The sequence below is a fragment of the Chelon labrosus genome (genome assembly GCF_963514085.1).
Source record: "Chelon labrosus genome assembly, chromosome: 24".
In the NCBI taxonomy this organism is placed as follows: Eukaryota; Metazoa; Chordata; class Actinopteri; order Mugiliformes; family Mugilidae; genus Chelon; species Chelon labrosus.
This window is the reverse complement of record NC_140357.1, coordinates 1,906,141-2,446,148: the sequence shown is the minus strand read 5'-3', so window position 1 is coordinate 2,446,148 and position 540,008 is coordinate 1,906,141. Positions and strand designations below refer to the sequence as shown.

General features: G+C 43.3%; 15 protein-coding genes across 17 annotated transcripts; 8 read left to right on the top strand and 7 right to left on the bottom strand.

Moving 5' to 3' along the window:
- Positions 1-13,956: 13,956 nt before the first annotated feature.
- Positions 13,957-17,627, bottom strand: LOC311509494 (NF-kappa-B inhibitor zeta-like). The gene is made up of 10 exons (XM_084574736.1): positions 17,475-17,627; positions 16,812-16,924; positions 16,421-16,725; positions 15,880-15,985; positions 15,636-15,782; positions 15,187-15,244; positions 14,944-15,113; positions 14,756-14,866; positions 14,371-14,538; positions 13,957-14,286 (listed from the first exon to the last, which is right to left on the bottom strand). The coding sequence occupies exons 1-10, from the start codon at positions 17,536-17,538 to the stop codon at positions 14,248-14,250; spliced, it is 1,281 nt and encodes a 426-aa protein (XP_084430862.1). The 5' UTR covers positions 17,539-17,627; the 3' UTR covers positions 13,957-14,247.
- Positions 17,628-18,582: 955 nt separating this feature from the next.
- Positions 18,583-27,013, bottom strand: LOC311509618 (glycerol kinase). Of its 2 annotated transcripts, XM_084574850.1 has the most exons (21): positions 26,828-27,013; positions 25,647-25,720; positions 25,449-25,555; positions 25,289-25,366; positions 25,076-25,155; positions 24,838-24,975; positions 24,643-24,752; positions 23,852-23,918; positions 23,651-23,668; positions 21,931-21,966; positions 21,769-21,836; positions 21,654-21,696; positions 21,488-21,568; positions 21,333-21,411; positions 21,148-21,244; positions 20,991-21,075; positions 20,771-20,891; positions 20,177-20,320; positions 20,015-20,101; positions 19,778-19,864; positions 18,583-19,470 (listed from the first exon to the last, which is right to left on the bottom strand). In XM_084574850.1, the coding sequence occupies exons 1-21, from the start codon at positions 26,918-26,920 to the stop codon at positions 19,460-19,462; spliced, it is 1,704 nt and encodes a 567-aa protein (XP_084430976.1). In that variant the 5' UTR covers positions 26,921-27,013; the 3' UTR covers positions 18,583-19,459. The 2 variants fall into 2 exon arrangements, with proteins under 2 accessions (XP_084430976.1, XP_084430977.1); XM_084574851.1 differs by lacking the exon at positions 23,651-23,668.
- An 894-nt stretch (positions 27,014-27,907) lies between these two features.
- wbp4 (WW domain binding protein 4) lies at positions 27,908-30,868 on the top strand. The gene is made up of 10 exons (XM_084574627.1): positions 27,908-27,985; positions 28,168-28,240; positions 28,324-28,386; positions 28,803-28,929; positions 29,022-29,324; positions 29,411-29,481; positions 29,581-29,653; positions 29,752-29,981; positions 30,077-30,312; positions 30,410-30,868. Coding segments are annotated over exons 1-10 (1,383 nt in total). The 5' UTR covers positions 27,908-27,983; the 3' UTR covers positions 30,615-30,868.
- Positions 30,869-31,046: 178 nt separating this feature from the next.
- mtrf1 (mitochondrial translational release factor 1) lies at positions 31,047-53,305 on the bottom strand. The gene is made up of 11 exons (XM_084574628.1): positions 53,293-53,305; positions 48,759-48,852; positions 33,159-34,574; positions 32,889-32,986; positions 32,577-32,658; positions 32,390-32,497; positions 32,123-32,295; positions 31,927-32,044; positions 31,698-31,834; positions 31,515-31,613; positions 31,047-31,423 (listed from the first exon to the last, which is right to left on the bottom strand). The coding sequence occupies exons 3-11, from the start codon at positions 33,553-33,555 to the stop codon at positions 31,292-31,294; spliced, it is 1,344 nt and encodes a 447-aa protein (XP_084430754.1). The 5' UTR covers positions 33,556-34,574; positions 48,759-48,852; positions 53,293-53,305; the 3' UTR covers positions 31,047-31,291.
- ccdc122 (coiled-coil domain containing 122) lies at positions 34,514-37,096 on the top strand. Its single transcript, XM_084574630.1, has 5 exons — positions 34,514-34,610; positions 34,729-35,127; positions 35,213-35,329; positions 35,479-35,552; positions 35,668-37,096. The coding sequence occupies exons 1-5, from the start codon at positions 34,605-34,607 to the stop codon at positions 35,762-35,764; spliced, it is 693 nt and encodes a 230-aa protein (XP_084430756.1). The 5' UTR covers positions 34,514-34,604; the 3' UTR covers positions 35,765-37,096.
- Positions 53,306-55,767: 2,462 nt separating the features above from the next.
- Positions 55,768-71,234, bottom strand: LOC311509417 (TSC22 domain family protein 1). The gene is made up of 3 exons (XM_084574626.1): positions 68,455-71,234; positions 59,083-59,134; positions 55,768-57,771 (listed from the first exon to the last, which is right to left on the bottom strand). The coding sequence occupies exons 1-3, from the start codon at positions 70,443-70,445 to the stop codon at positions 57,505-57,507; spliced, it is 2,310 nt and encodes a 769-aa protein (XP_084430752.1). The 5' UTR covers positions 70,446-71,234; the 3' UTR covers positions 55,768-57,504.
- A 6,309-nt stretch (positions 71,235-77,543) lies between these two features.
- Positions 77,544-83,179, top strand: nufip1 (nuclear FMR1 interacting protein 1). Its single transcript, XM_084574315.1, has 11 exons — positions 77,544-78,447; positions 78,758-79,017; positions 80,808-80,893; positions 80,968-81,069; positions 81,149-81,211; positions 81,300-81,376; positions 81,455-81,547; positions 81,636-81,823; positions 81,910-82,056; positions 82,186-82,445; positions 82,580-83,179. Exons 2-11 carry the CDS (start codon positions 78,777-78,779, stop codon positions 82,997-82,999), a joined length of 1,677 nt encoding a protein of 558 aa, XP_084430441.1. The 5' UTR covers positions 77,544-78,447; positions 78,758-78,776; the 3' UTR covers positions 83,000-83,179.
- A 1,169-nt stretch (positions 83,180-84,348) lies between these two features.
- Positions 84,349-127,633, top strand: LOC311509111 (cilia- and flagella-associated protein 47-like; the record flags this gene model as incomplete). Its single annotated transcript, XM_084574168.1, is given in 67 exon segments — positions 84,349-84,557; positions 85,667-85,824; positions 85,899-86,014; positions 86,659-86,797; positions 86,982-87,066; positions 87,175-87,315; positions 87,428-87,607; positions 87,922-87,991; positions 88,529-88,758; positions 88,852-89,062; positions 89,177-89,390; positions 89,498-89,650; positions 89,741-89,921; positions 90,045-90,141; positions 90,404-90,620; positions 90,703-90,947; positions 91,058-91,188; positions 92,305-92,427; positions 92,511-92,642; positions 92,742-92,819; positions 94,043-94,190; positions 94,270-94,349; positions 94,464-94,659; positions 94,759-94,835; positions 94,943-95,138; positions 95,707-95,932; positions 98,063-98,180; positions 98,288-98,388; positions 98,556-98,656; positions 98,747-98,860; positions 98,986-99,211; positions 99,318-99,389; positions 99,481-99,618; positions 100,724-100,805; positions 100,960-101,061; positions 101,411-101,597; positions 101,820-101,917; positions 102,344-102,460; positions 103,553-103,687; positions 104,225-104,337; positions 105,125-105,275; positions 105,529-105,617; positions 105,736-105,822; positions 107,696-107,739; positions 107,826-107,965; positions 108,110-108,215; positions 108,345-108,571; positions 108,719-108,854; positions 109,766-109,893; positions 109,990-110,055; positions 110,643-110,786; positions 113,364-113,537; positions 113,675-113,786; positions 113,980-114,033; positions 114,136-114,233; positions 114,962-115,137; positions 115,297-115,404; positions 117,544-117,655; positions 117,731-117,835; positions 118,074-118,230; positions 118,329-118,409; positions 118,590-118,740; positions 120,663-120,847; positions 122,030-122,204; positions 125,652-125,813; positions 126,554-126,735; positions 127,452-127,633. Coding segments are annotated over 67 exon segments (9,204 nt in total). The 5' UTR covers positions 84,349-84,413.
- A 13,694-nt stretch (positions 127,634-141,327) lies between these two features.
- LOC311509633 (transmembrane protein 47-like) lies at positions 141,328-158,907 on the top strand (the record flags this gene model as incomplete). Its single annotated transcript, XM_084574873.1, has 3 exons — positions 141,328-141,556; positions 154,549-154,689; positions 158,729-158,907. 3 exons carry the CDS (start codon positions 141,328-141,330, stop codon positions 158,905-158,907), a joined length of 549 nt encoding a protein of 182 aa, XP_084430999.1.
- A 10,536-nt stretch (positions 158,908-169,443) lies between these two features.
- dmd (dystrophin) lies at positions 169,444-447,901 on the top strand (the record flags this gene model as incomplete). Its single annotated transcript, XM_084574167.1, has 85 exons — positions 169,444-169,539; positions 265,166-265,227; positions 278,956-279,048; positions 280,573-280,653; positions 281,528-281,620; positions 288,158-288,259; positions 289,759-289,829; positions 293,223-293,341; positions 299,385-299,581; positions 308,801-308,929; positions 311,153-311,248; positions 312,231-312,329; positions 314,062-314,243; positions 315,832-315,982; positions 316,751-316,870; positions 320,642-320,743; positions 324,369-324,476; positions 324,633-324,812; positions 329,485-329,657; positions 329,756-329,791; positions 333,621-333,744; positions 336,133-336,211; positions 338,678-338,790; positions 339,083-339,211; positions 340,533-340,541; positions 340,763-340,955; positions 347,366-347,511; positions 352,291-352,391; positions 352,569-352,680; positions 352,799-352,912; positions 353,101-353,256; positions 353,355-353,525; positions 356,169-356,351; positions 360,866-361,000; positions 362,102-362,251; positions 366,980-367,141; positions 368,639-368,749; positions 369,443-369,616; positions 369,706-369,861; positions 369,949-370,119; positions 370,223-370,402; positions 370,528-370,650; positions 370,963-371,133; positions 371,244-371,366; positions 371,456-371,590; positions 372,999-373,151; positions 374,907-375,077; positions 381,558-381,680; positions 382,617-382,789; positions 382,873-383,008; positions 385,315-385,490; positions 385,724-385,871; positions 386,233-386,355; positions 388,790-388,939; positions 389,095-389,193; positions 389,647-389,746; positions 389,917-390,086; positions 390,263-390,380; positions 390,612-390,823; positions 391,025-391,179; positions 391,642-391,831; positions 397,351-397,523; positions 397,623-397,779; positions 400,207-400,318; positions 402,245-402,513; positions 402,986-403,132; positions 408,135-408,198; positions 410,363-410,423; positions 413,369-413,404; positions 426,578-426,639; positions 426,761-426,835; positions 429,919-430,120; positions 430,223-430,308; positions 430,469-430,626; positions 431,043-431,209; positions 433,144-433,255; positions 433,670-433,806; positions 435,821-435,859; positions 436,858-436,923; positions 441,625-441,690; positions 443,576-443,734; positions 444,064-444,307; positions 445,532-445,646; positions 445,882-445,971; positions 447,771-447,901. The coding sequence occupies exons 1-85, from the start codon at positions 169,458-169,460 to the stop codon at positions 447,899-447,901; spliced, it is 11,022 nt and encodes a 3,673-aa protein (XP_084430293.1). The 5' UTR covers positions 169,444-169,457.
- Positions 447,902-450,907: 3,006 nt separating this feature from the next.
- Positions 450,908-454,763, bottom strand: LOC311509515 (adenosine receptor A1-like; the record flags this gene model as incomplete). The annotated part of the gene is made up of 4 exons (XM_084574754.1): positions 450,908-451,608; positions 451,707-451,891; positions 453,499-453,633; positions 454,581-454,763. The coding sequence occupies 4 exons, from the start codon at positions 454,761-454,763 to the stop codon at positions 450,942-450,944; spliced, it is 1,170 nt and encodes a 389-aa protein (XP_084430880.1). The 3' UTR covers positions 450,908-450,941.
- Positions 454,764-458,377: 3,614 nt separating this feature from the next.
- On the top strand, positions 458,378-467,553 carry gtf3c3 (general transcription factor IIIC, polypeptide 3). Its single transcript, XM_084574381.1, has 19 exons — positions 458,378-458,606; positions 459,538-459,616; positions 460,213-460,538; positions 460,619-460,742; positions 460,888-461,079; positions 461,467-461,632; positions 461,739-461,886; positions 461,981-462,152; positions 463,162-463,262; positions 463,349-463,520; positions 463,814-464,016; positions 464,220-464,321; positions 464,458-464,590; positions 465,299-465,524; positions 465,607-465,661; positions 465,747-465,882; positions 466,317-466,441; positions 466,529-466,681; positions 466,770-467,553. The coding sequence occupies exons 1-19, from the start codon at positions 458,514-458,516 to the stop codon at positions 466,890-466,892; spliced, it is 2,829 nt and encodes a 942-aa protein (XP_084430507.1). The 5' UTR covers positions 458,378-458,513; the 3' UTR covers positions 466,893-467,553.
- Positions 467,554-481,051: 13,498 nt separating this feature from the next.
- Positions 481,052-505,171, top strand: hecw2b (HECT, C2 and WW domain containing E3 ubiquitin protein ligase 2b). The gene is made up of 30 exons (XM_084574380.1): positions 481,052-481,629; positions 486,335-486,442; positions 487,095-487,189; positions 487,601-487,676; positions 487,754-487,923; positions 489,214-489,356; positions 490,318-490,418; positions 491,482-492,353; positions 492,902-493,025; positions 493,234-493,389; positions 493,607-493,705; positions 494,723-494,873; positions 494,951-495,054; positions 495,139-495,266; positions 495,650-495,835; positions 496,076-496,228; positions 496,337-496,436; positions 496,515-496,611; positions 496,771-496,854; positions 496,951-497,060; positions 498,142-498,262; positions 498,358-498,471; positions 498,591-498,743; positions 498,884-498,982; positions 499,220-499,349; positions 499,561-499,707; positions 499,795-499,909; positions 500,180-500,265; positions 500,368-500,480; positions 501,365-505,171. Exons 1-30 carry the CDS (start codon positions 481,242-481,244, stop codon positions 501,474-501,476), a joined length of 4,635 nt encoding a protein of 1,544 aa, XP_084430506.1. The 5' UTR covers positions 481,052-481,241; the 3' UTR covers positions 501,477-505,171.
- Positions 505,172-505,416: 245 nt separating this feature from the next.
- On the bottom strand, positions 505,417-510,555 carry donson (DNA replication fork stabilization factor DONSON). Its single transcript, XM_084574379.1, has 12 exons — positions 509,653-510,555; positions 508,524-508,598; positions 508,097-508,297; positions 507,836-508,014; positions 507,624-507,699; positions 507,436-507,538; positions 507,188-507,296; positions 506,903-507,031; positions 506,601-506,799; positions 506,453-506,522; positions 506,233-506,363; positions 505,417-506,060 (listed from the first exon to the last, which is right to left on the bottom strand). The coding sequence occupies exons 1-12, from the start codon at positions 510,094-510,096 to the stop codon at positions 505,920-505,922; spliced, it is 1,857 nt and encodes a 618-aa protein (XP_084430505.1). The 5' UTR covers positions 510,097-510,555; the 3' UTR covers positions 505,417-505,919.
- Positions 510,556-515,862: 5,307 nt separating this feature from the next.
- On the bottom strand, positions 515,863-536,474 carry runx1 (RUNX family transcription factor 1). Of its 2 annotated transcripts, XM_084574667.1 has the most exons (8): positions 535,929-536,474; positions 533,411-533,565; positions 533,213-533,323; positions 530,709-530,865; positions 525,785-525,889; positions 523,799-524,011; positions 518,265-518,411; positions 515,863-518,184 (listed from the first exon to the last, which is right to left on the bottom strand). In XM_084574667.1, exons 1-8 carry the CDS (start codon positions 535,954-535,956, stop codon positions 517,637-517,639), a joined length of 1,464 nt encoding a protein of 487 aa, XP_084430793.1. In that variant the 5' UTR covers positions 535,957-536,474; the 3' UTR covers positions 515,863-517,636. The 2 variants fall into 2 exon arrangements, with proteins under 2 accessions (XP_084430793.1, XP_084430792.1); XM_084574666.1 differs by lacking the exon at positions 535,929-536,474 and having other exon boundaries at positions 533,411-533,729.
- Between the last annotated feature and the right edge of the window lie 3,534 nt (positions 536,475-540,008).

Here is a 540,008-nt window from a genome sequence, read left to right as displayed (position 1 = left end):
GAAGGCTAGACAAATGACCTTTCTGAGCACGCAGGGGAGAGCGATCCCTGGTGTTGCTCCGTGCGACAGCAGGTGCTGATTGGCGGCGGTCTGCACATAGACACAGAGTACAGCTTAGATTGGGTAAAAAAATCAACCTTTACACATTTACAACTACTAGGTCTGAGCATCCTTACCTGTCCGTTGTGTTCCTTTAAATCCAGGGAGCCTCACCTGGCCATCTTGGCAGCCGTCTACCTTGAGCCACTGCTATGTGGAGAAACCTGCAAGACAAAATGGACAGCTCAAAAACAGATATGCATGAAAATGACAGCGCTTAACGACAGTTTAATCTAATGCGTCGACAGTATACTCTAAAATAAAAACTCTCTCAGTGGATGTCCTCTCTACGGCTCAGTTTCCTCATATTTTCTCAGCCTGCTATAACTCCAGACAGAGAGGTGTAGCTATTCTGATTAACAGGAAAATAAAATTCACAGTAATCAACATGGATGCAGATCCTGAAGGGAGATTTATAATAGTTAAACTATCAGTTCAGAATATGATACTGTGCTTAGCTCATTTATATGGTCCAAATGTTGACAACTCACCCTTTTATCACTCCCTTTTCAGAGCACACAGACACCGCAGTGATCATTGGAGGACAATTCAACATGGTACTGGACCCCACAGGTGATAGGTTCAGTAACGCAGGTAACTATCGGAACTGGCAATCAGCTAACATAGTTAAACAATACATGGAGGACCTGGGTCTTTGCGACGTGTGGCGCTCTTACCACCCCACTCTTAAAGAATATACCTTCTTCTCTTCAGTTCATCATTCATACTCTAGACTGGATTACTTCCTGGTTAGCAGCTCTTCAGTACGCGAGATCTCTGATACTCAGATTCATCCCATAACTGTGAGTGACCATGCTCCAGTTTCCTTCAATTTGAGGAATAAATTAATCACACCGCATTGCTTAAAGACCCTGACTTTATCGACTATTTTAACAGAGAATGGTCCAATTATTTAGAAAACAAAGACACAGCAGGCGTTCTATGGGAAGGCAGTGATGCGAGGAAAAATCATTTCTTTTGCATCACATAAAAAAACATAAAGAAAAAGCAAATATATCGGAATTAGAAGTAAGAATTAAAGCATTAGAGGATGCCTGCAACGCATCACCGGAAGAACAGACGCTTAAGCAAATAAGGAAAGCCAAACTTGAATTAAATGAAATAATCAATAAGAACACACAGTCTATGGTACAACGATTACGCTTGGAGAAGTTTGAACACAGTGACAAATCTGGAAGATTTTTAGCCAACCAATTAAAAATTAACAAAGAAAAATCAACAATTCAATCAGTTAGAGACCCAGCAGGTAATATCACACATGAGTAATAAATGACACTTTTATAGAACCCTATATTCATCTCAACTCGACCCATCAGACAGTGACATCCAGCAATTCCTGAACAACAACAACCTTCCAAAACTAAATGAAGAACAAGTAATGGCTCTAGACTCTCCCCTCACAGTGGAAGACTTACATGAAGCCCTTAAACACATGTCCTGCAATAAAGCTCCCGGACCAGATGGCTTCCCAGTAGAATTCTATAAAGAATTTTGGACACTACTGGCGCCAACATTTTTCAAAACGGTTGCACAAATTAAAGAAGTAAACTATTTAACATCAACCATGAATTCGGCAAGCATCGTCGTACTGTTAAAACCAGGCAAAGACCCCACATTGCCGTCGAGTTACCGCCCTATATCGTTGATAAATGCTGACCTCAAAATAATATGTAAAGCTTTAGCTGGAAGGTTAGAGAAAATAACTCCTCTTATAATTCACCCTGACCAAACAGGCTTTATAAAAGGCAGAAATTGCTCTACTAACATGCGCAGATTACTCAACTTAATAGACTATTCCAACATTAATAACCTAGAAACAATTATAGTATCTCTGGATGCGGAAAAAGCCTTCGACAGAGTTAACTGGAAATTTCTACCAGCTGTTTTAAGTAAATTTGGTTTTGGTCCATCCTTTATTAACTGGATTAGAATCTTATACAACTCTCCTAATGCAAGAGTCAGAACAAATGATCACACGTCGCCTAGCTTTAATCTGCAGAGAGGGTTGTCCTCTTTCCCCATCACTCTTTGCCATCTTCATTGAACCTTTAGCAATGGCCATCAGACAAAATCAGAATGTCAAAGGTATTTGGTCTAAAAAGAAAGAAAATAAGATAAGTCTTTATGCCGATGACATTTTATTATTCCTTCAGAACTCACGTACGTCTCTCTCCGAAACAGTCTCACTCATCAATAAGTTCTCATCTCTGTCGGACTACTCTATCAATTGGTCAAAAAGTATAGTCCTACCAATTAACTGTAGTTTTCAAGGGACACCCAATATTGCATTACATTCAGGTAACGTTAGATATCTTGGTATAAACATCTCTTCCAGATTGTCAGATTTAATTAAGTTAAATCACAACCAATTACTGAAGACCATAGAAGACGATCTTGCTCGGTGGAAATCCTTACCCATTTCACTCATGGGGAGAGTTGCCACCATAAAAATGATGATCTTGCCTAAAATCAACTACGTATTCTCTATGGTCCCTACGAAACCTTCTTATATGTGGTTTAGATCACTGGAATCCCATATTTCCCAATTTCTCTGGAAGAACAAACCCTCTCGAATCAGCTTGAAAACTTTACAGAAAACTAAAGACAGGGGTGGACTAGATTTACCTAACTTCCATCATTATTTTTTACCAAATAAGTTACAGTATATCTCAAAATGGCTTAAACCTAGTGCATGAGATGAAACATGGATGGACATAGAGCAAACACTTTGTGACAATCTGGACATTTCTAACTTACCATTTTTTAGCTCAAATATTAGGTCTCATAAGTGCTTTAAGAGCATAAAAATCAGCACTTGTTTGACAGCCTGGTGGGAATTTCTAAAAAAAAACTAACTCTTCAATGACACCATGTCAGCTCACCCCTATATGGAACAATCCCGATATCTTACTAAACAAAAATATGATTAATTGTACCCGGTGGAAAAATAAAGGAATTAAACACTTAGAGCATTTAATTCATAACAGCAACTTTTTACCTTTACAAACACTCTCTTCACAGTATGGGATTAGCAGTAACAGATACTAACAGAATATCAACAAATCAAATCCATAATAAGTACAAAATTTCCCCTCAATCAAACCAGTCTGGAACTTCCACAAAGTTTCACAGAATTCAGTAGCATTGCTGCTCCAAAACTGTTATCAAAAATATATAGATTCATTTCCAAAATAGATGACTCAATTTCCCTACCAACAGGAAAATGGGAGTCAGATCTACACATTAATCCCAATAATCAGTTCTGGTCGGAAATAATCTTAATCAACTTTAATATGACCAACAGCCGAAATCTGCAACTTATACAATACAAAATCCTCCATACAACTCATTATACAGGTCAAAGGATGTTCAAGATGGGTCTTAACCAATCAAATATCTGCACGCAGTGCACAAGTAACTTACCAGATGACTACATACAGGCTCTGTGGCTCTGTGAACCAGTTAAAAAATTCTGGATCAAGGTTTGTGAGGACTTATCAACATGGCTTAAGTGTAACATACCTACCTGCCCCAAACTATGTATCCTAGGTGATCTAAGTGACATCGATATAGAGATCAACAAGGCACACATGGTCCTCACCACATTATCCATAGCGAAGAAAACTATCCTCTTGAACTGGAAGACTAAAAACAATCTAAGTGTCAACCAGTATAAAAATCTCCGCTGTGTGGGGTGCATGGAGATTGGTGTGCAAGAGCTATGTGTGTGTGTTTGGGGGGGGGGGGGGGGTGGACCAGCGGGTGCTGGTCCATCCCGGGCGGTCGGCTGGGCCTCGTGTCTGGTGGGGGTGGGGGGTGCTGCCCTCGGGCTCGTGGGGCCGTGGACCCTGCTCCGTGCCTGTCCCGGGTGGCCGGTTGCCTGGCGAGGTCGGTGGCTGCCTTTCTAGGGCCGCTGGCGGGGGGCCTCCTATGCCACCATCTGGATGGAGGCATGTCCCTCTGTGGTGTGGTGGTCGGGGTCCTGGGGCTTCCTGTCCATCCTCTGCTCTCCTTGGGGGAACGGTTGCACCATCACAGCCGTCTTTAAACACTCTTCACCCTCATTCTGCATGGTGACACAGTCACTGCATCCTCTGGTGAACATTTAAACCGTGTATACAAACCGTGAACATTAAGGTCTACTGTGGTTTAGTTATCTGCTGTGTTATACAAACATGTATGTGTAGACTTAAACACGAGTGTATGAAACTTTTGTGCCATGGTTGCTGTCTACTCCAATGTAATCTTTCTCTTTTGTGTGCCTTTCAGGATTGTCAGCTTGCTCTCCGGCCGAGGCCGGGTGATGTTCTTTGTTGTGTTTCTCAACAGGTGTAGCAGTTGCTGCTTGGCGTATCCCTCTTTTTCTCTCCCCCCCCCCCCCCCCCAACTCTATCTTCTCTTCACTTTCTCTCTCCTTGTCAGGTTCGGCAATATTATGTAAAGGTCCATCCACCAACATGTATAAACAATTAAAAAAGTTTAACTTAGATTATCAAGAGGAGCCTTATCATCCATAAAGCTGCCCTTGGCAAATCAAAATCTGCTCAGCACAACATAACGAACAGATCATCATTCTGCTTGCTTCGATGCTGGACAGGACAAAAAAAAACACTCTCAGTCAGTGTTTACCATTAAATAATTAGTATTTAACTACTATACAAATTAAAGTCTGAGGTGTCTCAACTATCACAATCTTTTCATAATTAACTACTTTATTTTGAAGGAAAGGTTTTGCAAACTATAGCAGTAACAATTGTTCTATCTTCTTGCATAAGCCCATTCACTCTCAATGGGGAATATCCAAAAATATTAATACCTCGATGTTTACAATTGACAGTTCAGTTGATTGAGCCAAGTCAGGTGTGCTGCTGCATGGTTGGACTGAAAACCTGCAGCGGCCCTTTCACGGATCAGTTTGACACCTGTGATTTGGAGGATTCATTCAAGAGGAGGACGTTCCATGTGGAGTCAACCAGGAGTTCCCGCCTCAGACGTTGATCATTTGTTCCTGTTGAAGAGTTAACACATGTGATGGAAAGTCCAAAATATTAGAGACGCTGTTATCTAATTATAGCTGCTTTTACAGAAGGAGCCTCAACATTTTAATTTATAGACCAAGTATTGATTTAAACACTCCATCTACATTATTCTTCTTATTTACAGACAGATACAAACTTGATGTTCAAATTCCTGTCAGATTTAACTCTGACGTGACTGTATGTAGACAGGTGTTTGATTTTTATTATTTTACATTTCTGGTTCATCTTATCTGAAATAATCGCCCCGTGTCTCTATAATTTTGAGATGATCAGTAACAGACTGAACTGTCAGGACATTTCTTTCTGCAGTGATCAGATCAGACACTTTACTTATTAGTTTCATTGTTGATAAAACACAGAAAGTCTGCTTTAAATCAACATTTATTTGGTCAGTTTATCATTTTTCTAAACCCAGGTGCATTTCACCAACGTGTCCGATTTGTCCTGAACGCAGCGGAGCAGCAACACATTGACTCTGTCCGTGTGTTGCTTTAATGTTTCTACAGTGAGTTGACCAACTGTCAGTCAGTTCAGTGACTTAGTAGTGAACACTGAAACTGGGAAGAAGTAGCAGGTCAGTCTGCAGAGTCTGGTTTGGCTCTTTAACGAGCGGATTCAACAGTCAGAGGCGGGAGGACGCTCGCTGCTCTGAAAACAGACTCACCTGCGCAGGTCAACGCAAACAAACCGACACCAGAGTAAATAGTAGAGGTCCTGGGTAAGATTTGTATGCGCTTCATTTAGCGGACAATATCTCAACTATTATAGACTAATATGACCCCACTGAACAACGTGGGATGTGTGCCAAAATCTCTACCAGGGACAAAAGTCCTGAAAAATGACCACAATAGGTGACACTATTATCACACTACAGGTGAATGGGACTTTTTCTTCCCTTTATAGATATCCTCATAAACTTCTACCAGATTAATCTTCATATTAAGAGAAATACTTTTTGTATTACACTTATAATAATATATAATTACACAAATTTTTTTTCAATATAAATCAATGTATGTATACATAGAAGAGGAATAGACTAAAGCCTAACTCAGCTGAAATTATCATAAAAATCTCTGAACCACCCAAATCCCCTTCCCAGATGCACAAGCATTTTGTACAACTACCGTCATCACCGTCCCCAGATGCACAAGCATTTCACTTATTTTGTAAATATATTTTTGTATTTCTATCAATCTTATAAAAGCATATATTTAAAACATACAGTATTATATGATGGCAAACTCATACAAGTATATTATTATTTTATATAAAAGAAAAAAATCAAGCATTTCAAGATGCACATACTGGAGATCCTTTATTGTTAACCCTGATATGGACAAAAGTGTCCTTTTCAGATTTTATTTTTTGGATTACTCAGTGTTGCTTATGCTTGCTGCTATGATATTTGGTTAAGGTGTGTATTTTTGAACAAATTTTGATATTTTCAAAAACAAATCCCATAATACTCTATTTTTACACTGTGTAACCTAAATAGTTACGTTGTTACCACGAAGGGACAAAAGTTTCCTCTTTTAAAATGTCATATGTTAATATTTTTTCTGCTTTTTTTTTTACATAAATCTTTTCATCCACTTCAGTCCTAATCATAAATACCAAATGTTTGATTATTTTCAATATTTTAACCCTTTATATGCCAGTGTTTGTGATGGCATCACAATGCATTTCAATTAGGAGTGCAGTGTCCAACAACTTCGATCGCTCTAGAAGTAAAACATAAATTCATAAATATTTAAAAATGTGGAACAGAAAAGTACATCAATGGCATCAGGAATGTTGTGTGTGAGTTCAGTTCACCCTCATACACAGGAACTGCAGCAAAAGGATGTGTGAACTTTGCAAATGTATTTTCCACAGTTGCTGTGATTTGGAGCTCCCAAGTTTCTTATGATATAAAAGTGATGTTATTGGTCATGAGGAGAAAGGGATCCTTGCATTGATGGTGTGTGTGTATGGTCAAGATTCAAAGAGTTTATTTTCATGTGCTCAGTGTAGAAACATGTTTCCCTGTACAATGAAATTCTTCTTTTGCCGTCCAGCCAAATGCCTACGAATATATAAAAAAAATAATAATCTTACAATTACAATATAAAAACATACATATAATACAAAAATATAAGATAACTAGTGCAAATATCGTATCGAGTGAAGGGAGCAGGAGATCACCAGGCGGATCGGAGCAGTATCTGCAGTGATGTGGATACTTAACCGGTTGGTCGCGGTGAAGAGAGACCTAAGCCGAAAGGTGAAGCTCTCAATTTACCCGTTGATCTACGGTCCAACCCTCACCTATGGTCGTGAACTTTGGGTAATGACCGAAAGAACAAGATCGCAAATACAAGCGGCCGAAATGAGTTTCCTTCGCAGGGTGGTCGGGCTCAGCCTTAGAGATTGGGTAAGGAGCTCGGACATACGGGAGGAGCTCAGAGAAGAACCGATGCTCCTCCACGTCGAGAGGAGTCAGTTGAGGTGGCGAGGTCATCTCGTAAGGATGCCTCCCGGGAGAGGTGTTTCGGGCATGTCCCACTGGAAGGAGACCTCGGGTCGGACCCAGGACACGATGGAAGGATTACATCTCTCGTCTGGCCTGGGAACGCCTGGGGAGAGGGCTGTCTGGGCTTCCCTGCTGAAGCTGCTGCGACCCGGATAAGCGCCAGAAGATGAAGATGAAGTGCAAATATCGATATGCAAATGAAATGAAAACAATGTACCGAAAAAATGTAAACAGAAGCTGGAAAGTGAACATGGCAAGATTTTAGTCTGTGATTGTAGACTCCTGTCAGCTCTTGAGGACTCTGATGGCAGTGGGGAAGAAGAACAGTCTCAAGGTCCTATATTTCACACTCCTGTACCTCCTTCCTGAAGGTAGGGGTGTGAACAGTCTGTGTTGGGGGCAGGTGGGGTCCTTAGTTATGGAGGCAGCTCTCCTGCGGACTCTGTGCTTGTAGATATTCTGCAGGCGTTTGGGGTCCCGGCCATAGTGCTGCCGTACCGCACGATGATGCAGTGTGTGTCTAATTGAGGCGTTTGATCTATAACATGTATCCTTTTACTTCAAAGACACACAGGCGCAGGTGCAAAGTACAAAACAGTAGGTTCATTGGATTTCAATGGGAGCTGTTTGTACACAGCACAACAAAACAATACTAATACTACTAATAATAATCCATCAAAATCAATCTTGCTTCCATTTATTGACATATCCAAGGCTCTAATAATCCCCCCAAGAAAAATCCACTTTTTAGATTATTGAAAATATTTCATTTTTTGTGTGTTTTTTTACGATCAATTTTGGATGCCATCGCAAACACTGGCATATAAAAGGTTAAAATATTGAAAATAATCAAACATTTGGTATTTATGATTAGGACTGAAGTAGATGAAATATTAACATATGCCATTTTTATGGCATTTTAAAAGAGGACACTTTTGTCCCTTAGTGGTAACAACGTCACTATTTTAAAATCAGGTATGAGGGTTAAGCAAACACAACTTTCTGTTTCATGACCCGTTTCGTGTGAATGCAATGTATAATATTATCCAGCAGATGTCGCCACATTTAATTGTATCAATCAAATGCTTCAAAACACCTGAATCATTTCAACACAATTGCTTCAGATTGATTCAGTGGTTCAGAAAGCTTCGGTTTCTCCGTCGCTACTTTCAGCTGGAGAGAAGAAGCCACGACGCTGAGACTGAAACATCCAGAGAAGCGGAGGAGGAGGAGCAGTGATGAAGCTCAGATACATTAGAGTCACACCTGATCCTGATCGATTTAATCAACAGAGGACAGGAAGTGGTTAGAAACTATTACCGCGATTACTGCCCCCCAGTGGTCACTGCCAGTAACTACATCTATAGATATCCCAGTAACTCCTTGTTCTTGGATCCTCTAGATCACGATATGAAGCCTTTCCTCAGAGATTCTGAAGGTTTGGGTTAAAGCTCTGGATGTATTTTGAATATTAATACCAAGATGACGGACTGAAAAGATGTAAAAAATATAAAAATAGATAAGTGTTGTATGAGCCCTGGCTTAGTGACTTGGAGATGGGTGGATGAAGCTTTTGGGGCTTCTTCCTCAAAAAAGATTCAAAGCCTCAAAGACAGACACCCAGTGGTCATCTGCAATTATAGCAGCCTTCCAATGATTCACACACCACGCTGAATCCACTTCCACAAACAACAACAACAAAACAAAGTCAGTCAAGACTGAAAGGCTCTAAGAAAGAGAGGAAACATATGGACAAATTAGTGATGGAGAAACCAAAGCCTTCTGAACCACTGAATCAATCTGAAGCAGTTGTTTTGAAATGGTTCAGGTGCGTCGAAGCATTTGATACAATTAAATGTGGCGACACCTGCTGGATAATACTATACATGGCATCTGCGTGAAACAAAGGGTCGTGAAACAGAATGTTGTGTTTGCTCAACAGTAAAGGATCTACAGTATGTGCATCTTAAAATGCTTGATTTTTTTTTCTTTTATAGAAAATAACATACTTGTATGAGTTTGCCATCATATAATACTGTATGTTTTAGATACATGCTTTTAGAAGATTGAGTTGTTGCAACAAAAAACATTACTATTTGATTACAACCTGTTTACTATTATAAAATAGTAACAGAGCATGTAAAAAACTAAAATAATAAAAGTCTACAAACATCAGGAAAAAAAATAAAATGATGGAATTTTGAAAACAGTTTTAAATAGTAATGTAATATACTGTACCTATATGGTGTCATTGGTTGCCAAGTTCCTGTTCTTTGGGTGAAGTCCTGGAAATCATCACGGCCGTGTCCCCTCTCGATGTTCTGGACCGATAGAAGGAGGAGGTTAGAACAAAACTGACTGACATTTACTAATGTCACTATTTTATTACTATCTGTTACTCTACTATTATAAAAGAAGTCATAATGTCACAGTATAGTATGTTGAAAGAAAATGGACATTTTAGTAAAAGCGAGGCAGCAACAAAAACACAAAGAGACATGAAGACAACTATTGCCGCTTGATGAAGGACTGCCAGAGTCTCTGGTCCGCCTGGTTATGTTACAAGCTTAAAGGCAAATGTTTTCGCGTTCTTCAAACTTTCTTCAACTCGTGTATTCTTTAGTCTAACTTTAGTCTTTCATCACTTAGCAATAGCTGTCTTCATGTGTCTTTAGTTGTGGTTGAACTGGTGGTGGGGGACAGTCTGGCCTTTATTACTGTAGTGGTTTGAATGGGTATCAATGAATTTTAATATATAAATGTGAAGTTGCAAAGAAAAAGTTTTGACATTGGACCTTCACATAAAAAATAAAAATTAAAGAGACATCAAGACAGCTATCGCTGCTCGATAAAGGACTGAAGTTGTGACAAGGTTTTGTTGAGTGAATACCAGAGTCTCTGGTCTGCCTGCTTATGTTACGAGCATAAAAGTAACAATAAAACTTTCAACAAAACGTCACAACTTCAGTCTTTCATCAAGTAGCAGTGTCTGTCTTGGCGTCTCTTTCATTGTGGTTTCCTGAGCTGTTAGTTGATTTTCATCCTCACATTTACAGCTGGTGGTGGGGGACTAAACTTCTTTGAATGGGCATCAATGAATTTTAATCTGGGACTTTTTGTTAAATGATTTCATTGGTAAATGTTTGATTTGAAGGATTTCAGGTTAACTCAGACAAATAAACACTCACATTCAGTCTCATTCATTCGTAAATTTCAAATTACCCAAATGTTTGTTCCATGTGCTCCATCCACACCTGTCCAGGTAGAAGGCCAGACCGACAAACAGGAAGTGGAAGATTCCAATGTTGGGGGGGGGGGGGGGGGGGGGGGGGGGCTGGACTGTACCAAGCTGGGCATTGTAGAAGGGGTGTTTGGTAGTTGTAAATCATTCAAAAATATCCATTACATGCATTCATACAATTTCAGCATTTCAGCATGTGGCAGCTGCTTCTTCTTAGGTGTTTCACCTCTCTGAATCATCAGATGATTCTGTCTCTGAAATGACTCAGGTGGTGAGGGCCATCCTTCCTCTGGGTGAGGAGGACTTCCTTCAAGTCGCTGTCTGACCTGGAGATGAACACGCAACCTCCAAAACTTCACCACACCTGAGTGACACGGTGAACGACAGACAAACGTCCTTTTAAAGCCTCAGACTGATGTTTCACCACCAAACCTCAATGCAGCGCTTTATCGGGAACACCAGTCCGACACCACAGACCTTTTATTTTTCCCCACAAACATTATTTCTGCCTCAGTAGTCGATGCTTATTTTCCAGAAGGCAGAAACGCATCTTGAAATTGTTCCATTTTAAAGCTTCCGTTTCACATTTAATAAAAAGAAATCTGTCCACAGAAAGCGACTTGACTGTTTCCGAGAGGTGACTGTGCTGACCTGAAGTCAGAAAGTTTCTCTGTGAACTCTGACCTCTGAGGAAAGGTACAGTATGAGACGGTGACGAAGTCAGACGACGACTCATCTTCAGTTTTCATCTGGAAAGAAAAGAAGACACATTTACTGTCAGACTGTTTTGGACATCAGATACTTCCACGACCAAGAATCCACGACGCGGAGACCGAAGCTCAAATAAATAATTGTTACACCTGATATTGAACCATTTAATGAACAGAGGACAGGAAGTGTTCTTTAAACCATCACGATCACTGCCCTCCAGTGGTCACTGTCTGTAACTGCAACTGTCCACATCCAATAACACTGATATTCATCGACTGCTGCATTTTAGCTCGGTATTTTATTACACCTACAGTCTCGTATTTTTATTATTTACCGGTAAATGAGCGACAAGTTTTTAATCAACCCTGAGCCAGAGCTGTTTGCACTTTCAAAACCTACCTCAAAGGATTGGGAGGCGACCGGCTTGATCCTTGGCCAGTTTCAGAAATTGTTGCTGTTTAAAGCCCAAGTCTGTTTACAACTGGAGACTTGTGTTCGCTGCTCACAACATTTTCAAGTTAAACAGCCAAAGGAACACTGACAACATGTGACTAGATGGCTCAGACTGTTAGAAGACATCTTGGAGACTCTGAAGATGTGGGTTCGTCTCTTACGGGACTCGGTGAATTTTGAATCCCAGCAGTCAAAGCAAAGACTGAAAAGAGCCCGGAGGAAAAACTTGAAATGCGAAGGGGACTTGGAGGAGCGGTGGCTTCATTTGTGACTTTAAGCCGCCAGCGACGCCCAGATCTGGTTTGAACCCAGCTCCTGGAGCACACTGCAGTGGTATAAGTAAGAGTTATGCACCACAAGACCAGTTAAACTTAAGTGAAGTTGCAACATAAAAGACAATTAAGCCAGTAAAAAGAGACACAAAGACAGATAAAGGAGAGGAAGAGGAGCAGACAACCTGGAGGGACAAGCCCCTACATGGCATGTACCACCGCCAAATTGAAGAAGTGGCTGATATCGAAAAGACCTACCAATGGCTGGAAAAGGCTGGACTCAGAGACAGCACAGAGGCACTGATCATGGCAGCACAAGAACAGGCCCTAGGTACAAGAGCCACAGAGGCCAAGATCTACAAGAGTAGATCAGATCCAAGGTGCAGACTATGCAAAGATGCCCCTGAGACAGTCCAGCACATAATAGCAGGGTGTAAGATGCAAGCCGGGTCAGCGTACGCGGAGAGACCCAACCAAGTGGCTGGAATAGTGTTAACGTAGTAATAGTAATAACGTTCAAAAGCAGCTTTAGCCACTGCTTGGACAGGCTATGTAGTAACACAGCAGTTGAGGCCAATTGTGATGGCACATGCAGTGAATACAACCGACACTAAAACTTTGACATTTCCAAGTGGATCTTAAGGATCGAGATACAAGGCTGTTTGCTCCGTTACAATGTGCACAGTAGTCAAAGTTTCATACACTAGACTTGTAACTCGCTGCGGCAAAGTCAAAAGAAGACCGATAGAAACACAGCACAGAATTTGTAAGGGATGCTAAACCGTCCAGTCCTGATAACAGTGCTCAGATTCTCAATCAAAGGGAGGGGTAGTCTGCATCCATTGTTCGTGAATGAAACAGAGAACACCACAGATGATGCAAGATCCGTTTGCCGTAGTATCAGAATACTTTAGACGTAGCCTCGAAGGCAGACAAATGCAAAGTTGACCTTCTTGAACAGATCTGACGGCCCCGTAAAATCATTTGGACGGTTATATACAAAAGAATAACAGCTCTGGCTCCGATTGGTTGCAAGACTACCGTTGCGTGCAAAGGTATTGTTTTGTGTGCATTGGAGTCACTGACGTCCAATTTAAAATTTTTACTTGCAGCAAGTCTGAAATCCGTAAACTAAACATTGTCCACGTGCTCATCTGGGTCCTGTTGGCGGCTCAGGTAAGGGCAAAGTTTTCCAAGTGTTATAGTTTTGATTCCCTAAACGATATCGGCCGAGTTACAAAGTTGTCTTCTGTGTCAGGTGACGGTGAGCCAGCTGAGCCTTGTGTCCCCTCCCTACCTCCTCACGGTCTTCAGCTTCTTGGTGTTGCCCATGATCAGTGGCGGACTGTTTTGCACCTGGTGATCGTCATCGCAGGAAGAAGAAATGAACTGAAGTGTGGTCTGGCTTTGAGGTGAGTAAAGACTGCAGAGAAGTGTTGTCCAGAATCATTTTCTATTTGAAAGTGCTGCCTTTTTCCATTCATGATTGCAAATGTCTGTACCTCATTGTAGGCTCTGAGAGTGTAAAGTGCCTGGGAGAACTGGACGGAGGCCCTAGTATGTAAGTCCATTAAGAAACTACTCCAACTGTCTTTTTTGAATGTTTTTATTGTCCGAACCCAAAATAAAATTTCAGTATCCAACATATGTAATTGAGTATTATTGCAGAGTACATTTGGCATTAATGGTAAACAAGGTGAAGCTCTTAAAAGTAACTAAATCTAAGTTAATACATGAATTTCTAAAGTAATGCTAATGGTTAAAAAGTAAAGTTAAAGTGTAATGTTACATGGTAACAAACAATTGAGATGTTTCACTGAAACCACAACCATCTGCCTTTAGCTGGCAAATTTCCATAGTGTTGACTGTCTAACTGACAGTGTTCTTGAGCTTCACTTAAGCGTGAACGTGTTTCCCCCTCAGGATCTGTCGTATCTGGGGGACCGAAAAGCAAATGTTAGCGTTGATTGAGTTTGTAATGCTACGCTAAAGTTAACGTCAAGTGTTTGGAGATGTTACCTTTTCACCAATTGGCCCCTCAGGTACAAGTTGTGAAGGCAGCTCATTTTCAATGTTTCTTATTCCAGGGTCTGCTCCTTTTCTCATGAGCAGTTTAACAGCCTCCAGTTGATTGTTGTGACATTGTAAAGAGCTCACAATGTGTAGTGGTGTGTTTCCACTGAAGGTCTGTAAAGAAAGCAATGTGGTTTATTTGTAATGTTTAGAAAAAGGCAATAAATGGCATGTGTGAAGGTTTTGACAGTTTCAGCAATTTTTTTGGGTGCAGGGCAGTGGTGCAGAACCTATCTTCTATCTTCTATCTTCTATCTTCGTGGGGCCTCCATAAGCCCATTCATTCTCTGTGGGGAATTTCCAAAAATATCACCATATTGCTACTACTGACCTTGATGTTTACAATGGCTAGTGAAGGAGACTGATCAAACAAGATGTTCAACAGATCAGTGTTGGCCTCTTCAGCTGCCATGTGTAAACAGGTCCTCCCACTTTTCAGATCCTGCACAAATGACACATTAGTCAACATGAAGCCATATCAAACACATTACTCTGCTTTATTCCATAAACACAATGAACCTTAGTGGCATACGAGGCACCCATCTGCAGCAGAGTGTGGATGCAGTCACCAAACCTCTTCTTCCTCTGACTCAGCTCCATCAACATGTACGAACAGGGCTTGTCCAGACACCTCATCTCTTTGACCACAGCGTTGTGAGCCAACACAGCTGAATGAAGAGGAGTCAAACCTACATACACAAAGGACAACATTAAATCACCTTGATGACACCAACAGCTTCAATGTTTCAGACAAACACTCACCATCATAGTTGAACATTTCTATGTCCATGGCTTTCCCAGTCAGGCCCTTCCAAATGCTCTGCACAAGTAACAACATGCAAATGACACAACGCATTCAAGCCAAGATTACCCATTATGAGTCAAAGGTGGACGGCACAAAGATTAACTGCAGAAGTTACTAATTGACAAGTCACATAACCACACCACAGCTGAGTCAATACAACATAACAGTCAAACATGCAAAGGAAACATAAAAGACTTATCTGTTCACTAAGTACATAAACTCATTTCTATAAAAATCATTTCCTAATTTAAAGGCAGTTGGACTGAAAAAACTACTTTTGGATTACACTGTTAAGAAAAAACATTGTAAAAGACTCAAAGCTTATTGTTACAGACAGTGTTACCTTTAAACAAGACACTTCTCCTCCTATATTTACTTTAAAGGCTGAACTCAACACATAACTCACCTGAAGGCTAGACAAATGACCTTTCTGAGCGCACACGTGCAGGGGAGAGCGACCCCAGAAGTCTCTGGTGTTGATCTGAGCTCCGTGCGACAGCAGGTCCTGGAGAATCAGGTGCTGATTGGTGGCCACGGCAATTTGCAGAGCAGTCTGTGCGTAGAGACAGAGTACAGCTTAGATTGGGAGAAAAAAAAAAAAAAAAAACAACCTTTACGCATTTACAACTACTAGGCCTGAGCATCCTTACCTGTCCATTGTGTTCTTTTAGATCCAGGGAGCCGCATCTGGCCATCTTGGCGGCCAGCACATAAGCCATAGCCCGTCTACCTTGAGCCACTGCTATGTGGAGAAACCTGCAGGACAAAATGGACAGCTCAAAAACAGATATGCATCAAAAAGACAGTGCTTTAGTTGACTTCATTACAGTTTAGTCTAATGCATCGACAGTATACTCTAAAATAAAAGCACCCACCGTGCAGTCAAACACTCTCAGTCAGTGTTTACCATTAAATACTTACTATTTCTGTCCCATTAACATTCAACATGTATTGAACTGCTATAGAAATTAAAGTCTCAACTATTACAAGCTTTTAAATATTCAACTTTTCATAATTAAATACTTTATTTTGAAGGAACTTTTTGTAAACTATTGCAGTAACAATTATTCCTTCAAAGTACAGCACTTGAGTAAATATATTTGAACTATTTCAATCTACCCATTATCATAATGAATTATCTTTCTTTCCTGCATCCCAAACCTTAACCTATATCCTTTCGTTCACACGTACGTGTCTCCGTCCGCATCCTGTGCCACCAGCTGCTCGTCGGGCAGCGCCTCCACCTTCTGCGCCTCCTGCTGGATTTGCCACTGAAACAAAGTCATCTTGGCCTCCTGGGTCGGGGGAGCCTCGGGCCCCCGCACATCTCCCGGGAAGTGCGTCAGACGAGGAGTCCCGTTCTCTGGGGGAAACTGGGGGTTCCCCGGCGCGGGAGGGACAAAGTGATGAGGGCTCACGTCGCCGGGATACACTTCATATTTAGCACACTTGACCTTGGGCTCCGGGTGTTTGTTGTTGTTGTCCTGCGAGCCGTTCTGCGAGGAAAACGCTCATCAACACTTGATTCTCTCTCTCACACCAAAAGAAATCTACCATCACGTTAAACATTGAGAGGGAGCACCTGTTCCACTTGACCCGCCCGGCGTCTCATCATCAGCAGCTCTTTCACCGTGTTCTTCTTATACCCGGTCGACAGGCATCCTTGGCTCTGCTTGGCCTCGGCGATCAGAAAGCCTGCGAGCACAGGTGGAGTTTGGATCAGTGATCCTTCACGCTCCAAAAGATACACCCTGCGTGACACAACCGACACGGGAAGGAAAAGTCTGCCCTCCTCCCACAGATCTCTGACGTTATCTGATCACTTTAAAGCAGAAAAAATGTAAACACTCAAAGTGTCTTGCTGTTTCTCTGCAGACAGTTTGGACCGCATGAGCAGGTAAGCACAGGTTTTACTCACAGAGCTCGTCAGAAAGAGCCTCCGGCCTGAACAGAAAGCAGCTTTCATTAGTGTGAGTGACAGCACCTGCGTCACTGAGACAGAGGAAACTCTCCACAGTCACAGCTCACACCCAAATGCAGTCAAAAACTCCTCATTTTGCTCAGTTTCAAGGTAAAACTGTTTGGTTTTGAATTCAGCAACATTAAAAAAAACAAACCAAAGTTGACCTGAGGTGAAGTTCTCCAATGTCAACACTGTGACTTCCTCATTCCTTGTGTCTTGGGAACAATACAAGCCATGGCAAGGTTACAGCTCCTCAGATTACCAACCTCATCACAAACCCACCTTGGTAACTCTGGCCAAAGTCCACCGCGGGCCCCCTGGCCTCGTTCCCCCTCGGATCCAGCATGTTTTTCGTCCCCCGCCGCCTGGTACTGCAGTCTTCTCCGCTTCCACACCTGCAAACAAACAAGCCAGTCCGCGCAGGTCGGGCCCGAGGCAGCGGGCGTGGGAGGAGTGGAACTAACAGGCGGCCGCCGCGCCTTCCTACCTCAGAAACGAGGAACAACTGCCACGCAAAACGCCCCCCTCCCAACACCTGACACGCAGCTTCCTGGTTGAGAGGTTTCTCACTGGAACCAAAGCAGAGCCTCCCTCCTGTTCAGACTTGATCCTAAAGGTCAGACAAGTAGAAACCTGCTTTTTCCATTTGAAACACCTTCAAAGGTTTGTCTGAAAACAGAAAGATTCAAACTCACTGGCTAAGAAGGAGCAGGAAGAGCCAACGCAAACTGAACACAAGTATTAAATAACAGTGTTGTTGGAACAAACCACTCCCTTCTTCAACAGATAATATTTGTCGGGATTTCCCCCACCAGTGGAGAAAGGCAGACTGTCCAGGACCAGAGTGTGGGTGTTTGGACACGACATGAGAGCGGGGGGGGGGGGGGAAGAAGCCACAGGTGGATTTGTTGCTCCAGTTAAAAGTGTTAACACGGCAACACAACTCCAATAAATACATAAATAACTTCCTACATCTTTTTTAACGATCTTTAAAGATGATTGAGTTACACAAACAGTTTCCTGGTTGTAAAGCTGTGGCGTAGTTTTTTTTAATTTATCAGTTCCTCATTGCTCCTCTTCACAAAACTACAAAAACAGAGATGGTCGGATATGTTTTTTTTCCTTGTTCCTGAAGGCTTAGATTACACAGCTCTGACCCTCAATGAAAGAATAGTCATTCAATCTGGGACCATATACAAATGGCTTTAAGAGGGGCTGCAGTTAAGTGAAATAAAACACTACACGTAAGAAAACACAGTTTAACTTTTGGGGGAGTTTTCCACTTTTAAATACTTGACGTCATTTGTCGATATTTGACACTGTACAAACACCTGGTCCGAGCTAAACCCGTCGCTCTTTTTTTGACATTTGAAACAGAAAACACAACAAGTCGGGTTAAATTCTCTTTTAATGTGACGAGAAACCGAACAACACAAATAAGGGAGAACAATGTCAACGTCTTCACAGTCGAAGCCATTTCCATATTTACAGTGCGGTCAATAAATATGCCCCGATAGAATCGTTTCACAGCGCCGTATAATTTAATAAATAACCGCGGGACTGTGCAGAGCAAACACTGGCTTTTTCTCGTCCGTTGCAGATCCGCGCGCCGGCCGACAGGATAAATGCGTCTGCTCGCCTCCGGGGTCCCTCCCAAAAGTCGCTTTCGTGCAACGGAGCTGCTTACGTGCGAGCCGAAGGCCGCATTTGTCCGTATTAAATCATTTTAAACAGCGGTTTCACTCAGGCCTTCGCCGCGTGTCTGTCCGTCATTACGCAACACGTGTGTCAAGATTTCAAGATTCAAGTTTGCAGAACTCGACTAAAAGCCACCTCGCTTCATTCCCCGTGCTTTTTCTATCGCTACGCGGCAAGCTATCACAATCCCAAAGCCTTCAGATCTATACATATATACACGTAGAGTTGTTGCGTTAGTACCAGGCGTCTATGAGACATAATACAATATAAAGTGCGCTAAAATGTCTGTGTGAAAGGTCAATGTTTAGCAGAGACGGGGGAAAACATTAACACTGCGTGCGCCTTCCTCCTCCTAGAATTCATGCGTCAGCGTGTTCTTGTCGGCCACGGAGGAAAAACAAGAGAATGATAAGGAAAGAAATCCCACTAGTCAGCTCGAGGACGTCCCGCTGTTCCAGTTTCGGCGTTAGAGTCTTTCTTCTGGAATGGTTTTTGGAGGGTAAGAGGGTGTGAGCGGTGGTCCGGCGCGACGGGGGGGTGTCTTTGCTTTGACCTGCAGCAGCCCGAGTCTAGTCGTGGCCTAATGTGGACGGAAAAACAAGAGTCACGTGAGGGATCTGAGAAAACTCTCAATAAAAAGCCTCATTCATGCTTCGATCAAGGTTGCGTGACAAAACAAAATTCATTACAAGATCGGTTCAGAAAAATGCTGGCAAGAGCGTGCCAGAACACAAACACCGTGTTATCATGCAGCGTGAACACTTCCTGGTAGAGAACAGGTGGTGACCTTTTTTTTTTTTTTTCCACACACTTTTTTTTCTTCTTCTAAAAGAACCGGTGTTAGTAATAATACCCCAGGACAAAAAGAACGTCGGACGGACACTGACCTGAGATGTACTTTGCGCCAATCAGCATCAACATGCTGCCCATGATGTAGAAGCCGAGCGGGACGCTGCTGAAGATGCTGGTCTCGCCTTTAGGTTGGAGGAGAGACACAAAACTGAATCTGAGCAACAGGAAGAAGCCTGAAATTCTATTTTATCTAGTCTAGTGCTTCACATGAGGCCTTCACGCGGTCATCTTAGTTGGTCACAAGCCACATTTTAACCCGAGACCCCGCTCACCGTTTCCGTTACAAACGGGCTCCGTCGTCTCCCAGTTCATGGACCTCTCCACCGCCTTCTTCCACCGGGCGTACCGGAACTCGCTCTCTGTCGACGAGAGACAAACAGCTTCAGATACTCTGAAGCAGAAGCTACGTGGTTATAGGAGGCGGCTGGGTGTACCTTCGGGGTTGATCTGGGGCTCGAACTTCTCCGACGTGACCTCGCTCAGGTCCTCTGGGTTCAGGCTCCACACGCTCACCCCCTCCGCCGCTCCTGCTGCCATGGCGGCGCCGAGGGCCGTGGTCTCGGGCATGGACGGCTTCACTGAAAGAGGCAATGGGCACAAGTCTTTACTGGGGAAAGAATCTACACCGGTTATTAGACCCAAACAGACTTTTTTTTATGTGGTAAACTTAAACAGGCTTTCTTTTTGAGAACCAGTGGAGTCGCCTCCTGGTGGCCGTTACAAAGAATGCAGGCTCAAGGGGTTTTTAATTCTTTGAAACTGTGTTGGACAGTTGGAGTTTTTTTAATGTCCTAAAAGCATTTTGGCATATAAATTTAAAAATGTGACAAGGAAATGGCAGTCGTAACACACCCAATTATGTGCTACCATCACGGTGAACTCGTGGCTGCAGAACCAGTTTGGGCGCTGCCATGGTCTGTTGAATTTGCAATGACGTGGCTGCAACAGTTTCTCTTTTTTTTGGCATCTTAAAGAGATACCTGAAAACTGAGACACCCGAGAAAGAGAGAGAGAGATAGAGGTCTTACCGACGGGGATGCAGAGGATGTCGGCCTGCAGCTGCATAAGCAGCCGGTTGGACGTCATCCCTCCGTCCACCTGGAGCTGGGTTAGCGGGATGCCGCTGTCCTGATTCATGGCGTCCAGTATCTGCGTCCAGACAAAATATTCCAATAGAGAAAAAAAAATTTTCAAAGATCTGATATCGATAATAAAATGATCAAATGCGACGACTTTAAAAGCTCTCACCTCTCGTGTCTGGAAACAAACAGCTTCCAGGGCTGCAAACGCCACGTGACTCTTATTAGTAAACTGAGTTAACCCGCAAATGATCCTGCCACACAAAAACAAAAAGATTAAGACATTGTCGGACATTTGCCGCATTGCGAGTCGATCTCAATCGTACCCTCTTGCGCTGGGCTCCCAGTACGGCGCGTAAAGCCCAGAGAACGCGGGAACGAAGTAACAACCGTAGGATGTGCCGACTGATGCCGCCAACTTCTCTGCACGGGGAAGCGGACAAAGTTAAACAAAATGCTCTGGAAATATAAAGATCCAAGCACGTACAATGTTTATAATTGCAGGATGTACCGAGCTCTTCAGACGAGCCGATGATCCCCAGATTGTCCTGCAGCCAGCGGACCACGGCTCCGGCAATAGCCACGGAGCCCTGGAAGAAACAAAGATAAATAAACTGAGAAATCTTCCTTTTTAGCCAAGTAGCATTAGTGTTTAAGATGCTCTACCTCCAGTGCATAACAGGCGGGTTTGTCCCGACCCAGTTTGTAAGCCACAGTGGTCAGAAGGCCGTGATCAGACATAACAGGCTGTAAAACAGACACAATAGCAACGCTGATCCGTGTACGCAGACGATGTTGTGTTATATTTTAGTTTACAACGCGCGTGGTGTACCTTGGATCCAGTGTTTCGCAGGAGAAAGCAGCCGGTGCCGTACCTACAAACACAAAGACTAACTTTAAATTCTATCAAAGCGCGAGCAGCGTCGACAGAGCGCTAATCCACCTACGTGTTTTTAGCTTGGCCGTCCTGGAAACACATCTGGCCGACGAGGGCCGCCGACTGATCCCCGAGACACTGTTTTTGGATGAAATGCAGGGATTTAAGGGGAGTGCACAAAATATAAGAGCACGTCGAGGAATCTGAAATGTACAAAGAGAGATGAACTCACCCCTGAAATGGGAATACCGGAAAGAGCACCTGATTTCTGTTTTAAGAGAAAAAATGAACCGTTACATCTTGTAACGTCCATCTTGGCAGTCATTGTCTCTGATCTTAACGATGCACTACATATCTGATGCAAAACTGTCCAAACAACCACAGTGATCCCACAAAAATCATCGTTTAGAATCCCTCTGTGCAACATCTTTGCCCTGACACTGACAACAAAAACGGAAACGCTCATTATTTGACCGCGTGAAGCCAAATAACGAGAACATATCTATTGGAATGTTTGAATTCTACCGCTAGACTTTGTTAACGGAGAGGGAAAACAAATGTCTTCACTCCTCTGGCTCGACGTTCGAAAGAGAGAAGATAGAAACCAGCTGTGTCAAAGAGTGAAGAGATTTAGGAGACGTGATGAGATGTTGCAGAGGGAGACGGATTAACTGGTGTGGACGCCGGCGACAACCAGCCCAGTAGCATGCCACCACAGAAGCAATGAGGGGACGGGGACCATCCAGTACATTTCCAATTGAAGTGTGTGAATATGTGCACCGTGACGTTTGGGTCAAAATAACTAAAGAAATGCTGCTAAATTGCGTGAAATAAGAAAATTTTGTCTAGTTTCATTAGATATTTTAACTGCACCTGCTATTCTCCACATAGTGCAGGGTTAACGACAACTCCGAATTTGTTTCCATTTGTTTTAGTGCAAAGAAGAACGGTTAAATTAGGAAAATGTTTACATTTAATAAAATATCCTTATATATTTTTTTTTAAATGAAGAAAATTAAGTGCAATTTGGGCACATTGCCGTCTTCTGTTTAGTCCTGGGTCTCAGTGTTGTCTTCTGTCCGCTTCTCTTACTAAAACAGTGGACGAATTAGGACTAGCGGTTATTTTCAATAAGAAAAATTGCAGTCTTTTATGTAATTTTTGCAAATTTATGCTGCGGGCCAGATTAAGCCCTCTGGTGGACCACTTTTGGCCCGCCAGCCCTATGTTTAACACCTGTGAGATAGGGCAAGCTGTGACAAGCTGTGATCGCAACATTAACTCATCAAAGCATTAAAAAAGAACATGTATTAACTACATACTTGTTGAAAAGTGAGTTATAAAAAGGCACAACATGAAATTTGAAGGGAAAAAGAAATGTTGACTAGAAACTAGAATGGAAAAGTAAAAATTCTAATTGAGTGATTGTACTCAGGCTAGCTGTTGGTTTTATCATACGTAGACACAATTTGCAGTTTCTTTACAATTAAATTAAAGAAAATCTATCCCACAAGTGCTGCTAGTGGAACTGATGTGATTTGTTGTAGTCACAATACTATTTATTTGATGTATTGCACTTTCTACATTTTGTATTCTCTCATTTAGCTCCTTTGGTCTGCCCTAACTCCTCAGGGAAGTTTTCAGGCTGATAAATTTTTACTAAAACAATTTTTACTAAGACAAAGCAGTAAGAGAAAGCTCAAACAGTTAATAGTGCAAGCGACTAAACCAAAACAATGAGCTAAAGCATGTTTAAAATTGTCATTGCTCATGATTTATTCAATAAAGCAAAATTGAAATACTACTTTCCTACAGCCAGATTAAAACTACTGAGGTCCTGGAAATGCACTGTGTTGATGGCGTGTTTTGTTTTGGAGAGGCAGAACGGGTTACCTTTTTTTTTTTTTTTTTAACATGGTGAGGTTAAAATAGGGATGGCGAGTATTACTTACCCGGCTAGAACATATTTTCTACCGGTGAGAGAAGAGAGACAATGGCACACACAAAAAAAAAATGCCTAAAGGAATTTCTCAATCAACCTTCATGCACTTAAATACACAACACTAGAGTCACACTAGACACGGCAATGAAATCATTAATAGATACAGTGATTGTAGTGAAATTAGAGGCGGGGCGGGTTCATGAGGGCTTACCATGAGTCCGTATATTTCTGAGGAGCTCCTCACTCTGGGTAAAATCTCCATGGGAATACCAAAATATCTGAAAAAAGAAGGGATGTTTGACTTGTGATTATTCACACCTGTGCCTTTACCATAGACTGTATATAAATATGGATGACGCATGCCCACTTCCTTGCATTGGCCAAACTGATGCTATTTTCCCAGGTATATGGGTGGTGCCATTTTCCAAGTTTGGAGCCAGAGCCTGCGCGGTACGGGCCGAGAGCGGAGCCATGCATAGCCGTGATATCGATGACCCGCCCACACTTGCTCCAGGCTCATTCGCGTTTTCGTTTGAATATTGCTGAGCTCCACTCTACCTCCACCAGTTACAAAAAAATGCTGGATTATACACTGTACTCATTTCTTTTTACAGCTCTCACGGACCACTTTATGGTGCAGTTGGCATGGCAACTGGTCGTCGCCTTTATGTCACATGTTTCTATAGCTCCAATAGCTAACTAAAACGAAACTTTTACAAAAGATTGACACTCGAATGTGCATCAACGCTATATTAACTGCCTAAAATGACTGAAACTATCCTTGAAAAAAAATATTAGACGTGTACTTTAGTGTTTTAGTTTGGCCAGGGTCCCATTCAATAACATGGAGGGGGTGGAGCTTATGACCTATACTGCAGCCAGCCACTGGGGGAGCTCTACTTGCTTTGGCTTCACTTTTGAGGAGCTGTTCCACTGTCCATATTGATACAGTCGTTGGCCTTTACATCACTTTTGATGACGTTACACTCTAAGCTGTCTTACTTGCAAAGCTCTGGGTCCCAGTCCATCGTGTGAATGTTAAACAGCATTGTTCTGCTGGCGTTGGTCACGTCTGTGCAGTGGACTCCTCCTGACTTGCCCCCTGTCAAACACTGCCATGCAGAATATATACACACATAAGTACGTATGCAACTTTTTACTGACATCAAAAAAAGACAGAGGGAGTCTAACGGTTACCCATATGAGCCAGGAGTCGACGGTGCCGAACATGGCGCGGTGAGAGACGACGGCTTCGTGGACCTCGTCCACGTTGTCCATCAGCCAGCGAAGCTTCACTGCGCTGAAGTAAGTGCTGATCGGGAGTCCTGTTTTATGCTGAAAGAAAAACAATTAGAAAAAAGTCATTTTGACAGGGTCACGATACAAAAACCATCTGGCCAGAAGTGCTAAGTTTAAGGAACAGAAATGGGCTCACCTTCAAGTGGTTCTTATTCCTTCCTGGAGTTTTATTAATAAGTCTCTCAACTGTTGACTGGGTCCTCAAGTCCAGCCACACTAAATACAAACACAATCACATCAATCAAAATTAGACCGATCCAACAACCATTAGCTACACTTACATGTCTTCTACCAGTAAAGAATACGAGGTCTGCGCCAAGATTGATACAAATAGTGACACAAACTGTACCGATTGCATTGTAAAGAGGTTCCCCTGTCTCTTTGTCCCAAACCAGCGTGGTCTCTCTTTGGTTGGTCACTCCGATAGCTGGACAAAAGCAAGCGACAAGGATTTTAGATGCGATTTGAGACAGACGGACACAAAGAATCAAAGCTCCGTGCGCGAGTACCTTTAATGTTCGAGATGTCTATGTTGAGCTGCGTCAGCTTTTCGCACGTCCGCTCCATGCACTCGTACACCGACTGCAGGATCTCTTTGGGATCCTCCTCCACCCATCTGAGACAACGCACGTAACAGCACATCAGTATGGTGAAGGCTTTAAGAAAGACTTGATGACTTGGAGGATTTACAGAAACGTTCAACGTACCCTTCCTTGGGGAAGCTCTGTTTGATTTCCACCTGGTGATGGCTGAGGAGTTCTGCTGTTTTAGCGTTAAACACCTAAAAAAGAAAGACACAAAGAACGCGGCTTCAGTCGACTATTAAATACATTCATTCATTCATTCATCTTCTGGAACCGCTTGTCCTGTGAAGGCTGTCCAGCTGTCGCTGAGGCGAGAGGCGGGGTACGCCCTGGAAAGATCTATTAAATACACAATATATTTTATTTTTCACTCATTCAAGGTGAGCTAACAGGGCGGGCAGTCACAATGCCACTCAAGGCCTCATTCTGTAATATTTCATCAGGAACAGCAGGCCTCACAGAGCCGGTGTCACCTTCTCAAGGCATAATTATCACAGTCCAAAATACACATGTCCCGTGGCCATAAACACCGCTCAAATATTAGGAAGACAAAAGCAAATTAAGCAAATTCAGTTTTGAGTTCAGAGCAAACATTTACTTTAGGAACCCGAAGTCATGTGTCATTTTGAAGTGGAGTGATGACAATAATAATACAAATTTTCTAACTTTCTAACTCCTCCCGCTGAGTGTTGGTCACTCTTTCAGATGCTGCCATAATTTAATACAACCATTCAACCTATGCAAATTGTGAAATACATTTTATTTTTTTTATTTTTTAACTGCAATATTGTTATTTTATTTGTATTTGACACTACCTCCTTACAGCTATCACTTTTAAAGTTTAATATAAATAAATATATACAAATATTCATGCCACCTGACGTGCTAATCTCAATCAATTGAATCTCTGACGCAGGTGTTTTCCCATAGCAATTTAATGTATACGTGAGTAAATTACGAGCATGCGCAAATGTGTCTCTGGTGTGCGCATGGAGGTGCAAGAAGAGGGCGGCAACCAACTCCCCCTCCCCGTAAGGAGCACGTAAAGGCAGCATGATTTAAAACTCTTCATTTAAAGTTTTTTTTTCTTAAAGCAGCAACGTAGCTAATGCTACCACTGTAACGCAACACAAGTAAAAAAGTGCATTAATTATAAGACGCCACAGCTCAAATATAAAAGCAGGAGCTGGGATATTACCTCAAGGACACGGCTAGCTTTAACACGTTTATGAGAGTGATATTAATATAAAGCCGCTAGCTTGACACCGGGACACCGAGACCCTCCCCAACTGCTTCCGTCTTACCAAAAACCGAGTGGAACTCGTTCCCTGGTCGATGGCAGCAACCAGCGGGCCCAGCATTATCCGGTGTGAGGACGCGGCCATGGTGCCGTTCATGGGCAGCCCCGGAGCTTCGGCACGGAACTGGACGGGAAACCGATTAGCACCACCGGCAAAGCGGCTCAACCAAAGTCGGGCAGTCGGGTGGAGGGTCGGTCGCAGCTCTCAGACGTTACGTTTGGCCCTGGCCCTCAGTGATGACGCAACCACATGCAATAGCCAGCATATCATTTCATTTTTTATGTGGTATTTTGGACTGCATGTGTTCTTTTTATTTTACTCCTGCCATAGACTGTGGAAAAAAACGGCAAAACCATGGTTAAATCCGTCTTACTTTTTTTCATTTATTATTATTATTATTTTTAATGGAAATGTTCCATAAAGAAAGAAAGGGAGGAAAACTATAGACATCACAAGGTCGTTTGTTCTCACAAGCATGCCCAGTGCGATTCTAATACATCGGTTGTGTGCCTAAGTTTGGAAGTTATAATCCCTCTCTTATTGTTGTTTACATTCACGTTCATAAAAATTTAGATTTTTATTTGTTTTGGAAATTCTAATGAACAGTTAACACGTTTAACCTGGACACGTATGCAGTTGCCTTTGTATATTTTGGTTGCATGGTTCCCATTAGAAATATATTGTAAATATGTTTATACTTCTTCTGATTTCTGGCTGTCTTTTCCTTAGCTTCACGATAACACAGAGTGTCATTTCCAAAAACAAAACAGACGTTCCCATACCGGGAGTCGAACCCGGGCCGCCTGGGTGAAAACCAGGAATCCTAACCGCTAGACCATATGGGACACGGTGACAAAAATTGAATGCTATCGTAAGATATAGTTGTAATCGTACCGTTTTACGAACAGTTTCTCAAACATTTGTAGCTATTACCACGCGATTTTTTTTATTTTCTATTTATTTTTTAAACACCTTTATTTAACATTTTCACTACTACTATATTTCATCGTTTCGCTTCGTTTCTTCGAGCTCGAGGCCTCGTTTGTACGGCGACTGCTGATGACGCCATTGCTAGTGGACCGTGTTGTCATTCTTCAAATGTGGGAAGCGGTTGATTCGTTTCAAAGTATTCCTCGTTTGTTGACCCCAAAGGTTTAAAATGTAAGTGGTGAGATGCACTCGGACTTCCTACTTACATTCTGTACTATTACAAGTAACGCAAGAATACAATTATGCAGCCCACTGAAGTTATTTAGGAAATTAGCACCGTTAGCTGTGCAGGCTAAACCTAGTCACAGTGGTTCATGTTTTGTTTCCTAACAATCGTTTCTGTGTATTTTCAGGGCTGACTACTGGAAGTCACAGCCAAGGAAGTTCTGCCAGTACTGCAAGTGCTGGATAGCGGACAATAAGCCTGTGAGTAGTCCAGGAGATGTAGTCCCTGTGGTCGAGGACAGTATCAATACGTTAAGCTAATGTTTCTAATGTTTGCTCTGCAGAGCGTTGAGTTCCACGAAAGAGGGAAGAACCACAAAGAAAATGTGGCTGCCAAAATTTCAGAGGTATTCACATTTATTTTACTTATTTAAATGACTGTATTCAAGCAGATAGTGATTCACTACTACACCTATCTCTCGTGTAGGACCAAGTCACCAATTAAGAGCACTGTTGGATTAATTGGATTGCCTGCTTGAGTCCAAGATTCATCCTTATGTCATGGTACTGAGTTTGTTCCTTTAGAACAGACAAGTCATCCGTGTGCTGGTCACTCAAACACACAGATGCACATAGATTTTTTTTTTTTTTTAAATGCTATGACTATTAACACTCATAGCTAAGAAACACCTCCCTGCCTTGGCATCACTCTCAGGACTGGCAGCAGAGATAAGGTCCAGACGTAAACACGCTGACCGTGAAGCCGCCTGCTGATTGGTTAATAGCTGCAGCCACTCATCTCAGCCTATCTCCCCTCCTGCAGATTAAGAAGAAGAGCGTTGAAAAGGCGAAACAGGACGCCCGTATGTGCAAGCAGTTCGCGGCGATGGAGGAGGCTGCGCTGAAAGCGTACGAGGAAGATCTGAAGCGGATGGAAAGGGAATCGCGAGGTAACTTTGCGACATTGAGCCTAAAATAGATTTTCGACGGAGAAGCGTTTGCTCCTTGAATTGTATTTAAATGAAGTGTTTTTGTGCGTAAGGATCAAGTTCTCCAGCCCAAGCAAGTTCTCCGGCCCAAGCAAGTTCTCCGGCCCAAGCAAGTGCTCCAGCCCAGGCCACGTCAACGTCAGGGCCGCAGCCACAGCCTCGGCCTCGGCCTCAGTCTCAGCCTCGGCCTCAGTCTCAGCCTCAGCCTCGGCCTCAGTCTCAGCCTCAGCGAAAACCCCAGCCCAAGAAACAGCAAAGGAAAGTAGAGAAACCAAGACAGCAGACAGAAATGCCACTTTGGGTTGAAGGCTTGACGGACGACGGACAAGTGTACTACTACAACACAGTAACGGGAGGTGAGGAAAGCTCAGATCTCGACTACTGTTTGCCACTATATTTGTCAATGTCCCGTGAAGGTGCAATGTTTTTTCTTTAACAACAGAATCTCAATGGGAAAAACCAGGCGGTTCCCAGGGAGGGAGCTCTGCCTCTACGCAGTCTGAACAGACTGAGGTTAATCATTTTATTAGTTTCCTTGTATTTATCCTCGTTCACTTTAGTTTTCAAGATTATTCTCTCTTGTTTCTATGTTAATGCAGTGTTATTCTTTAGAGTTCGGGCTCTACTTGGATGGAAGCCGTCAGTCCGGATGGTTTTACATACTACTACAACACGGAGACTGGAGGTGAAGCATCTAACTTTGTCTGAATTCATTTTAACTGCCGTATTTCTGGATTTTGTGTTCCTTTACGGAGATAATGTAATCATGCTGTCACCTCTCAGAGTCCAGTTGGGAGAAGCCGGCAGACTATCCATCTAATGAGGCGTCTGGAGGCAGCTCTGGCTCCAACAGAGAGGGAGAGGCGGAGAGTCAGGAGGAGCCTTTGGCCCCTGAGCCGGAGCCGCTCTCCGGGGGAGAGGAGAGCTCCGACTCGGGGGCGCCAGCGTCTAAGGAAGCTGCAGTCCCCGAACAAGCCAGTCAGCAGCCCAAAGTCCCAAAGATCAGCTTCAGGGTGAGGGGTCGACACGCCGACCAACGATGAGGGAATGTCAATTTTAACTTGTTGAAATAGTTTGGAAAAAAGCGCAACCTCCTCTTTGTGTTCAGAAAAGAAAAGCAGAGCTCGAACCTTCAGGAGAAGAGGGAGACGATGAAGCCGGTGACGATGCTCCGAGCAAGGGTGATGGCGAAGAGACGAAAAAAGAGGAAGCGGTTCAGAGCGCAGCAGCCGAGCCTGAGAAGGCAGAGGAAAGGGTGACGCGAGGAGCGAGGCAAGCCAAAAAGCCAAAAAGCGCCAATCCGTACGGGGCCTGGGAGCAGATCAAGGAAGAGGAGGACCCGTAGTAAGTGCGCCGACCTTCAGCGACGAGCTTTGACTCTGCGAAAGTGCTAAAGTACGTGTTGTTGACAAGGAAGGACTGTCTTTATTTCTCTCTCCAGCGCAAAGGTGGACTTACAGCTGCCCCAGGTGGAGGAGGCCGCGTCCAGCGCCCCGGCCGACCTGCCGCCGGAACCGAAGCCCAGGTTCAAGGAGCGCGTCATCACCTCCCTCGGGGACGAAGGCGGACCTGCGTCGTTCAAGAAAAACAAGACACAGAACGGCAAATCCAGGAGCCTCCGACAGAGAGACAATGATGACGACTGACGCAAACGCGACTCTTTCCGGGAACATTATGAAGTGTTTTTTTGCAGTGTCCTAGGGTTTTTTTCTTACTTAAGATGCACAAATATCTCTTCTTTTTAAATGTATATTTTAGGATGTATAAGTTGACCGACGTAACAAAATCAACAATTTCTTGAAAAGCTCCCTAATTGTGTGTCGATCCGTCACAATGATGTTCCCGTCATGTAAGTAAGCCGCAGGTGTGACTACGCAAAGCCATTCGAATACATCTACATCCATATTTTAATAAGTTACAAAAAAAAAATAGAATAAAGAATCGTTATTTCAAAAACCCTGGCGCCAATTCGCATGCATCCAGTCGTGGTTAAAGAGAGTATTCATTTATAATATGAAATAGTGGAAGCAGCCGGTCAGCTGGCTCACGATGGCAGGGTGTGACGGGCTCGCGGGGACAGCGCGTGTATGAGGCTGATAGTTGGTTTCACCGCACCCTGATTGGCAAAGAACCAGGAAGGACGCTTTCAGGCCGTGGTGTCAGTGTCTTCAGATACGTGCAGCTTTCAAAATAAAACTGACAGGCACGGGTAAATATATAACTTAGGTTTTATTACAAAAATAAAAGCCTTATAAATTATAAGTGTCCTAATAACGCAAACGCCCTGGACCGAGCGACGTACAGTACTGTGTGTTGCGGCGGGTCAATCCGCAGATCGTCCCGGCTGCTTCAGACTGGCGCCGCTCTCCGCCACCTCCAGGAGAGCCTCCCTCTCGCCGTGTTCGCGCACGTCGGCGATCAGCTCGTCGAGGGCCTCCTCTCCCTTCATGAACTCCTAAACAACAACAACACACGCGACTGTGAAAACTAAGAAAGGAAACAGAAGGAGAAGTTTCCAGTCTGAAATCAAAGGGCGTCATTATGACCTTGATGTCTCTCGTGGTGTATCCGTTGCGGTGGTCCGTGACGCGGTCCTGGCTGAAGTTGCAGGTGCGGATCCTCTCCGACTGAGAGCGCGTGCCCACCTGCGTTTATTGACAGGACATGCCGTTTAAAACCACAAACCTCTTTCACCCGTTACGTTCAGTTCCCCCCCCCGGATTGATCACCTGCTGTTTCCGCGCCGTGTTCCTCTGCTCCGTCTCTTTGCCCATCGCGCTCTGGTAGAGCCTGGCCCTCAGCACGCGCATGGCCGTGTCTCTGTTTTGCAGCTGAGAGCGGGTCTGCTGGCACTCGGCGCTTATACCTGTCGACAATCGCAAAAGAAGACAGCAACGATGCTTGCAGATTTATCCAAATGGTCTCTTGGGAAGGAAGAACTCTCCTGGTGTGATTTACCTGTGGGAAGGTGAACTACGCGCACAGCACTGTCCGTCGTGTTGACACTTTGGCCTCCGGCTCCGCGGGATCTGAACGTGTCGACGCGGAGGTCCTTTGTATCAATGTGGACGTCGAGCTACAAACGCAAAAACATTTTTTTAATCATCACAGACCGATGAAGAGGCAGGCGATGAAGAGAAAAGGCAGAGCGTACCTCCACTGGCTGAGGCAGGATGATGACCGTCATGGTTCCGGTGTGGATGCGCTGCATCCTGGAGGACAGGCCCACCTCGGGGATCCTCTGCACCCGGTGCGTCCCTCCCTCGTGCTTCAGGTGTCTGTACACGTTCTCCCCGGCTATTCTGACCGCCGCGTGGTGCAAACCGCCTGCAACACACACACACAGTCAAATCCTGGGTCACTTCAGCTGCAGAAAGAAACTTCAAATGATGCGTGAAAGCAAAACAAAAGCATCTCCCACCATACTCTGCAGGCGTGAAGTTCAGAACCTCAAAGTCCCAGTTTTTGTAATAGGCATAACCTCGGTACATGTCAAACATTTCTCTGGTGAACTGCTGGCAGATGTCACCTGGAACCACAGATGTAAGTGTAATGAAATAAACAACATGCACGGATTATTCACGAATAAGCGTCTGTATCCTTCATACCTCCCGTCGTTCGCCCCGATACGACCTCCAGTATGATATTACTCGAGTCAAGAGGGTCAGGGGGGATGAGAGCTCTGATAAGCTGGGGAAAAAAATAAAAGATACCCTCTTGTAAGATGTGACACACTGTGGCTTAAAGGAATTTGTCAGATATGTAATATTGGCTCGTTTTCCTGCATCAGCAAATACACAAGTGTAATATTGATGTTTCATTGGGTCCTCTTTGTCGATTTACAGGACCGGTGTGAAAATCTGCTGATGTTTTAGTGCAGGAATGTAGAAAATTCTGTGATCGCGTCTTCGCCCTCTTACGTCTTTCCTCAAGGCCGTGATCTTGCTGGAGATTTGCGCTTCCTCTTCTTTCAAGAGCTGGGTCAGATGTACGTCTTCATCTTTGGTTCCGGCCGTACCTGCAGATATGACAGAAAACATGGGCATCAACTGCACTTGCGCTGAACTACAAACTGTGGTTTTCATAGATACTGACAACCTAACAACCTAAGGAACACATTTAATGTCTACTGGTGGTCTGAGTGCGTATTTCTTGTTTGCATATTTTGACTAATCTTCCTGATAACTCACTGTGCAAAAGTGAAAGGACTTCCTCAAGGTCTTCCATGGCTTTCTCAATACTCCCAAACACATTAGCCAGAGGCAGCAGCTCACTCTGTTTCTTTGCAAGACCCCTTCTGTCAGACTCGCTCAGGCATTCGTGCTGTAACCTCCTGCTCAGGTCTCTGTGCTCCTCCACGAGCCGCTGGAGATACTTCTGAACGGACTCGTTCGCGTACAGCTCCCCCAAATCACTGTGAAAGAGGCGCATTGGAACCACTCCACCACAACGTCGCACCTCTGTCACTTTAGCATATTTCTGACTCATTCGTCCATGCAGTGCCCTCCATCCTCCTTTTCCTCCTCTGCTGCAACAAACTACGCGGTCACACAGAGAGAACAGTCTGCACCAGCGACCGACAAACATCTGTCCGTATTTTGAAGAGCTGCGAGTGAATTAAAATAATCCCCACGTGGGGTTTCAGGCGTTTCCCAAGGTGTTTGTTTACATGCATAGCATAGCTACTTTGGCTAGCAGTGAGACACCGGATGTAGTTTAGGAAACGAGCTGAGGAAGAAGTGCGTTGTGGGAAATGTAGTTTCATTGCATCGACAGTAATTATTATAATTCAATATAGCATTTTACCAGCAATTTTTACTCGTTTTTCACCGACACAACGGGCTAAACATTATTTATTTATTGATATTAAATAATTACATTTCGTTTATATTAACTCAGTTCGCATTTTAATGGGCTGTAAAGTTTTATATTAGCTGTTAGCTAGAGTTAGCTTAAATGTTGGAACGCCAACTAGCTTAAGTAACGCTAACTCGCTCCACGAATTTCATTCTTATTATTTTTTAATATTAAATAATAATTTTTAGTTAATATCACATTAGTTTGCGCATTTGGCTCTAGAGTCTAGAGTCAGCACAAACGTTGGAATTTCCTAATACCTAAAGAAACCATCAATATGTCAAACGTTATCAATGAAGATGGTGAGATGCTATTAACTGTTAGTTTATTGTTTATTGCCAAAATAGAATACAATTAAATTTTAAGTTTAAGAAAAGGGGTTATTAAAATGCAGTTTAATAATGAAAATATTAGGTTAACTTTGCTGGTCTCAACTATTAGCTAATCTGCTAGTTAATGCTAAATACTTGCTAATGCTAACTGTCGCTATAACATATTTTATTTATTTTCATGTATTTCGCAGTGTATATTTTATGTCAACCTGAAAAAAATCAAACCATGTAATTTGAAAATATTGCTAGCAAGAGCTAACTTCTTTTCTGCCAGTTTCAGTGATTGCTAGCCATGGTGACTGTCAATTTTAATAGACATTTATTAACTGTTCTTCAGGATCTGGAGGACATGCTGGGTTTTCATTAACCAAGGCCGTCGTGGATGTCAGCCAACATGGTTACGCGCAGACTGAGGCCCTGAAAGAGAAACAGAGGACACTCAGCAGCATGCAGGTTCATGTTTAACCCAAATTAACAATAAAGGGATAATAGTTTACAGTGATATCACTTGAGAAGTGCTTGTCATCTGCTATGTATTTTTGCTTTGAACATATTGTGCCTGCTTTCCCAGGCAAAGCTTTCAGATGTTGAGAAGAGAGTTGACATGGCAGAGCAGGAGCTGAGATCTAAAGTGAGGGAAATCCTAATGCTGGAAAACGAGGTGGAGCACATGGAGCGGCGCGCAAAACTCTGCCATGATCGCTGCGCATCCATCAGGGAGCGAAACGCAGAGCTCCAGATCCTTATAAGCGAGGAGGAGGAAGGCGCTGGAGTGGCGCTGGCAAAGTTCAACGGGTACCGGAGCAAGATGGAGGGTCACCGTGCAGCTGTTCTGCATGTGGCGAGCCAGACGGAGGCCCGTAAAGAGCTGGAGGAGAAGAAAGAGCTGGTGCGGGTGCTGAAGCGGAAGAGAGAAGAGCTGAAGGGAGATTTGGAGGATCCGAACGGAAACACAGTACAGATGGCAAAGGTGGGAACAAATATTTGGCTCAAAATCGCGAGCTCGTCGTCAGAGATCTGCAACACATATAACCCTTTAATTTTCTTTCCTGCAGAGAGAGATTGACGCTTTGAAGGAGGAGATTTCAGTGAAGAGGAGAACTATAGCTGAGAGGAGAGAGCAACTGCGAAAAGAATCTGAGAATCATGCTCAGATAAAGAAAGAAATAGAGGTTTGACAAAGAGGATTGACCTTTTGCACCACAGCTACACATGTAGCATCAGAAAATGCCATCATGGGGACATTTGTAAATGTAAATACCTGATTAGAAATTTGTAAATTGACAAAATGCAACCGTTTTTGCATCTTCTTCTGCCCCAGATTCAGAACAAGCGCTACGAAGCCATCATTAAGCGCCTCTGCTGCCAGCTGAGCAGGGCTCAGGCCGTCCACAGGTACAGAAAAACAAATAAACGCACCAGAGATTGCACTGTTTTAATTCGTACCACTCCGCACTATGCGACAAAACCTTGCTCGAGATGTAAAAGGACCCGTGTCTGTTTTACTCAGGCAAATGTCTGACGATATCTGCCACATGAAGAGACATCTGGCCGAGCTCAAGAGGCAGCAGCAGTCGTCACAGGACTCAGCGGTCAGTGGTCATTAAATTGGAACGTCAGACTTGTTTAATCTGGGTCAATTGTTCAGTTATGGGGTTAAATTTCAGCCCGTAATTGTGTGTTAGGTTAAAGGTTCATTGTCATGACTACAGTTGAACAACTGGGGGCAGCACTGTCCTCCAAAAGATGTCTGTTGGACGCTGTTATTAAGTAGGTTATTGCAATGGTTAGTGCTGCTTGGTGTCAGGGAGAAGCCTCAATATATATGTCTTGAACTTTGGGGGTGTTAGAAACATCAGCAGGGCGTGGGATGGGATTCTGGGTCAGCGGCGGTGACAGGGTGTCCACGGCGCTGACCCGTGCGAAACAAAAGCCAAGTGTCCACTCTTAACTGCCCACGCCGAGGTGTTTTTCTGTACACGCTGTCCCGGGTTCCGCTTCGCCGACTTGCTTGACGGGCCCGCGACGCGACAGTCCTGCGGCCGGTTAACGAGGAAAGCGACTGTGCCACTTTGGGCCAAAACTAATTAAACAAGGAGTTTTCAGCTTCTGAGAAGGAATTGTTTTCATATCTTTTTTTTTTTTTTTTTCACACTTCAGATGTGAAGTCAAAGACATACACATAAATGTTTTGATTTTTTTTTTAACTGAAGACCAAATTATTAATAATTCAGGGGTTTAATCGCAGAAAAAATGCCCTCATCTATCACCATATTCTCAAATTTTCTACAAGAACACGGCAATATTTGAACCACACATGGCCTTCTTTTTGTATTTTTTGTGTCTCTCATCTGCAAAGACTTATCCATGTGTTTTTGTCTCATGATAATATCCAGGTTTCCTAAGCTTGCCTGGCATATACACAACAGAAAATGCAGTACAGCTTTCATTTTCACTCAGGAGAGTCTGGTTGAAAGTGTGATTAATTACCTAAAGACTTGGAACATAACTCGCAGTTTAGCGGGAGGCCGGCTAAGGGAGTCTGTCCGGGCCCGTCTGCTGTACAGTATATCAGTGCTGTTCTGTCTGACTGACCTAATTTTCTTGTTTTAGTCTGCTCATCCTCGAAACTCCTCCTCCTCTCAAACTTCCCAAAACATCCTGTTCGCGAGGACAGTCCAGTATAAACAGAAATACACTGCCGTGAATATATATATGCCCTCCTTTTTTAAAATATACCATTTCTTCTTCATATTGTGCTTCGGTTACGCTCAGACAAAAATAAAGTTTACCATAAAGGGGAGCTGCTATTGTTAGTTTCGACCTCAGAGATGCAAATCATGATGTCACATACGAAAGTGTTTCCACTGCAAGGAGCAGCAAGTTCGATGCAAACGTGACTCTTGAAATAAATGTCATTCATACACCCCTCCCCCGCCAAGATCATTAACCTCCTACCCCAAGCTAATCTACCACATGCTGTTGTTTTTAGTTTTTTTTGGGCTCTTGCACAACTTCACTTTGGCGTCAACTGTCATTTGAAATAACACAAGAGGGGTTTAGTCATTTAAAAACAAACCACTTTAGAGTCAACCTGATTCAAGTATGTGTTGTTTTACGTTAACAAGTGCGTCAACACCCTCTTAAGATCTCAACAACAGTACAGTTGTTAAATCGTTTACGACTACTACTACTGGCTTGCCTTCTTCCAAGAAACATCTCTTTGAACTTGTGTTCACCTTGTCTCCGACTTTTGACGAATGAGTGTGCCAGTAAAACTGCTTGGCAAGCGACCGTGAATCTCTTTGCAGAACCGCTGAGCTCATTTCTTTACCTCTGTGCAACATCGTCATCTTCAGTGGCATGTGGTGTGCAACTGTTTATGAAGAGTAGTGACGCAATGACTGGACAGACGCCGATAAGTTGCAACCACCGGCCTAATATTACGTAGGTCCCACTTTTGCCGCCCTGACCTTCCATGGCACGGACTCGGCTAGGCCTCTGAAGGTGTGCTGTGGTATCTTGCACCAAGACCTTGCCAGCAGGTCCTTTAAGGCCTGCAAATTGCAAGCTGTGTGGATTGAACTTGTACATCCAGTAGATGCTCTGAGATCAGGTCAATACGGAGGCCAAGTCAACACCTTGAACTTGTTGCTGGGTTCTTCAAACTGTTCCTGAACCATTCTTCCATCCTTAAGTAGGTGGTATATATCAGAACCTGGACCACACTGACCTTAAAGGCTCATTTAGACGCCGTGACCTACGCTAGTGCAAGCCATTTATACTTCTGCGCTCGTCAGTCTGGCTCACACTAAAAACCAGAGCTGTATAAAGTTCTTGAAAAAAATAACTAAGTAAAAGTACAAATACCATAACTGAAAATGACTTTGGTAAAAGTTAAAGTCACTTGAGTAAAAGTCTTAAAGTAGCTCACATTAAATGTCATAAGTATCTTGTGAAAAAATATACTCGAGTGTCATAAGTACAAGTAAAGTACAAAGTATTTTTATAGTACGCATAAAAGGAAGCAAAACAACCAAAAATAGTTCTCCCCTTGTTCTCTTTATTTCACTTTCAGGTGAATGAAATAGATGTGGTATGATAAAACAACAACAAAAAAACACTTGTAGAGTGAGTGAATCAAGTGTCTCGTGTCTGCCTGAGAACAAAATAAAGCGTCTGTTTGCCTGAGAACACAAAAAAGTGCCTCCTATCTCCTGGTCTTCTACCGAAGGAGATGCTGTCAGTGTGGAAACGTCTTCCGTGTCTTCTTCATCAGCATTAACTGCGGAGGCAGCCATGTTGATGTCCGCCGCCCCGCGCATCCCGCCCTTACCTCTAAACCTCGAGAGATTATCGTACGTTGTTCTTCTCGTCCTCTCGGACACGCCCATTCCAGATAATCCTTCGATGATTAATTGTATTTCTGTTTTGATTTGTAACGAGCAACGAGGTGGCAAACGTCACAGTAACAGAGTAAAAGTATATTTTTTAACTTTTAAATGTAGTAGAGTAAAAGTAAAAGTCCTGATTAAAATAAAAACTCAAGTAAAGTACAGATCTTCAAAAAAACTACTTAAGTAGTGTAACGAAGTACATCCACTTCGTTACTATACACCTCTGCTAAAAACGCCACCCGAACGCGAGTCGGCGCCGTGTCTTTTTTGCCAGTCGGGTTCATTTTTGTCTCTACTTCCTGGTTCACTTTCACTGAAACTTTTGCTGAAATTTCGCCGAAGACGGGTCGTACAGATGTTTGTATCTCTGAATCTCCTCAGTTAACGTTTGCTCAATGTGTTCCATCTTTATTGATCCAAAACAATCAATTGCGAAAATTGCAGAGATGGAAATTGCGTGGCAATTCGCTGAGTGTCGTGTTCGTCGTGACCCTACTTTCATGGAATACATCCTTTTGAGGTGAGTTTTAAGTTGATTTACAAATGAGTCATTGTTTTAAACTACTCGCAATATGACTGCACATATAGAGAAGAGATTTTGTTGCCAATAGTTACACTGTGCGAGTAGGCTAAAGTTATGAAAGGCTAACTTTAAGTTAGCCTGAAGCTATGTAGCACTACATTGGGATAATGTGGGGGAAAACCATGTCATTGTTGGTTTTCAGTAAGTGTATAATCAACCCAGTTCGTAAGGATTTCATACAAGACTGTAACGTTACTGTAATAAATGTCCAGAGATTATACTATTAATGTCCATGAAGCTTGTTTGTTATTGTAAAGGTCTAAAAGTATAACGTTAGCCAAGTTACTTCACATGACTAACCTGATCTGGTTTAATGTTATAGTAGCTTGGCTGGTAGTTGATGTGAAAGTAAGTTAAAGCACAAGAATGGAGACAAATAGTTTAAGATTTGACGTAACACAATATTGAGGTGAAATGTGAATATAGATGCACTGTCAACTTCAGATTTTAAGTATTTTATTTAAATAAATGTTCAAAAAATACCATCATGTTTGCTTCATGTTGAATACATTTTACATTCACGCAGGATACTTGTGTGACCAGTAATACCTACAAACTGCTCCTGATCAACTCATGGTAATTTTGTCATAGTGAGTAAATACTACTGACAGATTTTTGGGTCAACTAAATAGAGTAGTCTTACATGTCACTGTTTCTAAAACAGTGCATTTTTCTGGACTTCTTAAAGAAGCGGCAAAATTGAGAGTATACCCACTTCTCCAGGGACTACTACACCGCTGGTACGTCCACTGCAGACCAGAAACGGTTACAATTTAAAGATGCTCTGACCTAGCCAACAAAACCCTTGTCCATGTTTTCCCGCTTCTGGTATCATCTTTGAGGGCAAAATGTGCACTTGCTGCCTCACATTTCCCATCCACTGACACTTCTATTCACTTCACCTGTCAGTCTATATTATATAACTTCTTGAACGGTTGCACAATTCAGAAAAACATGATCTACCGCTTGTTTTTGCACTGTTAAGCTATAAACTTTTACCTTTAAGGGGACAGAACTCTAATTTCATACTCCATTCGGCAGCTCCGCATACCTCCCGGTAACGTTGCGCCCAGTAATTAAGTGTATGAGTGGCACATTTATGGCAGTTTGCACCTCTTCTGGCTGGCTGCCCATGTGCGTTGTGCTACGTGGAGAAATGTACACGCCTGGAGCATTAGTCTAATAAATTCTTGGAGGCGTTCTACTGTAGGCTGATGTGTGTTTGCTGCAGACTTTGTCAGAACATTTAGAGCATGGTGTGTTTTTTATTTGTCGGTTGCGTCAACGTGCATATTGTTGAAACTGGGATTTTATCTCTCTGCTAAGCTAACTACTTGCCAGGTACAGCCGTAAGAGTGGAGTCAATCTACTCATCTAACTCAGCAAAGGCTAGAACAAACCTTGACAACAGAAGCTCACACCGCAACAGTTCGCGCCCAAGAAAAGGTTATATATAGGCTGTGATAATAATATGAGTGTCCTCCCTCCTCGGGGAAAGCAGGCTCGTTTGCTATTCTCGGAAAGATGAACTGTTCCAGTTAAGTAAATCCCGGTGAAACCTACGTTTCACTGAAGCCGGTAATTGTTATGTTGTGGCTTTGACACCTTTGCCGCACCCAACAACTATTTACCTTCTTCTGTTTGCTCAAGTAATTACCGGGTCTATAAAATTATCCAGAGAGCTCTATTTCACAAAGCGCCAGCCCTGACTCATGTGTGGGCAAAATACAGTGTGTGCATGACCAAGCAAATTAAATAGAAGCGAGGAGGGGTGGGGATCCCTCAGTCGGCAGGGTTGGACTCGCGGGGGAAAGCAGTGTGACTTTGCTGGCCTCTAATTGCTCCCGTCGGTATTTGTTAGACTAAACAGCATGTCACCACTTTGCCAGCAACACCTGCCGACTCTCACGTATTCTTTCAAATTTGCGTTTCATCCTTATTATTCTTATCTCAACCTTAAACAATCCGAGGCCAGATGAAGTTTCCAGAAAGCCGAGCCCCTTGCATGTCCACGGTCCACAGTTGACCGTGACTTTATTTCAGGAATGCGGGATGTGAGAACTTAAAACGCAAGACGTGACAAAAGGGTCTGGCTCAACTCCAGGAGGAAGCCCTGGAAGGAGCTCGTGCCTAAATGTAGACGTCATAAACAGAGACCTGAACATCGGCAAGCAAACACACCCTTTAATATATATCCTTGACAGATAACAAAATAGAGTTACATTATATAATACATGGAGGCGGCATGTATACTTGGTGCTTAAGCATGACGGTTTCCATCAGAATAGTAACTATTTAAACATTCAATGATCAATTTATTCTCAAATGAGTCATGAGACCATTAGCGAACATACAACTATGTATAAATATACAGCACACGTCACTGCCAAATGTGCATCTGGAGGCGTGCAGTCAGGGCTTCACACCCACCCAGCAGTGAGTCAGTATTGCCAGCGCTATCTTGAATCCTTCAACACTAGAAATGAGCTAGGAATGCCACAATTAGAAGAGCTTCTTTGCGAGTGAAAATACAACATTCGTAAAAGGATTATCATCAGAATGTTTTTACACCACAGAATTAAGAGCATTTAATATTTGTGGAGCTGGAGCTTGTCTATATAGATTAAAGTTTACTGGTTTTCAATGATCTATGATGTTTGGAGTTTGGACTATCGGTTGGACAAAAGAAGACAAATCAAGATTTTGTACACCGACCCATTGTGGGACCAGTAAAGGACTATATTATCTTGAACTCTGAATGCATTTTTGTTTTTGCTATCTCTTTTTAGACACCAACTGATCAAGGCAAATTAGCTAGATAGAAACAAAAAAAATGTTATCTACATCTGAATTTTATTTTAAAGTTGCGTGAATTTAATCGACCAGTTTTAAATTTACCTGACAATTGACGAAATACAGGTTTTTTTTCTTAAACCGGCAACCCAAATGTCTCCTACTGTAGCTTTGTGCCACAAGAATAAATTTTAATATTACGTTATCAAAAGCCACTGTGTGATGAATAAAAGTTCTTCTCTCATCTAGTAAAGACATTATGTGAAATATTAAGGAAGGAAAGCACTCTGTATCATTATTCTGCCCCTCTTTTAATTTGCTGAGGTTCTATAAAGGGTACACGGTGGCCCAGATTAATTTAAAAAACTGTCTGATACGCATTAGCCTTTTCCAAACTCGGCTAAATTTGAGAACACGACATTAACTCTGTGTTTGCACTTTGATACCTGGTTGTAAAATCAAATATTCCTTATTTGAGGCGCACACATTTGGCACATGACTTATAAATAGCGCTGTAAATAAACAGTGCCGTCACATGCTTTGCATGCCATGCGCGCAAGCGAGCGCCATAAAAGCCGTGGCATTTCTTGACACTGCAAGAGATGAGGAGGCGCAGAAAGTAGGGCAGCTAAAGGGAGCAGCAGGGAGTCCTCGGCCGGCCGTCGCATCAGGAGCGTGCTTGCCTGCCTTAGCTTGTTTCCTCTCTGTTTCCTAATTGCAGACAGAGCAGCGGCGCAGTAAATTATGAATGAATTTTGAGCAGTGGTGATGGGAAGTTTCTTTCTTCTCCTCACTCCTACATGTAGAGATGGGAAGGCTCTGGTCTGTCCCGTACAACGTGTTCCCTGTTTATTCCACACAGCTGCAGTTTTATCACTCTGCAGTTCATTTTACTCACAGGGCACTGAATATTGCCAGTGGGAACAACATCCACGCCTTGTTCAGTATGTCCCCACTATATATGACTGAGAACAAAAAGTACATAACCTGTCATCAATACTTGATCGCTTGCTAGGGTTATGGGTATTCAAGTCTCTCCATCTATACGTCTGTTAGGAGACCTTTCTTCAGTTGACCTGCCAATGACCTACAAACAAGCCATATTGATCACCAAAACAATTGCTAAAAAAATAATCTTCCTAAACTGGAAAGACAGAACAAAAATGTCAGTGGCACCTTTTATTATCCGATCGCATTTCCACAGAAAAAAGAAATACCAATTAAAAAACTATTTAATCATACCATACATGCTGACCTCCGCTAAGTAATATTAACAATAGATAAGAGAAACAAACATATACACATAGTTACATGCAGACACCACCACTATCTAGATATCTGTGATGCCTCAAATGTCCACAGACACTGCCAGGACCCCCCACATTATTGGCAAGTTTTCATTTTATTCTGTTTTTCTTGTCCTGATTTTTAAATATTGTGAGTTTAATTTATTAATGTATGACTAATATTGCATTTTTTCTCTTTTTATAACAATTTGAAAATTTTAAAATATATATAAAATTGTATTTATCTTTATTTGATAAAAAAATTAAAATTTGACAAATATTCCCTTGTCTTTTCATTAATATATTATGACTATTTAAAAAAAACTGCAGTACATAACTTGGATTATGCTGATCAGCGCAACATTTTGGTTTAGACTGAATTATCTCATTAGAAATCAGAAGGATAGCCATTCATTTTGGCACAATCGTGTTCCCCAGAGGAGGAATTCAACTAGCTCTTCTTCCACTCCCAGTTATCAGATGTGTTATCATAAAATGAATTCACATTCCTCAAATCCGTGCAAGGACATTCCCTGCTGCGTGTGCTAATTGCCAGAAGTCAGCATAGTAGCATAGTAGATGGTGGAGGTGATAAGAGCTTTATTTGCCAACATCGTCATTGCGAGAATGTAATCTAACGTTATCATTTGCCTCCTTCTTCTTGTGAGTATCTCTGGCCTGGAGTTGTGCGTTTCCTGTGGAGCTCTATACTACGTCTGTTGTCGTGGTCTCATCAGCCTGCCCAGTCTTCATGGAATCCTGCAGTTATGCAGTGCTTAGCCAGATGGGTCCCTCCATATGAGCTGGGTTCTGCTCAAGGCTTCTTCCTGTTAAAAGGGAGTTTTTCCTTGCCAACGTTGCCTTCAGGCTTGCTCTGGGGGTTTCAGGCCGGGTTTTGTGAAGCGTCTTGAGACGATTTGTATTGTTATTGACGCTATATAAATAAAATCGAATTGAATTAAAAGCACCACTGTTGGCCGGTACAGGGGTTAGGGGGCGCATCGAAGAAACTGGAAGCGATGTGGTGACAAGAGACCACGATGATAGGCGCAAAAAACCTTTACTAAAGCGAAGTGGGCAGGTACCAAGTTGAATTATTTTCAACTTTGAGGCAACGACCAATTGGCGCAACTGATCCAGCCGACTGACGTATGACACAAGCACAGACATCCCCAAACGACTTTGGTGCCTACCACCAGATGCACTTATAGCACTGGGTGAACCCAGATGGATCGGCGCCATTGACAGTGTTTTCTTTTCAAATAAGAGAGCTGCGATGGCAAGAAGAGCAAGCTCTATCCGTACGCTAGCTTGATCTGCTTGTTTCACTTGGAAACATTTGGGTTAAGAAATATACAAATCCCCGGCAACCAAGGCCTTGAACGTCTACAATTGCTTTACATGTGGAGATGGCTTTTGCCTCGTAGCTCTGTGACGGAGGCTTTATATTTTCAAGGTGTTCATACTTCCGTACAGTCTGGTTCGCTCTCGTGAACATGAATTTTGAGCCAAATTCTTCAAATTTGGCTCAAGAATCAATGGAAAAGATTTCAGGACTCAAAGGTCACATGAGTGTTTAGATTTAATTCAGAATTTACATCAGCTGTACACACTGCTGCCGAGAAGAGGACGTCACTCACTGCTGACTCCTTTTTCCATTTTAAACAGAGGCTCCACACCGAGATAAACACATCATGCAAACAAACCTAGCTGCCTGCTCGTGAAGAGGCTTCTTGTTTACCGCCGAGTGCTTAACACTAGGTGTGTGGGAGTTTAGACACCAATATTTGCCCTTTTCCTGCTGCTTTTAAACAGAGTATCTGTGGTGCAGGCTGGCTGCAGGGCCCAGAGACAAGCTGCACATCGTGACGCTTCACACCAGCATGTGGCTTTGCTTCGTGCCAATCTCTTTGCACCTACAGAGAGACTCCCTCAGGAAATAATCCTTTCAAAACATGTCGTACAAGCTTCACTGTCAAGTCTCCAGCTAATGTCTGTCACGCTTTGACACTTACATGCGTGCATACAAATTACACAACAGTCTCGTCACTGGGTAGGGGAAAAAAAATTAAAATAATGAAAAGGCAGCGGGTTTGTTTTTTGAAGCGCTTGAGATCTGCAGTGTTTCACATGCCCACGCTCTGCTGTGCTGTGTACTTCAGCTGAAACGCTGACCCCTTCCTCTGCTTTCGCTCGCGTCGATGACTGTTGCGCACGAGTGTGTGCGTGCCTGCCTTTGTGTACGTTTGCACTCAGCCTCACTTCCCACATTTCTATGGTTACAAACACTGTGTGGGTACCAGACGGGGGGGAGAAAGGCGATCATTTCTGGGAAAGTTCTGACGACGCGGAAGATGTGATCAAGTTTGGATGCTAGTTCCAAAGTGGGCTTAAATCACAATGCACGCTGATGTACGACAGTGTGAAAGACTCATGCAACTGAAGACAGACATGATATTGAACTGAGGTATATTTAAAGCTAAATTTGTGGTAGTAATGTCTTAATGTTCAATTTGTCACAATTGATTAAATATAGAAATTCATGTCGCTTTTATTTATTATTATTAGTATAAAACATGCAGTAATTCGATACTATGGTGTCATTTTAGTACACAAACATATTCTCTATCGGTCAATTTCAGCAACAGCAACCACTTTGAAGTTACAAACACCAAACTGACAGAAAGAAAAGTACCGGCTGTCGGGCTGCCTCAAGTCGCACGTGTCTGGACCATAGACTGTATATAAATATGGACAAAGCATCCCCACTTTCTCGCGTTGGCCAAAGTGACGCCATTTTCCCAGGGATACGGGCAGCGGGATTTTGCTAGTTTGGAGCCAGAGTCTGCGCAGTATGGTCCGAGACGTGGAGCTCCGAGACGTGGAGCTCCGCGAAGCCGCGTTATCGATGACCCGCCTACACTTCCTCCAGAGTCGCGTTTTCTTTTAACTAATACTAATTAATACTGCTTTCTGCTGTACCTCCACCAGTTACAAGGAAATGTTGCACTTGAACACAGCACAGGCTACAACAGTCAGCACGTACATTCTGCACTTGCGTGAAAAGACTTACCTCTTCGTAGCAGCAGGTGGCAGTAGTCTAATTAGTATTTGCCATTTGAAAGGGGAAATAGCTGCTGTTAGCTTGGGGGCTAGTCCTAGCGGTGCAGGACACAAAACCTAGAGCCCGATGCCAAATAATGGCCAACATTCGACTGCATTCAAGCATATATTTGTTAAACACTTTTTCTAGGAACATAATTTGAAATTACATAAAACATTGGTTTCATCTCACTCGTTTAGTTCTTAACTATTTCTTGAATGCAGAAGAAAAGTGGCAGTTTCCAACATACTACCATTCCCTTCCAAAAAGCTACTTTAAATGTATTTAACCAACATTGAATTACATGCCATATGCAACATGCTGCAGACTTTACATGTCTCGTGCCTCCCACTCATATTTAACGCAGCTCTTCACCTGTGCTTCTAGAGGACACTGTCCTCCTGAACGACCACGCTGATGGAAAAACAGTGCGCGTCTGTGTTTACAATTTGAGCGGGAATACTCTGTTGCATGCAGCATATTTGTGTGAGTGTGTGCTGTAAACTACATGTACAGACTGCGCTGGAACACTATGTTCTTCTCAAAGCCCCTCAGCGAAAGAGGGAGGAGGGATGGTGGTGTTGGTGGTGGGGTGAGGTTGACCTAAATATCACTTCAGTGTGTGCATCTATTTAATCTTTTGTATCAATCAACGTGGGGTAAGTTTGTTACTATTCCTCATAAGGGTGGATTTTCAATCCCTTTTTTTGTCTTGCTCCGATTTTTCTTTGTGAAGGCTAAATAAGTAATACTCATATATAATTTAAATTATAGGGCTGGTCAATACACATGTAAAGAAAGCATTATTTTGATTGTTTTAGGCTATTTTAATGTCATTTTGGATTTACCCAGAGAAATGCAGCTTTACAGATGGTCAATCTGATATTATTGTTTGGTCAATATTCCAATTTTTATGGCTTTTAATAATGTATCATAATACAACAGGGCAGAGAGAATGATTAGATTAGATATTTTAGGAAAGCTTGTGTAGTTTCTTTCCTCTGCTTCCAATCAGTGGATATTCAGTCCAACCAAAATGCAACGCCAAAGGTCAAGTGAGAAGGTCTCTCGTGTCCCAAAGATCAAGAGGACAAAGTATTTATTCGCTAGTCCAGACCCAATCTCCCTGAATGCAAAGCTTCAACTCTAACATACATTTCATTTGTTCAGTTCAAACTCTGATCTGGTTCCCATCACAAACTAAACACTCCATAATTCTGAGACGAGATCTTCCACTTCCTCTAAATCACACATGTCAAACATTGGCTACATCCAGCCCACAGGACAATTGTATCAGGCCCGCAAGATATTTTATATCCATCAGAATTGGCCCGCAGGCATTTTGCATGCGCACCATTGATACTAGTACTATCATTCCTTACGTTGACCCATATAAGCTCCAGCCACAAGCATTAGAACACTAAATACTAAAATATGTTAACGCAGCTTCTTACACAAAGATGTAGTAATGCTATGCGAGTTAGCAGACAATGGGCTAAATCAGTTAGCCTACTGTTCCATGGTAGCACACACCACAAACAGAAGAAAACTTGCTAAAATATAAATGACCACACACTACAGCTAAACAGCAGTCAGTTAACACACATACTAACACACGGACACACTGAACGTATCCAAATAACAGCAGCATGTTTAACACGGCCTTAGCATGTTAACTTAGCCCCGTAGTTAGCTCTGTTCTCCACCGTGTAGCAACCACCCCGTTAGCCCCACTAGTCTATTATTTTATTCTGGCGTCAATTCAAAGTGTCGATAACAACGAAGTTATACAACATAGGTTAGGAAACCATACTGTGGACTGTTAATCTCGCAATGTCTTATGAAAAATAGTGTCGTATTGGCCCCAGTTGGTAAAATAGTCCGGGGTAAAAAGTTTGGAACACATCTGCAAGTTTTAATTTCTAAATTCTCTATTATGGTTTGGAAAAAGTTCAATTCACATTTCTGCATGAATGATTTCTGATAATACATCTGAAAAGACAAATTGTGTCTCATTTTAAATAATTATCCATTCTGGTTGGCCCGTGATTTGGAGTTATGGTCCCCTCTCTGAGTTTGACACCACTGCTCTAAATGTTTGGTCTATATCTCATATCTCGCTCCTTATTCAGCAAAATTTATGGATCCAGTTAATCCACAAACCTTCAACAGGTTTGAAACACCATAAATAAGATACATAAATGACATTAAATTTATTTTTTCATATATAATGGCTCTTCATTTAGCAAAATATATACATTGACTTAATCCACAAACCCTGACAGGCTTGACTGACTGACTACCCTACGTAGAACATCGACATACAATCAAGGGATCAGCCATTAACCACAATAACTGCGGCATCTCATGTGGCCGGTGCTGCAGTGACACAGCAGATGGACGGCCCGTATCAATAGATATAAATACTTCTAACATCACCTTCACTTAAGCAGAGTGTCCATCCTCCTCTATTCCTGCCTCCGTCTGCACTTTCTTCCAGCTGATGTCGGCTCCACGTGTCACCGGCTGCTGCCTGAAAACGTGAAAGCTATTTAAAGTAACTCATCAATTAATCATTGGAAACCAAATCCTAATATACCTTAGTTTGTTCTTGATGTATTATTGAAATTCGCAAACAAAACTGCACACTTTGGAACTTGCATGAACATTTGTGCGTGAATCGCTTCATGCACAAATGTCAGTTTGGAGAAATTTCCACCCTGGAGCTTTTTTTTTTTTTTTTTTTTTAATCAGCCTCTAACAGATGATGCTTTCAGCTTGGCTCGCTGTGACGTTCATATGAAAAATCATTTTGAATGTCACCAATATCAGCGATGCGAGGCCACAGACTTCCTACTTATCCTAAATTCACGAATCCCAAGAGTCAGATAATCTCGGAGGTAGATAAGGAGGGAAAAAAAGGATGTGGAAAAAATAGCGTGACATGTGGACGAAAGGGAAGACTTCTGATTTCTCTTCCTGTCCCAACCATAGGAAGCAAACAGGAAACTAGAACCTGACCTCAGACTGTGTGTTTATATTAATATTATGTGTGTGGTTGAACACTTTGCACCAGGCACGAGCTGAATGAGGTTCAGGGACGCCTGCGTGACTGACTGACCCAGATCGGCTCCATCTATCTCGCTTAAATTTCTGCTGATAGGGAGCTGCAGGAGGGGAGATGAAAGATCACATTTACACCCCGAACATGTGCCGGGACATAAATACAAGATGCAAAGGAGGCAGTGTGATGCTGATCTCAAAGCAAATATGCCTTCTGTGCACACTGAGCACACCCACGCTCCATCTCCACAAACAAAAAGTAGGGTTTAGGGCTTTGCACGTCCTCGCCGACATGTCCGTAGAGACAGACAGATGTCAACCAGATGAGGCCTTCAGCTGCTTATTTAACCAATTGCACAGTTTCCAGTATCTTGGGCTCAGTTCCTTCATGGTTTCGCTTCTTCCAGATGCCCTAGGCTTTGTTGTTGGTTTGGTGTGCACCTGTCCAAACACACATGAAGAAAAATACCTTACCACACAGTAATAATTTAAAGAAAAGCACTGGATATGTTTGACCTACAACCGAGGTCTTCCTCAGCCAGGTCGGTGGCTGCTTGGTGTCGCAGCTATTTTTGAGATCGCCGTGGTTTTAGGTTACATTTCTGTGCCGCACGAGCTCGAGACGTCTGCTTCCTGCCGTCTGAAGTCTCAGCGAATGTGTCCGTGTGGAGGCAGCGGAAGGGCGCGTTTAATGCTTACGCTGGCATTGTGACAGCCCGCGTGCCCTCCGATTGTTGCCGCTCAGCACATCGTCCGTAGGGGGGAAAAGGCTGTCCGCGCTTTACTTCATGAAACAGTTGATGTCAGTGTATATGCGGCGGGAAATCAATTTCTATTGATGCCACACTGTGAAGCATTTATGTCAGCTAAGCAGTACGTACGTCTTTTGGGCTTTCCATTTTCACATGTGCAGTTCAAAGCTACAGATTACCAACAAAACCTGGCTTGTCGGTTCCGTGCAAGTATCCATTGACCCATTGTTGCTAGTGCTAGCGAATGTTATCGGGTGTTGTTAGCTGAAGGCATTCAGAATTTTCAATGTTTCAAGCTTACTCGTTTTCTAAAAGTGGATCCTCTAAAAGGCTCAAAGTTCGCATTTCAAAAGACTGAAGCTAAAGCTAAAAGGTCTAATGACTAATGAAGCCAGTAAAAGGAACAATTTTCATGAAATGCAGGTTGGAAGGTGAAGGCTAGCTGATATTAGTATCTCCGCTAACGCTAGCTAGGGTTGCTCGACGGGTAAACCCTTTAATCAAATAAAAATTGAAGCAGAGCAGCTACATTTAGACATGGTAGATGTTTAAATCACAAACTTGTATACTACTATTAGTTTGTCCAACATGTAATTAGTGCTATTTGTTTACATATATTTATGTGGTTCCTGTAAAAACAGAGCTAGAGAGCCAAAGCCCAGCCTGCTCTGACTGGTCAACTCCAATGGCCTTAGCAGACTCCGCCCATGTTGCTTGTGAAGGAGGGGCATGAAAATTCAAGGAAGTATTTCATTGGATGCAGAATAAGTACACGCCCCCAGTGCGGGATGAGTCATCGACATTTTTAAATTGTTTTCCAGGTAATTGTAAACTTAAATACACCATTTAGACTACCTGCAAAATTACTTTTTAGACATTGTTGGGTCCGATACTTGTGTACAGGTGACATAAAGAGCAAAACATCATATAAGAATGCTGAAGCATCAAGTCTGATTTAATATGGAACTAATGGAATTAATGCTAAATTCATAAGCATTGCAAGTAACTTTGAGTGAGCACTATCGCTAGCAGTAAGCTAGTTAGCTGGACATGCTATCCCTGGCAGTGTACATTAGTGTGGAAAAACACATTGTTTAATACTAACCTGATATCCTCGCTATGCTATTTTTAGATGGGCTGAGGGCTTTTTCAACAGACAGAAAATTTATGAAGGTCTAAAATGGGTCAAACATTTAAAAGCAAATACAAGTTATAAATGAGCCACTGGACTTATTGTTGTATAAACCAACATAGACGGAAGGCCGCTGAAGGATTTAGACTGTGACGTACCGCGTGAGCAAAGTAGGTCACACTGACGCAGATGGTCAAACTGTTGTTGAATTATGTTTTTAGTGATGACACACGATATTTTACCGGCAGCCTGCGTCTCTCTGTGTAATCTAAGCTTCCTGTTCATTTAATTTAATTCGTTTGATACAAACTAACCTACCATACAGTGGTTACTCTGTTCAACTTTACGGCCTGTAAACTAAGCGTCCTTGTAATAAAACCGGAGCAGTCTGTGCCATAAACAAGTCGATTAAGAGAAAAGCTCTTTAAGTGAAAATTGTCGGGCCTGTTGTTTTCTGTCCCGCTGTGTCGTTTTCAGCTACAGCGCAACGATTGTCTGGCAGCACGGAAAAGACACGCACAAGGTAGCAGGCTCTCTGCGCGCCAGCCAAAACAAACAACGTGAGGAGCCCTGACGGAGGAAGAAGAAAGTGTCGCTTGGAGCTTTTTTCCCCCAAAAAAACAACATAAATCTCCTTACACTGACATTTTATCATCTCAGCTGTGTATTGTGGTGATGACGAATCGTCTAGATAATGCCTAAACACAGCAGGAATGACAACAGGTGACACTGCAAAACAATAATGACAATGAGAAAAAATTTAGAAAACCAGTCACACCAGATCAACTACAAACAACAATTTAGTGAGATAATAATCGTGTGGTGCTGACAGTGAAAGAAATTCACTGTCTGCCGCCTCACCACGATGACAACTGTTTTGACAACACACGGGGTGGAGAGGAGGAGGAAAAGTGGAGGGCAAGAAAAGGGCCGTAATCCCCCATAATCCCCCTGCTCTCCCAGTGGGGCGCGAGCTTTGCGGCGCTCTCTCTCTCTCTCTATCCCTCGCTGCGCTTCCGTCTGCGGTTTGTTTTGAAATTTCAGAAGGCTCTCTGCTCGGGGGCACGTGCCTCAGAGAAATGGGACTTTAGAGGACGAATGAGGACAGGATGCAGAGGAGGCTTAACGTGAGCCGTTTCCTCCTCATATGCTGTATACATAGAGTATATACACCCATCAGCCACAACATTAAAACCCCATTACCCCCCCCCCCCCCATGAAGAACAGCACAAGGTGTTGACCTGGCCTCCAAATTCACTAGATCCCAAACTGATCAAGTATCTGTGGGATGATCCACAGAGGCCCCTCCCCTCAACCCATAGGACCCAAAGGACCCCATTCTGTTGCCAGACACCAGAGGACACCCTCAGAAGGCCCATGTCCATTCTCTGATGAGTCACAACTGCTTTGGAGGCACAAGGGAGACCTACACAATGTTAGGAATGTGGTCATAATGTTATCCCTGGACCAACGTCACTCCATTGCATCCCAAAGCTTAGTTCAAATTTGCACATCGCCTCTATGCCGTTGCTATGCCTGACGTGCATCTTCACAGAAATGTAACTACGCCCTTGTTTAGCCTCTTCCACATCAGCTGCTCAGTTTCAGTCACAAAGCATGAAGAATTTTGTAATTTTGTAAATTGGGCTTTTCTTGAAGTGGAACAAGATCTAAGACCTATCCTGGCTCCCTGTCTTTTCCATTTAGTCACAGAAAAACACACTTAAATGAAGTGTAGTGCTGCACTGGACTTAATCCGAGACTTTACACAATCTTCTTCATTTGGATTTGGGCAAATAAAATCCGCATGAAATTTAGTTTGGGCTTTTTATTAGCCGCCTGCCTGGGTTTGCGATGGCCGCCGAGACGCATAACCGGTCCCAATCTTGTTCTTAATTGTTTGCTTGATTAAAAAGGGGAAAATAGGAGAACTCAAACTGTCAGGTGGAGGAAAAAAAAGTGGGGGATGCTGTTAGAACTTCTTCTGTATAGGAGTCCTTAAAATTGCAGCTGGAGAACACATTACCTCTGTGTAGGCGCTCGTGAGTTTCGTGCGACCCTTTCCTCGCCTCTCACGATTTGCTCGGAAAGCAGCTGCTTCCCAAACGCACAGCCGCGGCCCGCATACCGCTAACCTGTTCATATCCTCTGATTATAAAATCACATGGAGCACCTCTTGTCTCATTGCCAGGAAGCAGCAGCAGCAGCAGCATCAGCTGACTTTGATTTGACATGATTGAGTTCACGTGTGTGCACATGCAACAGGAGACCGGCGACCCCAATGAGAACAGGACATTTGATTAACATGTCAACAGATAGCCCCAACGCGTGACAGCGTAATCAGCCTCAGTGCAAGGTCAATCTTTAGTTTTTGAGGAACACCGTTTTTCAGATGTAAAAAGATCTGTTTTAGAGGAAATAAACACGAATTCAGCTAGCTAGCCAGCTATGCAAGGCTCCACTTCCTTCTCGCTAGCTAGCTAGTCCCAAAGCTAGCTAGCTAGTCCCAAAGCTACATTAATGAAAGTGCTTACAGGCAAACTGGGGACATTGAAAGACCTTCCACTTCCTTCAGTGCTAAGTAAAAATGCCACTTCTTCTTCTTACTGACCAATTAGGCTGAAATAAAACTCAATAATCCCTCCAAAGTGAGCTAACACAACTGCAGAGTGAAGCTGAATGAATAAACTTAAACAAAATGGCGGCTCAGTTGAATTTTAAGTTATTAGAACATTAAACATCCACTGGTTTAACGTCGTGTCTACAAATACCGTCGAAGCTTCTCACCTCAGGAAATCTTACGGTTCAATTCACACATGACGTAGCTACAACTGATATGGCTGCATCCTCCATTTTGGATCTACCGGTTCTTCTTCTTTTTAGCACTCTTAGGTACTGTTAGCAATACACTATCCACTGAGTAAAGAAGTGATTCTGATCATGCGACTTTGTAACAAAGAAACGTTGTCACCAGTTGTTTGGTCAAGTGTTTTTTTTTAACACTGAGTTTCTTATCTTAGCTCGGCTACAAAATCTGGTTTTATCCTCTGGATATTTGGGATTTTGCAGCCAATAAGATGCTGTTAACAGGTTTTCTTTCTTTATGTGTGCAAACATTTCAGACAGGCTAATCCTCACTGAGATTCTCCGGGTGCAGAGGCCTACTTATTGACGGTCTGGACGTCGTGGGTTTAACCAGCAGGCCACCTGCTTTCTCAGCAATAAAGAATACATCAACAGCACAGAGGGTGGTCCACTGACGGGGGTGTAAAGAGGATTTCTGGGGTCAGTTTTGGGACAGAGTGGTCTTTGTGTGTCTGGAAACAGCAGGACAGGGAAAAAAGGATGTATCAAATAAGTTTATGTGCGCGTTTGTGAATGATAGCTCTTGTGAAAAGATTGCACCACAAGATGTAAACTCTTGCCCTCCACATATCTTCAGCGGCATAAATAGCATAGGTTAATCCTCGTGTGATCCCTCGGCCTCGCGGTACATCCTGTGCCCACGGCGGCCCGCTTGAAGAAAACACCTTTTGTCAATGAAATGGGATTTAGGAAAGTGCCATCTGGACAAGAGCACAGGAGATCTGTCTCAACTCGGTGTCTGATCCACCCGAGCCGGCCAGCCAGCCAGCCACTCCGAGGTCACAGACTCGGATCAGACTGACCCGAGGAGGGAGAGCTGAGGTAAATATTAAGATCGACAGTACATTTGATGAGTTGGTTAAATTCTGACCGGCAAACTGAAACGGTTTGTTCTCAGATGCATCAGTGTGAAAACAACACTTTGAATAAAACAGATTAAATGTATTCAGAACAACGAGAAATACTACCAAAGAGCTTTTACCTTACCTAAATTAAAAAGGAAACCAAGTCTCAACTCCAAGTGCAGCCTAGAAAACGCTTCTAAAAATATCCTACACATCTCAGGGTTTATATTTGGCCTTGAAATTGAACATCAGAGACTGATGGTTGTGGGAAAGATAACCGAACCAATTCATTTTTATTTATTTTTTTTAGAAAGTCCACAAACGTGGTGTTTAATATAACTAAAAACAATGGTTTAAAATGATTTAAATAAGAACAAATGCAGTCAAATGACACCTAATTTAAACCTGTTTTATCAACACTTTATATACAAAGAAATACCAACAATTATTGTTATTTTCAATACAGATTGATTTTCTGTGTCTTTTATTAGTTTACTGATATAGACTTTAAGGACCCTTGAAGGTCACTTTTATTGACAGTTGTTTTTAATAGTAATATTATTTTAATTATTATTATTATTAGGTAAAGGTATTCATTAATATTTTTTTATTAATATAAATTTGCATTAAATGTATTTTCCTGCATAGATATACAGTAGTATATAGTATAGTGTAGCATGTTCGTTATAAGCAGCTTTAAAACGATTTATTGACAATAACTGCACATTAATACTATATTTTATTCCCTTTTTGATTCAAAATAAAACAGCTGTAGTAGCGGATATCGATATAAATACATTTTAAAGTTTGGTTTTTGACAAAAAACACAAATTAAAATCGTAAAATCGTCCGCAGCGTCGTTATCCATCGCCACCGCGCGCTCCCGCTCGCGCGTCCCCTCTTTCAACGTGCATGTCCACGTGAATCGGCGGTGGGCGGAGCCTGTATAACATGTCCGTAGTGGGGGCTCGATCATATATGACCAATGAGAGGAGCACATGTATGGATCAATGTTTACATGAAATTCCACATCTGCGCATGCGTAATGCGGTCACTGCAGCCTGGCCTTTTAAACCACCATTCAAACGACTTAAAAGAATGATAAATAAATAAATGTAACGACTGTAACCAATAGAATTTAACTAAAACCTTTATATGGCCTCAAAAAGAAATAGAACAAGTTGCTTTTTTTCTTTTTCCTTTTTATTTGAGGTGCAACTGTCTAGTGCAATTGTAACGTCACATTTGTGATGGGCTGAGGAACATGCACAAAACATCGACATATTTGTTCTGCTAGGCATTTTCCTTATTCTCTCTTTTTTTCTTTTCATTTTTTTTTTTTTTAAATGCCAAGCCATTAACTGGCGCTCCAGTTGCACTACGAGCAAAACACTTGGCTGTACAAAAAGACAAATAAAGAAACAGAAAAAAAAAACTAAAAAAGAAATAAAATAAAAAAAAAAAAAAAAAAAAAACACAACTACACACGTCCCCAAATGGTAAAAAGAGTCCAGGTCATTTGAGCGAGTGAAGCGTTAGCATACAGTACGAGGCCGTGTGTCACTTCAGGAGAGTCAGCATCTTAGTGTCGAGGTAAACCATCCTCTTCTGTTCCCACCCTGAGTAAGGACATCACAGGTAGTTCAAAACCTGGCGAAACCATAGATATATATATATACACGCACATAGGTAAAACGACTAAAAAAAAGCTTTCATATATGTATCTATGGTTAGAAACCAGGCACTTGGCAGAGCTTAATTGTGAATGTATAATCTGTACAAAGTTCACTACCTAGAAACAGTCCTATTTATTCACCTTTCCATTATTTATTGTTTTCACACTGGGACATTAATGACTGGTCAAAAACGAGACAAATCCTCCCTAAAAACATTGATTCCCTGCATAAATGTTTAATGCTCCATCCAACAGAGAAGGGGGAGAGTCTAAGGGTGGGGACGGAAAACCCTCGAACACAGCTAATTTAATAATTATTCACGGCCCACCCGCTCGGCCAGAAAAACTCCCATTCCAGATGGGTCGTGTGAATCTTTCGCTCGTCCGGCGTCGTTTGAGAAAAAGTGCAAACAAAACAAGATGGGGGGGGGGAGGGAGGGTGGGGGAGTCGATGGCACGCTTTCCACTTGTCACACTGCGAGCGGTTGTTTGACAGCACTGATTGGCTCGGGCCTTAGCTCCTCCCTCACGTCGGCCCCGAACGGCGGCGGGTGGGCCGTTCGTTTATCACCGCCGCGACGATTGTCTGAAGCAGGTAATAAAAGTCGGAGACAAAGCAGACACACGCACGTACATACACACCGGTGCAACTCCAAAGTCTTTCAGTTAAATAAAAATGTGCAACAAAAAAGTCGGTCGTCCTCTGGTTAACTCGGAAGTGTGAGCTCCTTCAAACGGCGGCACGGTCAGCCTCGACGCGAGAGTCCGTTCACAGTGTGGCGAGACTCCTTCCTCCTTCCTCCTCCTCCTCCTTCCATCCCCTCTGTGTCTCATCTCCTCCAGCGTTCCTGCGTTACGCCGACGCGCCCGAGTTCTGTGCGGAGGAGGGGAGGGCTTGCGCGGGCCCGGCCGGCAGCGGGGGCTGGGCGGCGCCGGTCGGGGAGCCGCCGGTCTGGACCTGAGCCTGGAACTGGGCCATCTGCTCGGGGCTGGCCAGGTTCTTGAGCAGGTTGTTCTCCTGCTCCAGCTGGGTGTTGCGCTCGATCAGCTCCTTGATCTGCTCCTTGAGCACCTCCACCTCCTCGCGCACGGCGTACATCAGGTGGCTCTTCACGAGGTCCTGAAAAAAGACACAGGGAGTTGGACACGGTCAGGTAAACAATGCAGGAGATTGATTCTTCTGAGGCAGGAAAACAAACGACATATGAACCCTGATACACAGCCACACATCTCATACCTCCATGCGCTTTTTTAGTTTTCATTTTTGAAGCCGGAACTGAAGATTTACTGTTTAACTCTCACTTAAACCACAAAAGGAATCTTGCACGCAATCTGAGAGCGCCGCTTTCACTTCTCAAGTACTGTTTTGAGCATTTCTTTATCAATTTATTACAGAAAACACTCGGCAAATTAGAGATTGCAGCTTGAACTGAGCGAATTGAGCAAAATATGCCGTTTTACTAGCATTTCTTTTTAAATTAAATGTTATTTAGGGGGAAAAGTGACATTTTTAATTGTTATTTGGGGCTTTAAGTGACTCACTAATGTGCGTTTTATTTATAAAATCCTTCTAGCACAGGGGACTTCCTCCTGGTATTAATATAACACACGCCGGAGTGGAATTGACCGCAGAAAGAACTGACTCAGGAGCATGTGAGCGTCTGAGAAATGTTTCGGAGGGGAAACGTCTGACGCGGCGAAAAAGCAAGTAAACCGCTTGTCTTGCACGGGAGGCGGCGAGGAACACATGCACGCGAATTCGGGATAAAACACAGCGTGGTGATGGTGCCTGAGCGGAGCCAGCCTTGCGGGAGGAGGATTTGAAACCATCTGAGCATCCCCTGCTCCGTGGACCCGCCCATCCTTCCTCCTCCAGCGACCAGAGAACAAAATGTTCCTGCACAGGAGTGGGAGGAGCCAATCGCCGGCCGAGTTATTTATACTGCGCAGAGGGGAGGCTGCCGCTTGCCTAGCAACATAGGCCCAGACCGGGGGGGAGAGGCATATGTGTGTGTGCATGGGAAAAGAGGGGACGAATAAGGGGGGAGGGAGGGGGGTAGCGTGTGAACCTTAGCCTAGCCCACACCAAGTTGCCAACAAGCAGTGGGGGTCGTCGGCTCAAATCGTGACAGAGCAGGAAGCCCCTGGTGCCTCTGAAGCCAGCAGGTGCACAAATGCGCAAAACTGCTTTTACGCATCTGCAGTATGTAACAGCGGCGATTTTATTCATTCATTCATCCATTCAATCACTCATCCATCAGCTGCGGCTTTGTATTCGAATATAGCAATGAATTAAAACGTTATAAATCGAAATAAAAGCAGAAGGAGCTGGAGATCTGTGGTGCACATCCAGTGTCTGGGTTACATAACGCACCGGAGGCAGCACATACGTGTAAAAGCAACACAGCGGATTAGAAGGATGAAAACTCACCATTGCTTGTTCGATCTTGTTGTCAATGGCCACCACGCTTGCACCAGATGAGCTGAAAGATGAGGGAAAAAAAAAGATTAGGAGTCATTAAAGAAGAGGGTTTGATGGAGCAGAACAATGCCGCTGGGTTGGATGCCTCCATTACAAGAAGGTGTGATTAATAAAACAGGTTAAAGCTTAGGGGATTAGAGTTTGGAACAAATAATAGAAACACAAATAGAAGACAATAAAGGAGAAAACCATTAGGCGATGATGCGGACATTACCTATTGTCAACCCTGACTGATGCGCTCTCCTTGCCGAGCACAGAGGACAGAAACGCTATCGAGAAATTCCTCAGTTGACAAACGCCAAGGTCCATCGCCACCGTGTAACACTGGGAATTCATGCTACCCCCGCCGCTAAAACACCCGAAGGCGACTCGTCGGCGGCGCGAACTGGAAACCCAGCGGTATAAAAGTAGAAAAAATGGCGCATTCTCGAGCGCCGGACGGACGGACGGACGGTGGGGTCTGCTCTCCGGGCGACCGCGCAGGCAGCTCGCAGCCGGGAGAGAGCGACACAAAGACTGAGGCGGCGGGCTGCGGCTCCGCGCTACCACGGCTCCCTCTCTGGATAATGCATGCGGGGAAAACAGAGCCAGCTGCCGCGCGATTGGAGGAGACCGGGGGGGCTCATTAGCATAATATATGCGCGGCAGAGTCGCTTCCGGGTATGGAGGCGGAGGAGAAGTTGTTCGTTGTGATAACAAACGCAGCATCTCTCCACCCGTCTTCTCTAAAGGTTAACGAAACCACTTCACATTTTATCTTTATTTTTTTGATTTTTTTATCATCTGATATTAATCTAAACAACATTTCAACACTCTCAAGCTATGAAGTGAAACAATATCGCCTCCTGTAAGTGCAGACTGCTATGAGACTGACTGCACAAAGGCTTCATGTCATTTTATTCATTTGAATCGAGACAAATCGTCAAAATTTTCTCTTTTAAACGACTTAATTTAATCACTTTGTGCTTTTGGAGAGTTTGAATAAGTCACAATTACTATTTACAATAATGTTATAGGCTAAATCATACGTGTCAAACATAAGGCACGGGGGCCAAAACCGGCCCGCCGGAGGGTTTAATCTAGGCCGCAGGATGAATTTGCGCATTGAAAAAGTTACATTGAAGACATTAACTGCAATTTTTTCAATAAAAGTAAATTGCTATTCCTAGGGTTTACACAAATTTAGTAAACGTTGTGGACATCTTTTTCTTAAGAAATGTCCAGTCATTAAATGTAAACACTTTCATAATGTTCTTCTTGCACTAAAACAAAGGGAAACATTTGGAGTTGTCATTATTTATAGGTAAATACGCTATCGTGTTATCGGTCTGGCCCCTTTGACATCAAACTGGGCTATATGTGACCCGCAAACTAAAATGAGTTTGACACCCCTGGGCTAAATGATCAATCAATTATAAATAATAGCACTAAAAATAAGAAAAATACAAAAGAATTGGGGCTAAAGCTGAACTCCTTGATCAATTAATGCAATTTTTATGCTCTAACATATTTAATTATGAAATTAAATAACGGTAATGATTAGTTATTATTTACTTCCTGATAAATTACTAATCTGTTAACATGTGCAATGTTTCAACACTCAAGAAAACAATATCAATAGGACAAAAAATTGCAGAAATGACTGAATTCTGCATCTAAAATATGATTTGTGGCTCTTATTTAGCAACATAACCGGCTACAGTGCAGCGTAATGAAAGGACATCCCAACCTAATAGCTAATGAGATCAATATATTCTTTTAAATAACTTTACAATGTGAGTGAGCGCATGTGATTTGAAGTCTGGCAAACGGCACACAAAGAAACAAGTACATTCGGTTTAAACGAGATAAAGAGGCTGGAATAAAACAATCAGACGTAATTTAACTCGATCAGTCCGAGTTAACCGACCTCTGGCTGCCCGTTGACCTTCAATCGACTTTAAATAGACACGCGTACGAGGTTTAACCGCCGTCTCGGGCCGCCTTTGGCGCTTTAAGCACCTTATTTGCGTTGTTATCATCAGTCTCTGGCGGGGGTTGCGTGTCAACATGGGAGTCTGAAGCGTGTGACCCGCTACAATCTTTTACTTCCTCTAGGAACTTTGAAGGGATTGAATGATTTTAGAGAACTGGAAAATACCGACTTCTGCTTTTTGTTTTTCCAAATGAGCGCGTGTTGTAGTGGCACTATATGCTTGTGCAAAGAAAATAAAAAGATGTTAAACAGCCTAGAGAAAAGGTTGGGCATTTTGGTTTATTGGGTTTGGGTAGTCCATTTGTGATGACAGGATCTTTTGAGGAACTTGAACGTCAACTCTGGCAGTTGGGGTTGGAGTGGAAAAAAATAAACCGAAAGCAGTGAAGATGAATAAATCACTCCTGTCGAGGATAATCAACACACTCAAGCGTAGCATGCATGTGCAAGAACACCGTGTCCTCGAACGCGGCTGTGGTGATTACGCCTCGTGGCAGGTAGAGGCGGGCACCACATTCGCACGTCTCATGAATACAACATCAACAACCGCACGGACACATGACGACAAAGTCTGTTGGCGCCCATCCCTGCAGCAGTCCTAACCGCCACCACACCGCCGCCGCCAACCCCCTGACAACACCACAGCCATCGTTTACCTCTTCAGATGCTTCTCCAGCTCCCAGAAGAGCAGCTTCAGGGCCATGGCGTCCCTGCCCTGTGCTGTTCCTGCCCCGGCCAGCCCCTTCTCTCTCATTGATTCGGTCAGGCTACAAGACACACACTCCAACGGCTAATGAACCCCCTAAAACAAACCACTGCTACCACCTCCGTCCTCCTGACCTGCGCCCTTTGGCCCCCGACCCCCTCGCTCCCCTCAGCTTCACATAGGGGGAGCCTGACCAACAACGGCGACCAGGACGGAGCGGCGTAGGGAGAAGGAGTGTGTGTGTGCGTACAACGGGAGCGCGCACGAGTGCGTTAAGCCCTCCTGATTGCCCCCGAATCACATATAGACTCCGAGACGATTGGGTGAGAGGAGACATAGGAGGGTGGGCGTTGATGTCACCTCCCCTTCTGTTGTTATGTAAACTGTCGCCAGAGATTACAGTGATCCGTCCAATAGGATGAGCTACTTTTGACCACACACACTCAGACGCCTTCAAGCCACTCCCTTCCAGCTCCTTCGCATCTTTCCAGCAACGAAGGTGACGGGACACGTGAACGGCACCCCACTCTGAAGATATTTGCGCGCGTTTACAGTGAACTACGGGCGCAGCTCGCTCTAAATAACACACGCCGCATCCCTCGCACTCCTTAAGCTGCGTGTGCCGTACCAGGGGTGCCTTTAGCCGGCCTGTCGCTCCTCATCAGTCGACTCCTCACGTGTTCCTCCACGTTCGCGGAAAAGAGAGCTCCCCACGCGGGCTCGGTTCCACGGCGCACTCTTGAACAAAGGCGGCAAGGCGGCTAGCTAGGTGGCACACCAGACAAAGAGGTGCTACCAAAAAAATTTGTCGGAGAACAAAGGGGAAGATGGTGTAAGAGTTCAGACACGGGGTCCACAGAATGGCGGTGAGGGGCGTTCGTTGCCGGGATTGGGCTTAACCCATGCAGTGAAGTTATTAACCTCACTAAGTGAGGACCACATCTGCTTTTCTTCCCTCCACTGTCAGGGTTTAAGACACAAGAAATAAGAAGAACTACTCGTTTAAAACCACAACCGTTGGTTGAGTTGCAGCTCTTTTTCTTTTCATGACAAAAGTAAATCTTCCTACTGTACATCTGAACATTGTGTCCTTGAGGATCTGGGGTCAGTGTACGCATGCCTGCCAAGAACAAAAGGCTGGAAACCGTTCCGAGGGAAGCGTGCGCTGATGCGGAGGCAGTTCACTCTCAGCCAATCGCCGGCCGGCGCGACGGGCTCGGCTCAGCCAATCGCGACCGGCGGGGCGCTTTCATTCATTATATATATCTGCGGCCTGTACAAAAAGGCTGACCCATATATCACCGAAACAATACGGAAAGGTTCACGTATGTTTGGAAGACCGGGGAACAAAGAGGCTTTAAAGGCAAATTAGAATCTTCTTCGCGGGTCGAGCTACCTTCAGAATCCTCCACTAACTTCTTGAACTTAATTAGTAGAGAGCTCACTGATCACAACAACAATTGCACCTTCAGTCAGACCCGAAGGGATAACGGTGGTGGGGTACATCCTCGCCACACCCTGTGGAGCTTACATAAACGTGGATGTGTAGCCAGAGAGTGGCAGCTGAAGACCACGTGGTGTTTTAAGTTGTAGTTATAAAGTATAAAGTTTCACTTCAAAAACAAGGGGTGGACTATAACTAAGAAAAGCCTGTGTTTAAATTCCGGTCGTGTTGTGCTCAGAACGTTGGGTGAATTCTGGGAGGAGAGGAAGAGTTAACCCTCAAGCGGTATATTTTATCTTTAGGGTCATAAAACCCCAAGAAAGGAGGCTTGCATGGACTGTAAATCCAGACACAAGGTTCTACATCTGAATAAACAGTTAAAGTCTCCCTCCTTTCACTTCCCTTCATCCACGTTGCGTCTCACAAAAGCATCCAGCTGAGTGTAAAGGGAGTATTTATTGTGCGGTTTGAGAGAAAGCATTGTGCGTGCGGTCCGGAGGCGCACCGTCCGCGACTGTACGAAAACGCAAGCGGTTTGATAACAGCAGCGTTCTGCATCACTTCCCCCTCGGGCTTTTTAGTGTCCGCGCGTGCCGTGCATGCGCGTTTGTGCACCGGCCGTTCGCAGACTGGCGGAATCCGGTTTGGGAGGCTTTTTGAAAACAGCGGCGATCCATCGCAAGACGCTATAAAAAAAAAAATACTAAAGCGTTATTTTTACTAGCGTCTACGTATAATTGAATTTTCCCAAAGCGGCAACCGAAAACAACCTCCTCCTACGTGTTAGAGGCTAATCTGCCCTGATCCGTGTCCACACACACAGACACAACAAGAAGCAGCAACGCCCCAAAACTCAAACAGATCTCCTGGCATGGCAGAGGGCTGCAGGGCTGAGGCTCTCTGGAGCGTGAGTGAATCGCTCTCCGCCGCGCACGCAACGCCTTACATAACGGGCCCATGCGCCATATGGGCCATGAAAGAGAGGCAAGGCGAAAGCCAAGGAATGAGAACCGGCTTATTGACAGCGTGGACAAGCCTCGTCCTCCTGACGGATGAGGTATTAACTTCTGACACCGTCGCGCATTCGTCATCCGCCGTGGAGGTAAAAATAACAAGAGGGAGAGTTTTGGGCTTCTAAATTTAGCAAAGGATGAGCGCTAGATTAAAAATTGAGATACAGAACACAAGCTGAATGTCCTCACACAAAAAAAAAGTCGTTGCCAGGAAAAAGGCCTGATTCTGAGCAATAAATATTGCACAACCTCACGCAGTGACGACGCTGAACGTCACAAGGGGATGCTGACCCACAGTCACGTGGATCTGAGGCGTCTCTATCAACACAAGCTGGTAAATATCGAGGGTATCATCTCAGCAGTGTTTCGGAACGCCCGCCACTAAAACCAGCTTTTCGCAGAATCGCCGCCGCTCCCCTTAACCCCGAGGTCCGCGCTTTTACCAGGAAGGGGGATCCCTCGGAGGGAATAAATGTTTTTCTCGATCGAGGCGCCGCGGCGTTCGCGTTACAGGTGGAGAGGGGAGGCCTCGGGGAGCAGCTGCAGGGTGGCGGTGGCGCGGGGTGTCGCGTTACCTCAGCGTCCGCCCGGAGCCGGGGCGTTGTGCGAAGCCTGCAGACCGCCGACAGGAACTTTTGTATTTTCTGCCGGGGCCGAGCCGGAGCACCCCGCTGGAACGCGGCAGTCTCAAACTACATGTGACGTTTATTTTGAAACGCAGCAGAGCTCAGTTCAAGAGTTTCTCAGGCGCTCTGGCCAGGACGGAAAAAACGATGGGAAAGCAGAACTTCCTCAGAGTGGAAAGTCATGATTTTTAATGATAGAATTATTAAATAGAGAAACAAAACATCACAGGTGCCAGAAGAATGATTGTGACACAACCAAGCTCCCACTCCTCCCCTCCGCTCATGTTGTTCCCTTTTGTGAAAAGCCCCGAAGGTGTAAAGGGCAGTTAAACTCCTCTTTGGTGCAGATTTCACACACATGAACGCACCGTAAAAACGACTTGACGGCTGCGCTCGTAAACGCGCTCCCGCCGAGGGGAGCCGACAGACGGGCGGATTTCATCCTCGAGATTCTTTACGAGCACGCAGCTCCGCGTGAAAGCAAACGTGGCGGCTCTGGCCTCGAAGCCCCTTACCCATAATGCCTCCAACTGCACCCATATTACACCGATCTTAAAACAAAAACTGATAATTAGCCTGCGCATAAGAGAGCTTGCATCTCAAATATCTCCAAAAACATATACTATATCAATCACTGCACTACTGAGGCCTTCTCCGTGCACATTACCTTGCAGCTCAGACATCACACAACAATTTCTGAGCGTAACAACAACCTCAGAGTGCTGCTGAAGAGCATAAAAGGTCATTCATTGCGTGCAGGAAGGACGTTTCCACTTAGCTGCAAGGCACATTGTAGGTCAGGGTGACTCTCAAAGCAACCAAGCTGGGAGCATTTATGAGCCTGTGCTGCCACCTTGTGGAACCACGGCGCTACAACAACAAGAGTCTCTGCTGCCTGCAGCACGATTTAACGTCAGATCTGATCGACAAAAACGACTCAACAACCTTTCGCAAAGCTGCAGAACAACTTGCAAACACGCAAAACAACCTCTCGTCCAGGCAAGAGCAGGACACAGGAGGAGTTTGAAATAAATAAAATAAAGCCAAGACGTATTTTTAAAAGCCTAATAATCATGCAAGCTGTGAGTGAAGCTCAACCCTTAAACCTGCTGATCACAGCACTTGTAAAAAAAAGGAGTTAATATTTGTAATCCAAACTAAATATATTTAAAAACGCAATCAAGCGTGGGAGCCTTATCTTTTTAAGTCACATTTAAAAAGCGCCCGACGTTCTTATCACAGGGCGTGCTCGCCAATATTTGTTTTGGTTTGACCCGCAACTTTAAATGTGTAAACCATTAAGGGGTTAGATGCGCGTTCGAGGCTACACTTAGACCGAGGATGCACGGGCATTAAATAAACTCAGATTAACTGGAAATCGAAAGGTGTTTTTATCATCGCCGCCGGCAACTTCCTCTACTGTAAAAGTGCAAATTTGAACGGCAGGGTAGTAAAAAAAAAGGAATCGGGCGTGTCAATATTAAAACCATAATTCATTGTAACTATACACGATGGACGACAGGTAGCTTATTGTCAGTAAAACAAACGGAACAACAGAGGCTTGAAGCGCCGCGGAAACCGGCCAGAGCTAGAAAAAGAAGGCAACTGACGGCAGCTTTATGGCTCCAAAAAGGATTAAGTCACACAGATAAATAAGCCCTATAAAATTCCCTACGTGCAATGTGTCAAGTAACCTTGACACTTTCACAGTTGGCTGTGAAGTGCACACGACCTGTTTCTGCTTTTGCATAAAACGAGCAGTACAGTGAACGCATCGTATACACGAGCTGGGTGGAACTCAGGTCAAGGGCTAAATATATTCATGGTGTTGTTTTGGTTAAGGCTCTGAAGCAACCTCACTGTTGTGCAAAAAAAAAAAAAAAAAAGTGCGTGATGGTGTGTGACAAGGGTTTTCCTGTTCCCGTGAAGCCGCTCCAGCAGATGCAAAAAGTTCAATCATACCCCGGGAGGAACAAGTGCCCCGGACGAACACAGAACGTGACAGTGAGCAGGTGGAATGAAGCGAGCGGGAGACACACCCTCGGAGTTTTACGAGCCGGCGGCGGCCTGGTCGGGCGTATTCAAAGCCCCGAAAGGCTGCAGCGTAAAGCCGTGAAAGACGCTCACAAACGATTTAATTAAAAATCAAAAACTGTTCCCTGCCGAGACAGGCGTTCTCGGACACTGTGGGGTGGGAACAAAAAGTACTTTTGCCGTCCATTTGTAAATACGGGCGTAAATGCCCGATGGTTAGAGGTAAGAACCTGTGCAGCACGAGACCGGACGCTCTTAGCTCAGGGGTAAACACTGCGATGCATGCAAAGGAAGGATATTTTAAGAGTGGCCTGGGACATGATGCACTGGAGCCCGCGAGAGGAGAGGACACGGAAGAGAGGGGGACGAAGAAAGAAAGAAAGACAGAAAGAAAGCAGCAACAGTAACAGAAGCACAGAGCCTGAGCTGCCGCGACTGTACACAAAGACGACACACACAGACTGTCTGCTGACAGTGGCCGATTCACGGCGAACGAAAAAGTGACATATTGACGGAAACACAGAGGACGGCACGCACAGGCCATGCAAAACGCACCCAGGCTCGATGGGGTGACACAACTCGCCAGACCGCAGAACACAGTCATGCTGTCTGTGCCTGCGGCCGAGTGTTACCACATCGACATCGGCGGTTCTCGCGTTTATTCGCGAGCCGTTAAGCTGTCTTCATTTAAAATCTGGGCTTTTCTTTCCAGCAGCCGCATAAAGGCCTCGATGTGCAACAAGAGGTTTTTGCGATTCAGTCAAGGTTGCTAGGGTGAGGCCGACAGTCGGCGGTTGATCTCCCTCCATACCCTGCGGGCACTATTGTTGTACTGACAACACGACTCTCCTGCTTAACCAGAATTGGACAGAGGTAACACTAGAGTCAATCCACGACAGGGCTCCGTGCCTCCGCAGTCTTCTGACCCCGAACGGTCACTGCGGAGCGCAAAATCTGACACCGTCCGGACACACTCTTAGAGCCTACCTGCAACTGCAATAAGCACTTTGGTGCAAAATAAGAACAGGCGTAGTATTTAGTACGTGTGTGGCACAGCCCCCCCTCCCCCCGGGTGGCACAAATCAACACGTCCTGCGTTTAATAAAAGACTTTAACCGAGACTGAATGAGTCAGGAGGGACAGCGTGAGGCAGATCAGGGGGGTCGACCAGGGCACAGCATCTGCTGAGTCACCTGCTCCCTCAGTGACTCAGCAGCTCCACCGCCATTATGCCGACCACTTTGTTTTTTTTTTTACCAAAGCAGCGTCTTCTGAAGCCTGGCAGAGGGACCTCAGGGGACGCGGGGTTAAAGCAAATGTTTCTTTTTCAATGTCTACATCTGGGGGTTGTAAATCCTGCTCGGCTGTTTCAATTACGTGGGAAAGTTATTTAAGATATTTCGCAGCGACGCCACTGCTCGAACCACAACATACTAAGAATAACTTTCTGTTTAGTTAAACCCCTTCGCCCGTACAACAGCTGACATCAGAACAAACAGTTTAAGCAGCACATCTATCCTCACCTGTCGTCCTCTCCTTCGGCGTGCTGAGTCCTGAGGCCCGCGGCGGCGGCGGCCATGAAGGCGCTCGCCTCGGCGGACATCCCCATGTGGGCCAGCGTTCCCGCAGCGCCGGCGGCCTCTGAAGACCTTTCCCCGCCTGCCGCCGCCGCCGCCGCCGCCCCCAGCCTTGGCAGGCCGAGAAAGCCTTGGTGGTGCTGGAGGAGAAGCTTCTGGGCGTCCTCCAGGTGGGACATTTTTAAGGCGCTCCCTCCTCCGGGAACGTGGGTGAGGGTTGCGCCCGGGGTGAGAAGGGGCTGCAGGTCAGCTTGCAGTGCAGTCAGAGGCATGTAGGGGGTACCGTGGGTGGGTGTGAGGGGGGCTGTGCCAGCGGCGGGTGGCTGGATTTGTGGCTGTGGGTGAGGCTGAGCCGGGAGGGTATGTTGGGGGACGTGACCCTGATGGGGCATCTGCGGAGGAATGCTGACCGGTTGCGGCGCGACCCCTGTGGCAACATGTGGCAGTGGAGGCGGGACTTGTGTCTGGAAGGGAGCGGTGGGCTGGATAAAGTCCGGCTGTCGGACGCTTCCCGGGGCCATGACCCCTGCATGGAGTTGGGGTGCAGGGTAACCGCCCTGGGACTGAGCCTGGTGGGGATCGATAGCATAGGGCAACTGCTGGGGTATCACAGCGGGAGGCTGGCTTACACCTGCCTGAGGGGGCGCCTGCGGCGTTGCTGTAGGGACAGTGACAAGCGGTTTCTGCATGTGAGCCCCCCCAGCAACGTCCTGGGGCGACACGTAGGTCAGAGGAGTCGCTTGCGCAGGTCCCTGCGGTGGGCTCTGCATGGCTTGCGGGCTTGCGAAATCCTGGCCCGGCAGCTGATAGGGCTGCAGCGTGTGAGGCGGCTGGACGGCGGGTACGCCCGGATTAACCCCCGCATTTCCTGCCTCGGCCTCCGCGTCCGCTACTTTAGGCGCCTCCGTCGCGGGCGGATGAGGAACCTCCTTCTCGTAATACTCCGTGCACGTCCACCTTCCTTTGCGGAACGGCTCCGAGTTAGTGTCCAGCTTCACCACCCTAAAACGGGAGCCGGTCGCCGCCTGAGTTTGGGTGTGATGGATTTGGGCGCCGGGGGCAGCGGCGGGCAAGCCCGTCCCTCCTCCGGCGGAAGCTACTTGCCCGCTCGCATTAGTGTTGTCAGCACCTGCGGGGCCTGAAGGAGGAACTGCTGCAGCAGACGCGGCAGACACGTTAGGAATGTTCACGCCGCCTTGTCCGTGCGGATCAGGGGCTGTCCCGCCGACAACAGGGGCCATTTGTTGACTTGGTCCACCTGCGGGTTTAGAGCTATCCAACAGCGGGGTCCTCTGGGGCTGGCTCGGAATCCCAGCTTTGGAAGCCATAGCCGGGCTGGAGCTCGACAACGGAGCAACAGTCAAGGACGGCTCACCTCCTCCTAAGCTGTCGGAGTGACGATGCATGGTCCCGTTCACCAAAGAGGTGTGCTGCTGAGGCCCCTGAGGGATGGAATGAGGCTGAAGGGGCTCATTGGGCGACACCAGACCAGGTGTGTCAACCCCGTGGAGACTGTTCAGCGTCTCGTCAGAGGAGCTCCTCTCCGGCACGCCCGTATCCGTGGCTTTGGACACGGAAACATCCAGCATATCGGAGGAGGACAGGTCTTCGGTGTGGGACTCGTCCATGTCGTCGTAGCTCTCGGTGTCATCCGCCAGGCTGTTGTTGCCGCTCACGTTTATCTGAGCAGAGGTGACGCTTGTTATCTGGAAGCCGCTCTTCTTCTTCACCTGGGCTCCGGCCACCTGGGAGAGGGGCTGGTGGTGGAGTCCGGGGGAAGAGGATCCCGCCTGGGTCGGATTGTCGTCAGCCGCGTTGGCTCCCCCGCCGCCGGCTGCGGAGGAGGCAGACGCACCGCTGCTGCCCCTCCTGTAGTGATAGGCAGTTTTCCGGCTCCCGGCTCCGGACGGGTCTCCAGAGTAGTCCTGGTGGTGCATTTTTATTTATTTATTTATTTATTTATTTTAACGTGAAGGGGTTTCAAAAGGCCAAGAGGTGGCGGCTGGTTATCTGCGTTGCCTACTAGCTAACACAGATGCTAGCTGGCTAGCTGGGTCAGCTGTAGTACCGCGATACTAACCAGCCATAAGTGAGAAGTCATATGATTTATGTCCTTTAAAAAATAAAGCCAAACAATTCCAGCTGTAGCTCTTCTCGACGCACATATAATCCAACTTCAGAAAGATTCAAATGGTATTTAGTTAAATAAATAAAACAAAAAAAAAAAGGAAGATTCAGCCAGCGGCTGGTTAGCTTAATGCTGTGGTTGTTCGCTTGCAGCGGTTAGCCTCGCTCGTCTTTTAACTTTGTAAATGTCCACGGCTAATTCCTTTTAATTATATATTACAGCAACAGGTAAGCGCTGAAAAACAGACCAGGCCCCGAGTAATTCGGGTGCTCTCATGTGGTTTTCAAAGTGAGTATGGAAGCCTCTTAGCTGGCCGGTGAGTGTCGCAAGAAGTCCGTCGTCGCATCCACTCCTCTCCCGGACATCGAGTCTCCCTTCTCCCCGCAACAACAACAGCGAGCTCGTCTCGGAAAGCCGAGGCTTGTCGTCGACTGGCAGCTAAACGGTGTCCGTCTTTTCAGCGGCACGCTCGCTAAGTCCATCTCGGTGCATCTTACTGCGTCCGACGCGTTTGCTGTCTCATTGCCGGTCAGCAGCAGAAGGAGCCGCAGCAACAGCAGCTAACGGACTGTCAGTCTCAGAGGAAGGAGGAGGAATGCAAACACTGCCGCTGCGCATGCGCGTCCGTCTCTATTGCGTCACTGGTGCACGTTCAGGCTCCGCTGCTGAATCGGATTTTGAAGAAAAACATTTCGTTCTTTTTAACATATGTATTTAAGTAAGCAGTAAATACACTCCTGCTCGACAAGGATAATTTGCGCAGTTGTGGATCTTTGAGACTCACTATTTTTATAACTTAAAATTTAAAAGAGATCTGTCGAATAGAAAAAAAAATTCACTCGTACTATACATTACTTAAGCACCTGAAGGCATCAGAGACCTCCAGGTCCCCACTGTTAGGGAAGTGCTACAGCATTGTTGGATGTCTTGAAACCAACTCTAGCCACAGGTATTTTTTTAATTTGCCCCAATACACATGAAGAATAAAATTTCCTCAGTGCAAAATACACAATATAATGGATTATTATTTTCTTATTTTTTTGTATTTTCTGTATTCAGATCACCACATTATGGGCAGGATGGATGCACTGGAGGGGGAGTAGGGGCGAGCTCTGGGGAAAGTTACACATCGAAGTCCGATTCCAAATCTTGCGTAATGCTGAAATTGCTGAAAGTAAACAGAGAGATGTTAAGTCATGATTTCTGGAAACCTTCACTGTGAATGTCAAAACTGTACCTGGACAGCTAAGGTTTCAACCGATAATGAGTTTACGCTGTGCGTACCTGGGATATAAACAGCCGAGTGACGTCAACTGCAAGAGATTACTTGAATATAAGATTTAGAATATATTATTTCTCTGTAGACATCTCTGTAAAATTAACTTATCGTCCTGAAAAATGCTTAACCTGCATTAGCAGACAGCAGATTCAAGTTGGGGCCTCCCATTTGCGCACGTGTGCATGTCTTGATGCCGCGGACGCTTCAGGAAAACCTGATTCCCATCCACCATGTTGTCCTTGTGAGTGTCGATGGCTGTGACAAAAGAGAAATCCATTACTGTATACGCGTCTGTTCCTCTGGTATATGTCTCGGTTGTGACACTGTTTACTTCTCGTAGCGACGCATGGACATCAGGAGAGACGTTGAAACCTTGAAATGATGGGCCAAAATTAGTTTTAAACCCTCACCACCTGTTTGTTAAAAGGATATTTTAAGAAATGTGTCATTTTTTTGGGCTTAATTACAGCTCCTGGGTTCATCTTAATTCCACGTTAAACATTTGTAGCTTTAGTGAGAGGGGTACTGAAGGAGCATTGTTCTGTATTTCGATGAAATTGTGATTACAGCTAAGCCACTGTTTGTGTAATGGATTATAAAGGCTTACGGTTCACAAAAACCATGCCCCGTGTGAGGTTCGAACTCACGGCCTTCAGATTATGAGACTGACGCGCTGCCTACTGCGCCAACGAGGCCTGCATTGGAGTGAAAACGGGGCGATTTTGTGCTGCTGTTGCTCATTCACAGCTTGTGAAAGAAAGTCTTTGCTGGCACTCCCTGTACTTCTCCAGATTCAAGAAGGAACCATACCTTTAATAAGGTAAGTCATCAAAGGTACAGGCTCAGAGAGGGCTCAGGACCATCACAGACTACAAGGAAAAGAGCTGCAGTATGGGGGAGGTGCCTGCTTCTCTACCCGAGGAGCCGAACTCCTTCTACGCACGCTTTGAAAACAACAGCCAGCCGGAATTGCTGCTGGAACAAGATGATTGCCGATTCCAGGTAACCGGTCTGATGTGTCTAAAAGTCTCAAAAAGGTTAATGCACAAAAAGCCCCTGGACCAGACAACATCCCAGGCCGTGTGCTCAAAGCTGGTGCACAGACATTTTCAACCTTCCCCTCCATCAGTCAATAGTCCCTGCATGTTTCAGTGTGAGCTGCTTAAATGACTTCCTCCCTGCCCACAACAACAGTTTGCCTACAGGCCAAACAGGTCCACGGATGATGCAATATCATTTGCATTGCACGCGGTCCTCTCTCACCTGGATCAGAGGAACACTCACGTGGGAAGGCTGTTCGCTGACTTCAGCTCTGCCTTCCTGGACAGACAACAGAAGGTCGGCAACTCCGCCTCCACCACACTGAACCTGAGCACTGGGGTCCCCCAAGGATGCGTCCTCAGCCCTCTGCTCTTTTCCCCCTACACACATGACTGCACGTCCAAGCACAGCTCCAACACCATCATCAAATTTGATGAGGACACCACCGTCATTGGCTGCATCACGGGCGGTGATGAGTCATCCTACAGAGAGGAGGTTAGAGATCTGTCATCATGGTGCACAGCCAATGACCTCCTGCTCAGCTTCAGCAAGACCAAGTAGATGATCTTTTTATTGAGTTTTCAGCTCTTTTTCCAACAGTGAAAAACAAACAAAGAACAAAAAATAGACAGAATAGAAGTAAAAAGATAGGTTGACAAAGCTGACACAGGCCATTTGTTAGCGTAAATTGGAGTGATCAGTCACACAGACTATGAGTTACACATCAACGAGTATAAAGTTCACTTCCCCCAGTATTTTGTACACTGTTCAGCCTAGTCTTAGGGAGAAGGTCAGTTTTTCCATGCGTTGTATTTCATTAACAATGGGGATCCGGTCCTTCCTCTAAGGCAGATTTGTCTGCAGCAGAATTCACACCAGGCTCTGGAGTTAGTGGTCTTAGCCTGACCCGCCCAAATGGTTCTCCAGTCATCCTCAGATATCTCCAGGCCGGACTCCCCCTCCCATTTCTGCTTAACCTGGAAAGTCGAATAGTTCTTGGAATTTTGTACTCTTTTATAAATATGTGATATTAAATGTTTACTGTCTTTAGCCTTATATGCATCGGTAAACATATTAATCAGATTAGATTCCCCATTGTCTGTTTGTTTGATTTCCTTGTTGCAGTAGTCTCTGACCTGAAAGTACCTGAACATATTGTCTCTTCCCAGTCTGTATGATTTAGAAATTTGGGTAAAGGGCTGTAGGCTGTCATTGTCAGTTATAGTGCAGTAGGCTGTTATACCACTGTGTGCCCACTGCCTGAATCGCTTATCTAAACCTAATGGTATAAACTCTGAGTCATATGCCATCCATTTCAATATTTTACCCAATTAAGACTGTAATGGTGCTTCAGATTGCATTAACTCCAAATCTTTCCATTTGGCGAAAGTAGCTTGGATTACACCAGCAAACTTGGGGTCTTAGTTGGGCAGCAATGTAACAGTCCTCCACACATGGTAGAGAAAGTTCGCCCTCATCTTTGGGTAGCTGCAGGATCTTATATTTAATTTGAGGCTTACTGTTCCAGACAAATCTTGATATCATTCTGTTCCCTAAAATCCTTTGGGGGGGAACCTCTACAGGAAGTGACTGGAATAAGTACAGAAGCTGGGGAAGGACATTCATTTTTATCGTTTCAATTCTATTAGACATGTCTAGGGGCATTGCTGTCCATCTATCTAAATCTGCTTTGATCGTCTTCATAACTGGATCGTAATTCATCTTTTATATTTTGGAATGTCTTTAGGGATCCAAATTCCCAGATATTTAATAGCAGGGGTGTCCCATTTAAAATCAAATCTGCCTTTCAAGTCAGCATTTGGTGTAAAGTTATAAGAGAGTATCTGGGTCTTATGTGTATTCAATTTATACCCAGAATATGAGCTCAGTTGAGGTGCACTTCTCTGTGGGTCAGTCAAAGTGAGCAATATGTCATCAGCAAACAGACTAACCATGCATTCATTATCTCCAATTAAAATTCCCTTAATCTCTGGGTCCTCCCTTATTGCCTGAGCTAAGGGCTCTATAAAGAGCGCAAAGAGGGCGGGGCTTAGCAGGCAGCCCTGGCGACATCCTCTTTCTAGCTTGATGGACTGTGTTAGGTGACCATTGATTCTTATTCTAGGCAGTGGGGTTTGAATAAAGTGATCTAATACATTGAACAGATTATTAAAGCCAAAATGTTGCAGTACTTGGTAAAGACAGCCCCATCCAACCGAATCAAACGCTTTCTCTGCATCTAAACTGATCAGCGTTGCACTAATATTTTCCTTGATCACATAGTCTACCACATGGAGTGTTCGTCCCATGTTGTTCTGTGTTTGTCATTTCTGAGACAATGCGCTTTATCCTTTTGGCCATAACTGAGGCAAATAATTTATAGTCCGTATTCAAAATGGATATTGGCCTATATGAACTACATTCTCCCTTGTCCTTACCTTCCTTATAGGAAATTATTGATATTACTGCCTTGCTCCAAGACTGGAGGCATCTGGCCTACCTCAAGAGCAGGGGCGCAGCTAGGGATTTTGGGCCCCATGAAAAGAATCTTTACAGGGCCCCCCAACACAGCGGCGAAAATTTTTGATGCTATTTTACATACAATTATGCATTTTAATGGTATTTTTGACTATCATTACCATATTTGTGAAAGAACAACAACATGACAGTTGAAATGTACAGTAGGGGAAGAACTGAGCACTCTGAATACAATGGAATTCATTTTGATTCATTTATTTGCTGCAACACTGATTCTTAAATTGGAAATAAACTCTTCCATGAAAAAATAGCAATTATAATCAATGGAGAGAAAAAAATCTCAGCAAAAACAAAAACACCATCAAAATACAAAATGGCCATATATGATTTCTCATCATTTAAGTAGAACTTAATATATGAAAGAACGGCAAATATATAACATTGCCGACTGAGTCAAGCTTCCTTTTGCAACCTTTCAATCACTGGTCCTTGCTCAACTTTTCTCACCAAAAGCCCAATGCCGAGCCTTCTCACGTGCAAAATCACTTATCAGGTCTTTGAAGCTGTGGCGCTGTGTGACAAACCGCCGGTGCGCAACCTGCAGCTGATCCAGTCGGACTGAACCATTTTACATAAATAAAATTTATGGCGTTGATGTTTCCAAAACAAATAAAGACATTGAAAATAAAACATTTGTGATTATATGTTAGTTAATAATTTAGTGTCATTATTTTTTCTGTATTATAATTTCATCATCATTAGGGGCCTGTCTGGGCCCCCCTCAATCATGGGCCCCTAGAATCCGTCTCCTTTACCCCCCCTTTTCTGCGCCCCAGCTCAAGAGTGTGATTAAAACATCTGAGAAGAAGTGGCGTCACCACTGGCTTGAATGTTTTATACCATTCACCAACATATCCATCTGACCCGGTGGTTTGTTGGTCGTAAGTCGAGAAACAGTACTACCCAGTTCAGAGGTTGTTATCTCAGCAGTCAGTACATTATTCTGATGTTCTCCTATAGAGGGAAGATCCAGATGTTTTAAGAACTCATCAATCACAGAGTCATCAGCTTTGTCAGGTTGGGTATTTAAGTCCTTATAGTAGGCTTCAAATGCTTGTTGAATTTCTTCTAGCTTATGGCAGACTTTGTCGTTCTTGGAGTTTCTTATTTTATGAACAGTTCTTGCTGCTTGTTGATTACATAGTCTCCAAGACAGAAGCTTCATAGCACTCGGGCCAGTTTCATAATATTTTTGTTTAGTAAAACTATTTTTTTCTTTTTTTTTTTTCTCATTTTGTTCGTCATAAGTCTATTTATTTCTTGTTTTATATATTTTAGTTGGGCCAATATTTGTTGGTCTCTTTGAGTCGAATGTTGAGATTCCAGGTTCTTCGGTTTTAACTGCAGTTCTGCTAAGTGTTTATGTTTCTCCTTTTTCCTAGTAAAGGAGTAAAATATTCTTCAGAAAGTTCTTCCCAAGTCTGTTGCAGAAGTTCCCATAAATGTGTGGCACTTGTTGGTTGCTTGGCTTTCACTCTTCTGTCCAGTTCATCCCAAACCAGCTCGATGGGGTTTAAGTCTGGAGGCTGTGCTGGCCACTCCATGTTTTCAAGCTTACCATCTTGTTCTCTTTTTCCTGAGGTAGTTCTGGCATAGCTTGGACTTGTGTTTTGGGTCATTATCTTGCTGTAGGATAAACCTCTGACCAACTAGGCGCATACCAGAGGGTATTGCATGGCGCTGCAGATTGCTTTGGTAGCCGTTTTGGTTCAGGATGCCTCTCACTCTGTACAAGTCACCGACCCTGTATCCAGCAAAACAGCCCCAGACCATCACACTTCCTCCTCCATGTTTGAAAGTTGATGCCACACATTGTGTAACCATCCTCTCGCCTACTCGACGGCGTACAAAGATCCTGCGTGATGAACCGAAGATTTGAAATTTTGATTCATCAGTCCATAATACCTTCTTCCAGGCTTCAGTAGTCCAATGGCAGTGTTTCATGGCCCAGGCGAGCCTCTTTGTCTTATTCTGACATCTTAGCAACGGCTTTCTTGCTGCGACTCGTCCTGTCAAACCTGCAGCTCCAAGTCGTCTCTTCCCAGTTGAAACTGAAACTTGCTTACTACAACCTCTATTAAGCTGTGCTTGAAGTTGTTGTCCTGTGAGCCGCCTATCGCGCAGGCCGTTCACTCTCAGAAACTTGTCCTCTGATTCAGTTGTGGCTTTGGGTCTGCCAGACCTCTTCCTGTCAGAGTTTCCCCCAGTTTCTGAATGCCTTTTGATGCAATTTCCCTGTAGGAAAGACCTACATTTTTAAGTGTTATGATGGTCTGTCTCTCTTCCATTGTTAATTGCCTTTTTCTTACCATTTTTGTAGCAACACACTACTTTCTGCAGTACAATACTGTTATTGTACTGTACATGCTCATGAGGGTCTGGTACCACAGTGTGTTCCAGCATTGCTTTTATGCAGACAGAGGGGGTTGTAAGTAACCAAGAAAAGTTGGAACACCTGTAGGAATTAGTAGCACCAGCTTTCAAGGCTGATTCAACCTTCATTGCTGCAGAACAGCTTTAAATTGTTAACCCACTTCGTGTTCCCTGAAAGAGGCCTTTTTGTATCATTCTGAAATGTACATTGTTTTTCAGATTTGGGTAACCAAACCTTTTTTTTTTTAACCTCTGGCTGTTCAGTACTTACCTTTGGACCATTTCAAGCTACTCATTGGACTTGCACGACTTGAATTGCAATAAATAACTGGACAAATTAGGGTGTTCTAAAACTTTTGACTGGTGGTGTATATTCCTTACAAACTCTGTCATTCAATAAGCTAGTATTGAGCCTCCATAGAGTATTCTTCCTTTTATTAGATGCAGTGAGAGGTATACTCCTGAATGGCCCGAGACATCTCTAACACCTATCTTGCATTCACTTACTCTGTGTCTATCTGCAGCTGAGATAAAGAAATAATCCAGTCCGGAATATTCTCTGTGGAAAGGGGAATAGCAGGTAAATTGCTTATGTGTGGGGTGTAGCTCCCTCCATATATCTATACCAAATTCCTTTAGCATTTTTCGCATGAATATTGAGTTTTGATTTCTCCTCTTGTCTAAATTTGTTGAGTCAAGTTTAGGGCTGTAAGGCTTGTCCCGTGTGAGTCTCGAACCTGCAAGCTGAGACCACGGAACTAGCATTAGCTTTGATTCGATGTATCTCCTTCCGGTTTTTCCGGAAGTGACATTATCCCATGCGAAAACACTGGCAATGTGCGCACGCTGAGGAGAAAGCTTCTTCAAACTAACTTCCCTGTGGATGTAAGGAAAGAAAAAACTGGCAGTATGAACCAACCTGGAGTGTACCCTCCGCCCGACTTCAGCTGTCCTCCTCCGAGCTCCTTCCAGCAGCAGCAGCAGCAGCCCCGCTCCAGCAGCAGCTTCCACCCCAACATGTGGACCTGGGGGGAGACGCATACCGAGCCTAGCTGGGAGTATAGCAACAGTTCGGCATGGCATCATGGACCAGAAGCAGGGTATGGTTTCCCATCAGGCCGTGGAAACTATGGAGCTAAACGTCCACACAGTGAGTAGAATATGCAGCAGATCCGCTGATGTTGGACTGACACCATGTTTAAATTATGATCGCTTTAAAGTTGCCCTCAGCATCCTCAGTCAGTTTTCAATATAGTGTTGATCTTCCAGGTTGCCTCTTTTATATCCTATAATTACGATAATACATTTCCCATAATGCACCATGCCATCCCTCATTCTTAAAGTCAATGGTTGGAGCAGACTGTATATAAAGATGGACTATGGAACAGCTCCTCAAAAGTGAAGCCAAAGAAAGTAGAGCTCCCCCTAGTGGCCAGGCCATAATCGCCACCCCCGCCATGCTAGTGGATGGGACGCCACTCAAAATTACGCTGAAGTCCTACAGATGTTTGTATCTCCAAACCTCCTCAGTTAACCTTTCCTCGATGTGTTACATCTTTATTGATACAAAACAATCAATTCGAATATTGAATTCATTTATTACTCAATAAACCAGGTCTACAGGGCCTACCTCTCAATCCCCATTTCACGTCACATCAATTGTGTCATTTGACTTTGGTCATTTACTTCCACAGCAAGCATCCTTCACCAAGCATTACTTTGACTTACACCCAGGGGCGTATTTAGTCATTTGGGGGCCCAAGGCAAGCCCAGTCATTGGGGCCCTCCACATTCTCGTACTGCACTGACAGAAGTTTTATCCTCACCTCAACACAAGGTCTTCAATGTGGGCAGCAAGCAACTAGGTCCATCACTGTCTATTTCTGAGAATCAACGCATAAGAGAGTGTTAATCTTGTACCCGGTAACAAAACGTAACTAAATGCATTTTTCACAAGTGCTGTATTTTAGTTAAATCTTGACAAAAGGTGAGTTGATAATTCAGGCTACTTTGTCCTGCTTTTGAAATCTGTTAAAATTATCTGACAGCTTAAGTTACTAGTTACATACCCGTTTTTATATGTCCCCCCTGTCCAGTGAATAATATTCATCACCAAACAAAGATTCTGAATCAACTAAAAAGTGTGAATTTGAGAAAATTCTCCTATTTCCTGAGCTAGATAAAGTCCTTAAAGTCTTTCTTGGGGATTATGTGAATCATCTCAACGCTTTTACTGTAATTGACAAGAGCATTAATCAGCATTTAATATAGTTTACCATTTTGACCGCTTTAATACTCACATCTCCACCACTTCCTCTCCTCCACGGCTGACACTGACAGCAGTGCTACCGCTGGCAAGAGCGTCTGGCTCTTGCTGTTGTCGAGCACCTAGATTCGGTGTCACTGTGAAAAACGTTGACACCTTTTGTAGTTTCGATAAAAACTGTTTTCCTCTCTCGCCTTCTCCTCTTCTCTGCTCCACTGGGATAACTCTGCTTCAAACTCAAAACCGCGGCAACAAGTTTGTTTTGGTACCGTCTTCCTGAATCAAGCCTGCACAGGCGCAGTAACATGGAATAATCCATTGCATGAGAAGGGAGGGGGGAGCAGTCAAAACGATCATGATAGATTAATAAAGGTTTCTTCGATTTAAAGCAATTATTGTTGTTTTAGTGTTAATTCTCGTGCTTAATTCTCGTGCTTAAAAATACATAAAAATCAGTTTTTAAGAGACGTTTGGGGGGCCCTGGAAATCTCGGGGGCCCCAGGCAATTGCCTGTGTTTGCCTAATGGTAAGTCCGCCCCTGCTTACACCTGTAAAGCCTGATATACAGTGCGGTTTTTGTATGCCATCCCAACTCACCTGATGTACAAATTTCCCTGAATGGGACCTTCTGAAGTGTACTGAGCCTCAAACTCTAACATCTGTGCTGTTACCAGGTCACAACTTTGGTCAGGGGTGGCATCAGGGCGGACATCCAGGTGGAGGACAGAACAGTGGACCCCCCAACCATCATGGCAAGAAGGTGCTTAGTCTGAGAGCGATTGCGTTTGTACTGAGACCGAATCTGCATACTGATCAGGGTTTACCTCCCGGCAGAAAAACAAGAAGGAGCCGGAGTACAGCCATTTCTGTGACACCTGCGACAGAGGCTTCAAAAACCAGCAGAAGTACGACGAGCATGTTTCTCAGCACGTCAAGGTATTGCGCTATATTTGAGTCGGTACGCTTCCTCGGCGTTTCTAAGATGTTGCTGACAGCCTTGAAATCTCCTCCGTAGTGTTCTGTGCCCGACTGCAGCTTCAAGGCTCACGAAAAGCTAGTTGTGATCCACTGGAAAAACGTAAGAGAAGCAGCTTGCTTATGTGTATCTGGAAGTCAAGCTCAGCGTTTCAGTTTTTTTAATATCTGTTATCTATATCCTGATGTAGAACCATGCACCAGGAGCCAAAAGAATAAAGCTAGATACACCGGAGGAGATTACGAAATGGAGAGAGGAGAGGCGCAGGTCAGTATTGAGGAAAGCTCTGGAATTTGTCGGCAACGTGTAACGCCGTTCAACCTGAGCTTTAATTTGTATTTACAGAAATTACCCAACGCTTCAGAACATCGAGAAGAAGAGAAAGGTCATGGAGGTGCGGGAGGAGACCGGAGGCGTTCTGGAAACGGCTCAGTTCGGGTAATTTATTTTCTCAACATCGAATGAGTTCACTTGCACTCACTCTGAGGTGGATCTCACTGAAATCCAAACTTTGACATGATCTCAGACGAATGCGAGGAAGAGGAAGGGGCCGAGGCCGAGGCAGAGGCCGCGGGGGGAATAATACGTGGTTCAATGGGCGACCCCAGCAAGGCCGCCAGCCAACGGACGACGGTGCTACGGGGAAACCCAAGCCCCCCGGCCACCCCTGCAAGGTCGGGGATCCTCTGGGAGCGCTGGCCAGCAGTGACCATGGTGAGTGAAGCATTGGTGGCGTACTGGGTGGTCATATCAAGTCATACTCCGGTTTGTTGGAAATAGTCTGCATTTGATGCTTCCAGACTCTGACAGAGAGGACCCAGCTCCTGAGCCAACGGCCAGCGTCCTGGTTGTGCCCCCTAAACAGATGAGCTCGGCTCTGGGCTCCCTAGTGGCAAACTATGGGTCCATGAGTGAAAGTGATAGTGAAAGCGATGAGGGACCAGAGGGTGAGTAAAATATTTTAAGGATTCAAATTTTCCGGTTATTCCAGTTCCGTGGCCTCGGATAACAAATCAACCAGCAGAAGTTCACCCACAAAAATCTCTGTTACTTTATTACGTCTCCTTGTGTTTCAGCCTCCCCCATTCAGAGGGCCAAAGACGTCGTGCGAGAAAACCAGGCCATCCTGGGCAGAACGCCACCAAGCTGTCAGGACAGAGGGCCGCTCAGAAGCACGGAGACCTCCTCGCGTGGTACCGAGACTCACGTCGTCCCCCAGCCTGACTCTGATCCTCACAGAAGCAGAGGTAGAAGAGGGAGAAGGGGAGGCAGGGGAGGAAGGGGAGGCAGACACCAGGATACGCCGCAGGCACGCCGGGCCACTTTACTTGAGATGGTAAGGAGTCATTTGAGATGACACAGTCATACCAGTCTTACCGGTCTAGTTTATTAGTCTGGTAACAAAAGATGTAATTGTAAATTCTTAATGTTCCAGCTGTTGATGAGCTTTTTTCTTTCTTTCCCTTTTAGTTACTGGCCTCAGATATCCGCCACGAGAGGAACGTCCTCCTCCAGTGCGTACGCTATGTCGTCCGAAACCATTTCTTCGGCCTGGAGAGCAGAAGTCAGAACCAGGAGGGGACCGCAGACGTGCAAGCTATCACCAGGGTAGAGCGCGAAAGGAGGCAGGAAGCCAGGGCTGCATCCCAGCCTGCCTCTCCGGGCGGCGGAGAGAGCGGCGCACCCATCCCAGGCGCCGGTTGCCTGGAGGCTTCAAAAACAAATAAAGTTGTTGCAGCTGACCACTCGTCTTCAGGAAAATGTGACGATCTTTCTGTTGACTCGATCCAAATTACCCACTGTGATGATTTAACCGTCACAGATAACGTCAAATCTGCTTCTAGTATGTATGATGATGAAATATGGGAGAGCCCTGGTGATGTTTTGTGAAAACATAGGAAACAATTTTTTTGTTGTAAATCAAAAAGACTGAGACATTTATGTCGTGTAAATCAGTGTTAAATACGTCTGTCCACAGATTATTATTTTTTTTTTTTGAGTTTATTTTTTGATGTGATCTGTGGAACAGTGATGTCTTCTTGTTTTCTTGTAAAATAAACCACATCATTTATATTGGTAATTACAAATTGGTACATTAATCATTATTTGCTTCAACATTTGTGTGCTGGCAATGTGCAGAAAAAAATGGTATTAATAAGAATAATAATATATTATTAACAGGTTAATGGATATGTATGTATGTCTATAGAGAGGCGAAGTCCCGCCCCCTACTTCCGGGTTATGGGACCTATCTTTCGAAAAAATATGAACGGCAGTCTATGGAGAGATCATAATTATTTTTTGGTCCCGATCGAATTGTGGCATGAATTTCACATATGATGTGTGTGAATTTAAAAGATAATTTTTCACGTCAAGAGATAAATTATTTGACGTAAATAAGCTGAACAACATTAGGTTTTGTATGAGATCGCTTAGTGAACTACATCTCTCTAGAGATCCCTAGAGAACTATGGCTGTCTCCTTGTTGAGCTTTACCGTCTTCTTCCAGGACGCAGGCAGAAGCATCAAACGAGGTGAAAATCATTATAAATCGGGTCATGTCGAGAGCTGTAGTTACACCAAGGGAGTTTTGGTCGGTTCTGTACGCGCCAGCATGCGGGACTTGTAGTTCGTTTAATTACGTATTTTCCATAGCGTTTTACTTAACTATCTTGCGACAAACTGTGACATTCTTGACATATAAAATCTTTTTTTATTCTGAAAAACAACATATGTATAATCCAAGGCACAAGTCGATCGGGACCAGAAAATAATTTATCTTTCGCCATAGACTGCCGTTCATATTTTTTCGAAAGATAGGTCCCATAACCCAGAAGTAGAGGGGGCGGGACTTCGGCTCTCTATTGTTTTGTAAAAAAAAAACAAAAAAAAAACAATGAAAGTGTGGCTCATTATGGGGTTAAAACAGTCTCGTAATGTTTCATACTTAAGATAATCCTTTAAAATAATCCTGTAATTTATCCGGTTCCTCTTCTTCTCTGACTTTAAAAGGATAGTTAGTTTTCCTGTTAGACGAGCAACTCGCATCAAACCAGACTGTGCTGCACAGCCATGCTGCACAGCGACAGCCGCCGCTCCGCCCACCCGGGCTACCCAAGATCCTAAAACGAGCACCAACCACCCCAGAGCCGTTGCCCAGCAACCAGCACCTGTCAAGTCTCCGTGTTTGGGTAGCAACGGTAAAAGTTGACTATCGGTATGCAAGAAGACGGGAGTTGGGGAGGCTTGTGAGACGTAGAAGTAAAATAAATTAAAGTAAAATTAAATAAAAAAAAGTTGCATCATGTCTGGGAGCCGTGTTCGAGTTGACCCCCCGTTTGTTGAGTTCGGCGACGTGAAAGTCGGCCAGGTTTACAGGATATCGGTCACGGCAACAAATGTTGGGAAAACCTCGAGGAAAATATCAATTGAGAAGCCCACGTCGAAGGTAAGCTGTTGTATTTTAATATATAAAAACAATAATTGAAATAAATAAATAAATAAATAAACCGGAAGAAGCGTTAAGAACGTCAATTTAGCCAAACTGTCAATTAGTTAGCTAACACACTTCATTAGCATATTTATCTAACGTTTGCTAATTTAAGTTTGCTAACTTTAGCTTGTCTACATAAATAACGGACTTTTTATGGCAGAAAAAATTGTAACATGTTGCTTATATTTAAAAAATATATAATATATATATTGTCTATCATAAAATATATATTTGTTGGCCTTTCCATATTTTTAATAGCATGTAGTCTAGCATGTAGATGCTAAATTGCTAAATAGTGAACAATGTTCTTGTATGTTTCAGTTAAAATAAAAGCTACAAATTACGGAAGCATATTGCTGCCACACTGTAGAAAAAAAAAGGCTCAATATTATGTAATTACATGAAAGTTTCTTGTTATAACATGATATTTTTCACGTTTTAACATGATAAGTATCACGTTATTACATGAAATTATCATGTTATTTCATGAAATTATCACGTTATTTCATGATAATGATATTTTCATGTTATAACGTGAAAATATCATGTTATTTCAAGATAAAATATTTTCACGTTTTTACATGAAATTATCACGTTATAACATGAAAATATCATTATCATGAAATAACGTGATAATTTCATGTAATAACGTGATAATTTCATGAAATAACGTGATACTTATCTTGTTAAAACGTGAAAAATATCATGTTATAACAAGAAACTTTCATGTAATTACATAATATTGAGCCTTTTTTTTTTTTCTACAGTGTGGCAGCAATACTCTTCCGTAATAAATAAAAGATTTGCTGTGTGTTATTATTTTTTCAACTAGTTTTGTTTCCTCTTTTTTTTTTTTTTTTGCCCAATTTCTCGCTTGAGAATTACGATTCTGCATCAATGATCATGAATGTAAAAATTTGGACAGCACATTCAGGGGGATGTTGCTGGACACCGTGGAGAGACCCATTCACAAAAAAATTTGAGCACATTCTGATGTATTGGATCTGCTTATGGTGCACATCTGACTCTCCTTGCTTTCTCTTCTGTCTCTCATTCTTCTACAGTTGTTCCGGTTCACATCATCTAACCCGGCCCTGGTCGTGGCTCCCGGCCTTTCTGTGAGCGGCTGGCTGGAGTTCACCCCAGAGGAAGAGGAGGAGGTCAGAGACCATCTCCTGGTCCACGTCGATGATGTGGAGATCACGAAAATCCCACTGCGAGGGTGAGCATGCTCGACGTATAGATGTTGTTCACACGCGCTTCTCTGCAACTAACCCACTCCCTCTTTTGGTTTAGGCTCCCCAGAGCTTGTTCCCTTGTCATGGAGTCAGTATTAGACTTTGGCTGTGTTGTCGCCAGCAGTCAGGTGATCAGCAAACAGCATCCTATAACTAACCATGGTTCAGCGCCAGGTAAATCAAGCAATATTGTTTTTGGAGTGGGTGTTATTAATTTCACACAGCAGCTAAGCCCCTTTACTGGCTTTGAAATCATTAATGTGGAACAAAAAAATATATATATGTGGACGATACACAGATTGCCCATTCAAGATTTTAGTAGTTCAATGTAGAAACTGTCTAAAACTGTTTTGAACAGAAAGAACTACAATATTTAGAAGCTCTCTTACAAAAACAAACACAAGCAGACTTACAAGACGACATGCAACCGTGACGGGGCAGAAATCGGATTCTTGCGAAATCTTGATTCTTGCGTTGATATTCTGCAAATTCATCGAGACGTGTGTTTAAGAGAGCTCACCCACGCCCCTTTCTACATTGAAATACTCAATCTTTTAAAAATATAATATTTATAGATGATTTATAATGCCATGTGTCCTTCTGAATCTGTATATATTTAGGTTCTATTCATCATGATGGACTGATATAATGTCTGCACACATTACTTCATACCGCTACTAAGTTTTACCGTTCATTATTGAAGTAATATAAAAATCTTAAGCCGTGTTTTTTGTTGTGCTAGGATCTAATTATGCATGAGGGACTATTGAGTAAATGCATCCTACGATAATACTTGTGTGTGATGGTTTTCGTTGAAGGTCTGTTCCAAGTCCAGTACAGTGGAGACTCCTCTCTCCGCCTTTCACCCTCTGCTGGAGTCATTGCGGCAGGCGCCACCCAGTGGCTGAAAGCGGAACTACGCACAGACAGACCCAGGCAGATTGAAGAGAAGGCTCTGTATGACAGATTTTATAACAATGCTTCTGTGAACAAGTGATAGCGTGCACTGAAGGAACTGGACACTATATATCAAGTCGTACATTTTCTTACTCTTTTCTATATTTTCTTAAAGAATTTAATGTTTTGTTATTTGCAAAATAGCGACTGTAATGTGTTGTGGGTTTACACTCGTCTGTCTCAGGGTGAAGCTCCAGAATCGGTCCGCTGTAGTTCTCAGTGTCAGGGCTGAGCTCGTGGACCAGCAGCTCCAGGTGTTTGATCTGCAGGTAGGTCTACAGTTACAATGTAGACAGTGCCTTATGTGGCGCTTTGCATTGTTCAAGCAGAACTCAAGCATTTCTGTCTTAAAAACACAAAGCTCTACCATTTTACAGGGGAATCCGCTGTCCTGTCTGTGCTTTGGACCTGTCTACTTTGGGACATCCCGCGTGGAGAGGGTCGTCCTGAGAAACAATTCGCCCCAGGCATGTGACTGGGTCTGCCTGCTCCAGGATTCCGCTGCTGGTACTGAGGTGGTGAGTGATACCTGCAGGAAGGTTTAGCTTCCCGTTTGCACATCAGCTTTGTGATAGGCAAGGAGGCACTGAACAATAATAAAAAAAAAGCTTTATTGTGATTGTTGTGTAGGGAACAGACCTCCAGAAGAGCACAGACGCTGCCCTGCTGGAGAGAGCGGAGAAATGTAGCCCAGCACCTTGCGACGCCACTCAGGTCTTAGTCTGTGTCCCTAAACAGGGTCGACTGGGTCCGTACGACAAAACTGCTGTGACACTACGCTTCAGCCCCATCTGCAAGAGGTACACTGTCTGTGAATGTGCTGGGAAAACTATGAAAGTACATTTCAGGATTTCATATCTTAAAGTCCTAAACACTGATACTAACGTAATAGTGGCATAAATGTTGTACTATAAAATATGATGCTTTAAATAGAATAAAGATAGATTTTTGAGAAATAAAGAAAAGTTGGAACTCCCCGTCGGGGAATCGAACCCCGGTCTCCCGCGTGACAGGCGGGGATACTTACCACTATACTAACGAGGAGCTGGTGTCAGCAGTTCAATAATAGCGTTTTTGAAATCTCTTTCAGTATGGCTAAAAAGAGGACACGTGATTACTCAGAACGCCAAGATTACTGCCTTTTCCTGCTGTTTCAGACTGTGCGGAGCAAACATGGCTTCACAAACCATAATGGTACAACACACACACACACATTTTGCAATGGATAAACGCCCTGAGGCCTAGACGGCCGGAGAACTGTTTAGCTAAACGGCCCTAAACGGATTCCCATTCATTGTCTATGGTAGTGCTAAACCACTACGGATGTAATATACTTTTGACCACTGTGATATTGTGGCGCTGTTCTACGTTTTTTTTAAAAAGACGTCCCCATGATTGTGAGGAGGATCATCATACACTTGGAATTGTATACAAATATCAGAATTCATCTATTACTATATTTGACTAGAAATGTCTATTTTTAATAACCTAATCTCTAAAACTTCATTTAGAAAATCTTGCATACTTGCAACAATCATGTTAAGAGACTACAGGCTTTTATTTAGAAAGTATTATCTACAACTAGTCCCTCTCTTGGGGATTTGTAGCTTTTTGTCACAATCCAGGCTACTATATAGCTTCTTAAAAACTTTTATTTTTAAAGTCTTTTTGTCTGTTGCAGTTTTGTTGAAAGGACCTTGTCGATAGTTTCCCTTTTCTGCGTGTCTTCAGCTGACAGCAGCGTGGAGCTGGCGGTGACAGGCTCTGGGCTCTCTGTGTCTTTGGCGCCCAGTCCCTCTGACAGATTCGATTTCCTCAGCTGTGTGAAAGGCCAGCGCGTGGACCTTCTCTGCGTGCTCCAGAACCTCTGCCCTCAGCTTCCCGCCAGCTTCCGCTTCCGCAAAACAGCACACTTCGCCGCTGAGCCCTCCGCGGGCTCCATCGCTCCTGGCCAATGCCAGGTGGTGATGATGACTGATTCAGTTGTTTAATTATAAAACCATGCAGTGCAGTAATATGATGTTCTGTCTGCTGTTTTTTTTTTTTTTTTCCAGGATGTAGTTTTATCTTTCAGTGCACGGCAGCAAGGGAGCTTCCAGGTGTGTCAGAAGCTAGATGTCTTAGGTCATGTTGTTTGCCAGAGAGATGACAACACTACAGAGGACAGTACTGAACTGGAGCTTTGCAGCTTCCACACCATCACCCTGCACTTATCTGCTGTCTGCTTGGCTGAGATGACACAGCCCCTCCCTGAACTAAATCATGGTGAGCATTAAAAAAGATTGCCATTCATAATGCATCTCGTGTGCTTCCTTAAATTCCAAGCCTTTAGATCCTGCTGCACTAAATGAATTGGCTTATTGTACGCCCCTGCGGCAGGGACCCAAGCTTTCGGGTCATGGCCTCGCGTCAGGTGCAGCGACCTGGCTCGCAGTCGCGAAATAGCACCCGCTGCCGTCCTCAGCGCCGACAAAACCCGGCTGCACAGACATCGCAGGGAGAGGAGTGAAGACGCAGGGGAGGACGAGTTCCTGGCCTTTCCCGACGACCGGCCGGCTAGCATCAGGCCCGCCTCACCGCACAGACAGTACAGGTAAGGGTCAGACCATCACGCTTTCCCAGGCTCAGTGCAGATTCTTAGATGTCACTGGGTGGGAGGCTTGATGGAAGGAAATTTGTTCTTGTCTTTGTGTTTCTTAGGACCATCTTTACTGGCGCACCCCGCTATCGATACATGGACGCCAGCTATGCTTTCACTGCGGAAGAGGAGGAGCAGAGACGGCGGCACCGGCAGAATTACGCAGACTTCATCAGACGTCTAAGACAAACGCGCGTCCAGAAGATCAAGGAGCGGTGGGCTTTTTAAGGAACATCATAACTTTTGTTCAGTTTTGTGCTGGGTTGTTTGATTACACTTCGTCTCGTGTTGATTGTGGCTTTTAGACAGCAAGGAAACGTGGAGAATGAAGTGGACATTGGAATTATTCCTTCCCAAGGCCTTGTTCCCCCTGCACTCAGCCTTCGTGACCTGGAGAGCTCTAAGATCTCTGAGACTAAGCCAAACTACAAGCGTGGTTCCCTAGAAACCAAACAGAGCTGTCCTCAAGATGAAATTTCTAGCCAGGTGAAATCAAAGTGTATTAATTCATTTCAGTAGTCATAGTAATACATATTTACATTTGACATTTCAGTGGAAAAGTTGAGAAGAACGTAAATTTGTCTGCTGCTGTATTTATTTTCTTTACAGGTTTCAAAGGCAATGCATGCAGTTCCCTGTACCAGCCAGGAGGTGGCAGACTGTAACAGGGCTCTGACAGCTATGGAGCTCTACCAGGTTGATATAGGTTGGACTTTTTTTTTAATTTTTATTATTTTATTCATCCTTTGAGTGTACAAATGGTATCAAGGACCTTAAATTGAGTTAATTTGGAGCTCTTGATAAATATTGTCTCTTTTTCTAGCATAGTAATGTAGGAGAGAATGTGGAATTCCCTGTTCCTTAAATACCATTGATAAAAACTCCTGGATACCTCATGGAGCACTGTATTTTTTCTTATATCCTCTGATAAAAATGATCAATAATTCATTCATCTCTTTCCTCATTAGGTCCCTTGTCGGTGGACTTTGGCAACGTGTGCGTGCACTCGGTGTGTGTTCAGAAGCTGGAGCTGGCCAACCGTCTGCCGGTGCCCGTGTGGGTGCAGGTGGAGGCGGACTGCCCCGAGCTGCAGGGCTCCTCGCCCCTCTCCCACGTCCTGCCGCCCCGCTCTCACGCCACCTTACCCCTGACGTTTCAGAGCACCAAGCTCGGCCCCTTCTACAGGTTGGTGGAGGAAGCGTCTGAACATTTCATTGCGTTTGATTCTGCTTCGAATGCAACACGGATATATTTTCTTTCCCCGCAGACCCGTGTCCTACTCTATAAACCAGCAACACCTTGGTCAGATTCTGGTCCGGGCCCAGGTCATCTCCTTGGCGCTGGAAATGTCCACCAACCTGCTGGTGCTCCACCCAGACCCTAATCTGCTGGCCGCGTCGGGATACAGGAGCTCAGTAACCCTTAGAAACCCCTGTAACCACGCCGCTGAATTCACGTGGCAACCGGTTGTCACGGAGCGAGGCATCCTGTTCTCTGTTCGGCCAGCAACAGGTGCTACAAGTGCAGCTCACTTTTAGTGTCTCAGAGCGAATTAAACATCTTGAGTGAAAATTTATTTGGATTAGAACTGATAGAGCAAATCTACTGCCAAATCTGTCCAGGTGTGGTGGAGCCGTACGCAGAATTAGACTGTGAGGTGGTGTGGCATCCTTCGTTCTCCTCCCCTTCAGAAGGAGACTTTGACCTCTGCGTCCAAGATGGCAACTCGCAACGTCTGCACTGTGTCGCCAAGGTTTGTCTCTTAATACTCCTCGTCTCTGGGTAACTTCAAATCAAACTCCAGCAACTTTCCGTCCAAGACGTTTAAAAACTTTTCGAATCTGAAGTCAGACACCCTTGGGGGTCAGCTGCGGGTGGGGGGGTGTTAGATTCGAGTCGAACCGCCGCTGGTGCGTTTCGGCAAATACCGCCACTGTCTGAATTTGGACGAGTCATTTGAGATTCAACTTTCATCTCGTCAACAGTGCTTATGCATTTGGATGACAAGCGAGCCTCACAGTTTCATTCAGTTGGATAAATAGCACTTAAAGTGTCAAGATAAAAGGGTGTAAAAGGATTTTTTTTTTTTTTCTGGCTCAAAAGTGTTAATTGAGGCAATAAATCTGTCATGACATGACTGCATGAGCGGGGACGAGAGAGAGAGAGAGAGAGAGAGAGAGGGGGTTGGTGTGCAGGCAAAAACAACAATGATGTCCGGTTGCCCCCCAGTAATCAGCGCCACATGAATTGGTAGCATATCGTGGCCTGATTAATTGAAAATGGCACACAGATACACGCTCAGCTCACCGAAATGTGAACACATTCAGCTGTCGAACGCAACTCTCGACAACTGCCGGCTCAGATTCACCGAAGCTACGTTTGATTAGCAGCAAAGTATGAAGCTCTTCCCCCGGCGGTCTTGAGGCGTCGATAAAAGCCTTTAAACTCGCTCCCGCAACATGTGAGGGATGGAAATTGTAGTTGAAAGCTCGTGAACCGTGCGTTCTGGGGGATCGTTGAGGTTGCTCGGGAAAAAAAAACAAAAAAAAACACCCGTCGTAAACTACATATCAACAATTATACGAGGCCGAATCCGTCAAAGAAGCGGATATGGATTTCTGCTCTTGACAGCAGCCTCGGTGGACCAGCGAACAATCCAGCAACAAGAACTGTCTGATCAATGGAAAACTCTTTGGCCCTCGCGGTTCTTTTACCATTGTTAATATTATTCTTTTTACTGAGCTGTGATCACTCTCCAAATACATCTCCTGTCAAAATCAATTTGTATCACCCGTACTTGGACTAACAAGACTAAAGTCAGACAAGTTGGTTATGATATAAATGTAGAAGTTTAAATATACTGTTTCAGGTTGGAGCCACCAGTGTCCAGCTGGCAGACAAGCACGTCGTATTTGCATCAGTGCCCCTCAACGTGCCTTCTACCAGGACTGCAGTCCTACACAACGCCGGGCAGAACCACGCCTACTACCAGGTGCTCGCACATAGTCCACACAGCGCGCAAAGGCAAGAAAAGCAGCCAGTCTCTTCACGTCTCTGTCCGTCCGTCTGGTGCAGGTTCTGGACGCGTGCCCTCTGCCGGGCATGGCGGTGAGTCCTTGCGAGGGCGTGGTGCCAAGCAGGGGCCAGGCCGCGATCAAGATCCACTTCAACCCAGACTGCGTCGTGAAGTTTGACGCCAGAGTCGAGGTTAGAGAGAGAGAGAGAGAAAAAGAGAGGGTTCTTTATTTTCATGTTGCGCGTGTGTGTGGAAGAACTCCCAAAACACAGCGTGCTTGTGCATTACAGATAGCTCTGAGGAACATGAAGTCCACTGAGCTCAGAGTGGGCGGATCAGTGGAGCCTCCAAATGTGGACATCAGCGTGGTGAGTGTTGTTCTTTTGATGAATTACGAACCACAGGGAAAAAAAAAAAAAAACACGAGAGAAAAGGTCCTGCAAAAGTTTGGCAGGATTTCTTCTATGCATAACTATTTTTTAAAAAAGGCACAACGTTAAGGATGAAACATTCTTTTGAACATTTAAAGCAGACCTTAGTTAGCTTGTTTAAGCTTCTGGGTAGGGCTAGGTGATGCTCATTTCAGATCTTTATAAACACTCTTATAAACTTGTCCTAACAGTCAACAGCTATAGGTTTCTGCGCTAGCTCGTTCCTGTGAACCTTAAAAACCACTTGAACCACAATTCAAGTGGTTTTTAAGGTTCACAGGAACTATGGAGCTCAAGTTGAAGTCTGGAAGACCTAGAAAACATTTTGAGAGAATCGCTACTAGGAGTACAAAGAATTTCTGTCTTTTTTTAGCAAGAGACAAAATGCAAATTAGCTTTTTAGCTTTTAGCATCTGTGGCTCAGTGGGTAGAGCGGGTTATACACAAACCAGAGGGTTAGCAGTTCGATGTTAAAGCAGGGGTGTCAAACTCGTTTTAGTTCAGGAGCCACACACAGCTCAGTTTGATCTCAAGGGGGGCCGGACCAGTAACCACATTTAATGAACAACTGGACATTTCTCAAGAAAAAGTGCAATTTCTGTTTAGTTCTAGGTCTCAGTTTTGTGTTATGGCCACAACTCTTTGTAAAACCCTCGGAAAAGCAGTTACTTTTATTGGAAAAATTGCAGTAAATGTCTTCAGTGTCATTTTTCCCCTTTGCAAATTCATCCCGCGGGCCGGATTGGACCCTTTGGCTGGCCACTATTTAGTCCCCGGGCCTTATGTTTCTCTGGCGTGTTTACTGGGATTTTATTGTAGTTGACAGTTTTAATTGCACGTCAGGACTGAGTGATTGCAGTCTTTCATATTTACTATTGTCAGTCTATATCTGGCTCTGCAGCGCACACACACAATCAGTATAAAGAACCATTCGTTCATCGCACTGATTGCTCTTTGTGCGAAGGATCTGTTTGTAAGGGCCGCGATGATTGTGGTGATGTCGCGTAACCCAAGGGCACTTGACACGAACAAACCCAAAACAAGCGCAGACTTATGTCTAGATTTCAAAAGATAAACGGAACCACTGTGAAACGAGGGGAGACGCACGTGCAGATATCCATCTTTGAGGTTTGTTTTAATCCCTCCCTCTCTCTTTTCAGTCCCATTTTCAGTTCCACGGCGTCCATGCCGGCTCCCGGCGGCTGATGCCGTTCGCTCTGACGAACCGCTTGTCGGCCGCCGCCCGGGTCGCCTTCGACCTGTCGGAGCACAAAGACTTCTCTGTGCGGCTCCCTCAGCCCTCAGCGAGTATGCATTCACGCACAAACAGTACGGCGTCATTGTGTTACAAGTGCTTTTGTGATCGTTTCTGTGCGTTTTTGGGCAGAGAGGGAGTCAGGTTTGAGTGTCGTGGAGATTCAGGCCCAGCAGACGGTGGACTGCTCGCTAATCTTCTCCCCCAGCCAGGTAAGACTTGAACACACATCCTCACGCAGTCCTGACTTAGGGCTTAACTATTTGCAAGTGGCCGCTTTATAAAAAAAGAGGAAGGAAGACAATGATTGACATGTCCTCCTGCAGATGGCCAGCTATTGCTTTGACCTGCCACTGATGGTGAATGGAGTGAGATGGCCCACTTCTTCTCTACATCCTTTCCCCACCCCGTCCTCCTCGTCCACCTCCTCCTCCACCTCATCTAGCAGCAGGAAGCACATGGTCAAAACTTTTTCCCGCTCTTCCTCGATCACGCAGCGGTCGCCGTGCGTTCAGGCCACAGGTGGGGGTCATCAGTGTGAAGTTAGAGTTGCGTTTTAGAGTTATTTCTCAGCCAGGTTCATGCGGTTTCCTTACTTTGCTGTGTTTAAAATGTATTCAGTGCTCTGCGCCCCGGTGGAAATGTCGCCCTCGAGCTTAGAGTTCCGCGTGAAGGCACAGTTTGAGAATTATACAAAGGTACGGTTTCATTTTTACATCAGTGCTACTGAATGCCTGCCAAGTATAATGACGCCACTTTCCCTTTTTCAATGCCCGTTTTCTGTTTCCACCTCTCGCTTCCCCAGAAAGTTGAGCTGAAAGCAGTGAGCGAGGAGAGCGTGTGCTGGCGTGGCGCCACCTCGGGCCGCGTGGACTGGTGGTTTGACTGCAGCGCAATAGCAGAGTCCGAGCTATGTACGGTGTCGCCGTCGCGCGGCAGTCTGGGGCCCGGCCGGTCCGTCTCCTCGGCGATCAGCGTCAGGGCCGACGCCGTCAGAACAGGTGACGGAGCCGATTGGAAACCCACCCGGTGATGGACGCGTTTCGTCCTGCCCCACATCGCATCGTCGCAGTTTATATCACTTGACCCCTTTCTCGCTCACTCACACGGACACGCACGTCGAGGGAGCAGGATAATGCCCGACATATGTCACAGCTTAATAGTGCGTGTCATCCTTCACAATATAATTTCACTGGAGCTAAAACTAAGATAAAGTAAAGCAATCGACATCTAACTCAGTGAAGAAAAAAAAAAATGTACTCATGCGGCTTTAGACCATTAAATCATGCATCCTTAATGTTTAGCGATGGGCCGTAAATCAGGAATTATGCTTCACCCGGGGACACGTCCTCTTAATAAGACAACGCTTAATCAAGTCAAGCTGAGAGGCACCAAAAACTGGCCAGTGTAGTGCAGTCATTTAGTCTGTGTGAAGTCCCTTATGCTTCCACTATCAACCTCCACTGCCACTGAAAACTTGTTCAAAAGATATTCACAGGGTGTATGTGCATGGGCAGCTATGGATGAAATATAAATCCACATTTTTCCAATGGACATTCTCTCTCCTAGGGTGTGGAAGAGTGACCAAACTGTCCATCCCTCTTTACCTTGGACACAAGGGAGGGGAGTGGACAGAAGGAGAGGAGAGACTCCAGCCCTACAGAGAACTCTCAGTCATCATTACTTCTCGGCATCCCAGTATCACTATCCACCCTCCTCAGATTCTTCTTACCCCAGCACCCCTGGAAAGAGATTCAGCCACAACGCTCACTTTGTTGGCAGTTGGATACCCAAGGTTGGTTCACAGTGATGTGTGCGCACAAACACACACACTTAAGCCTGGGACACACACACAAGTTTCACAGTCTTTACAGATTTTGAAAAGACTAATAGGTGGTTTAGGCTTCTGTAGCTGCGGGGACAGCCCAGACCGTAGCTGACCTGCATTACACGTCACAGCCACAGACCGCAAGAGCTGTGATTGGTCCACTTGGCAGTAGCGCGTTTACACTTTAGTATTTCTGGTTACTTCTCCATCTCCTCAGTTTTCAAATTGATTCTTTTGGATCAACACAGATGGAACACATCGAGGAAAGGTTAACTGAGGAGGTTCAGAGATACAAACTTTGGTATGACTCGTCTTCAGCGAAATTTTGACCAGATTTCAGCGAAAGTTTCAGTCGCTATTGATGAAAATGAAACAGGAAGTGGAAAGTGAAGCAGTAAGTAGAAACAAATGTCAACCCGACTCGCAAATGAGACACAGCGCCGACTAGTTGGGTGGCGTTTTTACAGAGCGAGCCAGACTGATGAGCGCAGAAGTATAAATGGCTCGCACTGGCGTAGGCTACATGCGTAGAGTACGCCGTCTATGTCCTGCAGCACCTTAAATGAGCCTTAAGAGTACACACTAACTGACTGGCTTCAGCAGATATAATGACTTGACTTGGGATCACACACTTAACTGCGCCTGATTAGGGATCTCGGACTACATGTTTTGTCTCTAAAGCCAACTGAACGCACCAAACTGTCGTGCAAACTCTCACGAGGGCGACAGTTGTGGTATGCACTGCACCCAACATTATATAGGAACACTTGCTCCTGCCACAAGTCGCTCAATCTTATCTTTTTCACTGGCTGTTGGAAATACGCGTTTGCAGTAACGGGTCAGTAATCACTTTACACTACCCAATTGCGTCCAGTTTCAGATAAAAAAATAAATAATAATTGACTGTGACTGAGGTTGTGCTGGGTCTGTTACCCTCACACACTAACAGATTTTTTCATGCAGACTGCTCCCAACTGGTGCACCCCACTGGGAATCATGGGTAAAATCAGGTCAACTCCAAAAGGTTCATATCAAGCCCAAGATGTTGGGTAGGAATTATAGTGTTGAATTATAGTAGTATTTTATTATTATTTTTTTTTTAACATGGAGTTACAGAATGCTTCAGAAAATTGCTAAAATGCAATAAAGGCAAAACAAAATAAAACACAGAGGAGTGATTTAACGTAGACGAGTGTTCTGAGTTGTGAGGTGGGACCCAGATGCAAGGACGTAAAGGGAAATCGGGAACAAAAAGCAGTTGTAAAACACAAACCTGAAAACCAAAAGCAAGACAAGAACTCAGAAACAAAAGGGAACATACAGAGAGAGGCGACGTCACTGACGACTGGACAGAAGACAAACGGGAAAGACGGGACTATAAGTGCACCCGTGGGCAGAGGGGTTGACGAGACACAGGTGAAACGAATGAGAGCAATCAAGACCAGGTGAAACCAATCCAACAATCAAAATGCAGGACGTACAGCGAGACAAGAAACACCAGGAAAATATTCAACGCTCGAAACCACGAGTGATTTAAAAGTGCCCCACTTTAGGCTGCTTCGACACAGAGACAACGGCTCTGTGATCACAGACATAACTGTCAGCTTTTTGGCCGGGCTGAGCAATAACCAAGATAGATTTTTATTGCATTTACATTTTTCCAGCTTGTGGCAGTTTACCATCTGTGTTGTGTTGATCCATCGGAGCTTCATGTATACAGAGGAAACAAAGCTACACTACATTACTCATTTCAGTGGGATCGACTATCCATCATACTAGGACACATTAATGTCAGATTTTGCTTAGATTATAAACTAACAAATTAATCCACAACAATAATATATAATACTGGCAGTACATAAACCCATAAAAAGACTGCTTAGTACCTTAAAGCAATGTGAAGATGGCTGCTTAGAATAATGAATGGGACCATACAATTTCTCCCCACTGACTCAGTGAACATATTATACATGAGAGGTAGTTAATTTACCACTGGACAGTTCATTCTGACCGTCCTATTCTGATAAATTGTACTTCAAAACCCTCAGATAATGTTGGATGTGTGTGTTCTTCTCTGCCATCTTTTTGTTTGCGCAGTGGAACGAGGGTATCAGCTGTAGTGGACGACATAGAAATGAAGGATGGGACGAAGATACGGCCCGTCTCTGTCGTCTTCCCTGAGGGTAACGCCGTTGCTGCTCAGGATGCCGACCAGGTGCGCTCAGACCAGGTTCACTCTTTGTTGTATTGCAGCCATTTGCTAAAATCATTTTGCTGACGATCTCTGAAATAATCCTCGTTTTGTTTTTCGACCATCAACAGGCGGCCTATGGTAGCACCCTGCAGTGCAGCGTGTTGTTCTGCTCTGCCGTCCCTCTGTCCCTCTGCACAGCCATCACCTTCACTGACCACCTGCACAACAGGTCTTTTGCCACTTAATTTTAGTCAGGAATAGTTTCTATCAGTGGCATATATGTGTTTCTGTCTAATTTAGTCTCGAGATGTGCCCTTACCGCCAGGGAAGCGTTAGCGTAGTTAGCAAGAAGCTGCTCATTAGTTCAATTGCTCTTTTTGACCCTTTCTTCTTCAGGTTTAAGGTTAAGTTGTGTGCCGTTGCCGACAACTGTGTGTTGACGGTCTGGCCCTACGTGGCCCTGCACCACTCCAAGCAACAGATAGTTCTCAAGACAGGTGTTGTATAACACGCACACACATCTCCCAAAACAGAACCTTCATTTTTCCTCCTTGTAGCTGATTAGCATACGTGTGCTCGTCATTTAGGGGCCACGGCTGTCGAGGCGATCTTTCAGCTCTATCAGACACCGAGCCCTGCCTCCGCCCAGACTTCATCGCTATCGTCATTCGATCACAACAGCTCCACGAGCAAGAACTCGGGTCAGATAAAGAAACATATCTATGTGTGATTTATTTGCGTATGAGTGTACGTCTGCGTTATTTGTGTCGCTCAAGCCTTACACACACGTGCTGCTATGTTCAGCGTGCGCCTCTACCTTCTTCAGACTCCCTTTCCGACAGTGACGGTGTGAGCAGACAAGCCAGCGGGGACACAAATAGCTGCACCAACGGAGACTCCCCGACCAATCTCAGTGTCCCGCAATTCCCTCCTGCCAACACGGAGGAAGGTCTTTATCACCTGAATGTATTACTGGCTGTGGAGAGGTGGTTTAGCCTCTTTGGATGGCCCAGCGGACCACACCCTATCACTGTACCACACACGCTCAGGAGGTATAACGAACCGAGTCCCCAAAAGCCGCATTTAGAGGCTGGTTTATGCTAATTCTACTTTTGAGGACACCTTCTGTTTTGACGTAAGCCTTCTATCTCCGTTCAGGGTCGTGTCAAATATTCAAGCAAACCACTCCATTGGACGAAGTTATCGCATCAGTCAAAGTAAAGATTCAAGGTGCGTGTGTATGAGGTGAAAAAGACAGTGTACACATTGAATGCTAGTGGGCAGTGCGCTCATTATTATACTGTCTGTATATTGTGTGTAGGTCTGTAGTAGACATGCTTCACCACTTGACTGGCAAACAGATTCCGGGTATTCCTCGTTGTCAGACCTTTTCCAGTGACACAGACCAGCGCACTAATCAGCTGCTACAACAGCACGAGGCTATGCTTGCCTTTCTCAGGTAGGTGACACACACACAATTCTTCTGGCGCTGACATAAACCTCTCAGCGGTGCAGCTTGTAATTTAACATGTTGGCATTGTGTCTTGATGAATACTTCACTCACCTTTCGGCAAAATGACTTGAATGCCAGCAGTACAAGGTTAAACATGCGCAGAAAGGAAATTAAACAGTGAGCTGAATGTGCCCAGTGATAAATTATGAAATAAAGTACTGCATGATCAAGCAAAGTGGCTCTCTAATGTCGTGCCAGATTGCAAGGAGCATGCATGGAACAAGCTGTTAGATGGTTATGTCGCTTTAACCTCCTGGGGACCGAGCTCCGAATACATTATTTGGGATTAGTAGGACCTAAAAAGTATAAAAACTAAGCATCATCTTTGAACAGGAAGTAGTTTTTGAAAAAGAAAATATGTCCTCATATGTGGACACAGGGATTATTTCACTATAAAATACAATAAAGTCACTATTGTGTAGCAAATTATTAAGTATTTATTTCTATAACTGAACATGGTTGTGCAAAAGGAGAATTGCAAACAAACACCTTTTTGCATTGTTCAAATATAAAAGTCTTCAAAACTGTTTATTTTCATGCCTGGACATGGCTGTACAAAGGCAGAATTGCAAACAATGAAGTCCCAATGTCCTCAAACGAGTACTTGCTAATTAGCAACATTGTAGCTTGTTACCATTGATAGAATTTGTTAAATTTGCATCATATCAAACTAGACAAGTTAATAATCATAAATAAACATGTTTCTACTGTAAAATCTGATGAGGTTTTGTACCTTGTCCATTTTTGTCCTGTGATCGCCTGTTGAATGATTCCACTGAAATGCCAGCTATCATATTTTTACCCCAATTAGTATATTGACCCTTTTCTACCACTAGACGCCAGACTAAAGTGTCTAATTATGAGCACAACAGATCTAAATGAAGCAGAATCCAGAATAAGCTGCCACAAACCTAAAACTGTATGTCCCCATATGAGGACGCCGGGCCTCAGGAGTTTAAAAAACTAATTAAAACCGTGATGAAACAAGGAATGACGTCGTGACACACTTATGGGTCTCTTTTTTTTCTGTCTACTATATCTGTGTGTTCAGGGTCCAGGGAGCCTGCCTTTGTCACATCAGACCAGAGTACTTGCTGGATGCGCTGGAGTTTAAACACTGGTGCTCCATGCAGGTATAAATACATAAACCTACACCACTTAATTTGATTGCATGTCCTATAAATTCATTTTAGAGCACTGGTACTTAAGAGTAAATGTAAAAGCTTTAGTATGTCCTTGAACAAGTGCATGCACTCCGGTCTACATATCTATTCTTGTGTTTCTCAGTCAAACAAAGAGAGCGCGGAGCATGGCCTGGACTATAGCAGTGTTGACTTTGAGTCTCTGAGCAAACGATCCTGGACAGACGTGCTCCTACAAACATACAAGGTGACTTCTCTTCCTCGGCTTCATTGACCGTTAGATTATACAGTTATGTATCGTGGGTATGTCCTTCAACTCGTGATCAACACTGTGATCTTATGAACTCATGGCTCAGTTTTTCTTTAAAACATGTTTACCAGAGTTACCCCAGTGGTGCTGCTGCAGAAAATAGCTTCATGTCCGCCCCTTTCTCTCTCCCTTCCAACCAGCGCTTGTCAGAAATAACTGGCAGGTATCGACGATCAAAGCTTGAATTAAAGGCTGAAAGAAAACACTTTAACTCACAAAGGAAGTCAATTTGGAGCTCTGAAATGTCAATCTCATCCCATTTAAGTATTCTCCCGCATGTGCCCAGGTGCTGGTGTTGTGCCGGGTGTCAAAGAGCGGCCGGAACGCAACTCTGAGCCGCGAAGACGGAGGTGGAATCTTCCCTGTCAGTTCACAGCCCCTGGCCAGCAACATCTATTCATCCTGGGAGCTCCAGTTGCTCTCGTGGCTCAACACGCACTACCAGAGCATGAGGAAGACCGTATGGGGTTCAGGTAGAACATAACGTGCATTTTTTTAGGATTCCATTGCCCCATGCTTGTACACTTTTTGCCGTGAAACTTAAAGTGGCTTGTTCATTTAACATTTTGTTCATTTCCTGCTGTCAAAATATTTCTTCAGTACTTGCAACATAATTGAATACCATGCTGTGATGTTGACGCCCTAATAAGTACTACTGCTTGACAGGTTATTTTTGCATTTGTAATGATTTGCAGGTGAACCCCCACCAGACCGCTGGATAGTGAACTTTGACTTGGACCTGACAGATGGACTGGTGCTAGCTGCTCTGCTCGCTGCCCACTGCCCTTACCTGGTCCGTGTGTGTGTGTGTGCGCTTGTGTCTTCGAGTGTGTCTGTAATTTGTGCGCCGACCCTCCGCAGCGCGCGGCGGTTAAACCTGTTGTGAGAGATGGCTGTTAATACCCGTGAGTGGGGCTGTGAATGATGTGACGAGGGTGCAATTAGCCCCGAACAAGATTAAAGGAGCCTCTTATCATGCCAAGCACCATTATGTGCGTGTGAGCGAGTGAGTTTGCCTCGCTATGGGTTTTAGTGGTAGAATCAGCTAATGGATATTTGGCTGTAAAAATGTTGCCGAAATGCAAAACAATCTGTCAAATGCCAGATTTTGTGCTTATGAAAGATCATCCAAGGGGAACATGAGCAATCACATCTACAATAAACCTTGACATAGTTTTTATTTATCTCATATCTCCTGCTCTGGTGTGTCCCTAAACAGATCAGAAGCCACTTCAGGAGGATGTACACCAGGACAAGCAGCCTGGAGCAGATCCTTCACAACAATATCATAGTGGCTCAGGCTCTCACCGCACTTTGTCTCAACATAAATATACAGGTAAATACCAGAGAAGGATGAAAAAAAAAATTCAAGTTAACGTGGAAAATTTGACACTGCGAGGTTCTTGACGCTGGTCAAATGAGTTTTCAGGATTGGCTGGACTGAAACTGTGTTTTCAGTGTATGAAAGAGCTCTTATCAGAATATGAATCTGGTAGCCTGCCATTTGGATTTCATTTTGGGTCGTGTTTCGACCCATACAGAGCAAAAAATACCTCTTGACTCAACTGGATAGTCCTACAACAAATTTTGTTCAAAACAAATTCAACTCTGTGGTACTCAGATGATGTGTATTAATACATCGCTGTTACTCTTCCGCCAATTACTACATAAAACACGCCGAAACAATTTGATTGGCCCAACAGATCTTTACCGGAGCATTATCAGTTCCCAATGGAGCAAATCCAGTCCAACTTTCCACTGCAAACATTTTGTGGGTGGGGGTCTTTAAGGGTGTTATACAAGCCCCCCCCCCCCCCAGTAAACCCAGATGTTCTGAGTCACTGTCTTGAAGTACTCCTTACTTGTAGTGACATCCACTTTATCAGAACATTCAAACCTTAGACTGTGTAAAGATGGACGCCGGAACTCCTCCTCTAAAGTGAAGCCAGCACAAATATAGCTCCCCCTGGTGGCTGGCTGCAGTATACGTCATAAACTCCACCTCTTACATGTTAGTGGATGGGACTTGCGCCAAACTAAAACACTAGGTGGTTTCTGACATTTTAGGTCGTTAGTATAATGTTGATGCATGTTCAAGTGTCAGTTGTTTTGGATGAGTTTTGTTTTAGTTAGTTATTTGACGCTATAGAAACAGGATGTGGGGACGCATTGTCCATATTTATATACAGTCTATGCTTCAAACAAGCAGTACGTGAAGTAACTGTACTCCCTCTAAGGAAAACTGGAGAGATACATTGCTTATATGTAACTACACTGTATATACCTTATATGTAAGTGAATTGGCATCGAAATATTAGCTGAGTATGCCTTCAGTTACCCTAATTAACAATTTCTTTATCATAACTGGAGATGATTGAAGAGCATGCCTCGTTGTGTCCCTGTGTCTGATTTTGTGTGACGTGTTAAGCCAACAGACCTGGCAGATCCCAATCCGGTCCAGATGTTAATTCTGTGTGTTCACCTGTATGAGAGGCTGCCTCAGTACGTGCCCACTCATACCATCACTCTATCAGGAGATCTGCACAGCTCTTTCAGCAAGCGGGTAATTCACATGGACACACACAGACATAGACAAGTGTTTGTGTGGTCTGAAACTGAAACCGGTCCTCACAAAAATAGCTCCACAACTACACACACGTACGCCGTGTGACTTTTGTCTTGGAAGACTCCTAAGTAAAAATCTAACAGCGTGCGTTGTAAATCAAATTAATGAGCTCTGGCGAGACTGAAAATGGCTCGGATAATAACCTGGGCAGATAATGACACGCACACAAACATTCACACACACTGCAGTTGGGCTCGCACACAGACCCCCACATTAACAGGATTACAGACACACACACACACACACATACATTAATAGGATTACAGACACACCCACACATGCTCTAACAGGATTACAAACAAGGACAAATATACATTTGGATAATGATCCGCACTGTGAGGTTAAGCCACATTACAAGCCAAAATAAAATAGGTGTCAGTTTGTCAGTGCTAAGGAAGACGGGTTTCCTTGCTGTACTGTTTTCTCACTGCAGCGAATCTGTGTGTCTCGCCTCTTGTGTCTTGTGAACTCCAGATGCGTCTGAAAAGCCCGTCCTCCAAGCCTGTCAAGTACCAGGCCCTGCTTTTAGGAGAGGACGCCCATCTTTTCTCCCTCCCTGACGGAAATGTGGTCACCATTCCTCCAAAGTATGTTTGTTCATGAGTAAGGAGCCCAGATCGGATCTCAATGCGAGGTTTAAACAGGCTCTAAGGCTGAAGTTATTAAAAGTGCATAGGCAGAGGATGTCAGTTGATTAGGCAGTCTTTCTATGTGGTAAGAGAATGCAGTCTTATGTGGCTGAGACCACTTCAGAATATAGATCTCAAAGGTTGCCTTTACACCTACACTAATAACTCTCCACTTATGATTGCATCGCCCAAGACGCATTCTAGTTCCAGGTGTGAAGAGAACCTTAGATGACCAATTAAAATGTTCCACTCCTAGGGCACAGACTGTATATAACAATGGGCTTGCAGGCATGCTCATAAAGGCATAGATAATATTTAAAATTAGGGTCTTATATAATAATCTGTGCATACATTGGCAGCCCAATACTTAGTCGCATCTCCACATCCACACTAACTTGTTTCGGGCAGACCTGTGCCCTACAAAGAACAAGGAAAACCTGAGCAAATGTAGTCTTGAGACTGTACTGTAGCTCATTAAAATGTACCAGTTTTGCTCTCAAGCGAATCCTCTCTATAAAAATAGCCCATGTCCCATTTTGATCCCTGGCTCGCCTTCCAGAAATGCTGTTTTCAGGGCAATGCCATTACACGGAAATATTGCACAAAAATTCTGCTGATTCATCGCTATTGTAACTTGAAAACGGGAGGTTGTACAAGGAAGTTAATAAGTGTTTCTAAAGCAGGATGACATTCTGCTTCCCTTAGAGCGGAGGTTAAATAGTCGGAGATCTTGCCGTTTTCACAGGTCAAGCACCGAACTGACCGTCCAGTTCGACTGCTCCTTCCTGCAGCCCATGGACGCCGTTCTTCTTCTTATTTCCACTTCAACTTTTGGCCTTTGCCGCACCACTCTCGCCTTCCGTCTGAAGACCCACGTCGGCCACATCAAACCAACGGTGAGTAGAATTTAACAAAGGGCTGGACTGTCACGCTGGAGTTACACTTACGGCCCACTTACATTTGTTGACGGCTTCCTAGCCATCTGTTTGTCTGGCTGAATCACTACTCACTAGCATACTAACACACATCACACGTTATTTGGAGCATGGAGTCTATTTGAAGGCTCGCAGAGAGTCGACGGCCACAGCTGTATTCCCATGTAGCTACTGAAGATAACAGCCTTTGTTGTTTTGTTTTTTTTATCCTTAGAACACTGTCAAGTGCAAGTCTCCGTGCTACCAAATGAAAGTGATCCAAGTGCCACTAATTAACGCTTTCAACAAAGAAGCTACATTCAGGTAGGTGATTGACGACACCAAAGCAAGTACCGGTAACGTACTGTAAGTCTCCAGGAAATGAATGCAAGTCAATGTAATGTCTTTGAAATGATGGAAACACCACTGCATATATGTTCAGGGTGGTGCTGGTGGAGTCTACGTTCAACCCACTGGAGCCTGACACAAAAAAATACAGTCTGGTTCAACAAGCCTCCTTCAAAGACAAGTAAGACACGCTGTTCACAACACTGATATCACAACACAACATAGGCGTCAGTGACTACCTAGCTACACTAGCGATGTGGCTTTCCAGGGCAGAAGTATGAAAAATTGAGGTCATTAATCTCACCAATCCATAATCCATAATCTATGTCTGGAGACAGGTGAGTCCATTGGTTCCTCGGCAACCCCATGGTGACTCCAGGAAGTCACTGTGCATTGCCAAGCAAAACTCTGCCCATACCCCCATGTAATACCACAATTTTGGGTTGTTAATTGCAGCTGGGCAGCACGGGTTAGCGCTCTCGCCTCACAACAAAAAGGGTTTTAACCTGCCAAGTTTTTTTGTCCACGCGTCTGTGAGTTTTCTCCAGGTGCTCCGTCTTCTTCCACATTCTAAAGACATGCATGTTATGTCAACCGGTGATTCTAAATTGTCCGTATTTTTGTGTATGTGAGTGGGAGTGGTTGTCTTTCTGTGTTAGCTCTGTGATAGACTGGGGATCTGTCCAGGGTGTACTCTGTCTCACCCGGTGTCAGCTGCGATCAGCTCCAGCACCACGCAGTCTTCTAGGGATAAGCGGCGTTAGATAAGGGATGGTTGGATGGAAGTCAGAATAAATAATTGAGATAAGATCTGTGTTATTCATGATCTCAAGAGGTGCACAGTCGTGCCGTTTCTCTATTTCCAGTCTCTATGCTAAACTAACCTAACTAGCTACTGGCTGCAGTTTCATATTAAATGGACAGGTGCTACAGGCCTTACCTTACACTGTGCAAGTACAAATATTTCTCAAAATGGCAAACTATTCCTTTAGGGAATAGTTATGTTAATTCCAAGTGTTTTAAGTGGAAAGCGCTGCCAAAATGGAATCAGAACTGTTTATGTTAGCTCTGTAGTCAGTACCAGCAATTGTTTTTTAATCTATTATTCAGCTTTGTTTCTGCTCGAGATGAACAAGAAGTGTCTCAAACAGTGTTTCAAAAGAAAACTAAAAGAACACAGAGAGTCTGTTAAAATATCTATCCTCCTGCCAGTCTCTGCTTCTTTATTTTGTTTTTCTTTATTTGATAGGGACAGTGCACATTAATGAACATCTATTCAGACAGCAGTAAATGTGCCGGATTATAGCAATAATGCTAATTTGCATCTGCAGTCCCTAGGCAGGCAAAATAATGGTAAGACACAGGACAGGACAATAGATCCCAATAAGAGCGCATCACAAGACAATACATTACTATGAAGATAAACAGAACGTTAACACACGAATTTGGCAAATCATTAATATACATAGAAAATAACAGAGGGCCCAGTACTGAGCCCTGAGGTACACCAACAGGGACATATAGAACAGTTGATTTGATGCTCTTAATGCAGACACACTGTTTCCTGAATTCTAAATCTTTTATCCACTGAATTGCGTCCAAGGAAAACTTAAAATAGGTTAATTTAGGAGAGGAATTTCATAATTTACAGTGTCAAATGACTTTCTCAGATCTAGAAATACTGCACCAAGGCAAGCATTAGTGTCCAACGTGCGTTGGATGCAAAGGAGAGTGGCCTTTCTTTAAATGTCCATTTATAATTTTTGCTACCCACCTCTCAGCAACTTTACAAACCACAGGGAGGATACTGAAGTTGACGTAAACTGTAAGATTGTCCCTCGGGAGAGCACTCAGTTGTCAAGGAGAGTAGCTGGTTAGTTTTCATCTCTCTTTATGTATGATGACTTCAAAGCCTGACATCCCTGCTCCTCCTCTTCTTAATCAGTGTCGATGAAGATGATGGTATGAATTAAGGTCATCTTCGGTTCACCTGAATTATCTAAAATCCCTTGAGCTTAAATGACGATGACTTTCTTTCCTCTTCCTTTTCTCAGCACAGAGGAGACGGCTGAGAAGGCGAGCGGGGAGGAGATGGAAGGTCCTGCTCTGTTTACAACCTAAACGACTTAATCACGCGCGTGTGGAAGCAGTGCCTTTATTCTGGTCTGTCTGTCTGTGTGCAAGCAGGCGGCGAAGGCAGCGAGTTCCTGAGTTCGGTGAGGAGCGTTTGTCTGAAGTCAGGCCAAGAGGACACCCTGAGCGTCAGCTACCTGCCCTTCTCTGCAGGCACCAAGTACTGCTCTGTGCTGCTAGTTTGCCCAAAGGTCAGACACAACACAAGGAGCTACAACTTATTACGCTCACCCTTTTTTTTTTACAAAACACATTCATTTGACAGCAAGAAAAGATTGCATGTTGATGTATTGCATATTGTACGAATGTCTGTCTGACTGTATGTGCCCCTCAAGGTGGGAGATATGGTGTACATAGTGAAGGCCACATCAGAATTACCACTTCCTTCTCCTCTGACTGCAAGGCCCAGCTCTAATATAGTCTCCAAGCCTGGGAATTCTGGTAGGAAACTTAAACACACTGTCACACAAATGTTACTTTAATAATATTTTCCCTCGTATTTCAGCACTCTTCCTGTAGTGCCTAAATATGAATGTATCTTTACTGGCGTTTTTTTTTCTCCACGTGCAGACACAGCTGCGTGCGTATCGGTAATGAGCCTGCGCTGCGAGGTGGGGCAAGCGTGTGAGGAGGTGCTGCGCGTGCCCCGAATCAATATGCTGTGGGAGCAAGCTCTGGCCATCTGGGGTCAGCAATTCATGAGTGCTGATGAACACAGGAGGCGGGTGCTGACGCGCACTTTGCGTAGCAGCGCGGTGAGGGCGACCACGGCCATGCGGAAGCTCTCCGGACAACCGGTATGCACAAGAGAGGGATTGTTGCATATATATTAGGAAAAAGGATTCTAAAACGTATTCACTATAAATGAAAACATCCAAAATTAAGTAGATACTGTCCATCATCGACTTTTACATGCTCTCTTTTTCTCTTTTTTTTCCCCCCAGCTGCTGCGAGGCATTTCCCAGAGGAAAGCGGTAGAATACACTGTGGAGGCTTCTTTGCCACAATACTTCACTCTACCCAGTACTGTTACAATACCCATCCAAGAGGACACCAGCATATCATGGGAGAATCCTGAAGGTGCGCACAAACGCACATCTGAAATATGGAAATTCCCGCATTACATCACAGCATGTGTCATATTAAGCTGAACAAGGAAGCAGAAGTCCCTTTTGCACGGTCCGTGAAGGCCAGGCAAATTAGACTGGCGACACATTTGAAACAATGGAGGTCTTTAGGAGCAGTTGTGAATGATGTGTGAGTGGATGTAATGAATAAATGCAAAAGACGGGCAGAATGTGCAATGAAACAATCTGCACGTCGATTTTAAAAGCCATCAGCTTAACTAAATAGTAAGTCAATAAACATTAAGGCCATAAATGTCCAGCCTTTGTCCTGAACGAAAATGAATTATAAAAACTGGATGGCAGCCTACAAGTTGCTTACTGCACACATACACTAGGTTTCCTGTCTTTTAGGCTCATATCTATATCGTGCAGGCAGCTGCTTAGATGGATTACCCATTTTTCACATAAAATGGTTAATAGCCCGTGACTCAGCAAGTAGAGCGGGTTGTCCACAAACCAGAGGGTTAGTGGATCGATCTGCGACACATGAACCACATGTATCCCTGAGCAAGGCACTGAACCGCAAGTTGCTGTCGGTACCGCTCCGGTGACTTACATGTGTTGAACAAGTGGCAGCCTCTGGGGCTGAAAAATAAAGCCAACATGGACACTGCAGTTCTCCAAATGGCCACTTGAGGCAGGCTCCAGGTAGGGAGCTGTTAGAGTGGCCAACTTCACTGAAGACATGGAGGTGGATTTTTGTACGACTCTGTAACAAGGCTTCAAATGATACATAATTAAAGGTGTGGTTTGTAGCAGTCTGACTAGGCATCACCTCCCCGCCTCAGCACCCTTCACGCCAACATTTCCTTTGTCGTCCACCTCTGTTCCCTCCTTGCATCTCCTCTTATACGTGTTCAACAGAATGTGGCTGTGTGGACGTCCCACTGCGGTTCCAGGCCGACTCAGTGGGGGAGTTTAGGTGTGAGGTGGTCTTGAAGTCATGGTGTGATACCAGGGTGTACCTGCTGGAGGCGCTGGTAACGCGACAGGTAGCTACGAATGGATTAACCAGCTTAACATTCTGTCAGCAGTAACGGCCGGATTTCTCATTGTTCATGATTAATATCTGTCATTTGTAACAACAGGTTACATCCTGCCACTTGGACTTGAGTTCGCCTGCTCGGTGTTTGGTCACACAGCAGATACCACTGGTGAGTGGTGAGGGGGCGAGAGGAACGCGCAGTATACAGCAACCCATCAGCAAGGCTGTATTACGGCTTTGGCAATACAGATTGGTTGACAACTTGAGGAACAACAACATTTTTAGGCTACAGAAGTAGATTATTACTGTGTACTACTCTGTAGACATAGTCTTAGGATGTGTTCCAACTTACAAAAAGGTCAAGTGCGGACAGCGTCATTGTTGGAGTGTTGGCGTCTGACCTCCACATTGGGGTTTTGAAAGTTAGCTAAGCTTTGATTTGCAGCACGTCCACCACATAGCGATGCCACAAGTGTCGGCGATCTTTAAAAATAAGTAAACGTAGTATGAACACAGCATTATTAACACAATAACTCAAGAACAGTCCATATTTACAAGTCCTTCACAAGGGACCTAGAGCTGATTAGCCTTATTGCCGTTACTGATGGCGAACTGTAAGCAGGAGTGCTTTTTGTTGCCGTGGAGCTCATGGAGGGACTTAAGATCTTAAAATCTACATACTTCTTGTTTGTAGACAGTCAGTTTTTAATAATGGCCACTTCAAACCAACTAATTAAATCTACTTGTCTTTCACAGCACAATGAAACACACCAGGACTGGAAAATGCAAGCTGAAGTAGCTGGTGTTGGATTCTCTGGCCCAGATGTTTTGAATGTGCCAGCAGGGAAGAAAGCCTACTACCCCCTCACTTTTTGCCCTGCTACACAATGCACTGTCATGGTAATACCTTATTATTTTTGTTATGGTTTTATTGTGTCTTTATTTTCTTGCATGCATTCCGCTATAATTCCTTATTTAATATATACTTTCTTACAGTCCATGAAATATTTACAGTGAGGCGTCCTTGATTTAGCGCGCGTTCAGGATCATTTCACACGTCACCAGCAATTTTCGAGAAAGCCCACATTAATAATCCCAAGCCACCAAGGCTCATCCAGCACATTTGGCCCTTCTTGTGATTAGCCTCCTCCATTCCATCCTCCCAGGGAACTTTCCGCTCAAGTACAGCTACTTATCACGATGCCTCAAACGGCAGCAGCAGCAGCAGCACCAGCAGCATGCTGTCCGGCCTGCGTGGGCGTTTAGATGATATCTGGGAATTTGAGCTTCCTCTGTGGCCGCCATAATCTTCCCCTGCCTTTCTAAACAGGCCATAAAGACATTTTATTTCTTTAAGACAGCCTTCTGACAACATAACTTGGGCTAGATGATCCCTTACAGTAACAAATAAAGTCCTCCCTCGAGTAGAATGAGAACATTTTAAAGAATAGATTTTCTTTGGAGTGATTCATTCAGAGAAATTATTCTTTAAAAGCAAAACATAGGTTTTAAATAACTGTATCACAAGCAAGTTATTTTTCATTTTTGTACTTTGACAGTAGTTGGTACGCGCAGGTGACAGTTGAGGATGACCATAGATAGATAGACAGGATAAAGATGTAGAGCTCCCCCTGGTGGCTGGCTGCAGTATAGGTCATAAGCTCCACCTCCTCCATGTTAGTGAATGGGCCAAATTAAAACACAAAAGTACATATAATTTTTTGTTTTTTTAAAGGATGGTTTCAGTCATTTTAGTTAGTTAATATAATACTAGTGCATATTTCAGTGTCCATTTTCCCGAGACGTTTTGTTTTAGTTAGTTATTTGACGCTGTAGAAACAGGATGTGACATCGTGAAAACTATAAGTTGCCATGCCAACCGCTCCGTGAAACGGTCCCGTATTTCGGTGACAGTGGAAAAATAAATAAATAAGTACAGTGTATAATCCAACGTTTTCTTGTAACTTGTGGAGGTAGAGCAGAGCGCAGTATTAATTAAATGAAAACGAGAGTGAGTCTGGCGGAAGTGGGGGCGGGCCATCGAGAACCAATAGAGAGGCGAAGTCCCGCCCCCTCTACTTCCGGGTTATGGGACCTATCTTTCGAAAAAATATGAACGGCAGTCTATGGAGAGATAATAATTATTTTTTGGTCCCGATCGAATTGTGGCATGAATTTCACATATGATGTGTGTGAATTTAAAAGATAATTTTTCACGTCAAGAGATAAATTATTTGACGTAAATAAGCTGAACAACATTAGGTTTTGTATGAGATCGCTTAGTGAACTACATCTCTCTAGAGATCCCTAGAGAACTATGGCTGTCTCCTTGTTGAGCTTTACCGTCTTCTTCCAGGACGAAGGCAGAAGCATCAAACGAGGTGAAAATCATTATAAATCGGGTCATGTCGAGAGCTGTAGTTACACCAAGGGAGTTTTGGTCGGTTCTGTACGCGCCAGCATGCGGGACTTGTAGTTCGTTTAATTACGTATTTTCCATAGCGTTTTACTGAACTATCTTGCGACAAACTGTGACATTCTTGACATATAAAATCATTTTTTATTCTGAAAAACAACATATGTATAATCCAAGGCACAAGTCGATCGGGACCAGAAAATAATTTATCTTTCGCCATAGACTGCCGTTCATATTTTTTCGAAAGATAGGTCCCATAACCCGGAAGTAGAGGGGGCGGGACTTCGCCTCTCTATGTCAAGAACGCGTGCCTCCACTCTCGGTCCGTACTGCGCAGACTCTGGCTCCAAAGTCGCAAGATGGCGCCGCCCGTTTCCCCGGGAAAATAGCGTCAGTTTCGCAAATTCCAAGAAATGGGGAGGCATTGTCTATAGATGACAATGAAGCAAACAAATAAATGAAAATAAATAAATAAATAAAATAATTGGCACATAATTAACATTCGCAAACATTTGTAGTGGTTTATTTAACTATATCTCCATTTAGAACAATTTGTACCACTTACAGTAGCCTACCTCATTAGCATACAGCCGCAATATACAAAATCAAATAAATGAAGAAATGCAAACATAAAGAGAAATATAATTAAATGTGGTCTGTAGTAACATTTATTTGTTTCTGTACTCACTGCCTCATTTATCTTTGTGTTTCCTTATCATTTATGTATTGTATTCATTAAGTATTGTATGTATTTATTCATCATCAGTGGTTTTGCAGGCAATGTAATTCACTAAAGAATATGTATTTAAAAAAAACACAAACAACATGTTCCCATCCTCTTGTCGGGGTGTGGAAATAATAAGAGAGATGGCGGAGGCTGTCCCTGCCGTTGATTACTGTGGTGCCACAATGAGGGAATTATTTGTATTGTCTGTACGTGTAGAACATTTTCGTCCTGGGGTTTATGATCACCTTTGTTGATGTGCAGCTCAGGGCCTACTTGCCATTGTCCCCGCGTGTGCATTTATTTGACTGTCTGGACTTTATCCGTACCCCCACAGGGCAAGCTGTCCTTACTTAATGACTGCAGTGGTACAGAGCACTTGTTTACCCTCCGGGGAGTTGGAGAGCACCCCCTGCCTGAAGACCATGTGGTGTTGCGTTGTCCTGTTTGGAAGACCACACACACTCAGCTGGATGTCCCTAACTACAGCCATGACAAAGTCACTCTGAAGGTTATTAGCACACACACACACGAAAGAACTGATGCACCAGTTGCTGCTTGCCCAAAAACAAGAGGAATATTAAACCGTCACGCACGTTTGTTTGTATTTTGATCCATTTGCAAGTCAATCTAAATCTTTTATTCTAGGTGGTGACAGACCTGTCCGTCGCGAGTGGCGCGCCTTCCCTGGAGATTGAGCCCGGTCGCAAGGCCCCATTCACCCTGGCTGTGTCGCCGTGGAAACGGGGAAAACAGACAGGTGATATTTCCCCAGCTGTGCGTTTGATATTGTGAGCCGTGGGCTTTGTTCGCGAGTGAAAGCAGTTGAGCTCAAATGTCAGCTTAATTTCCGTTTGTTATATTCTAATACATTCTACATACAAGCCGAACTTATATTACAATAAATAAAATACTAATTAAACTGAACACTTTATCCATAACTTCTCTTCCAGGCTCTGTATCATTTGTACAAACTGACCACATGCAAGGTGCAGATAAGAACAAAGGTAATCTCATTGTTTTGAGAGCTTTGAGATTACTTCACCACACCTAACTGCCTTTTTAAATTTGCGCAAACAAGTCTATTTATACTGTATTTATACATTCAGGAGATGCATTTGGACGCTACGAAGTTCATTTCTCCCTCGAGATCATCTGCGAGCCGGCGGCACCCATCGAGGTCATACACACGCAGTGTGCTATTCAGGTGAGTTGCCCGCGTCAGATATATGATATTTATTAAGGTTGTTCCAAATTACCTTTAGGTGCACAACATTTTTCTTCGCTGATTTTGCTTTAATGAGCACAACGGCCAGATTTATAGTTCCCCCAAGTGCAGAACTACAGTAAGGTGAGCCGTGTTGCACTTTCTTTAAAGCATTGGAGAACACATAAAAGCATATTCTGCTGGTAAACTTGAATTATTAGTTTAATTGACAAAGGTAATATGCAAGTTATTAATAACTGTTGGACTTTTTTGGGGGGGCTTTTAACCTCTATTGACCAGGCTATATCTTTAAACAGCTAAAAACACAATAATATATAATATCCTGATGAATAGTCCTCCCAGCTGGTTCCATCACATCATTCTGGATTCAAGTTGTGATTTTTAGTTTCTGGTTCTGGTCTAAACCTGTTTATTTTCCTTCCCCTTTGGGTATTTGTACTAATTTCCATATTCATTTTGCTCCTCAGAACATGAATACCTCACAATCTGTTGCATAAAACCCCGCATACATCAAGATGAAAAGTCTTGTGCACTAGCAACAGTGCAGGATAATCATAGACTAATTGTCTTCTCTAATAAACCACAGACTAGTGCTTACAGACTAGATCAGGATTATTATCACAGCGTTCTCTCTACGCTTTGATCCGAACGATATCACGAGAAAAAAAGCCAAGACAGGTGTCATCTCTGAAATATTTCGCTCCCAGAGCTCGGTTGCCATAGAGATCCCCGTCAATAACCCAGGAGGAGAGCTGCTGATGCTGGATGTGTACCTGGAAGGAGACGACCTGAGCGGGGCCGGCTCGGTTTCAGTTCCCCCGCGGGGGGCTGTCACCTACAAAGCTTCATTCTCTCCTGGCAGAGTAGGGAAGAACACAGGCAGGTGAGACTCGCTGCACTGGAGCTGACCTGTCCTCCTTGTAAGAGAGCTTGTAAAGATATTCTCCACATAGGAAGTCATTTAAAGCGAAAGTTTTCTGTATTAGTGATGTGAATCTGTAGTGTCAGTACTTGCATGGGTTTCCTTTGTGTTTTCTGCCAGTGTGGTGTTCCAGTCAGAGCTGGTGGGGGAGTTCTGGTATCAGCTGGAGCTTTACGCTCTCCCCCCTCCAGTCATCACATTACCACAGGCTTCCTGCCAGCTGGGAAAGTAGGTGCACACACTATCTCTCTGTAGGGTTACAGGCAGGGAAAGAATGCGATTCCATCCCTAGAATGTTCCCAGACCTCTGTGGCGTGTGAATTTATGCTGCTGGTGATAGCTGTGGCCAGAGACATTATGTTTTCGGACTGCCTGTCCTCAAGGGACTTTCTGCACATTTGGCACAAACATCCAATTGCACTCAAGGATGAACTGATTAGAATTTTGTGGTCGAAGGTAAAATGTAACCTGACTGTTCTTGTGAACCGTATCAGGATGGCCTCAGGGGACATTCAGACAATACTCTGGCTTAGTTTGAAGTTATTAAAATGACACCTACAGCCCCTCCCTCAAAATTCAGAATCCATACGTCTAAATATGTCAATACTTCCCATTTGATAAGTTTACTTACTGAAGGAATATGTCTCCTACATCAATGAAACTCCATTAGTTGCTGTACATGCCTCAATTTTATGTGAGCCCTGAGAAACTTTTAGCACAACTTAAAAAAAAAAAAAAACCTTCTGGCGTCAAACTCCGGACATACATCATTCTATACGGTGAAGGTCAAACATCCAAGACAAGTGACAGTGACCAAAACACATTTTTCAGCGTAAGGGCTACTTTAACCTTCTCCTGCTGCTGCTGCAACCTTTATAGTACATTAATCTGACGACGTTCAGTTGAGAAGTGTTACAGAAATGTTTTACATAAACGCCATTTAAAAGCTTATTTAGACATTAGTTCAGTGTGTAAAACTGCCAGAAAACTGTAACGAGGCGCATATTTAAAAAGGGGCTAATGGATTCTGTGGTCATGCCAGCAAATTATACCGTTTGAAGCAGTAGCTCAAAGCCGACAGTTTTATTTGGCAAAGGCTCTCTCAATTGAAATGGGCATCAAAATACACCTTTAATGTCATTTTATAGTTGAGGCAGAGTAGCAATTAAAATATTGAATATTTTATTATACTACAATGAAGTGGAAATGTGCTACCAGACACCATAGTTGTGGCTTAATTGAACAGAAGCCATCGTCCTTTCAATTAGCTGTACTTAGCTTACCAACTTAGTTTATTGGAGGACTATCCAATTGCGTGCTTTTTATTAGTCGAAACCACAGACGGTATAGATATGGACCGCGGAGCTGCTCTTCGAAAGTGAAGCCAAAGTAAGTACAGCTCCCCCTGGTGGCTGGCTGCAGTATAGGTCATAAGCTCCACCCCCTCCATGTTAGCGGATGGGGCTTGGGCCGAACTAAAACACTAAAATACACATCAAATCTTTTTTTTTCAAGGATGGTTTTTGTCAGTTTAGGTAATTAATATAATCTTGATGCATGCTCCAGTGTCAGTGTTTTAGAAAATAGTGTCAGTTTGGCCAATGCAAGAAAGTGGGGATGCATTGTCCATATTTATATACAGGCTATAGTCGAAACACACCCCATAATGAAATCCAAACGGAGTGTGACCAGACCCAGATTCTGATAAAAATTGAGTGTGGCTAACATTTGCCTCTGACCAATCAATCAATCATTCCTACCTGATACTAACAGTGAAAAGGGAATAGCAGGTGTATTTTTCAGACTATCCATAAAATCATTTTGTTTTGGCACCAGCGTGATTATATGGTTTTTAAACAGAGCTAACAAGCAGAGAGAGACGCTTCACCGCACCACCAGACTAATGAATGATGATTCTAGCTGCGTATTAGTCAGCTAATTAGCTCCGTGAATTCTAAATACAACATCTGGGTCAGGTGGATCTTACGAGGCCTTCATTTCTTCACTCCAGGCCGATCTCTTTACTTTTTTCCTCTCTGCTTTGGCAGAATGAAGAAGTATTTGGTAAAATAAGCCTATTATTCATTCACGTTTACTCCTAAAGGTTTAACAATGACTCAGGGTATTTGCAACCATACTTTTGATATTTGGTTGTTCTGTCTGTTTCTAAAGCTGTGCTCAGACTACGGGAATTTTTAGCCCAATTTATCCCAGATTCACTCTTGCTCAGAGCCAGGTTAACATCAAACATTTAAAATCTGGATGAGTGCATGAGTATTCTCCCGGCAGACAATAAGAGAGACGAGTTACTCCTGAAGCTAATGTTAGCTAGCATACTATTGTTGACAGAGTGTTTGTGTGCGTCAGATGGACCAGGCTGACCATTCCCGTAGTTAACCCAACAGCCGAGCCTCTGGAGCTGACTGTATCCAACACTAACTCCAGACATTACACACTGGAGGTGGAATCAGAAAGCACTGTAAGCGCACACACTTTATTCTCACTTGTCAGTGTCCCATTCCGTCGTTTTCACGTTAAATTTCATTTGCCTAAGCTCATCGCGGAGCCCCGCTCCTCCGCCCAGCTCGGCGTCCGCTTTCGCCCGTCAGCCGTCGGAGAGGGGAACCACGAGGCAAAGATCGCTTTCTCGTGCCCTCAGGTGAAAAAAAAAAAAAAAAACACGGAGAGAAAATGGGTTACATAAATCACTAGCCCCTGCCTTCACACGCACAGTTGCACATATGCACATGTACATTTACACATACTGTAGGTACAGGGATAGTCTTTTTTTAATATGGCCTCAATCAATCAAACACAAAAAGATTTACAGTTCTAGTTTATAGACTTCACTTTCTGGCCACGTGTATATGCATTAATTAGTCTCTGTCATTCTGTAGCTGCAGGAATGGTGCGTGTTGTTGAGTGGACGTGGACTTAAACCGGAGAGAGAGGAGCCTCTGAGCATCTCGGCCACAATTGGCTCCAACGCCTCCATCACCGTCCCCTTCACAAACCCCACAGACCTCCCGGCCGTGCTCGGCGTCAAGCTCGCAGGTCGCGCGCTCTCCTCGTCCTTTCCCAAACAATCGCTCATTCATTTGATCCCAGTTTGTCTGATGTGTGAGCGCCGCGTGTGTTTCTTCTTATCTCAGACGAGGAGCTGCGCGGCGCCCCCGGCAGAGACTCAGCCGCTGGCCGGGAGGTGTTCTCCGTCCCGCTGAGCCGCGCTGAAGGTTGGTTTTCTGCTTTGAAATAACACTGAATAAATCGGTTTTACCCAGATAAGCGGACAAATTTTGAAGAGCTCTGAGAACGTTTCAACATTTTCCAAGATGTCTCAAGGCCATATCTTTGTATTGTGTATCATTGTAGCTGATTAGATGATACCTATCTGTCCTCCCTCTTGGCCTCAGCCATACACATCAGCGAAAGGGGAACCATTGACGTGCCTCTAGTGTTTGCGCCCTGCTCTGTGGAGCCACGACGGGCCTGCCTCTGCATCACCATGAAACCCACGAGCAGCCTCGGCAACGGCAACGACTCCAACACAGAGAAGAGCACAAGGTGGGCGTCTCATTGTCTGCAATAAGCAGCTCCTCCACTTCTTCAGTAAAGCTAATAAGCTTCTGTTATTCCCACATCCAGGCAGGTTTCAGCACTAGACCTCCGCCACCTTCACCATCAGACACATAGTTGTTGACAAAGAGAAGATGTCTTAAATAGGGAGCACTGACACGCGGAGTCAATCACAGGCCCACTTCTCGTGCTCGCAGCTCTCCTCTGCGTTATTTGTGTAGCGTCTGTAACAATCCCAGCTGTCTGGAAACGCTTTGCACAACGCGGAGCCTAAAAGCCCACAGAGCTCGCGCCGAAAAACTTTTTAACAAGACGAAACCTTGAGCAGAGCGCGATGACAGTGAGGCTGGGTGGAGACGGGAGGCGAGAAGCAAGCGGATAATATCAAGCATTCAGCCAGGGGAAAGCAGCACAAATACATCATACAACCATGATTAGACGGAAACAGAAAACTATGTATCGTAAGCCCAATTGAGACAGATCACAGAAACATCTCCAGGACAGAAATACTAGTGGACTAGTGTGTGACATGGCAATCCTCTGCATAATATGCAATATACAATCTTCTGCATAGGAGGGGAAGTCTGGTCATTATATAATTCCTCAGAGGAAAATATTGGCTTTAACCGCGTTTCCTTCAGTGGACACTTGATCAATAATAAGCAACATCAAGTCCGGGGAGTATTTATTTAAAGTCTCTTCCCACAAAGTTCTCATCTGATTTTCCTGCATGTTAATCCCTCAGGGATTTTCTTATTTCTCCCGCAGTCGCTCAAACTTGAGCCGTGCCTAATGAAAAATAAAGTGCTTCTTCTCAAACGCAGCCTTCCTAACTTAACTTTCAAAGCTTTGCGAAGTTCTAATAGGAAGGAAGGGGGTGAGATTAGGAGAGTATTCACGCGTCCCGACTGGAGAACACACGGCTACGTGTCGCTGTTGATCTGCTTCGAGAAAAAAGAAAAAAAAAAAGCCTTGTGCGTGACAGGAAAAAGAGCAATTAGCCGCGAGGAACGCGTTTATTTTTGAGACAGGCGTCTTGGAGACACGAAGCTGCAACTTTTTTTTTTTATTACACCTTGATAGCAGAGGAGAGAGACAGGGGGCGCAGAAATGTCCCCAAAACAACAAACTGACACTCTTTTAGTAGTCATTAATCCCAATTCAGACAGACTGCTTTTGCATGCGTTGTTATTTGGGAAATATCTGCGTATTACTCCTTCTTTTGAGTTTTAATTGACATACCGCTTTTCCATTTGGATAGATATCCTGGATGATTTCAAGGTTCCTCTTTAAACTAATATCTGGTTACATCCTTTTTTATTCGCTTCTTCAGTGTTTCCAAGGTACAACGCAACTATTTGGAGTCTCGTAGCCCGATATATCATTTATGACTGTGGTTACAGTTCTCCAAAAAAGGTTTTCAACTTAAAACTGCTCCAGAAAACATTAAAATGATTGCCATCTTGGCTACCGTAGAGTTGTCTGCTCTTGGTCTAAGGGGAAGGTGTCAAACATACGGCCCGCGGGCTAAAAGCGGCCCACCAGAGGGTCTAATCTGGCCTGCAATTTGTCCAATTTGTCCTTCATTACACGTTTTGTATTAGTGCAGTTCATTAAATTTAAACACTTTCATAATGTCCTTCTTTGCACTAAAACAAAGGGAAACATTTGGAGTTGTTGATAGGTTAATACTCTGTTGTGTTACTTGTCCGCCCCCCTTGAGATGAAATTGGGCTGTATGTGGCCCCTGAACTAACACCCCTGGTCTAAGTTCTTCCTGAATCTAGTAAGTCTCTCACCTAATTAAACATTGGCTTTAGTGTCTCAGGGCTCTGGATCACGTCTCAGATATTAAATTTTAGCAAGGCGCCGCTTCATTTGTGAAAAAAATCTCTCCATCGGCGTTCCAGGTCGGAGGAGGAACTGTCGAACATCTGTTGGATTTACCCCCTCTGCGGGATTCCTAAGCAGGCTCCTGTGGAGATGCGCTCACTTGGCGAGGTCCGGTGCGAAGTGGGCTGCCAGCTGGAAAAGAAGGTGGACGTACTGCTCACAGGATGTGTGCCGGGGAATCCCGAGCAGAACGGACAGGAAGGTGAGATGTGATTTTCGTGCTTTTATTAACTCCAAATGATCCTGAATCTTTTTTTTTTTTTTTGTTTTGGTGCACCGAGAAATATATATTCATGACAAGACTTTACCACATATTATTGTTATTACCAAATTATTTAACCTACAATCTAGTATCTGCTTTATTTACGAAATGCACCATGATCCGTCCCATGCAGCTCAGCAAGTAACTGATTGATGATCGTAGCGCGCGTTCGTGTCGCGGCTATTAATCAGAGCGGCACATCGCAATGGGAAAAGACGCCGCTGCGCCGCAGGTCAGGCGCCGGGCTCACCAGCTGTGACTTTAGTTTCACCACTTCAGTAGAAGCGGCTGAAGTTAATGCTGACCAGTGGCGCTTGTTCTGCCTCGCTGTAACGCAGCCTCGGTGACATTTTTTCCTGACGCGAAGGTAGATGCGCGGTTGTGTTTTTTGCGCACAGGACAGTTGAAGCAGAGGGCATTGTTCAGCTTAATTAAACTTCTTCTGCGTCTTTTTGTTGAGCCGGTTCACCAAATTAACCTTACAGATTGCTTTTTCTTTTTCTACACCGCTACGTAATGTCAAATCAGCTTTAATTATTCAAACAAATCACTGAACAGAACACTTCTTTGTCCCTGCAGCATCTGCATTGTGCCACCAGCGGCAAGCAGCTCATTTGAACATGCAGAACTTCTGTCTCCCTCTCAGATAGGGATAGTAGTTTGACACGTCAACGGTATCTTTAGTGTAAATACATTTATTTGCATGGAATATGTCGGCATGCATGGTGGCTAGTGTTCAGAATTAGTTACAAAAGTACAGAGGAACTTCCACAGTTCCAATCCAATCTCTTCTTTTGGCCTTTGCTTGCTTTTTAAATGGAATCCATGCTGGGAGTTTCTTTTTTTCCTCTAAAGAAAGAGCAACTTCAGCAATTTCTAGGTTTTGTCCCCTATTCTCCTAGCTGTTGTAGCCTACTCCATCCCTGCAGTTGCTCATCCCTCTTCAGCTCCAGTAAATCAATAATTGCAGGTTGATGCAAAATGCATCGCTACCAGAGTACTGGGGCACTAAGTCCCACACACTGATACCAGCCTGACAGATCTAGAACAACAAATACGGGTGGACGCTTAAAGTTCTGCTCATGTGCTGCATTTCATTTTGTTCCTTTTCCTCCCAAACAGTCGCCCCTGTGAGGATGGAAGACTTCCAGTGCGAGGTGCGTTCTGACAGCGGAGGGGATCGCTCAGAGGCGGAGGACTGCCTTTCTGCGTCAGTCGTGGCGGCGAAGAGGGATCCTGGGAGTGGCGGCGTAGCGCTCGCCCTTAATCTCGTCTACGCCCCCGTCAGCCCTTGCAGGTTACTGTGCTACACGCGTCCTCAAACAACCGCAGACAGGGGATATAAAACGCACACTCAGGAACGTATTCAGCTTTCTGAGTTATGTAAATCCGCCGGTTGTGTTAGCGGTTAAAGCAAACAGCTCGCACAAACACGCGGGCACAGAAGGGAAAAAAGAAACGCTTCCTCCGCACTCTGAGAGGAACCTCACGCGTGCACCGCGAGCCTTTCAGGGAGGCGGAAGTTAAAAAGCACACACGCGCGCGCCCAGGAGCAAACACGCACGCCTCCTCTGTGAAGAAGAGACAAGATGCTAATAATAAGGCAGGGAAGGAAAAAAAAATAAAACACACACAACAGCACTGGCACAGATTCACACACGCAGGGATGAAACACAGGCGCACAACAGGGAGCGAGGCATTCAAACGCAATCTGTTTGCTCCTCTCTCTGTGTGCGCTCCCCTAAAGTACAGATAACACACTTGCATCGAACCTGGCGAGTAAACACTGCATTCATTTATCTCATATCCCTCTATAGTCTCTTCTCCCCGATCCTCTCTCTCTCTCTCTCTTCTCTGCATTCATTTGTCTAGATGTGTTAAGCCTAAATGTTTGTAGCTAAAGGTTGCTGGCCACCTTATTTGTTCCCTGCGGTGTTAAATCACAGGTACTTGCAATATAAGGTCACATCCCCCGTGGACGGTGCATGGTGTACACGCTGTGACCACAAAAAAACATTTTTTTTTTAGCTTTCAGGCCCCTAGACTCTCGTCACACACGATTCCTGACAAATATAATGACATGTTAATAAGAATAAGCATTTACATACAGCTTACAGACACACACTTCATCCTTGATACATGTCAGATCAGCCAATAGTAATAGCCCACATGATGTAGGCGAGAAAAAGTGATTGCTAGAGCAACCCTCATTCCCTATGGCTTCGTTTTAACTGCTCTAACAAATAGGCATGATTAAGTCATAACTTAATGTCTCATCATCTGTTCTGCAGAGGTGAAAGAAAGCACAAACATTACATCAATTATATTCACCCCCGCTATGTTAATTTCATTTAAAGAAATAATACGAGTAATAGTAAAGAAAACAACACAGCAGTTGGGTTGCTATCAATGCTCCACCCACACTGCCTAAACTCCTAAACTAATTGAATTCTAACAACTAATGCCACCAGTCACACCCCCAGGGCTACATCTGTCTGAAATGCATTGCTAATTAATAGAACACAAGAAGTACACTGTGCGTTTTTCCCCCGTCTTCTTTTCTCTCTGTTTCTGTTGTCGAACGTGATCCGTGACTCGGCGAAATCAGAAAAAGATCGAGACCGAGGGATGGGGGAATTTAAGTTAACTTAGCAACCTTGTCCTGAAAATCCTTTGGTACCTCTGCGCTCAGGTTTCAAATAGCAACGCAAGCGCCGCGTTCAAGGTCTCGCAATGTCTGAATAAAGCCGTAACCGAGATTTACATTAAGGACACCAAGGCCTAACCGACTAAAGCCGTCACTTTAGGGGATGGCTAATGTTCTCTCTGAACTTCTTAAGCACAGTGGAAGGGGGGTGAAATATCGTTCGGAAACGGGGATAACGGCATCCATTTTCACGCAGTCTCTCCGGGGAGGCATTCATATTGTGGCGGTTGGTCATTGATATTTGAAAGTGCCACATGTGCAGAAGTTGTGTAAAGATTAAAAAGAGAGCAAGAGGGCAAGTAGTGGCGCCTTGCCCCCCAGCTGGCCAACTGTGGCCAAGATAGGCATGCACACATCCTCTATCCAACATCGGAAAGGTATAGAGACACTTGACCTAATCATGGCAGTGGTGACAATAGATAGAAAAGTTGTGTTGCCATGGCCAGCTAGAAGGAAAAGCCAAGGTAGAATATACTCCAGGGTTCTTTTAAATCACATTCTTACATAATTTTTTCTTGCTTGAAAAGTCACAAAATGAATTCTACTTTGTATGTGATATAAATATATAGTATAATATCTGCTGTCCTTACTATTGTACTTTGTGTGTGACATCCCGCTGAGTGAGGACTGCATTCATTTATCAACTCCTGTCTTCATCTGTAGAGCCCATTAATGAGGCGTGCCCCAACAGAATCAATACCTCCGAGGGCTAATGACTTCTCCGCGAGGAAATGACGAAGGGGGGGGTGGGGGGGCGATAGGCTCTTCCATTATCTACACGTTATTTCACTGCCGTGAGTGGTGAGCTGAGGACACCCAAGTATCCTAAGCTGAAAATGAGAATATTAAAGAGCTGTTTAGTGAGTCGTGTTTGTTGAGATAAATAGGAGCGGTTGAGTTACACTTCCCGTGGTGAATTGGAGCGAAAGAGTGATTTGAAGAAAACGGACGAGTGGAACGCAGACACTAAATCAAAGGCATCCATCTGTGTGCTATGAAGAACCAACTGTACACAACTGTGCACTTTATTCCAGTTAAAGCCCCTAAAATACTGTCCCGACATTCACGATCCTAAAAGTAGTAACAAGGTCACGAGAAGATACTTTGAAGATCCTCAGCTTGGCTCCACATCCAGTCCTGGTTTCCATGTGTGTAGTGGCTTAAGATGGATTCGCACAAAATTTGGTACAGCTACTCAAATGGCTGAACTTTTTAGTTCTTTATTAGTATATCACAGCAACTAAACAAACCAATCTGGAGCAGACATTCATTCCCAACAGATGAATTTCAAGAACTCTAATCTCCTAACTTTTCATCTTTGCCATCTAAGTGGCAACCCCCCAAAATTGCAGTTCCGTGTTTGGCCACTTGAGGGTGGTGCCAAAAGCGAGTCTTTCCCCGTAGTATATCAAGGCTTAAAGTTATGCATAATCAAAGTTATGCCTTAGCTTGTGCTCCACCTCTTTGACCATTGTTGACCATTGACCATTGACCAATTAGCCAGGAGTTAGGCATGACCTAGGTGGAAACAGGCAGTCACAGACTCCACACTGAGCTTCGAAATACTCTTCAGGAAAGCTATGGGCCTGGTGGCATCGTGTGAAATTACAGCTTTTCCCTGCACTTTGGTTTAGAGCCAAGGTATAAATTGTTTTATACCTTCAAAAAAATGAGCATACAAGCATTAAAAGATTAAGTGAGCATTTAGCTCAATAGGCATTAGAATGGCCGTAAATTCTGAGTTTCTGTGCCAAAGTGGCTGGTGAGGCTGCCTATCTACACTCATACACAAAAATTATAATTTGCAAGCCATGGACAGAAAACCTCTAAAGTCCTTTTGAATGTAAGCTCATTTATGGGTACAGTATTGCGTTCGGTTGACTGGTTAATCCTTCAGTATTGTTTCATATGATTTAAAGTGCTCCAAAGCTTGTATTAGGGTGACAAATCTCTAACAGTCACGTGACAATACCTTTGGATTTAGCCGTTGAAGCAGTCTGTGCTAATCTGTGCATGTTTTAATACGTTTGTGTGCAGGTGCTCAGGGGTCCTAGTGGTGCAGTCTGTGTCGGGCCAGATCTGGACATTTCCCATCACTCTCATTGCAACGGAACCTCAGGTGGATGACGTCGTCGTCACTGAAACTACTAAATTGGGCAGCACTTCAGTTGTGGGCTTCCGTCTGACCAGCACCACTAGGTGATGTGTATTCCTTACAGGGACAAATAAAAATCCTCTACATAAACCATTTGTTTTTTTTTTGGGACCCCCTATCCCATATTCAGGTACCTAACTGCCGTCAACAAATAAACATGTAGGCTGCCTATGGAAATTGAGCCTTAAAATTCTACTAACATCTGTCTCCAATTGTTATTTATTGGTTACATGGTTATTTATATCTCTCTTAGTAAAAAAAAACGCAGTGAAACAATCATTAAATTAAGCTTTGCTTCTCTTGTTCACTCCGTTGCTCTTCTCTCTGGCTGCTCTCTTTCTCATTTTCTTGTGCTTTCAGCTAGTTCAGCGACGCACTCTCTTTTTATCAAGTTATCAAGGCAACCAAAGTCATGCATTATTAACGACACAATCAATAAGCATTATGGGAAACGTCCGCTCCTTTTCCTAATGTTGATACTGGAGGCAATCAGCGTTATGAACTGTACTTGATCAAAATTTAGCCTTTGATCTTTGTAGTTAAACTAAAGTTACTGTATTTTCCTGTCAAATACGTTATTTCCAGGAACAACACATCTAAATTCAAAAAAACACCAAAGAAATACAGTTTTATAGACAAGTAAGCATCACGACAACTTTCAGGGACATTTAGCAGGACCTTCATTCCTGACTCTTGGTTAAGACACCCCATTAGATTTGTTCATCCCCTCCTGCTGTGCGCATGTGTTTGGCACACGGCAAAATTATTGAAGTGTTGATTCCAGGAGAGCCGAGACATTCGCGGCAGCGTTCCTGCCAGGCAGCAGCGGCGAGTTCGCAGTCGCTCCAGTCTCGGGGACGTTACCGCCTGTCGGTTTCACTGGAGCTCTCGTCACTGTGTCCTTCGCACCCACCGCAAGCTCCGAGAGACACACAGCAAGACTTGCCATCCAGGTACAATTAAGTTGTGTGTGATTGAGGTTCCTGTGGTTTATAGTGATCCCTGTCAGGGGGTATTTAACACCTCTTTAAAGGGAGTAAATGGCTTTGTGCACCCCCAAGTGATACCCCCCCAAGTAGTTATGATCATTGCGCCTTAAGTTTCTTGCACCATTAAGTAAACTGGTTCATTGTACTTAGTAACAACTTCAGAGGAACATATTGATATACCCAACTGCTTCATGTCTCTGTGATACCTTTGCATTTCCTACATTAAATCATCAAGCCAAACTGTTGCCTAGCAGCAGCATCCTTACGACTTATGGTTGACGTTTTCTCTTGGACACCAAGCATTTTGCGCACACGACTTCCCATGTCGTAAACACAAGCTCACGAGTTTGATTTGAAGGCAGCAAAATACGACCCAACTTCCGTCCATGCCATTGCGTCATGACGGGGCCAGGAAGGGAGGCCGCAGTTACCAAGGAACTACTCGCTGAAAGACTGATCCTCAGGTTCTCAGATGCTTATGAACTCATCTTTACCTAATGATCCATTAACACAGTATCTCCCAGCCGGCTCTCTCGTAAGCCATCAGTATCTACTGTGCAATAGATAGATCGCAGTCCAGTTGGATCCTCACAGGGAGGCGTTGGATGACCTCCTCGACCTAACCTAAACTGGACTAAACCTACAATTGAGTTGAATGACTGACAACTGACTGTTTTCCATTCTGGGCTGCAGACAAGCGGTGGATTTATGAGGTGAGAGGGAAAACCTCACCCTCCTCACCCCTCTGCGACACATCCACCAAGGGCAGCTCTCCTGTGCTCGGTCCACGTAGAGAACGGCGGCGGAACTTTGTGGTTCGGAACCTCCGGCTTCCCTCCTCGGCTAACTCTTCTCCTCTCAAAGTCCCCAGATAAAAACATCCTCACTATTTCAAATACAATTGAGTGTCTCCATATTTTTTTTTTTCGATTTTATCATTTTAACAGCATCCATGGTAGCTTTTTAACTAGCAACATCAACCACATGGGATTTCTGCGCTTATTCTCACCATTTCTTTACAATAGTAGATGTATAAGGGATGAGGCTTCGCTTATCAATGCACTGCACGAAATGGGCGCGCGTGTTTTTACACATTCAGCAGGTTTCAGATGTCTGATGAGCGGTAAATGCTGGGAACGGTTATATTATACCTATTATTCCTCAGAATCCACTTCCAGTATAAAGTTACCGGCCTTGTTTTATTGCGCTCTTACTGCGTGCCGTTAGATACCGAGAGGAGGCAGGCCGTAAATTAGATCCACCCCAAATAGCTGGTCCGTGGATATTCCCAGCTCGCGTTATATCACGCTAAGCAGGACAACCTTGAAAGATGCACTCAACTTTCTGAAAACCTCAGTATCATCTATTTAATATATCAAACCCCATGGGCATTAAGAGGCTGCGTATTGTGAGCCTGTGAGAATTCAAATGGAGCCCATACAGCTCCCTTGGCTGGCTGGGTGGACTGTAAATCCCTCTACTGTATCTATAGCTGCTAGTTCTGCGAGGAATTTTTAATTGGTTGTCATGATTTATATCGTATTTCACACTTCATTTTTCCCTCAGAACTAAGCTGACCTCATCAAACTGAAGCTTATGAGCCCAGTCATAATACACATACACTGTATATTCCCTTTTTTGGCTCAGTATATTCAAATCCGGAACAAGAAACAACAGTACTCTTTCGAAGTTGGTTCCAAATATGACTGCGGGGTTATAAAATGTGGAAAGCTACTGTACATGTGCATCTGTCCGCGCGTGGAGCTGTCCTGTGGCTCACCTTGTGCCTGTGGAATTATTCACAAGGCTGTTACGCTCAGTTATGCGTCCATTAAGCACCATCTGCAGCCTGCCGGGGGGAGAGAGGACGGGAGAGGAGAGGAGAGATGGATAGAGGGAGGGAGCGTAAGATAGAAGATAAGGAGAGGGGAAAGACTAAGAGACTTTCAAGAGGGGGAAAGCAGGGGATATGGTTGGAGTAATGGAAGGAGAAAAGGGGTGGGGGAAAAGATGAGAGCAGCAGATAAAGCAGGGTGTTGGGTCGAGGATGAAGGGAAAACACTCTGTGCATGTGCTTTACATATCGTCAAAATGCAGATAAGGGTCTGTGGCCGTTCGTGTGTGTGTCCCTGCAGGAGCCTGCACCTTCTGCCCGGTGGCGGGCTCGCTTTCGATTCCTGTCCGCAGATTACCTGCGGAAATGAGCTCCCCGTCTCGCCCTTCCTCTGCGGGGCGTGTTGCCCCGGCAACAGATGAGCCAAGCCAACAGCAATTGGCGGAGGGTCTGCCGTGCTGCAGGCGGTAACTAGAGATCACACCGAAGTCAGACTCATAATAATGAAATCATAATGACAAGCTGCCAAGTGCTGACACGCCGGGCGAAGCCGAACAAAGCAGATTCACTGACCTCTGTGCGAAAAACAAAACACTCAGAGCCTCACTTTCCTGTCGAAAATCTGAAGGCTGCACTTTTTCCTGAATTGTTTTGCACTGTTTAACCGATTTCATCAGTTTCTGTTGAGCCGTGCGGGCACAGTATGGGTTAGTGTGAGGCGAAGCTCCAACTTGAGTTCACTTAAGACGTTCATCTCAGAATCCCTCCCAGGAATTGTACTGGAACTTGAACTGGGATTTATTTAGGCACTTCACAGTGGGGGATTAGAGAGATTTGCTTCTCATATTTCTCATGTGGCTATATACATTATTAAATACAGAGAAGAAATCTGGTCAGTGTCCTTTCCATTTAACAACGCCTCATTTGTCATTCCATTGAGTCGTCCTCTCAGTACATAGAAATAAACCTGTACATATTTAGTTTGTTATAGTGATGGGAAGTCCAGCTCTTTTTAAAGATTCGGCTCTTTTGGCTCGGCTCCCGTAGAAGAGCTGGCTCTTATGGCTCCCAAATGACTCTTCATTTAGTTTCACTTGGAGCCTTCTATTTTAATTTAGCGATTAACACAGTATCTCCCAGCCGGTGGTTGGTGTGTTTGTATGCAATATTTCCATTCACTGTTTTCATGAAAGCCCTATTTTTACGCATTTTGTTGTTACACAAAATAATAAAAAAAGCAAAAATACACTTACTGTTGTTTAACATTTTATTCAAAGCTTTAAATGAACAGCTGAACCACAGCAAACGAATCAAATAAGGGCCAAAGTCTTGACATTATGACACTTTAGATGAAAGTCTTTAGTGCTGGCGTGTATTCAGAAATACCAGATGCCTCAGCATGTATGTCCAGTTCTCACTAATTTCTTCACTTTTTCCCCAACGTGCTAACTTTTAGAAACATTTCTCTGTCGCTCTGTGTATACCTGGCCTGTTCCACCACACTAAATTTGGAGTGTCTCCGCTAGTTTCGTCTCTCCCCGACTGGAATCGCCTCTTCTCATTCGCCACAAAGAACTGGCTCTTAGAGCCGGCTCGTTCGTGAACGGCACATTAGTTAACTGTGCAAACTTTCATGTAAATGCCACCTTTCTTGCACCTTTTGCATTAATGCAGCAGTCTCACATTTCACTGTTGACACTTTCTCTCGGTCTCTGTGGTGGTCCTTAAAGGTCCATGCCAAACATGCTGCAAAAAAAAAAATGCAGCTTTTGATTTTACCAGACCAAATAATGTGGTGCCAGTAACCAGACTTCTTTTCGCTCAATGATGTTTTGTGCCTTTTCTTGAGTAACGGTTATAAATCTGTCTGAGCAACCACTGATGGACATAGATAATCTTTGCGCACTGTCAGCAAACACTTACCAATGGTTTTTCATCGCAAGGTTGTGTAAAAAGCAAGCTATGGTGCATCATTTTGAAGTATTACAGAACGCTGAATACGCACAACAACGGTGATTCAAAGCCTGAGTGGATTCACATCTCCACGGAAATCCTCTTTTCCATTATTCAGTGAGTGATTTTCCCTCTTAACTCACGTTCCATTACAGGTCAGGGGACTATTAGTTTCTTTGTAGCCTAATGCCCAGAGAGACACTGTTGGTTTAAGTAAATGAGTCAATAACGCATAATGCCATTTCTAGAAATTAATAAAATCTGCGTATGGGGAAACAAAGGAAAAAAATGAATGTCTGTCAATGGTGGCAGACATTTTGATCCTGTTTGAATTGCACCATAAACTTTCTCAATTAAAAAAAAAAATAATCGGTCCAGAAATATTTTGTTTGTTATAAAGCTGTTTAATTATAAGACAGAAGTTCTGAAATAACAAGTTAATTTTTTTTTTTAATGCTACAGTTCTTATATTTGGGATATTTTGAAATGTAATTTACTAAGCAGTTTCACTAAATGGTACCTTACTATATTTACAACAAACTGACTGTGTAGACTAGCAAAATTATGTTTTAACATCATGTGTGCAATTCATGCCACAAATGGTATCCAAAAATAAAACAAAAAAACAAAATTCACCTCACCATTGACACTAACCATTGACATTCTCTCATTTAGCTTAATAAGATAGTCACCTGGATTGGTTTCCCAACACTGCTGAAGGAGTTTCAATGTAATAAATAATAAAAACATGAATGAGAAGTTCTTCCAAGCCTTCGAAAGCTACAGTAGATAAGATAAAAGGAGTCATGGAAGAGTTATTTCCTGCTAAAGTTCCGTTAACTTGCAGCGCAATATGTCTTTCCTGACCTTTGCCCAGATGATATCCTTTTCTTTTTTGCCATGAAGTCCTCGTTAGCTAAGACAGCACTTGTCATACAAGCACCGTTACTGGAACGCAGCCTTCTAACCCTTGTAGTGCAGTCTTACAATCTTTAATAAGATGTTTGCATTACTTTTCCTTTGACGTGTTATCATACTTTCTGGTGTTGGATGTTAATAAGCAACAACTGAATTCAGGTTTCAGGTCCATTTGTCAAGTGAGTTACCAAATTTAACTAAGCAAAGGCCCAGTTGACTGATTCAATAGGTTTCTTTAAATTGCCAGAGATTTAAGAGTTTCATTAAATACCAAATAGTGGGGAGCAAACATTTTAGATCTCAAACAACTTTGATGTCTTCTGACAGCCGAAGCCACACGGCATTGCATGAACTAATCCTCCTCGTTTCCCAGACATTCCTAAATGGATTATCCACTCGGCGGCTTAATACTATTTCATTTCCATTCTGTCACGGAGTCCCCCGTACGTCCCTCGCGCAGGGATTCAATTAGCGCGCCGGTAATTAAGCAGGGGCTGCGACTCCCTGAAATGCACGCACATTTGTTTTGTCGGCTTGCCAGACGAAGGGAGAAGTGCACCTCTTGCTTCTGCGTGTGTCAGAGAGACGGGGAGAGAGTCAAACGTAAAGTTTGCTAACAGTAATTCAGCACTTATTATCGCTCCGAACTCTCAGTTAGCACTACCAGATTACGGCACACATGGATTCCAATGGTAGTTTGTGACAAGTGCTAAAGAAAGTGTCATAATACTGTATTATTGTCTACTTTCATGTTATATTATGTATTACTACTATTACCGCCATTTCCATCACTGTTAGCATTGTCATTGTTTTCCTTTTAGGTGTTAATTAATTTCTACTTTCCTTATTCATACCTTCTTCCAGACTCAATATACACCCACACAACACAGCATGACCTTATAAGCCTCACTTATAACCGCCTATGTTTTGTAGACGTACTAAAGGATGTGTTAAATAATAAAAAAAAAAAAAAAGATGCATTTTTCAAAAATGTGCTTTGCAGTACTGATGGAAAGTGACCCAAAATAAACCGTAGAAGCCACTTTGGGGTTTTGGGAGGCAAAGAAGTGGAATGTCCCGCCCCAATAACAACATTCAATGATAGACATTCCATACATTCCATTTTAAATTGTAAATTCTGTCAATTCAGTAGATTTCGTCTTGCGTTCTTGGTGGTAATCTAAAAATGAATAGAAATATTAAAGCCTCAACTACTAGGGTCACACAAACCAAATACTCCTTGTGACCTTTACTTTGACTTTTATGCAAAGCTACAGCTAGTCCAGTGTTCTTTGTAAATTTAAATCTCGTGTAGCCAGACACGATGCTTATCGGAATACGAGTCTGATAACTCAACGTTTGGATTTCACTATGATTTAACTGATACAGAGAAAAAGAAAAATACCTGTGGACGCAACTGGATAGTCGTAAAACCAATGCGACCCATTTTATTGTAAAAAAATTAAACTCAGCGGTGCTCAGATGACTGCGTCCACCCAAACCATTTGATTGGTCCATCAGATCGTTGCTGGAGCATAGTCAGCTCCCAACGGCTCAGTTCCAGACCAACTTTCTGGCCAACCCTTGGGAAGTTGGCCTGGCTTCCAGCTGCTAGTCAATAGATGACCTCCCACCCTTTTAAACATGGCTGCTGTTTTTACTTGCATTTTGATATCTAAAATGGTGGATGATATTTTTTACCAAACGAGTAGTTGTTAGTCCAGTTCACTTTGCATATAGTGATTCAGATTGATAAATATCACGGAGAACAGGCCGGTATTCTCGAGCGCCCTCACTCCTTCATCTGCTGCGTGCGAGTATCCGACGGAGCGCCCCGGCCCCGTTCCCCAACCGAAACAAGGGCCCGGGTTTCTTTGAAGTGGAATCTAATTACTGCCTCGGCACTCCTTCCGTGAACACCGTCTACTTTTAATGCCTCTGAGCGCGAGAGTGTATCAACCCCAGCCCCGACGCCCTCCCCTCCTTTCTGTGGAACATGACAGAAGAGACGGGGAGAAAGAACAAGCCGTTCAACCCTGCTTTCATCTTCTCCCCCACCTCTTTTTTTTTTGTTAACGCCTCAAAACCGACACATAAAAAGTGTGCGAGACGTCGTTAGATAATTCATGCTGCACATGATCGCAGGGGTTATCACTCTGTGTACTTGTGTTTGAAGGACACATATTTGACAGGCTGCATTCTTTTTTTTTCTTTTTTTTTTTGGACTGTTTGTGCCTTCCTTTAAAAATGTTATTACAGCCTTTGCAGCACGCGCCCTGACCGATGATTGCGTGCTCATATCTCGCTGAATGATGAGCAAGAATTGTTTGTATGTTTACCAGAGAGTGCGCTGCGCTCTCATTTCTCACCGAGCCATCCTCGGCGAGCGCTCAGCACCTGTGTCTTGTCTCCGCCGCCGATGGAGACTGATAGAGCTGCTGGAAACGCTCAGCAGCAGGATATGAAATATGGTAATGAACCCATATAATAATAATAATAATAATATCCCATCATCTCACATGCAACAGAAAGAAAATGAGAAACCGGGCAAAAGGATTTTGTCTTCGACCTTCATCCGAGACAAAATTGAAATTGTCATCCCCCAAGGGCAACATTTTGCTGGCTGAGAGAACCCGTACTACGCCGGGGTAGTCCGAGCGGCGTCAAGACATTCCTTTACGGGTTGATCGCAGTCATTCAGACACATTAATACGATTTTCCGACAGGCTCTTCTTTTCCACATAAAGGGAGCACACGGCGTTCAAAAAGCCACCATGCCTCAGACTGCAGGAAAATATGCAAATAGTAAACATTTCTGTTTATTGCTTGGTGGCCTGTGGGAGCAGATAAAATCTATTACAGCTAAAGCTTACAGTATTTTACTCATCCACTTCTTAAGAAAAGGTATTAACAGGCATTTGGAACAGAACAATATTTACTGTATTGTAAATGGGGGCCTTTGGGTGCTATGGGTGATGGGAAGGGGCCTCTGTGGATCATCCCACAGATACTTGATCAGATTTAGTGAATTTGGAGGCCAGGTCAACACCTTGTGCTGTTCTTCATTTTTTTTCTGTTGTTCCCAAACCTTTTTTTTATGTGTGTGCCTGTGTCAGGCTGCATCCTGCTGGGGATGGCTGCTGCCATCAAGGAGTGTCATTCCTATGGGGTGGGGATGCCAGGTCTGGTCTAGGTGGGTGGTACATGTCTAAGTAACATCAACATGAATGCCAGGTCCAAAAGTTTCCCAGCAGAACATTTTATTGTCACAAGATTGCCAATGTTAGTGGTTTTAGGATAATCATTTAAGATAATCATTTAAGATAATCCTTTAAGATCATCCTTTAAGAAAATCCTTTAGAATGTCCGACTGATGTATAGTGTAATAGGTGTATAATTCTGTTTTCTTGAGTCAATTGCTTTGCTACATTTTGTTCCAGTATACGCCAAATACATGCTTACAAGCTAACATTTTCACATGTAAATTCATTAGTTCAATTCAGTTTTATTCATACAACATCAGTGACGATTCAAAGTGTTTCGAGACGCTTTACAGAACCCCAGAGCAAGCACTGCGTTGACGGCAGAAGGAAAAACTCCCTTTTTAACAGGAAGAAACAAGAAACCTTTGAGTAGAACCCAGCTCCTATGGGGCCGGTCAGATAGAGACACATGAAGAACTGAAATCCCCCCCTGTTGGTAAAGCCTGCTTAAACAGTGTTCATTCATGGCTTAAGAAAAACTAAGCAGCGTAATCTGGGGATGAGTAATGAAGCCATGTATGCCAGTAGAAATTAAGAGAAAGAAATAACTGAATGTCTCTAATTGGGAATGTTTTCAGGTGTTTTCATCCACTCCTCTTTGGAAGCGCAGGTAAGATGCAAATGATTTTTGTATGTTGTCACTATTCATATTTTTTACAGTGCGCACGTCCTTCGATACAGATGTTTCGGTTTCCTCTTTTGCACGTTAGGGTTTTTGGTAGAGTGGCTGCTCTACCGTTGAAAATACCAAATTAAAAGTTCTGCTTATCTGCAGTTTCCTCTGTTATTTATCCTCACTTCCCATTTTAAGTTCCGTTATCACGAATCTCAAAAGCTTTCTTGAAACAGTGTCCCAACTTGACAATTAATTTCCATTAAAAACTGTTCAGCCTCAGCTCTAAAGAATTAACCTTGCTTAGTCAGACTCAATTCTTATCAGATTATGGGTCTAGGATTTCATTACGGGGAGTGTTTCAACTGATAAGGAAAAAAAATACCTATGGAAGCAACTAGTCCCCACCCATACGATCTGATTGGCCCGGCAGAACCTTGCCAGGGCGTAATCAGCTCACAACGGAGAGGTTCCAGACAAATTTCCACCACAAAAACAGAATTGTGTACGGGGACGTTTGCGTGGCTTCTGGGCTACGCAAGAGCTAACGCGACCCTTTTCAAATCGCTCAAATCCCTCCACTCGAACGTTTTTCCCGCCTCTGTCATCAACTTTGACTCGAAAATGTTTGCTTGCTGCACTACATATCTTTGATATCCTTGATTCTTGATAATGGAGCACTGGGCAGGGCTGCACAGTTCATCGTGCGCTGTTGTTTTTCACCTTTATCGATCCAGGGGAGAGTTACCGAGCTACACAACTCATTGCCTTTACAATCACACACACTCACCTGCATTTGCGCGTGAAAAATTGGGTGTAGCGTGCCAAGTGCAAAAGTGCAAGTAGTTGTTAGAAGAGAGAAGAGTTTAATGTTTAGTTTCCCTTCTGGGCCCTATAGGTTTGCACACGTCAGCTCTCAGTAGAATACCATCTGTAGTAGAATATATTTTAACATTAAATTAATGAAGTGCAGTAAAGGAAGCCCTTTTTTTTCCAAGGCAGATAAGCAATTTTATATAATTCTTGCGATTCCTCTGTTCTCCGGGATGATCCACTCTCTCTCGAGCGTGATCCGAGGGTCATTTATTACGCCGCTCTAGCACCAGACAACCATCTGGTACATTAACAACAGGCCATTAAGAGGGCAATAATAATCAAACAAACGTCACAGTCGATAAGCTCAGATTCTGATGTGTCATATTAATAGGCACGGGCCCACGTCTAGGAGAATAGCTGCTATATTTGCCCCTTCACAGGTCTCTTTATGACAGCTTTTTTTTAATACTGTAGGTACCTAATGAGGAGCGCATGGTTTTGGATGTCTTATGCTTCCATGGACTACTAGGAGACAGAGTCCCTGTGGCGGCAGGGACACCTTTCTATGAAGGGATCTTCCATAAGATAATCACTTTTACTTCATCTGTTTGAACAGTAAGTCTCCAGTCTCTTCACCCGGCCTTTTAATTGCCCAACCCAGGTTCTTGCATCAAACAGAGAGCTGTGTTTGATCTATGACTGACAGGAAGAGGTGATCTTTCAGATGTAACTCTATATAACAGGCAGACAGTGTAATGTAGAGTAAAGGTTGACGGAAGTTTACTTCTTCGCTTGCCAGACCAACTTCCACAGTTTTTTGGGGGACACATAGTTGATCTGGAACCACTGATTACGCTCTTGACAAAGATCTTCCGGGTAGATTGAATCATTTGGGCTGGCTTCATGTGGCGCTGGACAGATGACACAACCTTGGTGGGTCTTATCAGCAGGAATGATAAGATAGCCTTGAGGTAGGAGGTGCAAGGTTTTACTGCCTGGTGTAGAACCAACATCCTGGAGATGGTTGTCGAAGTCTGGTTCGGGGACTGCGCCGCCTCAGATTGTAAGACCGGATAGTGGTGGACAGTTGATAAGATCGAAGTCCTACACAACCAGACTATGGAGCAGTTCCTTCTCTCAATTCAGACTCTTGAACTCAGTGAAACTGGACTGAACCTACACAATCCAAACACTACAAGTATGGAACTAGAACACTAAACATCCAAACTCATACGCCCTTAGTCTTAGTCTCGGTTGTTGTGTAGTGTCTTTTTAGAAGTGCATTATCTCCCATGTGTTTAGTACTGTTTGTCTTTGCACTGTCTCTCGTCCTTTGTCTACACTGTTTGCTCCGTTCATACTGTTTGGTATCATCTGCATAAGCTTGCACACGCGAGCCGTTATGCGCATTCCCTTGTATTGTATCTAATTCTATGTCTTCATGCAGCTCCATGGTCCTGGAAGAACGTCCTCTCATCTCACTATGTACTGCAAATGCTACATATGGTCAAGACAAGAGTGGAAGTCTGGCAAAAACGTGGCGAGGAGGTAGGCCCCAAATGTAGGACAACTGGATCAAATAATAATGTCTGTTTTAATGAGGAGGTAACAAAAGGCTGAGTGCGGCAAGTTAAACCAACCAAAAGTTCAAAAACAAGCAAGAAACCACAGGGAGAGGAAGCAAAACACAAGAAAACATGAATGTACATGAACAGAAACAGCAAGAAAAAGGGGAACAGACGAAGGAGAAGGCAACACTATATATACACAGTGAGGTTAACGAAGCACAGGTGAGACTGCTGAGGGAGGAATGCACAAGGAGAAACCAATCACACAATCAAAGGGGGAAAACACAGACTAGAAGTGAAGCAAGACACAAAACACCAAGTAAAAAATAATCTAAATTGGAAGGATAGGAACTCCAAACAACTCCCAGTCACCTCTATTTTTACTCCCAAAATAAAATTCAATACCACCCAACCGGGTCTGGGACTATGATATGGCAACACTGTCGCCACATTACGCCCCCACCCCAAGCCATTTGTTGGTTCGGCAGATCTTTGCCATAGCATAATCAGTTCCCAACGGAGTGACTCCAGACCAACGTTTCACCACAATAAATTGAATTATTCGGGATACTCATCTGGCTTCCAGGCTAGGAACGTCCTCCACAGTCAACTACCTTTAACCACAATGGTCCCAACAATATGTTTCTCAAATTGTTCAGGTTTTCAGCGGCTCTGGCATATCAGTTCTCATTTTGTTAGTCGGTTTTTAATGAATGTTTCAAGTATTTGGGCTATGTTTACATGGTTATGATGCGCTGATGTTTTCCAGTTGAATGGATTAACCTCCTGAGACCCAAGCTTTTGTTTGCATTTTAAATTTCTCCAAGGTATTTGGGATTAGTAGGACCTAAGAAGTATAAAAACATCATTAGCATCATGTTTTAACAGAAAGTAGTTTTTGAAAAAAAAATATGTCCTCATATGTGGACACAGGGATTATTTCACTATATATTACACCACCCCTTCAACCTGATTTAAAATTCCTTCTGATTGGGCCACTTTTGAGGAATTCTAGTGTCCATGTACACATAGCTGTTGTCAGATCATCCTGGGATAACATCAGGTTTTTGTTCTAGCTCAAGTACATGGTGCCATGTAGAAACATCTAAGATCTTTCTCATATTACTCTTTTTTCTGGTTTTAGATAGAACATTCCTACTGTGTGGCCGCTCCAACAAATCCTTTCTTACTTGTTAAGAGAAAAAAAAATCAAAGTCAGCATTTTTCTTAGCTTGAGGACTTTAAAAACTTGACACAAATTAGAATAAAAAATCCATCTTTGACTGTCCCTGGAGTTTTTTTTTTTTTTTTTTTTTTTAATCTAGCTACAATCAGCAGAAGAACACGGGTCCCCGCTGAGCCAGTATAAACTGGATCTGTCAGCTCATAAAGAACACAAATACAATCGGCCGCGGGAGCTCATTATTCTCCAGCGGAACGTCAATAAAGGACTGGAAGCGATGTCAGAAATTTAAAATGTCCTTGATGAAGTTGCACTGGACTTCCAGTACTTTGCAGAGAAAGTTATTTAACTGAATCACCTCACTGGGTCATATCACAAGTCTAGAATTTATCCATAAATGAAGCAGACCTCAATAACCTTTTTTGGCTTTTAGTGGTTCAGGTATTTATTATTCAGTCATGTTTGGTAATACTGATAGTTTAGGAGGTTTCCACAAAAAAGTTTCCATCCCTCTATCTCTCACCTCTCTGTTTCTTCTCTCCTACCCTTTTTCATTTTTTGCCTCGCTCCCCTGCCTCCTTCCGCCTCTCCCTTCGTCATCCCTCATTATTCTCCTGATGGGGAGTAAACAAGGCCGTCTCATCTTTCGGCAGTCTCTTTGTCCCTCCTCTCTGTCTGGTTAAATAAAACAGACTCCCCACCCCAGAACCTGCCAAACCTCTGCGCTCTTGTCCTCCGTCCTCCCGTGTCTCCCTGTCTCCCCGTCTCATCTCTGGCTTTTCCATTAGCATGCAGAAGAAACAATAATAATTCCTCCGTGTGCCTCCCACATTCTCCTCCTCCGCCGCTGCTCGCTCGTCCTCTCTCCTCTGCTCTTTGAGTTGCTGCATTAGGACGCCTTCATATTTGATCTAATTTGGATCCCCAAATTACACATTTGTCAAGAAGCTTGCGAATAAGGACCAATGAGGTGACATAATACATCTTGTAAGCAGCTTAATTCATTGGGATCTTTCTAGGTAGGGAAATACAGCTGATAGTTTCCAAAAATACATGAAGAACAGCAGAAAGTGTTGACCTGGTCTCCAAATTCCCTAGATCCCAAACTGATCAAGTATCTGTGGGATGATCCACAGAGGCCCCTCCCCTCAACCCATAGGACCCAAAGGCCCCCCACTAACAACACAGCAAATATCGTTGTGTTCCAAATGCCTGTTATTAACTTTTTTTTAAGAATTGGATGAGTAAAATACTGTAAGCTTTAGCTGAAATAGATGTTATCTGCTCCCACAGGCCACTAAGCAATAAACAGAAATGTTTACTATTTGCATATTTCCCTGCAGTCTGAGGCATGATGGCTTTTTGAATGCCGTGCACTCCCTTTACGTGGAAATGAACAGCCTGTTGGAAAATCGTATCAAGATCGCTGAAAGACTGCGATCCACCCGTAAAGGAATGTCTTGCAGCCGCTTGGAAGTGTTCCCAAGTGTTTGTCTACACAGCGTCCCAAGTCACACCCTCAGTAGGCCCATGTCCATTCTCTGATGAGTCCATTTTGGAGGCGCAAGGGAGACCTACGCAATATTAGGCGAGTGGCCATAATGCTATGCCTGATCTGTGCACAAATACAAGACTACATAACATTCATTTTTGTTATTTTTGTGTTTTAGCTTGGTTCTGCTGCCCCCTTGTGGCCAGAACATGCGCTGTTGTGTTTTTTTTTTTTTTTTTAAATAAACGTTTTCCAGGTCAAGGACCCCCAAACTAATGGAGAGATGGAGCGAGTACCCCCTACTTATGTGTATTTAAAGACATTTAAATTTATGGGGGAAAAAAATAAAAAATTCGCGACCCCCCTGCAGTACCTCCGCGGACCGCCTAGGGGTCGCGGACCCCCTGTTGAAGACCCCTGATCTAAACATTTGAGGACGTTTTGGGGCAAGACAACGAAAATGATTTCTGACCGGGCTCTGTGCCAGTGTAGAGGAGGATCTGAAGCAGCCGAGAAGAAGTAAAGAGATGACACCGACTAAAAATGTGGGTTAATGGAACAGTTGCCAAATGGACCTGAGTATTTCATCACACCATGCCTGCAGCCACAGTTAGGAAGTCTCTCTCTCCCTCTCTCTCTCTCTAGGACCCTGTAGCACCTGCTGATCCCTCCGAGCCTTGACGTCAGCCTGTAAACGGCGGAGATCTCCGGTGCGCGGCGGCAGCGGTGCCCAGAGGCGCAGCGTCCGTCCGGTCCAGCGCGCATCGCACGGATCTGCCGCTGCACCACCACCACCATCAACAAACAACACCACTCAGCTCAGACTTCCCCGCCCGACTTTCGCAGGAAAGAAAGGATACACCAATCCCACACAACACGCACCCACTTCTCCAGCATCCCCACCACCACCACCACCGCCGCCCCCAGCCATGTCCTCCGCTGTCACCGAGACGGAGGAGTCGGCGCGCGGCTCCCCGCTGACGCCGCTGAAGCTGGTCGGTCTCGTGTGCGTCTTCCTGGCGCTCTGCTTGGACATAGGAGCCGTGATGAGCCCGGCGTGGGTGACTGCCGACGACCAGTACTACCTGTCCCTGTGGGAGTCCTGCTGGAAGCCGGCGAGCACCGAGAACTGGCAGTGTAAAAGCACGCTGAACTCAGGTAATTTGTAAGAAGGGGGGGGGGGGGGCTTGTGAAAATCAAAACAGGAGCTTCTTTCATTCATTCATTCATTCATTCAACTCCACCAGTATTTGTTAGACTGCTGTTACCTCTTTGGATTTATTAGAAGGAGTTAGTGGCAGATAGGATTGATGCTGAAGCCGATCATGAGGATGGAGCACCTCTGAGAGGGCATCCCTAGAGGAAAATACCCTCAAACAGCCGCCCCTGAGTCAGAGAGAAGTTCATGATCCTGGCCGGTATTGTGACTCCCTGCAGTCTCTATCCAACCATGACAAAGCCTCATCCCGACAGCCCCTGTCAACCTGTGACTCCGCTGGGAACTCCGCGGTAATAATGGTGGAGCTGAAATGGATGAGTTTTGTCAGGTTGGAGCTCACTTCAGACACACTGACGCTCCAGAATGATTTCATCTTTGCTCTCTGCTGGACTATAAAAGGAAATCAAAAATAAAATGTTAAACGCTTCCTGCACCACAGGCCTCTATCTCCAGCTGACACCCCCTAATATTTCGATTTGATACCTCCTCTGTTCCTGCTTTAAACAAAACACCCACTGCAGACATGCGACATTTGCAAACCATGTGGTAAGCACTAACTCACATGTGTGGGCATACTAGACTCTGAGCTTCTCCAAATTATGGTAATTCACTCTATACCTGAGGGGATTGTCATTTTGCTTGTCAAAAAAATATATAACGCTGTCCGTCACATTGTGTTCTGGGCAGCTGTGATGCACTTTTCTAAAAACACTAAAACATTTAAAAGCATGGCTAAGGTGACCTGTTAAATGCGTAAGTTAACTTGGATGCTGTCACATTGCAATACCACTAGTGACCACTAGATGGTTTTAATTTATAAGTTCTGAATCTTTAAAAGTATCTACATACTATGCTGAATTGACAGTGTAGGTACAGCACATGGACTGTATAAAGATGGACAGCGGAACTGCTCCTTAAAAGTGAAGCCAAAGCAAATAGAGCACCCCCTGGTGGCTGGCTGCGGTATAGGTCATAAGCTCCACCTCCTCCATGTTAGTGGGCGGGACTTGGGCCAAACTAAAACGCTAAAATACACGTCAAGGATGGTTTCAGTCATTTTAGATAGTTAATATGAAGTCGACGCACAAATTCTTTGGTTAATTATTTGACGCTATAGAAACAGGATGTGATATATTTGCGACCATCAGTTGCCATGCCAACCGCTCCGTAAAGCCGCAAGAGTTGTTAAAAAAAGTTTTTAAAATAAGTACAGTGAATAATCCGACATTTCCTTGTACCTGGTGAAAGTAGAGAAGAGCGAAGCATTAATTAAACGAAAACAAGTGAGTCTAGCGGAAATGTGGGCGGGGTCATCGATATCGCGGCTCCACGTGGAGTCTTGGACCGTGCCACGCAGACTCTCGCAACATGGCGCCGCCTGTATGCCTGGGAAAATAGCACCTTAGCTAGCGTAATAAATAAATAATCATTAGCTACAGCGCTAGAATGCTAATTAATGATGTTGTTCACTGAATGTTTATGATGAAAGAGCGCCGTCATGCCAAAGAGCACGAGAGGACTGTCTTGGGTGTTGCCACTTAGGTGCACCAAAGTAATTCACTCATCAAAACTACAGGAGAAAGAAAGTGTAAGGGGGGAAAAAATCATCTCTATTCTTTTGTTGTTTAGAAAACAGCCTTGTTCTCATGCCCGGGAGAGGTCCTTGAGGAGCTGAGGATGGGTTGATCAGAGGTGTTGGATGAGGTCCAGCATTTTAGTATCAAAAAACCTGCCGTAAACCCAGGAATATAGAAAAACCAGAAGCCCGCAGAGCTAATGTGTTACCAGTCCATGCGCCCTAGCTCCTCTCCCTTTAGCTGGGGAAGGATGTGTGTGTTTGTGTCAGTGTGTGTCCAGAACAGACGGGGAGTGTCTCCGCGTCGGCGTGCAAAACCAGTGTGTGACTTTGTGTGTGTGTGTGCCAATAAGAGGCTATACCGCGTTGAGCTGACCTATTTCTGGACATTCTCCTCTGAAGCCCGGCTGAATATTTCATGTCACACTCTGATTACTCCGTTGTTGCATCTTCCCTCCTTCCCTCCTTCCCTCGACAGGACCTGAGAACACTCCCGCCCGCACACACGTTCACAGACACATTTTGTGACCACAACTTTTTTTTATTTGGGCTCCTCGCGCTCAGACTGCAGACCAGGACTCGCTAATTAGGTGTCCGTTGCGCCCGGCTCTTGAGTGCGTGAGCGTTACAAGCGCACGTGCATTGATCTTGAAAAAGTAAATCACCCCCCTGCTTGTGCCAGCTGCCCCGCCTTGCACGGTTCCTGCTAATTAAGCTCGTCTTTTTCATTCAGAGGGACGATTTTCCTTTTGTAGTGAAAATTGATTACGGCAAGAAAAAGGCTCTAATCAAGGGCTCCTACAGTTCTAGCTGTCAGGTATGTTTGAACGTCCAGCGCATTAAACAGGTGACTTGGAAAAGATAAAGAGAGATTGCAAGTACAGAAAGTAACAGCGGACAGATATATGGCCATTATTATGCATTGATATGCATGAGCATCCATATTGACATTGTCTCTGGGCCACAATCAAGACAAATCCACAGGATGCGGCAGACAGAAGGCCACATAGTCAAAAATAGATTGCAGCTCAGTATCTCTGTTGCTTTGTTGGCCTTTACTTAAATCTGAGGGTTAAAGTGACAAAGAAACATCAGCGAGCTCTGCACAAATGCGCTAGCTCTAAAAGAAGACATGTAGAGGGGCTGATCTTTTCTGTATTCATGCAGTCCTCAGGGAGAATATTCGGAACTTAGAGAAGATAGAAAGCATAATTAGTCCGAGAAGAGCAAAAGCAAACTCAACTGACAGGAATTCATGCATTTTCTTGTTATTTCCAGTCATATGATAAGGACAAAATGTCTGTTATACCCCAGTTTTATTGACTTCCAGCCTCTCAGCCTCTGATCTGGTGCTTAGTAGTCCACCTGGGCCACTCATGACCCTCCTGACTACTTCATTGTTATGAGAAGAATAATTGAGGCCATTAGGAACCACTTATCCATCACTGACTTTATTTAGGAACACAGACGGTTGGCTATTGAACATGCCTCTTTTGAAGATCGGTCGCAATTGCGCCTGCTCTCATCATAATAAAGCGAAAAACAATAAAAACATACTTAAATGAACTAATATACCTATAAAATACCTCTACGAACCAGATATTGCAATGTGTTTTTTGGGCTCAAGTATGCTGATGTTTCTTTATGGAATTTGTGCGAACCATGATGGAGTAGTAATTCCAAAATGAGCTCTCTAGTTGTAGTACTAATCGCTTTCTTTACTCAAACCAATGGATACATTGATGAGTGACTGATGCATTGATCGATCAGTCAAGTTCCGGAATGAATGACGTACAAAATAATCAGTATTTTGTTGGGAACAGTGGTACTGGTGATTCAATTTGACAACTGTCTTCAAAGCAAAAGTGGCGCCTTTCTCGGCCTTGTCGGATTGCCACCGCCACCTGCGATTCTGTTAGCTAAGAAGAAGGGGGCTAAACAGCCCAAAGTAGTTGAACTAGCGTTAAAACCAGCAGAAGATATGTGGTGCGTTCACAATACGAGTGACCAAAGCTACAATTGGAGTGTCACTTAAGCGCACGTTGACTGCATCAACGGGTTTTTGTGGAACGGGTGAAGCAAATGATTGGTCGAGGCATCAACACGTTGGTGAAGCGGCGAACTAAAGTTGAAACCAGCTCAACTTGATGTACATAGCAAAAAGCTGATGTCCAACACATAGCGACGGATGTCCATGTCCGACACATCGCCAGGTTCTGTTGTAAATGTAGTGTAGCTTGTTGCACTCTCACCACTAATGTGAATGCGACATAAGGTACTACAGCCTGGTTTCGGAAAGTAAAATTGAGATCCCAGTCTAGCCTGGCGCATTGAGACTCTGTTCTTGAATATGATCTTTGGTAACAGGACAATTAGTTACCTCTGCATCGCACGGATCTGCGGCGCCACCACCGTCAACAACACTACTCAACTCCCGCCTGAATTTCGGCCTTTAAAGTTATTTCACTGGCAGTACCGTTTTACGAAAGACCAATAGCGGATTAAGCCATTTTGTTGTGAACAAATTCAACCCTACGGCGCTCAGATGACGTGTATGGCTACATCCCTGATACCCTTGTATCCTGCCCAGACGATTTAATTGGAACGGCAGATTTTTGCGAGATAGTGACTCCAGACCAACTGCAAGTCAAGGTCTTTGCATTTAAGTGTGAAGTGTGTGTTCCATTAAACAAATTGTGAGAGGTTTGGAGTAGCTAGTTTATTCTCTTATCTATTTGGCACTCGAGCTAAGACTTCTTTTTGGGGTCACCAAAAATTGCTAACATCAGCATGCTAATGTCCATAATGAAATTACAAGTATGACCAACTGACATCTTCTAAGCTAGCTAGTAGCTTAGAACTCATGCAAGTATGATTAAAATACTTGCACAGCCACATTAATAGTCACCAGAAAAAGCACTCCCTCCCATATATTTCTACATTCATGTACACTCATGCAAATCTTAATATCTGGTACAATGCTTGGCGTTTTTTTTTTTTTTTTATGTAAACTGAATTAAGCAGCAGTCCCAGCTGTTCTTTTCATTCTCTCTGTTTGCACTTATTGCGCAACCCTCCATTCTCCGACGCTTTGACAGTCATCTTGATTGCAGAATATCGTCGCCGAGGCCTTTTTTTTTTTCTTGCGGGAGTGAGACAAGACATACGGTAACACATAAAACCCACATTAGTTCTATCTCGAGCAATAAGTCACGGAGGCTCAGAATTATTGTCTCTGAGGCAATTGTTTTGGAATGTCTTTTTGAGCTCATCACCTGTTTCAGATGTCATTCTTGTCTGACGGGAGACTTCCTTTTTGGCAGCAAAAACACTTTAGGGAGCATTCGGGGACTCACACAAACTGGACCAAGCTTTAGCCGTGACTCACTCTAAAAGACTGAAAATATTTGCTAGCTTAGCAACACCTAATCGTTTTGCCCTTTTTTATTTGGGCCAGTATGGTAAGTTCTTGCCAACTGCAAGAACTTACCATATCATTACTTTCCAACTCATAGAGCTAAGTACTGCCAAGTGTGTGTCTCTTTTGGCAAACATCTCGTCATATCTGAAGAATGCCGATTGTGCAAACAACCAACCAGCCTTTGAGAATGATTGTAGAAATCCTGGATGTGAATTCTTTTGGATGGGATAGGACTTTAGAGGAAGGATCTTGGCGTAGGTGTTTTACCTTACTTGCAGATATCGAAGAAACCTCTATCTGTCACTCATGCAGACTCACTTATACTCTACGCTCCGCTGAAAGCGCGTTTGAACCTTGAGAAGTTTTACCTTGAAGCCAGACTTCTCTCTTTCTTCCTTTATCCTCTCTCTGGTTGCTTCTTCTCTTCCCGTCAAGTCAGACCCCCACCACCACCACCCCTCCTTTTCTGCTCCTTTCATTCATAACCGTTTTCTCTTCCTTTCTTTCATCCTTCCTTTCTTTCATTTCTCTCTTTTTTTTTCCAACACTCTACGCCAGACAGCGCCGAGAACAAAAGACGCACTGTTGCTACCAGTGGCTTTGTCATTCAGCTGACCTTGAGAGACGACTTCCTGAGGTTGGATTCGGTTTCAGCTTCAGACATTCAAACTATCGCTGCGTGTCTACTCAGTTCCGTATTTAGTTTTTCAAGAAAGACGGGCGACTTTTTTTTTTTTTTTTTTTTTGACCCTGTCCAGCCTTGAAAGATGTCGGATCTCGGATGTGGCTTATTTCGACCTATATTCATCAGTCTTTGCTTCAGTCACCAGTGGAGACCTAAAAACGTCCATTAATGTTGCCTCCCCGCTCTCTTGCCCTTCTCATCTTTCTATATCAGCACCATCGATCCCTTCTTTGCTTTTACTCTCCCAGTCTTTGTCATGTGTACACTTAAATGAAGAGTCTTTTTCTCAATTCTCAGTTCTCCACCCTTTTTGGCTTGTTTGTCGCTCCCTTTTGTCCTCTCTTCCCTGCGTCCTATCCCTCTCTCCCTCCTCCCTAAGGGCTTCATTGTTACATTTCTAATGTTAATCATTTCCCCTTTGTAATTTCACCAGTCTCCCTCTCCTCAGACCTCTCCGTCTGTTTTCCTCCTTTTCATTTTCTTGGGAGGTCAAGCCTCTCCCTCTTTGCGTCTTTCCCCCTCGTCTCCTCCTCCTCCTCCTCCTCAGTTACCTCCCCAGAGACTCCCGTTCTATTTGTAGCGGCTGAACGAGGCATGGAAAATGATGTGGCATTCAGGTTCGGTGGCAGACAGACAGGAGAATAGCCACGAACCTACAGCCTCCACCCCCCCCCTTCCAAAACACCCAGACCACCGTACACAAAACAATCTCAAGGGGCGTGACGGGGGACGGGCAGGTGCCCAAACACACATAATCCATTTTGCCAAGCTTTCTTCAAAGCATATGGCAGAACATAAAAAGCATGTAAATATATTGAAATTAATGAATTCTAAACAATCCTCAGATTCATATACATAAGCCGTAGACATCACTTTGAAGTAACTCTTCTTTCCCGTGATTCCGGAAATGCAACGTCTTCTAGAAATTCCAAGTCTATACTACTAGATTCTTTGTTATAGATGTTGGGGTGGATGGTGGGTGCGTAAAACACTCAAGTCTCATTTCAGAGGTTGAAGGATGTGCGAAACTTCAGGCTTTTTTTTTTTTTTTAAATACAGTTTTAAATATTTGGGGTAATTGCGAGGCGGAATGTGGCCCTCATAAATTAATGTAGTAGGGGATTTCCAGATGTTAGGAGAACTGGACAGGTTCCGGGGAGGAAAGTACCTAAAAATCCGCCAATAAATTTGGAGAAAACGACACTGGGTTTTAAAAATAAGTGGAGAATAGAGGGAAAGAGCAGTTTCTTCAGTTGTCACCCGGGAATAGGTTGAGAAGGGTTGCCCGTTTACGTCTTTGTCTTATCGCTGAAGTAAAACCCTTCAAACTGAATCTCTTCCAGTCTCAATAACCCTTTTTTTTGGTTCACTCCTGACCCTTAACTGAGTGAATTCCACCTCACTGAAGTCTCTTTTTTGTCCTTGGCTTTTCAGCTATGTATATGGTTTGCTCGACAAGTCCCTAAACTCCCTAGTTCAAGTCCCTAATACTAATGGAGTTTTGCTGGTTAGCTGCATTACGCGGGGAAGCCCGGACAATTTAGAAATCCCTACTTTTAAGACGCTTCCGCCATCGCAATTAGAACGTACCCCTGCCTCATTTTTCATCCTCCTTCGACGGTTTTGAATGGACGCCCAGAATGTTCGTCAGCGGCCAGCTCTGAGCCCCTTTTCTGCTTCATTTGTCAGGTCAGTTAAATGGTCTTACATTAAAGGGTATTGATTCAGAAGTAAATGTTGGTAATTGGTTGCTTCTGGTTCCTGACTTTGCAAATAAAGGTTCGCAGACCGCATCAGTGTTGGACTCTGCTCCCTGTATGTATGATGTTTAACGGTGTGTTTAACTATGATTACTTTGTATGAGTGGCACATGTAGGGATTCCTTGTTTGGATAAACGCAGTGCCAGTAGTTGTCAGATTGTTACAGTGACCACCAAGTGTTGTGGTTAATGATGATTGAAACTAACTGATGAATGAGCGTACCTTTGCAGCAACAGGATTGTCATGCAGAAACACAGAAGTTCCAGTCAGCGAGCATGACGGCTTTACTGCAAAGCAAGTGTGCAGCGTGCTAATCCTGTCACATGGCAGACGGTCACATTACACCAAGAGGTATTTCGCTGTGTGTGTGAGTGGGAAACGAGAGGCACAGTGGATGTTTTTGTAAGCTTGCAAGTTGCGTGCACCGAAATGCGTGTGTGGGAGCAAATTTGCCTATGCTGTATGACTTGGAGTTCCCTGGATGCAATTTAAAATGATCAGCTCTGCTGTAGGGTTGGGGGGGAGAGAGAGACAGAGAAAGAAGGCTTTGCATATTGCATGTGTAAAAAAGATAAAATATATTTTTAGCCGTCTTAGCGGAGTAGCTCAATGGGGGGCCAGTCTGGATTGAAACAACTTTAACATATCAAATATTCCCATAACATTTGATGTACTCTTTCATGGCCGTCACGTGATGAATCCAGTGACTTCATTGGTCACCCCACTAGCTTTTCATCCAGTGCTGAAATATTGATTTCAAAGCGGTAGACGGAATGCAGAGCCATTTTCAAACCATGAAATCTTGATTTTTTTTAAACCGGGTAAAACTGTCCCTAGTGTGAATGCATTATACGGGAGAATCGTGATGACCCACCCTGCAGTTTTTTGACAAACTGCATCTTTACACTTGTTTCTGTACTGCAGATTTACGTGCTCTGAAACATTTGACTAAGGCATGTTGAGTAGCCAAGGCATTCTTGGGCCGCACTTTTACAAAACCTTTGTTTTCCCTTCTCATTTGACACCTTTTGGTTTTCCTTTGACTCTTGATTAGTTGGGGCTGCTTCCACAGCGTGAGCATGCGCCATTGTCCAAGGGAAGTTAGACATATGAATAATAAACCAGTTGAGCCTTGTTTTTTACCTTTGACACCTGTCCCAGGCCCTGTTCAGACCTTGCGCTAACATCCATCCTGGGCTAGTACAGGTGTGAACATACCTAGGACGCACTGAGGACGTGTTTGAGTTCACAACTACGTTATTTACGTATGGAAGCTTGCAGAGCTCAGTTAAAATTGTCAGGGAGGAGATAAATAAATTAAAAATAGTGTGCTTTCAGTGAGCGGGAAAGAGAGAAACTTCACAGCTTGTTCCAAAATATGAGTCATCACCCTAAGTCGCAAACACAACAAACAGCTATTTGTGGTTCCAATATAACAATAGAGATCCATTAAAGACAGCCGCTGTTCTACAGGGTTTATTTGCATAAAGAGGTAATCGGATTGCCCAGGTCGGACTTTAATGCAAGGTCTGAACGGAGCCTCACCTTCCTCATACATGCGTACGCCGCATTGCGTATATGGGGCAACCTTTTGGGCAACCCACAGGGAGGCAACAGAATTTCCTCAGTGTGGTTGTTTTCTATCCTGCTCCATCTTTCTCCATCTATTTCCCCCCTTCCTACTTCCTCCTCACTTTCATCTTCAATTTCCTCCCTCCCTCTCTGTCTCCAACTGGCCACCTATCTCCACCTCTATCTCCGTCACCCTCCCCTTCGAAATCTCTCATCTTTCCTTATCTCTCGCCTCCACCATCCATATCCATCTTTTGGAAGCTTTTTTTTTTTTTTCTTCTCCACGCTAGAGCAGTGAATTTAGCAATCATCTGTACTGACGCAACAAGTTGAAAATAGGTTCGGTTAATTGGACCGGCATTACACCTTTAAAGCTGACTGCTGTGAACTGATTTCACATCTGCAGCCACATTTCTGCATCGCACATGGTTTACTTGATGTTTTATCCAGAATTTGAAGTTTAAAGTTGCCTTTTAAGATCTACGGCTTGCCGGCCACTTTGACAACAGCACAACCGATCGCTGCGTGAAGGCAGACAGGTGAAATAAAAGGTTAGAGGAATGGTCACATCTCACTTTGCACTCATGGATTAGATGACTGCGTGTGTGTTTGTGTCCGGACGTGAAAGGGCCCAGTCACAGCAGCATGTGAAAGCAGGGCATTTTTTTTTTTACAGAGAAATCGATTCATTCCAATCCACATGACATTCTGAGGCCGAGTTCATCTTTGATTGTATGTGCTCGTTCTTGGTCTTGACCTTTGAGAGAGTGGGGAGCCATAGAGTCCAAAGACGATCTATTCTTTGTTGGGTTGCACCATTTTAAGTTGTATTCTGCTATTCATTTAAACTGAGACTGCAACTTCAACAGCTGCAATTGCTGGACGTCAAAACATTTCTAAAGTAAGCTAGCCACTGCTAAAGCTAATGGAAGCATTCACTGCTTACACATTCAGCTGACGTTGTTCTTCGATAACAACTTCCAGAAAAGAGCAGAATGGTTCCAAATTTATATCGAAATCTTTGGAATAAGTTTGTTGACCTCTTTGCCGCTGCCCTGGCAAGCTTGCTTCGACAGTAAGTCTGCAAGATTGTCAGCCTAGAGGGCTTTCTCCTTCCTTCGGTAACTCTTAATTGAATGAAATGATGATAATGTCAGGGGCAGTTAATGACACTGCTGAGAAAATGGAAAACACAGACAGCTACTGTGACTGACTATTAGCTAGCGCGACCTTATTCAGTGCTGTGTCAAGGCTTATCTCTAAATGTGGCACAAATATTACCCAAACTTCAAGGAAAGTGCATATCAGTTAAATTTTCCATCTTCAGTCAGTGTTAGGAGTCCCTAACAGTGGTTCGTCCACAACCTCAGAAACTAGCAGTAGCAAATTACAGATAAACAAGCCGACAGTCGCTGATGCGTGTGGCGCTCAGAGATGACATCATCCAGTTCAGAAGACATCAACTGGGGTCTGTAGGTCAATCTACAGACCCCAAATGATGATAACAGGTAACTCCGGACTCAAAGGGGAATGGCACTTGCGTACGATAACAAAATATTGGTGAAATGGACAAGTTTCGCGGCAGATAATGCGTTATTTAGAGGCTGCGTTTCGGTGCCCCAGTCACTCCCAGTATTTGGATATACGTAGATCTAAATATCTCCCGAACGACTACAAATTACACAAAATTACACTTATTTTATGCAAGAAATAAGGTCCAGGTTGTAAAAAACAGTAGTTCCCCTTTAAGTCTAGATCTAGATCCAGGTTCTCAGACTAAGGTTGTATCACAGAACAAAACAGGGTATGGCAGGCTGGGAAGCTAAGGCAAAACCATTATGATATGAGATGATATGGGAAGTCTGGTCCAGAAAATGCTTGGCGTTCAAGGGGGTGACAACAGACCAGGTAACTTTCTTGCATATTGCAAGGGAGTTTTTCCTTGCCACCGTTGCCTTCAGGCTTGCTCTGGGGGTTTCAGGCCGGGTTTTTGTAAAGCGTCTTGAGACGATTTGTATTGTTATTGACGCTATATAAATAAAATTGAAAATTGAATTGAATTGAATTCGACGTATACAGATTTTAACATAACTTTTTAAATGGCTAAATTGCAGTATATCAAATTACCATTCGCCTCCGCTATTTCTGAAAATGTCACAACTTCTGAAACATGAGCTTACCAGAAAGTCCTCTTGTGGATACCACCAGAGGAGACCGTACATATGGACCTTTCTCGTGAACTCATGCAGATTTCAAATGGAGCTTGCAAGATTTTGGTTTCTACATAGGAGGTCAAGTGTATAACTCATGACCTGGGACCTTATTAAAAGTTTTCATTGATTCATTTCAAGTTAGACTACATGGTGCTATAAATACTGGGGAGCTTATGAGGGAAGTAGATGCACGCAACTGGATAGTCCTCCAACTAATCAAACCACTAAATGCTGACGGTAAGCGAGTGAGGCATTCTCGACAACTGCTTTATTCTCTGATCATTGTTAGTCCATTAAAGCTATTGACTGTCAATATATTTTACAACAGATGCAATAGTGGACTCTAAAGAGCTTGCTTCTCCAACTGCAGCTCTCAGATGGCGAATATGAATACGCCGTTGTTACTCCTCTGTCCATCCACCATAGATCTTTGCCGGAGCATAATCAGTTCCCATCAGAAGGCTTCCAGACCAACTTTATGCCACAAAAAGATTTTGTACGGGGTAAAGTTGGTTTGCCTTCCAGGCTAACCCGATGTAAAAAGAATTGAGAGGCAAACTATACCCACACAGATCTGATATTTCCATCTGCCGTTTCTCTTGACTGGATGTCAAGGCCCCTGTTGCAGGTTTAACTCTTCAGATTGCTGGTCTGCCTGAACCTTGAGGGTCTAGACAAAGCTAATTTTGCATCTGTGCCTGTCCCCGAAAAGCACCAAACCGACTGCATGTCATCTCGAATCCAGATAATTCCGCATCTCACTCTCTTATGCTCAAGTTGTCAGCTCTCTCCGGTTTGCGCTGCCGTTGGTGGCTTCATACCCAAAGATGTCAGAGGAAGGAACGCTAAGGCGAAGGGGAAAAATCTTGATGGATTGGATTTATAACGATAGAACCTGGGGTGTGTCTTTGTGTGTGGTATTTCAGCGTGCATCAAGCCACGGCGCTCCCTATATATATAAAACTGTGGACAGATTTTTGATAGCGTGCCAGGAAAGCTTTTTAGCCAAGGCTTTTTGTCAGCTCAGGTATACTTAGTGCCCTCTCTCTCTCTTCATTACTTTCACTTGCCGCTTCTCCTTCCCCAGTCCCTTCACCCCCACCCCCTTTACCTTCACCAACCACCCCTTCCTCCTCCTCCTCCTCTTCCTCTTCTCCTCCTTTTTGGCATTTCTGTTCATGCTGCCCTCTCTGTCCTTGTAACATTATGCACGTTTCTCCTCTTTTTTCGCCCATCAACCGCTCTGAGATACATTCCCTAGATTCCCTTTGTTTGCCTTCTACGCTCGTTTGATCCTCCTTTGCTATTTAATTTTTTTCCTCGTTGGTTTTCTGACATTTATCCGTCTCTCTGAATGCCATCTTTTCTTTACCCATCCTCCCTTCCTTTAATTCCCCATATCTTTCTTTCCAAATATATTGTCTGACTGTCCGACTTTACTTTTTATTTCTTTTAACACACTAATCCCATCCCTTTTCCTCCCTTCTTCACGCTCTTTTCCATGTCCAGTGTACATCTCATTGTTCCTCCTTAATGTATTCTTGTTCTCTAGCTTTCCATTTTATAGTTCCTTGCCTCCTCTCCTACATAAAGTTTTTATGGAACATGTTGCACATGCATTACATTTGGTTGATTGTGCTCACTCAGTTTGCCTTTCTTCTTCTCTTCCCTTTCTCTTCTCCCCCCCCACCCTCCCTTCCCAGACTGGCAGGTTGCTACGCTAGCCCTGTTGCTAGGGGGCGGGGCCCTGGTGCTGATGTCATTCCTCGTCGCCCTGGTCGCCGTGTGCATCGGCACGAGGCGGCGGTTCTACGGCCCGGTCGCCTGCATGCTCTTCGCTGCAGGTCAGAGCACAAACACGCACAGAAGTAGCTGTGGTCCAGATACAATCCTCAGTCATGGGGTCGAGGGCCGCGCGCTCATTATGCGCTACAATACACACCTAATGACACACACAAGAAGATTACTTAATTAGTCAGTTCAGACAAGGTAGCTGGAAGGTGGCGGGGTAATCACACTGAAAGCTGACGTGCATTTAAACGACAATCCTTACTTACTCATTAGAGTAAGACAGTCCACACACACACGCAAACGCACACAGTAACACTCACACAATTCTCTCAGAAACAGGATTTTCATTAAATGAGTTTATGATTCAAGGCCCGGCAGGGTTGGAGTGTCACGCCTGTCCGTTTAATTTCCCCCCAGCTAGCTTTAATCTCAAGTTGGATGACCACCAAGTTTCCCCATTTTCCGTTATTCTCACCTCTGGGAATAATTGGAAAATTTGATATTTTTTTTTTTAACAAGCATGAAATGTTGCATTTCGCCAACCACGATGTCGCCAAACATTTCTTCTCCCTCGTATTGTGCAAAAGTGTAAACCGTAGAAAGGGATGACGTAGAGAGTTCCAGAAGTTGCGTGATTTCTCTTCAATTTACTGGAATCCTTGTTACGTATGAATATAACATGAAGTTCTCATTCAAACAGAATCATTTTGCATGCTTTACCAGTTTAGAAGCTTATCTTTCCTGAGCTGCACCGAAGAAGACCATGTGACATTTACAGCTGTTGAAGCTGCAAAGCGAGATAAGCCCCTTGGTCTGGATCTGGACGTGTTTTTCTAGAACCTTGCCTGACACAGGACTTGATGAAGAAACATTCCTACAGTATAGGGACCTGTTCAGACCTCGCATTAAGATCCGATCTGGGGTGATCCGATCATGTAAAAGACAGGCGTTAACACCACCAGGATGCAATGAGATCGCATTTGAGAGATCCCATCACCAACCAGGAGGTGGTCTGGCTCGCATATGTCCAGATGTGTCCACATTCCGTTGTCCACATGTTTGGTACAGCAAGTGGCTTCATATGCTAAGCCATAGTTATAGCTACTATACAGAAGAATCCAATCAGAGCTCTAGTTCAATTAAAGTACTTTGTTGCTGCGATTTAGGAGCAAAACCATAGTAGTCACTCCATTGGGAACTGATTATGCTCTGGCAAACATCAGATGGACCACTCAAATCGCTCTGTCGGGCTTCATGCAGGTATGTAGTCATACACGCCATCTAAGGATTGTGATCTGGTTGGTTGTGGGACAATAATTTTGTGCAGAGGTATTTTTTACTCTGTATCAGTTGAAATATACCCCATCGTGAAAATCTATAATGGCAGGTTATTCTGCTAATAGTTGGAATAAAAGGCGAGACAGAACAAAAATGCCTCATGTGGATGCCTTTACTAGAAGAGACTGGTCAAATCTGCCCTGATAATCTGTTAAATAGCCTCATAACCATGTAAGCACTTGATCAATACGTACTCTCCATGGATTCAGAAACATCATTTGTGTCCTTTGAGAAAGTCAGTATTGTTAATAAAGTTGGGGAAAAAAAATTTCTTGGAATCTCTGGTCAGAACAATTGCATTTGGGCCTTGAATGTGTCTCAGCTAACACTAACCTAACATTTCCTTTGCAGAAAATAAGCAGGACTTCAGCTTCCTGTGCTCAAAATAGCTTTCCAGCTCTACTGACAGTCTCTGTTGAAATGTGGAAAGAAAAAGCCTTTGTTACTGTGGAGGAATCTCACATGTTGACACCATAGACAGTATAAATATGAACAGCGGAACTGCTCCTTAAAGTGAAGCCAAAGCAAGTAGAGCTCCCCCTGGTGGCTGGCTGCGGTATAGGTCATAAGCTCCACCTCCTCCTGTATAAAGGGAGTGTCAATTTTTTTGATAAGCTTTGTTTTAGTTAGTTATTTGCAGCTAAAGAAACAGGATGTGACATAATGGCGACCACCAGTTGCTTTGCCAACTGCTCTGTAAGGCTATTTCCTTGTAACTGGTGGAGGAAGAGCAGAGCGCAGTATTAATTAAACGAAAGGTGAGTCTGGCGGAAGTGCAGTCAGGCTAACGATATCGCAGTTCCTACGAGGCTCCACTCTCGGACCGTACTGTGTAGACTCTGGCTCCAAACTCGCAAGATGGCGCCGCCCATATCCCCGGGAAAATAGCGTCAGTTTGGCCAATGCAAGGAAGTGGGGACGCATTGTCCATATTTATATACAGTCGGTGGTTGACACACCCAGTGACATTGTAATGTACCTAAATTGCTTTTTTAAGGGCAGCTGATGGGGTTTTGTTGACTTCTACATGGTTTTCTAGCTGAAATTCTACTTCAGCAATATGCTTTGAATATGTATTATATGATGGATTTCATCCAGTTACTCAGCAAGGAACTGTGGATTGCAAGTTTGCCTATTAATAAATTATAAGCAGGCAGGTATTGCTGTCTAAAGTTTAAAGACTAAGGCTATTTCTCATGTGGACTTTAGCTATCGAACAAAAGTAGTTTTAAATTCCCACAGGCTAGGTCTGAGCCAGTTTTTCTCAGTATGTTTTGGCTGTATAGATTCATTATTTGCACAGGCTACCATCGTCTGTTGGAGGCGTTAGCTCCTGCCCTTGGATCGGAACAAACAGCTCCCTGAATTCTGATAAGTTAAAGCCACTATTTGTCATATTTAACACTCGTAGAACCCTTGAGATGGAGTATAACAAATATCTTGAGCTAGGTAACAGTGGGCTAATTCTAATTCCTAGTGGATAATAATGCAAGCGCCAGTTAGGAAGGACGAAAAGTACCGATTTGAACCCAGACCAAATGCTCCCACGCAATCGGTAAAGCATTTCACTTTGCAGAAAAGTCCTAACTGACTGTTTTGAATCAATATTAATCAACTGGAATGAAAAAGAGTTATATAATATGTCATTCTAGGGCGTAAAGCAGAGTTGTCTCCTGGTTTCCAGCCGAACAGAAGCACCAGCTGTCAAAATGCCGTACTTTTTTTCCGCGATGGCACTCAAACAAAGCTCAGCAAAGTATCTCTCTTTAAAGCCCGGCACAGAGGCTGAGTGTTTTGGGCGGACTATAAAGGCAACTTGAGTGAATGATAGATCACAACATCCACCAAACACCACCCCTAAGGCTTGTTTTCCCACGCCATCTGCGTTAATATTTGCATGTTCTTTGGATGCATTAGGGGGTTTGATTTTTTTTTCTTTTTATTGTTTTGTGCTATTTTTCAGGAGCTTGTTTATGTTCCCACAAGATGAATTCTCTTCGAAGGAAACAAAACAACAACTGATGTGTTCCACTTTGTTCCACTGCCATCCACCTCCCCTCCCCTCCTGGCTTTTTAAACATCTATCTCTCTACCTGCGCCTCCGCTTCCATGTCCACCTCCCACCTCATATCATCCCCTTTTTTTTTCCACCTCCATCATCATCCGGTTTGATTTATTGTGTTTTCCTAAAATGTGCTAAATGAACTCATCAGAGCTAAATGACACCGCCTCCGGGCGAGCGTCTGTCTGTCGTGGCCCAGTCCGAGCTCATTTCTTCAACTTTTCCGGTGCTTTTAAACGGTTTTGCAAGAGGCTACTGAAAAATTCAAAAGAGTGTGTGTGGCCCAGTCCCATGGAGCCTAAATCATTAAACATTAGGAGACTCATTTTGCATCAGAAGAAGTTTGTACGACATGTAAATTTCGCTTCAATAATTAATAATTAAACCCTCAACCCCTACTTTATAACATATCGCCAGCACACATCCTTCTTTCATATTGACTGTACAATTCCACAGCTGCTGTTTTGGTACATTTTTCTCATCACCTATGAACTCTAGTTGGTATTTTTGCAGTTTTCCCATTGACTATTGTGGTTGTTTGTGCAGCAGGGCTATTGGAAAGCACATTGCCACAAGCCACTCCACCTTTTCCAGATATGCTAACAGCTTTGTGAGGCTGTTAGCATAGATACCAAATCTACGTCTACGTATTATATTTGGCCTTGTTTTTAATCTCCACATGTCTCCTCCAGTTGTCCTCCAGGCCTGCAGCTTGGTCCTCTACCCCGTCAAGTTCATCGAGACCATCAGCTTGAGGATCTACCACGAGTTCAACTGGGGCTACGGCCTGGCCTGGGGCGGGACCATCTTTTCCTTCGGCGGGGGGATCCTCTACTGCCTCAACCCCAAGAACTACGAGGAGTACTACTAGTCCCAACTCGAGCCGGGAACCCTACGTTCACACGGTGAAATGGGAGGCCGGGTGGAAGGGAGGAGTGTGTTCATTAACGGCTCAATTACCAAGAATTGTAAGAAATACCGTACACCGGATTTAAGTCGATAACCGTATCACCGCAATCTTTGAACCTTGGAACTGGTGGTCAGGTGACTGCTTTACTTTCCTCAGTCAACAGAAGTGTGAGTGCTGAGGCTATTTGAACTGAAAGCCCTTACGCCACCAGGTCCATCCTGAATAACGGTTGGGGGGTGGGGGTCTGGGTATGGGTATTACCGGTTTATCCCCAGCACTTGCGATGCAGTCCTAGGAGGCCTGACAACCCTGCAGTAAGAAAGGATTAACAAAGGCTGACCGTGATGACATTCTAAACTGCAAAAAACTGCTGTTATTATGTTGTTACAACCCAATCTATGGACTCTGTTACTTAGAAAACACAGGATGTCAGTCTAGAAGGCTATTACTGCACGATTGCACACGCATGCACATGCAAAGTGTATCTTCACATGCAAACATCAAATCCTCGGCCTGGATGTCCTCTGATATACTACTCCCCAATTCCCAGATCCATCAGTGCATCATTATCATTGTGACATTTTTCGGAGCTCTTTCACGCGGGTATCGAAGAGGATCTGCCACTACAGTTGGGGATTATAACTTTTCATAAGACGGTATGGGTGGGGTGGGGTGGGGGGAGTTAAACTACAGACACCCACTCAATATTCTGTTATCGACCCACTTGTCTGTTACCGAGGCAACCCACAGGGTGTGCACATGCTGCTGTCATGATTGATTAGCCACAGTCAGAGGTGTAAGACAGGACAGCGCTCAGTGCCTCCAAGGGTCTGCTAAATTTCGATTGCCCATCGAGCCGAGTTTCTGCGCTCCATGACTTTGTGAGCATTCTTTATCGCCCACTCCAGCTCCTCTGCATCCTGTTCTGTGGATGGGAGTGTCCATTGTACCCACAATAGTTATGTCTATCAGTGGCCATGTTTACATGCACAACAGCAGTGTAAGAAAGTTAAGATCTTCAGAATGTAGGTATGTGATTATGTACTAAAATGAAGTACTGAACTGGACATCTCTTGGGCCATGCATACACCTCAGTTCAAATCAGCTTAAACTACACAAGTTCTCAGCAAAGGCAGATTTGAGACATCTGGATGTTGGATTTTAGTAAACCGACGGTAGCAGGAGTCCAGGTAATTGCCCAGTATCATCCCCTAATTGGCTGTTTACTACAGTTTGCTATGCTTATGAATGTCTGTGGACATTACCAAGCCAAGGTTTTGACTGAATTTTAATTAGTAAAAGTCATATCGTATATTATATACATATGAAATAGTTTTTCAACATTTCCACTGTGAAGTCCAACAAAAATATCTGAAATGTCATTAATACGCTAAAGCGAAATACATGGTTTCAGTCATATCAAGACCTGGAACTTGTATCTTTACTATGCTTTCCATAGTGACTGAATAACTTTATAAGCCCTGACTACTGTCTGCAGAATATCAAGTCATTTTGCAAGTCTAACGTCCATGTGGAAGTCTAGATTTTACTTCCATGCCTTTTTATATACCATTAGCCCTGGGTTTTGCCTGAAATTTAATTCATCTGACTTGCCTTCAGAACAACTCTTCAGCTCTAACCCTAACTAAACCACAGTGGACTACCTTTAAGTGTCCAAGCTGCACTACCTTTTTATTAAGATGAAAGCAAAAGACTGGGGACCAAGTACTGAGCCTTGAGGCACTCCATAATGTGGCTGAATAGAGTCTGAAATAACTGCACAGGAATGCCAGCCCTTAGGACCTAAATAATAAAGAGAGGTGCCATTAATACTCACAAATCAAGTCCACGACTCTTTAGAAGTGCCCAATATTTTAATTTAATTTTAACTAATGTTTCTGGGAATTCACAAGTGCAAGATCTTTCTTAGCTGTTTATTAAAATAATCGTCATGTATGCTTACAGGTTTTTTTGCCTCCCAGAAAAATGAGTTGCATTCAGTAGTTATGTAGAAGTGCAGGTGATTCAGGAATTTTGTTCAGTTTTGTCTAGCAGTGAAGCAGACTCTTTTCCAAGGTCGCATTCGTTCGTTTATCTCACAGTGTTTTGCCTTGAAAATGACCTGTAACCTATTTTTCTGCCAACAGAGGAAGATACATGGACCATCCTATAAAATAACATTGAATTAAGAGTACAAAATGAGTGTGGTATGATTATAATTTGAAAAGTAAATATAAAAATGATACAATTATGATAATCAAAAAGTACAAGTTAATGGGATTACTGTCTAGGTCACTGCCTAACTCCCTGTGTAATGAATTAATACATTACTATGTGCATGTAAACACAGCCACTAAGGGAGAATATTCATAAACTGCATCTACTGATGAGTTAACGCCACATTTAATGCCATGCCTCTGTCTCTGTGTCTGCAGTAAATGGCAGGGATCGGTACTGCATCCAGAGTTTTTAGCCTTTAGTGGAAAACAACCCTGTCATGCATCTGTTGGCACAGAGAAAGCAAATGTCAATACCACCCAGTATCAAATGTCACAATTAATGGATACTAGGACACATGCTAGGACAAAAGGCACTGGGAAACCTTCACCACCTTAGAGAAAACATTATCAGATCATTGTTGCATTTACATCCTGACAAGGTCAATTTCAATTTAAACACTATTTATCCACTTTCTGTTTCCTCGCCCTCTGGGCTTGGCTCCAGTCAGCAGTTGTCTGGGTGGTTGCCATAGATCCAGTACAAATTTTGAATGAACAGATCATCGGGGAAACAAATATTTTAACAGCTATACTACTTGCTGAATTGCTTTGCAGCTGACGGCTTCGTCTTCATCTCTCCACTGTGAGCTGCAAGTGTGCAGGGGGTCTAACAAAGAAAAAAAAAAAGAAATCTTGGGTTGACATTTTTAAGATTTTCTTTACTTTCCAGTGTCATATTTTAACCATAGAGTTGTCAAGGCACCCATTGCCCCAAAATAAGATCCAGACAGGCTGCCTCCCTTGCCACTTTAACAAAACGTGGAACTGCAAGGCAGCCATGTGATTCATGCAGCGGTTGATTTATTTAATACGAACTGGAATGATGATGTTTACAAAGGACAAAAGGACAAAATCATTTCCTCAGTTTTGTGTTTGATGAGGAGAAATTGTATAAGGAAAATCAGTTCCATTGACTCCAAATCAGCTCAAGCCACACAACACCTTATATCTGGAGTATTTATTCTGCACAGACAAGTTAACTGTTTCTTATCTTTGTGTTTGGAACTGGTCAATCGCATTTACCGTACATGAGAGTGATATTGATCTAAATATCTAACTCTAGGCATGTAAGTAATGTCTAAACTCCATGATGTAAATCCACTGTTGTATATTCGAGTATTACACATCGAACTGATGGATGGGGATGGACTGGATGTTACAGGTACGCTTAAAAAAATCCATAACTTCGAAGCCTTTTTTTGCCCATTTTATCATCATCTTCCCTTCCATTTATCTGAGTGAAAACAGAAACAGTTCCCACAGTTACAAACATTGTTTCATTAGTCAGACCAGCTATGTGGGTCAGGGGGTGCTTTTCAAGGTGCGACCTTGCTCTTGAGCGTTTTATCAGTTTGAAAGATGTTACAGCTTCGCTGCGTTCAGTGGCGAGGGCTCCAGTTAATCAGTGTTTAGCTGCGCGGGTCACGCGTTTTCCCGTCGGGTCATGGATGAAGCGCTCCGTGTCAGCTGACTCAATGAGCTGTTCCTCCGTGCAGCCAGCGCGGAACGCAAGACCTGAAGCTGTAACACAGATCAGCATTGCCAGTATGATATTTGGTATGCCCGCTACTGTGTTTAATACCGTATGATCACTGCTTAGTGAGGGTGTTTTTGCTACCTAGAAACGTCTCTGTGCTTTGGTGGTGTAGAGGAGCCTTAGGCACTAACTCTGTAACAGACCTGGGTTACAACACACTGCACAGCAGTTGTATGAGCTACGTATTAATGGTCGGATTGAAATAACTATTCAAAACAAACCTTAAATACACTTATTTTACTTTATCTACTGGTATAGATTTAAAGGGGAACTACTGGTTTTTACAACATGGACCTTATTTCTGGCATAAAATATGATCATTTACTCACCCATATAACTTTTGTGTAATTTGCAGTCAGCCGGGAGATATTTAGATCTGCGTATATCCATATAGTGGGAGTGACTGGGGCACCGAAACGGAGCCTCTAAATAACGCATTATCTGCAGGGAAACTCATTCATTTCACCAATATTTTGTTATCGCATGCTTGCATTATTCCCCGTTGAATGAAAGTGAACGAGTTTCGTGGCAGATAATGCGTTATTTAGAGGCTGCGTTTCGGTGCCCCATTCACTTCCACTATATGGATATACGCAGATCTAAACATCTCCTGACTGACTGCAAATTACACAAAAGTTATACGGGTGAGTAAACGATCGTATTTCATGCCAGAAATAAGGTCCAGGTTGTAAAAAAACATTAGTTCCCCTTTAAGTACCAGAGACTTTCTGGTATCCTATTGCAGTCTGTAACTGACCAAGCACTTTTGGAGGATGCTGGTAATATGCAGGCTACACTTTTGCTCTCCGTGTGGAGAGCAAAAGAGACAGAACGCCTGTCATACCCTCGGCAACATCTACTGTCAACTCCATTCTGTCCTAATCTGAATTTACCTACCAGAATTTGTCGGCAAGGGACAGTTACCGGAAGCTTTCTGGTTTCAAGTTGTAGTCCTAGTAGTAGTGACCGATCAAGTTTGATTGGACTTTGGTTTCATGTGAGTAAACAGTCCATATGGAAAACAAAAGGGGCTAAAGACCCTATCATACCCTAAGCAAGCAAGCAAGCTAACATGTCGCATTCGTCAAGCAAATGCCGCAAATAAAAACTGTGTAGTGGTTTCAGACTGTTAACTGGGGGTAAACTGCCCAATTGTAAGCATCTTCTGTCAACTTCAACTCCATTTTCCCCTCCAAATCTGAATTTTCCTCGAGTTTGCAGGCAAGGGACAAGATTGCGGTCACCAGAAGCTTTCTGGTTTCCATCCGTTGTCCTGGAAGTACTGACCAACCATATTTGATTGGATTTTGTTTGCAATCAGGTAAATAGACCATGTGCAAAGCAAAGCAAAAGAGGCATAGAAATCTGCTGTCAACTCCATTCTCTTATCCAAATCAGAATTTACCCAGCAGAACTTGCAAGCAAGGGACAAAAGTTGGGTACCAGAAGCTTTCTGGTTACCATTTGTAGTCCTAGGAGTATTGACAAATCACATTTGATTGGACATGTAAACAGTCCATATGGAGAGAAAAAGAGGTGAAACATCCTGTTATAGCCTTTTGGCATGTTCTCTAACATGACTCGTTTGTCAAGCAACGTTCTTGTAAACCTCAACTATTAACTCCAAGTCCAATCGTGCCTCTCAAGGCGCTAACAGGCAAAAACACACTTTCCGTCATCTGGGTATCCGCTGGCCACGCCGGCAGCCTGTGAAACACTGGCAAAGCCATCAGACGGCTTACCAGACGGAACATTTTGTAGCTGCTAGTATTAATACATTTCAAATTTGAACTTTCGACCAGATGCAGAAGAAAAAAGCTGCGTTTGTCTTAATTAGATGCTGAAATCAATGAGACGCTCATAATTATAATATTCTAAGTGATAGCGTAAATATGCTTGCACCAGTTTCAGAAATGACCTACATGCTTTGATTTTTAATGAAGCCCGTCAGTATATTTCTGGATAAATCCTTATTTGCGTCAAGTCTCTCGGTATAATATCTGTGGGGTACAACTCCAGCTTGGTGATTTGCTACAAAATAGGATACCCGTGCTAATAAAAGGTTCTTGAGTCTCTGACCCGCGTTGGTTCTTTGTGCGTTTTAACCCAGGTCTGACTCTTAGCTATTAGCATTTGTTTGGTTATTAACTTGCTGATGAAAAGTAGAGGCTCGTAAACAGAGGCCGCTCTCTTTTATGCCTCGTCTCCCAGTAGACTGGAGAGAAACACTGTCTAATGATGTGCATAGGGACTTAGGACGTGCGTGTGCGCTTGAATGACAGCATAATAATGTAAGCGAAAGAGAGAGCTCGGGTGTGTGTGTGCATGTTCGTTGGCATGTTTTAGATGCCATTGTAGAGATGTCAGTAAAAAGCATTTATCTCTTTGTACGTCGGCACATTAAATCACTGAACGGAACGTCTCACCCTCTGCCTCACTTTGTCTAATTTCTTTCTTTCTTATGATCTTTATTATGCTCTGAAATGACTGCAATTCCACCTTACTCACTTTCAGTTTTATCTTACAGGAGCGGCGCTCTTATATTCGGCACTGTAATTTCCAGGTATGCCGAGTCACGCTCAGCCGATTACGCAGTCCTTAAAAAGGGGAAGCACTTAAGTCTGAATATGGAGGATGTGACGTGGAACACTTTTAAAAATGTTTTATTTAATTCGATAACCTAAGTATAGATGCATTTAGAGCTGTGCAATGCCCTTAGGTGTTTTCCCTTTAGATTGCCATCATTGTGTCCTTGTGTTCTGTAAAGTGTCCTTGTGTGTCTTGAAAGGCGCTTATAAATTAAATGTATTATTATTATTATTATAAATGGGATTATAATCAATATAACTTTGCTTTTTGGAGAAGAATTTACAAAAATAACAACAAAAGCCAACAAATGTGCTGCATATATAAAGGATCTCAAGACACCTGGATCTGGAAGGTCCAGTCACTGGTTTAGACACAAAAGAAGAAGTACAAGTTAAAGGATGGATGCAAAAAATATCCAAAATGATTGAACACATGTGTAAATCTGCCGAGAGAGGGCCTTTCCTCGCAGGCTTAGTGGACCATGCAAGGCGGAGACAAGTGACGGAAGCCATCAGGACACCTTCAGTGGCTGAGGTAGGAGAGACTCTGCATCATGATTCCATTTGTAATAGCAATTTAAATACTGTATGAATACTGAATTTTATGCTAACGATATAATCATACGAATCTGAGTGGGACAAGCTCCAACGGATGATTTAAAATGAGTTCCAACCACAAAAAGGTACCCCAATTGTCTGCAACTATGCATTTCAGTTTCCTACTGTGAGTTACTTGGGCGTACGTTTGCTAAAAGGTTAAACTTGGTCGCCATTGAGACGCCAACAGTTGCCTAGCCTAGCGTGTACACGATAAAGCTTGACGCTAGTTTAGGCTTGGATTTAAGTTGTTGGTGGTATCACCCGGGAGGATCCGGCTGAACTTATACTGACATATCAAGGGTTTATTCCAAACAAACACGGGATACTTTTCACTAATTAGCTGAATAAACTCATTACAGTTCATATCTCGGCTCTCGAGGCCACCTATTAGCAGAAACCCCCCCTGCCAGTTAGGAGTTGAGCCAGTTACCGCCATACCGAAAGGCTCCGAGGAGCCAGAACAAACACTTGACCAAAACATATTAACATAAATTTAGCATTTCGCCCCACAGAGACCTGAATTTCTTTTTTTACCGTTGGCTGAGAAGGCACGCAAACAGGGACAAAAAGAGAACAAAGATTCTTGCTTGCTGTTACAGGAACTGCGGGGGGACGTCAAGATTTCCGCAAGTTCCTGAAGATCCACAACAGCTAGTGCTGATACCGGCAGTTCCTTGGAGCAGGAGTGGCCTTTGATGCCACGGTGAAGTGGCATCAAAGCCTTAATTGAGGCAAGGAAGTTCATTGGTAGACGGGACGTAACGGGAATAGATGGATGGGGGGTAGAGAGGGGTCGAGGAGAAGGGATGACGGGTGGAATGCATAGATGGATGATGGTGTTTAGATGCACCGGATTGGGCCTCCTTGTGCCCTGCTTCCCGTAGTGAAAGATGGAAAGGGAGGAAAAGAACTGAGAGGGATGGGAAGGTTGAGAACTGAGATGAACATAAAGAGAAAGAGAGTTAAGGCACACCTTAAAAGGTATGGACGGGACATTGAATGGCACTTGTGTTGTTCCTGCACCTACTTAGAATAACTTTGTATTGTTTTAGCCCATGATTTAAGCTCCAACAAATGTTTTTTTTTTGGACTGCTGACTCACTTTGGTGGCGTAGAGCAAATACAGCGTCTGTACCTGGTTCTGAGTACTTCCAGGAGAGTCAAAGGTCGATAATGGGCCGTCACGCCTTGTCAACCTGGATTACCTCTCCTCATCAGAGTAAGTACACCTACCTGTCCCCTCAATCTCCATCTGTTATAGCCTCCAACACATACACAATATCAGGGGTTTGTCTGAACAAGCTCATACCCTCGCTTTTATTTCTGGGTCTCGCGCTCGGATGGGTTTTTCAAATCAGTGGCAGCTCCGTCGTCGTTTACTCATCGTGCCGTCTCCAGGAAACGTCTTTCCTAGTCTCGCTGGCCTGTTTCACAGTCGGGACCCATGCTGTACAGTACGTCCTAACCTGTGGCTATACTGCCTCCTGCTGTGCATAGTTTGCATTGAGTTTAAGCAGACACTGGAAGAAAGAGTGAGTGCCCCAACCGAATGGTGTATGATCAGTTCACACTAAAAACAACAACAAAAAAAGAACAATTAAAACTCCCTCCACTCTAAATGTTGCTACTCTATACACCGATCAGGCATAACATTATGACCAAAGAATGGACATGGGCCTTCTGAGGGTGTCCTGTGGTGTCTGGCAACACAATGTTGTTAGTTGGGGCCTTTGAGTCCTATGGGTTGAGGGGAGGGGCCTCTGTGGATCATCCCACAGATACTTGATCAGTTTGGGATCTGGTGAATTTGGAGGCCAGGTCAACACCTTGTGCTGTTCTTCATGTTTTTTTTTTTTAGTTGTTCCTAAACTGGTCTGGTCTAGGTGGGTGCTACATGTCTAAGTAAAATCTACATGAGTGCCATGTCCAAAAGTTTCCCAGCAGAACATTTCATTGTCACAAGATGGCAAATGTTAGTGGTTTTAAGATAATCCTTTAAGATAATCCTTTAAGATCATCCTTTAACATGTCCGACTGATGTATTGTATAACAGGTCTATAATTCGGCGGGAGGGGCGGTCTTCATCAGGATCAGGGGGAGCCTTCAACAGCTGATAAGTCCTGATGTTTTAGGGACTGATTTAGTAAAAAATGGCGAAGTGTGGTCAAGAAATGTTTTATAATCCTCTAAAGTTCACCTCTTATTGTTTTAATTCTCAACTTTGTGTGGAGGATGTAATCATGAGACACTGTGACTGTTACGTGGGGTGGAAAGTTTCAGCCAGAGAAAGTTTGAAAGTACTTTGTGACAGTAACACAGTAGCAATATCACCAAGTGGAGCAGCTGAAAGCCACTAGTCCCCCCCCCCGCCCCGGCAGCCCACCCACCTACCCACCCGCCCACACACACACACAGGGCTCTCTGCAGCTGCCTGGGAAGCCGAGGTTTCTGTTTTTGGAACTGCCTCATTCACTTACAGCCCTCGCCAGCAGACTTCCACAGCACTTGCGAGGATCCTGGAGTCCGCGGCCCACAGCAGCGTCCGCATCCATCATATATCATCGAATCTAATAATAGCAGCGACTCTCAGGCTCGCGAATGCGCGGCGCGCCGTGCGTAAATGGAGCCATTACGGTAAACCAAGTCCCACCTCTGACCGGTTTGGTAATTCAAAGCGGGGGCATCAATTTATTCAACAGATCCAGCGTTAATGAGCCTCTAACCAGCCAACCACAATGAGCTAAGCGCTTTCCCACCGGAGAGGGGCAGTGCGTGCCTCTAATGTGATTTCACATTCAAGATTTGTATTTATTTCTATTTTTTTTTGGCGAGATTATTTCGCCTGCATCTTTTCCCTGATAAACAAACACTGCACAGACCTTATGTGGTGCTTAGAAGACATTTAAATGCAGCCAGAAAAATGATAAATAAGATCAATTAGACTTGAGGGTATGCGCAAAATCATTACGCTCACATTTAAATAGAGATGCATTTTGTTTACACTGGTTAGGGCATGCCACTTGACCCAACCCCCCCCCCAACCTGGATGTGAAGTCAAAGTTGACACCCCTCCATGTTTATTTTCAACTCCACATCATCATCGTCTGCGCTGAGATAAACTTCCACTGATGTGTCCGCTGGGTGTCGGGTTTTACGCGTGGCGCTCGCCAAACGGGACGGGCGCCCGCGGCGAGCCAGCCCCACTACTATTTAGAGGTGGGAATGCTCCGACACCCAGCCCCCTCCCCCCCCTCCCCCCACTGCACACCTGCTCCCCTCCGTCCGTCCCCGTGTGACAGACTCCTATCTATCCCTCCTAACTTTTTATCCCCTCCTTCTTAACACCGAACCCAAGACTCTTGTGTCCACATCGTGCTCCCTACCTTCAAGGGTTTGTTTTGGATTTCTTCGCCGGGCCCCTACTGGAGAATTTAACCTGTGTGTACCCCGATAATTCACTTTTTTTCGTTTTTTTTTTTTTTTTAAACCGGTACCTTGTTGTTATCGATGGCGGAGGGTGTGCGCCCCGAGGACTACTGCGACGAGCCGGTGGAGGATGAGTTTGGAGAGATCATCAAGTGTCGATCTGGTAGGAGATAGAAGCTTCACATGCGTGTGTGTGTGTGTGTGTGTGTGTGTGTGTGTGTGTGGAGCCTGTGTGAACTTCATCAGTCTCACTGATGCCATCAAATCCCACCGGTGCTGCTTCCACGCCACTGACAGCACCTCAGAAGTCACCCCAAACTGTTGCACATGGCCTTATCAGCAGGATGCAGATTGGAGAACTTCTCCATTCAGGCTGTTGGATGATGTAGATCCATAGCCTGTACATGTGTTGTACAGTAGTTAGGATTGAGTTATAAAGGGGCTAAGTGCAGACTATTTTTAGACGCGACTGTCAGATTACATGTCATAACTTTGCAGAATTGCTGCGGGCAAGGTTTGATAGCGTCAGGGCTGGAATTTGGGACAGCATTTCCCATAAACCCTCTCACCTCCTGTGATGCTTGGACATTATCAAATCTAAAAACAGCTGATGCAGGCATGTGACCTTGCCTTGAAGAAAATGCTGAGAAAACACGACAAAGTAACTCGGCGGCCGTACTAAATGTCACTTTCCGACAGCTACTGTGAGGCTAAAAGCTGAGTTGTTCCTGTGCTGCAATGCTGTTTGCATTTCTTTCTTTGACTATTCAATTCAATTTCATGAAGCGGGAACGGTTTCCAAATCGTTAACCATGCAAGTGTGCTTATTTTGGACCTTTGCAAAGTCCTATCTGAGTAAAAGCAATAATCCACACTGAGGCGTGTGCTTAAAAGAGGTGCTCCAGCAAGGCAGGTCTGTACTTCAGCAAAGTGGGGGGATTGCGTGAGAGACAGACGGAAGCAGAAGCAGTTTTAGAGTCGGGACTTATAGAAGTTTCTTGGCTGTCTTCCTCATCCTTGTTGCTACCACTGTCATTGACAACTATTGGCCTTGGGGGGCCTAATATTAGCCCCTGTGGAACACCAAGCAGTCGCCTGTCTGGCCTGTTGACAAGCTGAGGTAAAGCTTGTCAACATACCTCTGGATGGGAAAACGAATGGTGTACATTATGCTGAAGAAGTTGAGTAATCATAATCTTTAGTCCCAAAAATGGGTTAAGCTCCAAAACGTTTCTGTAAATGCAATTGTCTCTTTCTTTCTGTTGGTTTATACTACGCCACTGTGAGCATTCATAGCTGTGTACTTTTAATGAAACCACATCAATGAAGAAAAGAGAGAAAATCCCAGAGCAGATGGTGCGTAGGAAGCAACGTCTGAGAGACATGGACGAGGAAATGTATTGTGGACCAATTGTAGTTGTTGTGGTCAGCGTCGTTGAAAGGGTTAGTGTACCTATGACATCCATCTGCAGAATCATAAATCTAGATTCAGGCTTAAGTTTTGGCCAGGTCGTTTATACTTGATGAGAAGCTCCGAAGCTGAACTCCATCCAGAGACGTCCTCATAGGGTCCCCCCAGTGCAGCATACGCCATAAGTGCTAAACATTGGGAGATGCGGGAGACAGACGATGAGAGGCACTTTTCTTAGTATTTGCAGACGTTAGCCAGTCGTTTTGACACCTATGTCCTTCGGATCACGCCGTTCATTCAGCACACAGCATAACGACCTCTACCAAAGAAAGATTTAGCGTTCACACTGCGTATGTTGGCATCTGGGAGCTCATAGAATGGTCGCTAGCATTTCTGCACTAACCACAGCCTTTTCCAATTTCTGACCAATTGCAGAATAGTTGCCGAACACTGCATGAGTAACAATTTCTGCCCGATTCATGTGTCGAGAACAAGCTGCGAGAACTCCCGAACTAGGGCTGCAAGAACAAACTTTTCAACAAACTCGCAGAGTACATAACAACCTTTTGCTAGATCCTAAAATCCCTACACCTTCAACCTGAAGTCTCCAAGACTTCATCACTGGTATATTGTTGGTGTACTTCTAGCTTAACTAGAGGATGTTGAAGTACTGTATGTGACTCCCTCTTCTTGGAATCAGTTGCCAAATTATTATTTTTTTTCTACACATCTGGCCGTAGAAGCTTTGACTGTTTCATGGCTCCTCTGTTTGATCCCAGATATTGACCACTGGTGATGAATGTTTGATGAGGGCTTTTGTGATTCTGCTTTTGTGCGAGTTGTTATATGTATGCCTGCAATCCAGCCCGCTACGTGCTGCCGCCTGTTTGACCTTATTGAAAATTGGGGTAACCTCAATAAGGTTTCTCGTGGTCACAACTAAGAAGCACTCCACTCAGATCCCCCAAATAATCCAACTATGCAGTCCAACCTTTTGCTAGATCCTAAAATCCCTACACCTTCAACCTGAAGTCTCCAAGACTTCATCACTGGTATATTGTTGGTGTACTTCTAGCTTAACTAGAGGATGTTGAAGTACTGTATGTGACTCCCTCTTCTTGGAATCAGTTGCCAAATTATTATTTTTTTTCTACACATCTGGCCGTAGAAGCTTTGACTGTTTCATGGCTCCTCTGTTTGATCCCAGATATTGACCACTGGTGATGAATGTTTGATGAGGGCTTTTGTGATTCTGCTTTTGTGCGAGTTGTTATATGTATGCCTGCAATCCAGCCCGCTACGTGCTGCCGCCTGTTTGACCTTATTGAAAATTGGGGTAACCTCAATAAGGTTTCTCGTGGTCACAACTAAGAAGCACTCCACTCAGATCCCCCAAATAATCCAACTATGCAGTCCAAGCTTCTATGGACTGAGGCTGCCACTCCCGTGCTCCCACTTACGTGATGTGTTTGCCAATGCTATTTTTGCCTCGTGAAATGCCACCCAGGGTCATTTAACTCGCATAAAAACACACCGCTTGTAGCGCCTTTTTAAACCCCGCGTTCGCTTCTACTCCCGAATCCTCTCCTGCCTCTGAATTAATTTAGCTCGGGTCTCGCCTTCAGAGCCAACACCTCTGTCGCGCCAGTCATTATCATTTTAGGGATGACACGCTACGTAGCCATACCCAGGGCTAAGAATGTCCTGGGCGAAGGTGTTGTTTGTGACCGTGACACCGAATCCCCTTGCAGCACGTCGGAGGCCGCGGAGGTTTTATTTCCTGTTATAGCTCTTGTAAATACTACATGACCTGGAATGGGCCACTGAGCGCCGAGACGCCGAGTCTGACAGACTTGCTGAGACAGATGGATGGACGGTATGGGTGGAAGTTTTTCCCGGGATATGTAATCACCCCTGCGCTGGTAGCTCAGGAGGCATTTCCTCTTGGCTGTCTCCCTCCCTATTTGTGTAAATAACTTTTATTTTGTTCTCCTTTGAGTGACCTGCCTTGAATAAATAATACCCACTCTCGCTCTCATGCACATACAGTACGCACACTTTCTCTTGTTTCTGCCTCTTACCCGCTCCCCCACTGTACAGCTGGTGGGTCATCTCACGCTGGAAATAGCGTTCAGCTGGCCTGATGGACGGCTGCTGTGTGGTGTCAGATAGCCTAGCCCTTACATCTCTCTATATTCTCTTTATATCTTTTACTCCCTTTTATCCACCTTTTCCCTTTTCCTCTTGCACCCCTTCTTCTGTTTGTTTCCTTTTCCTCCTTTTCCATCCTTACACTAAACTGCTTTAGAATCTTCAGTTTCCATCTCTGCTTTTATTTGCTGCCCCCCCTCTCTCTGTCATATCTTACCACCCAAGTTGTTCTCCATTGTATGACCAGTCTTTCTGCCAGTTTCTAAATCTAGCTGTCTGTCTCTGGGCCGCATGCCTCACTGCAAATAACTGACATACCAACCCCTTCCCATGTTTACATGGAGTATTTCGGTAATAATCGCAATAATAGCACAGTCAGGATAAAAATTGCCAGATGCAACCACCTCGGTCAGTTGATGTAACTCATGTACAATCTGTTGGATAGAAACAGATTAGCACCCAATAATCACAGAAACACTTGATCTGATTGTTTCTGTCTAGGTGGTATAAATTCACAGATGAGGCATAGCATTACGATCACCTTCCTAATATTGTGTAGGTCTCCCTTGTGACTCCGAAACAGTTGTGACTCATCAGAGAATGGACACGGGCCTGCTGGATGTTGTTAGTGGGGGTCTTTGGGTCCTATGGGTTGAGGGGAGGGGCCTCTGTGGATCATCCCACAGATACTTGATCAGTTTGGGATCTAGTGAATCTGGAGGCCAGGTCAACACCTCGTGCTGTTCTTCATGTTTTTTGAGTTGCTCCTAAACTGGTTTTGTGTGTACATCCTGCTGGGGATGGCTGCTGCCATCAAGGAGTGTCATTGCTATGGGGTGGGGGTGCCTGGTCTGGTCTAGGTGGGTGGTACATGTCTAAGTAACATCCACACCAATGAATGCCAGGTCCAAAGGTCTCCCAGAAGAACATTGAACTGTCACAAGATGGTCAATGTTAGTTACTTCACCTGTCAGTAGTCATAATGTTGTGGCTGATCAGTGTATATTTTGAAGGCATATTTGACCCACGTGAGGTTAACCTCCGTCGATCTGGCAAGTTTCTTGCAGGGACTGAAACATGGCAGTGTACCAAAACGTGTTGTTGAAACAGATGATGACAGATGTTTGACAAGATGATCAGTGTGTGCAGCTCTGTTGAATACATGGATAACCTTAAAATCTTTGTTTTCATTGAATTATTTTAGTGTTGTCAATTAAGTTGGGAAAAAAAATATATCTTCTGTTATATTTCCAGCAAATTTCCCCCCAAAAAACAGCTGAAACAATGGCAGCGGGACCTTTAGGGTTTTCTTGAAGATGTTCTACAACTCATTCAAGTAGCTACTTCAAGTCTAAAAGACTGGCAAGGAGTTGGTTGTTGCTCACCTGCACCTCAGATTACCAGAGTCTAGACCAAGTCATATGAGGTGAAACATCTTTCAGAAACTCGACAAGTTCAGTTGCTGTTTTTCCAGCTTTTTTTTTTTTTGGGTATACCATGACCTGGATAACTGAGAACCTTCACAGACATACATCCACCAGATTTGAAGCTCCACAGTGGGCAAATCCACTATGGACATATCTAAAAAGTTATATTCCGATTGACGTTTTCCAGGATGTAAATGCGAAGATCTTATTAAATCATTTTATCTTACGTCCAATTAAGTTGGAGTCTCTGATCTCTCAGATTGATTTCATCCGGGTTGAAGAACCATTGTCAAAGTCAATGTGTATGTCTTCACGTATCCAAAAGGCCTGAAAGCTTTATTTGACGGATCTGTACATCCTTTTTCCTTTCACTCTCCCCCCCTGCATCTCTTTCTCTTTACCTCTATCCTGTCCATTTCTCTTCCTAACTTTCAGATCTCTTTCTTCTGGCTCAGGGGAGGGTGCCGTCTTCAGTACACCAGCCAGGAAGTCATAACTGATCCTCCTCCTTCCCCACTTTCGCTTTTTCTGATCTTGTTTACCAGTTACCAGATCTAGATAATTTGTCCATTTGTTTTCTTTCCAGTCAGAATACCGCTGCAGGTATACAGTGGGTGGACGCATAAGCCGACAATTAACATTCAGGGACTGAAATTGTCCCTTTAGGGGTCGACGGGGTTGACGCTGTCCTTTCATCTTTTGAGTATTAGATTTACCTGTCATCAGCGCAGTCACAGATCTCGATGTCGTAAAGACGATCTCACGAGTTGCATTTGAAGGCCACATAGCCATGCCGGCAGCTCTTTGAAGCTGCATTAAGCAATCGTAAATGGTTTTGAATTTATATAGCGCTTTTCACTTCCACCCATTCACACACCAGTGCCAAGCAATGGCAGCAACTCGGAGTTCAGTGTCTTGCTCAAGGACTCAAATCCAATGTTTGGAGGTAGATCGTTTACTGTGTTGGCTACACCACTCCAGCGTGTCATCAAAGGCAATTGTACCCTGATGTTTCGCAGGTAGCTGTGCGGTTCATTGGGTTCCCTGTGATTGCTGGTTAGAGCTAAACACAACATACAGCTAAAGACTAATGTTGGCATATATTTTGACGTCCCTAGAGCAAAGCCACCGCGGCAATCCAGAGGCAAATGCTGCATTTAAATGTGGCTGCGTTTGCTGCATACATGAGAAAAGTCCATGTGAACAGCGCCCTCTTGTGGTATTCCAAATCTTGTGAGTGGACATTTTCTGTAATCTCAGAGTTTACGGGTTGTGACGTCTTTGCCATAGATGGTGTGATGTCTTTTGCCTTAACTTTTCATTACGCCTTTGCATTTTCTCATCGAGTTCCGTGCTTGTGACCTGCAAAGCCTCGACGGGTTCTGGACGCCCACAGTTGCCAAGCAGCAGTGCTCTCAGGACTCCCAGCCGCCCTATATGACTCTTTACTGGGTTGAATTTGTTTCCGCATAATAATCCAGGTCAACATCCAGGGACTGGATTCAATTCATTTTAATGAAGTCTAATTTATTGTATATAGCCTGCAGAACAAACACACGCTTTGCAGAATCTGAAGCCTGAATCTCTTGGAGCAAACACTGAGCTGGTTATTAGTTTTGCATACATTTAGACCCAGTGAATACACAGACTGGCTGAGCCTGTACACACTACAGGATTATCACTCTAGGCCTCCTTTTAAACAAGAATAAACTCATCAGTTCTTCTCTAGATGGCGTAAAAGCGAGCTATTTTTTCACCTTAGAAAGAAAATTCCTAAAGAGTCACTGTGGGCTCTGAAAACTGAGAGTGCAAACCTCAAATCCAATCCGAGTCAGCGGCCCTCATGGACAGAAGATGGCAGCAGAGACAGCTGCTGGCTTTTTTATCCTTAGTCCTTAGAGAGAGAGACACCGTGTGAGGAGCTGGCAATAAAGACGAATGCGTGGGAAAACGGATCCGTTCTTGGGAGATTTGGCTCCGTGTGAGAGAAAAACAGGTTGATATGAACGGAGAGCGAGAGAGGGGACGGAGGGGAAGGCAAACACAAAAACAAGAAAGGTCGAGGAAGAGAAAAAAGGCAGCTGATGTTTTCTTAAAGGGAGAAAAGGATGGGTGGTAACATAAAAGACTGGGTGCGAAAGGATATAAACACACACAGTCTTTCTTGCTTGGAGTGGAGTGGGGGGTTCACTGTATGATCTGACCCACATGAAGTTTCTGGGTCACTACAGACCAGAAGCAGAGGAAGAAGAGGCTGTGCCTGTGTGTGGGGCGGGGGGGTTGTAATGAGTCTGGCGGTTGAGGATCCCAAAGGAACCCCGTTTCCTGCTCAATCAGACACGTCTGCGCATACACAAAAACCCTTTTTTAGGTTAGGAGGAGCCATGGCAGGGAAAATGGGTTTTCTCCAAATCAGGTTGCACCCTTCTCTCGTGGAAATGGGCCGACAGCTCGCAGCAGGGCTCGCGCCGATCAATCAGGAGCGGAGGAAGAGTCACGCTGGGGCGAAAGTCGGCCGCGGAGATTGTTTCTCCTTGAACACGTCGTCGTGCCTTTTTGATGGGTCACGCCTTCATTATCATCATCATCATCAGTCTGAGACAGCTGCCGTGGCGTCCTCTGAGGATTTAACCTTTCAGATGAAAGTTGAGAGGAAATTTCGGTTTGAATCCCGAAATCTGAACGCAAACACGCCGGGTTTGGAATCCTTACTGGATCTGGATTAGCGGGGATTTACAAGACGTTGAAGCGTGGATCGATAGTTTGAGTTAACTTTTAAACAAACAATAAAAACGACAAATGTGTCTTAAATACAAAGAGAGGACCCACAAATCAGTAGCTCTGGAGGATAAACATATCTTCTGAAATGATAAAAAAACTCAATTCGTATGTGTTTGATCAATAGAAGTATTGTTACAAAGCACCGTGCATGCTTTCAGCTTGAAACCGTAGAGGGAATTATTAAAAAGCGCGAACTGCTCCCTCAAAATCTGCTGTTTGAGGCTTAAGACCGAGGTTAAGGATTTAGAGCTCAGTTCAAAAGTAGTCATTTTCAATTTCATTCATACAGTGCCAATAACAATTAAAAATTTCTCAAGAGGCTTTACAGACACCCAGATTCTAAAACTTCCAGAGCAAGCGCTAAGGCGACGGTGGCAAGGGAAGCTCCCTTTCAACTGGAAGAAACTTTGACGAGAAGCCAGCTCAGATGGGGGGGGGACCTATCTGATTGAGGCCAGTCGGGTAAAGACAGGAAAAGACAGAGAAGAGGAGAGGAGAAGAAGAGAAGAGAGCAGGAAAAAGGATGAGATTAAATTAAACATACAGTTGAAAAAAGCATACATACAGCATCTCAACATAATACAACAGTACAAGACGACGAATAGTCCTAGATGAGAGCACGGCTTTTGTTATGATAGATCATGGCAGACCTTTAAACAGGCTGAGGCACTGGGTGGGGATATCAGGGACAGCTCTTGACTGGTTCTCATATTTATTAGACAGAAGGTTTTATGTTACTGTAAATAATTTGAAATCATCGGTGTGTTATATGAAATATGGTGTTCCTCAGGGGGCGGTTTTAGGACCAATTTTATTCTCTCTGTACATGCTTCCCTTGGGAGACATCATTCGCAGGCATGGCCTCTCCTTCCACTTTTACACGGACGATACCCAGATCTACCTGCCTTTTAACTCTTCAGACATGAGAACCCAGTGTTCATTACACAACTGCCTATACAACATCAAAAAATGGATGAACAACAACTTCCTGCAGTTAAACTCAGACAAAACAGAAATGATTATTCTTGGACTCCAACAGCAGCCAAAAAAAGTTCTTCACTTCTGCAAGAACATCAGTGCTGTTGTGATGAACCTCGTTGTCTTGACTGATTGTGACCTAAGTTTTGAGTCCCATATTACCAAGACAGTTCAAAGTTGTTTTTAATGTCCTTGTGAAGCACCTTGTAATGTTGATTTGCTTCATATTAATACTTTTCTGAACATGTCTAAAACCATATCTTCCCATAGTCCAATCAGCCAGTGAAACTATTAATAATAAAGGTGGGGATGAAGGTGCACATTTCATGACCGTATTCATTCCTGTCGGGGTTGTTGAAGCAATGTCGAAAAAAGGGCAAACCTGGGTAGCCACTGTGTAATCCGGGCACGCTTGTTGGTTTTGAAAAGTTTGCAAAATTGCTATGCAGCTCTCTTTTTAGTCCGACTGGAAATGTGCGGGACCATCTGCTAAGCACTCAGTTTGAAGCATGCCGTGTGAGGAATGCATTTCGTCAGCGAGGGCCCTCTCGAGTAGCACAAATGCGCGTGGATGCTGCTCATTACCTCGCAGCAGGTGCGTGATGAATACTTACATATGCAGCGAGTTGGATTCATAGAACTGGGCTTCTGCAAATCAGTCTGGTTTTTAAATAATTATTAAATAATATGACTAAAATGTTGCCATTACATTCATTTCAGTCTTCAGCAAATACACAAAATATCAATTTATATCAAAATACAGACAGAAATAACTAACTACTGCATGTACAGACAGACTTTTGATGAAATGCATATTTTATTATATTGTCAATTTATATATAAAGCACATTTAAACAGTCAAACACAAAGACATTAAGGGTAAAATATAAATGCTAAATTAAAAGTACTAAAGTATTAATACACAATAAAAAGAGTAGATCTCAAATTGGATTAAATGCCAAAGAATAATAAATTTATTTTTAAGAAAGGACTTAAAAACAGGCAGTGTCTAGGCCTGCCAAAAGTCCAGAGGTAAACTGTTTCAGAGTTTGGAAGGGCTGACCTGAGTGTGGTTGTAGGAGATCAGAGAGACATGTTGGAGCCAGACCTTTCAGTGATTTATAGGCAAACACTTGAATTTTTAAAATCAACCTTAAAACGTAGTGGGAGCCAGAGAAGGAAGGCCAGGGCGGGGGAGATGTGTTCTCTTTTTCTTGACTCTAAAAGTCGAGCAGCAGTCTTAAGGCTTATGTAAGGTACTGCAGGACGTAGACGGGGTACGTACGTAACCTACGTACATAGCCTACGTACGTACGTAACCTACGTACGTACGTAACCTACGTACGTAACCTACGTACATAACCTACGTACGTAACCTATGCCGTACGCCGGTGTGAGCCATTTATGTTTGTGTGCTCGTCAGCCTGGCTTGCTCTGTAAAACACCACCCAAATGGTAGTTACTGGTGGACTTTCCCAGTCGGGTTAGTCGGGTCAGGCTGTGCCGATAGGGTCTGCGTAGGGTCTGGGTAGGGTCTGGGGTGACGCCGTAGCCACAGCATCAAACTGACATGGAGGTATAAATCGTGCATTAGCGAGAGACCTGGTTAACACCAGCGTAGAGGGCATTACAAGAGCCAATACGAGATGAGATAAAAACATGGATGACCCTTTTAAAAGACTTGACTTTTATATAAAAGCCTCACCTGGAACACCCTGGACTAAACCACTGAATTGATCTGTTTCTCCAATTTGAAGCTTTTAACAGAGGATTTCACAGACAGGAGGAGGGAGCAAACAAATTTGGGTTGGCGTGGGTGCTACCACATCACACGTGTTTGTTTATACACTAGAGAAACTCTTTAAAAGTGGTAGGCTTCACCTCTCCTCTTAGAATATTCTCCTCAGGCTTTGTACCCCGTCAGGGAATAACAAGCTAAGTTATATAAATGATAGAAAACGGAGAGAGATGGCAAAGATTCAGAGAAGAGAGGCAAGTTTCATTTACAAGACCGATATCAGTCCCCATCTGCCCTCCGACTGCATCTTCCGTTTCCATATGCATCCCTCTATATTTGACTCAAACCCTGCAATGAGCTCTATCCAAGAATTTAAAATGCCTTGGCTTCTAGGAGTATGTATATGCCAGCACAGGAAATGTGTGAGCACTTAAATAAGACTCCTTCTCCTTGTCCTAATGAATACTGCATTGGAAAGGGACTGCGAGTGTTGTGCATATATGTTTGGGGCTGGAAAATATGTGTTAACAACACACTTATCTTCACTTGGCCATGCTCTTTGCTCAATTTTTCGGTTGTCAATAAGGATGCAGACGCTTTTTGCAAGGGGCATTTGGCAACTAATGAGAATTTAACTGTCTGTTAATCTATAAAAATGTCTGAATGCAGTAAAAAAATGGCCCGCCACAGTTTCTCTCAAGCTTCGAAGCCCGGAGGTTTTGAATTCGCGGTGATGGAAAACAAAGAAAGGCGGTGACTCGGTCACATTTCACAGAACAGGGAAAAACGTTTGAATGAAGTATTGAAGAAAAGTCGCTTTCACCAATATTTCACCAGCACTCTTCAGCAAATATGAAGAGTCATGCGTAGACACTGAAAGATTTTGGGATTTACTTGAATTACTCATATCAGTTCTGTAGAAAACCCTCACACTTCCGCTTCAAGGTTTATTAGGTCACCTCGATACCTAAGGTTACTGCTGTAACCCCGGTTTCTAGTAGTGGCCTTCTTAAGACTCTCTGGGCTGTGGGTGTAATGCGGGTTACAGTTAAAATCTTCTGAAATCAACAACACGGCAGGACAGTACACACATAACTTTATTACCTTGATTACATGCGCGTTACACCCCTAAATGTCCCACCATAAACAAAGAAAGGTAGGAACCAATATTACTCTATAAGGGTGTCAGATAACAGAAAATAATATTGCACAACTAAATATACAATGTAAATTATTATAATAAAAATGTATCCTTAAAATAATCCAAATGTGTTCAATAACTATGGTTACAATACTATAGATGTTTTTCATTTATTTTTTACTTTTGTCAGAGTGGTCCTACTGTTTTTCCCTTTACACCGCTAAGGTTACAGCTAAATAGGTTTTTATTTGCAGATTCACGACGTTATTGTGAATGAAGCTTGCCTGAAAATGGAGAAGAACAAGTAACCTTCCAGGTTTCATTAAAACGAGCAACATCCGAGAACTCCGTGCTTATAAGAGCGTTTAGCATTTCAATTACATTCTCCTAACAATGAACAATATTTTTCTTTCAGTCATTTAATCGACTCATTTTTTCCCCCTCTCTGATTCAGAAGTTATAATGTAGTTACATTAACGCTCGTGGCAGCTGCTTAATGCTGAATTTCGGTGATTAATAGTTGTATTAAATGTGAATGTAATAATATTTCTCATATTTCTTTCTTATCCATCAGAATCAATTGGAAACAGGTCATATTGTATTAATCAAGCGTGTAACACAGAAGTGCCACAAACTGAAATGTCGACAAAAGCCATTTGAGGAACTGCTACTAAAGTGAGTCAGTCTACATAATCGTCCATGCAAAATTAACAGCGGGGCGCAGATAATAAATAACTTGTGTGCCGAAGTCATGACCCGCACACAACACACAGTTGTTTGTGGTTCTGAAACAGCAGTAGTGACTGTTGAACTACACTGCCTGGCCAAAAAAAAAGTCCACACGTGGATTTAACTTGGAAAAGAAACATTTTAGCTGGGTTTTGTTCTCCACCAACTCCTTTTCAGACTTTAGTTCCCCAATAACAAAGACAAAGGCTTCTTTCTTATTGCTAAAACGTTAACGTTGCAGGCTGCAAAACAGCTGAAAGGCGGTAAAATGCTCAACAGAGCCGCGGAGTTGTGTGATAATTCTCTCCGGCTTTGTCACGCAATACACCATAGTTAATATAAAAACATTGATTAGAGCAGGTTTAATTAGAATTTGATTGGCTTGAGGCAACCTAGTGTAAAGCAGCTGCCGCGCCACCTGTATCCAAACATTACAAATCACTTTAAAGGTGAAGGTAGGTATTGCATACAGCCGTCGTTTGAGTGTGCCTTTTTTCCCCTTTTAACTAATAGAACACTGATACCTTAGTACTTTTCAGAGGCGTGTGCATATACATGGTTGTCTGGTCAGTATTTATTTGTGTTAACTCAGCCACAGAGTTGCCTAGGTTCAGTTTCAGACGGGTGCTTTTTAATCTGGCCTCTGCTCGCTCCCCTTTTTTTTTTTTTTTTGTTTTTCATCTCTCTAACTGCCTCTCCATTTCTGATCTGCATTCTCATTTCTGGTATTGCCGCCTGTCTCTCAATTGTTCTTGAATTTCATTTGTATGTTTTCGTTTCATTCATTCGCCGTTTCGTTCCCATCGCTCGTATCGTTGTCTGGTGTCAACACTCCCGCAAACAAAGGTGCCACCAGACACACGCTTCCTGCCTATTTTTCTATTCCGCACGCATTTCTCACTCGTGCTTTCTTCCGGAAAAAAAAAACAAAAAAAAAACACTGTCAGCAATGTTCTTTTCATTTTGGCTCCCTGAAATGGTGTCACAAGGTTGATGAAAAGCAAAGATGGAACGGGAGAGATGATTTAGAAAATACAGATGAGGAAAAAAAGGGCGGCGCGAGAGAAACATTCTGATAAATGGAGACAGATGGCCAGAGGGCATGTGGGGGCCACTTAGGTTGAATGGATGATAGGAAGGAGGGAAGGACGGAGGTATGGAGAGAGGACGGGTAAAGAGAGAGAGAGCAAATAGGTCAGAGGTTTGTGAGGAGGTCCCACTAGAGGATTTTAGATGAAGGGTTGACTGGGCGATGGAGTGGGGAAGGTTGAAAGAGCAGAAAGGAAGAGCTGAGTCATTTCTCCCCAGGCTACTCGGATGAAGGGACGCAGGGTTCAGAGGTGCAGCGTTTTAGAAGTGGGTACCAGATGGGGGGGACAAGGGTGGAGCGGATAGAGAGGATGAAAGTCAGGCAAAGTGAAGGTCTAGAGGATAGTGCTCCTACAATGCCAGCAGGAAGGAAGGTATCGTGAGGAGAAACTGTTAACTAAGGGAACCACTTCGGTTCTCTGGTTAGCACCTCTTTGAAAAAGCTCCTACTGACCAAATTTTACCTTTTCTCTCCACTACTTCTCTAAAAGCAGTAAATGCATGAGGTAATATGCTAGCAATAGAGACTGGGCAGCAAATGTAGCCAGCTTAAAGCACCTGTTGTCACTTAAATGCGTCTCCAGCCAGCACTTGAGGTCCAATCTCAGTTTCGTGCCCTGTATTCAAGTAAACACTGACATCATTTGGGGCACAGTGGGATATCGTTGTCTCTAATGGATCGCCATTGCTGCATCAGAAACAGAGGCAGCTGTTCGTTGTGTGTGCGTCATCGCTTGGGGAGAAGACGCATATTTTGGAACAAGCTGTTAAGTCTCTCTGACTCACTTTCTTGTCCAGAGGGTCTCAAGCAGATATGAGCTGGGCTCTGCTCGAGGTTTCTCCCTGTTTAAAAGTTGCCACCTTTGACCAGTGCTTGCTCTGAGAGGAGACTCTGGGTTCTTTAAAAGCGTCCTGAGACCATTTGGGTTGATATTGATATGAATAAAGTTGAATTAAGTATAGATGGCAAAGGTAATACAGGTAGATTGTGTGCCATTAATGTGGCAGATGTCACTATGGCATTTGACAGTTGGTTGGCGTACAATACAATGACGGAATGACGGGCAGGAAGTCTGAGATCTCCCTACACATCATTTTGATTGGGTCATTCTAAAAAGCAGTTCGCAAGCCAAAAAAGTGTGGGCACCCCTGGTCTTAATCATAAAATAAATTGCTTTATGAAATACCTTCAGCTTTAGTTCATAGTGCTCAGTAAACTAGACTGACACATCAGGAAAATCACAGAGCCAAGGTCCGTCAGACTGCAGGGAAACTCTGAGGATCTTTTATGACTCTGTATTGGCATATGGCATCTGGCGTGGTTTGCTGCAGCAGCAGGAGACAGGAATAAAATGAACCGACTAGTCACGAAGGCCAGCTCTGTCCTGGGATACCCCTTCGGCTCGGTGGCGGCGGCGAGAAAACAGGAGGATGATGGCAAAGCTGTCATCCTTAATGGAGAACGCGTCACACGACCGTACACGGGAGTCTGGGAGCACCGGGTAGCTTCTTCACTGACAAGTCGCTTCATTGGTGGTGTGAGAAGAGGGGATCCCAATGGTCTGCTCCCGGTAGATCACACCAGAACTCAAGTCACGCCATTCTGTGCAGTACCTGTAGCCTATAACAAACTTTTTTATTCTAGAGTACCCACTTCCTGGTACTTGCTTATACCTACGACTGTTCATACGTATGTGCTACTGCCAAATTTCCCCACTGTGGGATCAACAAAGGATTATCTTCTTAAAAAAAAGTATTTTATTTCGCTATGATGGACGTGGTTATTAATTTGGCAAGGTGGAAGCTTGTGTGACGGTAGGGAGGCTTGTTTTAATCATGAAAAGAAAGTTGTCAAGAGGCACGGTCGTAAGCGAATAAAGAGCCCGAGATGATTACATGCATGCCTTTTCCAGCCTCGCATAGCTGACGTGATGTGACAAAGGCTTAATTAGCCCCCGTGCAAAATATTCCCGTTCATTATCGGGGCCGGGATCCTTAAGGGCAGCCCTTCATTACTGTGACGGGCTTAAGAAATTCAATCAACGCGACGATTTTTTCCAGCCATAGTACATGCACTGTAAACTCTACCACACCACTGAATGGTACACCGGTGATTGTTCGAGGAATAGACTTGGAAAGAAGTCAAAGAAGGCAGAAATGCTCGATCTGTGTAATTCCGAGCATGAGTATCGACATCAGTTATTTTCTTGCGAGCTCAGATGATTGTTGGGCTGAAAACCAAATCTCTTTCCACTGCTGACAGCTGCTTAATGCTGTTTGTTGCTGGTTTTGGAGTGACCAACGCCAACCCAAGCACTGGCTTCATGTTTCATCAGAGGGCTACCTTAGATCAACGCAGCAACTCCGCCTCTCGCAAAACCCCTTGCCCTCCTCCTTAACTGTATCTTTTTCTTGCTGCCGTCTTTATTATTCTCCGCACTTTCAACCAGAGTAACTGACTGAATGTTACGGCAGAGTTAGCTCCAGATTCCATCAGCATTACAAGCATCCAGTAATAAGGATTTTGTGGGCCATAGCTCCTGTGACATGAAAATATCCTTGTGAACATAATAGAATCATGGCGGCAGTTGAGAACGTTTTTCGGTGTTCCTATGCTAAATCTTTTGAACTTTTCCCCACAATTTTGCCGCAGCCTAGTGGAGACGGCGCAGGACGTGAAAGTTTAGATGTGTCTTGAACAAAACTGATTGTCCTGGTAGAGACCAGGCTGAGGTAATGAGAGAAAACATTTGATAATGGACCGTTGGCGGACTTGTTTGGTTGAAGGGATGCCCAGTTCTAACTTCAACATGTTTTGAGTTAAACAAAAGTGAGCTAATGGTGGGCAAACCAGGAGTAAAAAGAATCTTCAACAAGTCTGAAAGCCCAAATAGCCCATTTTGCAAAACTGTGAAAAACAAAAACAAAAAAAAAAAACCCTAATACAGAAAATATGGAGACTCTGACATTGTGTGTTTTTTTTTTAGCAAGTGTAAGGACCAATTTGGGCTGTCACCAGCCAGCACATGAGATCCAATCTAGGTTTTGTTCCTTTGCAAATAAACACCAACATCATTTAGGGAGCAGTTGAATATTTTTAACAGCTGCTGTCTCTAATGGAAACAGCTGTTTGTTGTGTGGGCGCGTCATGACTTGGGGAGAAGACATACATTTTGAAACGAGCTGTGAAGTCTCTTTCACTTAACTCAAAGCACACATTTTATTTTATGTTATATTTATTTGTCTGTTGTCTGTTTTACTACCTGCGCAAAGCTCATTTTATAATTGAACCCTGGAAGCTTCTCAACGCACCCCCTTGTTGAGTAGGCGGTTTTTCATGTGACCCGGGACATTGTGTGTTCACACTGTTAATGAAATAACAGTCAAAAGCTTTTCAGGACAACTTCAAATGTGGCCTTAGATCAGATAGGTCAAACACAAGTGGACTTAATGTGTCCTGGGCGTCTTCACACCTGTGCTTAAAGCTGACCACTTGTGCTTGGATGAGCCCAGGACGCGTGTTAATGCGAGGCCTGAGCGGGGCGAGGTCGAGTAAAATCTAAAAACACCAAGGGGACCTCTTAAGAATAATCAAGACAAAAACAAGCGAAAGGGCTGACATGCAGATGAAAGTGCGCGGGATGAGAGACACAGGGAGAGAAGGTGGGAGGGCTGGGAGGAGAGGGACAGGGCTCTGATTGCAGTTAATTGCTGTTCACATCCAGGGCGGGTCTAATCACTCTGAGGCTTTGTGCATGTGTGTGTGTGTGTGTGTGTGTGTGCGCGCGTGCAGACTATGCTAATTCTTCCCCAGCCTCTGGGTATAGCCCTGAGCTCAGTGGAGCGACGGCTTGCTCATGCTTTGGCCTTGGTTTATAATTAGCAAATAGATTATATTCCAGAACCTCCGCTGCACCCCTCCACGCCTCTCAATCAGACAGGGACTCTTTTTCAACTTACATAAGACTAAGTGTAAAGATACGGCGCCGGTGCGACAGATAAAACCATATAAATACATTTTCCCCCCTGCTCTTTAATTTTCCGGGCCTGTGTGATATCTTTGTCCCCTCTGCAACCTTTTTCTTCTATCTGTGCCATTGCTCAGGGAGAGCGAGTTTTACCGCGGTGAAGTCGGCACTGATTTCAAGCCCACACCTGCTCTGACACAGCGTGCATCTCGACTTTAATACCCCACAATAGGACAGACAATTATTTTCATTCTGGGTTATTTCCCTGGTTATTTCTTTTTATCAAACTGCGGGAAACAGCAGAGTAATAAATGTTATTGTTGAAGTTTAATATCACTTTGTTGGAAAGACTTATCCTAAAGTATATATATTGAGTATATTATCTCTATGAATTAAGCACTTTGAATTATTTATCGTATTTATTTAGCAGCCGAACAAATTCAGATGCTGATTACCATGCAGAACGGGATCGCTTTAATCCTTCATTTAAGCAAGGAGGTCTCATTAAGATTAAAGTCTCTCATCCAAGAGGAGCCTGAGCACAAGGCATCATATTATCACAGATAAGCGCGCAAAAATTCACAGTATACGAAGATGTGTCCGAAAGCTCTGGACCTAAACAACGAACGAACCTTCAAGCCCCAATTTATCTGTAGTTCTTAACAGTTTTACGCGGGTATTATACAGTTAATTAATTCTTAACAATACATATGGATTTGCTATAGTTCTATTAGCAAATAGACTTAGGGCTCTTTCATGGCTAGGTCGGTCCCCGCAAGGTGTGAACGCAGCAGTTTGCACTCAGTCCTGCAACGAATCAACCAAACTGAGCCCAGTTAGAGAGGGTGGTCTCAGCCCACTCCTCCACTCCATAGACCGAAACTACTACTGTTATAATTATACAACCAAGCAGTTTACCTGATGGGTCTTTAGAAGAGAAACTCTGGTACATGAACCACTGAGCAGCTATAAATGTCAGTGACCACATTCCTGATTTCGATTCCTTTTTTGCCGAACTTAGTTGCTATTGCTTTGTCTCAAAAAGCCCATGAATCTGAACCAAGGTTGCAGCAATATTGTGTCAATCACTCCCTGACTTGGAACGTAATATAGGCTAGTCATTAACAGACCATAGTCATGCTAGTTCCAGGTGGGTAACACCCACAGATGTTCCGATTTAAACCCCAAATTGCCACTGGGCTCTTAGAGCTTAAGAACTTGGATGAAACGTCAACAAGTCCAGATGCCTTTGTTTCAGCATGTTCTTTTGTTTGTTGTTGTTTTAATGTATTTTATCTTCAGTATAAAGTGTGTTTGCAGAAATATTTCGGTCACAAGTCTCATAAATCAAAACTCAAAGCATTGGACAGATCATTTTTCGTGATCGTGTCTTGCAAAACTCTAAAATTGCTTCACCATTGAGCTTAAATCCATCTTCACACCCAAACCATAAATACAACATAAAGAAAATTTGTTTTTGAAACTTGAAATTGCTTATATTTTTTAAGAACTGTTGCCATGAGGTATGGCCGAAGCCCGGTGGTTCCTTCCTGGATCCTGACTTACAGTCAAGGGAATGCAGCGTGACAGGGAATCGAACTTTATGGCTTTGTGAAAACTGAGCGCCCTCCCCCCCCTCCTCCCGAAATGTTCGCCATCTGTTCCGTGCTATCAGTTGATTTATACAACATTTACGAGCTGGCTGAAATTAAAGAAGAGGCCTTGGATGTGAAGCTGAATTACTGCCCCGTTCGTTTTAATTGAACTCCTTCCCGCGGGCAGCGCTCCACCGCTTTAATCGAAAATGATCAAAACCATCAAATGCAACAGCTATCCGCAAATGTTTTTCCATCACTGATTATTTACACATCTCTGTATGATAGTCTGAGCTTAATTGGAAACATCTAATTCAAGTGTGTTGGTTGTCTTGCTCAGTTTACTCCATTAAATCTAATCTGACCAGAGCAGAAGTGCAGATCTGTCAGAATTTTGTGTTAATGAGCCAGTCTCACTTGGCTGGTCAGTTTTCTAGCTGCAGGGCCCGGTATATCTGTTAGTTGACTTGTTTATGCTACAATAACATTCATTAAGGGGATTTGGACTTGATAGCACAGTTGTGAAACGCGCAGTCTAAACATCACCGGAGTGCATACAGCAGTTATTTCAACAAGGAGGGTTCATTTGGATTAAAGAGCTAAATTTACTGAAGCAACAGGAGCTTGTCAGATAAATATGTTGGCAGTTAAGAATCACAGAGCAGAGTCTAAGATGGAAGTAGTAGATAGGGACAGGTACAGGTAGAGTGGAAACAGGAAAATGTATATTGAGCAGCATGGTGGTGTAGTGACAAGCACTGATACCTCACAGCAAGTTCTGGCTTCTCTAGTTTACATGTTCTCCCCACGTGCTTCAGGTTTCTTCCACATTCTAAAGAGGTTGTTGTAACGTCAAGTGGTGATTCTACACTGGCTGTAGGTGCGCATGGGAGTGGAATAACCCTGCAGACTAGGGAACTGTCCAGGGTGTATCCCCACCCCTCGCCCAGTGGTAGCTGGGATAAGCTGCAGCATTCTGCCGGGAAAGGTTTGGAACTTGCGTGGATGTCACTTAGACATGTAGCACCCACCTAGACAAGACCAGGCACCCCCACCCCATAGCAAAGACGCTCCTTGATGGCAGCAGCCATCTTGTCACAGGCACACACAAAAAAACTTTAGGAACAACTCAAAAAACATGAAGAACAGGACAAGGTGTTGACCTGGCCTCCAAATTCACTAGATCCCCAACTGATCAAGTATCTGTGGGATAATCCACAGAGGATCCCATAGGACCCAAAGGCCCCCACAAACATCATTCTGTTGCTAGACACCACAGCACACCCTCAGAAGGCCAATGTCCACAAGGGCGACCTATACAATATTAGGAAGGTGGAAGATAGTAGGCCTATGTGTTTTTTTTTTTAACTGTGAGACATATGGCTAGCTGGCTAAGCTAAGGCAATAAGTGTCATTATGCACAGCAAGGGACACATTCAGAAAACCAAGGATGAGAAGGAAACTTCTAGTTTACCAAAGACATATGATTGAGTTAGCAAAAAGTGTTGTAGAGTAAGAGATTCTAATCCAATAAACAAAAACAAGACAAAACATGGAAAATAAGGAACCATGAGGAGCAGAAAAGAACACACAATACAGGTAAAGCCAAGGTAGAGGGGGAAAAAGGACAGAACAAACAGGTAATGCAACAAAAAAGACTTGACAACCGACTAGGACAAAGACAGGGCTATATATATACACACAATGGCTAACGAGGCACATGTGATGACTGTTGAGGGAGGAACACACAAGGAGACACCAATCATGCAATCAAAGGGGGAAGACACAGACAGGAAGTAAAGCACGACACGGAACACCAAGGAAGAAGCTTTCAAAATAAAAGCAGGAAAGCCAGGCAACCAAATACAGTTACAGAAAATATAATAATAATAATGTCTTGCTCTGTTGTGTCTCTAAAAGCCTGCTTTAAGCCCCTCTAGTCCACTCAACAAGGATGCAGACACATTTTAAAGGATAAGGTTTGCAATGTATGACAATCTGAACAATATAATAACGCCTTGTATGCTTTTACAGTGTAATTTAAAACCACTTGGGTGTAGAATGTAGATCGACAACACTTTGTCTCGACTCAGAAGGTCTTTTCTGACCTGACTGGACAGAGATCTTCTCCTCCACTGTTAGTACCGTCGCACTGCAAAAAGGAGAGTGAACCAAAATACCAAAACAAAGAGTCAAAAGAGGCTAAACTGCAGTGTTAAGTAATAATTCTTTGTGTGCTCACATCTAGTAGCTGTTATGTCTTGGATTCCTGCTTAGTCAAAAACTGTGATGGGCACGTTGTAAAAGGATAAAGTTTGTAATTTGCTTTTTGATCGATCGTATGTTTTTACAGTGTAATTTAAAACCCCTTTGTGTTTTTGACCAAAAACAAAAGAGAAGAAAAATAGTACTCTCCAACTTTTCTCTTAGAATATATTGGCGAGACTTTAAAATGGGATTATCCCTATTTGACAAAATATGCACTCGTTATAAAATGAGTAGGAGTGCAAAACTGAAACAATTACAGTCACATTTGGATGGGGGGACTATTCGCAGGGGATTTCACGGCTTAATGGACGATTCCTCGGCTGAAAATAGCAAATCTGCAGAGATGGCATGTGTCAGCATTGTGCAAATCAGTTACGTCTCTACTACTCTACAGCAAATGATGCCGGCGTTTGATGCGTCCTTAATTTTAAAATATCAACACCAGCGTAATTTATTTGGTGGATGGTCTGTATCTAGTTACATGGAAATTCAATTAATGAAACGACAGAGCAAGGTTGCGGGTGGCCGGTTTCCTCTTATAATAATAAACCCATAGATCATCGGTTAATTACTTGCACACCAAGGGAAGCGAGGCCAGTGTTTTTGGAGTGAAAATGCTCTTAATAAGTATACAATTGAATTACCGGTAGGATTCTTTTCACTGGTGGCAGGGTTATAGAAGCCTTTAAGTAAGCAAACAGACTGATTGGATTAGCTCGCAGGTTGGCTGACTCGGGGCGCTCGTATGAATGGCTCAAAGAGGAGTTTATTCGGTTGATCGACGCGGGAACGCTTCAGAGCCGACAGTGATACGGACTCCCCCAGCTTTGTTAGTTTAATCAGACTTACACTGGGGCCGCAGTAATCGTTCGCTTTATTCCTCCCTTCCATGCAGTCTACGTGGCCTAAGGCAGAAGCGCAAACACACAGGATGATACATACTCCCAATTTGTCTCCTGGGTATCATTTTACATTCCAGACACAGAGCTAAGCGATTTTCAGAAAAAATAAATAAATAAAAGAAGTCTGAAAATTAAATATTGGATTGACAGCACTTACCCCTCATTCTGAAGGTCTCTTCTAACCATCTGGTGTACACAAGGGATTAAGCTGGGTACACACTATGCCAAATTTGTGCAAGAACTCATGAAATGACTGAGGGAGTGCTACTTATTCCCACATTTGTTTTATGTGGTCGGCTCCAGTGCCCTGAGCCATCACCACCACCACTACAAGCGCCGTCATTCTGGACCAGCTCTGCTAGCTAAAGCTAAAGCTAGCTGCTAGCGCCACAAGGAGGGCAGCCCGGTCATCGACATCTTCCCATGATTTTCCAAGAAATAAAAAAACTCCAAATTATTGTTAAAAATACATAAAGACGATTATTTATTGTTATTGTTTGGAGAAATACTAGCATATACGCCGATCAGGCATAACATTATGACAAGACTAATATGACCTTATATCGTGTAGGTCTCCCTTGTGCCTCCAAAACAGTTGTGACTCATCAGAGAATGGACATGGGCCTTCTAAGGGCGTCCTGTGGTGTCTGGCAACAGAATGTTGTTAGTGGGGGCCTTTGGGTCCTATGGGTTGAGGGGGAGGGGCCTCTGTGGATCAGGCTTGTTCCAGTGCATCCCACAGACACTTGATCAATTTGGGGTCTAGTGAATTTGGAGGCCAGGTCAACACCTTGTGCTGTTTTTCATGTTTTTTGAGTTGTTCCTAAACCGTTTTGTTGGCTGCTGCCATCAAGGAGTGTCATTGCTATGGGGTGGGGGTGCCTGGTCTGGGCTAGGTGGGTTCTACATGTCTTAGTAACATCCACACCAATGGATGCCAGGTCCAAAAGTTTTCCAGCAGGACATTGGACTTTCACAAGATGGTCAATGGTATTTACTTCACCTGCCAGCAGTCCTAATGCTGTGGCTGATCGGTGTACATTTACGCATGCATGCGGGATGCATTTCGACGCCAGCAGAGCCAACACGAACATCACTAATGTGTTTTTATGGCCCTCCTGCAAGGCTAGAGCTGGAATCACACAGCCGCCCTAGGGAGCTAAATTTAAACACCTGGTGGCTTTTGCCAATTCCATTAAAGTACTTTTTCCAAAGCAAGAGAGGAAGGCAGCATCACTTTGTGTGATTTTTAAAACTGAAATTGTACCCTTGGCTTTAAGGTTGTGCCTTTCTTTCGTGGCAAACGGACTTGACGTTGACGTCTTATAGAAACGCCTGCATGCTAGCAATGCTCACACATGTTTTGAAGATGCAACTCACAATTGCTTGTTGTACGACATGGTTTTGGTCTTTGTTGTCCAGATATAGACTTTGCATGATTTGTACATTCTTACCTACAAGGATAGTCCAGGTTCCATTCCATCTTACCTGCAGAACATCGTATTTCCAAACAGTATTGGGGGTTATGGTGTTCCCTCCCAGGACTCATCCATATCATCTGCCCCTGTTCAGAATTGGGAAAAGGGCTACTCGTCTGCTTGGAAACAGTTGCAAAATTACTTGTCAGTCTTTTTATTCCTGTAAATAGTACTAATATGTACTTCATGTAATCCTGTTAATTGTGTTGCTGCTGCCTGCCCTGGCCTGCTTTTGCTGCTGTAATGTGAATACACCTCCACAAAGGCAGACGTCTTTTATCATTTGGTTTTAATTTGATTCTCAATAACTCGATACCATCTCTGTTAAGATTACATTAGCTTTTTCCCCGTGCTCCCCACTGGAAAAAAGGTGTTATTCATAGTCTAATGATGATTCACCTGATTTTTGTGCTGCAGATATCACCACAGAAACAGATTGGAAATCTTAGCTTTGAAGCACCCCGTGAGATTTTACTTTTTAATACACATCAGCATCGGGGTGGTCAAACAACCTTGTGGAGTTTTAAAAAAGATCTGCTGGTATTTATTTTTCTGAAAGCTGGATGCTTAGCTCTTTGGCTGGAATAGAAGTTGATACACAGGAACACAAACTACGGGGAGATCATCCACATACCAGAGGATAAAAAGACATAATGGTCTACTTGACTGCCAGGCGGTAATTACAACATACCAGAGTCTTTTTTTTGATGTGAGTTTCCGTGCACACTCGAGCGTGTCTGTGATTCTGTGCGGTGTCATTTTGAGCGCCGTTCGTTAAGCTAATGACTCCGCCCTCTGCGGGACGAATGTCTGCGGGAAACATGCATTTATTGCTGCCGGCATCGCAACAATGCAGATGCCATAGCAACTGTAGCCAGGATACAATACAGTAGGCGCTGAGTTCCTTGGCATCCCCAATGCTCCCCCCCAAAAAACTCCTACTGAGCCTTTAGGCAGCTGGAGCTGACACATGGCTACAGTGGTACACACACGCCCTGCAAGCCCTGCAAGCCCTGGAAGCCCTGCAAGCCCTGTGGGTGTTCAGTAGAGAAGATTGTGTGTCTATGTCTGTGTGTGTGAGAGAGCGAGAACATCATAGTCTAGCTCCCTCCATCTTCCTGAGTTGTTCTATTTCACAACTGTTGTGTTGGCTTTTCATGATTGAAATTATAGATGAGCGTTTGCCCGTAGTGTCTTTTTGTTCGCTGCAGCCTCAGTTTATACGGAGAATGAAAAGGATGAGCAGAAAAGCTCGTGACACAGCAACAGAGGAGACAGTGGCCCTGATAAAACGTCAGAATGCTTCAGCGGGGGGGCTGGAAGGATGCAGGAAACATTTAAAAGCAGAACTGAAATGGCATTTGTTGCTCTTCTGCTTTTATGCAACCGTATCTTATTAGTGTCAATACATACTGCCTGTTGTGTTTTCAAAACTTGTTTTTCATTCTCTGCTACTGGCTACTTCCCCCCCCCCCCCCCACCCCCCCACACACACATTTCAGTCTTGAGAAAGTTTACTGTGTAAAGTATAAATGTAAAAAGCAAGAGTGTTCCAATATAGGGGATGAAGCTTTTTGGATGTTCTGGTAAGAGTGATGTTCGGTTAAAATATTTGATCGTGATTAATCGCATGATTAAATCACAGTTAAGGCACGATTAATCGCAAATATATTGCACATTTTTGAATCTCTTCTACATTAATGAAGAGATGAAAAAATGAGGAATGTAAATGGATAAAGCAAGAGGGTTCCAGTACAATGGATGAAGCTTTTCGCACGATTAAATCGTAGTTAAGGCACAATTGATCGCAAATATATTGCACATTTTTTAATCTCTTCTTCATCAATGAAGAGATGAAAAAATGAGAAGCGTAAATGGAAAAAGCAAGAGGGTTCCAATACCGGGGGTGAAGCTTTTTGCATGTACCGGTAAGAGTGATGAACGCTTAATCGCGTGATTAAATCGTAATTAAGGCACAATTAATCGCAAATAAAAGGCATTTATTGAATCTCTTCTACATGTTATCACAATTTTTACAAGTTTAATTTATTTTTTGCAGCATGGAAGTGGACAAATATGATTGCTTTATGCAATGAATGTTACGATTTACATGCAACTGGACTGGTTGGATTTCCTGAAGACATTTCACCACTCCGCCATAAGCAGCTTCTTTGGTTTTAAATGACTGGTGAGGGTTTTATTACGAACATGTCCACTTAAAACCCATGTGACTAGGGTTATGGAGCCATCTGGTTGGGCTTTGAAGCAAAACTTGCCGTTAAAAATAACTTTTTTTGGACTCATTTCTGCTCTCCACCCACAGCGTTAGTGCTGCATCGTTTCCCAAACTACGGGTCGGGCCGATGGTCGTAATCAGTCATGAGTGTAGTTAAAAAGAATGTGCGTTAACTTGTTCCCAAGGTGTTTGTTCATTAACCGAGATTGTCACTCATGACTGAAATATAGTCGTCTTAGTCCACAAGACTAAAAGATTTAGGAGACTGATTGCAAACCTCACCGTATGGCTTAATCAAGAATGCTAGTGATTAGTTCAGCATACATGCACAGTACCGGTGCTCACACATGCAGGTGCTCATGCTCTATGCACACACACTTATGCACATTCCTATATGTGCACTCCACAGAGCGGCCTCCCTAATGGCCTCGCTCTCAAGTCCCCGACTGCGATAAGTGAATTTTAATTAAGAGAATATTGAGAATTGTAATAAATTATTTTAATGACCCGCAAATGGTTTTTGCTCCTCCGTGGGGAGAGAGGGAGAAAGAGGGAGGGCACACGCCGGTGGTTTCACCAGGGGATGGAGAAGAAGGAGTGTGTGTTGCGACCATCAAGGGCCAAATTATACCAATGTGTCAGCGTCTTCTCTGCTAATCAGTGTTATATGCTCACGTACCGTAAGGGCCACTTCATATTTATTAACCTTAGATTCATTAAATGTTATTTTAAATGATACTTTTCAAGTTGACGCTCGATTTTCATCCGACTATTTTTTCTTTTATTCATCTCAGCCCTTTCACTGATGTTTTTATGTATTATGTTTAGTAAATTATTGAACGTGCTTAAGTATTTAGCTAATGTATGTGTGTATTGTCTCACGCCAGCTAAACTAGGCAGCAGATTGCAGTGATTTTCAGCCAGCTGGTCCGGCTGTGTTCCTATCTATCACCCCTGCCAGCACAAACACACACCCGTGCTCACTTTCACACACGGGGAGGTCATCGTCAAACCAATCGAAACCCCCCTAACGAGCTTCCTCGGCCAATGAGCGAGCGGGACCCCTGCCATTTCCTGCGCCGGCTGACTAATAGCTGCGGTTAATGGCGCTCGTGATCGCTGTAAATAAAGGCATATGGTTTCCTAGCTGAGGACGCGCCAATTTTGACGGTTTGTGTGTCACGTAGGCAGGCTCACTCAGGCTGCTGCGACTGATGCACTGGGTTGTAGGGTTTTGTTTCGCTCCTACAAGCTTGCCAGGCGCGGAGTTGGCAAAAGAAAGTCAGCCCAGTTAGATATTCCTGATTCTGCTGAGGGATGATTTGAGAACAGTCGGGGGAAAAAACGATTCAGGCCAGCCACGTTTGAGGCCAAAGGATGTTGCAGGTTTCGGAATATTTAAAAGAAGCAAATTACTCTGACTGGTGGGCATGACAATTGAGGATGTTCTGCAACAAATAAAAATAAATGTACTCCAGTCCCCAGATCACAGTTGGAAAGCAGCCTTCGGGCAGTGCCTGAGAGGAGTCCAGCTGCCCTCCAGTTGTTGGTAAGAGGAGTCTGACCTTTCTCTTCGAGAATGTTAAACTCAAACTGGATCCTGTTTTCCAAATAAGTGGCTCAGTAGATAGCGGTTTGTCCATGAACCAGAGTGTTTCCCATGTGACCATTCCACATGCCAAAGTGTCCTTGAGCAAGACACTGAAACCCTAGTTGCCTGGCACTGGTTGCTTTTGTTTCCTCTCTTGGTTGCTGTACTATTTGTCCCTTCTTATTGCATTTTCAATAGAAGCGATGGGGACAAAAGAGAGACTGTGGATTTTGTCCCCCATCACCGAAATGGGCAGGGATCTTTGTAAAATCTAGGAACGATGCCAGTCAGTATGAAAAACCTTTCCCCCCCCCCCCCCCCCCCCCAGCAATCACATGGGCGTCGTTTTTTTTAAGGTGCGCTTGAAAATTGTTTCACCGACCACTTTCCTGCGACAAACGAGAAGTGGCATTTGCAAACAAATGCATCAGTTGAACAAGCTGCGGCTAATTCGCCTCACAAACATGCTTTTAGCCAAAAAACAAATCGACAAATCCGAAAGGATCAAAAGGAGGGGGACTGGTGCAAGAAACCCCCAAACTGAATAAAAATCCCAAACTGAAGCCAAGATAGAACAGCAAGGAAAATCCAAATTCATATCCTGGCAATGTCACCCATACAAAGCTACAGATGGTTACATGGTATTCTTAAACTCAGTGTGCATTAGCCATATATGACACAACATACATTATGCCACGAATCAACACTTCAGCAGATAAACCAGCAGCACTGCAGTCACACTTCAGTGAGGAAGGTGTCCCTGCTCTACGCTCTTGCGAACGCTTGGAACCACATTCAGCGTCGAACCAAGAAATGACACGCCTAGTTATTATTCGAACACAAGTGCTCGAGTAGACCCGGTCATATCCGGCGTAACGGAATATATCTGACCTGAGCTCATCCTCTATTTGCTGACAGAGAAGACCAAGTTTTTGTGTCCTAATGCTTCCATTTAACAGCCAAGGTCTGGGCTGTTTTGGATTTAAATGAACACCTCTGCAAGCTCTCTCTTGAACCTACCACATTCTTGCTCATAGCGTGGCCTTTGTGCGTAAGGGATAGTGACGATTACATTTTTCACCAAAGTAATGCTGTTGTGCTTCTTCCTTAAGGAGTGATGAAAATATTTGTAAAAATAGCTTGACGGTAGAAATGCGTCGGTACAGTTCTTTTGAGACTTCATAACCCTTCGGTGTGTTGAGCAACTTTGAGGAATTCGAGGCCACGGAAAAAAGGCTCTCAGAGAAAGTTTTAGAACCAAGCGAAGGTCGGATGTGGCAGTTCTTGTTAAATATGTATAAAGTTTAGTTTACCTCAGGGTATCGTCATATTGTGTATGGCCAATTACCAACTAGGTCAATTGCCCATGAACCCAAGGAGGTCTTAAAGACGTGTTTACTCCATTTGGGTTTACATGGCCCAATCAGAAAGTCACAATACGGAATATCAACTGTGATACAGAGCCTTAATCCTCCATCTAACTGAAGAGACAGATAGAGAATACTGGTTTGTTTCTGGGGAATAAATTAAACCGACATGGGGAGGTATGGTTCCAGTAGAAGGACCCCTCGGGAAGATCTGGCTGTGATAAAATATGTTCAAATGGTGATAAAAATTCCATATTCAGCCAGTTAAAGTAGATACTCTGAGAAGCCACAGCCACTGCATATTATTTTGCACATCCCTAATACACGTTCCTTTATTAATCTGGCATTGAGATCTTACCTCCCATTTTTAACAACTAATTTTACCAGTTCTGAAATACTGTGTCCCTGGGGGATTATTAAAATTGAACCTAATCCTCTGTCTTCGTCTCTTTCTCTCTCTCTCTTTCGACTTCATTAAGAGATGCTTTAAAGGCTCAAGTGTTCATGATTTTAGTGACAGCACATCCGGCAGTGGTGGATGCTGAAGTCGTCCAGATTATTTGCTTGTCTTATTGCAAACAAACCTCATTAAAGTTTACATAAGAGCAGGAGTGGAGGAAGTACTCAGCCTTTTCACTTCAGTAACAGTTTGAAAGCCAGCCCAAACTTCCCCAGCCCACAAACCCTATTGGGCGAAAAAGTTGCTCTGGAAACGCTCCGTTGGGCAACTGATTATCCCGCAAAGATCTGGATCGCCAATCCAATTGTTTGGGCGTGCTTTTATGGACAGGAGAGTGAAAGTGGTGTAGTCGTACACATTGCCTGAGCACCGTGGAGCTGAATTCATCAGAAGAAATCAGGATAACTACTGTTTTTTACAACCTGGACCTTATTTCTGGCATAAAATACGATTGTTTACTCACCCATATAACTTTTGTGTCATTTGTAGTCAATCGGGAGATATTTAGATCTGTGTATATCCATATAGTGGGAGTGACTGGGGCACCGAAATGCAGCCTCTAAATAATGCATTATCTGCCGTGAAATTCGTTCATTTCACCAATATTTTGTTATAATAAGCTACTGCTATTCCCCGTTGAGTCTCGAGTTACCTGTTATCATCATCTGGGGTCTGTAGATTCACCTACAGACACCTATGATGTCTTCTGACCTGGATGATGTCATGTCTGAGCACTGCGCACACCTGCGACGGTCAGCTTGTTTACCTGTAATTTGCTATTGCTATGGTTTGTCCCCAGCCTCAGAATTGGAAAAATATTCAGCCATGTTGCAAAAAAACTACGGCAGATAATGCATTATTTAGAGGCTGTGTTTCGGTGCCCCAGTCACTCCCACTATATGGATATACGCAGATCTAAATATCTCCAGATTGACTACAAATGACACAAAAGTTATATGGGTGAGTAAACGATCGTATTTTATGCCAGAAATAAGGTCCAGGTTGTAAAAAACACTAGTTCCCCTCTAACACTGTTAGTCGCACACGCTGGTCTTCCAGAGTCGAACTTGTACGCAAGTCCAAATTTTGCATACTTGGTACTGATGAATGCCCTTTTCTTTAACATGATATGGCTCCGATTGGTTGTAGGACTGCCTACAGGTCTTTTCTTCATTGAAATACCCCCTAAAGTGAAATCCAAATGGTGTGTGACTCACCATTTGGATCTCCTGCTAAGACTTCAGTCTGAATACATCAGACTATGTCAGTACATTAGCTAGGGCTAAAGCTCAGGCATTCAAAATTACTTAAAGCTGCTTTAGCCATTATTGACACATTGACATTCAGTTATATCACTATGTGTAATATAAAAGTGGTAAGCATGCTGCATGTGACGAGTTGGAAAATATGTCATCCAACTCCGCAGTTCCCCTCAGTTCTATCAATCATTTCGGCATATTTATTCATCTTCCAAAACTTTGGTTTACTGGACGCCAAAAACAGTGATGAAAGAGAGTGAATACTGGACTACATCAGTCAGACACAAACACTCCAAATAAGTGTTTGAGAGTCCATATAAAGACCATATGACCATATAAACAAAATTGGTGCTTGCTCCTGTTCCTAATGACTGACCATACTGTATCAAGATAGTACTTGATATGCTGAATAACCGTGCAAGATGTTGGATAAGCTCATCACATTTATGGTGCGTCATTATGCCAGTGTGTAATTATAGCTGTCAGATGAGAAGGATAAAACCTTCCTGTGAGATATAGCGGAGTTAAACTAAATGAAATCCTTAACAAAACTGTATTAAAGATTTTATCACAGATTTTTTTCACTTACATTTTTCACGTGCATTTTTTCACCGAATTGACCGCCAAGTTACTTACCAAGTTTCTCTTTTACGCCTAGTAGCAGTAAAAGAGAAACTGTCTCTCCTTGATAACCTTGACCAAAACACCCAATGCTCCACAGGCCCAGTGGAACAAAACTGCTGTTAAACCGGGCAGCTCCCAGGTGTGGATGTGCGTGAACGTAACCTTCTTTCTCCTTGCGACTGATGTAAACAGCAACGCGCTCTTATCAGAGGTGTGGAGTACCTCTAACTTTGGCTTCGGTGTTTCTGATGACTCCTGACTCGCAGGGGACGTTCGCTGTCACACGCGGCCTGCCGCGCTCCGACCAGTCAGTGCATTATCCTGTCAGCAGGGTTTTAATGTTGAATAGATAAGGCTGCACTTGGCAGAACTAGTTTCATATGACGGATCGCTTTATTCCCATTGCAGACAAACAGCTTCTGCCTCCTGGCCTTCATCACGGCGTCTGAATAATGGCTGCTCCTCCTGCTCCAATCCAGCGAGTATACTCATTAACATTCATTCTGCTGTTATCACCTCAGGAGAAATCCTTTAATAGACAAAATGCTAATGTATTTATTCAATATTAATTCTGTTAGTAGATATATAAGGTTGATGGTGCTCGGATTTTACCCCAAAACTCTTTGGCCGATTTGGCCGAGCTGAGACAGTCACTCTCTGGGGGAGGAGCCAAGCCCCTCGACCCTGGCCGGAAGTCACCAGTGGGAGGGGCCAGGTACACTGAACTGCAATATATATGTATATGTGAAATATAAACAAAGTGCTGGAAAGCAGCGTTGCCATTAGCATCGCCTTCCTTATCTTGTCAGTTGCTAGCCACTGGTTATATTACTGCTCTCTGCAGGATAAAATTATTTACAACAACAAAGTATTCAACACAGATCAACATATTTGTGTAGTCAAAGAGTCGCTGCAACCGTAGTGCTACTGTTTGTTGGTTAGAAGTTAAATACCATGCGTTTGACTGTATGTTTTTTGATTGGTCCTCACTGTGTTATTGCTGCTCTGACGCTTTTGATGGCTTACATGTTAGCTACACAAGTGAAGTTCAGATGAAGTGCATGACTGTGTCGCTGTTACTCTTCTGTCGATCACCGCATGAAGCCCAAATTTTATTGGCCCATCAGATCTTTGCCAGAGCATTATCAATTCCCGGTGGAAGGGCTCCAGTCCAATAAGTTTGTAGGTGGTGAGGTTGGTCTGGCTTCTCGGCTGAACTCATATGCTCTATACAAAATGGAACATACACATAAAAATCGTAGCACGCCCCCAATCTCCTATATTGGAAGACACGACACTTGCATGCATCCAACTGATTGGTCTGGCAGATCTTTGGCGGAGCATAATCAGTTCCCAATGGAGCAACTCTTTTAGCTCAATTTTGTTCTCCTCCAACTAATGATTTTTTTTTTTTTTGGTTTTTCCTGGACATTTTATATTCTACATGTGGATTTATGAGAGCTTCTTCACTGAATTTAGCTACCTGCTGCCATCGTTTACGATATTTAGCGCAATTCCAACATACTGTATATAACCCTTCTACCCCCCCCATTAATATTCAACATTTAATAGTTCGAAATGCCGTTTTCTCGGCGTAACTCTTTCATTTTATTCTTTAACAGAACATTTCTAACGTTTTTTCAACAGTTTCTCTTTTAAAGACTCACTAGACTCAGTTAAAGTTCCCAGTCTTCCTGTTACTTTCAGACTGGTTTCAGAAATATGTGAATTTGTCCTTTTGACTTTATCATGTTTACTCAATGTCTTGGATGTAGTTTTGTTTTTGTTTTTTAATCGTGTATTGTGCACTTATAAAAAAAAGGTCATGATGCTGTTATTTTATATATTTTATGTATCTGTAATGATGCACATAGGAATAGATAAACGGGAACTTTTTGTTCGACATCCTTGTTGATTCATAACAATGCTATACCTTGGGAAGGAGTCTTTCTTGACAGTATATTATGTTGCTTACTTTGTATGCTCGATAAAAACTGCAGTTATTTTGAAAAATGATCCAATGCTGTCCATAAGCCCTTGGGGTTTGCTTGTTAAATGTCACAGGACAGAAAGGAGCGAAAATGCAGAAGCAGTAGCCAAGCTTTCAGCATGGACAGGCTTTCCCATGGGAAAAAAGCACCTCCGTGTGCAACTGGATAGTCCTAAAAAACAACCAGAGGGATTAAATGATGGCATTATTAATTGCTGTTAACTGTTTGCCCTTTTTTTTTTCTGTTAGTGGCAAGATATAGCCCCCTTGTATAGTTTTTGCTTGAATGTCTTTAAATTTTCTCTTTAATCCTATTCGCCGTCTTTATTGACACAAATCTAATCCAGTATATCTGCTGTGGACGTATTACCGAGCTGCACAATGAACTATAAATATATAAAGCCAGGAACAAAGTCAAACAGGAGGAGTCATGACAGCCTGTTTAAATTGTTCTTTTTAAAAGAGCAATTATAGCGGAGAAGAGTGGGGCATGCTGTTTTCTTTTTAATTGACATAGTGGTTGCTGCCAAAGAGGCTTGTAGTTTTTGCACCTTAACTGTACTTCAGCATGTGATGGTGATGTACTTCTATAACACCATTGACAAAATGCACCTAAAATACTCAGAAGTACTACGACACGTGTTCCAACCTCTTAGTTTCTTCCTTTCCCCTTCTCTCCCTCTGTATTTTGATGTGTTCAGTGCGCCCTCAGCCCTTTAGCCAATTACCCGAGCAGCAGACGACCCAGGAAATGAGCTGATATTCTATTCATGAGAAGAAAAATACACTTTGCAGAGCCATGCAGAGATCAAGTCACCCGAGTGCAGATCCTCACACACGATAATTGTCCCTCATTTAAGTTTCATCTCATTTGGATATTCCAGAATCAAACTCTGTTCCATGGAACAAACCACTGGGTTTAATGAATGGCTCTGAGCACAGAGAGCTGCGGGCACACTCGCAGAGGCAGTCCAAAATGGTTAAAAGTCAACAGAGAAGCGCGAATGCGCAATACATCAGCAAGGGAAAGGTCGTCCTGTGAAATGCTTGCATGGGGCTGCCTTAAAATTTTCCACTGCTTCTAAACATAATCAAGGGACTAATTTTAAAATCCTACATATGGTACATCTTTTGCAAACATTTACACCCACGCCCACAGAAACAGTGTGGATAAGAAACCAATTTAAGGCATTAGCCTTAAATGTGGAGCTGATTATTTGCAAAATACAGCACTTCAGATAATGCAGCCATCTTTAAGCCAGAGAAATTAATGCCATCCATCTCGACACCAAGCCATGGAACACCCAACTAAGCATTCAGCTAACTAAAATGGATAGTAGCAAGTGGAAATAGTTACATTTTTCATTAGAGTTAATGTATCATCAGTCACGTTGATGGTCTGCTGTTGGAATGTTTTCACTCAGAAGCAATCTTTATATCAAATTCTGTCCAACAGAAGCTCATAAGGCTGACTGATGAAACATTAGTTTTAGTGTTTCTGATTTCCGCAGTGTTGAAGAAAGTCAGGCACACATTCTCTGATTCTACTGTCTCCTACTGGGAGACTAATATTTCTCCTCAGTCAAGTGATAGGATAGCTGATATTTGTTCCCAGATTATTGTCTATATCTGAGGCAAGGTTATTTGTGTGTACACAAACATTGCTTATAAAAAGGATTCAATCATTTTATTTTTGAAAAATATGACAATGGTGTCATTAAACCGAGCTCTGGTTCATTATCTTTTAAGTTTGACATTATTGGGCTGATTAAAAAAACAAACTGAAACAAGGGCAAGTGGATTTGATGGGTTTTATGAAGACATTTCACCACTCATCCACATAGCTTCTACAGTTCTATGCAAATTAATCCAAAGTGATACCCATAATTTTGCACACAACCCCTTCACAGCTTTCAGTTTTGACATAAAAACAGATGAGCAAAGGGCCCAGTATTGAGCCTTGTGGTACACCTGAAATGTATGCCTGGTGCTGTAATTAATCTGAGGATTTCACAGGATTTTATTTTTATCACAATGCTGTCTGCATTACGCAACTTGAATACAAACAGCCAATCTAGGGCATATAGGTGATGTATGATAACAGTTTGTGCTACCTCCACCAAATGCAGTTTTCATGTGTTGCTTATGGATTTCTGAAACTTTTGCTTATTGAAATGTTGAATTGAGCTCTAATATGTAACTGAGTATTTTCCCATTGTTATATTGCCATATTTATTTATGGATGGGATCTGATGTATGGGATCTAGTTTCTATTACTGTGCTTACCATTAATGACCCATGAGTGGTTAAATGTCTTCAAGAAGCTAATGAGTCCAGTTGCTCTTGTTTTAGCTTTGTTTTTGTTTTGTTTTTTTAATATTACCATGCCGCGGATGACTGAGAACCTTTACATTCCTTTGTATTTGGTTTGATTGCCTCAATGAAATTAACGAAAATACAAAGTGACACCCATATTAGGTGTAAGAGACATACAGGTTGAGAGAGAGGAGCACGGAGTGCTTGAGTGTGTGTGTGTTGCAGAGGGGGTGGTTCACGTGGGAGTAGGCGTGTGTGCGTGCGGAGGTGTGTGTGCGTAAAGGTGTGCACTCACCAGTGACACAGATGAGAGAGTCAGGGTTGGGTAGTAGCCGTAATTTTTGTTGACCGCTACTCATTCATTCATTCATCACCCTTTTTATCTGTCTCATTCTTCCATTCATCCATCTTTGCTGCGCTGTGATAGCTCTGTGCTGTTGTTCACAATAAATGCACCAAAAGCATCTTTGGATCTCAGCGTATCTGTCATCATAACCTCCTATAGCGCGTCACAAATCTACGAACCTGAGGACCCAACCTCATACGTTCAGCAGCTAAAAGGTTTGTGTTGGAAGCTGCAACATTAGGTATACATCCTCTTTAGAGCTTCCAGCTTTTACATTAAAAACAGATGAACAAAGGGCCCAGTACTGAGCTTTGTGGTACACCCGAAATGCATGCCTGAAGCTGTGATTAATGTACGAATTTCGCAGTACTATTTTTCATTACAGTGACGTCTACATTACAAATAATCATAATATACAAACAGCCAACCTAGGGCACATAGAGGACACACAGCTTTAGCTACCTCCACCAGTTGCAATTGCCACCTGTTGCATATAGACTTCTACTACTTTTGCTAATAAAATGTTGAAATTAGCTTTTTGTAACTGCGTATTTTCACATTGCTAGATCATAGTGCTAGATTTATTTACATATGGGATCTGATGTTTGGGATCTAGATGCTATCACTGTGCTTGCCTTCAGTGATCCATGCCTGTCCACAATGAACACATTTACTGTAAAGCCATCTGACAGTGAAGAAACTGAGCAAGAGCTTTGGGCTATTCTGCATTATTTGAAGCAGAATGTGTTTTAACTTTGGTTGATGTGATTTTCTGTACTTAAAAATCTGAATGAGAACTTCACATTATATTCTGTTGTGTAGGGTGAACACAGTCAGGCCAACAAGATTTTGTTTAAAGGTATTTCTTACAACCTCAGATTTCTCACTAGAGTACTATGTGGTAGTGCAGTGTAGCTGCTACACAGTATTGACAGGAGATTCAGGCTCTCACCCCCTACTGAACTCACCCTTCTCAGCCTGTGATTCTTATCAGAGGGAAACCACGAGCAACGGAGAAAGGGGGAGGAGGAGGAGGAGGATAGGGAGAGAGAGAGAGAGAGAGAGAGAGAGAGACTTAGCCTGTTGTACAGTGGACCACGCCAGACGTGAGAGCGCCGCCGCCGGAGAAGGAGGAGTCTCGGCCGCTCTGTCAGCGGCACCGGGAGGCTCTCAAACACTGGGACATCACCAGGACTATTTCTGATCGACAGCTTGTGAAGATACGGCCGGAGCTCCCTGGCACACACACTTCTTCACAGCTCCCTGTTGCAGCTTTTACAAAGACCCCTACACACAAGCGCGTACTTCCACCAGAGGTTATTGCGCGGTTACCTGGATAAAGAAGCTCAGTTACGCACGGTTTTTCCGGGTTGGGGAATTTGGAGAACACCTCCGGCATTCACCTGTCCAGCTGCGCCGAGCTGCAGAGCGGCTCAGGCGGGTTCGGCTCAGCGGGATTAAAGGCTGCTGAGATGGCAAGCGGCTAGAATGGCACGGTTTCAGGTAAGAGACCCTGGGCAGCAGGCTGGGATGATGGGTGAGCGGGGCTGAAAATGCGCACCGCGCACTTTAAGTGTTTTCATCCGTTGGCATTTTTCTTGCGGTCTGGGCGCAAATTTATTTCAGTCATGCAAGTCCAGCTGACTGTCATCAGAGCAGTAGCTGCATGCGACTCATTTATTTATTTATTTATTTTTGGCAGGAGACAGGAAGGTGGAATTAGTTACCTTATTACCTGCGCAGAGTTTGCTGGATTTCTGTTTCACTGTCTCTCATGTTGTAGAGGATGAAACTCTATGTGACAACAGGCTGCACGGCGGTGTTACGCAAGTGCCATGACATTCCTGAGCATTTGGGGCGTGCGTGTGCGTGCACGAGTCCGTGCGTGTTTGCAAGGGATTACTGCAAGTCATCTGTTAATACAATAATAAGACACGCATTGGGAATTGATTCTGCATCAGGTTATTGACACCCAGGGTTTCTTTCCCTGCCATCCCATTAAACTGTAATTAAAATCGGAGGGGGGGGGGGGGGTGAGGGGGTCTATTTGGCAGCCTTTCCACCTGGGAAAATCCACACACCCTGCGTCCTGTCTCGCCCTCAATATCAGCGTCTATCCTGCACCCTCCCACCTCCATATTAATCTCCTGTTTTGTTTACCCTTTACACAAGGAAAAGGCAGCTGACTCTGAGACTGTCCCCTATTCAAACACATCTTGAACAGTATTTAATGAACTCTTTAACACATTTTCCGTCCGCGTCTTGAAATAAGCAGCGTGATCATTTTTTTTTGTATACAAATGGTCCTTCAAATCAGACAAGGCCTGACAGCCAATTAAAAGAATCGTCTCTGCTGTCACATTTAAAAAATTAAGTAATATTTCGGTGGAGGGGGAATTATGGTGGTCGCTTAAGGAGATAGAAATTACACAAAGCATATTTGATCATATAACTCACTGTGACCAGGATAGGATTTCTGATTCTCGCCATAATATGCCTATATATGTATTAAATCAGGGTGAAATACATAAAAGTACAATACATTCTGTGAGACAGACACATTTATAAGTCTTTATTGAGTATGCCAGTTGTAAGTCCCTCCAGGAATGCTCAAGTGATCCCATAATACTTAGCAAAAAAAGATGAAAGAACGTTCATAGGCAGAACAAAAAAGACTGTGATCTTAGATTAGTCAAAGAATACATAAAATCAATCTAATAATACAGGAAGTTGATAAATGTAGATCTTAAAGAAGCAAATTCGTTGTAAGATGCATAAAAATGCACCGATATGAACAGAAATATCGGCCTCTAAAGGTTAATTGAAAATACATTTTCACAGACACATTCCAGACAAGTTACAATGTCATAAAAGCAAGTGTTGGACTCAGATTTAGTATTTAAGCTAAGAAATTTTCCCTTGTAGCAGGCGAATGTGAATGCAATCTCTTAAGGTCCGTCATTCTCAAACATTCCAATAATAATAATTTTGTTATATTAATAAAAAAGCAAAATACATCTTTGAGTGAAGGGGGACTGTGATATAAGGTCTTGAAAATAGTTTAAGTGCTTATTACAGCACTTTGTTACCTTTTACTGTAGTGTTTATTGATACTGCCCTCTAGTGGCCATAGCAATTATGACGACCCCTGAGGTTGGGGTGGATGGACGGGTTGACAAAACACCTGGACTGTTAATTTTCCATTTCAAACTGATAGTCTCTATCGTTTGTTTTATATCATCAATGTTGCAAAGTGTATGTTGTAACCATGACAACCCACATCCTGAAACTTGAAGGAAATATGTATTAGAACACAAATCATGACCTGTTCTTAAACCGAGACAATTTGTTTTGAGCGGAACCTAACCAAAATTATTCTGCATTGTAATGCCATGAAACGTTTCCCACCACCACTATGCTTCCTCTGATATGTAAATTTTACTATTAATGACTGATGATTCATCGCTTCACCTTAAGGGAACACTTTAATATCAAAATCCCTGTCATTCGGGGCAGCTGAGACTCTCCGTCGATATCCCCGATGGCTGTGAGCCAAGCGTGACCAGTAAACAAAGACCACACAGTGTGTCTGTTTGTAGTCCTTTTCCCTTAGCTGTCAGTGTAAATGTAACAGAGGCCGGTGGAGAAGCCCAGTGACACTACAGCGCCAGCTGAGCCCTGTCGCTTTAGGTGAGGCTTATTAGTGTGCACGTCGTCTGTGCAGGACGGAGAGATGTAAGAGTCTTTTCACGCTCCTATGATAACATCCACGACTGATATTGGGTGATGGATCAAGAGTCTTGTGATAAAAGGGAAAGAAAGGAGAGGCCGGGATCAGTCAGTGAGTTCTGTTCAGTTCAATTCAATTTTATTTCTATAGCGTCAATAACAATACGTATTGTCTCAAGAGGCTTTACAGAATCCAGAGCCTGAAACACCCACGAGCATGCACTAAGGCAGCAGTTTCAAGAAAATAACTCCCCTTTAACAGGAGGAAACCTTGAGCAGAACCCAGCTGACATAAAGGGAACCCATGTGATTGAGGCCGGCCAGGCAGAGACAGAAAAAGAGAGAGAAGAGCTAAGAGGAGAAGAAGAGAGCAGCAGGATGAAGATGATCCATACATTTGATTAAAGCACACATGTAGCATCTAAACATTATACAAACAAGAGTTCAAGATATTGTTCAAGATATGTTACAAGAGAGACTGATGAAGGATAAAAAAGAATGGATAGAGCATTTAAAATGATAATTGTAGAATTGTTTAGCTGGTGTATAGAGTGTTCATAAAGTTACTGTTATATAAACCAGAGCACATGGGCATAAAACGGTTGGTAACAATGGCTGTTCGATTACAGGTGAATTAGCTGGAATAATGTATGAATATACTGTACTAAGAACCAGGAGCAATGGGCAAGTTGATGGAGCCACAGCAACTGATGAGTAGTATGCAGCTTCACAGATTAGAAGCACACAGCTCCACAGATCAGATACACACTGCTATACAGATCAGAAACACACAACTCCAGAGGTCAGAATCACACTGCTACACAGATTAGAAACACACTGCTCCACAGATCAGAAACACACAGCTCCACAGATCAGAAACACACAGCTCCACAGATCAGAAACACACTGCTACACAGATCAGAAACACTGCTACACAGATCATGAACACACAGCTCCACAAATCAGAAACACACATCTCCACAGATCAGAAAAACACAACTCCAGAGCTCAGAAACACACTGCTTCAGAGATTAGAAACACACAGCTCCACAGATCAGAAACACACAGCTCAACAGATCAGAGACACCCAGCGACACACATTAGAAACACACAGCTCCACAGATCAGAAACACACAGCTCCACAGATCAGAGACACACAGCGACACACATTAGAAACACACAGCTCCACAGATCAGAAACACACAGCTCCACAGATCAGAGACACACAGCGACACACATTAGAAACACACAGCTTCACAGATCAGAAACACACAGCTCCACAGATCAGAAACACACAACTCCACAGGTCAGAAACACACTGCGACACGCATTGGAAACACACATCTTCACAGATCAGAAACACACAGCTCCACGGATTAGAAACACACCGATTGCCAGATTGAGGGTTGTTGAGAACAGCAGATGTGTCAAAAAGACAAATCAAAAACATCTACAAGCGAATTAAGTTTGGGTATGTGTGCACGAGTGGTTTGTTTTAGTGCACACAAACTCAGTTTTTAAAACAAATTTAATAGCCCATTATCACCCATCACAAATTTGCCCCAGAGGGCCTTGCAGGAAAACTGTGCAGAAAAAACATAAACGTGGCCATTATCACTGGTGTTCTGATCTGCTGCCTTAACAACAGACAATAAAATATTAATGCTTCATTTTCGCTTCTCTCACAGGATGTGTGCTATATAGAGCAAATGTAATTTTGACTTGCCTTGTAATTTGGGAACTTAAAAATAAAAACTCGATGCAAAAACGGGAGGTTTTAAAGCAAAGAACGCTGCTTTCTTTCAGAAACAGTAGCTGAGGAAAAGTCAAGCGTGCTGGTTTTTACGGCGCAACACCTTAACATTAACGTTATAGATTAAGCAGGCCAGATTACTTTTCTTTGACTGTTCCCCTCAGAACAATTTCAGCATCTCATCACATCTTAAAGTCCTCAGCTCGCTGAGTTCTTAAATAAGTTGCCAAACTACTCTCATCTGTAGGAATGCAGTGCGGCTGCCCCCTGACTGCCAAAGTGTCGGTGTCGCTCTTTATTGCTGAAGTTGTCATAATCTTTTTCAAAAATAACCGTGGCCGTACGAATGTGTGTCAGGCTGTTTGCCCTGTACACTGCTCCCCAGGCGCCAGGTGCACGCTGGGATTTGCCACACTGGGTCGGCTCAGCTCTACTCACCTCATTATCCTCTTTAGACAAGGACGGACGTAATCTCTCCTTCCATTTCTCCCCCTCAGCCCCTCTCTCCTATGCCTTTTTCCCCTCCCGCTGTCTCCCGCTTGCATCATCTTTCTCTCCTCTACTCCTTTACCTTCCTGTCTACCTGCGTCTTGTTCTATTTTTGTCCCTTCTCGGTTTTCTCTCACTCCGGGTTTTCTTGCCGCTGTCTCGCTCCTCTCCGCTCGCAGTCTCACAGCCTGTGGATTGATTAGTCTAGTCTGTCGCTGCTGCTGCTGTTGGGTGACAGAGCCCACTTGTCATGCTTGGTACGCCGGGTTAGGGCAGCTCGCTGTAACTTGAAGAGCGGTGGTGGCGGTGGTCGTGCTGGTGGGGGTTGTTGAAGAAAAAAAAAAAAAAAAACTGTTTAACTGTGGTGCATGATTCTTGTTCTGTCACCCATGGCGGTCTACCTCTCACTGCCAAATCCGCCCCCCTGTCATGTCCTGGGGAACCTACCATGACTGAGCGAGCAATGCTTAAATCCAGCGTAATGTGTTGAGAGAAAGGAGCATGACAAAACAGAATACAGAAATACAGAAATAAAATTTCATCTAACGTTAGAGCAAATGTGAATCAAACTTTTGGGATGTTGTAGAAAAAAAAAAGGTGCCACAAACCTGCCATTCTCTAGAATTCATGCAGACTCTCCCTGAGGCCGTGTACAAAACCTGATTTTGTGATGCGCATTTCATCCAAAAGGAACTAATTCGTTCAGATGTAGATGGATGCGAGCGGTTAAAGAGCAGTAAATGAGTCAGAAATGCATATCGGGGCTTTTCAGCGGAGAGCAATAGAGGTCTAAGATCTTCACACGCAAGGTTAATCCGGGCTCTTTGTTTTTCAAGGATCGCAGCGTTTAGCTCACGGCTCTTGCCTTTTAAAAACAGGTTCGTCAGACGAGGAGTATAAAACTGTAAATGCGGCCAACTCCGTCTCCTAGGAACTGGGTAAATTAAATAACAATTAAATAGTTTCTCAGTTATGTTTAGGTGCAATAATAACTGCTGGTTAAGGCAAATTTGGGGGAAAAAAAACATGAAAAAATGAAACCACACATTTGAAATGCTTCAAAATTGTTGGGAGGAGGTTGGGGTGGATGGTGGGCATACAAAGCGAAACACCGGAAACCCTTGTTCACACCCAGAACCATGTCTTGGGAAAGATTGTGGTTTTGATTTGACTGAAACAAACGTGAAACTGAAACCAAGATCTGTTTACTAATGCTTTGGATGTTGGCTGGTTTAATTAAAACTCAGATTTTTGAAGACGGCCCCTGAACGTCACAGAAAATCTACCTAGACTAGACTTCCAGCGCACTTGACAAGAGTAGGAGATGAGAACGGTAACAATCAGTTGATTAATCCATTGACACAAGATTGATGAGCAAGTATTTTGAACATCCATTGAGCCAAAATGCTGAGCTTTGTCCTTCTACTATGATATTAAATTAAATATACTTGGATACTGGACTGAAGTTTGAACAATGCAGGCAGTTTTCATCAGGTAATGGAGAAAGGAGATTGATCATTAAGGGACCCCAATTAGTTAGTCCAAGTTGCCGTGGTGGAAGAGACACAAAGCGGCTGCCGCATAAGTATTACCCATCCCAGGTTCCTATAACAGACTGGCCTTACTCTTCTATCCATTGTCTGGCTAGCTACTTGCCCCACGCTCCATCTCTCCACTTCCTTCCTTTACAAAGGCCCGCGTCAAAGCCTAAAAAGTCATTGTACTTTTACAGACTTAAAAAGATCTAGCCAAACAAATACGTCACCGTGCGCGCGGAGATGCCTGACTTCAGCTGCCTACTTAATCAAAACCTCGCATAACTCTCCAGCCATGCCCTGCAGCTTTCATTTCTAGTGACTCTGCCTATTTATAGCGTCCGTATCATTAATTCATTACGTATAGAAGTTCCAATAACTTCTCGGACACCACCATTGAATAACCGATGAGCGACTTTCTAAATCTCAAGATTTCTCACTGAAGAATAATATGAAAAGCGTTGAGTAAATGAAAGGAAGTAAGAAACTTCACATGTAAATGCAAAGAATGATTCAAACAAACATAAATTATGTTAATGTATTTGACTCTGGGCATTATTAAATATGACTTTTCTCATTATATTATCAACGGCATAGATTGCCTGAGAAAAATGTCTGTGCCTAGTCTGTTTGATGCTCTTTTTGTCCTCTTTTTATATAAAAAAATTTTTTTTTTTGCAGGAAATGTCCTATGCATGTTTTTATGCACATGTTCGCTTCTAGATTTCGGATCGTTAATTAGCCGGGAAGAACTTCGCCGACCACAACTTCTCCATCCGTGCTTTTTCGTTTTCGCAGACTTGAAAGTACGATTTATCCCAGAAGGCATTTCATTACTTCCGATCGTCCGTGTACTTCCGAAAGTTCGGAATAGTCGGACCTCTCCATTGGGAACTGACGAAAATCTTCCAGGGCCAACCATATCGTGTGGGCGGGCTTTACGTAGTGATGGACAGCAACAGAAGAGAAACAGCGACGTAGCCATACACGTCCTTGGAGCGCTGTGGAGTCAAATTTGTTCATTGGGTCGGTATTTAAAAGGTTGCGTGTATTCTTTCCACGCTGACTGCTAACACAGTGATCGCAGTAATGGTGGGCTCTTTTGGAGATTGTGTCAAGGGGAGGAAAGGATGGACAAAGACAATAAAGGACGGTGGTTAGAGATTTGTGAAGTGGTGAGATGGTAAAAAGGAAGTAGGGAGAAGAGTGCCTAGTTGCCTAGTTGCCTAGTTTCCTCGTTTCCGTTGTTGGTAGTCATTCAAGTAGATCAATAGGACGAGATAGAGCCATAGCTTAGCTGTCACCTATTTATACATGTGTGCTGGCGGAAGGGTTGATGGCATTGACGACCAGCGTGTGCGATGGACAGACTGAGGTGTGGAGGGCATTACAGGTCTGGAAAAACATTTGCAAGTGTCTCTTAACACAGGCAGTATTTATCTTAAATACTAAAACCTTCAAGACAGGCCCATTCACAATGGTATAATTAACTGCTACATGTTGTATTGTTGCAGTGGTTCAAAATCTGGTATTATACCGAGCAATTATAATGAACTCCCCGACAGTTTAAACCAAATACCTAAATAGAATAAAAGAAAGAGGCTCCTTTGTTTTCACCAATTAACAAGTTGTACATCACCTCTCCTTGTTTCACCGTTGAACACCGGCCTTAAGATTTATTGTCTCTTCACCCCAAAGCAGCACAAGTGATTAATAACGTTAACTATGGCTGTGTTCCATTCAGACGTTTTGGTATTATTATGTATGTTGACTCTAAAAGTTTTATGGACTAACTTGTTCCTGATCTCCTGGACAAAATGGTTAATATCTCCATATACGACCCTTGCTTTGCTTTTGCATTGTACAGTATCTACAGCATGGGCGGTTTATCCATTGGGCCAGTTGGGCAATGCCCTGCCCAAGCAATTGCAGTGCCACGTTCCATGGAGTACTCCTGGCCCTCCACTTTTGTCTGGTCAGAATGGGTTCCAGAAATGGGTTGCACCAACATGCTTTTGTCGTACATAGCCTACTTTTTCTAAAAGGCTGGGGCAGCTAGCGATCAAGACGTTCCTGCAAAATGCAACGACACAGGAACGTCTGAAGCCTGAAGAGGTTCCTTCCTCGCTACCGTCGCCTTAGTGCTTGCTGTGGGGGAGTCTTACGCTGGGTTCTGTACAGCGTCTTGAGACAATTTGTATTGTTATTGAAGGTATGCCCACCCTCCACCCCAACTAAACTCGTAAATGGCCACCAATCCGTGGAATGTCTACTCGTTGTCAAGCCAAGTTCTCCTCGAGACAGTGGCAGTGAATACCAGGATGTCCATAAATAGTTTGTAGCTTAAGGACAAATCTTTGTGCTATGTTGCCAATTGTTCCCCCAATTGTGCAATGGGACAATGTCTTGTTGCCTGCTGGTAATTTACCCACTGGACATGTCACCTTGGCCATCATTGCAGCAACTTCCCCCTGAAGAATCTGGCAGAAGTTGCCAATGAAGTGCAGTGCTAACAGCTTGGTTGGTGCATAACATACAGAATATACCAGCCAGGCTTATGAAGCATCCAAGAAAAAAAAAAAGACTGCAGCATTGATCTCTTTACATAATCATCTTTTGCCTTTATCTATATGTCAATACACTTTAAATGGTAATACAAGACTTCCCACACACACACTACCACCACTAACACAAGAAATGATGGGCTTCAGGACCTGGTGGGCACATTTCCCCTCTCCTCCAACTGCTATTCAACAATTAGACGCCTGAATTGTTGAATTTATTATTGAGACGACGCGGGGGTGATATAAACGGAGCGGGACGTGTGCCTGGAATGGAAGGGGCCTTTTCAATCGTGCCGCATTTATATGGCCTCTTGTATTTTTATTTTTTATTTTTTTTGCGCTCTTCGAGGGATCTGAATCGATTTTACTGCATATGAGTTCATAATGTCTGGTCTATAACGCTGCGGCGTGGTCACAGGACAGGGTTCAAAAGCTCTCGCGGTTTGAACTCGGATGGCGAGGAGCATAAAATCCAGCACATAAAAAAAAAACCTTCCTATGTATGTGTGTGTGTCCCTGCTTAAAGCTTGACAATAACCCAGTCCTCTGTCTGCATCTCTTTTCTTGAGTTCTCATCAAGGTCAGTGTGAACAGAGACTGTGCCACTGAATAAAGGAGAGTCATCTTCGTGGCTTGCCGTGTTATATAAGTTAGATAATACCAGTAAAATCTATTTCTATGGTTACCTTCTTTAAGATAATTTCTACTTTGGTTTGAAACTGTGTTTTAAGTGGACAATAATGCTTTAAATGCTGCCTTGGTAGCCTGGAAGCTGGACCAACTTCCCCACCTACCATTTTTGGTGGCGGAAAATTGGTCTGGAATCCCTCCGTTTGGAACTGATTATCCTCCAGTAAATAACTTCGCTGCTCTGATTGGTTGTAGCACTATCAAATTGCGTGCAGCTCGAATGTCATCTCGCACAGAATCTCTGTTTTCTCTCAAGGGGCACCGTCAAATGTCATTGCTCCTCACCAGGAATTTAATCCTCACTCTGTCTGGGGTGTGGATGAAACAGTTTCCGTTCCATGACTTCCTTTTGCCCAAGGAGCGACGTGCTAATTGCTTGCAAAGTCTTGCCTCATCTTCAAATTCAAATTTTTTTTTTCTTCTAATTTTAACTAATGCAGACTGGAGATATGGACTTATTATTTGTTTCTGAGAACCTGAAGTTTTCCTAGAAATCCTAGAAATCACAAGCTGCTGTCATGGCAATTTCGTTAAAATCGTATCGCAGTCACTCTGATTTGGTTTGATGATAATGATCACACTCATCCAGTAAAAATGGGATAAAATGCACACAGATTTGCTCACAAGATTTGAGTCAGACCGAGTCTCTTAAGAGCTGCGGGTAAATCCTCAAACGTGACTGTCACCAGGAAAAGCTCTGGTCCCAACTTAATACCCAGGTTTGTGCGGAGAGGCATACCCAAATGGGCGAAAAGACAGATGAGAGAAGAAAAGTTGAAAGGCAGCACACCTGTTTGTGGTTATTTTTTTAAAGAGGCTTTCCTTGTAGATCAAAGCAAAGGGCTCCGCAAAACAGCTCTCAAAGAGTATTTTACATTTCTCTCTCTCTGTGTTTGTGGTGAAATTTTTGCTCTGAGGAGTCCAGCAGAACTAAATTCTATCCTATGATGTGTCAGGAATATGAAATTTCCTTATTTTCCCAGTACTTGAAAGGCCCAAGTGGCCCTGTTCACACCTGGTATAAACATGTGTCTTGGGTGATCTGATCTTATGTGGCCAGCTCTTAGTACACATGTGAAAATACAAATTTATTTAGATTTGGATCTGAGCCACATGTGACCAGCAATACATGTCGGTGCCCACACTTGCTGCAGACTGTCCATTTCCGATTCCATCATTTGCTGATTTACTAAAATCCATTTTTTTCTGCAAAATTATAACGAATCACTACAGTTTGCAAGCGTGTAGTGTTAAGTGGGTTTCGGAAATTTGTTTCAGTGTTTGTCTCAATGCTGTATCAAGTACTCCCTGAACAAAATATAGGTGTGAAATCACCTTAAGACGCATGTGGAGACACATTTCAATGCAAGGCGTGAACAAGCATACAGTACTTAGAGCTGTCCACTTGTGGCTGGATCTCCCCGGAAGCGCGTTTATGGCAGGTGTGAACACTGACAGCTGTTGAATTGAAAAATATGCTGAAATATTACTCATTTCCTAAAATCCAAATGTTTTCTGCAAAATTATAACCGATCACAAAACAGTTTGCAAGCACGTAAGGTCGGAAATTGGTCTTGATTTCTTTGTCTCTAGAATACTGTACCATTATTACAATACTCCCTGAATTTGAACAAAATCTAGGTGTGAAATCACCCTAAGACGCATGTGGAGACACATCTTAATGTAAGGTGTAAACAGACATATGTCCACTTGTGGCTGGATCTCATTATTGTAATACTGTATCAAGTACTCCCTGAATTTGATCAAAATCTAGGTGTGAAATCACCTTAAAACGCATGTGGAGACACATTTTAACTCAAGACTGGATCTGTCAATGGCAGGTGTGAACACTGACAGCTGTTGAATTGAAAAATACTTTTAAGAGTAATAACTTTACTATTTATATAGGCTTGTGAACTAAAAAAGAATGCCGAAAGCAGGTGGAGTGGATCTCATAGTTGTGAAATCACATTTTACTGCAAGGCGTGAACGGACGCCCACTTGTGGCTGGATCTCCCGTGACGCATGTTAATGGCAGGTGTGAACACTGACAGCTGTTGAATTGAAAAATACTTTTAACAGTAATAACTTTACTATTTATTTAGACTTGTGAACTACAAAACATGCTGAAAGCAGGTGGAGTGCACCTGATAGTTGTGAAATCACATTTTAATGCAAGGCGTGAACGGACGTCCGCTTGTGGCTGGATCTCCCGTGACGCATGTTAATGGCAGGTGTGAACACTGACAGCTGTTGAATTGAAAAATACTTTTAAACAGTAATAACTTTACTATTTATATAGGCTTGTGAACTTAAAAAATATGCTGAAAGCAGGTGGAGTGCATCTGATAGTTGTGAAATCACATTTTAACGCAAGGCGTGAACGGACGTCCGCTTGTGGCTGGATCTCCCGTGACGCATGTTAATGGCAGGTGTGAACACTGACAGCTGTTGAATTGAAAAATACTTTTAAGAGTAATAACTTTACTATTTATTTAGGCTTGTCTTTTTTATTTTTTAATCCAGGGGTACATTTATTACAACAGCAGTGTCTGAAACCAGTTAAGGTTTGAGCTCAATTTAAGCAAAGTAACGGTGTCAGTACCATGAGACCAGAGAGCAGAGGGTTGAAGTAAAGCCTTATAGTAGATCAGTAACATATCACGCCTGACCCTTCTGTGAGTTGAGGAGGGACCACATCACCTTGTCATTGAAGGCGCTCCATTTAGTGAGACATTTGTCAGCTGTGATAAGACTGTGATATACAGAGCAGATCTAATCATATACTGTATGGTGGTCTTCTCACTAATGAAAAACTGATCCCTGCTCTAAGCCACCAAAGCAGCCGAAATGTCAGCTGACATTTACTAAAAGTTGGGGTCCAGGCTCCCAAAGGTAATTTGTGTGTGTGCGTGCCACGTCGATGATGGGAAACAGGCTGCCGCAATACATGACGGAATAAGCAGTTTCAAACTCAAGGTTAGAAAACAGTTTATAATCCTTATAAGGAATTCAGCCACACTATTGCTGTAACGGAAGGTCAGGTAAACAGAAAATGTTGATCCTTGAAGCTTTTAGATGCCCAACAGGTATATTGTGGCCAAATACGGCCTTCTGGCATTACTTCGGTTCCTCTCGCCACGATCAAGGCTGCTGCATATCCCGTGCTCTCTAGCGTTGTCCATTAGCGGCGCGGGAGCACTTTCCTGGTTAATATGTGCCGGCGTCTGTGTGCATGTGCTTTTGTGCCAGCGTGTGCATCAGCGGCCGCGCATTTAAGAGTGTGCGTTGCAGAGAAGTAGCTCCGTCTACATCACTCACCGCCATCCATATTGCTTTTCCTATCAAAGAGGACGCTTTTAGCCCCCCGGCCAGTACTCGCGAAGCTCCTTTGTGTCTGTAAGTGGTGGACCGTGGACTGTATTTTTAAGCGCCTGAGTGTGTGTGTGTGTATGTGTGTGTGTGTACAGCAGACTGATAGAAATGGACCCTCAGAGGGACAGATGCAGAGGAAAGAGATAGAAAAAAAATATGGAAAGAGAGAGGAAGCGTCAGGGCGTGGGCATGGGCATGGGAGGGAGTTTGTGTCTACAAACCCTTCTTTTGAACAAAGTGCCCTGAAAGCAAAGTTTATCAAAGTGCAGCCAGATACGTCGCGAAGCGGTGGAAGAGAAGGAAGGGAAAGAGGAGGAGATCACAAAGAGGGATGTTAAACTCAAAATCTTCGCTGTCGCAGGCTTCCCAAATTGCCTTGCATCCCCCGGAGACCACGGATAGAATGACTTCTTTCCTTCCTGTTCTCTCTCTCTCTCTCTCTCTCTGACACATAGTCTAGCCTCAGAGCTGTCAGGCGCCGTTCCTCGCAAGTTGAAACGTCTCAAAAAGAAGAGATTGGGGGAAACGCCGTCGTGATAACGCTTTCCCCTATCGGCCTGAATATGTAACGAAGAAGTCTAATTATCACCATAATAGGGGTGGTTATCACAAAGATACCCTGACTGCAAAGAAAGATGTGTTATACATCTGTGTTCCATTGAGAGGGCGACGTCCTTAAAAGGACAGACGTCATTTTATTTTATTTATTTTTTGCTATTCTCCAGAGCTCGTTGCTTGATTAATAACCCCAGCTCTAAACCTACCCCCAGACCAGCCAGCTCAATTTATCTCCGTCTCCCGCGGGCGTGAAACCAAAGAGCAAATGCTGCGAAAGCGGCAGGCCCGCGACATCAAAATTCATATAGATTCAATCTCATCCGGCTTGTATCTGCGCGCCCCGCTCTGGATGGCAATTAGGAATTAGCACATTTGAGGGGAAAACGGATGCAAAACCTGGCACCCGGGCCGAGAAGCAGCACTAAACTGCGGCCCTGACAAGTCTTCAGGATCAGTTTGGCTGGTCTTCAAGGGGCTCAGTATCAGATAAATTAAATAAAAGGCATATAAAATAGACTAAAAAGCTACAGATGAAATATGCAAGACAGCCATAAGATTCTGAAGAAATCCAATACATCTCTTAAAACAAATGTACCCATATGGAAGTGATATCAAGCTCCTTTAAACTGTTATTTGTTAAGGAAAATGAAGCAACTGAAACAAAACAAAAACGCGACGTGCCCACAAAGGTCCGTCGGACCCGGTGTCTCCCCTCTAACCCTGCGTGTGCCAAACTGAACCCTAATCAGAAATAAGACCAAAAAGAAAGACTGCCGAGCACATCCAGAGTGATAAGTCATGTAAAAACTCCCGCTGCAGTGACTGGGAGAAGCAGGTGTGCGAAAGAGAGCTGTGGTTCCTCCCCCTATTTATCAGGTCCTTCCGATTACCACAGATCAGCTTCACCTGAGGGAGAGAGCACAAGACGCCACATTTAACCGGCCTTTACCGCCCTTGACCAGCAGAGTGGGTAGAATGGAGACTGTAACGCCTCCACCCTAAGTTACTGAAAAATGGATACAAGATATAAAAGTTAACAGAAAACCTGATCCTAGAATACAGTGTCTGATTTTGAAACTCCCAAGAAGGTTATGATCTGTATAGATGACAACAGGAACAACACACGATCAGACCTACACGTGGAAATGTTCTAGAGCCATTTGAAGAGCCAAAGCCTCCTTTTCAGTGGTGGAGTGCCATTCTATACCATCAGAACCCTCCTGTAGCCGGATAGCGCCAGCCCCGCTAACGCTAACATCTGCAGCTAACTTGAAGGGCTAATCAAGTCGAGGCATTTTTGAGAACTCCGAGCGCTACAGCTTGGTCCGGCAATGCCATGCTGCATCATGTGCGCCACCTGCTGCTTAAGACGGCGACGTTCGTCAGGATTAACTCGACATGGACGCCGTTATATTGCCCGCGAGTCACCCGTGGCGATATTGTGCTTTAGCAAAAGGAGCTTGTGAAAGAGCATCAGCAAAGAAGGATTTGCTAGACTCAGTTAACTCTACCAGATCAGAACATTGCTCATGAGAATGATGACCCAAGCACCCTGAGAGATTATTTGAAATTTATGAGTTTGACAGCTTTCCTTGGGTCTAACCGCAGTCACTCACTTCAGCACCGGACAGCTCCCCTGAACCCCACTCTAGCTTCCTGAGACCCTGTGTCCTCATATGTGGACATTGAGTTTTAGGTTTGTGGCAGCTTATTATACATTCTGCTTCATTTAGACCTGTTGGTCCTCATAAGTAGGCACGTTTGTCTGCCAACTAGTGGTAGCAAAGGGTCAGTACACTAATCGGTGTAAAACCATGATAGCAGGCATTTCACGGGACAAAAGTGGACAAGCTACAAAACCTCATCATATTAAAGGACAGTGGGCCTTCATTGTTTGCAATTCTGTCTTTGCACAGCCATCTTCAGGCATGAAAATGAACAGTTTTATATTTTGTTATACATTAGTCACTTTATTGTAATATACAGCGAAATAATCCCTGTGTCCACATATGAGGACATTATTTTTTTGAAAACTACTTGAAATATAAGCATCAAAGATGATGCTTAGTTTTTATAATTCTTGGGGCGTACTAATCCCAAATACCTTTGAGAAGTTAAAAATGCATACCAAACAAAAGCTCGGGTGTCAGGAGGCTCGTGCCAGACAAGTTAAGGTAACTTCAGCACCGGACAGCTCCTCGAAACACCTCTACCGCCAGGCTTACACGAGTTCAGCACCGGACAGCTCCCCGAACCCCACTCTACTGCCAGGCTTATACAACGTGGGGTAACTTCAGCACCGGACAGCTCCTCTGAACCCCTCTCTACTGCCAGGCTCACACAAGATGAGGCAACTTCAGAACTGGACAGCGCCACGGGGGACGCATCAACTTCACCTGTCTCGACACGAGGCTTCAGCTGCGAGACGGTCTCAATCACATGTGTTCACCTGTTCCCATATTATATATATACAGTCAATGCTGAGTCAATGAGTGACACTCTCCATCTCCCTTTGCCTCCCCACTCCTACCCGCCTCCCCCGCGTGCCTTCCCGCTGAATTGGAGTTTTTTCTTGCCGCCGTAGTGTTTGCTCTGGGTTTTTCTTTTGTGGGTTGTGAGGCAATTTAAATTGTTATCGACGCTATAGAAATAAAATTGTATTGAACTGAACCGACTGGGCGACAGCGTTGCCGGCAACACTGACCGAGACGGAGCTTTTGTTGTCCGTAGTGTGGATGCACCACAGATGTAAATTCTGGAAGGGAGTTCCTGAAAAATATAATGAACTGAAGCCCAAGAAAAAAGAAAAAAAGGTAGAGATAAAGAGTTTAGTTAGGCGTGTTGAGAGAAATCACTTTGGCAAAACTTCTCTATTGAAATAAGTCCTAACCAAATAAATAACTTTTGAAATAACTTAAGAGACCTGCAATGGGATTTTTAAAGCATATTTACTTTAGAAAATGTATAATATTCCATAGAAGAACTACATTTATTTTCTAATTTTCTCTTTTTTCTGGAGTAAACTTGCAGCAATATGTCATGAATGACACCAATAATTCATCAGTCAATATACTGTAAATAAATTGCCCTTCACCACAGTGTCAACAGAAACTGATGCAATCTAGAGATTACACCTCCCCCCTCCCTCCTCACCCCAGCATCGCTCCTTCCTTATTTCATTCCGGGGCCCGCGTTGTAGATTGAGCCGTTCCAGGGATTGCTGTGATTCAGCGGCGCGGAACAAAAACCTCATCGCAAACAGATGCTCTCCAGAGATTAGCCCGGGCCACCTCGCGAGCGCGCCGGGAGAATTTCCAGACGAGATTGACTTCTCTTCATTCGGAGCGGGGGGGGGGGAATTAAAAGAAGCGCGGCGAGCGGGCGAATTCTAAAGCTCGGCCCGGCTGTCCGGCCCGGGCATCCCTTATTACACGGAGCCTTTCCTAATTCAATCTGATTGTGTGCAGACTTTGTGTCGACTGGTTGAGTGACAAGAGTTGAAAGAGCTCATTGTCATGTCCGTCGGCTTGTGCTGCTTGTTGTGGCGGGTTTGTGTTGACCTGTGTGTGTGCATACTTTTCAGAGTGAAAGCGGGGCAGCCAGTAGAGAAAGGGAAAGCGGGAGAGGAGTTGATCTATTCTATTGACAGGAGGACTGCTTTGTGTGTGTGTGTGTGTGTGTGTGTGTAGTAATTTTTTTTGTGTCTGTTGCCGTCTGAGGCTTTGCACAGGCACTTTATTGGCAAATAGATGGCCTTATCATGCTGTGTCCTACGGCTCTTAACTCAATGTTGGCTGAGGAAATCAATGAGTACATCTTGTTTATGACTATATCAGTTTATTTATTTCTCGCGTCCCGCCCTCGCCGCTGTCATCTCCTCTTCTCCGTCTCATTCTTGCCTGTCAGGGCGCTTGTGTTATTTCCCGTCGACCGCCTTTATTTCTCTCATCCTTCCACTCCCGTCCACAGTTGCCGTACGCAGAGCACGTACTCCTCTTATGGAGGGTCCGTGTCCTCTCACCTTCAGATAATATCACTAAGGATTCGGGTTGATTTACATATATACATATATATATATATATATTATATATGAAGGTCCAAGTGCATTCCTGGCTTCGGCAGATTTTTGCTCCGTTTGCCAGCCTCAGCCTTTGTTATACATTTAATAGAAGTGCACTGTGGCCCTTGACAAATTAATTCGTGATCAAAAAAGACACTTTAGAAAGCTGCTGGCAGAGCTTCCTCAGAGGGTACACCGAGACATTACCGTGACTGAACAACCTAAACATATCTGCTATTATATGGCGCTCTAAGGTGCTTCTGGTTAAATCCCCTGCCGCCATCTTGGTCATACAATACATACATCCACACTGGAAGATTATTCCATATCGGTGGTGTGGCGTAGCGCTCCGTTGGGATTTCATTAAGGGGGCGTGTTTAACCGATGTAGAGAAGAAAATACCTCCGTAATCCTACAGCCTCGACAGATATCTTGTGAAACAGCTCACCTCCCTGGCACCAGCCATTTGGTTGCATTTGCCTTACCAAAAACTTTGGGTTGTTGGAGGAGACTCAGGACAATCCTTATATTTATATAAATGACACATCTTTAGCTATTAGCTCAGGACTTTTTACAGTTTTTTGGAACTCCTCAAACTATGGTTGGCTTCCAATATCAAGATTAGCAGATGTGAGGTTTTGGTACAGTCCGTAACGTTCTCTGCAGAGTAGCACAAAGGTCAGACTGCTGCTCTGAATCAGACGCTGCATGACACTAATCAGTCAATGCAAGTGGTGAAGAAATCCAGCATAGTCAATACCCAGTCGAGTAACTCCAGGCCAACTCTCCACCAAAAGAACATTTGCAGGCAGAACGTTGGTCTGGCCTCAAGGGTACAATCTACTAAAATGAAACACTTTGCATCATAGTGGAATGGTGCTTGATGTAGTTTAACTTGACCTGAAATAGACTCAGCTTGCTTGACCTGTTGTTCCCCTATAGATTATATACGTAGAGGTGCACAAAATGTCCGATTTGTTACGTAATGAAGTTATTATAACTTAAGTTCAGGAACTAGACCACACCCTATTATCATTCTCATTTCCCGTGCTGACCTGACTTAAGAGTGTGTCCAAACCCTTACTCTCTCTCTCTGTTCATCTCAGTTTTCAAGCTCCACCCTTTTTTATCCCATCCCCTCGACCCCTTTTCATCCCTCTTCCTCCCATTCCTTCAACCCTTTTCACCCCTTTTCATCCCACCCCCTAAACCTATTTTCATCCCATTCCCTCAACCCCTTTTCATCCCAACCCCTCAACTCCTTTCATCCCTTTTCATCCCATCCCCTCTGACCCTTTTAAACCCATCCCCTTGACCTTTTTCATCCCATCCCCGACCATTCCTTCAAACTTTTTCACCCCTTTTCATCCCATCCCCTCAACCTCTTTTCATCCCATACCCTCTGACCACTTTTTGTCCCATTCCCTTGAGCCCTTTTCATCCCATCCTCTCTGACCCTTTTCTTCTCACCCCTCAACCCCTTGCATCCCTTTTCATCCCATCCCTCGATTCCCTTTTCATCCCTCTTCTTCTCACCCCTCAACCCCTTTTCATCCCACACCCTTTGACCCTTCTTATCACTACAACCAATTCTCTCACAACATGTCTACTAATAAACTAAAATAAAAAGAAAAATTGCATTAGTTAAGCTGTGGTCTTTGTTAGCTTCTGTTTTGGTATCATGGTTCAGTAACTCTGTCTGGTCACCAGTGATGGTCTCTCACAGGCTGTAATTCAGCCGTTAAGGCACTCATACCATGGCATACTATTACACTTTTTATTATTATTTTATGGTTAGGATATAAATCCTATAAAATCGTAATCCTAAATTCTAAAAAAAAATGCCTCCCCCCTGCACATTGCACATGCCTGCGATCATCCATCATCATTCAGCACCAGCCTCTGCAGCTGCTGCACACGTAAACACTTGTCAATAAAGACGTTAAAGCTGAATCCTTAATCATGAAAAAATCAAAACACGTCCTGACCTCACCCCCACCACAAAGCCTGTGAAAAATCCATGATACAACCAAAAACTACGAGGTGACGTTGGATCCACCACCGCTCTCCTCCCACCTGCCTGCACTATGTGGGGAGCCGGAATTGAGAATTAATTGTTGGATGATGGGATCACGACCCACTTTGCCCTCGACCGTGATGAAAACAGATGATAATATGAGAAAATGAAGAGGAAGAAGAGGCAGCGTTAAGGAAATAAAAGTGCTATGCAACTTCTGCTGTGACATATAAACGACGTGAACACTGAATTTTTGCTTTAATTACCCCTTTAAAACATTCTCAACTTTTTTGTAGAGAAAAAAACCCACAAAACCCCCCTTTTAGCAAAACAATCATTTAATATTAAGTTATTAACAGTGCAAGTCCAGGTCAATAAGGCCTCGATACAAACAGAAAGCCCACCAATTACAGAATCCCATAAAAGATTAAACAGTTGAGAATATTCTGAAGGTTATTTTTTTTCAGCTGCTTATTTCTCGCGAATACAATTTCTATTCAGTTTCGTCTTTAGAAGCTTTAGAGAACCATCTAACCATACAAATTTTTTCAAGGGCTCTTGACACGTGAACTAGTAACATGCTGCCTGTATCCAGTCTGTGAATGCTTTTTATGCTTTTTTGTTTTCTTGTCGCTGGAGGTTTTCCTTGAAAAATATATCCTGGCACCCAGCCCTTGATGTGATTTGCTTGGAACAGCTCGGAACGAAAGATATAATAAACTTGTTATGCTGACTTTGTTAGAGGCACTTTGAAGTAATGTAACCAGTCTTTGAGAAGTACGAGGACATAGTCGAGAATACGCCTCAAACATTTCTTTTGTTCTTGAATAAACTGCTTGCTATAGCCTGAACAAAGATGGATGACGGAACAGCTCCTTAAATGTAAAGCCAAAGCAAGTAGAGCTCCCCCTAGTGGCTGGCTGCGGTATAGGTTAAAATCTCCGCCGCCTCCATGTTAGCAGGTGGGACTTGGGTCGAACAAAAACACTAAAAACATGTCAAATACTGCGCAGTGTCTGGCTCCAAACTCACAAGATGGCGCCACCCATATCCCCTGGATCAGTTTGGCTAATGCAAGGAAGTGGGAGCGCATCGTCCATATTTATATACAGTCTATGCATCAAAAATAATATTCTTAGGTTTTATTAATATTAATTAAGTGACTAAGTATTTGAATCTATTGACAGCTCTCTTTTTATTCATTTGAATTTAGAATAACTTTGCAAAGAAGAAAAAAAAAAGCCTTCCTCCTTTAATCATTGATTCATATTCGGTTCAGTGCACTGATATGGTTTTACTGAGCCTATTTTAATCAGTCTGTTAGAAGCCAGACTGGGAGTTTGCTACTACCGATGAGCAGCAGCTGGGTAAACATTGTTATGTAACTGACGTGAACCTGCAACTGACTGAATTAGTTCGCCGACTTGATGAGTCTTCTGTGCTCGTGCATTAACCATTGTTCTCTAATTATCGCTCGCTGCCACGAAGGTTGCTACTCATCAACGCTACCACAGTAACAAAACAAACAAAGCGCCTCCGCTCTGCACTACTCACTGCGGCAGAATTTGGTTTTGGCGAGTTCGGTTCAGTTTGTTCAATCCTAGTAAAGAGGTCAAAGGTCAGGGCATGGAGACTGTTTATAAGCCTGCACATCTTTGATGCCAGGCTGGCCGAAAACCCCACTTCCTGCCTAGTCGGTTACGTGCCGCTCCCAGGACAGGAGACACCGATACGGCGGCGCATGACCCTGCCTCTTCTCTTCTCGTCTCAGGAGGAGCCTGATAGGCTGAACCGTGGCTTCATTTCCTGTCCTTTGAGTTTCGGGTCCCTTCCTGTGACACACCAATCTGCTGCGAGATAACGATCTGCACGGGGGGAGGGAGAGGACAGTGGTGCTCTGGTGTTTTTGTGCCTGCACTTTTATTGCTATGAATGTGGAGCTACGGAAGTTGTTATAAAATAGTAACAGATTGTAGGATTATACACGTCTCTTTACTGAAATTGTACATGTGTTTCATGTCCCGCGTTTACACTCTTGTATTTACCTCAACCCGTCACAACCGTTGTTTTCCTTGCGTGCAGATTGCTTGTTATGTTGCCTCTGATAGCAGAGATATGCTCCCTTTTCATGTGTGTGTGAGTGCATCTCCGCCTGTGCCAGTATCAGTAATAGCGGTCTTGCTGCCAGGCTGTGGTTTTCAAAGAAAACCACTTAGAGATGTCCAGGGAATGCTCGGGTTGCGGTGGGGCTGCCTCAGCACGACTCTAATGCGTGTGTGTGCACACGCCAGGCACCATCGGCACACACAGAGAAGTGAATTTATATATGTATATGTATAAACTCACAATATTTGGTTGTTTTTATGTGGTGTCTTTCACTATGCGTCACCCACACGCCACTATCTTGCCTAGCGATGAAGGAAAAAGCCATTTTCCTCGCCATTCTTAATGGTGTTTTAGAGTCTGTCATCTTCGCGCAAATGGCTCACGGCAAAGATTGATGGCGCATCCTGCACTCAGGGGCGTGCGCGGATTTTGCATCCACTTTCCGAGATGTTGTGGGATTGCTGTGCTTAGACTTGGATTGCATTTGTCTCCCGTGCGAGGATGCTTTCTGCACCTGCAGCGCACCCCAGCATCTGTTTTTTACGGAGCGAATCCGTTCCTATTCATTCTTTACCAGATAAATCATGAAAATATGGATTCAGAAATGATGCGCGTGCCCAATTTTAGTCACAAGCATTAAAGCGAATCTACAGAAATAGACTAAATCCTTCTTACTTATCACCGAACTTCTTAGAGAGTGCAGCAAAAGGGAAGAAGATCCCGAACAGGTGCCTTTAGAAAGCACTTCGGTGCGCAAGGTGCCTCAAGCTAATTAGCGGGTCGGTTTGAGCTAACCGCAGCTCTTGTGTGGATTTAGGCTGCCTCAGTGTCTTCTTGCTCTTTTTCCTCTTCGTGTAATCCCAGACTGACTCCGTGGTGATGGGATCAGGGCTCCGTGGGGGCCACACCATCTGCTGCAGGACTCCTTGTTATTTCTTCGTGGCGGGATGCTCGTTGTCACAGGACGGATTTGGGACGATCAGGCGCCTCCCGAGCGGTCCTGATTGATGACAACTATCTCAAGAGAGCCACAGATAGTTGTTGATTTGTCGACTTTGGGATTGGATTTACTTAAAGCTGCTTAATAAACACACCAAACACTCACAGTATGCTCCTCAAGCGAGCAATCAAAGTATTACTTTAAGGAGAAAATTGCATTAATAAAAGTCACAACGAGCGTCTCGCACCCATATACTTATTCAAGGAGTGCTCCGTCGGGACGGTGTGGAGGAGTGGACTGTTAAGACATTCAGAGCATGGAGTGGCTGGCAGATCATTACAGACCCAGTGTGGGAATTCAGAGAGACACTGTGTGTGTGTGTTTGTGAGTCCACGTGTTGTTGGTGTGTACGTGTGTTTGCTTGGCACAGTGTCGAACATCATTATAAGGTCAGGGCAGGAGTGTGAGAGAGGCGGAAAGGGCTGGAGTGCAGTCATAGGTTACCCAGTGGAGATTGCCCCTGCAAAGTGTGTGTGTGTGTGCGTGTGTGTGCGCGTGTGCACGAGCGAGAGAGAGAGAGAGAACGTTCGATACTCAGTTTCCCTTTGGGAAACGCCACTGCCGCCAGTGTTTATCTTTGTTTGTAAGGCCGAACAAGTGGGAGGAGATACAAGGGGGAGAAAGTGAAAGAGAGTGACAGGGACACGGTGATTGCGCGGGCGGGTGCGTCTACACCTCATCAGCGCATTCGCATTACATAAAATCTCTCTCTACCTTGGCGGAGACTGACTCAATTCTTCTTAGAACACGAGTCTGGCAGCATTTTGTCTTCATTACGGGGCGTGCTTCAACTGATCCAGAGAGAGAATTCCTCTGCATGCAACTGGATAGTCCTACGTTGTCCAGCAACGCATAATTCCCAAAAGAGATATGATTATGCAGGCGCAGCAGCCCCAGCAGGGTTAGGGTTAGGGTTGTCCAGACAGCCCTTTCCCCAGCCACGTCCACCAGCTCCTCCGGAGGAACCCCCCAGACCAGATGAGAGATATAATCCCTCCATTGTGTGCTGTGTTGCCCGAAACACCTCTCCCGGGAGATGCCCTAGCTATCTCAACTGACTCCTCTCAACCTGGAGGAGCAACGGTTCTACTCTGAGCTCCTCCTGTATGTCTGAGCTCCTTACCCTATCTCTAAGGCTGAGCCCGGCCACCCTGGAAAAAAAGGAAACTAATTTCGGCCACTTGTATTCGTGAACTTTCCGCCACCAAAAAAAAAAACAAACATTTAGGGGACTCGATTAAAAAAAATTAATCTAATTAATCTCGATTAATCGCATAGTTTGGGCTGCCGACATGTCTTGTCTGCACTCGGACTGCTAACGCTAACACCTGCGGCCGTTTCTGTGCTCACTGCAACATGTTTTGCATTTAAATAGCACCGTAGGGTTGAAATGCTTCGGCGGTATGCAAACAATTCTTTGCACAATTTGCACAAAACCACGCTTTTATCAAGGCTTCCATCAGGTCATTTTTTTAAATGAAATTTGCCTTCTATCAGTCCGAGCAACATACTTTCATCCGATTCCTCCATTTTGGTAGCCGTTAGCCGAGCTCTGACGCGTGCATAAGTGTAATCGGCGTACCAGGAAATCTTGTACTGACAAACGTTCCGTGTTGTTTGGAATGCAAACTGCGATTAAAATCGGTACCTTTTTAAACGCGATAATTTCTTTGTAATTAATTAATCGCAATTAATGCCTTAAAGTCCCACCCCTACAAAAGTTAAATGTTAGGTTTCCTTTAGCGCTTATATAGGCTGACGGACAAAGCTGTCAACGTGGTACACATTTGTTGTACACACAAGTTGAGTTATACCAGGACTAATTTTCTTGATAAAAAAAAAAAAAAGAGTCTCGCTATATCGGTGAAACTGCAGCGTAGATAATTTGAATTTTAAGGCCAACAACAATGTTTCAGCGCTCACTTCTGGCACTTTTGCACGGCGGTCAGCTCATAATCAGTTTCCCAGTGGACCAGTTCCAGACCAAAATCTGTGTGGGCCATGACTTCCAGGCTATAATCTCAGTATTCTACCCAACTGTGATAATTCTCAAGCGCAAGGCCACACAAAGTCACAAACACTGGCATGTAATTTCTTTCTTTATCCCTGGAGACAGCTACCATTTGCATCTTTTTCTGTAATACCTGATGTATATGAGGAAAGAAAGGTTTCACTCTTGCAGCTTCCAGACTTGTAATACTCACGCAAGCACACAAATGTAATTTCATTGCAGGGATTATTTTTATTTTTTTTTCCACAAACGCAGTGTAATTGTGTGCTTGCTATGGCTAAATGCACTTAATTGGTACAAGGGAACGCGGCGCATTGCGAACTGCCGCTGCAACGTCTACAGCCTCTTGTAAATAGTTTAAAACAGCAGAAGTTCAATATTGTGGTTATGTATGGCTGTGACTGTAAATGCCGAGGTCCCGAGCTGTTCCTGCTGTGTGTGCATATATTAGCTCAGTGCTGTGTCGAAAGCCCATGTTTCCCAGACTGTTTCCCAAAGTGACGGAGCATCAAGCAAGAAAAATGCAAAAAGAAAATCATAGTTTTATTTTTCACAGGACAATATATAAAACTGCAATTTAATTAAGTGAAATCAGCGATGTACAGTTTAGAATGGAATATGCGAAAAAGGATTTGTGCAGGAAAGTTTTCATTATTCTCAGGACAGAAGTTAACTATGAGGCAAGAGCTGGAAGTACGCTTCAATTTCAGCAGCTCAAGGCACAGTATTCTTTCACCTGCAATGACACAGTGTGCAGATTGCAGTTTTATTGGTCTGTGTCCCAAAATGGCAAACAAAAATGATTCGGCCAAACGTCAGCCTGGTTTTGATGCTGCATTGCTGCCCTCTACAGGGTAAAATTACTTACTACAATGCACTTCAGATTCTTCTTGCTTTCCACAGCGTCACCAGTGCTTTGATAACTACCTGATTTCCTCGAATAGCTAGCTTGAATCATTTTGAACTGAGAGTGAACTCTGCAGTCACTCCTGTGTCACTTACTTACTGCGACACACTTCAGATTCTTCTTGCTTTCCACAGCGTTACGTGAAATATTATCTCACATAAATGAGCAGTTCCTAAGGAAGATGCAACGGTTGTTTTCCAGTCATGTTTACGAGGCTTCCCTTCATCAGAACCCATGATGCTGTCACCCGCTGTTGTTGTTTTTGTGGTACTTTTATTTATGGCTATTGTAGAGATTTGGGAGAGTAGAGAGATACTAGAGCCGTAGAGACAGGTAGCAGTGTAGCTGCCCAGTTGGACTCTAACCAGGGATGCTGCTTGTCAGCAGTAGTGCTGATTGCCAACGTTTCATTCTAAAGGTATTAAATACTATACGTGGTTCCTCGCTGGCGACTGTGATTTACAGAAAGCTACCTCAGTGTTAAAAACACTGTCGGAATCAGAGCTGAAAACATGCCTGTGTGACTGGTGATGAATTTACTAACTGTTAATAGATTAAAAATATTTAATTGCGATTAATCGCATGATTTCTATTTTTTTGATTTAAATGTATCTGAAAATATTTGGGTTTTTTGTACTACTCTTATCAATAACAGCTCAGAAAGCACCCTGATCAGTTCACATTGACAAGAAACTTGTGGAGAGATGTGGTAGGGCTTAGAAGCTGTTCCTTATCTATTTCTGCTCTTTTCTTCTGCTTCAGTTCTTCTTCTTCTTCTTCTATTTAGTATTTTTGGCAGTTTTGATGGTGAATTACTGCCCCCTGCAGGGTAAAATTACTTACTACAACACACTTTAGACTTTACTTGCTTTCCACAGCGTTACTGCTGCTTTGAAGTGCATTTAAACTTTCTGCTGTACATGTGGAATTGTGAACAAGCTACGCTGCAAAATCACCCGAACGTTTTATTCGCAAAGGTATTCATTTTCACCACACCTAACCTCTAGACAGCCTGAACACCCCATAGAGATTCTTTCTAGCCAATATCCTCAATGCTGTTTGAATTCATTCTATTTTTATCTAGAAGCTACTATTTGTTCTTGTGAGGGCTATGTTTTCCATAAATATACATTCAGCGATAAAATCTACATTGTTTTACAGGAGAACATCAATATATTTCCATACAGTCAGCAAAGAGGTGAAATTGCTGTCTATCCAGCTTTTGTATTCCAATGCAGCGTGCCCTGTGGCTGAATTGCATTCTACTCTGAGGCCAGTGTCAGCAGATATATTGGTATCTCTGCCTCTTAAATGATAGATTTCTCCCCGTATGTCTGTGGAATATCAGATTGGAATGATTAATCTGGAAAAGAGGCCCGCTCTTTGATTCTAAGGCAGCCAAACCCTGACATCTACCCCTGGGTTTTAGATCGCTGAGAAACCGCTCAAAGAGGCATCAAACTCCATCGCCGTGACGCAGCGAATGTCTTGATGGGACCTGACGTTTTCTGCGTTCGGCCACAGGAATAAGAAAAAACAGCCGAGCATCACAGCGAGTTCTCTTCTCTGTGTAACCAATTTCCAGAAGAACAGCAGTGAGGCACCAAGTGCACAATAAACAACTCCGGATAGTTCATCAAAGAGGATTGCGGTCGAACCGGATTCATTAGTGGAGAATTGACTTGACAAGCGTGACCAGGACTAGTAGGATATTGATCAGCTGCTGTCATCAGTATTGGCAATTTGTGCTGGCAGCAAGAAGAAGGAATAGTGAAATAAGCACAGGAGGGAGTGGAAAAATAGCAACACACCCTGTCCTAGTAAGAGACAGACAGAGGTAGAGCAAGGTCAAGAGGTTGATAACAGGTTATTAAAATGAATGAACTGAAATAGTGACAAAAAAGGAAATGCATACAATGACTTCCAGTTCTATGCTTGTCTGGAAGTCACACCAACTTCCCTGCCCACAATTTTTCATTTTTTTTTTTATGTCTGGAGTTTATCTGAAACCTCTCCATTGAGAATTCCGCTCCGAATCAAATCATTCCGGGCAGTGATGGACAGAAGAATAACAGCAACATAGCCATACTCATCATCTGAGCGCCCTAGAGTTGGATTTGTTTCCAATAAAATGGCTATGATTGGTTGTAGGACTATCCAGTTGGTATTTTTTTTTTTTTTTTAAACACGCCCCATAATGAAATCCAAATGTGTGTTACCAGTCTCATATTCTGATAAAAGTGCATTTTTTATCTACACCAGGCTAGCACCTAGCTACAGTCATCTAAGCCTAAATTAAGTATAATTTACTGAATTACTGTACCTGACCCCTTTATGCAAGTTTACACGAAGAGTTTGTGGTTTCAGAGGCAAACTGTACCTTTATTCTGCAAAACTGAAACATCAGTGACATATTTTCTTCTTTTTCCTTTTGTTATTTCAAGTCATAAAGACATTTAGCACTATATGCTAGCAGTTCAGTCCTGAACCAAGTTATGTGATGAATTTCATTGCAGTCCATCTGAGATGTAGGGTTAGGTTAAAGGGGAGCTACTGTTTTTTACAACTTGGATCTTATTTCTGGCATAGAATATAATTTTTTACTCACCCATATGACTTTTGTGTCATTTGTAGTCCCTCGGGAGATATTTAGATCTGCGTATATCCATATAGTGGGAGTGACTGGGGCACAGAAATGCAGCCTCTAAATAACGTATTATCTGCCGCGAAACTTGATCATTTCACCGTGCTTGTTCACCTGTAATTTGCTACTGCTATAATTTGTCCACAATCTCAGAATCGGAAAAATATTCAGCCATGTTGCAAAAAAATTGCTGTAGCAAATTACAGGTAAACAAGCCGACCGTCGCAGGTGCACGCAGCGCTCAGAGATGATATCATACAGGTCAGAAGCCATCATCCAGGGTCTGTAGGTCAATCTACAGACCACGGAGAATAGCACTAGCGTATCATAACAAAATATTGGTGAAATGGAACAAGTTTCACAGCAGATAATGCGTTGTTTAGAGGCTGCGTTTCGGTGCCCCAGTCACTCCCACTATATGGATATACGCAAATCTAAATATCTCCCGAAGGACTACAAATGACACACAAGTTATATGGGTGAGCAAACGATCCTATTTTATGCCAGAAATAAGGTCCAGGTTGTAAAAATCAGTAGTTGCCCTTTAAAGGCAAAGATATCTGGAGTCAAAATGTTGACACGGCTGAAATGGTGTGTTCACACCAGCAGCAAAACCTACAACTCACCATTGCAATTGACATTGTTGTGGAGTTACCATTGGAGAGTTACTTAAGTGCTTGGTGACTTCATATATTGGGGTGTTTGGATTGGGCATTGGCTGTATATATAACACAATAACGGCATATGATTGGCTGACACACCACTACATCTGCTGTGCAGCAACAACAAAAGTGTTAGGCGATACCCAAGCATCCTTGTCACTGGAGTCAGATCAGAGACAGGCCGCTCTTCACAGCTTCCGTCGAATGTTAACAGACGGGTCCCAAGTTAGAATTCATGTTACCGTGTGAAGCAACATGACACCGAAAAATAGCAGGAGAGATCAGACAAAACTCCTTGGGTAGATATGGTGTGATCGCTTATTTTAAGACATCGTCGTCTCTTTTTGGGAGAGCTTTTCTTGTCCGGCACGGGAATTATGTTTGCACTGGATTATCCTGTCATGTCTTTGTGAGTTGGATGGCCACATAATGTTTTATGAAGACCATATTCACAGGCCTTTTAAATATTTAACTATTTTAATATTCTTTTCCAGGCATGGGGAACCTGGTCTAGAATCACTTTTACTCTGTAATTGACTACTTTAGAGAAATGTACGTCTGCTACAAAGCATTTAGAGTTACTGGAACATGGAAAAAATAAAAAATAATCTCATTGCTTAGGGATTTTCTCACAGAAGTCCAATTGGGAAGGCCATCACAACCAAATAAGGCCTCATTGACCAAACTGACCCATTCTTTGGGCTGGACAATGACAGAAAATCACTGCAGATGAAGTGTGTGAGATTAACTGTGGAAGACATACTAACAGAGAAAGAGAAATAAAAGGGAATAACAAGATGTACTGAGAGAGGAGGGGAAGCTGGGGAGAGCCACAGAGAGAGATGGGTTTCATAAAGGGCCTGACAGGACTGGATGAAGAGAGTCGAAGCGGTGCAGATATTTCACGTTGAAGTAACTTGCAGCGCTGTTTGTCTTCTCCCCTCCTGGCAGGAGTGCTGATATTTTTAGGCCCCGTTTCAGTGTTTCTCAGCTGAGCAAGGGGGGAGAGAGGGTGAAAGCCAGACAGGTGGAGAGAATATCATAAGGAGAGATGGAGGGACGCAGCGAGAGGCCGAAAGGTGTATGGAAATCAAAGGAAAGGCGAGTTATGTGAAGACACACGAAGGAAAGAAAATGGGAGGGAAGTGGATGCAGGCAATGGAATAACATTGAAAGTGGAATTCGTTTTCTCCCTACCACTCTCCTGAAATTGTTCCTTTAAGACCAGTTTGGGGAATAAAATGACAAATCTAAAGCACCCATCTTTTCCTAGAAGGTGGCAACAAATTACGTGTTTTTGCCCAAACAGGGGTGGGTAAGCATTCTCAAATTCCGCCAAAAATCTCTCTGGCTAGCTGGGTTAGCTACACTAGCTTAACTAACCAAGTTAGATTTGACTCAAAACTTGAGACACTGCGTCGCACTTGCGCTGCTGTGACTGAACTGGAGCTGGAGCTGAACTTGCTCTTACAGACTAAAGACTTGTTGAGACCTGAATTTGAATTACTGGCCTTGTTCTGACTGACCTGGGACCTGACTTGGACTCTCAGCTAGGACCTGACGTGGACTTGCTCCCACAGGCTTGAAACTGACTTAGCAGACATTGGTCTAACAAACTTAAGACCTTGCTAGGACTTGTTTTGACCTAAGACCTAGACTTGCTCTGACAGACTTGCAATCTGACTTGGCCTTGTTGTAACAGAACTGAGACCTGAATTTACCTAGTTCTGAATCACTTGAGACTTGACTTGGACTTGCTCTGAGTTGATACCTGACTTGGCCTTGGTCTAACACACTTAAGACCTGGGTTGGACTTGTTCTAATAGTATTGAGATCTTAGTTGGCCTTGTTCTGACTCACTTGAGACCTGACTTGGACTTGTTCTGACTAGAGACCTAATTTGGACTTGTTCTCACTTACCTGAGACATGACTTGGACTCACAGCTAAGGCCTGACATGGACTTGCTCCAACAGACTTGATACTGACTTAGCTGGCATTGGTCAGAGTTAAGACCTGTTTTGGACTTGTTCTAATAGTATTGAGATCTTAGAGACCCCACATGGACTTGTTAAGTCCTGTGACTTGACTTGGCATTGTTGTAACGGAAGCGAGACCCAAGTTGGCCCTGTTCTGAATCACTTGAGACTTGACTTGGACCTGTTCAAACAGGCTTAAGACTTTGCTTGGACTTGATCTTATAGAACTGAGATCTGAACGGGAATTGTTACGACTCACCTGAGACCTGATTTGGACTTGTTCCAACAGACTTGATACCTGACTTGACCTTGTTGTAACAGAAGTGGGACATGAGGTGGCCTTGTTCTAACAGACTTAAGACCTTACCTGGACCTGGTCACATGGAACTGAGCCTTGATTTTAATCACTCGGGATCTAACTTACTGAAAAGGAAGCTACAATATCAACTGAACGGTTTCCTGTGCTACAAAAGTAAGTTGCAGTATCTCGGAAAGTTTTTTTCATCCGTTGTCACAATAGTGCAGATTCACAAAACACAAAAGACAGATCACACTGATCTGATTATCTTCACCTCACAGTCAGCCAGTGAGTCTCTCAGCGCAGCGTTCTGCCCCGTAGACCAGTCAGTCTATTAGCCATTAGCCAAAAGAGAAAAAGTGCACACTGGCATTTCGGAGAAAAGGAGTTAGGAAACAAGATTAATGTGGGGTTCTACCTATGTGCAATGCTGCTCACACAGTTAAATGGCATTGCACGGGTGTAATTTCCTGCCGCTGCAAGAGCTTGCCTATCAGTCACCCACTACCTACTTCTTCACGGCACTTCACAGCAACATTATGTGATTAGGGGAGTAACTAAATGTCAGCCTGCCCCTTGACTCGAGCACTAACTCAGCCATCTGATGGAAAAAATCAAATGGAATACGCAGAGATGAATGCAGGGAGAGAAATGAAAATAACTCAGTAGGACTGAGCGAATGGTTCTTGTCATCTTTAAATCAACACCGTTGGTGGAGTGTAACACATTGCCCAGGGCTAGTTCTTTTCCTGCTGGGGCAACTTATGCGAAACCTGTATCATACTCACAGTATGTTGTGATAGTGAGCATCTTCTAAAATCTGAATGAATAGATTTAGATAGTGGGTGGTCACTACTAACCTTTTTCCCGGATTTATTTCAGGGACATATGGTGGTTTGAACAAGTAAGCAAAAAAGTCTTCTCTGAGTCATTTTTTTTTAGTGCATCTGGGAATCAGTTTTAGCCACAGCGATTAGACAGCTGAGCACAAATTAGAATATATGGAGAAGGATCCCACAACAGGGTTCTCTAATCCATCTCGGGGAAATCTTCAGAACACGAAGAGGTGAAATTTTTCGAAATGCTGCTGACGAAGCAGAAAGCATCCTTCGGAAACGCATATGGCCTCATTTATCAACTCCGTGCGCAATCTAATTTTAAAATGTTCCTTCTCCATCTGAGAAAGATTATGTTTCTCCCGCTGAGGACCGTAACTGCGATGCTGTTTCGGAAACAGAGCTGCGATCAAGACCCAGTTAAGTTGAGCTTCTCTGAAAACTTTTCTCCTTCGGTAGACTAACCTCATACGGGCTATTGCACATCAGCACTGTGACCGTTTTGCTCACTCCCCGAAGTCTTGTTACCTCTGAGGGAAAATTGCAAGAGCAGAGTTCAAGTTGTGTCTGTCTGAACCAAAAAGAGACCAAATGTTGGACAAATCTATTCCAGCAGCACTTGAAAACTGCAATAATTGGGTGTATAAGGCTTGTATTTTTTAACTGAAGAAGAAGATACTAGATACTAGTTCAGAATATGAGTTTGGATTTCATTGTGGGGTTTTGTTTCAATCAATCCAAAGAAAAAGTACCTCCACATGCAATTAGATAGTCCTCCAACCAAACAAAGCCATTTTGTTGTAACCAAATTCAACTGCACGGTTCTCAGATTTGACTGTCAGGGGCATAATTGGCATAACGTTCTGGCGCACATATTTTGTGGACAAGATCTGTGGGCTAAGGAGATACCATAAGCTCAGGAACACTGCTCCTCAGTACACTCAGTGTGATTTCGGTCCTTATACAAACAATACTGACTGATCTGTTAGCATGGTTCATATTTTTATTTTCATTTTGATGATATTGGCAAAATTGCAGTATTTCTATGAGGCTTAAAGGGGAACTACTGTTTTTTTTTTACAACCTGGACCTTATTTCTTCCATAAAATACGATCGTTTACTCACCTATATACCTTTTGCGTAATTTGTAGTCGTTCAGCAGATATTTAGATCTGCGTATATCCATATAGTGGGAGTGACTGGGGCACCGAAACGCAGCCTCTAAATAATGCATTATCTGTTATTATTTCACCAATATTTTGTTATCGTACACTAGTGCTACTCCCCATTGAGTCCGGAGTCACCCCGGATGATGTCTTCTGACCTGAATGATGTCATCTCTCAGCGCAACGCGCACCTGCAACGGTCGGCTTGTTTACCTGTAATGTGCTACAGCTAGTTTTTTGCAACATGGCTGAATATTTTTCCAATTCTGAGGTTGTGGATGAACCATAGCAGTAGCAAATTACAGGTAAACAAGCCGACCGTTGCGGGTGCTCGCGGCGCTTGGGGCGCTCAGAGATGACATCATCCAGGTCAGAAGACATCACCCAGGGGCTGTCGGTCAATCTACAGACCACAAATGATAACAGGTAACTCCGGACTCAATGGGGAATAGTACTAGCGTACGATAACAAAATAATGGTGAAATGAAGGAGTTTTGCAGCAGATAATGCGTTATTTAGAGGCTGCGTTTCGGTGCCCCAGTCACTCCCACTATATGGATATATGCAGATCTAAATATTCATTCACGTACGACTACAAATTACACAGAAGTTATATGGGTGAGTAAACGATGGTATTTATGCCAGAAATAAGGTTGTAAAAAACAGTACCATGTTTTGTACCATGCAACAGCCTGTAGACCGTTCCCTGCTTCACCAGTCGGAGCACTGATGTACTGCAGTTTCTGTTTGACACCGCAACACGGCTTACAATTACGCGTGGGTGCCACTTGCTGTTATATATTATTATGATCAGCATAATCAAATTGCATTCACATCTTCGCTGTGGAATAATATGAAGACCCATTCGGCCGGGTTTTATTAATGTCAGTGGAGCTGATGCTTGCATCATCTGCAGTCACAAAGTTCTCATAGCCGCAGCAAAGAGGTTCCTCGTTTGTATTCCGAATTGATACTTCTGAATAACACCCAGTACAGTACACTACATTCTGACAAATAGGATTAAGTAAACCTCAGTCTCACTTCATGGTTGCAAGCGCTGAAGCACTATTCAAAGACACGGGCTTTTCCTTGCTTTTAGAGAAATGCACACACATCCTGAAATGCCTTGTTATACAATGTTTTGTAAAAAATGATGATTGGGAAAATGGTGAAATCATGTAATAGTAATTTATCCGCTCTGTATTCACATAGATATATTCAGTATGTGGACTGTATGCATAAAGGGGGAGATTATGCAAAAGCTGGAGTAGAGCTGTGGATTTGTTTGTATTCGTGTTCATCCGTCTGCCTGTATTGTCTCAGAGGCACATGGGAATTGGACTAATAACGGAGACTTGCTGCCTCTCACTGCTGAGTTCCATTGTGTCAACAGTATTAAAAATGCTTTGGATTGCATTTATTCCAGTGGCGGCGGGAGGGGGAGGTAAATAACTAAAAAAATAAATAAATAAATAAAATGAATTAACGTGCTTCAACAGCACGCTTGTGTCGTTGGGAGCTGACACTGTCATTTATCCCACCTTGCCCTGCATTAAAAACAAATGGTGCAAACTTTGCAGAAGGTATGGCCGCTATCCCGGTGGCTAGCATTTATAAATAGAAACCGTCCAACTCTGCAGGTGCAGGTGCAGGTGCAGGAGTCTTTGGGTTTTGTTAGATACTATACCTAATCCATTCTTGTTCAGCATTCAGCTGGCTTGCTTGCCTATTCACAGCACTGAGATGACATGAATGATTATGTCGATGTTACTCCTCTGTCCACGGCATGTAGCCTGCCAATACAATTTGATTGGCAGGTACATAATCGGTTCCATACGGAGTCACTCCCAACCAACTTTTTGCCACAAAAGTTTGTGGGCACTGTTTTTGGGGGCTAAGAAGAACACTGTTCCTCAGCCAGCCCAAGTGATCTGATTGTCCCAGCAGATCTTTGCCAGGGTATAATCACTTCCCAACGGTGTGATTTCAAACCATCCTTTGACACTGATGCAGTTTGGTGTTTTTAGGGAGATGCAAATAACAAGGGTGTCATGAGTGAAGTGTAATGTGGCTCGGCAAAAATATACTTATAAACCATTTTGATAATCCTCTGTGCTGCAACTTGCTGAACAAAAGCAAGTCTTTACTATTTTCTGGGGCTCTTTACAGCAAAATTGGTTAATATTATTTAATTTCTATGTTATTAGCATAAGAGGCTTTTTGGAGCCTCAATTTTCATTTTCATGCCGTACCTCATTCATCCTAGAATTTTTTGTTGATTGTTTTTGGCTGCAGTTGCAGCAGGTCATATCAGGAACTCATATCCGAACTCCGTAGCATTCTACTGAATATAAGAGAGGGACTTACAGTGTGACGTGTGTACTATATGTAGCATGTGCCCAGCATTCAAAGCTGAATCAAGGAGTATGCCGCATTCACTTGATCCGGGCATTCTTAGAGGGTGCACAACTGCTGCACAAGCAAGAGGACAGAATGAGTTAAACTATTAGAGTGCTTTTGCCCTACAGTGCAGTCCTGGAGGCATGAGGCGACAATGATTAGTTTTCTTACTTTGCTCCTGAGACAGTGGCTGACATTTACGTGCATTTTGAGCAAAATGGATTTCCTGACCCTCCAAACGTAGCTGAGGTCAAGTCCATCACCTAAACTTCGTCAGTCGTTCTTTGGCCACAGGCGTGCACACCTGATTTCTTAAAAGTGTGTCAAAATTAGAACTTTGCTTTTTTTTTTTCTCACTTCCCCTGAGGTCAAAAGTCTTAAATCCAATAAAGCAAAGTGTAAACAAAGCCAGTAATGCGGTGACAGGGCGCCTGGCTGCAGTTACAGATTGTAGGCCTTATTAAGGCCGCTCTTTGTTTTAATTTGTGTCTACTTCCAGTCGGGGAGAGAGGGGAAGTCTGCTTTGTCTTGAGCTCCGCCCCTCCACAAATCCCCTCAGATCCCCTCAAGCCAATTAGGGACTAGAGAAGGGAAAAGCAGGAAGCAAATTGGTCTTTTGGCTAATCTCTCCAGGGAAAGCCTGGCAAAAGAGTGGTAAGAGGAAGGGAGAAGTATGAAGTAGAAAAAGAAGGAAGGAGCTTGGAGATAGAGGAGGAGAATTTAAAGGGGCATTTAAGTGTGTGTTCTCACCCCCCTATACTTCTCGTATGTTAAGTTATGTATCACCACCAGCTCTGGCTTCACATTATCTATTTTTGGCTCAAACACCGTTGCAGGAAACGCACAAGCACACAGGAAAAAGATAACATGTGCTTTGAGTGGATTGGAAAAAAAGAACATAGACAGATTTAAGAGCAGGCAGTGAACAAAAGTAACCAGATTGCACCTGAAAATACACACATACAGTAACGCAATAATCTGAAACCCCTAGAGAAATCACTAAGGCAAAGGTAGTAAGGAAAGTCTTCTTTTAAAAAGAACGTAAATCGTGTTTCACATACACACAACACAGAAATCTGATAGTAACATGATTAGCTTTACATGATACATACACAGTAGTGGGTAAAGTGGATATAGCCAGCATGAAAGTATTAATTCTGGAACAGCTGACTGGGTATACAGTGTGTTCTTGGTGTGGTTACTGCTGACAGGATAAGAATGCAACGATTATTTTTTTACAGGTCACTAGCCATTTGAAACCTGGTATATGAAATAGCAGTCAGAAAATTAATATATATTTTTAACTAAACTTAAGTACTTATAAATTTTTTTTGTTTGTTTAAAGATTCTATAACTATTTCCATATATGATTTCAGTTTTATATCATATATTTTATTTAGAACAAAAAATAAATACAAACTTTGCATTGTATTCTGACCATTTCAGTCATTTCCACTGGTTTAGTTGTATTTTTTCCCCAAACAGGATTTTAATGACCTTTTTATTTCATTTTTTTGGAAGGAAAGACTATTTCTGACCTTGCTCTGACAAAGATAGGCTGGAAAACAAATGTTTGTTTACCTGAATTTGTTCCTCTAAATGGTAACTATAGATTACATAGGTTATGATAGTTGTTTAGTTATGTTAAAGCTAAAATTGGGGATGGCAAAAGACAATAATTACTATTGCAGAAGTTTAGGATGGCATTTACATATTTTAATAACTAGTTTAAATAAATTAGAAATAATGCAGATTGCCACATTAAATTAAATATTAAAGTAAATTACCCAATATACCTGCTGTATATACACACAACTCAATTTTACTAACATAATGTATGAAGTATAAAATAATTATATAACTTCCAATAAAGTAAATATAACTATTCAATTATCAGTAATTATATAAATTATATTTTTGCTATAACCTTCTCAAAATTAGCAAAAACTTTCCCGCTAAAAAAACAGAAAGTCAGTACATGAAAGCAGCCATATTGGAAATGGCTGCCAAAAGCCTGTTATTGACTGCAGAGCATGGATAAATCCACTAGGGGGCAGGTGACAAATATCAAATTGTACACAACGGGTTTTTAGAGTAGAGGTCCCAGAGACTGATGTTTTAAATGCGATGCATAGGACTAGGCTAACATGCATTTGACAAAGTCAGACGATATTTATTCTGATCTGGCTGCCAGCGGCTAATTTAACAGTCAGCGGCGGCAGTCATAAGCTCCCCATTCCACACCTTTTGAGTTCCGAGCGAGCAAGCTTCTGCGTTTCCCATTTTCATGCGGCGGGGTCCTCGGCAGTAAATGTGTTCCCCTTCATCTCCAATATGCTTCCCCCCCCTTCAGCAGTCATCCAGCCACACACCGCTGAAGCGTGCCAAGTGTTTGAGTGGCGAGCGGCGGCGTTTATCCCGCAGCTACTGACTGTTAAAAACCTGACATCTCCCTGAGACGGCATCGGGCATTTCCTTGAATTTGTGTGTGCACGTATGTACGCCGCTGTTGCAAAGCTGGAACGGCTGATAATGGAAAGCGTGGCGGCTCGGGCTTGTTTACAACACAAGTGGAGTAGATCGACAGTTCAACTTGTCGATTGTTGTTGATTTCTGTCCGTATATTGTGAAAATGCAATTTTTTCCCTACTCTAATTACACCAACCATGTAATTTTGTTTGGCTGATGGGTCTTGTACAACGTAATGACAATTTAATAATGGCAAAAATCCTAACTTCCCTGCAGACACAAATCTTGCTTGGCCCTAACATCCAATGGATATATCTGGATTGGCTGAGATATTCCCTGCATCGACCCGCCTCGTTGTTATTTAGCTGCTGTGCTTTAACACTTGAAATAAATTCCGTCTCAAGTGTCCACACAAGCCGAGCTGCACTCTTATAAACCCCTCTGGAAGACACACAAGCACACCGTTTTGCATTTCAATTCCCCTCCAAAAGGAATAGCGGGAGGCCTGTGAGGGGGGGAAGCAGCTTTACGTGGCTATCTTGATAGTTAATGCGTTTTGATGGTCTATAACTTGCTTGTTAGTACTGTATTTATGACTGTGCATTTCAGAACTCAAGTTTAAATGGACGCTGTGTAATTTCTGAAAGAAAATGCATGCCAACTTTTTTGTGAAAAGTGCAGTGCATAAATAAAAAGCTTTACTTCAGTTTAGTACAACAAGGGGATTTGCTGCTGAAAGCCAGATTTTTCTTGTTAGACTAGTAGCTTTTGGCAGCTAATATTAGATTAAATTCCTGTAATGTGAACAAATTTCCTTGGTGTCATAGTCCCGCACTAGCCGAAGGGTCGCAATGTGCGTGGCAATATGACTGTGAAGCTTTGTTTTTATGGGTATACGGTGAAGTGGATGGCTGAGAAACTATCACAGTCTATATCACAGTAGGGTTTTTAGATGTGGTCTGCTTGTGGTCCCATTAGAGTCGCCCTCATCAAACCCGCTTGATGATGATGTCTTTATAGCTCCTCACTGTAGCGACTCTTGGAAAGGGACGGGGAATTTAATGGGCCATTGTGCTGTAATTTACACTTGTGGCTTGAGTGGCTGCAATCCTTACTTGTACTCTGTGATAGACCAGCCCCGCTGTAAGTGGTTACAGATAGGGAATGAATGAACAACTTTAAATGAAAACATACTGTAGAAAGTACATTTGTTGTGTAACTTCTAAGGGAATACATCTGTTTAACTTGTTATTAGATACTTCGATAAAGTTGGATAAGGACAAAGATACTTCTCAGCTAGCCTGGCTTGGTCCAAATGAAAAACAAGGATGTTAGAAATGTACTGAAAGTATTTCAACTGAGGGCATGAGGACATAGATACTTATCATTTTTCTTTTGAGTTTCTTGTAAGAAGGCATGTAGCTTAGCATAAAAGCTAAAACAGCTAGCCTGGCTCAATCCAAATGGAAAAAGTAAAGATTTTATAGATGTACTAGGTCATGAGGAAATCAATACTTCTTCATTTCTTTTGAGTCAGGTTAAGCCTGAAGGCAGTTAGCTTAGCATAAAAGCTAGAACAGCTAGCCTGGCTCAGTCCAAATGAAACAAAAAAGATTTTATAAATGTACTGAAAGTATTTCAATTTTGAGAGCATGAGGAAATCAATACTTCTCTTATTTCTTTTAAGTTAGGTTGAGCCAGAAGACAGTTAGCTTAGCATAAAAGATAGAACAGCTAGCCTGGCTTGGTCTAAATGAAACAAAAAAGATTTTATAAATGTACTGAAAGTATTTCAACTTTGAGGGCATGAGGAAATCAATACTTCTTATTCTTTTGAGTTAGGTTGGGCCACAAGGCAGTTAGCTTAGCACAAAAGATGTAACAGCTATCCTGTCTTGGTCATTATGGAAAAATAAAAAGAAATATATAAATGTACTGGAAGAATTAGATAAGTACATAAATATTTCTCTTATTGATTTTGAGGTAGGTTGAGCCGGAAGACACTTAGCTTAGCATAAAAGCGTGAACAGTTCGGTTTGGTCCAAATGAAAAACAAAGAAGTTATTATAAATATACTAGAAGTATTTCTACTTGGAGGACATGAGGACATAGATGACGACATAGATATTTACTCCTAATTTCGTTTAAATTAGGTTGAGCCAGAAGGAAGTTAGCTTAGCGTAAAGCTAGCATGTTCAGTTCGAGGACTGAAAACTTTCTGGTGTTTTTGAACACGGCCATGTCTCTGTAAATTGTAAAGAGAAACCCAAGAGCTGGGAGCAGCTTGGATCAACTCAACGTTGTTCCAGCCAACCAGCGACAGGGGAGGGAATGGCAAAGAAGATGGGGGAAAGTAGGGCAATGCTAAGTTGATGAACTCCAAGGAGAAACGGCTGTCAGGAAGTTGGGTGGCCGAGCTTTTGAAGAAGTACCGAAGGGACGGGTGTGTTTGCGAGGCTGTCTCAGGAATGACTGACTCACCTTTAAATGCACAGACATAAGCAGAAATCTCGAAAGGGAAAAAGTGTTATAATGTCTAACTATTACCTTGAAATTCAAGCTAGATACCCACAATCCACACTTCCTAGTGAGATCTGAGTGTTGTTAGACTAGAAATAGACTTTATTAATATTGTCAAATGCATTCAGCACCTGGCTCACTTGACCCAAAACGTCTTTGATCTATATTTGATCTGTTTCAGATGCATCTAGGCATACTTTTAAAAGCATTTACAGATGAAAATCTCCGGCTCCGTCTCATTCCTTTGCCGCTTCTTGAAGGATTTGACATGCGTTCCTCAAAGTCCCTTAAGTATTTCTTGCCACTGGAGAATGACAAAAAAGACCAGTGCCACTGCTCCATTCAGCTTGAGGTTGTGCCTGCACATTACACATGTCTAAAAAGAAGTCTTAGGAGAGCTATGCACACGGATTGTGTTATTCACACCACACACTGTGTCTCAATGAAGACTGTGCATTACAGAAAATGCTTCTGCTCTATGTGCACACAACCAAATAAGCAATAAAGAAAGTCATTTTGCCTTTTTGCTCACACATTTCTACTCATATCAGTTGTTGGATTAGGGCAATTTTCAGAAAAATATGAGTGTGTGTATATGTATATGATTTCATGTTCCTGAAATCTGATGCCAGTACCAGTAATCCCCATTCAAAGCAGATTTGATCAATTTTCCAATTACGATGAAGAGAAAAATACAGCGAGCCACTCTGGGATGATGAAAGGCGACAGAGCGGGGAAATTTGAGCAAGACTGAGGCGGCCTACGGACTGAATGGGCCGGCAGACAGATTTTGTCAGCCGCAGCTGAGACAAAACCGGGAGGTAGAATGAAATCAGAGCTTCCAACTTCTCGTATCTCGATTTGAATAGGAAGCCGGCGCGGACCTGACGCGGCGAGGAGGCGGCAGCTGCGCGACCCCGAGGGCCCTCAAAAAAAGCATTCCTACCGCAGGCCTCAGTCTGAAAAGGTGACATCTATCCGCCGACAACCGCAGGCCGCGCAGACACGCCGCTTCTGCTTAGCATTTCAAATGACTCGACGGAAAAAAAAAAAAATAAATAAAAGAGAGACAGAGATGGAGGAAAAAAAAAGCCCTGCAAGGCTTCCTGTCTAATAAAACACAGCGGGAGGGAAGATTACTTTTCTTTATGGAGGAGGTAATTACAGGAAAGTCTGCTTTTATGAAGACATAAACTTGTGCAAGAAAGCGGCGGGAGATGAGGTAGGGACACCGCGGGGAAGTAGAAAATATATTACGATTGAGAGATGCCCTCTGTAATCTGTCAATAGGAATTATCATGACACTGTGTGGCAGGAAAGATATGTGTCGTCTTTCCGCCTCCCTTTTTTTTTTTTTTCCCCTGTGTATCTTTCCACTGCACCTTTTTCCATCCCGTGTCTACCCCGTGTAGAGCGTGTGTGCGCGTTTCTGCCTGAGCGCCTCCTGCGTTTGTGCCTAATCTGTGTTTATAGCGGGGTTAATCCTTACCTGGCAAAGGAGCGCACTAGGTTAATCTGGAACAGGCGGGAGCTGTGTCATGTGGCACACACACCACACACACATACATGCACAGGCAGGAAATGATGGAACAGCAGAAAAAAAAAGCTTAAATGCCTTCATGCTTGGACAGGTGCATTTCTACAAATAAGTTAAAAAAAAAAATGTGAAAAAACTGAATCAGAAACTTTCTTGTCGCTGTATAAATATGTATTAATAATTATCAGCAGCTCAAGGTGAGTCAAAAAATAAATCACAGTATAGGACATATTAGCAAAATGATAAAATAGTCAAGGAGGCCAATAATTTACATTACTGCTTAATGTTTCTTCCTGTTAAAATGGAGTTTTTCCTCTCCACCGTCTCCTTAGTGATTGTTCCAGAGGTTTCAGGCTCTGGGTTCTGCAAAGCATCTTGAGACAATTTGTATTGTTAATGACACTGTATAAATAAAATCCAATTCAATTCAATTGAAAGTGCAGCGTGGTGCAAGAATAGAAGATCTGCTAGTGGCAAACCAAAGATTTATTGTTTATTCAGCATGATAAAGTCACATCTGAACAGATTTCGACTCCACGTATTAAAGTGCAAAAACAACAACACAAATTGGTGTTCTTCTGTTCTGATCGTGCTCTGCTGCTTTGGAAAACAAATCTACATTATGTGTGTTTTCCCATGTGCTGAAGACTGGATTACCAAGCCAGAAGACAGTTAGCTTAGCATAAAAGCTAGAACAGCTAGCCTGGCTCAGTCCAAATGAAAAAGAAAAAAGATTTTATAAATGTACTTAAAGTATTTCAACTTGGAAGGCATGAAGAAATCAATACTTCTCTTATTTTTCCTTTGAGTTAGGTTGAGCCGGAAGGCAGTTAGCTTAGCATAAAAGCTTGAACAGCTAGCCTGGCTAGCCTCCAAATGGAAAAATGAAAAGATTTTACAAATGTACTGGAAGTATTTCAATTTCAAGTTCATGAGGATGTACAGTAGTTAAATATTTCTCTTATTGATTTTGAGGTAGGTTGAGCCGGAAGACACTTAGCTTAGCACAAGAGCATGAACAGTTTGGTATAAAATCCAATTGTATTCAACTGAAAGTTCAGCGTGGTGCAAGAATGGAAGATCTGCTAGTGGCAAACCAATGATTTATTGTTTATTCAGCGTGATAAAGTCACATCTGAACAGATTTCGACTCCGCATATTAAAGTGAAAAAAAAAAAAAAAGAAACACAAATTGGTGTTCTTTTGTTCTGATTGTGCTCTGCTGCGTTGGAAAACAAATCTACATTATGTGTGTTTTCCTGTGTGTTGAAGACTGGATTGCCAACTTATTTTGAGTAAGGTTGAGCCAGAAGACAGTTAGCTTAGCATAAAAGGTAGAACAGCTACCCTGGCTCGGTCCAAATGAAAAACAGAAAAAAAAGATTTTATAAATGTACTTAAAGTATTTCAACTTTGAGGGCATGAGGAAATCAATACATCTCTTATTTCTTTTGAGTTAGGTTGAGCCGGAAGGCAGTTAGCTTAGCATAAAAGCTTGAACAGCTAGCCTGGCTTGGTCCACATGGAAAGAAGAAAATGCACTTATAAATGTGCTGGAAGTATTTCAACTTCAAGGGCATGAGGACATACAGTAGATAAGTACATAAATATTTCTCTTCTTGACTTTGAGGTAGGTTGAACCAGAAGACACTTAGCTTAGCATAAGAGCATAAAAAAGATGGTATAAAATCCAATTCAATTCAACTGAAAATGCAGCGTGGTGCAAGAATAGAAGATCTGCTAGTGGCAAACCAATGATTTATTGTTTATTCAGCGTGATAAAGTCACATCTGAACAGATTTCGATTCCATGTATTAAAGTGGAAAAAAATGGTGTTCTCTTGTTCTGATCGTGCTCTGCTTCACTGGAAAACAAATCTACATTATCTGTGTTTTCCCGTGTGTTGAAGACTGGATTACCAACTGGGTTTCGACCCTCTGAGTCGACATAATCTCAATTACCGCGAACAAATTTGTATTTCTCAAGCAGAACGTTTCCTGCTACAGCTCAATCCGGGCCGCGTCGTCTTTGTGAGCCTTGGCAATCTATTGAAAATCTGATCGTTTCTGATCTCATCAAACAGCTTCATTTTTTCTGTGTCTCGAGTAATGAAAGCGCAGGACACAACCACATCATCATATAGTGTATATGCTGTTAATCTGAGACAGTTATTATTTCCCGAAGCCTAAATTAAAATAGTCAGTAACTGCACACATTTGAGTATACGGTCATCAGACAGCTTGGGAAGGTCACTAATATTCTCAAATGACAAGCTGAGGTCAGAGAAGTAGAGAAGGTTAGACATATTTGCTTAAAATTTACATTCAAGCTAAGCAGTTCCCAGTGCTTGGGGGACAATGGACAAACAATGAAACAATACTGTTTATTGAAAAGGTCAGAAGGGACCCATCAACACATTTCTATCATGTGTCTGACTGCATCATATTACTATGATTCTTACTGGAACTACATGAGGTTTATGCCAGGAGTGTATTAAGCCTTGATGGGGCAAGGAACCATATATGGTAACTTCAGCACACATTGGGTTTTGAGCCCAGTCAATCAGCAAAGACCAAGTCAACATTCTCAGGTCAAATCAGGGTCTAATGCGGTCTAATGTGGTCTGCAAGATCCACCTCCACATGAACACTGAGCGTGACTGCTAGTGATGTGTCATGCTCAAAAGAGCCGATGCTTGGTAGTGAATCAGAAGAGTCGATTCCAATCGAATGAGAGCCAGCTCCCCACTACTTTTGCCTTTGTCCGCGAGGACTTAGGATCATACAATTATGTGAAAGTGTGTTTTTGCTCATGTAGATTTGATTGGACAATTACAGTTTTATTGAAATATTAAACTAAAGTAAGAATGCTTTTGTAAGAGAATAACTGCACCAAATGAGACAATTATTAGGCTTCTCATAAAAACATTGAGTGCAAATGGGCTTATCAACACACAAACCATATGTATTTGCTGTGTTGGGCTATAATATTAGGCTATAATATTACTACTAAATAAAGAGCCATTCAGGAACCGAAAGAGCCAGCTCTTCTTTGGGAGCCGTGGCAAAAGAGACGGCCCTCAGAAAAGGGTCAAACTTCCCATCACTAGTAACTAGTAACTAGTAACTTAGGTACCACAAAGAAGTGGCGTAGTGCTGTCTAATGTGATGATGTGTATGTTGACAGGTGCCTGAATCAGCACTTGTGTTTTATTGGCTTAAATACATGTTTGCATTTGTTTACCACTTAAGGGCAAGGAACCATATATGGTAGATTCATTAATCTTGATTTTCTCCATGAAAATTAAAGATTTTGAAAAATTTAAAAAAAAGTCTTCCCAACAATAACACTCTTGGGTTGAGATTGAGAATTTCCTAGTATTTCAATGAGTGCCCTAAGTTAGTGGGATGCAGAATTCCAACACGGTGACCCATTCACTCAGCACTGGTGACTAGCCTGTGTGCATTCGAGACTGCCTCTCATCCCAGACGGATCTAATTCAGATTATGAGTCCCTCGGGGGTGTTTTTGATGCTAGGAAAACATTTATTCATTGCTTTACAGCCACTTGTCAAAACTAAATGTATGGGAGGAAAAGGGCTCTGATCCCGTACAATGATTTATAACTGTAGCAAGTCTTGATTTTTTTTGATTTTTTAAGCTGTTACAAATATGGAGGTTTTCTTGTGTTTACATCAACACAACATTTTATTTTAGAACAGTAACCAAGATACTGTATCCAGTTTGTGTTGAGACATCCTTCAGCGAAAACAGACTTGTCAGTGCCCTCTGGTTGACAGGGAAGGCAGTGATGATTAGGTTGCATTAACCACTGCCAACTGAATTTTTATATAACGCCCTCTGTGTAATCTGTCCTTATAAGTCATTAGAAGTGACAGATTATGACCTTATGTCCATGAAAATGATTGACAGGATATTGTGGTGACATTTTGCACAGCAGTCATAGATAAAATACCGTAGCGAAACAGTGTGCAGACATCCCCTTCTTCTTGATGTAACAGCTTCATATGAGCATTGATTATCCTCCTCTGTTTTGTTGACTTACCCAGTTAAGCCTGGCTAATGCTGCAGAAATTAATATCCTGACGGCCACAAGAAGATGAGCTTCTCGCTGTCAGCCAAGTTGATTGGAACACAGCAAGCTCGGAGTTGCAGGTAGTAAAATGGTCAACTTCCAAACTCATATCATAAAGTAGAGACCGAAACCAATGAGAAATAATTAGAGCTGTCAAATTAACACATAATGCGAATTCCTTTTATTTGTAATTTTGACTTATTTACCCAAGTGTAGTTTGGAAAATCACTTTTGAGGCAAAATCTGAATGGTTAGTCATAGTACACACAATTTTATCCTGCAAAGGGGAGTAAAGTGTGGTCATGTAGAGTGTCAAAAAAGCAGAAAAAGTTGGCAAGCAGACATAGATAAAGATACAGGAGATGCTGGAGCCTATCCCAGCTGTCATCGGGGCGAGAGGCGGTGTACACCCATGACGGATCGCCAGTCTATCGCAGGGCTGATTAATCTGCTTTCACATGCATAATTATCGAAACCATGCGATTAATCGCGATTACATCGTTTTTTTCTATTCACAGCTGTGGTGATAATAGAAAGTAGCAAGCAAAACAATTGATTCCAAACGAATACACTAAATAGTTAATTAGCAGGCATTAGCATGTGCAATGTTTTCTAAGCTTTTAGTAGATTTTGAAATTCTTCTGCAAGAAACACTCTTAAGAGTGAAGTAACACCCTAAGAATAACCGGTGACCTGCGGCCATACCATCAGATCATAAATCGGAGTGATGCAATAATAATTACATACATTTTCATAAAGCCAGCATATGTCTGTGAAGGTTCTCAGTCATCCTGTGAAGGTTCTCAGTCATCCATTTAAATAACTTTTTTTGAAAAAAGCGCGATTAATCTGCTTTCACATGCATAATTATCGAGACCCTGCGATTAATCGAGATTAAATATTTTATTCTATTGACAGCTGTAGTGATAATAGAAAGTAGCAAGCAAAATAACGGATTCGGAGCGAATACTAAATAGTTCATTAGCAGGCAAGCTTTTAGTAGATTTTGAAATTCTTCTGCTCAGTTGTTGCTTTGCTCAGTTTAATTGTTCTATAAGAAATTAAAAAGTCTTTTCGGTCCTCCAGTGTGGACATGTGGATCCACTGTATCTTGCCAGTTCTATGACTTCTGAGAAATACTAAAGGATGTGAAAGTGGAGCCACTTGGCTCAGCCTTGTGCTATTTTAGCAGGTGTAATGGCTTCAGTTCACTTTTGTATCAGCAGCTTCACATCCCCGCTGTGTGCGCTGAGATTGTTGACTTCAACGTTTCTGCAGAAGTGGCAGCGGAATCAAACACCGCTGCCTTGGAGTCACATTTCTCCCCGCGCACACTTTGTCGCACACGCCGCCCTGTTTCACGGAGACACAGTCAGACGTCACAGCTTTTCTCACACACACTTCGTAGCGCAGCACACATTAACACATCTCAATATGTTTCGAGGCATGGGCGTGCGTGACGAACAGTGTAACACTGTCTTATCAGCCAGGGGAAATTATTCTTCCATTTTTATCTTTCACACACATTTTTTCCAATGTTACACTCAATTATTTATCCCTTTTTGTGTCCTATTCTCTCTTTATGTCACATTTCCTGCCATAGAAGAAGTGGATTTTCTTAATTTTGTTCGTCATCTGTCCACCATTTCCTCTATTTCTTCTTTTCTCTTCCTCTTGCTGTTTCTTTCTTTGATTTTTTAGTTTTGCTGGTATTTTGTTTTAACCGTTTCTTAATCTTTTCTCCGTCGCTCTTGCTTTTGTTCCCTCATCTGCTCAAACTGGATCCACATATGTGGTACAACCACGTATTGACTGTGATCTTTGCCGTCTACGGTGTGTAGCACTTTGTTTTTCCTGCAAGTTCAAACACGTACCCCTACAGTGTTATTCACAGGTTTCTAAGTGTTGTACCACACGTGTCATCTGTAACTTCTGGCTAACAGTGGGAGAACTGAGTCAACTGCTGGTGAGGAACTCACTCTATAAACAAGGAGGAAATCCAGTGCCATGACTGATTTAACAGTGAAACACACGTTTTAATAACTGCCAAAACGACAATCACAAGCGAGCGTCTACAGTTTCAATTTACTGCTCACAACAAGCGTGCTGCTGTGCTCGAGGTGCTCAGAGATGCAGTGTTTGCAGAAGGCTGAGTTTTCAGATACTCCCAGAGCAATGGCAGTACTGGTCTGCTGATTGTTATTCTCGGCTCTGTCGGCTCTGTGTCCTTTTGCGGTCTAACCAGATGTTTAAGTCGCCGTTTTAAGAGCCCGATGTTGTAGGATACTCATAACCTCCAGGGTGTTCTCTAGTGGGGGGGGGAAATCAACCAGTAAATGTCACTGTTTGGGTTTTCCTCAACGTTGAGATGCTACTGTCAATTCATCTTCAGTGCACTTGATGCACTTGATGTCCTCCACCATGGCAGCAATGTGTTGCTGTGTACTGATTTTGTCCCAGGTGTCATCCATGTACTTAAAACATGGATGGGAACAGTGTGGGAGCAGATTGGCCACTGGTGACAATGGTGAAACCGTAGTACACCCATGTTTCTGTAAATTTGCAAGCCCATATTTGGTCAAGGGTGAAGTTGGTTCAGTTGGACATTGTGCTGCCCTTTACTAGCTTCATTACAGTCTTTATTTCTTCCTGGTTGGGAATCCATGTGATGTGGCGTTGTACAATACTGTCGCAGTGTGTGTAGCAAGGAAGGGAAGGGCCCAAATGCAGGACACACAACTCACACAGACAAATTGAATGATGTCTTATTAAATAAGGAACCGAAGGCGCTGCATAGGTCAGCAGGTTAAATCAAAAACCCAAATCCAATAAGAAGTGAAATCCAATCAAAAGGGAAAGCAAAAACAAAGGTACTCGGAAACAGGAAAGCAAGGCAGGCAGAACCGGACAGGAAGAACATACAACTTGACAAAGAACTGGGACAGGGCTCTATATATACGTACAAAGGCTAAGTAGGCACAGGTGAGACTACTGACGAAGGGACACACAAGGAGAAACCAATCATACAATCAAAAGTGGGGAACCACAGACAGGAAGTCAAGCAAGACACAAAACACCAAGGAGGAGACTTTCAAAATGAAAGCAGGAAACGCAAGGAAAACCAAACAAGGTTCCGTTCCATGAAAAGAAACGGTTCTTAAGCCAATACCATGACTTTAGGTTAATTCTCTAACCTTGTTGGCAAACTTCTGAGGGATTAGGCGGTTAGGTTGTTGGCCATGTTGTAGGTAACCAAGTAACACTGTTGTGTCTGAGTAGAGCTCTTCCCTTGAGTACCTTGGGGATTCCATGAACTGCGGGGGTGGCTTGCCTCGGATAAAAATGGTAATACAGTGGCAGGTCAGTGGCTTTGTCCTTTTCCAGTTGTTGAAGGCAGTTTGCCACCTTCTGCACGCAATTGCTGACAGTTTCTGGTCTCCGAGTCAAAAGTTTCTCCGTCTTGGAAGTGCATTTCTTAGCTCCATGTTTTTATTACCACCTCTCTGCCACCCCCGATTTCGTTTTTCTTCTCTTTCTCCCTCTGCCTCTTCTCCTGCTGTGTGGCTGCAGATGATGGGTATCAGCTCCACATTTTGGAGCCTATAAATGTATTTTTTCCAGGACAGCTGCAGACACACACACTCCACACTCGCCCAAACCCGTGCACACAAAGCGGTATAGCAGCGGTTCGGCCCATCTGTGCCACTCCAGCAGCGAGGGGTGGGGGCGGGGCTGGAGTGCATGTGGCAGCCTTATTTCGAAATGCAACACGCGCAGCTCCACTTTTTCTTGTCTGGGGATCTCTCGGCGGCTAACGCACTCGGGGGGGAAAAATGACAGTGTGCTTGTGTGGGCGTCGTACACGTGTGAGTGTCAGCGGACACAACAGTGTTTGTGGCATGAACAGAAGCGGAGAAACCGAGGCTGACACTATTTCATCTGTGTGTGTGTGTGGATGTGCGCCCTTGTCTAAGCGAGTATGGTGCTAATTGACACTGAGGCTGACATAAGCTTGTCATCTATGTCTCTCGCTTCTTAATCATCCTGCTTTCTGTTTCTCATTCCCTCCTTCCCTTTCCCCCTCTTCTCTCTTCAGCTCTTTGCACCTCTTCCCGTCCGTCTCGCTCTCCAACTCCATCCCCCCCCCCCCCCATCACTTCCTCCCCTGCCTCATCTCTCAGCAATGACCAGATCTGATTGGATTTAGTCTCATATCCCCCTCTGTGGCTAATAGCCGTGACCGTTGCTAGGCAGCCGGGGACCAAAACAGTGACAAACATGGCTGCTGCGCCGGGCCACGCCGACGACAGAGATGGATCACTTGTTTGCCAACGCGGGGGCCCCCTTGCTTACGCTCTCACCGAGCTCCATTAGGACGTTAAAAGTCCCGCCGAGAGTGGCGTCCGCGGCGGTTTGAAAAGTGCCATGGATTCATCCATCTGTCCCACAGAGCGCGGGTCTATTAGAAATGTATTCTTGGATGATAAGGGCAGAGCCTGCGTCACCACCAGGCAGATATGAGACAAATGAATGACATTTAGCGTCGGACTCAGTTAATTATCATTTCAGTTGAATGTGATCTTGGCTATGGAGAGCTCAGAGTGTTAACTTCTGAAGCACAAAACATAACTTATTATATAACCATATTACATGTAGACACGACGGAGGGGACTTAATAACGGTGTGCTTGAGGTATAATCTTACAGCTATAAATCTTTGTAATTATAAGGGACTGCTCCTGTGGTATTTTACACTCAAGTGCACCGCAAGCAGCCTGTACAGGCAAAGATAAAGAGGCATCACGCCCTGTGTGATGTCAAAAATCATTTGCATAGAAGGAGAGGATTACATTATCCATGAGAGAAATTACAGCTACTACATGGAGATTTATAGTTCAATTTTCAGCGCATCGCCACTTCAACTTTTAGCCGGCTCAATTATGCTCAGATATATTAGTGGAAAATAAATTTTGCAGCAGTGTGATGAAACTGCACAAAGCCGTTATGCATATTTGATTTGGCGTGCGAGCTGCAAAATTTCAGCGTTCTTTTTCGGCATTTCACGCATCAGTTGAACTCAACCAAAGCAACCTCCGCGCTGTAGATTAATACTGAACTCATCAAATCGATGAAATAACACATATGGAGTTATATGGGAAACAAAAAAGTGTCAAACAAACCAGAATATGTTTTCAATTTGAGGTTCTTCAAAGTAGCCACCCTTTGTTTTATTGACAGCTTTGCACGCTCTTGGCATTCTCTCAGTCAGATTCATGAGGTAGTCACCCGGAATGGTTTTCCAACAGAGGAGTTGAGCATTTCTTGGCCGCTACGTCTTCACTCTGCGGTCCAACTCATCCCAAACCATCTCACTTGGGTTTAGGTCAGGTGATTGCGGAGGCCAGATCATCTGACGCAGCACACCATTGGTCTCCTTCTTGGTCAAATATCCCCGTGTTTTGGGGATTTTCACAGATCATTTGAACTAAACAAAGCGTGATGGGAAAAGTGGTCCAACTTCCCTAAAGCTACCCAACACAGGTTGTTAGTTTTCCCAAAAGGCACTCATCAGTTATTTGAGCAACCTTGTAGTCAAACACTAAAGGCCTTTGCATCTGTCACTGCAGTGAAGTGTATAAAGTACACTGCTCCACATTGGCTAGGGTGTTTTGACCTTGGGGTGAACAAGTTTCTGCCACAGTTGACTTGTTGGCGGCTTTGCCTTCACTCTGCGGTCCAATTCATCCCAAAGCATCTCAGTAGGGTTTCAGGCCAGGATGATTGTATAGGCCAGGTCATCTGACAAAGCACTCCATCGCTCTTCTTCCCGGTCAAATGGTCCTTACATAGCTTGGAGGTGTGTTTGAGGTCATTGTCCTGATGAAAAACAACCAATGGTCACTCTAAGCGCAAACCAGATGGGATGGTATGCCGCTGCAGAATGCCGTGGTGAATGCATATGTGTTCCATCTCCAATGGTGTGTCCAAATTTTTGACAGGTACAATATCCATATGGTAATATATACAGTAGCAGTTTTATGGTTGTTAAAACTCTTAAAGTTAATGGTCCTTTCACTGATGGGTCCACATTAACAATAACCATGACAGGATTTAGCGGCAATCGCACAGTTTGCGACTTCAGAATTCTGGCATGCTCACAATCCAGTACCTTATGTTACTTCCTGTTTTAAAAGTTACCAACTGTAATGTTTCCTTCCACATATGGTATCACATATGGTATCTTGAAAAAGAGAAAGAAACATACGGCGCTTTGTGCGACTGCACAAAATCTCTTCAAGGCAATTTTAAGTGTCGATTGCCTTAATTGCAAGTAAGCAAAAACGATTTTAAGCTCCCATCATTGGGAAATTAAGGGTTTGGATGTTGTTAAATAGTGGTTCTGTACTTATTAAGCTGTCAATGTCTATCCTCAACACAAAATGTTAGACTTCACTGCTCTTACTGAAAGCACCATACACCATAGCTGCACTTGTCTTCTTGCCAACAGGTGAACACACTCAAGGACAGACCTAGACAATAACTAGGCCACACTTTTAAATTTTCAGGCCCTTTTTTGGAAACGTCCCTGCCTGAAATACCAGTGAGGGCTTTGCGTGTGTGTGTCACTTGGGACCTAATTCCTTTAGTCTCTGTTGGAGTTTAACATTAAAGTAAAAAAAAACTGTCACTGCAGTAGCTTAAGCACGAGTTACGCCAGCTCTGTTCACAGGTTAGGAAACTCACACCACCTCCAGTGTCCATGGCAGGGGTGTGAGATGTCTAGACATGTGTGAAATACCTCCCCAGGGCTACCACGATTCGTCCTGTCCAAGGTTAGATCAAACATATTCAAATAAGGGACGATTATGTTTGCTGTGTTTTTGGACGTGTTGAGCACCCGTTTATTTTGTGCCGTGTCCTTTCATGTGTCCGTCTTTATCCCTTTTCATCTAGCCAAAAGGTAGATACTTTTGTACTTTTGCAATTACTGAGGAAGTATTTTGATTGAATACTGGCGTAGGTAGAAAGAAACTAACAATGTTCATCTCAAATCGTATCCAAGGCTTTTTTTCTTTACTTTCTATGCTCCCTTCTGCTGTCAGACACCAGCTGGCTTCCGTGGTGTATCAAAAACAACCTCCCCGTTATCTCTCGCCATCATTAACCGAGAAACTGATGGGTTGACAATACATCCTCCGTCCACTCCCATGTAGTTTCCCAGACTCTATTAGCCAGACAGTTGCTTTGATGCCTTGTGTTGTACGGGCCCAAAGCCCCGCCACTCCTCTTCATTTTCCTTCCGCCTCTTGTGTTGTTTGTCAAGTGCTGAGGTTTGGCGGACGTAGGGGCGCCTTGGGCCCGCATGCCTGTCTCCTGCTGTTTGGTCGCCCAGTTAACTGCAATTTATGTTTCCAGCGGAGCTTCACACTCAGCGGGAGTTGTTCAAAAGTTTTACTCCCGGGAACAGAACAGTGTGTTTGGACATCAATGGATGAGTTTTGTTCTGTAGGTGAATTTATTAATAGTACTTGCAGTTTGTGCCCTTAACTGCTGAATACTAATTTACTGACTTTACAAAAGGGTTATCAAGAGATCTTCAAAGCCAGTTGTAATACATTATGATCCAAGGACAATTATGATGGGTTAAATGCTTTGTATTGTATGTTTGGTCAAGGCCAGACCATGCAGAGCTTAAAGGACCTCCCGGGCAGTTAAAAATGAGCAGACAATTAGGGAACCCTGCAGGTAGTCCAAAGCAAGCTTCTGGTTCCAGTTTTAGTTTGTAGTTTATGCAGTAAAATAGTGAATTTTGTACATCCTGACATTTTCAAATGACTTGTTTTGCCAACTAACAAACCAAACCCAAAGGTACAGATATAGAATGGAGAATTTTCACATTTGAGACGTCGAAAACGTGCTTTGAAAATGACATTTGCATTCTGCCAGTCGAAAACTGAATAATTTTCTCAGCGGGGATCAGGTTCAAGTGTGGAATCGCCTTGTCTTTTTTTCGATTCATTGTCCATTGTCACGCCTCGTAAAATTCACACAGTGTAGCTGCCAGTCGTTCCACAGAAATGTTTGGTGTTTACGTCTGTCTGCCTCTTCCCTCATTGAGAACTAAGAATCTATGAACAGGCATGGTGTTTGTGTCGTGCAGGTTTTAACTTTGACTGCTGAAGTCTTTGTTTTGAGGTATGAACTGGAAAGGCAGTGCAAAAAGTGGATGCACATTTTGGGAAAACAGCAAAAAAATATTCCGAATGCATTAATAAAAAAATCAACTGTGAACCTTAATTTCAAGTGCTTTACCTGATGTTCCCTAAATTCTGTCAAACAGAACACTTTGATTCAGTGAGACGGCAGTTACTAAAGGAGATGCAACTCCCAGAAGAAATAGCATGAGGAAAAAAGAGACTAATCGTGGATGTGTATTTGTGTGTGTGGATGCATGTGAGTTGCACGTTTCAGTAGCCCAACAACAGTTTAAATGGGCTATTGATCGAGTCTCTCTCCCCCGTAGTCTCTGACACTCTTACTCAATTTGTCTGACTGCACATATGCAAATGTAGTCACAGTCCTGTCACACACACACACACACACAAGGCTGTGTTTTTATACAGTAGACGGTGGCAGCATACACTGTATTGATGTAGGAGAACGTCCTTGGGCCCTAGCGAGTCAAGACACATTGCCAGGGGTCCACAGAATGATTTTAAAAAATCAATAAAAAACTGAAAACTGTACTAATGAAAATGGCATCTGCAGACATTAAATGGTCACTGGTGCTACACTGTGCAATACAACAAGTTGTGGAAGCCACTACCTAATGCAAATTTCTGATTCTGAAGCTCTTTTCTAACTGTTGGTTCAACCACGAACCCTCTGGTTTGCAGACAACCCACCACCTAGTGAGCCAAAGCTTCCCCAAAACATCTGCCACTAATATGTCGGGACACACTGACACACGTCAATGTTTCTACCCCTCCAAACCATTGGCTAGGTAGCCTAGTCTGAATATCATCTTTGCTGTCAAGTGACAAGTCGGCAAAATGAAGAAAGTACGATGTTAGCTGGATAGCCTGGAGAAAGTCATATAGTCATCAAGCTTAAGTTCAGTGCAGTCTGATGTGAGTAAATCAAAGGCTGTTTAGGGCTGCTCTAAACCCAGCAATCACATCATCCAGGTCATCTGTAGTTCAATATACAGATCCCGGATGATGATAACAGCTAACTCCGGACTCAACGAGGAATAGCACTAGTGTACGATAGCAAAATATTGGTGAAATGAACGAGTTTCACGGCAGATAATGTGTATTTAGAGGATGCGTTTCGGTGCCCCATTCACTCCCACTATATGGATATACGCTGATCTAAATATCTCTCGAACGACTACAAATGACACAAAAGTTATATCAGTGAGTAAACGACCATATTTTATGCCAGAAATAAGGTCCAGGTTGTAAAAAAACAGTAGTTCCCCTTTAAATGCGAGATTGTAACAATATTGTAACTACTCCCTATAGGTATAGTAGTAGGTGTTAAAGCACCCTAAGGCAATGTTCTAACAAATACATTGCTTTAATTTTACCACTATATAAAGAAACAGCTAAATCATGCTTCACAGATATTTTGAAAAAGAGGTGTTCTCACAGCAGTATAGTGGTTATTTATTTTGTGTTTAGTGTGGAGAAATTTGTTAAAGGATCCCCTCCTAGCTGCTACGCTAAGCGGTCGATGAAAAAGTATGAGTAACCCTGGCGAGGTGACTAGAAGAATTTCTTCATTCTAGATGACAGGCATGCCCCAGGGCTCACATTACTGCACTTCTATTAGGATGCTTGCTGTTATGTCATTGACAGAAACCCCTGGCTTCTTTTATGACCCGTTGAGAAGAAGATATCACCTGCAAAAAAAATATGACACCTCTGCACATTTGCATTTGTTGTAAAAAGTGATCTAATATAACCAGGTTTCTAACAATTCATTTATTCGTGGTGAAATAACAAATTCAAAGACCATGAAGGTGTTTTGGAAATCAGGATGAAGTGGATATTTTTGCCTCGGGAGCTAAAATGCACACAAATGCGAATGGATTACCTGTTTAGACGAGATTGTTTGCTACGTGCCTTCCATTTCATTCACGCTTCACCGCTCGCCTATTATCTCACAGTGTGCGTGTGTGGAAGTGTTTTTGCATGTGTGTGCGCGCGTCCATTGTCCTCCTACACTGCACTGATCAACGTGGGACCTTTTAATTAAAGGAGAAGTTTCATTATCAGCTCCATTAGTCAGTGCCTGGCCGGTGTCAACATGACACACAGTAACACACACTGAAAGAGTACTGTAGCTGGGCTCGTATCATATTTAACCTGATGTTCTGTTTCAGGATGAGGGTGTAATTTATTACCCTTAATGGGAAGTGACCCCATTTCCAGTTAAATCCGAGAGGCGCAGGAGAGGCGTTATTATAAGACATTATACTGTCCATACTCTCTTTCCATTGTAATACTTGTCAGAGGCCACACTATAGTTTTCTGCTGCAAGCAGCCCTTTCCGCACAAGGATTCCACAATCCTTTATATTGCTTTCTGGGAAACAATTGCACCACATCATTACTGACTTAAAACGAATCGGCTTTATATTGGAATAAAGGTCCAAATACGATCCTGGTTGAGGGCAATGTTATTCGTGTTTAACTCCATTCCAAGATTACATTCACTTCAGTTAGTTGAGAAAGAAAAATGCAACCTTGGGCTTTTTGAAAACAAATTAAAGTGGAAAATACTCATCCATCGAGCTGTGGTAGCGGCGCCGTTTTTCCTTGTTTTCTTTGTTTTCTTTGTTTAAGAAACTTGAATATATAAAAGTTATTTTCATACAGAAGATTGTGCAAGTGCCCTGTGAGGAAGTCTGGATTTTCACAAATTCTTCTTTTTTGTTTTGTTTTGTTTTTGTCACCGAAGGCTGAATGAATTAGAGCTGAGTTTATTGTGCAAGTTGCCAACTCCAGTGGAACAAATATCTCTAACCCCGGAACAGCTCTTATTGAGTTATGGATCAGACGGTCATTGTAAAGAACAACAGATATTATTCTGATAAGACAGTCACTAAATCAGGTTAGGTGATTAGAAAAATTACAAATTCTTGCTGTCACTTCCTCAACCAATTAGGGGGAGATAGCTTGGACACACTTCCTGAAATAGGAAAGTAAAAACGTACGTTGTGTCAAGAGGAAATTATTGGTTGTCTATTCTTTTCTTTTTTGGTCCCTTCCATAGACTGTAGAAAAAAATGGATGACACATCCCTATTTCCTTGCGTTTGCATTTGGTCTACCTGTTCCCTATGGCACAGCTTTGCCAAGTGCTTCTGTAAAACATCCTGTCACATCTTGTGTACTTTAGTGTTTTAGTTTGGCCCAAGTCCCATCCACTGACATGACAGAGGCAGAGTTTATGACTTATACCGCAGCCAGCCACCAGGGGGAGCTCCACATGCTTTGGCTTCACTCTTGAGGAGCTGTCATGGCATCCACTTTTTTTACAGTCTGTGGTATCTTGGGGGAGTCGAGCATAAGCTCTTCACTAAAGAGTGTTTCCATCGCTACTGTCGAAATCTCAAATTCTAGAAATAATTTTTGTTACAATGACAAAATGTACTACCTGCTAATTTTAGACACAAAATCTTCAAAACTTACAGTATAATTTCACTTTCACAAATGAGAGGTGTGAACTCCTCTCTGTCTATTCCTTACTGTCTCATTAAATCCAGTAGTCTTAACATGGTAAGACTGATTTGCTCACTTTTTTTTTCGGCACAGAAAGTTTCAGCTTCAAATTGTGAACTTTAAAATGCCTCATTAGGTCGTTCTGCCATTTTTTTTCGCAGCATGAGTTTCATTCCAAAATAAGACTCGGATACCAAGTAATAACACCTACTCTCAATAAATGATCGGCAGAACAAAATTAAAACACATCCAGATCCGCTCTACACAGAATAATTACATTTTTTATGGTTTGGAAAAGGATTGTGTTGGTGGGTAAACGGCTCTAAAAGGACTCTGAATTAGCAGAAAGGAGCGCAACAAGTGGAAACTGTGCCAAGCTTACTCCAGTTTGTCTTGTGACTGTGACGGCCGGCTGTGAAGGCCTATGAGTGGTACGCTGATTGATATGATGAGGATGCAATTAGCCCTTAGCAAGATTAGAGGAGCCTGTTATCGTGCTAAGTACCACTTATAATTGTGTGTGTGTTTGTGTTTGAGAATGAGGCATAGTAATCCGTATTCACATACAGTATCGAATACAGAGTCTCTGTTTGGCAGTGTTATGTCAGCCACAGATATAGAGCCTGGTATTTGATATTTGAAAGTGTGTGTGCGTGTGTGTGTACACCTTTCATGTTCCTTTTAAACTCCTGCCACACATCTGACATGACCTGTATTCTCAGTATTACACAGACCCACACACAAGTACACAGATATCTACAAATCCTCTTTCCTGACCGTGTCTGTGCTTTTTCTTTTTCTTTTTTTCCCCCGGCAGATGAAAGAGAAGACGTTCAAAAGAAGACTTTCACAAAATGGGTAAACTCACAGTTGGCTAAGGTAAGACAACTTGGTGTTTCCTTTAGTAAAACCTCTTATATCTGATCACACACTGTGAAAACTTTTACTCATCCCTATAAAGTAGGATGTATGGGATGTAACTCTCGAGAGGCCATATCTTGGGTGTTTAGCTGTGGGTATTTCTTCTCATTTAACGTTCTAGTATCATTTTATTCCCCAATGGTAAAAAGCACTTTTTTTTTTTCGAATAATGATATTGTGTAACCTGGGTTACAGGCTCAGTACAGAGCAGCATTTATTTTAATGATGAAGAAGACTCTTTGCCAGTGAAGATGAAGTTATTGTTTTTGTCAATTATCCAAATCCCAAATATGTTCAGTTTATTACCGAGGAAAACTAAGCTGTTGTAATGTGGTTTTGGTTGCTTTTTTGTTTGCGGCACTCCACTAGTAAAGCACACTATGGATTTTTACGTGAGCCACCCCTCTATTCACAGCCTCTTACTTAATTTTTCCAATCAAAGAGTTGCCGATCATGGTTTTCAATATCAATATACAGCTCATGGCCTAGTCAATGACCATGGGTGCTCACAGTCATCTTGGATGATTCAATAAAGCTAATCAGAACTAATGCTCAAACAAACGGGACTATGTCCACTAGGGTCTGCAGATATGGGATCAGCCAGTTCAGGCTATATGCAGGCCTCTGTGAAAAAAAGTCCTCCAGTTTTAGCTGCCTGTTCATCCATGGGTTAGGGTTAGAGTCTAAAGGCACCCTACGGGTAAAGGTTAGGGTTTAAAGGCACCTTATGGGTTAGAGTTTAAAGGTGCCTTATGGGTAAAGGTTAAGGTTTAAATGTGCCTTATAGGTTAGTGTTAGGGTTTAAAGGTGCCTTATAGGTGAAGGTTAGGTTTACAAAGTGCTTTATGGGTTACGGTTAGGGTTTAAGGGCACCTTATGGGTGAAGGTTAGGTTTACAAAGTGCTTTATGGGTTACGGTTAGGGTTTAAGGGCACCTTATGGGTAAAGGTTAGGGTTTTAAGGTGCCTTAGGGGTAAAGGTTAGTGTTTACATCTGCCTTATAGGTTAGTGTTAGGGTTTAAAGGCACCTTATCGGTTAGAGTTAAGGTTTTGTGCCCTGAATTTTGTTTCAGGGATGGCACACAGTGGTCAGACTTTGAAAACTCCTATCATTGCATTTGTTTACTATCCACTTCAGTTCCCGTGTCTCCCTTCCCTGATTCAATTTATTTCCCCCTTCCCGCTTTCAAAAGAAAAAGTACAGGAGGCAAGGTTGCACTGTTGTTGTTTTTTGTTGCTTTTAATGCCGACAGCATCTCCTCCCTTTAACTGGGGCTGTTTTCCGTTCATCCCTCAGAGTCACAATTTTTCAGGCATTTCCATTTACGGCTCCGACACCCTCGCACAAACACAAAGGTTATTCTCACCACATCCATTCTCTCTCGGCTGGGTTGATAAAGCCGGGGCTAAAGAAAAACCTGAGGGTAGTACAGTGCCGCGTGATTTTCTGGTTCTACTTTTTGTTGTTGCGTTTCGCCATGCTTTATTTCGCATTGTTTCGAGGAACTGTCTTTTGTTGTCATGTAGCTACGTCAGTGCCACCTTCCCCCCCCCCCCCCCCAGGGACTGAATCACTCCTTTTGATTTTTAATTTTAATTTAATTACATTTCTGTGCTGGTGTGTGTTTGTTTGCGGTGTGTGTGCATTACATGGGTGCCAGGCACATCACTTCTATTCCCATTTCAAAGTTGATTACACGGGTGCTAGAGGTGTGCCGTTGCCATGGCGATTGAGACTTAAGTCACTGTGTGTGCATACAGTACATGTGCACGGTGGTCCTCATTTGCGTGTGTGTAAAGCTATTGAAACAGAGTCTGATCTAAACCAGATGATTAAAGCCGGAAGGATGGCCCAGCCTAATATCTTCTCTTCTCTTCTCTTCTCTATTTTCTTTCCCTTTATTTCCCTCTTTTCTCCCTACTCATTATCATTCCTCTGTCCTCTACTTTCTTTCTTCATTCCCACTCCTTGCTTCCTTTCTCATTTTATGTCCTCTTTTTCCTCCCCTTTCCTTTCCCATCATCTTTACGCCTCCTCTTTCGCTTCTCCTCTCCTCCCTTCCTTTCACACTCTTCTCTCGTTTCCTCGCTTCTCTACCCTTGTCCTCTTCTCTCTTAATTTTTTTTGCCCTTCCACTTGCTTCCCAGTCATTACCTTTTCTTTCTTTCACGCGCCTCCCTTCCTGTTTCCTCTGTTATCTTTCTTCCTCTTCTCTTACCCACCTCATCTCTACTCCTCTATTTCACCTTCCTCTCCTCCTCCTCCTCCTCCTCCTCTTCACCTCGCCTTGTTTACTTTCAGTTCATTTCTAGCCCCATCCTTTATTTTGCCCCTTTTTATTTTCCTTCACATCCTTTCTCCCTCTTTCCTTCTCACCTGTCCTCTTTCCTCACTTCTAGCCCCCTTTCCTCTGCAGCATCCTCCTCTCCTCTCCTCTCTTCTCCTCTCTTCTTCATCGTCTTCAACCTGATCCCCTCTAACCGTGACTGTTCACATGTGAGACGAAACGTCTCCTGGCTGACTGGGTGAAGTCACCCGAGCACCACTGAAAATGCACCGAGAGCCAAGTGCTCAGACCACATGTGGAGGTGGTCGGATAGGTCGGTTTCTACTCAGCCTTATTTATTTTGCACACACAAAATAGAAAAGAGATCGCGACACAAAAATATGGCTTGTACTTTGAGCCAGAACCTGGAGTTAAGTTAGCATGTTCCCTCATTAGTGGTCCCTTATTACCAGAGATTCTTCCCTTTCACTGCATACAGCGCAACAGTGCTGTGCACATGGCTGCTCAAAGCTTTGAGTTTTAATCAGAGCTTTGCATGGGTCTAAAATAACCAGGGGCGGGTATAAATAAATAGCCTAACGTGTGCCTTTCAGTTAGATGGAGTCCTCACTGCTCGTTAGACCCTTTCAGCCGGCCTTTTGTGTCACGCCGCCGTGCGCACGCACTTAATACGCACAACAAACGGCGCTGTTCATGGTTCAGAAACAGCAGGAGCAATGGCGAACCAATGTTTTGAGACAGCAGGAGTTTGCGCAATATGATATATTATATGTTGTACCCTAAATTGTGTTTTTGCATGTAGAGTGTGGGATTTGAAATGAGATGGGAGGTGAGCAGATAGATAGAAACACAAGGGAAAGAGATAGACAGGCCACACTCCATCCAGCCACGCTTCCATCTTCTACAAATGAGTCTTTCATATTCACGGGCCTCTGAAGCGCAAGAGGTAGTTAGACAGCAGATGGGACAAGCTAAGATTGCAGGAGTAAATGAAAGCAGAAAGGGAAGGGAGACAAGGGTGCAAATGAGTACGGAGAAGGAGAAGAACAGGAAAATTAATGAGAGGGAAACAAAGGTTCAGACAGGGACACGGCGGCAGAGTGAGGGAAGGAAGGATGGCAGGAGTTGAAAGGTTTCATAAAGACAGGCATGAGGCATGATGTCGAGAAGAAAAAAAAAAACAGCTGGCGAGATGGCTGGCAGTGAAGCGGCGCCCTGTCTGATTTTTGTGTGATTTGCTACTTGGCAAACCATAAAATGAGGCACTTCAGGAAATATGAGGATCTGTCACCAGGGCAGGAAACCGATCTTTTTTTTTTTTTTTTTTTTCTTTTTCAACCACAGCTGGTACTTTGTTCGAGAATATCAGCAGCTGATCACGTTCCACTGCATCATACTCGTACACTGCTATACGTTAGCTGTAAGTCTGATGCTTCTGTGTCTGGTATGCATCAGTAAGCTGGCTACTACATTCCCCACAATGCCTTCCAACAACTCCACAAAAAGTATTCTGAACTGATAAAAATGTGTTAACCTGCTATTAGCTTAACTCGCTAACTCACAACTGAGTTAAGGTTAGATGTCACGGTCACAATAATAAGCAAGTAGTTGATGTTATGTAGTTATCATGGTAAAAGAACCAGTATTAACAGAGTGCTGTTTCTTTCTCCAGCAAAAGTGAAAGCTGTGTTAACCAGTATTAAGTCCGATGTTTTACTGACCCATCCATCCACCCCAACCTCCTCCTTATATAGACTTTGTGACTTCATGGCTCTGACTTCTGTCTTTGCCCATATCATCAGTTCATATCACTTGAACATATTTTCTGGAAACAAAATACACGACTACCGGAGAACATAATGGTTACAAAACAATATTCAGATCCAGAATTCCAACAAACAAAAGGTTTCTAGTTCACCACAATGAAAGCCCAATGTAAGACATGACCGTGTTACACGATGCTGTTATTGGGTCTATGACTTTTATGGCTTCTGAGGATTATGAACTCTATCCACGCGGATACAGGGCATGACATGGAATGTTCTGGCAGTAAGTGGAAATAAAGCTGAAGCTAAAACACATGAATCATGACCTTGCGGTCAAGGACAGCGGGGTATGGGGGTGGGTTTGTAGTACGGAATGGTCTCAGGAGTGAATACAACTACAGCACGCAGTACGTTATCCCTAGCCATTGATTTGTAACATAAATGTAAAAACAGAGTGGGTAAGACACAACGAGAGCCTTTGTCGATGTTGGACATCAAGGATAATGGCTATTTCCTAATGTGGTATACTGCTGACCCAGCAGTAAAATGTCTTTGCAGTAAAGATGGGTTTGTTCATTGTTTCGGCTAACGCTAATGCTGATTTCATGGGGTTGTTTCACTCCAGACAAGACATTTCACAATGTTTTGCCTCAACTGACAAAACTCTGATATGTCCCAATGACTTTTCTGTTCACGGTTCACTGTGTCATCTCTGTTATATACCTCACTCATGGTTCTGTTAAATTTGCATGTCTCATTTTCTTTTACAGGCCCTTAGTTTACTGTGGCTGTAAGTGAAGGAACCTTTTTAGGTTTATTTTCTTGTAGTTTTTGAAATAATCTATCACTCTTTGATTTTGGGAGTCGTTTGAGTGGAAATGCTAAATATTTAGATGACTTTCCTTACGAGATCAGAGTGGTCAAATGAATCTGCTCTCTGTAGTGAGATTTGCAAGGCAACAGGTGGCAAGGAGAAGGGAGGGGACAGCATTTGTCTAGTGTCTAGTGTTAATTTCACACCCTGGTTGTCACCGTTAGCTCAGGTCCCCACAAAAAAACAGCAGAAGTGCTGTGATAGGATGAGAGAGGACAGGATAGGACGATGGATCTGAGGCAAGGAAAACAAAAAGAGGTGGTGAGATGAGTCGATTAAGGGTGCTAACAGAATTTTCAGACATCGGAAAAAGCAGTATTTTCTTGTTATTTCTTGATGCATCATTATGCAAGGTTAATTTTATCTCGCCCTAATCATGAGCAACCTCCCCGAGAGCTGTACATATGCAGAAGTATGATAACACCACTGAACATAAATGATCCTAGTGAAGACAGCTATTCAGCTGGTAGGTAATTAGCTCATCAGTATCTCGGTATCATGATTCAGAATGTATTCTGAATTATTCCTCACTTCACACTCCACAGTTATTCATTAAAAGTTACAGTTTGGGGCTTTTGCAGATGCTTATAAAAGAATATCAGTTGTATTCAAGCCACACCAATATACAGAAACCCTCAGAAACCCCAATGTCAATTCTTGGACCAATAATTCATTTCTTTTGGTCACCCTGTCAAAACTGAGTTAGCATAGCTCTTATCCCAGAGACTGAGGCACTATTCAGACCTTGCATGAATATCCGACTTGGTCAATCTGAATTGTGCAAGTGACCAGCTTCAAGTACCTGTGTTCACACCTGGCATTAAAATGTTTCTCCACATGCGTCCCCAGCCACTTGACATCCAATCTCAGTTTAGCACTTCAGCTACTTACTGTTTTTTACAACCTGGACCTTATTTCTGGCATAAATTACGATCATTTACTCAGCCATATAACTTTGGTGTTATTTGGTGTCGTTTGTCAGATATTTAGATCCATGTATATCCATACAGTGGGAGTGACTGGGGCACCGCAACCCCCAACCGGAGTTACCTGTTATCTATTGGCGGACGTGCAACAGTTTTGGCCAGCTGTCGTCCACAACCTCAGAGTTGGAAAAAATATTCAGACATGTTGCAAAAAACTAGCAGTAGCAAATTACAGGTAAACAAGCCGCGCAGGGTGTGCGTGGCGCTCAGAGATGACATCATCCAGGTCAGAGGTTAGTAGGTCAATCTACAGATATACAGGTAACTCCGGACTCAATGGGGAATAGCACTAGCGTATCATAACAAAATATTGGTGGAATGAACAAGTTTCGCGGCAGATAATGCGTTATTTAGAGGCTGCGTTTCGGTGCCCCATTCACTTCCACTTGTTCGTCAGATATTTACATCTGCGTTGGTAAATATCTGACAAACAACACCGAATAACACCAAAGTTATATGGGTGAGTAAACGATCGTATTTTATGCCAGAAATAAGGTCCAGGTTGTAAAGTTCCCCTTTAATGGATCGCTGTTTCAGAACCACGAACAGCTGTTTGTTGTGTGTGTGCATCCCGAGCTGGAGAGATGAAACATATTTTGGAACAAGCTGTGAATGTCCCTCACTGACTGAAAGCACACATGTTGAGTTGTTTATTTATTTACGCCTTGATGAAGAGACCCCATGTTGGGTAGGTGGTCTTTAACGTGACCCAGGATGCATTGCGTGTTCACACTACCTCCAAATTTGGTCTGAGATCGAATCACTCAGTTGGCAGCTGCACTTAAAGCTGGACTCTTGAGTCCAGATTGCCCTGGATGGATCCTGAGCCACTGTCACATCATATTCCATCACATGTCTTCTTTCCATTTTGATGAAGATATGGAAAACTTGAAATGCATGGCAAAAAAATAGCACATGCTTTCAGGGAAATGCTTGGTTCCTATTGTTTTTGGCAACTGCCTTTTTAAATACAGTGACTCCAAATGTAGCTTGTGCGAACTGTGACAGAAACACAAGTGACTTTTATCTTTATCCTGATTTGACGCAACCCGACAATACCTAGAAAGTGTCAGTCTGGAAAAGTTGTTTTTCTTTTTCTGTATGTGAATACAGTCTGATTGTAATTTAGCAAAGCAGGGCCACATCCTACGACAAAGCTGTCCTCACGCCTTAAGGTGTTTGTGTTGACAGTCAAGGCTAAGATATCTCCTTGGAAACAGCTTCTTTTCCTTCTCGCTGACACAAATCAATTAGCCTCACTTCTTTATTTTCACCAACAACCACCTGGTCAAAATTATTATTTTTTTAATTAGCTCACAAATGACAACAATACAACCACCTCAAGGTAACAAGCTTTTCAGACTGGATGACATGCTCTTATTAGCCGTCGAACAAAAGCATGAAATTTGTGTTAAATTTACTCCTTGAGTAAGCTAATCTGGAAAATCAAGTGTCTAGAAGGAAACGAGGGCACGTGAATAACTTGAATTTTGATGTGAAGCTTAAAGTTGTTTAAATTTGTCTGGAGACGACAATTAGCAACATCCTTGACTGGAAAATCGCCGTGTGTGTGTGTTTTTTTTTCTCCCGACTGCATTTCTAATCTTAACACAGTCATAGCTCATAGAGAGAGAACCTGAAATGCTCAGAGATATGAATTAAGCAGGTATGTTTCCCCCAAGCTTCCTTCCCGCTTACAAAATTGCTGATAGCATTCTGTGGCTCACCTCAGTTGATCATCTCGGCTTAAATCTCGTCAGAGGAAATGGGTTTCGATGGTTAGAAAGCTGCTGAAAAAAGATGCCCTTTGCCCATTTTCTAAACAGACTGCTTGTTTATAGAGTGTGTCTCAGGGGTATTTTGTGAGAAGAATAATACTTAGTTTGCTCCTGTCCAAGCTTGCTTATAGTATACATGAGTAGATTAACTTCCTCTCTGCACTGGTGATTCTCGTGGCCGGCTGCAGATGTCCGGTGAGATTAAACCCGTGAATGCTCTCCCAAGAAACGGAAAACTTGTGGGTGCTTTTACAGGAAGCTTTGTGGTGATCCAAAAACTTAATGGAAACACTACCACCTGCTAGCACATGTCTTCTCTGAGGTGTCCATGTTACTATTGATCGTGATCGGCAACTAGTTGACATGATACTTGAAGGGGAACTACTGTTTTTTATTTCTCACCTATATAACTTTTGTGTAATTTGTATTCCTTCGGGAGATAATTAGATCAGCGTATACCCATGTAGTGGGAGTGACTGGGGCACCAAAACACAGCCTCTAAATAATTCATTATCTGCCGCGAAACTCATTCATTTCACCAATATTTTGTTATGATACGCCAGTGCTGTTCCCCGTTGAGTCCGGACTAGCTAGTTTTTTACAACATGGCTGAATATTTTTCCGATACTGAGGTTGCGGACGAACCATAGCAGTAGCAAATTACAGGTAAACAAGCCGACTGTTGCAGGTGCGCGCGACGCTCAGAGACGACATCATCCAGGTCAGAAGACATCATAATGATGATAACGGGTAACTCCAGACTCAACGTGGAATAGCACTAACGTACGATAACAAAATATTGGTGAAATGAACGAGTTTCACGGCAGATAATGCATTATTTAGAGGCTGCGTTTCGGTGCCCCATTCACTTCTACTACATGGATATATACTTATATACTGAATAAAAATTACACAAAAGTTATATGGGTGAGTAAACGATCATATTTTATGCCAGAAATAAGGTCCAGGTTGTAAAAAAAACAATAGTTCCCCTTTAAAGCGTTGTGATGTCGACAAAACGACTAGTACTTCTTTTTAAAAATATACATGTGAGTAGGAAAGGATGTAATCGTGGCAAGGGACGTATGGAATGTTTACCACTAGGGGGATTGAGGTCTATGTTTAGACACAACTATTGTCAGTGGGGAAAGCAAACATGATACAGGAAGACACAGCTGTTTCCAGCAATAGTACCTTGGTTTTTTGGTAAAGGGCTGTATCCAGTGCCATATGTTAATGAAGCACCACACAATATAAAAATAGATGTACGACACCATAGAATCAGTCTGAACTCGCATGGGACCCTGAATCAGACTCGAGTTTGTATCTTTTTGAGAATAAACTCTGCCTGCATCAAACTTTGACTTCTCCAGTGATTCCTTTTGACTTTGAAGATAATCCAGACACCAGTAGACTTTTAGAACCTAGATTATTGAAGAAAGGAGGTATAGTCAACAACTGGGCCGGCCTGGTACCTCGACTTTTTTCTTCTACAGTTCCTTTTAATGCTCCCTGATTTGTCACGACAATCTCAGTAATATCCCATAGTATGTGTTGATCAGTATGTTACACAAAGTGTAATGCCCGTCTGCATTAAAAGGTTTTGGAAGTTTGTCTGGCTTTTACGCTCGTATCGGACATGACATCGATCTCAGAATTGAGACATCTATAAACATGATTTCTTATTTTTATTTTGGCTTTAGTCTTTAGTCACTTTAGTCTTTTCAAAATACCTCAAAAACTATTGAACACAATGCAGTTATGTGAAGATGAATGTGGCGATCCCTTGACTTGTTCGTACCATTCGCTACACATTTTAGCTACATCACAAACTTGGTGAGCAACAACTCAGTTGCCACGAAAGAGATATTTTACACAAGACACAACTAAATCCTTACAAAACATTTAGATAATTATCAATAAAACACACAAATGCAAAAACTGATGTTAAGATTTACATCCATTTTTAAATTTAGCAGTCACAAGCCGCGAGCGCCCTCCTTGCATGTCTCTTGTGTGTTGTGTGTGTGTGTGTCCCTCGTCTCTTCTTTCCCATTCACCTCCAGGTACCTCGGTTCCTTATTTCTGCAGCAGGTGATTGAGTGCATCTGGTTCTACTCGCTCATCAAAGCGAGAAAGCACAAAGGTTCAGTTAGCGCCCGTGGGCCACTTTGGCAGCACCGGTGCTTTATGGGTTGCTTACTCCTTTCTGAGGGTGTTTTTTTCATTTTCTGCTTCATGTTTATACATTCTGGGGGGAAAAAAGATGTATTTATTGACACTGCACGAAGTACATTTGCCATTTTTTGTACATCTGCCACGCCTGCCATGGATTGGTACATTTCACAACACTCGGTCCTTGCTAGAGATAAAGAAAAAGCCAAATTAAGAACTCAAACAAGTACAAAAAGTAAAAATGCATACTTAATTGAGAGGGTTAATTGAAGGGAGAAGAGCTAAAAATGAGCCCCATATTCTATTATGCGTTTCAGGTCTTCTTTTGACATTGTACAGAATTTTCTCAGGCGTGGAGTATGATGAAAGTTTGTTCAGCCAGTGTTTTTGAGAAGGTGGGTTTTGTGATTTCCAGTTCTAGTTTTCTGGCTTAAGACAGAAAATAGTTCTTATGTTTAGTCACTTTAAGCACATTAACAATCTCCCAAAAGCCAAATTTTGGGATCTCCTGGGAAGTCGTCTAGATAAGGACAAGTCCAGAGCATGTGGAGCAACTTTCCTTTATTCACCTTACCCCACACAGATTACTTAAGATCAATGGGAATGTTTCTCCCCTGTGCCAGAGGTGTGAGATAAGTTCTGTGGAAGGTATTAAATTGCATTTGTCTACGTTTAGTGGAGATCAGTACCTTTTGGGATCTTTCCAATGTGTTTTGCCAGTCGGCATCTTCATAAGTGCAACCTAGGTCTGTCTATCTTAAGTTGGCAGATTTCTGTTCTTTCAAAATGTTGTATATAGATGATATCAGTCCTCTTCTGGCAAATTTGGGAAGTCAGGAGAGTTATCTTGGAGCCAGCATCTAATTTGAAAGAACCTAAAGTGGTTATTCTGTGATAGATTGAATTTAGAAGATAACTGCTGGAAGCCCGATAGCATGTTGTTACTATATAAATCGCTAACTGTTCCAATGCCTTTCCTGGTTCATTTCTGTAAAGTTCCATCTGCAATAGGGTAAGGAATATTGGGATTGCTCCACAAAGGGGTCTTTCTCCTAAACAAGATGTCTAATCCCAACAATTATGAGATTTTTTTTGTTATTAATGAAAGGTTCTTAGAGTCCAAGAAGGGGATGATTTTTAATGTCTGTTCTCATGGGTCAAATGGTGCAAACCATTCCAAGACACCAACGGCACAGCAACGTTCCTTGCTGTTCAATAACGGTGCAGAGACAGCACAACGGCAGTTTCGTCTCACCTTTGCTGCAGTTTACAAGGGCAGACGCTCGCTGAGTCTCTTTGTTTCGCGCGCCGGCTTCGAAGAGGCGAACAAACAAACAAAACGCCAGTCTTTCTCGGTTGACAAAAACAAACAGAAAAGGAAAGATGAAGGGTGGGTTAACTGAATTTCTAGGCGGACTGACATCTGAAAGCGCCGCGGCCTGCTTTGTTCATGCAGCGACAAAGAGCGGAAAGCAAAATCCGCCGTTGAATCCACAAAAAAACATCTGCCGTGGATGGGTTTATGAGGAGGGCATGTGTTTGCCTAACTCGCCCCGCGTACCCTTTAAATGATTCTTCGTTTGCCTGCGCCGGCCAGTTTCTGAGGTTCAAGTGGTCCCTTCTGAGAGCTGTAATTATGGGAACATCCATTCTGCTCAGAAGAACTGTTTGCACTGTCAGAGCGTGGAAGTACAAAGAGGTTGCCGCTAAACAGGCAAGAGAGTAATTTTTAATGGGTGTAAGTGCAAAGGGGTGAAAAAAAAACAAGAAAATGCACTTGTTTGTGCGTGTGTTGTCGCTTTTCCGGTAATATGTTCCTCCTTTTGCCTTTTTGTGCTTTGCTTTTGTGCACTTATCACTTACTCCCGCAAGTGCTGTCCACAGCCCATTCATATGATACGTACACCCCCCCACGCACACACTTACAAATATACTACACCTACTGGCGTGGATAATGACTCTATAATGGCAGGTCTCAGGACGATGCCGAGAGGCGTCGGTCGAGGGTAGAGAAGGATGGAAGAGGAGGACGAATAGGCAGAGGGAAGAAAATATGAACACAAGAGAGAAGGAGAATGAAATGTGAGATAGTGTGTGTGGGAGAGTTAAGAGAGGAAAGGAAAACAAAAAGTGAGAAATTGAGACAGCGGTAAAAAAGTTTTTTTTTATGGAAAAGAAAGTGCATTTTCTTTTGCCTCGCTTTTCTTTCTGCCACATGCTAATGCGTTTTAGATGCGGACGCGTGTACGTCTGCGTGGCAGCCATCATTGCATAAATGCATGATCAATGCGGGGAAAGAGGTTTCTGCCACAGTAGCCAGGAATGATCCATGATGCCATTTATACGCAGTGCTGCCGGCAGAACATAAAGAATGAAACGTTTCTTTTAAAGAAGGCTGCCTTTACTTTCCCTGCGTATTGTCTGCGTCCTTGTCCGACTGCTGTCTCAACAATTTATCTGACACTTTCTCATGAATTACCTACTTCAGGAGGCCTTTTCTCTGTTTTATTTGGTTTTAGCTACGCAGCTAAAATTGATAGATAGTTCTGAAAATAAATGGTTGTGAAATTAATAGGTGGCAGCCAAAAGTACTGGAAAAGTGGCCTGAAAGTCAGCCCCGCTTCCACTGCCCACAAAAGTTTTGCGGCGGAAAGTCGGTCTGGATCTTTGGTAGCGTTAACCGAATTTTTTCCGTCATTTACCGTTTTTTTTTTTAAACTGTGACAGAAAAATCTGCCATTTTGACAGATTGCAATTCACACCCCTGACCACTTGGTGGCGAGTGACGTTATTAATTGACTCTTGTCTCTAATCGCAGTTTGCATTCCAAACATCGCAGAACTTTTGTCAGTGCACGATTTCCTGGTACACCGATTACACTGATGCACACGTCAAAACTCGGCTAACCATAAACATATATATATATATATATATATATATATATATATATATATGTGTGTGTGTGTGTGTGGGTGTCTATGTCTATGCGGCTAACGGCTAACGGCAGCAAAAATAAAGAGTTTGCATACCACCGAAGCACTTCAACCCTACGGTGCCATCAGGGTTGCCATCGAAGAGCTGTTAGCGCTAACAGTCCCCGGTCCGAGTACGGCAGCCAAGACGTGTCGGCAGCCCAAACTTTTTTTTTTTTTTTTACTATTTAAAGTCAATACTGTTCTGAAAATGTACTTAAAGTTAATGAAAATTAAATGCTATTGAAAATATCATTACTATCATTTTAAAAAATTAAAGTGACGGGTAAAAATTGATTATGATGGGTTTTTTATGACCCTGTCAGTCAAAATGACAGACAACGAAAAAGTCTAGCGCAACCTCTGGTCTGGAGTCACTCCGTTGGGAACTGATTATGCTCAAGCAAAAATCTGCTGGGCCAGTCATATCGTTTGTGATTTATGCATCAAAGTAACTAGTGGTTGAGTTATCCAGACATCTAGATTCTGATAAGAACCCAGTCTGACTGCACCAGGGTACCAGAAAAGCAGCACATATGAACAAATCTTTACCAACCTCCCTGGCTGCTGCTAAGGATCAGAAATGACACTTCCACCGCATTCAGCCCGCAGCATGTTCCAATGTGGAGCAGCTGCTAGCTTGTAATCCTAGCCTTGTCAGCGCTGATAAAGAACAAACTCTTGGGTGTGAAAAGCTATCTTTACATTTAACGCACGCCTGGTTTCTGACTGCTCAAGAAATTCCTCAAGAGTTCCTAGCGTGGTGCTTTAAACTTTGGACCACATAAGCTAGGTGACTTTTGTACATTCAGTTAAAGTGCTCACACCTGTATCTGTGTCTCTTTAGACAGGGAAACCACCTGTGGAGGATCTGTTCTCGGACCTGTGCGATGGACGGCGTCTACTAGAGCTGCTGGAGGGGCTGACGGGACACGCGCTGGTATGAACACACGACACGCACGCAAAGAGATGTGCAGCAAAAGCGGTCGCACACATTAACAGAAGCATCTTATGAAACTACTCTCAGCTAGCAGTTCTTTGGGTAAACCCAACTAAGTACTGATCTTGATGGTTTTAGAAAGGTGTTGATTCAACTTTATGATCATTTTGGAGGGTTGGTGTTTATAATCTTTGCAACCACCCCATGGTACCATGATATTTGCCAAGCTTCGGTGGTGTTTCCTACGGGTACTCAATCATTTCAAGAGAGCTTACACCCACTTGACAATTTATAAGGTACACCAATGAAAATGAATGCATTCTAATATAACCGTCCTTGAGTGTTTCCCATGGATTGACGGTTTTGAGGCGGCAGGATTAGGATTTGTTATGGTGTACGCACACACACCTATGTGTCTGCAGATCTGGGCAGAACTCTGACCTGCACAACACAGAAAGCAGAAGAGAATTGCAAGATCATGTGACACAAATGCCATGTCGTTGCATAAATAAGATAAATAATATAAGTCTAGTTACTTAGCTTAATAAAAGAACGAGGTACAACCTGCTCTGTCGGAAAGGTAAACACTGCAGTTTAACAGCACCACAAGCTACGTCTTCCAGGATGATCATCCAGCTGAATTACCACCTTTCTTACGTTGTTTCAATGTCAGCCAAACATTAAAACAGTCATTAAGAGGGGGATTTAATGCCAAACTGCTATATAAGAATGTATCAGTTTTTCTTAGCGTTCCTAATGTTTTGGCAAATGATTGTTGAGTGCTATTTGTATATTATTTGTACTATTATTTTCTTCCACCGTAACTACTGTACGTGTCGATCAGTCCCAAGCTGCATGTGTATCATGAGATTTCCATTGTGCCAAGTCATTGTATTTCAAGAAAAACACGATAATATGTTCGACTTTTATTCTTAAACTAGATTTTGCCTCTTTTCACTTGCTGGAGTCACATAACACACGCGCATACACCTAGAGTGGCCTTAAACTAATCCTGGCTGGAATGCTAAAACCCATCAAGTAGAGAAAAGAGTTTAAAGAAGAGATGTTTGGAATTGGCACCGAGATTGGAAACCTAAACTCATGTTTACACACACATACACGCACGCACACACATGCTGGCAAAGCCTAGAGTCTTAATCAAACTTCTACTCCCACCTTGTTTTTCTTTTCCCTTCCAGCTATCCATGCACCCCCTCCACTTTGTCTGATGGAAACCCTCTCTACTCCTCTACCTTTCAGAGTTCTCTTTCTTTCTTTGTCTCTCTCACCCCTTCTCTACATCCTTCCACCACTCTTCTCCGCTCACCTCCCCGCCTCGCCTCATATTTCATTCTGTCTCGCACAAAGCCGTTATCACCTTTGCCCTTTATTTGCTACTGTCTGCTAATTGTCACGGCGCATACAAACACGCGCTTTATTGTAATGTGGCCGTTTGCGGCGCTCGCCGAGGCCGCCCCCGGGCAAGGTCGCCCGGATGAATTCCTCTGTCTGCTTTGTGTGTAGGTGAGGTTGGAGAGAGGTATCACGCGCGTTCACTCGCTCAACAATGTCAACCGTGCTCTGCAGATCTTGCAGAAGAACAATGTGAGTATTCGCACACAAGTAGTTCCCAGTATAGGCTTCTCTGCATCAGTCATACATTAAGTAAATCTGCGGCGACACTCAGCAAACAATAGAGATACTTATGTGTTGCCATGTGCCTTCTAATGTACCCTTTTAATGTACCCCTAGACAAAAAAAAAAAAGCCTTACTTGACAATATAAAGTGTAACAGATAAGTTGTTCCTTTATTCCATGTAGTGCAAGGAATAAAAGAATAGTTTGGGATTGCTCTGCTGTTAAACAGCCCCATTTATCGCCAACCTGGGGGGGTGGGAATAAATCCGAGGCAAACAAAAAAAGATTATGATTGTCTCGAATCGTTTTGTCTTTAATAGAAGTGGTTGAATGGGCCGTCAAGCGTTCCCCGTTTCGCTCACAGCACGAGCAATAACAATTGCAGATTTATTGCTTGAAATTCAATGGGAAGACGAGATCAGCTCAAAATCTTAAGACCGGGAAGGAGGAGCCCATTTTTTATGAGTTTACAAACAGTAATTGACACATGTTACAAATTATACCATTAAATGAGGCTTAGGAGATGAACATTAAGCAATGTATACTTTACGGAATCCAATAAAGCACAGGACAGAGCAACTAGCCTCAAATTCATGTCGTGAGCTAAGCCATATCCTTACATTTGCTGACATTCTTGCCAAACAGCAACATTTACCTCTTCTTCTTACTTGCCATAGCCGTCCAGACGCAAACATTGGTGCGAGATTTAACGCTTGACAGGCCCTTTCATTCACAAGTAGACTTTGCCCCACTTAGCAAAAATGTCGTGAACTCCCGAGCTAGGGTAAGCAAGAGATTGGACTTCAGAAGCCGTCATGAGATCTGTGTGTCCCTCCTGCAGGTTGAACTGGTGAATATCGGAGCGGCGGACATCGTTGATGGGAACCACAAACTCATTCTCGGGCTCATCTGGAGCATCATTCTCCACTGGCAGGTGTGTGCGCTAATCCTAACCCTTGGAAACGCAAGAAGAAGGACTGTTCTACCTCTTAAGGCGTGTGACACACCAAATCAACAGTCAGCAACTGTTTGCAGATGCCATGGGCGAGCATATGTGGCCCTAGCCACTAGTTGGGCAACTTTCGGTAGCTTTTCAGCCAATTCAGTATCTCGAATTGGTGGTGGAGTGTGTTCTTGAGAGGGTTCACTCTGGTTGACGGGTCAGCTCAGCAAACCAGAGCACACGAACTTCTAGAAAGAATAACTGTAGACCAATTGATCATCTATGAGAGGAAGTTTTTGTTGCTGTCCCTAGCTTTGTAGCCTCCCAGCTAATAGTGGGACCTAAGGTTTCCCCTTGAATACAGACTAGTTCCACCTGCAAGAACGAAGACTTATTTCCTTTCATGCAGGTGCATAAAGTATGTACCCACTGGCCATTGGCTATAGTCTTAGCGGTGTGTTCAGGTACATTTGTTATGGTCCAGACACAGGCAAAGGGAAGTGACGTGAAAGTTTGTCTTCATTGCCAGCAGGTCTTTGATACCGTTGGGTAAACGCCTTTAATTGCGTAGATGACAAACATGCTTAATACACTCAACACCTCAAACAGCCCTTTCTTCACCTACGTCATACATGGCGTCCTGTTGTTCTGCGAGACTTTCACATTACGAGAACAAAACCCATTATTCCTGCGCTCCCGTCAAAATCTCTGCGAACGCGTGCCGTTTGTTGGATTGCCGGCTGTCAAGGTGAAGTCAGCTGGCAGTCACGTTGCGCGCGAGCTCAAAGCAAAACTGAAGAGAGCACGGCGAGAAAAGAAAACTGAAAAGTTTCTCTGCGAGACAGAAAAGCACATTGATGCCTCAAGGTAAAATGCTTCGACTGTGCAGCTTTAAAACCTGCATAAAAGTCTCGTAGATCCCAGTTCCATGATCCATAACAATGTGTACACTGTGTAGTTTAACACCAATTAACAGTAAACAGCTGTTTGGTTAGTATACAAAAAAAGGTATATATATCCTAGTACTGCTACACCACCATGCCAGACAGTGAGAAAGTAACATTATCTATATCCAGTCCAGAGTCCAGTCCATACTTAATATATGTATACAGTATGTGTCAAAGGCCAAATGTCAGATTTAATTCTTTGACTATCCATATTAACTGATCACTTCGGCCTTCCCTTGACCATTGAACTGATTCGAGCTTTTACTTTCCAAGCCTGACTCTGTGTCTGCCTCCTGTAATAATAAATACAATTCTATTATTTAGCTGTGGCCACCATATTTTATTCATACACTTCACCATCCGGAGTACTCCGCATTCCAGATTCAGTGGGATTACACTTTTCAATTCTCAACCTTGAATTTGCCACTTTTTTAAAACTAGTTTTGCTAGTCCTGTGTCAATCCCAGAGCTGCATAAATAAAACCAACCAAAAATCATTTTAATTTGAAACAAACCACTGCCAAATTGTTCTTTTATTGGCAGAAATAAAATGTATAGGTGATAACCATTCGTTTACTTGCATGTTTTCCACCCATCTGATCAACAGCTTTAATTATTTTTGAGACAGGCATGACCATATCAAGCCTTTGACATTTGCAACGTATCTCCTTAAGCAGCATTTATGTTGATGGACTTAGTAATTAAAACGAACCCCATGTAAAGTCGATAGTTTTAAAAGCTTACACTACAATACATTTTATTCCTCATTAAGCTGAATAGTAGCCAATGCCTGGATCTCACTACTTTTAGCATAGACTTAATGACGCGATTAATAGCCAAACAACAATTCTATAATGAGCTGTGCGCGTGTTTACATGTTTGTGAGTTGGCTTGTAGGTCTGTGCATAAGTTCATCAAAAGCTGCTACGCCCTGGAGGTTATCTTTGGCTCTTGTGTGTGTGTGTGTACACGACTGAGAGTGTTTTTTGTGTGTAAGTAAGTTAGTGTGTGTGTCATTGCCGGTGTATGTGTGTATATATATATAGCAATCTTTGTCAAAGTGCCCCTCCAATTAAAGTGGAAATGCATGCAGTGACCTACTCCCAAATGAGTCCCTTTCTTTACCCGGCAGGCCACGTTATGTGAAGAATCGCTAACAGACCTGTATGTGTGTGAGTGTGTGTGAAAAAAGAGAGATCTTCTTGAATCCCTTGCTGCAAATTCACCTCAACACCAAATTACACAAAACTCTATTAATAGGTTCAGTTGCAACCGTATAATAGCACAAACGGCTTCTTCCTCCAAATACTTACTCTCAGTGTTTGAGACTTACAACTGGTTTTTTTTGGTTAACCACCTGCAACACGTCCTGAACAAGTCCTCCAACCCATATACTGTAGGCCCTTTGCCCCTACACACTGAGTTTGGCCTGTAAGACTGCCATCTGAATTACCCACTCGACCAACAAGAACAAATAGCACACAAAGCTTCAAAGTTTCAAGGTTCAGGCTTATGTGCGTAAACAAAGAGTCGGGGATAGAGACCTTCGTTATCATGGTTACAATAATAAATATGCAAGTTGTGAAACGGTTATTGTTTCATCGGTTAGAAATTATAAACTAATTTTGGTCCTTTGTGGTCATTGTTTTTAACAGGACACAAACTAAAAGTAAAGTCCAATGTTTTGTTGACCCGTCCATCCACCCTCCCCCTACACAGACTTTTGCTACATCTCAGTACCAAGTACGCAAGCTTTGGACTTGAGTTCTTGATGGTTTGGGCTTGGGTTCCACTTCCAAAGTTCATTCTGGGATGTACAAGTTACCTTCGTGTGTCCCAGATAAAATGGGCAGAGCAAAAACACAACCATGTTTGGACTGTACTTGATCAGATGAGTGTTTCGATTTGGAACAGTTCTTGGGCAGCAAGTGACTATGTCCCACAAGTCCGCAAGAACACAAGTACAGACAATTCAATTTTATTTATACAGCATCAATAACAATACAAATTGTCTCATGGTGCTTTACAAATACGGTCTGAAACCTGGCCTGAAACCCCCAGAGCAAGCATGAAGGCGAGACAAGAGCATGGCTTTGCGGCTTTACAACAACATCACATCACTTCGTCTTTTTCTCTTGATATATATACGATGGCCACTAGATGGCACTGTCAAAAAGAAGCATAATTAAACCTCATATTAGATGACTGTACAAGTGACCTGTGGGTTGTTGTTTATGTGGGGACAGTCTCCAACAACAATAGAAGTGAGAAATCACTTTAAAGGAGTATAACGTCAACTCTCGCTGTGTTTTGCTTTGCTCCAACACAAAGATAAAAAAAAAGTAAGTTTAAAGAAATGTCATTTGGAAATGGTTTAGTAATGCAAAGTGCAGCGTTAGAGCACAGACTTAAATTGGACGACGCATCTCCACTTCCTACTGTCAATCATGATGTCACATCCTGCTTTAATTGCGAAACATCTCAAAAAATTTACACTTGAACATACATGAACTCGCACGCATTGTATTAACTGCCTAAAATCATTTGACAAGTCCCATCCACCAACATGGATGAGGTGACAATTATGACCTATAGCCACCAGGGGGAGCTCCTCATCACTTGTGAGGAGTTGCCATGACATCCACTATTTTTACAGTCTGCGTGTTAGATTTACAGGTTATACAGTATATGTGTAAATAATGCCGTGAAGATTTTGGAAAAACTCATTTTGACGTAAAAGGGGCAGCACAACAAACATGTTAAAGGACCTGAGATTAAAACAGCAATAGATGCTTGAATCCATTGTAATTCCAACAACAAAATTAGCTAAAAAAGTAGCTGACCTTTATCACTTTGTAAGGAAAGAGATGATAGCTATCCTTTTATTGGGCATTGGTATGTTACAGTGCCTACTAGTGTCTTCCAAGTTGAGACTAATGCAAGTTTTAAAATATGTGTTATACGTAAGGGGATGACAGCCTCAATCTTTCATAGATGGAGCTCATTTCTACCATACACCAATAAACACAAAAATCAGTTAATTCATTAAAAAGTTGAGACTTCAGGAGAGGACATAAGAAAGTTTGAGCAGAGTTTGGAGGTAGTTAAAGGGAGAAGTGTTGGGAAATAAACCACTTTAATGTGCGCATGCAGGCCTATGTGGCTGAGAGAGAGGTGAGGGAAAGATATGCATTAGCAATGCGCAACCGGGCAGCGAAAGTGTAACGTCTCCCCCTCTGAGCCCTGAACGAGCGCTCCAAAACTGTCACTCACAACTGCCAAAAAATAATATATATAAAAAAAATCCAGCCTGTGAGGATTCAACCACGTCCACACTCAGGCTGCTGCACGGATATGTGTGCAAAAAAAAAAAAAGTGTCCTTTGACTGTGTGCCCTTTTACTGTGTGCACGCTGCCATGTGGAGGTATGGGCGTGTGAATATGCAAATCATCCATCAAAACATTACTAGAAAGCGGCTCATATTTTTTTAAATGTGTCTTTATGGTAATGTCACATCGCCTGCCATCATTTACATAGGATTTCTGTATTGTACTCTCAACAGGAGTAAAAGAAAGTGTCGTTTTGTGTAAGATGGAGAGTCACTGTTGATGTATTTGATGGCAACTGCTAATGACAGCCGACCGTTAACCTTGCATCTGTGTTCTCTTTATGTGAATTCTGCAAAAATATTCCATTTGAACTGATAAAATGTGGATTTGCCACAGGTTACATTGTGAATATTTGTTAACCCCTACATTTCTTGGCTGCTCTTTGAAACTAACTGCTCAAAATGAGCAAATGTGGGCTGTGTTTGAAAGGATAACCAGGCCTTGGATAGCCAGGCTCAGTTCTTATAAGAATGTGAGTTGGGTAACACGCCATTTGGATTTCATTATTACATAATACCTCTCTCAATCAGACCAACGAAGTATGTGCCATTAAAGGATGGAGGCACTTGCTGAGAATGAATTGCTGTTAGTTGTTTGTGCTTTAAAGTTATTTTAATACATAGTAACACAGATCTCTTTTAAAAGCCCTGAGTGCTACCACATTTGATGCCATGTTTGGCAAACTTCATCATTTCAACAGGAAACAAATACGTCTGGGCCAAATTTCATGGCAATCCATGCGCTCCAACAGCTGCGGAGACATTTCGCTACAAGTAAAACTGGCAACCTGTCAGTTGTTGTGACAGATACCAAGGTATGCCGCGGAAAAACTGAAAACGTCAACCTGCCAGAGGAAACGCCAAAGAATCCCCATAGTGAGTTGAACACAGCTGCCAGAGACAATGAATATCTGGTCACAGTAGTATTGGTAAGCCTCGTCAGTGTCATTGCCAAGCTTCAAAAAATGGCACCAGTTGCATTCCCATAACAGATTTGTCCTGGGATATCCAGGGTGGAATTGGTTAAACGGCAGTCCATTCCACACAGCTGATGCAAAGAAAAAAAAAGTACTTCAGAAAACAATTGGACAGTCCTCCAACCAATCAGAGCCTTTGTGCTGTAAACAAAGTCAACACCACAGCGTTCAGATGACATATATGACCACGTTGCTGTTACTCTTCTGATAGGCCCAGCAGATCTATCCCAGAGCCTAATCAGTTGCCAACAGAAAGGTTCTATACCAGCTTTCCGTCACAAATAAGTTCTGGGCGTTGAAATTTGTCTGGCTAGAGCCTGAAGTGTTGCTGGCGTTTGGTCATAAAGCAACGCACTGGAAAAATTAAAACATGTTTGGATGACGAGATTAGATGAAAACCGAGTCTGTTGCTTCTGATCCGACAAGAACCGTAAACGTCTGGGACAGATTTCATGGCAATCCATCCAAAAGCTGCTGAGACATTTCACTTCAGGTAAAAAACGGTAACCTGTGAGCTGTTGTGACAGACATCAAGGTATGTCACTGAAAAACGTTAACCTGCCAGAGGAAATGCCAGAAAATTGGGTAAACACAGCTGCTGGCATCCCTGGATATCTGTACCAGGTTAGAAAAACATATAAAACACTCAACTGAAGGCTACAGAGAGCAGTTTTACTCACCAGAGGTTTTACTTTTTGGACAGGTTCTGGGTAGCTCTTGCTAGCTTGTATGCTTTCTACACAGCTTTGTTAACATTCAGGCTCCCTTTTCTGTCTTGGACAGCCCTTGAGATCCCTTTTAAACATTCTCAGGAGAAGATTTCGTAATTATAAAAGGTCACATTGTTGCATAATTGATCAAGCACATTGTTGGTTCTTGGACACCTTGAGGGAGCTCAGAGAGAGTAGAGCTCCTTCGCGTTTGAAAGGAGTCAGCCGAAAAGGTTTGGCTAACTGGTGAGGATGCATCCTGGGAGCCTCCCGGGCATGGCCAGCTGGAAGGAGACCCCATGAATTGGCTGGAGGGTTTAAATATCTTGTCTGGCCTGGGAACGCCTTAGGATATCCCTCACCAGGAACTAGGAATTTGTTGCCGGGGAGAGGGACACCTGGGAGACTCAGAACCTCCATGGTGTGAGATCTTAACTGCTGAGCTCTGAACAGTCTACTTCAACAGGAAGGGTGAGAGTAATATTTTGTTTTTTTGTGTGCGCAGGTAAAGGATGTAATGAAAGATGTGATGGCGGGCCTGCAGCAGACCAACAGTGAGAAGATTCTGCTGAGCTGGGTTCGTCAGAACACACGGCAGTACCCTCAGGTATGTTTCTATACTTCCCCAGTCAATCATACTCTCGACCCACGGGCTGTTAGACTGTCAGAGCCACCAAAAAGCGCAGTCTTATTAAGCGCCCATGTGAATCGAGTGACTGTGTCAGTCTCCATTTTTAAAGTAGTAGCCTCAGGTTTAATGAGCAGATTCGGGAAGTGATGTCCTTTATCCGTTTCCATCTTTCTTTTTATACCGCTGCTAAAGACCTTATGCTTTTTCTAGTCGTCTGTCTTACTTGGAATCCTAAACCCCACATGACATGACATTTTGGGGACAGATCACTGGCTCTGGGTCGAGGAATACCGGATTAAGCTTTGATGGCAATCCTGACCCGGGATTTGTTTTCTTTAAGTGATTATTGCATTTTATCCCTAAGTATGAAACTAAGGGTGCTTTCACACTTAGGTAGTTGTTACGAAACCGGGAGTGTTTATCCCTCGGGCGTGAACGCAGCAATCAGCACTCCTTTCTGGGATAAATGGACCATGCTGAGCCTGGTCAGAGAGGGCTTTCCGGAATGGTTCGTTCGCAGTGTGAACGCAAGTTACCCACGGACAGGGAGTTTGATCTTCCATCTTTGGTTTGATTCATTCCTGAAATCTAATATTGCTTGCAAAATGAGAAAACTGTTTGCAAGAATGTAGGGTGAGGGCATGTCAGAGCTTTGTCTCGATATCCCTGCGAACGCAAACCAAGGTTAACTGCAACATTCTAACAATAGTGTATCAATCGCTCCCTTGTTGGAGCAAAATAAAGGTGTCAAAGCACCCTGAAAGACAGAGAAATACACATATGTCCCCATCATATTGTGACAATTCAGTGTTCTGCAAGGAAACTTTTGGACCTGGCATTCGTATGGATATTACTCAGACATGTAGCACCCACCTAGACCAAGCCAGGCACCCCCACCCCATAGCAATGACACTCCTCGGTAGCAAGTGGCACAAGGTGTTGACCTGGCCTCCAAATTCCTTAGATCCCGAACTGATCAAGTATCTCTGGGATGCGCTTGAACAAGCCTGGTCCTTGTGTATATCACATATTTAACACTTTCTCATTTTAACACCACCAAGGTTGATATGTTTAATTAGCCAACTACTGCTGATACAATCCTCTGACAGTCATCATAAAATGAGTGAGCCTTCCGTATTGAAGGGACTGAAATGGATGGCTTGTTTGAAAAATACCACGAATGATGAAATGCTCGAGGGGAGCCGAATTGCAACTAATGGGGCGAAGTTTAGTGAACGTTCAGCTAACTTTTTCGGTACTTTCCTGAGCTTTGAAATACATTTAAAACCCATTTGAGCCCTGGCAGGCCACCACTCTATACAGCTCAGACGGGCCATCAGAGGGTGAAAAGATGTCTTCAATCCAATGATTCCCTCTGAAAATGGAGAGCAGTACTGGGGCGACGGCGTTTCAACCATGGATGTCATACCGCATTCACAGGCTGGCCATTTAATATCCATTATCTCTGTCCTCAGGTCAACGTGGTTAACTTCTCCAGTAGCTGGAATGATGGATTGGCCTTCAATGCCCTCATCCACAGCCACAGGTACTACAGAGCTGCATCTGTGTGTGCATGTGTATGTGTGTGCGCGCATATGCTCGTGTACCTGTAAGCGGATAGCGAAACAAAGAAAATGAAGAGGAGTGGATTGACAGGGAATGTCAAAGAGGCGCAGAAGCGGTATGAGATTTCTTTGGGTGCGAAAACGGTGGTCACACATTCCATTAAGCAAATATATTTAGAGACGGAAACTTTCTCTGAACCCAAGTAGTCGGAGAAAGCTAAATGAAAAAAAAAAAGAGGAGTCGAAAACGACAGAGGGGGGAGATCATGTCAAGTACTGGGAAGCCAACTAAAAGACTAACAAAGTGTTTGTTTTTTTTCAGTTGAAAAAGCAACTGTTGTAGACAATAAATTGATCTGCCGGTTCAGAAAACCACTCCACACTCTAAATTTTAGTGTCAAAGCTCTAGCAAGGAAGATACATCCCAAGCAATGAAATAATAAAGTTAGGTCAAGAACAACAGACACAGGCAAGAGGCAACGAGTAAGAACACGAACAAACTGGCCCGAAACAAAGGGAAAGGCAGGACTATATATAAACATGGGGTAGTGAACGGCAGGCTGGAAAAAGACAAATACAGGAAGTATAATTTACTTAAAGGGGAACTACTGTTTTTTACAACCTGAACCTTATTTCTAGCATAAAATACGGTTGTTTACTCACCCATATAACTTTTGTGTCATTTGCACTTGTTTAGGAAAATAGATCAATCAAGGAATTTGATCAACGTATATCCATATAGCGGGAGTGACGGGGCACCAAGATGCAGGGGTCTGTAGGTCAATCTGCAGACCCCAGATGATGATAACAGGCAACTCCAGACTCAACGGGGAATAGCACTAGCGTATCATAACAAAATATTGGCGAAATGAATGAGCTTCGTGGCAGTTATTTAGAGGCTGCATCTCAGTGCTCCGTCACTCCCACTATATGGATATATGCTGATCTAATTATTTCTTAAACAAGTGCAAATGACACAAAAGTTATATGGGTGAGTAAACGACCGTATTTTATGCTAGAAATAAGGTCCAGGTTGTAAAAAACAGTAGTTCCCCTTTAAAACGATTATGCGATAAAACAGAAAAACACAAGTAAAACCGAACTGGGCAACAAAAGCTACCTACAGTGGGTCTTGCTTTTAGGATGCACATGGGACAGTTTCAATAATTGCCTACCAGCAGTTAAAGCTGCTGAAAGACCTCATCAGAGGTGGAAAGTACACTCAAGCATAACTTGGTGGTATTTTTTCATTGGAGCCACTTTATTCTCCACAATAATTCAGAAATACTGTGCTTTTTAATTAATGTGGCAATCTCTTAAATGTCTCCAAAGTCCCTAACCATCACACAATGTGGCAACACAACAGCTGGGCCATTGGCTCAGCCGATGGCCCAGAGCTAAACTGCTTAAGATGATGTATTGCAGACTCGTAGTGGTCTAAGTCTACCTTAGTTGGCCCATCATCAACCCCATGCACCTCCTCCTGGCTTTGATGCAGTCAGTAAATGTGGTGATTTCTAGATTCAAAAAAGGTCAGATGGACAGATGGTTGATTGGCTTGAGTAACTTGAGTTACAACATTTTCAACAAAACCGTTTTGTATGCCCGCCGTCAACCCCATGCACCTCCTTCTGGCTTTGATGCATTCAATAAATGTGCTCCTTTTTTAATTCAAAAAAGCTTTGTCTCTCAGCCAGCCACTAACTTGCCATGAGAAGATGACCATTGGGTTCCAATGGTTCTGCTAACACAAAGTGAACAGTTCCTTCTGCTGCAGCTTCCTGTTAAACACATCTAACTGGCAAAACATGGACTGGCATTTATTATGTGGCAGTCACGGCAAATTCATTGTTTAGCACTTCCCGGCATCGACACGCATCTGCGAAATAAGACAAAGATCATTTCTGGCATACTCCGACAGCGGATCAGTTTGAAATATTGCAGGCAATAACGGAACAAGAAGGAGCAGCCGGGGTGAGCCGTCAGGGCCGCAGGCGACAGGCTGAACACCTCCGACTTCCCAGCGAGGTTGGCTACTCCTTTCAGCGAGCCTGGCCGCTCGAGACCGTTCAGGCTGTGTTCCGCATAAAATCTGATCACACATTTTACAAAAATGGCAGCACACACGCTGTTCTGTATTAGAGGATTTCATGCCATAATACTGCTGAGAGATGATGATGTGCATGGATTTGGGCAAGATAGTCGTGGAGACCTGCTCTGAGTTTCGAGTATAGCTTGGGATTTGTTTTCCAGTGACATTTCCAAGTTAAACAAACCCCTAAAACGCTCTTGTGTTTTAGGGCTTCTGACTCTGATGCACGTAATTTAAGGGGAAGTTGCTGCAGAATAGATACATATTAGACTAGAAAGTCCTCAATGAATCCACAGGTGAATGTCAAGCATTGATGATTTCACTGGAGTACCATAAGCACTGAAGTTACGAGTCATGGATACGGGATGAAAAGTGAATAGACGGTTGGTTAGCTTGAAAAACCACCATCTTTCCGCGGTGCTAGAGTCGGGCGTTTTGTATGCCCGCCGCCAACCCGGTGCACCTCCTTCTGACATTAATGCAGTCAATAAATGTGGCGCTTTCTTGACTTAAAGCAGCTTTGTCTCTCAGCCAGCGATTACTTTACGTCTAAACACAATTAGGGAAGCTTTCCGGAAAGCTGTACTACGAAAAAAAAAACAAAAAAACTAATGATTGAAAGAGCAAGTTAAGAGGTAAATGAGTCAGTAAATGGATAATGGATGAAAGGTCGGATGAATACATGGCTGAATGGCTCTGCAGAGGTGATACACGCTCAGGCAGCCTCTTTGGATACTCCGGAGAGTTTGCATCCCGGGCCTGCACTTGTGTAATTATGAATTAAATCATGGCTAGCTGCCACGAGCATCTGTTAGCAGAGCCCCTTACAGGAATGCGCGCACCAAAACCAACACCGTGCACACCGCTTGCTCCGGCGACCAACAAAACAAGTTCTGACATATTATTTTGCACCACATGGAGCCACTGTACCTGTTTGCTGTTGCGCTGAAGTTGGAGTTGGAGAGAGTGCGAACATCACTAAAAGTAATGCCCCTGCACAGCAAATGAACTCATGGTGGCTGATTTAAAGTGCCTCCATAAATAAACCCCGCTGCATCAGCTAAAGTGAGCGTTTCATAAAATAAATCTATAGGTTATATAATTAAAAATTCATTAAACTTTTTTACTGCTATAGTGTCAGCTTTTTTGTTTCTTTTAGTCTACCTAGAAAATGACCAACCAGGGACGTGATCTAGCAAATAGACAAGGTGGCCTTTCTATATTTGGACAAATTAAAATAAAGGTCCATTCTATGCGTGATCCATTTTCTTTTTCTTGGCAGGCCTGAGCTGTTCGACTGGAGCTCATTGGTGAAGAAGGCATCGCCGATCGACAGACTGGAGCACGCCTTTAATAAGGCGGAACAACACTTGGGGATTGAGAGGCTGCTGGACCCTGAGGGTAACATGCTCATATATCAGCACATATGCTCACACGCTGGTAGTTCCAGAGAAAAATATTCAAACTGAGTTAAAGCTCTGCATGCGTTTCACGCCTTCCAATCATGTTTTTTTAATTGCGCCGGTTAAACGTGACGCGACACGCTACGATAGGGCGTCGGGGTGGTGAGAACCGTTGACACGCTGATGGACGGCAGGGCATCGACGTGCAAAACATCCCACAAAAGCTATGTCCACCAGGGATTTCTTTGAGTTCAGTGGCTTCCACCAACTCCAGGCTTGCTGCCGGGCCCTAAGACCAGTTTACACACTCTTAATCAAAACCGTCAGACAGGGATAAATTGAGTTAATCTAGGCTGGGTCACATTTTATTGCCGCACTGTCTTTGGTGGATGGTCCTCTGTGATAAATGGTAGTTCTTTGGAAACATAGAAAAAAATAAAAAAAGAGAGAGCATTCTTTGCTGTTGTCTCTTAGGAATAGAGAGACATATAGAGCTGGGTTGGGGTAAAATGCCGGCTTCTGGCTGCCAGCCTGAAAAAAAGTTGGTATTTAAACTAATATTAGCTCATCATTCTTTATTGCAATTATTTCAGAATTTGTATTTTTCGCCCAAGTCCTAAACAAACATAATTAAAGTCTGTTGCAATTTAAATTCAGATATATTGGAAAAAATTGCTTTGCTGCTTGTGCTCACCACCACCACGATTGGACTCATGCAGTTTTAATACTAGTAAGGACTGTCTCCACTTCCAGTATTTTTAGGATGGAAGTCATATAGTAGAGAAATAAAGCACCCCAAAGTCCATTCAAGACCCTATATAAGGTTTTTTTCTTCACTACCCTAACATACCCAGACTCATTTCTTCAGAATATGAGTCTGGTAACGCATTATTCCATCATGTGGCGTGTTAGTCCTAGACTCCTACAACCAATGAGAGAGATTTTGTTGTATGCAATCCATGTGTGTGGACTGTACTTGGTCAGATGCGTACTTTGAATTGGAACAGTACTCAGGTACATATTGATACACGGCCACAGGTACAGGGAAACCTTTAAAGGTAACACAGGAAGTACGCAAAACCCAAAACAGAGGAGAAACTATCAAGGTATCAAGGTCCAAACTCAGTAATATAACAGTTTTACACAGAATGCTGTTAGTGGGGGCTTTTGGGTCCTGTGGGTTGAGTGGAGAGGCCTGGATCAGGCTTGTTGCAGTGCATCCAAAGTCAACTCCTTGTGCTGTTCATGTTTTTTGAATATCCTAAACCGTTTTGTTGGCTTCTGCCATCGACGTCCAAAGGTTTCCCAGCACAACATTGCATTGTCACAAGATGGTCAAACTTCTTCTTTGGGGACACTGTTTGGAATGGTCTTGATTTCATGAGAAATCAGAAAATGAGAGGAACTACCACTCCACGCCCACTGTGAGTGCCGTGTTCAGACTTTGAACCAGCGCAGCGGGGATCCTTGTAATCCTTCAGCGCTCGCTTAAGCCTTGAAACGACGCATCGGGGCAGATAAATTTCCATTGATCTTGCTATAAAAGAACTAGCAGTCGGGAGCACGTGAGGTGAACGTGTGATGCTATTATGTTGTGTGCGTGTGTGTGCGTCAGTGCTTAAAACACTATTAATGCCCCCACCTGGGCTTTTTGAACATATTCCTCGTGCTGTGAGTAACAAGGGTTTCGGGTTGCCTTTGAGGTGTGTGTGGCTTGTAATCTCAATGAATAGGAGCTGTCAGAATTTTTGACAAGTTGGACACTTGTTTGATATTTACTTCTTTGAAACAGCCCCGTTGCCTGTGATGTGAAAAGTAGCTCTAATGCGAAGGCATCAAGCCACGAGGCATGCTTTGGTGTAATCGTAGACTTGTAGTTTCGTTCTTTCTTGACGTCTGTGGCTGACATGGATATTCAGAGGAGGGATTATCGCCAAAGCTGTGAGCAAATTGTCTGTTTTTGTAAATCAAACCCTATTGTTTACATTTGTTCTACAATGGATGCGCCACCAGAGTCTGAGTAACATTGCAATTAATATGTGCAATGGCTTTACGCACTCTTTTGTTTCCTAATGTATCAGACAAACCAACAGCCGCATTTATTCTGCAGCACGACAACAAGCTCCAATATCCAGCCAGAGTCGTAAAAAAAACTATTTTCAGCCACAAGAAGACCGAGGAGTGCTGCAGAGCCCTGCTCTCGACATCAATGAGGCAGTCTGGGATTAGAGAAAGAAAAGGAAGACAATGAGACAGCCGAAAAGCACGTAAGAACTGTCGCAAGCTGTCCAAAATGCTTAAAACAGCTACTGACAAGTAGAGATGTGAAGTTCACGAACGAACTGAATCTATTGATTGGCTCTTTAACACAAATGTTGAGACCCGCAGTTGCAAGCTGTAGTTGTGCACAAACGTACATGTGCATGTGCAAATATCACAAGACGTCATCTGAGTTGTCCACACCACCTCAAGAAGGACAAGCGGTTACAGAAAACGAATGAATGAGTAAAACTCCGATATCACCAACAGGATATATTGTACATTGGTGGGGTGTTTGAATAATTCTGATCCAAATCTGACCCCATCATTCCTCCCAGGGACTATTTCTCGGATAAAATGAGTTACCCAATCTTAAAAATAAATATAATATAAATATAAAAATGAGCCAGTCTTTTGAGACAAGCCCTGGATCCCTTCAAAGAGCCGTAAATCCCATCTCTACTGACAAGTACCTTGAAAAACTCCCATGCCCATGGTCATAGCAAGTCAGCGTGGCGAAGTCTGGAAACACCCAGTCACCTAACCTTTTAATCAGACTTTGATTTGCTTCCAAACACACAAACACCTGCAACAAATTCAATGCAAGCTCAAGATTTGCAGTACACCATGAAGTATTTCCCTTTGCAGCGATCGTGCAGTTTCATTTTCTGGTCGTTCCAGTGGCTCAGCATCCCGACCACAATCATGTCCCCAGTAGTGTAGGCAAGGCTTCAACAAGCCACCCATTTAATTGATAAGATCTTGAACTGTGAGCTGGTGTACAGTGGCCGAAATAGTTCTTAGTTTCCCATAAGATTGGCATCTTATTTCAATACACTCATGTAGCCAGGTTTTTTGGGAACTTACGTAAGGTTAAAACTTCCGGTGAGTTCAGACTACCAATGAAAAAAGCAACTAACTGTTTGGCTGGAAACTGGCGATAGGAATCTACAAACTCACATCCAGAACCTGGGCACCGTGATAGGCATGGTGCCCGACAAATAAAACTTGTGCCGACTTATTTTTCAGAGCTTCACCAGTTTTCTCTGTTCTTTTCCGTCTGGTGGAAAAGGGTGTTCCAGTTCCATTCCCTTCATTTTTTGTTTTTACTGCAATGTTAACAAAAAGGGATACAGCTTGGCAGTCTTTAGCAGCTATTGTGGGATTGCCAGGTACTTGCTTGCAGTGTGGACACAGCATTACTTGCCCCTTCTTGCAGAATTGTAATGTTAGGCCATATAATAATGACTTAAGTCCATTGAACAACTCCCTCCAATGTGTTAATAAGTGACAAAATGTCCATGTGGTACAGAAAGGATACAGAACTGACCATAATACTTTGCCTTTGAGCTAGGGACTAGGGATCATGACGTCTTCCCAATGCTTATCCTGCCTTTGTGTGCTTCTTTCACCCACCTTTTTCACTCCTGCACTCCTATGTCTTGTCTTCGCTTTGTTCATCCCGGCTCTCGAGCATTTATTCACTTCCTTTGCCAACAATCAAAGCCCAGCTGTAATTTTGCCGCTTCTAAAGTTCCGTCTTCCCTAACCTGGGTCGTTGCCGCTTGGGGAGGTCATGGACGGAAGTTTATTTTTGCATAATAATAGACTCTCTCGGAGCCTTGAGCTGAATATCACCGTCTGAAGCACTAAAATATCTCCTCAGGGATCATTTGAGATGCTATTTTTATCCAAATTAATGACATTTCCACAGCGCATGTTTACAGAGACAGATTTAATCACCGCAGAGGCAAATATCCTTTCGTACGGCAAATGCACATCAACGCAGCGACATATGCTCGTACAAAACACAGACACGATCGCCGCCACATAATTATGCACATGCATGTAGCGGAGCTGCGTTGGGATGATTGACGCGGTAATCATGGGACCAGAAACACATAGTGGACGGAACAAGGGGCTGGGCAGACGCTCAGGCTCACGCTCGCAGATGGCGGCATTATTTATGGAGATGTTTGTCTTCCTCAGACAAACAAAAACACCCTCGCATTTCTCTCCGACAAATCCTTATTCCGCGGCCAAATATATGACTCCCACTCGAGCTTTATCTATCTCTCTCTTTCTCGCACACAAGCTTGCCTTCACATACATCATTCCTGGCGAGCATGCACGCACTATCTCCTTGTTCCTTTTCCTCCTGTTGTTATCTCCTTCTATTCCTCCATTGTGCTGGTCATTACTCTTACACTTGTGAGCTCTGTTACATACACACGGCCGTCAGATCATTAGTACTCCGTCTCTCCATCTGCTCTCCGACTCCTCTCCAGTTCCGCCCATTTCCAATATCTTCTCCATGACTGCTCCTCGGTCTCCCACCGTTCATTTATCTGCCGCGCCTCAATCCCGCGGTGATCTGTCTCTATTAGTTTTGCTCCGGGGTTGACCGGCCAGGCCACAGGCTCTCTGGGCCACCCTTCCTGTAGCCCTGCGCTGACTTAATTTAGCTTTAAGATTCAGGCAGACGGACGCGCACGCTGATGCTGTGGGAAATAAAGAAGTGTCATAAAGAGTGGCCTCCGGTTATTCATGAGCGCAAAGAAAAACGACTTAATCGTTTTTTGCATTTGACAGACAGTCTTCTGTATCACCCTGCATCCTTTAAGATGCTTTATAAGCAAGCATCACAAAATATTACCCTCATGTGGATACACATAAGTGTGTCTACGCTTCCATTCATTTTTAAGCTCCAACTGACATACAGTATGTCTTGTCAGTAAGATATCTTAGTGGTTTGCATCTCTTCACGACTTCTGTTATGGCTTTTCTCAGACTGTTCTCAGACTGTGTCCCATATAACAGTTTTCCCTCAGATAACGGGAGCTTCAGCACCAGGTTTTTCTGATTTCTGGCTTTTTTGTAAGCCTGGAAGATAGTCTGGCATCCCCACCTCCAATTCCTTTGTTGCTGGAAAGCTGGTCTGGGACCCCTCCGTTGGAAACTGATTATTCTCCTGCTCATTAAATCATATGGGTCTCATGTGATGATGGACAGAAGAGCAACAGCAACGTAGTCATACAACTCAACTGAGCGCTGTTGGGTTGAGCAAGCTGTTCCAATTCCACTAGCATGTCTTTTGAGAAAGATATTGACAAGAAAAGGGGTCGAGAAGATGGGATGAAAGGGGGTTAAGGGGATGGGATGAAAAAGGGATAAATGGGATGAAAGGGGTTAAGGGGAAGGCATGAAAAGGGTCGAGGGGATGGGATGAAATGGGGTCAAGGGGAAGGGATGAAAAGGGGGATTAGTTATAATAACTTCATTTGACAGACTGGTCTTCAATGACCATTTACTTTTCATCTACTGTTACAATTAGTTCACCCAGTCTGATTCAGAAATTCTTCTGAGCTTCTAATAGCTGTGGTGATCATCTGACTCAACTAACACCATCGTCAGATCAGGATTTTAATATAACCAAGACTTTGCTTTATGGCCAAATACCTGCTAAAGAAGACATTCCCCAAACACCAGCTGGAATTTGTGCTTAGAGCTCATCAGCAAATTTTAGTATACTAACCCAGTAAGCTGAGAGCCTGCATAAGAGATAGGAAGTTATTTAGTTATACAACACCTGGAGCACCCCTGATGTGAGTTGCAGTACTGAGATTAAGATAAAGACATCAAACCACAAACAGGTGTACAGTTTCGTAACTGCCTTCTCATATTTGTTTTAATAGATGCTGATTTTTTTTTCCCTTATTTCCAACACTAAAGTGTTCACTTGGAGGGGCTAACCTTCCCTTCTGTCGCTCTCTCCTCTTCAGATGTGGCGGTGCCTCACCCGGACAAGAAGAGCGTCATCATGTATGTGACATCGCTCTTCCAAGTGCTTCCCCAAAGCATCTCCATGGAGGCCATCCAGGAGGTGGAGACGCTGCCGCGGGCGACCCCGGCCACCGTTGCCCGGGTGACGACGGAGGAGCACTACCAGATCCAAACCCAGCAGCGCTTCTCCCAGCAGGTTGGATACATGCATATTGTTTCAATCCTAAGCATCTGGTGCTTTTGTTACTATGACATGTGACACTGTTATGGCTCATTGTTTACTGAAAGATACTTGGGTTTATAACAATCAAGATTATCAAGGAACTTGATAATATCAAAATACAGTTAGGTCTGAGCAGTGCCCCTAACCAAAGCCTGTACGACCTACGTCAGCGTTGTTGGTTAGTATTTGAGTTCCCCTCCTCCGAGATATGGCTAAGACCAGTCAATGGATGTCTCATTTTATTTAAAAACCTTTAAATAGGTTATGTTGCCTGAGGGTAACATGGTACCATAGAGAGTTAATACACTATCCTGATTTTTGACCTGCAGACCCCCTCGAAATCTGTGTGAAGATTTTTCTTACAATTTCAAAGACGACCTCCCCGTTCATCTCAGTCGCAGGAATCAAATGCTATAAGAACATGGTGATGAAATGGGAGACTGAGAGCTTGCAAATGAGAGCACTCCGCCAAGTCTTGTGGACACCATCAAACCTTTAACCTGTCAAACCAGGAAAAATGCGTAAAAAGACATACCCAGTGTAAATGAAGGATTGTCCGACAATAATATGGTTCATATGCATGACATCTAGGGACCTCAGAGAATGTACTCCCTGTGTAAAAAAATATTGTGTTCGTTACCATGCCCGAGTAAACTGGAAAAAAAGAGGGAAATGTGAAATTTCTCTCCTCACCTGTTTAGCAACACCATGCTAACAGTGATTCCATGCACACAGATGACATTGATCACCTTCAGCAACTCCTTGACTACAAATGTTCCAAATCTGATAGAATGTGAGCAAAGGGCAAAGCCTCCACAAAGGTCTTAGTATGGGTACCACCAGGCGGACACTCAATTTGTGTGCCCAATGGATTATTTTACACTTCCAATGGAAACTGGGTGTAAAACGCAACTTAAGTCCATTATAGGAGTCTGCTGCGTCCACTGGAGATGTTGGTTTGGAAATTTACCTTTTGCTTCATCAACTTCAGCCATTGTGCACAGTATAAAATCAATAAAAACATCAAAATGTATAATTTTGTCTCCAAATGGAGATGTTTCGTTGGCCTGTCATCCACCCCTGTCCCAGAAATTACCTTTCTCACTTCCACGTAACTGGGGAAACTGACAATTAAACATGTTACACTTTATTTCTACACTTGAATAATAAGTCTTAAATAATGAGCCATAAACACTGTCAAAGAAGCATGGGTGTTACCATAGTAATGTGCAATTGCTGTTTTCTGCGGTAAAACATGTTGTATTGACCTGCCTGTCAGTCAGCATGGGAACTCTAGATGGGGAGAGTTGCATCTTTACAGCTGTTTCCTGCATTGGCTTAACACTGATACATGCACATACAAGATGCAATGATTTAATCTCCATGAGCTTTTAATTTGCATGTGTGGTGCCTGTGCCCAGCTGTGCGCTCGCTTCGTCATCGGAGCTGCTTCCCTACATTTTCTTTTCATTGCTTTGTTCGTCAGGCAACATCCATAATAAATAATAATAATAATATTCAACCAGGCTCTGTGGTATTGCATATTACGCAACTAAATGATTGCAGTTGTTTGTATGCATATTATCTGCTCCACAATAGGGTTATCTAACCAAGCTACAAAATAAACTCCCTCCTAAGCATCGACACTGCCTTTCTGCTGTCAACCTGCCGCTTTATCTACATTACAAAGTGGTCCCAGCAGGGTGGGGTCTCTGTTGTATTAGCCTGAAAGGGAAAGAGATGAAAGGAAAGACTATCAGCGGTGTGTGGCAGCAACACACAGAAGAGACTCTAAGATATTCCAGGCAAATGTGGGGATTAGTGGAATAAAGTAGATAATGAAGTTTGAGTACCAGCCTTACTGTGGCCATAATGATAAAAGTTGGAGCTAACTAGCAGCCGCAAAGGCATTCCTAAAGAGCAGGAGCAATACCGTTTTCATAATCCACTTTATTAAAAAGTATAACGTACAGTTCAAAGTGTCCTTGAGGAACCAAGATCAAGGAGATTATTACAATGTCTAGAATGTTTCTATATCACATAATTTTATACATAAATGTGCTTTACTGCCCAGGAATTCTGCAAAAAAATTGTAATAGGCAAAAATGCCCATTTGTGCAGTCCCTTTGTGCATTATTTTGGCGTGGGGCAGTTTTATCTTTGCCTTGAGAAAAAGACAAGTGAAAATGTAGCTTTTGCAATAGTGATGTGTTGTTCGCAAACGAACCGAGTCTAAGAAACCATTCTTCGTAGCGAACAAGAAGAGCCGATTCCCATCGTGGAGAGCTTAGGCCATTACTGAGAATCCAGGCAAGCAGCCGGCGGGACTTTATTTTGATGGGCAACCCATGCGGCCAATCACGTGCGAGGACAGACTAGGATAATACCATTGTGTTAAAAAGGGTGCCAACCTTAAAGACTTTTATCTAAAGTGTCATAATTTCTTCTGTCTGTACCCGGCTGGCCTTAGGCAGATGGGTCCCTCCATGAGCTGGGTTCTGCTCGAGGTTTCTTCCTGTTAAAAGGGAGTTTTTCCTTGCCACCGTTGCCTTCAGGCTTGCTCTGGGGGTTTCAGGCCGGGTTTTTGTAAAGCGTCTTGAGACGATTTGTATTGTTATTGACGCTATATAAATAAAATTGAATTGAATTGAATTGAATTGAATAATGTTAAGACTCACACTGAATTTATTTAATTTGTTTGCTGGGGTTCAGTTGTTCATTTAAAGCCTAAAACAATAGTAACTGTATATTTTTGGAATGAAAACACATAAAAATAAGGCTTTTATAACAACAGCAAACTATACATAATCGCTAAATCTGGATAAAAGAGAAAGCTCAGAGTGAAGTTAAATGAAGAGTCATTTGGGAGCTTTAAGAGCCGGCTCTTCTAAGGGAGCCGAGCCAAAAGAGACGGCTCTTTGAAAAGAGATGGACTTCCCATCACTACTTTGTAATAATTTTGACGTATGGCCACATCTGCACACACTTTCCCTTCAGAACCAGTGGCTAAACCAATGTTCAGCTTTTATATGTATTCTAAAGATCCCCAGAGATGTGTTGACTTAGCCGCTTTCAGTTAGAAGCAGCAACTGGCTCACAGCTCCTCATTCCTTCAGCCGCCACTTGCTTCAGGGTCTAAATCAAAAAGGAACTCCGATTAAAAATGCTGCAAAAATGAAGATCCTCCAGTAACAAATGAGATCTGCCGGCTCTGACCTTCTGAGCCGAGTTAAGCTAAGGTCGGTGTCATGCTATCACCCCGCCAATCGCAGAAGGATTGAGTGTTCTTCCTGGAGTAATGGCTGCTAATATTATTATCCGGCTCGGTTTAATGGCCGCATCGACCCCTCCCCTTCGTCGGCTGTCAGTCTGAAAGTGCAGAGAAACTGCCAGGCCTATATGATCTGGGGACGCAGTGAGAGAAGGACGGTCAGAAAAAAAGAGAGAGGGAGAACTTGAGCTTCAGAAGGAAAGATAGAGGGGAAAAAAGACAAGAAGGAAAGAATCATAGAGATGTATGGCAAGAATGACGAGGTGGAGAGGCAGGCAATGAGGAGTGAGATGGAGCAGACAAATAGGAAGCGCACGGAACAAGCGAGACGGCAATAAAACGAGAGACGGAGAGGAGAGGAAGTTACTGACGGCGACTATTATCTACCTCCTCACTCATCTGTCATCATCAAAGCGGCGCTGTCACCACCTCCTTGCATCAACGCAATACATCCACCACCTGGGACCCAGGAGGAGAAAATCTAGCTTTTTATTAAAAAAATAAAATAAAATAAAAAATGTAGGGAAATTATTGCACTTATAGTTCGAGAATTGGCAAAGTCAGCATTTCTGTGACATTATCTTGACGTGTTAAACCCCACCCGTGTGGTGCCAGGCAGCGACGAAACAAACAAACACCAAGAGTTATTTCCCAGGAACCGTTTGATCCGGTGGGCCGGGTGGCCTCTGGCTGTCTCGTCTTCACAGCAGCCAGCGATCCCTAATCCACCTTGAAAGACGGAACAGGGGGAAACAGCAAGGGGTAAAGCGAGGGGCGGAAGACAGACGGGGAATAAGTAGCAGGTGAAGAAATGGAAGGAGAGAGGAAGGAGAGAGGAGAAACAAATAACGGAGGTGAAAAGAGGAGACCTGAAAGCCGGGGAGCTGCAGCCGAGACAGGGGTCGATTAAACTTTTATGGCGTCCCCGGTGGAAAGGTTGACTCGGTTTTATTTCACCTGACTATCGGAAAAGGCAGCTTGAGAATGTCAAGCGAGCGGGAGAATCAGGTATCAGTGAAACTCTATTTAAGGTGTGGGGTAATGCTTGTAAATGCATCCAAAATAGGAGGTGACACCTGGACTAGTTTGAAGTTTCTGAAGCCACAGCTTTAAAACCCCTGACATGTGAAGAGATTGACATCGGCCATCTCATTGTAATGCAATGTATTGCTATCCTGGAAGCAAGCCCCACCCTCCTAAGCCCACAAATGATTTGTGGTTGATTGATTATGTTGGGGCAATGATCTGCTGGGCCAGTCGAATCATTTGGGTAGCCTTTATGCGGTGATGGACACAAGAGTAGCAGCAACGAAGTCATACACGTCATCTGAGCGGCATGGAGTTGAAGTTGTTAGCACTGGTTGCTCCAACTCCTACTGGTTGTAGGACTATCCAACCGTGTGCAGAGGTATTTTTTTCTCTATATCTGTTGAAGCACTCCCCGAAATGAAATCCAGATAGTGTTATCATGCTAATTTCTAAGATTTCAGTGTGGCTACACTATGCTAGCACATTGCTACGTAGCCTTGGGTCCACACGTGGATGTTAGAAGTAGCACCTAGCTAAATATCACTGACCAAGCACATTGTACTCGCTGATAGCCTCACAAAAGTACAACGCTCGCAACCGCATCGCACAAACTAGTTCATAACGACTCGGGTAAGTCCGTGTTAAGATCCCGCATTAACATCGGATGTGGGCAGTCCAATCACAGGCGGCCAGCTTTTAGCGTCCGTTCACACCTGGCTTTAAAAAACGTGTCTCCACATGTGTCCTCAGCCGTCCTCAGCCGATCTCAGTCGCAAAAAAACTCCAACATCCTTTGGGTGGTGCAGTACAGCAACTCTCTGTAATGGATCTCTACTGTTGTTTCAGAACCACGAACAGTGCTGTTCTTTGGGTGTGAGTCATGACTCAAGTAATTATTTATTGATCTCTGCCCTGACGTTAGTTATTTTTGAAGTCCTGCACAAAACTCAGATTATAACTCCAACCCCGGAAGCTTCCATATGCACAGTAATCCCTGGTTATAAAGTTAAAATAAAGACACGGATGATTGAGGAAATTCTTGTTGTTTCTAAATGAACCCTGCTGAGTACGGGCGGCCTTTAATGTGACCCAGGACACTTTGTGTGACCTCCAAATGCGGTCTGAGATTGAATCTCTCAAATGTGTCCCGGATGTGTTCACGCCTGTCCTTTTACGATGCTCACTGGTGATCGGATTCCCCAGGACGGATGTTAATGCAAGGTCAGAATGGGCCTGAGGAATTCTCCCAACTTTGTGGCAACAGGAGGTTCATAAAGACATTAGTTATGCCTTTCCTACCAAGCTCAAGGGTCCTCCAGAAAACCAAACAAACCTTTGATACTCTGCTCTTGGGACCAATGCTTCCAGATGCAACTCTTCTGTGATCAGATAGCTTTGGAAGACCCACCCCTTTCCAGACTATTTTCTGACAGACCATAAACCAGACGCTAAGCCTGCCAAGTCTGAACACTTTCTTTATTGCACTGACACCATCATCTGAACTGGACCAGTGGAGCTTAAAATCATTTTAAGAGATGATATCCGACAAGGTTACCATATTCCACCAAATACCAAATAACCAAACATTCAGATCTGGGATTTGCTCAGTGTTGCAATTCGGATGTTATATTTCTGATGTTTTGCGTCATCCAGTGACTAATGAAGTATTTGTGTTATTGACTCCGCCTTTGATGGACCGTATTATGCGTTAATGCGTGTCGAGAGAACAGGCAGAAAAGTACAAATGTGCCCAGAAGGAAAGGCGCACTCATCTCCCACTTGTAGGTTCCCCATTCAAACCACGTATACAGTTGGTGCACGACGACTGAGGGCCCTTTCCAATGAAAACCGTGTGTTGGCAGCGCATTTACCGACTCATTAGTGGACTGATTTCAATTAGGGAGCTTTTTAATTTTTCATCATGCATGTAAAATATTTGGAAAGGATGTGCTGGTTATTACAAATATAAATAATTCATAAAGAATAGGGTTGTTTAGTCTGCAACACGCAGCACTCCCAGCTGACCCTAGTCACATTTACTTACTATCCTGCTAGTGTAGTGCAGCATACTAATTACACGTTTACAAATGTGTATTTTATATCTCTTGATTAAAGAGTTCAGTATATCTGAAGGTATGGTATTTTATTTCTTTTCCAGATGAGAAGTTTGATAGCCTTGTTAGAGTACGGGGAAACTGCTAACCTTGGTCTGTCCTGAGGCAACGCAATCTCAGAGTCAGCACCATAAACACAGTTAGGTCGACGAGTTTTTGGTTTGGCTCCTTCCTGAAACATTTTTTCACAACCTTAACGGTGGAGGACCTTAACACAAGAAAGGAGGAGGAAACTGAACAGGTGCAATCCACAAAAGATAATCCATAAAACAAAGGTAGTCAAATACCTCGTGCAGACCTTGCATTAACATCTGAGTCACATTAAAAAAAGCCTTTCCGTTCTTGTAGCTGTAAATAATAAATCAATCTAAACAGGTTTTAATAAATGAACGTATTTAATACTCGTGAACTGTGTATCATTCGGATGTGATCGTGTTGACGTGGAAGTAGTATTTCTTCAACCATCGGTGTCTTTAATTTTTATTTCTTTACTTTTATTACCAGAGATTATGGTGTGTATGGAAGCTTCCGGGGTTAGAGTCATAATCCGTGATTTGTGCAGGTCTTGAAATAACTCAGGTCTGGGCGGAGATCAATAAATAGCCCATCGTGCACACACATAAAATGGTGAGGTTCATGGTTCTGAAACGGCAATAGAGCTCCTCTGCGCCCTGAATTGTGTTGATGTTCATTTGCATACAGAGCGCGAAACTGAGATCGGATCTGAATGTAATGTAATGCCGGCGATGGAGATGGTCGGGGTAATCCAAAAAGAGTCCAACAAAAGTGATCCAAACACTAAAAGAAGTCAAGAAATTCAATGAGATGTCACTAATAGACTCATGGATGAGTGATGGCAAACATACAAAGGACAAGTCTCATGGGATAATGACACACAGGTAACACCAATGAGGGCGGACCAATCATAGGGGCAAGAATCTTTTTGAATTAAAACAGGAAGAACATACATGAAAACCCCAAAACTGAATAAAAGTCAAACACTGAATTGGAAAAGGTAAATCAGAGCTTTTTAGGCAAGATTAAGAATGTGCTTCATCTTCTTGTAAAGCAAGATAACAAACTGGCTCCACCCACTAACGTCCAACTTTTTTTTTTTTTTTAATTATCGCTCCACAGCTTATGCATCTTCTCAAGAAAACAACGCAAAAGAACATCCGATGCCGTTTTAAAGTGCAGCTGACATCTTATTTAATATTGAAATAAAAAACATGGCGGTTTAATGATCCACCACAAACCTAAAGTTCAGCCTGTTGTTGGTTGGCTAATAAACGACAAATGCTGATGATAAATTGTAGGGTTTTTGGGGGGGTTTTTTTCATCGATGCAGCTAGTGCAGGATAAATATAGCTGAGTGAGCAAACTTTCTAGTCATCTCTTTCCCTGGAGAGAAAACTAAGTGGAAAGGTTCAGACTTTGAAATATCAGGCGGACGGGGAGTGTCTCTGGAAAGCTGGCGTCTGTATGTGGAGGACCTGAACAGAGGGTTTATGAACGGGAGCTGCACCAGCTTTGGACACCGTGCTTCTGTCTGTCGTTCATTCTGTCTACATCCTCTGCTTCAACACACCTCTGTCACTGTCGGTCTCTGGCATTCTTACATGTCTGCAGCCCTGTGGTTTCCATCCAAGGGTACATTTTCAGAATGATCATTTCTAAAGATGGTGGCCACATTTACAAAAGTGTCATCAGCAAAGATGGAAAGTAACTATTAAGTATCTTAATTATGTATAATCTCTAGTACAAATGTCTAACTTATACTAATCTTACCGTAGTTTGAAAGACAGGGAAACCTCCCCGAGAGTTGTGACGTTCACGAACGAATCGTATCTTTTGACCGGCTCTTTAAAACGAATGATGGGAACCAAATCGCTGTTGGTTATTAGCATACAAGCAAGTTTTTTCAGGAGGAGGTCCTATTTAAAGCTCAGACTTCCCACCAGTCCCCTCGAACTGAAGAAGCTACTCGGATGAGTGGTGAAACGTCTTCTCAAAAAACTCTACAAGTCCAGTTGCCTTTTTTTGAACCTTTGTTGGATATACCATGACCTGGATGTTTGAGAACCTTCACAGACATTTTAAGTCTGACTAAATTTTGCTAATAATTTTCTATTCTTTACAAACAAATCCCATTTATTTGACGGTTATTACATTAAAATGAATCTATTCCTAAAACTCAAATCTTTCCAAATGAATGTCTTAGTGGCAAACAATCACATCGTATTAAAGCTACGAACAAGGGGGTCATTGATTTTTTACGAATTCAGCTCCTCATTTGTTAGACGAGGAGGATTCTGAATATGTCTTCCAGAGCTGCACAACACTAATTTGATAAAGAAATTTCTATATTAGTCAGTAAATTGTGCTACATAATTGTAAAGCATTCAGTTTACCACGAAATACTGGAACTTCAATTGCTGAAATGAAGTTAATAACTACTTTCCAGATATTGAGGTTTCGTCATCTAAAATTAACTTGACATTTGGATGGAAACGGAGTTCATGTGAGATTATTCATGTTTCTTTTTTCTTCTCTTTTCTGCTTCTCTCTTTCTTGTCTCTCCTTACCTTGGTTTCCCATCACCATTTGCTCCCCTGTAAAATCCTGTCTCTATTACTTCCGCATTCCCCCTACTCTACCTTCCTCTCCCCCTGTATCTTCCGGCCTCTCGTGGACCTCTCACTTTTCTGTTTCGCATTCTCGTCCACTCTCCTCCTCCTCCTCCTCTGTCCTTTTCCTGCCTCTCTGTCTCTCTCTCAGATCACAGTGAGTGTGGCTCAGGGGCGAGTGCAGAGCCCCTCCCCACAGCCTCGCTATAAAAGCTATGCCTACACCCAGGCTGCATATGTCAAGTCGCCCGAGCAAAAGAGGAGGCGTTTTACTCATCAGGTCCGTGTCTTGCAATGCTAACACCCTACGCCAAATGCCCTTCTGTCTTGTGCATGTTTTGGCTGAACACCTGCTCCCTTGTTTGTCTCTGTCGCTGGCAAAAAATGTCCATCATGACAATGTGTGATTTCGGAAACCCTGTCTACAAACTTGCTTTTTCCACGGTGTTCCAGTAAAAGTGTATTTTGATGCTAATCAATGTGGTACACCATTTATTTTTTTGTAAAAAGCTAGGATTGTGTTAACATGGTGGCCATTTTTTGCAGCGTACCCATTAAGCACATTGAGTTTCAATGTAATCCATGATTTATAACGTACTGTTTTGTTTTTTTGATTCTGGTGTTGATATAAAAAACATTTTAACAATGTTAGTCAGTCCAGATGTGTCACTAACTATGCAGTTTTCTCCACTTCACCAGTAGAGATACAGGTTAAACGTTTTTGGCCATAGGGGCCATTGTAGGTGATTATTATGAATCCAAAATTGTACGGCTTCAAATTGCCAATGTTGGTAAACCTGATAAGAAGCTTGACGTCTATGTATGTGCTAGATATTTCTGTTTGCCTCCATCATAAAAAAAAAAATCCATACCACTCTCAAAGCTATGCCTTGTATGTGGTGCTCTTTCCTGGCGGACCTTTCAGTCCCTACAATGCCCATGAATTAGCGCATTGTATCTCTCTTTTTTAATCCATACCTTGTAATTCCAACCAGTTGAGGGGTTAAAAAAAGAATAAATCCATCTCTCTCCGAGTTGTAAGCAAACCACATGAACAGCGTTGTGCTCTGAAGTGATTTCATCTTGCAGCGTACGTAGGTACTCCCACTTTCTCATTTGTGTTTTGACGTAGCCCAAAAACACTTCATCCTCCATTGGAAGAGGATTGGCTAAAATGGAGAAAACCCTATAAAAGGGCTCTAGAAACCAGTGCTCCCCAATTGCAGGGCTATGTACGAGCACCCCACCAGTCTTTAGAACCAGCTGCCCATGTTCCGGCTTGTTTTTTGGGTATGCCATGATTTGGATGCCTGAGAACCTTCACAGACACACAAGCACAAGAGTGTTCTCAGTCTGTCTGTTCAAAAAAAAAGAGTCTTTCACGAGATTTTCAAAATACTCCCTTTAAGTCTTAAAGTTTCTGCACTGTCGCCGATCCAAACTCAAGACTTGCGGCGCGCGTCGCTGCCTCTACAAACGCCAGCTCGTGGGTTTCTTATCTGAGATGTACTGTACGCCCACCAGTATTGTGCTTCATTTTTGTGATATCTCCTCTCCATTCCAGAGCATGACTGACTTCTAAATGTTCAGTTTCAAAGCCGCCGTAAATGCGGCCGTATTCAGAAACTGTGTCAAATATTAATTTAATGTAGCAGCACGGCTCTTGTCTTGACTTGTCTCGCGCGGTAAAAGGCGTCACAAGAAGAAAGGATCATTTGTCAGATGAGCTTCATTCAAGCACTCCCACTGTGCTTTGAAATTGAGCATTTACAGGAGAACGTAGTGGAGAAACCCCTGAAACTGATTGCACTTGCACCGTAATCAGTTTCCCTCAGTCATTCACGAATGAGTACCTCCAGGTACAAATTGGTCATTTCAGACTGATAAAGACCTTAATGTCTAGCATATATTTACTATTTGATTATGGCAGAAGCTGTAAACATTTCTTTGCCACTGGATACAGCCGAACACATTCGTAATGCCAAGCAGCCGGAAAGGGACAGCAGTGCTGACTGAGACTGAACGCTTATCAGCGCCGACGATGGAGCCTTGTGTATCTTTTCAGGACCTTATTACCGAAGAGAAGAATGGAGTGAGAGGAGGCGCGTGGAAGCGAGATAAAAAGAGAGAAGTTGTTAGTAGATCAGTAGCGGGCACACAAGGCGAGATATGTGGAGTGAGAGAGGAAAGGAGGACTGGTTGTTAAGGTTGGACAAAGGCCGAGAGCTGCTTGTCGTTGCCAGTAAAGGCAAACACTAACAGGCCTCTCAATATTTTTCCTCAATCTTCTGTTTCCCACCTTTCTTTAATGCTTCCTGTTAATTTTTCTGCTGCCCCTTTTCCCCCACTTTTAACATACTGTTTCCTTGTTCCGTCTCCTTCCTTCTTCCCCTCCCCCCCCCACCCTACTTCTTAACCTTCCTCCTGTTCCTCCTCATATCCCTCTCCATTATCACGCCTCATCTCTGCCTGTTATCTCCCACCTGTCCCTTCTTCGCTTTAGTTCCTGAGTCTCGGCCAGGAGGAGCTGCAGCGAGCTCTGAGCCCTCTGCCTCCCGGCTCCACCAGTCTGGAGAGCTACCAGGCGGCGCTGGAGGAGGTACGCCGCTGTGATGATACATAACTCTTAGGTTCTCGGTCTCATGTTTAATGGACGCCGGCAGATCTCATGCGTGTCTTTATCAAAGTCCAATCTTATCCCTCTGTGCTGTAGAGCTTTACTGTCGTCCAAAAACTCTTACATTTGTTAGTCACAGTGTTGTACTGGGTTTATTTGGACTCCGCTCCGCCATTAGTTACACCTGCCTTGACTTCATATCAGCTGATGTTACGCTGGACATGTTTTAACAAATGGTAATATAGCCGGATAGGATAGTAGTTGAGTTTGCTCAATTTATTCAGGCTGGACTTTCAACCCATTTATCCATTAAATGAAGCTTTCAAGTTCAGTAATTCGCCCATTAATTTGAGCAATCTAAGCTATTTACTCGTTTCACCTTTTAGCTAATTGTTTGAACTGTTTATCGTCTACTTTAAGGTAGGACAGTCGAAATTGAATTCCTTTTAATGTATGATTACGTTCTGTTATTATGACCTCAACCCAAACCAACCCAAAGCAGCAGTAATGTCGTGGAAAGCAAGAAGAGTCTAAAGTGCAGTTGCAATAAATACGTTTGGCCTGCAGAGGGCACTAATACACCCGAAAATCCAAATTATGTCAATTCAGATTAAAAAGATCGATAAATAAATAAAAAAAATCTAGTAACAACCCTACTTTTAGATAAAAACTTTCTTCCTTTATTGGGTAATTTTATGTTTTTTCAGTTCAACCAGTGAAGCATGCTCAGGCATACACATATAACTGAACTAAATGCTCCACTGAAAACAATCCTGCGTAACATCATCTTTGGGAACCAATGGGAATTGGAGCTGATAGCTGCAGATATGATAGGAAAGTCATTAAATATTTAGAGGGACAGGCAAACACATTTTATTTTTGGTCTTTTTAGTGGGATTTGTTGACAGAGGATATCACCCCATTCTCTTCGTGGGTTTCGTTAATTAAACTCTTGACCTCAAAGGTGCTGACGTGGCTGCTGTCGGCTGAAGACGGCCTCCATTCCCAGCCTCCCATCTCCAGCAACGTGGAGGAGGTGAAGGAGCAGTTCCACACGCACGAGGTAAGAGCGACAGCAGTAAAGTCTTGCTACAATAAAGGCTGTAATCTTATTGAGTGCAAGTGTTCAATTTTTGCCATTTTGCACATGTACTTCACGACATGTCATGTTGTTGTTCTGTACCCCAGTTTCCATTACTGGATTATGATTGGATTTTACATGCAATGACTCAACTGCATCAACTGCAATACAGTATTATAGAATGAAGGCACTTCCTAAAATAATCTGATTCTTCTATAAACTTCACATTGTCAATTAAAGGCCCAACCTTCTTGTACTGTAAGTGTAAGTTTAAAGCAGATTCCAGATTCTTCTAGCCTTGAAGCTAGACCAACTTCACAGCTGACAGTATTGGTCTGGAGTCTCTCCAATGGGAACTGATTATGCTACGGCAACGATGTGCCCGGTCAATCAAATGGTTTGGTCGTACATTCATCTTAGCACAGCGGAGCTTAATTTCTTTTCTACAACTAAATGGCTCTGAATGGTTGTAGGACTATCCAATTGGGTGCAGAGGTATACGTTCCCCTCTGTATCGGTTGAATGAACCTTTTCTTTGTTCTTGTCCCTTACAAACAAACAAACTAATAAATGGAACCAATATTCTAGTCGTAATGTATTGCTAGTTTGAATACTATACATTTTGCTGGTAAATAATCTTGTACTTATATAGTGCATTTCTACCTACTGGTACCCAAAGCACTTCACAGTCACAATGACACATCTACTCATTTGTTCACATGCCAGTGGCAATGTTTTGCTCAAGGACACTTCCCTATGTACCGGGGATAGACGTCGCTCTACTATCTGAGCCAAAGCCAACATACTACTTTTGTACTTTGTATCTAATATCATTTTAAATGCAAGACTTTTCTTACTTTCCCACCATTGTACATGGCATATCTGCAATTGTGCCATCATGCTGGTGTTGCTTGCACTGTAATTCAATGCAAAGTAGCTTCATACTTATACCAAAGATACATGATAGGAAGCTGTAAACAGAACAGAAACACTGATTTTTATTTTTTTTTTCTTTCCTTCAAATCGGTCTTGCACAGACAAAATCCAGCCAACGGACAACAGAGGTCAAAGCAACAGCTGCCATCAGTCCGTAACAACACAGCATTTCCAATAACCAGAAAAACTGTGTTGTTAGAAAGAATAAGTCTCTCTTCACCTCACTGCAGGCTTAAAAAGCCCACAGTAACGAGTGTGAAGTGGCAGATCACCGAAAAAAACAATCTGCTGTTTGTCAGTGGAAGGCGAACAAAACTGACATCTGAAAAGGGCAGCAAGCCACAGCAAGGATAAACCTCCCTGATATTTCCTTGGAATTCACTTTGAGTTCATCTGTCCGTTTCGCGGCTCTCCGTCTACTCACGGGGCTCGTTTTGAACTTTTACTGTAAGTGTTAACTCTGATGGATGGGTCCTTCCAGGAACACTGGCTAACTATTGACTTCTACGCTCTCAAAATGAAATTAACTTGGAACATTTTGCTGCGCGAGGCCCTGAAGGGATTGTATTAGAGTTAAGTGCTCAAAAGAAAATAGATTAATCACAAAGGTGGAAGGTGGAAATATATTTTAAGAGCAGTTAAAGTGAGTGGAGAAGGGTCATTCAGCGAGATTAGCAATGTAAAGCACTCCTTCTCCTCCTCCTCCTCCTCTTTTGGAGGGCTAAACGAGTGGAATCACTGTGAATGTGTGTGTCAAATGTTTCTGTCTCTTCACCAGGGGTACATGGTAGAGCTGACCACCCACCAGGGCAGCGTGGGGAGGGTCCTCCGGGCTGGCGCTGCCCTGCTGGCGGAGGGAAACCTGAGCGAAGAGGAGGACTCGGAAGTCAGGGAGCAGATGAACCTCCTGAACTCCCGGTGGGAGCACCTAAGGGTGGCTAGCATGGAGAGACAGAGCCGGTACATGAAACCTTTTTTTTTTTTTCCAGTGACTGTAATCGTAACTTCTGGTTACAAGGGAGCATTGCTATACGCCTAGCCTGGAAGCAAGAGCAACTTCTTTGCTTACAAATGTTTGTGGCGGAAAGTTGATCTGCAGTCTTTCCATTGGGAACTGATTATGCTCCAGCAAAGAGCTGTTGGGCCAATCAAATCCGTTGGCCGTTCTTTATATGGTGATGGACAGAAGATGTAACGATACGAGACGTAGCTCGTCATCTGAGCGCCAGTAGGTTGAATTTGATTGCAATGAAATGGCTTGCCGTTTGGAGTTGTTGTAAAAAGTTACTGACATCAAATTGGGAATTTGTCAAGAATGCTGTAATTGTTCAATGTCCCGTACTTGGTCACTCTATCCAACTGTGGGTAGAGGTATTTTTACCGTTGTACCTACTATACTCTACATTGTGTTCTTGTCTCGTATGCCCGCAGCCTAAGGTCCGATTGGATGATGTTTTGGCAATGTGGATATGCTATTATACTTTGAATGGTATAAACTAGTGTTCTGGCCACACACATTTGTGCAGTCCGGGTTTATGCACTAGGTCCACTACTGTTGTCACGGTGTAGCATGGAAAGTGTAGACTGGAAGAGACTTGGGAGGTCAAGTTATATCTGACAACAGGTGTTATCCAACCAAAACAGAAACATGACCATCCAAAAGGGAATCGCCTGGGAATTCATGCAGGTACAACAGGTCGGCACACGGGTAACTCAACAGAAAAACATGACAAGGGGAAAGGCAGGGCTATAAATACACAAGGGCTGATGAGATAACAAGAAACAGGTGAACCATGAGGGGAAGACCCACAGGCAAAGACAGGAAGTGAAACAGACAGGATGCAGGGACCAGGAGCTTTTCAAAATAAATCAGGAAACAAATAGATCATGTCTACCATTGATTTTCATTTTGAACTGATGTCTGAGGTGAAATAATATGGAATATACACTGGCTGACTTTGATAATATATCATCTTTATACCAAATATAGAATGGACCATTGCGGAACAAAGTATTGTATAGTTACATCGGCACTGCAAACAGAGGGTGTCTGAACACTTTCTATGACTGGATCCAAGCCTAACAAGGGTCCAGTAGGACATGAAAGATGTGTGTATGCCATGGCTAAGGCTTAATCTCTTTTTTACACAATGAATGAAGATCTCCACACTAACATTCATGACGACAAAGAACGACGGCCTTTCTAATTATAGTGAATCCAATGATAACTGACACCGACCCAAATTTAATTAACCGTCCAGCTATCTTCTTTGATTATCTTGTTGATTCAAGCACAGTGCTGTGTCGGTATGGCCCGGACTACCAAACACCACACTGGCGAGATAGCAAGCGGCTGTTATAATGGAGCGCGAGCATGAGGGCAGGGTAGACGGCTTTTAGAAGTTCCACCAATTCAATTAGCGGTAATGATCGCCCGAGGGCTTTAACCAAGCCTTCACCTGCCCTGCTGAACTGTTTTTGGATAATGGCTTACCCCGCGGTTTCAACATATCAGCGACAGCTCACTGGATTGTGTCTCCCCGCCCAGGCTCCACGAGGTCCTGATGGACCTGCAGCACCAGCAGCTGCAGCAGCTCACCGAATGGTTAGATGTGACAGAGGCGCGCATTAAGAGGATGGGGGCTCAGCCGCTGGGTCCCGACCTGGAGGACGTCAAGCACCAAGTGGAGGAGCACAAGGTGAGCCAACTAGACATCTGAACACATACTTTAATGTTAAGAAAGAGCATGTTTAGGATGTACGCTAAAAAAAACCCCAACTCTTTTAGACTGTCAGTCTTTTCGCCGGATGAGCGGCTCTCAAGAAAGCTGCAGGCCGCAATCGACCTTTTCCACACGGGCATACTTTAAACAGGCTCCAGTAAAAATTTAAAGCACCAGAAGATGGAGTAAAAAAAAGCAGCAAACTGTCATTTGTAAGTGATTATTTACACTGCAAGGCTCAGCTGGAGAAAAACTAAACCCTACCTGAAAGAAAATGTCAGCCCAAGCACTTGGGTTTAAATGTGTTTGAACAGCGGAAATTGAAGAAGTATTTAAATACCAAGTATTGGTTTATGCATCAAAATCTTAGCATTAAGATATTGCTTAAATTAAACTGTAAAAGAAAAGTTGTCCTATAAATTTGTCCCAAATTGTCCTATAATTCATGCTTATGGTGGGGTAAATAAGAGATTGAAGGGAAGGGGGTGTAGCTTAGCTAGCATCAACACATTTTTACCAACGGAAGGCTGCTAAGCTAACGGATCATATATTTTCTGAAACACTGCAAAAAGTTTTGGACTTTGAATTCTCGATGAATCATGGCAGATCAGCAGATACCGTATGTGCTTCCTAAATAAAACAAAAATGGCTGTACGTTTGGACTTGCTGTCCTGCTTGCAGAACAAATTTGCGCATTCCCCTTACCGTTCTGTGTTTCTGCGTGCGCCCCTGTGTGTGCTGCAGCTCCTGCAGGAGGACCTGGAGCTGGAGCAGGTGAGGGTGAACTCCCTGACCCACATGGTGGTGGTGGTGGACGAGTCCAGCGGAGACAGCGCCACCGCTGCCTTGGAGAGCAAACTACAGGCAAGTTAACGCACTCCTTCTCTCTTCTTTTCTCCCTCGTTCTCCCACTCACCGACTCTTTCCCTCTCAGTGGGGGTGGGCTCGGCCGGCTGAATCTGTTGTTTCCAGGGAAAACAGATTACACAGGAGATAGTTTTGTCTCTGGCGCCGCGCAGTAATTAGATGTTGCCGGCACGATGTGCTTTTTGCCGTCCGTGTGTTTGCTGTAGCCTTTTCTGCAGAATTTGTTTACTCTATACGTTGTCCTCACGCACACACTCCAGCCACGAGCCAGTCTTTGCTGCCTGTCCGTGTGGTTAATTCTCCATGCTTGTCTAAGCCTCTGATGTATGGGCCTTAGTTTTCCTTGTTAACTTCCATACACTGCAAAGAAAAAAAAAGCGGACATCTATTAAAACTCCAGCTGCCGAATTCCACTGCTGCCTAATACATGAGCTTTAATTGCAGCATGCTGCATTGTGTTATAAGCAGTATCACATAAATTACTCAGTTGATCTCACTTGTTCAAACGTATCTTAGTCTTACATTGATTGGGCAAGAACTTGCATTAATACCCGTACTGGACAATCCAAGTGGCTAGCTTAAAGTACATGTACACCTAGGACACACTGAAGACACATTTGAGTCCACAGGGGTGCTTTTGCATAAGCATAGCTTCTATTATAGAAGGATGTGGAGACACATTCTGAGGCTTGGTGCGACCTCAGATAGTCAAAGCTGGCCACTTGGGATAGGATGGCCAAAGTCAAATATTATTGCAAGGTTTGAACGGGTCATTGATACAAGGCATTAAGGTTTACTCTCCAGATAATCAAAAACCCAGGATGTTTATGTAATAGTGACAGCGTCCGTTAGTGGTTGTAGCAGTTATAAATAGGGAGTAGGTTCAGATGGATGGATGGATGGGTCAACATAATAACGTGAGATGACTGTAGTTGTTTTGGTGTTTCAAACTGCAAGGTTCCATAGTCCTAACTGTGTGTTTATCATTGGAACCATGTAATTAACAAAGCTAAAATACGTCAAGTTGGGCATGTCTTAGAGCGGAAAGAAAAAGTATGCTTTTGTCATGAGTGTCGCATTAAGAGCTTGAAGTACAGCTGTTGTGAACATTACATAAACCCAATATGTTCGTTTAGGAGTGACAGGGACCTCTAGTGGCTGCAGTAATTATGACTGAAGCAAAGGATCTGGGTGGAGGTTGAGGTGGATGGATGGGTCAACATAAAAACATGGGCGAAGACTGTTGTTTTGGTGTTTTACCGACAGGCGACATCTTTTCACCGTGACCATTCCTTATTATTGGACCCATGTAACCAACAAAGCTAAAATTCGCCAAATTGGGCGTGTATCAGAGTGGAGAGAAAAGGTGTGATTATGTATGGACTCAACAGGGAATAGCACTAGCGTATCATAACAAAATATTGGTGAAAAGAACGAGTTTCGTGGCAGATAATGTGTTATTTAGAGGCTGCGTTTCGGTGCCCCAGTCACTCCCACTATATGGATATACTGGATCTAAATATCTTCCGAAAGACTCCAGATGTTATATGGGTGAGTAAACGATTGTAGTTTATGATAGAAATAAGGTCCAGGTTGTTAAAAACGGTAATTCCCCTTTAAAGTTTGCTCGCTCATGGCGCCAAAACCCAATCAGCTTATGTAGGAGCGGCGGTGACCTCTAGTGGCTGTAGTAATTATGACTGAAGCAAAGGATCTGGGTGGAGGTTGAGGTGGATGGATGGGTCAACATAAAAACATGGGAGATGACTTGGTGTTTCAAACTGCTAGACAACACCCTTTCACCATGACCATTCCATAACCATAATTGTATGTTTAATATTGTGACTACGCAATTAACAGATCATATCCTGTTCACTTGGGCATCAGATGGGATGGACAAACCAGGCACGTATTAGAGCTTGTTGAAACAATGCTGAAATTAAGATTATTTTTGAGGTTGTATCTGGCTTCAGCATCCGTGTTCATGATAATCCATACAAGGAAAATAGCTCAGGGACCACGTTTCAGCAGCAATGCCCAACTACAGCTCGGGCTGCAGATGAAGACTGTACCGAACCATCTGGACTGGATATTACAAGAGCTGCAGTGGAGAAAATAGGAAGTCATGGTGATTTTATCTTGGGAAGCTCAATCTGTTCTTCTTTGGGGGAAGGTGTGAGGGCGCATGCTGCAGCAGATTTGGACAAAGCCGGCGACACACACAAGCAGGAAATGAACAAATGTAGATGACTGGGCGTGAGGGAAACTCGTCCTTAGGGAGAAAAGGTTTAGGGATTTTGAGATAAAAGTAAGCTCCTCTGCACTGAACGCGGATTAGACGAAAGTTTGGTCTTTTCCTGAACTTTAGTCATGAAACTCATTGATAAAAAAGTAATTTGCACAAATATATTGAAGACACAATGCTGTTATACGTATCCTGAATTATTCACAATGTCATATTAAGAGATTGTAGAGCAGACACTGGTTGTGGGTGCATGTATGGTATAATCACACTTAATGTCATCATAAACTTAATGCAGGTTTTTAGTTGGCTTTCTTTTTAAGAACTAGAGCTTCAGCTTGAGGTTTCCTGCAGTGCAGTTTATTGCTGAATGCAAGATAAGAGAGATAAATAGATGTGAGGGGACTCTGTGTGCCGGAATGTAAAAATGCAAATAGAAGGTGCCTTCCCTGGTTTCCCCCTGCTGTTGAACTGTCACTTGATTAATCACAGGCCATTCATCTTAAGATTAACCTGCTGGGCCTCGCTCCCCACGTCTGTCTCTGCCCTCTTGCTTGTCTCTCACATTTGTTTTTTTTCTTCCCCATGTCATTTTCTTTCCATTTCCTGTCCTCCCTCACTAACCACCCCCTTTCCACCTTTGCCACCCTCTCCCTCCTCTTTGCCTCTCTGTCATGCTGATGACTTTGTGCAGTGTCCCTCTCATTTTACTCAGCAAAGCAGCTAGCTACCAATATGCTGATGTGATGGAGTCAGTACTCATGCATGCTTTAATGCAACAAAAAAAAAAAAACTATATCATGACAAACATAACCAAAGACTGGAACAACATTTCCAGTAACTGCTGATCTTATAAATCCCCTTCTTCCACATTTGGGGGTTGGGGTGTGTCGTCCTCAAGCTCGGGTCTCCCCTCCCCAAAAATACATGAACCCTTGTTTTCAGTATGTGGAGTGACCCCCTTGTGCTGCAATACGAGTAACTAAACATTTCCGGTAACTGCTGACCTTATAAATCCCCTCCTTCCACTGTCGGCCGTGGTGTGCGTCTTCCTCAAGCTTGGGTCTCCTCAACCAGAGGCATGGGCGTTTGAGGGACCTTCTCAGAGTCTTAGCTATTCCTACAATCGCACAATTCTAGACATAGATCACGAATGTTGTTCCTGGAATCTGCTCGAGCCACTCCCCAAGTGTTCTGATCACCTTGGGGATCACTTTTGCATTCACCCTGCATGTCTTTTCTAGTTCTTCTTTCAGCACTTGATATTTCTTGTCATGTACCTTCTTCCTTATGTTGCTAAAGCCCTCCTCTGCTGTTTGTACACCACTACAATGTCCGGTTGGTTAGCCATCACCAGCTTGTCAATCTGTTTCTGGAAGTCCCACAGGATCCTGGGTCAGCCATTCTCTACTACCTTCTGAAGAGTTTCCCATTTTGACCATGGGGATCCCAGTCGATACGCTATGCTAATAGAGAGACATTAATGTACATTTCAGTACATGATATACTGTGTGTACTCTGTGCAGGTGCTTGGTGACCGCTGGGCAGCCATTTGTAGGTGGACAGAAGAACGCTGGATTCTGCTTCAGGAGATTCTCCTGAAATGGCAGCACTTCACTAACGAACAGGTAGGAAGCGTGTGAATGTTTGGGTGAGTGGAATTTAAGCAGGAGATCAACCAGTTACTGCATCAGAATATGGTGCAGATGGTAAGGAAGCTCTTGAATGTGCACCTTTAGAAGTTGCTGTAGATTCTGGTTGGCAGGCTGGACTTTTTAGTCTCCTCATGACTTACTGGCCATTGTTGGGGCCAATGTTTTCATTGCATTTCATGTCAGCTCACAAGGTTACTTGGGTGGATGGCTTGGAAAATGTTGCCTAGCAACAATGGAGGCTTAGGCTTCGCCCACACTCTGCCTAAGGGCCCCTGAGGATACTGCTTAGAAAGTATAACAAAAACACAGAACAAGAAAAGACCCTAAAATATTCTAAAATATGAGGAACGCTCATCAGAACAACTTGAAACTCCACACTGCACTTTCAGATTGCAATAAAAGGTTGTGCAGAAATGCCAAAGAGACACACACAGAGAAAAAGGGAGATATATTCCTTGAAATAGTAGTGAGATTAGCGAGATGTTGAATTGGATTGGATTTAGGCATGTGATCGAAAAGATAATCTCGAGGCATTTAGTATTGGCTTTTCCACATGTGTAGTATTCATTAATTTTTTACAGTGCACACAAGACTGGTTCTGGTGTTGCCAAATATATAAATATTGCATGATAATGGCAGATGTCATCTTTCTGATTATGAAGTATTGATAGGGCTTGTGGTATAGGTTGTCACATTTGAACACTTCAAACATCCTCAGTTACAACTGAGGCTTGATGGAAGATAACGGTACAAATACAATTGTGTTGTGTTTTTCTCATTCTAGTGATTAAATACAGTCGAACAGTGTTTAATCATGGGAGAAGCACAGGTTTACTTCGCAAAAGCTGGGTTTAATTTTATCCAAAAACATGCTAAAAATGCGTAGATGAACTTAAGTAGTTAAGACTTCACTGTGTTGAGTTTGTCGTGGTTTAAGCTTTTTCTCTGCTCATGTGACTCATGGAGATTGTAAATAAAGTCCACTTGTCCTGTTTGTGTTGTGTGTATCATGGGAGCAACTTTCTTGCTTCTTAGGCAGTGTACTCAGTGCGTTTGATTTTCTTATGATTATTCTTCTGTAAGCATAATGCACAGTTTTATAACGTGGTCCTTGGCAATTCATGATTGAAGGAACTCTTGGATAAGCTTCGGAGAAGTGTGGAGAGTGATTCTGCACTGTAAAAACTAAAATTTAACTCAGTTGAAATATCTTAAATAAAGACAAAAAAATGGCCTTGTTTTTTCAATTCCAGGATAATTCTTCTTACATGGCATTTTTTAAAGTGTTTTGTTCCTTAATTTGATTACTAAACATGTTTTATTGAGATTTTCTTACTGGTTCTTAGTAGGTTGATGTTTAATATGAGTCCTACCACAAAATCCAATTGTTTTAGACGAACAAGCGAAAAACTTATTCAAGCATCTTATCCTTTCCTTTTCTTAACATATTAAAGATAAATAATTACAAAATGTAATTCATTGTTTTATTGTCAGTCTTGCAACACAGCACAGCGGTTATAAAGGCCCATAGACGAAATACAGTTCAAAGTATTTTAAGTCACGATTGCTTTTGAGTAAACTTTCTGCACAATCTGTTTATCCTTTAGCAAATTAAAGCTAGTGAGCATATCTCATTTGAAAAAAAGGTGGCAATTACATCTATCATGACCACAAGCGGTAAAATTCATTGGCATCATTATGCATCTCTTGAGTTGCTGTGCTTCCTGAATGCGCCTTTAGCACTCCCTCCATCTGCTTCCTCAGGTTGCCCAATAGTGATGATTGATAATGCAGAGCCCTAGCAACAATATTATTCTTTCTGAGAATGGGGGAGTGAAAACAGACAGGTGATATGAACAGTCTTGGAGGTTGAGGCAGATCACGCCACATATACGCTTTTGTATAATCTAAGCATTGCCTGCCTTCATTTAAAGGAATCTCAAAAAAACAATGCAAGTCATGTTACCAGGTTAACGCGCGCTAAAGGATTCTCTGGAGGCTCGGAAATCTCCCACAGAAACATTTTTTGAACGATGGCATGATGTGTTTTGCCACCCCAATTCTGACAGTGTCCCTCTCAGCAGGGTACTTTTATACAATTCATCTTTAGTTCTCGGCGAGTCCTTGTCCGTGACTTTCCACGAAGCAAAGGCGGCCTGTCTCAAATATATTTACGGATAAACGATTTATCTCTTGAGACTGGTGCTGTGTGTCCTTGGGGTCGAGGCACAGACGTGGCACCAAGCATTGTTTCTTGCTTGGCACAAGCGGCAAGACATACACGTTTAAGAGCGCTGTGACCCCAGTAGCCTTTATCCGAAATGAGCAACTGCACATGAATGAGCCAAACATATGTATAGGAGGAAAGAAAAAATCACAAACAAGAAGAGTAGTAGCTGATGAAAATAAATCCCACAATGCATGGATGTGCATGTGCGAATGCAACCTGGAAAATAACAGTGTATTTATATCCATGTATAAATATACTGTCTTGAAATATTCATATGATGATCCTTTCTTTCAGAAACGCTTCTTATTTCCTCTGTCCTTTATGAGTGTCTTTGAATTTGATATTTTTAGCCACAGCCCACTTTGACAAGGGAAATTAAACGGGCCTAGATATCCGATTTGCCCGTGTTCTGTTATTAATATGTGAGGAAGCTGAAATCACAACATCAGATTATACACGATTAACAGATCGGCCGTAATTAAAAGCCCCAAAACGAGATTTTTCATTGCCACCATTCGGGTTGCAGTAGCCCTTTGTTTACTGGGGACGTTTTATTTCTCTAACATAGGCGCTATTTTAAGATACTTGGGGATGTGCCATTGTGATGAGTGTTGGCAAGAAAGAGCCCCCTAAACACTTTGAGACATATGGTTGGATGTGTTTGTGGCTGAACGTACTCCTGTGCTGTTTCCAGTCAGTAGCCTATAGAGAGGGCTGGCTTTCAGCTTTCTCTCTCATTTACTTTTCTGTCACTGCCTCCAGACTCTCCAGACACCCTAGTCTCAGCCCCACCGCAAAACTCACATTACAAAGTGGTGGACCATTCTTAGCAGCCTTGGCAACGCTTTCTGGAGGGCCTCAGTTTTGTCTCTAACCCTAGGAACTTGTAGGCGTCCACCATCTGCCCTGGAAGTCTACCACTAGTTTCATTGTCATCCCGAGCCGAAGGTGGTTGTTGTTGCGCTATCCAATGAAGGTAGATTGTAAGCAGAAGTCACTGCACTTCCTGCCCTTACAGCCTGAAATTCTGTGGACTGTTACTGAGGTAGTCTGTAAGTTGTTGAAGTCGATTCGAGTGCCAGGAAGTCCTTTCTTAGGGATAGGGCCTACATCGAATGTCTTCCAGATCTTGGGAACCTTTTTCATCTTCCTACCTTCCATGTACCTTCCATACCTTGAGCACCTTTGGGTTATGTTTTCAGGTGTGATCTGGGTCCCGGTGAGCTGAAGTGTCACCTAACTGGTCGTTACGATCGTGGTAGTTAGTCTTTCTGTGTTTTTCCTGTATCTCATTCTGCCTCATCTTTATTTACCAACTCTATCCTCAACTGACTCCTTGTTTTCTCTCCTTGTTAACTTTTCTCACAGTGTTTGTTTGACTCCTGGCTGACCCAGAAGGAGGAGCTGGTTCGCTCCATTAAGACCTCCAATCTGAAAGACCAGATAGAGATGGTGGCCTGCCTGCGCCGTCTTGCCGTGAGTCTCCTTACACTACAGCTACTCACCCTTTACGTTTGAAAGAAGAATAAAATATACATGAATAAGCTTTAGTGTAATGTCTCCCGCTGGGTGAGAGACATGCCAGTAAGGATTACATCTGCAGCGTGTGCTTGTGTGCGTCTGTTCCGCCAGACGGTGAAGGCGGACCTGGAGGTAAAGCGTCCCGCGATGGACAAGCTGTGTTCTATGAGCCAGGACCTGCTGTCCAGCGTTAAGAACAAAGATGTGGCCAGCAAACTGGAGGCCAGGCTGGACAGCTTCGCCCAGCGCTGGGACCGGCTCATCCAGAGCCTGGAGATGAGCAGCTCCCAGGTAAGCCACACATACTTCGCAATGGTACATTAATCTGGAAGCCAGGCCAAGTTCCCAGAAAGTTGACCTGGAATCCCTCCATTGGGAACGGATCATTCTCTGGCAAAGATCTGTCAGGTTTTGTCTAAAATGTTGAATAATACCTTAAAATAAATATCCTCAAACTATCAATTTCCATCAGTTATGTGAAGGGTTGCTGCTATGACTTCACCCATCCAACCTGCCTGACATTCCAAATCATGTGAACGTAATTGAGGCAGTGGAGTGAAGTGTGCTCTGGTTTGCCGCAGACATCTACGACAAAGTGCTCCAGGATGCATAACTGACCATTAGGGAGATTGCAGGGACCCACTGTTGGACATTGTGGTTAATGAAAACGTTATCTCACCCAGCAAATGGAGACTGTGCCCAAGTTCATTGAGGTAGATGTAGATGAAAGACGGGTCCATGAAGCAGTAACAGTAATTCCTGCATGGGGGCATGAGGCTTGGTGATGGGATCTGATGGCATCTTTTTGATGGACAGTAGAAATCCATAAGTGCACAAAAAAGCAGGATAGCAACCTTAGCCTTGACAAAGTCCCAGCTGAACCACTATCTGCTGAAACACACCTAATGACAGTTTAGCAGTGAGTACAACTACTACCTGATGCCATAAGTGCATATAAGGCTTCCATTACTGACTTCCAGAGGAGACTGTTTTTGGCAAGAGCACAGCGGGAAGCGGGAGGAAAGAAGGAGTTTAATGTTTAGTGTGTGTCTTTTCCACCTGCACCATCCTAAACAAGCACACAGCAGCGAACAACTCCCCCTAGCACCGGTGGAACGCAGCCATCACACACCTGTCCTTCCCCGACTGTGTCAAGTCGAGGAGTCTGCTGCGAAAAATGCTCGCAACAGCTCTCCAGCGATCACTATTCCCGGAGCGTTCGCTTCACCCACAACTGTTCTCTGGGTTTACACAATCTCGGGAAATTCTTCTCCGCCTTTATCTGCGCCTCTCTGCTGTCACATTCGTGCTATTAAAACCGCCGGTCTCGCAAGTGACAAGATAAATATGAAGTACTTCAGATTTGCTGATTAAAAATACGTAAGGATACGTTTTCGTGTTAAGTGTCATTTGAGTCGTCTCTCTGAGCATTAGACGAGGACATTAGAAGAGTTATATATAGCTTTGCTTTGCTTCTTCTCAGGAAGCAACGTTTGTATTTAACGAAAATCCTGGAAGTCACTGTAGTGTACACTGATTGATACTAGAAGACAAAACTCTAACTAGTTGCTTTAATCCTCATTTTTAAAAGATAATATCCATGACATATACGTTGCTTTAATGCTTGAGAAGCTGAATTCAGGGCAGTGGTATAAGGCAGAGAACAGGTACATAGCCAGGTAGAGAGAAAACAACACTGATTGGTTAAAAAAGCGCATACTGTTGGAGCATAAGCATGGTCATGTTTTTAATTTTTCCTATTCCAAGGAAATGTCATGAAAAGACAACAGATTGGACTCATTACCAGTCAATTTGCCGATTAGATCTGATTAATCAGTTTATCTGCGGCTTGCCAGAGGATAGTGAAAATATCCACAGCCAGGCCTGGCCAACAAGTCTGGCCAACAGTCCAAAACCAAGAGTTTCAATTTACTGTCTCACATTTGGGAAGCAGGAAACTGGTGATATCTGACAGTTGGGGTGGGGGAAAAAATGAATATTCAGCGTTGTTCGAGTAAATATTGCCATTAAGACAAACTGTAATTCGCTTGGATTTAGTCCCACACATACTGTCCTGCTGCCATAAATACTTAGCCAGACTTTGTAGAATATTAGAGTGATACGCTCCATTCGGATTTCATTATGTTTCAATTGACAGAAAAAAAAAAAAAAAACTGTTTGCAATTGGATAGTCCTCCAACCAATCATTTGGAGGCATTTTGAGCCAAATTCAACTCCACGTTACTGTTCTGTCCATCACTGCTTAAAGGGGATCTACCGTTTTTTACAACCTGGACCTTATTTCTGGTGTAAAATACAATAGTTTACTCACCCATATAACTTTGGTGTCATTTGGAGTCCTTCGGCATATTTAGATCTGCGTATAGCTATATAGTGGGAGTGACTGGGGCACCGAAACACAGCCTCTAATCTGCCGCGAAACTCGTTCATTTCACCAATATTTTGTTATGATACGCTAGTGCTATTCCATGTTGAGTCCGGAGTTACCTGTTATCTATTCGCGGACGTGCAGCGGTTTGTTGTTCTTTGGCCAGTTTTTGCAAATTTCCCCACTGGAGGATAAAGGGTTACCTTAACAAATAGTAATACAAATATTCACTACAGAAGCTGTTCTCAAATTATTTAGTTTTTCATGTCCAATCCTCTCATGCTTATTTGCACAACCCACATAAAAAACAACAATGTCTGGATGTATTCGCAGATATGGCCAATTGTTTTTTTTTTATCTGCTTTAAGACATTGCTGTAGATTTGAATCTCAATGTTCAAGCCACTTTTCAATCAAAGTGTTTTTCTGTTTGAGAATAATGCATGTGCACTGTTTGTTTCCACATTCATCTGCTGAGGTGGGGTGGGGGAGCTCTCTGTGCTGCACATTAAATCTCAGTTTAACACCTGGATATGCCAATAGGATTTATTGCACCGCAGTTTGGAGGCCAATTTGGAAGCCGGCGAGAAACTTGAAAAACCCAAACTAGGTACGACGATAAAAAGTTGTATGAAGCAGGAGCAGGAAGCAAGACAAATGTGCGCACAGGTTTTTAACACCGTGGCTTCAATCTTTTTTTTTTATTATTTTGTGCAGTGTCAACCACTGCACTGGAGGCACAAATGTGTATTAATGCGTCACTGAAAGTCGTCCCCAAAACGTTCATTATTTGCCTCCCGTTTGATTAAAGGTGAATAAAAACGAGACCAGCTGTTTGGGGAAATTTTTTTCAAAAATGAAACCACATGTTGCTGCTGTTTTGTAAGGATTTAAGTCTTCAATAGTAAGAAATTCTCTTTGCGCTGAGAGATACGGGCTAGCATTTGCAGACAGGACGGGCTGTGATACACCTAGTCGAACATCTACGTGAGCATAGTTTTTCGGGTATGTCAATTTGAACATACAGCAAAAAGATAATCTAGAATGAATAAAAAAAGCGATGTGACCTTAGCAAGCGAACCGTATTTATTGACTGGCTCTTTAAAATGAAAGATGGGTAACGAGAACAGGCACAAGGGGAGGATAAGCTTCTGTATTCGATTTATTTCCATCCAGTGTTGCATTCATTTTTCACCAAGATCTTGTATTAATGATGGGAGAGTCTGACCACTGTGCAAAGCCTTCTTCTGTGTTTTTCTGCCGGCTTGTTTACCTGCAATTTGCTACTGCTGTGGTTCGTCCACAACCTCAGAATCGGAAAAATATTCAGCCATGTTGTAAAAAAAATAGCAGTAGCAATGAAAAATGAAATGAACGAGTTTCGCGGCAGATAATGCATTATTTAGAGGCTGTGTTTCGGTGCCCCATTCACTCCCACTATATGGATATACGCAGATCTAAATATCTCCTGAAGGAATACAAATTACACAAAAGTTATATGGGTGAGTAAATGATAGTATTCTAAGCCAGAAATAAGGTCCAGGTTGTAAAAAACAGTAGTTCCCCTTTGAATCCAGGTGGCGAATTTTTTTGGCAACGCAAAGGTCTTTACTGAATTTCCCAGATAAAGTGAGTTACCCCCATTCTCAAAATATAAAAATGAAATAGTCTTTTGAACGGCTCTTTGAAAGGAACGGATCCACGAGATGCGGCTCCCTTCAAAGAGCCACAAATCCCATCTCTAGTTTAAACGACGAATACAGACTACTGCCTCCTGCTGGTGGAGTCATTTATTGCAGTGTAGTTCAAGTGCAACTTTTTTTGACCCAGAAAATGTGCGATGGGGAAATTACTGAATTAATCAAACCATATCATGTTGCTTTTTTTTAAAAAAAATGTAGGTCTTTATTAGTAGGAACTATGTAAAATAACAGGCTAATCCTTTAAATAATATTTTAACAGCCCTAAGTATACACACACACACACACACACACACACACACACATTTTCTGCAGACGAATTCCATCTCGAAGTCACCGGTTGCACACATCTCCCGATCTTTCCCTGGCTCCCGCTCTCACTCTTTCTCAATTACTTGCTGCCCATTATAATGAGTCAGATAATTAGCAGATTGACCTCTGCAGGCACACACACCTTGGCTGCTCACACACACACACACACACACGTTTCCATAGCAGCAAGGCACGTCCCAGTACTGCACTCAACCGCGCCGCTGCCGTTACGGCTCGTCCCTGCAAAAGCAAACTTGAAGACTCAGAGTGTTGCACAAAACGGTGAACAAGGCTCCGAAAAATAAAATGCAAAGCAAAGAAACGCTTAAGCTACGGTCTGTCACATGAATCCCAAATCACTGCCTAACCATCTCACAGCTGTCTGAGCACACGCATCTGTAGCTGTCCTGTCTAACACTGTAGTTATGGCAATGTGTGATTGATGAAATCCATCCTTGACTAATGGACTCTCAGAGGCACTGTTGACTATGCATGTGTGCAGACGTCAAAGCAGATCCTTGCAGCTAAACACAGTTTGTCTCAACGTCTCTCTTCACATTCAGCTGTCCTCCACTGTCAGCGTGGCCCAGCAGCAGTCCGAGCTGACCCACTCGGTCACGGCGACCGTCACCAAGGTGACGACGAGGGAGAAGGTGTCGGCCGTGCGGCAGACCCGGGAGTCGCCGCCGCCGCAGAAGAAGAGACAAGTGGTCGTGGATTCCGAGCTCAGGAAGAGGTGGGCTTGAGCTGGCGCTGCCGCCGCTGCTGCTGCTGCACTGGCAACTCTGAATTAGCGGGTTTTCACGTGCCTTCTAACTTGTGTGACGTGTTCAGTTACATGCACCCGTTCATGCTGTCCTATCTCAGCAGGTAGGTGATGGCAGATGCTGATAATGAGTCTGTGGTGGTTATAATAGAAGACCATCCTACAATTTTTTTTTGCATATGAGGAGATTCTGAAAATGATTCTGCAGTTTTAGTGAGTAGAGAAGCGGACGGCCATAGAAGTGGATACGTAGTGTAGTGGTAGAAAGCACATTTACTTAAGCGCCGTGCTCTAGTGGAGACGTATGCACTTTACTTTAGTGCTTGCATTCATGCTACTTTAAATGCTAATCTAAATTGCAGAGGGTTAAATTAATTATCTGACGCTTCAAACACTCCTGGGCTGTGTCACTTATACTCATTTGCCAGTTTATTAGGTACACTCGTGAAAATGAATGCATTCTAATCTGAAACGTTCTTCGCCAAGTCTCATCTTCATGAACGGCCACCCCACTGCAGTCAGTTGGCAAGGCTAAACCTTTGCATTTAAGTGAGGCGAATGTCAAGCGTAGCAGGAAAAGAGAGGACCCCAAAAGCAAGACCTAAATGCTAAATGGAAGACGTTTCATAGGTTTCACGGCTGAGCTTTCAACCCAGAAGAAGTCAAGTGATACAAAGAAGCAGGAAACCTAGGAACAGCGAGGGAACACAGGCGAGGAAGTAGATTCGTGGATGAACTGGCGACAAACTGACAAAGGCAGAGACAGGGCTATATATGCACACAAGGGCTGACGGGGTAATGGGACACAGGTGAAACCAATAAGGGGCGGAGCCACCCGTCATACAGGTGAACCACAAAGGAAGTAAAATAAGCTTTTCAGAGTAAAGCAGGAAAGACACTAAAACTAAAATTACCTAGGTACAAGGTACGCCGATAAAAGCTTTGTGTAGTAGGTGCAGGCGACCACTGAAATTAAAAGTATTTCATACAAATTCCATATTTTCCAATCAGGCATGGAAGAAGGAGTGGATAAATGTGGTATTTTAAGAATCGAAGAATTCGTGACAACCCCGTTCTAGTCAGCGGGCTGGCCCAAATAACAGATTAAGCGGTTAAATCAATCCGGCACCACAAACTACATCCTCCGAAATGAACATCCGGTTGAATTACCACCGCCACCAGCTGAACATTAGAACAGTCATGAAGCTAGGATTTCGTGCAGGACTGCTCTATTAGAATGCAAGCGAGCGCAGGCATCTGTCAACTTCCTTCAGTGTGTAATGGATGGGAGGTAGGCAGCAGCCTGTGCGAAGGAATCGAAAGCGACTGTAATTAATTAAAAAATAAACTCCCCTTGGATCTACTGTGCGTAGTAGTTAAAGGAAACACCAAAAACAAAAAAAAAAAACATTTCTCCACAGTGGGTTATGTCTGAGACTATCATTTGCAGATTCAAAGGTGGAGTCATCCATTCCCTAGAATTTGGAAGTTCCTCAGAATGCTGCAGCGTGCATTGTTAAGACAACGACCTGCTTCCATATTAGAGTTCAGCATATTAGCATGCAGGTTAGCTTCTTTTTCATCTAATGAATTTCCCTCTCACTGACTCACGCTGACCCCTGCCCCTCATCTCCCTACCTGCCGTCTGTTGTCGGTTGCCTAGATTAGCTTTGTTGTTCCCCATTTAAAGAGCCAGAGCTGAGTACTATATGTATTTTTCATTGCACATAGAGAGTGTAGATATGTGTAATTAACGGGATATTTCAGTTGTAGTGCATAGATTAACCCCTCAACATGCAGTTTCCCCCTTTGCAGTGGTTAAAATGATCTTCCATTATATGCCAATACTGACAGTGTCTGCTTGCTATTGAGAAATACCTATGCAAGCTTTTATGGTACACCACTTTTATCTCCTTTGAAAACTGATTTGTGTTTTTGCACTTGAACCCTGGCTTTTCAATTTTTTTTATCAACTGTGTTACGTCCCTTTGGAAACCCACACCGGCCTTGCAAAGGCAGTGCGTGTGACTTAAGGTGGTGCACGGGCTTAAGTGCCCTAATCAGCCGCACAGGAGTAGGTGTGGATAAAGGAGAATGCCAGGAAAGGCTTTGATTCTGTCAAATGTCTCCACTTCATGTTGCTGACCTCGAGCCAATTCGAATGAATTAAAGAATCTTAATATTTCATTCCATATATTCTAAGTTTCATTCAACATATTCAAGTTTCATTCCATATATTCAAAGTTTCATTCCATATATTCAAGTTTCATTCCATATATTCAAAGTTTCATTCCATATATTCAAAGTTTCATTCCATATAATATATATATATATATATATATATATATATATATATAGATATATAGAAGACCTACCAATGGCTTTTTACCAATGGCTGGAAAAGGCTGGACTCTTGTGTGGCAGCACAAGAACAGGCCCTAGGTACAAGAGCCAAAGGGGCCAAGATCTACAAGAGTAGATCAGATCCAAGGTGCAGACTATGCAAAGATGCCCCTGAGACAGTCCAGCACATAATAGCAGGGTGTAAGATGCTAGCTGAGTCAGTGTACATGGAGAGACACAACCAAGTGGCTGGAATAGTGTACAGGAACACCTGTACCCAGTATGGAATAGAAACACCCAAACCCCAATGGGCCGCACCACAGAAGGTGGCTGAGAACAACAGGGCCAAGGTGCTGTGGGACTTCAGCTTCCAGACTGACAAACAGTTTCCTGGCCAACCAACCGGACATAGTGGTGGTAGACAAAGAGCAGAAGAAGGCGGTGGTGATGGATGCGGCGATACCAGCAGACGCCAACAACACGAGAAAGTTGAAGAGTACCAAGGGTTGAAAGAACAGCTGGAGCAGATGTGGAAGGTCAAGGCGAGCTTGGTCCCCGAGGTAGTAGGAGCACTCGGGGCAGTGACCCCCAAACTGGGGGAGTGGCTCCAACAGATCCCAGGAACAACACCAGAAGCCTCAGTCCAGAAGAGCGCAGTCCTAGGAACAGCTAAGATACTGCGCAGAACCCTCAAACTCCCAGGCCTCTGGTAGAGGACCAGAGCTTGAGGATGACACAGAATTTTCACCTCTAGTTTTGATCGAGCTCTAAAAACCTTAAGGCCAAGTACAAGAAGCATTGGTAAACAAGCAAAATATGAACCTTTATCAGACTGTCGGTGTAGGATGGAGTGATCAGGAGTACTGATTATGGTCTGGGGGGGAAGATATAAGTCAGGAGGAACAGACGCGAACGCAACTAACACCAAGAAAATAGCGAATAAAACTCATCTCCACTTTCCATCACTTCTTCCGTAACAGCTTGTCATAAAATTAGACAAATGTGCTTGATATTAGATGATAGTCAGTGTTTTTTTTTCACACACTTCAATCTCCTGTTTCCCAGCGCAGATATGAGCTGATGAGTTGCGCTGACTTGGCAGCCGGGATCTTATCCGTCGCTGACAGCTGCCTGTCAGTCGCTCTTCACGTGTCTGTGATTTCTGCTTCCGCTGCACACATCCATCTAATTGTTTGGGGAACTGTTGTATCGCGGTGTCTTGCTTTCACGACCTCGGTGCAGATGTTGCTCACAGACGACGAGTAAATCTTTTTTTTTAATTGGCGACATAGCCCTCTGTATAAAGGACCTGATTGTTTCTTCCACATCTAGTCTCAGTAGATGGTTTTCCCGTGTATTGGCGGGTTTAAAGCGGTCCCTGTGATGTGTAAATCAGTAGTTCAGTCGTAAATTTAGTAGATTTACTGAAGGAAGGCGAAAATGGACCCCTACAGTCGTTGATTTTAATTGGCTGATTTTGTTTTCCCTCTAACTGAATGAGGTAATTAAGACAATTTTCCATCTCACTTCAGTTCAGGTGATGTTTATATAGGTTAGTCATATCCTAGTTATGTGTGTGTGTTTGGTCAGGTTCGACGTCGACTTCACAGAGGTCCACAGCTACATGACCCGCGGCGAGGCCATCCTGCAGAGCCCCGAGTTCTCGGTGTCACGCAAGGACGGCAGCATCCAGGAGCTGCACGACAAAGTGCAGGTAAGAGACGGTGGCGGCGCCCCGCGGAGCCTAATCTGCCGAGGCCCACGACGCTGAAATAATAAGGTTCGATCGCACAGTTGGGTCAGAAATAAATTTTAGCTTCCATATAGCGGGGGGGGGGGGGGGGTGTTCTGTAGCCTTGATTACGTATGCAGGACAACGCCAGTGTGGCTCGGTGATATGAGGTGCAGAGAAGTTTCCATAATGAGTTTTTGCACGCACCCAGTGCTTATACATGTCAATCAGTTGGAATCGTGACAGATAAACACATATCCGACTTGTGCAGGGTCAGCGCGGCAAGCAATAAAACAAGGAAACAACCTGTTACAGACTAATGAATAGCTCTCTCTTCTTTAAAGGGGATCTAACGTCCAATTATGGCTAGCAGTGTCCCATTAAAGAAACGATCCGTAAACACAGCCTGAAGAGCAGATTGGGACTCTGCGGGCGCGCATGTTAGCAAACACTTTTTCCATTCCCGGCAGACCCAGAAGAGCATTGATTTGAGTCCAAATGATGAATCCAATATATATATTTATTTTTTTCCTTGCACCAACCCCTGAGAAAAATATCACTGTGCAATAATTATTACATTGGTGTGATAATTTAGCCGTTACAACAAGAGAATCCCAATTTTTAGAGTTATTTTGACATTTTTATCACAGTTTTTGGTACGTGATTGTCTTGGATTATGTCAGTAATGGTTATCCAATGACACCTCATACCATTTACAGCTCCTTAGAAACTCATTGCGACTGTGTTGCACTGTTTGATTTAAGGCAATTTGTGGGAAGAGCTTGTTGCATCCTGGAGAGGCAACCCTGATCTGGCTGTTTCGGTGCTGAATACTACACTATGGCCCTGTAAAGATATACATAGGGGCGCATTGAGATTGCATTTGAGAGATCCGATTACTGACCACATTCGGAGGTGACTGGAGGTGACTAACTATAGCACATTATGGACTGAACCAAAACTGCAAAGGTGGTTCTCTTAAAACCAAAACAATCATCTAAGATCCACTATAAAGCGCTATAAAGCTCAGGGGCCACTTCAGACTTGAACTGCTTCCTCGTCAGTAAGCGCAAACCCACTCATATTAAACGTTTCTTTCATCCATTATTAATTACAAAATACGGGTTAGAGCAGTGTTGAGTTAATGGAATTAAGAACATTGACATTTTCTTAGAACTAAAAGCATAATATTTAATTAACTGTAACAGATCCGTAATTAATTAGAAGCCCTACTTAAAAAGTGCTCGTGCTGGTGTAAATGAGAAATAATTCCTAATGAAAGAATTGAACAATACAATACAAAACCCTGGGCAACACACTCAAATGTTCCTAAAGGTTCCTCAACCCCAACTCCCCAAAGGTCCAAGTAGCTTCTTTAGTTCTAAAAGGCCTGTGGGGAGTTTGTCTAAAAAAGCGTTTAAAAAAGACAACTGGACTTCTTCAGCTTCTCTCCAGTTAAGAAGAAGCTACTCAGATGAGTGGTGCAATGTCTTCTCAAAAAAACTCTACAAGTCCAGTTGCCTTTCTTTGAATGCTTTTTTGGACGTACCGTGACCTGGATGACTGAGAACCTTCACAGACTGTGGAGAGTTGGAGTTTAAATAGGAACTTCTGATGGTGTTACCAATCAGAAGGTCACTTGACTTGGGTTTGTCAACAACCAGATACGTACCTATCATTGGACAAACGCGTCTTGATCCTGTCATCCTAAGGGAAACAGGACCAGAATGGATTCCTCCAATTACAGGCAAGTATCTGGTTGTTGCATTGATGGTAGTTGCATATGTTCCTGTTCAAACTGAAACTTCCTAACAGTCCTTTGGAACTGAAGAAACTACTTGAATGTTGGATTCAAGTCCGGTTTTCTTTGTTTCTGGTTGGTCTTTTTCACTTAAATATACCATAACCTGGATGACTGACAACCTTTACAGACATATTATCTCTTTGACTGCACAAGGCACATATATCATTGGACTCCTCAAACTAGAAAGTCAGAGTCAACAACACAACTACCTACCTTACCACCAAAAACTGCCTGCTGAAAGGGAACGTGTCCACCAACAAAGACAATCAGTGATTTTGTGGAATTATGCCCCTAGAGTCCAATTCAGGACTAACATATTTAGATTGTCCTAGAATATATATGTTTTTCCAATATACAGTGTGTTAGATCAGATCTTATTCTGCTGAAAATGAAAATGAATGACCTTGGGTTGTTGTCAGTGTCGCCGTAGCTTAAGATAAAAGACTTCTTAAGTTCCAGGTCCACCTATTTTTTCGCATTAACACCTTGCGTATTGGACGCTGCACGCCAATCTCAATGTCTTTAACTTCCCATCTCTCCCTGCCTCTCTGTCCTTTTGGCCACAGGCGATAGAAAGAGAGCGACCGGAGAAGTACCGAAAGCTCCAGGAGGCAACCCGCACGGCGCAGACCCTGGTCGAGCAGGGTAACGTGCACGCTCGCCCTCATTCACATGCATGCACGCACATGCACGCACGCACACCCTGTCTGTCCCCATGGCAACGCCTTCACCTGTCCCACCCTCTATCCCTGTCTCCATAGAAACACTGATGGAGAGAGAGTGAGAGAGGGAGGGACAGGCGGAAAAGAAAAAAAAAAAAAAAAGAGAGAGGGAGAACAAGGATTCTTCTCCTCCGTCCTCTCGTCTGTCCTTGTGCAATTGTTGGGGTTTCTGAAAGCGCGGAAAACACTCTTTTTTTTCCTCCCGTAACCTTCCGGCAAACAAAAACATCCTAGAACATTCTGCAACTCACTGATCAGGGCTGTGTGCGTTTAGAAGTGAAGGAGAGACAAACCTCTGTCTTGTCTGAGCAAATAATCACATAAATACATGAAATGTTTGCTCTGCGCTGCATTTTGTGGACATGCTTTCAAACAATAAACAAGTCCACCTTAAGAGTGGAAGGAATTCAATTTTTAGGATAAGACTAGTGATGTTCCGTGTTCTTTGTACTGTCAATAAATCTCATAGACAGGCGAAGACCACATTTCGATATTTCCTGACTCCAAGTCTATTAGTGCTTATGAAATGTTAATCTTGAGCACTAGTTGTTGGGTAAAATACAGTGTCTGCATTTCGAACAGTTTCCCAATAGTCTTCTGGCGTGTCCACATGATGTTGATCTAACTGCCGATGGTCAGAAACGTCCTTGCCACTCTGCCATGCACACCGTGGTTGATCAGTGTTCTCCTGATGGTAGATTCATGAACATGAACATTAGCCAGTGTGAGAAGTTGCTTCGAAGTTACCCTGGGCTCCTTTTGGGATCTCTTGGACTTATGCGTCTTGCTTTTGGAGTGGTCTTTGTTGGTCCTGGAGGGTACCAGTTGTCTTCAGTGTTCTCCGTAAACTCTTTAGAGATGGTTTTGTTAACACTTTCCCGTCTGGTGAGGAACGGCAACTCTTTTTCTGAGGTCCTCGGAAAGCTCCTTTGTCCGTGCCATCGTACACTTCCACAAACATGTGTTGTGAAGATCAGACCGTGACAAATCGCTGATTTTCAAACAAAACGGGACATTGTGTTGTCTCTTTACATTGATTAGAAACACTTCTGAAGAGACGGGCTCAAATTTGGCCTTCCCAGAAGGGAAGTGCTCTTCTGCATCTCACAGATATGCAAAAGAGCACTGTTGTTTGGAGTATTTTTGTATGCTAACCGGCTCTAAACTCCTCTAGGCCAAGCTAGAATCTCCAGGACCAGTCTGTCTACCAAAAGCAGATACTGACCCTCTCTAAAACAAGACGGCAAACTTTCCAATCTCCCAAACGGATGAAGCCATGGATCATTGGTATCATAGAGGCGGTAACTCCAATGTTATTACTGTTGCAAAGGTTGGACAGAAACCGAAACATTTTCACATGCAATCTGGGAATGTAAGCTTGTTAAGACATCTTTGGATAAACTTGTCGAGCACATAGGATGTGGATCCACGGAGGATTTGAAGAACTGCTTGGAATATATGCAAAAAATTTACTCACATAAACCCATATGCTTTAAAAGGTCATGAGGAAGTTTTAGGAAGTTGTTGGTGGTACCAAGGAGGTTGCCATGTGGTCTTTTGTCTTTTAAAATCACACTATAATGTCAAGAAAGTCTAGTTACCAAGAGTCTTTGGGTTTATTCCCTTTGAAAATCATGTTCAATGTTAAATTAGAAACAATCCTGATTGTTTCTGACCCTTTACAGACCCTAGAACCTGACAAGGCGACAGTGGCAAGTAAATACTCCCATTAAAGGCTAAATCACATTCGTGCAAATTGGGTACTGTTGACAAAACAAATCCAATATATCACTCGGACCACAGGTGCAGTGTCTTCCTTCGACCATCCTTCCATCTCAGGGTCACATGCGATTCCCCTTACCTAGAATCCAGCTCACGCCAAAGCAGCACCCGCCGAGCGCTTGACATTATGCATAATCGAGGCACCATTACAGGAAAGAGACGCGGCGTCTAGCCTGTTTGTGTGGCGCCAGGTGAGATGTGAGCCAGGATGCTGTCTTACCCAGGTCCAATTATCATCCAGCCGATGGGGTTCAGTTTGCCCTTTTCAAGACAGAGGTGTGAATCCGTCTTGGTACAACTCGCGCATTGATTTCTCCCTCCTGGAAACCACTCAGAGGTTTTTCATTTTTCAGGCGCTGGAGTTTACGGGGGCTTTAAATTGGCCATTTACATAAAAAAAAAAAAAAAAAAATGTCATGAATGCACGGGGATATGTATTTATGTCCGTGCGATTAGTGAGCAGGTAGAGCAGGTTGCCTACAGAAGACAGTTTTGTGTATTTACCGCTGCCCCCCTACAGTCACGCCTTTGCGAGAAGCATGTATCACTAGTCGCTGTACTGTATGTATGTGTCACATTCTCTCTCTCTCTGCCTCCCCCTACCCAGAGGGGAGTCGTGCTGATGACATTGCCCAGGCAGCAGAGCAGCTGAACCAGCGCTGGGTGGGATTCTGTGCCTTGCTGGCAGAGAGGCTGGCATGGCTGGCTTATCAGACAAAGGTACTGATGTAAGCTATTCATGTGCTATATTTACAGGAATAGCTGCTGATAAGTGGTATGGCTGTCTTCTTCAGCTATACCACTTCACAAAGTGAAACCTATACTGTCAGGTTATCACAGGTGTGGATAGTACGGTCATTTTGACTTATATGAAGGAGCTCGCGGAATAAGACAGGTGTTGTGTAGGTGTTTGCCGGCACCGTGGTGTTCATTAAAAATCTTTTCACCCTTTATTTCAAAATGCGCTTCTCCCTCACTCTTTCCCCCGGCTCTCTTTGGGTCCGTGTCGCAGGTGCTGGCTTTCTACAACTTGTACGAGCAGTGTGAGCAGGCGGTAGACGCCAGCGAGAACTGGCTCAAAGTCCAGGCGCCTCCCGCGTCCGAACCGGAGCCTCTCAAGATACAACTGGACCGATGCCGGGTGAGTTAGTGCTCGCTTTGTCCGCGGTCCTACTCAGGGTAGATTCATTTTCGGGTTATAGTTATATAATAGCAAGTGGAGCTGGCCATAATTAGGCTGCAACAATGGAGCAAAGCCATCAGAAAGAGAGCAGGAACATTTGGAAAGGCCAAATCAACAGTTTGGTACATTCGGAGAAATAATGCGTATTCTTTATCTATTACTGCTTGTCCTCTAGACGGTCGTTGGAGCTTATCCAAGCTGTCGTTGGGCGAGAGGCAGGGTACACCCTGGACAGGTTGCCAGCTAGGGCAAAACAGCTTGACCTAGCTGGCAACCTGTCCTAGGCACTAAAAGGTACTGAAAGACAAACAACCGTTGACTGCCATGCACACATACAGTCGACCTAAAACACTGCACATGTGTTTGGACTGTGGGAGGAAGCCAGAGCACATGGAGAAAACCAATGCAGGCACAGGGAGAACATGCAAACTCTGCACGGTGGGCTCGAATCCAGAACCTTCTTGCTAACCACTGGTGGAAGATCTCTGCATACTTTCAGTGGTAAAGAAAATCCCTGTCATAACATGAAGATAAAGGAAAGACCAGAACAGCTAAAATAAAGCTAGCCAGATTAGTTCTGGAACAGTATTCTTTGCAATGGAAACTAAGAACAACCTGTAGAAGAATGACAGGAAGACGAAAGCATGGAGAAGGGCTTAGAACGTCTGGGGATCCAAAGCACACGTCATCAAATGTATGAACATGCCTAGCTTCTGATGGCACTGGGGGACTAGCCAGTGATGGGAGACGGAGCAGAAGTAGCTGGATGAATTCTCAAGTACGGGGATATACCGCCTGCTCAGATTCAGCCAACGGTGCTCCACAGTACAGATGTACAATGGACCCATCTTCTGCAACACAACCCCTACGCTTCCTTCACCTTGGCTGAAAACACCTTCAAAGTAAAGCTGCATTTTAAGCCCATATTCATAATATAAGATAATATAAATGGAACTTCAGTACGTTTTTACGATTTGGTAAAAATACCAAAAACTGCACTAGTGTCCAAACATTCTGTATATGGACCTAGGTAAACAAAATTAAGTGAATACACTAAAATATACACAGGTACACAGTGAGGGCGAACCAGCAGCTTCTACTGCAAATGGAGGCGTTTCAGTGTCTGTTTCTTTTCTGGCTTCAATTTACTTGTTGTGTACAGTTTTGATTTTACATTGTAAGTTCTTTATAGTTTCTTAATTTCTTTTGTTAATGCGCAATCTTTATTTATCTGGGTTGTTTGAATTTCTGTGTCCTTCCATGCCTCTTTTTGTCACAGCACTTTTCTGTAAGTACTTTTTTTATTCATTTGTTCATTCTAACTGCTGAAAGATTCTATTTCTACATTATTTTTCCTATTTTTGTCTTCTACCTAGTGTTGGTATGTATGGACTTACCTAAGATAAAGTTGCAACTACTAAAACCTGCTAAAATAAAGTAAAATCCTAATAGGATAAGGTACATGGAGTGTAACTCACTGACTTGACTCACCCCGCTCTTTGTCCCCAGGAGGAGGTGGCTCGTCTGGCCTCCCTGCAGCCCCAGGTGGACCTCCTGGAGAAGCGGCTGAACGAGCTGAAGGGCGAGAAGGAGGGCGACGAGGGCACCGCCGCTTTCCTGGACGCCGACATCGACGCCTTCAAGGAACGCTACCACAAGGTCCTCGAGGACCTGAGGGCAAGAGAAAGGCAGCTGACACTGGGTGAGAGCCGTGGCACGCTGATTTACCGCAGCCAGTCTAATGCGGAGCACAGGAGTTGACCTTTTTTATCGACACCCCGTGCCCTCATCTTTGCTCAGTTGCCTCCTGTTTCAACAACGTAAATCCTGGCCTTTCCTAAATTTAGAGGACACGCCTGAGAATCTTACCGAACCTAATGTGTCAGCCGTTCAAAAACAAACAACACCTTTCCTTCCCAGACAAAAGCAGTCTGATTCTGATTTAAGCAGTCAAAAATCCTTTGATTCTACTCATTAAAATTATAAAAGAAAATTGTGACAATGTTGCGTCTGCAATTGTTAATTATAGCTTATGTCTGCTGCATCTGCTGCGTCACACTCGCTGCTGTCATTTCTTGGCAGATTTTTGTTCAGCTGTAGTTTTAAATGTCTTCTGCCTGCCCGCTCATTGACCTGTTGGCTTGTTGTGAGGTCATTTTGTGTCCCCTTGTAGTCGTTTTGCGCCTCGTCGTTGCGGTTTTGTGTCTCTTTGGGATAGTTTTGTCCGTCTTTTACCTGAGCTCCGGGACTTTCAAACGAGACATATGAACAGTCTCTTTATAGAAAAGGTCTGTCCCAGAGTACTCATTAAACCTACTGCTTGCTGTTTACATTTTGTGGCTTAGTGTGTTCAGTTCCAGAGATGTATTTCTTCTTTCTGTTTTCCATCAAGAATATCCTCCTCGTAGTTCTACATAGGATCTGAGGACTTTAACAGTCGCGTAGGTTTATGTTTGGAAGTTATTAGCTTTGTTTGAGAGACGACGTGTTTTGTCCCCCAATTTTGCCCTGGTATTTGTACTGCGATACCCATGAGCCTCAGCCGCTGCGGACATGGAACGGGAGCGAATCGAGGCTGTAGCAAATTCTAAATGCCACAGCCGCACAAGTGAGCCAAAAAATGAAAGCAATACGTTTTGTCAACACCAAAGTCTTCCAGAAGTTTCTAATGGTATTTATGTGTTCTTTAAAACATGACGAGCATATAACGCCGCTCCCTCTCTTCATTGCTACCTATTATCACTTTTGACCTTTTTCATTCAAATTAAGGATGCAATTGTTCCTACCCTAAGTTTAGAGTCTTATGATATCCTCACATACCTAACCTGGGCAACAGGTTAATCTATTTATATTCCTGAATACATCTTGAATGGATAAATAAACCGTTTATAATGAAATAAAGGTTTTAAATGAGCAACGTCAGCCAGCGACTCGTGTCAGCCAGCATTAGATAATCATCTTATAGTTTGCCCAGTAATGCAGTGTGAGCATTACTTTATTTAATAATGAAGTGCGTGTTGGTAACTCCCCAGGCCACTGCCTGGCTGGACGGATTAAAAACAGCAAGATAAACCTAACTGTGCCGTAGCTGTCACTGGTGGTGATCATTTATCACTTGCCTCTGGCCCTAGTGTTTTTTTTTTACTATTAATGTTCTGGAATTGGAGTTCCACTTCTTAACCATTTCAAGCAAATTTTCTCGTTCATGTTTTTAAAGAGTTCACAACCATGAGTAATGTTTTCAGTTCGAAAGAGAGGACCTATAGGGAATGAGGCAGGCAGAGAAACAAAAAAGGTAATGAAACTTACTAGAGATGAAAAACAAAAAAGGTGGTGCAGGTCCTAAGGAACTTAAATCAAGGTACACTGTAGGTATACTCACAATGAAGGATAATCCAACATAGGGAAAAGGTAATCTGGGGCAATGCAGAGACTATCTGGAGGCTAGCTGAGAGAGAGTCAAGAACACAGGTTGGAAAATGGACAAACTGACAAGAGTAAAAAGTGAATATTAACAAGAGCTGACAGGACAATGAGACAAAACCAATTTCATGAACTTTGGACTTTCCTGCTTGGTAGTTTAGATTTGACAAGTTTGACTCTGAAGGACGGGAGGGCGCAGAACTCTGGGATACCTAGCTGTCCCAGGTCCACATATGTTTCTTCCCTGAAGCATCCTCGATAAAACGGGCGGGAAAAGAACACATCTAGGAAGTTGGACACGTTTCACAAAAACACAATACACACAATAACACATATTTATAAACGCCCTGAGACTATGCCTTGAGACTAAAGTATGGTTTTTGCCTTTGTGGGACTTGATGCCGTAGCCTACGCCAGTGCGAGCCATGTATACTTGTCCGCTCGTCAGTCCAGCTCGCTCTGTAAAAGTTAGCGCTAGCTAGCTAGCTAGTGCTAGTCGGCGCTGTGTCTTTTTGTCAGTTGGGTTAATTTTTGTTTCTACTTCCTGCTCCACTTTCAACAATAGCAACTGAAACTTTCGCAAGAAATTTCTCCTAAGACGAGTCGTACAAATGCTTGTACCTTCGAACCTCCTCAGTCAATCTTTCTTCGGTGTGGTCCATCTTTATTGATCCAACACAATCAATTTGAAAATTGCGGAGATGGAGAAGCAGCCGGTAATACATCATGTGCTCCTACCAATTGGACCAATCACAGTTCTTGTGGTCTGCGTCGCCGTGACACATAGTTACATTTCTTGGGAGAAGTATAAACCGCCCATAAGGAGAGCATACAATCACCAGTGTGGGAACACACTCAACACCGATGAATGTTGCTGTCATCGGGTGAGAGGCGGGTTACACCCTGGACAGGTTGCCAGTCTATTGCAGGACTAACACAGCGAGACAACAACCATTCACACTACAGAAAAAGTCAGCCCAAGTATAATACAAAACCCCAAACCTTGGCACCCTGCGCTCTGGCCTCAGCTCTTCACGGGGATGTAAGCGAATCTTCAGGTACCTGCTGCTGAAAGTCAGGCTTGTCACCTCGCCGTAGCCCACACACTGTACCAGACAGATTGAGAGTGGCAAATGTCTCTCCCCACTAGAGCAACAGTAAGCCAACTTGCGGCGCAGTGTTTGCGGTTGTTGGGAAAATAGAAGAAGTGCTCCGAGATCACGCAAACACATTGGCAGCCTGCAGCAGTGTCTCACAGTGTGGGTAGATGTTGCCATAGTCCTTTCCAATTACCGCTGTTTATGTGTTGGACACAGCACAGTTCGATGTGTGTTGTAGAAACTCGTTAGATCTGAAAGAATACATCACCTATTATGCCGCACTGTTGTATTTTAGTTATTATTTCAATTCCAAGGCTGATTTGAAAATCCCTTGCTAAATGTGAATAGATGAATAAATTGAATAAATTGGTAAACAGGCTTATTTGCTTTCTTGCTGGGAGAACAGCGCTGCTCTATTGTCACTACAAATAGAAACTTAAAGGCAGATGATGGCTCAATAATTACGAGTATATATTTCATTTGATCACCAATTACATGTAAAAGAATCTACGCGCGTTCGTAAGCGATTTCTATAATGTGTGCTGTGCATTCAACCCACTGACAAAACCATTCTCAAGCAGTTACTTTAATAAATCCCACAGTGGGGAAATGTGCAGCCTATTTAAAATCATCACCGTAAAGTACCGTGTTTCACCATTGAAATACAATTAAAAACACTGCAATCTGCTGGCTTTACCTCTATCGAATCCACAAATTTGAGCGGCCACTAATAACAGAGCCACCAACTAGCCACTGCGACATGCTAATACGTCGACATGCAAGCAGATGTGTTTTCTGTGTTCAGTTTTATTGATGCAAAAAGTCGTAATGGGGGCGGTGGGGGTTAATGTTCATGTTTAAATCAACACAAATCATGATCAATGGGGAAAAACTACGGGTCCTTAAAAAGTTTACACTGATTTCGACTTTGTTCAACGCTTGTTCGAGCAGCTTATTGCCTTGCGGCCACCGTATTTCTTCTTTTCCACATGAGGCAAGCGGAACGCACGTATTCATTCCCGTATGAAGAGTTTAGATCAGGAGTGTCAAACTCATTTTAATTCAGGGGCCACACACAGCCCAGTTTGATCTCAAGGGGGCCCGGAGCAGTAACACAATAGCGTATTAACCTACAAATAACAGCAACTCCAAATGTTTCTTTGTTTTAACGCAAAGAAGTACAAGTATGTCATGAAAATGTTTACATTACATATCGTTAGCTTCATAGCATGATTGCGTAAGTCATATTTTGGCCATGGTTACAATGATCATTAAAAATTTCAATGTGCTTGCTAAATATTGGGTTGTTTTCTTGTTTTTTCTGAAAACGTTAAAATATGACAATTATGCTAAGATGCTATCGATATGAAAATGTTGTGTTATGTCCATAACTCTTACCAAAACTGTGTGAACCCTAGGAATAGCAGGCCCTTTTATGTCTTCAGTGTAATTTTTGTACTTTGCAAATTTATCCCGCGGGCCAGATTGGACCTTCTGGCGGACCGCTTTTGGCCCACGGGCCGTATGTTTGAAACCTGTGGTTTAGATGATTATTGTGAGCTCATAAGATAATTTAGTCCGATTGAAAGTCTTATCAAAGGTTATTTGTTCTGATTGAGGTGGTTACATAAGGAATTTTTGCCCCAATTGAGCTATTATTGCAATTTTTCGCAGAATACGATTGTCCATGTAAATGTACCCATTGAAAAGCAATGAAGACTAGAAAAAGGAAAGCGTCTGTGAGTGCCTGTCACTTCCTAGGCCAGCTGTAGAGGTGATTTACAAGTTGAGTGACTCATGTGCGATGTGCGTACACCTTTGCACCTGCCTTCGTGGTGAGCTATTGAGAGCATCAGGCAGTCATTTAGTCCAATTTGCGGCGGCACGCTCTGCGTGTGTTCAAATACATTTGGATTCCTGTGCAAAAACAATGACAACGAGACTTAACAAGGAAGATTAGGAACCTAAAAGCTGCAGCCGTCAAGACTCGAGAAACTCAATCTGGAAGGCACTCGCAAAATGAGCGAAGATTGTTATTTATATCAATGACGGAGAACATAAATGGGAAAACAAAAAAAGAAATGTAGCGAGTGAGGAAATGACACAGCTGGGAAAGACACTAAAAGCGAAAGAGAGGCTGGGAGAGACACACTGGGCTCGTCTCACCCACGCCAGGGGTGAGATATCCAACACTCAGATTCAACCAGTCACACATGGCTGGGTATAGGCCTATATTCAGACATGCGCACACAGATTACTGTGGCGTATTCCCAAGGGTAACAGTGGTTAACTTGCCAGTTAATTAAATGATGTGTTTTTCTATCTCTTTATTCCTTCCTGTGAAGTCAGTCCAGGTCAGGCTGGCGCATTTCTTTCAGTCAGTTTATTTCAAATCTGTCAGGGACTCTGTATTCGAATGCACTGAATCTATGCAGTCTTAGAAGCATTAATTGCTCCAAATACATAAGTCAAAATGAGTCATCTGGCTACCACATATCAAGAGTTCAGCTTAGCTAAGTTAATTGCTACATAAAAGCTATTCATGGCATTATTTTCAAAAGCATTCACACTTTACTTTAAGAGCCTTCAATATGCACAGTCCATATGGAAACACATAATCAGTTTAGAGGGATGCCAGATATTCCACTCCCAGCATCCCAGAATAGACCACCGCATCCCAGCAAAAGGGGTTTTTGTTCCTCACTGAGTTCTTTCTAGTTGGGGGTTAAAAACCGGACAGGCAAGTAAAAAAAGACAAAGTAAATAAAGTTGTTGTTTATATATTAAAGACAAACCTGTTCGAGGTTCTTGACTGTCCCAGGCAAAGACGTATGTCCAAACCATAGACTGTAACAAAAATGGACGGCACGTCTCCACTTCTTTCCATTGGTCAATCTGACTCAAGAATTCCAAGGATAATGCCGGCGCCATCTTGTGAGTTTGGAGCCAGACTCTACTCAACGCTGTCCCAGAGTGGACCCGTGTTATTGATGACCTGCCCAAACTTCCGTAGACTCACTGGGGTTTGATTAATACTGCTCGACTCTGCTCTACCGCCACCAGTTACAAAGGATTATTGGATTATACATTGCACTTTTGTTTTCGTTTAATTTTTTTCTACTCTCAAGTTCTTACGGGACTTCTTCGCAGAGCGGTTATCGTGACAGCTGTCAGTCATCGTGATGTCATATCCTTCTATAGCGTCAAATAAACAACTAAAAAAAACTTCTCAGAAAAATGGACACTTGTCATCAGTATTATATTGACAAAAAATATTTTCCTTAGTGTCTTAGTTTGGCCAAAGTCCCATCCACAAACATGGAGTCATACAGCAGTCAGCCACCAGGGGGAGCACTGCATTGTTTGACTTAACTTTTGAGGTGGTGTCATGGCATCCACTTTTTATACAGTCTATGATGGGAATTGACATACTTTTGGATCCAGCCTCAAGTGGCCATTTAGCATTTATGAAAAATTTTCAGTGGTAGTTAAGAACAAATTGACATATTCACAATTTTGTGCAGTGCCTTAACAACCTGTGTGATTACAGATCGCCTGACTCTCTCTGTCTCTTCCTCTCCGTCTCTAGTTTTGGACAGCCTGCCCCCGGCGCGTTACAAAGAGACTATATCAACGCTGCTGGCATGGTTACAGCAGTGCGAGGCCAAGCTGGCCATCCCATCGACGGCTGTTACGGAGTACCATATTATGGAACAGAGATTGAAGGACGTTCAGGTACACACACACACACATGCAGACACGGGTTTATAGATAAGTGAAATGTTTTAATATCTTTTAGTTTTTGCGTGGTCAGTGTTAATATAATTTGATATATTCTGTCAGAGCCATATAAATGATGGGAAATTTATCTTATGTGTGCTTTTGAATTGCATTCAAGGGACTGTGAAATGGTAAATGATCTTTTATTTATAAAATAGAGCATTTTTGTATAGCAATTGCAGTTAAAAGCGCTTTACGGTCACAGTGCCACATCTACCTATTCGTTCACACGAGCACAAACAAAGCACACGGTTCAGTGTCTTGCTCAAGGACACTTTGCCATGTTGTTCATGTACAGGTAACCTTCTGTATTGTGGACAACCCGCTCTACCTTCTCAGCCACAGCTGCATTATGTATGAAAACATTCTGTACCATGGACTGTTGACTGACAACATGCAGCATTTATATTTATTCATCTACCCTCGACTAGTTTTCAGGATTTATACTGCCGGTTTGGCAGCTGAAGAGGGGAGCATATTGACTCGGTATGCTCCAACTACTCAAGAACTCCACTCTCCATTAGGTTGCACTGAGAAGCAAACGGTAATTAAAATGGAGTTTATTGTTTTTGATGCTGAAATGAAAAAGAACGGGAGACAATGTTCTGATGATTCAGTGTACTGTAGTGCAAAGCTGTGGTTAGTCATTCCGAAATGAGTTGAATCAATCTCGCTAATAAAGCGAGGAAAGTGTGCGCGGTGTCCGCGTTTCTCGGCAATCAATCTCGTTCGATCCAATTAACGGGTGTTTTGCTTGGGACCCAATTAAGATGAGCATTAATTCTGAAGACATTTGGATGAGTGCTCATCATATTTGTCTAAAAGTTTTCTTGTTTTAAAAGTCAGAGAGCAAACAGATGAGTCAAGCTACCGCATTTGTCCCCAAGCCATTAGGGTTCCTTTGAGGGCTGAGAACTTTGAAGTCTCAAAAGGGGCCAGCCTCAGTGATTGAGGTTTTTAAAACCAGAAACCTGTTCTTTTATTATGTAGTGTTATGGGCCGCAACTTTGCATGGAGACACGTGACAGGGTTATGAAAATAAGGGTTTATTTCAATAAGAAAACAAAAAGGCAACAGGTGAGACATAGTGAGCTTCTACAGCTGAAAAGTGGTCCTCTTAAGCCTCTTCAACAACCCCCCCTTTATTCACATCTTCTCAGGTGTGGCTGGTTAAGGTGATTAAGCACAAGCACAGCCACTGCAGACGGATGTAGCACCTCCACCCTCAAAAGAGATCCTTCAGGAGCCCTAAAAACGTACAAAGCCCCTCTATGATCATGCCCAATCCTCCGAGATCATCAAGAATAGAAGCCTCTACGCATAATTACTTAACATTTTGACACCAAATACGAACATGTAGCGTGAACCACACAACATGGAGCACAATAGCCACAAACCAAGTGGCTTGCTTACACCAAGGTACTACCGTAGACAAAGGTTAGCTATCCCAACATTATCCCAACATAGTGAACTGTCCTCGCCACAGCCAAATGGGCCGACTTCCCCGCAACACCAAAGGCCCCTGTAATTGCTAATGTTCACAAACAATGCCTCCTGTCAGCTCGCCCAAAATATCCCCATCTTAACAAAGAACACTGTAAAAACAGAGCCTAGGGAATCCCAAATTTAAAGGTTCTAGTTCCCAGTTAAACTGTTCCTGCTGAACTTGCCTGGTTTCCTCTGAAATTCTAAATAACTGGACCTCAACTAGTCTTCCGCGGCTTTCCCGGGCACGCCAGGGGCCATCCCAGGGTCGCCGCACAAAGTGGTGATGGTCAAACCAACACCTGGAGGCTTTCTACAACAGGCAAGTTCTAAAACATGCACATTTATCTCTTTGGATCATCTCCAGAACTTCAGTTGCCACAAAGACGCGCAAAAGATATTCTGGAAAAAAACCCTCCAATTTATGCTACAACCTGGCTCGAGGGCTTCAACATAAAGTGGAGACACATGACAGAGTTATAAAAAGAAGGCTTAATTACATTAAAGTGGCAACAGGTGAGGCAGGGTGTGCTTCTACAGCAACCCCCTTTGGTCACATCTTCTCAGGTGTGGCCAGTTAAGGTGATTGAGCACAAGCCAAAGACATCAGCACAGCCACTGCAAAGCCAGTAGATGTGCATAGGGGTGTCATATATAGTCTAAAATAATAAAGAACAACAAGGTAAAACCAATAAACTGCATTATTTGCCTTTAATGCAACCAGAAATAGCTTACATCTGGAATTTGCGGCAATCGACACTTGTACACCGCTCTCACTTTTCCAAATTCAGAAGACAATCGCTCAGAGGTAAATTCAGATGGCGTACCTTGTGTCATAAAGTCTAAGGTTACATCTGAATATTGCTCCAAAGTCATGATACAGAGAAAAATATACCTGCGTACGCAATTGGGTCACAGTTATAATCCATTGGGAGTCATAATCAGTTCCCAGTGGAGTGATTCCAGAACATATTACTCCCACAAAACATTTGTGGGTTGGGAAGTCTGGCTTCCGAGCTACTACAGACCAGCCACGAAGGGATAGCAAGATGGATTGTCATGTCAATTCATAATCTCACAAGTGTCTTCCTCGCAAGGAAAGGTTATACTTCAATCCCACAACCCTTTAGGAATTAAAAAGGGCAAAGGGATTCACCGATTTTTGCTCTTGACAACATCGCCGCCAAGATCTGTTTACAAATTCCCATAAGGTGCCAAAGTGGGACAGACTCTTTAATCCTGCGAGGCTGTATAGCACTGTAATCACTTTTTACTACAAGCGATAAAGTTATATTGCCGCTGCCGACGCCAAACTGCCAAAGCAGCACACTTTGAAAAGGACACTTTCTGCTGTTCTTCGAGGTGGCGAGCGGAGGATAGAGAGGGGAGAGAAAAACAGATGACACGCCCCATTAACCAAGAGTCTGATTCATACCCACAACCTAGTGGGTAAATTGTGTGCATCTGATACACCGGGACATCCAAGGAATCACCCCTGTAAAAATAAAATGCCCATAGAACGACTTATTAAGGAAGCCGCGGTGGGCTTTTAAAAGGACAGTTCCTTTTCAATTTAGCTTCCCAGCGACATAACTTCAATAGTTTTAGCAGCAAATGAGCTTTTTATGTGGCAATTTACAGTATACAATAATATTTGTTGTCTAAACTTCCTTGTACAGATTTAAATAAAGCGAAGAATGAATCGTAACCTCAACAAAAGCAGACCGGAAAATTCACACACTAAATTTGGAAAGTCTGGACGACTTAACTTAAATAATACAGCAGCGTGTCTACCACATTGCTTCACGGTATTTATCGTACATCATCACATTACCCAAACCTCCTGGAGGCCGGAGATAAGGGTGCATGGGCACGATTCGTCATGCATCACCACCGGTTACAGGAAGTGTCAGAGGTTTATCCGTGCGATTCCTTGGCTCTCCGTTGAAGATAAAGGAAATCGCAAAGAGTAGGTGGAGAGAAAGAGCCAAAAACTTGGAGCTGAAAATATTCCTATTGCCTCCTTGTTTGCGATTCAGTGATGCAGCAGAAGAATCGAGGGTAAGCCCTAGTAAGTGACTGGATATCCTGACCGGAGGCTGTGCTTGAACTAATCTAAACTAAGTCTCTGAGCCACCTCAGGGTGAGCGAAACTTTCCCGTCCAAAACCTTCCTCTGCACACCACCTTACGCAGAAATTCCCCTAACCCTTCACTTGGAATTCATCCTGCATGGAAGGGTAAGCAAAATCAAACACAGCAAAAAGGTTTTCTTTGCTAAACGTTAAAGGGGGCAGCCAAGGGCATGCTCTCCCCTTTCCTTGCACTTCCCTTTAAACTCAATCAACTTTACACAAGCTTTTAGAAAACACATAATAGATGGTTGTCCAATAAATCAGGCCTGTTTTCTACGGAGACGTGTTCAGGGGAACGCCAGAATTCTGATTGATTTGCGGCGCACTGGCTAATTTGCAGCAAAGCGCATGAATTAACTAATATGAATACGTCAATCATCGTCAGCCGGCTGACATCGTATGTCACGAACGTCACACCGCTTCTCGTCAGAATCATCATTACGCTGTGGCCAATAACTCGCATCATATCAATTTGAAATTACCATATCAACAGCTAATAAAGGCTCTGGGATCTAAATCGTAGAGGTTGGCGGGATTCAACGCAACATTAAATTGGCAAATTGCTCTCAATTGGCAAAAGGTTTCCTGACTACCCAAAGTAACAGCTTGTTTCTGCTTGGGCTATAATTTTGGACAATTGAACGCTTTCCTTTTGTTGAACACCAAAGGGTTAGCACCCACAAAATGATGCTATTTGATTTTATAACATTTCACTAAATGACGTGTTCTGTACAGGTTGTTATTTTGTTCCATGACAATCATGACATTAAAAGCTGACAGCCTGAGGACTTGACCTTCAAAATATGAAGTTGGGTCCCGTTTTTTGTTATTCTGATTTTTCCCAAACCAGCTTTACTTATATCAGTTATCATTGGGCGAGGGGTGTAATACACCCTGGACACCGGTCTGTCACAGGTCCAACACAGAAAGTCAAGCAACCATACTATTCACATGCGCATCTATGGCCGGAACCCTCTATTACACCACTGTGCCATCAACACACAAAAACATCTACTGATAAAAAGGCCTCATTGGACTACACTGTAGCTTTCATTCTGCCTTTTTCTCACTTTCTCATTCCCTCTATCCATCTCTGTCCTGTCTCTACCCAACAGGCTCTCCAGGTGGCTCTGGCTGAACACCAGGGTGAGGTGGACTACCTGACCTCAGCTGTAGAGCAGGTCTTCCAGAAAGCTCCACCAGACATTTGCCAGAAGTAAGACATCTCAAGATAGGATTTTGTTGCACATTCTAGTCCGGATCACTTAGAGCCTTCAACTTGGTTTCGACCCAGAGTCGGAGACAACTGAGCCCGACACATTAAAAAGCTTCCACCGCAGAAGATCTTAACTTTGGACTGCCATTAAACCAATGATTTTATGTGCTTTCATAGGTATCGAGCAGAGATGGAAAACATCATGGCTCGCTGGAGACGACTGGGCTCCATGCTGATCGAGAACGCCCAGAAAATCCAGGAGCTCATGGCCAAGCTGATGCAGTTTGAGGTGAGATTGAGAGAGAGAAAGAGCGAGGGGGCTCATTATATGTTTCCTAAGACTCAAAGTTAATTGGTGCGCAGTAGTTGTACACATCATTCAGATTCTGCCTGCTTCTTTCCAACAGAATGATGTAAAGACTTTAAAGAAGTGGATGGCAGATGTAGATGTCTTCCTGAATGAGGAGTGGCCAGCGCTGGGAGACTCTGAAGCCCTGGAGAAACAGTTAGAGCAGTGCACGGTGAGAAAAACCTAACGATTGCTTGCATGACCGATGTGTTGCATTAGGATTGAACAGCCCGAAAGAGCTGAAAATAAAACAGGTTTGGAATGAAAATACCTCAGATAGATGATCTTCAGAGTTCCCTAAAATGACCTTAAGTCTATAGAAGACCTTAGAAAAGTTAATTATATCTGTGTAACCTCAAGGCTCTAGTGAATGACATCCACACCATCCAACCAAGCGTCAATGGCATCAATGAAGTAGGCCTGTACCTGAAGAAAGAGGCCGAGCCACCTTACGCTGTCCACATACAGAAAGAACTAGACGAGCTCAATGCCCAGTGGGAGAATGTCTGCAAACAGGTGCGTGACCGTCACCTACAGTCTTTATTAGCCTCCGCCCACATCAATGCACAGCACTGATCGCTAGTTTCGGTGTATGTGTTTCTCCCTCCCCTCAGGCCTACGCGAAGAAGTCTGCTCTGAAAGGCGGCCTCGACAAGACTATGGCTCTGAGGAAGGAGATGCAGGAGATGCAGGAGTGGATCAACCAGGCCGAGGAGGACTACCTAGAGAGAGACTTCACCTATAAGACGCCCGAGGAGCTGCGCAAAGCTGTGGAAGAGCTCAAGGTGAGTGTGTTTAAGAGGAAAATAAGGCTGAATTTTATTTTTTTACAAGCCCTCATCAATATCTGGTGTATTTACTTTGCACCATCCTTCCAAATATCAAAATAAAGTTACTTCAACTTAACAAGCACTCAGTTCTCTCAGTTGGATAATTTAGCCATTAGAGGCAAGCCATGTTTAACTATAATCTGTGTTGGCCTTCTCCATTGAAAGTGTTAATTAACTGAGCTACTACTCATTTTGGCATCTTCTTCTTTTGAAAGGGTGCCACTATTTAGCATAGACTTTAAATAAAGATGGACGACAGAATAGCTCCTCAAAAGTGAAGCCAAAGCTAGTACAGCTCCCCCTGGTGGCTGACTGCAGTATAGGTCATAAGCTCCACCCCTTCCAAGTTAATGGATGGGACTTGGGTCAAACTAAAACATTAAAATACACTTCCAAAAGGTTTTCTTCATTTTAGGTAGTTAATATAATGCTGATCCATACTCAAGTGTGAATATGTCTGATAAGTTTTGTTTTAGTTCGTTATTTGACCTTATAGAAACAGGATGTGACATCATGACGACTACCAGTTGCCATGCCGACCGATCCGCAAAGCGGTCCCATTGTAACATGAGAGTAGAAAAAAAAAAAAAAAGCACTGTGCATAATTCACTATTTCTTTGAAACTGGTGGAAGTAGAGCAGAGCGCAATATTAATTAAATAAAAATGCTTGTGAGTCTGGCGGAAGTGTGGGCGGGTCACCAGTAAAGCTTGGCCTGACTCTTGGACTGTACTGCGCAGATTCTGGCTCCAAACTCGCAAGATGGTGCCACCTGTATCCCCGGGTAACTAGTGTCAGTTTGGCCAATGCAAGGAAGTGGTTGCACGTGTTGTCCATATTTATATACAGTCTATGCTTTTTAGTGATTTCTTTGCTTGCTGGCTAGTGTTCAGAATTTTCTTCCCTCGTAATCCAATACGAGCCTATGCCACATGTTGGAGACTAAACAGTGAGGCAACATGGACACCGGTGTTAGGGTTAGGTTTTTAAAGAAAAAGTTGATTTTATTAACGCAAGCAACAAATGCAAATTACGAACTTAAGTAGGCCTATAAAACCGGTCAGTGTTATATAGCTATACTCAACTTTTCAACTACAACACTAGGGGTATCTGCACAAGAAGACCAAGAGAAGGCTACACAAGTGGACTTAAATACTCATTTGATCCCCAAATGAATGAAACTCAAACCCAACTGGTTTTAACAAAAAAATAATTATGTATACTGGACAAGTGCACTTTTAACCATTGCACTTGCTGAAAAACGTGGTTTATATTCTGGTGGTTCTCAAAAAAACATGAGTAGCTCTTGTTCATCCTCACTGGATTTCTGTTTAAAATTCAGAGTATGGCTAACTTTCCCTTTCCCCTGTTACTCTCTCTTGATCCTCCTTTTTCCAGGTCGATAATGCCCCCGGCTGTGCCTCCTCTCATTGATGTGGTCTATCTTCCTTTTTATCTTCGTCCTTCCCCTCCTCACAAACTCGCGTCTCTTTTTTTTTCCAATACTCCCCCTCCCCGTCATCCCCCCTTTCCTCACTTTTGAATCAAATTGCATTCACTTTAATGTGATGTAGATTTACAACGCTATTGTCTTTGTGATCTCCCCCAAAGCCTTGGAAGTGGCTTCCATTCGCCCCACGCCTCAAAAAAGTTTGGGAGTCGAGTTGAAAATTAAAAATTGATTTCACTCCGCTTGCTCTTGATAATCTCCTTCTCCTTTGTTTCACCTCTTCTTCCCCTCCTCTGCTCTCTCTGCTTAAAGGAAACCCCATTCGTGAATCTGTTCCCTCATTTATTCTCTTAATCCCCCCTCTCCTCCCGCTCCCGTCCTCGCTGGGAACGTATTAGCCACACTCCTTCGTTCATTGATGTGTTGGCTTACTTGTTCAATCCGTCTCTTCACACTTTGTGGCTTTGTCAACACACAGGATCCATCGATTCATTCGTTGGTGCATCCATCCCTCCATCCATTAAACCCTTTCTTTGTGTCTTCCTCTGTTCCTTCCCTTTTCTTGCTCTCAATCCTTTGCCAGCGGTCACTGTTTGGATGACTTTTAAGACTTTTATTGATATAGCAAAGCTTACTAAGGCAGACCAAGCAAATTAACTGAACTGAAGGTCCTTTTAATCCTGGTGGGTGAAAGATTTAGAGACAGAGAAAGCTAGAAAAATATATTTTTTAACCTTATAAACAATCAAATGTATCATATTTGATACATGCATTTCTGCAGCACCCACATAATCAATACTTCTCTGAAAACCCACTTGTGTATAATTTGATTCTTGTCATCTGCCCCCTGGTGGTTTTATCCATGCTCTGCAGTCAATAACAGGCTTTTGGAAGCCATTTCCAAAATGGCTGCTTCCATGGATTAATAGTGCGGATGTTACCACGCACCTAGAACAGATCAGGTGCTACAGGGCCAACAGATTGCTGCAGGACATTGATGAGCATAGTTTCACAGAGGTTATAGCTTAAGAATACAGGGTTAAGGAAGTTTTTACCACTCACTTGACTTTTTTGTAGTTGAAGGCAGGAGGTTATCGCTTGTTGTTCTGCTGTCTGATTTCTCTTTCTTCTTCTTCTTCTACATCTCAGAGGGCCCAGGAGGAGGTCCACTCCAAGGAGCTAAAGGTCAAGCTCCTCACCGACAGCGTGAACAGTTTCATTGCCAAGGCCCCGCCCACGGCCCACGACGCCTTGCGCTCCGAGCTGGAGATACTGACGGCCAACTACCAGCGCCTGTGCAGCCGCCTGGATGGGAAATGCAAAACCCTCGAGGTAAAACGTTTACCCTGCTCTCGTTCCCCTCTTCGGCAGTTTTGGAGGTGCGCTGTGGTGGAAAGAAAGGGTGATAAGCCCCAGCGATCAACAGAATAGTCTGAATAACAAAATGCAACAACCAGAAACTTTGACAGACGACATCATAGTACTAAGAGAGAGTTATGGTTTCATATTCCATTTCAGTTCTGTTTTATTTATATGGGTCCAAATTATCTCTGAGGGACAAGATTTTACAGCACCACAGGGAGTAGACAGTTCGCCTTTGAGCGGCGGACCGCACCGCGAGGACAAAACTCGCACTTAAAACAGGAAGAAATCTCAGACAGAACCAGACTCGGGGTGGCGCCTCGACCCGTGGAGGTTGAGAGGGGAGCAGAGAGAGACTAGATGGAGCTTTTAAGAAATGACAAACAATGAGCGGGTTCTGAAACACGGCCGACTGGTAAAAGCTCTGCCTCCCGTTTTACTTGTTGAAACTTCCGGAACAACAAGTAAGGACGCACTCAGAGACTTTGTGTGTAAGATGGATTTTAAATTTCATTCTGGACTGACAACAAAGAGATATGTACACTGTCACTGAAGCAGTAAGCATAATATATGAATATAACGTGCTATACAGTAGTAGCAGGGTCATTCTACAGAAAAGGTGGAATTCGGGTGATGGAAATCTGTTTAAATGAACTTCTTTCAACATACCCAAAACTTCTTTCATAGCATTAATTAACTTGTCAACTCTATGAATCCGCAAAACGGGGAGCTTAATCTATTTTTAATATTTTAATACATTTTAATAAAGAATCCATGAGTTGTTTATTTGTCATTGGTGTTACCTGTGATTTAAACAACATCAATGTTGATATAAAATATTTTTTCTCATTACAACTTGTATATTTAGTTAAAGGTTGAGTAGAGGAATGATAACACCAAGAAAAATAATTGATTATTTATATTTGTTTAATTAAATTCCTCATCTTTACACAGCATTGTATGAAATTATTTGATTCTCGGTTTCACTTTTTTCTTTAAAACCAGTAAAAACAAATATATTCAACCAAAAAGGCTTTGATGCAAAGACTGAAATATCAACTATTTCTTACATCCCATATCAACAAACAAAATATTACTCAAAAGTACAAGAAAATACATTCATTAACACCAAAACACTGTAAAAACTTGGTGTAACACCAATGACACAATGTAACACCAATGACGCGATAGCATCAGTAAAGAACCGTTTGATTCTACATTCATGAATATTTAATTACAAACAATTTATTCCAATTGCTCATGTCAAACACTTCATTTAAAAAAGTTTGTTTCAACCATTTCTAACAGTACAATTCAACTGTTCATTGAACTTTGAACTTCTCATTGGACATTACTTTCAACAGAACATTTCAGTCGATTCATGTCAAACACTTCCATTTAAAATAGCTAATTCCAAAACATTTCTAACAGTATAATCATGTCATTTTCAACATATCCTTTCAAAACGTATTTCTAGATTTCATCATGTTGTTTCTCTCACTTTAAAGACCCAGTTCTTCTTGTACATATGAGCAAATCATCTCATCCAGCTGGATGACTCTCTTGTTGACAGACAAGGGCTCTGGCATTATACACATGACTTGATCTTCCCCGTACCAATTTATGTCTGCTATTGGGGATGGCCAGAAAAACTTCTTCATGTGATACTTGCTGCTCCTGTGCATACATTTGATTTTGACATTATGTTCCTCCACCTCAAGGATAATGCCAGGGTAGGGCAGATTGTCGTACCAAACAACACACCACTGCCCACAGTGATGAGCCTCAATCACTGGTCTGGTCTGTGTTGCTGTGTTTGGGATTGGTCTGCCTCTGTAGATGGAACATCTCCAACAACTGTATCTTGCAGATCATAGCTTTTATCTTTTATCCGTGGTCTGCGTCTTGCTTGATTTTCACGCCACTTTTTTTTTCTGAGCCTTTCTCTCCTTTTCACTTAGATCTCCTATAGACTTCCTTTTTTTGGTGAGGATATCATTTGCATAACCCTGCCTTTTCTTTGACAGGTACTCTTCCCTACGTATAGGGTCTGCATCTCTCCGCTGCCTGTATAATCTTTGCTTTTCTGCTGCACTCAATTTTGCCATACCTGACAAAAGGAAAATATAATAATAGATAATGAATATGATTATAAATTCTTATTAACTTAAACATTTTTCCCTCTTGTTTTGTTTTTATGCTTTTATGTTGGACAGTTAAAGGAATATTGCTTAGGAAGGAAGTACTCATTAGAGAAGTAACACCAATGGCAGTAACACCAATGACAGTAACACCAATGACAGTAACACCAATGACAATTTACAGAAAAAAACTAACATTTTAACAAAATGGCTGCCATTAGCCATGTACTATTTCATCAGAGATGTAACAATCACATACTTATTCAGTCTAATGTATTTTTATGTTAAGATCTTAACACCCACAGCTATAAAAAAGAGTAACACTAATGACATCCACAAAATCTTATCTCAAAATTCTGAGATAAATCATGATATTTTGACAAATGAGTTAAGATATCGCACAAACCTTTTTCCTTCCTCCACTGCACTTCTTCCACTGACCTCTTGACCCAGGAACAACTTCAAAGAGCTGATGCATTGTTTCAAAATAAAAGTGCTTTGGGTAGGGCAACACCAATGACATAAATTTGGTGGACAAATATTATTATATTATTATATTATTCATATTAATAATGTATTTTTTACCATTTCAGTGTTCTAGTTAATTCATACAGGGTTAAAGGTAAATGTAAATTAGATTTGTTTTATAAAACAAATGGTTTTAAATGAAAAGTACACAGTTCAACTTCCATGTATGATCAAATGGACAGGGGAATTTTCAGGACCAGGCATTTAAAAAAAAAAAAGAAAAAAAAAAAAAAGAAAATTAAATAAATAAACTCTCTCATCATCTTAAGGACAGTCCATATTTATTAAATATATATAATTATGGGATTATTGGGTCAAATTAAATGATTCAGGGGTCTGCAAAAGCAAGGGACAGGCATTTCCACTTTTTTTGTAGAATGACCCAGCACATGAAGGTATGAGTCGTGAGAAAGAAGAAATTAGAGGACAGGTGCTCATTGCAAGACAGAAGAAGATGGAGGACAGGTACTCACTGGGAAGTCAACCAACAGCCTAGCTATTCAATTGGCGCCCCCTGGACGGGTCCCCTGAGGATTTTTTTTTTATTTTTATTTTACCGGCCCTTCCAATGTAGCGTGGTTATTACATATGGATAGTCTGATACAGCGCATGACTATGGTTAACTGTACATTATCTCGTGCAGTAGGAGGTGGTATGCACACGTTTAAGTCGGACCTATATTTTGAGGGACCGCACGTGAGCAATCAAATTCGCCGTTCGCGCTCGCGCTCTGGTGCAACGCTCCGACCGCTCTGACTTCTTTCTTTCAAGCACGAAGGTTGGCTGACAAGACAAAATGTGTCTCTCTGCTTTCAAAAAAAGAAAAGTTGACTCCGAGAACAGGCAGTTTAACAACGAATGGACAGAGAAATACGCGTTTACTGCATCTTGTTATGAGCAAAGGCGTCGCATCATTACAAGTGGCTATACAGTATTGACCTGAGTCACTGATTGTTACGGTGTCTGATTTATATTCAAAATGGACAAAAGTGAGTTCAGTAGTTGTCCATATGTGGATTTATGTGCATGCAGGGTTGCCAACTGTCCCTTGAAAAACGGAATCGTCCCGTATTTAGAAACAAAAGTACGTCCCGTATTGAGCTGAAACGGGACGCACTTTGTCCCGTATTACGGTAAGAATCAAAAATTGTGTGTAAAATGTCAATGGAATTAATGAATAACAGGGCGCTTTATATAAAACATTACGGTAAATATATTACCAGGCCGTCTCCTGCTCTCTGACCAATGAGCTGACGGCGGGAATCCCGCTCATCTCATTGGTCGAGGTACTGTCGCTTGCGAAGCAGATACCGGAAGAAAACAAAGCAACAACTTTTCCTCACAGTTTATGTTTGCACTTTTCTTATTGCACTATTACAAGAGGAATGTTCTGCTTTCTATTGTTTTATATTAATTTATACAGTTTTAAGTTAAGCAGGACAGGTTTCTGTTAATTTTGTTATTTTGTATTAAAAATAAATTTAAAAGGGCTAAAAAAAATTGTGCCCCTTATTTATTTTTCAGGGAGTTGGCAACCCTGTGTGCATATGTTGTTCTGCATTTACAAAATAGAATACATTGACTCCTTCAGTATATAATTTCTTTATTTGTTACCCTGATTACTTTTATTCTCTGGAACCTTAGCTTGCCTCAGTTTCATGAGCTGGCCCCGATTCCCAATTAATTGAACAGCTCTGGCCTAGACCTATAGCAGGATAACAAAGTGGTGGTGCCTTTCTGCTGTCTTTCTTCCCTGATGATGTTCAGTAATTGTTTCAATCAGTGAAATTGTGCATATCTGTGTGTGTTTTGCAGGAAGTGTGGGCTTGTTGGTGTGAGCTGCTGTCCTACCTGGAGCAGGAGAATGCCTTCCTGGACCAGCTGGAGCAGAAACTGGACGAGACGGATAACTTGCAAGGAGGAGCAGAGGAGCTGCAGGAGGCACTGGATGTGAGTACAAGGAAGGAGGAGGAGGAGGAGGAGGAGAGGGCTACTGGTTCTCTATCCTCCTCTCAACGCAGACTTTGTCACTATTCATTCTACATCACCGCACCTGCAAATTTGTAAACTCCATACATGTAATTCATACATTCATATAGTGTATGTTGTTTCGGAGTCAAAGGCGAGTGACCTTCTCTGACATTTATCTATGAAGACTTGAGGAAAAGAGGAAGGAAATTGAGTTAGGGCAACTTAACTGTGCAATCCTGTCTACTCGGCAGAGTTTAGGAAGCTGACTGCCTTAGAAAAACGTAAGCACAACAAATCAAAATGAGTCAGCAAGGTTTTTTATTTACACAAAATGCCATTTAGAGTACCTAAAACAAGACAAGCGAGACTAGGGTAGTGTGAAGTCTGAGAGGAATGCAAAGAGGAGATATTGCAGCCTAAGGGAAAAAGTTTTTTTTTTTTTTATCATTCACTGGTGAGAGATTTATTCAAAGGGAAACTGTGGTGAGGTTCCTCTGGAAAAGATCTTTCATCTGATGGGGGAAAATATGTGAGAGATTATGTTAGCAGGCACTTGGAAGAAATAAAAATGGCTTTGGTGTGTGATATGGATGTTATGAGCTTAACACAGAGGTATAAAAAAACTGAAACCAAAGGGAATTTACATTAAATATTGCAATTGGAGATTTTGGGGTTCCAGTCTGTGTTAACTGTATACAGCTTTATACTTCACACGCATGGTTTATAGAGATTAGACGATGCAAAACACTTAAAGCCAGGACTGATTCTTTCTTTTTTAGCTAGTACAGAAGAGCAAAATCCAAATAATTGCTTACTCTAGCAAACAAAGCTTTTAGGGGGATTTCGGAAAGTGTGAAGAGCCATTAAGCACCATGGTCAAAAGGTATAGACAAGTTTAGACTGTATATGTCAACAACTAAGACCCTTTCAATGCGTCACGTTCAGTGATCTAGCTTTTAATTTGTTAAGATAAATAATAAAAAATGTGGTGCTTATACATAGAGGATGGCGGCTTCCAGCTGAGAATACAACTGATTTTTGTCTTCTCCTGTTTGTTTGTTTGTTTGTTTGTTTGCACAGAGCATAGAGGTTCTCTTGCAACACCCAGAGGACAACAGGAACCAGATTCGAGAGCTGGCCCAAACGCTGATGGACGGAGGCGTTCTGGACGAACTGATTCAACAAAAGCTGGACGCTTTCAACACCCGCTGGGATGAACTTATGGCAAGGGTAAGACGTAGAGATGCACAACTATGCGGGATATCCCCACTAAGGAGTGTGTGTCCACTACCGCACATCATGGGAACCAACATAGAAGGAGCCATTGCTTTGCAATTCGTATTATTTTATAGATAGATAGATACTTTGTTCATGACAAAGTATACTATTTTTTGTCCAGCAGCATCAATAAAGGTGGTAGAAAAGAAGGCTGGTAATAACCAAACGTGTTAAACCTTAAGGATAATGGTTTTAGTTTACAATAAATACTTGGTGAGTACAAAATAAGTCCATAAACCTGTCTTCTTTCTTAAGGCGTCCCCCAAGGTTCAATCCTTGGTCCTCTCTTGTTCATCCTTTCCTTGAACTGTGTTGTGAGCTACGCCAGTAATGAAGGCATCAATGACCACTTTCACTTTTGGTTATTGATGAGTACGCTTCCTGTCCCACTTGTCTTGTCAACTTTAGAGACATTTGTGGCAGCGACCTCTTCTTTGTTTTAATCGAATCACCATGACTGATTTTTTTCCCTCCAGAAAACATAATTCATCTCCACCGATCACTCCGTTGGTGGAACAATGATCCAAGCATGTATTACAAACAGCAAAAATCTTCTTCCCATATTTATTATCTTCACTCACAAATAGTTTGGATAAAGAAGCTGTTTTCATTATTATTTATCACCTCTAGAGCTTAAAAAAGCAGTTGAAATACTGGCTTTTCAGACTGAGACGTTTTGGGTGGTAGATCAACAGATCAAGCAGTTTAAAGTCCTCTCATTGGCCCTTTTTCAGTTTTCTGGTATTACACTGATCGAACACTCAAATAATTGAGAAAATAGCTTGATTAATTCAAGCTTATCATTTTTCTTTTAGCCCTCTTAATCTTTTAATTTCCATATTGTACTTCTTTGTCATATTCATACACCCTTTTGCCTCCATGCCTACTAGTTTCTTTCTCACTGCCCCTCTTCCTGTCCCAATGTCCTGCTTCTTCTCTTCCTTCCATCCGTCATCAGTAGCAGCAATACATTCTCCACCTCTCGTGGCGATCCTCAATGACAGATTAGACACACCAGCAAACACACACACTCACACACACTCATTGGCCCGCTGGGTTGATCCTCCCTCACAATAGAACCAGATTAATGTTCTCCTTGCAGCCTGATAAGCCCTCCCTTTGTTTGTCTACCCATCAGAGACCGTGTGCTTGTGCGTGCGTGTTCAACATTATCTTTTATTTCGCACTTTTTGTATTATTTTGGGAGTCGCTGTGCGTCTTGTCCGTGCTTGTGTGTTTGGAGGCTTTCCAGAAGCCTTTGTTTCGGCTTGTATCTCGGCATGTATGCGTGTGAGGTGAGACCAGGTGGCTCTGAGCCATGTTTGTTGGTCATCTATAGAGCCGACGAGGAGCTCAGAGACCGGACCAGGGTGTCTGTGAGTATCTCTGGAAAGACAGATGGAGGAGTGCACTGAGAAGTGCACTGGGACCAAAATATTGCTTTAACAATTTTCTTTTTGTCAAGGAAACCTTTTTCTTTCTAGACTTTAAAGATTTAGTAGAATATTTTTTGAGCTTCAGAGGTTCAAAGCTTTCACGGAATTATCATGTGAAATCTAATTACCTCACTAGTCTAAGTATAATACAGACCTGATCTGAAGAGAATCCCATTTTTTCCAATATATGCATATGAAGAAAATAGTTTTTTTTTTAACAAAAATTGATAATTAAACTTCACTTAAATAGTCTAATACTGATGTCCACAAATAATTTCAGAATTTGTAGTTGCCAATTAACCTTTGGAAACCTGTAAAAATACCTTTCCAGTAAGGTATGGCGCAGGTTCTTCCATATTTCATGATCTGTTGTGCCGCAGCATACTGTTACTGCTAAGGTAGATGTCTTTTCTGCTTAATACTTGTTTACTGAAACAATTAAGATAACTGGACAAATACTTGAGACTTTTAAAGTCACATTTTAATGTGTTATTTAAATAAAAGAGTGGCAGTATTTCTCTTGTAAAGCCAGAGGCTGGCACCGCGCCATAGGGCATCTTGAAAATCTACTACACCTCTGAAAACTCTCAGAACTGGATCATCACCGCCCAACCAGATTCAGGCTTAAATAAATAAAAACAATTTATTTGAAATTCTATTGCCCATATTGTCTGGGAGGAAAGAGAGTATGACGTGCAGTAAAGGATTAGCCCCTGTGGAATTAAACACGGTTGACCGATTTTCCACGAAATCTTTGCGGTGGAAATCTGTTCTGGAACCCCTCGATTGGGAGCTGATTATGCTCCTGCTACATCACTGGGCTACGCAAATCATATGGGTGGGCTTTATGTAGTGATGGACAAAAGAGTAACAGCAACGTACTCATACATTTCAGTTAATGATTAATTTATTAATATGGCTGATTATCAGCTAATGGAATGATTTAAAATTTGAATCCCAGCCGTGACGTAAGTGCGTTGGGATATTCGCGTTTTCACTTCTAGAAAATTGTCCGAGGGTGGGTTTTAGTGGAAACTCTTAAAGGACATTAACAGGATACCTAGATGTCAGGAAAATAAGACATTACAAGAGGGCTATAGCTGGAGCTGGCCACCATGCACCATAAAAAATGCGGAAGAGCGTAATCTGAGTGCCATGGAGTTCAGTTGAGTGCAATCTACAAAAACAAATGTTATGGCCCAATCTAGAATCAAGCTATCTTAGCATGACACTATTAACATTTACAGCATGGCAGCAATAAAACAAAATTGTAGATGCCACTCCAATCGAAGTTAGACTTCAAAAAATAATATCAGCATTTCTTCAACATCACGTTGTAGCCACGTTCTGTGCCTCGCAGAGGTCCACGTAAATATTGAGACTGTAGAATAAGCATATAATCTCATTAAACCCATGTCCTACTTTAAAACTCAACATATCCGGAGATAAGTGCAGCCCACGCATGCACACAAAAATATCGTTCCAGATCTCATTCTGCAGTTCTTCAAGTTGAAGGAAACGGAAGTGTCGCCCGCTCGCGCTTTGCCAACGTGAGGCAGCTAAGCAGCCCCCTTTCCCTCTGGTTCACGATCACTGCCACTGCCGCTGTGTGTGTGTGTCTGCGAGAAATAAGTGATACGGGAGTGTTTAATCAGAGTATATATTCATGAGCCGACAATTGCCAGGGAAATGGAGTACATCGCCACAGGGAAGGTTGTTATCAATGTTCCCTTAAATATTTAATCTCACTCAAGTTCTCGTTTCATACATTATAAACTAATACATAGAAGTGAGAAAGCACAAAAAAAAACCTTGGATACATCTAGTGCTAACACTGGGAGAACAGCATGTGTGACTGAAGGGCCACACTGGCTCAGAGCTATACTTAGAGCCATTATCCCTCTGTATGGGATTAGCATGCTCACCTGTAACCACATATACGCTCTCGCTTTTTGTCTCGCACATACACACACACACATAAAAGCTCACGCAGGTTTAGGTCTGATGTAACCAGCTGCCTTTAGCGGCTAATCTGGGGTGAAAGGAAACGCAGCGGTAGTTTCCATGCACCTGGTGTCAGAGGATCACCGGTTATTGGTGCTGTTAGCGGCGTTGGCGGCAGGTCGGACAGCGACGGGATGAGGGAGAAACCACGGAGTCCTGCCTTCAAGAGGGTACACACAGGGGGTGTGTGTGTGACGGTGTGTGTCATCTTATCTTATGTGCAGTATTTAGGATCTATGCACTTGTGTTTTTGTCTAGTCAGATTCTATGTGTTTGCGTCTTTTCTGAGCTAAAGCGACTAGAAAATCAACTCGTAACTGATTTTTGAAGGAGCAAAACTTGAAATATTTAAAATAGCAAATTGTTGTTGCAGAATTAATTGGGCTTTCCGTTGTTGCAAGAGCAAAAACTGACTTTGACTTATGCTCAAATTATATTTTTGGCCTCGTTTTCAATATGTCTTTGCAGAGCAACAGATAACTATCAAAAAAGAAAGAAAATGGCCGTTAAAATGTTAAAATACAAAATGCAACATGTGCAGTACAAGTCAAAAGCTTGGTCGCACCATGTCATCCAATGGTTTACCCTTATTTTATTATTTCCTACCTAGGAGATTAATACCTTTTGCTGCAAGTCAATGGCTAACCTAGGAGATTAATACCTTTTGCTGCAAGTCAATGGCTAACTGGAGTAAATGGAGCTTTGTAGCAGCAAAATATAACAAAATATAAAATAAAAAAACTAAAAAAGGTGGTTAAATGGTTTACCCTTATTTTATTATTTTCTTCCTAGGAGATTAACACTTTTGCTGCAAGTCAATGGCTAACATAAAAGAGTAAATGGAGCATTGTGGCAGCAACATAAAATAAAAAACAAAAAAAGTCATGTCACTGGCTAAACATTTAAACGTACTTTTTTAGCCCATCCACTGGCCTAGTTTTCAATATGTCTTTGCACATAACTAAAAAGGTTGTGACGGCGTTCAACGTGAGCTTTTTATACCCTGACAGCAAACATCAAAACACGTGAATAAAACACCCAAAGCTCCTCCTGAGGATTCTTTAAAGAATCTTGTCTAAATCTCTTGGGCAGCTCATGCAGATCATCGTTCGGGAAATAGCTTTGTTTTATGAGTCGGAGAATGAGTTCCGTATTTATAGCCTGCTTTATGTTTCCATTGGTGTGGGGTTTTTTTGCGCTTTGTTTTTGACAAGGTGTGATGTGTTTCCCGTTTGTTCAGGCGACTCTCAGGCGGAAGGAGCTGGAGAAAAGCGTCCAGTGGGCCCAGGAGAATGACAAGACGCTGAGGCAGATCCAGGAGTCGCTGGCCAACACTGACCGGCACCTCACCGCGTACCTGGCTGACCATATCGATGCCCAGCAGATACAGCAGGAGGCTCAGGTAGCCTGCTCCACCCATATCATCTCTTTCTAAACAATCTTCTGCCCAGGTTATGAATTTACTGGATCCTCATAGCGGATTTAGACAATCTTGGATGGCATATTTTGTAGAGAACATTTATAATATTTGGAGAACAAAATCCAAATTTTACAATAGAAAAAAAAATTTGACAGGAAAAATGTAATATTTCACTTATCAAGCAAATTTGGAGGGGAAAAAAATATTCAGTATAATTTGAGAAAAAAAGACTGAGAATAAAATATTTTTCAGTTTTAGAAATTTTAGAAATAAGCTTTAAGTTTGAATACTTAAAGAATAAAAATTTTCAAGAATTTTTTTCTTATTATGATAGTTTAAATAATTTGAGAATAAAGTTTTAATAAAAAAATTAAGAAAGAATATAAAAAATTAGGAAGATTTTTTATACATATAAAATGTATAATTAATAATTAGTTAATTAATAAAAAGTTATCTATTTTAAGATAAAATAAAAAATACTTCTCTTTACTTTTTGACATTTGTCTTCAAGACAAGTCTGACAACTGAATAAATCATGAAACTGGTTTGATTTCGCGACAACATCTTAAATCCTAGGATTATAATTGGTGAAACCTCCAACTTCATAAATATTCAAATTTATTCTTTCAGTGTCATTTCTTCTTTATCTGAATAAACCTCTTAGACTTTCTGAACATTGAAGCAGAAGAAATAAAATTGCCAGCCCTTTTGCCAGGTTGACCGAGCCGGGCAGCATTAGATCTGTTGGATAAAAAGAAAAAAAAAAGAGTTCCCGTCGACAGATGCACATTGCAGGCCTCGTCCGGTGTAATCATTAACCGAGACAGCTGTGTGGACAGGTAGACAGAGGAGAGAAGGAGCGCGGAGAGGAAACATACTTTAGATAATAATCCAGTTTGTGTGTTTGTGTGCGAGGGAACCCAAGAGAGAAAGGCAAATGCTTTTCTCTCTGTGGTCCTAATTAAGCCTGGAGCTGCTTTGGACACGGACAGCAGGAAGACACACACGAACACATACGCGCACACACACACACACTCCCTCCGTCTTTTTGCCTCTTCCCGTAATCAGATGCTACATCATGAAATAATGACCCGTAAAGATAGAGACAAAGCGAGAGAGTGTGCGCGCCTGGGAAAAGGCTGCAGAGGTTGTCTCTGCGTGTGCTCTAGACCACCGGAGAGAAGGATGACATTTCTCACTCTCCCAGACCGAATGTGTGCGAGAATCTGTGCGATCCTGTGTGTGGTGGGGTTTTATAAGTTAATAAAGCTATTAAAGTTCCCTCTGCTTGATGCCTCCTGCCCCCTTGTGGCCACAGCATGGAGGTACACTATCCACCCTTTTAAACCTTACTGTTCAAATTGTTATTTTTTTTGTACTATTATTTTACAGTAATAACAATTAAATCCAACGGATACTCTGATATTTTTGTGTTATTTCATTTCTTTTTATTATTATTATTATTTTATTGTTTTACAGAAAATCCAGTCAGAGCTGAGCGGCCATGAAGTGACCCTGGAGGATATGAGGAAGAAGAACCAGGACAAAGACCCTTCCCACAGGATCGTGGGGCAGATAGACCTTACTCAGGTATACACCCAGTCTCACAGACTGAGCCTTTTGTACTTGGATGAACTGGATGGACATACACCATCAGAATATCAGCATATGTGCGCAGAATCCAACCTATATTTAATAACTATTCATGTGTGGCAATGCTGCATATGTATAAGGATACGTAAAAGCAACTTTTAGACAAAAATAAAATAAAATAAATAGTAAAAATAGTTACGCAAACACACACCAACACCAGCAGTGCACAAGTGTATATGCTTGCAACAGCTTACAATACTGGAAACACTAAATACAGTATAGTGGCTAAGGTTAGTTAGCTAAGTAGCTAACTTACGTTGTCAAATATAAAAGATGGCGTCACAGCATCCGTTGCACTAGGTCATGCTTAGTGAAATTGCGGAATCAGAAAATCAGAAAAACTACCAACTTTTACATGCTTAGGGCGTTATGGGAAGTCCCCCAGCAGCCTAGGCCTATAGCAGCATAACTAAGTGATGGCTAAGGGTCACCTGAGCCAGCCCTAGTTACAAGCTTTGTCAAAAAGGAAAGTTTTAAGCTTAATCTTAAAAGTAGAGAGGGTGTCTGCCTCCTCAACCCAGACTGGGTTGAGGAGGCAGACATTAGCCTTTAGCCTTTAGCTTTAGCCTTTAGCCTTTAGCTACAGGGCCCTGGTAGCTAATGGTAGCAAATACTCTTTCCATTCCCCAGAAAATGCTGGCGGACGTGTGGACCAAGTTCCGACTCTTCCAAAAGCCGGCCAACTTCGACTCCCGGCTGGCCGAGTGCGAACGGGCCCTGGCCGGGGTCAAGAGTCAGGTGGGGGTGCTGGACATCCGCAGCGTGGAGCAGGACGTGGTTCAGTCGCAGCTGGAGCAGTGCATGGTGGGTAGCGGCGTCGTGGACGGATCGATGGCTGAAGGGGGGTTGAGAGCTTCTATTTTAGGCAGCCGTTGTCTGTTTGCATCTTACAGAAGTTGTACAAAGCGCTGAGCGAAGTGAAAGGGGAGGTGGAGACGGTGATTAAAACGGGCAGGCAGATCGTCCAGAAGCAGCAGACTGAGCAGCCCAAAGAGATGGACGACAGAATAACTGCCCTGAAACTGCTCTACAACCAACTGGGAGCACAGGTTAGCGCACATGTATGCAGGCAGAGTTACACACGCATAATCAAGCCTGACGGAGGCAGACATTTCCTGTTTTTCGTGCGCTTGCAGGTGACGGAGAGCAAACTGGAGCTGGAGAAGAGTCTGAAGTTGTCGCGGAAGCTGCGGAAGGAGCTGAACGGGCTGACGGAGTGGCTCGCCGCCACCGACGCCGAGCTGACCCGGCGCTCTGCCGTGGACGGCATGCCCAGCGACCTGGAGGCTGAGGTTGCATGGGCGCAGGTAAGACGGCATGAAGCAGTTCTGGCCCGGTTCACACCTGTTATTAACATGCACCAGGGCCATCTGATCATAAGTGGGGCCGCTTTGCTCTTCATCCTCTCAGTCCATCCACGGGGAGACGGAGAGGCGCGAGCCGCAGCTGCAGTCGGTGGTGGACCTCGCCGAGGCCCTCAAGGCCGTGCTGCGGGGCCACGGCGGGCTAGTGGACGACAAAGTCAGCCTGCTGCGCTGCAACTGGATCGCGGTCACGTCCAGAGCAGAAGAATGGCTCAACCTGCTTCTGGTGAGGAAAAGAACCACATTCACCCCCCCCTAAGAGAGCTAAAATTAAACCCTAACCGCCTAATAATAGCTCTTGGAAGTGTCACTGTTTGCAACGTCACGAAATCTGTATTGCCTCGCCCTCAGGACTACCAGCGGCAGATGCAGAAGTTAGATGGAGAGATAGAGGAAGTGAATGGATGGATCGACGGAGCGAATAAGAAGATGGATGAGATTGACAGGCAGGGACCCAACGACGGCGTGCTTAAGGTTGTAACGCTTCTGTACTTTATGTCTATTGTTTATATTCCGTGGCGGTTGATCTTTGTGCCTCTTTGACCTGAAAATCCAGCTAATGAAAAAAACGTTCTCAGTTGTTGTTTGCTCTGGGGCAAATTGAGAAATAATTAAGACCCACTTACCTTTTGTTATTGCCTATGGGAGGCAGTGAGTGGTCACTCCAGTCTTGTTAAATAAGAGGTTGCCTGCTTTTTAATTAAGTGTAAGAAACTGGATATATTTAATGCAAGTTTCATTATTTCTTTTTATTTTTTGATTCTACGTGCTTTCTCTGTGCTGCAGGTGTTGCGTGCAGAGCTGGAGCTGACCAGAGGCAAGATGGACGAGGTGAGGAGCCTCGCCCACGAGCTCATGTCCACCAGGGGCGAGAACTGCCAGGCCCAGGTGGGACCCAAAGTGGAGCACCTCAACCAGAAATTCGACACCGTCGCTCAGCGCATCACTTCAGGACTGGTAGGAAATGTAGTATCCTAGGATGCAAGGAAAATAATACTAAATTTACTTTCCCCCGAACCAATAATATTCTTCGTTTCCTCTTGTGTGCGTTTATGCGTCCATGGCAGTCGGCGGCGTCGGCCAAGGAGCTTGATCAGTATCACAGCGAAGCGCAGGTCTGGCTGGAGCTCCTGGAGGAGGAAGCGAAACAGGGGGAAAACCTGACGGAGGATGACTTCCAGGAGAACAAGGTTTCAATCTGACATTTAGAGAAAAAACACGGATGTTTTGGATTTTCAATCCCGTGCGTGCTCACGAACAGAGTGTTGCGTCTTTTCAGGACTGCGAAGAAGGTGCGGTGAAAGAGTTGCTGTTGAAAGGAGAGAATTTACAGAAGAGAGCCCCGGATCAGGACAAGAGAGAGCAAATCCGACTGAAAAACAACCAGCTCAACAGCAAGTACAACATCGTCAAGGTAACGCACACGCACGTCAGCATAACGACTCGTCCGTTTCACCCTAAAAGTTTGGTTTCCGAACTCTATTACTGCATGTACCCCGAGGAATTCCTTTTTTTCTTTTTTCTTTGTGCAAATCACACCTATTCACGAGCAGAACCAAGGCATGAGAGTGACAAAGCACCCATGGTTAATTAACCGCATTAACATTAGTCATTGGTTAATTAACATTCTAATTATTAGCATATGGTTTGCGGGTGAGAGAAATAATAGCCCACATCATTAAAAAGGAAGATGTTATTTACATTCTCTAAGAGGATAATTATAATGAGGCATGATTTGGCACATATTTCAAGTTGAGTTTTAAATGGATTAAAGATGTGTTGTATTGTAGAAACACGATTTTCATTTTATCAAAGAATTTAGATTTATTGTTGAACTGTCAAATGTAACGCAAATTCCTTTTCAGGCCGTTAACATTAATGTTAAGCTCAGTGTGGGACATCAGGAAGTGTTCAAAGCTGCTGTGGAAAGCAAGCAGAATCTAAAGTGCAGTAAATGCTTTTACCCTGCAGAGGGCAGTATTACGCCCTTAAAACTGCTAAAGCACGCAGAAACCTCTTTTATTATACAGTGTAAGGCAGAAACACGGAAACACAACGCAGGAATGAGCAAAAATTGACAAAAAAAGGGGTCTTTTGACATTAAAACAGGTGCGATTAATTTGCCTCTACGTGTAAATTACACGTGTTAGCTGCAAAAATTGCGCAAGTAATCGCAATTAAATATTTGAATATTTTGAAACCTAAATGTATTTAAACACTATTATGTATTTATTAATTACTTTCTGATTTCCTCCCATTTGCAGCCTTTAAGCTAAGCTAAGTGAACTGACTGCAGGCTTACATTTAATGGACACATCTCCTCGCCTACCCCTCCGCTAAAAGCAAACCGGCGCGTTTCCAAAAAAAAACTGCGCTCGGAGCAAAGCCAGCATTTATGAAAGAGGTTGAAAAGTCAATCAGTGAGCCCTCGGATTCTTTGCAGCTGATTTCACAGTCTGACAGCCTTGAGCCTTCGCAGACCTCACAGTCGGAATATTATTAATGTCCGTGATTGTGTAAGGGGGGGTGGGGTGTTAGAATGGGCCCTTGCATAAACTGAGTCTATTTCCCTCTGCTTAGGATTGGACAGCCCTAATAAAACGAGCTCTAATAATGATCTTTAGCTGTTTCTGGGGCACCCTGCAGTTGTGGGTGAGTCTGAACCAGGCCCTGTTTAAGTTTTGCGATGGTCAGACCTCTCACCTTAGGCCTGTTTACCTCTAGGCAGCACTGCTCCCCAAAATCACAAAGACACACAGTCATTAATGTGGCTGAAAAAAACATTTTAAGACATTCCTGTGTGTACGCTTGTGTCTGTGCAGGACCTGCGAGTGCAAAGAAACCGGAAAGCGCTGGCCATCGCTCCCCAGTGGTACCAGTACAGGAGGAAGTCACATGACCTGCTGGCCTGGCTGGATGACATTCAACGCAGCGTGGACCAACTTCCTGACCCGCCCGAAGGAGAGAGGGTCAAGGTGACAACACATGCACACAGAGAAAGCGACACTTTCACACATACTTCTGCTCATCAACAGTTATTTTTTAATATTTTCTCTTTTCCTCCACGAAGAAATCCGCAAAGCTTGATATCCAACGCGGGTTTCTGTTTGTCTCATCACCATCATTCTGCCTCACACATTTTGTTTTGTCTTGAATGTTTGTTTGTACATGTCAACAGTGGAAAAATCTTTTGTTTCTCTCATCTCTCTTCTTTTCTTGCTTTTGGACAAAGGGTGAAAGGTGTCAAAGCTTTTGCAATTATAACCACATGAGAAGATGACTTTTTGAGGAATAGTTCCAGGAAATCTGCATCAAATCTACTTAAAATGATCGCGGATAAGCTTGAGTAAAGTGTTGAAGAGTTACAAAAAGTCTACTTGAGCTCTGGTGTGTGTGTAACTAAGTCATTTTCAATTTTCTTATCAGATAACAGATGGATCAACTGTCCCATTGGTAAAAGCTTAAATGTAGTCCTTCATTTAAAGTACACTTTGGAAGCCAGGAAAGGTCCCGGAGTAACTGGGAGCCCTGTTGTGAAACACATAGTTAATTTACTTTTCATTTAACTTGTACTTGTTATACTTAAATCACTTAAACAGTCTTAGAGTGTCCCAGGTTTCCAGTCGCTTCAGTTTCTATAAGCTGAGATTGATAAAATTAATGCAAGCTTGACAAATATCCCTTCTAGGTACTTTTAAAACAGATATTAATTTGCGCATGATCACTATGGATATCACGCGATTAATCGCGATCAAATATTTTAATCTAAACTAAAAAAATTCATATCAAAATAACATATCAACTGAGCAGGCAGCTTTCTGAGCAGCTGATATGTTGATGAAAGGAATACAGACTTCATACATATTCCTTCCAGGTACATTTAACGTTTTTAGGTTAGTTCTTTTTAAAAAAAATGTGCGATTAATTTGTGGAAATTATGCAATTAATCGCGATTAAATATTTTAATCTCTTAACGGCCCTCATTTTTATCAAATCTTTTGGGCTTCATACATGCAATCAAACCAGACAGCATCACCAAATCTATCTGTGGAGTCACATTATGAAGATATGGATATTATACACTACCGAAGTCCATTTGTTCTGATTTGGAAAAGCTTTGACTCAGAAACCCTGGACTTGCCTTTTTCTTCCCTTGACTGTGTATGTGTGTCTTTCACTTTCAGATGATCACTATGACATTTCGCTAAGCGGACGTCTCACCCCGCTCGCCTCAGACTCACCTGTCATTGCCGCAACTGAGATTCCACTCTGCCTGTCTATCCGTTAATCTATCTGTCCCTCAGTCTGTCCATACCGTCCTCTGCTTCTTTTCTGCCCCACACTGCTCACATGACGCACAGCACTTCCTCCTCTGTACTGTCCAGTGACTGTACTCTGTGTAAATAAAGTCTTAAGGCAGTGTGCGCCTCCTAATTACAGCACCACTTTCTTATTTCAAATGTTTTATATAGACAATTATGGATATACAATTGTTTATGTTTGACACTGACAAACATGATATCTTGTTCCCTTTATTAATGTATGTCTTTGTTGTGTGTGTGTTGTTGAGTGTGTGCTTGTGGGTAAACGAATTTAGTATTTTAATTATGTATTAATTGTCCCTGTGTGTGTGTGTTTTTCGAGCACATCCATATGCCTCTGTGTGCTTACCCCCCTATCGGGCCCCAGGCCAATAGCAAATGACCTTCCTGGTTGATTTCGTCCAATAGGAAATTGGCTCAGAGTTCGACAAGAAGAAGGAGGAGCTTAAGGAGGTGCAGGGCTTAGCCAATCAGCTGTCAGAGGCTGGAGCCGCCAATCTAGTGGAGCCCCGCCAACTCCAGCTCAACACACGCTGGGTTGAGGTGGAGGGCAAGTTCATACCCTTCAAAAGACAATGTGTGAGTTTCAGTAGGCATGACTTCTATATCTGCAGTACTAACAGAAAATATACTAACTAGACAAGTTCATAATACTAACTTTCTAAATTCAAAACCATTCGAAAGCAGTGTGAAAGTTTCTCTAAACTGGTATAAAACTGTTAACATACTTGAAAACTATGAAAAACTAGCTTTGCAAAATGAATCCTATTCAAATTGCCGGTAAGGCCGGCTTATGGTCACGTTCACAGGTATTACTAGAATCCTTAAACCGTTATAAATAGGACAGAATTTATAATACATTTGATGCCATGAAAACAACCCAAAAACAAAGATGGCTTCCTCAGTAAATAAGCGTTATCTAGCTAGCTTGCAAGTCAAATGATAGAGAAGATTTAAATGCAGTCTAATGGAATAGTTTTATATTTAAATAAGTAGCATTGCCAAAAAAAAAATAAAATAAAATAAAAAAGCTGGTGTCCATTTAACTGGCTCTGAAACTATGTTTTTTTAGCTAGCAGCTATGGGGCTAACGGCTAACGGGGATGTTAGAATCAGAGGTCAGGTACGCCATTTTGTTTTTAGCTAACGCCGTCTTCTTATGTAGTTCAGGGAATATTCTAGAGAAAACTCTGGAGGAATACACCGAAAACACGTAAGATTTTGTTTAAACTAAAGGTGCTAAAGCTAATGTTTTTCTATATTATGTTACTGTCAAGGAAGTTCCTGACTCATTTGCACTGTCTGTGGCTCTCAAGTCCACTGGTTCTGGTTGAAATGTTAATATTTAAAACCACCTCCCAAATATAGATTTTCACTTTTACAAATATACTGTTAGGAAATATTTAATTTTAGTGGCTAATTTAGCGGCACCAGATGAATCCATATGTCGCAGAATGACGCATATATGAGATTGGGTCAAAATAAAGTACAGTTTGATCTTCATGGTAATGTAGAAACATGTCTCCCAGTGCAAAAGTGTTGATTAAAGATTAAAGAATATCACAAATCCTTTAAGAAAATGTGAATCGTTATCTTAAACCTCAAAATTTAAAGGATTTATATGTATTTCCAGTATTTTACAGTAAACTAGAATACATATACATTTTTTTCTGAAATACTACAAATACTGTAGATGGTATACATTAAGTTTAACTTTTAGGTTGTTCCCCAGAGAGAAAATCCCAATTGCTTTCTTTGTTTTTTCTTTGCTGCCTTCTCATTTACATGTCTTATGTGTACATGTGAGACGAACGCTCGCATGTCTGAATCTCATTGCTTGCTCTGTCTGGCTCTGTGTCACTCACCTACCACCACTCACCCTCCCTCCCACACGCCCGCCGACCAATCACATCGCGAGGCAGTTCCCTGATCTGCCGCTCACTGAAGATGTACGTATCCTGTGGGCCGGTCACATACAATCTCGCCGCACGCACTAAACGCCAAAAAGCTTGGACGAATACACATCTGAACTCTCGGATTTCCAGATAAATGCAAAGGTGCACTGACAATGCAATGTACAGTAAACCTGGGAGCCGCCCACGCCACTCAGCTAATCCTCTCAAGCTGTTTAGGTGCTTGAGTGCGTTTCTCAAGGACTCATAAGCAGTAATTGTTAAGACATGGGGGTGCACTTCAAACCTCCAAGTCTGTGTGGCTCCTCTAGGCCGGGTTAAACTTGAACTAGAGTACCAATACTTGAGCAAGTACACTTCACTTATCACAGCATGTTTCAAAAGACAATGTGTCTTGAGTTTCAATAGGCATATACTTCTATATCTGCAGTACTAACAGTACTAAATATACTAACTAGACAAGGTCACAACACTAACTTTCCAAACTCAAAACTATTCTAAAGCAGTGTGAAAGTTTATCTAAGCTGGCATATAACAGTTTTCACTAACTGTTAGCATACTTGAACTATCCAAAACTACCTTAGCAAAATGAATCCTATTGAAACTGCGGGGTAGGCCGGTCTACAGTCACGTTCCCAGTTTATATTAAAATCCTTAAACCATTAAAAATAGCATAGCATACATTGCTACATTGCTGTTACATTTAGAGTAAAGTATCTTGGTAATTTGGTGGCCTCTGGCTCACTTGGACACCGGGCGGAGTAATACACTATACAGTAGATGGTTGTCTGTTAGACGCTGTGACAATCATAGCCAGTCATATTCACTACTTTCATCACCTGCAGGGTTTTTCCTACTTTGGGACACCTGTGCAGCTTTCTCTTTGTTGAGGATCGGACCGTTTTCTGTGCTCAACAGTGCACAGTATCACTGATATCATAATGATAATCATAATGATACGGTGTTGCTTAAATGTTTGAAAAAAATGACTCAAAACATCAGCAGGTTTTCACTCAGAAGGCCTATATTTGCTTAGAAGTTGCCTTGGGTCACCAAGGGTCTTGTTTTTGGGGTGATCTTTGCCGAACGACCACTCCTGTGGAGGGTAACAGTCATCTTAAATCTCCTCCGTTTGTTCACAATCTGCCTGATCGTGGATTTGTCGGTTCCGATCTCTTTAGAGATGGTTTTGGAGATGGCTCGTAAGGTCCCTTTTTTTGAGCTCCTCAGAAAGCTCCTTTGTCCTTGCCATCAAAAGCTTCCATTCCGCCACAAAAGTGTCACAGTCAAAATTCAAATTTAAATGTCTGTCTACTTCAGCTCTTATGAAAATATTTTTAAGGATTCTTTGTTTTTTCGAAATTAAACAACTTCATAATTGTCTATTCATGAAAAAGTGTTGACAAAAGTGTCAAAAAGCAGTGTAATGGGGTAACAGGAAAACGCCACTTCACCGGCACGTAACTGTGATTCTCACTGCACTTTAGCCTGCACCCGGGCACCAAAATAGAGCCCTTAGTCATTTCCATCTCCTCTCAGTGCTTGAGTAGCAATGAATCATTGCAGCATGCTGGTCATGCAGCATATAGTAAGGCTGCTGCTTTTCCTCTTACAGTGATTTTGACACAGATGAGTTCAGGATACCGCAGATGTGTATTCAGTCCAAGCCATTCAAAAGAAAGAGCAGTGTCGAACAGATGATGAGAGTGGGAAGCACAAGTAACTTTTGAGTATGCAGCTCTTCCCTGGTTTAAACATTTTTAGTGCATTCACTTGGGACACATATTCAGCGCCTACACTGATTCAGTTTTGAGAATCTGTGCTGACAGGAGCTAAAAAAATTCAAGACAACTAAACAAGAGTAGAGTAACGACTTATAGCAAACTTCCTGTTTCAGATTGTAACTCGGAGTCTTTAGTGACCCATTTTCTTGGGAACTAAATTGAATTTCTCTACAATAACAGGCCGTGTTATTTACAGACTGTGTTGCTGGAGTCAGCCATTCCTGAGAGAGACTTTCAACTGAACAGCCAAACAAACACACCACTGGCTTCAGTGCTTAGTCAGACGTTCGCCCAAGCATTGCCAATGCAAATGCTTACCCAAGGCAACAGCAGTAACAAGGGAGAGGGCACAAAGACAATGAAAGTAATGTAACTAATCTTATAGCTAGGTTGTGCATTAGCAAACAGTTCAAACGCTTGCTGTAGCGAAGATGCAGAAACTTGCAGGCTCAGGTTTCCCAGAACCAGCAGAAACAGCAATAGGCATCGATACTCACAACTCTCCTGCGGCTAATGTACAGTTAACACTGCAACAACAGCATATCTTGGTTCTTCTGTTGCCGGTTGGCCGGAATACTTTTGGTTCTCAAACACCAAACTTTTTTCAGCACAAAGAAGCAGACAGCTAACGGCCAGTGGGGAGATCTTCCGGAAGTTGACAACATTGAATTAATTCGTTTGGTGAATGTCTCGTACGAGGCAAAGCCCATGTTACTTCAGTCTTTCCCTCTCATCACCTGCATCTGCTCTCCCCTCGTACCGGCACTCGGTAGCGCACCGTGTTCAAAAAAAGTCTCCAAGTGGAGAAAAATTCAATGTGTGAGCAAGCAGGTGGGAACGTTTGTCGGTAGCGTTCGCAGGTATTATTTTGGCCCTTACTGCAAATGTGAGTCAGCGAGTGGTAAATACATTTATGGTGTGTGAACCTGTCACACTGGGTTATATACAAGCCTACACATCCGTCTCTGTGCAACCCTGGCTCTTGAAAATGATGTCCAAAGTTGTTAAAGCTTAAGCAGAACTACAGTCCTTCCACAGCGTTAGGAATACCTTTGCGCATGATCGGAACGTAGATGAGTAAATGTACTTTGAAAGAGTTGAAAGAGTTATTGGTTATTGATATAATTTTCTAATGACCTAACTTACTAAGAAAAGTTCCCTTTGAACAACAGTCACCAAAATCAACAACCTTTGTTGCAGTCTAAGGTGTAGCTGAAGATAATGTGAGGCTACAACCTTCATGGGATTTGGAATTTGATACCAAAATGACTACCAAGGGTAGAGAAGGTATTCGAATCATTACAAGTAATGATCATAGAACTTTCGACACATTTAAACTCAAACTTTGAGTTCAGATGTGCTCTATTGGTGTACAACTTAAACACTCAGATCAGTTGCTGACAATGTAACCTTTCTTTTTGCCACCCTTTCACCACAGCCGTCAAACTTTTCCCCGTCATGCCCTGGCTGCATTTGCCAACACATTCTCGCCACAAGCTCCATCCGTTACCATTTCCTTCCCCGTTTAATCCGCTGCGACATGATTTTCTTCAGAGCCACGCTTGCCCTTTGAGAGTGTGTACACACATCTGTACTCTTTACCCCACCGAGACCCGGTGTGACAGCGCTCTTCATCTGCGCCGCACGGTGCGAGCAGCGAGCAGCGAGCAAAGAAACTGGGGCATTCAAAACCCTAGCCCTCCGTTTTACCTCATAACACGCTGTCAGCTCTTAGGGAAAGCTTTTTAGTGGCTAGGCTGCGGCGCAGGATGCGGTTAAAGGGGCACTCCACCAGTTTGACCATCGTGATGAGAGCTAGTAAGGCAACAGCTGCACAATGTCTTCTGTGGCTCTTGACGATGTGAGCTATGCTGAGTTAAAGCAATGTTGTGCTAAGAAAATAACACTGATAAAGTCATAATAAGGTCCGCAGGGTTATTTTGACCTGGAACTACTAATATTTAATGGAAACCCCAAGCTATAAACTCGAGATTAAACAGGGAATCTTTCTTAAATTTGAGACTATGCTTTGAGTCAAGGTATAAAATTGTATTGTCTGCCGTGACTAGACTCAAATTCTGATGAGAATTGAGATTTGAGTCTGGTACACGCCCTTTGGATTTCATTATTGGACATGTTTCAGTGGATACTGTCAATATCTTTTACAAAAGATGCAGGAAACAACATCAACTCAATGCTGCTCAGGTTACATATACTCAGTATAGCATAAGCCCGCCCAAACGATGTGATTAGCTCAGCAGATCCCCAATTCCGAACGGCACGACTCCAGACCGAAACTCCCCCATTAAAATTTTGTAGGCAGGGAAGCTTTGGGCTTGGCTTCCAGGCTAAAAAGTTTCTTTCCCCTGAAATGTGTCACTTCTAAGAAAGGACGCTATCAAACTGCGTTATTGGAAATTACGCGTCTCTTTGTTCCACTATCAACCAAAAGTCAGGAACTTTCATTTTAATCTCTCACCATGTAATTGGAGTACCCCTTTAATGATTAGAAGACTAAAAATGAATATAAATAGCCGGGAGCTGTGTAGCTATACGTCTCTGCAAAGCACGAAGCTGCATGACTCCTCAGCGGACTCCATGCCACCTCTGCTGCAGACATTATTACCTCCACCGCAGACAAACCCAGAGTTCACCTTAAGCCAGCGGCTATCATTAACTTTCCGACTGCTAATAATGCCAATGCATGTGTTATATTTTGGCTCGTTGAAAAAAAAAAAAAAAAAAAAAAGCGCCATTTAGTCGGGAGGCAGTAATTGCCCGGGCTGCGCGGGCATCTCAATGAGGTGAAATGAAACATGAGGCCAGCGTTATTGTCCCAGTATCTCTGCACCGTGGAGGAGAGCTTCAGTACGCCACGCTGCATTTAGACTATTGTGTGTCATGGTCGGGTTCGTCATTTCAAGACCCATTCTGTGATCAATGGCTTGGATAAATTAAAAGTAAGCTGACGCAAGCTTGAACGTGATCATGATATACAATAGGGATTATATTTGAGGAGGTATTTTTTAGACGACAACTGAAAACCTTTAAACAATCTGGGGCTTTCATTCACGAAAAAAATGCAAAAATGTATTGTATATTTAATGTAGGTTTAACAAAATATGTTCTTTTACATAGAACATTTTTATTCAAATTTTTTTTTACATATTTTGAAGAAAGTCCCAGATTGGTTTCAGTTGTGATCTGCTTAGATATATTGCCTGGTTAGAGAAATCCCCAAGCATGATATAAGAGGTTTATTTACGATCCTACAATATTTCTCTAATATTTCTTTTTCTCATTTGTGTATTTGTGTACCTACCTTTGCTTTCCTGTGTGTATGTGTGTGTGTTTGGGACCAGGAGTACCTAACAGAGCTGCAGGCGCTGCTGCGTTCGGTGTCAGAGACGGACTTCAAGCTGAACTCTCCTGAATACTGGCCTGCAGCGTATTATAACCTGCCCCAGCAAGATCTCTGCCTGAAGGTCAGCACCAGTATTTCTTTTAATAATAATAATAAAAAAAAATAAAAATACAGTCTGAGAATCGTTATATTGGTGTTGCCATGACAAATAAAGTAAAAAAAAAATAGCATAAAGCCATGGACTCATAATTACATGTCTTGATCATAGGCTGTATATAAAGATGGACGGTGGAACAGCTCCTCAAAAGTGAAGTCGAAGCAAGTAGAGCTCCCCCTGGTGGCTGGCTGCAGTATAGGCCATAAGCTCCACCCCCTCCATGTTAGTGGATGGGACAAACTAAAACCCTAAAATAAATGTCACATGTCAAGGATAGTTTCTGTTATTTTACATAGCTAATATAATCCATAGCTAATATAATCCAAGTGTCCATTTTTAATAAATAAGTACAGTGTATAATTCAACATTTTTTTTGACTGGTGGAGATAAAGCAGAGCGCAGTATTAATTAAACGAAAACGCAACTGAGTCTAAAGGAAGTGTGGGCGGGTCATCGATAACGCAGCTCTGCGTGCTCCACTCTTGGACCGTACTGTGCGGACTCTGGCTCCAAACTCGCAAGATGGCGCCACCCGCATCCCTGGGAAACTAGCATCAGTTTGGCGATGCGAGGGAGTGGGGATGTGTAGTCCATATTTATATACAGTCTATGTTCTAGGTCAAGACAATGTTGTTTCTTTTGTTTCTAACTGTATCTTTACTCAAACCACATGCCAACATATCATGTTAGGACAAAAAAGTCTTGATTTAAGGATATGTGTCGAAACTGGTGGCCATATTTAGCCTGGGAAGTCTACATGCAATTGGATAGTCCCGCAACCAATCACAGACGTTTGTTTGCAGCTCTCCATTGCTTGTTAATCCCCACATAATGGCCACCCAAATGACTTGCTTGGCTTGCATAATAATAACAGTCCACTGACAATTACTAAACACACAGGAGGTGAAGGCAAATGCTGAGAAGCTCCAAGGCCCGGTGGAGGGAGCTCTGGCTCGCAGGGAGGAGATGGTGAAGGGAGCTCGGCCTGTGGAGGGCCAGAGGATCCAGGAGACCGCCACCCTCCTGAACACCAACTGGGACAAACTCAACAAGCTCTACCAGGACAGACTGAAGTAAGGATGGTAGCGCATATATACATTGTTATATGGATGTCAACCCTAACTCATCTTTTCTGTGGTCGCTTCTGCATATCAAGGCGTTGGCAGGATTGCAACTCCAAGTGGCAGAAGTTTGCCGCAGATCAGAGGGCGCTGGAGGAGTGGCTGAGCGACGCCGAGAGCACTTTGAAACTGGCCGAGAGTGATCCGGCAGCTCACAGACAGCACCTCAGGGTAAGGCACGCATGCATAAGCCGATCCATGCCCGAGCATTTCTGGACATATTTAATGGAAGGTTTGCACACACATGGCTGCCTTTACCCTAAATACTGCTGAAACTATTCCGGTTGCGAATAACTCATACTTCAAGTCCCATCAATTTTGAAAGGTCTGTCTGAACTTTCCTTTTCTTTATTTTCTGTTCAAATTTGAACTATACACTGATCAATAATCATAACATTATGACCACTGACAGGTGAAGTGACTAACATTGATCATCTTGTGACAATGCAATGTTCTGCTGGGAAATTTTTGGACCTGGCATTCATTCATATGGATGTTACTTAGACATGTATCACCCACCTAGACCAGACCAGACACCCCCACCCCATAGCAATGACACTCCTTGATGATTCACTAGATCCCAAACTGATCAAGTATTCGTGGGATGATCACATAGGACCCAAAGGCCCCCACTAACAACATCCTGTTGGCGTCCAACACTTGACGCTAAGTGTCAGGTGAGACACGTCACATGAAAATTGACTATTTTTGTCTGTCCTCTCATTCGGTCAACCAATCTTATGAGTTTGCCTCACTCGTTGACTCGTACATACAGTCAAACCCTATGGCTGCTAGTGCGAACGCACTAACCAGTGATGGATTTTGGAGCTTAACAAGACATTATGACACAAACATAACATAGCATAACACAATTATAGCATAAAACATTATATGACGTGCACAGGTGCGTGCCAAAAATTGTTCTCTGGTCTCTATAAAAGAGCATAAACTCAAGCAGGGTTGCATTGAGCGACCGTTTTAGCGCACCGATTTAAAATGCCACATTTGTTGTCGGTCTGTCATCAAATGTCACGCTGTCCTCTTAAGTGAGATGTGTGAGCGCAAAATACGCTCCTGATGAATATGCAGCGTGATTAGGTCAGCCTGCAAGAGCCCTTGCGAGAAGGGGCATGTAAAATGATTCATGCAAAAAACACGGTTTCCGAAAAGCTTTTGTCCCTTTAAAGTGCCACATTTTAAAGGGATAAATTGATAAAATGCATATTTATCCTAGCTTAGCATATTAGCATGCTAACTTTTGCTGTTTACAGTTAACCCAACGTGCCCCTGTTCATCTGCTGATGGCGCTAGCTATCGGAATCAATGATCTTTTCCACTGCCGACCATGATTGTCTGCACAAAATTCCATGTTGAAATATTGACCAAAGCAGTATGAGGCTACCACGCAATGCAATCCTGAAGTCCCGGATGAAAAGCCACAAAATACAACATCAAATCACAATAAACTGAATAACAACATGGCATTAACTTTATGTGTGCAAGTCGCTGGTGTCCTTGCTCCATCTGAAGTCAGTAGCACAGGCGTACGAGGGCGCACAGATGGCAGTTGTCAAGATGAAAAGGCAACAAGGGTCTGACAGTGCGTTCGACCCGATCCAAACGGAGCGCTTTCCTTTTTTAGGCCTTATGCAACGACATTATATCATCAAATTTGACATTTTAACGTGACACCAACCCCAAAAGCTGACACAGAAACTTTCTGTTGCTGATGCAATCTGTTAAACCCGTGCCCTCGGCGGTACGCGCGAGCGCTGGGTGCGCTCCGGCGCGGCTGTGTGTGCGCGCGTTTGCATCATCGGACGTGCTCGGTCCACTTTGGGGCTGCTCTGATCAGCTCTCCGTGTCCACCTGAACGGACAGGTACGCGGCGCCCAAGTGCCACTCAAGCGAGGGCCTGCATGTGTGGCCAGAGACGCGGGGCCATCTGGCACCTCGAATCACAAGCTGTCACCTGAGCTGACTCCAGTCCCGAGCTGCACACACACACACAAGTAGAGATCTGGTATTCATTGGTGCTGATGCATTTGTGGGAACACTGCACTGACTTGCATTAAATTCTCATACACCAATAATTATTTCCCTACTTAGCCCCAGACCTTATAATAAATAATTTAACCATTCATATTTGTATGTTTTTCTAAACACTTCTTCAGTTAAATAAGGCAGAAGAAGTAGCCTGCTGCCTGTTCAGACCTTGCGTTAATATCCGATCTGGGCAATGCAATGCGTCTCCAAATGCTGCTACTGCTCCACAACCGAGAACAGCGCTGTTTTGTGTGTCATGAGGAGTATAGACGATCTTTCTCAGAGCACAAAAAGACATTTTAAGGGTATTTTAGGGCATTCCATTCTGAATCTTATAAACTTAAACCAAGTTTTAACCTCGTGTGAGCCACGTTCTTCTACCTCCACAAGTCAAAACTAATCAACCACCTCCTGGGTTTGTGTTGGTGCAGGACCTGACCGAGGCCATACCCCTCCAGGAAGCGTTGCTGGGCAGAGTGAACTCCGCGGGAGAGGACATCAGCCAGCTGAGCACGCCGGACGACGCCTTGCAACTCCGGACGCAGCTCAAATTGCTCAACGCTCGCTGGGCCAGCGTCTGCGAACAGCTCGGTGAACGCAAGAGGAGGTGTGTTTGTGTGTGTGTGTGGCTGCACGTGTGGTACAAACAGATGAATAGGTGTCAGTTTTGCTGTGAAATGTTTCTTGCTGGTGTTGCTCAACAGCACAACTAGTGGCGAAAAACTCCTCAGGGTGCCTTTAAGTCAACAGAGAATAATCAGGATATGAGCAGATGGTGTAGAACAGCATCAATCCATGAAGCATATCTTGTTTTTATTTTTTATCTTTCTCGTACTGCAGATCTGCAGAGGCATGTACGGCGGCTGCAGAGCTGCAGGAAGACATGGGCTCGATGCTGGGCTGGCTGGACAGGGCTGAGGGCGTCCTAGCCATCCCTCTGCAACCTGCAGAGCCACAGCACATCAGAGCCACTCTAACCAAAGTCCAGGTACTATCAAGACACTGTTATTACGAGCTGCTGAGATTTGTGTGCCCGTGTACACGTGTAGGTGTGTGCTGTAATTGAATTTAATTTCGATCATAGTTTAGATGAGATCCAGTTCCTTATTACATTTTTAATTAGCTTAAAAAAACATTTGCATGTTCTTCCGTGTGTGTTTCTTTGTTTAATTTAATTGTAAAGATATATGGTTTCCATTGAGACGCCCTAATGTTTTATTGTGAAATCCAACCTTGAAGGCCATTTGTGTGATCTTACATAATTTGATCGAAAGAGATTGTGTCCTATATTGAGCTGCGGCAAAATTAAATCCAGCCCGTCTGTTTGTGTGTGTGTGTGTGTGCATCAGGCGCACGTTGAGGAGCTTCCTGCCAAGAAAGCAGCAGTTGAAGGTCTGAACTCCAGACACAAACAGATAACACCTGGTGACAAACAGAAAGACATCAGGATCATCAACACTCGCTGGTCTCAGGTCAGTTACTTCCTCTGCCGCAGCTAACAGCACATCAGCGTTTGGAAACACATGTCCGTTGGAGTTGAGAGTCTAGCTTCTTCTGAGCACAAACCATTTATTTAGTGCTCTATACTAGCCTGTTGTATCACTCCTAATTAAACACAAAACTTAGCTGTAGCTGTGCATCCTGTAACAAACACCACATAGAGTCATGCTAACAATGTGGCCACCTAAACATTTAGTGTGCTCAATTAATTGGAAGCTCAGCCAAAATATCATGACAACCGTCTGAACAATTTAAACACCAAGCAACTAACTGAGCATGTATCAAAAATACAATAACGTGCTAAAGCCCACAAGCTGGCGTCAGTGATTGTAATGGTTCCTGCTTAATTTATAGTGATGCGTCGCTTCTACGCCAAAGGTGCAGTGTAAATTCTATGCCCTAGACTGAGGCGTATCCTATGTCCTAGCCTATGCCGGAACCTATGCCCTAGCCTATGCCTTTGCCTATGTCTATGCCTTAGCTTAGCTTATGCCCTAGCCTGTGTCCTAACCTATGCCATAACCTATTCCCTTACCTATGACGTAGCCTATTCCCTAGCCTATGCCCTAACTTATGCCCTATCCTTTGCCCTGGCCTATGCCCTGGCCTGTGCCCTAGCCTATGTCTATGCCTTAGCTTATGCCTTAGCTTATGCCCTAGCCTATGTCCTAGCCTATGCCATAACCTATTCCCTTACCTATGACTTAGCCTATTCCCTAGCCTACGCCCTAACCTATGCCCTAACCTTTGCCCTGGCCGATGCCCTGGCCTATGCCCTGGCCTGTGCCCTAGCTTATGTCTATGCCTTAGCTTATGCCTTAGCTTATGCCCTAGCCTATGTCCTAGCCTATGCCTTAGCCTATAAACTTAGCCTATGCCCTTGGCAATGCCCTAGCTTATGTCTATGAGTTGATTTTGAACTCAGCCTGATTTCATTTCGAAACTGAAAAAAAGGATAACGGGTTGTTTTCTCATTTTCTGATTCTCCACCTAAATGAAAAATCAAAAGACTGCTTTTCAAGTGAGTCAATTATGTTAATAGCTAGATTGTAGGACAACTGGCTTTGAAGCTATGTATCAGTTTGCTGCTTATGTAGCTAGCGCTAGGTCGCCTAAATAAGAAAAACACAGATTCCCTGAAATATCTGTGATTGGTGGGCAGGTGCAAATCTCCTGATGATATAGCTATATCTTCCCCCCAGAAACAAGCAAATCTCGTCCTCGAGTGGGTCTTAAAATTATGTCGTCAACAATTCTGATAACTTTCTGTCATTTGAGCTGTCAGTGTAGAAATGTTGGGTAAATTTCTTTTTTCAAAAGTGAACTGCTGTTGCTCACTGAAAATGCTGATGAATAAATCTATTTTGTGAGAAATAATTCAATTGAAGAGATTTTATTTGTATGTTATGCATGCGAAATGTAGGTGGTGGGGGTGGCGGTAACTCACAGACATTTCTTTTTCTAGCTGCTACAAGTACGTGAGAGTAGGGGGTGGAGGTCAAATGTCTCAAGGGGTACGGGCTGTGAAAAGTTTGGGAACCTCTGGCCTAGCCTATGCCCTGGCCTATGCCCTGGCCTATGCCCTGGCCTATGCCCTAGCCTATGTCCTGGCCTATGCCCTAGCCTATGCCCTAGCCTATGCCCTGGCCTATGCCCTAGCCTATGCCCTAGCCTATGCCCTGGCCTATGCCCTAGCCTATGCCCTAGCCTATGTCTATGCCTTAGCTTATGCCTTAGCCCTTTCCCTTGCCTATGCTATTGGCTACACCGTAGGCTGACATGCACATCCCCAGAAATCTATGTATACGTTGCGGCACAGTCCTTGCGACCACAGAAGCACAGAAACCTTTCCCTTGTTCCCTTGATTTCAATGAATGTAGCTGTTGATCCACATTTATCAACTTCAACTCCAGCATGAGTCGCTCAGTTCCACTCACCGTCGTGTAAAATACAGAGTGAAACCCAATACGGCTGACTTGTCACTGCCTAGCATTTTAGTGGTGTAATTACAGAACAATGCTGACACACCAGTGCGCAGGTATAAATGCTTTCACAGGATAAACCAAACTTATTTGCTTTTGTGGGACACAATGTACTGTGTTTTCCTTCTTGTGTTTGGCGAATTGTCATTTTGGTGTACTTTTGGAGCCTTTCCCTTGTTTTTGTTGGCTCTTATTGTTCAACAGAGGTGGCAGTCATCCAAACTGAATTTAAATTGCTAGGCTATGACATCAGCTGTAATAATTACTTGGGAGGTTTGAAAACATCTTAATGTACGTTCCAGACTGGATTAAAATCACTGACCAGGGCAAGTAATATTGAATCCCCCTACAATCCCCAAGAGAAATAAATCCTATCAAAATGCTGCGTGTGCTCTTCTAAATGGTTTTCCTGCGTTTCCTTTAGGTGTCCAGGGCTCTGCCTGAGCGTCAGCTGGAAATTGAAGGTCTGCTTAAGGAGTTGGAGATGCTTCAGGGTAAGGTGAACGACCTGTCAGCCTGGGCATCCAGCACCAGAGCCAATCTAGAGCACGGCCCCAAGGATCCACCACCTAGGGTAGGGCACAAAAAGCTTTTATCACTGTAATAATTCACCTCAGAAGTGAATATTCAAGAGTTTACACCTGTTACTGCCTGTTTGTCATACATAACCAACACATAATTTTGGATAATAGCATTCATGCAGTGCTATCTTTCTGGTTGCTTCGCCAGCTTGTCGAGGAAATAGAAGCCAAGAGGCCCGAAGTGGAGTCGGTTTTGGAGCAAGCCAATCAGATGTATAAAGAAACTCCTCCTGGCCAAATGGACAAGGTGAGGAAATCAAACCCAACTAAAAGTAACCAACATCAATCAGTAATGTGGTATATATTCTGATCATTACACACACACTGAATCCAAATTAATCTTTTGTTAGCTGCCGAAACATTGTCTTTGTGACGCTGAGGAGCAATTACCAAGAAGACGTTTTCCATGTTAAATGTGCTCTCCTGCTGGATTCCCTCAGAGAATAAAATAAATAACACTTCCCTCTTTCATCTCGCCACTGACTTCGCTTCAAACATACTTCTTAACGTGTGTCAGAGAACATTACTTCTGGAAGATCAAAGGCGCACAATCATGTTAGACTTGGAAAAAGTTCCACCGAGCTTTCTCCCCGTCGCCTCGCAACATGAAATCCTCTGACCGCGTTTCTACAAGATTAGGCGAGAGCTCGGTGTTATCAACAATGGCTGATTTCGTGGGTTTTGCGTGTCTGGTTGGCAGGTGAAATACTGCAAGTTGAGGGAAGACTGGACGGTGATCTTGGAGCTGTTGCAGCAGCATAAAGAGAGGATGGCAGCTCTGCTCGTGGCCAAAAAAGCCAGTAAGACTTAATCAATCATTTCTTTGTTTGAAATGTCCAGTCTGGCAAATGATCATTTTCTGTGCAGGACATTTAGTTGTGATAGCATGTTTGGCATTAGGACATAATTAAGGACCTGTAACTTCCTCTTTAACTGTAATAAATGGCTTAACAATGTGCGTGTGTCCTAGATGAAAGCCTGACAGGAAGCTCCATGCCTGAGTCCACAGCAGTGGCTCAGTTCAACAAGTCCTGGGCCGAGCTCACCGATTGGCTGACCATGCTGGATAACATGGTGCAGAACAAGCGGGTGGTGGTGGCAGATCTGGAGGACATTGAAGACAACATCAACCATCTCAAGGTGAGGACCACTGAGCTCACTAATAGGATATATATGAAAATATGCCGGGGAAGATACTGGGGTACAGAAGGTTGGACAACATCAACAGCAGATACATATTTAGCCTGGAAGCCAAGCCAAATTCTGCCAGACTAGTCAGTTTGTTAGGACTTGTTGCATTGATTTCGTGTTTTTAGGCATCTCTGCAGGAGCTGGATCAACGGCGCCCCCTCCTAGAGAAACAGGTTACAGCAGCCCAGAACCTTAAAAACAAAACCAGCAACCAGGAGACCCGCAATGCCATCACTGAACGCAGTAAGTTGCGGAAACATCGCAGCATCAAGTGACAGTGGTGTTTTTCTGAATTTCATTATGCAACGAAATAAATTTTTGGATCCTCTCAACTGATTAGCTAATAATTTACCAGATGTATCACCCTGACTTTAAAATAGAATCTTACTCTTCAAGAAGATGCTCAGAAATTGTATGAACTTTTAGCCTCCTCTGGGCACAAGACTAAAGCTTTCTCCTTTCCTTTCATCGTAGTGGACAGGCTTCAGGCTCACTGGGAAGACTCTCAGACCAAACTCTCCGATAGGATGAAGCAGCTCCACAACATGGCGCAGGACTCCACCGAATGGTTGAACGCCAAGAAGGGGGCGGATCATCTCATCAAGCGGGCCAGTGGGCGGCTGGAGTCGTGGCAGGAGATCACATACACGGCGGACGGCCTCAAGAGACAAAACGCCGAGCTGAAGGTGGGCTGGAGACCCACTCATTGAGTGCATGGAAGTCTGAATAATCTTCTCAAATATGCACTTGTGGCTGAAATAGCTTTGTAATTACTCATAATAATCCAAAAGTTGCCTCAAAATGGATATTATTCATAGAGGTTTTGTCCAAACTTTTAAATGTCAGTGTGAGTCATCAAGTTAATTTGTGTCAATTTCCTTCTTCAGCTCTTTCTGAAGGAGCTGCAGCAGTCGCAGGGACAGGTGGACGAAACCAACGCACTAGCCAACAAGCTTCTGACGCTCTATGCTAATGATGACACACACAAAGTCCACCATGTCAACGACAATATGATGGCCACCTGGACACACATCAACCAACGGTAACCATTCTTACATAAACATTATTTGAGTAATATCATGCTAATTGGAGTACAAGAGGTTCTGTGTTCCCGGGTAACGTATTTATTTACGCAGTTATACAGATGATACAGTGTATTATTACAGATGTAATACCCTGTATCATCTGCATACCTATGTAATATATTGCATCAACAGTCTTTCAGCATTTTGTCGTCTGGCTTACCCAAGCTTCTGTTGAATGCTGCCGAAACAAAACCAAGTCAATCAATAGCACCTTGTACAGTTTTAATGCAACACAAGGCTAAAGTAGCTTGAGTTGCGCATCATCAAACAAGAAACAGTGTTTTAGACAAAGTCCGGTACCCACAACATTCTTAAGAAGTTCTTGATTATTTTTTGTGTCATTGTCGATGTTGGCCTTTAAGCAATTAAGTAACACTGGCCAGATATCAGCCTCTTTACCTTGCCATGTGCCTCTCCAGTGTTTCCGACAGGGAGGTAGCTTTGGAGGCCGCTCTGAAGCTGCTGCAGCAGTTCTACCTCGACCTGGAGAAGTTCCTCAACTGGCTGACGGAGGCCGAGACGACCTGCAATGTTTTAATAGATGCCACCAACAAGGAAAGACTGCAGGAGCAGCCCGAGGCGGCCAGGAACCTGCTGGCACAGTGGAAGGTAGGGCAAACACACACACAAACACACACACACTTATCCAGCTCTTTACTCATTCATGTATATATTACTGTTCCCTAGACTTAGCACTGCACTTGAGGGGGATTTTCAGGTCACATGTATTAAGATGCAACTGATTGACCTGGTTATTTACAATATTGATTTTCATTGGAGCTCTATTATCTTTGTCAGAATGTTTTCACTGTAAGATCTTCCCATCCTCTGTGCAATGTTTAAAAGATCCAAGATCAATAGACAGATCTGGGATTCTAATCCAGTTTGTTGAGTGAAGATTTGCTAGGCTATTTATTTTCATAGTGAAAACCCTAGAAATACTCTAGGGTTCACGAAAGACGATTTGAATTTTCTAACTTCTTTAGTGATTCAAACAGCACAGCTGTGAAATTAATGTTCATTCATGCTCGATTAGAGACAGCAACAATTAAAGGGGACCTACTGTTTTTTACAACCTGGACCTTATTTCTAGCTTAAAATGCGATTGTTTACTCACCCATATAACTTTTGTGTTATTTGCCCTCCTTCAGGAAATAGTTCGATCAGCGTATATCCATATAACAGGAGTGACTGGGGCATCGAGACGCAGCCTCTAAATAACACATTATCTGCCACAAAATGATGTCATGTCATGTCTGAGCGGCTTGCACACGCGCACACGGGAATAGCATTAGCGTATCATAACAAAATATTGGCAAAATGAACGAGTTTTGCAGCAGATCATGCGTTATTTAGAAGCTGTGTTTCGGTGCCCCAGTCACTCCCACTATATGGATATACGCTGATCTAATTATCTCCTGAAGGAGTGCAAATAACACAAAAGTTTTATGGGTGAGTAAACAATCATATTTTATGCCAGAAATAAGGTCCAGGTTGTAAAAAACAGTAGTTCCCCTTTAAAATTCTACTGCTACTAAGGGCAAAACTTGCAGGCAAAGACAGAAGCAATCGATCTCAGACCATGATACCACAGGTATATTAAACAGCAAAAAATATTTGCAATTTGAAAATAAATACACATTCAAAGTATTCTAACCTCTTAACAAGCCAACTTTATGTGAATTCTTCGCTACCTATTTTTTAACATCTCCAAATCTACTCACACCATGAATTAAAGGTTATGGTTCATCCACAACCTCAGAATCGGAAAAATAGTCAGCAAAAAACTAGCAGCAGCAAATTACAGGTAAACAAGCCGACTGTAGTGACATCATCCAGGTCAGAAGACATCATCTGGGGTCTGTAGGTCAATCTACTAACCACGGATGATGATAACAGCTAACTCCAGACTCAACGGGGAATAGCACTACCATATGATAACAAAATATTGGTGAAATGAACGAGTTTCGCAGCAGATAATGTGTTATTTAGAGGCTGCGTTTCGGTGCCCCAATCACTCCCACTATATGGATTCACGCTCATCTAATTATCTCCTGAAGGAGTGCAAATAACACAAAAGTTATATGGGTGAGTAAACGATGGTATTTTACGCCAGAAATAAGGTCCAGGTTGTAAAAAACAGTAGTTCCCCTTTAAAATTCTACTGCTACTGAGGGCAAAACTTGAGATTGAACCTCAAATGCTGGCTGGGGCTGGAGTTTTAATGCCAGGTGTGAACAGAGGTACTTAAAGCTGGCCAATTGAACAGGTTGGATGAAAATGCAAGGCCTGAATGGGGCTATTATGAGGAATTTACCAAGATGATTTTAACTAACTCAAGGTAATACCGTAAAAACAAAAGGCGAGGTAGCAAAAAGTGGCAGTACAACACAAGGACTTTTTCAATTTGCCTGCATTTGGTATATAGCCCTACACGCACTCACTTGCAAAACATCTAATCTGGTTAGGAACCCAGGAAAATGGAGAAGGTGTGGGTATACCCTTTACTTTGATAACAATGTTGGGTTTCTGAATGTCAGTCAGGGCTTTGCGCAACTCAAAACACAGGCCTTAGTTCTCTCTGTTTTGCATCGATTAGCCGTGTGTACTGGCTACTAACAGTTAGCTTCCCGTCCACTAAAAGACAACTTTTACTACTGATGTTAATATAACAGAGCAAAGCAAGAGGTCCATTTTCCATTTAGTTGGAACAGAAGAAGAAAAATTTGAAGAACACCTCCAGAAACTCAATCTTCACCATCAGAAGGTGCTTTTGTCCTGCCCGCGCTGTTTAATTAGCCAGTTGTGTGGAGGAAAGTCTACTAATGATTATGCTAACTGATTATGTCAGGTGGATTCTGCCATATGGCCGGTACATTTCCAGTTCTTATCTTGGTTTAAGACACTCTTACGTGACTCTCCGCCTCTGCTGGTATGACAGGAATGCTGACATGGCAGCGCCGAGAGGTTTCATCCGTCCGTCCCTGCCTAGCAGACAAATACATATTTCACCCACCCCGCTTCACTGGGGGTGTTGAAGGGAAGGCTCTGTTCTGCGAGAGAACATATTCTGACCGTCGGCCTTCACCCTGTGCCCACGCACACGCAGTATTTGGTGGAACAGTCCGCGCATGGATGCATGCTGCGAAGGAAACACACTGCTGCACACACATGCAGCATTTTGTAAATTCATCTTTTCAACACACATTCATGTCTGTGCTTCCTCTTTACTTGCGCACACACACACATACAGAACTCTCTCAGCACAACAGCAGCACTGTGTGCAGCACTGAGATAGTCTTCTGTGTCTAATTATAATGGCGTCCGGCGACGCGGTGTAGCATCCAGAGAGCGCACATCCTCTTCTTTCTCGGGCTGCGACACCGCACGCAGATAAGGCTTAATTGGAAAATGAGCGCACTCATCGTTTTACAAACCCTTTCAAGTCCTCTCCGCCTCCCTCCTCGTCCTCCTCTATCTCTTCCTCACCCCCTCTGTCTTTCCAACTCCCGCTCTTCAACTCTATCTCCCTTTTTCTTTTCTTTTTCTTTTTTTTTTGCGCAGCTAACTCTCCCTCCGTTCCTCTATGACTCTCGCTGCTTTCCTCCTCATCTGCAAATCTCCCTCACCCATCACACGCGCATTTAGACATTCTCACGCGCCCACACTCTGGGCGCTAATCTTGAAGGAATAGAGGAGAAGACGATGGTTCTCCTTCTTCTTGGCGCCTAGTTTTGGGAATTCCGGGATAAAAGTTTGGAAGATGCTGCGCAGGAAGGTCTACCATGTTCAGGTTGGGAATTAAAATCAAGCATTTTTAATCCAGAACTCACAACACACAAGTGTACTTACTTGTTGGTCAAGTAGAGTTGCAAGGAATGTATGTCTCCTATTTGCAAGGAATGTATGTCTCCTATTTTTAACTACTAAAAAAAGTTGGGTAAAACCGAATTTGCAAATCGTAGAAACTGAATAATTTACTGAAATTAATTTTTGACAAATATGTGCTCATTTTGAATTTCCTGCCAACAACACATTTCAACCAAAGTTGGAACAGGGGGTATGTTTACCACTGCGTTGCATCACTTCTTTTCAAAAAACACTCTGCAAGCGTTTGGGGACCAACTGCTGCTTTTTGGAAAGCAAAAAGTCTTCCCATTCTTGCTTGATATAGGATTTCAGCTGCAGTTTGAGGCCCTCTTTGGCGTACTTTTTGGTTCACAGTGCATTAAATATTTATAATTGGGCAGCAAGTCTGGGCCGCTTTAGCACCTGGAGCCGTGATATTGTAATACGTGCAGAATGTCGATTGGTATTGTATTTAAATCCTGTATATACTTTCCGTATAAACTAAAAGTTTCAGCGTGGGCTGATCCGGCGCCCTGTGAGGCATTTGAGGTCAGCCGAAGTATGAAAGTGTTCACTCTTTGATAAAAAAAAAAATGACGCACAGCCATTCATTTAAAATGCAGACATCAAAGTTGAAGTTTAGGGTCGCAGGGTGTTCAAAGCTGAGGTTGACGCCGGGATCAGAGAGCATTCAGATTGGGGAGAAATCTTGAGTGTCTTCTATTCTTGTGTGTGTCGTATTTGGCGAAACATTTAGATATATTTTTCCCCTCTGGGCATTAATAAAATTTTATTTTTATTTAATTTCTCTTCAAAGTTGAAGTGAGTTCTTTGACTGGATGTTTGCCCCTAAGGACACTATTCTTTACTTTAATAAACCTTTGACATAAAGGGGAAACAAAACCACCCTGATATTATACAAAAGGTTCAAAGTCAGCTGAAGAATGCACTACTCCAATCGGTTTAAGTTGTAAAACATGGCAACTACATTAATTCAAAGAATAAGAAGGGTTATCTGCATTATTAAAGAGGAACTGCTGTTTTTTACAACCTGGACCTTATTTCTGGCATAAAATACCATCGTTTACTCACCCATATAACTTTGGTGTCATTTGTAGTCGTTCAGGAGGTATTTAGATCTGCGTATATCCACATAGTGGGAGTGACTGGGGCACCGAAACGCAGCCTCTAAATAACGCATTATCTGCTGCGAAACTCGTTCATTTCACCAATATTTTGTTATCGTATGCTAGTGCTATTCCCCATTGAGTCCGGAGTTAGCTGTTATCATCATCCGTGGTTAGTAGATTGACCTACAGACCCCGGATGATGTCTTCTGACCTGGATGATGTCGCTACGGTCTGCTTGTTTATTTGTAATTTGCTACTGCTAGTTTTTTGCAACATGGCAGACTATTTTTCCGATTCTAAGGTTGTGGACGAACCGTAACCTTTAATTCATGGTGTGAGTAGATTTGGAGATGTAAAAAAATAGGTAGTGTTAAAGAATTCACATAGAGTTGGCTTGTTAAGAGGTTAGAATACTTTGAATGTGTATTTATTTTCAAATTGCAGATATTTTTAGTATCGTGGTCTGAGATCGATTGCTTTTGTCTTCACCAAGACGTTGTAAGCATACACCGTATATAAAGATGGACGTCAAAACAGCTTCTCAAAAGTGAACCCAAAGCAAGTAGAGCTCCCCCTAGTGGCTGGCTGCAGTATAGGTCATAAGCTCCACCCCTTCCATGTTAGTGGATAGGACTTCTGCCAAACTAAAACATTAAAGTACACGTCAAATACATGTTTTTCCAGGATTGTTGCTGTCATTTTAGATAGTTAATATAATGCTAATCCATGTTCAAATGTCCATTAGCTATTTGCTACATTATAGAAACAGGATGTGACATCATGATGACTACCAGTTGCCAACCGCTCTGTGAAGCGCGTCCCATAGGGCCGTGAGAGTGGGACAAAATAAGTACAGCGTGTAATCCAACATTTCTTCATAACTGGTGGAGGTAGAGCACAGTACAGTATTAATCAAACAAAAAACTAGTGGGAAACTAGTGTCAGTTTAGCCAATGCTAGGAAGTGGGGATGCATTGTCCATATTTATATACAGTCTATGTGTCAACAACTACTCGTTCAAACACTGCTTCCATCACTGAGCAGTTGGAAAAAAGGTCTATTTCTGAAACATGGCTGCAAGTACAGAGGAAATTAAATGTGTGCTACACCAGAATTTACTGTTATCGGCATGGGTTTGTGTGTAACCAGGACCTCCAGGCCGAGATTGACAGCCACACCGAGCTGTATCACTCCCTGGACGAGAACGGCCAGAGGATCCTGACCTCACTGGGAGACTCAGAGGACGGCGCCCTGCTCCAGAGACGCCTGGATAACATGAGCCAGCGCTGGAATGACCTGCGCAACAAGACCCTGAGCATGAGGTGAGGGAAAGCTGGTTCAATACAGGAAATGCTCTTCTTTTGCTCTGGATAACCACGGAGAAAAAAGAAAAAAAAAAACGCGTGTGCATGTGTTTTAAGGGCTCAACTGGACTCAGAGATGAGCCCCTGGAAGAGGCTCCACATGTCGCTCCAGGAGCTGCTGAACTGGCTGAGGCTGAAAAGTCAACAGCTGGAGAAGGAGCCGCCTGTGGGGGGCGACGTCCCCGCCGTGCAGGGCCAGTTGGACACACACCGGGTAGGTGCAGCTCTTTGCCTGTGCGGAGTTTGAGTCCTGCAAATCGTAGAATCTTCTCTTTCTCAGAGGTGAGGGATTTGTCGGCATAGATAATTACATTTTTATTCCATTTGGTGGCTGTTTGAATATTCATGACAAAGAGAAGCAAAATAATTTTAATTGAAGAGAGACCACAAATCCTATCCCTTCACTGATGGCGCAATGAAAATTATCCAGAATAATTTAGCATTCAATGCCAGTGTTAATAATGATAGCCGTTTTTGTTTGAGGCAGACTTAGAGACTCACTTGTCTGTTTCTTCAAAAAGAAATACACTGCAGACTCAGTATTTCCTCAGATACCACATTTAAATGTGCCTCAGCTTAACAGCACACTAGCCCCATCTGTGATTTCTTGCAAATGTTACTTGGGGGGGGGGTGGAAACGTCAAAGCGTTACTTTTGACCTGCTTTCCGGCATGAGGTTTGACTCTTTGAAGGTTTTTATTTTTTTTTTTCTCCACGGTGTCACAGATGTCTGCTTTCTGCTTTTATCTGAAGGAGGGGAGGAAGAAGCCCTGAAATCATTTACTTTAGACTGAATAATGGATTCGGTTAAAAAAAAAAAAAGGAGGACCCGAAATGCAGGTTGCACGAAGCGGTTTATGAGAACTAAAGGCGTGCTTTCATTAGAAGGAGGCGACAGAGTTGCCAAACAGAAGGGCAGGCAAAAATGCAAAAATCCTACGCTATAAAGAGCAAAGCCAAGCTGGAGGCTTGGTACAACAAAGCTATAAAGGTGCAAAGAGGGAAATCCAGCATTGTGAACAGCCAGGGAAAATAGACAAACTGAAATATACCCTATATTTAGACAAAGAGTTGATGGGATAACGAGAGACAGGAGACACTAATAACTGAGTAGCGTGCAGGCTAATGCTACCTTCAAATGTTTACCACATTCACAAGTAAACAGCCCTGATATTCGCAACGGTTCCAGTTCAAGTGCCGTAACCACAAGCTCACCAGCTCCATTTGAACGTAAAACCATACCATCACAAAGGAAAACACAAGGGCAGGAGGTAAAACTAAATGTTACACAAGAAGGTGACAGATTACAAAATAAAACATTCATTGTGGTCCCTATTTCAATCGATACTGACACAAAAAAATAAAAAATACCTCTCCACGCAATTGGGTAGTCCTACAACCAGTCAGAGATTTTATCATGAACGAATTCAACTCCACAGCGCTCAGATCACATGTATGACTACGTTGCTGACTGTTACTCTTCCATCCTTTGTCGCATAAAATTATTTGATTGATCAGTCAGATCTTAGCTGGTAGATAATCAGTTCGCAGTGGAAAGACTCCAGATCAACTTTCAAAACAAAAAATTCTAAAAAATACATAGTAATGCCAAAAATTTTATATTATTTGATTTGATTCTGCACTAAATCTTAACTTCATGACAGTTCTAACGTTCACTTTATCTTAAAACAGCATCAGGAATTTGATAATTCATCTGGATGATCAGTTTAGAGGATGTAGTTTGTGATGCTGGATTGATTTGGGGGGATGGTACATATTTTGGAGCAAGCTACAATTCAACTGTACTACAGCCCACAGCCTCCGAAATGAAAACACAGACAAATCAACGGCTCTGTCGGTTATTCTGAACCGTAACCTCATCGAAGTGAAGATTTAGTGCAGGGTTATGTAGCTTAGGCTTTATCAAGACTAACTCCAACCTGTCTTTTTAAATTACGAGGGACACCCTGGTTAGCTCTTTGCCCGTGCTATAAATTCAAAATTCAGTTCCATGAAATAAATCATATGTATTCAAACCACAATTTAAAGTCTCATGGTGTTCATGGGAAGCTTTATTCAAATCAACTCCAGAGATTATTTCAGTACATCCAGTTTTAGTACAGTATGCAGCTATACTGTATGTACATGTGTAAATCTTGTAATAAGGTACAACAAAAGCCAATCATATGTATTTTCATCTAAAAGTATTAATCGAGCAACAAATAGCAATAAATAAATGTGAATGAGCCAAAAGGCCAATGTTTTCTTTCTTTGAAGAGGATGTAAATGACTTGAAGTCTTTCATCACTGCAGGAAAATACATTTGAAGATTCAACATTCTGCTTTTTTAAAAAAAAACTTAATATGAAGTATTGCATGTGATGATGTTACAGATGTAACGGCATTACTCACCACGTAGCCAGGCCATAGAGGGATCATAAGGAAACATCAATCAGGCATCAAAGAGACTAAAGAAATCTATAAATATAATCAGTGTAAGCATACTGTGTACCAGTGTGAGACCCGTTCCAGGCACCGTGGAGTCAAAGATCAAAGTTATTATCCGTATAGGGTTTGCAAAGCCCTTTGGGTTGAGGTCTCTTAAGACGATGAGTGAACATGAGTGTGTGTGCTTTCACAGGGCTTCAGGAGGGACTTGAGGGCCAAGGAGCCGGCTGTCACCAAGGCTCTGAATGACGTTGGAGTCTTTCTTTCGGAACTGCCCCGGGACGTACCTTCACCCGAGCAGAGAGGTAACACACATTTCCCGTGTCAATGGCAGCTGTCAATCATCATGATGTCACATCCTGTTTTTATTGGACTCAAATGAAAACTAAAATTAAACTTCTCAGATAACATACATCAGCATAGAAACATTCCTAAAAAGTCAAGTCCCATCCACTAGCATGGAGGATGTGGAAATTTTGACCTATACTGCAGCCAGCCACCAGAGGGAGCTCTACAGGCATTTCGCTAGAGGAGCTGTCATGGCGTTCACTTTTTATACAGTCTAGGGTTCAGACAGTTCTACTGATGGGCTGTCCTTGTCATTCTCACAAAAACTAAGACTGGTGTAACCTCTTTTTAAGCTGTTTTGTGTAAGGTTTACTAAACCTTTGTCCTTGCCATTTCACTTCTGAAACAGGAAAATAGTTTGTCAATTAGAGATGTTTTTTGCCAGAGCGGAGCAGAACACGATCAATCACTGACTCACACGCTGAACTCTGGGTCCTAGTCGCAGCCTGGTAACGACCACGTGAAGTTAACACACAAACATGCACACTTTATTTTGCAGCACCTTCCGCACCATGGCAGCAGCCTGGTTACCAGGTTTGCAGAAAACAGCTGAAGTTTAACTGCGGCCCATTAAACCCGTTCAGTCGCCGACGCGCTCACCGAAAAGCAGGGTGAACCCTAGGTGCCGTCGCCGCTGCACCAAGGGAAACAGCTTCCTCCTAGAGAGTCAAGGCAATCTGACCTTTGATTGTGCAGTGGTCGGGGACGTTTAAAAAGCGAGAACTGACGCAGAGCTTTTGAGCGCGTGACATTTTGCTCGGTTTAAATTTAGCCGGCTTTTTCTGAAACGGAGCTTGAGTGGTTTGACATATAAGCGAGCCGGTTTCTCGGGCGCAGCTCTTTGTTGTCACAGCCACTGCTTGCGCTTTTCAAAAGGTGAACGGCCACATCTGAAATCGCAACCGAGAAGAGCTAGTGGGCAAGATGAGGACCTTTAACAGATGATCAGAGCAGGGATTCAAACAAAAAAAAAGTGAAAATAAATATAATTTAGTTGTAAGGTCTTTGAGTTCTGATTGGAAATTAAACTGCAGGAACACCTCGATTTCCCAAGTAATGGCGCTCATTTAGCAGCTGACATTTTCACATTATAAATAAAAAGTAAGCGGGCCGCCACTTGTGTAGTGCCTGCGAGAGCAATTTGGGGATTAAGTGCTTGCTCAAGGCAACTCAGCCATGGACACAGGGGGGATGTAAACCTATAATTTTAAATTTGTCTAAAGGTCCCGAAAAGATGCTTTCTTCTCTGTCATCTTCAGGTTTGGCATTTGAGTAACGCTTGATGACATAACTTTTAGATTAAGGTGAAATAACTAAATAATTCTGGTCATTTCACATGAGACCTGTGGTCCTTGATTTTGATTTTGAATCAGAGTTAAAGGGGTGGGAGTCAACTGGAAACAGACAAGACACCATGGGATAGTGACAATGGTTGTCTGTAAAACTTTTGGCAAACCAAAGTGCGTGGATACCAAATTCAACTAAATCTTAACTTTTACGCGAAGGATCGAGGCCAATGTCCATCACCCTTCCAAAATCCCTCTCTGAACAGACGAGAGAGGTTTTCCAAATCCCTTGAGAGTGGAGTCTCTGGCTGGTAAGGTTTTCTTTTGAGCACCCTCCGCAAATGTTCCTCTTTAAACGCCAACTAGCCAACAGTCTTGTAGAACTGAAGAAGCTACTCGGATGAGTGGTGGAATGTCTTCAAGAAACTCTACAAGTCCAGTTGTCCTTTCAACTTGTTTTTTGGATGTACCATGACCTGGACCTTCACAGACCTAAGGTCATTTAGAGTTCTTGATATTATGGCACGGCCTGTGAGCACACTGTCATATTTTCTGCTTCCGTTATCACCATATCTTCATTCTTTCCATGACCCTCAGATATTAGCCCGGAGGAGCGCGCCCAGAACGTCGGACGAGTCCTGCGCAAGGAAGCGGACGACGTGATGAGCAAGTGGGACCGGCTCAACGCGGACTCGGCCAACTGGCAGAAGCGGCTGGAGGTGGCTTTGGACCGGCTGATGGAGCTGCAGGAGGCGGAGGACCTGCTCGACGGACAGCTGAGGCAGGCGGAAATGGTGAAGGAGGCGTGGGAGCCGGTGGGAGACCTGCTGATTGAGTCGCTGCCGGAGCACATCGACAGAGTCAAGGTTGGGAATCTCTGAGTGACTCCCTTTAAATTCAGCAGTATTAACTATATATTGTAGTTTATATCCTATTTAAAACTCATGATCTACATCCAATCCATCCATCTTTGCAACTTCTTCTAAAATGCATTCTTGTGATTTCAGTTGTGCTGGCTATTGCCTGCAAATGAATAAGGAAGGGCTGGCTGACTTGAATTTTGAAATGCAAGCAACAGGTGGTCTCAGCAGCAGTCTTATTCCTTTAGACTAAATGTAACAAGTTATAAAAAGGTAATTTTGCAATGATTCATTGTCCGCAGTACCTTAAAACCCATATTGGACAGCCGTCCAGGCACAGTACCTCTTGCAAGTAGTACCTTGGTACTAGAAGGGATAGCCCACTTTGTATCAGCTATCACAATTGCATCGTCCTCCAATTGTTTAGGTCTGGTTTCTCATTTCCAGAGTTGGGATTTTCTTTGTGTGTGTGCCGCAGGAGTTCCAGGACGAGATCGCGCCAATCGAGGAAGACGTGACGCTCATGAACCAGTTGGCGTCCAACTTCGGCCCGCCGGATATCCAGCTGTCGCCCAGCAACCTGGAACGCATCGACGATCTCAACACGCGCTGGAAGCTGCTCCAGGTGCACACTTTAGAGCAGAAAAACAGATATTCCAATTAAATGGACGTATCTAGATGCTTCTTTACATTTCAGTGACACATGGGTGGACACTGGTTCTGTCAGAACTCTTCAATCTGGTGTTTGGTTGCCACGTTGTGATCATAGACCGAACCCTGTCACAACTTTATTTTCACATGACAGTGAGCTGGAAAACCTTCCAATGCTTTTATACTACGGTGTTTAATTCGGATGTGCCAACCACCACAACTACTCGCATCTGGCTGCTGTGGAAGCCATAGTTCCCCATAGGCTTTAAGAATAGGCAATGCGAACAGCTGTACCAAACACCTCTTGTAATGTGAAGACAGACTAATGACACTACAATAGACATTATCTTCTTGCAAAAACAGTTTGGTTTCAAAACAAGTTTAAAAAGTGATTAGAGAAGCCACAAAATGTTCCAATTTTGTTCACCTGCCCAACTCTATTTTTACCCACCAAAGCAAAACTCAAAAACGGCCAAATGGGCATGAAACCGCTCATTCTGGCAACACTGGTGACATCTGGCTTATGTGTTAGGTCATCTTGCCAGATATTACAAAGTCTGGAGCGCTCTTAAAATTAAAAGCGTCACTAACTCAAAAGAAAATTTACATGTATTATAAATTATGAGGAGAAATCTTGGAGGGGAATTAAGTTTTGAATTTGGATGAAATTCGAAAGAGGATTTTCGAAAAGCCAGTTTTCATTTTGGTATTCATTGCCAGAGGCGTGTTTGCCCAGAAATATTGGCATCCCTTTTATTTGCAGGGTTTGTGTGTTTCTGCTTTATTGGCTTAAATTTGATGTGAGTGGCTTTTGTTGGACAGGTATGTGTGTGATGTGTGTGTGTGCTTGTGTAGTGTTACCTGTGCATTCGAGTCACTTCCACGTCGAAGCTGATTAGTCCACTCTGGGACACGAGGCCCTCTTGAGTAACTGCGACAAATTCCTCCTCAACGATCCCAGCCCTCTCGTTTGTGCGCTTCTAATTAGGTTACCGTGGATACGGCGAAAAACAACTCAGGCAGAAATGGACTGGGTGAGGCGGACTCGAAGGTAATTTCGGCGTTTGGTTTCATGTCACATCGAAAGAAAGGACTGCTCATCGCTGTCGTCATTTCATCTGTTCTTCATCCAGTTCCATGAACCACACACACATATTCCCCTGACACTGTGTCATCAGTGGCCGTATCATTTGGGCTAGGGATGAAAGGCTACATGGTCAATCAGGCAGTCTGTCCACTCAGAGATAATAACCCATCTCAGTACCTCGGCTTCAAGACTTCTCTCAAAGAAAGTTGAGACACCTTAAGACTTTTTTTTTATTTCCTGGACTAAAAATCTGCTGCTAATCAGCGACTTGAGCTCCACATGCCAGCCCGAGCTGCATGCGTTGCCCGGGAACATTAAATCATTGAACACCGTGTCAGGAAGCATCAGTGATTATTCACGCGCGGCGGCTCCTCAGGGGAACGTTCGGGATGCAGTTTGCTAGGGAAGTGTTGGTACCAGACGACCAGGAAATCATGGCCGAAAGCATCAGCTGGCATTTATTTATTTATTTTTTCTGAGAGCAGATTTTGAGATTGAACAGTGTTGCAGAGGAGTATTCATCGTCATGCAAGACTGTAAGAAGCTCAGCAGAAGCTCATAGATTTCTGTGCTAAATGGGTTTTGTGGTGACATTCTTTTCCAGTTCAAGAATGAAGATTAAGAAAAGATGCTAAAAAGCTAGCAGTCTGTGTACTCTATTTTCAATCCATGGCAGCTGTGGATCCAATTTTTGGTGGTGTGCCCCAAATAACATGGCAAGTTTTGTTAACTAGTAACCTACGTAAATGATACCTCAGACCAGCAATTGACCGACTATCGCAATCTTTACCATGGAAGTAATGCAAGCAGCAGAAGTAACCACTTGCTAGCTAGCCTGTGAGCTAGCTTGACTTCTCCCGACAATCTTTTTTGGGTTTGAAAAGTGTGTCTGGACTTGTGAACTAGTAGTTGCGAACTAATTATGCTCTGGCAAAGGTCTGCCCGTTGATACGCCAATTGAAAGTTTTAGGTGGACTTTATGTGGTTACGGACAGAAGAGTAACAGCGGCGAAGTCATAGCGTTGTTCAAGCTAGCAGTCTGTGTACTGTATTTTCAATCCGTGGCAGCTGTGGATCCAGTTTTTGGTGGTGTGCCCCAAATAATATGACAAGTTTTGTTAACTAGTAACATAAGTGATACTTCAGACAAGCAATTGACCGACTATCGCAATCTTTACCATGGAAGTAATGCAAGCAGCAGAAGTAACCACTTGCTAGCTAACCTGTGAGCTAGCACGACTTCTCCCACCAACCTTTTTTGGGTTTGAAAAGTTTGTCTGGAGTTGTGAAGTAGTAGTTGCGAACTAGTCATGCTCTGGCAAAGGTCTGCCTGTTGATACGCCAACTGAAAGATTTCGGTGGACTTCATGTAGTGATGGACAGAAGAGTAACAGCGGCGAAGTCATAGCGTTGTTTACGACGAAATGGTTCTGACTGTAGGATTATCCAAAAGTACGCAGGTATTTTTTTTATATGTATCAGTGGAAACACGGTTCAAGCAGTAGTTTACATTCTTGACAAGAGTTAGCTAGCCATGGTCAGCCAGCTGTGCTTAGCATAAAAATTTAAATCAGGAAGAAACAGTCTGTCTGTCAAATGAAAAGGACAGGAATTATTCAAGAACCTCTAATGGTCAATAATTAGCACTTAGTGCACCAACAACATATACAGCTTGTGTTTTTACTGGGAGTTACCTGCCAAATCTCATCACTTTGTAAAATGTACAATAAGCTGAAACACTGAAAATCTGAATCCCCAGTAAGCAGGAGCAAATTTTAGTTTGTTTCTCCTCTGTATCAGTCAAACATCACTTTGTCTGTACCCCGATACTACTTAACTGTGTTGCTGCCTGCTTGACATCAGTGTGTTTTTCTGGCTTGTTATTTGGAGCGGAGGAATCCTCCTGAGAATTCTCAGCACTTTAAATTTAGTTAAAGCATAAAAACCGTCGAAGGTGAAGATTGTATTTTCACGGCGGCGGTGAAAAACAGCCCATGAAATTTGGATCTAGCACTGCCTGTCATTCCTCCACTACAATTTCAGCTACCACCTCGTGCTTCTCCTCCGTCTCCCTCCATCCTTGCAGCTTGTATATCATGTGCTACAGTTCATAGTGACGCACACATAAAAGTCGCATCCTCACTGCATCTCCATCATCGCATTATAAAGATTTGTACTGTCTGAGGAACCATAAGGGCTGAAAATGTATTAATGTTTCCCAGAATTGAATTTCTTCTTTGATAAAGCCGGTCCTTGACATTATTTTAATTACATTATATAATTAGACTTCAAATGAGAACCTAAAATACAGGAATTCATTAGATACAGCAGTAATTCTTTTGGTTTATGCAATAAAATGTATAATCTTGGTGAAAACTCCATGTAAATTAGCAATAACTACAAAATGGAGCTATTTATATAGTGCATCATTATAATAATGCAAATTGTCCCAAGACGCTTGATACTAGCACTGTTAAGCTAGGGCTGGGCAATATAGATATTGTCATTATAGTATATTTTCTGTCTACAGAACCCCGACTTGTCATATAGGGTGACACTGGAAAGTGAGGCAGTCTCTGTTTGCTGCTTTTTAATTGAGGTTTTGGAACCTCTGAAATGGGAACTCTCTCTGAGACTCTGTTGCTCGTCGTCCCATTCCACTGCATGCTTGTGTTCCAGGAGCTGCTGCAGGTTTGTCGCGCTGCTAGTTACAAACGTTGGACAGCGCAGATGGTTGGTCCATGTCGGACTGAACGCGAAACTATTTCAACCGGATCTCAACAGTAAAGCTTTCATTTAATAACATATGCAACAGAAAAATGTGAAAGTCTTTGGCGATTAGACCTATAGGTAACGTCATCCAAGAGGAGAAGTTACAGTACAGAATAAAATCCCAGGTCTAATCACCTGTGGGAATGGATGGATGGATGGATGGACTGGGAATTCCCATAGTCGTCAGACTAGAGGAATGTAAGAGAGTACGAACAATGGTAAATATAGTCTTCCTGACTGAACTTGGCTAAGCTTTAGTTGCACACCAGTGAAGTAACATCATTACCTTTATTGATAGACAAGCTTGCTGTGAATTGGCAAAACTCATGCTGAGTCTACAATAGCGGGAAAAGGAAACTGGTCATTTGAGCACGCTTAAACTTTTTTTGACGTCCAATGACGTGGTCATGCATCAAGTTAGCGCATGTGCTTATTTCGCCATTTAAAATTTAAATCGACAGTGTGCGCCAATGGCCACGTGAGCATCACTTCAATGGCGATAGCATAATTGGCCATGCTTGGCCTTTTGTATCTTTTATCACACTTATACCGAACGCAATATCAGACATTTTGGCGAGCCCGAAGCAGTCTACGTCACCGCAGGCCTGTGTTTTAGACATTTAAATCAAAATCATCATTCAATCATGTGTTTGTTTCACATTTTAAAATTTGAATAGACAGTGTACGCCAACGTAAACATAAACGGCACTTCAATGGCGACAGCATAGTTGCCACACATGACCGTTTTGCAACTTTTATCATACTTATAGCGAACGCAATATCAGACATTTTGGCGAGCCCGAAGCAGTCTACATCACTGCAGGGAACTGGCCTATGTTTTAGACATTTGATTCAAAATAATCATTCAAAAACAAAATATATCGCCCAGCCCTATATATCAAGCCATAATTGGCTTAGCTTAGCCCAAAGTGCTATCTCAACCTTTGACCCTAGGGGAATTCATGCAATTTTAGTGTGGTTAATCTACCTTTAAATCAAGAATTTAAATGTGTTGTACTGATTATTACTTTGATTCTAGTACAAATATTAATAGTAGATCAGAATAGACACATAACTATGTATCTATCGTAATGCATTTCCTATTTTTTTCCTTCAGGTCTCCATCAAAGAGCATCTGAAGCAACTGACAGATGCTCACAGGGACTTTGGTCTCCTGCCTGGTGAGTACACTCAACGATATATCTGCGTATATCACACAATTTCAAGCTGACTGCTCAAAAAGCAAACAGTGGTTTGTGCGCGCGCGTGCATGTGCGTGCACGAGAGAGATAAAACCAAAATGTGCGCCCACCCCGATGACAGCATCTCACTCAGAGGCACTCAGTAAATGATGTGTCAGCCGGAGAGCAAGGATGACACAGCGCTCGGCCATGAGCAGGTCACTGACTAACTGAGTAAACGATACGAAGAAGAGAGTTTATAGAGACTGTGAGTCATCCGACCGCTCATTGATCTGTACAGTAGCTGAACGAATGTAACGAGGCGCAGCGGGCTTGCAGAGTTTCGGATTTCTCCACATGCTGAATTGGTGCAACTGGGGGCGTAGCAGGCAGGCCATTAAGAGTAATGCCATTGTGTAAATCTACATTTTGCATCAGGGCCAGTTTAGGTATGTGCAATTAAGAGATTTTTATGAGAAGGAAGTAAAGCCTAGAGAATAATGGAATAATTAGAGCTATAGTAGGCTTCTACAAATCAAAGAAATATAGAGTAATATCCACAATATATCAGCAATTATTGGAGAGAAGGGGAAGTACAATAATAAAAGTAAAAGATGGGAAAAATAATTAGGTGTGAATGTTGGAGACATTGTGGTGCAGCGAATGTAGATGATCCGCATACTTTGGGAGACAGCTCATTTAATTATTTATAATTATTATGAAAATTCTGGGATATGGTCCATCCAAGTCATGTATAGTGTTGTATTTTAGCAGTATGATTGGGAATTTTGTGTCAAGAGAACACAAATATATTTTCAAAATTTTGTTAAAAAAGCTGCTAGCTGAAATATTGTGGTTCCCAAATTGGGTGGCTCGCCCCCTAGGGGGGTCGCTGTGTAACTACAGGGGGCGTGGCCTCATCCGCAGCCCACACACTCCGGTAAAACAATATGAAATGAAATGGTAAAAAATGCAATTGCAGACAAGTTGTAAAGATGGGGCGCTAAATCATACGGCTGCAGATAAGAAATAAAAATAAAAGAATAAGAAATTAAGCGGAAACAACTTAACATGGGGTTGAGTGTGGTGGGGGATGGGGTGGTTTACAATGGTCCTTTAATCATCAAAGGCAATCCAAATTGTTATTTTGTCAGGCTGATTGTATTATATGACAATGCACTAAAATATAATTAGTAAAACAGTATTCACACCTGTACTTTAAGCTTGTGATCCTGTTGTGCTGGACTGATTTGAATGCAAGGCCTGAACCGGGCCTTAAATAGACAAGTATTCAATCTTCCCAAAAGCATATGAAACGTCCCCCAACGCGACGTTTGCCGCCGTTCCTCCGAATCAGAAACCAGAGCTGACGACTGACGTGTAAAAATCCGAGTCTGCGGGCATCTTTTCGTCCACCTGAAGCCACTAATTACATCTCATCTGCGAAGCAATTAAACGGCCGCCGATAACAAAAAAGCTCACATCGCTCTCGCGCTCACGGCGGTGATTAAAATTGAAGAATCATTTGGGGCTTGTTAGAAAAGCTAAAGAAAGAAACAAACAAAGAGGAGGCATGAAATAAATAGCAGCACCATATGCTGCGAAGTTGCGGAACAGCAGCTACATATTGTACATTGAATTTGATATAAAGGATGAAAACTTAAAGTGTCTGGATGTCTATCTTGAGAATTAGAATGTAATAGATCCAACGGGACAAACAGGGAGGTGGTAATGGGTTATAATAAAGTTCACACTGAGGATGATGATGTGAGTCTTTCATATATACAGTATGCCGCATGTGTTCTGGCGGCGGTCCCTCAAGGCAGCGTTCTGTTAAATGCAGCAAATTTCACCTGTGAGGCACAATAACGCTTATACGGCAGCTAGTTTCAACGAAGCGTCCCGATTGGTCGGAGACGCGTTCCATCTGTGCCGGCAATTCCCACAAAGCTTTAATGCCGAGCCTTATGGGCATAATAAGCGAGGCAATTAGCCATATTTCATGTTTTGCCGCCGTTTTCATTATCATGTATATTACCCCAAAGGCGACTCGTGTCATTGCACACATTGGTTTTTGCAACTTCTGCATACGCATTTCCTCTACGGGCGTATTAGACCTACAGGAATTTGCGTAACCCACGTCTCGTCTTCTTCTCCTGGGCAGGATCCGTGGAGCGTCCCTTCGAGCTTGGCATCTCCCCAAACAACGTGCCCTATTATATCAAGTAAGTACTGACCTCTGAGCTGTGGGCTAGCACGTCCTCTTGCCTAGCTTTACACAAAATCTCTCATACACCTTTTCCCCAGACGAAGCAGAGTGTGCTTTGCATTTTCAACCTAACTTCTAACATCGGCTAATGCACTAATGGTCCATCTGTAATAATCATGCACTCGGTTAAAGGAGAACTCTGGTGTTGTTCTAAAAAGTCCGTCGACAGAAGTTTTTCATTGACTGCTGGAAACAACTTCTTCTTTATTCGCCTAAATTATCTATTTATGTTTTATTTTAGTGGCTAAAACCAAATTAGAAAAATACTCAGACTTACAGCTTCATTTTGTATAAAGAAAATGATATGCACCCAAAATGTTGTTTGTCCAGACATTTAGCGATTCAAGCTGGAACGACACCGCGTGACACTTGCTGTGGTTTGGTCCTAACCTGTCGCTGTCCATTTAGCCCGCATTCATTCATCTGTTTGTCACTTTAACTGTATTTATTTGTTGCACGTCCTTGCAGTTGCCCCTTAATCTGACCGCGCATGTACCTTTAGTCGGCGTAAGGGAATCAAAGCACGGAACAGTGAGTTAATCCTAACCGAGCAGATCGGCTTTACAATAAGAGGTTCTAGTTCAGGCTTTTCCCGGCATTTGGATTCCATTGTCGGGGCGTGTCTTAACCGATACAGAGAAAAAAAATACCCGCACGTGATTGGATAGTTTTACAACCAACCAGAGCCATTTTGTTATAAACAGATTGAACACCACAGTCCTCAGATGATGTGTATAACTAGATCACCGTTACTCTTTTGTCCGTCACCACATAAAACCCATCTAAAAGATCCGATTGGGTCGGCCCAAAACAATCGGTTCACAACGTAGCGACTTCAGATCAATTTTCCACCACAAACTAAAATCGGTCTAATGTCCAGGCCAACGGGAGAATGTTTTGGTTTGGTATTTCATCCTTTGGTTCTCAAAGGAATAAACGTGTTTTCCATTATTTAACAGCTGGATGGCGAGGATAATGCTTGAACCAGTTTGAACCTCACTGCCCGTTCAGACCTTGCACCGGACTCAACGGGGAATAGCACTAGCGTACGATAACAAAATATTGGCTAAATGAACGAGTTTTACGGCAGATAATGCGTTATTTAGAGGCTGCCTTCCGGTGCCCCATTCACTCCCACTATATGGATATATGCAGATCTAAATATCTCCTGACTGACTACAAATGACACAAAAGTTATATGGGTGAGTAAACGATCGTATTTTATGCTAGAAATAAGGTCCAGGTTCTAAAAAACAGTAGTTCCCCTTTAAGATCCGATCCGATCACGTAAAAGTATTCCTCAATTACCAGTGTCTTTATTTAGATTTATTAACGGAGATACCATACGTGTGGCAACTTCCAGAGTTGTGGCTATAATCTGAGTTTTTTATCTGAGGCAGAGATCAATAAATACTCACTCAACGTGCATGTCAAGTCATGACACAAACATAAAAGAGCACTGTTCTCAGATCTGGAGCAGTGGTAGAGATCCATTAGAGACAGAATCTGCAGTATTCCACTGTGCTCTAGATAATGTTGGGGTTTAGATCGGACCCAGATCAGATCTTAATGCAGATCGGATCTTAATGCAAGGTCTGAACAGGCCCTTAATGCTCCTGGTCTTCTTGGTTTTCAGTGAAATAAGTGTTCAATGTCCCTTTAACAGCTTTATAAACCAAAAGGAATGTGTTAAAGTTCTACAATAATATTTTTCCAAACAGCTGCCAGCTAATGCAGATGATTTGTAAGACATGGTTTACAGAAAAAAAAAAGCTGTGTTCTGAAAGCTGCTTGCGAGCTGTTCAGTTTAGTCCCCGGCCGTGCCGCAGTGCTCTGCTGAATGCTGCGAGACTGTTTACCACTCATCAGCATACAGCAGAAGTTCGGAGGTGTGGGGTGCGCTAGCGCCGTAGCGAGCGCGGTCTCGCGACTCGCGCCTCTCCGCCGCAGGGGCGCTCTGTTGCTGAGTCGGTACAGCGGAGAAATTTCAAGGAGCTGAAGATGAAAAACGGGTCTGACAGAGGAAGGCGAGGGGAAATTTGGACGGACTTCAACCTCTTCAATCCCGGCAGACCTGGCTCGAGCTGATGCTGCTTGGCCAAGCATTGTTCGGAGCGCCTGAACTTAATTTTAAATTCTATTTGATAAGCCCGTGTGCACTCGTCGCATTAAATGTAGGAAGTGTCAGAGCAAACGGAAGATAAGTTTACATGGCATACAATGCAAGGAAGGAGGATCTTTTATGCATTCCTCAGTGGGGAAAGTTGCAGTTTTGCAGCACCAGAGACTTTAAAGACATAGGAGATAATGTGTAACTATGTCAACATAAATTATTGCACAGATATTAAAGTTGAGATTGTCAGAAAAGAGCCTGTCGCCCGCAGCTCTTCATCTAACAGCTCACTGTGGCTGCTTCTATTTACATACTGTTTATCATCGGACAACTTTGTAGACGCAGTTTATTGTTAATGAGCAAAGTTGGTACCTTGTTAACTCGTCGCATTTATAAATTACAACCGGAGGCTTTGACCGCGTCCCTGTCGCCATGGTTACCCACTTTACCGGCCGAGCTAAGGCATCAATTTAGAACAGTTGCCGGACAGTTTTACTGGAAGCACTTGCCCTTTATCGGGAGTTAATGGACACCCTGCTGCCTGTCAGAATCAAGCATTCGCCCTAACAATGGTGCGCTGCTCAATGTCTGAGTGAGAGAAACAGTCGGTTTGTCTTGAGTGTGTCGCGACCGGCCCGCGAGAGTGTGAAGTAACAGGCCGTTTAATGTGCAATTAACCCGGAAAACATGCTTGAGAAGAAGCACGTTGTTGGAGGTGGAGGTGGAGGTGGAGGTGGAGGTGGGGAGGGAGAGAAAGACAAGTGACAGATTCTCCTCTCCACACGCAGAGAAAAAGCTGGACCTGACCTGACGGCGGACACACTGTGAGTGCCAGCTGATCACACACCGACACACACATCTGTCTGTACACACACACACACACACACACACTTCCTGTGCTATACACACATGGGATTTGACACAAAAAAAAAAAATGTTGTTTATAGCCGGTGTGCAGCACCGACTACAACACCCACACCGTGTCTAACACATACAAACGCGCTGTAATATACATTCAGGGCACACCAGTGCAGCAACATATGGCCGAGCGACTGCTTCGCCTGCACTATCTTTGCCCGTCCCCTTGTAAAGGTGCGTTTAATTTGCCCCAATGCGGGCAAGCCCTCGGTTTGCAAACGCACGGCCGGCTGCAAGGTGACGTTAGGGGGCTTAAAATCGACCTTCTTCGGAAATTGTTGCATGTGGCAAATCCGCCCGGCCTCCTCTTCCTCCCTCCTCAGCCCTCAATCTCTCACCCTCGCCCGTTAACACTCAGGTGTAAATACGCGCCGCCGTCGTGGTGGGGTGAGAGCTGCATATAAATTACGGGCGAGGGATTTCGCTCCGCTGGTGCAACGTAGCCCTACATTTCTCACGCCTTGAACGCTGATTCCCAAAGCAAAGAGAACCCCCCCCTGCCTCCCTCTTCCTCCTCCTCCTCCACACTCCCTCCCTCTCTCTCTCTCTTCCTCTCCCTCCCTATCTCCTCTCCTGTGTGCCATGTAAAAGCAAAAAGCACAGTTTTGTGTCTTTTTCCCCACCCTCCTTTTCCCTTTTTTTGTCTCATCCTCTTTTCTTATCTTTTTCCTCCCTGCCCCTCTTTTGTTCTCCCTCTCCCTCCGTGGCCTTGAATATGGAAATGTGTCCATGAAAAGCAGACTCTCTCTCTCTCCCTCTCTCTCTCTCTCTGTGGTGAGAGAGGTGAAAAACCTCCTCTGATGGTGTGGAGGCTCCTTTGCTTTCAGAAACAGCGGGATGGGGGGAAGGGAGGCAGAGGTAGGGAGCCTGAGCTCCTCCTCCTCCTCTAGCCGAGCTGCTAAGTTTCCTGGAGACTGGCAGGAGTAGATAGGAAATATGCAGAATTTTCAAAATAAAAGCATGCCGTGCATTTTTCGTACCACATCGTGTTCGGCTTTCATCCCTTTTCCCCACTCATTTAGCCATGAAAAGACAGGGTCAGGTCAACTTACTTGAGAGCCACAGCAATGATGGCCCTTGCTTTTAGTGAATTTGTAGACCTCCCCTCTGGTGACTCCAGGTCTTCAAATCAATAGGAAGAGGACAGTGTACATAATTTTAAAAGCAAATAAGCTACGACTGTCATGGATAATGTTACTGTCTTCCGCTTAGAAGAACAGGGCAACTAGTATTGTTTGTGTTAAAAAACAGACAGGACAAGAATTCCCAGATCTCATGTCTGGGTACTCTTGTCCCACTTTCGGACCAGACAGTTCTTTAACTTTCTGAGGGTAACTACCCACTGGGGAAGGTAGCTCGCATTCAGAGCGCCAACAGGAAAGCTGGCAGTTGGCTGATATAGCAACAAACCTTGGCTCTGTGCAATAGCAACGTCCCACATAGGCTCATAAAGTCTGTACGTCACCTGTGTTTGGTATATTTCTCCATTGTTCCATTTGCTAACATTGTTAACATGTCCTATGTGTTCATGGCATTTCACACAATATCTTGTTTTTAGCTATGTGGCATAAAAACATATGCTGTACAACAAGGTAGTTAAATATTTGGCAAGGGTCCCAGAAAAAGTTGGGTCAAACCGCTAACCCTGGTGGAGTATTCTGTTCATGGACAATCGGTTCTTAGGATTTAGAAAAGACTAGCTAGCTTGAAAGCCGAAGATGATAGTGACTCTCACAGCCTTCGTTTAGGAGTTCTCGCAGAGTGTTCTTAACACATCAACCTCGCAGAGCTTTTTTCTCGTGTGGTATCCGGCAACTATTCTGTGATTGGCCAGAAATGGGAAGTGAGCGTGGTCAATGCAGAAAATGCTAGCGGCCACTCTGTGAGCTGCCAAATGCTAATATTCGCAATGTAACCGCTAATCTCTCCTGGGTAGACGTCGGCATATCGGCTGTGTGTGGGCGCAAGAAAGGTCCCTTTCGTCTTCCACATCCTGCATTTCCCACAATGCTTAGCACATTTGACGCGTGCCGCAGTGGCAGGGCCCAACGAGGATTTCAGCGCTCTGGAGTTTCTTGTGAAGCATAAATTATCCAACCAGAACTTTTTTCTTTCTGTTCTTGCAGCCCTAGGAGCGAGAACAAATTTCTTGCTTCTCGTGGAGTACGTAACAAGCTTTACTGCGCTTCCTCGGAAAGTTCCAGGAACTGTGAAAAAGTTTCAGGAACTCTGGCAAAAGTATGAAAAAGTTCCAGGAACTATGGAAACATTCCTGTAGTGTGAAAGTGTCTTTAGTGAACCTGAATCGTTTGTGTGTCGTAAATTTAGCCACATCTTGCATTTTTCATCCATCCAAAGCTAGAGTGTGTCGGAGAGAGGCGATTTAGATAGATTCTAGTGTCTTTAAGGGCGAAGCTTTTATTTTGAATCAATAGGCGGAAGTGGGCTTGGTTGTGTTCCGTCGGGATTGATCGTCGTGTCTCTCCGGTCAGTCAGCCTCTGCAAACCCATCGGAACACACACCGACATAACGCATATATGCACACACACACACACACACATACACACACACACACGGTAATCTCCCTGGTTAGAGGACGCTTCACCCGGACCGCGGAGGGGGTCGGCACATCGCCTCGGTGCTCACCGGGACATCGGTTCATATCCACCGGACTCGGGGGAGGGCTCTGATCAAGCCGGGCGATGCGGGAGCAGCTTCGAAAGTGAGTGTTTTTTGGCGGTGCCGATAAATAATGGTGATGGGGGGATTTGTGCTGGTGGTAATGCAGTAAAACCGGCTCGCACAGACGAACACACAGCGGCTGCTGGGGAGTAAAGGATGAGGCGGTGGGCGAGCTGGCTGGCTAGGGGGGGGCGCACAGATCGCGTTATTTCACCCGTGTGTGTGTGTGGAAAATCCGCATGCAATCCGAAACGCTTAAAAGACACTTTCAGATTTTAGATGTTCTAAGTTGTTGAGTGCAGCTTCAGCCTTCAAGGCTGCAAAACGGAACGGATGCACGAACCTTTAATTTGTGGCCCTTTTATTTTAAAGCAGGGGACAACCTTTAAGTTTGCAGTGTTGTGATCGGAGCTGGGAACGGAATGTTTTCCAGTTTAAAAAAAAAAAAGAAAAAAAAAAAAAAAAAGGGAGGAAATTGCTCTGGAGGTTAGCAGTTGATCGGAGCGGCTGTTGGAGCGAGGTTGCAGCCGGGGATCGGGGCGAGGTGTGCGGCCAGCGCTCCTCTCCGAACCTCGCTGTTCCAATCTGGTTCTACGGATCCGCCGTTCCGTTTTTTTTTTTCTTTTAAACCCAATCCACTATCTCTCTGGGCAGTTGCTGCTGCCATGTTGGAATGACAGAGGCGTGTAAACGGAAAAGATTCAAACCAAAACACTGCGATCGGACGCGCGCTTGTGTGCCTTGCCTTGGAAATGTGCCCGATCTGCGTGTGTTTGTTTGATCTGCGAATTGACCGCGCGTTTTTTCTTTCTTTTCCTTCTTTTTATTGCAAGATAAGAGGCAAATGTATCACCGTGTTGCATTCCTTCACACTCAAACGCGCACACTGAGGTGCAAACACAATCACCTCCAGCGCCAGCGAGGCTGCCAGTGTCTGGATCCGTGCGTTTTTTTTTCCTTCCTCCCCCTGCACGGTGTGCTGCATTGCTCTGATTTTCTCCTCCTAGTCAGGGGAGGCCTCAAAATTAAAGCGCAAAGGTGTTTTTTTTAAATGCACATGTGCGCAAAGATCGCACGGACATCGATCTGTACGGAACCGCGTTGAAACGAGAGCAGAGGATGCGGGGCTGGCCGCCTGGCCGGCTGGCCGGCTGGCTGGCTGGTGCAGATTTTTTGGCACCGATGCGATTGCAGGTGTGTGTGTGTGCACCGAGCTGATAAAGCCACACACTCGCGCAAATTCAACTCGGGTGGCTGCATGGCTTGCAGACATGCTCGGGCACGATTGTCAGGGCTTTATGCTTGTGCTGCCTTTGTGTGCTCTGGAGATGATTATCAACCACAAACCCCGATTCATCCTAATCTCCTGTTTTTTTCTGTGTTTGCAAATTTCTGCCTTCGGGGACAATGATAGAAGAAACCATCCCAAATTAAAGTGCGGGCCTTTTCAGCTCCCGTGTCCTGTTAGAATTACTCCATACGTTCAAGTTGCCCCAAAAAAAAAAACCCACAATGGGATATTTCTGCATCAGCGTGTGAAAACGCGTGAATCTGGCCTATAAAATGCAAATCAGGTAAAAATGTGGGCCAGTTGCTGTCCAATTAGTCTCAGGATGAGACTTAATACTTCAGACGTAAGGAATAATTAGTTGGCCAAAATCCTGCAGCACGACGCCCCGGAAGAAAAATGAAAACAAGCCTCTTCAGAGCGAGAGAAAATACCTCTTAGAGCTTCTGATGGAGCTAGAATGTGTGCGGTCCGCTACGTACTCATCTGCTCGCATTCAAAGTGCTGCTCTTAGCCTCCGGTTAGTTTTGAACGTGACGTAAAACGAGATTTTCGCGTGCGCGGCTTAATAAAGCTTTTAGCCGCACGCCACCCAGGCCGGATAGATAATCGGTGACAATCATGACGATAGATTAGATTTTACTGCTTTTAAAAGAGCTGGAGAAAAAAAAAAAATGACCGTCGAGGGAGCAGGCTTATTTACAACCTCCTTAGGCCAAAGGCATCAACGTTATTTTTCTTTCTCCTTTCGTACGATTCCACATTGATTGTTACGGCAGCCCCGGGCTGTGAGGAGAAAACAAAAAAAGGAAAGAATTCACTAAAGGCCGTAAAGAAAAATGTGTGAGGAATGAATTTGTTCCATTTCAATCCATTCGCTTCATTGTAAAAAAGAACAGAACCACTGCGGTAGGATTGTAGCCTAGCTTAACGCACCGTTTGAACTTCGTTTTGGAGCATTTTTAAAAGAATAAAGAAGAACTACAACCAATCAGAGCCATTTTGTTGTAAATAAATTCAAATCTGCAGCGCTGAAATGAAGTAGAAAATGAGGCAGAAATTAGTTCGGGGCATAATCAGCTTCAACGGTGTGATTCCAGACCAGCGGCGCAAAGATGTCCTTAGTCGGGGAAGTCGGGCTGGCTTCCAGGCCGCTATGATGCCTGAATGTTTTCTAACATTCTGTTCGGCTGCTGGTGGCCGGCTGAAGTTGTATCCGAGCCCGGCAGCTGATATTATCAAAATGACACTTGTGACAGCGCCGTGAGTAGCTGACTGTAATCCTTTCCGATTGAAGGTTTACACTCAGCTGTTTAGACGGGATGCGATTCTGGTGTTTTGAACGCCCCGTCGAATTTAATCCGAGCAGAATTAGTATCGGAGAGCCCTTTTAAAATATTTTGTTCTTGCGGCTGTTAACTGACTAAATAATGAATACATCAAAACAAGAATTGAGAAATTGAACTATTGAATGCGAGCACGCTGTGTGTGTGATTCTGTCATTAAAAACGTATGGGCGAGCGGATAATTATTGATGCGGGCATGTTGATATGTAAGGAGTCGTGTGGAGTTTTTGGGCATTTATTACCAGAGATGTTTGAAATTATGCTTTGTGCAGGTCTCTTAAATATCTAACGGCAATATGTATCAGCTCCTTAAATTATTACACAAACGCAACAAACGTGTGGTTCCAAAACGTATCGCCGAGCTGGTCACTTTTGATCGAATTTCCCAGGTTGGATGTTAACGGGGGCCATTGACACGCCTGCAGACATTTCCTAGCTTTTGAAAACCCTAATTTATTATTAGCATGAGCCTCAGATAAACTAGCTATTTGCCAGATACATCTAGAGGCTACAGTGTATTAGCACGTTAGCAACTGTTAGCAAAGCCAGACCGGTGACGACTTCTTTCTTGAACAGCAGGGCTGGGAAGTTGTTTTACATTTTATGCAACCCTTATGCCATGTTTTATGATCTATGTGAAGATTAACTGGTGAAGAAAACAAGTTGCTGGAACGTTGAGAAAAGGCTCGACCGTTTGACGTAGTTTCCTGGTCGTGTCATCATTTCCTACCGGTTAAACTTCATCCTTTTCCATCTATGTATATTTCTGTATGAAATAGGTCAGTAATGACAATGATTCAACAATTAATCATTAACATTCGTAGTCAGTTACAAAGGGCATGCGGAGCTAGAACACAGCCAGAAAGTAATCTGGTTAAATCATTTACATGGCACAGATTTTCTTTTATGAAAATGTTACCTACCTCTTCACCAGATCGAACTCTCACTTGCTTTTGGCCTGTTTGATGTCGGATTGAGGAGCAGTTCTGTAGTATTCTTTTTGAGTATTAGGCTCTGTGCAAACATCCATTTATTCATTTAGTACTTGCAGCATGATTTAGTACACGTGACTAGTAACAATGTACATACTGTACGTCGTCCACATACATATTTTTGATCTATGAGATTACTGCAAAATGCCCTCAGAAGCCCAAAGATGGTCAAATTACTTTTTTGCATGTTCAACTGTCCAACACCTTACGCGATTCAGATTCTGTCTGAAATGATTATTCAGTTGGTCAGTTGACATAACACTAAATATGGTGTCCAGGCATGTTTCACACATGAGCATTTGCAGCCTCGCACGTTTGCTACATTTAGATCTTTGATTTTAGTATATATAACAACTCCTCAAGCTCTGTCAGTTGGCGCAAGGATCAGGCTTTGAGGACCTTGTTGTCTTTAAACCATTTCCGTGTGGCTGTATTCTTCGGCCTAATGGCTTGTTGGAATTGAAATCTTCTCCCAAGGTGTTCTATGTACAATTGTATGTAAGATTAAATAAAGTATCCGCAAACAAATCTAATTTATAGTAAACAGTTCACTTTCAATCTAACTTTGCTTGCTAGTTCTTACGAAGTTTAGCTAGTTCACGTTACGTCTGTAGTCGTTTCCTCTGGGTTTAGACCAACTCTCTTTTAATCATTTTAAATCTCCATGGTGAAAAATCAAGAGCATGAACAACGGGTTTTAAAAGGTGGCAGTAACGTACATTTTCATTAGCTTCACATGCTACGTGAGTTGTCCGTGCCGCTTTCTCCGTCATATATACCATACTATTAACATTGTATGGGAAACCCTGCCGTTGTTCTCTTGCCCACCTAATCTGGTTGTCTTCCTGGATGTCCGTATGTTTTGCTGCGTTCATTTTACCCTCTACCGTTGTAGAACAAGCTGTGCAGGGGCTGCTGTTGATAAGCATCCCTCAAGCATGATGCTGCAACCACCATGCTTCGTGGTGGGCGGGGTGGCTTGTTTGTGGTGATGTGTAGCTTCACTTTAAAGGTTATCAATACTTATGCAGCCACTTATTTTAGATCATATATTTTTAATATAGTAACATTATTTTAAAAGAATCAGTTTTCGCTGACAGTATACTTTTTTTTGTTTTTCTAAATTCTTGTCAAAAACGATAACCATAGTTTGAACCTTTTGAACCCTCAGGGTTAGTACAAACTGTGAGGTTATCTTACACAAACGGCCTATTCTAATATCCAGATGACGAACATGACTTTCACATGCTTTGGCCTTCAGTGAAAGCCATTGTCTGAGCTCATTCACATCCCCCGTGCGCAGGAAACAATCTGTCAGGGCTCGGTCTCTATAAGATGCAGAGCAAGACGTTGCCATAGCCCATAAAAAACCTTTAATCATTCATCTAAGAACCATAATCGACTGCAGTAAGAAGTGACACGTGTCTCCGTGCCGATCCATTATTTTAAATGCCCGACACTTGCCACACTAAGCTCCTCAGTGGTATCTTAATTACAAAACGTCGTATTGTACTTTCACATGTGTGGGTGGGCACGTTATTGTGTGACAATACTTGGTGTGTGTCTTTGTTATAGATTGACTCCATTGTATTGCATGTTTCCTGGAAAAACTGGTCTATAGAAATAATTACATCAGACATTTTCTTCAGTAAAAGCAATACTCTAGAAGGTTTTTCAGGTTTAGCGTTAACAGGAGCAGGACATTTTTCAGAACGTAAAGAAAGACAAAAAACACCATTGCAGATAGCTTAAGGTCTTGAAATTCAGTGATACTTTAGGTATGTCTTAGCTAGCCATGTGTTGTTGAGATGGGTTTTATATAGGATCTTGTACTGCGGCAGGTTGCACCCTGCGGATATAGAGGAAGTGTGTGAAAGCTCATGGTGTGCTTGTTGGACGTAATTTAGGTTTCTGGTCGCAGGTGATCCTCAGGGAGTCCAGACTAGTTGGATTTATCGTAAAAAAGTAATTGTATATGACTGAAATTAAAGTCTTTAGCCATGCATTGACCTCCTATTCCACACACCAGTCATTGTTCACAGTCTTATTATCCATCTTAGAGGGGCAAGTTTTGAATTTTTCTCAAAGACTTTTCACCAAAAAGGCCACATTTGTGTCTGTACGGTGTTGCAATCCTACCAAACCCCAGCCTAGGGCATCACCAAAACCCGAAACCCCACGAAACACTAGCTTCCATCTGGCTTCCATCTCAGATTGCCCGTAGTAAATCACGGCTGCCGTCAGTTTTAGTCAGCTCGCCCTCGAGCAAGGCACCAAATTCCCCACTACTGCTGTGGTGTTGTGGTTATCAACTCTATGGCTTGGTCATGGGGCCGTGATATTTTTTCAAGGGAGACGGTGTCAGTTTTCAAATAGCAGAGTTTAAACTAGGCAGACTTGGTTCCTTCAGTCCGCCATTGATTTATGATTGGTCTGTTGTGTTTTCGACCTGACTGGTACATCTCGGACATCTTCTACCGCATCATGGTAGTACTACAGTTTTGGATTTTGTAGACTTATTGGAACAGGGTGATACGTCGTGTTGATTGGGCCTCCTATTTCAAACCCTTAGTTGCTTTGCTATAAGAGCCAGTGGTAGGTGGATGTGGTTAAGGTGTAGTGGAAATGTAGGGGGTAGGGTAAAGATGGAGCAGGGAATTTGCTTTTCAAGGCGGGAGTTACATTTCTGTCAGTGTTTTATGTGTCACTTTGAAGAACTTCTCTTTGTAACCAAAAGTTAATTCTTTTGTTAGGGATTGTCTGACGTCAAAAGCTAACTGGTAAGTTATTAAGACTAGTCTTAAGCTCTGGAAATGCTAAGGAAGTTATTGTACCAGAGAATGCTTAAAAAACTAATGACAGTACACTGAGAGTCAAGTAGAGCTATACGTAATACAAAATTCTAGTTTAACAGCGTTGGATTTAGCAGTTCACATGAGCTAAATCCAATCCAATGTCAAACAGGTGATAACTTGGAGTTATGGCATTATTGCCTCATCACCTTATTTGTCCAGTTTTAGATATGTCCTCTTGGAAATTCCCTGCCTGCTAATCTTTTACGGGGTAACTCCTCTGTTGGAAACTGAGTATGCTCTGGCAAAGATCTGCCGGGCCGATCAAATGGTTTGCCCAAGCCTTATGCAGTTGCTGGCTGACGTAAACCACTACAAGTCACCTGCCTTGCTCAAGGACATCGTGAGCTTCAACATTCAACGGCTCGTGGTGAGAAAGCCCTGAACTGTTGCGGATGAAAGCAGCCGCTGTTATAAAAACCGTTTGTCCGAGCGGCTCCGAGCAGCACGCCAATGATGAGCCTGAGCGACTGAACTCCTGTATGTACAGACTGCACAGAGTGTAGAGGATATTTAAGTAGCTCTTAACCGCTGGACCCCTTTCCTCGTTATCTGAAGTGGGAATGTGGGATCGAGGCAGAGAGTGAGGGGAGAGGAAAAACAAGGCCAGCGCAGGGTATGGATTATTATTTGTACATGCTTTTCAGGCAAAGGTTAACTGCGGGTGTTCTTGTGTGCGAGCAGCTCGACAGGTGTCCTTTCAGCAAGCTGGGCAGGGTAGAATTTGCGCAATGACACACCTCAGGCCTGAATTCTAAACCAGAAAAATGCTTTTTTTGTGTTTTTTTTACTGCTGTTTATTGGCTCGGTTTTGTGCCATGCAATCTTTTGTTCGGTACAGTTTTTCCTGTTGTTCCCACTGAGCTTGCACCACCCACTGTGTTGAGTGGTCGCCACCTTTGTACACCTACTATTCATGCGAGCCTGATCTCAAACGCAAACACCTGTATTGAAGGAAATTGCAAAATGTCTTCTTTGATTTCAAGCGTTACTTCGACCCTCCAGTCTGCTCTCAAGTTTAAGTTCTCATCTCACTTCATATCGAAATGTGTTTAATATTTTATTCTAGGAGTCATTGAGTAGGCATTTAAGTGTACTGTATCCCAGACCTAGTTATTGACATATGCTGATTTCCAGGAATTCTGGCACCCAAGTGTCTATTTATTATCCATCTGACATAAAAAATGGAAGGTATTGGACACTATTACTTGAGATTCTGCTCACTTTAAGGACTTCATAATGTTATATATAAAATTAGCCTGGAAGCCAGACCAACTTCCCAGCCTACACATTTTTTGAGGCGGAAATTTGGTCTGGAACCGCTCCGTTGGGAACCAGATAAACTCCAACAAGGATCTGCAGGGCCAATGGAATTGGTTTGGCTAGGGTTTAAGTGGTGATGGACAGAAGAGTAACCATTTGCTACCATTAGAGAAGCGAGCTGTTTAGATCCTGCGTCGTTTGCAAAAGATATTGACTGCGAAGTAGCTGTTAAGGACGAACAAGTAACGGCGGTTAGGACATTTGTAGAAAATGCCTTAATGCCACTTAATTTGTTGCTCTGATTGGGAGTAGGACTATCCAGTTGCACTTTTCATTTCATTGCGTGGTCCAAACTGCTGTTTTTACTGTGCTTAAACCTATAAACATCTTAAAAGTAAAATGGGCCGCAAAGACGTCAACTGACTTGGCGTGCTAACTCCAGCAGACAGACACATCACACATGCAGGGCAACCTCCGAGCAACAAAAAAGCTTTTAAAATCTCCGAGAGGCAGGAACATAAATATCAATGTCATGATTCCAGCTCTCGAGAAATTGCACATCCCTTCGCCGCCGAAGTCACGCACCCGTGCGTCCCCGATCCGTTCGTCTCCGGCAGGCTCGCGCGCGCGGCCCAGTCCCCCGTGAGTAGCGAGCAGCAGTCACGAGGAGGGAATGTGTGAGGGGAGAATGACACAGCAACCATCTATCTCTTTTTTTCCTTCCTCGCTTCCCCTTATGACACTTCCCAGCCAATGTGATGCAGGAGATTTGCTGTGGTTTTGTGCCACAGACAGTGGGTGTCTGAGATGGAGATATGTACAAATAATAGGATTTATGAGATGTATCTGAGTGTTTCCCCAAACGATTTTTCATTTTCTTTTAGCAAGGACCTGACTGGTACAGTTAGGCATCAGTAAGCAAACTGAAATGTCCAAATATTTGCTTATAACATGTCCAATTTGCAATCTACAGTGAATTGTAGTCATTTTCTGATCTTCTACGCCGTACAATCTGAATTTGATTTTTGTGCAGTAACTAATTTAATTTAGTTGGGCTTATTATTATAGTTTGTGCCTTAACATTATAGTACAGTTTTGTTAACGGTTTTAGTAACATATCTGCTTGAATAGTGACATAATTTTGGTAGATGAAAAGGCAGTCTGTCAAATCTGTTACAATAATGGTCACATATACAAGTTTTTAGATAAAAGATAAAAACTAGATTAAAACTGCTTTATACGGTCATTTCATCATTCAAGAAAAACAATGAATTTCATAGAGATAACATTTATTCTGCTTGGACTGTGACATATTTTGTATCAAACCTTTAGGCGGAATTAGTCATCTATCATCTGCATAGATAGATTTCTGTCGGGTTTTTCAGTTTCCATGTACTTTTGTAATTCACATTTTGGGTGTTGGGCTCGTGTTTCATCCCCGCAGAGACAGTCTACAATAACGATGTAAGAGAACTAAAAGCTACACTCAGAGGGAATATTAAATATCTGCCCATTCATTATCTTTAACCACTTATTCTGTAGAGGGGTCGCATGAGGCATTGGGCTTGAGGCGGTTTACGCCCTGAACAGGTCACCAGTCTATCACGGGGGGTAACGCAGAGAGACAAACTATTCACACTTACATGCACAACGACGGCCAAATTAATATTTCATAACATGCATGTCTTTGGACAGTCGGAGCTGGACTACTCGGAGGAAAGCTACACCATCCTAGAACTTTCTTACTGCGAGGTGACAGTGGTGCCCCATTAAAATATCGTGGCGACATAAGCTAAGCTAACTGTTAAAGTTACTAAACTGGAGCAGATATGTTTAATAATCCACCATCGTACACATGCTGAAGACGAAACTAAAGGCAGAAAGAGACACAAACTGAAGACAGCAGTGGTAAAAACCTGCTAAAGAATCAGAAAGGAGGAAACCCAATCTTTGGTGATATCCGTTCACAATTTTTTCGTGATTATGTTCATTTTTTCCAGTTATTTCTGAGCCAATGAATGAATACGGTTGAAGTTCCTAAAGGTTTCGTGTAAAATCTTTTGTTCAGCACCTGGAATTAAACCCAGAAGTCTGCACTTCAATTGCAAATATCACAAATATCAATACTGTGTCACTGTCCAAATATTTCCAGTGGAGTTGTGACGTTCACAAACGAACCGAACCTATTGAACGGCTCTTTTGAACGAACGAGCCGTTTTTTTTTTTTTTGTTGTTTTTTTGTTTTTTTGGCTGTGTTTCAGACAAAGAAAATGGAACAGAATCTGTATGCACTGTTGTATATAGTGTGGTTTAGTGTTGCGCATAGCTGCGTCCCAATCATTGATTTGCGGTTGAATGTCTTTACAGAATTTCCCACCCGATAATTAAAGTATTTGTATAGAACCAATATTTAAGAATAATTCAAAGTCGGGCCAATAGAATATGTTTTTAATGTAGGGATCTTAAAAGTAAATAAATATCTAAATGAGCCAGTCCTTAGAACGGCTCTTTTAAAGGAATGGATCCACAAGATCTGGCTCCCTCTTAAGAGCCATAAATCCCATCTCAAATTTCCAAACCCAATCTCATGGACCATAAACTAGCTCCCTTGTTCAACTTTGCATTTGACTGTCTCATTTTTGTCCCCTGTTCCAGCCACCAGACCCAGACGACATGCTGGGACCATCCCAAGATGGCCGAGCTCTACCAGTCTCTGGGTAAGACCCGGCTCTCTTTTCGGACTCCAAACTAACCCGTGAAAAGCTCGATTGTGAGACCGGGCACCGTATATTAAATCCTTACCCGTCATCTAATGGTTTTGTTTGATTCTTTCCTCAGCCGACCTCAACAATGTCCGATTCTCGGCCTACCGCACAGCCATGAAGCTCAGACGCCTGCAGAAGGCTCTCTGCTGTAAGTACACCATGCATATTTACTAGTTTACATTAACTGTACATGCAGTGCTTTTCCTGTTTGTATGTCTCACTAAAGGTTGTCTCTGGGTTCTCATTGTGCGTCCACCCCCACACGCCTTCTTTGTTCTTTTCCTGTTACACTCGCCATCTGTCTTTTGTTGTTTATTTTTTATTATTTTACCTCATTTGCCTCTCGTCGTCTCCCTCATCTCCTCTGTTGCGTATTTTTGTTTCCATCCTCCTCCTCCTCTATATCTTCTCTGTACTATTACCATATTTGCTTCTGCTCTCACAGTGTGCGCGTCCATATGTGTGTTTACTCATCCTTCTCCCCTCTCTCGCCGGTGGATCTGTAGAGAATGCGAGCCGCCTACGAGCTGTTATGAGTGTGATATGTTTTAAGGTGTATAGCTGGCTGTAGCTGTATAGCGCCTAAGCGCTATTTATGGTATTGAGGCGTTCTGAAAATAAAAACCGACCGGGTTTTTTTTTATGATTAATCCTGGCGTAGGCAGCACAGTGGAGGGCTTTTTCCTTTTTTTCCTTAACCCTTCGCTTACATTATTCCCAGAGGTAGACTTTGACAATTAAGCTTTATTTTTTCCGTTTCTATTGCCCTTACACTCCTCTTCGTTTTGGTGCCAGGTCAATCTCTCTTGTTATTCTTCACTAAAACTAGATATACGCATCCCCAGCCAAAATAAATGAATACTGAAAACATCAAGACTATGATGGAGCACAAATGGAATTTTGTAGTACACATGTTGACACCTTTACACGTCCTTGGCATTCTCTCAGTTAGCTTAACTTGGCATGGTTTTCCGACGGTCTTGAAGGAGTTATTGAGAACTTGTTGGCTCCACAGTCTTCTCAGACCATCTCAGCTGGGTTAAGGTTGGGTGACTGTGGAGGCCTGGTCATCTGACCCACCGCTCCATCACTCTCCTTCTTGGTCAACTAGCCGTCACACCCCGGAGGTGTTTGGGATCATAGTCCTGTTGAAAACTGAAATGCTGGAAATGCAAACCAGATGGGAAGCCATGTCACTTCAGAATACTGCTGGTTAGAGTGAGCCTTGAATTTGAATAAATCAGTGTTTAATCAATCGGTGTCAACGTATCCATCCGCAGTGCAAATAAAACCGCATTAGACTGAATTATCAATATCCATTGCCCAGACAATTCTCTTGTTGCTTCTTTGCAGCAATTTGACCATGAGAGTCAGTTTCATAACAGTGCTTGATCGTTTTTTTGCAACTGCACTTCAGGATACAAGTAAAAATTTTACGAGTTGACTGAGCTTCATGTCTGTAATGAAGGACAGTTGTTTCTCTTGACTTAGCTGGGGGGTTCTTGACATAGTATGGATTAGAACAGCAGTCAAATGGGCTATTCCCTGTCAACAACTGCGTACCAACACATTAAAAAGGCAAGAAAGGACAAAGGACACCTGTTAACTGAAACTTGATTCTCAGAGCTTTCATTAGCAGCTGAACTGTCAGTAACCAAGCTCCGATAAAAACACTGTACGCTTCCTGCTCGGCAGCGAATAGCACACAGAAAACATCTTGGGGATGAACGTAGTGCAAAACATGGCAAGAAAGCAAAGACCTAATATTGATCTGTGGAAATCGTAAACCTGCCGCTGTTGGTTAGCTTGTTAGCCACCCAGCAACTTTATAAGGTTGAAATTTGCCTGTTCATCAGTGGAGTTGTTTCTTTTTGTTATAGCTTTGCTCTGTGTAATCGACTTTAATGGTGCTCAAGTGGCAAAGCGCCAAAATAGGTTGCAGAACTAATGGTCCGTTCATTCATTATGCCTTCACTGCTATTATAACAGCAAAGCAATAAGAACATCTGGCAAGTTTTGTCCATTTTGGCCACCTAAAACATGGAGGCCTTTAATTAGCTAAAGACTGAAATTAAACCCAAGTTTACACTCACTCTGTAACACGGCCAGTTGAGTGTTCGGCCTTATTCGTCAGGCCCGTGTGGCTCTCCGCCGTTTTGTCCACCATAGTGTACCTTCTTGGAAGAGGATACGAGAGACAGCCGGCGTGACAAAAACAAAAGCTGACCGTGAGTCACAAAATTCACAAGAAATGAAAGTTGCCAGACAGCATCTGAGAGTCGCCACTGGTAGATTCTTGTCGCAGATCTTGTCTTTAAGTCGGTATTCCAAAACAAAATGTGGCCATCATCAATCATCAGTCTGACTCAGTAGATGGAGTTGACCAGAAGTTTGCGGTTATATCCCCAAAACATAGACGTTATATCAAAGTGTCTGGCTAGGCTGAACCCCAGGTTGCTCCTACTAATGTGTAGAAAGATTTGTGAAGATTCTCAGTCATCTGCTTTATGATCAATCAATCAAAACACAAGCTCAAATGTAATAGGGTTTCTTGAAGACATCTCACCATTCATCCAAGTAGCCTCTTCAGTTCTAACAGATTCATGCAGAGTTGTGGTTTAAATTGGAGCATCTGTGAGTGTTGTCCACCTGGACCTTGCATACCTAGGGTCTGTTGATGACCAGCTACTTACCTATAAGTGATGGAATAGGTTTTGATCCTGTTATCCTTCCCAAAAGAATGATACCCTTACAACCCAGGAGGTGGTAGCTTTACGGCAACGTCTCGGTCACCTGGAGGAACATCTTTGGAGATAGCCTGACCTTTTTAGACTGTACAGCAACATTGAAGTGTATAGAAAACACAGACACTAGCATCTGTTATTTGATTGCCAAAACCCCCTGGAACACTAGCAAAGGGTCATTAGAACCCTTTAAAATCGAACAGACTGTACCCTCAATGATCCCCCCACCAGCCTTTTAAAACTGAAGAAGGTGCTTGGATGAGTGGTGAAATGTCCACTTGGCCTTGTTTCAGTGTTTTTTGGAGGCATATAAAGGCCAAGGCAGTTTAACAACCCTTCCAAATTACTAATAAAGATGAATTATGTTATACTTTACTGAACCTTGGACTATCTTCCTTGAGCAGCTCCCAAATCAAGTTTAGTCCGATTGACGACAACCTCAACCCAGAAGCTTTAGATGTGTGTGTGTGTGTCTCCCTGTGTTCAGTGGACCTGGTGAGCATGCCGATGGCGTGCGAGGTGTTCGACCAGCACGGCCTGAAGCAGAACGAGCAGCTGCTGGACATCTCCCAGCTGGTCGCCTGTCTGACGAGCCTGTACCAGCGGCTGGAGCAGGGCCACTCCCACATGGTCAACGTCCCGCTCTGCGTCGACATGAGCCTCAACTGGCTGCTCAACGTCTACGACACGTACGCGCAAGCACAGTCAATGCACGCAGGGGAGTGGGATTGTTTCCGAGAGATTTAACTGACTCTAACTCGCTGTTTTTTGTTTTTTTTTTTGGTTGGCAGTGGTCGCACAGGAAAGATCCGGACTCTGTCGTTCAAAACTGGTGTTATCTCACTCTGCAAGGCTCACTTGGAGGATAAATACAGATGTAAGTGAGTGTAAGGGCTTGTTGTTTTGCTGTTTTTCTATTGCTAGGTGTGAACATACCCATCAGAATGTCATTTCCTCACCTTCTTTCCAATTTTCAGTATTGTGACCGTTCCTAATTTTTCCCTTCTCCCCTCCTATTCCGGCCTCTCCTTCTCCAGTCTTGTTCCGGCAAGTCGCCAGCGCGACGGGCTTCTGTGACCAGCGCCGCCTGGGCCTCCTCCTCCACGACTCCATCCAGATCCCCCGACAGCTCGGCGAGGTCGCCTCCTTTGGCGGCTCCAACATCGAGCCCTCCGTCCGCAGTTGCTTCCAGTTTGTAAGTCGCTGCCCGTGTGCACGACAGCAGCAGATTAATCCTCGTTTCGTGCTCTAGTGAGAATTGGCGGCATTGGATGGTGTATGTTGGACCGAAGCTCGGTTCAGATCTTGCATTAACATCCTTCCTGGGCAATCTCATCACAAGTTGCCAGCCACTACACACCTGGGGCACATTTGAGAGATCCAATCTCAGACCACATTTGGATGTGAAGCTTTGTGAAGGTCTCTAAACTAAGTAACATCTGGCCAGATCAATAAATAAATAATGACATAAAGTTTGGTATTCCGGTGAATGCGAGAGGCTTTACAGCTTGTTCCGCAATATACATCATGTCCTCACGTCATGACACATTCGTCCATAATTTCAGTTACTTTGTTTTTAACGGTTGCTGGCTGTTGTTTCGTTTCACCCAGGCCAATAACAAACCCGAGCTCGAAGCTGCCATGTTCCTGGACTGGATGCGTCTGGAACCTCAGTCTATGGTGTGGCTACCCGTCCTGCACCGCGTCGCCGCCGCGGAGACTGCCAAGCACCAGGCCAAGTGCAACATCTGCAAGGAGTGTCCCATCATAGGGTTCAGGTCAGTACCTAGAAGAATTTTGTCTTAGCTTTAGAGGCACATGCTCCACTCCGAATCCACCATTTTAACATCACATCTGAATTTCTAATCAGAAGAAATTACTGGAAATCGATGCCATCTTGCCGCAAATTGTTACACTCCTCATTTTATCGTACAAAGGGCTATAAAACGCAATTTAATTCCATGTCCAATTAAAAACAAATTGAATGTGAATGAGAATTATGCTCTTGCGTGGTGCAGCGCTGGAATTTTAACGCCCCATTATCAGAGGGACTAAACCGGATTTGGCTGTGCAGTGAGATCTTTGGCTTCTGTGATGCTTTGCCAGATCACTAATGCAGCTGTCTTTTAGTTGTTGTTAGTTAGTTCCTGTTTTGGGTTTTGTCTTCACCTTCAAAAGCTCTTGGGTGGCTTTCACAGTATAGTTTGGGTTGCCCAATCAACATAGCCCACATTACGTCCCTGTACGTTTCAGAATGTAATCAGCTGATTCTCTCACGTGATCAAGACTAGTGACCCAGTGCCATTTGTAGCCTCCACTTGGGTTTTAGAGACAATATTCCAGGCCTTTGCCAAACTTTTTTTTAGTCCCGTCATTCCGGAGAACGTTGTTCCAGAACAGTTGTTTGTTTTCATTTTAGACAAAATCTCAACTGAGCTTCCTTTTGTTGAGGTTTATGAATTGTTTTCACCTCGTGGTGAACCCTCTGTTAGATGCTGTGAAGGGGGGGCTTTCTTCACCATGGAAACGATCCAGCAATCATCCACCGCTGCTTTCTGACATGGACATTTTGGCCTTTTTTATGTTGAGTGCACCAATGCGTTCTCATTGTACGTGTTAAAGAGCTGTGATTCCTAAACCTTTCCTTCAACTTGGACGTGAATACCTCAGAATTGAAACTGATCGGATGAGCAGCCCACTGGATATACACCAAGGGAGACTTAATATTGTGTAGGTCTTCCTTGGTTCCTCCAAAACAGTTGTGACCCATCAGAGAATGGACATGGGTCTTCTGAGGGTGTCCTGTAGTGTCTGGCAAAAGAATGTTGTTAGTCAGGGGCCTTTGGGTCCTACATATGGGTTGAGGGGAGGGGCCTCTGTGGATCATCCCACAGATACTTGATCAGTTTGGGATCTAGTGAATTTGAAGGCCAGATCAACACCTTGTGCTGTTTTTCATTAGGGGTCCATGCAAGCGAATATGCTAATCTGTTGATCTATCAATAAATCTATTGATTCAAACTAGAAATAGTTTTGCTTGAGTTGGAACATGGACTTGTACATTACTTACAAGCTAAAAAGCCTTGTACTCAGTGGAAAACAACCCACGTTAGCTGCACCCATTTGATCAATGGGATCGCCCGAGCTGTCGCCGGAGCGCGGCTCCAGCTGTGGAAAAGCTTGTGAACATATTTGTCGCATTAACGGCCGCCACTGCAGGAGCAGCGGGGCACTAAAACAGCCCACTTTCCCATCCGAATGACTGATGATGCGAGTCTAATGACAGCTCCGCGGTCATGTTCGCAACCCCGACCCCTTACGCTAGTCCCAAGGGTTGTTTTCTTTTTTTTAACTAAAAGTTAGGTCCCGGAAAAATAGGCGTGTCTGCTTGGTTGCTGGTGGGCCTCTTCGTGACAAGAGCAGTGATAAATTTTAATGAAGAGTCCCAAGGCCAGAGGATAAATTTCCCATTGTACTGTCCTGAAAGAATGTTAACTACTCTGGAGAATCCAGAGCCATAAATTTCCTTCTTTCATTGACCCTCTCTCTTTCTTGACCATCTTTCATTCCCTATTTGCTCGTCCGTCTTCCCTGCTCTGTCTCTTTTACGCTGTTGTTGTCCTCTCGTTCTTGTTTTGTGACTCACTCTTCTTCCTCTCTTGACCTCCCTCCCCCCCTTCCTCTCTCTCTCTCTCTCTCTTTCTGTCCGCAGATATCGGAGCCTAAAACATTTCAACTATGACATTTGCCAAAGTTGCTTCTTCTCCGGTCGCGTCGCCAAGGGACACAAGATGCAGTACCCCATGGTCGAGTACTGCACTCCGGTAAGAGAATTTCTGTTTTCTTCCCCTGCAAAAATGGGAAATTTAAGCTGGCAGATTTGTGTATCCCTGAAGGCAGGAATCCATGCAGCGTACCCTAATGCGAGTGCCTCCTCTGTAGTTAGCCCTGCAAGCCGAATATGGGCAATATGACTTGGCCTGAAACAAGTCAACATTCAGTCAGAATTTATATTTTTTTCTTTCTTCCATGGAACAGACTTTTTCTTGTAACTATAACAACACACTCCTGGCAGGGACGGCATTAAATTAACTGCCGGGATGCGTGAAGGAAGCCAAAAGGGGCTGACTTAAACGAGTGGTGTGTTTATTTTAAAAAAAAAAAAAGCATGTGTGCGCTCCGCTCCCGTGAAATGAACAAAGCAACCTTTGTCTCCTCCCCCACCCTTCTCCCACCAGACTACATCAGGGGAGGATGTCAGGGACTTTGCCAAGGTGCTGAAGAACAAGTTCAGGACCAAGCGCTACTTCGCCAAACACCCACGCATGGGCTACCTGCCTGTCCAGACCATCCTGGAAGGAGACAACATGGAAACGTGAGGGTCACACAAGCAGGCGCACAAGGGAAAACAGGAAGGCAGACATGGTTTTATTACGCACTGACACTCCCACTGATGTGACCTGATTTAGAGTACACGCACAATCAGGCAAACGCTCTCAGGCATGCATTTAATTTAAGCCTATGCGCACAAGGGGAGTACACAAGTATGTATGGTATTTCTATCTTTCGGTGAAACATATCAGATTTTTAAGGTTGGTACCAATCAGTTTGAAGACCATTATTTACCTACACTGAAAAAGAAAAAAGAGAAACAACTTGCTTGGGTCTTAAAAGTGCAACTACCAACACTTCCAAAACTCACTGATCTGGAACGTAATATTACAAACTGGGGACTGCTCCTATTGCTGCATATAAACCAGTGCCAAATGAAGTTTATTTTACAAAAGTTGCCAATGGTAAAAATTCTGCACATCGCATGCTCAAATGGCTTCACAGTGTTTCTCATTTACCCACGTACTCAAATACTAGCAGCTTTAAGTTAAGCGCCTAGGACACTTAGGCATGTGGCCAGGGATTGAACCGCCGGTCCTGCAATTAGTCAGGTTAGCGTTAGTGTTATAGGAATAAACAAGAGCACACGGGCATAACGTACAGCTCCAAAGATCAGAAACACACGGCTCCATAGATCAGAAACACACGGCTCCTCAGATCAGAAACACAAAGCTGCACAGATCAGAAACGCTCAGCTCCACAGATTAGAAACACACAGAGCCCCAGATCTGAAACACACAGCTCCACAGATCAAAAACACTCAGCTCCACAGATCAGAAACACTCAGCTACGCAGATCAGAAACGCACACCTCCACAGCTCCACAGATCAGAAACACACAGCTCCACAGATCAGAAACGCACAGCTCCATAGATCAGAAACACACAGCTCCACAGCTCCACAGATCAGAAACACACAGCTCCACAGATCAGAAACACACAGCTCCACAGCTCCACAGATCAGAAACACACAGCTCCACAGATCAGAAACACACAGCTCCACAGCTCCACAGATCAGAAACACTCAGCTCCAGAGTTCAAAAACACTCAGCTCCACAAATCAGAAACACGCAGAGCCCCAGATTGGAAACACGCAGCTCCACAGTTTAGAAACACGCAGCTCCACAGTTTAGAAACACGCAGCTCAGCAGTTTGGAAACACACAGCTCAGCAGTATGGAAACACACAGTTTGGAAACACACAGCTCCACAGTTTAGAAACACATAGCTCCAGAGATTGGAGAGGTTCAGGAAGGGCAGGGGAGATGGAGAGAGCAACTCGCATCCAAGAAACCTATACTACTACTTGCACCCAAACCAATAACAATGGATTTCATCGCTATTATTTAGACCAATAACTCCGGAACAAATATTAATTCATGCGAATCTCCATAATTATCACAGAAAGAAAGAAGAAACCTAATATTATAAGAGCTTCACATCTTTTAGGAAGTGCTTACATTTTAGTCTCTAACTGACGGATGAAAGGCTTAAAGGCAAAAGCTAATGTACACACACAGAACGAACATGCGCACTGTGATATTTTGCGTGGGATTAATGTGTAACTCGGCTGTTTGTCTTCTCTCCTCCAATGTAACACACGCGCCTTTTATATTGTGTTTATGTGTTCGGTGTCCTTGAATTCCCTCTCGTGAAGACAACGTCCCATGCATGCATATTAAGGGTAATATTTCACATCCTGGGATTATTTAATTATATACGCTGTCTTTTTAATAGTGATTTATGTCATTTGGATGGTTTTATTGAACTAAGCAGGTTGTTTGTCTTTGTGTGTGCGTGTGTGAGTACCACTGCATGCATGTGCACACTATAACTCATGTATTATCACACTGTTGGTTGTGTCAGTCTGGTGCCACCCTCCCCCTCTCGCCGTTAGCCCCCCTCCCTTGCTGCTTTGCATACTACGACCCCCATCATGCCTTGCTGTGCAGTGTCCTCCCACTTCCTGTGTCACCATCTCACGTTTTTTTGTCTTGCAGTCCCATCACTCTGATCAACTTCTGGCCCGTAGACCATGCGTGAGTACCCGGCACAAACACACACACACGCAAACATACCTGACTTTCATTTTCTTTTAATCCCATTGTGTTTGTTAGTCTTACTAAGACAACACATTTCATAGTCTTTGTGTAATGTCATTGTGTCTGTGGCTGGGATGGGTTTACATCTCTTACATCGTTTGTTGCTGCTACTCCACTCCCACATCACAGAACGGTTGGATTAATACCGTAGAGTACCCCATAGTAAAAATTTAGTTTAAGTTGTCCCTTGAGCTCCAGCAATGTGTGTTGGCACGCAAAAGCATTACAATTGAAGTGAAAAGGAATCCAGAGTTCTATAAGGCTTATGTCGCCATGTATCCTTAAAATGAAGTTGTTAAGGATTCTAAAGAGTTAAACCCTAAGTTCTCAAGGACTAAAGCACTGCAGGAGAAGTTGTTAAAGTCCTTGGAGACTACTCCTTAATGATGTCAGAATGCTGATCTTTCCCTTTGCGAGATCTTAGATCCAACGGCTCTTTTGAAGTGAACGCGCTCCGAGTCGGGAGCGCCGAATACAAGCTTATTTACAGAGCGCTTCACGCCGCCGCGCATCTGCTCCTCGTGCTGTCGCTCCCCTCATTGCTCTCCCGTGGATTCACGCGGCTTGCCGTGTGCGTGTCTGCTTGTGTGCTTGTACAACAGTGTGAGCTCCAGACCATCTGAGTGAGGACATGTTCGGAAATTGAGGACATTTTGGCCAGTCCCCGCTTTCTCGCAACCCCTGAAAGCGCCGTTTAGAGCTTAGGATTTGGTTTTAGGTTCAGTGTGTCAATTGGGTTTAGGGTGAGGGTTAGGAATAGCCATTTAGCTGTGATGGGTAAGGGCCTAGGGAATGCTTTACGTCAGTGAATGTCCTCACTAAGATAGCCATACAAACGTGTGTGTGTGTGTGTGTTGCCAGTGTGATGGGGATCATCAGTCCCCCTTGGTTTTATTTATGAGCTCTGCCTTTTTCTTTCTGTTTCTTTCTCACAGGCCTGGCTCATCCCCTCAGCTTTCACACGACGACACGCACACTCGGATCGAGCACTACGCCAGCCGGTAATACCCCCTATTTGTATTTTTGCAGGGTACGCTCAGAGCGTTGTGAGCAGGAAACGGAGAAGACACGACACTGGAGTCGTTTTGAATCATGCGATTTTGAATAATGCATTTTGATGAAACACTAAAGCACAGCACACTTCCCTCATCAGGAATGTCTGCATGCCCCCCCACCGTTCTCGTGTTATACAGTAGCCGTTAACTCGCAAGGGATCGGTTGCCCTAATTCTTTACTGACGCAGTTCTGGGGAGCCTTTGGTCAGCTATTTCCTGATCATTCTACTTAATAAATCTAAAAATTGTTCATGAAAGAAGATGAGAAGGGCCTTTTAAAGCAACTGATCACGAAACACTGAATAGACATCTTAAAGAAGTTTATTTTCTTTCTCCTGTTTGCAACCAGTGAGTCCCTTTCATGGATTTAGCCTGAGTAATCCTTCTAGACATTACATTTAACATGCAAATCTGTGTTTCCTGCATTTGTCAAATACAGCCAGTCCAAAAGATTTTGTTCGGGGTTGTTGACATAAAGTTTGACGGGCCCATTTATATCACAGCTTGTGCAGTCCTCTGAAGGTGACTTAGAAGTGATGGAAACCGGACATTGTGTCTCTTTAGCGTCAACAAGTTCAGTCTGTGAGAGTCTCCATTCAAAGGCTGTCACAAGAAGTCCCGGCTTGCAGCAACAATCTTGGGTTCTGAGCTAGGGCTAAGTATAGATTTGACCAGCACTGAAACTTGAGTCTTTCTTCAAATTCGACATTTAGCAATAGCTTTTGACATTTCACCACAAACCTCATTGAATAACTATACATTAATGATTTTCCTGAATGAATAAGTTTGGAAGATGTCTTTGCTTGATTGTTGAGTGTTGAGAGATACCATGACAAATTCTGTTCAAATGTCTTCACATATAGTAAAAGGCATCAGTATGGGACCTAACTGACCCACATGTGAACTTGTAATCATTGTCTGAGGTTCTAGCCTAGAAGCCAGACCAATTTCCCCGCCCAAAATTTTTTTTGTGGTGGGAACTTGGTCTGGAGTCACCCCCTTGGGAACTAATAATGCTCTGTAGGGCCAATCAAATCGTTTGGGTGATGCGATGACGGACAGTGAGTAACAGCGACTTGGTTACACAGGTTATCTGAACACTGTTGAGTTGAATTTGTTTACAACAAAATGGCTTTGATTGGTTTGATTGGCTTTGATTGGTTGTAGGGCTATCCAATTCTCTACAATGGAATTGTCCATTGTCCAATGACTCATATACTAAAAATCTGGCTACCTAGGTTCAGATCTGGCAGAACTGTTCACTTTGACTCAAAGATGTATTTGGTGGTCAAAGTTCAGGGTCACTGTCAACGTAAAACATATTTTTGGTAATTACCTAAGAATTCATATACAAGTTTTGACCAAATTACCAAAATAATCCACAATACAACTTGACTGACTCTCAAAAGCCTTCGACTGCAAGGTAGTAGTTCTTGTTTCTATTGTCCACCTCCTTCTTGGGAAACCATTTTCAGTAGCCTCTTCATAAAATGTCACTAATCAAGTTCCAGGTAGTAATCTGGGGTGGATTCTCATAGGGCAGGTTGTCAGATCTATAAGCGAACTCCATATGTCAAGTACAGACATAATACCTCTTCGGCAAGAGTTGACTACACAAATCGGTCGAACACATCGCTTCACTGCGGGTTCGTGTCTTGCACGTTCAGCAAGTCTTTTATCATTTGTTCTGTAAACCTGACCGCTACAAAAACCACCTCTATCCAAAGTATGTCACCTTTTGAATGACGCCCATCCAAAGCATTTTGCGTTCTCGGTGAGGTACGTCTTAAAATTTAAAATACAAGGAAAGCAGAATTGACCTCCTTTCCCTTTAAGCTCAGCTTATGGAAAGTTTTCAACTGAAATGTCATGATATCCCTTTGCATACGCTCGCTGGCTGATAATGTACAGATGTGATGCTTGACGGTTTTGGTGAATAAGCATTCTGCAGTGCTAGACCAGTAGGCTATGTACACATGCTAATGAAAGAACTGGACTTGTTGGGGTTTAAATAAGAACATCTGTGGGTGTTACCCGTCAGAAACTCGCATGGCTAGTGTCTGTTGATGACCAGATACTTACCTTTCTCAGGACAGCGTCACAGATGGGCCTTTTTAAACCCTAACTCCCATTCAGTCCTTTAGAACTGAAGAAGCTACTTGGATCAGTGGTGAAACGTCTTCAAGAAGCTCCACAAATCCAGTTACCTTTCTTGAACGTTTTTGGATATACCGTGACCTGGATGACTGAGAACCTTCTCAGACATCTTGAAATGTTGCTTGTTCCAGCCTGTGCGCTACGAAACCTCATCAATACCAGACTGAGAAGAGAAAAAAGCCGTCAATAGCGTTGCGTCCAGAGTTCCTTCAGTTTTGCTGTGACACTAACTGCTCCCACAAACCCACCGCTGAGAAACAAGTAGCAGTCAAATCAGTCAAACAATGAGTCAATGAGGCAGCCGATCAATCTGTCATTTAAATAGTCAGTTGGGCTTCTGTTGGCTTTCCTCAGTGGACTCAGCGTGAGGTCTGAGCCACAGGCCCTGTTTTTGATCCCTGCCATCGAGTGTTTGACACCACTCACTGTTGCCTCCGGCTAACGCACACACGGATGCTGATGGACACACACGCACATGCTGAGTCACACAAACCCCCTCTGGGCCCTTTGCTCGCGTCTAGATTCGCTGGATTCCAGATACCGTCCAGCAGCAGATTAAAGGGAGGCGTTAGGGCGAAGGAGAAACATAATTAAGCCTTGAGTGAGCTGACGGCTCGCAGGTTATCTCCTGTTTCTGCGGTGAATAGCAGCTTATGAGTACAAATGGACCAGCCTGGGTAAATGCCAGTCTGTCACAGTCCATCTGCTTAAACACCCACTGCCAAGTACTGAGCTTTATTTTTTTATTTTATTTTTTTATCTGGGCCCTGATAAAGCCCCCCAAAATCTCTTCGCTTTTGGGCAGACACTCCAAACACCAGGAGAGTGATCTAGTGGTGATAGCAGCGGGGCAATTTAAATCTTTGGCTTTTCACTCACTCACCGCTATTTCATCGTGATAGAGCTGTTGGAAAAGCACAGCTCGGGGGGTTGTCTGCAAAGCTGGTCTTAGAGGCCAGGCACTGGTCTCTCCAAAGATAATACCAGGGTTTATTTTTCCTCTAAAGGATCTTTTCACACACGTTAAAAAATAATAAAAACATTGGATCACTTACCTTATGGAACAGTTGTTGATTTGCTCTGGTTTTGAGTGGAATTATGCCTCCACTCCTGTACAGTGGAGATGAATTCATTTGTAGGGCTCACAACGACATGATATTTAAACATTTAACAGCAATGTGTCTTTCCAGGAACGGTCTGACGGTCGCGCTCAACGGCAGCCGATCTTTCTGTGAACAGTTTCCATGGGAACTACTTCTCTGCTGAAGATGTAGTGTCTGTGAAGACTGTTAACTGTTTGAGTTATCCTGATTAAGGGGCGCAAACGAATTGAGCCTCCCACGTCGTGTTAGTGTGGCGGCAGACGCCTCAGATCTCAGATCTTGTGCAAAATTAATGAAAATTCATGCTCTGGAAGAATGTTGATCTTTCCACCCTCTGTAAGCAACTGTAAGGTCTGGTTCAGACCCTGCATTAACAAATAGTCCTGGGCAATTGAACACCCAGGAAGCGTTGGTGTCACATTCGAGCGATCAGATCAGATATTTAGAGGTGGTCTGGGATGCGTCCTTTGGTAGTGTGAACACACAATGCGTCCTGGGTCACTTTAAGGACCGCCTACTCAACAGTTTTGTTTCATTCAGAAGAAGAAAACAAAAAAACCACACACAACCACTCAGAGGTTGCATGTTTTTTTTGACTGACAGGGTCATAAAAATCCATTCATAATCTATTTTTACCCGTCACTTTAATTTTTTAAAATGATTGACATATTCAATAGCATTTAATTTTCATTAAATTTTCATTAACTTTAAGTACTTTTTCAGAACGGTATTGAAAACGGTATTAAAAAAAAAGTTTTTGCTGCCGACACGACTTTTCCATACTCAGACCAGGACTGCTAGCGCTAACGGCTCTTAGATGGCACTGTAGGGTTGAAGTGCTTCGGTGGTATGCAAATTCCATTTTGGTAGCCGTTAGCCGCATAGACATGGTGTACCAAGTTCCGCGAATGCAAATTGCGATTAGAGTCAAGAGCCAATTAATAGCGTCACTCGCCACCAAGTGGTCAGGGGTGTGAATTGCAATCTGTTAAAATGACAGAAGACCTTAAGATTTTTCTGTCACAGTTTTTAAAAAAAGCGGTCAATGACGGAAAATATTTGGTTAACGCTACCCCTGTAACCACTATAAAATCAGGGTGGAGATGAATAAATAATTTGCTTTCAGTGAGAGAAAGGAGAAAGAGACAGTACGGCTTGTTCCAAAATGCGTATCAGTTCCTCAGGTCATCACACAGCAAAAGGCTGTCAATGGTTGTGATAGAGCAGTGTGGATCCATTAGAAATAGTATATCTACCAAACTACGTATCCTTTAACACCCTGAGACTATGGCAGTGGTAAAGTTTCAGGATGTTCCCTCTCACCTGCTAACTGCTCGGCTCGGTTTGACCTCGGGACTGACTGCTGTGTTTCTTCCCCCCTCCGCAGGTTAGCGGAAATGGAGAATCGTAACGGCTCTTATCTGAATGACAGTATCTCACCCAATGAGAGCATGTGAGGACCGCTTTTTGTTCGTTTCTTTGTTTGTGTGTTTCGCATCGCCGTCTCTCCACTCACTTGATTGGCTCGCTGTCTGTGACCTGGCCCTGTCTTCTTTGTTTCCATTGGCTGGTTGTGTTGGTGACTGTGTTGAATGGTTCTTCCAAGTCATATTATGATTTTCGCATCCCACACACGTACAGCTGTAGTTCAGAACATCTGATTTACCTTTATCGACAACTACAGAAATGTGGTAGCAGGAAGCAAAGAAAGGAAATGTTTAGTCAAATTTGTAAACGTAAATTTCTTGTCCAGCTTAAGCGTTACTCTTCTCCATTTCAAGAGTTTGTTCTCATATGAGATTCCTTACACGTGGCTCCAGTAGACACATTTTTAAACACCCAAACTAATACACCCAGTTTGTTTTTACTCAAGTCAGCCCAAATAATTTTCACGGATCGCCTGCAGAACTGTTTGACAAGTTGAGGCGAACCAATTTGAACGGACCAAACATATGTTTCTTGCGGCTACAGTTTGAAATTGGCGTACTTTAGGACGTCGCTTTGGACTTAGGGTTACCCTAAAACACCATGTTTCAAAATTGAAGCAACAAAGACTGAAATACTTGAACTAATAGTATGAGTCAAGCTTTAAAAACATTGGATACCAGGACGTTTTCATTGTACGTACACCTTAGTTCATAAAACCATAGCATTTCTACTGAACAATCAAGGTCAAGACTCCAGCAGCACTTTGGCTCGTGGCCTTCATCCTGGTCATCGAGAAGAACGCTGCAAAGGACAATCTAAATAATGTATGAAGTAAAGAAAAATGTGTCATTTTAAATGGAAACAACCAATCACATGTATGCACATATGCATCTAAGTCAATAGGGAACCTGCAAGGTGGGTTTGGTCATCCACATATACATATACCAGCCAAGGAACACCTCTACTGGGCATCATCTGGTCCAATGATCGGCCTAAAACCACATGATAATATACCCATCCCCCATTTTTAGGTGATCTCTGGCTGTTATATGTTGGTTGTTTCCATTTAAAATAAGACCCTAGTGAAGGCTACGAGCCAAAACGCGTCCTTGTACATCAAGAGCTGCTCAAGTCTTGGCCTTTCTACAATAGTCCCATTGCACGTACCAGACGGTCTTTGGACACTTTGTCATGCATTTATTTGCCGTAGCCTGTGCGCATTCTCGTCTGGCTGCGAGACAAATTCCCCCTTTAGGGACGGTTAAGTGTAAAGTTACACGCGGTACGAACCTGCAATTAAAATTGCAAAGTCGTAGAATGGGCTCCGGTGTAACACATCAGCATAACTTGCTTTGTTGATGAAGCTAAATAGATGGCAGGAAGTGTCTGGAGGCTGTTTTGAAGTGAAGCCGAGCCGCTCGCTGCCCATAATGAGTTTTACTTTCAAGTCAGCAGTCATTTTGAAGTGGATTTGTTGTTTTTCAAAACAGCGGCTGCTTTAGTATTCAGACTGGCAGATCGGCCCGAGCTGAAAAGCGGCGCGGGGAAGACGGCAGCTTCTAAACTCCTACCCTAATTAAAATCTTTCCAAACTCTGCGGGGGCTTGGGTCTCGTCGGGTGTGGCCGGTCGACTCGCTAAAATCCAAATAGTTCCAAACAGATGTTACGAGGACCACACCTCCGGTCCTTCCTCTGTCCCCACCATGATTTCAATTTCCTTCTCTGTGGTGCAATCCTCTTCTTCTTCTACTGCTCTGTCAGTCACTTTCTGATTTTCTTTTTCTCCATTTTCCTTTGTGTGTGTGTGTGTGTTTGTGCGCTCCCCACTCATCTTCTGTGACTATATGAACGTGTGTTTCCGTGTGCTCCGAATCATCGGCGGGCGCGTTTGACATGTGTGTGTCTGCAGCGATGACGAGCACATGTTGATCCAGCACTACTGCCAGTCTCTGAACCAAGGCTCTCCTCTCAGCCAGCCCCGCAGCCCCGCCCAGATCCTCATCTCCATGGAGACGGAGGAGAAGGGAGAGCTGGAGAGGGTCCTCAATGACCTGGAGCAGGAGAACAGGTCAGTGGCCGGACGCATCTCCCAGAGCCGTGGGACTCATTTCCTTGAATGCTTCAGTCCACTTGGGGACGTAGAGGTTGTACATCAGTCTACAGTTACAAAGTCTCTCCAGATTAGCCCCCAAGGATCTTGTTGCCAGGTAACAAGTGACACCTCTATAGGCGTCCACTCAAGGTTGGGCAACCTACCCTACCACCTGAGCCTTAGCCGCCCATCAACACCTACTTTAGTCCAGTAAATGTCCCCTTTAGATTACGTCTTTGTCTTGCGTGAAGATCCCCTTCCCCACGGTACCATCAAGTAACCTCCTCTCTGGTTCCTTCCTCCAGGAAGCTACAATCCGAGTACGACCGCCTGAAAAAGGCCCACGACAGGAAGGGCCTGTCCCCGCTGCCGTCGCCGCCCGAGATGCTCCCGGTGTCGCCGCAGAGTGCGCGCGACGCCGAGCTCATCGCCGAGGCCAAGCTGCTCCGGCAGCACAAAGGGCGCCTGGAGGCCCGCATGCAGATCCTGGAGGATCACAACAAACAGCTGGAGTCGCAACTGCACAGGCTGAGACAGCTGCTGGAGCAGGTACAACCCCGATGCGCAACGCTCACAGAGTCGGCACAAACGGCAGCACAATCTGCTGCACAATTTGACAACAGCTGTAAAAGTTCCGGAAAACAAATGGGGTTGGATGCAGAGTCTTACATGGGGCAGTTTTTGCGAGTCAGGACCCTTATTGACTTCAGATCTGCATGTGGAAGTACTGGACTGGCAGACAATGTTGCTTTGAACTGTCCAATGGCACCATCAATCAAGGAATCCGAAGGTCCTTAGGTCTGACGGGAATTAGCAAGAGAGATCATATCACTCCAGCTTTAGCTTCTCTTCCTTGGCTCGCTCTAAAATCCAGAATAGAATTTCAAATCCTCCTCCTTACCTCTATCTCCATCATATCTCAAAGACCTCATAGTACCGTATCACCCTAATAGACCACTTCGCTCTCAAAGTGCCGGCTTACGTGTGGTTCCTGGAGTTTCAGGAAGTGGAACTGGAGGTAGAGCCTTCAGCTAGCAGGCCCCTCTCCTGCGGAACCAGCTCCCAGGTTGGGTTTGGGATGTCTGCCTCCCTCTCTGCTTTTAAAGTTAGGCTTAAAGCTTTCATTTTTAATAAAGCTTATAGTTAGGGCTTGATCAGGTGACACAGAATCATGCTTTAGTTAGCTGCTATAGGCCTAGGCTGTTGGGGGCTTTTAATGATGCACTGAGGACCTATCCTCTATTCTCTCTCGCTCTGAGCACCTATCCTCTAATTTCTTATCCAATTTCTTCTCTCTTACCATTCACGCATTGTGTGCTACTACTGTTTAGCACGTTATTACCTGTGTGACCCTTTCTTCATCTTCTTCTTTTTAAAAAAATGTATTGAACACAAACCCATCCACCACTTTAGCACCTTTTAATCTGACCAACTTGGTCTCAAATGGGGCAACCAATGTCAATCCACATTAGGTAGTTTCCCATAAAAACCCTTAAACGTTCTCCAAACAAGACTGAAAGTCATTTAAACATCCCTTAATCTGATTGAATTCATCAACACGCTGCCAATTAGAACCTGGCTGTCTTTTCTCAGAGTCTGCTGCGCGAGCCTTCACTTCACATGCTGCAGCGGCTAGCACAGGAAGCCGCTGCTCTCCTGAATGAAAAGAACTCTTTTCAAAGTTCCCATCACCCTTCCCCTAAGTAAGCCGTGTGACGCAGCTCCCAATTTGTCGTATTTTTAAAATGTCTCTGTGTGTGTGTTTTTTTTCAGACGGATTCCAAGGTGAACGGCACGGCCTTGTCATCTCCCTCCACCTCCTCCCAGCGGTCCGACTCCTCCCTCCCCCTGCTCCGCGTGGCCGCCAGCCAGACTACTGATACAATGGGTGAGGCGAACACACACGCTTCCACTTAAATCCTTTAATGTGCACCCACCCTTTTAGAATCATAGAGGATATAAATAGAGATTTAACCCTTCAGGAGCAGCATCTATATCCGAGTGTTTGGGGTTAGTTTTAGGAGGCCAGACTGGCTTCCACCTGTTTGCATGTGTGTTTTTCACATTTTCCAAACGCGTCAGCGGCGCGGAAGTCACGTAACCACGTCTCCTTCCTGTTCCAGGTGACGACGAGCTGTTCGGCCACTCCCAAGACGCATCTGGGCTGGAGGAAGTGATGGAACAGCTCAACAATTCCTTCCCTCATAGCCAGGGTACGCAATGTCAACGGCTCCTCTCCGCTCTTTTCTGAGAATGGCAGTACGATGAGACAAATAATCTGAAATGAAACCGTCCTTGCTTATGTTTCAAATTAGAAAGAGTCACCCCTTAGTAAGATTTTACTTGTTTTGTCTAGAGCCATACATCTTTGCAAGCATTTGTGTAAATAGTGGTCTTGAGATCAAATGTTTAGATTGGACACCACGTGTCCCTGCAATTAGGTACTCACAATGAACCTTATTGGAGCTGTAACTATTATCAAATTTAGGGGTGCTCTGATTTGCATTTTTGCAGCCAATCCGATATGACCATTGATAACATACATTTAAAAAAAGAAAAAAAATTATAAATTAAAAAATTTTAAAAAATTTCAATGTGCACAGAACACCAAGTTACAACACCAAAATAAATAAAATCACACTGAAGCCACAAAAATAAATTTAATTTGGTGAATATTTTTCCCTTTAAGTATAAAGAGAGATTCATTATTAATTTACAGTAGGCAGACAAAAGAAACCAAGTCTTCTTCTCATCTGCAAGTGCTGACAAGTTGCACAGAGGTGGACTCGTCAATAACTATCGGGGACCGATTGATCGGAGCGCCCTTAATCAAAAATGTTAACTTTTCTTTCAGACTTTCCCTTTCCTTTTCCAAGGCTGATTTAACTCTTTCTTCCTGTCTTTTCTTTTCCTCTTTTCCTACTTTTCTCCATGAGCCAGGAGGGAGAAGGGGACACCCATGAGAGGTTAGTTGCTCGGCTGTCTCTCTCCCCACCTTCTCATCTCATTCCCCTCCGCCTCTGAGGAACCGACTTCTCTGCTCGAATACCACTTTTCCGCCTGCCACTTTTGTCCGCAACCATTATTTGGATGACAGAACGTGAAGTCAGTTTTGCAAGAAACCAAATGAATTAATTTAGCGTGATGTAGCCAGACTCAGTTCAAAAACTACTATATATATGCAGACGCATCCCGCTATGAATCTGCAACATATGCATTCAGTCGGGAGATATTTAGATCTGCGTATATCCATATAGTGGGAGTGACTGGGGCACCCAAACGCAGCCTCTAAATAACGCATTATCTGCCACAAAACTTGTACATTTCACCAATATTTTGTTATCTTACGCTAGTGCTATTCCCCGTTGAGTCCGGAGTTAGCCGTTATCATCATCCGGCGTCTGTAGATTGTCCTGCAGACCCCGGATGATGTCTTCTGACCTGGATGATGTCATCTCTGACATCGGCTTGTTTACCTGTAATTTGCTACTGCTGTGGTTCGTCCACAACCTCAGAATCAGAAAAATATTCAGCCATGTTGCAAAAAACTAGCAGTAGCAAATATTGGTGAAATGAAAAAGATTCGTGGCAGATAATGGGTTATTTAGAGGCTGCGTTTCGGTGCCCCAGTCACTTCTACTATATCTCCCGATTGACTACAAATGACACAAAAATTATATAGGTGAGTAAACAATCGTATTTTATGCCAGAAATAAGGTCCAGGTTGTAAAAAACAGTAGTTCCCTTTTAATAAGGAGCAGATTTTCCACCACCAAAGAATTTGTTGACAGGGAAGTAGGGCTGGCGTCTTGGCTAAAATTAGTAACAACAGTGGAAATGACACCTATGCCCTATCTTTCTTTCATTCTTCTTTCTTTTTACTTCCACAAATCTCTGTGCACTGTAAATATTTCACATTCATTCATTAGTTGGAAGATATGATTTATCATCACATTCCTAGGCTGGCCTAATTCGTCTAATTGTTTCTCTCTCTCTCTCTCTCTCCCCTTAGGTCCCAGCATCGGCAGTTTGTTCCACATGGCCGACGATCTGGGCCGCGCCATGGAGTCACTGGTCAGCGTGATGACGGACGAGCATGTGCCGAACAGCACGAGGCCCTGCCCTTCTGATCCCGCCTTCTAACCCCCCCCCCCCCCCCCCCCACCAGCCCCGCCTCCTTCCCACCCCCTCCCTCCCTCCCTCCTCCCCTCCCCCCACCCCCTCCCTTCCAACCTATCGCATGCTTTTTCTAGTCAAAACAACTGGATTGGAAACAGTTTACAAAGAGAATACATATAACGTCTATTTTTGTGAAGGATTGCAGTTCCAGCAACGATGCGTTTGGAGAAAAAAAAAAAAAAACAGATAACATACTTGTAGATTTCAGTAGTTTCTTAAAGCGTCCTGAAGTTGTTTTATTAACAGAGGCTGGTTTTTAAACTTCTATGCAATTGTATAAAACGAGTTGGGTACTTGGGGGGAAGGGGCACACAAAGACAGATGAGATACAAATAAGTGTGTTAAGTGTGGTCGTATATTTGCCATCTCTTTGTAATTGGGGACACGGCTAAAGCATTTCAGACATTTGTATCCAAAAAGAAAAAAAAAAAAACAAAAGAAAAAAGAATGATTGTAATCATAAGGGTGCTTTCTAAGAGGAAAATGTCTTTCTATAACAGCGTACACTACTGTCAAGGTAATGCAGGCATCCTGGATCTTTACAGTACGTTGTCTGCGAGCCTGAGTGTGTGTTTGTGTATGCGTGAGTGTGTGTGTGTGTGTGTGTGGTGCCTAATTTCCATATTTGCATTACAGGGTTTCAATTCTATTTGAATTCATCCACTCATTATTTCTGTTCCTGTTGTTCGCATCTCTATACGTCGGCAGTTTTTGTGACCGTATTTCTTCGCAGCACGGTGTACTGTGTGCCGAGGCATCGTTCAGAACACTTCTTTAAAATCGTACGCAAATTTCGATGTTTTTTTTAAAATTTTCCCCAGAAAAGGCTGGCAACAAGCTAAAGTTGTAGCTGCGCTGTGAGACAAAGACTGGAGGCGTTTTTAAAAACAAACGGTCCGAGGCCAAATTATTCCAGCGTTTTCCTTTTTGTTCCGATTTTCAGTTTTCAGTAGACCCTACCTGCTTGGTAAATGCCTCTCTTCTATGTCTGTGAAGGTCTCAGGTATGCCCCAAAAAACTCTGAAACAAACGCAATGGGACTTTTCTTGAAGACCTTTGCCACACATGCAAGTAGCTTCTTCATTCTTCTTTGGTGTCATTTGGAGTTGTTTGGACAATATTTCGATCCGCGCATATCCATATAGTGGGAGTGAATGGGGCACCGAAACGCAGCCTCTAAATAACGCCAAACATGGAAGTAGCTTCTTCAGTTCTAACAGTGGGGAGCTGGCGTTTAAACGGGAACTACCATTTTTTACAACCTGGACCTTATTTCTAGCATAAAATACGATCGTTTACTCACCCATACAACTTTGGTGTCATTTGGACGATATTTTGATCCGTGTATATCCATATAGTGGGAGTGAGTGGGGCACCGAAACGAATCCTCTAAATAACACATTATCTGCCGTGAAACTCGTTCATTTCACCAATATTTTGTTATAATGCGCTAGTGCTATTCCCCGTTGAGTCCGGAGTTACCTGTTATCTATTCGCGGACGTGCGGTGGTTTGTGTCTGTTCAGTTTGAGGACACTCAAGTAATGGCACTCGATTGCACCATTATCTGTCAGAGGCTCCATTCTCAAGGTGTGAACTCCCCACCAGTCCTTTTAAAACTGAAAACTACTTGGATGAGTGGCGAAACGTCTTCAAGAAAGCCTACGGGCCCGTTCAATCCGATCTTGTACAAAAACAGGTGTGAACACCCCCCGGGACGCATTTGAGAGATCCAATCTGAAACCACTTGGAGGTTCACACCTCGTTTGGTAGTGTGAACGCAATGCGTCCTCCATTCAAGACTGCCTATACTGAGCAAACAACCGTTATTATAAATGAATGCCCGTAGAGGAAAATTTTGAATTTTCTGTGGCCATCTTTATACTACAACCTTAGCTCCGTAGCATCCGTATATTAAATGCGAACTTGACACGTGTTGCTGCAAATCTGCTCCAATTGTTGCATGGAAACACGCTTTGCGAGGATTTTATTTACATTTCTATCTGGGTTGACATTCTGTTGAGCCGTTCGAGAGCACACAGTACACCGCGCGTCAGTTTTTATCTCCCCCCTGTCAGCAATACTGTAATAGGAAGAATGTTATTTTAATTAGAATCTGAGCACAGTGCGATAAAGGCTGCTATTTTGAGATATATGTTGAGGAATTCTTCTGTTTGAATGGTTTCCAGTTTCAACCAAGAAATGCTTTCATTTCAAAGGGGCCCGGTAATGTAAGCTCTACCTCGTGAGGGAATTTTCCGAAGTTCCGAGGCGGTCTCTCTACTGTACTACAGCCTCCTCTCAGATTACGAATCGATTATCGGCGGCTGATTGGACGCGTTGCTTCACTGTAGGAGCCTCCGGGCTGAATGTTTCTAATGCATCCGCTGCATTTCTCAAGTCTGTCAGAAAAAAAAAAAAAAGAATAATCTGATGAATCCATGTGCACTACTGTCAAACCTGGTGGGACGTATTAGATCTTTGTGTTTCTGTGTGGAGGAGGGGAGTTTATTCTAGCAGGGTGTTACATTTTTGGTTGAGAAAAAAAAAAAGAAGCAGTTTTGGTTTTGTTGCTGTGTGATATTAAGCATGTGTGACTAAATGAATCCATCCTTATTTAATGTACAACCACTCAGAGAAGCCCGTGACGAAGAGTCGCGGGCGGCGTTGCGTCGGGTTCTTGCAGCATGATCCAAGAGGTTCCGAGAAAAACTGAATTACCTGTTGTCGGTTTTCTTCATTTCTAACGTTTGTGTTTCATTCTCACGCCGTTCTTTTCAAATAATGCATCAATACTTCACAACATATCAGAATCCACCAAATATATGCCTTACTACTGTATTATAAAATGCTTTACTGTATATCAATAAAGCACGCAGTTATGTTGATTTGATTTGTCTCTTTTATTTGTGAAGCGTTCTGCAGTTCTTTGAGCAAAGTTATTTCAGTCTTCTATTAAAGCAAGTGCAATTTTTGTTAAATAATCACTCAATTTTTACTGTCCTCTACTGGCTTTTCGGCTGAACGCTCCGCTGCGCTCTCCACATTCCCGTCAGAGTGTGCCGGAAAGACCTCATCCTGTACGCGTACAGGATCGGGTTTATGGCCGAGTTGGCGTGGGAAAGCAGCACGGACACGAGTATCACCGACATGGGGACCCCGCACTTCGGGCACAGCAGCAGCACGCAGTTGATGAGGTGGATGGGCATCCAGCACACCGTGAAGAGAAACAGGACCAGGAAGAGCGAGTGCGCCTTCCGCAGATCCTGACGGGTGCGGGCTTTCGATTTGACCCCTTTGAGTTCCCCCAGCTTGGGCCCGGCTCGAGCAGATCTGGCGCTGAAACCTGTAGAGGCGATTGTAAAGATGGTAGTCCCAGTTTCAGGGAGAGACACAAGAGACCCAGTCCCAGCCATGTCTGTTCTTGTCCCCGTCCCTGTATCTGATCCGCTCCCCGTGTCCTCCGTCCCGGTCCCGAGGCCCCCGCTGTCTGCAGCCCTCGCGCCGCCTGTGCTTCTCCTGGCCATGGCGATGCACCTGAGCTGGCGGCGGACGGTGAGGAAGATGTGGCCGTAGATGATGTACATGGCCACCAGCGGCACCAGGAGGCAGAAGAAGAAGTTGAAGTAGACCATGTTCCTCATGTCCACCACGCAGGTGAAGATGCAGTAGCTGGAATGACAGGATTCAAGGCATCTCTTCACCCAGCCAATGCAATACATCATTTTAACTCTAACCACTTATCCATTCACACCTTCGTTTGCCCTTACTCTGAGTCTGCAGGATTCCTGTGCCAGTCCATGAGGGGCACAGAGCCGGACACGGCCCCAAAGCCCCAGGTCATCAGGAGGGCCAGCCAGGCATTCCTGTGGCTCATGATGCGTTGGTATTGAAAGGGTAGGAGGATGGCCATGTAGCGCTCTGCTGCTACGGCTAGCAGGCTCAGGATGGAGCTCTGGAGGAAAGAAGAACATTTATTTATTTATTTTTTTATATAAAATTTGGTAATTCAGTGACAACAATAAGGAACCCACGCAGACACAGGGTGAACATGCAAACTCCACACCGAAAAGGCCCCTGATGCAGAGGCCTGCCCAAGGCATAAGAGAAGTTAGCGGCTGCTAAGGGCCCCGCGGCCACTAGGGGGACCCCAAGAGCAATTAACAAAGTTTATTTATTTATTTATTTATTTAGCATGTATAACCGATGCTTTCTATGTGGTCAACGATATATTACTGTACAAAAACACAATGTTATGTCAACAGAGTGCTGCTGTTGATGCAGGCCTAGTTTTTACTGCCTCTTTTTAAATGTCAAAGCTCTCCGCTGCACCGGTCATGTGCGCCTCCTGCCGTGCATCCAAAGCGGAGGTGGTTGAAGTCCAAATAATGTCGCAAAAAAAAAAAAAAAGAATATATCTTTCAGGGGCAGAGAAAAGAAAAAAAGAAGAATAAGAGGAGAAAAAACTCCAAGATAAAGGTATGTTTACATGTCTTGGTAATAGAATGTTTACCAAAGAGATTTGTGTAGCCGTTAATAGCAAATTAGCTAGCTAGTTAAAAACAAGAGAAATTTATCTTTTAAAATGTTAAATAGCCTAATATTCGTGGTAACTGTTTGTATTTGTGTAATACTTAGCTTTAACTTCAATTGAATTAATTGTCGGGTTTGGCCCTATATAGTATTTGGCCTTTTTTTTTTTTTTTTTTGCTTCGAAACAAAGTTGCTAACGTTTGATAGCGCGGTAGCAAGTTAGCAAGCATTAATTTAACTTAAATAATGAGGTTAATTAACTCATTAATTTACCTCATTATTAAAGTATTTGGTTGACATTTTATTGTTTGTTTTATTTAATTGTCTGTTTTTGAACAATTGAATTTGTTATTATTTTTATAAGTGATTTTATTGGTTGTTGCACTTTATTGTCGTTCTTGCGCTACAAATTATTTTTTAACATTGCTGTCGCAGCTTTTTGAAACCAAAAATAATAAACCAGACGACACTTTTACACTAAATTCATTGTATACTGGTTTATTTTTGTTACTTTTCGTAAAACTAGATGATATTCAATATCAAACTCGGTGCTTTGAGTTTGCCCTGTTGTCATGGTGACCGCTGTAGCTATAAACCCAGAGGAAGTCCTGTCAGTCGTTACGAAGCCGCTACAGTTTAACCGTACATTCACATGTGTTAATAAATTATAAATGAACATATCAGACTGACAATAGGATGATATTAACAACAGAGCTGCAATGAGTTTATAGTAGGTGTGTGAATGAGAAATATTCAAAATTAGTGGCAGAAATAGAGGGCCCCAAAATCAAATGTTGCTCAGGGCCTCATGGAGGCTTGGGCCGGCTCTGCCCACATGGAATCAAACCCAGAACCTTCTTGCTGTGAGGCATCAGTGCTGACCGCCACACCACTCTTCCACCCTAGTAAAAGTCTAGATTGTTTTGCTGTTCTACAATCCTAAAGTCCAACTCCCTCCCCAGCCTGTCGCTTCTGTACGGCCCTCTCCTCCGGTCTTTGGGAATTTCTTCGCTGCGGATTCGTCCGTACCTGCGTGAGAAACATCAGGACGCTGAGGAGCACCAGGCAGAGGGGCAGGTCGTGGTGAGGTTTACCCAGGTCTGTCAGCACGGCGCAGGGAATGGCCACCAGGCCCACCAAGATGTCCGCGACGGCCAATGATACCTTCACACACATAAACTACATTAATAATACACTGATGTGAACACTGTGTTTCATGTGGCGCATTCGCACGGGATAAGCAAACTCTGTGTTTCACTCTAATTTTCTATGCGTATTTATGTCTCTGCTACTTTCCGCTTCATTCCGCTGCAGGTCGGAGGACATTTTACACTTTTTGACAGCTTTAGTTACTTGGCGAATTCTAATTGATAATAAAAAATATATATTTTTAAAAATAAAACATGATGAGACTATTGATCTCGGGAAAGAAATTACGAACGACCTCTCTCCCGCTGTCCAGACTTTGATTTGCAGCACATCCTTCATAATTCATAAGTGATGAGAGGCAGAAAAAAAGCTGCGAATCAGACAAAAGTCTTGAAAAATTAAAAACACACCCCAAAATCACAGAGATGCCGATTCGCACTGGATTAGTATTATCACAGGACCTCTGTGTCACGAGAAATAGGGTAGGTAATTTGTGGTGTAATTTTTACTTTACAAATTACGGACAAGGCCGATTCGCACGAGATTAAGATCACAGACGACCTCCGCTATTATTACAAGTTACCAGACGTCCCCAGATAAAACTAGTCCCGTGCGAATAGGGCTTAAGTCTAAAGGGTTAGGGACACTTGCTAAGTCCGTTTCTGAACTTCTAGAAGATGAAGAACAGGCACAGTAAGTCTGGATAAGACTAACATGATGAATTCCACAAGGTCTAACAGCCTTGTTTGCAATGGATAGGTTTTAACGGATGCAGAGGTTGCTCTGTTTTTTCATGTTGGTTTTAAGTCTGGCAATGGTTTGTTCACCCACTACCTAGATAACATTAACAACACCTTCCTATGTCATTGTTTTATTCCTGTTAATGTTGTTGCCAGGAATGGACCACTGTAGCTATAAGAATGATGCATTTTCAATCAATCCGGTCCCCTTGCTCTCCTCACCAGGAAGTAATTGGTGACGGTGCGTAGCTTCTTGTTGAGTGTGACGGCCAGACAGACCAGGAAGTTGCCGGTGATGGCCACCATGGCGATGATGAACTCGGTGACGATGTAGAGCACTTTGAGATCGGGCTGGATCGCGAGTGGCATGTCCGCCATGCAGCTGCCAGGGGTAGTCACGTTCATGGTGAGAGGGACGGATCCCACAGATATGGAAAATCTGAGGTCAAAAAATATGCACATTGTGAAGATTTCCAGAGCATTGATGACTGTTAGGCTTACTTTTCGACAAATGTCTTCATCAGGATAGGCTGGCTTTAAGTGAAGCATTGCTTCACATAGCAGACTAACAGCTTGTTGGACCTCGTTTCAGCTTTTTTCTTTATCTCGATGGTTGAGTTCAGTAAATCTGATTCCATGTAGGCCATGTGTGAAATCAAGAGGAAAGAAGTGGACGAGGAAGGTGTTACGGGAACGGTTGTACCTGGTGTCTCAGGTTATATACACTTTGAGTACACATTGGCTCATGTCTTGTCTGCTAGTCAACACTGTGCTTCCTGAGTAAAACAAAAGCTCAAATCAAAACGCTGTAATATAAACGCCACCTATCTGTCTATCTATCCGTCTATGTTTGAACAAGATTTGCAGTTTGGCTTTCCTAAAGTACGACAAAGATTTTACAAATCTGCTGTTTAATCAAGTCCAGGTTTGACAAATGTAAACATGGACAACCCGCGAATGAAATGAAAACAGTTTCAGCTTGTAAACTTAATGATGTGCAATGGCACTGAGTTGTGTAATCAGTTCTTGCCGTCCCCCTTATTACAGAGCCACATATTGGAACGTTCAGAACTATGCAAATACTTAAGGCACTAAAAGTAAAGTGAAGATGCTTTCAAAAATATTTTATTGATATTTGGCGTGAGCATGGCTTACCTTTAAAACAGCACTTGTGCTCAGTTTTCACGCTATACATCGCAGGTTGGCTTTTAAGCATCTTGGAGAACTTGCCTTTGTCTCTTTGTGTAATCTAACATCTGAATATGTTATAAAGTAGTAGCACACAAATGCGTGGATAGTGAGAGAAAAAATTAGAGGACAGGTGCTCAGGGCGTCATAGGAAGCCCCCCAGCAGCCTAGGCGTATAGCAGCATAACGGAAGGACGGTTCAGCTTCACCTGACCTCACCCTAACTGTAAACTTCATCGCTTTTTGACGGTGAGGTCGTGATTCAGCGGATTCAAAACTTGTGACTGAAGATAGTTCTTTATAACTCGGGTTGTTGTCGTGCCGCAGAATGACTCAGGGAGCAATCAGATGCTTCTCCAGTGATACTGCGCCACTGATAAGATTCTGATCTTCCGCAGTGCTTAAAAAAACCTTTCCACAAAGGCAGTCATACCTGCTTTATGTCGCAGTAAATGTCTTGGAAAAATATTTCTTTAAAAGTAGGGGAGCGCTAATGGAGGCCAGCACTTGCCAGTGTGTACACAACCTGTGTAACTTGTTCTACAAATTGCGCACGCTGCTTTAACGCAGGAAAGGACGGACTTAATGAAACGAGAGAGGGACCGCGGCCTTTATGCCTGCTAACTGACTTGTGAAAAGTGTTCCCGATAAGGGACAAAAACAGTGACTCACTTACATGCACACAACAACACGGACCCTTGTGCCGCTGTTTACACACACTGATAGGGATTTAAAGTGGCTACTGGCTGCTGTGTAAACACACGGACGCAAACTGAAGAGTCCCCGCAAAATCAGCTCTCTAACTCGAAATGCATTAGTTTCAGATAAGATGCTCAAAATCTATCTGCAATGCTCAGCAAAAACAAAATAAGAAAACTATGAATATGGACTGCTGTGGTCTGCATGTTGAAAACTCCATATAGCTGCAAACACAAGAGCGATTCTGATGTAATCTTGGGCCAACTCAAATATGAATCTGAGGTGTGTAAAATATAGCTCTCCTTAGAATTCAAACTGCTCATCCTTCAGCAAAATGCAATTTTTCAAACAGTTTCTTAAAGAGGAAGTACTTTTAAATTGGCAAAATAAAGCTCCAGTTGGTATCAGGATGATTACTCACCAGCGCTTCTGCTGCAGTGATCCCACTTTGGAGGGTCCACACTATGCAAGACACAAAAACAACACGAGGCTAATACCCAAGAGGCATCAGGGCTTACGGACGTAAAGCAAATACTGAGGGTAAACCAAAAAACGCAGCAGAAGGAGGTCAGGTGGAAACCACTCCCCATCCATCACTTTTCCATCCATCTCTCTCTCTCTCTGTCTCGTCTGTTTCCTGTCTTTCTTGTGTGGAAGATATATAAATATATATATATAAAAAAAAGATAATGCATAAAGCGTCAGGTCTCGACCTCTTAATTCATCAACAGCGGTTGCCACGGCGCGCCGAATGAAATGGAAAAGCACATACGCTTTGACGTTAATCTCCAGGTGGTTTCCGACATAAACAAACAGCTCACATTCAACTTCAGATTGTGTCTGCTTGAGCTGTGCTGTCGCGGGGTGAAAATAAGTTGTGCGAAACATGTAAAAAAAAAAGAAAATTTAAAAAAGAAGCATGCGAAGAGGTGTAAATAATGTAATAATACTCTGCTGCGCTGAAGAGCTGATCAATAGATTTGGTTCGTTCGCGAATGTCACATCTCTGCTAACGAGGCACAGGTGAGACTAATCAGGAAGGAACACACAAGGAGAAACCAATCAAGTAATCAATGGAGGGAAAACACAGACAGGTAGCGAAACCAAGGAAGAAACTTTCTTTGTATCCACATATTTTAAACAGTTTCTTATTTATGTTTATTGCACCAAACACCAAGACATGTGAGTGTGAGCATAAGTGACAATAAATCTGGTTTTGATTTTTTTTTGTGTGTGTTCAAACGCCACTGTGAAGCAATAGTAGACAAAACACAGTTATGAGTAGGGGCATTAAAGTAAGCTACACAAGGTCATGTATTCAGATTCAGATTCAGAAAACTTTATTTGTCCTTGGGGGGCAATTTAAGGCACAAGTGAGCAGCTTAACGTGCAAGTACAGACATTTTAAGGTGCAAAAAAACAGAAGCAGAACAAGATACAAAGTATATACAAGTTACCTTGCCATAAATGTTATGACTATCCAAAATATCCATGGAGAATGTAAACAGACTGTAGGTAAAGTGACTAAAGTGCAAATGTAAACAGTAAACAGTAGTTACAGGGACATGTAATTACAAGTTATAGCTGAGGTAGAGTGGGTAATAAATAAAATGGGTAATAAATAAAAACAGCCAAGAGTCTCTGGTATGTGAGTATGGGGGTGTGGGGCAGGGGGAGGTTGACTGTACTATGGCTGTGTGTGAGCTGGAGAAGAGTCAGAGAGAGGGAGAGAGCGTGTGTGTGGAGAGGAGTTGAGGAGGAGGATGGCTTTGGGGACGAAGGTGGCTTTTCTCCTCTGAGTTCTGCAGGCGGGGCAGTGGAGCCTGTCGTCCAGAGGGGAGCCACTGAAACGCTGAGTGGAGGACGTGTGTGCCAAGTGTTCATTAATTTGTACTGTCCTCGCCAAATAAACAAATAAATAAAATAAAAAGAAGTATCTGAGTTGTTTTCTCCTCACTGGATTTAGAAGTGATATTATTCTAATCATTAAATGAATTGTTATTAACATACTATATATTTTTTATTATGTTGTGTAGTGTGAACTCGCCACTAGATGTCGCCAAACTGCTTCCTGGTTTGTTTTGAAAAACCCCGACCCGGAAGTTTTTATTAGTCACGTGGTAGCAGTTCAACGTGCTGGTTGAACAGTGCAGCGCAGGTTGCGCGTTTGAAAATGATTTCTTTTGACATTTAATTGTGAGACTTCTGCAGCATTATGTGACGGCGTTTGTTCGAGGAAGCACCGCTGGGTTAGCCTCGCCCGCAGACATGTCCGGTTTCAGCGCGGAGCTGATCGACTACCTGGAGGGTAGGATAACTTTTGAGGAATTCGACAGAAGGAGAGAAGAGCGAAAAACCAAGGTAAACTAGAAGATGCATTTTGATGGAGCTAGGAAATGCTGAAATCTGGGCTGAATTGGCCGAAACGTCTGAAAGCTCACATATATCACACAGCGTAAATCCTATTGAATTGTAATAGTGGCTTCCAGTGGAGTGGAACTTGATGGCCATTATCTAAAGAAGCTGAATTAGCTGAAGGTGCATTGCATTTCTTGGGTGAAAATATACCCAGAAGTTCAGATATTAAATGTGAGCTGCTGAAGTGCATTAGTTTAAGAAGCTGAGCCAAAATGCTTGGCATTAACAGTCTACATCATGGAGTAATGGTTCAGATGACCCTGGAGCATCCCTAAATGCTGCTGCTATAGGCCTAGGCTGTTGGGGGACTTCCTGTGATCACATGACCTCTTCATTGAGCACCTGTCCTATCATTTCTTGTCCATATCCATGCATTTCTGTGCTACAGCTCTATATCATGCTGTGTTACGTTCTCCAACCTGCTTATGATACCTCTTATATTCATGTGTTATGCTAGCTAACTCACCTAACAGAACTATGTGACTTTACGCCCCTGTGCTCTTGTTTTTTCCTATAACAGTAACTTTACGAGCACTCTGCATACCCAACAAACCTTGCGACTCTTTTTTTCATTCATTAAAAACCCTAACCCTAACCCTCTGTGTGTTTGGCCCACCCCCCACCCATATGAGCTCAACGTTTCTTCCTCTTAAAAACATATTCTGGTTTGCTCAGCACTTCCATAGAAAATAATACAAAACAAAGAAAAACCATTGAATGACAAGACCTTTGACAATTATATGTGATTGCTAGCTAGTTAGCTGACACGGTACCATTCTTTGCGTCCTTATTGGAAGTCGTTATCGCGCTCATAAGATTTATTGTCAGAATTTTAAGCCTGCTCTAACGAGCATGTCTCCTTTCCTTTTACCAGGAGTCGGAAGTGGCCGCTGATGAAGATGCGGAGGACGATGCACAGCCGTCCACCTCGGCACAAGCCCTGGCGAAAATTGGTTAAGTTAATGTCTGTCTGTCAGTAGAGGGAGTTTGAAACGTAAATAACGACATGTGACAGCAAACCAAGCCCAGGTGTAACAATGAAAGAGTGATGGTTGGATTCCAATTAGCTGCTTTAGTTGTAGTGCCCTGGTGTTGATTATTCCCACACTGAGTTTAATATAGGGAAAAGACAATAAAACAAGTGCTGCATGCAATAATTTATTGTTGTGGAAATTATCCAGCCATAAATGTGTTAAAGGGCTGGTGTGTAGACCTTTAGTGACATCTAGTGGTGAAGTGGAGAACCAACTGAGCACCTCTCCCTTACCTATCCCTTGTATGAAAGACTACAGCATAAAAAAGTGAAAGGCATCCATACATATAATATTTTGGAAATGTTAGGACCTGAAAAAGAGCTACTTCACCGCAGTGGGATCAAAAAGGATGATAATTCTGATTAGTGTAATTCTCATTGTTGTTGTTCTGCTTCTGTCGTATTTTATTCTGTTCTTTACGTATTTCTCTTGGTTTTTATTTGGTTTTTTTTAAAGCAAAAATCCTCTAGATTACCTTGTTCCAGCTTCTAACGTACTCTCTCCTCTATTCTCAGAGGATGGAGTCAGCCCGGGAGTCCAGCTGGCGTTCGCCTCTATACTGGGAGAAGCAGCAGAACCCCCGTCTTCAGAGGATGACGATGAAGAGGAGGACAGCTTAAGCTACGTCGACGACGACGACGATAAAGACTACAACCTGGAGGAGGGGGACAAGGCAGAGGGGGAGGGCACGGAGAAGAGGCAGAGACGAGGCGGGAGAGGAAAGGGCAGGAGGAAGAAGAAAGCAGAAGAGGAGGAGGAAGAGGAGGAGGAAGATGTCACAGTGGGGGACGTGTTCGCGTTGGAGATGGAGCTAAATCGAGAAAACAAGAAGATGATGAAGGTGAGGAGGATGGAGACAGGTCAGTGTGAGTTATTCCAGGTATTTTGACTGTGAGTTGTTTTGACTTTGCGTCTGTCTAGGGGAGGCGCCAGGGCAGCAAGCTGCCTCGTGCACTTAGAGGCCTGATGGGAGAAGCCAACATCCGCTACGCTAGAGGAGAGAAAGAAGATGCCATCCTGATGTGTATGGAGATCATACGACAGGGTATGAAACGATTGTTAATTCACTGACTGATAGGCGTCCACATATTCCCATTGTGCATGGAGAACAGCTTTGGACGACAAGGCCAGAATTCAAAAGTCTGTAATAAAGGTTGGTCTAAAACATTCTCCTCTACCTCCTCCTACAGCTCCCCTGGCTTATGAGCCTTTCTCCACATTGGCTATGATCTATGAAGACGATGAGGACATGGACAAAGCTTTGCAGTTCGGTCTGATCGCCGCTCACCTTAACCCGTCAGACTGCGAGGAGTGGATCAGACTGGCCGACATGTCTCTCGAGCAGGACAACATCCGTCAAGCGATCATCTGCTACAGCAAAGGTCAGTGTGACACCAGCCCTTCACAGCCAGACCTGAGTCAACGCTGGAGGACGGTCTGGCTGCAACCATTATCATCCAGAAGACAGACTTGCGTAATGCAAACTCTGTGACGTAATTTGAGGGCCGAAGAACAACGCAATGTTCTTTGTGGAAGCCTTGGATTTTGGCATTTGCGCGAATGTTGGGTAGACACAAACCACCCAACTACAAATTCATGCAGACACAACGTCCTGGTGGACATCCCCAAAGGTTCCTTGTCTATGCCCCAATGGATCAGAGCTATCTTGGTGGCACGAGTAGGACCTACACAAATATTAAGCAGATGGTTTAATGATGTGGCTGGTCAGTATATACACCCTGTTCACCCTTCATCCCCTTTTTCCTCAGCCATCAAGTACGACCCCACCAACGTGCGCTACCTCTGGGAGCGCTCCAGCCTCCACATGCGTCTGGGGGAGCACAAACAGTGTATGGACGGCTACCGCAGGATCCTGTCTCTGCTGCCGCTGGAGGATGGAGAACACTTCATGCAGCTCTCCAAGGACATGGCTAAGTACGGGTCACAGAGTATAAAAAGCAAAGTACATACATTTCGTCTGGAGTTGGGCTTTTCCCCTGATGGCTTGGATTTATCTGGCATACGTCTGTGTCCTGTTTAGGAGCTATTACGAGAGTAATGACCTACCCTCAGCTCTGAGCGTGATAGAGGAAGCTCTTGAGCGACACCCCAGCTTGGTCAGTGATGACTTCATCAACATGGCGGCTGAGCTCTACATCGCCAACCGCCAGTACAACAAGGCCTTGCAGGTACACCTTTGTGTGTGTGGTGTGATGAGAGCAACCCAGTGTCGTTCACCAAATGCACATTCTGTCCTAATGAGTGGTGCATTTGCTTTCCTAGGTCTTGGTCCAGTTTGCAGGTATTGTTTTGGTCAGAGCCGAATCGACTTCGAACGTCACGGTGCCAACGCAAGAAGAGAAAGTGGAAGAGAAGATGGCTGAGGAGCAGGAGGAGAAGAACGAAGAAGGCGCAAAGTCAAAGACTGAAGCAGAAATTGCAGCAGATGAGAACGGTGAGCACAGGCACTACAAAATAATGGTGCTGAATCTCACTCAGTAAGATCCATATATAACTGACCATATATAGCTGTTTAACAACCATATTCAGATTGTAGTTATATTATGGATCCAAGCTTGAAGTGCAGATTTAGCTTTCATTTATGGGGTTGAACAAAAAAAATGAAACGTCCCCTATTTTCAGAGGCTCAAATATAATTGACAAATCAGATGGTTCCTGCATAAACGGCAGAATGCTGAATTATCACAGACCAGTTGGTCGTGCTGAGAAATGTGTTTCACTGAGCTCATCAAATGTGTGGCCTGCCTCATGACTAGGGAGGCACTGATACCAGTTTGATTGGTTGATAGAACTGCGCAGAGTTCCACTTTATAGCAGCGTACTACATCTATATTCACAGAATGTGGGGTTATATCACATAACCAACAATAATAGTGAAGGTAGATTGACATTTTTGAACTCATCTACTGGCCTGGAGTGTATAGGCCTTATTGCTGTAGTGATGTGTGTTTGCTGTCAATATTTTCTTTTACAGTATTACTGCTGATGTCTTTCGACTGCCAACAAACTGCATCAGAAACAGATTTTCTAAGATGTTCTTAGTTCTTAGTTCTAAGTCTGAAGCCCATTTCCCCAAAAATACCAACACTTCATCTTGTACCTTGTATCTTGGTCATAATGTCTGTTTTTAACCAGATACATATTAAACAGAAGCGGCCCAACAACACATCCTTGTGGAACTCCATACAGCATTTTAAATTTACTCCAGCTAAAATCAACAAGAAAAATCTTGTCGATGAAAAAAAGACTTATCACTGGAGTGTAACACGGCCCTACCTTGTTGTTAAAATGTATTGTGGCGAGGGTCAAAAGCGGAGCTCAGACAGAGTAGCATAAGCGCATAACAATTTCTTGCTGCCCCCACTCTCTTCTCCATCACCATAGAAATGCTAATCAAAGCTGTTACGTGATTGCGACTGATTGTGTGTGTGCCATGTCTACAGGTGAAATTACCGATATACAGGTACCAGACAGCGTCCCAGTGGACCTGAGAGCCAAGCTAATTGTCTGCCTCATCCACCTGCATGTCTACACCCCCCTGGAGGTAAACATACGTGTACATGCTTTTCATGATAAGGGACTGTTTAAGAGATAATTTAACCAAAGCAAGGCATCCTTAATTTTTCACAGGGCTTGGTATCATCACTGATGGAACAGAGTCCGGAGGAGATCGGTGACTTGTACCTGGACGTGGGTGAAGCCTACTTGGAGGAGGGTGAATACTTGTCGTCTCTGCCTCTGCTGTCTGCCCTCGTCATATCTGAGAAGTACAACCTGGCTGTCGTCTGGCTGCGACATGCAGGTAGGGCAGACGGAATGCGAATATCGACGTGATCCAAACATCTTGAAACTACAACGGAACTCCTTGCAGTTACAAGGATTGTTAATAGCAAGTGTCTGTTAAGTATTGTAATAAAAATGTTTTACAGAACATTATGTTGTCACAGGGACAGCATATCCCTGCATATTTTTGGAAACATGGCAACCTGGCTGACATTTAAAAGCTACTGTTGCTAGGAGCTGAACTATCAACTACCCTAGACTTAGCTACGGTGCAAAACATTACTAAATACCCTCATCACTTCCCTGTTGCAGAGTGTCTGAAGGCTCTGGGCCACATGGAGGCAGCAGCTGAAAGCTACACCAAGGTGGTGGAGATGGCTCCGCAGCACCTTGAGGCCCGGCTCTCCCTTGCCACTCTGCAGCAGCAGCTGGGTCGGATGGATTGTGCCCTTAAGGCTCTGGAGTCCATGTACGATAGCGACACACTGGCACAGGATTCCTCAGCAGCACAGAAGGCAAGGGCAATTATTTATTTATCTTTTTAAGTTGTACCAGATCCAACACATTTGAGTCTCTAATAGTTGTCGCCTATGGGGCGTGATCATTGACTGTAGGCTGTGAGACGCCAAACCAATGGTCAGTCATCGGTGAGCATGTGTGACTTTCGTGTTTGTGGCGTGTATTGACCATTGGTGTGTTTTCTGTGTTGTATTTGTAGGAATTAAAGCTGCTCCTGCATCGCTCCACTCTATTGAAGACGCAGGGACAAATACAGGACTATCTGGATGCTATGATTACTATGATCTCCATGCTACTAAAGGTAACACACTTGCACCTCTGTTCTATGCATACTTTCTTTGTACTATGACACAGATTGCAGACCTTGTGTTTTGTCTTTCTTAATTCTTGTGTGTAAGACATTATGCTGATAATATATGCGTATGCATCTGTTCAAGGTGGCCATGCAGCGAGCTAAGGTGTGCGTGCGCTCTGTGATTGTGTCAGGCAAGAATCACCTGAGGCTGGTGAAGGCTGAAAACATGCCGTCAGAGATTGCTGACCACGAAACTGCCTATTTGGATAACACTGGTATGTATATTTAAAGTGTTACTGTGTGAGTGGACGTCCGCCCAAAGAATTTGATTGGCCCGGCACATCTTTACTAGATCTTTACTTGTTTAATTGTGTCGCCTATGGGCTGTGACCAGCCGTGACACACCCAAGCCAATGTCCAGTCGTTGTCAGGCAATTGATGAACATGTATGACCTTAGTTTTTGTGGATTGTCCATTGGCACTAGTTGGATCCCCGTCAGTGACTTTTAGCAAGTAGAAACAACCATTTTGTTGTGAACAAATTTAACTCCACGGCGTTCAGATGACATGTATGACAATGTTGCTATCCATCACCTAATAAAGCCCACCCAAAGAATTTCATTGGCCGTGCAGATCTTTGCTTCCCAACGGAGAGGCTCCAGACCAACTTCCTGACACAAGAAAACTGGCCCAGGTCTAAAGACAGGACAGCATCTGGGTCGAGACCATTGATTGTATATAACTGGTCGTAACCATCTTGGCAGTACCTGGTGTTCTTAACTTCTGGCTAATTTTTAACATGTTTCCTGCTGTAAAGTTGTACCTTTTAACATATCCTATTTTTATTAACTCAGTTTTAAAGCAAGCCTCAAGTGGCCACCGGAGGAACTGCAGTTTTTAGCGCTTCAGAGTTGGTGTCCATCGCAAGCTTGTATCCAGGTAGTGAAGCTTTCCTTACGGCGTGTCCCTGTCATTTTGCTCAGGTAAAACCAACGTTATGTCCAAAGAGGACTGGTGGCAGCTGCTGGTGAGTTGCGTGCGGACGTTGTGCGAGGTAAAGCGCTACGAGGAGGCGGAGCTCCTGGTGGAGTCGGCCATGGAGTTCTACTCCTTCTACGACAACAAACCCAGGAGGAAGGAGCTGGAATTCTTCGGCCTGTCCGCCACCATCCTCGACCACAACCATTACAAGGCCTACAACTACATCAGGTAAACTGACATGTACAGTCCCACCTGGTGGAGAATATTTTAGTTTGAAACGAGTGGCTTCATTTATTTTTTTTCTCAACAGATTGATGCTGATGGAAAATGTGGATCTGCCTCAGCTTTGGAACATTTTCAACCAGGTATGTGTCTATGCCAAAATGCATATTTTCATGAAGGAAGTCAAAAGAAGACAATCGTCTAAACCACGTCTTCTGTCCATCTCAGCTGACGATAACTTCCCAGCACCAGCGCCACCATCGTTTCTGTCTGCGTCTGCTGTTAAAACATCCTGACAACCACGCCTTGTGTGTCCTCTGTGGACACAACGCCATGGTGTCTGGGAGCTTCAAACATGCTCTAGGTACGCAACGCAATAAATAAGTATAAATATGTAATTTAATGAATGTTCTCATATATGTAAATGTTGCCCCCCGTTTAAGGTGACAGCAGTAATAGTAGTCCGACAGTTAGTGAAATGGTGATCCCCTGAGTGTTTATACACTAAGAGAAAGCCACTGTTGATGAAAGCAGACATAAAATCTCGTGGGGGACTCCGAGGTCAACTGGAAGACGGTTCATTGATCTGATGTGACCAAAATGGAACTTCTTGGCGGACTCCAAAAACACAATCCCCATCATGAAGCATGGTGGTGGCAGTATCATTTGTAGTTTTATTTTCTAAAAAGCCAAAATATGGTATTTTCATCATAATTACATTTACAAAAAAAACAACTTCCATGTGGTCCTGTGTTGCCTTTACACATCATCGCATATTTAAACATTGTATGTATTCAGGCCAGTATGTTCAGGCCATCCAGACTCACCCCGACAATCCGCTACACAGCCTGTGCGTGGGTCTCACCTTCTTCCACATGGCATCTCAGAAGTATGTAGCCAAACGACACACACTGGTGCTACAGGTACAGTTTTTTGTTTTTAATTGCTTCTTAGCTTTGCTATTACCAACCGTTGTCTGTCATTTTAAGAATGATCCTGTGCCTTTTCAGGGTTTCTCCTTCCTTTGGCGATACGTGGAGCTACGTGGAGAGTGCCAGGAGAGCATGTACAACCTGGGCCGAGCGCTGCACCAGATGGGCCTTACTCATTTGGCCATACATTACTACCAGAAGGCACTTACGCTACCCGCTCAGAAACTGGATGTGAGTGAACGCTCGACTCAAATAATTGCTTATTTTGTGACCGTTCAAGTGTTCTTAACTCTGCTTTCACCACCCGTTCTCCCTGTAGGGCATCGCGGACGATCAGGTTGATCTGAAAAAGGAGATAGCTTTCAACCTCTCGCTCATTTACCAGGCCAGTGGGAACATGGAGATGGCCCGGCAGCTCATCAACACACATTGCATTGTTTGAAAATGCCTCAGCGTCTTCCGTGTTTTGGACGTTGAGCCAGTTCAGTGCTGGCAACTGAATGACTGTGAATATATTGAGTACTCAGAATGCCTTATTAATCAATAAAAACTGAGAAAATGCAAAAATTACTTTTGAAGACCACTTATACTACTACTACTCTTTATTAAGGATAACTACAAGGCCTGTGTATCCAGTCCTGCTGTAGTCTGGCATTATTGGGTGTGTTTCAACAAATAGTATCTAGACACTGCCTGGAACTGGATAGTCCTACAACCAGTCAGCCATCTTTTGTTTTTTTGCAACTCCACGGTGCTCATTTCATGTTTTTTTGCAACTCCAAGGTGCTCACATGACGTGTATGACTACATTGCTGTAACTCTTCTTTTCATCACATCATAAAGCCGACCCAAACGATTTGCTTGGCTCGGTAGGTTTTTGGTGGTTCCAAATCAAATTTCAGCGGAGTGACTCCAGACCGACTCCACACAAAATTCTTCTAAAAATAAATGTTTATGTTTGAGATATTTTGAGATTTGTGTATTCTTGTATCTTTTGTTTAGTACTGATTTCTTTTAATAATTTCACTCGGATTCATTTATGGTATGAATAAGGCAGCATTTGTCCTCCATATAAAAAATGTCTCTTTGCGGAAAATTTTATCAAAAGAATTTTATATGGGTATATTCATGGCTTTGGAAGCACAAATGGTTAAGTTACCTAAATCTTAACCGGTTTATTTAGCCATGTAATTGGTACCTGAGACTTTAAAAAAAAAAAAGAAAAAAAAGAGTTTTTGTTTACGAAATATTGTTCGCGTAGTATGTTTGTGATTTTTACAATTTTTGCGTTTATATAAATAAGTGTTGCTTCTTTGGACAAGAGAATTGCACTGTTTTTTTAGTTTGTCCTTCAGGATAAATAACGTATCTATCAAATGACTGTTGGGCAGACTTTCTCTTTGGTTTGTTGCAGGGATTAAGGCGCCGGGATTATTTCCCAAACCCCTCCCTTTCTTCCATCTGAACGTCTGCTCCCAGTATCTTCCCTCGCTTGGTCAGTGCTCTTTATTTAGGCCAACCATTTTTATGTCACTAATCCCCTAAATTGACAAGCCCCCCCATGTCTTATTCACTCAGATTTTAAAATGTTGATTCCTTTATTGAACTGTGTCACTGTATGTGTATGAAATCTGTGATTTAAATCTTTTTAAATGGAATAACTTCTCTGGTCCATTGCCGACCACTTATTATTGGCCAATATTCCACCTAAATAATTTGATTGGACACCTCTATAACGTCTGATCAGATGACGCAAGAATTGTGAGATAATTTGGACTGTAATGCCATTGTATTCAAAGCCACAGCTCTGTTGAGCCATCTCTTTCTTTAGCCCTCTGTAGTAATGACTTCATGAGCTTCTTTACAAATAAAGTTGTAGGCAAAAATTCAAGGATCCTTCCGACAGCTGTCAAAGATGTAAGTACAGTGGCATCAGAACTCCTGTAGGACCTAATCAATATCTGGAATCCTTCTCTCCAGTAGATTTATTTGAGCTCACTTCAACAATTACAGCATCTAAACTATCAGCTTGTATGACTTCCCTTTTCCTTTATGTCCATACAGTGTACGTGGTTTGCATTGCGACGTCCTGGGCACTGGACCGAAATAGAACCTGGCTCTGCACCCAAAGAGAAAGTCCCACCAACTGGTTCTTGCATGCTATTTATGCTGGCGTCGGCAGCCAAGCATCACCACAGATGAACGTCTACCAAACGGAGGAAATCGTCCCACAAGTGGACATCGCAAGCAACTTTTCAGCACTGCAGGTCGTATTGTAGACGGGAAGAAGACTGTTTCTGCTATCTTCTATCAGCTGCTGGAATTTAATTAAGGAGTAAGTTGATAGTTAGTTAAGGCTCTCTTTATGTTTTTTCTACTAGCCTATTGGACTCTAAAGGAGAAAATAGCGACTAGCTATAAGGGCTATATACACCAGTCAGATTTAACATTATGACCACTGACAGGAGAAGACCATCTTGTAACAATCCAATGTTCTGCTGAGAAACATTTGGATCTGGCATTCAAGTAGATGTTACATAGTCATGTAGCACCCACCTAGACCCGACATGGCACCCCCACCCCATAGCAATGACACTCCACGCACACAAAAACGGCTTAGGAACAACTCAAAAAACATGAACAGCACAAGGTGTTGACCTGGCCTCCAAATTCACTAGATCCCAAACTTATCCATTTTCTGTGTCATGATCCACAGAGGCCCCTCCCCTCAACCCACAGGACCCAAAGGCCTCCACTAACAACATTCTGTTGCCAGACACCACAGGACACCCTGTTCCATATCCATTCTCTGATGAGCCACAACTGTTTTGGAGGCACAAGGGAGTCGTGCATAGTATGAGGAAGGTGGTCATAATGTTATGCCTGATCGGTGTACATTCTGTTTTACAAACGTCTAGATTGCGCTAATTTCTTTCCAGGTCCAGTATTCCTGATTTTTTAGCGACCCCTAGAAGGCCCCCGACACTCAGCTTGGGAAACCGTGGTCTACAAAGGGGGGTGGAAGTGGGAGGTGTTATCTGTTATTTTGATGCTGAGCTCGGTCAGTATGGACTCCCACAAACAAGGCCTGGCCTTTTCGAAAAAGAAAAAAGTTCCCGATCAACACTTTTGATGCGTCTCTCCAACGAGGGTGCGTTTGGTTTGATTTCTCCCCCCGGCATGGAAGCGTGTGCCCGGGCCGGGAGTGAAGCGTCTGGAGCAACGGAAACGGAGAGGCGGATGTAAAGTGGTCCAGCCGAATAAATAAGATATGAGCGCAGATTTTTTTTTTCTTTTTTTTTTTTTGTTTCTTTTTCTTAACCTAGCCTGGCAACACAACTGGCAACCATGATTTAAATGCGGCTATTAGAAGAGGGGAGTTTTAAGCCTCGATCTTCGCTTGGATTCTACCGAGAGGCGGTAAGGGCTGCGCCCGGGTTCTGGAGCGACAGCTCCCCGCTTGAGAGCCGATGACGGATCGGCGGTGTCCGGGCCGTGTGGACCTCCGTCGTCCATGATCGAGCGACTTGTTCCGAGCCTGTTCAGCCATGCACAGGGCGTAGTGAACTGTGTCTACATCACAAAGGTAATATCACTACACATGTAATAACACATATTTAGTTCATTTCATACAGGTTGTTTTTATATAGAGCCTGATCTGAGCAGGGGTTTTTACTCAAACGCATCTCTCCAAATATCATTATGTCCATCACCAGTCTGCAATTTGACTGGGGCTTCTGTTGAAGCCTATGAAGTCATTGTTTGGTGTGCACCACCGGCAGCAACAGTGACAAACAGAGGCTTAACAGAAACGACAACAACAGCAGCCGATGATGATGGCTCCAACCAGCCCTGCGCATCGCAAGCGCACGGCAGGTGAGGAAGTCATCTCAGGAGCCGTCGGTGTGCTGGCACAATGAGATCATCCCTAGAATAACAGAACAGCTCATGTCCTGTTTCCTGCGCAGTAGCTCCATATAGACCCAACCTGCATAGGCTCCTGTTTGTCATCAGGTGGAGTGCCAGGGCATGTGTGTGAGCTCTACACTGGTTTTTATCTATTGTAGCTTTGATGATGCAGAAGTAATGCATCATTTTAGATGAGGGTGCTAGAAATGCTCTACTGCTTTGATCGAGGGCACATCAGCACTGCAAGATCAATTTAAAGTATGCATCTTATATTAAATTCATTCAATTTAAGCTATACAGCGTCAATAACCATCCAAATAGTCTCAAGAGTCTTTGCAGAACTCCCTTTTAACAGAAAGGGCTGAACCTAGCTCCTATGGGGGGACCCATCTCCTTGAGGCCGGCAAGGTGGACACAGAACAAGAGAGAGGTGAGAACAGCTGGAGGGTATAGCTGATACATGAGAGACTGAAAAGGAATAAACAAGAACATAGGAGCTTCGAACTGTTGACAATAGTGGTTCTATTACGGTTGAGTTAGCTGCTAAAATGACTAATGAATATTTGCGGTATCGAAGGCATTACACTATAATAAAATGTATATTGTCAAGTTAATCTAAGCTTTCTGCTAAACAGGAGTCTGAAGTCTCTCAAAATCTCTTTTTTGTTGACATCTGGAAGGTTCTCAGTGATCCTGTTTTTTTGGGTATATCCAAAAAAAACGAAACTGAAGTAAGGGCAGCTGGACTTGTTGTTTTTTTTTCTTTCTGCTATCAATTTTTTGTTAACATGAAACGACAGAGAAGACACAGTATACGTGATCAATATTTTCTGTCGTTAACACCCACCCCCCTGTGGCAACCAACTTCGCCAACCCGGATCCTGTGTTGCTCTCCAGCAGATAGAAAAAAAATACAATACAGTCAGATATAACGCATTTTTAAGAACTACCATGTCGCACTCTTTATTTAACCAGTCCGTGAGCCACAACCCATGGTTGGAGTGTTTTAAGGCTGACTCCGTACATTTGGGCTATATACCACTCCATCAAGACTAATTCGAGAAAAGAGTTGGTCCACCGCTGCCAGGTCAGGGAATGTGGTGGTATCCATCTCAGTTGGCTGCATTGGGACCATGAAGTCCATAAAATACTGTCTGTCTCAGTTGCCAGGACAGATCTCGAGGAGGAATCATCATCATTAAGGAGAAGCAACAGGGTAGAGAGTGGGACCCTAACTCCAAAGTATGTTACTTAAAGTTAGAGATGCTAGCTTCCAGAGTTTGCTACATCTGGACATTCCCAGGCTGGGTTCTGTAAAGTGACTCGAGACGCTAAGCATTGGTATTGACTCTATATAAATTTAATTGAATTGAGTACATATCTTTAAGTGACTCCATGAAACCTACTGAACATAAGTCACAGTTGGGATATGAAATGATCCTTATAGTTTGCCACCTTCTATAGGAACTTGTTGGGTTTTCTTAAAGGCGGTTCAATAAACCCAATAACTCTAGATGCACTTGTTTCAGCTTTGGTTTTTGGATACAAGAAAATAGTAGCCTAGCATAGCCACACTCACACTTTGATCTGAATATTTGTCTGGTAACGCTTCACTTGGATTTCATTAATTTGTATTCTTGACAAATGCCTAAATCGCTGTTAATTGTTCGTCCTTTAAAGTTATTTTGCTGTCAATATCTCTTACAACAGATGTGATAGCAGACTCTAACCAGCTTGCTTCTCTCTGAGCTGTTAGATGTAGAGCTGCAGGTGCCGTCTCGTGCCATGCGCAGTATAAAAACAAACCATGGTCGCGCTTATAATGATGGAAAAAGGCCAATTATTTCTTGGCAGCACTTTGCTTTGTTCCCAGAATGGTGTGCCCTGTAGTATTAAACCCAATTTAACTAGTAACTTCAGTTGTCGCCAAATCAGCCTGGACTCAAATCTTTCAAGACTTTTAAACACAAGCAATTAGCATTGCTCTTGGGAAAAGTAACACATTGGGCTGGGTGTCGCTGCTGGTTTCCTCAATCAATTCGATACCAATTCACAAGGTCCAAGATTCGAGTCATTTAGAGATCTATCAGTTTGGAAACAATTGGTTTTGGAATATTTTACCTATAGTTTCACATGTGGCTGGAATTGTGGCTCCAGATTCAATTAAATTTTTAGATATTTCAGCTTCAAACCAATTTGACCTAAAACTAAAACTATTGATGTCACTGGTTCCAAAGATCAGTCCTCAGAGTTGGTGATCCTGTCAAGTTTTGGATCTCCCTGACATGTGGATTAATCGAAGTCGCAAGGTCTCTGAAGATTTGTCATGTGAAACCGGTCTCGCGAGATTTAAATCAATATCAGACTTTACAAATGGACATAAATTTTAATCGGAAAATAGATTTTTTCAAACCGAGCCCTTGTAACAAAATCCACCAAAATCACCACCTCTAGTTACATAATACATGCATGATAGTGTTATATTTCTTTTATTATGTGTGTTTTTAGAGTTTCTGTGTAGGAACATTTCTTGGCTGGGAGCAGTGACATGGGGCTGGGAGTCTTTGCCAAGCTAACTAGCTAACTAGACTCTAGGATCCCATTTAAGAAACCTTACGTAGTCAGTTCTTACCAAAACGTAAGTGTGGTAACACACCATTGGGTTTCAACAAATGTAACATTAAGTGGACAAATGTCTTAGTCCTTGTTAACTGTCCATCCTTTTAAAGTTGTTCAGATTGCGAAAGCAGAATCTAAACAGCCCACATCTTTGACGACAGCCCTTTTGTTGTCTTTGCTCAAAAATAATCAGTTCCCAGTGGAGACCAACTGGGTGGGGAAGTCGTTGTGGCTTCCAGGCTGTACGTCGAGTATGTCAACTCCTCATCTGATTTCCGTCATCGCTAATAAGCAATAAGCTAATTAGCTTTAACCCTTCAGTTAAGTACAAATTGCAGGATATATGTCGGTATTAGTGTAAGATGGACCGTAACTATCTTGAGCTGTGTCTTATGGCCAATAGGGCCGATAGTGTATCAGCTAAGATGGTGAAGGGAATGTCTGGTGGAGCCCTGTCAGGTTTGACACATTTGACTGCCTACTTTGGTCTGCACATGGCTAGAAGCACAAGAATGCACTGAAACACACACACACACACAAACTGGCACAGAGGAATGTGATGTGTGTGTTGGGGACAGGAATGTGTCGCCTTTGACGGGACCACCTCATTGTTCTCCAATCACGAAACAGCTATTTCAGGCCTCTGTGTGTGTGTGTGTGTGTGACAGACGTCCTGTCTTAGAGGGTTGTTTTTACATAAACCTCCTCTAGATTTATAGCCTTGAATTTTGCTGTTTCAGGAGCTTTGTATTAAACAGGAATCCCGCAAGTTAACAAGGTCGGAGTTTGTATTCTGACCTCATGTCTGGTTGTGTTTTTCTCTGCGGGCAGACAAGTGTACCGCCACAACACCGCGGTGTTATTTGGGCAAATAGGCCAAACTCTCCTCCAGTGTAGCTCCACTTTGTGATATAATTAGGCTGAGACAAGTGCATGTTTTTTTCTTTACATTTAAATCTTGCCTGGTTCCACTTTTAAGCTCTGACGCTTGCATTATTTAATAGTGTTGCGTTTTCTTGCCCCGGCGTCGCCCCGCCTAGAAGAATATCTGCAGCATTTTCATTTCGGTTTTTGATGTCACAGGGTTAGAACGCTGCCCATCTTTCTTTTGTCTTCGGATGAAAGTAAATCATATCAAGCTTTAGGGGGGCTGTTATCAGTACATACTGTTTTAGTATGTGTGTCTTTCACTGGCTGAGAGTGTACTGATGTCAGTGCCCGGGTCTGTTTCCACTGTGTTGTGTGTATATTTAGTCGCAACGTCTCGCCATTTATAACTTAAGTACAGACGTGAAGCTGCTGTGAACGAAAGATTACACAGTGCAAACACTTATGGAACAGGGGCCCACATGGATAAACAGGCAGAATGAAAGATTTTTCATATAGCTAGGTACAACAGAGTAGATATTTAATATTTCTGGTGTTGTTCCAAAGAAGCTCTTGTAGGAAGTTCCCTGTCTGCAGTGTTCAGATCCTGTCAAGACTGGTCCAAGGATCGGGGTCAAGGGTCACGGGTGGCTAAGGCCCATTGGCAAAGTTTGGTTCGATCTAACGGATGACCTACTGTAGCTTAAACTGTTAAGATGATGAACGCCTCCAATGGAAAGGCGTCACAACATGCATTTCATCAAAATTTGTTCCGTATGGGGTTGCCCTCACGTTCACCCCTGTCTGATGCCAAAAGCGCCCGTATTGGGGATGTGGGCATCACATCTAGACCACTGAGCAGTGGAAGAAGATGGCCAGGTCTGACGAATCGTGTTTTAATTTACATTGCGTGGATTTCTGATGGAACTGTTGGAAGAAGTTAAGCCGGAGGAGGCAGTGTGATGCTTTGGTCACGTTTCGCTGGGAGACCTTCAGTTGTCCCATGCACGTGGATATTGCTTTGATACGTAACACCTACCTAAGCATTGGTGCCGACTAGGGTTTAATATTTTTCCAGAAAATTAGATGAATCAGATCCCGGGAAAAGACGACCCATTTCCCGGGAATCCCGGGAAACAGCTGTTTTTTGTTGTTGTTGTTTTTGCCCAAGTAATGTATCGATATCATTCAAATATGCGTTCCCAGCATGTTTTATATTATTTGTAACATTATTAGGGCAAGAAACACAGTTTATGCCCATATCAACAAAGTTTGCAATGATCAATTCTGCTGCGTGATCAAGTCAGCTGCGTGCGTGACAGCCTATCTGCCAAAAAGCAGCTACCGTATTGGTGTAGAACGATCACGTGACCAACCGTGCCACCACTCGCAACCAAGATCTTATTACGCTCTGAAGAAACTAGTTCTGCATAAAACATAAACGCATCGGCAATCGACTGGAATTTTTGCGACGAACTTTTTTTGGGTAGCTTAGCATGACTCGTTATGTTTTATGAACTAAAGATTGTGTAGATGCCAGACTGTGGAGCGGGATGAAACGATAACAGGGTTCACCTTACGGCCTAACAAAGCTGGCTGCAGACATCATTAGGAGGTTGGTAGCCTACTGCTGCAAATGACATTTGCTGCCGCTAGGGTGCGTGGATTTCTAGGCTATAGCCTACTGCTGCACTGAATTCAACGTTAACGTAAGACAACAATAGAAGCGCACGTGTAACAAAAAATAAATATATATTTCCCGTTTCCCGTCATAACCTTTCCCGGGAATCGGGAAATAGTCTTGATCAGATTTCCCGGGAATCCCGTTTCCCGGGATTAAACCCTAGTGCCGACCATGTACACCCGTTTTAAGAAAAGGGGCATTCCCTGGTGGCAGTAGCCTCTTTCAAAGCCAACATGGTTCAGGAATGGAATAGTTCAAGGTGTCTACTTGGCTTCCAAATTCCCCAGATCTCAATCAAGCCCAGTATCTCTGGGATGTGCTGGACAAACGAGTCCCGTCCATGTAGACCCCGCCTCGCAAGTTTAAGGAGATCTAGCAGAGCCATGCCTCATGGAGTCAAGGCTGTTTGGTGGCACAGTGGAGTCTACACAATATCCCTCTACCCTGCCGGCCTCAAGCAGATGGATCCCCAGATATGAGTTGCGTTCTACTGAAGGTTTCATCCTGTTAAAACAGAATTTTTCCTTGCCACCGTCTCCTTAACAGCCTCTTGAAACAATTTGAATTGATATTGACGCCGCACAAATAATATTGAATTGACTCAAGCATTCAAACCCCCTGCTCAAATAACTGTACACATCTTCAAGATGGCAGGGCAGTAGACCGGTGATGAGTCAGCTCTGTGGTCCAGTCGACACACTCAATCCACTCACTGCCTATGGGTGTGTGTTTGTGTGTGAAAGCATTTCTGTGTTGAGGGATGCATGTGTGTGTGTGTGAGCAACTTCAACCCAGAATGATTGTTCAAATAGCATGGCGCCGCTGCCACCTTCCCCTCCAGCTACCTCCTCTTGTACATAACTGCTCTCTGCTGAGGCGGAAGCACAACACGACATTCTTTACACGGTTTTGTGTGCGGCTAATACGGGATGCTCAGATGTAACCAAGCCGACTGAGGTCAAAGTTCACCTCGCTGAGTATGTGTAAGATGGGGAAGAGAAAGGAGCAGTGGGAGGAGAGAGGGGGCGTGGTTGGAGATGATCGGTGGGAGCATGGAATGCAGGGGTTGTGTCACAGGTCAGATAATAATACCTCAGCCTTTAAGTGTGACCATGAATGTCCAACTGAAAATGGATGTATTGCAGCCCCACTTGGTTCTGTGCGACATGTCACATTTCATTTAAATTTGATTTATATAGCGCCAGTAGTAATAGAAGTTGTCTCAAGACAATGGAGGGGCCCATCTACTTGAGGCCAACAAGGTATAGACAGTAGGAGGACCGACTTGATACATACACCTGATTGAAGCATACATGCAGCATATAAACATGGAGGTTGGATGGGAAGTCCAGCTCTTTTCAAAGATCCGTCTGCTTTGGCTCGGCTCTCAAATGGCTCTTCATTTAGTGTCAAGAGGGGGCCTTCAATTTGATCTTAATTTAGTGATTATGAAGAGTTTGGCTGTTGATATGGAATTTTTCATTCTGTGATTTCATAAAAACCTTATTTATGCACTTTTTTTTTTTTTAATTACCAAAAAGATGCAGTTCGGCTCCATTTTACCCAGAGCTCTAAATGAACAACTGAACCACAGCAAACAGATCAAATAAATAAAGAGCCAGAGACTTAACATTGTGAGACTTGAGATAAAAGTCTTTGCTGCAGTTTGGCATTCAGAAATACCAGATGCCTCAGCTTTGCTTCGCAGGAGCCAATGAAGCTATGGCTCTCCCCGACGGGAATCGTCTCTTTCGCGACTCGTTCGCGAACAGCATAGACATATATAGATAGACGCGACATTGACTGTGGAGGGACGTGCGTAAAGCGCCGCCATCTTGGTACAGGGCTCGCAGAGGCAGCGGTGCATGAACATACGAAGGAAAGAGGTACTCCTCAATCTCAAAGTAGAATTATTCGCTGAATTTTGGACCGATTTCAAAACGTATTGAACTGTTAAATACGTCACACATGTAGCTATGATAAAAATATGGTTTTACTACCCAAATACAATTTTTACTTAATGTTATCAGCAGACTAGCTTCTGACAGAGGATTGTAAAGAAAAGATGCCGGACTTCAACTGAGCGATTTATGATCACTTTTATTGTGTAGAAACCCCATTCCTCCATAGATGTAATGCACTGTAGGAGCGAGTGGCCCTGTTCCAAGATGGCCACCCCGGCACGCCGCTCTAGTAGACGGCAGCGCTCAATGTCGCGTCTATCTATATATGTCTATGGCGAACAGCACATCAGTAGTCCAATGTCGCCTGAGTCAGACCTAACTATAAGATTTGTAAAAAAAGAAAGGTTTTAGGCCTAACCGTAAAAACAACACTGCTACATATAGTCTCAATCACTCAAAAAAAGTTTTGTTCAACAATTATATGAACAATTAAAATAAACAGTTTCTTTATGTACATTGGACACTGAGACAGAGCTTCACTCTAGCTAATGGAAACACCTAATTACCATTTTATTCACGGAGAATAATTCTGGTTGGCTGGAATTCGCTGGACAGCTGGATGGAAATGTAAATACAGAGTGAGAGGTGGGGCTCCATCTGCAGATTGAAACAGTGTTGCGAAGCAGCGGATTAGAAAAGGCACTCTATCAACATTAAATCCCTCCCCTCCCCTCCCAGCCCAGCCCTGTTCTCTGTTTTAATCCCGGTGCTGGATCAAGGACACTTTACCTCCCGAGAGCTTCACGTGCATGGGCATGTATCCGTGCAGCGGGGTTTTAATTTGTGCGGCTCTTGGTGGAGTGTGCTAGAAGAGGATGAAGAGTGTGTGTAACAGATATTTACGAGCAGTAGCTGTGTTCAGCCTCTGCCCTGAGCTATTTATAAAAGTTATCTGTTCACATGTATGTGAACGCAAGCCTGGTTTAGCTTCCGCAGTGTGTCTTCATAAATCACTGTTGCTTTGTTAAAACAGAATAAACTTTATAATAAGCTTAAAGAAAGACTTGAACTTTTTAAGCATGCTCTGAAAATGAGCCTATTTATAGCTTGCATTCATGTGAGTCATGCTATTTATTTCTGCCCCGACATGGGCTATCGGTCAGATCGCATTTCTTGTCGCAAGGAAACTCCTTCCTGTACCGTTTCTTTTCCAGTTCCTGTGAGAAAGAGTTTCCAAAACGTTGTGTACCTTCTCTCTATGGAAAAACAGCATGTCTGGAACCGTTTGGACAGAATTGCTCAGCCTCCTTTTAATCCAAAACAGCATGTAGATGCTCAAAGGGAGTTTTCAACCAAAAGGGACATTTTAGAAGCAACGCCAATCTTCAAAATCACATAAAGTTATGTATTTTACACAGGCGTTATACCTACTACAGCACCACAGTGAAAAGAAGTTCGTCAGATCAATCAACCAAATCGAAATTTGGGTGAGATCAAGTCAGATTTACTCTACCCCCCTGTGATGGTAGGGTGTATTTGAACAGTGTCATGCTATCCACGTGTGACTTTCTGGATTTGGGAGGTAGCACCTGCGATGTTTCCAGAATTACGTAGATCATCTGCCTCTTAGATGAAATCATATGTGGTAGTAGCTTCAGATGACTATGTCCTAGGTCAGTAGGCTACTGTTTCTTTAAGAGACTCTGGACGATGTCATCACATGCAGCCGCCTATTGGGTGCCATGGAAACACTCTCTCTGATGGCGCAGATGTCACAGCCACACAAAAGTATGCCCTTGATAATTCTGCACCGGACTTGCAAACCTAATGACCAAAGCCTGGACCTTAACTTACGCCAGTTCTGCTCAAATACAAAGATGTTTTCTGGTACTCCCTAATTTTGTAGTTCCAAATCACACTCTTTGCAAAATACTGCACAGTGCTCTCTAGATTCTCAGCCAGCTTGCAAGTCCAAACTGGAATAATTTGTTTGCAGTGACTACTCACGTTAGCCCTTACAATTATTTAAGCAAAAGGTCTTCCAAGAAAACCCAAGAACTCCAGTTGCCTTTGTGTTCTTTGGGTGTTAAGTGATCTTGTTGACGTGAATCATCATCTTTGCACAAGATGTTGTCTTAGTTGCTGAAGTTGTTTGGTTTGCATGTTGTATTTTGAACAATTTATGCTCCGAATGCCTCACAGCAAGAAGGTTCCGGGTTCGAATCCATGGGCCTACTGGGCCTTTCTGTGTGGGGTTTGCGTGTTCTCCTTGCGTATGCGTTGGTTCTCTCCGGGTACTCCGGCTTCCTCCCATCGTCCAAAGACATGCTCATTAGGTTCATTGGTGATTCTAAATTGTCCTGTAAACCCTTCACAGGACAAGTAGCTACAGAAGAAGAATTATCTTGGTCACACAACTTATATCAATGGTGTTTTGGAAGGCTATGATCTTGTTTCTTGGTTCTTCAAACAAGATACAGACGTTTACAGAAGTCACGATCTTGTCTACACACATTCTCTTGCGGTCTTGATAATCTTGTTAACAAAGATGAAAAATGTGACACGGTTGGCACAAGTTATTAGCTTGTTCAAACAAGTAATACTCTTAAGCTGTGCTCTTGTTTGCAGAAGAAGTGATCTGGTTCTCAAATGTGAAGACCTTGTTCTTACAGATAATCTTGTTTGCTTTGGTTATTAGTTCATTACACATGTTTCATTTCCTTTTTGCACAAGGTGTGATCATATTTACGCTAGTTATGATCTTGTTCACATCGGAAATAATCTGGTTCTCATATATTGTCTTGTTCCTATATGTCTTTCTTTTGTTGAAGTGAGCCAACACAAGAGAACAGTTACAGTATGCTGATTCATTTTATTGAGGCAATTCTGACAATGCTTAGGACGTCATCCCATTCCTTGTTCCCTTGTCTTTCCCTTTGGCTCATCTCGCTTATTCTCTCTCTCTTTCTCCTATAGGTCTCCAACCCTTCTCCACCCATCTCCTCCATGTGGATTTTAGGATCGCCCTGTCATTACCCCCTCCTCCCCCGGACAGACAAGTGGATCGCTCCTCATCCTTCCTCCCTCGTCTCGCTCTCCCGCCTCCACCTCTTTCTCCTTTCGTAACGGGTACCGCGACGATTTGCGAAGTGCTTTTGCGTCCGTGAGCAAGACGCTCCTCTGCTGTTGATGATGCTGAAAATGAAGAGGCGCTACACATGACTTATAAAAGAAGACGGTTTAGTGATTCTTTTTACTCTCATGCATTTTTGAATGACAAATAGCGTAAAGGAATGCCTAAAGAAGAGGGCTAAAGAAATGTTGGTGAAAAAAAAACAAATAATTCAGACTGTTCCGCCAGCTCTTGCTTTAAATTAGAGGCGTACTTCCCCAAACACTCCATTCCACCAATTGTTCTTTCATTCCCCATTTATTTTCTTGAGTTTTCTTAATCTCATCCTTTCAGTCTTGGAATATATACACTAAAAAGGCAACGTGCTTCCCTTTTCTTTCTTTTTCCCTAAAGTTTTTCTTTTTCTTTTTTGGGCTCATTACATAGTCCTCCACAATTCGCCCCTCCCTTGCTACCGCCGTCCTCCCCCCTCGCCCCCGCCCCCACTCATCCTCCCCTTCCGCCTCTACCTCCTCCTCTGCCCCCTCCTCCCCTCACCACCACCACCACCACCACCACCACCATCAGCATCATCACCACCACCCCCACCATCATTACCACTCCCACCAGCAGCAGCCGCTCCCGTCCTCTCCGCCTTACTTCTCGCCCCCTCACTTCCCCGCCTTTGCCGCGACCATGGCGACAGCCGCCACCGCCACCTCCTCTTCCTCGTCCCCGTCGTCGTCACCCAACGGCAGCGCGCGGGACCACCTGCTGGCGGTGCGCCGGCGCACGCCGCACACCCGGCCTTACACGATCGGGCCTGACAACCTCCGCAGCCTGTCCATGCAGGGCGCCCCTGTGCCCTCCTCTTCCTCTGCTATGTCATCAGGGAACCAGTCGGAGGGAGTGGCGATGGGGCTCCAGCGAGCTAATAGCGACACGGACCTGGTGACCTCAGACAGCCGCTCGTCGCTTACAGCGTCGACATACCAGCTGACTTTAGGCCATGGCCACCTGGTGATCTCCTGGGACATCAAGGAAGAAGTGGACGCCACCGACTGGATCGGCCTGTACCACATCGGTGAGAAACTGAAACTCACCTTTGGCTGTAGTTTTGCATGTACCTGTAGACCAAACTTGCAGTTAGTTTAGCTCAGCAAAGGTGCCACTACCTTTAGCTACTATCTCTACACCTCAGGCTTTGCATGTTAGCACAGGGTTTGTATGTCACCATGAAGCCACTGGTTCAAATCCCCCATCACCAAAGCCACCAAAGCTGCCTTGAGCAAGCACCTACAAACTACTCCCTGGACACCTTGCATGGTTGCCCACTGTTCCAAATGGGCTTGATTTGATTTTAGTCACTAAGCTAGTTGGGCGTGCTAACATTTGTAGCTTGAATACGACAGATGAACTCACTGGTGTTTTGGAAAGGCTACAACCAAAAGACAAGATCCTTGAAGCGCCAAACACAGTTCCATTGACCCCTAGGCTCACCCTGCGCAGACCCTAGCCTTGGTCCGCTTGTTAGTAGCATGTTTCCACTTTAGTATTTTCGGGCGCTTCTCCATCTCCACAATTTTGGAATTGATTGTTTTGGGTCTATAAAGATGAAACGCATCGAGGGAAGGTTAACTGAGGAGTTTCGGAGATACAAACATTTGTATGACTTGTCTTCGGCGAAATTTTGCCGAGATTTCTGCGAAAGTTTCAGTTGCCATTGTTGAAAGGGAAGCAGGAAGTGGAAAGTGACGCAGGAAGGGGGAACAAAAATTGACCCGACTGGAAAAACGGACACAGCACAGACCAGCATTTTACAGAGCAAGACAGACTGACGAGTGCACAAGCACGAATGCCTCGCACTGGCGCTAGCTATGTTGTATTCTTAAGTACCTTCAGTTGCGGTGTCTATCTCCCACAGTACTTAAAGCGAGCCTTTACTCTGTATCATTCATCATCTCTCTATCTCGCTACGTCTTACTTCCATCTCCCTGCAAAACTGCTCTCCAGTTTGCCCCGCCAGTGTAATAGAAATTGCTGTAGGGCAGTGATATCATAATGCTGTTGAGGAGGTCGCCACATGTAACTCATATCCTCAAGGTTAGAGCATTACATCAGCGCCACTGCTGCTACATTACCCACCCAGTGAATTGTGTGCGACAGAGAGAGCCAATGTTTCATGGAATACATAGCACTATTTGAGGGTTAAGACTTGGTTAGGGTTAGGGTTAGTCATGATGGTTGAAGGGGCTAGGGAATGCTTTATGCAATGTTCTCACAAAGGTAGCCAAGCAGACATTATTTACTTAAAGTTCTTGTAAATAACACGTACAAGAATTCAAGATATTCTAGCAGCAAATCAGTTTACTGAGTGAAAACAGACCTGGGTAGTTCAATATAACGGCTTCAGCTCCCCTTCGTAACGGCTGCCAGATGGAGAGGTTAAACGGTTAAAGCGGTGATAATATTCAGCATGTCTTTCAGACCCGACCCCAGCTAGGCTGCTAAAGGATTTTTTACCCTTCATTAGCGCTCCCATGTTAAATCCCCATGATCAATCAATACTACTGTATTTACACCTCCACTTCAAAAAACAACAACAACTCTTGACCCAGGGACCTTAGCTAAAAATAGACAACTTGAATTTGCAAATCAGTTATGTGACCATTTAAACCGGAATGCTTTGTTTTGGAGCATTCAGTCAACATTTGGAATTCATCATAGCACAGAAACTGACCATCAGTATTCCATATATCTTCTCACACATGATCTTTTTGCACGAGTTGTTGAGTTCTAGACGATCTTGATTGTGTTTGCACATGTTCTAATCATGTTTGCACAATTTTTAATCATGATTGCCCACTGGTTTTGTCTCTATACTCGTCCTGCTAGATCTTATTGCTGCACTCGACACCACAGATCACAATATATTGTTACAAATTCTGGACCAAGGAACTTCACTAGAATGGTTTGAATATTATTTATCATATAGACAGACGTAGAAGGTTGTGGCTCACTAGTAGAGTGGGTAGTCCAGGAACCAGAGGGTTAGCTGATTGATTTCCGGTACATGGACCACTTTGGGGTAGGTACAGTAGAAATAGACAGTTAACCTGAAATAAAATGTTTTAAATATGAAGTTTTTCCCTGGTAGACATGGACGTACTCATTCAGAAGTAGTAGCACGATATTAATGTGAGATAATGACGTGTTCTCTGATAGCAGGCTGCTTCCCTTGGTCCTCATGGTGCCCTGTAGTTCTCTGGCTCAGGTGTGAAAGAGCAGCTTTCAGCAGCCCGTGAAATACACACCGTTCTACAAGAGCTAAGCTCATCTCAAACCACAGGTGATTTTTTTTTTTTGTGTGCGTGCCTGTGGACAGTTCTTTGTCTGAGACAGAGAGACGGAGAAAGGCAATCTCTTCATCCGTCCAGCCTCTCTGCGGCTGTTTGCCAGTATTGACCCGTGCAGTCGGGGAGGATTTCTAGGGTTTTTCTCCCTCGGGGACGTGCACTGTTTCCCGCCTGGCTGCCGGCTGTGCCTTCCTGGAGCCGCCTGTGCTCTTACAGTCTCGCCCTCCTTTCTGAACTGCTGGTCTGTACGGTTACGTCCACATATTCTAGGACATTAATAAAATTTTTGCTGTTTTAGCTGGTATTGTTTTTAGTACTTTGTCGAAAATCCTGTGTAGCCTTAAGTCTGGAACCCATTGCGTTCACCGCAGACTAGGTTTCCTACTTTGTGAAGCTTTGCCAGACCTTTACTGCAGCTGTCTTCAGTGAGTGACTGTTCATTGGGCTTTCTGTCTTTAATTGTGTCTTCAGCAAGTGAAATGCATGCTAGAGCAGGACATTGCAGAAAATTTTGACAAAAAAAACAACTGGGTTGCTTTACCAGTATGTTTTAAGTCTTTGTCAGTCTGTACTGTGAAACGTCGTCTTGAAAACACCTAGCCTGGGGTCAGACCAACTTCCTACAGACTATCCGATTGCATGCAGAACTTTTATTTTTCTCTGTATCAGTTAAAACCCCTTTCCGGTAATGAAATCCAAATGGTGTGTTACCACACTGTGGTAAGACAATGAGCCATTAGGCTATGATTGGCCGAGTCAGTTATGCTTCGTGTGGTTGAATCTGAGCAGACAGTACACCCCTGTAGACTTCAAAAATCATCCAGTTGATTTTGTCTCATCAATAAACACTAGGGACCCAACGCCACTGGAGGCCATGAACCAGCCATGAACATGCCATTGAAAGCGTTGGATTATGAACCGTACCAAACCTTTTCTACACCTTTTTTGTCTTCCTATCTTTTGGTTGGTCTTAGTTTCACCAGCCCAAAGATTGCTGATCCGGAACAGCTTTGACTTTTTTGAGATTTCCCAACTGTCCCTTTGTTTCTTGAGGCTTTGTCTAAAAAGCCTTTACGGTCGACCTACGTCCTAGATAGTGTCTGCCATTGTCTGGATGCTTGTAAAGGCTTTTTTCTTCAGCATATGAAGCGATTCCGTGGTCATCCACCACTGCTGTTTACATATTAACTAGCGATGTAGTTCCTGTAGCAGTGATGAAATATATATGACACGTGTTTGTGTGTCGTACCTCTTACAGTGCATTATAGAGGATGTATCTGGGTTATCAGGTCAGACATGTGCGTATGATGTGTGTGTACGCATTATGAATACCTTACCCTCTGTCACTGACAGACTCACTGTGTACTGTAAATATGGCTGTGTGTATGTGTGGCTGACACCAGCATTGATCGATTAGAACACAGGCCATTTTTCATCCGTCGCACATTACTCGCACAGGAAGGTGGATTTAGACCCGAGTATTTCCCTTAGGAATTAGTAACCCTGCTGTGGTTGGTCGGTGTAATGCGCGCTACCTTACCTCCCATGTAAAATCCCCCCCCAAATAATCCACGCGGTGCAAGCGGAGAATCAAATGTCCTCAATCTTTCAGGCAGTCGTTGGAGCTTTACTGAGCAGGCCAGAGGTCAACGCAAAAACAAACAGCACAGTAGCAGCTTGGCGAAGATTGATGGCGTTCATTACCTTTAAGATGACAGAGCTGACATGGAAACAGACCGGCGCAAAACCTATTAGGAGGGCAGCTTCGTCGCCGTAGGTAGAGAGGGTAGCAGTTTGACTCCTGATGCGTGGAGCAGGGCACTGAATCCAAAGTTGCTCGGTGCCTGGCACTGGTGTGTATGCTTCTGTGTACGAGTAGGTAGATATGTCTTATTGACCAGAAATGTAGTATAAAAGCGTATCAGTAATGACAGGTTGGATGACAGGTTCTTTAATTTGTTGAGTATTTGTTTGATATTTATTCATTTTTAAGATACCAGCCTGGGGGTAGCTTATTTTATCCTCAAAATAAGCACTGTAATAGGGTAAGACTTAGACATCCACCAATACATATTCTCTTGGTGGGATACTATACCATCTCAACATTGACTTGGTTCACGTTGTTCGTTTTCAGGAGCTGGTCAATAGATTCGATTCGTTCGCGAACGTCACAACTCTTCTCCGCACTCTGCTCCGAATATTGTCTTTATGGAAATAAAGGTATAGGAAAGGGGAATTTTAAAATAAATAGAAATAGAGTTAATGACATGCCATGCAGTGGTAGCACATGAATGAATAAATGGAAAGGACAGGTGTTCAGTTCATCATGGGAAGTACCCCAACAGCCTAGTGCTATAGCAACATGAATAAGTCATGGCCATCTGATGCAGTCCTTGCTACAAGGTTATATATTTTATTTGATTTTTTTCACAGATGAGACGTGCGTGGCTAACGTCTGGGACTCCAAGAACCGCGGCGTGAACGGCACCCAGCGGGGACAGATTGTGTGGAGACTGGAGCCGGAGCCCTACTTCATGGAGTGTGAGTGGAATCCAAGTGTATATACTTATGTTAATTGCATTTTTTTTTTTTATTATTATTATTCATTAAAGGGGTATTACATCAGTTTTACACAGAAAGTTGAGTTAGCCTGTGGAAAAAAATAAAAATTAATAATGATTTCACGTGTGCAGATACTACGAATTGCTACAAAATGATACCCTGTGTTTGCAAACTGGGGCTGGTTTGTGGAAAGTACTTCCTGTCAGTATTTTAATAAACAAACTCAACTCACAAACTGTTTGCTTGAATGCATTTTAGGAGATGAATGGAAAATACAGGGTGTATAAAAAGTATTCATCCAATCATTTTACCTGTCGAGTATCCCACAGCATGATGCTGCTACCACTATGCTTTACAGTGGGGATGGTGTGTTTGTGGTGATGTGCGTCTAGTCCGACGGCCAAAAAGCTCCATTCTGGTCTGGTCTAGGGCGAACCCTAACCCGGGATTTAATACGAGTTCTCTTCATCCTCAACTGGTGAAGAACCAGTGCAACATTTGCATGCAAAGTCTCAATAGTCACAGGTGTCTCAAGGGGGACCAGGCAAATGGGGTTGAATACTTTTTATAGGTGCTATATAATCATGAATATGTATGAATATAATTGTAATATTTTGTGTGCTCTCCACAGCAGAGACAAAGATCTGCTTTAAATACTATCACGGTGTAAGTGGAGCATTAAGAGCAACGACACCTTGTATCACAGTCAAGAACCCTGGAGTACCGGTATGTTTGTGTGTGCATGTGTCACCTATTGTCCATCTCCCTCAGTTCTCTCCAGTCAGTCGTCTACATAAGTTCCTAACTCATCGTCACTCATAATGACTCATTCATTTAGCTTTTGTTTTCCCCTTCTAACGCTTTGTCTCTCAGCTGCTCAAGGCGTGGTCTCTGATAGATATACACATTAAGGAGGAGAAACCAAAACAGAAAACAAACACAGAGCTCACTGACATCCATTTTCCTTGATGGATGCCACTGAGCTCGGAAGCGCAAACTGAGACGAAGCAGCTTTGATCAGATCTGTCCCTCACTGTTCATCTGTTTTTGTATGTTTAGGGATGACGTTGTATAAAAGTCAGTTTCCATTTAAAAACCTTGTTGTCTTATCGTTTGTTTTTTTTTTTTTCTCATCAGGCAACCACTGAAGGCCAAGTGGAGGAACAATCGGGGAATGAGCACTGCCGAAAACTTGTCAGCTTCACCCTTTCAGGTGCAAAGGATTATTTAGCGGAATTGTCGCCAGTTGTTTTAAAATAAAGTCAGTACTCATGAAGCTTTCCATTTCAGACATCCGTGCAGTGGGTCTGAAGAAGGGCATGTTCTTTAACCCTGACCCCTACCTGAAGATGTCCATTCAGCCCGGGAGGAGAAGTGGCCTCCCCAAGTTCACCCACCACGGCCAGGAGAGACGCTCCTCCATCATAGCCAACACCATCAACCCTGTGTGGCACGGGGAGGTCAGCACAAACACTATAGTGACTGTGTTTATGTGGAAAAAGGTGGCTTACACCAACTTAGAAAACAACCTCATTTGGTTTTGTAGGTATACCGTATATGCGCATAAACAAACTGCACAAGGTGCACCAAAGGCAGCGTTGCTATAACAACCATTTGCGTTTTCTCTAAGGTGTCTGAAACACTATAGATGAGGGCACAACAGCGACTCCCGAGCTACTACAGTAGCACAACGATACAACTTCCAGACTTTGCCCTGGGAGTTGTGCCATTGTGCTGCTGTAGTAGGCATAAGCTTAGGAGACAGTGTTGTACGACAAATCTGTAACTGACACCTCTGTAAATGACAAATCAAACAGTCCAGATATTACTGCAATGAGTGGAACTGTCATCTCATTGTTTTGAAGCCCGAGTACCCCAGTGTTTTCCTGTGTAATGTGTAATTTGTTGATATTTAGATCAGCGTATATCCATATAGTGGGAGTGACTGGGGCACCGAAACGCAGCCTTTAAATATCGCATTATCTGCCGCGAAATTTGCTCATTTCACCAATATTTTGTTATCGTACCCGAGTACTATTCCCCGTTGAGTCCAGAGTTACCTGTTATCATCATCCGGGTTCTGTAGATAGACCTACAGACCCCGGATGATGTCTTCTGACCTTGATGATGTCATCTCTGAGCACCGCACGCACCCGCGACAGTCGGCTTGTGTACCTGTAATTTGCTACAGCTATTTTTTTGCAACATGGCTGAATATTTTTCAGGTTGTGGATGAACCATAGCAGTAGCAAATTACAGGTAAAGAAGACCGTCGCGGGTGGGCGTGGCGCTCAGAGATGACATCATCCGGGTCAGAAGACATGTAGATTGACCTACAGACCCCGGATGATGACAACAGGTAACTCCGAACTCAACGGGGAATAGCACTAGCGTACGATAACACAATATTGGTGAAATTAACAAGTTTCGCGGCAGATAATCCGTTATTTAGAGGCTTCGTTTCGGTGCCCCAGTCACTCCCACTATATGGATATACGCTGATCTAAATATCTCCTGAAAGACTACAAATTACACAAACGTTATATGGGTGAGTAACAATTGTATTTTATGCCAGAAATAAGATCCAGGTTGTAAAAGACAGTAGTTCCCCTTTAAGTCTTATTTTCAGAATACCTGGCAGCAGGAGCATGAGCATAAATTGCGCGACATGTTGACATATTGACATATTCCGCGCATGCCAACGCATTTATGCAATGACACTTTGCCATTCCACTGTTTGCCTCTTTCAGAAGTACACCTTCGTGGCTCTGATGACGGACGTGTTGGAGATCGAGGTGAAGGATAAGTTTGCCAAGAGCAGGCCAATCATCAAGCGCTTCCTGGGTCAGCTGATCTTCCCCGTGCAGAGGCTACTGGAGGGCCCGATGGCTGGGTGAGTCTACAGCGCGCTCACCCGTGATTCACGACAGCAAAAGACGGCCGTTCAAAGAAAGCAAAGCAGAACCCCTGAGGTTGCGCAGACAGGAAGAAAGAGGGAATGTTCGAGGACACACAGAAATCTGACCTTCAGCCTTTAACCGCAGTGACTCAGCATAGGTCCCTCAATACCAATCAATGCGCCCTAATCAGCTCATTGTTAAGGCATTGATTTGATATTGATCTACAACTGAGGACATTGTGTACTTGCGTCATGTATGTTGACTCGGATGCACTGATTAACATTTGGTGGTCATGTTTTTGCCTGTAATGCAACAAATGTCTAATACAAAAAAAAATCCAAGCTGAAACAAGGGCAACTGGAGAATTTCTTGGAAGATGTTTCACCACTCATCCAAGTAGGTTCATCAGATCTAAAAGAATTGTGGAACATCAGCAGGTGTTGTCCACCTGGAACTCAGTAATTTGAGGAATCGGTTGTTCTGTTTTCCTTCTCCAGTGTTACTTTAATGATCCAATATTGGCAAGAGGCTCTAATCTCAAAGGGTGAACGGTGGTGAACTCTTTGTTGACAGTTCCCGGAGTTCCAAATTGACGTAGATGGCTTCCCTTACTCCTCTTTCAAGTCTCTGGCCAAAATACGTACGTTGTCGCCCTCTAAGGAGTGTCCTTTGTCCTCCAGGTGTAAGTGAACAGCTTAATCCTGGCTGAATAACTAGCTCCCCTGTGTTGAGCCATTGCACTGAACTGTCTCAGCCTGTTTTTGGATATATCACCGCCTGGATGACTGGGAACCTAAATAAGTAGTAAACAGTACATGCAGTTTATAATGAGTTTGGACAGACAGGTTAGCAGAGTCACACAAATCTGAGGGGGAAGTACGAGTATCACATATTATATGTTATGTTGTTCCTTTCCTCAGTAGGGACATAACTTGTGTATCTGTGTGCGTGTAGAGACCAGCCAGTCAGCTACAGCCTGTGTCGGCGCCTCCCCACGGACCACGTGAGCGGGCAGCTCCAGTTCCGAGTGGACATCACTTCCTCCGGACAAGAGGGTGCGTATTGCGCGCTCGCATTAACCTTCCGATGAGTAATCTGGCTTTTAATTCGCCACTAAGTATGACATATGCTGCTTTCAGGTCATGTCGGAAATGCAAGCTACTTAGAGGGAAAATGATTCACGGCAACAATCTAGCCGTAGTATGAAGTAATATAATGACGAAAGTCCAATAAGAGCGATGATATATTTGATTCAAAATGCTACAGATTGCTGGCTCGTCTGGAAGCGAGTCCGACTTCCGCTGCCCACAAATTTTTTTGCAGAGGACAGTTGGTACGGAGTTGCTGATTATGCACCTGCAAAGAGCTTCCTGGTCAATTAAATAGTTGATTTGGCAGAGTCTTAAAGGAATATATTTCATCTGCCTTGGCTGACATACACTTCTGGACTGAGGCAGTACTAAGCCGCCAAAATGATCAAGGTATGTCCTGACCAGAAACCAAGGCCAGACAGATATGTGTGGCTCAAGAGGCTGCCTGATGAATGGACAGGTGACATAATGGCCTAAAGAAATGCCCGGAGGGACATGAAGGACGGACTATGATCAGATATTAGGGCATACTTTTCGACCTTCTTTGCAAGCCACAGGGGTTGATCTTCCATCCACACTGACAATCCACCAGATCCATTCCTTTGTCTTTCCTTGGGTGGTCTGTGGTTTGGAAATTCTGTTCACACCAAAGGCAGGAAAGGGCAGTCTGGCCTCCTGCACTCCCAAATTCTAATGTTGGGAACAAATGCACTCTTGCATATTGTCCACTCACCATCCTGACATTTTCAGTTTGGTTTTGAATGCTTTAGCTGCCATCATAAAGAACTGAGTTGACTGAGAAGGTTGAAGATGAAGATTTGCCACACCAATTCTCAGTCTTGACTTGTTCTGCGCAAGAAGTCTTTGTAGTGGCTCAACGAGACTGGCCAGTGAGCTCCCCCTTGTGGTGAAAGCTCAGTGTGACTGCAGCACAAATTGCCTCCAATGATATAATTGTATTTTCAGTACTACTTATTGTCACATATAAGATAATTCATTAGCATTTGTAATCATCTTTTCCCTTCAGAAGCCTCCCCAGATACGGTGGGAACCATCTTGGGTAGTGCCGTGAATGGCGACCCTGGCAGTCCCTCTGATGACGAAGACCTCCCTCACCCCTCTTCAGCTTCACGGGTCACATGTGGACCTTCTCCCACGGGCTCTGACGAGGGCTCCTTGATAGTAAATGGCGCTTGTTACTATGGGGACGACAGCGTGTGGCGGGAGCCCGGGCAGATTGGAGACGAGGACCTGCTTCCTCCGGCTCTGGGTAGCCACACCCATCGGCAGGTATCACTCAACGACTACTTGGATGCCATTGAAGCTCCCAGGAGCCCTGGGGACCGACCTCTAGTGGGGCCTTTACCGAAACTCCGCTCCAGCTTTCCAACGGACACAAGACTCAATGCCATGCTGCACATCGACTCAGATGAGGATGAGGAGACAGAAACAACCGGACAGCAGACGGACCAGGCACAGGAGCCGAAACCACAGCAGAGCAGAGAAACGTCAAGGACCATCACGGCACCTGAGTCTCAACAGGGGAACCCAGGTTCAACAGGAGAGTCACAGGGACTGACAGGGGCCACAGCTGAGCCAGGTCCTTCCGATGGTGCGCAGCCTGGATCTGATCCTGAGGGGACTGAAACTGGACCAAGAGCGGCAGAAGGTGCAGCTGGAGATCCATCACAGAGCAGAACACCAGTCGCCGGGGCCGGGGCTGCTTGCGCCGCATTCGCTGATGCTACACAGGTAACTGAGGAAACCTCTGCAACACCCACCTCATCTCAGGTGTCAGAGGCTGCAGCAACCCGACCAGTGGAGACTGCGGGGGAATCTCAGCGGGTAAACCAGGAGGTACCCTGCAATCCCTCGCTGGGTCCTCTTTCATCCATTCAGGTGAGCAGTTGAGATTAACTTCCATGGTTCCCAACTTGGGGTGCAAGGTCTTCTCTGTTTTAAGGTTGTCAAAATTACATTTGTGCATTTTAAAAACAATCCTAATGACACACTTACTGGTTAATTACAAGTAGGTATACACAAATGTCTAAGAAGGTCTTCTTTATTTAGATTCTCAATAAAAACTCGTAGACTACTTAGTAGTTATTATTTATTGATTGTCTATGCCCAGGACTGATGTCAATGCAAGGTCTGAATATGGCTTTCGAGGTGGGGCTCCAAGGGATAAAAGTTGGGAACCACTGGTTTAGGTCGTGCCTCATATACACAGGTTCCAGCTGTGTCACAATCCAGTTCCTTCAAGATCAAGCTGCTCTGTGGATATAGTCCCAGCTATAAAAATTGCATGTTTGAGATGGAGATGATGCAGACAGCAGCTTGTCTCCGACAGTTGTGACTGAACCAGAATTCAACCCACTTGAGACCTGTGTCTGTTCTTCATGAGAGCTAGCGCTTTGACAGAATGTGCCCTCACCTCTCCTCATCAGGAGGAAGAATCAAGGAAAGAAGTAGCTCCAAAGGCGGAGGAGGAAGGCGTGGAGTCGTCGAGCAGTGAGGCAAACGGGGTAGCAGCGGCAGCTGCAGACCGAGAAAGATGGACTTCTGAAGCCGGTAGGTAGTCAGTGCCATAAAAATAAACGATGACCCAAGTCAACTGACATGCACAGCAACTATGGAGCATTTGAAATCTGCTTGGGAGGACTGTGGCAGAAACATTCATAGCACTTCTGTTCAGATCTATGAAAGATCCAATATGGATTCATAAAATCCTTGGCTCAAGCATCCTTAAAAACAACTCACGTGTTCTGGTTGCCAATAGGAGGAGCTGAAGGTGGGGACGGTCCAGCAGAGCAGGAGGAGAAAGGAGGGGACGTGTGGAGGAGGAGGCAGTCCATGGAGGCGTCTGGAGGCGCTGCCCAGAACCAGGAGGCCAGAGACTCTGAGAGCAGTCCGTCGGTGGGGGACAGAGAGTCAGGTGAGGTGTTTTTCGAAAGCAACAATAGTAGTCTGTTGTCATTTATTTGAAGTATGAATCAATTCAGAATTGTTTTGTTTTACTAAAGCGAATATATTCCAGCTCTAGTGTTTAACATAGCTACGAATCCTCAATATGAGATAAACATACCCGTACAAATCCTGTATGTAGCTGCTGTATTGAATTGATATATTTTGTATTTGTGTTTGTACAACAGCCACAGCTCAGACAAACGGCCATCTCTCTGGCCGCTCCCTGCCGTCTATCCGTCACGACATGAGTCGCTACCAGAGGGTGGAGGAGCCACTGCCGCCTAGTGAGTGTGTTTGCGTACACCGGGACGCACGGGGGGCGACTGAGAATTTTGTGTCCAGCGGTCATTGGAACCAACATTCCCCTTCTTTGTAGAGATCAGCGTTATTAGTCGATCAAGTCTAGTCCATCAGCCTCCCAGGAACATCGCCATCCTCCACGCTTTCTCCGCTTCACCTTCCACTAGTGTTGCCACCATTTACCTCCTTGGGTACCAAGCCCTTGAGACAGATGCTGCTGTAGAGTATGGCTCCACAAAGTCCTATAAAAGAACTTTTTCCGGACAGTACAGTGGTGTGGTGGTTAGCACTGATGCTTCACAGCAAGAACGTTCTGGGTTCTGGGTTCTGGGTTTGCATGTTCTCCATGTGTCTGCTTGGATTCTCTCCGGATACTCCGGCTCCTTAATTGGTGATTCTGTTCGGAAGTGGTGTTAACATGCGTAGTGAGTAGTCCGATCACAACCTGGCTTAAAAGGTAAAGGTGTAAACAAACCCAGGATGCATCGGGGACACATTTGAGATCTGGGAAGAACATGCAAACTCCCGACCCTAGCCCTAGCCCTAGCCTTAGCCCTAGCCCTAGCCCTAGCCCTAGCCCTAGCCCTAGCTTTAGCCCTCGCCCTAGCCCTAGCCGAACCCAGAACGCATCTTGCTGTGAGGCGTCAGTGCTAGCCACTACACCACAGTGCCTTCTATTTGTTAAGGTACTAGATAAATTCCGTCATAAAATACTCTTCAGTTACAGTCACATGATAAGCAGTCTGTTCAGGAGCAGTGGTGGCCTCTTTACTGAAAGTGCAAACGGTCTACCTGCAGCCAGAACTTGCTAATTGAATCATTCCTGAATGGCTTTATCACTGGCCAGCATGTGGACCTTTGACAATTCAAGTTCAGTCTAACAACGTGGCTGTTTCGTCACTGTTGAAAAAGACCTTGTATACCTTGTTTAGAAATTAGAAATATGTATTTTCCATCCTTACCAAACCGTGTGCTCTCTTACTTCTGCCACTCTGATCCAGACTGGGAGGCCCGCATCGACAGCCACGGCCGCATCTTTTACGTGGACCACGTCAACAGAACGACAACGTGGCAACGTCCCACGGCTCCCCCCGCCTCGCAGACCCTCCAGAGGTCCAACTCCATACAGCAGATGGAGCAGCTGAACCGCAGGTCTGAACGCAAACACGCAAAGACGCGCGTTTCCACTTTTCTTGAGTGATACCTTTTTAAAACACGCGCCTTTCCAGGTATCAGAGTATACGAAGGACCATAACCAACGATAGCAGACCAGAGGATCAGCCGGCCAATGAGCTGCCAGTAGATGAGACTGACGCCCACCCCTCCATCCCAGGTAGAGCCCATGTCACTCCTCCACTGTATGACAATGGGTTTGGGCGCACGCTTTCTCACCACTGCTTGTATGTGTGTGTTGCAGAGCTGCGTAGGGACAACAGCGTGGCTCAGTCCAGCAGTTCCAGGTCCCGCCTCACCCTGCTGCTTCAGTCCCCCAGCGCCAAGTTCCTCACCAGCCCTGACTTCTTCACTGTGCTGCATTCCAGCCCTGTACGGATATGCCTGTTTTTCCTCTTTTTATTCTGTCTTTCAACTCATCCGGCTGTCTTTCCCCTTCTTGCTGATCACAACGCACAACCACCCACTCAGGATGGAAGTGTATGGAAATCATTAGTAGGGTCAAATGTTTCTAATGTTCTGTTTTTGGGGGACTCTATAGACATCTCTGCCCACCCAAATGATTTGATTGGCCCGGCAGAGCATAATTAGTTCCCAATGGAACAGGTTCCAGGCTAGTAAAATAACATATAAGGTGATAATAGAGAAAATCCAAAACAAAACCACTCACTTCTTCTTCTTCTTCTTCTTCTTCTCTTTTGGCGTGTTTCCTCTTTGCTACATCTCCTCTTTCTCTGTTCTACACCACCTCTCAGAGTGCCTACCGCATGTTCACCACCAACACTTGTCTGAAGCACATGATCAGCAAGGTTCGTCGGGACGCTCACCACTTCGAGCGCTACCAGCACAACAGAGACCTGGTGGCCTTCCTCAACATGTTCGCCAACAAACAGCTGGAGCTGCCCAGAGGCTGGGAGATGAAGCACGACCACACCGGCAAGGTGGGACTGACGCTTAAATGAGTTAATTGGTGCAGATACACACACAACATTTTTTTTTCATGTATTTCGAATTATAAAAAGCTGTAAAACAGTATATTTAAATATGTTTAGATCATGAAATATTTTAATATTTAAATGTAATATTAATTTAAGAACACAACAATTTAAGAATAATGTAACACTACAAAATTAATGGATTAAATATTAAAAATTACTCTTCCTGTGTATTTGTTTCCGTAGCCTTTCTTTGTGGATCACAACTGCCGTGCCACCACTTTCATTGACCCCCGGCTGCCTCTCCAGAGTACTCGTCCCCCGAGCGTCCTGGCTCACCGCCAACACCTGACCCGCCAACGCAGCCACAGCGCTGGAGAGGTCAGCCCACGGCGACTGGTAAGTGACCGGTAAATCACGCACCTTTTACATCCTGCGCAATTGAAGTACTTTTAACAGAACGACTACTTGATCATACATCCACCCACCCTCCGCCTCTCTTTCCAGGTGGGTGAAGATCGTCACGCCGGCCCGCCCGTCCTGCCGCGGCCTTCCAGCACCTTCACCTCCGCCAACAGGGGGCAGCCCCAAGATGTCGTACCAGTGGGTCAGTATACACACACGAGCACACAAACATTAAAATTGACGACTAAGTTATTAAAGCTGACCCACTCTTTCCCTCTAGCTTACAATGACAAGATCGTGGCATTTCTTCGACAACCAAACATCTTTGAGATTTTGCAGGAGAGACAGCCTGACTTCAACCGGAACCACGCTCTCAGGTACACACTGGAGTCTGTCTTTCTATACCTGTAGGACACAAATAGGTGTTTGCTAATACACACACAATAGAAAAGGTATACCGTTTCTTTATGACGTACTAATGACCATAGGATACAGTCACTAGCATCTTTCTCAGTGTAATGCTGCTCTGACAACAGGGACAAGGTCCAGCTGATCCGCACTGATGGAGTGTCCGGATTGGCCAGGCTGTCAGGAGACGCCGACCTAGTCATGCTGCTAAGGTGAAATGTCCTGCCTACCTTTTTTCTTGTTTAATGCCTGTTCTGTCTATATCATTCTTACGCTGTGTATTTTCATACTTACTTTCTCCCCTGCAGCCTCTTCGAAGATGAAGTAATGTCCTACGTGCCTCCTCACAGCTTACTCCACCCCACCTACTGTCAGTCACCTCGAGCCTCGCCTGTCTCCTCCCCACAGAACTCGCCGGGTAAAAGATGAGCGTATGAGGAATGCATGTTGCTTCAGAGGAAAACTGCTCTAATAGGCTAATGGATTGTATTTCATAAAATATATTACCCCGGAAGTCCTGTGTTTTCATCCATTGTGCTGATGTGAGCATCCCTCAGCCTGTAAGTGAACATACTCGTGAGAGGATGCAGCTGTCTTCAGAATTTGTTGGAATCCTGGGTCAACTGTGTCCAGTTAGCCCTAGGAATTTGTATGTATCCTGCGTGAACAATGACAAGTTCGCCCTAGGAATACGTAGGTATTCTGGGAAAACAAAGTCAAGTGGGCCCTGGGAATTTGTAGGTATCCTGTGTGAACATTGCCAAGTTAACCCTAGGGATTTGTAGGTATCCTGGATGTACAATGTCAGGTTTGCTCTAAGAATTGTAAATGTCGTGGGTGAACCATATCCAGTTCGCCTCAGGAATTCATAGGTGTCTACTATGTGCATTCCCTCCCCCTTATGTCGACAAGGCTAAGAATCCTTGAGTAGCACAGTTCTGAGCTGAAGCAGAGGATAGAGGTTTCCACCTCTTGAGCAAACAAAAATGGTGACAGTAGAGTTCCTTGGGGTGTGCCAGTGTTGCTTTACCCTCATCTGACTATCAGCCTTTTTGTCTGACGTACTCAGGCCTTTATGTTAGGTAGTCTGCTATCCAGGCCTCAAGGTCCTCGCATCACAGAAGACTTCTCAGCCAGCAGAACCACTGGAGATTCCAAGGACATCCTCACAGGGCTTTAGGGCTTCTTCAGATGTATGTAAGCTCTGTGGAACAGGAAGCTGATGGGAATTTGACCAACAGATATTTATGTAGCTTCTAGTAATGGGCCTATTGGAACTTGTGTTCTTAATGCTTTGGAAATGCTTTGGAGGAAAGTCGGCAACTTGTCAGAAGGCCTTCTGTAAACATGGTTGAATCTATCAATGATTTAATAGACATACTAGGTAAGGAGTAGAAGACTTAATCACCAAACAACTGCTGTTAGGTATGGACTGCATCAGGAATGCTGATATATGCCAGCAAAGTAAAAATATTTGTGCTTTTTTCTGTTGCCTGTAGGTACTCAAAGAGCCAATGCCAGAGCTCCAGCGCCCTACAAGAGAGACTTTGAGGCCAAGCTACGTAACTTCTACAGGAAACTGGAAACTAAAGGCTACGGCCAAGGTCCAGGGAAGCTAAAGTGAGTATACTGTTGTTCTGCAGACAATTTTTTTTTTGTTTTTACGTAGATGTTTGGAAGTGTCTGGCACTCACCTGCTTGTGTGTGCACCTCAGATTGATCATCCGTCGTGACCACCTCCTGGAAGACGCCTTCAACCAGATCATGTGTTACTCCCGTAAAGACCTGCAGCGCAGTAAACTCTACGTCAGCTTTGTCGGGGAGGAAGGGTGAGAATGTGGGAGGATGGATGAAAGACTTAATGCTACGACGAAGGGTGATTTGTGAGGAAAGACTGTTAACTGAGATAATTAAGTTACAAGGTCATATCTGTGTATGTGTGTTGCAGGTTGGACTATAGTGGGCCCTCCCGAGAGTTCTTCTTCTTGGTTTCCAGGGAACTGTTCAACCCTTATTATGGCCTTTTTGAGTACTCCGCCAATGACACCTACACCGTTCAGATCAGCCCCATGTCCGCTTTCGTAGACAATCACCACGAATGGTGAGATTTATAGTCCACGTCCATGTTTTCCTAAGTCTGAACCCTAGGGCTAACTTTATTAGGTCCTAACATAGAGAAACCAGGAATACAAGCAAGTCCCTCATCATTGTATCTTCTCTTTCTGTTCATTTGCGCTTCAGGTTCCGGTTCAGCGGTCGCATTCTGGGTCTTGCACTGATCCATCAGTACCTGCTGGACGCCTTCTTCACCAGACCCTTCTATAAAGGCCTACTACGCATGTAGGTTTACCCACAAGCACAAATGCACTCTCTCACATGCATATATTGGCAGCCTGCCTTTACATACTGTGTACAATATTGTTACTGGCATCTAAGCTGTGCCACAGAAGATGTCGTACCAGTGCCACACATAAACATAATTACTGATGAAAGTTGCCGGAGTCAAATTCCTTGTATGTGTACATACTTGGCCATTAAAGCTGATTCTGATTCTGATTCTGATTTTCCACCATGTAGTTCCTGTGAGCTGAGTGACCTGGAGTATCTGGACGAGGAGTTTCACCAGTCTCTCCAGTGGATGAAGGATAACGACATAGAAGACATGCTAGACCTCACTTTCACCGTCAATGAAGAAGTTTTCGGACAGGTCAGATTGTGCTTCAGTGTGTGCTAGATCGCACCCAATGCACCCAACATTGGAATTCTGAGGGTTACATACTGCAAGGTTGTTTTAGGAGCTGCTTTTGCTTAAGTTTTCCATCACGTATGAAGAACAAGATATGTGATCACAGATGACAGCGCTCATGTCCACATGGTCCAACTCAGATTCCATCTTTTGTGCGTGTGAATTTCTACAGATAACAGAACGGGAGCTGAAGCCTGGGGGAGCCAACATCCCTGTCTCAGAGAAGAACAAGAAGGAATACATTGAGCGGATGGTGAAGTGGAGGATAGAGAGGGGAGTGGTACAGCAGACTGAAAGCCTGGTCAGAGGCTTCTATGAGGTATGGCTTCTATGAACAGTCCCCAGAAAGTGTGTTGATCCTCAGGGCTTTTGGTAGTGGCGCTCAGTTGAATGTTGATTTTTCCAGGTGGTGGATGCCCGGTTGGTGTCTGTGTTTGATGCCAGGGAGCTGGAGTTGGTGATTGCCGGCACTGCTGAGATTGACTTATCAGACTGGAGGAACAACACGGAGTACAGAGGAGGTATGGCCTACATAAAGTCTGCCTTTACTTTCTACAAGAGTTGTCGCAGACCAGCTTTCCACCACAATCAATTTGTGTGCAGGGACGAACTCTAATGGTTCCAGGCTCTCATGTTCAAGCTCTCTGTGGTTTGGTTTTGTTTGGGAGTTTCAAATTAAATATCTAAAGCACTATGTGTTCTTTTTGCTGCAGCATCGACAATGTCATTAACTGTTGGTTGGATATTTGGCGTGGCTTAATTGCCATCCTTATCCTGTCCCTAATGTTCAGGTTATCATGACAACCACATTGTCATCCGGTGGTTCTGGGCAGCGGTGGAGAGGTTCAACAATGAACAGAGACTGCGGCTCTTGCAGGTATCACTATTAGTACCTGAGAAATTAACAGTAATATCTACCACATCTGTCTTGTCATTTTTAATCTTTTCTTCTATTCCAATGTTTCATCTGCGTCTTAAGTTCGTAACTGGGACATCCAGTATCCCGTATGAGGGCTTTGCTTCTCTGCGAGGCAGCAACGGGCCCCGCAGGTTCTGCGTGGAGAAGTGGGGGAAAGTGGCGTCGCTGCCGAGGTAAACAAAGCGAGAACCTGCAGCACATATCACACTAACTTGATTCTAAATGTTAAGTAGTTTGAGGGCTAATTGGTTAATTTGCACATATTGTCAAACATTCATTTGTAGCCGGAGGTGGGAAGTAAAAGTCAAATACCGCGCTCAAGTAAAGGTCGTGGCGCTTTGTGAAATAAAATGTCAGTGAATGTAGAAAATAAAATATCCGAAAACAAAGTGGACACTCAAGTGGAATCTTCAGTTCTCAATGACTGGTGGGAGGTAGGTTTTTTTGCTGCTGTAACACCCTCATTTCTCCATGATGATCAGTAAAGTCTCATCATATTGTATCGTATCATATCGTAGCGTAGCATATCTTATCTTAAACCATTCAACCATTCAACCATTCCTTAGAATAGCATAGCATAGCATTGCTTATCATATCATATTTCATATCATATATCATATCATATATCATATCACAGCATATTGCAGCATAGCATAGCATAGCATAGCATAGCATAGCATTGCTTATCATATATATCATATCACAGCATATTGCAGCTTACCATGCCTTATCTTATCTTATCTTATGCTAAGCTAACCAACCTAATTTGCCTAGCCTAAGACATTTTGTATTTATTGTCTTAGGCTAATTAGGCAGAAGAGATGTGACTTTTTTTAGTCCGTTTTTCTCTCATCAGGTCTAGTTTCATTTAATAGCATCTGAGAAACACAGTGTTAGCAGCGTGCTTTGGATATTTACATTGAGTGAATTCCAAGTAACCACATATAAACCAGAAGGGCAGATACCATAATTCGTGTACTTCTCAGTACATGAACATACTGCTCTCCTCTAGACCTAGCCCTTACTCTAACAAAGCTTTTTATGCTTCGTCCTCCAGGGCTCATACTTGTTTTAACCGGCTGGACCTGCCACCGTACCCGTCTTTCTCAATGCTTTACGAGAAGATGCTGACCGCCGTGGAGGAGACCAGCACCTTCGGGCTTGAATGAGAGCAGTGTCCAGCTTCCCCTAATCCCTGCTGAAAGTGAAGGAACTGGACAAACATTTCTAAGATATGGATGTAAGATCCTTATTTCTGATCAGTGTTAAATTCATAATGGACGGAATTTTATAACAAAGACTGACAAGAAATATGAACTGACCTCTTGTTGCGTGTCAAGTGCAAGACGTGAACAGTTTTTGTTGCACTTGGATATATTTCACACGTAATTAGTAACTCACGTTTTCACCGCTGATAAATGAAGAACCCACACTGCCTTTGGACCAGGATCAGAGCTGCCAGGATTTGACCAATTGGAGACCAGGATTATTTTGTGTTACTATGATACAAGGAGGTTAATGTTTGAGACATCTAAGAAGCTACCACTGCCTTTACTAATAAGTAGTGTGGATTCAGCATCTTTTACTTCTTTTGTGGATAGATCTTGGAGGACCATGGGATCTGTCCAGAACTGAGCTTCAATGAACAGCGCCTCCTTCTGGCTCGATGTCGGAACTGCTATCATGTAGATGGTGTCTTTCTAAAAAGCCTTCCTAGGCCTGCTTCAAGTAACTTTAGGTTGTGGAGATTTCCAGTTTTCTCATAATTGGATTTTGGAGTCCTGTCCAAAGCTTTGGTATTGTTGTTATTGTATTTTCATCTACAAGGGGGGGAAAAAGTGATTTTCTAATGACGTGACAGTGACATGTTGTGCTCTGAATGTAACTTACGATATGATGTAGTGCGGGAAAGGGTTTTTTCTACCAAATCTGGAACAATTTGCAAAAAAAACCTTAACACATGGCCACCATATGACCTAGTGATGTGCTGATGAGCAACAATACCCATTGACTTCAAGTGATTTAGCTTTTACCCAGGTCTATTCTTTAAAGTTTGTCAAAAATTCAGGTTGGATTGACATTTTAAAAGGGCGGCAAGAAGTTTTGCTGGGTCGTATTGGAGGGTGGTGGGTGCTGGTTCTCATGTGAAAGTACATGCTACTTCTGAACCTAAATATCTGAAAGATGTGCCCCATTGACCTCCCTTTTAATTTTCACAGTTAAACAGTCCAGTCCAGCTAATCTACTTACTGTACAGTAGTCAGAGTGTGAAACCATCATCTCTTGGTTAAACTACAACATGTTTTTACTTTCAGTCAGATCGTAAATTGACGTCACCAAATCACAAATTTGGCACTTTCCAAATTCAACACTACAACAAATCAATCAATCAATGTACTGTAATTCAACATGAACTTTCCAGTTACCCACAGCACACACATGTGCTAAAACACATACACATTCTTACATTTTTTAATGTGATTGCTGTTTTAACCACATTGTTATAGTTTAGGCGGCACAGTGGGGTGGTGGTTAGCACTGATGCCTCACAGGTAGAAGGTTCCGGGTTCCGGGTACTCCGGCTTCTTCCCACCCTCCAGAGACATGCTAGTTAGGTTAATTGGTGATTCTAAATTGGCCGTAGGTGTGCATGTGAGAACATTGTGACAAGTTGCTAATGTAAAGTTAACATCTATGAATATTCTGTGTTCAGATCCGAATGAGCTTCTTAAAAAAAAGTTTCCTCATTTTGTTCCGAATAGTCTGTGACAACGTTTACATACCGGCTATTGGTTGTCACTTGGTGCCTTTAAGTGGGGTCAAATAGAGTCTACATGAACGCCCCCCTTCCCCCTCCCCTTTTTTGTGGTATTTTATCTTAAAAAATACACAATTTTTTCAGATATGATAGAAAACACAGAAGTTTGTTTTGGATGTGGATAAGTTAATATATTGTAATTTAATTGTATATTTTTTTCTTATGGTGTTTGAGGAAATGGTCGAGAACCTCATCCTTTCATTATGCCTTTGCATTTTGTACGTTACATTACCCAATAATTAGTTCGCTATGCCAAGCATTTCATATACACGGCTTCCCATGCGGTACCTTATGATTTCCATTTGAAGGCAGCGTATAACTAGTCCCTGATAGTAATTAAGGGTCAAAGCACCAAAAGAGTCCTGTTGTATGTGTTCATTTTTATTGTTCCAATGCATAGGTGAAATTTGAATGGAAGATAATAGGGTTTTACAGGAGAGTAACACGTGTCAACCTACAGGGGGTGCTATAATCAAAATTTTCACTCTTAACTGACTAGATTGATATATAAATCCTCCATTTCACTAGTTATCGCGCACATTTTGTACTTAACTAGTGAAATTAATTTGATGTTTGATAGCCAAGTGTGATTTTTGGACACAGAGACAGCCTTCTAATTGGATGAGATTTTTCACCTGTTCAACATCGATGAATTATTGACTTAGCATCCAGAATTTGGTGTAAATACGCCTCCACTGTGTGTTCAATTATGTTGCAAAATCCATTAGATTATGGAAAATGTTTTAAAACAAGGTTCTCTCAAGTTTTTGTGCGGGAGGACGGGCCAAAAGGATGGGGTCGTCTTGCAAACTGCGCGTCGCAAAGGGGACGGGCTAAAATTAGAATGGTGATTTTAAAGGCCTGAAGAGTCTTTACTGATCAATATGACCATTATAGAGGAGATAGTGAATGAGGAAACAGTGGAGCGACTTCCGACCTCATTTCGTTTAGGACAGTCTGTGGGAACGCTAGCGGCCCTGCGAGGCCGTTAGCTGCGCTGAGCTAAATGCTAAAATCAATAATGTTGATGCTCATAATCCTGGTTCAGCAGTGTAGACCACTTAGCTGATGCACTGGTAAGGGATGAAAGCTATAGCGCATTATAGATTCTGTATTTCCTCTGTATTCATTGCCTGTTTGAGGGATTCGGACAGCTTGGGGATATAGTGGAAACTGAAAATGACACATTTTACACTCTTAAAAAGCTGCCGGGACATGCCCCACCCCCACCACCATGTCTCCTTTAGCTTCTCGGATCATCTGATGTTGCGTACTTGCACACGTACTGTGCGCGAGCTCTGTAAAAAGAGTATTTTATAGTTTCTCTAGATTTTCACCGTTGTTATTTCACTATTGAATTAACTATATCATCTCAACGTTAACTGGAAAAGGTTCAAATCGTGGCCAGTAACAGAAGTATGGACGTTTTCTGTAAAATCTGCTTTGAAGGTGGTGACGGTGAATCTGTGTCCTTTTGTAATTTGTTAACCGTACTCTTCAGTCACATTCCCCTCTACACAGTGAATGTAAGCATGCCTTCAACTGCCACAGCTCGTAGACACGTAACCCTGAAAAGTTTTAACTCACACCCTTCTGATTAGCAAATTTTATGCACACACGATAAATAATTATCAGGGTTGATCTTGCTTTTTTTGAAACCACGTTTGTCCTGGACCTGCTGTTTTCCTTGTTTACACTTTTAAGAGAATGAAGACACACTTTGGTATAGAAGCGCACTGCATTTAAAAAAAACAAAAAAAAAAACATCATGTCTCACTTAAAAATTCTCCTACTGAAAAGAATCACGTTATTTGCCCCACCGAATGCACTAAACCACGTCTGTCTGATGAGAATGTACCAAAGTTTCAACCGGCTGCCTCACGTCTTAACAGCCAAGCCACCGTTTAGGTAGTCCGCCTCATTTTAAATACGAATGTTTTTCAGCACCTCCTCTCCCAAAAATGAAAAAAATAAAATAAAAATGTCATCTCTCTATGCAAGCTTGTTATTATCGATTCCTTGCCACTTTCACTGTAATTGAACAAAGCGAAGGATAATAAATGGAAATTAATGTTTGTCTCTTGTCCTTTTACTGTAGGAAATAACGATATACTACGTTGATCAGCCTTAACATTACAACCACTGACAGGGAAGCAAACATTTATATTACCTGCCAGTAGGTGGCAGCAAGTGAACACTTTTCTCCACGAAGTTGAGAAATGGGCGTGTCAACGGATTGGAAGGACTTCGACAAGACTCACACAGTATTATTCAGTGTGAATCCAATATGTCGTCACATCTAGAAGGTGAGATTTTCTGCTCTACAGAACTTCAGTGATACTACAGAGCAGTGGTTAGCCTGTATATAGCATGGAGGTTAGCATAAATCCACGTGTTGTGTACATGTTCTCTGTATTAAACACCCAACCCCAAATAATTGACTCCTTAGGTTAAAATGCAAATAAGTTTTGAGACAGTTCTTAAAATTTGAACTTTTTAATCAGTGAAAGAGAAAAAACTTCAGATGTTAAACCAAGAATGATTTTCCATATTCAACAGGAGCAGGCCACTGATTTCAATAAATTCCACAGAGAACGCATTTATTTCTTTAGCATTCCAGTCCTGCGTACAATCACAAAACACGTCACGGTGCAGGAGCAGCAATCAACTTTAATATAAAAATTGCACTGAAAAAATAAAAATCATAAAACGCTAGAGATTGTAAAGTATAAAATCTGAAACAAGAGTGCTTGGTAAGTCGGGAGGAACGCGTATTAATGGGTCTCGTCTCTTGTTAGTTCTTCCAGGTGTAGCTGTAGTTGTTCATGTTGAGGTGGGTCAGAGTGCTCTTGCCCAGGCCGGACGGCTGCTGCAGCTGCAGGATGGAGGAAGGGTGGAGGCCGCAAGCGGAGAGGTCCGCCGTCCCACCAGTAAACTGAAAAACACAGGGAGAAACAGATGGAGTGAGTGCATGTTCAGTGAAAGACCACTAGAGGGAGTTGTATACACACGTGTACCTCAGAATGTGGACGTACATTTTCTTGGGAACTACACAAAAGTTAGACATGGTTACATCTCTCTATGAAGGGTATTTTTTCCCGTCTAACCTGTTGCTTGGTGGCGTGCACGTTCATGACAGCGGTGGGTGCGTGCGCGTAAAGAGCGGCCGAGAAGTTTCCTTTCTGTGCGGGCCGGAGGAGGGTCGTGATGGCGTGAAACGAGGACGGAAGGATGGGTCCTGCCGTGAGGAAAGAAAAAATACCAACTAAATAAAAAAGATAAAATCCTTTTTCTTTTAACCAGATGAGTTCTCCTGCTGCTGTGTACCTGTGACTTCCAGACTGCTGATGTTCTGGTAGGTGGAACCGACCTGGCTCTTCACGTTCACGCTGCGGCTCTGGAAAAAAAAAAACACTCGGTCAGAAGGGCGACGGCGTAGTATGCATATAAGAGTGCATGTTGCGTGTCCAGGTACCTTCAGTGTGTGCATCGTAGCTCCTCTAAAAGTCACGGGAGAGAGCAGCGTCGGGGGTAAGCCGGCCTGGGAGCCGGCTGCGGCCACCATACTCTTGCAGTTGATGAGGAAGTTGATGAGCGTGAATGTGTGCGACCCTTCCACGCAGACCACGGACTCCGGTTTGTGGTCCACGGACACGGTGTGACTCTCCTTACGACTAGACGAGTGGGTCAAGGATCTTTGACTGGAACTATAACACTGGAGCCTGAGCAAAGCTAAACGGCTAGTACGGACACAATAAACATGTCAAAGAAGGATACAGTTTTATGGTGATGCCATCCGGCTTCTTGATTTTGTCCTGGACTCCCATCTCCTTCAGCCAGGAGTAACTACCCTCCTCATCTTCATTGCTTTCATCGTCGCCATCCCCATCGTCATCTGAGGGTGCCCTGTGGTGTGGCAACAAAATGTTGTTAGTAGGGGTTGAAGGGAGGGGCCTCTGTGGATCATCCCACAGATACTTGATCAGTTTGGGATCTAGTGAATTCCCTAACCCTTCACAGCCATGTGCAGGACACAGGAGATGAAACTAAAATAAAACTTACTCCTTTTCCTTGTGCTCTCCTTCATCCTCCTCTCCGGAACGTGCTCTCAAGTTCTGTCGTTCCCTGCTCTTCCTCCTCTCATCCACTAGAGGGAGACTGAACTCTATACCTATCGAGGGGAAAACACACCAGTGAGGAACAAGTCTCGGTCTTGCATTAATGATTCGGTCGCATTTCCTGGTTCAGTCGCCAACAGACGTAACGAAAAAACACGTGCAACATTTTTGCGGCCGAGGTCCGCGCCTCACCTTCGGCCTTCATTGCCTCTCTGAGCCCCCTCGTTGTGGGAGAAATCAAGGCGGTGATGCTTCCGTTGCCCCCGAGACCCGCTGCCCTGAACAGCACCGTAAACTGGCACAGAAGAAGAAAATCAGCTGTAAAGCGCAATCTCTCCTGCAGCGATCGCTCATTTGCGAAGTAACTTGCAAACGCCTACCTGATAGGAGCAAAGGTAGAAGTATGGACACAGTCTGGACTTTAAGAGGCTGTAGAGGGACGACAGGCTGACTGACCTGAGGAGCAGACAAAACACAGTGATGCTTAAGAAGTTTATTGCCAACACAGACACCGGGAGGTCTCTGTATTTTGATTGTTAATGGGCAGGCTCTGCATGCAGCTCTGCGTAATCTCTAATATCCTCAGCCTCACCATTCTCTCATGAGGCTCTGCTGCAGCGCTGCATCTTGAGCCCACGGGGTGCTTTTCCCGGTGAAGCTCCTCTCAGCGTTGATCCTGGGAAACAGAGACAGCCAGGACACGGAGGGGTGCTGCCAGTACACCAGACTCTGCTGGAAGGCGCAGCGGAGCTCTGAGCTGGACTTGGGATCCTGAAGGGGACGAAGACAGTTACGACCGAGTTAATGCCTTCGACACTACACCTTAAACGGACAACATTTTCTTTCACGTTACCTGTAAACTGTGCGGCAGGGTGGTGAACTGGGATCTGCAGTGCTGGCTGAGTCCCAGAGCTTCCTCCTGGGCTTTGGGGTGCTCAGCCCATGACAGGAGAAGCGGGGAGGTGAAGAGGATGCGAGTCTTCAGGCTCCAGTCGGCGGGATATTCGGTGCAGACAGGAGGAGCTATGGAGGCAGGAGCAATGGCCTGAGGGCTCTGGGAAGAGAGATGGGACACTGTTAAACATTTGTAGAGCTTATGAAAGTTACAAAAAAAGTCAAATTATGCATGATTCCAATTATAAAAGCAGCAAAAGGAAAAACATCCATGAGGCCGAACACTTATTTATAGGCACTGTAGAGCTTTTAATGAGGCGAGAATATATATTTACATTACAGAGATGTGCCAGCTTCTGTGAACAGCTCGAGTAAACAAAACCAACCTTTAGTAGTGGACTTATAATATCTTCCTCCTCCTCTTCGAACAGAGAGTCATCCTCAGAGAAAGTCTGACACTTCTAGCAGAAGAGAGATGGGGAAATAAAAGACTGTTAGTTATAGGTGTCAAACACGTTTAATAAACTATTCTTTAAAAAAAAATTAGATTTCTTAAGAAAAATAAGTGCAATTTGGGGACATTGCTGTCTGCTGTTTAGTCCTGGGTCTCAGTGTTGTGTTCTGTCCACTTCTCTTACTAAAACAGTGCACAAAATCGAGCTTACAGCTATTTTCATTGAAAAAAATCTATGTAATTCTCCCACTTTGCAAATTCATGCTGCGGCCCAGATTAGACCCCCTGGCGGGCCGCTTTTGCCCCGCGAGCCATATGTTTGACACCTGTGTTGTGCCCCGTATTTAGAAACAAAAGTGCGCGTCCCGTATTGAGCTGAAACGGGACGCACTTTGTCCCGTAGTACCGTGAGAATCCAAAATAGTGTGTGAAATGTCAACGGAATGAATGAATAACAGGGCGCTTTATATGAAAATCTACGGTAACTGACAGCGGGAATCCCGCTCATCTCATTGGTCGAGGTACTGTCGCTCGCGAAGAAGATACCGGAAGAAAACAAAGCAACAACTTTTCCTCATACTTTCTGTTTGCACTATTACAAGAGGAATGCTCTGCTTTCTGTTGTTTTCTATTAAGTTATAGTTTTAAATTAAGCAGGAAAAGTTTCCGTTAAGAAAGGTATTTATTAATTTTGTATTAAAATAAATTGTTGAATAATAATTTGTTTTCCAAGTGTCCATATCAGTCAAAAATATGCATTTAATTCAACTCAGGTTCGAGTCAAATAGTTAAAAAATCGTTTCAAACACACAAATAAGAGCTAAAAAAAATTCACCACGACAGGAAGGGTGAAGGCAATCGGGTCGGCCGGCCCTGCCGATAAGGTGTCCCTTATTTATATAGGGAGTTGGCAACCCTAGTCGTGTGGTTTTAAAATGTGACACTTTTTGAATGGAGTTTTGTATGCATTTGACGTGTTTACCCGAGCATCTGTGCATAACTTTATCTAACTTTCTGCTTCCCCCTGTAATACATGAATATGAAGCTGTGTTATAACCCACCTCGCTGGGAATATGTTGGGATTCCCGTTTTTCCGCCTCAATCAACTTCTCACTCAAATTGCAATCTCCCAGATTAGCTTTCCTTGCTAACGCGTCTCCATCTCCATCCTTTTGTGCAGTTTTCTTGTAACTTTCAGCAGCTTCGGCACCGCCGTCGTTATAGATGAGAAGTTTCTTTTTGGGGCTGAACGTGTTCTCGATATTTGCGAAGGGGTTTCTGCGTTTTATTCCGCCCCCGGAGCGCTGCTGGCCGTTGAAAAGCGGTCCAGGGGAAAAGGGACGAACGGACGCCGGGGACGAGCTGCTTTGTCCGGGGCTGCCAGAGGAACCCTGGCCGCTGGGGCTAGAGAACACTCCGGCGTCGCTTCGGGCTCTTTTCCTCCTCATTCGCATAATTTCCGCCGGCCGTTTAAAGCTGGGTGAGTACCCATCTTGTTGAGACATGCTGCCAGGATACACCGTATCAAAAATGTTGTCTAAATTCAACGACGTTAAGAAGAAGACTGAGTCAGCTTGTGTTTTGTTTTTGCGCCTTCCGGATTTTACAAATTTCGCGCGTAGCGTGCTGACGTAAGAGCGCTCTTGTGTTGCGTTTACGTTCACGAAAAAAAAAATCCCGTTTTCATAATTGAATGGAACGATCGAAATGATTAGGACTTTCAAAGTGACAATATGTAAATAATTTGTCACCTAACCCTTCAAAATATAATTTACATGAGGCATGTGTATTTTGAATTAAAATATGAATAACGTGTGCGATTTACTGTAAGACACGAACTCAAATACACAGTAACATATGCGCATGTGCTGTGAAAAAATTGCCTTTTTACGACTACCATGAATGCACCATTCAGTAAAACATGACCATTGACAAAACTGTTAACTTAAATGTTTTTGAATCATGAATAATTATTTAATCCACATCTTATAAATGATAAAATAATAATAAAAATAATTCACTAGAAATCACAATTAATAATTTTCAAATTACAGTAAATGGCAAGTGGTGAGAAGACCGGATCCCGGAAGTGAAAGTGTGGCAGTTTACACACTATATCAGTTAGATAGACTGGAGGACGGATGCAGCAGATCTGAACTGTAAAAGTATATATTCAGTGATGGTTTCTCAAACCTATTATTAATGGCCACTTTTAATAAATAACAATAACTGAATCTTCTTTCCCTTTCTCTGGTGCTCCCTGTATCAGGGATCAATCCTCTGGTTTGTGGAAAACCCTCTCTGCTTTACTTACTGAGCTGCAGCTGCTGGCTAGTAGATAACGGATCTTTGTTTTTTTATTGTTATACTGACAAATCCCATGTACTTATGTCATAAATAGAGAGGTAGACATATATACTGATAGATTGGTTAGTAGATCACTACTGTGTCATGGTGATTAATGTCCCACATCACCATATCTATTCATTTCTCCTCTGTTTGTCATTACTTCAGATCATCCATCACATCTCCTGCCCGGCCGAGCATGAAACGACGGCTGCTGTTCTTGTCTCTGTCGGCTGGGTGGAAGACACAAATCTACACGGCTGCCGTCTGAGATCAGGTAGGTGGTCATCAGATCGCGAAGAGGGGATGTTTGTTGAGGAAAATGGTCTCGAGAAGGGAACTCTACCCTTTCCATCCCCACAAGTTTCCACCTGTCCTCGCATTAATAAGGAATTAATGTTGACGCTACTGGAGGCTCAATGATCTAAGTGGAGAAAAATGACTGTCGAGGGGCTCATTACCCCAACAGCTGCTTCAAACAACACCAGTTGTTGTCCTGTGGGAGACCTCGTATATGATCAAGGAAGTCATTTAATTATTATAAATGCTCTTTTTGGGGGGTGGCTTTTTTGCTGTACGACCACATATAGTTATTGCTTGTTTTTTTGAATTTCTTTAAGTGTTTATATATCAGTTTTTGTCTGGCTTCAGCTCCAAGTGCTGACAGAGTTGCTTTGTAATCCCAGAAGACAGCTGATCACTCCAGCAGTGTCTTAATGATAGTATTAATCTCAGGTTTAAAGATATTCCATTAATTCCTCCATGTGGATTCCCAAGGGTTGCCCCAGCCCCACATTTGCAAACTTAAATCATTACCACTTTTGTTCACTGGTGCCATGATGTCTCATCTTCTGGTCCTCTCAGAGGGCTTCATTATAATGATACGCAGATTATAAGAGTTGGGCTCATGAAAACAAAACACTTATCATCTGTATTTAGGAGTATTAATTCCATGTCTACATGATACACATTTACATCATCAAGTCTTATAGGCTATGACAGGAAAACAGAAAAATATGTAAACGGGGATGCACATTAAAAAATCAATAAGAGCATTCAGATTAGTTTTTTTGCTAATAAGAGATTGTTCTGGAAAACGCATCAGATTATCAACATTCTCATGTTTTCCGTTCAACATCATAACACACAGATCGATACGTAAAACCGCAAAAACAAACCACATGACCGTATCTGTTTAGAAGCCATTATCATTCAAAGGAAAGCAATTTAGAGTAGATCTAATAACTACGTGCCAGTCTCCTGCAACCTTTTTAGCGCTATGTCTATCTTATATTTAAATCTAGACTCGCGTCATACGATATATGTGTCCTGTGTTGCAGACGGTATCAATAGCATCGCACCGAAAAGTTTGCATCTTCTGCTTTGCATCTGGTGCAGTAAACGAGTCCTGCAAAACAGTTGCTGCAATGTGTGCTGTGTTGTGAGGAGAAGATGATGTGGCCCCAGGGCAACCAAATGCATACATTTGCTCATTTATGTTATTTCTGCTTTTGTTAAATCCCTTTGCTTAATAGTTTTTAATATCTTACATTTATCTCTACAATTCTGTCAACAGTTGAGCGGGTTGGAGTATCACAATTGTGGTGTTCCACCCAAAAGTTTAGATCTCCACATACATGATAGGTCACTCCAGATCCAGATCTCTCTGAGTGTTCTGCATACACCTGTTGAGTTGCATGGCTCTTTACAAGTGTTGTTCTGAAATGACGGCAATTATTGGTAAAATCATGGCCAAAAGGTATCGCTCCTTGAAGAAACATTCCATCAGCTTCTCTTGTTTAAATGTGTGCTGCCACATGGCCAAATAAGTAGTCTGACAACCCGAAGCCTTCCACAGTCCACTGATAGAGAGGAGACCATACTTTGCTGATCCAGAAAATGTTCAAAATATTGAACCTGATGAGGAGCCATAAATATCTTATCCTCAACAAGATCTTTGCAATGTTTTGGAGTTGAGATACCAGAATGGATACCTTCCGTGACGATGACCAGAACACTTGACGTGTGGACAGGAAGATCCCAGTGCGAAAATATCTTGCAGAATGTGTGGGTGACGTCCTAATGTTGCTGTTTAGTACTTGATCAGACAGGCCACAACTATATATAGTCCTACTGCGCGAAATTCACCCCGCAACGAAGCACAAATGGCTTCCGCTGCGATGCATGGGGTCAATCGTGGGACACTTCCCCTGGTGTTGTTTGAAGCAGCTGTTGGCTGTAGGGTCCTGTAGGGCACTTTTTTTAGATGAGCAAAGTAGCGTCAATGTTAATGCTTGTTAATGTGGAGATGATAGTAGAACTTGGGGCTATGGCCGGTAAAGGTATGGGAACTTATTTGACACCTGTGTCTTCTTAATTTAAATTTCACATTCTACTAACCTGTCTATAGTCTATCTCAATCTTGCTGGGGAAATAAGTAAAAGCACCTACCTGTACTTCTCTATAGTTTTACTGCTCTAAACTGCCGTTACAACCTGACAGTGGTAGCGTCGGTGGAAGCTAAGGCTGGGAAAGGGGGGAGGAACAATGCAAATAAATCTAGTCACGGACCTGTGAAAAGGAAGAGGAAATGAACGGTGCAGAGGAGAGAGAAGGTGTTGGAGTTAAAAAAAAAAGTCCCTCTTGCATGCTACCATGACAACAGTAATGCAAAGACGGTAATTTATTGCTAATGGCTCTATGAAGGCTTGCAAATGTTCTCATATCTTTCCCCCACATTATGATGCATTAGGCTGAATAAACTGCTTGTTAGCAAAATTTCTCACAGTAGGATTGATGAACATTTGAATTTATGTTCATGCTTTCAAAGTTAGGTATCTGTACCAACTATCAGGAAGTCTTAAACCTTCGAAAGTGAGTCCAGTTTCTGGGAAGCGCACACACTAGATGTCACTGTTCACCAAGGCTAACAGGTAAAGTCTGTTCAAAACAACTTTACCTCAAGAAACAGACAATTCTGTCTGTTTACGCTGTGGTCAGGGTCAAAGTGCAGTGAAATGAACCGATGGCAGTGGCTGCTCTGAACGCAAGAAAAACACATTCGGCAAGCTGAGACCTTTATTATGATCAGGAAAACGGTCAAAATGAAGAACATGTCATTTTGTACTGAATAGCTAAAGCATGCAAAATACTGGTGTTTTACTTCGAATGTGAATGTTTTTATATGGAGAAAGTTCAGGAAATCCTCTCTGGCTGAAGTTCTCCTTCATTGAGGGCAACTCAGAGACGCTTGAAATTGACAGACGGAAAAAAAAATGGAGACAGCCGGATGAAATCCCAAGTGGTGTTTAATCTCAAGTAGCCATGAACCACACGATATAGTTTTCAGGTAATGCGTGTTTTACGGCCAATTGTTTCCCTCTGGGACAAAGGATCCTAACAAGTTCCTTCCACTGTTCTCTGTCCATGGCAACACATTATTCCTCACCTTTAACGAAGTAATCTGGACTAGCTGATACACAGTATCCAGCTCAGTAAGTGATTGGGAGGAAAATACATTCTACTGTCAGTGCAGCTTCACGTCAGCGTTCTTTTCAGTCATGTAATCACAACAGACTGTAAGACTTTAAGGTGCCAGTATGCACTGAACAAGTCCTTCTTCCACATCTCTTTAAACATTAACATGGAGAGGGGGTTTAGTCTTGGAATAGTCTAGGGTTTACCACAGATTAACCATGTAGTATGTGGTGTCAGCTTTATTGAACATCTCCAAACTCAAAGGCAGTAATTAAGACCAGAAGATGCAAGTAATGGCACTCAAGAAATGTTCTGCCCACCTTATTACCTCCTCTCACCTGCCCTAGGACTATAGTACTTGTACTTGGGTCAACCCACCAATGAAAAAGCCATGGGTCAATGAAAAAACCATGGCATGTTAAAAGCAAACCATAGCTTTTTCATCCAGGTTCTTCACCTTCTCAAACTGCCTTCACGCTAGTCATTTTCAACTTCAATTTTGTTTGTATAGTGGCAATAAAATTGTCTCAATATGCTTTACAGAACCTAGAGTCTGAAGATCTGACAACTACCACTGAGGCAGTAATAATGGTCCAGTAGTAAGGTGGTAGTAGTATGCCTCAAAGTTGTAGGGAGGTATGTTACACTGAGGCATAACAACCCCAGCATTTGCAATCCAAGTCATGCTAATGCCGCTCAATGACTTTCCACATGTGTGCAGGTGGAACAGGTGGTGTTCGAACTGTTTATTTTTCATACAGCCACATATGTAATAATTCGGAGCATATTGACACCTTCGTTTGCGGCTCTAGGCCGTGCACAGAAAACCCGCCGGTGCTGGAGGTGTAATGTCCTGTACATAACCTGAGTTTTAGTTGCTTAGTGTTGCAGTATGTTCAGATAACTAATTTTGGTAAGTTGTCTGACCCTCTGTCCTGTACAGTTTTTAATGACCTTCGCCTGAACTAGATATCCTGTGCACTCACCTTGTGGCTAACACCTCTCCAGAGAGAGAGAAGTTGTGGGGGGTGGCGTGAAACCATGATTAAATGTGGTGTCATTTACAGCCATTGCTATATACAGTACAAACCAACAGTGGATCATGTGCAAATGTGACTCTCTTGCTCTCTCTTACGCTCTCACCCCGTCTTGGGCTACAAATAGTTTAATTTGGAATAGGAAGAACACACACACACACAAATGCTACCAAAAAAGGAATTGGAGGAATTGGGCAATGAAAGCATTCCTAGAACTGAATGGTTGCTCAGTGTGGTGAATCACAACCCAACACGGATGGGAGAAAGGGGGGTGGATGACAATACCGGGCAATTTGCAGATACTCACAAAAGACTCAGTTGGAAACATTCCATGCAAAATCCTTAAATTTGTCTGTAATTCAACATTTTCAACTGTGTTAAAATAATATTAAAATCCAAATTTACTTTGGCCGCCACGAAAATAGCTGTAAGTAGTGAGGTCTTTTTTTTTTTTAAGAGATGATGAGCTCAGATTTTCTAAAAATGTCAAGTATGAGAGCACCGTGTTGAAAAGCATTGGGAAGACAAAATGACGAATAATGCATAAAAAGAATGATGTGTGACAAAACACAAGTAGGCCGTCACAGCATTTGGCATCAGGAAATAATCTATTCACAACATCAATTACATTTATGTCAAAAAAAAAAACGCCCTGTAAATTCAGAAAGGATGCCGAAGTGGTATCCCTCCAGTGCTGCCGCATGCGCTTTGTCAGTGTAAAATGTTACCCTGTTTCTCTACGTTTATGTCCTTTTAGCTCCTTCATGTCGCCGAAGCTCCCCTGGAGTCCAGTGTTTCGTTCTCGGTCCTGAGAGGGGGACTGGGTGTTAGGCCTATGTAACCTGATAAGACAGTCCTGTCACTTCTGTCTACAGGCCAACACACCCATCAGTCATTCTGCTTGCTTTTCGCTCACCACCGTTGTAAGTCAGTGGACAGTCTTAAACCGGGTGTGCTCATCTGGCCCCTAGTCAAGTGATGATATACAGTATTGGGTGGAGTTTTTCTGAAAATTACAAACCAACAATACTTGAACATTTCAGTGCTCTTAACATGCAGGTTCATTCGAAAAATTACTGTTGCCACTAGCTGGGGCTACCATACCGTATATCCTCAGATTTCAACCTTGCTACCTAAGGATGTTCTGAAACCCTTCTTAGATGATGAGGCTTCAAAACAGGAAGAAATTTAGGGACAAGATAATCCAGAATGTGCAATGGATTCAAGTTAGAATTGCTCGTTTGTTAGCGTGCCAACATTCCATCGGCAGACCCAAACCAATGCTTAAAAATGGAGTCAGCCATCCCTGAGAAAGAATGTAGATGACTGTCACTGTACACAACCATGGATGCCCACTGTTGGGTGGCTGGCATAAGTAGTTGTTTTTTATTTCTTCTGATTTATGGAGACTGGAAGCTATCACGTCAAAACCACTTTTGTGACTGAAAGTTGTTCTGGAGTCTCTCCTTTGGGAACTGATTATGCTCCAGCAAAGATCTGCCTCGCTGATTAAAATCAATCTGGCTTTATATGGTGTAGCGATGTAGTCATAGGTCATCTAAGCGGTGTGGAGTTGAATTTGTGCACAACAAAGGATCTCTGATTGGTTGGAGGACTATCCAATTGCATGGAAATGATTTCGTTTTTCCCCTGGATGGCGATCTGGTAGCACCAGCTAGGGACATTGGGGTTCCTGACAGAGCCATATCATTGAGTCATACTGTTGCGATGGCGGACGTCTTCCTTCACTAGCAAGAACACACATACTGCAGCTTAACTTTTACCCGCTGCGCACTGCAGAACAAATATTTAGCTTATTTTTAATGGACGTCGGACTTTTCCCTTCTTAGAATCCTGCCTTTATCTCTCTTAATAATTCTGGCTTTAACCCTCTTCCGTACAAAACTTCATATTTGTGATACATTTTTTAAGGTTTAACAGTATATCTTTAAGAGAAAGTTTGAAACTGATGCCAGGGAAGTTTGTTGGTCTCTCCATGGGATTTGTTCACGATAATAAAAATATCAAAAAACATCAGTCAACATACAAGGCTCAAGTGATTGGGGCCATAAGTTCTCAATATGTTCAGTGTTGGTTGGATCCACCCTTGCCAGTGTCTGCATCACATGATCAGTAGGTCGCCTTAAATGTGCACACCCTTCGTCCTCTTCTGCCTCGGAAGGGTTCAATAGGGCCTCCAGACCGCTTCAGCAGCAGCCATGTTTGATGGGGAGCTGCTGTGGCTGGACTCCACCTCCACACCGACCCCTTCGTTCTGATTGGGCAAAGAAGGGTGCAGGAGGGAGGAGCCCGTTGAGGCATTGGTGCACGGAGGCAAGATCCTCGGCGGCGAGCGGGAGTCATTGCTGCCTCCTCCCCCAGCCATCATGGAGAACTGGTAAGAACCTGCGGCAGTGGAGTAGTAGAGGTGATACGGTGAGGACGTGGACTGGAAGGGCCCGTTCTGAGCTTGGTGTGGTGTGTTTGCAGGGTAGGGAGGAGGCAGGTAGGTGTGGTACCGCCCTGCGGGTGTAGTTGCCATGGCGGTTGCCATGGTAATGCCAAGGGCGCTGTTGGAGACTGGGTTGTGGGACGGAGTATAGGTGAAAGCGGCCGCCGTAGGAGGGTAGTGCACCCGGGGGTCAGGGAAACGGGAGTCAGGTAAGGAGGGAAGGGAGGAGAAAGGTCGTTCTAAGGTCATCCGTGGGTCACCGAAGGCTGTGAGGTCTTGACCTAAGACAGGGCAAAGGACAGACGGTTAAAACCCACTCACCGCTCTGTTTCCTGTGTGTGTGTATGCGCAGGTGTGTTACCTGTGAGTCGTGAGGACAAGTCACTGAGCGAAGAGCGACCAGGCGAAAGGGGATTGGCTGCGTGGACGGCAGGCGTAGATATCTGGCCAAGGTAGGGATATGATTGGTCATAGGACCACGATGGAGATGACTGCATCTGTCTGGAGTCTGAAAGAGAGACAGAGGAAAATGAACTCTATTGATAGCTACTACAAGAACAGTAAAAGTTCTGATGGGACAAGAAAACAGAAATGTTCAATTGCCGATTGACTCAGAAGATTTAGTTTGGGCAACTGTAGACAAGGAGACATTTTTAGAGAGCAAAGTATACACAGTAGGCAAGATGGCAATGAAGGCTTTTTAAGTCTTGCCAAACACTCTCTTGAACATGTATGTACCGTTGGTGTGTGTATGTGGTGTTTCTGGGAGGGAGTGAAACCCAGGCCCAATGCCAAGCCTGAACCTTTCCTGGCTTCTGTCCCCAGGCAGACTTCAGAAGTGTGGGGCAGTAGTGACAGACAAGCTGTCTGCTTGGAAATAGAACTAGAGCGCACAGAAAGACACGTCTTGACATGGGCTTACATTGCTGGCTACTAACTCTCAAAAGCAAAGTCACCGACCCTTCTTAGAAAGAGACCTGGCGCATTCTGATATGATAGGCTTAATGCAGTTTTGAGGCTTAACCACCGTGACAAGTAATCCAGGGGCAGACCAGGCAATCAGGTTTTGTGGCATGCAAATCATAAGTGGAAAAATAAGGATGCACGTTTTTCACAAGGCAGCTGCACAGAGATACCAGGATTTGTTAAAACTGGTAGCTTTCCTCTTCTTTATCAATTCATGGAACCAGATTCACTGTGTGGAAGGACTATGTTTCTGTTACTCTTCTGTTCATCATCGCATAAAGCCCACCTAAACAATGTCATTGGTCTAGCAGAACTTTGCTGGAGCATAATCAGTTCTCAGGTGGTGTGCCAGAATAACCTTGGAAATTTGTCTGCATTCCAGGCTAATAAATGGTATGACGGAAAGAAGGTCCATAGGCCTACAATTCCCAGCCACAAAGCTAAGTCAAGCCCCATTTTTCATGCTAGCTATCAGGAACAAGTTATGCAAAAATAGGATAAGGTATGTAATCATTTGTGGTTTTAATTTGTGAGATAGTTTTAACGGTCAAAATTGTGCCATACACCTTGAAGACTACTGTGTTCCCTAGATAGGAGGTAGACTGCGCCATCAAACGGTACCTTGTTGGATGTACTTTCTATTGAGCAAAGTCAAGACAGTCTGATGGTCTGCGCTGAACCTTTTGGTATTTGACTTTCTACTCAACGGTAACATTTAGGTAAGGTACTGCCTTGGTAAGGTTGAGTACTTTTGTAGGAATAACCGTTGACCTTTACGGAAACCCTTGTATTGGCATAGCTGCCTTCCATTTCAAACCAACCTTACCTAAGAACACAACCCCTAAACTGTTACACTGGGGAAGGGAAAACAAGGTGAAACAAGGCTTACAGACCAAAGGAACCTGATTAGTTAAGGCCAATTCATGGTTTCTGGACATTCTTGATAAAGTAGTAGTAGTAGTAATCATGAAGATCCATCCTGAAAACTAATACACGAGATCAGATAATAGAGCAGAAACCACAGTAGATACTAGTTTTTACCTTTACAGATTCCAAGACAAAGTTTAATTTGATTGAACCAGTTGCCACACAGTGATCCTAGGGCATGTAGGGACTTGAGGTGCCCATGGGAACCTGCCGTCTTTGCCTGTTTGGTAATCACATGTTGGGTAGAAATCTGTAGCCAGATCCATGTCCAATAGACTGTTAGCAACAGGGACAATAGTGCAAGTTTGCTGAAGTCAGAATCAGACTACTTTACAATGGCCCAGTTGTATCATTCCTACACTTTTGCACCCCAGAAAGGTAGAATTATGCATATCCAGTATTTCTATGTGTTTTGTCTTCAAATCTTCACATTTTATACACTCATACACGCATTAGAATAGTGGTATATCCTGTGCTGAGCAGTTCAAGTTACCGACCTGGCATACTGGCCCACATAAGCTTCCATTTGATCTTGACCTTTTTCATGTGACACCACAGTGTGCTTCACATCTGTTCTGAAAGTGGTTTGGCGGCAGAGAGAACGTACACTTTTATTGCACACACACACACACACATGCACTCACACACACACGTACGCACACCTTTTAAATTTAACAGCAGCGGACCCGCATATACAGTTTTTATTACGCACAGTTGAGAAAATTTGAGAAGTGAAAGAAAGGAAGACAAATATTAAACCAGAAATGAAAGCGCGGTGGTGGTGGCGGTAGGGGGGCGAGGGAGTGTCGAGGGGGTTCGAAAGTAAAGAAAGGGGGAAGAGAAAGGGAAAGAGAGCAAGCTCTTGATTTCATTGTTTTCATTTTATGAAAGATGTAATGTGTTGAGTGTTCCTGTTTGTTTCTTGCTTGTGTCTTTCCCTTCCCACATATTTAGCAAGTGGACTATTCTGGACAGATTGGGGCTGTTTGTGGTGTTTTCCTTTATGGTTGAACTCAATATTTTTGTTTCTTTCCACACAGGAAGAAGTTGTTATTTGGAGTTTTTTGGTTATATTTTTAGTAAGTTACATTTTGAGTTAAGTAGATGTTTAGTTTGGTTGTTATTTGATTATTCTCAACTTTCGCTGTTACTCATCGGATTTTTCAGTTCAGCTCCTCCGTTTCCTTATGTGTATCACACAGAAAGTGAAAACAAATACAAATAAAACTTTGCACCATGGTCCAAAATATATCTCATCTCCCCAGGTTGTCGGCACACACAGCACACAACTGTTTGTGATTGTGATACAGCGGTAGAGATCCAATAGTGACAGCTGACGTTATAATATTCTGTTGAGCTCTACTACTGCCAGTGTTTATTTGCATCCAAAGCGTAAAACTAATATCAGATCTGGGTGGTTACATATGAGATGCATTTTTATGCCAGGTGCAACCACAGGTAGCTGGCCACTTAGACATACAAAGGTCACAAATTAAGTTGTGCAAAAGGTTATAAGAACTCCATGTCTAACTGAACCTTGGATTTAAATACTAGGATTGGTAAACCTTTGCCAAGCATTACCTTTCCCATGAAGAAGAAGAAATATAAATAGTCACTGTTTCCCAGATTTGTCTTTACGTCAAACTCAGATCAAATGGAAACTAATGATGGACTTACAGGCAGCCCAAATGATAGTTTAGGACGTTTGGGTATAAAGTTGCATCAAAAGCACAATTCCCCAACTGCTACCGTTAGTTGCCATTATACAAACACATTTTCTGTACATGCGAAACCTAACCTTGAAAACATCCTGGGTGTGTGGTTAATTGTAGTTTCAAGTGCGATATAGTCGACACGGCGAGCGTTTAAACTGAGAGGTGAAACCGATGCAGAAAATTAGACCGCAGCTTTCCCTTTCCCTGTTGCATATTTATCAAAACTGTTTGAATTTTTGTTGGCTTACATTTACTTTTCCCAATTGTTTCTTGTGTTGTATTCTAGTGGAAGAGACCATAGAGATCACTGGGGACTCTACCTATCATTGTGTTAAGTCCTTCCCTGGCTTGATGGGGGTTCCCTTATGGTCTGATATCAAGATAGGAGATGGAGTGCTGGTAGGCCGTCAAAGTCCACACATTGTTGTGTAAGTATTATTAATATAACCATCATATCAAGTCAATAGTCCCTGTGTAAGGAGTTGATAGTCAACACAAAGCCTGCATGTTAAAACGTCTCAAAAAGTCTCAGTATTTATGTCTTTTGGTCCATGAACCCAGGTTTTTTTTAGGCTATTAGTCTACCTTTGGGGGAAATCAGACCTTAGAGCAAACAATCACAACTGAAAGTAAATTTGAGAATCTTTTCTGTCAGAGTTGACAGTTACACACATTTTTGTTTCTCACAGTAGCACTTCCTGCCAGCTGACTCTCGTTTCCTCCTTAAGGCACGACTTGTTTCCTCACATTCAGACGCACGTCGCGAAAAAGCACACACACGAGGAGAAAACTCTACGTTTGTGCGTGTGTACGTAAACACTTGGCGTCACCGGCACCGAAGCCAGAAGAAGAACAGATACTGCTCGGTGCGACACAGAATAACCGCAACGTGCACGCCCGCAAGCACACACGCAGACCACAATGGATCTCTCTATAACCACAAAGAGGAACAATGAGGTTTGACGCAAGCCGAGCTACAAGCAGAAGTTTGGGAAAAAACACACACACACTGTTTCTGTCTGTTATTCGATGTTTTAAATCATAGGTTTCCAACCGCCAGGCTGGTCTGCAAAGCACCTGCTACTGGACTATGTGGAAGCAATTACGTTGCGGAATACCTTTGTGTTAATTACACTTCGCTTGGCATGGAACACACTCCGCAACACGTCATCTTACAACAAGGAGGAAACCATTTGAGCTACAACAAAGATTTCTTTCAAAGGAAATAAAAGTCACACCGGCAACACAATTCAGTGACTGGTAAAACATGTTTACCTGTGAGACATCTTGAACTCACTGAACTTAGTTTGTCGCTCCAAGGAATGATGACAATTGGCATCAAGTTGGCTTATAAAATAAACCTGTGAAGGTTCTCCATCATCCAGACCATAGTATATCCAAAAAGCAAGTTTCTCCAGTCCAGTTGCGTTGCTTCAACTTGCTTTTTGGATTGGCTGATAAACTGTCTGCATTCAGAGTGTGGTGACACTCGTTGTTGCCACAGTTCCAGTTTGCCTTTCAATGGAGCACATAGGATCCAAATACTGTATGTGTTCCCAACATTAACTAGGGTTTTGGGAAAAACTGACGAGGTTGGACCAATCTAATCCCAGCTGGGGTCTTTGCATTTCCAACATGATATCTTTGCAAGGTGGGGTTGAATACATAGAAAACGAATTTACAGAATAGACTGTACTTAAGGAACATGCTTCAGATGGTATTGTCTCCTGCTACCCCAGGTAGTGAGCAGAGGCCTGTTGGTTTTGGAGGCAGAATGAAAGCCAGGCTGTGCTCCATTGATGGGACTATAGGAAATCCTTCTCCACATCCCTGTGACCCTTGGGGGTAATGCTTGTAGTTGAAAAGGGGCCCTCAAGCTACAGCACTTTCAGCAGGGAAGAAGGAGACCCAGGAAGTTCTACTAAAAGGAGCCCAACCATCATGATCCATTCTTCCACAGGCACAGCAGTGAGAGCTGGCCAGGTGTGAAATGTGCCAAGGTGACTTTCGCAGTTGGCTCTAAGATCTGGGGTTGGTTGACTGCTTGATCACTGAACAGAAACTGAAATTGCTAAAGAAAAGCTGCTTTATACAGTCGTTGTGAAAGAGATAAACCCAACGATGGTCCATTCTGCAGATGTCCTAAATGCAGCTGAAGTGGTAGTATACTTATGTATGTCCTACAGCTATGTCCTAGGATTTATACAAAATACAGTAGTCAAGTAGGAAGGCAACTGCGTCTTTGACTGATTATATGTAAATGTTATCGACACTTTCTCTCTCTTACCAGCAGTTATCTGAGAGTGTGTGGGGCTGGTGAACGCGGCAGAGTTGAGCACTGCGGATTGGCGACTGTTGGCTGACGGTTGATGGTGGTGGTGGTGATGGTGGTGAGGTGGCGTCACCCTCATGGTGCTCCTCCTCAGGTGCTCCAGCTCTGTTAGCCTCTCAGAGAAGGCCAGGGAGCTCGGTTTGACCTCGTCCATCTTCTGACGATGACCTGGGAGCGGGAGATGAACCATCACGGCGGACTTTTAGGAGTTTTAGTCCGGAAAATCGAGATATGTATACAATATATGAGGTACGTATTTGTAGAGATACATCTCACTTAAGAAAACATTATAATGGCATTATTATGACAGTCGCTACCCAGCGCTCACTGCAACAGTGCTCTGAATTTGTTAACACACTCGGCTGTTGGCTTCGGGAATCCGGCGATGGGCGCCACATCAGGGTCTGGCTGTCTCTCTTTGTGTGTGTGTGTGTGTGTGATGGTCTGTAATGCTGTCTCTAGTGTTGGCTGCACTTCAAAGCCCCGAGTCTGAGCTCCAGTTACAAGCACTTCCTCCCTATGGGGGAAGTGTGCATGTGTGTATTTATACTGTGTGTATGTGCGCCTCTCTGCGTGTGTGTGTGTGTGGGCGAGTTATAGACGAGTGATGGTTATTCACAGCTGAGCGGAGCTGGCGGGAGTCTTCCTGTCTTTCCGTCACCTCTCGTCTTGCTCGACTCTTCTGATCGGCATCGCTCAGTTCAGTACATTTGAGACGAATGAGCGCTGCCCTTTATGACATTAACGTTTACCAGCTAAGAAAAATCGGTCCTTCCCTTCTTTTCGCTTTCATCTGCCATTAGAAATCCCCATGTTTCATCACACTGAGCGGGAGAGGAACTCAGTGTTGCTTCAGGTTCCTTATTGACTCACTCAGTTTACAGTGTCTCCAAGCATGAGACACAATTCTTCGCAGACAAATGACAATAAGCTAAACAACATTCTAGATATGTTTCTATTAAACATCGTATCAGCACTTACATAAAACTACAATCATCATGTTCTGACTTTTGCAGGCAAGATATTCATGTCCGGGCCTGGAAACAATTAATTAAGTATTTTGAATTTTACATACATTTTGCAAGTATAGTACAATGATTTTCAAGATTGTTACTACTTTTATGTCCCAAATTCTAACCCTAACATCAACTTTCTGCAATCACTGCATTGCCCATAAACAAGCTGTCCCCAGATATCCCCAAAATCAATACCGGATGATTCTGCAAAACCGCTGTTTATGTTCGTCAGACATTTTCCAACTTTTCTTTCTGGCAGTATCCAAAAGCATTTGACAATTTAAGCTACAGTGCCATCTAAAAATTGAGCAACTAAAGTATGCAAGTAAATTCAGACCTTCCAAAGACCGGCTTGGGAATAGAAAAAAGAAAAAACTTGCTACACCCTACCATGCTAAGGTTATGTCATTTGATGTGTCAGTGGAATGTGAATATCAAAAAGCGAAACACAAAAAGACCTTTTCTACCCACCGCAAATGAATCATCACTCTTCAATAACAAAGGCCAGTTGCATGTTGACGCATGTCTATGACTCAGTGGGATATAATTTCAACAACAACTTTCCTCTGATTGGTCTTTTCAAATAAAAAGATAAAAGGACGGTTTGAAAAAGATTTGGCTGATTGTGTAGGAATATTTCTGTGGCACTTGTCATGTGTTTGGAGTGGAACAGTTCTAAATTCTAAATGAGGTATGTCCTAATGCCATTGCTGACAACTAGAAAGATAACATTTTAAACATGGGCATATTATACAATATATAAGAAATTTTTTTATCATTAAACAGAATAAACTCATGTAAACTCATACTATTGTATGTCTGAGGGTAGTGTTAATGAATTTATGTCAAAATATAATTAGAAGGGACCTATAAGTGAACCCTGTGGGATGCCAAATATCAATTTTTGTTCATAAGTGTCACTCACGTCGTGGCTCTCTGGGACCGTCGACTGTAATTTTAATGGCTCTCTGGTATGTGGCCACTTGAGGAGGGTTGGTGAACACTGTGATGGTCAGAGTGAAACTCTTTCCTAGGGGAGGGGAGACAGAATAAAAAGACAAAATTTATGAGTAAAGAACATTTCAAACATGTCTCCTAAAGTATGTATTCTTCTCTCCTTTTTATCTGGCTTCTACCCCATGCCCATGTACATTATGTACCTGCAGATGCACACTTCGCTCACACAAACAAAACAAACAACATCAAAAAAGAGAATAATGAAATTAATCCTTCCACCAGTTTTGCATGACATGTGAAGGCTAACCATCAATTTTCCGGGAAAATCATTTTCCAGGAAAAACCAACCAACCAACCAAAAACACCAGTTCATTTCTGATTCACACTCTCATTTGCTGTTCCATTGCAAAACATAAATAAAACATAAATTTGCATCATGTAACCACTGAAGGTTTACAGTGATGAAGTAGACATGGCATATGTCCTACTAATAGAGCACAATCATGAGTTTGTTGTTCTATTATTTGTTAGTGGATGTAAAACAGTTTGCTTGTGTACTGATTTAAAAATCAGTACAATAACTGTAATGTCTCAATAATATACTGTATAAAGATAGACGGAACAGCTCTCAAAAGTGAAGCCAAAGGCTGAGTCTGCACTGACTCTGGCTCCAAACTCGCAAGACGGCACCACCCGTATCCCCGGGAAGCTAGTGTGTTTGGCCAAGGCAAGGAAGTGGGGACGCATTGTCCATATTTATATACAGTCTATGGTCCCAGTGCACAATTTGAAATAGACACCTGTCAGCCAATCAAAAATACTAGGCTTGTTGGCCCTGACTGGATTAGTCATCACATGCAAACAGTCTGATGGCACGCACACACACCCACACATATGTGTATGCACGTAGGTGCATACAGTAAGGGACTAACGCCAGGTGTTACTCTCACTTCTCTCTCCCTATGAATCTGTTTTATTTCTATCTGTACATTTCCCCATTGCTCATATTATTGACCTAGGTACAGTAAGTACACATCCTTAGTGTGTATACAGATGGCTCGCACCTACATTTGTCGTATTGATGGCTACTAAGTGACACCTAATGCCTTTTTCCTCTGTCGTAGAGTAAGTAATATACAACAGACATGTGTGTAGTGTTTGCTGAATATTCTGGTCTGTGCATGGTGCACACTCTGTATACGTTAATGAATGTGAACAAATAAGCACATAGTACAAATGGTATATAATATGGAAAAGCATGAGGGCAGTTTTGATACAGGATGTTTACACTGAGAGTTTTGGCTGTCAGAGAGAGACAGGAGGAGGGAGGCAACAGCTGAAGTCTTTGTCTGTTGTGTCTGTCAGCCAGCTGGTTGCATCTCATACACACCCACACACACACACACACGGCAGATTACTAAATCACAAAGGCATCTGTGTGCACCGTGTCGGGATTTGCAGAGTCGGGCTTGTCCGGCTTTTTCTCACAATCAGACAGAATTCTATTTTTTTTACATGACCTCTGGCTAAAGCAACATGTGTGTACACGGACTAATAAGTTATTCGTGTGTGTGAGTATGTGTGTGTGCAATCATGTATTGGGATAGACTCAAATGACGGCCCTGTTTAAAAGAGGAACTAAAGGAGAGACTGAAAACTGGTTGCACATGTGCAAACACACACACTCACAACTGACAGCAAAGACATAGTGGTAGTATCCTGAAGCATCATATGAAACAACACACAAGACATGGTAGGAATTGCATCATATGTTGACAAGTATGTACACTGCTCTATATTTTGCCATTTCCTTCAAATATACAATGATCAGCCACAATAATTAAACCATTGACAGGAGAAGTAAGCAAGGCCCATCACAGTCTTGTGACGTACCACCCACCTAGACCAGACCAGACACCCCCAACCCCATAGCAATGACACTCCTTGAAGGCAGCAGCCGGTTTAGGAACAACTCAGAAAACAATAAAACCTACACAAGGTGTTGACCTGGCCTCCAAATTCACGAGATCCCAAACTGATCAAGTATCTGTGGAATACACTGGATCAAGCCTGATCCACAGAGGCCCCTCCCCTCAACCCATAGGACCCAAAGGCCCCTACTAACAACATTCTGTTGCCAGACACCACAGGACAACCTCAGAAGGCCCATGTCCATTCTCTGATGAATCACAACTGTTTTGGAGGCACAAGGGAGACCTACCACAATATTAGGAAGGTGGTCATAATGTTATACCTGATCGGTGTGTCTGTCTGCACTGAAACACCAACATAGCAGCAAATGGATCAAACAATAAGTCTTAAGGCTCAAAACGTCAACCAATACAATCACTGCGCACTTTACGAAATAAGACAGCAGTCTGTGCCATTTACGCGTATGTTAAGAATTTTGCTCCCTGGCTTTAGTTTTAAGGCGTCACCTCCTTCTAGGCAACAGGCACACTAAAAACGACAAACTGAACCTTATTCTGTGAGCTTCATAAGTCATACAAATAGGAATCTTATGTAGTGATCATGTCAGCAAAATGTCGTCAAAATCTATGAGTGCTGTAGTATATCAACAGATGACAAGTACTGGTTGGTTCAAGTGGAGGCAGCATGCTACTGCTTTTGGTAGTGGAAATTGAAGCATAGCCACCAACCTAATCCATTCAAACCACAGGTGGGACCAAGTCATGGTTTTGCAAGCCTCAAGTAAGTGTCAAGTCTTTCTCAAAATAAATCATGAGTCCTTAGTGCTAAATCCAAGTCGATTTGCAAGCCCGACAATGCAGTTCAGTACAATTCAATTTAATTGATCTAGCTTCAATAGAAATTCAAATAGTCTCAAAACGCTTTCCAGAACCCAGAGTTTTGGGGTCCAGAACCCAAAGCATTAAGGCGACGGTGGTAAGGAGAAACTCTAAAGTCATCAAATTGGATTAGGGTTAGGGTTAGGCCTTGGGCTCAGACAGTCTGGTTCTGGTGCAGTGTGCTCACCTATAATCAGCCAAACTCAAATAGTACCTATCAAGCAGGAAACTTTTTCCCCCATTTTCTGACTGCAAAGTCATTAGGGCATAATACACAGATAGAGGTTAATGGTCAGGTTGCTGTGTTGTGGCTTTGGAAGTGTAGGCGTCTTGAGTTCATCATCATGCTAGCAACACAAAAATATTATTTAGCAGTCTTTAAAATGAAAACATTGATTAAACAAACAAGCTTGAAAGAGACTGACGGAGAGGGCAAAGTGCTTGAGATACTGATGAGACAATGAAATATGATCCTGGAACATTAGTTTGAGTAACAGATCCATGAGGATGATGGTTTACTACTACTACTGATTTGTTTTATTCCAGTGGATGTAGGCATAGCTATTTTCCAGTGAAAGACTTTTGGCCACCAAATTCTTATGTGTTCAACTTGGAAGTTTTGAGACAGACTTTAAGAAATTCTCCAGAGATGTTCTTGAGAATTTGCATAAAGGGATACATGTCTCAGTGCCCTTGACCTTTGACCACAAAAATCCAATCAGTACATCCATCCCGATAGATCTCGGTTTACAAGGATGGCACAGAGGTCTGTAGGGAGTGACCCCCTCCAAACATTTTAATGCTTTGGGGGCATAAATATATATAAAAAAACAGATTCTGTAAATGAAAGCATTGATGCAAATGCAGCTCAAATCTGTATCTGGATCAGTGCATGTGTTTTGCAACTTCTTCTGCAAAACAAGGAACACACACACACTGATGATGAGTAACGAAACCACTAGTCAAACCACCAAACCACTCATTGGTGTCGGCAGCTAAACCAACCACTTCCCACACAGGCGGTTAATGACAGTTAGAGGTTATGGGCGGAGAAAACCCAGCTCGACATGTGGGTTGATGTGGCCGGTTATCACACGCCATATTGGACCCTGATTGTTTTCAATATTGTCAACAGAAATCAGGTTGAAAAACGCCGGGGCATGCTTTAAGCCATGCTAGGTGTGGAATTCTGGACAATTTCAATCGAAAGCTGTTGAACTGATACCTTTCTGCAGGTATTCAAAATCTTCAGAGGAGGAACCGTCTGCCCTTTCCTTTATGGCGACCACCAGCTTTACATTTGTGGTCTTGAGTAAAATCTTTCAGTGGTAACTGTTTGCATATTTGGCTAAGAACCAATGTGTGCTAGCAAGTCTGGATGACATTCCCTGTTCTTTAAGTTCATTTTGTTTATTTTTACCCAGTGAAAACAGCCTAAATAAGAAAAGGATACACGCTTGGGCGCCTATGTGTGGGTTATCTGCAGCGTTCAGCCATAAATCAACTTAAAAAAAAAAAGTGAATATCTCAAAATACTGCCGAGATAGAGTGACGCCGGGGAAAAAATGAAGCCCATTGTCCTCTGTGCCGTTAAATTTGCATGAAAACAAATTCCCACTCCTCAACTTTCTTCATTTGAATTCTGCTCCATATGAATTATTAACACGCTCATTTTTCAACAGCGGGGCCACGTCTATAAAATATTGACTTATACCTATATTTTGTTTCAGCTGGGGAATACTTATCAATTGTTTTTTTGTGTGTGCTTGAGTGTTGGCTTGTGTACACAGGGCTAGTGTTTTAAATAGATAAGCTCCCTGCGACTAATTTAAAGTAGCTGGGGTCTAGTGTGTCTGTTAACACTAAAGGGGACGTTAGGAGGAAGTTGTGTGAGTACAGTTTTTATTCACATATACTTCCCCTAATTTCTTCACGTTGGGCTTGGTGCAAAACACATCTGTTAAATTTCAATTTCACTCTTGCATTATATTATAATATAATATATAATATTGCTGAGACTAATGGATTGACTTACACATCTTTTATATCATATTTTCTAACAGCGTATTTCCAAAGGTGTACCTCTTCCGCTGCGTCCGACGAAGCGCAGGTCGTTGAATCTGGCCACTTGGCTCTTGATGGCGGCCGTTGCGTTGCGGAGCTCCGCCGAGTAGTTCTCGTCATTCCCAGCCATCACCGTCACCAAGGTCCCGTCGGGGATGTCCCCCATGGCAACCACCTAGGGACAGGATGGAAGAAAATACGTTGTTTACAGGTTAGACCATACCCAATTTTTCAAATCTCTATATCAGCCTTACATGGGTGTCCAGGAAACCATGTTGGTAGCACTTTTTAAACCCTAATGTACAAAATAAAACATTAATAGCTAAAAAAAAATCATGATATCTATGTCAAGTCACTTTGGTTATTGCTGTTACTTCTATTTAGGACTACATTTCCCATTGCGCATTGGGGGTAAAATCTAGGGTTATGAAATTGAGGTACTGCGCTTATTTCGCAAACACCTGGGCTTGACCTTTAACACATGCCTGTACTATGAATGCTGATTGGTCCTAGCTTGATGTAGCCGGGGTTAGGGTTAGGGTAAGGGTTAGCATAATCAGTTCCCAATGGAGTGATTCCAGACCAACTTCCCACCACAAAAGATTGTGGGTTTGGCAGTTGGTCCGTCTGGCAGGCTAGGTTGGTTCAGGTTCCTGTACAAACACCGGACAACTGTGGATACTGAAGACAATACCTAGATGTGATGATCACAGGAATTATTGGAAGTTGTAAAGAATGTATTTGTTCTATACATTTCTTTAGGTGAATATTACCACACACATGCAAGCTTCATAGTACAACCACAGGCTGCTCTGCTACTCTGTCCTGTTTGACCCAAAGTCAGGGGGTTAACAAGCGCTCTATCTCATCACGGGATCAGTTTTACTGACCGAGAGCAACAGCTTCCGACTAGCTGAGCTGTCAAATTGAATGTAGAAAAGATGCAAATGATGAAATTAAAGTCAATCATTTTCCCAGCCCAAAAAACTTTCCCAGGACGCATGGGCAAAAAGGAATGCCCAGTGCACTAGAGAGCACATTCAACCTCTTCCACACCTACGCAAATATAGCGCCAGGTAGGTTGATTTCCATATTAACGCTAATCAAACCAAACCATCATTGTGCAAATATCTAGGGCAGATACTGTACTATGGCCGTTTTTTCTTTTAACCCCTGAGCTCTCCAAGCAAAACAACTGCAACCCAGGATGACTGGGGACACTGGAAACCGCATCTCGGTTAAAGCATGGATGAACAGATACTTATAATAGTGGCAAAAGTTATTGCCGCAGTTGATATTTATCATTCAAAGTGGTGTGGTAATGAGTCAAAATATCGACATGTTGTATATTGTGTGTAACAAAAACCCACTAATCTCAGCACAGATCTGAGCGGGCGGATTGTCATCGGGTAAAATAATTTTGCCCCGTTGAAGCAGCATAGGCTCGCTGAAAGTAAAAATACGGGTCTTTCGCTGGAAATAGCTTAATGGATCGTGAAACCAGCCAAGCATGGCAAAGGAAACAACGATGACCGTTTCAGAGTGCGTGTAATCTTTAAACAACTGCTTGTGCATACACACATAAACATGTATGAGTACATATGGTGTCTGTATTATCACTTACACACAAAAATTTTGTGTACATTAAAGTGTGCGCATTAAAATGTGCATTTGCACTCGGACGGCCATCCATTATCAGGAAAAGGCAGTGACATCTACTCACGACACTCCATAACGATGCGTAATGCACTCAAACACACACACACACATGCACGCGTGAACACTAATGCATAAAATTCAATAAATCAATCTGCTGTGCGTTCTGCGGCTAAAAGCTGCTTTTCCACAAATGTATTTTGTCTCAAAGTGCAGGAACGCGCACGCCCGCACACATCGATGCACGGGGCGGTGTGTGAGCAGACCGCGACGAAGGCCGCGCCATCATACAGTGCGTGTAAAAATTGCTGGAGATGGATGCATCAGATGATTCTGTTTTGTTGTTTAAAAAAAAAAAGTATAAAACTGTGGAAGATGGATGCTTGAGAATGATGCGATCAAATGTGAAAATATACATAAAATACCACAGATTCAAATGTTTTTAGCAGAACTCCGCAAAATTCAGTTTGGATATGGGCGTGCTTAAACGTTATGTCTCTCCCCCGGATGAAAAAGAAAAACACTTCGCCTCCAGTTTTCCTTCAAACGTTGTGGAAAGCCTCCGTCAACATTAGTGCTGATATAGCGGCTGGTCGGCCCGCATGAATTATTCAGAGAGCGTCTTGATTTTGTGTCAGTTAACTGTTGAAGTCATTTGTAAAAAATGTCAAATATAAATTCAGTTCAGCTTCTCAGAGTAGAATATTTTTGAACGTTTGGACTGCTGGTCAGGCACGTGCAGCGAAATGACGAAAATAAACCATCAGTTAGAATTGACGGAAATAATCTAATAATAAATTCGGTGTTCTTCAGTGGTGAAACTAGTCTTCAGCGGTCCTATTTGAAATTGCTGCCACTATACTCACCTTAAAAGCAATAGGCAGAGTCTTGTTACACCTCCAGTGAGTGGGAAGCACAGAGCAGAGGAAGTTAGGGCTGTCCGTCTTCACCAGCTCTCCTGGATGTTCTGAGATCACCTGAAAAACAACGTAAAAAAATTAAGGCTTAGCAGTCTTATCTATACCTCACTGTAAAATTCCTATACATAATCACGGTTGTCTTACCTCCACCATGCCGCCGCGGTCGGCCATGCGCAGTTTGCCCACCAGGGTGGCCCCCCCACCGGCCTCCTGGGCTCCCAGGGGCAGGGCCTCGGTCATCTTGCCCCCCGAGCCGAGAGTGGTGGAGGGGGGAGTATATCGCCGGCCAGGGGCTGGGTCTGAGAGAGAATGGGCAGGGTCAGCTTTCATGCCGCTCAAAATATGAGTGGTACTGGAAATACACGGTACGAATAGCAGAGAGGGTGACCCATACAAGTAGATCTGGAAAGATTTGTTGTGTTGAACTAAATCAATTGTTATACCTTATGGAAATTAATTCATTTAGTATTTTCTGGATGTATTAGTGTTGTATGATAATAATTTTTTTACAGTGCTTTTCAACCTATTAGTGATCCGACGCATCAACCCATTCATTCACACACGCTCACACACATTCACACACGGTCCAAAGCAGCGGGAGCAACTCGGGGTTGGCGGCCTTGTCCAAGGACACTTTTGCATGTGGTTTACCAGGGATCAAAGCGCTAACCACGTGGTTATTATAATGTTATTAAAATAAAATTATGTATTTTAAATATTGTTGTTATAGTCTAATATTGTGGGGACTATTGGTTAGACAAAACAAGGCCTTTAAAGACATCACTTTGAACAAATATTCTTTTTTTTTTTGCTCAGGCACTTTATAGATTAATCAATTAATCAGTTAATCAATAGACCAATTACTCAATCAATTAATCGACTAATCAATGAATCAGTCAAGATATCTGACAAACAATCAATTAACCAATGAATCAATCCACCAATCAATCGATTAATCAGTCAATCAGTCCACCAATCAATCAATTAATCAATCAATCAATCAACTCATCAATTAATCGATTAATCAATCATTTAGCAGATTAATGGATAATGCCATCTGTTTATTCTCCCTTGCACACTCACCTCACAACTGAAATTCTGGCTAACACGGTGTAAAACGGTGTCACGAATCGTGCAAGTTCACGGAAATGACTCTCTTGCGGCAGTTTCAAAAGAGAGCCAGAGATCAAACACACACACACACACGCACACGCCCGTTTCACTTTGAAATTCTGAGAATAAGAATTAACAAGAAAGAACTCGGGCGTATTAAAAATAAAAATAAAAATAAAAAAAAAAACAGAGAGAGCGATACATAACGCAACGCATGCCTTCTGACGTGACTCAAAAGGTGGGTGAGTTACACATCGACCTCCCGCACACATGCAGAACATAATGACACACGCAGCGGCCAGGCTGATTTGAATACCAGAGTGTGTAGTCATGAAGCAGCCGCTACACCCCTGCAACCCATCCCCCTGTTTTTTTTTTTTTTTTTTTTTTTTTTTTTTTGTTCTTTAGAATGAATAATAGCGAGAACACGCTTCCAATTGTGCAACGCAGGCAGATGTGTGCCATGCTGCCAGGGGAGTGAATGAAACTGGCAGGATGTGAAGAAAATAATAATAATAGATTTAAAAGAAATAAAAAGTCAGTGTGTCTGTCTGTTGGGTGGTTTTGACAGGAGGCCAGCCCGCAATCGAAGCCACATGCCGGCGGTTTAAAGTTCAGTTTACAGTTTAAAAAGCCTCCCCTGCTGCTGCTGCTGCTGTTGCTACGCTGCCCAACAACTGCAGCCCGGCTCGGAGCTCATTCACCGGCTCGAGGCCTGGGGCAACATGAGGAAGGATCACAAGTGTTTTGGCGTAAAGTGACCACAAAATGCTTTTAATACAAATACTAGACTGTATTCCTAAAACTTTGGCTTTTACAGATGATAAGCCTTAATTTAAAGCATCCAGAAAGCAGCGGGATATATTGTATTTGAGCTGAAACATCAGAATTTCCAATGTGACATATTTACAAGCCTATTTTATTTAAGTCAAATATGAGTCCAGGGATTTTTTCTGAAACCCTACTGGCTGTCAGCTAATTCCAGCTCAAAAAATGATGATAATAACTGATGACGGGTGCATTTCTTTTGCATTTTTGTGAATGTTACAGTGCAAATCCTGTATGTATCGTCGCCGTTTTTGCAAAGGCTGCCCAGGCAGTCAACCAAAAATTCAAATTTCATTTGAAAGTATTTTCTACAACATAGTAAAGGGCGATAATTCTCTGGTTTCAATAACAGGTGAGTCACAGCATGACTGATTCTCTAAAATACAGGCCTATATCTTTGCCCCCACCACCATAAACAGCACAATCTAAAGGGAAACAAGTCCTCAAACATAGCACTGTCAGTAAACTTTTTTTTTTTTTTTTCCTGCAGTAAAAATAAAAAAAACCTATCACACAGATGAGCAGCTGACTCACAAATGCTGACTGGAACTGATACGCGTAATGACCCAGAGGCTTTGGAGGGGTTTTGTGGCCCGATCTCCTTGTTTGTTTCCCCTTTCAAATCGTTTCATTTTTAAAAGCTGCTGTGTGCCACGCTAATTGAAAAATGTTTTGTTTTATTAAAAAAAAAAAAAAAGAAAGAAAAAAAAGAAAGAGGTACCGTATTTCGCGTCCCACAGAAACACCATTTGTGAGCCACAGTGCGTCCACAGAATCTCAACCCCGACGATCCTCGCTATAAACCTCCAGATTCTCCTCCGCGTCTCGGCCGAGAACCTTCTCTCTGCTTGACTTTTCTAATCTGCGCGTAGAAGTCTCCCAGCTGCGGTGCGCTCTCTCACCCCCCGAGTCCGAGCGCGCCGGATATGAGTATCTGTGCGTAAAAACCCGGAACAAAGCGATCTCCACTTTAGTTTCTCGTCTTCTCCGTGCAGAAGAGAAGCCTCTTTCAGATTTATGATCGGTTAGTTTTTGGAGAAAGGCTTCAAAGCTCCACTTGTCTCCGCGCAGCAGAAGTGTCGCGTCCACGCATGGCCCTTCTAAATGTGGAAGGAAGCGGCCAAAAAGGGGAACAAAATGAAAGATAAATGTCTAGTTTAAATCTTTTTTTGTAACCACCGTGACTGTAAATGTACTCTTAAATGAAAGCCTCGCACTCTCCGCCCCCCTCTAACTCTCTTTCTCTCTCTATCTTCCCCTCTAGATGAATGGCCATCCCGGCTGACAGCGTAACGCTTTTACCGGCAGAACTCTGGATTTGCATGCCATCCGCGCACGGGCAGCCGCTCCCAGCCAATGGGGAGGCTCTCCGCAGGCCCCCTCGCGAGCGGATCGACCAATCAGAGTCACGTCCGTGCGACTAGTCGAGGAGCAGGAGGGGGTGAGGGGTGGCGGGGATGTGGAGGCAGAGCTGCGCTTGGAAACGGCAGGAACTGAGTATGTGATCAAATGCAACGTTATGGATAATAGATAAAACGCAGCTAGGGGACATGAGCTAAAAAAAATAATGAAAGCAAAGAAAATGTGAATGAAGTGCAAAATTATGAAAGTTTCTTTAAATTTAATTGTGCGCAGCGTTTTCCTCCAATTTCTCGGGCTTTTGCTCAGAAGTGATGGAGGCTTTTCTCTGTGGCCGGCTAATGTAGACTGCAAACAATAGGGGGCAGCAGGTGATCTAAGTCTCCTGAAAGCTGGACTGAAAGAACAGCAGGCCAGTCAAATCTAACTCGGATTGTTTAAAAAAGGAGAGAATTTTATACGATTCTATATAATTACGAGTTAAAACACAGTTCCAAACACTACACACTGATCAAAACTTGCTCTTATTCTTCCTGTGAATTGACCTCATATATATGGATCTTTATGTATTACAAATGTGTTATAACTTTAAATCATATTAACCAGCACGTGTTAAAACTCATTTTTAAACCACTGTTTTTATTACATTTTATCGTACAAGATTTAATCTGACTTTATTTTACGCCTGATTTTATAATCATGCATGTGTTTAATTGGTTTGCACTAGATTTTATTTTATATTTTTTTTTAGGTTGATATTTTTAATCTTTCTTTGTCAAATAATTGATAAATTAAAATAAAATTCAAAAAATTTGCGGTGCATAAAATTTGGCAAAATTAACGTCGTAACCGCTACCAATATTTCCTGAATAATATAAACAACAAAACACGGTCAAATTATTAAAATGCATTTAAGGAAAATCATCTTTTTAATAATAATAATAAAAAAAACAAATTCCATCTCAATGCTTTTCATTGTCTGCTCTTCGTTCACGCCTGGACGAGGAATGCAATGCCCCAAAATCCTGCATGTGAAGGATATTTGGTGTCCACGTGTAAGAGAAGTCAGCTTATTTTTAACTAACAGCCAACGGATGATGATGTGAGATGTTTCAGCTCAACATCCCAGAAGGCTCAGCTTCATATTTTACTTCTAATCCATTTCTTTTTCAGCAATTCCTAGATCTCAATATACTGTTTAAGTATGTACTATCCCGTATTTTCAAATAGGTACAAAATTGGATTGGACAACATAAACTATGGGTCACACTGGCACACTGGCAATGGATTTTACCCCCCCCCCCCCCCTTAGAAGCTAAGCCACAAATTTAAAACACGCTTTTGGGCAAACACATTTCCAGCGAGCGGCTTATCTGGACGCCTCTTTCTCAGATCACGTTACTGACAGAAGGTGACCTCCGTTCTGTTCAGGAATACAGCGAATTGTCTCAGGCAGCCCAGATGATTTTAGTTTGATTTGACGTCCCAATGGATCAAATTAGCTTTTGACTTGACTTGATGCTTCATATCTGAAAACTGAATCAAAGGAAATTGTGTAGAAATCACTCCTTTATGTCACTTGTTCTGGAGCTTTAACAGTTATTTTATTGAGAGATTATAAGCCGTATTAGCTAAGATGCTGTGCCCTCAAAAAACTACGTAACATACGTATAACTGTATTTCATATGTATTTCTTACGCTGTTTGCACGTGTGCAAAAAAATACAAGTTAAAAGCCAACCTTTGCTTTTGTTTTGATCTGAAATTGAAATGTAGTAGTTGAAAAAAGGTTAATTTTGGGGGAAATTGTACAAGATGAAGATCGGACCATTCAAATGCCACTGCTGAGAGATATTTGTATTAGCATTTGAGAAGTGATGGTAAGTTTAAGGCCACTTTATCAAATCTTAAAGCCTTAGAATATTAATGTTAAGGTTTAGAATGCACTTTTTTTTTTTTTATAAAGAGGTAAGTGTGTTAGTGATGAATTTTGTTATTTTATGATTCCTTCCTATCACATACTGGAGGTAAGTGTGAACTATCAAAACCCTCCTGCGCGTTTTAGTTTCCCTTTTTTAGGAATGAATCGATTTGATCTGAGCTACATCAACGCGCTGTCCGAGTCATTTCAGGTAAATGCCAGTCTGCCTCTGCACACTGCGTAGCCAAAGGGGCATAATAAAAAATGTAAATGCATCGGCTCTAGTCTCGGGCCCTGGATGGACTTGATGTGATTTGCCCTTGGAAATATCTATTTTTCACTTCCTCGTCATGTATTTGTCTTGCTTTTTTCTATCCATCCAGTGATTTCTCCTGACAAACGACACAGTCGCCGATAAAATGTGAAAGCCCACACCTCTAATAAGAAAACAATGCAGAAAGATTATTTGAAACAAAATATTTGGGAAAATCTTAGGCCTTAAGGTAAAGTATGCAGTCTTGATGCTCACAGTAATTCATTTACTCATGTATGCTGGAGGTCCTGTTTGTTTAAAATGTTCATGAAGTGTTGGAACACCTTAAATTTAATCAGCTGTTCCCTTAAAGCTTCCTTTACTTTCTTTAATACCCCATCATTGAAATGTAAATTCTGCATATCAACATATCATATCGACTTTTGCCATATCAAAATAAAACAGAGGAGAAAGAGAGAAAAAGAACACGACAAATGGAGAGGAGTCTGGTTTCACTCTGCCGGCCCTTTCCCACCGTCTAACTCATAATGTGAGCTGCTCGCTGTCCATAATCGATGGCCATCCGCAAATCGCCTATCAAAGTTCTCGATGCCAGCGTTGCCTAAAATCATCAGCAGAAACGCTTTGTCATTAGTGGATCAATCCCATTTGTGCAGTGGAATATCTCAACAGTGCAAAAGGGACGTGCAGATTTAGGATAATACAGATTTTCTGTTTCTTGGGATTACTGTACAAGATGTGGTCAGTCGAGGTCTAAAGCCTTTTGCCGATGCTTTCCAATTATTGTAGGATAGCTAGAAAGAAGTGTTAAAGCCAAACTGGAACCTTGGGAAGAGCAAGTACGCCGTCGCATAGAAGATGATCCAAGATCACGGGATCCTTGGTCGCATTGGACTTCAAATTTGAAGCTTGGGATTGCCAGGAATTCCGGACGTACCGGGATAAAACATACCAGGATAAAACAATCCGATAGCATCCCCAAGCAACCCAAAGATGTCTGAACCTTCTGACTAAAATGCAAACATGTACAAAGTCTGAAAAATCCCCTAGTATCCCTTGAGAAGGCCAAGAACTATTGGAATTGCCAAAGAAAGCCCAGGAGATATGCAGGGCACGCCCTTTATAATTTGCCAAGTTGTATTTCTTATCAATGACAGAAGAAAAATCGAGAACTTACTGGAAAAGTTCTTAAGCAGCATGGTTCAGTTTATTTTGTAAGGGAGTGAATCCTCAGCAATCATTTTAGTG

Coding starts and splice junctions, on each gene's coding strand:
- LOC311509494 (XM_084574736.1), bottom strand. CDS start 17,538: ATGCTGGATCCGAGGGGGAACGAGGCCAGGGGGCCCGCGGTGGACTTT. Junction 15,986..16,420: donor CAGGATGCGGACGGAGACAC/GTACGTGTGAAC, acceptor TTTGTCCTGCAG/GTTTCTCCACATAGCAGTGG. Junction 15,245..15,635: donor GTCATTTGTCTAGCCTTCAG/GTGAGTTATGTG, acceptor TTACTTGTGCAG/AGCATTTGGAAGGGCCTGAC.
- LOC311509618 (XM_084574850.1), bottom strand. CDS start 26,920: ATGAACGGCACCATGGCCGCGTCCTCACACCGGATAATGCTGGGCCCG. Junction 25,156..25,288: donor ACCTCTTTACAATGCAATCG/GTACAGTTTGTG, acceptor GTTTGTATTTAG/TGTGGCTGGACTTGAGGACC. Junction 21,412..21,487: donor CCGCCTGTTATGCACTGGAG/GTAGAGCATCTT, acceptor TGTTTCTTCCAG/GGCTCCGTGGCTATTGCCGG.
- wbp4 (XM_084574627.1), top strand. Junction 28,241..28,323: donor GGATAGCGGACAATAAGCCT/GTGAGTAGTCCA, acceptor TTTGCTCTGCAG/AGCGTTGAGTTCCACGAAAG. Junction 30,313..30,409: donor AAGGAAGAGGAGGACCCGTA/GTAAGTGCGCCG, acceptor TTCTCTCTCCAG/CGCAAAGGTGGACTTACAGC.
- mtrf1 (XM_084574628.1), bottom strand. CDS start 33,555: ATGTTTGTCGGTCGCTGGTGCAGACTGTTCTCTCTGTGTGACCGCGTA. Junction 32,987..33,158: donor AGTCCTTTCACTTTTGCACA/GTGAGTTATCAG, acceptor TCATATCTGCAG/GTACGGCCGGAACCAAAGAT. Junction 32,045..32,122: donor TCCTGCCTCAGCCAGTGGAG/GTACGCTCTGCC, acceptor TTGCGTTTGTAG/CTCGACGTCCACATTGATAC.
- ccdc122 (XM_084574630.1), top strand. Junction 35,330..35,478: donor AGATAAAGAAAGAAATAGAG/GTTTGACAAAGA, acceptor CTTCTGCCCCAG/ATTCAGAACAAGCGCTACGA. Junction 35,553..35,667: donor AGGGCTCAGGCCGTCCACAG/GTACAGAAAAAC, acceptor TGTTTTACTCAG/GCAAATGTCTGACGATATCT.
- LOC311509417 (XM_084574626.1), bottom strand. CDS start 70,445: ATGCACCACCAGGACTACTCTGGAGACCCGTCCGGAGCCGGGAGCCGG. Junction 59,135..68,454: donor GCCGAAGGAGAGGACGACAG/GTGAGGATAGAT, acceptor CTCATCTTTCAG/CTCATCTGGTGCAAGCGTGG. Junction 57,772..59,082: donor ACAAGATCGAACAAGCAATG/GTGAGTTTTCAT, acceptor GTCTTTTTTCAG/GACCTCGTGAAGAGCCACCT.
- nufip1 (XM_084574315.1), top strand. CDS start 78,777: ATGAACCAACCTGGAGTGTACCCTCCGCCCGACTTCAGCTGTCCTCCT. Junction 81,212..81,299: donor TTGTGATCCACTGGAAAAAC/GTAAGAGAAGCA, acceptor ATCCTGATGTAG/AACCATGCACCAGGAGCCAA. Junction 81,548..81,635: donor CTGGAAACGGCTCAGTTCGG/GTAATTTATTTT, acceptor ACATGATCTCAG/ACGAATGCGAGGAAGAGGAA.
- gtf3c3 (XM_084574381.1), top strand. CDS start 458,514: ATGTCCGGTTTCAGCGCGGAGCTGATCGACTACCTGGAGGGTAGGATA. Junction 460,743..460,887: donor TATGGAGATCATACGACAGG/GTATGAAACGAT, acceptor CTCCTCCTACAG/CTCCCCTGGCTTATGAGCCT. Junction 465,883..466,316: donor GAGCTTCAAACATGCTCTAG/GTACGCAACGCA, acceptor GTATGTATTCAG/GCCAGTATGTTCAGGCCATC.
- hecw2b (XM_084574380.1), top strand. CDS start 481,242: ATGGCGACAGCCGCCACCGCCACCTCCTCTTCCTCGTCCCCGTCGTCG. Junction 490,419..491,481: donor CACTTCCTCCGGACAAGAGG/GTGCGTATTGCG, acceptor TTTTCCCTTCAG/AAGCCTCCCCAGATACGGTG. Junction 499,708..499,794: donor TGGTCAGAGGCTTCTATGAG/GTATGGCTTCTA, acceptor TGATTTTTCCAG/GTGGTGGATGCCCGGTTGGT.
- donson (XM_084574379.1), bottom strand. CDS start 510,096: ATGTCTCAACAAGATGGGTACTCACCCAGCTTTAAACGGCCGGCGGAA. Junction 508,015..508,096: donor CCCTGCCGCACAGTTTACAG/GTAACGTGAAAG, acceptor CGTCCCCTTCAG/GATCCCAAGTCCAGCTCAGA. Junction 506,523..506,600: donor CTACGATGCACACACTGAAG/GTACCTGGACAC, acceptor TTTTTTTTCCAG/AGCCGCAGCGTGAACGTGAA.
- runx1 (XM_084574666.1), bottom strand. CDS start 533,596: ATGAAAGCTGACCCTGCCCATTCTCTCTCAGACCCAGCCCCTGGCCGG. Junction 530,866..533,212: donor CTCTGCCTATTGCTTTTAAG/GTGAGTATAGTG, acceptor TCCTGTCCCTAG/GTGGTTGCCATGGGGGACAT. Junction 524,012..525,784: donor CGGTCCCAGAGAGCCACGAC/GTGAGTGACACT, acceptor TCCCGCTCCCAG/GTCATCGTCAGAAGATGGAC.